Raw genomic sequence first — 573,953 nt, 5'->3', positions numbered from 1 at the left:
CACTGTCTTGGAAGGCCTGCTGGATCCAGTGGTGGAGGTAACGTACTGCTTGGAACAAAGACAAATTAGATCACAACATACATCACAGGTGGCCATCATCTGCATGGCCAAGTGCCACTTTTACACCCCCAAAAGCATTTGCGGTCAGATCATGTTGTCATGTCTCTGTCCACGCAGGGCAATGCATGCCACAACCCTAGCATTTATAAGGTTCAGAATTAGTCTTTTATTTTCTGTCAAAGACAAAACTAGGAGGACTTTTGTCAGTTGTTAATTCTTTCTTGCCCCTCTGCTTCCTATTGGACAGGAGTACTCTTTTCTATCCGTTCAAGGGATCACCTTTCTTGGAGGGAAGGGTTGGTTGCTTTCCTCCACACTTGCAAGTTCCTCTAGCATCTTGCTGAGCTGAAAGCATTTTAAATGTCAGCTGTGAATCAGAAACCCTAGGCTGGTTGGTAGCATCTGTGCCTCCTTGTCCTACCAAGTGGGTACAGCTGACCTTCCAGGTCCTCCAGGGGTTCATATACCCTGTAACTGGGCAAACCATCCCTGTTTGCTCACTTAGGACATTAGATTTAATAAAATCTGCCTAATATACATATGCCCAACATTCGTGCACATGTACAAACTCCACCCCACTGTCCACAGACAGACAGGGCACTGCCCCCATCTGACCTTCCAACCAGCCAGCCTTCCATGGGGCTGATAAAACGCCCTTGTGAGCTACCTCCTGACTCAAGGGCTTATAGTAAGATCAGGGCCATAGTTTAAATCAGATAGCAGAGAGTTGTAAATCCTGACATAAAAAAGAATAATCATACTTCAGCTCAGTGAATGCAGCAAAGCATTCTGAAACGCAGTATTCCTGTTTCTTTCTCTGGTCCCTCATTTTATCCACTTTGTAGCTGTTACAAGTGTTAACCTTGTGAGCAAAGCGAAGAGGCTTGGAAAACAAACTCTGCAAAGGGTCAAGAAAATACACGGCATTTTTCTAGAGAACAAAAAGCACCATCCAATGAACACAGAAGCAGATGAGATGTCAGTGGTTAGTTTGAAGCTTTATTTCTGCTCTAAAACCAAAGACCTCTTATAGCCTAACAGAATTATAGACTCGAGTCTACCATTAATAGCATGCATGGCGCCAGTGTAATAAAAAATGGAAATTCATTGTCCAAGAATGATTTATGAAGTTCAGTAATTCATGTCAGAGTTTCCACAACATTGTGCTTCTCAAAAAATCTCAGGTCCAACTAACTAACAGTGCTCAGTTAGACATTGATCTTTTAATGAATGTGTGCACTTTACTGATTTTATTTTGGCAATGTTACAAGCGTGGAAGCAAGCGAGCGAGAGAACATGTGCAGTAAAATATTCAGCAACATTTCTAATCTGCTTTGTACTTGGTATCCTTAAGATATTCATTTCAGCTTTCCACCCTCCAGGACAAATACATACCATGGAACATGTAAACTTCTGAAAAAATGCACTTTTTTTAATATCGAGTTCAGCAGAATATGTAATAAATAGATGTGAAGAAGCAAAGACCAGATTTAAGGGTCATTTTAGCAATAGGCTTTATTTCAGATCTATAACCATGAATAAAAATAATGCATAGAAAATATTAATTAGCCCATTTTCAACCACTTGTGTCTCTGTAGTGCTACACCAAGTGAGCTTACTCACTTTTTTTTAACCATGTACATTTAGTTTTAATGGTTCAGCTCTTATTCAGTCATCAATAGGGAGCCTTGTTACCATGGTGACAGACAAATGGATTAATGCAATGTTTAGAGAGATACAGTAGTGCCAAATTTTTATATATACAGTAAGCACTAATGTACTGCATACACAAGAGGGCATGCATGCAGAAAATCTCAGGGACAGTCTTCCATATGCACAGAGAGTGCCTTGACACAAAATTCCCATTATCTTCTGACAGAAAGTGGCCATCTATCTCCCACTTTATGCCCTTCAAAAATACCCTGTTGGAGTCACAGACAATTGCTCTAGAAGTTTAAAATGAATGTCTAATGAGGCTTGTTGGAAAGGGCTGCTGTCAACACCTAATGGGTCAGCTACACGTATTAGGCCATGAAGCTACCGGTCATCTTGGCATGATTAGCTATAATCCACTTCTTGAAATGCTGTCTGACGCTTTCAGCTGAGACCTTTACATTTGCCTGTTTACTTCATTCATTGCAGGTCTCACTAATGAGAAAGAAATGCACAGTATACAAAAATCATTGGATTTTTACAGAGTACAGACAGAATGTGTGTCAAATAATTCTTCTAAAAACTTTCACACTTCCTTCTCTTTCAAACCTTAATGACCTGCACCTTCCTTGCCCATCTCACTCCCTTCCCTAGAGCTGCTAATGAGCTTTCCTGTTTTCAGAGCATTACCTTAATAGTTTTTGTCTTGCAAAAATCCTCAGATGAAGATGAAATTAATACAGGAGAAAATGTGACAGTTATGCTATGAATCCCTGTCATTTAGACTGTGAATCTCCCATGCTTGTAGAACTAAGAGATTATGCTAGTTGCACAGTTTTATTTTATTTTATTTTATTTTATTTTATTCTCCATGCAACATTTGAATCTTTCCATCATTGCCGAACATCTTCGCTGCAGAAGCCTATGATAAGCTGCTAAATTGACTGAAAAGTCAGGTATTTTTAAAAGACAATTTGACCTGCCAACAGAAATTCTGGCACAAACTTGGTGCTTTTAGAAATATTCTAGATATGAAATCAGAAGTACTTTATCCAGATCACACTATTAATTTATGTTACAAGAATAATTTAATTAGAAATGTTTTCCATCCATCTACACAAAGTGATAATTATCATTCATCAGGAGCCTAATATTCAGCTCTCCTTCCAGGCCTTTTTTAATTGTAATATTAAACTATAGCAATTAAGCTCTGTGAACGACCGCAAAAAGGGCCTTTGGATATAATTGCACTGAAGCTGATTAGGAGAAGTATATATCTCATATTCAAGCCAATTAATTTTACCGTTGGATTTCTCAGCAGGTGATGTACTACTCCACGAGTCAAGTTTATACTGGCCACCTCCCCACGATAAGTGAAATGCTAGTGCAATTCCTTTCCTCTGCCAGGTGCTCTGCAGCATGTGCCACAGCCAAGAGCCCCCAAACCGGTGTCACCGGCCACAGGAGGACAGCCAGTGGCACGGGATGGGCGTAGCAGCCCTCCCATGGGACCACCCAACGGAGCAGCCTCTGAACACGGCATCTGAGGGACTTCTGCTGCCCGGCGGCGGCCCGTGCCAGCAGTATGTCCCTCCTGCCTCGCAGCCACTGCGGCACAGGGTGTTATCACAGAGCCAGGTGCAAGTGAGCCAAGCTTGAAGTACCCTTGCCCACTAACTAATTTGTGGGGGAGCCGACCCACACGTCCCAAGTGACCCAGGCTGGAGGGGAGCTCAGAAGGTCTCAGTCCAATCTCCTCCCCAAAGCAGGCTCAGCTGTGAGCTCAGACCAGCTCACTCTGAGCTTTATCCTCTTGAAAACCTCCTCAAAAGGAGACTGCACAACCTCTCCAGGCAGCCTGATCTGAGCCTGACTGTCCTTATGGGGACCTGTTTGAGCAATGGACAAAGAAGTCATCTCATAGAGCCCACAGCAGGAAGAAAACAGGATGGACAACTCTACGTATTGGACTGTCACCAAGAGGCCTCCTCTGCCCTGCCAACCATAATTTTGGAAATTTCCAATTCTGGCCGTGTAGGCCAGGAGCAGATTTTCTCTGTAGAAAATCCTACTTCCAGGCTGTCACCAGGCAGAACCGGTCAATCTAACCGGTAGTGCAGGACCACCGCTGCTACCTCAGGTAGCAGCATCTAGGCAGAGTGGGTGACCTTCAAGTACCAGGCCATGCTCTAATGACACCGTGGAAATTATAATTAATTTTTGCTCTTTCTTTTTTTAATTCAGTCAGAAATACATTTTTTTCTGGACCATGTTAAAGGGTTTTCTAATGTGATCCAGCAAAGTAACTATTAAAAGTTTATAGAGTACTATTCTATAATGAAATACATACTGAGACCATTAAAGACATGGTACCCAGTAAAAAATAAAAAAGAGCTCATAAACATATTTGCTAGGTCTGTAAAGACAATGGTAATACCACAGGAATTGGGACGGGATCTGTGATTTGCCTCTCTAGTTAATGTGGGCAGAGCCAAAGAGATATAGGCGTATTTTACTTGCAGAGAGAGAATATCTTAAAACACTGAGCAGGTAATAAAACATATAATTTAGTAAAGGATAAGAATAGAAAAGAAGTAGATACATGCATATGCAAGAAAACCCTCCATAAGTGTTCTCATCTCTGCAGTGCCAAGTAAATGCTGTCCAAGGCATATGACAGCCTTGACATTTGTTATCATCAGCTCTGAAATTTGTAGTGCGCTTCTGTCCAGCCATAATGTCATCATCCATGAGTGCTAATTTGGGATTTATAACTGAAAATCTGGCAATACTGCCAATGGGACTTCTGCCATTTACTGAAATGTGGCCAGGCTCTGGCCGTAAGAAGCAGCGCCACTGTGGTGTCAGTGCAGCATGCCGGCACACTCAGTCTTGTCCAAAGCTATGCCTGATATGCCCTGCCGATTAACCAAATGTAAAAGTGAAATTAAAAAAGAAGCGTTTCATCTTCTGCAGAAGTAAGCTGCAGCTTAGAAAGGCAGCTCTGGGGCTGGGGGAGGTGACCGGGAATCTGGAGGTCCTGCCTCTCAGCTCCTGATTTTACCAAAGAACTACAGCAGAACTTTGTGCAAACTGATTGATTTCTTCTTCTTCACCAAATGGAAAAATACCCCTCCCATAAATCTATGAAGCTAGCTCAACTGATATTTTTAAAGTGTCTTTTGATTCTTCAATGCAAGGCTCTTCTTATAGTTGTTCTTACATTTGACAAATGAGCACTGACTTTGTCAGTATTTCTGTGGTTAAAGTCTATAAATTATTACTCAGTGACCAGATTTTTTCTGCGATATGAGACAAAAGACCTCAGGACTTACTCTCAGCATGGGAATTTCAGTCATCAGCTTTTTAAGAGATGCACAACGGTAACCAGCTTACTGTAAAAAGAGGCTCCTGCAGAAACCCAATCATAGCTGCTGAATGCTTTCATTTCTTGTCCAGTCAACCAGAAAATTGTTCGGAAATACGTAACCGTTTTCTTCATGCCTGCCTGTACACAGCATTGAGGCTGCATGGTGCTTTCAGGAATATCTCAGCTTTCATAAACACAGGAAATGAGCCCGGTGAGTCAGGCGGAGAGCAAAGCTCAGCTCTCCTGAGAGCCGGAGAGTAGCCCAACTGCTGCATTTTCTCTCTTTCCAAAACCAGTGTTTGGCTCTCTCCCAAATACTTTTACATAATCCAGTTCTGTTACCGAACATGTCAGTTTAACCAGTATTCAAATCAACCTTCTCTATGATTTGAATTGGATTTTCAAACTCCAAGCAGAATTCTGTGCCTCAGCTGCCAACTTTTTTTGTAGTGGCACTCAAGACTGTTTTGGATATATAAAATCAGTCAGTTAGACAATTTAGTGAATGTATCAAATTACTGCCTTGGTTATGTCCCAGCCAGGTTACAAACTAGCTTTTTCTCCTCTGAAGACCTAGATTTCAAGCTTGGTCCTCAAGTGAAACTTGCCTTCAGTGGAGATGGCCAGGTATCACTGTGCAGTCCTGCACAGAGAAGGAAGGGGAGCTGGAGAAACACAGGCCAAGACTGAAATATTTTGCAGCATTATGCTAAGAACTTTGCACACTGTGCTGTTATTTCTTGATAGAGCTCCTTATCGGCAGAAATACCATGCATTCACAAAGATTATAAAAATCTCTTAGGGAATATATTTATGCAAACCTGTTTCTTTTGGGTTTTTTCCTTCCTTGTGCTCTTCCTTATTCTGTTTCCACACTTCACCCTCACCAATACTGTACATTCTTAATGAACTTTCATGAGACAGGCACTGTATTACCAATTTTTCATTAAAACCCAGGGGTCGATGTATCCTAACCATAACTTCAGAATCACAGGTGGAGCTGGAAACTTTGGTTGCCTCTCACTGTCTGCTTTTGGCTCACCAAATTTTTTGTAATAAAACAGGAAGACCACAGAAGGAAGCCTACCATCCACAAACTCAGGACATCCTGGCTATTGCAAACCTTGACAGAAAGTAAACATGACCACAGTGCCTGAACCTGGTCAAGCAATTACTGGTGCTTTGTCCAAATTCAAAGCTACAAGAGCTCAGACCTGTGGTCAAATTAAATGAGTAAAAGTAATGTATTTTTCAACTCTGCTATCACCTATATAACCTACTTATTTGCATATACATTTTCATGCCCTCATTTTACGAAGATTTGGATATTTGATACAAGAGCAATTAAAACCTGTCTTTCAAACAAAAATGTGTCCGCTTTTAGAAAAGCATAACTGAATTTTAGAAAAAGATAACTGGTTAATTCTGAGTAGCCATATATAGATGAGTACGCTTGCATGTATACCACAACAGTGAGAGAAGGAATAATGACAGGAAATGCAAGGCTCTTGGGTGAAGTATACATAAGAGGAGAGAAAACATTATCTTATATTCAATTATATAACAGAAGAGATTAATATTGTAAGCTAAATGGATGCAATTCTGCTGAACATCTCTGTTTTAAAGCAGGACAATTTATTTTACAACACTAAGAATTTTAAGTTATTCAGTAGGACAGAGTGGATTTTATGGGTTTTATGCTCTACTTTAAGTCTCTGTGAATGATTAATAGAGACAGATCTTTTCTGACTCTCTTAAAGGTAGATTCTTGGCATTATTCAAGCCAGGATTAAATAACATCATTATACCTTTTCTCTTCTCTTTCCTCCTAGCTCTGGAGAAGATTTGAAAGAAAGTGATGTCTTGATTGATGTGAACTCAAAAATCTATCCTGAGAAAAAAATCTAGGATTTTATCATCAAAGACACAAAAAATAGGTTATTATCTCTCACAGTTCAAGGATTCTTCTAGCAGATGCAATGGTGATCTTGACACAATTTACAATCAAAATGATATGCATGCTGCTGTTTTAGTTTTATGCATACTAACAACATTTAAATACTTTATATAATCATATACACTTCAGCACAAAGACAAAATAAAAAGTAATTTCCTCTTTTAATATTGTCACTGTGCAGTTTTTCTAAGACCACCTTTTCTAAGCTTTTCCAGGAGATTTTATTATTATTTGTGGCAAAATCTAATTCCATTCCAAAACACACACAGGATTTTGGGGTGCTTTTTCCAAAGGAGGGAAGAAGACTGTAAGTAATTTAGGTGCTGTCCAGATTAGAAAAATGGAGTTAGTGATGATGGGTCAGCTACACAGCAGAGATAATGTCTCCTTTTGCAATAACTGCTTCTTAACTGTGTAAAATTTTGTTTAATTGACACAATACATGGACCATTAGGAAACAGCTTTGGATTGGTTTTCAGGAGTACCGTGAACAGGAAGTTTCCCAAAATACTAAATTTTTGCCTAGCAACCAAAAACCCCTATAATTAGACCCTTAGATACAGACTGTAAATGATGATGAAAAGATACAAAGAAGGAAGCTGGAGAAGAAACACTTGTTTTGGATTTATTTACATTCTTTGCTTGCTGTTCATGTACTGACTGTTATAAATAAAAACATACTTTACCTGCCCGTACTGAATCCTGTTAAGTTAGTATACCGTTTGATAAAGGAACACATTCAATAGAGTGATCGACAATTGTACAGCGATTTATATCCATCAGCAACAGCAACTGAGAATTACCGTGGCGCAGCCGTGAAAGACAGAAACATACGGTTCTCGTAGTGTTACTTTATGATTTCATTCAGACAGAATTTAGATGTATATGAAGAACTATTTACATAACTTGGGAGAATGACTAATTTTGAACAAAAAGATGTACTCGAGAGCAACACCATTCATCAAGATACAGCTTAGTAAAAATCATGGGAAGACAGACTTTTCCCCAGTTTCATTTAGTGAAGTCCATGACGTCATCTGTCCCACAGACTTAAAACTAAAAAGCCCTTACGAGCCCGCTACAAAATACTCGCTTTAAAAGAGGCTTCGACAACTTCTACCAGTTTCCCCCCCTCGAGATGTGGGCTCTCGGGGGCACTGAACGCGCCCTCCGACGACAGCCGGTTACCGAGGGGGCGGCGGGCAGCGGCACACGAAGAGAACAGCGGATGAGCAAAAACCTCCAGTGCTCGGGGACGTCCTTTACCGGGGCACGCCCGCCCCCCGGCCTCGGGCCACCGCGGTACCGGCTGCCGCCGGCACCGACCGCCCCCAGTCACCTCACGGGCGAGCGGCAGTTGCCTCAGCCCCCGGCAAGCCACTCCTCGGGTCAGCGCGCCCCAGCTCCCCCGCCCTCCTCCGGCCTCGCTGCGGGGCGGCAGCGACCGGCCAAGCCCCTCGGGGTGGCGGGCTCCCCCCGCCCGGCTGCGCGGCCGAGGAGGAGGAGGAGGAGGAGGAGGAGGAGGAGGAGGAGGAAGGGCGGCTGCGTGTCCCGGCCCAGCTCCGTTTCCTTCCGGGTTGGGGCCCGCCGCCGCCGCCACCGCCACCTCCTCCTCCCGCGCCCTGGGCCATGGGGGCGGCTGCCGGCGCGGACGCCCGGGAAGGGGTAGCGCCTCCGCTGGACCCCGGGCGCAGTCTGGCCCTGCCCCGGGGGGCCGGGAGCCCTGCGGCGTCCCAGGACAAGCTCTTCTTAATCAAAGGTGCAGAAAGCCTTCCTCCCCTCCCCTCCCTTGCCTGCACGGGTCAGGGACGAGCAGCGGCGGCTGGGGGGGGCCCCGTGGCTGCCGCCGGGACGGCGGACGCGGCTGCCGGCGTCCGGGAGGAAGGCGTTTCCGTGCCCCCCTTGCCGTAGCCCGAGGTCTTGCCCCGCTCTCCCGTCCCCGGGGAGGAGCCGAGGCGTTTGGGGATGGCCTTGGCCGAGGCTTCCGGAGGCAGCGAGGAAGCCCCTACAACGCCGCCCGCCTTTTCCATCCCCTTCAGCGGCGGCGGCGCCTGCCGCCCCGCAGCCACCCGCCGCCGGTACGGGGACGGGAAACGGGGCTACAAGGCACGGCGCAGGCCGCCCCGGCGCTGCTGGGCGGGATGCGGGGGGCCCGAAGCGGGCCGAGGGCTGCAGCCACCGAGGGGAGGAGGGGAGCCGCGTCCGTCCCTCGCCCCGGGCCGAGGCGGGAGGACCGCGGCAGGGGCTTGCGGGAGCTCAGCCCTGCGGGGCTGCGAGCGGCGGCGGGCGGGGGTCCGCGCCCAGCCCTGCCGGGACGCCCCGAGGGGGTAGGAGCCGTGGGGAAAGAGGCGGCTCGTACGGGTTGGAGAGCGCGCCGCGGATTCCTCAAAGCGAAGTTTCCGTAGCAAAAGCAGCGGCTCTCCCGCGCTAAATCCCAGCCAGGGGGGCGGAGGCGAGGGGAGGGCCCGGCCTCGCAGCACAGCCAAGCGTCTGCGCCGTCACGGGCGCCTGCGGGCGCAGCGGCGGCTGCCGGAGCTCGCTGAGCGGCCGCTCCCTGTGGGTGCCCGGGCTGCCCGCGCCCCCTGGCGGAGCGGAGGCCGGAGCTCCTCGCGCTGACCGGCCCAGGCCGCCCCGTCCCAGCGCGGCGGCGGCGGCCGGACCGCGGCCAGGGGGATGTACCCGGCGGCAGGCACCAGGCAGTAACGTCTCTGGGAGCGTGCTGGCGTAGGGGCACCGTTGCCTGCTGCCGCACGCTTTGCTTGCCCCTTGCAATGCGTCCCTGCCCCTCCGGAGGAGGCCGTGCATCGAGCTCGTCCTCTTTGAGGAGAAGTTAATTTAAGACCGGTCGTTATATCTGAAATCGGGGAAATGTTGGTTAGTAGACCTTGAAACGTAAAGTGCAGTGGGCGTGCAAAGTGCAGACAGCGTGTGAGGTCTTCCTGCTCCCAGGCGCAAGAGGCACTTCACGGATTTCGTTGACACGAGTACAGCAAGCTCTTTCATCACAATCGTAGGATAATTAATTTTTAAGAAGTGAGACCCAACATAAATGTGCCTTGCTTCTTGCTTCCTATTCAGGCCCGTTTTTTAATTACCTAACTGGTATTAGGAAAGGGAAAACAGGCTGTGGGTATCAATAGTTGCAAAGGAAGAACTTGTAACCCCCTGAAATGTTTTATTTTTAATATGAATCAGATGGTTTTGTACAGTGCTCTCAGTCTTTGTAACAGGCCTTTTTCTTAAAAGTGGGCACATATGGCTACATGTGCCTTTGATGCAAGAACTAGAAGGGATCAAGGGACCCCAAGTGACTTTGGAAACACTCTGAAAGAACTGAGAAGTGAGGAATGCTTTCTGTCTTGGGAAAGCTTCCTGCTAGTGTCATTTTCTTTTTTTAAACAGAGCATTGGAACATAAAAGAAGAAAGCTGAAGAGCAAGTGTTGCTTATGGAATGGTCTTCAGAGGTACTGGTGGATTTTCAGGTGGCCCATTTGAAACAACAATTGATGCAACAAAAATAATTGCATCTTCCTTTTGGGGAAGGGTGAGGTGTAGCCATAGAACAAGACGATTTTAGTAGCCTGGCTCTGAAGTGAGAGAGAAATTTTGAAGTACTGTGAAGAGGCATCCTGGGATTTGAATGATTTTTGTGTGTGTGTTTGTGGGTTGAAAATATATACACTTGCCATTAATTTAAAAAATGCTCTATTTCAAAATAGTCTTTCTTGCTTTCTTGCCATATTGAGTTAATGTAAATAATGTAGACAACTGTGCCTTTCCCTTCTGCATGTGCTGACAGATCTTAACTTTTCAGGTTTTATTTTCAAAACAGGTTTGGTTTTGTGGTTTGGGTTTTTTTTTCCTCCCCTTAAGAAACAAAATCTTAATTTTTATTTCTTAAACTTTTCTTGACAGGTGGAATTTTTCTAGGTACTGTTGCTACAGCAGGAATGATAGCAGGTTTTGGCACCACACTTGCCATGACAAAAAAGAAGAACCCAGACTGGTTCAGTAAGGTTTGTTCCTTTTAAACTCTTTTCCAATTATGATACGCAGGAAACAAGGATGCATCAAATGCTTTTTAGAAATGTTGATATATGTGGAGTTTGGCTGTACGAAGTTGATGGCAAGAGTACTAGACTTAGCTGAACTCAAGAGAGGTAGGATTAATTTAAAAATCAGTTCAGAGTTGGCACTGCTAAATACTTTAGTACTCGAGATTAGTTAAAATACATAAAGCTTACACTGTTTGCTGGAATCATACTACTGCTATATAATGGAATATAACTGATGGTCTGGTTTGATTCTGTGATGTGAACACACTTCAGTCATGACCCTGTATCACCTCAGTGATCCAGTTCACCATACAGTCCCACAGTGCTATAGTGAATTGGGAAGTGAGGTAACTGCAGTAGGGATGGGAATGACGAGGTAGAAAGCCTGTAGGCTGTGGAATATGTAAGTGGAATCATTTAGCCAAAATTTTAACCTCTCCACTCTCTTCCCACCATGTAAGGGGACTGATGAGAGTGAGTAGTGGCTTGGTACTATGGGATCTGATGGCCAAAAATAATCTGATCTCGTGCAATTACTAACAGGATCTACCTGAGCGTTCTGTAGAAGAAAACTGCAAAGCAAAGCTAGCAATTATACTAATCTGAAATACAGCATATTTAATTGAAGAATGCTTTTTTTCTCACTAATGGTTTGTTACTGCCGAAAATGTAAAAAATAGGCCCTTAAAATTGACCAGTCTCGTCTCCACCGAGGCCTTAAAATACAACATATATTACAGATGTTTTTAGGGAGCTGAGAACCGATCAGTTTTGCTTATTTTTAAAATGTTAATTCAATAACAATGCATATCAAGAGAAAAAAAAAAAAAACTTTCATTGCAGTTTCTATCAGACCCTTTGTATCTGATCACTCACAGTCTCCTTTTGTGGTCAAAGAGTGTGAGTTCCTTCCTTTGCCGTCCTGTTTTCCTCTGCTGTGGCATAACTCATTCATTGCCTTTTCAGCAACAATAAACTTGGGTTTCTTTTCTGAAATAGACAAAATAGAAAACTCCATGAGAAGTTATTTCACAAGCTATAGAACTATATTACAATAAGGAAGTTTTCTCTTTCTTTTTTTTAACATAATTTTTTTTTAAAACTTCCTTTTTCTTGAGCATTGCATTTTCTCCAGCTCACATGTATTTTTGGCTGTCTGAGCTGTCCTGTTATTGGTGTGAAATTTATCAAGGGTGACATTACATTGACATCCGAGAATATGTATGCTGGAAATGGCACCAAGTGATACATACCATTTTGATTTTTGCTGAAAACCTGTATCTGCTACTATCCATGCAAATGAATTACACCAGTTTGCTAGCAAAAATCTGTGATTCCTGGGCCTCTCAACTTAAATACTGAAAAGTGTAGAAAGATGCTTTTTTGTCAAGGTACTTGTAGGTGAGCAATTTCAAAAGGGAAGGCTAAACTTTGAAAATGACTTAACTGTCTGTAGAGGCTCTCTGAGGTACCAACAAGGTAAACAGTTTTGCAGTAGCATTCTTACTTAAATTTATAGTTACTGCAAGTCATTTTTAATAACACATCATGTATAATAACAAAAACGCAACTATGAATAACTTCAGATGATTGCATCCTTCTTGGATGTTCAATGTCTAAATGTTATTTTTATCCATGTTAAGGTTTGGCCATAGTTTGACAGGTGCTTTAAGCAAAATCAGCCAGCATTGCTGTTGAAAGCAGTAATCCTACCAGCCCTTAGTTTCTGGGAATTCATTCCTGTGCCTGTAAAGGCACCAACACTTGTGCTACTGGGTTGGTGAGATGATACTGGTTAATTCTATGGGTTTTTTTTTTTTATTTTCTGCATTAATTTTAGTCCAAGTCAGTCTTCTGATCCCCTTCACTGCATGACTGCAGCGACTGTGCTGGCACAAGCTTGGGGGAAAGTCCAAAGGAATGAGAATTGATGATCAATGTTGGGAAGAAATGCGAGACCTAATCTTCCGGCATCTTTGCTGGCTTGTGCCAGTTTTTGTGTCAGTGAAGTGATAGCATGCAAGTCAGGTAGAAACAGGAAGCAAACAGAATGCAGCCTGGGACAGATTTAAATAGTTTTATGGGAGAAAAAAATAGCAATTTAGAGGGGAAGCTGTGGCATCACAGCATCGTGGCTTCGTGACTGCATTCAGGCTTCCAGGAAGCAACAGTGTGAGACCCTACTCTTGTAGAGTAGCATCAGCGTTACTGGGAAGAGATAAAGCTGAAATTGCACCTACTGTACCTCCTCCGTGATAGTGAAGTAAAGTGGATGTAAGCATTTGTAGGACAGGCACACAAATTGACTCGAAACTGAGATTACATAATCCTGTTTAGTAATGAACCACTAGAGAGACCTTCAGTTAAGAAATTAATGGGGGGGGGGGGTGTTAAAGTTAAATGTTCAGATGCAGCAGCCTCCTTGTGATAAGTGTTCAGTTTTACCAGCATTTAGCCAGGTGTTTTATTTTACAATGGGTTAGATCATACAGAACAGTGAACATGCTGAATACAATCAACCAAAACAGTTGAACACACCATTTATTTTAGGCACTGCTTCCTTTCAGACATACTGTTATCCACAAGGGGATAGTTAAAGGATTGAGGCCTGTGTCTGAAAAAAACAATGTAATTTCTCCTTTTCCCACTTCCTGCTTATATCCTCCAGAAAAAAAAAAAAAAAAAAAAAAGGCAGCATATATTTTGGTAACCAAATCAGCTAATTCTGCCCTATATTTTCCTGGCCTGGTTTTTAGAAAGACTCAAGTATTGTTTAATAGCTTTTTTTTTTAATTAAAGAGTTCCTTTTTTAAAAAAAATACAGGAGCGGTAATGAAGAGAAGACAATCTGTGCATAGAATAACAGGCTTCTGAATAAAACTCAGTTCTCTTAAAAATGTTCTTTTGCTGGTGACATCTTTTTCTCCCATGCTACTGTTGTCTTTTAAATTTTTTTAGCATTTCATTAATCAGCTTTCTTGATGTTCTGAACAGCATACCTGATAATCATATAACAAACTGTTTACAGAAATCCTTATCTGTGCACTTAGCACCCCAAGGAATCAGCCTCTGACTGAATGCTGTTTGACTGCTGTCAGTAAAACCAAATCAATTGTTACCATTTACCCCTTTTTTTCTGGAGCAATCAAGCATTTAAATACCATTCGGGTGATGGTTTTTTTTTTTTGCCAGCAATTTTCACAGATAATGACTCCTATTTAAAGATTCTGAGTAGAGGATATTTTTGTCCATTCATTTCCCATCTTCCGAATGGGAGAGATTTTTCTGCCTGTTGTATATGGTTAGACTATGGAAGCAGGAAAAATGTCAGAAATAATCATCAGTGTTTTAAATCTACTTATAGCAGTCTACTGAAAGAGTTAGGAAAGTTCATTAGCTGTGGTAAGTTAAAAATAGGACCTGGTATAACAGTGCGACTAGAGATCTCTGTTGATTGTGTCTCTGTGCATGTATGTGTATGCTTACAGAGCATTGTTTTGTTAACAGCTTCCACTTTGGGATGTCCAAATCAGAATAAATAAGGATCAAGATACATTTTGCTTGTGTCCTTTGCAAGTGTGTGTTTGTCCTTGGGTAACTGTGCCTACAGCTAAATCCTAAGGAAGAGTGTTAATGCTGAGGACTGCCTGAGGATCATTTTAACATTTCAATAAATAGAAAGCCAAGAGGAAAAAAAACTACTGGTGCTATTTCATTGACCAAATACCATAGTGATAGACACTACATATTTTTAATTATATCAAAGAAGAAAGAGAACCATTTAAAAAAAAAAAATAAAAAATTCAATTCTTTTTAAAGCAAGAATACAAAAGATTTTTTTCCCATTTTTTGTGATGATAGAAAAGTGCAGGTCTTTGGCATGTTTTGGAGGCAAATTTTTTGGATCATTCTGCAAGTTAATTTCACTTTTCAGTATTTTAGACTAAATGAAATAGTTCTTTATTGAATATATTTGTGTGCCTGCACTCTCATTTATGTTTACCTCTAAGCAATAATTGTGGTTTTTTCCCCGAGATACCCAGTAAGTAAGTAGGACTGTTTAGTTGTGTAAGGACTGTAGGTGCCAGTCTTTAACAGTTACCATCTGAAATCTATGTTTTTATGTGAAGAATTGAACAGTAATCCTTTGGGGGAAAAAAGCCAAACCCTCTTGCTGACATTTACCACTATGAGCAAGAGGATTATGTCTGTCCTACTGCTGTTGCAGGCTACACAGATTGAAGCTGTCCTGTATGAAATAAGTACAGTAAGATGGGCGTTGTGAGATGAGAATGGCTGGCTAACAGTGAACGTGCAGTGCAAATTGATTGATGTCGGCCAGCGTGTGGCTTATGCCCTTGGTAGCTGCAATGTGCATTTATGTGCTGTGGCAGAGAAGGTTTCATCTTGCTTGGGACCCCATCATGGCTGAGGCTCTATTCTTCTTGGCCTGAGGTGGCTTTTCCAAGTGAGAGTGTTTGTTTTCAGGACACATCTCATGGCACGCTTTTACACAGCAGTATCTTAACAAGTGGTTAAAACCACCTACTCTCATTTCTGACAAAAATGAGAAGTATGGAGACTGCAGAGCATTTTCTATGTTGCCACTTGGTGAACTCTGCAGGAGGATGGGTTCAGCATTGTTGTTCACTCTTTACAAAATTCTCCTAAATAGTTTCCAGAGCTCCTTCAGAGTTGCAGCCCCTCGAAATCAGTCTCTCAGTCACTGTTATACCCTCTCCGTGTCAAGCTGAAAGCTACTCAGGTTCCTCCAGTTTCCTCATTTGCTGTTTCAGGAGCACGGATAAAGACCTCTAGGCCAATGGCTGCTCCCCATCTGTACTCCTCAAGAAGAAGTACCAAAATCAATGACTTACAGTGATTATGTTCTGATGTCACTCGCATAAGGGCTTGTGACTGGTTTTGATTCAGTTTTGTATCTTTACTGGTGGAATAACTGAGTGACAGACTCTTGTGCTCACGTAACAGTTGACTTCAGCATTTCTGGGTAAAGACAACCATCCCCAGGTGGTACTAGCAACCATGAAAGCCACTTCTGGTGGGAAGGCAGCTCATCCATCCCCTTGCTTGGATCTTTGGGTCTGCTGGCAGCCATAACAGTTTCTGTGGCCACAATAGTACAGCTGGCAAGTCAGGAAAAATTCTAGATCACTAAGTTAACCTTTTTAGTTCATATTTTTTTCCAATTATTCTTCACTTTCTCTTGATAACTTTATTTTTGGTTCTAGGGGATTACTGCCACAGCTGCATTACCAGAGAGTGGTTCATCACTGGCCTTACGAGCCCTAGGATGGGGCTCACTCTACGCATGGTGCGGAGTTGGATTGCTCAGTTTTGCCATCTGGAAGGCTCTGGGTGTGCACAGTGTGAGTAGCAAGTATGATCCTCTCAAATACCATATTTTTCCTTGGGTAATGCATCTTGGGGTGATAATCTCTGTACTACTTCAGCCTAGGAGTTATACCTTCATTCACCACATGTAGAGTGAATAACCAGAGTGTGTACACACAGGGAAGGCATTCTTGTATCTGCAAAAAATGGGATGTTGTGGGAGGAACAGTTTTGTCCTGCTTATGTTTATTTACACAGATGTTTCAGATTCTTCACAAAAGAGCCAGTGTTCTAATTTAGAGACTAAAATAGTAGCTGCAAACTTTCTATATACTTCGCTTATTGAATTGAAGGCTACCCCCTGAATCCTATCTTTAGAGCAATCTGTTTATTTGTCCAAGTTCCATTTTTTGCATCAGGACACTGGGGACGTAAAAACTGGGAGGAAACTAGCTTGCTTTCTAGTGTGTTTCTGGAAGGGGCAAGAGGGCAGAAGATTGAGTTTGATGTACAGTAGAATGGTGGTCCATGACATACCACGTCAAGGCAAAGAAACTTGGGAAGCATCTGTATGTCCCAAGAGGCTAAGGCTATCTTCAGTAAATTGCTTATGTTCCAGTGTTTCACAGTGTTGAGCGTGAACACTGAAGTTCGTGTTAACATTTTTGTTTGCCCCTAGTAATGAGCCATGACTTAAGAGTCCCCTGCAGCTATAAGTTTGGCAGAACTGTCTGCATCCTGTTTAGGACTAGGAATGAATAGACTTCCTTTACCTTCCATGGCAAATTATTTATATATTCAGCAAAGGATCTCCCAAAACTAAAAAGGAGAAGATACTACTTCATCCCAGTACTGTTCTCATTAATATCTGTATTCAAATTCTCTCTTCTTGTCTACTCTGCTGATGTATCCTGTAGGTCACGATTTGGGTCCCAACATGCAGCACTACACAATGCCTTGTTCCTTAGTTTCCAATGCTGATTCTCAATAGGAGCCAGTAAAGGAAGGCAGTATACCAAAAAAGCATAGCAGGACATGGGAGGCAGCTACAATGCATTTTGTTTAAACTCAAGTCCTCCTTGTAAGGCTGTGGTGGAATGGCAGAAGGGGGAGGAAGAGTGGCACTACCAGTTTATACTCTCTGCATGCTGAGCTACAACAGTCTGCTCAGTTTACTGTCAGTTATATCATCAGCCAAAAGGATTCATTTCACACTATGCTGCTGATTCATATTTTTGTTCCGTCAGAGTACTTCTGATCCTGCCAAAGGACAGCAGAATCTGACCCTAGTCTGCAATTTACATTAACTGTTTCTAGGTAAGCTTAATTTTTACCTCCTTGAGAAGTACTGGCCTAGACCCACAGTTGACTGGTTTCCCTGGGAGGCTGCTTTCTTTGAGACTGCCTGACAGGCAACATCCACTAAGCTTGAGATGGCCGAGCCCCAGGATATGTTAGAGTCTGGTGGGGCTCCTGGCTACCTGGCAGCAGTGGCTCTTGTGTCAGAAGCATACACCACATTGCAGGGCATTTTAGAGACTTGTTGAGCATTCCTAGTCAGAAAGCTGCACCTTATTATATTCTCTGTTGTGTTAGTGTTGAAAGGAGGTGGGGAAACTGTATTTTAAGAGGCTCTTGCAAATACCTGTTGGTATTGGTTTCTGTTGTGGAGTGCTTACGTTGCGCTGTAGTGCATAGTGAGAACTGCAGACACTGAAGGAAGCAGATTTCTGTCAAGAGACTGTCTGCACGTGATTTTGAGCAGCACTCTCTCTGCTCACCACTGCCATATTTATTGCATTTGCTCTAGACTTTTAAATTCCCACTGCAGAAAGGAAACACGTACAATAGTGCTACTCATTACTGCAGAATCAAAAATTAGCAATTTGTAAATTTCCTGTCACATGTTTCTTTTTCCTGTTTTACTATATATCTATTAAAATCAAATACATATATGTTTAAAATTGCAGGAGGTACAAAAGCAGAAGTATGTTAAAAGTGAAATATTCTGACCAAAGAGAAGAGGTTCATTAGCATTAAAAATATATTTCTAGAGTAAGTCATCTTTGGTTTTTGATTGTTGTTGACACTTATTTGTGGGAAACTATTTACTGAAATTATCACTGAGTGAAATAAAGTTTCTTTCCACATAAACTGTTCAGACCATGGAAGACACCGTAGATTTTACACTAAGCTCAACATTTTCAAATGAACATTTTAATTTCAGTTAAACATTTTAAAAAGAGGCTCTTACAGACTTACCTGAATAAAAATGTCTTCGAGGTGGTTGAGTGCTGCTGGTTCAGTTGCTCTGTAGTACATGCAGGTTCCCAATACCTGTGGAGATTCAAGATACAATTTCAAACCTAGCATCAGATACCAAGATTTGAAAGCTATGAACTTAAGGCAGACTTTAGCCTGTGAAAGTGCTATACTGTATGTGACCTGAGGGAAGACTTGACTCATATTGATGCCAGGAATCTGTGTGAACTTAGTACAGAAAGCTTTGGCAGCTGGACAAAGAAAAGAAGAGGTTCTGCCCAGCCTCTAAGCCTTACTGACTTTAACAGTAACTGGCTGCCTTTGGGACCTGCTAATTAGTGATCTGGCCCTGCTGGGCAGCAGCTTCATTTGTTTAAGAGCCACTGGTAATATTGATAACATTACTGACAGCTAATATAGTCGCTTGATATTAAATTGCTTCTCTTGATATTAAATTGTTAAGGGTAATAAAATTCTGATTGTAGGCACTGCAGATGTTTCATTTAGCAAACAAGAAAGCTTCTTCTGTCACGTGTAGGAGTACATTAGATCCAGTGCTTTCTGAAATCCATTGCCAGCTCTGCCCCTGTGACTGTCTTGGTGGGATCTTGGTGAATAAAGGACTGACCTTTACTTGCAGAGTTGGGAGGGGAGTTCCGAGTCAAGTATGACTGAGTTGCTAAGTGTTGTTTAATGCCTCGTGCCATCTCCAGGAGTCAAGTACAAGAAGCCACAGCGGAAAATCAGGTGTGATGGGTTGGCAGGAATCACACCGAAAGGAGTAAGAGAGCTAGGAGGTCTCAAAGCGTAGCTGGCTTGGCCAGGAAAGCTGTTGAGCAGTTCCACTCCTGACTGGCCAGGCCGAGGAGACGGCTGAAGTTCGCGCTCACCAGAGCTTGGGCTGGCTTTACAGGAGGAGGAGAGCAAAGCTCGTCGGTGAATTTGGAGAAGTGCGGCGAAGGACGCGCTCAGTGCTATTTGTGCTTTGACCTCTGCTCGCGTTAGCCACGCACTGGTTTGAAGCGATGGACTACTCAATTGGCATGACCGAGTTGTCCTAATCCTTACGTCAGTGTTACCTGCCCTAAACCCGTTGCAATCGTACTTGTGTCCGCAGGAAGAGGTGGTGAGCATCTCCCGCACACCTGAAAGGGTAGAACTAAACCAGCAAGGTGCTGCTCCGATTTCTGGGGGTTTCGGGGCGGGGGGGGGGAAGGGTCTGTGCTATTATCCGCCGCCGCCACGCGCCGGTGCGTTATTTCCCGCGGGGCGGGGCCGGGCCGGGGAGACGCTGCTGCGCCGCAGCGACACCTGCTGGCGCCGGCGGGAACAGCAGCAGGGGCGGGGCGCCGGCGGGAAAAAGCCCGTTTTGTTTTTCGCACCGGCGGAATGAGCGGTTTTCATCGTTTTATAACGACCCGGGTTTTTAAACAAGGGATGCAGTAGTGGCAAATGGTGTTGCCGTCAGTTAGAGCCCAGAGGAGTGGTTTCACTTGGTATCGTTGCCAAAATGCTATGATTTTTAATGTTCGGGGATGTTTCCGACGAGCATAAATTATCGACGGGACAGTGAGTGAGTGATAAAAATAAGTATTACTCTAAGCTTTGTGGCTGTTTAAATTATCTTGTCATCACTTAGAAAGTCAGAGACGAAACGACAAGAGCAAACTGACACGATACTTCCTTGCTGAGTTATAATTGCTGTAATTAATCTGTGTCCGTCCATCATTCTGAAGCAGCGTCGTGATTGCTCAGCAGTTTGTGTCATGGAAGGAAACTGAAGCCATGGTTCAGGATGCCTCGTCCTTACACCTTCTGAGACAGCCTGTGTTTGCCATAGAAGCAAGTCGTTGCTGAGATATGTTCCAGACACTGACATGATGCACCAGCTTTGGTGATACTAGATTTTTATTTAATCTTTGCGGTTTATTGGTTCTTAAAACAGTGCTGTGACAATTCCTACTTCCAGCTCTTAAATGGCCTTATTGCTAAAGGTGGTTCCCTGTAGCTTTACAGTTTGCTGCTTTTTATGCCAGTGTGAAAACCCAGGGGTGATAGTAAGTAACTGATCTTTATATCTTGGTAAGGGAAGTAAAAGACTGTACGCTGTCTCAGGTTGGGTTGTTAATATCCCCTGACTGCAGTTACCGCTGCAGTAACTGTTGTAATCTGAGGACAGGCTAGTAAGTAATAAGCCCTACTAAATTCCAGTCAACTCTTATTCCTAAATGGAGAAGTGATGGATCATTGAGGACTTGGTTTGCTAATGGTTTAAGCTCTATTTTTCGATAATGTAAAAGAGAAATCTTCATTTTCAGAACCTAGGAGATGGTGGTCATGTAGTTTTATATTGTACCAGAAAATAACCAGCTGTCAGTAATAGTCAGGCTTTTTTAACTTGCTTCCTGCAGTCTCTTAGGAAAATACTTGAAGTCAGTCTACCTTTGATTGTCTCCAGGCATAGAAGCTCTGTCTATATTAGCAAGTATCATCAACCAGCAGCATTGGGACAGTGAAGCAAATGGAGACTGAGGACCTGGTATCTACAACCATTCCAGGGGATTTTTAAAATTTGGACTGACTCTGGCCTTGCCCCATGGCTTGAATGCCTATTTGCAGTTGGATTATGTTAGGTGCGCTCCTAGAATGCTTCTTCATTTTTGTGTCACCCTAAAGAAACCCAGTTCATGTGTTTTGAGGCTGTTCAGCAGTACACAAACTCAGGCCCAGTAAGCATGGACAACTGGGAGACTTGCTTCCAAAGATGACAACTGATCTGAACTCAGGGCTCGGCCAGACACACCCACAGCCTTCCTCTCTGAGGCACTTTACAAAATAGAAGGACATGTGCTTAATAATTGACATCTGGCTTGAAACAAAATGGCACCACCTTTTTTAACAAGTATATTTGCTATTTAACAACTTCCACATCATGGCATTATCTTCCATGGCATTATCTTACAGGGTTTTGAGCTTGCAACCTCAGAACCCTGTAGCTGCCCACTCCTGGTGCAGTGGACTGGCTCTTCTCTGATGCAAAGCACAGAGGTATTGAAATAAATTTTGTACAAAAGAATGGGTTTGACCAATTTATCATTTAAATTTTTTTAAAGTTGAATAGTAGTTGAAACATCTTATTTCAACATTCTCCATATGAAATGCACAGTGAAGTTTCAAATTTTCTATTGAAGAATAAATGGTGTTTCACTCAGTAAAAATTTTTACTAAGTAAAAAATTCAAAATTATCTTAAAACTATTGTTGTTACAGTTGTCCTAAACAAGTATTTTCATGGAAGTTTGCAAAAATTAAACCTTTCTTATTTTATTTACCTATTCTACAAGTGTTATGGTCCATCAAACTTTTTTGTTGCTTGGAAAAATGTTTCACAATTTTCTAGAAGTTACAGTTGAATTATAAACCCTTGTTTTCAATAAGCAGGTTTTTATTTTTAATTAAACTTGCAGTTATAGAATACTTGACAGGTATTAAAACACACCTATGAATGCCTGATGTTCTTTTTTTTTTCTTTTTTTTTAAACTGTCAGCAATTATGAGCCGTCTTTTAAAAGCAGAACAATACCCTCAGCCCTTGTAGACTGAAGCATGCAACAATTAACAAACAAGATAAATTATGCTTTAAAAGCCCTTTTGCTCTTCATGCCCTCAATAAATTAGGTTTTATATCCTCAGAAATAAAAGCATTCTTTCTCCCATAGGAAAAGGACCAGGATGATTCATATGTAGGTTTGTGAGATTCTGATTGTTGCTTCCACATCTGTTCCATGGAAGGCTGGAAAAATAGTGAGAAGAATTGCCTAGCAATTTGTGACTAATATAGTTATAAAATATTAGTTTATCATTTTTATGGTGACTCCTAATGTAATATCCTGTTTTTCATTGATCTTAACCTTTAAGATATTAACAGTCTAAAATGATTGCACAGCTGTAAAGAGACATCTAAACCAATTAAAAGCAATATAGGGAATATATGCTTGCCATGGTTTTGTTGGTAAGGACATTTCCTAGGTGGGTTGCTTTTCTCTAGGGGAAATCTAACCTCTAAATCACCATTTCAGGCATAAAAATAATAACATCCCACCGCTTATTCTGAGAGGTATTTGATATAATATTGTGAGACTATAGTCATAGGTACAGTATAAATACAAAGAAGTATTGGCTTTAAGGATGGATTAATTTACAAAATAAAATGAGAACACGGAGACATAGTCTTCAAAAAATACTGGGTTTGGCATCTGTAAATAGTACTAAGACCTATAGATCTCTACCAAGTACAGGCATATTGCAGTGGCTGAATTTTTATGCTATTCCATAAAGGAACAAATGTTGCCATAAAAGCATTATATCTTCTAGAATCATTCTAGAGTAATTCTTAGATTTTTCGTTGTTATTAGTTTTTAATTACAGTTGTATTTAATCCTCACCTAAGTATTACTCGTGAAGTTTCTATTCCTTATCATGCTTATTTTTGATTGCATAATAAAAACATACCTTTTCCTTGCTATTTCATCATCATATATTTCAATATAAATCATATCTGCCCAGTTTTTTAACATTCTTTCATTTCCTCAATACTTATTTAAATTCAAGCTCTTAGAAAGAAGATGGAGTACTAGTACAAGTTAACACTTCCTCCTCCTGTTTGTAAAAGGTTTTTCTGTGCTGCTTACATTGCCTAATTAGTTTGGTGTGGAGAAGACTTGCCTCCACAGATATGTACTGCTTTCATTTTATCCGAGAAGTAAAGAAAAAAAAAAGTAACCTATGAACTTCAGTGTATACTTGGGAAGGCAGAATGCTTATTCAAGGAATAAGATCATAGTTTTCCTACTGGAAAGCTGCTACGTCTGCTTTATGAATAGGGACAGATGTAAGTAAGTATTTCAAGGATATGGGAAGACTGTAACTGTAGCTGTCTTTAGGAATTATTCTGCTGTGTCTTGGGAAAGACTTGTAGCTGTTAGCTGCCACCAGCCTCTTAAGCAGCTAGAAAGAATAAAACCGCGTTCAGCCTGTGGTCTGAAATTGCCTCTGTGGAGCAGTTCCACGTCACTGTAAGTGCATGAGTGGGTTGATCCGCTTCTCGGCTGTATGTAACTGAACTATATGTGTACAACTAAAATCTGAATAAAAGCATATCTGATAGGTGTGAATTACTCATGCTACGTCTTGGTCCCATGGGGTCTTCCTGTGCTTCGTTAAGTGTGGTGGTATGGCCATGCTTGTGTTACCGTTCTCTGGTCCAAGACCCTGGCTGCTCTGCTTGCCTGGAGGCACCCAGCCGTCCCTGCCTGGCTCTGGGTGTCACACTGGCTCTGGCAGGTTTCCTGCATGGAATTCAGCCCCGGTCATGGCATTGAGGCTTATGCGTCACTGAAGAGTTTTGGTTTTGTGCTGGCTCTTTTCCCAGCCATGAATCTCACTTGTGGATGATATGTCTCATGAATTCCTGGACATATGGAGGAAAAAAATTACTCAGGTTGCCCTTTTCAGGAGCTGCCTTTTTGCAGACAATTCATGTTTTTAATTTAATTCAGAAATCCAAATTACAGCACAGAAGAGCTTACAGAGTTGGGACACTCATCCTGAGATTTTGCATCCATTAACCAACTTGCTTTATACATTTAGATATTTAACCTATTTTAAATTTTAAATTACTTCAATATTAATTTTTCAAATTGCCCAGGGTGACTAAGGAGCAATGACTAATACACCGTAATAGACAAATCATGTGGATGTCCTTTCCAGGCACCCAGATTTGAAAGTAAGATTCTGCAGAAATAAATGTCATGTTCCTCAGTGATTTCAAAAGTGTTTCACTCCATTTTTCTGCATGGCATGTAAGCGTTTTGCAACAAGATGGTATAATCCAGACTTTGTACCATTACGTTTATTTTGAAGCCTGATGCAGCATCACTGAAATCAATGAGAACAGGCTTGAGAATGAGACACTGACCTCATCTACTTTGAGATATCATATACTACAAAAACTTAAGTCTGTTGTATTTTATTTCAGAAGGATCAACATGGAAATGTATAAAATTTTAAAGGATACTCCTGTATCTGTGAACCTAAGGAAGTTACTTTTTTTTTTTTTTTTTTTTTTTTTTTTTTTCAGATTGTGGTTTACGAAATTACTGTCTTGGTGTGTATAATTAATAGCTGTCTTTCCCATTGATCATAATTAGCTAATCACTTCCCTTTTTTTGTATTCAAAATAATCTAACCTTAAACCAGAACAGTTTTGTTTTCTTTAGGCTTTTCTACTGGAATGGCATCTTCTTCCTTTTATGATAGATGTATAGAAAGATACTTTCAGGCTACCAGTTAACAATCGCACTTTTGGGAGCTAAGTGACATTCGCACAGAAATTAAACCAGACAAAGTGGGGCTAGTAAAACGCATTTGTGATGCAGACCACCTATCTTCCCATTTGTGAAATGCATCCATGTATGAATGAGTAACATGGCTGCTGCACACTTGGAGAAGTAACATGAGGAAGGTATTTCACGTGTTTTCTCTCTTCATGTGACCCAGTCATTGGAAAAGAGACAGCCTGACCCTTGTGACTTGACAGCTCTCAGTAGTTCACCAGTAATTTGAGACAGAATATATAGTAGCTGTGGGAGGCTACTACATATGTGTAATGGTTTGGGAAGTGTGAGAGCTTTGTTCTAAGCAGTGACGATCCTCTCCCCCTCTCCCTATAAAGTTCACTTAGGTTATTTTCATGTTATTTTTCTTCTAAAAAGCACAGGACATGTTTTACCCAATTACACAGTATTTATAGGGATAAGTTTCTGCAAAAACATGTCTATGTGTGTGTTTAATTTTAGGCATGGTAAATGACCCTCTGATTTCAAAGAGGGTACTCAACACTGCATAAGGTTAAGCATGGGACAGGGGGTTAATATGAGCTCTTGACTTCTCTAGATGGTTTAAGAAAATTCTGCTGCTGCTTTTCTCTATGCAAGCCTGAAACACTGGGATCAGCGAACAGGTTGTGAACAGTGTACTATGACAGCACAGTGTAAGATAGTTAAATATTAAGATGTATACTACCAGGATTGACCCTCTGAGGGCCATTCTCAAAGACGTGTAGTTCTGAATAATCTGAACATTCATAATGGCTTTGCCAATGAAGTATAAGTTCTAAGAATATGAACCAGGACTATATTTTCCATGCTTATTTTAGAGGTCAGGGTGCAAACTGGCACAGGGTGACCTGCAGTGAGTGCCTCATTTTACACTAAGAATCGGAGAATCGCCTTCAGCCAGCAGGCTGTCTGCTCTGTTCTTTGAGCACTGTAAGGGCTCAGTTCTTGCTGTTTTCGACAAATAGCTTGCTATTTCTCTATGCGGACCTTGGTAATAGTTTGCTAACAGGGGCGACAGCAATCATTTTAAGATTTGGGAAAAGGTGGCAAGAACAATCCTCTCTGATGCTTTTAAGTCCAGGGCAGCCCATCTCATGTTCATTCCTCGTGAAATGGAAGGTCGCTGAGGAGAACACAGGGCATGTACATACTGTATTCTGCTGCCAGTCGATATTCCGGTTCAGGGCATCTAACCTCATTTCACTTGGAAGCTAATGTAAGCAGTTCTTACTGGTATGAGTACTAAAATAGGAAACTAATAATTCCTAGAATCTAGGTTGGCCTATTATGGATGTCAGACATTAAAGAGAACATTTCTTCGTAAAACTTTCATTCTAGGATTCAAATAGACTCTTTTAGCCTCTCTTCCATTCATTTTAGTATGAACGGCCACGTAAGTGCTCTCAGTAATAGTGCTAGCCCAATTTTTGCGTGACATTCTGTCAACGATGTACATTAAAAAGAGATTATTAAATGGAAGATGCTTTTAGGTCCCCATATTTTTGCCACCTGAGGCAGGATCATTAGGTTAAGATAAGAAAATAACAGTGATCTGTAGCTATTACAGATTATTTAATGCAGTAAGGTAGATGATACCCTTTTAGAAAGAAGCCTGACAGTCAGAGGTGGAACAGTTACTGTAATTTATTTGGCAAGAAAAAACAGCGTCAAGCTTTGCAATATCTGTGATAAAAAAAATAAAATTCACTTGAGTGAAATTCACTTCAGAGTTGCCTCCAGGAATGGAGCATGCTGGAATGTTAAATCAAGAAATGTGTTACAAGTCACTCGTGTACTGCTAGGTTCAGAAGTAGCAGCTTAGAGAGTGGCCTGTGATACTGATGGCAGCAGAAAGAGGTAAAATACAATCAGCTTTTAGTGCTCGGTTTACTGCAGTATTAATTGAAGACATTATCACAGTTGAACCGAGTACCCCAGTGTCAGTGTGGCTGACAATAATAAAGAGGCAGCCATTTCAGTGAATTATTTCAAAACATTCCAGTACTTAGCCTATAGCACATTAGCTTTCATAATTAAATTAATGCCTTTTGATTTGGGACCACTGGCATGTGTATTGCGGAATCTGGAGGAAATACAGGAGAAGATTTCCAGGAAGGGAGAGGGGAGAAGAGACTTCCTGACTGGTATGGCTACTAAAAGAAAAGGCAAGGCAAGACACAGATTCCTAATTGTAGCATTTCCCTCATCAAGAAGTGTGCTTGTCCCCTGAGAGGTAAAGCAGGTAAAGACAAGGTCCCAATCCTTGCACCTCAAGTGTGCCATATTAATAGAACATAAAGCTAGATTTATCATGTTCACAAGAAGCTGAGCACACTGCGAGAGGTGACTGGACACCGGTAAGCCCAATTTGTTGAAGGACAGCTAATTTACATGTTTACTGAACAAATTTTACAAGGATCATCTGAAGTTCCAATGGGCCTGGTATGATACTGTCAACCAAATGCAAGCAAGAACAACCCTGAGGCCAGTCTGAGTTACTTTGGAGGCCAAATTTAGTCCTAAATATATTAAATAGGGTTTGGCCAGTCAAGGCCCAGGATATTGAGCTGATAGTGTCTGACTGAAAGAAGTCATGGCCTAAAATTTGATACTAGAGCCGTTCATAAGCAGGCAGACATTGTCACTGGGAGAGAAGGGATAGGAACTTTGGGATGCAGTTTCCATGGTTATTTATGTGTGTATACACTGGTTCCATTACATCAGAGAACAGTTATTTTTCAAAGTCTTCTCCATGCTTTTAGGCAGTGTGGCAAGTGAGCTTTAGAGGAGCTCAGAATGCAGGGAGGACAGTGGCTAGCATTTGGAAGTACATTCAGGATAGCAACAAGCACAAATGTGGAAATGGAGGAAGAAACTCAGAAGCTGGTGTTATCAGTGGAACAGAAGAGAAAGGAGAGATACCTTAGAAGTCCAGATCAAAGCCCTAATGAAATACTGTACTGCACTTTCTTGCTGGGTGGAGAGGGAGACGAGGAAAATAGAAGCCTGTGACTAGTACTAATTATGTTGCTTAATGTATTATTAGTGAGAACTCAAAAACTCATGTGAAGAGAAATAATAGGGTGTGGTATCTTTTAAATTGTATAGAAATGAAAACTTCTAGTAAGAGTTGGTAGCTGTGACATTTGTACTGCGAAGAAATTGGTCCCATTTAGACATACCGTGAAGTGAAGACCTTGTGTATTAGTGAGGCCCATGCCAGTCACTGTAGGTAATTTTCTTAAATAGCTGACAACCTAAAGCATAACATTGAGAATGCACGGTGGTGGTGAGCTTGGCATTATGATTTATTAAAATAGCTCACTGTCCAGGAATCACAAAGGAAGAAAGTTTGTGGAAAAATATAAAACATGGTCAAAGTTGTGAATTGCAATGAAAAACTATTTTTGTGCAGAGGGGGCTTGTGGAAAAGGGCATAGATGCTGGCAGGAGAGGAAGTGGTAAATGAGATGTTGAGTCTGGCATCACTTGCAAAGAGGTTTTACAAATAAGCATCAAAATCTGAGAAGACAATGCTGAAGAAATTTCTCAGGGAGTCTTAAAAGCAAAAGAAAGATGTTGAATATTTCAGGTTTGGTCCACGTGTTAAGGAAAAATTGCTTTTCCAGGAAATGAGTTGCTATTACCTGCAGAACATAAATTAGCATTCTGAGGAGAGAAAAATCTGAATATTCTTAAATCTGCAGCTGTTAGCAGTGTTTTAGTGCTTTCTAAATAAATACCTTTTTTCTTTCAGAACAGAACTATAGTGTTTTATTTCCCAGACAAGATTGGTTTTTGTATTCGAGGGTTAGGGTTTGGCATGTTAGTAATTATAAGGTAGTTGTTAGAGTGAGGAAGCACTGTAGTTTTCTGAATGGCTTCCCCACCCATCGTCCTCTTTTTGGAGGTTTATTATATAATTGCTTTTAGTTTTCCTTTGGTTTTGTGTGTCTTCAGTGGAGTAACAGAAGTGTCCTGTAGGGCTTCTGAGTGTGTCATTTAAATTTGACACTAAAAGAAATTTACAAGTCTGAGTTTAGAAATAGCCAAAAAATCTACATTGCACCAGATCATTAGCTGGTATAAAATTTCCAATTATGCCAACTGAGCTAGAGCAGTTTACATCAGGTTAGGATCTGACCATTCCTGTGTTACCAAACACCCAGATAATACTTAGACTGAGATGAAAGAGTAGAAGAGTTGGTTCACTCTTTAGGAAGTAAAAAATGTTAAATAAGTTGAATTCTTTCTGCACATCAGAGACCTGGGATAACTTAATTACAGAGTACTGGAAAAAACAGCTAAGCCAAAGCTCCTAAAGCATTTCCTACGGTAAATACTTGTATTTAATTGTCAGCAATTGTTTAATGTAATTTGGGCTGTTCTCTGCATCAGCTCTGATAGTGGTGTTTGTTATTCTTGAAAATATTAGCTGTCTATGAGAGCTTTTCATTTTTAAATAAGAAACAAAAATATTACTTTAGGAACAATTGTGGGTGATTGCCAAGATTTTTAAAAACCAAGAACAAATAATTAATCAAAACAGCTATCTGATCAGAATAAAATATAAAGCAGACAGTGAATTAGTTTTTACATAAGCACACAATCCAGATAAAACAAAAAGGATAATTTGGCTCTGAATTTTCCTCCTACTTTATATAACATGTATTTTTATTTGATTAGCAGTACCCAGGCATTTTTACACAAAAACTTGAGTTCTAAAATGCTTTCATCCATCATAGTTTGTTATTGTCTTAGTAAAGGATTGGTAATTTCTTTGTAAATTGTTTCATTCTTTGTATCAGCTCTAACTTGAATAATTGCATTCCAGCAACATCTCTCTAAAGAAGTATCAGTTCTTTGACAGAATTATTCATACGTAGAAGGACTTGAACAGAAAATGGCCCAAAGGTATTTGTAAAAAACCCGATGACCCATAGCACACAAAATACAGGGATATTAAAGAAGATGCCTGTGTGTCTGTTCAGAATATCTAGATTTCCTGGACCCTCTCCATGGGACATACTGCCTGAGACAGCATTTGGTCTTCAAGAGGTCATTGCATCCAGTACCTGAATACCACATCCTGTCTTCTCTGCGTGAATGTCAGAGATTCTGTAGAGCTTCCTAAAAATGCCAGTCCAAAACTTCCCCTGTACATCCTGCTGTTTGTGTAACAGGATTTTCACTGATTTGATTTTTTCTATGCCTGTGCTTTAAAAACATATTACATGTAAAAATGTATGTAAAAATTTTGGAAGAAAGAGACCCGCTAAATCTAAGTATTATCTTCAAACAGAAGTGATTTTTAAAGAAATTAAATTTTAGTTTTGGACTGCCACGTCTATTGAATCAGACATTGGTGATAAAAAGGTTACCATAAATATAGATTTGGCAATTGGTATTAATGTATTGATATACAGAATATAAAACTAGCAAACTTCCTCTTTCATGGCATTTTAATTTAAAAACAGTGAAAAAAAAGCTTAGTCCTATATATAGTGTATTTATACTAATGTTTAAATTTGAACAAGACTTTGTTTTGTCACCTGTATCCATATTGTGGGATAAACCTAAATTGTCAGAGCTGACCAGTATTTTTTTTTTTATCCTTGTTTTAAAATCCTTGAACAGACCTATTGGGCCTTTAATCCATTACAAGTGTAGAAAAAGGCACTGCAGTCAAAATATGGGCACATTCTATGGAGGTAATTTTCCTCTAAACAAAAACATTTTAAAGGGGTGTGTGTATATATGGTAGTTCATATAACAGTAGTGAATCATTCAGGCAAGTGTTCCAAATTAGGCACCCCAGTGTGGTGCTTTAGAAGGGGGGATTGTTGTGGGTCCCTCCGTATTTTTTTTCGCTTTGTTAATTAAACTGACATAATCAGAGGGAAAGTCTTAATTTTCTGTTATTTTTAAAGTCTTTTTACCTCTTCTTTACCTCACACAGCTTACTTTGTGGAATAAGCCTGGGGTTCATGGTGCTACTTTATTTGCTCCTTTCCAACAGTTAACTGATTTCATTTCTTAATCTCTTTTATAGATGAAAGAATTCCAAACTAAAATGCAATCAATGTTTCCAGCAATTCCTAAAAATAGTGAGTCCACTGTTGAATGGGAAGACCTACTTAAATCCAAGTGAAAGACTCAGAGCCATTTGGAAGTGTCTTTTTCAGCAAGAACAGGAGTGGAAGTAGCAGAAGTGTCCCATCCGAAAAATAGAGAAGAAAACTCAGACTGAGCAAGTTACTGACTGAATTCACTGAACCCGGGGATGCCAGTTAACATCTAGCAGCAAAGGAATTCAAAACAAAACAAAGCAAAACAATTTATATTGTACTTTTCAGCGTGCTTGGTATAGTTGATCTGTGAGGAAATGAACCCTCTAAGATAAGTTGGATCCAGCTTGAAAAAAGACTCTATTTTATGAAGACTTAAAGAAGAAACCGATCTTCAGTAGTAAATACAAGGACAAAACGGCAATGAACTTTTATCCCATCCTGCGTCTTAAGAGAAATTTTAGGAAATTTCTCTAGAAAACAAAGAACTGTACTTTCAGTGACATTTACATGTCCCACTAGGAATGTAACCATCAAGTCAATTGTGACAGATCTGTTACTGAGCCTGAAGGTAAAGCATACAGTGCACTCTTCTAAAAATAAAGGAGATATTTAAATTTGCAAGAGAAAGTATCTAAACCAAACTATTTTTATATGTCTGAAGGGAAAGTTTAAAACATCCCATATGCAAGTAGTGACCTACTGGGCTCCTCTGTAGAGCATCATAAGAGATCTCTACAAAGTGCACTGTTTTCTCAGTATTAGCTTTTTTTATTAGATCCCACAATAGTGAATCTGAGAGTTTGCATAAGTGTCTCTACTATATTTGTATAGCCATTTAAGGTGTAAGTGAAAAAGGTATAAAACAGTGAGACACCCAGTCTGTCCTACATGAATATTTTCAGCTAAGGAAGTGTATGGGCAGGGCTAGTTTTTTTGTATTTCAGTAGTTCCTGTGGCTCTTCTACCAGGAGAAGCAATGTGACATTTCCCACACTGCAGTAATGTCGTGAAGTGTGGGCGTAAACTAGGAAGAATAATGCCTTACTCAAACATTATATTTGTAGAACTGTAGATCTGTAAAAATCCAGAAGTAAATAAAAAAAAAAAAAGCTATCAGTGAACAATCCTTTGTTGAATGCTCAATTATCAGATTTTTTTATTAATTGCACACAGTCCAATTAGTCAGTTGTCAGATTTAATAAAGTCCTCTTAAAACCTGTCTTTTGTGATTAAGTCTTTATATTTCAAGGAAGGAACATAAAAAAAAGCTTTAAATGTCAGATGAATAATAGAGAAGTATGGTTTTCCTATGAAACATGACAGCACTAAAATAGTATCTTCAAAGCAATTGAAGCGTAATAGTTGACATCTTTTCCATAGCTTGATGCTTGTAATCCAATATTAAATAAATTGTGGTGAATACTGCCATCATACGCACATGAAAAATGGTACTATTTTCATATTTCTGTTAGTTTGTGTGCATGGTGATATCTGTATTGCCTATGCTTACGCATATTAATGCTGAGTTACCAAGCTTAACAAGTAGCCATGTCGTTAAAACTGGTCAAGTACTAAACTGAACTAAATAAATGCAAATCACACAATGTCCTTAAGGTTGCTTACCTTTAGTTTCTACGGTGGGATTCAGGTCATTTGTCTTTATCTGGATTAAGTAACTCACCTGAATCAATCATCCCAAGTTCCCTGCACAGTCAATGGAGAAAGACAGGACTGGTCAGAGGGTGACTTGCACTCTACTGAAATGAATGGCTATTCCTGAAATTGTACAGAGCATCTGACCTGACCTACCTGCTGGCTGTGTCTGAAAAGAGCCGCTCTACCCTTGCTTACCTCCCATCAGCACAGTGGCTGCATGAGAACACAGTTCAGGAGAAACTGGAAGAAAAATGAGTGGTTTTCTAGCACTTTAGAGCTCTGAGAGTTAGAGAAGTGCTAGTCCTGGCACAAGAGAGCTGTCCCCTCTGGTAATGGTTAGCCATTGGATCAGTGTAACTGTACTAGAAAAAAAATTCCCATATGACAGATAGGATGAATTAAATCTGGAGGTATCCAGTTATATGGACATACCAGATGATGCTCTTCAAAAAATCCTAGCATAGTGAAATATACAGACAGAAATCTTTACAGTGAAATCACACTTAGAGGGCAAGTACAGAGTGATCAAGTAAATCCATGTTGAGGTATAAGGCTGAACATAAAACATCTTCCAAAGAGAGAGGAATTCATAGATCATGTTCTTCCAAGCTTTATTCTGTGCTTTTGGCTGGAAATAGGTTTTCTCTAGATAAAGGTTTGTGTAGAAGAGTGCAAGGATAATGTAAATCAAGTCTCAATCCACATGAAAAACGTGGGAGATGTTGGATTTTCTTTATTGCACTGTGCAGCTCTTTTCACTTGGTGAACGTTCTGCTGGTTTTGTGATTGATGGTTCATTTTTTCTCTTTATGAAAATATTTGGCAAAAAGTTACTGGAAACCACAACAAAACCCTGAACAAATGGAGGCAAAAAGTACCTAGTACACCAATACACCAGCTAGATACCATAACGTATGCAGTTATTGCAACTGAGCAAACAAAATCAAGCAAAACCCAACAACAAACAACATACATCAAAAAAATAAAGTTTCAAGACTTAAATACTGGAAAGAGACACTGGCACAAGAAAAGTTGGTGGGTCCAGTGGCTCTCTAATTGATTTCTCTTTTATTTAAAAAATTTGCTTACACTCTTTCTGCATCAAGGGAGTGTAAGAATAAACCATGGAAGAGGAAGTTTATTTTCATTATCAACTTTTCCTGTGCAAAAAGTTACGCTAAAATAAGGGGATGTTTGCAACACTGCTATTCAAATTGGGTAATGTAGCACAGCTGCAGTGAGTTTCAAGTTGTTTCAGGTCACTTTTCAGCTGGCCTCAGTGTTTCATTTACACTGATTCTTCACCAACTCTCTGGTCACATTGAGTTATAGGAATAATGGAGGCCATGTGTGTTCCTAAAACTAGCCTCTAGGCTAGTACTTCATAATACATGAGCTCCCTCCATACTTCTGTGTTGCTTAGAAGCAGAAATAGGAGAATGGTGTTGAAAAGAGGTCAGTATGGCAGATGACTGTGCGAGGAACAGTGATGGGCAGGCTGCTCCACCATTCTCCTGCTTACCAAGAGAGCCTCCACAGTACCACCAGCCCCAAGGTCAGTAACAGTGTCTTTGCTGTAGAAGGTGGCAAATGATAACAAACTGGAAATGCTTGTTTAATTTGGTTCACTGCCCACTCTGGCAAAAAAGTCTCAGGGGCTTTTGCTGTGAGTTTTATCACCTACAGCATCTGCTGACTTAAACCACGCTCATCATTTTAGAAAATTCAGGTCACCTAACATACATGCAGAGCAGAGTAGCTGTCATTCAAAAATCTCCGGAGAGTTACATGCCTGAAACTCAATTAAGGATGAAGAGCTGAATCAACACTGCGAGAGTCTGGGCTGGTGGCTGCCGAATTTCTAGAGGTTTTGAACCTGATAGGCCAGAAAACAATCCCATCTCGGTAAATGGCCTATTTTAGCCATCGGGATTAAGCTGACAGAAGTTTTCTGTAATTTGTCTATTTCTTTAATAGCAGGGGCATATTGTTAAATTAGTTAATGGGAAGAAAAAAATGTTTAACGGTTAATGCGATGCTTTATGTGGCATACCATCTGTGTATTGTGTGCTGAATGTCCCTGGATGTGGAAGAGAGGAAATCATACAGAATTTCAACCTTGTCTTCTTTACTGTCATTATCTTGGGCAAGTATGATAAATAATCATATTTATCTTCTGGAGCATATACAGTTTTAATCAACCTATTAACCAGGAAGACATTTTTCACAGACTTTGGAAGACACAAGAAAGACATTATCTCCCCATAAGCAATCCATTTCATGGGCGCTGAGCACTAGAAACTTGGAATGGAGTGAACAAGACAAGTTATTTTTCCTTTCACATCTAAATAAAACTATTTGCCGAGACTTTAGTCAAGGATATTTGGGGACTAATCCTGAAATTCTGGAAGGGAACAAACTGGCCTTTGTAGACTGTCGTGCAGAAAGTCTAAGAAATTTTTAAGCCTCCATGTCCAGAAATTATCAGTTCTATTTGGTTGAACACTTGTTTCTATGAAAGAGGTTTTGGGGTTAACTGGGATTTCAAGAGAACCAGTTCAGTTATTCATTAGCCTGACAACTGGGGATCCTGCTCTCCTTCCAGTCTGATGTGTTGTTCTGATCATCAGCAGAGCAGGGAGGAGGTAGTTAACAATTTGGGTTTGGGCACAATTCTTCCCCTGCGACTGCTAGCCCTCACTCTAGCTAGCCGGCCTTCACCTGCTGGCGTACAGCTTTCCTCTCCCAGGGGAGGAGACGCAGCAGTTGCTGTCGCTCCAAAGAGTTTAAGTGGTCGTGCCATCGGCTCTGCAGCACAACCCGAAGCTGGTGGGATCCCCTTCATGAAGCTGAACAAGTTGTTTGTTGAAAGCAGGGCCAGTACATGAATATCTGTGTGCATGTGTGTGTGCGTGCACCTGCAGGCACGTGGATGCATATATGCGTAGAGAGCGAGAGAGGTTTGTACAGCCATTGGACAAAATGTAACAGACAAATTTGTTTTCTTCTATTTAACTTAATATCCAATGGCTAAGATACTAAACTGGGGTGACAGTTTTAAAAGCCATGCGACCTGACAGGCAGTAGGAATTTGAAACCCAGTCTTCTCAATCACAGGAAAGTTCCCTGAACTGAAATGCTATTACATATGTAGGGTTGAGGAACATGCAGGAACACCGTCTGCCTCATTAGCTCCTGCTGAAGCTGTTTCATTTAATGTAAATGCTACAATGGTTATTACACTGGAGAGAATGAAAGAAAAAAACCTGAGAAGCTGACATGACAATTTAGTGGTCAACCTGTTCACTTGGGATAGGAAAGGGTAAAGTTCAAGAATAATTAACATAAAGGGGGACAGCTTTGACAGTGGAGAGGGATGCCTCCTGCGTGGGATACACCCTAGGACAGCCTCCTGGGATATGAAGACCTATTTCAAATTTTATGCTTTCTGCTTTGCTCTTTGTATGGTGTCCTGGGTTCAGCTGGGATAGAGTTAATTTTTACAGGAACCTGGGAGGTGGGGGGGCATAGCCGGGGCAGCTGACCTGAACTAGCCAAGGAGCTATTCCATACCATGTGACATCATGCTCAGTATATACATGGGGAGTGGGCCGGGGGGGGGGCTCTCCTGCTCTCGACTTTCGGTGGGGGAAGTGGCGGAGCGTCGGGTCCCGGGTGGTGAGCAGTTGCACTGTGCATCACTCTTTTGTGTATACTCTTTCATTAGTACCGTCGTTGTTGTTGTAAGTTTTTTTGCGTTGTCCCAGTAAACTGCCCTTATCCCAACCCTCGAGGTTCCAGTTTTTTTTCTTTTCTCTCCTCCGTCTCCCCCCTATCCCACCGGAGGGGGCGGGAGGAGTGAGCGAGCGGCTGCGTGGTCCTTTGTTACCGGCTGGGCTGAAACCACGACAGTCCTTTTTGGCGCCCAACGTGGGGCTCGAAGGGTTGAGATAACGACAGATCTGGCCAGAGCGTGTTGAAACAAATTTGTCATACGCATTCCTTATATTAGATAAATAGATGTTAGTCACAATGTTGATTAATTTGTTTACATGGTGGCGTTTTGTAGGTCCTTATATGCTCTATGTATTGCCTGTAGTTACGTTTCTCACCTCTGGGAGAGTGATTGGGATTATCATTTTGCTGTACTGGGCAATGTCGACTTGTGAAATGATTACATCACTGGTCATGAGGTTAAGCTGGTATCTGTATGAGGCAGTGATATCATTTCCATACTTTGGGCACCTTCTATCGGATTTTATTGGTAATTACAGCCAATCCATGGGGGAGTTAGGGGGGGATACTTCCCCCCATCCGTTCGCCTCCCTTTTCTCCTTCCGACTAATTACAACAGCTTTTGAGAACTTTGAATATCCTTGGGATGCACAAGCCACTGTGCTGTTAGTGCTATGCCTCCTGAATATGTTTCAGGTCTTGTTTAGGGCTACAAAAAGGCTCTTTAAGAGTACCACCCAGAGATCTGCCCCAAAGCTGGATATTCATGGGTGGCACGGCATGTGGGAGGATATGGGCAGGTATCTAGAGAACTTCTCACCCCCAGTGGCTTGGAAGTTCACTCCTGAACAACTACAGAACCCTCATGAAGTGGTAGAATATTTGAAAGAAAAATGCTGTGGCTATTCCAAAGACGTACAACTCGCTGCACTGTGCTGGGCCCTGGCCAGTATCTACCAAACACTGCTTGATATTATGCAGCACCCTCAGGGAGAAAAGGGGGAAAAGATGGAAAACAGGGCAACAGGCAGCGTCGCTACCCCTACCCCGGCAACAGGCAGCGTCGCTACCCCTACCCCGGCAACAGGCAGCGCGGCTACCCCAACCGCAGTGACAGATACTGCAGCTAAACCAGAGAACCAACCTGTGCCGGTATCAGTCGCCCCTGTACAGAAAAAGAAACACACAAAGAAATCAGTTCGCTCAGTGAGAGATGAAGATGAACCAGGGTCATCACGAGAACAGGAGGAAGAGGCAGAACCTGAAATAATCACCCGATCTCTATCCCTGAGTGAGTTGCGTGACATGCGAAAAGATTTTAGCCGCCACCCAGGTGAGCACATTGTTACCTGGCTGCTCCGATGCTGGGATAATGGGGCTAGTAGTGTGGAATTAGAGGGTAAGGAAGCCAAGCAGTTGGGATCTCTGTCTAGGGAAGGGGGCATCGACAAGGCGATTGGGAGAAAAACACAAGTCCTCAGCCTCTGGAGGCGACTTCTGTTAGGTGTAAAGGAAAGATACCCCTTCAAGGATGAAGTTACATGTCACCAAGGCAAGTGGACCACCATGGAGAGAGGTATCCAGTACCTGAGGGAATTAGCCGTGCTGGAGGTGATTTATAATGATCCAGAAAATGCGCAGTCACCCATAGACCCAGATGATGTCCAATGCACACAACCCATGTGGCGGAAGTTTCTACGAAGTGCACCACCAACCTATGCCAACTCATTGGCAGTAATGTCCTGGAAAGAAGGCCATGGACAAACGGTGGATGAATTGGCTGTCCAACTCCGGCAATATGAAGGAAGTCTCTCTTCCTCCCTACGGGCCTGTGTCTCGGCTGTAGAGGAATTGTCCCGAGAGTTCCAGCAATTCAAAGTGGATATGTCTTCCTCCCCACCTGTACAGGCCCGCATCGCAGCTATTGGGAGTAAGCATTCCTCTGCCCAAGAGAGAGGAGAGAGAAAGTACACACGACGGGCTAACCTGTGGTTTTACCTGCGCGACCATGGAGAGGACATGAGGAAGTGGGATGGAAAACCTACCTCAGTCCTGGATGCACGGGTACGGGAGTTGCGAGAAAAAGCAACCAGGAAAGAGGATTCTTCTTGGAAAACTGCTGCTCCAGTTTCCTGTGAGGAGTCCCCCAGATGCAGTAGATGGGCTGATCACATTTCTGATCCTCTTGAAGGGACTTCTGATTCACGTGTGCGAAAAGTGAGTAACGAATATTCTAACCAGGATTAGAGGGGCCCTGCCTCCAGCCAGGTGGAGGAGAGGGACAACCGAGTCTACTGGACAGTGTGGATTCGATGGCCTGGCACATCAGACCCACAGGAATATAAGGCTCTAGTAGACACTGGTGCACAATGCACCCTAATGCCATCAAGTTATAAAGGGGCAGAACCCATCTGTATCTCTGGTGTGACAGGGGGATCCCAAGAGCTAACCGTATTAGAAGCTGAAATGAGTCTAACCGGGAATGACTGGCATAAACACCCCATTGCAACTGGCCCAGAGGCCCCATGCATCCTTGGTATAGATTATCTCCGGAGGGGATATTTCAAGGACCCAAAAGGGTACCGTTGGGCTTTTGGTATAGCTGCATTGGAGACGGAGGAGATTGAACAGCTGTCTACCCTGCCTGGTCTCTCTCAAGACCCTTCGGTTGTGGGGTTGCTGAAGGTTGAAGAACAACAGGTGCCAATTGCTACCACGACGGTGCACCGGCGGCAATATCGCACCAACCGAGATTCCCTGATCCCCATCCATAAGCTGATTTGCCAATTGGAGAGTCAAGGAGTGATCAGCAAGACTCACTCACCCTTTAATAGTCCCATATGGCCCGTGCGGAAATCTAATGGGGAATGGAGACTAACAGTAGACTATCGTGGGCTGAATGAAGTCACGCCACCGCTGAGCGCTGCTGTGCCAGATATGTTAGAGCTTCAATATGAACTGGAATCAAAGGCAGCTAAGTGGTATGCCACAACTGACATTGCTAATGCATTTTTTTCCATCCCTTTGGCAGCGGAGTGCAGGCCACAGTTTGCCTTTACTTGGAGGGGTGTCCAGTACACCTGGAATCGACTGCCCCAGGGGTGGAAACACAGCCCCACTATTTGCCATGGACTGATCCAGGCTGCACTGGAAAAAGGTGAAGCTCCAGAGCACCTGCAATACATTGATGACATCATCGTATGGGGCAACACGGCAGAAGAAGTTTTTGAGAAAGGGAAGAAAATAATCCAAATCCTTTTGAAGGCTGGTTTTGCCATAAAAGAAAGTAAGGTCAAGGGACCTGCACAGGAGATCCAGTTCTTAGGAGTAAAATGGCAAGACGGGCGTCGTCAGATCCCTATGGATGTGATCAACAAAATAGCAGCTATGTCCCCACCAACTAATAAAAAGGAAACACAAGCTTTCTTAGGTGTTGTGGGCTTTTGGAGAATGCATATTCCAAATTACAGTCAAATTGTAAGTCCTCTCTACCAAGTTACCCGGAAGAAGAATGATTTTAAATGGGGGCCTGAGCAACGACAAGCTTTTGAACAAATTAAGCGGGAGATTGTTCATGCAGTAGCTCTTGGGCCAGTCCGGGCAGGACAAGATGTTATAAATGTGCTCTACACTGCAGCTGGGGAGAATGGCCCTACCTGGAGCCTCTGGCAAAAAGCACCTGGGGAGACCCGAGGTCGACCCCTGGGGTTTTGGAGTCGGGGATACAGAGGATCCGAGGCTCGCTATACTCCAACTGAAAAAGAGATATTGGCAGCATATGAAGGAGTTCGAGCCGCCTCAGAAGTGGTTGGTACTGAAACACAGCTCCTCTTAGCACCCCTACTGCCAGTGCTGGGCTGGATGTTCAAAGGGAAGGTCTCCTCTACACATCATGCAACTGATGCCACGTGGAGTAAGTGGGCCGCACTGATCACACAACGGGCTCGCATAGGAAACCCCAGTCGCCCAGGAATTGTGGAAGTGATCATGGACTGGCCAGAAGGCAAAAATTTTGGAATGTCGCCAGAGGAGGAGGTGACACGGGCTGAAGAGGCCCCGCTGTATAATAAACTGCCAGAAAATGAGAGGCAATATGCTCTGTTCACTGATGGGTCCTGTCGCATTGTGGGAAAACATCGGAGGTGGAAGGCTGCTGTATGGAGTCCTACACGACTAGTCGCAGAAACTGCTGAAGGAGAAGGTGAATCGAGTCAGTTTGCAGAGGTGAAAGCCATCCAGCTAGCGTTAGACATTGCTGAAAGAGAAAAGTGGCCAGTGCTCTATCTCTATACCGACTCATGGATGGTGGCAAATGCCCTATGGGGGTGGCTACAGCAATGGAAGAAGAGCAATTGGCAGCGCAGAGGTAAACTCATCTGGGCTGCCGCACTGTGGCAAGATATTGCTGTTCGGATAGAGAAGCTAGTGGTAAAAGTACGCCACGTAGATGCTCATGTACCCAAGAGTCGGGCCACTGAAGAACATCAAAACAACCAGCAGGCAGATCAGGCCGCCAAGATTGAAGTGTCTCAGGTGGACCTGGACTGGCAACGTAGGGGTGAGCTATTTATGGCTCAGTGGGCCCATGATACCTCGGGCCATCAGGGAAGAGATGCAACATATAGATGGGCTCGCGATCGAGGGGTGGACTTAACCATGGACACTATCGCACAGGTTATCCATGAATGTGAAACATGTGCTGCAATTAAGCAAGCCAAGCGACTGAAACCCCTGTCGTATGGAGGGCGATGGCTGAAATATAAACAGTGGGAGGCCTGGCAGATTGACTATATCACACTTCCACGAACCCGCCAAGGCAAGTGCCATGTGCTTACAATGGTGGAAGCAACCACTGGATGGCTGGAAACATATCCTGTGTCCCACGCCACTGCCCAGAACACTATCCTGGGCCTTGAAGAGAAAGTCTTATGGCAACACGGTACCCCAGAAAGAATCGAGTCAGACAACGGGACTCACTTCCGAAACAACCTCATAGACACCTGGGCCAAAGAACATGGCATTGAGTGGGTATATCACATCCCTTATCACGCACCAGCCTCCGGAAAAATCGAACGATACAATGGACTGCTGAAAACTACATTGAGAGCAATGGGGGGTGGAACTTTCAAACATTGGGATACACATTTAACAAAAGCCACCTGGTTAGTTAATACTAGAGGATCCACCAATCGGGCGGGCCCCGCCCAACCAAGACTTCCACATACTGTAGAAGGGGATAAAGTTCCTGTAGTGCACATGAGGAGTATGTTAGGAAAGACAGTCTGGGTTAGTCCTCCCTCACGCAGAGACAAACCCATCCAAGGGGTGGTTTTTGCTCAGGGACCTGGGTACACCTGGTGGGTGATGCAGAAGGATGGGGAAGTTCGATGTGTACCTCAGGGAGATTTGATTTTGGGAGAGAATAGCCAGTGAACTAGGCTGTATGATATTTAACTGCTAAATAACCTGCCAATGTATGTCATTGTATCTATAGTGTCTATATGCCATATCAAGGGTATTACTGTAAGAATTACCCAAATGACTGAAGAATGGACTTTGAAACTGAGCCAAGAACAACAGTGATAGAACTTGAACTGGCGCCCAGCAATTTCCTCAAGATCAACATCTTCGACCTGCAGACCAAGGGTGTGGGTTGCATCAAATGTACCAGCCAGAAGTTCCAGAGACAGCATACAACAACCCAACACCTCACACCATCTCTTTTATCCTGAAGAAGTGTTACAACAGATGGAGCCTCAAAGTCATGGACTAAATAAAATTGATGGACACATTGGAGGGATAACCCATTGACTAAGGGAATACTATTTGTATGTGTGTGTATGTGTGTGGGGGGTGTCCATATACATATATATCTATATATAAGACAAGGAAAGTGGTAGCGGTTGATTGGAAAATGTAAGATCTGGGCATGATGTAAATGGTATAGAATAAGGGGTGGATAATGTCCTGGGTTCAGCTGGGATAGAGTTAATTTTTACAGGAACCTGGGAGGTGGGGGGGCATAGCCGGGGCAGCTGACCTGAACTAGCCAAGGAGCTATTCCATACCATGTGACATCATGCTCAGTATATACATGGGGAGTGGGCCGGGGGGGGGGCTCTCCTGCTCTCGACTTTCGGTGGGGGAAGTGGCGGAGCGTCGGGTCCCGGGTGGTGAGCAGTTGCACTGTGCATCACTCTTTTGTGTATACTCTTTCATTAGTACCGTCGTTGTTGTTGTAAGTTTTTTTGCGTTGTCCCAGTAAACTGCCCTTATCCCAACCCTCGAGGTTCCAGTTTTTTTTCTTTTCTCTCCTCCGTCTCCCCCCTATCCCACCGGAGGGGGCGGGAGGAGTGAGCGAGCGGCTGCGTGGTCCTTTGTTACCGGCTGGGCTGAAACCACGACATATGGTTTTTTGCCTTACTAAAATATAGAGTGAATAATTCAGAATGGGAATGTTTACTTTCATGGTTGGTTGCATTCTTCCAGTACAGAAACATTTCCTATATTCTCCCCAAAAAGAAACACTTTCACCTCAAGACTGAACTTCTTTTTATCCTGTGCCACTGGACTTAATTTACATTTGTCTCTTCTGTAAGGCCTCTGGAGTTCTTGCAAGCAATAGCAACTGATCAAACTCAATTCCTGATTCCTATTCTTCCCCTTGGCTGTTGGACTATGACTTTATGTTGATAAAGTGTACTGGACAGGTTATTGTTCTCTACTCTGCTTGGCTACACAGCTTATTTATTATTTGATATGGCTTATCTCAAGACTAGTGTGTAGGTAATATGCAGAAAGTCTGGGATTCACTCAAATATCTGGGTCTAGCGCATAGCCTTCATACCCCATTGTTCTACAGAGATGTACATAGATCCATGCCAGTTCTTTATTATTTCTCCTTCTCCTTTCCTTTAGATCCTTTTTTCTTTAAAAAGAATGGAAAAAAAAAAAGACAAGTGGTTTTAGGTGTGTGGATTTTGGATGCTCACAGCAAGAGCTTTCCTGTTGATGGATAGCCAGATAATACAGCCCTTTAAAGGAGAAGTATTTTCAGCTTGGGCACACAGGGTCACCTGCCTTTTTTTTTTTTTTTTTTTTTTTTTTTAATTTTGGCTTACTACATTATGTAATACATCTGTATATTCTGTGTGACTATAGTGTGGCTCTAATATAGAAATCTATTTTTATGGGTCATGAGTTTATTTTGATGTAATTTATAAGAACACACTATGAAGTAATGAAAATTTTTTGCAGTGATCCTGTTGAAAAATAAAAGCTCACATATCAGGGATGACTTACTTGATGCTAAACACTAATCTGATATTAAAGTACAATGCAGTCAAAACCAGTATTACTTGCAGCCAATGCTTTTCAATGAAGGTACTGGATTTCTGTTCCCAACTCCTACAGACATCTGCAGAACCATACATTGAAATTCTCAATATTTAAACATATAAGTGAAAAATAAAGTGCACCTTAAAAAATACACCACAAGCTATATGATAAATTAATCTGATTTTTTAGGCCAATTGCTACTGTATACTCACAAATGATAACTTTGCTAGCAGACTGACAAGTCACAACAGAAACACTTATGTTTCCAGTTAAGCTGTTTTCCCCTCTTTGGTGTTAAGCACCATTCTTTCTCTCCAAAACTTACTGCTCTGGGTCCTCACCGTCATTAGGAAAGACCAAAAATTTTCTCTGCACCAGCTTTTGCTGGCAGATAGAAGAAAAGTTGGAGAGGAGCCTTTGAGCCTGTGTCAGAATCCCATGGCCCTTGGCTGGCCTGACCTCAAACCAGCTGTAACATGGTGGGTTTTGCTAGGGTTTTCTTTTGGTTTTTGAGTTTCTTTAAAGCTGAAACTTTGAAGCTCAAAATCCTCAGAAGGAACAGAAAGAGAAACCTCATGCAAACAAATACCACTGATCTTTACACAGCTTTGATCTCTTATATATCTATAGTGCCTTTCATCATGAAGAAGCCCAATAAGATTTATGAACTGCCTTCAAAGGGAAGTATCTTATCCTCTGTACCACAATGTGCACACCATTGAAAACCAGTCTTCAAGAGTAGATGATGACCCATAGCATGATGTATATTAACAGGCAGTAGAGTAATAATTAGCAAGTACAGAAGAACACGTTATTTGGCAGGATGTATAATATCAGGGAAAATAGTAAAGACCTCAGTTTTCCGTGGCGCGTTTAACTAACCTGGAAGGAGAGGCACCTTTAAGGGACTCATGAAACTGCAAGGACAGCCTGTCAGCACGTTACCTCAGCCCTGTTAGCCACTACCTGTGGTCAGTTTGAGACTGTCTGCATCCCTGGAGGCTGTTGCCCTGTAAAGGATTCTAAGAGGAAAGGACAGAGGACGCCGGCAGTGCCTGCACACATGAGCATGCCTGCACACGTGCACAGTGTAACAACGGAATCCTCGGTTCACACAGAGGTGTGTGGGAGAGGACTGACTGGGCAGGCTGCTCCAGCCCTGTGCCCATCTCACGCTTCGGGTCTCCTCAGCTTTCCACGTGGCAAACACCCCAAGGCTCCTCTTCCCTTCAAGACCCTGCAAGGCAGACAGTACATGTTAAGGCAGATATGGTGGGGAACAGAGGAAAGAATCTGATCACAGCAGGCAGAACAGCCTTTTGTGAACGATTTCAAACTGCTGGGTGCAACCACCCCTAATCCTGGGGATGGCTCAGCAGGTGTTCTGTGCTCTCAGTTACGCCAGCTGTCTTCAGGACAGGGGCTTCTGTATCTCCTCTAAACATGCACTGGTACCCCACCGGTCTTTGGCACAGAAAATTTTATGCACACATTTCTGTTCCTTCTCCAGATACCTCTTGAAAATCCTGGCCTTAGGGAACCCAGCTGAAACAGCTCTTCTCTCTCCTTCCATTAGCCAGAATCTTTGATTAACGGAGTCTCCAACTGTCTGAAAATTGCAGGCACCCTTGAAGACTTTCAGGTAATTGCACTCTCTACTGTGTTTCAAAGCTAAGGCTTAGGTCTGATCAATGAAGTGATCAATTAGGAATGGGGAAATGAGCTATGGTACAGCAACTGGAATGGCTAATGGCCTAACACGGAGAAGTCTTTTAAATGACCTAACACGGAGAAGTCTTTTAATCTCTGGCTCCCATGGCTGTGTACTGACCTGCTCCCCAACAAAGCTGGCAGGGTCCTGGAAAGTTGAAAATTACCACAAAAAAAAGAGAACAAATGGATACCAGATAAAAATCAATTAAAACTAGAGGCGTTGCAAGGACCTAGAGTGGGCTCAGGAAAAATTCCAAGTGTTTGTTTAACAGATATGTGAGATTGTTTGCCCTAGTAACTGTGTCTCTGTTTGATATGTATGAGCTTTGAATATTTTATAACAGTGATGGCTGTGTTCACTTAAAGGCAACTGCTTAAAAAAAATTAAAATTCCAGAAAACACTTTGTCTTTCAACTCAGCATTATGTAATGTTTCAGGCTTGATACCCGTTTTCTTTGAAGACTTTTCCTACTGATAGCATCAGAAGTGTCACCCGGAAAAGATGTTTCATCTAAAAAAAAAGTGGTGTTGGGTCTCTTTGGTTTTGTTTTGTTTTCCTTTTTTATTCCACTGACAGATAATGAGTGTTAATGCTTCATCTGAAACAAAAAAATGATAGCTGAATTAGACGAGTGTTAGAGAGGAGGGCACTGGGGGACACATTTGTGAGCCATCACACAAATTCTCAGAGAAGCCCAGGCAGAAATTCAGAAGATCACGTCTTTAATAGAACATAATGTACTCCAGAAAGAGTAGAGATAATGTATCCTAATGTATTCAATATTTGCCTTTGATGTAAGATTAAGCATTATTCCATATGTTTACTCCATCGCTAAATTAATTTTGGTTGGAAACCATGACACATTAATTATCAAATATGACTAAGCTCCAGCTCACTTGTTTTTCTAGGTTATTTGATGTCTGCTGTGAGATGGTTACATTGCAGAATTTTGCTCATAATAGCTGTGGCTAACATGTTAACAGTGACTCTGCCAGTTTTGATAGCCATCAGGCACAAATACAGCTCAGCTGTCCAGAGAGGAGACTGTATAGGAAGGGAAAGGCTTGAGCCTCATCACACACTTTGCACATGCATGTACAGGGTCTTCTTTAAAACAAAATAGAATAAATTAGAATCTATTTTTACAGGGAAAGAATCAACCCATTTGTACCAAACGATAGGACAAGGGGTAATGGCTTTAAACTGAAAGAGGGTAGATTTAGATTAGATGCAAGGAAGAAGTTCTTTACTGTGTGGGTGGTGAGACACTGGAACAGGTTGCCCAGATTGGTGGTAGATGCCCCATCCCTGGAAGTGTTCAAGGCCAGGTTGGATGGGGCTTTGAGCAACCTGGTCTAGTGGAAGGTGTCCCTGCCCGTGACAGGGGGGTTGGAACTAGATGATCTTTAAGGTCCCTTCCAACCCAAATCATTCTATGATTCTATGATTTTATATATTGCATGGCAATTACTGCCAGCAAACACTTGCTTGAGTAAAGAAGGCAGAAATTTATTTTTAAAAGTATTCCCAGTATTACAGACCACTTCCTGACCTAATGCTTTACTTTGTTTTGAACAGCTTTTATGTGAATTTTCAAGAACATTTTAAATAATAGATGTGCCATAATTACAGCCTGTGTTTCTTACGAGAGGGGGTTTTACTATTCAGATCTTGTCATTTTAAGATCAAAAGATTTCTATTTCAGAACTGTCTTCCTTGCTGAGCTCTAGACAGACAGAATACTTCGTGAGCTGCCAGATCCTTAGCTGTTGTAAGCTCTATTACCATTACAGTAATGACATGTTCCTGAAAAAATCCTTTATTACACAAGCAGCTTATTGCTGTATTGCCCACACTTTCTTAATATAGAGGCCCACACTGCCTCTGAAAGAATCTAGGGACCATCTTGTGTGAGTGAAACCAAAGTATTTTTAATCTAATGCCAACTATCAAAAAATTTGAACCAACAGTAGAATTTCAGTTTTTATATGTTTGCTTACTTAATCATGGATGTATGCAGTTTTCTGCCATGTTTCATCATGCCTTGTTCATCACTGGAGATCCCTGAATCACATGGTAAGAATACGTCTTTATAGTCAAAGAAACTAAGGGAAAAAAATTATGCTTCAGATTTTCTAAAGCTTTTCTTTGTTAATTCATCATGATAAAGTAACATTTTATCAAAAACTAAAGGTTCATAAATCTAGACCCTGTTATATGAAAAACAACTCATGCGGTCTGCCTCATTGTTCAGATGTGGAGAACTTGCCCCTACTCATGGGTAGGTGAGGCAGTGCTCAGATAGTGAGGAGGTAGTATTCAGAGCTAGTATTTGGCTGTTCAAATTCAAGGCTGAATGACAAAAGCAGTCTGAGTACAATAATGGCAAAAATCACACAAACTGCAAAAGCTTCAGCCCAAATATTTTCAGGGGCAAAAATCTCTCAAGAATGATGATTATTTCCTATTATGTGTCAATTCATATGTTGTTAAGAAAACAGATTGCTTCCAAGTTTAGGCTCTGACAAAAGATACAGTTTAGGTTAGAATGGAATTATAGAATCATAGAATCATTTAGGTTGGAAAGGACCTTTAAGATCATTGAGTCCAACCATAAACCTAACACTGCCAAGTCCACCACTACACCATGTCCCTAAGCGCCACATCTACATGTCTTCTAAATACCTCCAGGGATGGTGCCCCAACTACTTCCCTGCGCAGCCTGTTCCAATGCCTGACAACCCTTTCAGTAAAGAAATTTTTCCTAATATCTGATCTAAACCTCCCCTGCTGCAGCTTGAGGCCATTTCCTCTCGTCCTATCACTTGTTACTTGGGAGAAGAGACCAGCACCCACCTCGCTACAACCTCCTTTCAGGTAGTTGTAGAGAGAGATAAGGTCTCCCCTGAGCCTCCTTTCCTCCAGGCTAAACAACCCCAGTTCCCTCAGGTGCTCCTCATAAGACTTGTCCTCCAGACCCCTCACCAGCTTCGTTGCTCTTCTTTGGACATGTTCCAGCAACTCAATGTCTTTCCTGTAGTGAGGGGTCCAAAACTGAACACAGTACTCGAGGTGCAGCTGGGCATGAGAAGCTGAAAAATCCTTGACTTTTAGTATAAATACTACTTAGCAACAGCTGAAAACATCAGTGTGTTATCAACATTATTCTCATGCTCAATCCAAAACATAACACTATACCAGCTACTAGAAAGAAAATTAACTCTATCCCAGCCGAAACCAGGACACCAGTGCCGAGTACTGGGGGATGTGAGATGTATTAGTTCTGCTTATGTCCTGTCTCTAGCGATGTGCCAACCTTGAACCATTTGCTTATTCCTATTAAAACTCCTGCTAGCTTCACTTGAGGCTTTAATGGGGCATTCGTTTAAGGGGATACTGCTGCAGGAGAAAGTAGCCCGTAAGCCTCCCTTTCCTGCAAGTCACATTCTTTGCCATCATCTCAGCTGAGCTAGCAGCATCCGTTGTGCAGCTGAGAGACAGTGCAAATCAGGAACAGATTCAAGCTGAAAGGCAATTTCTCCCAACAGGATTATTTCCCAGCTGCTCTGGTTCCCTGACCTCATGCATCACAGTTCCTCAGCTTGTGCTGGCACAGTGCACAAGGTAGGGAAGGGATGGGGACTATTTTTGAGCAGCAATGAAATGCCAACGAAACCACGATCTCAGTGAAGATAGATCTGGAGCCTTTGATCGTAAAAATCATGACATTAATGAACAGGAAAACTCATTACAGTTCTGCATGGTTACTTTCACATTGAGCTAAATTCTGCAGGCTTTAATCAGTTTTTGCCAAAACTTTCACAGTCAATGAAATCTCAGCGAAAGACAGGCAAAGCTTGGTCCACTGAAATATAAAACTTTAGAAGAAGGGTGAATGGCAAGGAACGGGAAAGACATGATAATGGCAGAGGTACAATAGTTAATTTTTATAAAATCTTGAAAAATAAATGACCAGAATATTACGTAATGAACACCGGAATCTCATCTTGTAACACAATGTTTGGAATTAACTTTTACTTTTATTTTATTGTTCTGCTGGCCATCTGTTAGCATTATTCCACTTTCCATTTAAAAAGCCTTCTCATCCTTAGCAGATGTTCAGTTTTTCTACATGTATGTTTTGTAATTCCTCTCAACTCTACTAATGGGCTTTATACTCTTAGAACTACAAGTTTTCTTATATTGCCTTCACAGCATCTGTAACGTCCTCTTAAAATTGTATGGAAAGCTATTGATGACTCCCTACTCTGAGAAAACAGTATTCAGACATCCTCACAAAACAGCCTTTGCAGTTATCCTTAATGGGCAATGGCTGTAATCCCTGGAGTCCCTATTCATTCTGAAATATAAAGTTGAAAGCCTTAACTAGCTTTCCTATAACTCCTAGATGTCACAAAAGAAATGGGTTTTCTGTTCACATGGTAAGGAAAAATTTGAGCATGGGATGTATCTGATACTCCTTGCACTTGGACTGATATAGAGTTTTTCAGCTATTTCATGTTGTATAAGACAAGTCAATGTGCGTGATTAATGGCAAAACAAGTAAGGGAAGTATCACAGAATGCTATTTTGCATCCTGCCAGCCAAATGAACATAAAGGATGCATGCCTCCCATATGACAGGTAGAGGTAAGAAAGGTCAAACATTTGTATGGCACATATTGCAGCACAATAGCTTCCTGATAGTCATAAAGTTTAAGTTGTCTGAAATAGGCATGTACCTGTTTCCTCTAATATATCTGTTAGCATTTTCTCTTCCCCACCTATAAATTGTCTTCTATTTTATAAAATAATTATGCTGTTAGGCTTTGTACCAATGGCTGGTAGAAGAAATAGAGGTAGAAACAGCAGAGGAAAGAAGAAATGGACGTTTGCAATGGGTAGAGAATATAGATTAAATGAAGACCCCAGTAAGATAAAACTCTTTAGAAAAGGAGCAGGTAAATGTGAGAGATGACTAGACTAAGGACACTACCTGTTCTTGAAGACCCACCAACACACTAAAAGGAAAGATGTACGGAGGTTACTGTTTCACGCAGCACTGCCTGGTCAGAGGCACTGGTATGTTCAATAGCACAGCTACGCGAGTGGGAGTCAGTTATTAGGCAGTGCTGCAGATTTCTGAAGAACGCTGCCTCCTTGGAAAGCATATTCCAGGGGATAAATTTGAACCCAGCCCCAGAGGCACTGCATTCTTCCATTGTGGCTGTCTAACAATTAAGGTTTCTTCAAAGCAACTTGCTCCCAGCCATCTGCATCTCTTAGCTTCCTTATCTTTGCAGCTTTGTCCTTCTGCTTTCTCAAATAGACTTTGTTTTGATTTTCTCAATAGCTAAAATAGCACAACCTAAAACATGATTGGCATGATACAAGCTCCCTCTGCCTCCCTACTTGCTGGAGGGTTCCAGCCTCCCCACTTATTTCTGGATCTGTTTTTATCCCCGCTGCCACTCCCAGCAGGGGCATGAGGGAGGTCTGCAACCTGTGCAGAGCTTGGCTGAACACTCTAAGAGAAGTGATGAGGAGAGCAATTTTAGCCATGAATATCCTAATGAAGCTCCCGTGCTGACCTTACACACTTCTGATTAAGCAAATATGCAAATGCAAAGCAGTTCAGAGCTGGATTAGCGTTCAGAGGTTTTTAAAAAGCTACTGTGGCTACATGCAGAGTGACCTTTAGGCCTGCTCAAATCTGCTAGAATGCAGATGGGGAAAAAGAAAGACATTATGAAGACTGACTCCATCTTTTTTATATCTTGCAGCTGCCGTAAAATGTGCCACAGGACGAAATGAATATCCAGATCAAGGTTTTACAGCTGATCTGGTTATGGGACAAGACATTATTCTGTGTCATACCTGGGGATGTCTCTTCCAGTACCTTCCAAAACCAAAAAGTTAGCTTAACAGTTGGCTTGATCATAATCCTGCAGGTTTTGTACTTTAAAAGATGAAAAAGGAAAGCTGGTAGATAAGTATCTAAATCTGGGTCCCAACCATGCTACCAAGATTCAGGGGGAACAGGAAATCCAGGGGAAGTAGGAGACGTATCTCAGGGTCACAGGACGGCCATTCTAGGCAACTCTCAGGAATCTGCTTTTTCCACCCATTGGTGTTCAGGAAGTGAGCATTAGGAGCAGAACCTTCAATTCCCTTTAATTAAAGAAACTTCTGTAATGAGGACATACTCCATTAGCACTGTCAGATGCTATGGTGTGTATATCACAATTCAATGGCCTGAGCTGTGGTTTTAAGACTGGGTATCAAGATCCACAGATGCCTGAAGGTTGTTCTAATCTTGTTCTACTAAGAGGAGGGGTTTGGTATGGAAAACCGCAGGGAGGAAGAGGTTAAGAAATACTGTGCCAGGATTAAATGTTAGAACCATCTTTCCCTCAATGAGATTTCATGGCCATTTACAGTCACCTGCTCTCACTACAAATACACACCTTATTTCTAGGAACACAGCAGTGGAAGAGACCTCCTGGGTTCTCAAGACTGTGATTGCAAGGACCATGTTAGATTCGCCACTTCATAAATCAGGGATTCGCTTACAACTGGGAACTGTCTTCTGATTTCCAGGCTAAATGTATTCATAGCCACCTTTCACCCATTTGTTCTGAAATGTGACTTTGTTTAGTTACTTCCTAAGGCCTGTTCTGTATCAAAGTATTTATTTTCTTTCACTAAAAATACTGCTTGAAAAGATATTTTAACAATGAAAAATAATGCAGCAGGAGGATACTATAGGCCAGATAAGATCCTCTACTGGTATAAACTGGTCTGACTTTAATGCTAATGTGTATTGCCTAGGAATTTAAAAGAAACTTTTCATGTGTTTGTTTTCAAGTTAGACATGGAAACAAATATCTGTGCTAAAAAGCTATGAATATATCCATAGCAAACACACATGGAACTACACTTTTGGGTAACATTTCTGCCATTTTTTTCTCAGAATGCATTAAAAAGAAAACCAGAACACCGAAAAAAAAAAAGTTTTCCTTTTCTGATTTCCTCTAACATTTTGTTAAAAACACTTCTTCACTCTTGATCACATTATATTGCCATGTCTTAATGTAGCATGTCTATTACTGTTTATTTTTGCATCAATCAACTCCATGTTTCTAAATTTTGAAGGTATTGTGGAATATATTTGTTTACCCAAGGCATACTTGAGGTTCCAGAATATCTTTATGCAGTTGGCAACAAAGTATTATAATATATTGTTTTATTTTCTTGCTTTGGAGATAAATAATAGGGATCAAAATTTACTCCAGCTCAAAATACTATAAAATGTTCACAATAATTTGTTCAAGTTACAGCTGAAAGGCCTAAAAAAGTTCTTTTATATCTTAAAAGCAATCACTCAAAGTTTTTGAGTCTACTGATTCTTTGCATGCACTAGTAATTTTGGAAAGGTTCAAGTACTTGTTTTCCAGTACTTTGGTATAAATCAAAGGAAAACAAAAACTTTGACAAAGATAACAACAAGAACATTTAAAACCAATAAAGTGAAGCTATAAGGGGAAGTAGAAATAATTCCATTTCTCATGATGATAGAGCACATTTTTCCTGTGGTTTAAGCCCCATCAAGTTTTATTTAAAACTCCAAGAATAAAAAACCTCCATATTTTATGCCATTTTAAAATGACAAGCTTCATATGGGCTCTGAGGTAAACTCTAAAATAGCACAGGCTGATTCAAAATCAGATCTGGGTCCTGCAAGAAAACCGGCTGCTCTGTGCTTGCCACAAAATGTGAAACTGAATTTTGTACCTTTACATGTAATGTCTTCATACAGTAAATATTCTGCTTTATTTCTGCTCAATATGAGGAATACATATTGCAGCAGTGGGATAAATATGACTGATTATGATATGAGTCCTTCTGCTTATGAAGTCTGCAAACCAGAATCAAACGTTCCTTTATGAAAACAGCCTACACTTTAAGAAAGAAAGGAAAAAAATCAACAGAGCTTTATGAGGCATAATTGGGATCAATATAAATTATTGTAATTCTGAGATACATTCTATAGGTTTTTAAACCATCCTTTAGTATTCTGTACTAAAGGCATGATTATACATTAAATTATAGCAGATGGCACCAGAAACCTGTAGAAGTATCATTTGTTAATATATTCTGCTGGGCTTATCTGTCAAGGTAGTGTAAATTGGCATAAATTACACTTTCTTTTGGCTCTTTGGCATGTTGATTGCATTGCGTTACATTCTCTCAGGGCTCTACTCTATTCTTACCCTCTAAACTATGACTAAAAAGTCAACTTGCTTAAACTTAATTCAGGGACAGTGAAATCTTTGGATGTCAGAACTAGAAATCCCAATGGCTGGTATTAATCTTATACAAAAGTCCACTCAGCTCATTTTCCTCCTGAACTAGATAGTCACCTGAAAACGGTAGGCTGCCAAGAAGACAGACTGGGGATAGACTTAAGGGGAAGAATGGAAACTAGAAGTGGAATTAGATCCAAGCAGATCCTTTCCATCCAAGCAAAGAAAGATGCAGGAAAGTCAGCATTTGGATCAGCTTCTTCTGATGGTGCAGGGCTGAGACGAAGGTAAGAAGGGCTATGTGCAGTGTCACTGCCATGCCTTCCTTGTCAGGACAAAACTCAGGCAGCCATGTTATCCAGCTACAGGACCAAATTTAATCGGAGGTTTTTAAAACAGTCTGGTACGCTTTATTCATCCAACAGCTATGTCCCAGTAGCCTTCTGTGTTTGCAGACAAGTAACTAAACTTCCCATTACCAAGCCCCTCATCAGCAGAAGAAAAGAGCAGTTCACTTGGACTGCAGAAACCTGCATGAGAGGTACCCACGTCTTGCTTTGTTCTTAAAGCCTTGCAAAGAAGTCAGAGATACCTCTCAGATGTCATACCTCCCAGGGGGAGGGCAGCCAGGGAAACACTGTAGCTGGTATTCAGAGCAAGCAAAAGTGTGAATCAGGACAGTAAATCCATACCGTTGTCAACTCCAGTTAGCCCGGGAGAAGTTACTCAGAGGAGTAATGCTGAAGATAATTAAGCTGTAACGTACCAGTTGTCCAGCAGAGGGTAGCATTTGTATATGGAAAAATGATTGCACCTCTAACTAGTGCTTTCTGCTGCATCTTTTATAAAACCTGGGAATCTCAGCCTTGTCTCTTCTTATTAGTTCATAGGTAAGTGAACTAATCATCCGGTCCTGAACACTTAATAAAATATGGAAAAGTAGTATATTAAAAACTTTAAGTCAAGATTTAAGATTACTTATTTAAATGAAAATTATCAGCAATGAAATAATTGAGATTCCAGAAGCAAAGTTGTCTTGAACTCTCTCCATACCTTGCATTCTGCACATTTTACAACACAGATGGTATTATAACATTGATTACTGTGATGATTAAATATAGACAGTTTAGGAATGGCTAAATCAGTCAATCCCAATCAGGGAGTGGGACCACAATTCAGAAGGTGTTGAACACACATTTACGTGTATCTGTGTGTATATAAAATCAATGAGACAATGAGTGTTCCAGCAGACACACACCTGAGCAGCTTTATAAAGTACTTCTAGGCCCTTGGCTTTTTTAAAGTAGAGTGGGAAAACAATCTATCCATGCAAAAGCAGCTAAATTAGTGTGAGTCTTGGAGCCTATTTTTTTCCATTTTTTATCTTTGTAGTTTTGTTCTTTCAGTAACCTAATCTAGTTGCATTAATATAGGGTACCTGCAAGAAATTTGCCCATGTTGAGAGGCTGAGCCATACTGGAACTACTCTGCTTATCTGTGGTATTCCTTCCTTCTAGCTTCTAGCTGTCCCTTTGTCTGAATTTATGTCTTTACAACATGATACTGCTTAACTTTAAGAACAGGGCGGTGCCATCCCCTATAAAGATGCTGGAAGACAGACAAGTGGCTTGGATGTTCCAGTCACAATACAGAGATGATTAATTTGCAAGGCTGCTATCCTCTCCAAGAAGATGACAACTGTGATTAGGCGATCAGGAAAGAGTTTGGGAAGGGATGCTATGTAAACAGAACTTAAAGGGACTGCTGGAAGCAACAGCCATGTTTTAAGATGCCGAATTAACCTCTGGACTTCTACAGTACACCCATAACTATGTGAGTCACACCTGATTTTCACAGATGTAATTCACAGTAACAGGTAGATGCTGACTGAGCAGAGAAAAAATGTGTGAATTTTATGTATGGTTTTGTGACACAGACTATCAGATTTACTGATCTTGTGGTTTTTGCCACACTGCAAAATCACGATAAAACATGCAACCTGTGGAAATGAGAGTATAGCATAAAATATATTTCTGCTCTGTAGGTTTTTGATAAAAAAGATATTGATATGAAAAATCCTCAAAAATTCAATTACCTGTGTAGGCAACCCTTCAGTGTTCAGAAAAACAAAGGTCTACACACTTCTAATTTATTTGCAAATATTTATCTGAGGAAAAAAAAAAGAATTCTGTTAATTATAGAATCATAGAATCATAGAATCATTTAGGTTGGAAAAGACCTTTAAGATCATCGAGTCCAACCATCAATGATGCCCACTAAATTCTGTTGAAAAAGTAGGGTTTAATAGTGAGTCAGTGATATTTTGCTCATAATCCTGCAACACTAACTGTTTTCATCTGATAAAAATACTGTTGATTTCAAAGTGAACAGTCCTGTGCAAGGATTTGCAAAGCCAGGGCCCTAGGATGTATAGAAAGGGGAAATTAGAAGTTAATTGAAAAGAAAACAGACATTAAAGATAGATGGGCAACAAAAACATGCAGAAAGAAAAAGAGAGAATAAAGCAAAGTACTAAAAAGGGAAAGAAAGAAAAAGGATGGCAAGAAAAAGGAAGACAAAGATCGACTTCATATATTAGGAAATTTAGCTATTCTTCATAAATACATATATGTATGTAACTCAAAAAGCCACATCCATTTCATTGCATTTTTCTGTTGAAAATGATTACGTTTTAAGTGTATAGTATTTGTAACCTAATAATCTAAGTAATTTTAAATCCCCCAGGAATAATAAAGTAAAACACTGCTTATTTGCTTCTTTCATACTCCAGTGCTCCCTCCTTTTACTTCTTTCTTTTCCTTGCACAAGAACTCCAGCTAAAGAAACAGAAAAATTGACATGCTCAAATGTCAACTTTTTGAAACCTGCAGGTGCACCTGCACCCCCAAACACTCATCTGATTTGGTCCAATAAAAATAACAATTAAAATCTTGCCCTGCCTACACTGAACACCTGTGTGATCCAATGTGACCTTCCTTTTCCTCCTGCTGCTGCAATTCAATGTTTCTTATACTTTCCCCAGGCTTTCCAGCTGCCCTAATGACTCCATCCCACACTGACACCTGGCTTCCCTCAAACCTACTTGCAGCCTGTTCTTTATCCTTCTTTTTAGATGCTCTGGGGTTCCCCACCCCAGAGCCCTCTCAGCTACATTCCAGTGCACAGGGTACAAACACCCTGTCTTGCCTTGTTCTCCTCCTGTTCCCAAACCACTTCACCTATTCTGTCACCTCCTTTGTCTTATCACACTTGGAGTATAAGCTCTCAGAGGCTTAGCGTGTTTTCTTTCTTACTAACCTATACAGCATCAGGTAAAGTGATATCTAGATCCTTGGCTAAGGTTCCTAGATATTATTATGATAGTAGAAATTGTGAAAATGTAGAAAGTTCTTCTTTCAGGGTCTACAGATAACTAAGGATGAATATGTTCATCCTTTTAAGTGATACATTCATTCATATAAGTCCTGGAGTCATATAGACTAGGCTAATTCATTTTGGTAAAGTTATACTGAAGTATTTGTAGGACTGCAGTGACACTTCCACTGAGAACTCTACCTTCAACAATTATTACAAACACCTACATGTTGCTACAGGGGAAAACTTAAGTTAATATGCAATCTGTTATAGATAATAGAGATAAGTATGCTCCCAGTCCACAATTCTGAGCCATCCAAGGAGAAAACATTTGAAAGAAAAATATTCAATTACCCCCCCCCTACACCCCTGTGAATGAATACAAAGATCAAGAATCCCAACAATTCAAAGGAAAAAACAATGTTGGAATTGGTATGCTGGGTGAGACTGGCTATACATCCCAATTGCAGAAAACTCCACAGATGTTTGATAAGCTTGCCACGTAAAAGGTTTATCCAAATTTTTGCAAGGAAGAGGATGATTTAAACCTTGAAGCACAAACCCCTTTAAGAGGCAGAAATAACAAAGTGAAAAACAAAATTAAGACATTCCATTATACATGCAGAAAAATCTAGTGCAGCAGAAAAGGAGAGAAAAAGAAATGAACTCTTCTGATAAACCTGTTTGTCGTTCTTTGCAAAATATCTTGCAAGAAATACAGGATCTCATGCTGTCCATGAAGGCTCCGTACCCAGTGAAGGACATGGCTTTATTGACATCTTGTTTTTACTTTCACCTCAGTAATGGCAGAGATTGTATCAGAAAGTTTTAAAAGCAAAATAGAGGTTAGATCCATTTTCGATACTCTAAATTAAAAGAATAAATGAATCACCCAACTGTAGTTAATGGGCAATTAACATAATTCTGGTCCGGTGTAGCTGAAAGATAATGAAAAAGCTGATTGCAAATGAACCAGCAGTAATGTGGGAGGTCATAATAGTCCCATAACTCTGAATGAGAAACCAATTTCTCCTCTAACACTAGATGCTTTGATTGGTGAAGGGCTTTATCATACTATGAAATTTGCCCGTGATAGTATGAGACATTAAAAAAAAAGGTTCTGCTGTGTAAAGGGTGGATGGCTTACAGAACAGGTACCCTGAGCAACTACATGAGCCTGTACTAGCTATCATAAACTAGAGGGTAATTAGGAATGCAGTGGTGAATAGAGAGGAGAGAAGCATATATCTGAGTAATGAATTCACAACTGTACTACAGCAGGGCAACAACCCACCTGGGGAAACACAGCAGGGTGTCAGACTCTGTTCCAGCCTGGAGACTGGATGTGCTGATGCCCTCTAACTTGGCCCACCTCCTGGAGACGGCATAATCTCTTCTTTGTGCTCAATTTGTTCTTAGTTAAGGAAGGGGTAATGGGGTGGGATGAATTCCACCCACAATGCTTTTCTCTTCTCTCCACTTACCATCTATGTCCTGATCCTATTAAAACTTAAGTTCAGCAAACTGTCATCAGATAAAGTAAATTACATTTAATGCTAGTGGCAAAGCTCTCAACATCCAGAGAACAATTGTGTCTAGGGCAAGGACCGCCTCTTTCCCTAGAATTTTAAGTAAATCTGTATTTAGCCCCTTTGTGGCTTTTCAGGGGGAAAAAAAGGTAATCATGTTAGAACACTGTAATGGTAAATGAATCTATGTCCTAGCAGCAGATGGCACATTAATAGGGTGCAGACACACAGAAAAAAAGACCTAACCCTCCAAACTGTATTTTTTTTCCTTGGTATTTTTCATCACTATTCCTATGTCCTTTCTACTAGGCTGAATAAATTGATGGTAGATTTAACAGAGAGGACTTAATCTTAGTGCTAAACTTATATCATGACAAATCAATAGGTTATTGCTGCATTACGCAAAATGGAAAAAGTAAATAGATAAAGTGACAGCGCTTAATACTCAGAAATATTTAGCATAGCAGTTGGGGTGCATGGATTACAAACGACCTTTTTAGGTAGATTTTTACATCACCTTTTGCACCACTGTCCTATTGCTAAACTGAGTGGTAACAGAAGTCACTAAGTCATTTGAGATGCCTTAATCTTCTTGGTGTGCAGGGATGCATGCAACTCTGACGTGGGATCACCAATGCACATGCCCCCAAGCAGTGAGTGCTATAGTAGATACCTGTAGTTCCTTCACCCTGACTAGAATATCCATCTTTGTGGTGTCCAGAACATAGTAGAGTACTGAGTTCAACATGGAAAAAGCATATACACCAAGTAATGTATTACTAGCCCTCCTGCCTAACGATCCAAATAAACACCTCTCAGATAAAGTTTAAGGAAATATTTGTTGGAATAACTCTGAATACACCATATTTGTCTCCTTATAACATTAGTAATAGCCTAAGAAAGAGCAGGTAATAACTTTAATCCACTTGGGAAAGTCGACATGGCTTTTATTATGGAGAGTCTTGTCTTCCAAATTTACTAGAGTTCTCTAAAGAGATCAACATGTATGTGGATGGTGTTAATTCAGTTGACATAATCTACTTGGATTTCCAAAGGTCTTCTAAAAATTCCTTCACAAAACGTTTTTAATAAAGCTGAGCAGTGATGGGATAAAGGGAAAGGTCCCTGCATGGATAGGTAACTGTTTAAAGGATAGGACACAGAGAGGAAAAGTGAATGGATAGTTTTTGCAACACAGTGTATTCCACCCTTGGAGTTCCAGTGGGATCTGAGCTGGCACCTGGGATAGTCAATGTATTCATAAGTGATTTGGGAAAGTGGGTGAGTAGGGAATTCAGGAAGTTCAGTGATGATACAGAGTTATTCAAGATAGCAAAGACAAACAGTGACCAAAAAAACCCTACTGAGGAACCTTATGAGTCTGAGTGGCTGGGCAATTAAATGACAAATTAAATTCACTGTAGATAAATGGAAAGCAATGCATGTGGGAAAAACAATTCTAACTCCAGATATAAATATGATGGAGTTGATCATTACTACTTAGGAGACAGATCTGGGGTTATGATAGATAGTCCTATGAAAATGTCAACCTGATGTTTAATAGCAGTCAAGAAGGCAAGTCAAATGTTAGAAAACATTAGGAAATAAATGGAGAACAAAACAGAGAACACCACTGTGCTGCTACAGAAAACCATCACTCAACCCCATATTGAATACTGTGTGCCAAATACTGTCTGGTCCCCTTCTTTCAAAAAGGATATAGGTTAAACAGAAAGTTTCAGAGGAAAGCAACAAAGATGATCAAAGTGCAGAGGAGCCTTCATATTAAGAAAAGCTACTCAGCAACTACAACAGGAGATGCTAGTGCACTTTATCCTGGAAAAAGGATGACCTATAAGAATATGACAGAAGTCTGAGAAATCATGAACACAACAAAGAGGATGGAACTTGGCCCTTCTCACATGAGAACTAGGGAACATCAAATGAAGATAAGAACCACATTCAAAACAAACACAAGTGCTTTTTTGTACAATAGGTGGTAGACCTGTGAAAATCATTGCCTGATGATGTGTGGATGCATGGACTAAAAGGGGAAACTAGACAAGGAGATCAATCTTCTACCGAGAATTACCAAACGTACAGAGACTACACCTGTTCTGGATTGACATAGCTGGAGTCTGGGAGAGCAGCAAGAGCAAGTATCATGCAGAGACAGGTACTGAGCTAGATGGGCCTTTGGTCTTACTAGTAATGGCTCTTAATATGATCTCACACTATTCTAACAGACTGCCACATCTGGGATTTTCAAAATGGGGTTGACTGACTAAGATGAGAGAGGACAGATGAGGGAATGAATAACACACGTGTTATACAATTCAGACAAATGGCGGGTATCTCAAACTTTATGTCAATACAGATTAAGGATAACTAGTAGCTGGCAGAAGGCAATACACACTTTGCAGAAGTAGGCCCTTTAAGAAAATGATATAGCTTCATGTATTTCTTAATGCACATAAATCAATCTCTTTATTTTCTTTGATTACTTTAACAGGACATTTCTTATACCAGAGAGAGACACTTTTCCTCCTTCTACTCTCAAATGAATTATGACAGAGATCACCTTATCTAGTGATCTGGGACAATTTGCGAGACTATCCCATAATCTTCCAGTGTAGTCGCTACCTTGAAGAAATATTTATACTTTGTTCACTATAATGAAATCTGAATGATTTCAGATAATGAAGCCAACTGGGAAAGAAGAAAAGGATCTAAATTTGAAAGAAGATGGGGGGGGCTATATAAAAGAGTCTTAAATACATTGCTATAAAGACGGCATCACCAGATGGAGCTGTTACTTACGCTCTTCTAAATTCTCCTTCTTTGCATGCAAGGACCCTCTCAGTTTTAAGACCTTATATATATTGCATAATTTTGTGATATAATTTCTGTGCTCTGGACTGTGGCAAGCAGCAGATGAGTTTGCTCTCTGTCCTCGTGTCTCTAGCAGAGCTGTTACTCTGGGAACTCTTTGGTGCTTTCTCAGGGCTTCTGAATGAAGATATTGCCTGAACCCTTACTACTCTTTATTCAAAGAGACTGCTACATATATAGTGGAAATAACGTATCCTACACAAGGACTACACCCAGTGTCTGCCACACTGATTTTGCCCTGTAATGGTAAGCTCACTTGCAAGGCTCTAACATCAAATGTTGCTTTGGCAGCAAGACAAGCAGTTACAGCTGATCCACACATAACCTTATCGATTCTATCCCTCCTCCCAGTCTTTCCAGAACAGTGCTTGAGATGGGAGCCTCTCTCCTATTTTTCTTGCTATAGATCTGCTTATTCTTTCTGTTATCAGTGCTCCCAATATGCATTATCTCTGTGCATTATCAGTTACAACAAAGCCAAAAGAAGAAAAGCTCTCCCTGTAAAATATTAAACTTAAACCCCCAGTTATCTGATCAAAAGCCTTGGCTCTTTCCCAGGCAAGAGAGCAGCCTTCAGCTTATTGCCCATAGAGGAGCCTATTCTTATTAATCAAGACACCTCAGCACATTATTCAGTGAATAGCCATGCTTGGTGAAACTGGCCTGGTTGCTGCCTCTGTGGATCGACACTTGCGAGACTGTATTTAGAGAGGGTATCACAACCTTGGCAAAAATTGTCTCCTCTTTGTTAAATTCTTGTCTGAACCAGATGCTATCACAGGGCTTTAAATTCCACTTTGGAATTCTATTTTTAGAGATCAAGTGGGATTTATATGGTGCTCTGACCCAACACGAGCTCTCTGCACAAAGCTGAATTTAGCCTTGTATGCACTCACTGCTGAAACTGCTGACTATAATAAACCGAGGAGGGCTTGTTCTTACATATGTCTGATAGGCTACTATGTACCTTAAATGTAGGACTTCCATGATGGCTACAATTTCACCAAATGCTTATAGCACAATAAAAATGACATATTATATTTATAACTTCACCTTTCCTTGTCAGCAGCATCTGTGCTTCTTTAGTGACTGTTATAGAAAAATACCAAAACCTTGTTTTAAGAATAAATGAAATAAGATTCCCAGATTATTTACGACTAAGAAAAATGTCCCCTTTTCAGCCTCGTATATGATCATGCTGTCGTCAGCCCTGGCTCCCTTTGCTTGCATAAATTTTGAACTGTTGGCCAACTCAAACAAACAGATAGAAGGGCACAGGGGAAGAGGTCTCATGGATATTAAGCTCCTTTGAAGTTCATTAGGTAGGGGAGACAGATTACTAATATCCCACTGACAGAAATATGCTTAACCTGTGTTAGACAGCAGAGAAGGCAAACAGGAGCATATGAAGACATAAATAGCATAGAAAATGAGACGCTGTTGATTTTGTTGCTCATGGATAACATGTTAATGTGGGGGAACAGATACACAGGAGATCAAGACCTATGTGCTCATGATGTTGTTAGTTTTGTGTGTTTTGATGTTTGTGGTTCCAGCTGCAGGTGCAAACTGGGCAGCCATGAATGGAGCCCCTTAATATAAAAATATAGATTAAAGAATCAGTCCTGAATGTCTTGCCCAGGGTCAACCAATGACGGGAACAATTACATACATTGCTTCAAACTGGTCTAGATAAACTTCTGTTTGAAGCCTGAGCTAGAGTAATGAAAAATATTCCCAGGATGGCCTCAATTTTATAACTACACATGAGATATAAGCAAAAAAACCCAAAACACAATATGAAGCCAAACAACTCACAGTAGTAGAATAAAGCAATGAAGAATGACAAAACCAATGAAGAAATCCACAATGTGTTCGCCTGCGCCTCACAGTAATTAATGCTTTTTGAGATATTAGATAAACTTTTCTTTGTTGTGATAGAAACAGATTTCCCAGATCTCCTATTTCAGCTCTCAAGCTCCACCTTTTCTCAGCTTTGTCTGAAATTAGCCACATTTTCTACCACTTTAATAAACGTGGAATACAATTTGGAAATTATCTGTTTGCATCAGCACTGGCAATGAACAATAGCTCAAATTTTAAGAGTCAAGGCTTCAATAATAAGGCCTGATTTTCTTAGCAATCAGATGCATACACATGCACACACACACACACACGCACGCCTGCACACCACATGTCTTTGTGAATAGGGCCCAAAACAGCTGCAACCTTCCAGAAATTAATTGGATTCTGGATCATTTGCATTTTTATATAGTTTACCAACAAAAGATTGAGATAGCAAGTTTATTAATGTGAAAAAAGAGAGAGAGAGAGAGGGAGTGAAAGTGAACGTTTTGGTTGAGCCACTAATCCAAATTTTAATACACACAGTGTCTGTTCACCTTATAATACTGCAGCAGATCCTCCAAGGTGGAAATTGATATGCAGGTCTAAACTGCAGGCAGCTGTTAAGGACTCCTACTGATGCCTAGGGCCTTTACAGTTCCTCATCTGGGTAGGCATTATGATTTGATAATGGCCATTTTCAGACAACACCCAAGGCAATTCTAGGATTTGCTGTCACAATAGACACACTGAAAATAAAGTCAGTGTAAATAGATTAAGAAATTGACAGAATAACAAGGCAGAAAGAATTAGAATGAATACACAAATGGCAGATGACAACTCAATGCATTGTGCTACAGAGATGGGATAAGGAAAGTGGAGCTGGAGGATTTATCTACTGCCTGTATACCTTCAACCTGGTTCCTCCCTGCATGGATGCTTATTTCATTGAGAAGTGAAATCTTTATTAGAAGATTTCTTATCTCTCTTGCTGCCAATTGAAAAACTTCCTTTCTGCTCAATTGAAAGTGAAAGCTCCTGATCTGTAGATGTCCAAGACAACGACAGTTTTTCCGAGTAGTCGGCTAGTGACCGGTAGGTAAAATTGACACCCTTATTTCACCTGGGAATAGGAAAAAAATACTGACTTGATATTCAGAGGACAGAGTGACCCTCAACTCCTATGGGTGTTGATGTGAACACTGGGTGACCAGGTGGTAACCAGGACTTTATATTATGTGATTAATTTACAAATTTCTTAGCAACGCTTGTGCTGAGGTGTATGTGAGGATTAGTGCATGAACTGTCCTGTGGAATCCCTTATTTGGTGTCTTTTTTTTTAGCTATAAATAGATGGAATTCCATTTATTCACTTCTGTTGTGATTGTGACTTCACCTCTGCCAAAACCAGCTCCCAGCTCTGCTCAACCCAGCCTGAAAAACCACATCATAAACCAGGTATCAGACTAATTCCTGAAATGCTGAATATGACTTCACGTGCAGAATAACCGTGGATAGCAAATAGTTTATTGGTTGGTCTCTGTATGATAGACCCAGAGCATGCAGAGATGGAATACTGGGCGGTGACATCCCCAGTAGGTTGTTGGGTGGAGAAGGGACTAGAACTGCTATAGATGAAAATGAAACTCAGTGCTGTGTTATTGCTCCACTGAATAAGGATCTAGTAAACTTCAATTCTGTGTTAGTGCAGTAAGTGCTCCCTGGGACTGTCAGACCTGGTGCATAGCTTCTCTGTTGGCTCGTGGAACAAAAGCTGGATGGGAGCACACAGGAAACCAAGGCAGTAGCACTGCATAGGGCTGGCCTATTGCAGCAGATGGCTGGGCACACCGTAGAGCAGTAAAATACTGTCTACTTTGACTGTGTCAAAGCTTTGGACAGCAAGACTGGCCACCAAAGAGACACTGGAGTAAAAGGTGCTGCTGGGAGGAAGAAGGAAAGAATAACTTCACCCCCCGTGGGGCTACCTGAGCAGCAAGTTGTACCCTCCACTATCCGGCCCAGCTCCACCTTTTCCTTCAAGCCCTTTCCTGTTTACTTATTTTGCTAAAATCACTGAGAAGACTTGAGACGGCTCTTGTGTTTGAACAAGGCAAATCCTGAACCCTCAGTGCAGGGTATTCAACTGACACATCTTGAGTAATCTGGAAGGAGTTTAGGCTCCTTTTGAGTAAAATACTTAGTTTTGCTTGACTTCATGGGAATTAAGCCAGTGCTTGAGTGCTGTGTTGAATCAGGGACAAAATTATATGTGTGGTTTGCATAAATAATAATTAAATCTTTTATGATTTTGTACATGCCTATTATCTTGTATGGATCTTGTGTCTGTAAATTTTCCATCAAATTTTGAAGCACAATGCAATGAAAGAACTTTGAACTTTGATTTCCTTACCTTTTTCTTTCTTTCTTCCTGCCCCATTTCTTTTGCCCAGTAAGGGGGCTTCATGATTCTCCTACATTTTTCAGGGTTTGTTTTCCATTTGCATAAAGTTTGACCACTTCTGTCTAAACTTTGATCACAGTCCCCACTCCTATTGCTTCTTCTTCCTTTTTTTGTTTCTTTTCCTCTTTGCTTTCTTTCTTTAGATGTTATTTTTATTCCTCTTTCTTTGGTTGTTCTCAACCACTTTTGTTATATGCTCTCTTTCTCCTCCTTCTCTGATTAATTTACAACAACTCTTTTTCAATTTTTATACTGACCATCTATTGACTCTATTCAGAGAAAGGAGAAATCAGGCATCAAGTACGAAGAGAAAAGGGCTGAATGTCGCAAAGCCTTCAAGCATGAGGAAGAACAAGGTAGTGTAACAATTATGAAGAGGAGGGAAGGTTTCCACAAAGAACATGGAAAAAGAATGGAAAATAAGGGTAGTGGGGGAAAAACTACAGTGCTACTACTTTTATTCCCAAGTTCAAGTTCAATGTTCCCTCATTTTTGAAGGACCTGAAGCTGCAAGGAATAGAGAGCTCCTTTTAGCCTTAAATCAATCCAGTTAAAAGGAATACCTTGATTACAGTTAGCTTGCCAGCAGTTAGAAATGAGACAGGAACATGGCCAACATTCTTCTGGCTGAATACACAGAAGTAGTGAGACACATTATGGAATGATAAAGTATCTAAGTGCACCAAGCCCTTATTTATCTAACTTTCGTTAACCTTAGCAGAAAGCCTGCCAAAGCATTCTGGTCGTACTGAAAAGCCAAGCAAGTAATAGTCTTATAACCAGGCAACAGTTTGCATGGCATGAATCACTGTATTTGTACTGCCTAGGGACTTCATAGTTTCCTGCTTTTGAGAGTCAAGAAATGTGAGAAGTGTAAGCTTGAAATCCTGGCCTCACTGAAGTCAAAGGCAGTATATCCACTTAACTTCTGTGGGGCAATGTGCAGCTAGTTTCCAATTAAAAGGGAGCTGACTGAATGCTGTCTGTGTGAATGTATCTAGTTTACATGGTTTAAAAAAAGCATGAGAGGAGAAAACATAGAAAGCTGATGAATATTAGGGCAGGAGTGAGAGGGAAACTACAGGTAGAGCAAGATCATGAAAGGACGAGGGCTGAAAGAGCAGAGGAGAAAACATATCCAGATATGACTGTAAAAGGAACAGATGAGGATCAAAATTGTCAGGGGCTGCAGATGAGGTGAAAAGGACTCAGTTAGAGCCATTGTAGGCAAAGCAGAGGTTGTTGCTACCAAGTGGGCTGAACTGAGGGCCATGACAGGCAAGAGTGAGGCTCAGGATGTGTCTTCGGAAAGAGAGAGGTATTCTGTGTTTGTGCTTGGGAACCTGGCTCAATATCATGATAGCTTTGCATCTGTTCACTTTGTAGCTATAAAACATATTTTGTTTTCAAAAAAGTCTGAAACTTACGTACTTCTTAAATATTCAGCATTTATAGCACTCATCTTCTGTATTTCAAGGGTGCCACACCAGAAGTCTGCCTGAAGACCACCGCCTCCAGGATCAGCAGGCAGCAGCAGGGGCAGCTCTTCTCATGTGAAAAGCTGTATTTCACCTGTTAAAAATCTTGCAATGCTTCTCCAAGCAGAAATACAAATATTAGACTGCTGCTTCACTAGGCAATAGAAATTTATTATTTTCTTCTCTGTGGTGAGAAACCACTAATAAGGCACTAATTTCATTCCCTGAGAGGCAGCAAGAGGGAGAAGCTGTTACATCACCAAAACCAAATCCTGGTAACAGAGAACAGTATTTGATATTAATTTTCTATTGTCTTATCAAAACTAGTTTAAATTCCCAATGGATAGGTCTTCCGCTACTCCTTCTCAGAGCATACTCCATTATTCCTAATGTCTTTTTCTTGATTTTGTCTTTGCTTTACAATAAGTTAATTTTTCTTTCTCCTTAGCATTTACATCCTATACACATTTACAACTTGTTACATTCCATCTCAGGTACTCTTTCACTAAGTTGCATACACTTGACTGTGTTATTTTTTCCATGCTAGTTCATCTTCCTGTTCTCCTTCTCTGGATTTGCTTCAGTTTATCAGCTGCACTCTAGCAACATGCTAAATCAAACACATACCTGGTATTCTAGCCAGGCTACAACAGAACTACACAGAGAGGGCTATCAAGACAGGGCTCAGTGATGCACAGCTTTTGCACATGCAGCCTGAAATTTTGCTACACTTCATTTCAGCTGTGTTACGTTACATATGCATGCTTAATTTTCTGCTCACTATTACCTCTTAACAATATGGAAGACAGTGGTACAAGGCTATTCAGCTGGTTTACACTCTTTCTGAGCACTGCTTGAATGCTAGTAATGATGCCATTAAAAAGAATCTGAAATCTGAATTGGGCTACTGTGGACTTTACCCAGAAATTACAGTTTTATTTTATTTTTAAGATGTTATATTATGAGAAGCCTGAAGTTTAGCAAAATGTTTACCTTTTGCAGCTAACAGTTTCACTTAATGAAAACAGGTTTTTGCTTTGCATAGTTTGAAGAAAGCCCACTCAGGTCTTATGTTACCTGAACAAAAGAAACAGTTTTGCTAATCAGAAAACAATTCTAATGCTCCAATGGACATGGCTAATTCAAAGAGAACTTGAAGTTGAAGATTAAAGTCAGAATTGTACATAGGCTTGGTAAAGAGTTTATACAGCACTCTCCTGGGACACCATCAGCAGTATATTGTTGCTTGCAGAAGTGAAACTTCTGGCACTAAATACGTGCATAGGATCTTCAGAAATGCAACTTATTGGGACAAAATACTCCAGAAATAAATATGTATAAAGGATTTCAAATAGACTACTGTTCTCCCTTTAGATACATAAGGTAGGATCTGCCTGGAACAAGCTGCAGATGGGAAACATCCACTACAGTGTAGTGTTAGTACTTCATTAGTATTTGGAAATCATTCTGGGGTAAAAGATGAGAAGGAGCTGAGAAGGAATATTTTTTTCCTTCACTACCTTTGTGCTGTTCCTCTGCAAAAGAGGGGATGCTCTAGCAGCATGGATGATTGCCTTGAGAAGATGTGACAGCAGCAAGTGTAAATGTACCGATACTACTGCTAAATTAGTTTCCCTCAACAGCATGAACAACAACATAAGCTACTCACATATGCCTGGGACCTATGGCGTATAGTCAGATGGCTAGTTTACATGGAAGTCTAATTCACATTCCACTGCATTTCACTGCTGTTATTTAAGTTACGGTTGCTCAGGAAGCAACTAGTCCTTCTTGTTGCAATATAGACACTGCAAGTATGCAGAAAGCGAAACACAGTCTTTGATCAGTCAGCCCTTCCTTGATCCTTGTCACAGCTTCTCCTACACTGACTTCCTACCCCGAACGCTAACAGTTACAGACCAGGAGCAATGCCTTCCAGCTGTGTATTCTCTTCTTTTCAGATACAGAATCAGCTTGAGACACTGCAGATGAGAAGCTTACAGTGCAATGTCAGCTAATTCTGTAGTGTTTATAAATCATTTTCAGATAATGGATGCCATGGAATTCAGATTATTATTGGCTCTTTAATCCGGTTTGAAATTGATAAAGCTAACACAGCTTCACAAGTCAAGTCATATTCCCCATAGATTCAGAAACTGGGTTTGTGCATAAACTAGGCTTAAACCAAGTTTGACCCTATTAGTACTGGCAGCCCAACCCACACTTAAATCAAAACTGCATGGAGTAGTAAGTTTTTAGGCCAAAGTAATAAAAACTATAATGAGACACACACATACAGGCATCCCTATCACAACATATATACATTGTGTTCTAGGCATACTTTTAATCTATGTCTAACTTTTTTAGTAGTGACGAAGCACCTTTCAGTCATTACTAGAACCATTAATTTAAGTATCAGCATTGTCTGGATGTACTGTTCTCCTACAGTGCCCAGGATGTCCACGCAGCCATTGATTTAAGAGACAATATCACTTGCTTCCAAGTTTATGAGGCAATAAACAGCTCCCGCATATTGATGAATGCGGAGGTGTTTGCTCAGCACATTTGCAGGGGACGTTTATTACCCAAGTGCTGCGCTTTAAAAGCAAATGAAATTGCAACTATTCTCGCTTTCTTCTGTTGGGGGGGGAGGGAGAAAAATACTGTTGTTTTTAATTCGTTCCTCCACTTTACCTCCTCCTGTGACTCATTAAAATGACTGACACAGCCATGGACATTTCCCTCATCTGTGCAGTTGATGACTACTGTCATTTTTCCTTTGGTGGCTTTGCATGAAACTGCTTTAGGACAGGGTGCAATTGTCAGAATACCAGAGAGACATGACTGAGATTATTCCTTTGTGCTTTATTACCCTATTATCCCCTTCCAAAGGATTAAGTTAGCTCATCAGCATAGCCACTTAGAGTTACTAACCCTACAATAATATTCATTGCTCTGCCCGTACAATAAAAGAATGAAATAATTTTTAATCTGCAGAATTGGGATCATGTGAATGTCAGGGATTAAAAGATGAGTCTTTGGATTAGTACACCTGGCAAAACACTTCTTGGAATCTAAACTCCTTTTAAGTATATGATACTGGGAAGGAAGAGAGGGCGGAGGAAAGAGATGAGATTGATGGCAAAGCTGCATGCCAACTGAGTGGTTATGAGGATGCCAAACAGAGAGAGCAACCCGTGAAAAATGTATTAAATTATCAAAACCAACAAAACTGATTTATAGCTGTTGTAATTTCTCCTTTGCTCTGTGTTCCCATAAGAAGGATGTCAGGGACAATATTTTCTTACAAGAAAAAAAATGTTTGTAGCTGTTATTAAAATATATAAAAACATATTTTAATTATTTTATTTAACTAGGTTGGGAATTAAAACAGAAAGACAATGAAATGAAAAGTTGGAATACAAAATCTAAGAAGCAAACAAATATTTTCCAAAATCCTCAAGATGAATGGATCATTGAATCCTCTCGCTTGTATGAAAAGTCTTTAATCTAAATAGCAGCATACTTGTTGTTTTAAGAAAAGGATGTTTGAAATTTCTAGCAGAGCAGATGATTCCTTTCTTACCCTTGCAATATGAGATTAGGGAAAAAATATTAACCTAAAATATTTTATAATGCTCGTTAACTTGCTTCATTGTTTGTCTCATTATGTTCTTTTCTACTTTGAGACTCAGATATGCAAACCTGCATTCATTTATATAAACCTTTTCATCTGAGTAATGCCATTAAAATCAATGGAACACATTCCTAGGACAAGCCAGCCATTAGCAGTGTTATGCCAGTAGGCTGTAAAAGGTCATTCTTCTCCTTCATGTTTGAAAAATGCCTTCAGTCTGTTAAGAACTAATACTTACATTTTAAAGTAGAAAAACTTTCATTGGTCATACTTAACTACCTCTTACTACTTTACATGTTTAGGAAAAAATTTTCTACCACACCTGCTTTAATCCATATACTTGGTCTTTTCCATTACAGTCCTTTTCTTTCTAATACTCTTCCTCTTCCTTTCAGTTGTCCTGATTTTTCATTTTGCTTTGATTTTTGTCCTTCATTCTCATTTGACAGAGTGAATTTGTTAAGGAGAAGTGAAGGGAGCTTATGGGGATAACAGGTTATGCTGACACCTGTTCAGTCTTTGTGGCCTGTGCTGGGGACGATTCATTGCAAACAGCCGGACTCCAGTTTACTCTGCTCTTACTGTCCTCTGCCTTCCTATTGCTGTGGGTTAAAGGGTAGTCCCTGTGAGATGGAGAATGGTAGCATCTGTTTCATTTATGAGTCAGTTGGCAAGATTTAGTTTACATCGTTAGCTTGGTAATGTTAGGTTATCATAGATTAGGAATTACGGAAATTAGAAGGAACAAGTCTTCTAACAGGTTTTGACAACCTCACTGGCTGCTGTTTGGGGAGTTTTTTGGGGCAGGATAGGGGCAGCCATTTAAAGTCACATATTTAGATTCTGCTTTAACATATCTGAGCTGGCTGCAAAAAGTGTATTCCATAAAGTCAAGAAACTGACATTAATGGTTTTCCATGCTTATAATATTAAATAATGGATGTGTGGAATTCCAAAATCAGAATTTCTTAAAAAAGTCATGGTGATAATGGATGAAGCCTGTCCTTCAGTCTGGGAACAGAAATGAAAATGAGTGTCATCATAAAAAGGTTTAAGTTAGATCTAGTTACCTCAAGTGTGAAACAAAATAATGAAAAAGAATGTTTACTATACAGAGCTTTCGATGTATCCTGTTCTATAACAATTGGACTACTTTTGAGAACAAATGTAGGAAGAAGATTCAGTTGCTCAGTAAACCTTACTACATAATTTGCTCTACTGTTACTAATTTTATCTGAATGCCCCTACAGAAATTCACAGTAGCCTTGACTAAGGTCCACGCGTGACCCCATTCTTTGCAGGTCTGGGTATGTGTGAGAGACTGGAAGAGTCAATGCCTCAAACATTGTGGTGGGGCAAGTTCTGCTTAACAACGAACTCCGCATCACAAGGAACCCTGCCTAGCAGGGAACCCCAGGCGAGAAGCAGCCCATCAGCACAGACATCAGCCACGGGAGGGGGAGGCCGTGCCAGAGGGTGCGCAGCTCCCTGTTCTGATACGCTGAGCAGGACAGCTCACCGTGCAGGGAAGGGGAAGTTACTCCCCAAACGACCCCCCCAAGCCCAAAGGCTCACAAACCGCTCGTGACACCTAATTAGCCTAATGAGTTTGAGTGCCCACCCAAAGGAGGGGCAAGGATGATAAAAGGACACAAACTGAAGGCCCGGGTATGCAAGCCCACTGGAACCGGACCCCTCGGCCGGCGGGAGCAACGCTGGAGCCAGGACCGGTGACATCCTTCTCTTTTCCGTTTTCTCTCTCTTGCTCCCTCTTTCCTTTTCCATAACCCCCACACCTCATCCCTTTAGACGTAAACCGCTGACCAAGTCTGGGACCAGGAGCAGATCCAGCCCCCCCCGGGCTCCTCTCTGAGAAGGAGTCTAGAAAGCAAGGGGGTCTGCTCAGAACCTCCAGACCCAGCAGGAGGGATCCCCTTCTTCCCTGAAATGATGTATGTGGTTACCGCGGGTTACACGGGTCACTGAGGTAGTTTCATGGCAGTTCCTGTTGAGAGAAATCCCGCCACCTGCTGTTAACGCCTACCAAGTTCGGGTTGCTTCTGCCATGAATAAAATGTTTAACTGATCGTTTGGTGTCGTTTCACCTTAATTTAGCCCGAGGGAATTCCGAACTCAACACGACTCCCTGGGCTGTCCAGCCCGGGTCGTGACAGTATGACAACAATCTGCTAAGAAAAGAAGTAGGAAGAAATGGTGGCATAAATGAAAATGAGGCATCTCTTTGATTTAATGTACCTAGGGAACAAATGTAAATAGCAGTATCTAATAGCATAGGGCTACATTGTCTAACATAGTCCTTTTAAATGAAAAATATAAAATAATTCCCAATCAATGTAGTAAGAAAGAATCAAGCCTGACGGTACATACTGCTGATAAAGTATAATGTATATTAAAGACATAGGATTGAATCAGAATATGTGATTTTTTTTAAAAGAAAGATTTTAAGAGTTGTTTCTTTTATTCCTCATTTAGGTTGTCATTGTGGAAGAAGCTAGGATAATTTTGGTGTCCTAGTTTTGGGTTTTCATCTCCATAAGTTTTTCTATACAGGAAAGCTTAAGAAGAAATGCTTTCTTTCCAAAAGATGTTTTCAGAATGACTACTGCCCCCTATTTCTCTTTCTGGTCACCATATTTGATTTCGCCCTCCGCCGCCCCCCCCCCCCCCCCCCCCCCAAACCAGTGGGAGCAAAGTAAAGTTGTCTCCAGGAAGGATAACAGTGCCTTTGACACCATGTGCTGGAGAGAAACATCAACAAGGAGCAAATGGGGACAGTGACTGGCCTTTGTTAGGAAGGACTGTTATCCACATCCCATGGAGAAAGGTGGGTGATCACCATAATTTTGGAAAAGTCATTCTGAGTGTTTGGGTAGGTGTCTCTGTCCCATTGAAAAAAAACTGGAGATGGAAATGATTTTGAGAGAGGATCAATTTTTTTTATGGATATGATGTGCCAGCCTCTGTGGGAAGAAACTTTAGAAGTCTATACCAACAAATAAGACACTTTTCCTCCCATATTTTCTCTGCTAAGGGTCTCAAATATGAACAATGCACTGTACTCGGTAAGCTTTAATTTCAGGGAAAGTGTGGAAAGCCTATGATGCTCTGTGCAAAGATTGAGGGGCTCCCCCAAAATGTCATATTAAGTGACTAATTGCTAGCAGCAGACACATTTCTAATGATTTTTAACACAAATTATTAGATACACTCTTTCATTGTCTGAAAATTTATAAGTGAGCTCTTCCATTTGCATATGCTGTTTGGCTCAAGGGACGTGTTAGTGCTGGCAGTGAAAGGAAACCAAGAAACACTTTTGTTAAAAGGAGAAAGGAGTGATGCAATCAGGTCTGTTCTCTGATGCAGTTTTACTGAGTTATTGAAAACACATGCAACCCAGTATCTCCAAACACAGAACAAACCTAGGTGATATTCACACTCACAATTGCCAAGTTTGTCTTCCCAGTCTGTTCTGTGCCCTAGAAAGCCTTCTCCTTTCTTCTGTTCCCTATTAAAGCCAAACAAGCACCTCACATGTCTACCTGTAGTTGGAGAACTCATGACACAGCCTAAATTTGAATCAGGCCCTAACGTGAAGGCTTTTGCTAGTGAAGGGAACTTCTGCTCTTTCCAGCTATTTCATTTGTATAAAGGGGCTTAACCAAGCCTTCCCTTTAGCCAGAATTAGGGGTGTCTAGCACACCTTTAGCTAGAGCTGCCATGGCCTGGAGATCACAGGCTTACTTGACAGCAGCCACTGACACTTTCCAGCACAGCAAAATTCTATCCAGCTACAATACCATATATGATTTCATTTCAAAGCCCTTTTGCTCCTGCAGGGGTCCCATCAAGTAAAGCATACACCAAAAGTATACATTCATAGAAAACACTGGCTCCCCACATGGATAAGAGATATGTGTTAAAGGGGAGAAATAAAAAGAAATTATATCTGGCCTGCTGCTTATGTGTGAGTTTCATATTTATTAGCATAATCAGATTTATCATTATTCTTATGTATCTCCTGAGAAGCACAGCTGACAATTATTTAATTTTTTAATATTAAAGAAAAGCACATCCCTTAAACACCAGGTAACAAGGGTGAGAGCCTAGCTTTGAGACAGGGCAGTACTTCAAAACCCTACCCTCTGTGCAAGAAGGACACTTTGGATGAGCCTGTACACACAAAAAGTATGTATATACTGGAGCACATTGGAGGCCCTGAAAGCAGAGCAGTCCCTTCCTTAATGAATTAGTACAGGCAAGCTTTGCATGCTGGATTTATTCATTCCCTCTTACCTCCTGAAAACAGCTGCACTTTTGATGTGTTCTTAATACCATTTGTTATTTCCTGGGCAAAACTGAACTGTGGCTCACCCTCCGAAAAAAGCAGACGTAGACCTATAAAAACTATCTTGCTATAAAGGACTCTATAAAACAGTATGTTTTAATTGCTTCCTGGTTTCAGCAAACTGTTTTATACTCAAAGTTAACATTAGGTTGACACTTAACTTCTTTGGTTTTTTTATTATTTTAAAACATAAATTATCAGAAGCTATTTATTTTAGCATTTGCTTTCATGAATGGAGGTAGCATTTGTGTGACTGATTAAGCATTTAAAAAAGCAGTACAACCCACCCCTGTTTTTAATTGGTTGCACAAATTATCACCAAGCACCGTAAATTTAATGTCATCTCTTTTACAATAACAAAATAAATACTGAGCAGGTAATAACACATTTGTATGGATTGACTGTGTATCCTGTGGGTAGGTTACTATTATACTCATTTGGGATGCATGAAGGCGGGATTGAAGGAGTTGCCCAAGGTGATGCACTCAACTGATGGCTTGGGTTCTGAAACAGGGAGACTGACAAATCAGGAAATGAGGATATTTGGCTTTGTGCAGAGATGACCAGAGCTTTCTACCACCCCACCCCCTGAATAGTTTAAGAATCACAAATATGATTAGCTGAGCAATTACTGTCTTTCTTGGAAAAAAATACATGAAACAGTCTTTGTTTGCATTGTACATGTCTAACAATGTTTTGATGCTCAGCCAGGTAAGTCTTTCCCTTAATAACCTGTCTTCTCACAGATGTTGAGCCTGTAATATGGCTACTAAAATGTATTTAAAAGGTTTATTAACTTCAAGACTCTTCTGAAATCTGTGTCACAACAAACTGGTATCATTCTGGACAGAAAGATATACAGTAGATTTTGTAGTGAGAGTCTGGCATTCTTTATCTCTCCAATGAGATATCAGCTCATAAGGTTAAAAATCTACCAAGTGAATTTTTACATTATAGATTCTCACAAGAATCAGATGAAAACTGATGATGTGCAAGGGAACTGAAAGCAAACATGCTGCTTACAGTACAATCTGCAGTCATTAATAGCCTGCTCCCAGGTATCATGTGGTAAAGAAAACCATGGCTGGTCTGTAAGTGCAAGAGGGTCAGTGGCTAGTTTTAAATACACCTAGTTTTGGAAAAAGCAGTTCCACATTCTTCCCTGTGGACGATAGGAATGTATGAAGAAAAGCAGTATGTTACTTAAAGGTAAGTCAGCATCCTATGAAAAACAACAAAAATGAATCTGTGCCATCTGAAGACCTAGCCCTTTTCCTGGAGCAGTCAAAACTTCATAAGCCACAGCAGAAGCAACACTGAAACTCTGCATCAGTAATGATCTTTTTCTATAACAAGCGCTCTTCCAAGGTCATGCATTTAAGGGAGGTGACAGATGAAGTCTGATAATCTAGCTGCAGCAATGTAGGATGCTATTCCCAGTGTTTGGATTTACCTCTCTGCCGTGGATTACCGCAGAACGCAATGCATGCTCATGCTTCAGCCCATCTCAGCGTTGTTACTGGAGGTTTGGGCTAGAGTGGCAAGCTGTGGATTTTGCTGGCTGAGATGCAGACACGCATGCTGTTCTGCTGCCCTGGCTACAGTGGCTACAGCCGCTGGTGGAGGAGTAGGCCAGCTCTACTCTCCTTGGCTAGATCTGCCCGAACTTGCCTGTTGAACTCACTAGGGCGCACTACAATTCAGAGGCTTAACTGCAACCCCTGTAGATAAGAGCTTTCAGCTGCCAAATATTATGCAGGATCCCTGATGGGCTCGGCAGCCTATGTCAAACCCTGTGAGGCTGTAGTTACCATCACGCTGCAATCATGTATCTGAACTGCAGGCTACAATTGCAGCTTAAGAGGAGCAGCGCTGAGAGAACATAACAGAAATCTGTATAGCATGCAATGCTGTCTCTTAACAGCTGATGCCTAGAGCACAATATAAGAACACAGGTACTTTTAAAGCCAGAGGTAGCAGCACAAACTCCTCTTGTAGGAATCTAGCTAATTGCTTTTGGAACTCATATAAACTTCTGACTTCTACATGAGGAGGAGATCCAAATTATAACATTTTGTTAAAAAGTGTCTCTTGTTGTTGCTTTCAACCAGCCCTTTGCTAGTTCCACTAGCAGCACCTATTTCTTGGATTGGAAAAAGCAACAATTCCTTGTTCACTTCCCTGTGTCTCTCACAGGTTTACAGACTTGGATTGTCACCATCTTCAGTCATTGCTTCCCCAGACAGAATCATCCTAGTGTAGTTATTTCTCATCTGGAAGTCATTTTGCATGTTTGCTCACTCCTGTCATTTTTCTTTATCTGCTAGTTAGGTAGGGGTAGCACACTGTCACCTTTGTATCACGGGAGTCAGTGACACGTGATATTCACACACAGACATAAGGAACAGCCTAGATCACAGTTCACTGCCCAGCACTGGAGAAGGACCAGCCTAGCAGCTCCATAGGATAATGTGTACATCCATCTGTGATGTGCACCTCCACGCTCCCCACTTGCTCACAATCATATACCCTAGCCTATGGGTTCGTGAATGATTTTTTGCTCTTCTCAGGCTTTTCCACCTCTTAGCTTTTGTAAAGGGGTGAAGGCTCCTTGCAGGGATGGAGACTGTCAGTAAATACACTGCTTGAGTTAAATTGTAAGTTTGTGCTGATGTCAGATTTATTAATACTTAGAAAAATTCTAAGATAAAACTACAAGTACTCATTCTGCTCTCCCGCTGCTTGGCCAATTTGTTTAAATTCACTAAATTAACAAGATTATTTCCACTCGATTGAACTATCAAACAGCAAATGAACAACAAAAAAAAAGCAAAGCAAAATAGCAAACAAACAAACAAAAATATCCAGTTGGGTTCCAAGAAACTATAAGACTGCAACACACATTATTAGGTTAAAAAAAAAAAAAAAAATTTGAGATAAGACTTTTACTAAAGTAGGGATTCTGTTTTCGTGTTCTTTCAACAATTGCAAGATTAAAAAGTTGACTTTTTAAAAGAAAGCTGACTATCTGATGCTTAAAGCTACAGCTTAAAAAAAAAAAAATGCTATTGTAAAATCAGTGAAGGAGTTCTAGGTGATGACACCATGATTCCAGCCAAGGTCCAAGTCACACAGTGTTTCACTTTGCTTAGCATTTCCAGTTTGTGCAATTAAAACTATAACATTCAGCTGTTTACAGTAAACTAGTGAAGCAAGGACAGTTGTTCAGTGTCATACGTTGATTCAGGTAACAGGTACTCTGGACTTTATATTCACCTTCAGTATATTTCATGTTTCTTCTTTTCTATCTCCCCTTCTATATAAGCAGAAAAGACTTTTTGAAACTGGCAACACATATTCTGGGAATGACTGTGCCTTCGTGTTCACAGCCTCAAGAGGAAAACTAGCTGTGGGGAATTTATATCTAGTGAATTCTCTTTTCAGAAAAGAAATGGGAATCTGTGCAAACTGGGAGCGGATTGCTGGAAAAAAAATGCAAAACCCCAAACAATCTCATTACTGAGCATTAACCCCCCCCCCCCCCCCCAACATAAAGGAAAGATACTGTAAGGAAATTTTAGCCCTTAAAGAATTTTAGCCAGCTGCAATTACAGTTAATACAGTCAAGCTAAACACTTCTACAAAGCATTATTTTAAGAGTGTCCACAGGAATTATTGATCATAAATTAGCCATGTTTTATTACTAAGCTCTTTTAATGGGGATTGTTTGGCCATCACAGGTCAAATCAAGCCCTCACCACTTTTGTAACATTACTAAATTAATTGAGATGCATAATCTAGAAGGCAGGGCATGATAGGCTATGAATATTCAAAATGTGTCGCATCTTTTCTGTATTAGACAGATATGCTTTAAATTAAAACCTATTTATTATCCACAAATTTATATAGGTCTCTCCCCCATTATGTCAGAAACTGGAAAAAGCAGTGAACATGCATTCTGTATGATTTATGTACTGAAAAGAAATAAGGTTTTCTTAACTCTGCCCCAATGCTATGGACAAATATGAAGTAGGCAGTATCAATCTCCATTTTCCACAAACTTCCCCAAACATAAAAAAATTATACTTACAATGTCTATCAAATAATTACATAATAAATAATATTGACTGTGGTATCAGACTGTATTAGTGCCTTTAAATACAATTTTTATTCTTGTCCCCAGAAAACATATTATATTTTTTCATTAGAACTAAGGGCAAACACCTAATGTATAAAATATTTCAGTTTGTTAATTACGAAAGGAGAAACATAATTAGTCATAATAATTCTTGGGATCAGTTTATAGTCAATCTTTCCCAATTAAACTTGCAATCTATTATTTTCCTGGAGGAGATACTGAAATGTCTCTTCTCTTAGCACACTAAATTCTTTACATAAAAAAGCTCCGTAAAAGGTTGTCACAGAGCAAAGCATGGGCTCTGTTTAAGCTGTTCTTGAAAATAGTATTGTTCAGATTTTGGAGTTTGCAGTAGAATAACCTTCCCGTAGATTATGTGCAAAGGGTAGCCGTGTTCTACTGCAGCCTCTGCCAGTAGTAAACTTGACTTGAAGAGGGAATGCAAAGGGAATGTCTTTTGACCAGTGTCCATCTTTATCTCTTGATCTCTATGCTGGCAGGCACTTGCCTCTACATGTAGTTAGCTTCCTGGACAGCTGATAGCCTGTGTTGGAAGAATTCACTATTTAAATATTGTCATCAGTTCTAAGAGTAAGAACTCCTTTTTACTGCAGGAAAAGCAACTTTATAGTGAATGAAAGAATAAAGTAAAACATGGTGGACTATGGGCCATGCTATTCTATGTAGGCATAGAATAGTTAAACTCTTTGCACCTTTGGTAAATACGGACGAGGTGCCTTTTATCCTATCTATCTCACCTGTAAGGTTCGTCTGTCTAGCAGAATCACAGCTACATTCAGGAACATTTTCTAGAAATGTATTTTACTTAGAACCACATATAATAATTTTGCTCATAGATGGGTGCACTTTTCAATGCCTTACAGATTGAAGTACGTTTCTGTTACTCCCCTTAGGTCAGCATCCTAAAGCATTAACTTGTGACACATGTGGAGTAGGAAGGCAACATTGTCCCCCAGACTACATATGAAATATTTAATAACATGTAGTTATTAAAACATACATGTTTGATCATATGGTATGATCAAAGGCAACTATAGATGGAGTCTGAATTGGGGTATGATACTATACACCATTTATGGATGCCTCTGTAAGTATTTTAAGGTAAATATGCCTTGATTTGTTTTCAAAGTTTTACAGTAACTTTTTTTTGGTATGATTGCATCATTGTTAGGCCAAACTCCAATTAAGTGACCAAAGCACATAACTAAAATGAGTTCTGTTTGCAGAAAACTCTTGGTTTTATGAGGTGCAGCTAGGAAGAGAAGCTATAGCAAGTAAAACATAGAAATATCTAGATGGAAACTAGTTATCATACTGTCACACATATAACTCCCAGGTTATCTGTAAAATCCCTGAACCCTAGTCAGTATCTATGTAGGTAATGTGTCTATGTGTAAACAGCACAAGGGGAAGTTTATTCCAGAGTGCCTCTTCTTTAATAGCATCTCCATTTTTGACCCCCCATAACCTCTTCCTCCTTTGGCAATAATTCTTTGCTTTTGCCTCTGACTTTGGGCGTATTACTTGGAAGTACAGATTATCTAAGAATATGGACTACTTGAAGATTTTTTTTTTTTTCAAGGAACAGAATTTTTAAAGTATCAGTTATCAGAAGCACAGTATGTGGAAGAAAATATGGATAATTCACTCAATTCCTGTATCAGTGTGCTTGAAGCCTAGGAGTCCAGTACTCAGCTCTCTTGGTCGGGTTGTAATTTCAGATACTGCTGGGCAGCTATCTGAATCTCTTTGCATGTTTACGTGGCCTATCCCCACATGCTGACAGGTTCATACCTGTAAATCTGATTAGCAGACAATGTTTGACTTGATTAGTCAAGTGCAAATCTCAGTGCAGTCAGACATTTGAAATTCAAGATTTCCTGGAGCTGTGTTAATAGATTTGAGACCTGAGCAGTGTGCAAATGAAGCAACAGGAGCCACACATCCTTACAGACAGTATTTAATTTCTTCATGCTCAGGGGGTACTGAACCAGGAACTGTTTGGAAGTGACATGTCCTTCCCTTGCTAAATGCCTTAGGACAGACAGTGGTTGCCATCAGAGCTTTTCTGGAGCTTCTTCAAAGGAGAAGTAGCAAATGTGTGTAATGCTAACCAGCAAATTCCAGTTTCCTATTGAGTACTGTCTGTGCATTTGATGATATCTAAAGGTCTAAAGGATGTTTTCAGATTATTCCTTCACATGAGAAAGAAGGACTATCTTCTCCCTCTAGCCTTTTACAAGGCTTCTCTATTTACAGTCTCTAAGCTCATCCTCTTGTTTTCTTATTACTCTTCCATTCCTGTGACTCTCATTTCTCCTCAAATTAATGTCAATGCAAAACCTTCTTTCTCTTCTAACACTCTGTCTCAGCGGAGCATTTGTGATACCACATATTATGGATGCTCTGTGAAATCAGTTTCAGAGTAATGATATGCTATGTATGCTTAGAAATGCACTTATGTTTCCAAATGTCTCCTTGCATATTATTAAGGTTAGTGAACCAAAAAGATGAGTTGTTCTGTCACCATAAGGAGACCAAAGATGACACACATGACCATAGATATAGACCAGTCTTAGTTAGTGTGGGAAAAAGTCATGGAAGGGTTGTCATCTATTATTTATACCTACCCAATATGTGCATGGCATTTTACTATCCAGTAACAAGATATGGATCCTTGCTCCGTGATCCTGTAGGACCTGGAATATGAGAGAAATTAATGCTGCACTGAAGTAATTGCAGTACTGCAAACCTCTAATACTGACACAGTTTGTAAGAAGCAAAGCAAGATTTATTTTCATGCTGTGTACTCTATAACACATTGCAATAAGTAGTCTCAGGAATAAGCTCTACTCTTTGGTACCACACCTGAATATCTGTATTCAGACTCTCAGAATATTGTCCTAAATTAGGTCAAAACACAGTACAAGAATAACAGGGCGTTATGACAGGGCAAAGTAACGGTGGAAGGAAAAAAAAAATCAATAAATACAAAGAAAGGCTGAAAATTGCTTTGAGGTGAGAAGAGTTATTCCCACAGAAAGACTATTTGCATTGATTTAATTTCTGACATGCTTTGTTTTCAAGACTTGTAATGAACTGTACTATTACTGTTCATTCTGAATCATTGTCAGAGAGCCTGAGCAAAGTCATGAATAAGCAAGATTGGGAAAGAAAAATGTTACTGTCTCCATGCCATCTGTGAAGGGCAGGAATCACCTACAGGCATTAAAACTTGAGCTGGATAAACAGGGTAGGCAGGAGGCTGGAGTAGAACAGAGTTCAGAGAGCAGCAACTGAGGTGAGAGTGGGGGAGTAAGCAGGAAAATCATTGACACAGAGCTTTAATAATCATTGACCTTGCACACTAAACAGCATGGGAAAAAGCCATTGCTCCAGAGATTTAACACAGGACAAACCCAACAGGACCGACATTAAACAGATCTCTCTCTCATGCACATGGTATTTTCCTATCCATTTCTCCCTAGCCATATTAGCCATGTCCCTTCTCCAGTACCATAAGTCTACTCTCCCCTTCCCCCAGAGAGCAGTTGTCTCTCTCTTCTCCCTCGCCCCTGCCCCAAAACTCAGCGGCTTCTCTGAAACCTGCAGGGTAACATTTATATCCAAACCAACATTTTCTTTAATATGAGCGCACTACTTACCAATGAAAATTTGTAATTTTGGGGAAGGCATTAAAAAAAAAAATTTTAAACCCTAAAATCACAACACTATATTTAAACTGAGAAAATCCATGGAATAGCTGGCTTTCATTTGGTGCTTATGTGAATGCACAAATGAAATCAAGACTTTTCCCTGTACCATTTGTTTCATTGCAAAGCAGCCATTGGGAAACTTAGCAAAGATTTCAGTGAATTTGCATTAAGACCAATGTTAGTTACACTATCATTTTGCATAGCACAAGGCACTTTCAGAATTTGTTTCTTTTCAGAGCAAAGTATTTCCTTGCTCATGGACACTTTCAAAATGAAGCCCATATTATTACAAAGAGGGAGTCCCAGGGGTTGACCTCCCTCTGTCACTCACTTTCACATGTTCTGCCTCCTTTCTCACATCTTTCAAGACATGTGTGAAGGCAGTGTGGTTTGTAAGGGTGATGCATCTGGTGCCTCCAGTCACAGAACAGGAAAGGAAGTGGTGTACTGCTGCTGGAGAGCATGAGCTTGCACAGTATCACATTCTCTCTCGTCTTCTGTTACCCCACACATTAGGTAAGTCTGCTCGGTGGATCAAAGGATCGATATTCAGAGAAAGTACGAGTGCTGTACGGTGCTCCATAAATGCATATGATGTGGTGGTATACTGAAGACGTGTTTTAGGAATGGGAATGTCCTCTCAGATCAAAATATTGGTGCACACTCACTGCTCCTTCCACTTCCTACCTTGGCTGACTCAGTGCCCCTTTCATGATTCATTTTTCTGCTTCCAGAGGTGATGCAGAAACTTCCCTCACTCAGGCCTCCTTCCTCTCTAAGCTACCTGGACCCCTGTGTCCCCTTCAGAAAAATCCTGCCCACCCTCCTGATGAAATATGGCTGCAGGATGTATATATAGAGTGTACATGCACACAATCTGTGGGAAGGCATGAGGTAACCTACTGTTACACTGCACTCTCAGCAGGTATAACTTTGGCAGGTCTCTATTCCTGTGGCAACCACTAGCAAATGCTTAAAAGAATTGTTAGGACAGTATTTAATACAGTGTTGCCTTCACATTGAATGCATTCACTGGAAATAAAAAGTGAGCAAATCACTACTTCTTTGCAAAAAGAGTGCATGGCCCCCAGTTTTGAGAATTTCTGCCTCAGGGAAGCAGGCAGTGTGAATGGTATTTAAATGTTACCTGGGAAGGGAGGGGAAGGTCAGTAGAACAAACAGGTGGGAGTGAATTTCTCTGTCATGACGCACTGTGGTCACCAAGGCTGGCAGTGTATGTCAACTACCTAATCTGGAAGGATCACTGCCATTCTGCTGCTGCTGCAGCAGTTTGTGTGAGAGTTTAGGTCATCTGATTCTTGCAAAATCAGCCAAGCTAGTGTAACCCATTGAAACATGCAGTGTGAGTTTTCCTGGCTTGGTTTTTTTGAAGCAGCTGAGGCAGAGCTCACACAAACAGTTCCCCAGCAGAGCTGCAGGGAAGGGGCAGCAACAGGCAGTTGGTAGGTAGTGGTGGCTTAAATCAGAGCTGTATGCAACATGAACATCTGTGGTTTGGTCATTTGTCAGTACAGTCGGTGTTTGTCAGCATGGTCAATGAGGTCATTTGTCAAAGCAAAACTCTGCTGAGTTCCCAGATGCCTCGTTCTTTCATGTGAACTTCCCTAACGTAAGTGCGGGAATAAAAATAATGTTCTTGTCATTACAAGAATAAATTCATTAAAGGTTAGAGCAAAATCCAAAACAATTACAAGGAAGCATTTACCTCTCCACAGACAGCATTTCTCTGTTATTTTTTGCCAGCAATTTGGAAAACTAATTAAAATAATGGATTATTGTACTCAATGTTTTAAACCAATCAGTAATGCTAACATGCTATGCGTTTGCTCTTTGCTATAAACACTATTTTTAAAAGCCTTCCTCAATTGACACTTTTAAATAAAAATAATTTTCTTGCTCTTTTTTAATTATTTCTAATCCAGCAAAAAGTAAAGCTCAGCTTGCTGATATTTGCATGAATGCGAGAAAGCACAGGTTATTGGGCCTGGGTAGCTGAGGAGGTTTAATAGCCCAAAGTATATTTTTCCACTACTTTGATCAAATTAGGCTTAGATAGCAGTGACTAGAAAGCGTTAGCACTACAGAGTGACTCGACTCCTTTTCTCCAGGAGAAATGTCAGACTCTGATCCTATGATATTGATGTACAAATGCAGGTTCATCGACCGATGGAGAATCCCATTAACTTAAATGGGGCTTTACGCAGGCATCTGCCCTACTTGCAAGAATCGAGAACTTTATGATTGGAACCTAGTTCCTGAACAACAGGAGTTCGCATCTCATAACCTCCTTCCTCCTCCATGCCCCAGTCCCCCGTTGTCACACTGCCAACGGTTTCAGGAAATTTAGGAAAAACAAAGATGCAAGAATTCACTTTTAATCCATAGACTGACTCTTCAGTACTGTGACTGAAGTATGCTTATTGGTAAACACAGAAATGTTTATGATGAGACTCTGTTCTGCAGATAAATACTGGGACTAGATCCCCAGGAAGGCAAGATTTTCATAAAGCTTTTTAGATACCAAATAGGTAATGTTTTAAAGCGGTTGACCTTCCAAAAGTGTCAAGCACCTTTCAGATGTCTCCAGGTGAGCTTTCCAAAGCAGAAGCCCACTAACCTAACAGTCAGGCTTGAATATCTTGCCTCAAGGTGTTTTTCACAAACAATACATGCACGTACACTCTGCTCAAAACATGTTTCTTCCCCTTGCCTGAGAACTAAAACCCAAATAAGGAAAAGAGATCCTCAGCTGAGCTATAAATTATGAATAGTTCTTCAGTGAATTGAACTTTGAAGCTTAAGTAACAGAGCAGTGAAAGTCTGGGAAACTGAAAGAGGTACAGTTTTAATTTAGTGCTACCCCAAAAACTCAGTTAAAACATTTAAGCATCTTGCTTTGCTTTAACTAGAATTTTCAATGGACCAAAAGTGCCTCTGGGGAATCAGCAAAGCATTCTACAAGATCTGAAGAAGATTTAGGGGGAGGAGGCCATGGGGGGGAACTATCCACACTTCAAAGAGTTTGTTTCAGTATCACTATTTCAGAAGAAGATTTACAAAATGTTTATTATTTATACATTTAGTTATTTAAACAAATGTAATGTATTACTCAGATGAGAACAAAAAGTGTTCAAAAACTTAATTTTTATGGTGTAAAGAAAAGAAAGCCAGTTGGACTGAAGTTTCCTTTGACGTTCCTTTCTCTTTTATAAACAGATTTTTTTCAAACCAAAGACAAAAATAACACCAAGTTCTCACCCCTCTGTTGAGGTTCAAAAGATTTTTTCCCCGCCATTGTTTTAGTATTATTTTGTATGGCAAGTATCTTATCAAATGAAGGCTGCGTTCGTTTGAATTTCAATGAAAAATAAAATAGAAGTAAGAAGCCAGAAGCAAGCAATCCACACTGAGTGCTACTTTCTACACTTTTGAAATAGCTACTCTAAAAAGACTGCAAAAAGAACAGAAACAGCAATTGAAAAAATGCAAAAAACCCATACTGACATAACTTTGCTGTTTCATCATGTCACATCATTTAAAACTAGCTTCAGAAAATAGGAAAATAGTTTCTGAAGCCAGGGTATCTAGAGGTGTTCAGTGGCCATGGCTGTTACCTGTGGGCAGAAAGATGGCACAAAAATGCTAGGAAGATTTTTTTTGGTTAAGTTTCTGTGTGATACAAAACTTCAGGAAGTCCTTTAAGCATATCATCATATGCTTTAAAAAAATGTTTACATTCCGCTTACAGTTATATGACTTCAGTACATGCGTGACGCTGTCCTGCGCTGGCTCTTAAGTCTGCAACAACCTATCACAATGCTACTTTTTTGATCTTCATCATTTCCAGGCCCCATTCTGTACCTCCAGATAATTTCTGTTTCTTTGAAAAACATAGATTTACTATGGGAGAAGTTTCATTCAAATTAAAGAGGCTAACCTCTCAAAACCCCTGATCTGCCAGGTGAGACAGATTTAATAAAAAGTGTTAGTAAGTGTCTCTCCTGTGTCCCCTGGGCCTTTGTGGGACAGTCCTTTCAGGAGAAGAGCAGTGCAGGAAAAGCATGTACACCTTTGCTTCAGTCCACCAGTTTTCCACGGTCTCCTGTGCAGCCAGAGGTTCTGCCTGGCACCCCTCCATCCTTTGGGAGCATTTCTTTCTGTTAGTGGACCCCTGGCTGCTCCCAGTCTCACTGCTGTGCTGGGGCCTCCCTGCTGACCAGGAGAGCATCCCCCCCCGCCCCCGCTGACCCTGCTCAGCCCACCCAGGGGCTGTGCTAGTTTGCCCCAATGTGCTTCACCTGCTGCAGGTGCCCAGGCGGTGGGGAGCAGCCAGCCACCTGCCCCGGGTTACAGCCTCAGAGCTGCATGTGAGCAAACTGTCTTGCAGAAGCTTCCAGACCGCTGCGGGAGATGGGTGTGTGGAAGTTTTTATGCAACCTTTGATTGTGAAGGTGAGTTCCTACAGCCTACCTAAAAGGCAGAGGCAAATCAGAAGCTTTGTAATGGCATGTTGCATATTTTAGCACAACTTCGGTAGAACCAGAGGCTATTGATTGATCTTACGGCCATATGAATGTTGTCAGCTAGACTAAAATATATGGTAGGCTAGAACTGAGTTAATGTGCCAATACAACAAAGAGCCTTTGCCAGCAGGGAACCATAAAGCTCTGAATTCCCTAAGGCTGTAACTAGGTGAAGAAAAGGTATGGCTGGTTACCTACTGCTATGCTAACGTGACTTGTACAATTCATACAGCTGATGAGGAACTCCTAGAAAAATGGAGATGCCTTGGCAATAGTGTGCTTAGTTTTATGGAGAGTATCATAATGTTCATTTGCCTTTTCTTTGCTTGAAGTAGCATCTATCACTGTTTAGGGAGTACCGATGGCAGGGGTTTTGGTAAGCTTCTTGAGCATGCTGTCCTTTATCTCCTCCTGTTATTCCTGTCCCTGCTGAGAGCTAGCCAACATGCTTTTTTCTGGATGAAGGTTTGTGTTTTCTCAATTGGGGACTGAACCTTCACTGCAATTAAGAAGTTTTGCAAAAGGTTACTGCTTTCAAATGTATTTTTATTAGGGGAAAAATTCAGAACCAACCAGTTGAATTTACTGTTTTGTTTTGTTTAATACCTTTGAAATCTTTAGTTTTGATAAAATGATGTAGGTTATTTTGATTAATTTCCTATCTTTTTCTATCGTACTATCAGTTAGTACTGTGTTATAGACAAGTTACCTATTACTATTCAGCACTGAAGCAATGTAGTTTTACTTATCAGTGTTTCAAAATTACAAATTACCTTGCAACCTGTGTCTTAACAAAACAACCTCCTACCTTTATACAAAGCTTTCTTCAAAATTTAAAAATACTCTCTGGAATATGGGAAAAAAGTTAGAATCATAGAAATCTCACTTCAAGTTATGAAAATCTCAGTTACTGAAATTTCTGTACTGAAAACTCAGTTATTCCTGCTTACTATTGCTGTGCATGTTTTCTTGATTCAGCCTTCCCTTACTTCATGATGAATTCATGAAATACAGAAGTTCCTTTAATGTGAAGGATGTGTTATCCAATTCAAAGTCCAAAGAACCCACAAGTGATGCCACTTGCAAGGATGGTTTAAGTTAACACATTTAACATAACAATGGAAGTAGCACTGTAAGAGCAAACACAGCTGTAGTTATTAGCAGCTGCCAAGCCACAGACCAGCTTGTGCTCCGTAGTCCTTTAAAATCTCATCAACCTTCCTTCAGGTTTGAGAAAAGAAGAGTTGGGGAGAGGCTCAGAGTGCTGCAAACCTTTTAATGCCTTGCAAAGAGCATTATAAGGCAGGCCAGTCGATACAGAGCCTTGTGGCTGGAAGGGAACATCCAAGCAGAACTTCGATGTGAGATGTGAAGACTGATCCATAGCAGCTTCTGATCTCTCAGATTAAGTTGTTGCGGAAGAAGTTCAGATAGCAAGCAGTCAGTCTGCTTTTTCATCCAGTCTTAGATCTAAGAGTCTTACAGACACTGCTGTTATTTTAGACAGTTTTTATCTATTTACTTAGAAAATGTCTATAATTTTCTTAGAAATTTTCTACCATCTGTGGTATGTTGCTGCGACTATGTTTTTTTCATTCTAGTAAAAAAATAAAAATCAGGGTGTGCTTGATATCTTAGTCTGTGGCTACCAGATGCCTTGAACCATAGAAATATCAAAATACTGCAACACTTTGTTGCTATACAGTTAAAGGGGGCATGGGTCATTATTTATTTGATTATTTTCAAAACAGCACCGAAATTGCAAAAAGATCGTTCAAAAAACGTGAAGCTACAGTAATATTATGCGTTTTTAACTTTGACTTATCTACAGCTGATAATGCTGATATTAATGCTAGTAAACACTGCTGCCTACAAACTCATTAGAAAATGAAAATTTATTAGATGATTGTTCTGCTTGCACTCTTCACAATTCACTATAGCAAAATCATTGTTTGATCTTGAGTGTTGCATAATAAATGTTATCAGTTACTTTATCACCCAAAGAATTTTGGAATGGAAGATATTTTTTCAACTTTTGATCCCATGAAGATGAAAGGGTGTGTCTATAATACATCACCATGCCACTGAAAGGGTCTTAAAATATTACATATTACCAGATACTTATAAACATGAAGTGAGGATTGCAATTTTTAATAGTTTAAGGATGATAAAGTGGTTCTTTCAGTAAATGACTACTATTCATATTTCTTTCAATATCAGCTATAAGAATTTTTTTAAATTAAGACAAGCTGATCTCGTATGTGCTTAAGTTTGATATAGTATGTTAATTGCTGGGTTATCAAAGACTGATGACAAAAGCTTGGGTCATAAATAGAGCTCTCATATAAACACATCCTAGTGAAAAGGAAAAAAAATGAATTCAAAGATATACATAGGCTTTTACACTCGCCTCTCTGTTTTGAGTGCACCAAACAAAAATTACCTTAACTTGACTCCGTTCTCAGTGGGGAAAAAATAAGATTGACTTTTCAGGAAAACACTGATACTATTCAACTGATGACACGTGATTAATAAGGTGGATAAGGGTCGCGTGATACTTGTGGACTGGGAAGCTCGGCGGTGGGTGCTGGCAGAACCTGGCGCTCCCCACCGGTACAGAGGAGACCCGCAGCTCGTGACGGCCGCTCCCGCCTCGACCTTGGCAGCGCCGGCAGTGCTTTCCCTATGTAAATAGACTTGGACAGATCGCAGAAACCTGCTAAATATTGATTCTGCTAGGGCTTCGAATTAAAGTTAATTTAAATAGTATGTGTAAAGAGTTTTATGAATTGATTTCAAATGACAAAGAACTATTGAAAAAGCATTAAACCTAAGTGCCATTTTAAACAAGAAATTTAAGCTTATGATAATTGAATTATGTGTTTGAGCGCAACTGAAATGTAGGCTTTGGGGAAAACGCACCCTGTGCTGCAGGAAGCAGGGGCTCCCTAAGCAGCGACCTCAAAGTGAAACGCTGTCCTGGGTGCGGAAGGGCTGCCTGTGGGAGGGCGGCTCGCCTACACCAGCTGCCCCCCCCCCCCCCAACCGGCTCGAGGCCGCCGCTGCCGGCCGAGAAGGTTCTCGAAGGCGGGCTCCAACTGCCGCGGGGTGGGGCGGCCTGAGGGCAGCCCCTCGGAAAGGGCGGGAAGCGGCAGGTCAGTCAGAGCGGAGGGGCGGCCTCCTTGCAGAGCTGCGCCCCTCGCGGAGGGGTGGGTTCCGTGTGGAGGGAGGGAAACTTCAGGGACTTGAAGAGTCTGGCGTGGCGTGGGAGGAGGGAGACTGGCGCTCCGGGGACTTGACCTGGAGGAGCTATGGGTGTTTCTTTCTATGTACCCTTGTCATCTCCCACTGCATTGGCTACTAAATAATTAAAAATTGAAAGCTGGGAACGACTCTCCCCCCAAACCCCACCGCCGCTTTCAGTCCCGAGGCAAAAAGAGTGCTGCTCGTGGAGAGGAAATGTCAAGTTCGTACAAATTAGGGGATTATGGGCTTCCTTCTGTGCCTGCTCAGTGATGGCACTGCTGTCCGAAACCCCATGTGTGGCCTTTGGGTGCTGCAACACCTTTGTGACGGATCGATTGCCTGCTGGCCGCCCCCCTGCCCGAGACAGAAGGGAAATGAGAAGCCTTTCTTCTGTTCTTGCAGTAGAAGGTATAGTTTCACAAATAGCAGGTCCAGACATTAAAAACCTAGTAAAACAGCGCAGATTAAACTGCCTATTAGAGGAATTTAATAGGAGTTGTGCAATCTCCTTAGATAATGATTTATCAGTATATTTTGTAGTGCCCTTTCAGCATGAGTTTATCACTCTAGCGCCATGTCCTCTGCCTGTACCTGGGGTAAGAAGCTATGCTGCGCTTTATGCTGTCAGGTTGATGGTCCAATGCATGTTGGCGCTCTCTTACACTAGGTTTTGGGATGTCCTGGGACGTAGATCAAATCAACTGGCTCCTGGAGAGTTTGCAGCTAGTAACAAATCATTGTCGGTAGTGTAATGGGTGAATAACTCTGTGAGTGTACAGTCATAGCAGCTGTCAACATGTTCTGGGTGGAAAAACAAGCAAACTAAACATCTGAATGCATTAAGTGCTTAACCCGCTTTGCCTAGACTAGGTTAGAAAGAGTACCGCTAGCAGTAGTGCTGTCGTGTTTGCAGGGAGGTAATAACTTCTGGGAGGAAAGGTAACCTCCTCAGGTAAGGCCACAGCCAGAAGAATGTACCTAGCTGCAGCTGAAGATAAAATAAGCTAATGAAATCAGCTTAATAGTCTCCTGTTAAAAATACGGTGTTTAATGGACATGACCTGTACACACATGTTATATATTGGTATATGTTCTTCCTTATGCCATACATAAGGAACAAAATAGATCTCAGCTGATGGTCCACTACACAGTGTTTTGGTTCTGTGAGTTGCCTTTCCTAGACAAGATACGTATGTTGTGGAAGGTTGGCATATGCTAGGCTGATAAATATGCATGAGCCACTTGAGCTACAGAATGAGCTGTGGCTGAGCTGATGTTATGGAGGCCATAATGTTATTTTCACAGGGTACACTGGTCACGCATCTAAGTGCTTTTAAACAGGCAGTTTTATTGATACCTAAAGAAAACTCTCTTTACTCAAAAGACCCTATATAATAGAAAAGCTGAGGAGGTTATAGCTGCTGACTGGAAAGGTTGGTTATTTATGCTTACCATAAGTAACATGCCTATCTTTTGAAGAGGTGTGGAAATGCCAAATGTGTAACTCGAAGCCTTTTTCTCTTCTTTGCCTCTCCTTCACAAATCTCAGCCACCTCCACACTGTTAAGGCCAGGAGCCCATTGTAGTCACTTTTCCCTGCAGGATAAGAACCTTCAGAAGATGCTGCTGTTTTAAGAACTGGGAATAAAATCCAGCACAATGAAGAAATCCTTCTGTATACTAAAAGGTATCAATGATAGACAAAACCCAGGCTATTCAGTTATTTAAAAAATCAGGACTCTGTATTTGGTACTAATGCATAGGGGAAAGGAAGGAAGCAACACGAGAGGCCTAGGAAGTAAATATTAGGAAAGAAAAAAAAAAAGAACAAAAGAGAACAACAACTTCTCCTGCACTATGTTATGAGATATGCCAGTGAAACATGCATGACTCTATAAAATGGATGGAAATACAGGGAAATACACTTTTTTAGGTGGGTAGAGGATATTGATAACCAATAACTTGTTGTTACAAGTCTGTCTTCCCTAACTGCATATAAAATGTATAGTGCTAATTTTGCGGATGTAGCCTTGTGCTTAAATCTCAATATTCCTCTGTTGCTGTGTTTCATTCAGAGCTTCATCTTTCATATTAAAAAAGAAAAAAAAAGAATCTTCTATAAGGGGTCCATTGTAAGCTTTAGTGGTGGTGACACAACCAGTGGAACATTGTTTCTTTTCAAATTCTCTTAGAGAAAAAGAGATTTAATAGTTGACTTTGCATTTTTTTGTGATAATTTGACAATAAAACATGTACTAGGTTTAGTTCTTTTTCTTTGTTCTTCTCAGTTGCAGATGTATGTGTAGAACTGATAAGCAAATTGCTACACGTAAAGTAGAATTGCATCACGGAGTACTGTAAGCTTTTTCTAGCATGGGTCTAACAGTTTTTCATATTAGATAATCATATATCTTTCTCCTGGCATGGTAATATATAAACTTGCCTTTTAAAAATACTCCATAGTGGAGCAAAAGTCGCAATGTTTGTCCTTCAGGAGTCTCTTTGCAGACCTGGATAAACATTGCAGAGATGCCTGAGTCATTAGGGATTTGCTCTGCTAGCTAGGCAATTCCACCCCATCACCCTTTCAATGTAAATAACTATCCTTAATTAATGGAAATGCAGTATATACTAAGTAATGACAGACCAAGTAAATTAACAAATGCAGGGTAACATGTAGCTCTGTTGAAGGCATTGGATGAGGATCTTGCTCCTTCACCTCATTAGTTTTGGCCAGTTAAAAACAATGTGAAGTATAACCTACAGTTTTTTACACTGTACAACAGCATTGAAATGAAATACATTTTAGACTTTTGTTAGAGTAAGTAATTAGAAGCACAAATCAAGCTATTTAGGCATGTAAACAGCTGGATTTGGTATGCAGTCCAGAGCAGGTGTCTCCTGTACCCACAGCTACTGACAGTCACAGAAAGGAAGGCCACACTTTGAAAACCCATTTCTGACAGTGCACAAATAAACAACTGGGGGTGAAATTAACAATGAAGACAATATTAATCCTTCCCCATTCCTGCTGTCTTGGGATTTGAAAGGTAAATGTAATTAAGTAAAAATTGAATTTAACAGTCTGCATGTGGAGGCTCAACTTTTCCTTTGCCTTCCCTTCCCTTTCTCCCTCTACCTTTTAAAATCTCTTTTTAGTTCCTTTTTCTTTATACCAACCACCAATGACATGCCAAATTCCCCTAGCTTGGTTTAATTATTCATTTCTTTGGAATGACCCAAATGTAAAAATAGAGCAATGCAGCAGGGACACAGGACACTTTTCTTTCAGCTTTGTCTTTTTCAGCCTCCCTTTCTCCAAATGGCTGTGTCTTTTCTCCCTTTCCTCCCTCAGTACTTTTCTCTATCGTTTCTTCAGACTCAATAATCCTTAAAAAAAAATATCTTTGTGAGGGATGGAGGGAAAGGGATTGGGCATGGGAAGTGTAAGATTTCATAATGAGAAAACAGAAGGGGGGAGCCCCCAGAAATTTCAGTAATTATCCTGAGGAAAATTAAGTATGTAGGTGGTATGGGGCCATGTTCTAGATCTTCATAATTCCACTCTGCTACAAGAGTGGTACCTGTGTTTTCAGTTTACTGTTACTTTTGTTTCCATTTTTTCCTGTTTGTCTCCACCTGCAATTACTTGGTCATGACTCAGAAAATAAGCTTTTGCAGCAGGGACTGCTTTGTGGTTTTGTGTGCCAGTGTGGTTTCCACACATTTGATATTACCAGGTCAATGGTGATAAAAATAGAAGTCATCATCCCACTCTGGAGAACTCTCATCTCAAAATTTGAGACTGTGCTTGTATTTAAAACAGAAAAGACTGACTTCTGTGATAGCGATAGTGTTATTACAGTGTTTGGGCAATAGGTGTGCATTATTTCTTAGGTACACCACTACTACTACTTGCGGAGTAAGGAACTTACACACAGCTTCTTGAAAGGGTGAACTAGCTGTGTGCTGCCTGAGTTCAGTTTCAAGTCAGCTTGGGCATCTGCACTATGGGTGCTTACAACTCTTCCTCTCGTACAGGGAGAAACTGAGGAGATGATAGTGATTTTTTTATTTTCTACTAAATAACATTGAACAGCAGCTTCAGAATGAGAGTGAAGCACAATGATACCGGTTAAAACACTGGCTGAAATGAACCTAGCCCCTGCAATGGCTGGGTCTTTTTTCAATGGAAGTGTTTTTATCATAAATGACAGCTACACTTGATTCTTTATTACTAAGATGTGTTTTCATATTATTTGTAAAATTAGAGGTGTACCCTGCATTGCGCTGTAAATGTGTTGTATAAGAATCATTAATGTGGAAGACAAGCACGTGCTTTTGCTACAATATTTCTCTAAGTAAATCTTTCCTCTGGATGTATCCAGGCCAAAAAGATAATGGTCTCACAGTAGTGATGTATGGCAGAGAGTTCACTGATTGTGGTGTAGAGCAGCAAAAGGAGAAGGAAGAAATAGTGCAGAGGCTTTTAAGCATGTGGATGAATTTTTCTTCTGCATCCTTCGAGTAGTTGAAAATGCAGTGTTTCTGAGCAGGATGTTTTCATGTGTGTGGTGGTTGTTTTTTGGTTTGTGGTTGTGGTTTTTTTTTTTTTTTTTTTTTAAAGGATAGTGTAGGAGATTTTGTTAACAAGAAACAAAACCATTTCTTCCTGCCAAAGGGGATAGGTATCTTTTAATTCCCGAAGTGATTCTAAAGGTTGGTAAGATTCAGGGACTCCATACAACTCATTGCTGCTCTTTCAATCTATAAGCAGTTAGCTGCTTCGTCCTACCAAAGAAACAGGTTATTGATATATGTATTAGTTGAATACTTGTGTTTGATTATTGCCTAAAATACGGATTGGCTGCTTTCCCCTAAATAACTCATTGCAGTTTTAGAATTTCAAATATTGCACCTCCTTGTTGGTACCAGTCTGAGCTTCACTACAGAGTATCTGTGATCACATCAGCACAAAAATGTGGAATTTTTTTTTTAAACTGAAAACCAAAATACTTCTTGTAGTAACAATACCAATAGCAACTCAAACTTGTTCAGGGTTAAGTCAGAACATGCTAAATTCACAAGTCTCACGAGCAGGTCTTCTCCAAAGGCTTAAGAGAACACTGTGGGAGAGGTGAAATCATACACAGACAACAGAGGGAACTGGAGTTCTTATGCTTCACCTTTCTTCTGATAAATGTGCTGTAGTACTAACCAGTGATTTAGATCATTTACTCCGACTGTAACAGCATAAAAACATGTTCAGGCAGAATCTGTATTATTAACCTTTCCCTTCCACTCTTCCAGTTCCCCAGCTAGTTCTTGGCCCAGCTGGAAAAGTGGCAGCAATGTTACATACATATGGACATTATGTGGCTGGCTGGCTAGCTGGGTGTTTCTGCCCCGCCCCCCCCCCCCCCCCCCCCATGTTGTTTAACCAGGCTCGGAGCAGTCCTGAATAACATTAAAGTGCTGCCTCTGACAGCTCAGAGTGTTTTGCCACAGGTGTAGTTTCCCCCAGAGGACTCTGGGGCTGAACGGTGAAGAGAAAAGAGAACAGACATCCTTTCTTGTCCTTGACAAGAAAGGGGCGAGTATTGCTCAGCAGAGGGTTTATTTAACAGCTTGCTTGTATCCATGGGGTAGTATCAAGCAGTAAAATGTTAGTAAGAAATAAGTTTACCAGGGGATACTATTTCCACACTGCCCAGTATTAAGCTGTAAAAAATAATCTCTGAAATATGGCTCCTTCTGTGATGAAGTTACAAGTGGGTTATAATTCACCATGTATTTCTGAATGCAGCGATATGCAAGAGAAAGACAGACCACTGCAGCAGGGGATGTGGGAGCGGAGAGATTACAGAATAAGAAAAGCTAGGAGAAATTACTTTTCATGACACTAGGGAGTCACGTTTCAAACTTGGCTTATAATTCTATGTACTTTACCTGTCTCTGAAATTTTCTTACATGTATTAATGGTGTAGCAATCTATATGAACAAGATGGGCAGTATGCCAAAGGGTGTTGTAATTTTCAAGTACCTCTGTATTGTTACTGGAGAGGGGAGGAGGATATCCACTAACAGTGTAATTATGTGGCAATTCCAGGGAAATTGATTATTATTAGCTTTTTATGATCACACTAACAAAGTCAATGATCCAAGATGAAATAGCAAAAATTAGTGCTTGAACAATATTCAGCAACAAGATATCACCAGGTGAGAGTGCATGTATCTGAAACCAGATAATTCCTGAAACTGAAATGGCCATCTCCCACCAATTATAACGATGGATGTGCTCTATTAAAGCCTGATCCACTTTAATGGGGGACTCCCAGGATGAGAGGCCATGTAAGTATGCAATGACACATACAGTATCGAGAAGTGGGTGGGTGTTTATTCTAAATACCCACATCACTGGGGTATTTGCACCTTTAACCAACAGAGAGAATTACAGGTAGTCAATACAGATCAATTTCTTCAAGTTGGTTATTGCTTTAACAAAATCTTTTGTCACTTCTAACGTCCATCTTAAGTCCCCCAAACACAGCACGGAGACTGGATACCTGCATAGTCAGAACTATCATTTTGCCAGCCATGCCTTCCCCTTTGAGGCTCCGTGGTTTTATAAATAATAATGAAAAACACTTCTCTGTGATGTGAGGAACGCTTTTCTAAAAGGAGAGCAAGTTGCTGCAATACAATAGCGTAATATTTTTGAAGGTCATAATAATAAAGTAGGGGAAAGAGAATAATCATTATTGCTCTTTCTTGTAATTAGTTTGCTTTCCGATACCCCACACTGCAACTAGAACATTATTCAAGAACACCCATCACAGTGCTTAACAAGATTTAATGTACATTTATTCTTAACATGTGGAACATATAAAGATTTTATACTGAATAAATGAAATTCATTAAGCCAGAGGAAAAGGAGGAATTTACATCAAGTTTTTTCTTTTTTAACTACATTATCTTGAAATACAAATGCAGATTCTTGTCACTGAAAAATCTTTGAAGTTGTGTTTCTTCCTTTTTTTTTTTCCTGTATATATTTTTTTGTCTGTAGACTGGTAACCATTTTCTTAAATCAATCCATACGTAACCATTTCCACACCTTGATTTATAAAGCAAATTGTGATCGGCTGCTCTTCCGAAATAGAGCATGACTTTATACATACAGAAACTTGTACATTACCCTCAGTTGTTGGTTTTCTGTGTTGGGTTTTCTCTTTTTTCTTTTTTTTTTTTTATTATTTTTTGGAGATATGGCCCAAATGAAAGAAAAAATAATTCTACTATCACTTTGTAGATACCACATCATGAAAAAGAAACTAAAAACTTTGTACTAAAAAAAAAAAATGAGGGTATGTTTAATGTACAACTTCTATATACATCACGGCCCTTAGGCAATAAAAAAATATTTTAAAAAATGATTAAAGGAATTGTGAAGAACTGTCACTGTGGAAGGTCAAAAAAAACAGATGTAGACAAGACAGTTCTGGTGAGGAAGCAATTGATGTTTATTATCAGGTTTTGTTTAAAAATCTTTTAACTTGACTTTTTTGTTTTGTTTTGCTCCTAGCCTAATGTAACCATTTCTCCTGAGGAGAAACCAGTATCTTTTTGTATTTTGACTACTGACTGACACCCTCCTTGATCCCCTACACCTACATCACTAGAATCTTCTATTGCACAGAGCTTTGGGTGATGTTATACAAGTTTTTTTTTTTATTTTTTCCTTATTTGAAAAAATAAAACACACAGGAACTTGGTATGTTGGTTATTTTTCACCTTTTTGTTTCAAAGTGGTGAGATTTTTTTTCCGTCATACAATGGTTTGCCATAACATTTTTTTTAAAAAGTCACTAGTTCGCTTCCCAAAAAATATGCAATACAAACATGGAAAAGAACATTGAAAAGGATAATCTATGGAAAAAAAAAAAGTGTGACCTTTGAATGTACTAGACAGCAACTTTGGTTAAAAAAAATAAAATAAAAAGATGTACTTATACACATAGACAGCAAATATTAATTTCATAACTGTTCAAATTAATAATTTCTTTAATTCCCAATTGGTAAATAGTGAATGGGGCAGAGGAGCAAAGATTCTTTTTTTTTTTTCCTTCTTCCTACGTTGGATAAACAAGAACAGAAAACAGCCAGTTATATGTGACCCTCTAATCTCCACTCACACATGCTTGGCTTCTCACTTATGTCATAACTGCCCAATCTGAAAAAGTACATCGCAGATGACAGATGCAACCAGAGAGTTCAGGACAGCAGATATTGAGATATCCAGCAAACGACCCTCGTGCAAAAGGAACTCTGAGCGGTTCTCGTCCACTCTAGCCATGGCCAGCAAGGCCTTGGCTGCCCTGCACATCATGTCTACGCTAGGTGGCTCCAGAGGTGGAGGCTGCATGTGCATGAGGTTATGCTGGCTCTGCTGGTACTGGGCCATAGTGACCCCATCCTCCAGGAAGCTTATCAAGTTTCCAATGCTTCCCTTCTGCACAGCTATTGCCCTTGCTGCTAATGTGTCCCCCTGGGCAAGGTTCGATAAGAGCGCCATGGACATTTCTCGGCAGACCGGGTTTTTGCGGTCCCCAACGTACCTAACTAAAGTAGCGTAGAGTTTCTCCTGACGACTGAATGGGGGGGTGGCCAAGATAAGGTCCACATTATTGTCCTGGATACTGAGCTTACACAGGGTCTCCAGCACAAGTCTCTGAGGCGAAAGAACCGAATTGGGCCCCACGGTTGGAAAAGGATCCTGTGCCTCTGCAGATGGGCACACCATCCAGTGCAGCAAGCCATCCAAAATTGGCAAACAGATGCTTTCTGTGTAAGCAGACAAGTCTAGCTGCCCAGAAATGTTGGCTAATGTGACCAATGTATTATCCCTCAAGACCTCGAGGCAGTCCCACCACCACTCATCCTTGCTGCAGGCCACCCCTTTGTCCTCCTCTTCCTCTTTCTCATAAGTCTGCGGTGCTCGCTTTCTTTCTGGATGCTCATGGTGAAGAAGGATCAACTTTCCCAGGATCAGCACCAAGCCTGGATGTTTGGACATTTCGGTGTCATTGCCAGGCACAAAAGACAAGCTACGGACGATATTTGACACACAGATGCAGCGTTTGGCCAAGGAGTCTTGCCAGTGAGTTATGGTGCATAGAGGAGTCTCATCTCGGCTCCTTGGCTCATCCTCTAGCAGTTTAATATTCCGGTGGCTTTTGGCTTGATGGATCCCAAAGGGAAATTTACTGCTCTCTGTTTGGGAACCAGAGTTTGAGTCTTCAGGCAATGCTCCTGGCCGAGCTGAGAGGACATCATCAATAGTTGCTGTTATACTTTTTTCTTGTTGTTCCTCAGATTCACCTTTCCCCTCGAGGTCCTTCTTTTTGCTTGGAGAATTCAAGGGAGGAGGGGCTTTCCTGCGCGGAGGAATCTCCATCTTGCTTTCAAAGTGAGTCTGGATATGCTCAGTTGTGTCACCACCACCAAGCTGCCAGTGGAGAAGTCCACTATCAAATTCCTGAACGCGTCCAAGTTTGTCAGATCGGTCAACAACAAATAGATTATTTTTCTTTACAATCTTTATTGGCAGCTTGTCAAATTTACTGGCTTGTTTTGGCCTCTCACTTGGATCAGCAATGGCACCAGGAGTGGAAAAAACAATGCTCTTTTCTTCTCCTTCTACCTTTTCATCCTCCCCCTCCTCCTCCTCTTCATCAAAATAGTCAATACATTCGTCGTTCTCCTCTTTTCCAGTATCCTCTGCCAAGGACTGGCTATCATCTTTCTTGGCTGCTTTGTGATCAAGTGCTTTGTGGCCTGGATCTCCCACTTCATATTCCATAAGGATTCCAAAAATGTCAATCAGGCATTTTCTAAAATATTCTACTAAAAGCTCAAGAAATCCAGACAACTGAGGGGAGAAGAAAGAACATAAAAATCAGATAAATATTTTTGTCTGCATGGAATTTTATTAGGAACACTGAAGTATACATCTGTGAATATTTCCCTTCTCCTGCTGTGGACTTGTGGCTAGACCCTGCATGGCACAAATTAATCAAAGGAAATTCTTCTAGCGTCTGTCCAAACAGGATATAATGTCAAACTATCACAGCTCCATTTGCTTAAACTGTAACAGCTATGAGAAGTACAGAACTTTATTCATATGTCTCCTTTAAGCTACAGTAGACATCTAGCCTAGCTGTTCTATCCCCTTGGAAGTGTCTAGTATTCTTTGTTTTCTGTACAGAGTACTGAAGTTTCTAACTCAGTTTTTCTTATTTGTACTTTTATTAGATGCCTAAAGTTTACAATTCTTCCTTTCCTCCTTTGTCTCTCAGTCTCTAAACCCAACTGTCCTGTAGGAATCTGCAGTTCAGGGTCTAGGTACTGACATCCTAGATTAATACCCCATCTCTATTGGAGTAGTTCCATTTTTGCCTGGCAATATTTAAAAATTGTTATTGGAGCCTGGTGCTATAAGTCACCCTTCAGAAACAGTTTTCATTTAGGTTTAATCCTCTTAATTAACTTGTAATTGCTTTCTTATGGAAAGGCAGTAGTTGGACTTGGTAATAATTTGCCCTCAGTGGCTGTATTATTAAAAAGTCTTTGCTGTTATGATGTATTCAGCTTGATTGTCTTGCTTTTAATGTTTTGTTTTTTTAATTGTGGGCTAATAGGTTTTCAGCAAAATGTATCCTTTTGTCCATTCTGTATTCTCTTATGATTGCCAAACCCTCAAAGAATTAAGAACAAACTGATGCTTATGAACTGCAGGAATTATCAGTCATCATACAGAGTCCTGACTGCCATTGAAAATAGAGTCCAAAGCAAAAGTAACAAAAAAAATACATATTTTAAATACGCCTGGTATTCAGTGCAACTGGCACAGGGTGCATTAATGCAATTTCTAATAGAATTGAGAGGAGATTCACCTCACTTAACTTCAAACACCCACAACAGTTACACACCTAACCTAACTGTCTAGATTCCTTTTATAATCAACGGTCTTTTACAGGCCATTTCTAGGGTATGATTCATCTGACCTATTTTAGATCTCTACTTCAGGATGAGATGAATCATGCTATAGATATCACTAGTTCTAAAGTTAGGTGGGATGAAATGTACCATTTGTGTCTGTATTTTAAAAAAAAGGTCATTATATTTAAAAAATTATGAGTTACACTATTAGTAACCAAGGAATGAATGGAGCAGAGAAACTGAATATTTAATTTGTACAAATTTTAGATGATGTGCATTATCAGCATGCCATTTATTACTACCACCTAACAGGCCAATGATTAGAACAGGGCTGAAAAATGCTAGGAGGTAGTGAGGCAAAAGCACACACTGTTAAATCCTGTGTTACTTGCATCCTGTAGACAGACAGTACATTTTAGCCTTTAAATTGTCAACCTGGTATTTCTGTGCAAACTTAATTTATAGAATTGTCATAGAATCATAGGATGGTTTGGATTGGAAGGGACCTTAAAGATCGCCTAGTTCTAACCCCTCTGCCATGGGCAGGGACACCTTCCACTAGACCAGGTTGCTCAAAGCCCCATCCAACCTGACCGTGAACACTGCCAGGGATAGGGCGTCCACAGCCTCCCTGGGCAACGTGTTCCAGTGCCTCACCACCCTTACAGTAAAGAACTTCTTCCTTACATTTAATGTAAAGCTACCCTCTAATTTATTTTATTTATTTATTTTTCTGGAAGAAGAAACCAAACAGAAAATAAGCAGTTAAAAAAAATCCCACAGCCTGGTATGGAACTACTGAATAAGACAAGCAGTCACCAGAATAGAGCCTCAAATCAATTTAGTATTGTTTAGCAAAGCCTTTTATGGAAACACGAGTTAAGCAAGACTACTAATATATTGCTGTTTTCTGGGATTGTCGTTGTACTATCGTGAGTGTGAATTTACACATTAGTCTTCTGTCCATGATAGAATTCTTATATTCCTACATGCTTCTTTCTATAAGAGATATCCGTCTTTCAGGCTTGTTATTTCCCCTATTTGACCTAAAGCTATCTCTTGTTGCTCAATGTTACCAATCTTAAAAAAGGGAAGTTTTGCAATATTAAAATTTATGTTAATTATAATCAATTTTAAAGGACTTCAGCATTTTTGTAGGTATCTTATTTCAGTTTTCTTTCCTTGGAAAGTTGAGAAGTGTACTGCTTTCCCACCTACCTGAGAGAGGTTGAAAGTAGCAACAGTGCTGTCATCATACAGAAGAATATTGATAGTGTCTAGCGCCCAGGTACTTTCAGCCAAAAGACCAGATTTAAGAGACATCATCACTCTCCAGGCCTCAGGAGTTACTGGAGAAAGAAAGGAGGAGAAATAAAACAGTATTAGTGCATCCTTGGATGCCATTAATGAGTTCTGAAGGATTAAACTCTGACATTCTGAGGATGCAGAATTGAAATGAAATAGTTACTGAAACACTGGTTAAGACCCTGCTTTCACCACTTAGTCCTGTTGAGTTTTTCTGTAACTGCTGCTCAGCCTTAATACTGGAGAATGTCTTAACAGAGCCATTCTTCCTGATTTTGCTGAAGCCGAAATAATCGTACAAACTTAGAGAATTTGACTAAACGAAATCATCCGTAAATAAAGGTAGAATACTCTGTCAGGAGTGTGGGAACTTGAAGTATGGGAACTTGAATGTATGAAATGCAACAGGAATTCAAGAGAAGATGATACTTGGGAAAGCGTAGCGGGGAGAAACAAACATGACAAGTAATATGGAATGAATAAATGGGCCATTCAAGGGAGGCAGAGATTGTAACTACACAGCAGAACAGCATGAGTTTCCATGGAACAAGAACACAGAAAGCTTTGCTCAGCTAAATGTTGTACTGGTGATTTAACAGGCGTTCTGAAGGACCTTTTAACACATATCATTTGGAAATCTGAGGCAAGCTTCATTTTTAATGCATTCCTGGAGACCTCAGGTCTCCATATAAAATACGGCTTTCATTTCATGTCAGATTGTCTGGGATGAGTTTTACCTATCATCCTCACTGATGCATATGTTATTACACTTTTACTGAAGACAATCACATTATAGTTACCAAAGTTAACGCTTTGTCAAAACAGTCTTAACATGTAAAAGAAAATCAAACTCAAAGTCCCTTTCTCCCAACCTATTTCACTACTTGGCTTTTGTTTTGATGCTTACCAATATCTTTTGAGGTAATCTTTCGTCTTGGTTTTAAGACTGGTTGGGATGCTTCTACAGAGCCTGGGGGGAAGGTAATTTCTCGCCTAATCGGTGGTGGTTGTGGTGGAGGCCCTGTGACCTGTGACACTGGAACTGTGGGTATAACTTTTTGCATCTTCATGGAGGGTAAGAAAGGAGACTTGCTTGGAGACATACGGTTTTCCAAAGAGCGCTGGAAGGATGCTGGACTTGGAGCTCTAGAGATGTGGTTTGGCATAGAGGGTGGCGTCTGGTAGGATGACTGAGGAGGTCTAGTGATAGGCTGCATGGAGGCTGAGGATGACATATAAGAAGGCTGACGTTGGTTGACATGAGAAGGCCACTGACTCTCATGGTTTATCCTCTGGTCAGGTACCATCATATCATCAGTGCGATTCATCCCTGGATACGGTGGGGCCTGTGCAGGGCCTCCTGGACCTTGCCTATTCTGGTAAGGATAAGGCATATCATTTCGTGTTGGCCACATGTTCTGCTGAGGACCTTCGCTGGAGGAGGATGACTGCATGGGGCCACCAATCATCTGGGGAGGTATTCCATGCTGCTGCATTTGTCCTGGGCCCTGCATCCTCTCCCTGTTATATGGATATGGATACTGTCCCTGCATGGGCCTCCTGTCAGGCCCCGTGTAAGCGTTGCTGTACTGGTTATACATTTCCTGTTGCTGGTTGCCATACTGCATGTTATACATATCCCCTTCATGGCGTTTCGCTGGAGGCCCATACATGCCATCCATGTGTCTCTTGTAGTTCTGAAAAAAAATTTTGGAAAGAAGACGCGTCACTTTTACTCCATGCACAATACAAATATATTGGCTGAAAGCTCATTTAAGAAGCTGAAGGCGCTTAGTTCTAGAGTGACCGTGCTGATTCCAGAGTCAGGCATGCAGTGCTGGCTTGATCCAGTGCTTTCTTTTCAAGACTCTGTTTAGTATTAAGTTATAGGTGCAGCAAAAAGGAAACTTACCCTTGGGCTAAATTTTCTCATGCTTGCTCTCATTTTCTCCCTTTCACTTTCCTTTCCTATCTGTCAGATTAAATTCCACTGGTCATTTCAGACATGCATGAAAAGGCAACGGTCCTCACCAACTAAAATATTTTTGCTTCTTTTTTATGCTTACTCTACTAAGAAGAAAAATCTTAAAAAAATTCAAAACCACTCAGTGAATCTTTCCAAGAGACAAGCACTGAATAAACTCTTAAAATGACAAGATATGCTGCAAGCACGCATTTCTGAAACACTGAATCTTATGATAGGGCCTGGGCTACACACAGTAAATTTATTAGCAGGAGAACACATTCTGCTGCATTTGCTACTCTGTGTAATTCCCAGGAACATGGTCCTGTTTGGGCAACCATCCCTCTTCCCAAATCATCCTAAACACATTTAATTTACTGTGAGATTATTACAGCAAATGGTCTCATGCAAACATTCTGTCCTAGTTTATGCAGGTTCTTACCCTGCTGATCAGTAATGAATTAAGCAATGTAACTAACAGCTGCCACCTATGTTTTTTTCCCTCTTTGTTTCTCACCCTCTCAAGTGGGGAATGTTGTGTGAGGTAAGCTGTTTTACCTTGGGGGGAGCCGAGTTGTTTTTAAATCATACAAGCTTGTATGTATTTATGTTTAAGATGGCAGAACAAAAAAACACATGTTGCAGTTTGAGGGGAAGGTGGTAAGGTTTGCAGTGGTCCTTAGTTCCTGTGGGAGCTTGTTCCATGGTTCAAACCACACTGAGAGCTCTGAAGCAAAAAATGTGAATTAAATGGGTGATTTTTGAATATATGATCTATGGCAAATTCAAAGTTATGGCTCCCCCGGAAACTGTAGCTCAGTCACACTGCACAATGTATACTAATGTACTGGAGTTAAGATCAGATAAAATTCTGTATATATTCAATACAGGTCAGTTAAAACAGCCCTGGGATTCATAAACTCATCTTCCAACTTTGGTGCACATAAAACCACAACTACTGTATTGCATGAAAGTTGTTTTTTTGTTTTTTTTTTTTTTTTAAACTTGCTATAGAGCTGTCTGGCTATCTGAGAAATACCTATTTTCAGCCTTACATAAACTACTTGCTGTAGTAAATTCCACCCCTGGGGCCAATTTATACATTAAGAACTGACTTGGCAGTTGCCACACCTAAAAAGGTGGTATTTGTTTTGCCACAGTGACTCAGAGCACTTAAAGTAGACACTTGGGATTGAAGCACATGGCTTTTTAAAAGCAGTTCAGTGCTCTTGTATATGTAGTGGCAGCATGCCTAATGGTATCCAATGCTGAGAACAGTGATGCACCTGAACTCCCCCTCTTGTGTAAAGGTTTGGCAGGAGACTGAGGCTGCACAATGTGTCTCTCTCCACCAGGGATGTGGAATTCTGAGACCTCACAGAAGACAAAAAGACACCAATACACGTCACCTGATGCATGATAGCTCTCAGGGTACGAGCATTTGTACAGGAGTTGAAAGACCTGGCTCAAAGTTCTTCATTAGCCCCAGGAGTTCATGCTCCAAGCACCTCCTTCCCAGGTCATTCCCTAGCCTTCAGGTTGTAGATAAAGCTTCGAAAGGGCCATCTTTCACATTCTTCCTGTACCACTATAGAGTGAGATTTAGGAAATTGAAAATAAGCTAGTGGCAACCTAGTATCTAGCTAAATGGAGAAGTAGAATCCTCTGGGAGTGAGAGGGAGAGGCTGAGGCCAGCCAGGATCCTTGCCCTTCATTCTTCACTGCTTTTTTGCATTAATGCATTTTGCATTCAAGAGTCATTGGACAAAGCATATAAACAGCACGAAGGACAGGGCCAAATGTATTTTTACAAATTCTAGCTGTCTCCTTGCTTAAATGAACATGTAGTTAATATATTCCCTGCATACATTAGCATAGAATATCACAAACTGTTCTGTTACATATCTTTGCAATTTCCCCACTAAATCACCTAGACTGCTAGCATATGCTCATCATAAAGAACAACAAAACGTTTTTTTGATTATGCTATTTTAGAGATGTTATGAACCAAAGAGATAAGGAAGAAATTCTGAAATTGGAATTTATATACATTTTCAGTACAGTGCAACCTAAGATCTCCTCTTTTAAGTTCCCCCCCAGGGAATCTCCTAGTAAAACTATCCCAGACTGAAAAGGACTATCTGAAATTGGCTGAAAACTAGCCTACATTTTAATTTTTGTATTATAAGGAAATGCTTTCCATTTTGGAAGCTAACTTCAACTTCAATTATTTTATGACTAGAAATGAATTAATAACAAGCAGGATGAAATTCTGATACTGTTGAAGTCAGTGGATTTTTGCTATTGACTTGTAAGATGGGATTTTGCCCACGAGGTATTAATGATACACCTAACAAAAAAAAAATCTTTGTAATTAATATAATTTGTATTTTCAAAGTTATTACACAGTTAGGGAGACTGGAACGTACAAATGTTTAAGCTAATTTTTAACACTAATAATGTTCTCTCTTATGGATTTGTACCATATTATTACTAGAGGTAACATGTGGGGAATATGCCATCTGATTTATATTAAAGATAGGTATCTCAATACGACCCACCACAGCATTCTAAATAGTTCAGAGTGCTGCATGTTTTACTTTGTTCCAGTCTTCTGTTGGGTTCACTTGGCTGCGTGACATTAAGTTCAGGCCCTTCAGCCTGCCAGCCAAGCAGCTTTCCTATTTGTTTCTGGAATTGAGGCAGCACCACTTTACTAGCCTACGAATTACACTTTCCAAGTCTACTGGTTATTAACTTGGGACAATCACTTGATATGCATCTAAAGCCACAGAACATCTGTTAAAATTTACACTCTTCCAGTATAATGAACACATTTTCCTATAGCTGGACATACACTGCTTATGCATATGGGCTGTGATTTTGACCAGAACTACAGTGCTCCTCTGTGCCAAAAGACATATATCGTATAAACAAATTTTTGAATGTATACAAAATTTTGGGGTGGCTTTTATTAAACAAATGTTATGAATATAGCTGTTTTCCCCTCTCCTACCTGCTGCTGTGGATACATTCCAGGTTGATGTCCTCCATATGGTGGCTGTCCTGAGGGAGGTCCTTGTCCTGGATACTGCTGCCCATATGGTTCGTGCCTAAAATGAAGCATCCAAATCAACACTTAGAGCTGCTAGAAGTTCCAAGCCACCATGAAAAGCAAAGTACTCTGATGATCTTGCACCCTGAAGATATTTGCCATTTGGAAACAAGGTGAAGGTACAGTGTGGTATAGTCCTGAGCCTGATGTAGTAAGCTCTGCTGGAGCTGGCAGCGGAAGGAAGGAGATAAAGCAGAGAGAAGAAAGGAGGAGCAGGGAAGATGCAACAGAGAGATTAGAGGTAGTAGTCAGGAATGGGAATAGGGTATGGTCAGCAAAGAGGTAAGAAAGGCAGCTGCAGCCGCTGGGAATCCATCTTAGGTGGAAAAATATCTGATGTACAGCTCAAAGGTTGCAAGTCAAAATTCCTGTGTTTTAACAAGTCAGTCTCCAAGCAAGCTACTTTCTGGATTATTTGAGAATATAATCAATAGTTAACTGCCGATTTAAAGTGAAATAATGATTTTAGTCTGATGATAGTGATAGAAAGTGAGCACAAATTTCATTACAATATGTAACATTTAAATACATCATTACTGAGTAAAAACAGTACTCATAATTTTGCTAATGTTCATGTAATTTTGAATTAAAGCTACATAATGAAGCATAAACATAAGAGGCAGAGCTGCATTGCACTTGGAAACTTACCTGTGGCCTTTAAGACCTCTGAGGAGCACTACAGAGCAACTGCAATATTTTTAGCACATCTGAATGACATTTAGGTTGCTGAAATGAAGTACTCGGAAAGTATTAAGATTGATAAATAACACTGTATTGCAGACCAATATGTCAGTAATTCCTCTCTGTAGACTACCAGCGAGAACACATCTACAATTTGAATATAATTATGGAAGTAATATATCAGGGGGAGTCAGAGAAATGGAGGACTGGGGAACCTGACATGTTAAAAGAACTAATGGGACCTAATTTTTCTAAAAGCATAGAAAACTCACATTTTTTGAGAGTTGACCCGAGTGAAAGCAATAGCTGCTCAGTATGTCCTAAAGTTATGACGTGGATGGAGAGGAATTACCTAATGCCAGTTAAAGGAACAATGTAACTGATGGGAATTGTCCACAGTTGTCCAAGATGGTACGTGCAGTAAGATAAAACTGAGCAAAGGTACATGCATGTTATACATAAGGGAACACTTTCTAAATGTTCAATTTATTAACCACAAGCCAGGTGAAGTTGTAGAAGCTTTCAGAACTGCTGTCATTTACTGCTGCTCTGGAGAACTTGGGCCTATAAAATATGTTCTAGTTCAGTGTTGGCAGGGAGATACACAAGGTAGGATTTGTAGTCCTTTTCTAAGATCTCTGATTCTACGGCTACAGAAAGTCAACTGATTCGCCCAAGCCTCCACCCCCCAAGAAACTGAACCAACCGTAAAAGCCTAAGTAAGAACAGACAAAACAGAAGTAACACACCAAGAGGCCACATATTCTGTCTATGTGCTCTCACAGAGGCTGCTAGCACTCATTAGCTGGTTATTGCAGATATTACAAACAGAGAAATCAGTGTTCACCTTTGCTGGCCAGGGTAACGATTAGGAGAGTACATGCTTGGGTCACTGTTTGAAGGCACCATGTTGCTTTGACCAGGTGGTCCCATACTGCCTTCAGGACCCAGCCCATGATCCGACCTAAAAAATGACAAAGGAAACCTCATTCTGTAAAAAGCACTTATTCTCCAAAATTGCCAACAAAATAAAACAAAACACAGCCCTTAAAGAAAACATTCTCTTGACTTATCACCTTCCACCAGAACCCTTACTCTCACTGACTACTCCCCAGCAATGTGGTTGAACAACATGATCATACTTGTGTTACTCTACACATCTACTACTTCAAATTGCTGACTGAAAACTACTCTGCCGTTACACTTAAAAGACCCACACTGCACTACTTTGGCTACCATCAGGAAACAAAAAGTGAAGCTAAAGTACACAGCCTAGTGAAAGTAAGAGTAGGAATACACCCAGAGCTGCAAAACTTACCAGACTACTTTTAATATAATCCAAACATTCCCAAACCATTCTGCTTGCTATACCAATGCTTAGACAGCATTGATTTTACTGATCCCCTCCCCCCCGCCCCCCGCCAAAGCCTTTCCTGGGATAAACAAAAGACCACCAAATTTATTTTGTGTACTTCACTGAAAGACAAACTTAAGAGGGTCCCGATGGACACACTGCAAGAGTGGTGCCCCTACAGCTCAGACAACAGACTCCAGACTCTCCAAAGGCAATTCACTAACAGACCACAAACCAGACATATTTAGGCTGTGCATTTTGTTTTCCATAAAAAGCCCACCAATAACTGTTAGGTGAAAACATGTCCAGAAGACTAACTCAAGTGCTACTTTATGCCATCACAGCCCAGCCCAGCAGCCAGCTCAAGGCAGCTGTCAAAAACACCCATGTGCTGATCTGCTGCAGCCTGAATGACTTCTAAGGTGTGACAATTCCTCCTTATTAATTTCTGTGAACAGCTATACTCAGTCATTACCAGTGGTTTGACTCCCAGTGATTTAGTAAGATGCTGTAGGAAATGTAGGCTGCTATGTTCTCTGCAAGGTGCAACAGGAAAATGAGAAGGGGAGAGACAGGATCATTTTCACTAACGGGCTTTACTTTTTCCTGAAGATTGACTCACCTCCTGTCATAGCCACTTCCATAAGAGAACTGCTGTCGCTGGCTCATGCTCATGTTGGACATTGCTCCAGATGGACTCTGGTTATACATGTCTTGTATTCCACTGTTAGGCATTTGTCCAGGGGTCATGAAAGGCTCATTGCTTCCAGGCACTGCAACAGTAAGGCAAATTGAATATATTATTCTGGGTGTTTGAAGATATCTTTCTATCAAATGATGTATTTTAAACTAATGTTCAGATCCCTAACACTGCCAAGGAGAATTAGCTGGTGTCTGACAAGCTCTCCAAGGTCTGATGAAAACACATGAAGCAGCACCACTACCAAGATGATGGTTATAATATTAAGGAGCTGCAAGCGAGGAAAGTAATTTCATCCTATGGAACTGAGCTCATCAGGCATCAGGCAGCTTCTTCCCTGTGGTCTTCATAGCTGAAGACGAACTTGCTCTTGTTCTTTTCACCCCAAACAATGCTACCTATGAATGCAAACATGTATCTTGCAAAACAGATGAAAGCAAATCTCCTAGTTTGAATTACAAAGCTGTCAGAATCAGGTTCTTCCTTTTCCCATAAAGCCCTCATACACGCATGTATACCATAATTTAGTTATGGAAAGGATACTGTATCCTAATTTAGCTTCTCGAGCAGGATGGGCATATTCTACAGGTCCAAGAAAAGGCACATTGACCACTATTACTGGATATAAATCCCCAAGCAAATAGAGGAAGAGACACTATCCTTTAGTCCCTTATAGTAGATACTGAACAGAGACACTTCTGTTTTGACAGGATAAATGTGAAATGTACGACAAAGTTCAATAAACCACTTCTTAATTTCAGATGGATATAAACCCTAAAGTGAATCTAAGGCAGAGAGGGTTTTTCCCTTCTTCCAGCTGTGTTATGCTAGTGTCCACAGTCCAGGCAAAAGGATTTAAAGGGAAGGTTTAAAAAACACATCAGATGATACATTGACTATGTCTTTTAAAGCATCTCCCCACTTCATCACATATGTTTCTTCCCCTGATTTCTGGACCTTTTCTTCCCATTCTTCCCTTTTGCTCCCTTTCTACTTTCTTAATTTCATCTCCTCCATCTGCTCTTCTCTGTGCAGCCATTGTGTGCCCTGCTTGTGTTCTTTCCTCCCACTTTCCTATAGATGAGGCATGCAAGATTGATCCACTTTAGGCACATTTTACAATATCCACAAAACCACCTGTAGGTTAAGTGCACAAAAGGACAAGAGTCAGGTTTGACATTAATTTTAATTTTTGCTTTCTAAAAATAAATAAACTTTGAGTGTGTTTATCACATTTTGTCAGGGGCTGTCCAAGTGAGAAAAAAAACTTAAGCTTTCCTACTCTGAAAAATATGTAGACTGAGAGCATTAGGAGACCTCGTCAGTTCCACACAGTGAATTCCCAGTTCAGCCCTACTACAACCAGGCATGTTGCTTCACCCCTTCATATTCTAACACTGAAGTCCAGCATCTGATTTGCAGAGTAGCTAACCACCTTTAAGAAACATAAGGCATTGCACAAAATCTAACCCTATGAATTTATGCCATTTCCTGAAATGTATTCCTACAAGCATTTTTAGCATTCTGTTAAGTAAAATAAACAGCATGACTCTGAGAGGGGAAAATATGACCAGACCAGAATGAAACACAATTGCACTGCATCTCTCTTTTTGGTACAAGGACACCATTTTACCAATGGCAAAATCAGCAAAGTAAAAAAGCTCATTGTGACAACTAGAACATCTTCATTACATAAAAGAAGGGAAGAACACTTAAGCTCCCACAAAGAAAATACCTTTTCTCATTCCACCGAAAGGATCTTTATTCGGCTCATATGGCATCCTTCCCATCATATCTGGCATGTTTATTCCCTGCTGGTATGGTGCATTTGGCGTCATGGAGTTTCGCTTTGGGAATGCTGAATCACTTACATCAGAAAAGGGATCATGCACACTAACTGCGCTGTTTCTAGCAGATGAGAAAAAGGAGGCATTAACATCATCGTGTATTCATAAGAATTGTGAAAACAGACTGGACTGTAATACACCTAGCCCATGATGCTGTGGCAGTGATCAGTGCACGATACATCTGAGGAAGATGCAAAAAACTTTCACAATGGACAGTCATTAAAAAAATCCACCCCTTTTTTTCCCAAGCCTATCTGGCTACTTACCTTAAAGATTAGGGTTTTTAATCTAATTCAACTGCACGTGTTCTTATTACTCATATAAAAGTCTAAACCTTTCTGAAATTTCACTAAGCTGTTTGCCTCACTACCCCAAGGCAGTGAGGTCCACAGGTTAATTATATGCTGTGTCAAAACAGTATTACTTTTTATCAGTTTCATATTTATTACCTTTCAAATTTACCAAGCACCCCATCGCTCTCCTACCAGAGGAAAGACTAAACAGCAACACTTGATTTACCTCCCAAATACCATTTATTGTTACGGAGAGGCACTAAGCTTTATGGTTGCAGCCAGCTTTATTCTAAAGCCCTTAAAAATTTGGCTTTGAAAATGGAGTTTCCCTGATAACTATCAGATTTATTAACACAAAAGAAAATTTTCTACATAGTGAAAGAAAACTCAATCTGAATTAAAGATGATTAAAAAAGGTTCCTGTTATCCTTTCTGCAGTATTACAGATGGAGGAAAAAAAGAACCTAAGCATGTTAAGTTCAGAGTGACTCTACATAGGTCAGAGCTCAGCTACGTTCCTGCTGAAGTCAACAAGAACTTTTTTTGCTGGACGTCAGGGGGCTAAGGATCCTTAATGAATGGTGAGAAGGCTTCACTTCAGATTAAGCTGATCTGTGTGACTTACAGGACGTAGAACTGAAAGGGATTTCTTGGTCCATCCAGTTGAATCCTCTGCCATCTCAACCACTGTTATTATATATGCTTTTTATAATTTGAATTTAAGTAACACCTTAAAACACACATTCCTCCCTCCTGAGTATGAATGTCTGGACCTGTACACCAGAGGAGGACAGGGTAAGCAAGGAAAGGAAGATTGTGGTTCAAAGTTGGTGCTGCTGGGTTCCACCTTCCTCTCCACTCTTCATATATTCACATTGCCCCCTTTGCACTGGTGCTTGTCTGATCCTTCTCTGGTGTTTAGCAAGCTAATGCAGCTCCTACTCCTTCCTCCCTTTCTTTCTCTCCCCTCAAAAAAGAAATAATTTTCTGCCGCTTTTAAAGCTCTGACCAGTTCACCACAGAATCAGATGAGTGCCCGAGCAGTTGGGAAAGGGAAAGACTGGCTTAAACTGTTGTAGAACTACACAGCCCAACAAAACATGAAGCAAAGCCCTTTTCATACCTGCCACCCTGCATAGGTGTCATCTGTCCATGAGGTGTTGATGCTGGTGTTGGGGGCTTCAAATCGCCTGGCACTTCTGTCATGGAATTACTACCAGTAGACTGTGGAGTCTGTGGGCCTTGCAAGGAACCAGAATTAGCTGGGAAATGAAAAGAAAAAGGAAATATTAAAAGGTAGCAGCCAAATTCCTTGGAAATAATAATCATCATGGAGAGAAACTGGTTCCTTCCCCCATAAGCCTGCTTATACCATGCATCTCAGTATAACTATATATCCCAAATCCTCTGAGATCAGGATATGCTGTGCAGTAATAGCCATCATCTTTCCTAGAACCATGAATTTAATCTGCTGCCTGAAGCAACATGAATAGAGATCATCTAGATGAAGAATCATTTAAATCGGAGGGCAGATATACAAAGTTAACTGTCTATAGTTTACAACAGAGTAAATGAAGGTTGTTCTTTGGCACAGCTTCTTTATATAATCACTATCACAACACATACATTCATAAGGCAAATTTCAGCCAGAAGCTTTTCCTCACAAATTTAAACTGCTATATTAATATAAATTCATAATTTCATTTACCACTAAAAGGCAGACATTTCCATGGTGAAACATAGCAAATGATTAGTGGCACACTGCAACCCTATGCCATCTTTAAGATAGCATGGCAAAAGATTGTATTTAAGAAATGCAAAAGACAATCTGGTATAAGAAGAAAGGGACCACTGAAAACAGAATTTGAACAGGAGGCTATAGATAACACTCCTAATAAACTGTAAAAGTAGCAATGGCCATCTTAACAAAATGTAGTTAGGGTCATTGTAGAGCATATATAACAAGACCAGGTCAATTCTGCAAAGTATCTATTTGATCTGCCAAAATTTCTATGTTGAGATCTCAGAAAGTGATAGAGTACCTGCACTACTTGTCCTCCTTAATCATGGTAAATAGCTATATTCTTGGTATGACAACAAGCATAGAAAAGCACATACTGTTCTATTCCAATGAGACTGAGCAGCAATAAGGGCATTAAATTAATACATCATATAAGCTAATGATAAAATAAATCCAGACCAGTCTTTTGAAGTAGACACTGAAGTTACTATTTTCATATGACTACTGAGCAGAAATACTCGCCAACCCCAAAGATCTGACGTAGTAGTTTTCTGATTTAGAAGATGCTAAGTGGGAACTAGTAACAACATCTAAGCCTTGGATCTGACTGGCCTTGCAGCAGAAATTCTACCTGAGGAGAACTTGTAGGATTCAAATCTTTAGATGCAATTGGGAAAAAAAATTACCAAAGAAAAAATTTACAATCTAATAATCTCAGAAAGATATGGCTTTGGCTTGAGAGGTCCTTCTTTTTCATGAACTGTCATGTAAGCATTTTATAGTGCCTGACTATCTATGTTCAACAACCAATTAACAAAACTTTATAAATTACTGTTAGAGGGAAAATTGGAACAAGCATTATGGGCTTTTCTTCTGCATGTGGAAGAGAGAGTAGTTTATAATTGACTCAGAATCCTAGAACACTCATCATCTTGACAGGCAGAGCTTGTTTTTAACTGAAGAACACCTTTTTTATATGTGTTTCATTTATATCTGTAACACATGTTCCACTATCTGGAAATCAGTCTCAGTAGGAAGTGCATATGTAAAATCCACATTGTGGAGACTACATTGTTCTTGTCCTCAGCTTTTTGCAGCATGTTTGGATTATGCTCACATAGTAATGAAGTTTGAAAGCAGTTTAAGAAAAGCTCTCTGATTGCATTAATACAGTAACAACAACATTTGCAACAACTAATGCTACAGTTGACTGAAGGCTTTAGTGCTATAATAAAAACAAATTCATATGATAATAAAAAAAATCATCATGTTCACATAAAACAAGCCCTTTGTATATATGACCCCTGAGTGAGCCAGGATCATTCTCCTGCTCTTGAGCTTTAAACACAATTCTAGATAACTTCTAAAAAGCTTGAAAGCATTTCTGAGTTAAGCCACACATTGTCACATACCATCTTTTTGTATTAGAACCATGCAGGTAAACATCTTAGTGTACCCATATACTTACTGTAACATATGATATTGCCTAACCCTGCATATTTCTCACATGGTGGGCTATTAAGCAGCAATTAAGTTCTTCCCTATCCTACCTGAGCAAGAACTTAATTCACATCTAAAGTAAACCTAAAGAAAATAAGTAAACTATTTTTTCAGTATTTATGGGCTGCACGAATATAGAATCTTTATTATGAATAACAATGTGGTTTATATAATCGTCTTAGATAAGGAAAGGTTTAAAAGCAAAAAGAAGATAGGCAACTGAGAAACTACAAGTAAAATTTCTATCTGCTGGGTGGTGGTTATAGGGTTGGTTATTTTTCCCCCACCTCTTTCTAAATGACTGCTTATAAACAGCTGAAAAAATGGAAGGCAAATGCTATCTTGAAAAGTGCAAAGTTTCTGGTACTGCTTTGTTAATAGGCTTTGTTCTTGATCTCCATTGGTCAGGGATGCTTCTGCAGAATAGGGACTGCAAGTGTTTCAATCTCTGGATTAGGTCATCAGCTAACAAGAAAAGCCCAAGTGTGGATATGACCTACAAGCAACTGCAAAGACAATTATTTCTATGTCATACACTCACAGGCCACTGAATAGTTCATCTATATTTTAGTAACAGCATCAATTTAAATAGCACATTCTTTGAGAAAAAATAAGTATTTACTCTTAATGGTTCCTGTTGGTAGAGCAGGTACAATTTTTTAAGCAACTTAACTTTCTCTTGTAGGATGTGATTTTCAGTACCTTTGCCAAGCTTCAGTCAATCATCGGGAAGCCATCCTGATGGATATTCCCCTCAAGATAATTTTGTTTTGGAAATTTTCAGCTGTAACTGGCCAGCTTTTTTTAAGAATGTGCTTTCAAAAATACACAGTCCTCTTCTGTTGTCCCCAAAAGAGAAATACTTTTCTATGAGTCTTCCAAGCCAAGTATATATTTGGTCACCTTTTTCATACACAGCAACAGTGGTCCCTTCATTGTTTGAAGAAGAGACTTGGTGGTAATGTTGGGGACATGCCTGTGACAGGGAAAGTACTCTTGCTGTTCCAGTGTTTATTCCGATTTGGTCAAATAAATTTGTGAAAAATAACTGTTTATATGTAGAGATTATTAGCTTGCTATACATTCACTGCTTGGTTTTCTGAAGTTCCTGTTTGTACTTATTTCAGGCTGGGGGTGAGCAGGATTCTCACTGTAATTCAGCTCCTGCGTTGATCTGGGCAGTCTTGAATATGGAGCTGAGCACGAGAACCTACAGCCAGGAAGCCATGGCACACAAGCTTTCATGGTTACAACTGGAGATTGGCAAGCACAGGCAAGGTAATAGGGTTTCTGACCATTAACAGAAAAGGAGAATAGAAGGAGACTCACAAGGGGACTGGGAACATGGAAAGGATATACGGATTCTGCTGAGATCAGATTAGAATCTGAGAAGTCTGAAGTTGCATGGACATGGTACTACACAACAGGGAACACCAAGAAAGCCCAGAAAATGTACCCAATGAGAGTTAAAGTACAGGGAAAGAACCATAAGTGGCTGGATAGAGACAGAGAGTTCAATACTGGGCAGAGTCCAATACTTGGCATGTGAGTGAAACTAAATTTTGCACAAGAGGTTCTTAGATGTGTGTTCCTTTTCTCAGAGAGTCTGTTTAGAGATGCTGTTTTCCAGCGGGGCAGAACATGTAGGGCAACAGATGAGATAATATAAAGGGCTGTACATGGCAAAACTTAGAATATTATTAGTACCCAGAATTATCAGATACTCATGTTGTAAATTTTTTGGTAGCCCAGTTCCTCTTTTGTGGAACGGGAATCATACTACCTTCCCTCTCAGATGTGTATTGCAAAGGCTGATTAATATTTTTTAAAGCCCTCAAAATACAGTTGCAGTGAAGATGAGAAAAACCAAGGAGTAAATTTATAACCCTCTGTTTGAGTCTGGTTGAAAACTGTGGCACAAGTAAGGGCTGTGTACTGAAAAGTGAGGGTAACACAAAATATTGAATAGCTCCTCATTCACTGAGCACTGTTCATTCCGTGCACTAAATGACACAGACATTTCATGGAAAAAATTTCAATGTGACTATGTAATTAAGAGTGTATTGAACTGTATATGCACAAAGAAACATAATTAAGCTTGCAAAGATTATATCTCACTTTTGGCATTTCCTAACCTTTGAGCACTTGACTTTGCATCAAAGCAATACACTTCAAACAGTTTTTGGATGCAGCATTTGCACACAGGTGCCTGCATGCATACACGTTAAATGAAAACTAGTTATGTTCTCTCATACATACATTCTACACACATTGCTATTAGCAATGTTTTCTAGTTAAAGAATGTGAAAACAACCCTCTTCATAAGAAAGTACAGTATTCCTTCTTCATGTTTCACCTTAACTTTTATATTTGCTAAGCTGCTCTCTGAAATTTTTACATCTATCCTTGCACGGTTTTTATTATAGTAGATGTTAATTTTGATTGTGGACATCCTGAAATAGAAACCCTACCTTTTAAAGTGCTTCATAAGCTTCAGTATTAAACAGAGAACTAAGAAGGAAGACAAACAACAATGTTCTTTTAGAATAGGTAATCTCTGCTTACATGATTCTGCAGCTGTCTTGGGGATGTCCAGGAAAAAACCTGTGTGTACATAGCTACTGAATGCTTCATCTCACATCCACATCTCGGCAACACTTGTCTTTCAAGTGTCATAACAGATTTGTAAGAATATGCTTTTAACAATAGAAAATTCATCCAAAATGAAATAAAATGAACATCTTTGTCAGTGAGAAGGTGAGGTCCTACAAACTCTTCCACAGTTCACTCAATGGCACGTATTATTCTTGGCAGCACGGAATTATTGCACTAGTATGGCTTTTCCCTTGCAAAGCCTGCATGGCGGTGAGTACTGCTTTCAGGAAAGATCCTTTATTCACCAGAAGAGAAATATGCAGTTTAAAAAAAAAAAAAAAAAAAAAAAATCTTTCTCTTGCCAGCAATTTTTTCCCTTCAGGAAAAAAAAAAAAAAAAGAAAGAAAGAAGAACTCAACCTCTTGAAACGCCATTAATATGAGGCCTGACATGCTCTCTAGGATATCCCTACCTTTTGCCAGAAGCTACAAATGTATACTCTAAAGTAAACAATGGAAAGGTTACTGAAGGTTAAGTACATTCACATACTTCAGAGCGAACAGCCAGCCGCCACGCTGGGAAGATAATTTACACAGCACGAACCCAGTGCCCCAGTTAGGCCGGGCTGGGGGCTGCTGGCTGCGGCAGGGCCCCCCTGGGTGGGCAGGGGTGCAGGCATGGGGGCACCTCTGCCTGTCCCCCCATCCACCCCTCCCGACCCCTCGCCCATCCGTCTTCCGTGGGGATTCCCTGGCTGGCCTCATGACACGCTCCATGACATCACCTGCCTGCTAATAATAGCACTTCAGTCAGCCACCCGCCAGCAGAGACTGATGGGTTTGGTTACAGACGCACTCACTGAATGGCTGTGTCGTGTGGTGCTGTGTCGTGTCCCCCCCGCCATCCCCCTCCCCAAGTCTTGTTTCTCTGCTGCCAAGGAAACGCAGGGAACACACTCTTGGCATGCTTTCATTCCCTCTTTCCAACACAGGCGTGCAATTTTCCAGGTTTGCTGTAACGAAATCTCCGTTGACATCAGGGCCAGCTGCTGAGTGTTACTCAGGAGCATCCTTGGCTGTACCACTGTGGCCATCCTGTTCATTCAGCATAGGATAAATACTCAAGTCTGTAATTTTGAGAGTCATGCATACATAACCGCATACTGCATCTAAGAATTTACAGTGCCAGAGTACAGCAATGGAATATAACTAACTCCTTCATGCTGATGCTCTTTTGCAATTTTCTCTCCAGCACCCATTAGTGCTTAGAATAATAGCCCCCAGAATTCTTTTCAGTTTAGAACTTGCCACGAGTTTTGACCAAAATATACACAAAATCATCAAACACACATGACAGGAAGAGCGTTTTGTCTTTGCAGCCACTTCTGAAAAGCACTGGGGTCCTGAAGGATGCTTATGAAGACCTACAATGCCTCTCTCTCTAAAAGGGATTTTCTACGCAGCAAAATAGCAGTCAACAGTTGACATGGACCTTGGCACAGACCCAACGATCAGGACATAAGGCCAAAAGGGGTCCTCTAACAGCTAGCCTGTCATTAGGCATCTGCTGCTGGTCTTCACTGCTGATGGCATTACCTGACCCAGACAGATTTAAGCTGTGATGCAAAGGCCTCAGCCTACCACAAGCATGTCTCCAACTTGCACAGCCTCAGAGCAGTGCAAGCCACACTAAAACACATCCAGGCCCCCACCTCTCCCTGGAAGTTTTATGAAAGAACAGAACAGACCCTGACAGTGATATGAAGCCAGAACATTTATTAAAATAGGCAGCTAATCCTACCCCTAACACCTTGGCTACTGTGCAAACCTCTGCTGAACAAAGCCAATCAGCCTGTCACTTTGCTGCTCTGCTCTCACTCCTTTTTTCACCTTTTTATAATTGCTGATGCTGTCCTGAATTGCACTGGACATAGCACTAAATTATTCACTCTTTTACATACCATTTACCTTATTAATGATGTTGTAAAAACCAGAAGTGATGAGAGAATCCCAAATACAGCACTACAAGCAAATGGACTAACACACGAACCCAGACCACTGCCTCGCAGTCCCATAAATTTGACTTACATTGCACCCTTTCCCTGACCAGCTTCTTCTATAGGAATCTCCTTGCTATGGTTGCTGCACTGTGTTTCCTAGCGTTCCCTCTATGACTGCATTCTAAAGGTTGTCTGTGAGGCAGTCACGTAATCACCCCTTGGATGTGAGACACCTGCAAGAACTGAGCTGCTCTAAACTGCACTTCAGCCTGCTCCCAACTTGCATAACATCTGCCTGGGAGCTGCATCTACATAGGAACTGAATTCTTCTCTGGCTGCCAAGAAGGCTGCCAGTCCCTATCTATTCTTATGAGCAACTGAAATATTTAGTTTTAAAAGTTTTATGAAGATCATTGATTTTTAAACTCTCAAGACTCTGATTTCATAGCATCAGCTGGTTAGAATTGGACAAAATACAACACCCTCCCCTCTGAGACAAGTCCCCCTGCTTTTTTATCAGAATTAACTTCAGCCCTAATACTTTAACTAGTTCTCTGAAAATGGATTTGGCTTCAAAGTGGCTCTGCCTACACTGAGCTAACTGCACAACAGAGGCTAACGGTTAAAGCAAGGACCTTTGGAGGCTACTGTTTCTTGTTCTATTGGGCTCCTGTTCCCTCTGAATGCCAGAGAGTAACAGATTATCTGAAGTGCATCTACAACTCTACTTCTTTTGTGCAGTTAAAATGTTAATGTTGGTATATACTAAAGGAAAAGGAGCAAGAAAAAAAGCTGACTATTAAAGAGAACAGGCTTGTACTCTCCGCAGCATCTATACCTCAGCGGGATTTCATGTACTAAAGCCGATACACACTGGGAAAGCCTTTCTCCATACAGAAGTGCAGTCCCATTCAGTGACACAAGCTCTTTTCTTGCCAACAAAACAAACCTTAAGATCTTTGCTTGCTTTCTCCTCTTCTAGTCTCTATATCCTGCTGTGTTTTTATTTTAGAAAAATAGTTTCATTTCTCCTCACAGACAGATTGCTTGAATGTTATGATAAATTTAAACTTGGACTTTGCCATTTTCATCTGTAGTGTCATGATGCAAAAGGACCCTGTGAAAGTGGTACATCTGACATTTCTATTCCTTTCTTTCAGGTTTATGTATTTAAATAACGATTCTTCATCTCAAAATTCAGCCAATTTACGGTGATCATCCCTGAACCAACTACTGAGAGCAGTGTTGGAAGGAGAGGGGGTAAGGGAGGAGAGAGCAAAGCAAAATACTCTTTCATTTTTAGTACTGCTCTTTGGTTTTAGAAACAGATGAATTTCCTCTTCATCCTCCTTAATAAGTCTTAACAGTTTCAGCTTTCTCAGGAGGTGATAGGCATGTCCAACATTTTTTGCAGTAGTGCACACTGAGGACACTCTATGCTCATTTCAGACAGATAAACATTTGGACTACAGGCTTCACTTCTAGTACCAAACATTTTTCTGCATCTTCTAAACTTGTATTACAAAGTAACCAAGTTATCTTCTCTATTAAATAGTCAGCGTTGGGGTACCTGATAATCCTAGGTATTAACAAGGTGGAGGAAATATTTAAGCTATTACACAGAGAGATGTACCTAGGAGGATTTTAACCAAACACTCCCCCAAATCCTTATAATGAATACATCAGGCTGAGAAAGATTTAAGCCTTATTGCCGTTATCTTTTCTGTACTGACAAAGCGCTATCATAAGAAATGATCTTGTAAAGGCCAGAACTGTATTATATGATTGTAAAGGTCTTTGCAATTTTCTAGTATCCATGATAGGATACTGGAGCCATGCAGCCTGCAAACTGCCTGCAGAGCTTGCTGGGTCCCTGACTTGCCACTTCCCATTTCCAGCCAGTGAACTGCACTAACAGAAATTAAGTTATTTAATACTTTCCTTAAACTGCCTTCTAATGCAGGAAACTGCTGTAAACATTCCAGGAATTACATTCTCCCAGCAATAACAGGAGATGATCTGCCTAATAGTAATTGTGAAGGTAGTTCACAAATTTTGTCAAATTATTTTGTTGGTCAGAAAAGCCTAATCAGCAAATCAAAGGAATTTTTTCCTCTTCCATGGGTAGTCCAGAAGTCAACATAATAGACTAATACTACGCACCTCTTCCTATGTACTTAACAAGTTTCTACTTAAGAATTTCCCTGCCTTGAATATCAATCATGACTATCAAATCTTGAGAGTCTTAAGTTAAATGAATTTAGAAAGAAAAGAGTGTGGTTTCAAATACCGCACCGTACATGCAAGAAGAACAGCCAAAATAAAGCAATTCCAGTTCCAGTTTTTCAGACGAGAGAATAAAGACAGTGATGCTAATGACTTATCTGACATACAGGATTAGCAACAAAAGAACAGAGCGTGCCTCCAAACTATGAGGTCTGGCAGTGAGGATACGCCATACTCTCAACTCTCTCCATCTGCCACCCATTCAACATGAGCTGTATCAGAGCAACCATCTGAGACCACTGATCAGTCCAGCATCTGTCATCCTGACTCCAACTGAACCTTTACTGACCAACAGTTGTGTTGAAAACACAGCTTCAGTCATAGCAAGGAAAGTGCAAGTACCAGAATCTGATCTTTAGACAAACGGACGCTCCTTTTAGTACCAGCTGCCTCCTGTCTTACCGCGCAAGAACATCTGTGCAGAATGCTATTCTTTTTACTGTGCCAGTGTAACTGAATATTAAGGGTATGCTGGCACACACATCTTTATATGTTAGTGAGCAATGACAAACTAGACACATGACTGCGGATGGCCCTTCAGAGTTAAATCTGACTTGACTCAGGAGCTAGCTCCAAGTTTGAAAACAAGATGCCAATAACATACTTATCCCTGCCGTTTGTCCAGCATTAGCAAGACCTGCTTCTAAATATATAAACTGCAACCTAGTATCTTTTGCATTCAAAAAATGGTTGTGTAAGAGGCTGCAGTTTTTTTGACTTACCAGGAGATGGCGGCTGAATCTTAGGTTGTTTCTTAGTATCTCCGGTGCTGAAGACTTCTGGAGGGGGCTCCTCCCCTCGCTCAATCTTGCACTCGAAGGCAAACAGGTACTGAATGTATTGTTTTTTCAGGGAGCTGGCTGCGCTGCTCGAAGTGCCAACGTTCAAGGTGGTTGCCAGCTCACGCCACTTCTTGTTTTTATTAACCTACCAAAATAAATGGCAGAATCATTGGTTTGCAGCAAAGTGGTTTGGTTAAGTCAGGAGACAAAAAAGGAAAAAAAAAAAAAAGAAGAAAAAACCCCACTTAATGTCTTGGTTTACTTTTTTTATTTTCCTCTTTTAACTAATGCTCATTACTCCCACACGCAGTAATGCATAGACAGCATTTACAGTTATAAAACCATTAAGGAACCTGCTGATAGCTACATAAAAAGCTTTGCTTGTGGAGAATCTTCTGCATGGTGCATTTTTTAAATGCCTTGTACTCTTCCAGGGCCTATCCTCTTCAGTTAGCAATCCATCTCCAAGCAAATTCATGCTCATTCTCCCCCTCTCTGACACCCACCCACACCCACCCCATTCTAATTAAAAGGCAGCTTCTAAAAACTGATTTAGAAAGCAGTAACAGCATTATTCTGCAATTTAAGTGTTTGAGCATTGATATGAAAAATAATTTTTTCTCCAAAATAGCCACCAGCTGTCAAAGAGTTCAGCCCATAATCCCTGGTTCAAGTCCTTTCACTTTAGGGCATCTTGCAGGGACAGATCAATGATCCTTCGGCTAGATGAGAGGCAGAATGAAGCGAAGGCCCTTAATTAATTAAGGCAGACTTCAAACACACAGGGCTAGTCCAGCAATACTCTGCATTACAGTGCTGACTGCACAACTCCACTGTGAGTCTTGTTTGCAGTGTAAGGCGGAGAATATTTAAAGACTCTGTTCATGAGTTCCTCAAACACAGCTGATCTGTAATAACAGTGAAGTTCATTTGTCATCCTGGATGATGCCACTGGCTTGCTCAGCTGTACCACTCACAGCAGCCAGTATTTTTGCTGTAATTCCTGATACCCCAAAGTTCATTCAACCAGTTGTGCAATTGCTAGGTATGATCCAAGGAAGGGAGGCAGCAGTGAAATAAACCCGCTTTAAATGGCTGAGCATCTCAGCTTTTGTTGGGGAACAATCCTGATTCCATGATGACTGCTATTTGCCCTGAGGCCTGAGATTTCAATGACTCCAATTTAGCTTGTATAGCTACAAAGGTTATCACTAGCCATATTGTTCCTAAGCCTGCATGACAGCAAAAGAAACATTTCTTAAGTTTCTCTCAGTGTTTAGTAACACCATAACTGCTGCGAGTCAGCAAAGATCTTTTGAGGATAGCAATAACAGCAAGCAGGTTGGCATGGCTATGCTAAGTGTTTTTATTTCTCTGGTACATCCTGCAAGAACCCAGGAGTTAAAGGAGATGAGATTTTCATAAACTGCCCCTGCTGAGGCTTGAAATCCAGTTACACAGCCCTTTGTGCCTACTGACTTACAGCTAAGTGGTGTGTAAGGAACACATTGCATAATGCAAACAGAAACATTCATGCCTAAATGCCCAATATATTGGCATTTAAAAGAAGACTGCCAACCGCTGTCCTGTTCATGTTGGGACCCCATCAGCTGCAACTATTCAGAGAATTATGCACTGCTGCTGCACAGCTCCACTCCTTGCCTCTCTCCGGGCAGAATCATGGGATGTGGAGTGCAGCAATTGGAGCAACAGCTTTTTAGGAGAGCATCACCCAGATGCACTTAAATAAACCTCAGCAAGCAAAGCTCCGCACCTCTCAGTAGCACCAAAGAGATAAACATGGTGATCATTCATGTGGGCACACTAGCAAAACCAGGAGCCTTTATTTTAAGTGTCAATTTTTACCAGTACTGAAGCACACATATTTGTAACTCAAGCTCTTTCAAAAATCAGTCTAAGTGAATAGCATCTGTTCTTTGGCAATGTATGTCTGTCACTGCAAATCAACACTGAGTGTCCCAAAATAAATTTCCATAATAAGCAAACATGAATGACTCTCTAGAATATCCCATCTGCCCCCCATCTTGCTTAATTTTTGATGCTAAGAGTCATACTATGGGCACAATCATACTGTATGAGGCAGAGGCAGCTGCATGATACGATTTACCTGTAATAAAGTTTCTGAGCTAAAGGTAATCAAATCTTTATGATGCTGGGGGGCATGAGCTGATCACTAAAAATGTCAGGATAACATCTCTTACCCATATACAGCATTTAACAACTGGCAAGGTGAACTATATTAGGTTTCTCTGCTTTCCTTTCATAACAGAAATAGCTAAAATCTCTGGACTTGAAGGGCCAGTGATCTAATTCAGTAGTCAAATCCTATGTTGTGAGGTGTACTATTAAAAATAGCATTGAAAATGGTACTAATTATGTTGGACATCTTTCTTGAACTAACCACATCGATTATTAAAATGTGCTCTCTTTCTGAGGATCTAATTTGTTTGCCATATTTTTGAGTTCAGATTTTGTAATTAGTGTAAAATTGTATCTATTTAAATATGATATATTATCTATTTTATATTAAATATTGCATATACATATTTATCTACATAGCTATGTTTTAGACCTCATCTTGCAAAACACTGAACATCCACCAACGTTCTTAAATCCACAGAAATTATGGGTCTCAGCACTTCACAGTAGCTTCTAGCACCTAGCCAGAGTGATCCCCTAGATGCAAGGTATGCTTTGTAAAAGCATCAAGCAATGACAGATGACTTCGAATACCATATCTAAGGCTGCAAATACTGACCATTTTCTCCTGCTTTCCCTTTTGATGGTGCTAGACAATGAAACATTTAGTTTTGCTCTGTGGTGGTCAGTCTTACAGAACTCACAAGTAATTTCCAAACATCCCTTTGCAAAACTGCCAGCTAAGTGGTGAGAACACAAACCAAAGCTTCTCTCTCTCCCATCTGTGTTTTTTTTATTCTCAGCTCTTCCTGTTTTCATTCTCCTTCATCTCAATTAAGTAATTCACCTTTTCCTTGTAATTACTATGTTTGTGAGGCAACCCAAAATATCCTGTAAGCACTTTCCAAACACAGGGAAAGCACAGTCCGTGTCTAAGAAACAAATGTACTGTACATAAACACTCAGAGATGAAAGGTTTGGGATGAAGGACTGTGTTTCAAGAATATATCTGCCACTTCTCTGCAGAGATGAATTGATTTGTCCTAGAGGCAGTATCCCTATCTGGGAAGGATGGATTTCAAAATCTCCTTTTCCTTTCAGCTCTGTCATCTGTTTCTTACTCGTAACTTTGATCCAATGGCGCTTTCCTCTTTTCTTCTCTTAGTGGCATTAATGGATTCCCCTGAACAGGTAACAATTTCATCTCTCTATAGCAATGGTCAATTTTGATTCAAACTCTAGAGTTTTAGGGCAATTACGCAGCCCCAAATGAGCTCCAGGTAAATATTAAAGCACAAAATTCTATTTTCTTCCACAAAGTTGTCAGGACTGAAAATGTAATAGTGTAACCAGCGGGAAATACTCTAGAAAAAAAATGCGTAATGCCTTTTCAAAAGGTTCACTTTCAAGCACTTCTCACCTGTGCTAAACCTCCAATCTCTTTGACGCAGACATAGAGCCTGAACAGGTCCAGGGGCTTCTTGCCCACAGCTGGCAGACTGGCCACGGGCGTGCCCCTCTCCTCCATGAACGTGAGGTACCGATCTACCCACATCTTGCGCTCCGGCTCATTTCCTAGCTCATAGACTTTAGTGATCTTCTCTCCGGTTGTGGTAGAGGAACTTGATTTCTAAATCGCAAGAAGAAAAAAAAGAGTTGGGGGAAGGGTGGGAGGGGGAGGGAAAAGAGAGTAAGAAACTCACAACATTGAAAAAGAGAAGATGTCAAACAAACTAAAGCTATCACACAACAGTCAGGAATGAAGGCTACTAGTTCAGGCACAAACAGTACATTCTGTCCATATACAGAAAATTCAGCTTTTTAAATAAAGGGCCCAAACTCCCCATTTTCATGTTTCTTTCACCGATCTGAACTTTGGATCCCAGAAGGCAAGTTTCTGATGTTGCCTCATGTCATTTGAAGAAGTGGTAGTTCTCACATAGTGCTTCTCATCCACTTATCTCAAAGTGCTTTGCAAGCAATGATTTGGGTAAAATTAAAAACAAGTTTGTCCCACACAAGTTTACATAATCCTAAGAACAAACCAAATCAACCCTTTCCTCTTTGCCCTCAAAGAGGGGCTAGAAAACCAAAAGTGTTCCTCCAGAACAGGAATTGCACAAAAGTAGCCTAAAGCGTGAATCATGGCAAACTAGTACACCGAGAAGTAGTACTCTCTTCAGAGAGACACAAATGGTTATGCTTTACTACCTCTTCACACCACTGCTGGCCAAAAAGCAAGATGAGCAAGAGTGCCTACAGTACAAGAAGATTGGTGGCAATACTCTTCGTGAACTGCCAATTAGCTGCCCAAGCCAATAATGCTTATGAGTAGCTACTACTCTCCTCCCTTGAAAGAGGACAGAAGATGGCCATCTCACATGTCCTGCCTTGCAAAGAGAATGTGTATTATGACCGGGGAAAACCACAGATGCACAGCAATCAGAGCTGAACCACCACCAGGAGAAGCGAAAGAGGTGGAAAGAGCAGAACTCTTTCTCATGTGGCAGAAATGCAGGCGTGAACCCATTTTCCTGCTGCTATTTGGGCTTTACAGCTAATTAAAGCTCATGTTATCCTAATGCCCTTTTTCTCCTCTACGTGGAGATGGCAGAAAGCACTGAGGCTGCTACACAAGCTATAACTTCTCACCATATCTTTTCTGTGCAATATAACCCTGTGAGCTGGGCTTTGTGCCATGTGTGGATGGACTACACCCTATCCGAGCTGCCTCCGATCTTACAGCAGAGGGGGGCTGCTGCTACTGCAGGAAGACCCTCCTGCTTGCAGAAGGTGATTTGCTCAGCAGTGGAAGATGGGAGTGGTTCAGAATTACATACAAGAGAAAAAGATTGATATAAAGCTTTGGGAAAGGAGCCAAATACCTGAGGGGAAACGTATCCTTTATGTCTGTATAGTAAAATCCTAAACTTTGTTGTTGATTGCAGTAGACACTTCTTTAAACTCATCTAATCAATCATTCTTTCTCTCCTCTGCCTTTTCCTTACTTTGAACAGGAGACAGCACTATTCTGAAGTAAACAGGAACTTACTTCTAGTAGAACATCTCTGAAGAAGACCCTAGCTGTACCTCACGGATGCTAGAGAACCACCCACTTTGTCCATGTCCCCAGTTAGCGCTGGTGAGGACTGGCGCTCAACACCACGAAAGATGCAGTGGGGCCACATACAACTGCCAATGATTTTAAAAGCATTGCCACCATTCATCTTGCACGTTAGCCTGGAAAATATGACAGGCTCTGTATCTCCCTCCAGCCATTTGCTGAAACTTGGCAACACTGGGGGAGAGTCAGGAGAAAAGAGATGTGAAGCCAAGGGGGGTGACCCAGCAGTTCCATGAGCCATTGCTGTTCTTTCCAGTGAATGGATATTCATTTTAATTAAATAAATAGCCTTCTGTACAGTTTTCTGCCATGCTTCCCAATACTGTAACTTCTTCACAGTAGTCCTACCTTTCTTACTTAGAAATGAGGTGCACTCCTGAATTTACTTGAGCCAGATTCAGTTGTGTTACAACTCCTACTGAAGTCAGAGCGTCAAGGCTGAATTTGTTTTACTAATACTAAGTGGCTGGCAGGAAAGTACTTCAACATTAGTCCTGCAGATTATGCAATCAAAGCACAAACTGATTCTGTAATGGCAACCTGTTTATTCAAAGCATCACTTGCTATGTATCTGGATGTTTAAGAAAATCAGTTTAACTCTTCTCAACAAATATACTTTATCAAAGATCTCTGTGGGAGGTGGGTGGAAAGAGGGAAGTAGGCAAGTCATGTTGCTACTAATTTGATTTTGTAGTGAGAACAGATATATGTTCACATAGGCTTGAACAGCTGAATAAACTGGAGCTACCCCACTACTAGCTGTAGTAAGAACAAAGTTACTCTACTGCTCATCAGCATTAATATTAATCTGACACTTATGATGCTGCAGAACTTTAATACAAAAGGTGGGAAATTTCAGCTTTTACCCAGCAAATTTTGTATGTGCTTATATTCTAACATATGAGGCAACAAAATAGTTTCTATTTCACTTTTATGGTAGTCCACGATTAAGAATGTTCAGATTTACCAGTTTTACGTTTTCATTTTTATATGGTAAGATTCTCTTTTTTCAAATGAGATTCAGAGCAGAATGGAAACAGTTAAGGATTTTTCATTCTGGGTTTTTCTACTGTACATCTCAAATGATGCTGCTTTTCAGCAGTGTGGCAGCAGGCTCTAGAATGACAGTATAATCTGAAAACTTTTCACAGCTTACAGAAGGTAAGGAGTGTTTCTTACTGTGTGAGCTTTCAGGTTGTCATGCTTTGTAAAACGGGTGCAATTTTCTTCTAAAATGAAATGTTAACTTTAGAAGAATGCACTGGAGGGAAGAATGTGATTTCTCAAGAGTAAAGATCTTTTTCTCTTCTCTATTTTTATAAATGTAAACATATAAAAATGACAGATGTGTGCAAGCTAGTCTACACACAAACAAACTTCAGTTCCACATGGGCAGGTTCAGCTGGAAGCCTGAATTTGCCTATAGGTAAATGTTAACTCTCAGAAAATAAGGGTTTATTACAAAATGATCCCATTAGCAGATTGTTAACTAAAATGAGAGCATGCCAGGCAATGCTAGAAGAATACAGATCACAAGCTTTTCTTCTGTGAAGCTTGTTGATAATTTTGGTGATAAAAGAATGCTAGTGCAAGCCTGGGCACATACCTTTACCGATTTAGTTTTATCCTACTCTGCCCTCAATCCCCAGCACTCTTCTACAGGTTATGACTGGCCATGTTTAAATGGTTGATTTAAAAAAAAACCCACCAAAGGATGTGGATACCAAAGCCAATTCCCATATTAAATCTGTCGAACCCCATACTTTATTTTCAATACACCTACCACCTATTCAAACTGTATTATATATAGACCCTTGTACAGTGAGTCTGCAGAATCCTTCAGAGCAACACAAATTTCTGTAGGAGTACTTTGCACATTAAGGCAGTGGGTAGTTGTTTCTGTATGTATCTTTAAGCATCTATATTTATAGAACTATCTACCATTCACTTCCCCCACTTCAGTAAAGAATTTCCCAATATTACACTTATTACGTAGACCTATTTTACTACAGAACAGAGTGTGCACACACAGGCAGCAAAAACTGCCAAAGTCCAGTCTCTGGCAGAGGCTTTTGCAGGACACAATCCTCTGTCAAGATTTCTTCCTGAAGGAATCTGCAGACCCCTCACAGCTAGCACCAAGGAGATACAGTACTATTCAGGCATATGCACTGTCACGTTCATGGGTACCTATGGACAGGGAGCAGCGTTTTATGGGTTTTTCATAACCTACTGTTTTATTCATATTGCAGCGACCCTGCATAGTTCACACCCACACTTGAAATTTCTCTTTGAAAGAATCTTAAAGCCACCTTGCCACTGTCAGGGATGCACGCTATGTGCAAAATTAGCATAGCAGAAGTGTCCTTTTACTGATGTACCCGAAGAGCCCTCAAAACATAACGTTCAAGAATTCCTTCTCCACATTTTCTCATGCCTCACTTCCACATAAAACTGCTGAAAGAGAGGATCCACTTAGTAGGATCACAGGGATACTGTGAAGTGAATCACACACCATTCACCCTTGCTTTTATCCTCTGCTGGAATGGAGAAGTTGTAGCACATGAAGCAGCTTTGGGATTTAATGAACAAATTCAGGCTGTTTTCAAGTGTAACAGAACGCCTGCAATCAATCATTCCAGTCTAGGTCAGGCTGCTGTTAAGTCAATGAAGTTATCCAATGTGCTGGTCTTCATAGGTAAAAAGGTATCTGCTAATTTACAGCACTTATTTTTCTGTGATTTCAAAGCACTGTATTTGTCCGTATCTGTGTACCAAGAAGCTAACTGAAGCTAAAGAGGCAGCAGCATTTGGACAGAAGGGCATTCAGAAGAAACTGAAAGCACAAACTTTCTCCATTTACTTTTTCCAACACTATACTTTGGCATATTTACATGGAAAAAACTCCACATATGTTCACGATGACTCTAGCATTTGCTACTCAGTTTATGCAATGAGCTCAGGAATGCTTTATCATTTGGTAGCCTTGTAGAGGAAGAACTCGATGTGTTAGACAGCCTGTGCAATAACTCTCTTGCTTTCCTCCAGAAAACCACCCAAACAAGCAATACCCAAAACATTACTACACATTACTACAAAGAAAACTAACAAAGTTTTTGGTACCACGCTTTCAGAAATGCCGTTAAGAAAAAGATGAGACTTTGTGGGAACAAGTAACACCAGCTGCCTTCTGAGACTCAAAGTTGCTGCCAAATAAACATCAAAACATTAAGGTGGTGCATTTCATGCCATGCTGCCCCTTTGCTCAGGGGATTCACTGGATGTCTGGTTTTTAGATGGGTGCATCTCTTTCCCTCCAATTGGCCTTCCTCTGTTTGCCCCGAGACATACTCTTCAACGTATCACTTTGTGAAAATTAAGTTGTTATCAAAGAATTGTTGCTAATTTAAGTGCACATTAACATTGGATAAAACCCCTTTATATGCCTCACAATAATATATTTCAGTATTTTTCTACAGACAAATTATGATCATTATCACTTTTGGTAAAAAGAAAGAAAAGAGGAACAATATGTATTTTTCTAATTCAAAAAAACAAGCCAAAAATGACCAAGTGGGCATTTGCTCCCCATAGGCCATATCAGCTTATGTCTGCATTCTCTCTTCTGTATTTGTATATAGATTTTTCTATGTGTATATACAGAGACATATATATGATGAAATTCATTTTTAGCTCCACACATCTCTCTCAGGTTTTTCTTTACAACCTGTATGAGAATGACTAAACATTATTCATCTAAAAAATAGTTTTCTAAAAACATACATGTATCAGGTTTTTTTCTACCCACAATCTGGGTCACCTCAAAATAACTGAATGAAGCAAATCAGAAACAATTTTGTTTTAGACTGTGCCCTGATAACCTAATGATTGTATTTCCAAATACACAATTCAAAAATAAAAATGTTTCAAAAATATACACGGCAGCTTTTTGGTGGTGCTGAGTCTACAATTTAAACTTTGATGGATATTAGTTTCAATAGGGGAGAAGATTTCTCATTTTCTTTTGTTTTTTTCCTAAATAATCCTAGCAAAGACAAGTACAGCAACCAGAGTGAAGTCAGTTGTGTGAAGGAGTTTGGGCCCAGGAACAGAAATGGAATTGTCCTTAACAACACAGTCGGCATGCTTGGAAGCTGATGCATTACAGGAAGGATGTTTTCTTCACAACAACTGCTGTATTACCAGACAGCACACTTGCATGATGCACGCAATTTTACTCTTTCTTATTTCAAAGTACTGTTGGGACAAATTTTGCCCTTGGATAAGCATGCTCAGGCCCCACTGAAGCCAGGCAGTGGAACTTACAGTCATGTGTCCGAGAGCAGAATTTGTACCCAGTGTTATAAAGAAAGAAAACTGTTTAGTGGATAAATAATGAAGAAAAGGAATTTACAAAACAAACAAGCAAGCATTAAAATATAATTAATTACAAAAAAATAAACAAAAACCAAAAAAACCAGAGCCACTTACAGGGCTTGATGGAGTCTTTGGCCAGCCTGGGCTGCTAATGCTATCACTTTCATCTCCATGAAATGAGGAGATGCTAGCAGAGCTTGGGGACATTGGGGAAGGGACTGGCAGGTTGCCTGGGGTTGGGGGCTGAGAAATACCCTGAGAGCTGTAGCTATCCTGTGGTAGAGGAATAAAAAAAAAAAAATAATATGACAAAGGCAGGGCAAACTTTATTAAAAACAAAAAAAATACATCCAGTTTAACAGACTGACCAATTTTTATATATAAAATATATATAAACAGAGAGACACATACAGAAAACACACACATATATAAATATATTTATATATATATAAAAGGTATTAAAACAACATTGTTAATTAGTATAATTTGGAAAGTTTGCTGGATGCTTGGCTAAAGTCACTAAGCCACCATGCTTATTTCAAGCTCACATGGAATGCTAAGCATGGGTTTCCCCTTATGAAAGAAAGAAAAAAAACAAGCTGTTCACCTTATTTTATCAAATAAGGCAGGAAAGCAAAATATTAAAGTATGTTGCTGCTGCTGAGGCGGCCAAAACAGGAAGCTATAACTGAAGGCAGAGAAAAATGGCTGCAAGTATTGAAACCAGGCAAGACCCTTCTTTCCCACCCACCTGGCACAGCCGAATCCCCACGCAACTTTTGGCTTGGGTTGCTTTGCCCCCGCAAGTTAAAATGCCGTAAGAACTAGTAACTTTCAGATCCACACAATGAAGGAAAAAAGAAAAAAAAAAAAAAAGAAAAGAAACAAACAAAGAGGTTGCACGTGAATGGAAAGGCATGCAGGAAAGAACAGAAGTGGGTAGGCCAAAACCAGAAGATGAAGGACAACACAGCAGACTTCTGCGGGCTGAACCAACGTCACGTGCGGAGGTGGTAAATACCTTTGACTTGCTCTCGGGTTGGGGGGGTCCTTCTTCTTTACCATCTGCTTTGAGAGGAAGGGGTAGTTTGGACTCACCAGGTGTCATCATATCTGCAAGACCCATAGGTGCTAATCGAAAACAGGAGAAACAGTTAAGCATGACTATGTTTGGCTTTGTAGGAAAAAACACGCTTCCTGCTGCAAGACTGTGGCGCCACGTGAAGCAGACGTTATCCCACCTCTGTCCTGTTATTCTAGCGTCGGGAAACCTGGAAACCTCTTCAGTTGAAGTGAGGAAATAAAAGAGAACGAACAAGGGGAGCATACAAGCACCATGCAACAAGAACAACAACGACCACCAGCTCTTTACAGAGTAAAATTAATTCTTCATGCTGCTGGTGGTCTTCAACTGTCTCCACATTTGACCACTACATTTTAACAGAACAACAGTCTATTTTACTAACTACTGCACCTTCCCTTTAGCAACAGACAAATGTAAATGAAAATGATGCACATTTTGCTTGCAGTGTTGAATCCGAGAAAAAGGCTGAATTTCCCAATTAGGTCTGTATTAAGGCTGGTGTCCAGCAAATAATTCCTGCCCCCACCGACTTCAGTATGAAGGGCTCAGCCACTGTGAGCCTTAGCTACAGAATTACAAGCTGTAAACTCCGCTCTGTTGGAGAACCAGCACTCAACTTCTTCCTCTCCTGCCAAAATGAGGTGGGACTATAACAAACACACAAATGTCTTTCTCTGATAATGGCACGCAGTTGCTTCCCAGGGGTGTGAGGAGTTTAAGGGTTTTTTTTTATTTGAAGATGCAAGTGCTAAGTATGGTATTATTGCTGCAGAGCTGCTGGGTTCCTGGATTTCTAGAAAGATGCAAGAAAAAACATTCAGATAAACAGGCAGAAAATACTGGGCAGAGCAGATGCTAGGAGGTGCCATGACACTGAATCAATGCAAATAACCAGAGAACAACAGCAAAACAACAGGTGATTCCTTCCCTGCAGAAAACCATGTGCACAGCATTTGCGAAAGACTGGATTACCTTATCTTCCCTTCCTCTCCTTTTTTTCTCCCCCTTATGCCTTTCTTTCAAAGAAAGATCTGAGATAAGAAAAACAGCATAGAATAACCTACAAGGCAATAAAAAGGAAAAAATACATATCCCAAACTTACAAATTTAAGAATCAGCAAAGCATCACTGTTAAAAAAACATAAAAATAAATCTGATCATTACCAGACTAGCGTGCCTCTCTGCAAAATGACAATGCTGGCTTGCACTAGGCAGCAGGCACACTGCATAGCAAGCCAAAGATAGGAGGGGGAAAAGAAGGTTTAAAAATACTTCACAGATTGCCCACTACAAAATGATTATTGCACATATTCATGTATTACTATGTTTTAGAAAATAATTAGTTTTAATTACAGCAGTGAGAGCATGAGCAGGACTCTGGCGAATACTCTGGCAAGCTTTGCAGTGCTAATTTGCTAATATCTTTAGCATCACTGCAGGTTGAGACTATGGGTCTGCCAAAAAAACCTACCCAGCCACGTGCCATGTGAGTTTACAACTGTATGCTCAATATTCGGCTTTGAACTGGCGGTGTTTTTCATGGGCACATTTTCTTGTTTTTTCAAAGCACATTTGTAGCCCAATCAAGCTCTTAAAGTCATCACAACACATAAATCATAATTGAGATTTAAAAAAAAAAAAAATTACTTGCAATACTTAAGACTTCAAGAATTGGAACAAAAAGCCTTTTTCAAGTGATGCAGCTGCAGAGAAAAATCTATTGGGATCAGCTAAAAATGCTGTTATTTTTATGTGTGTGTGTGAAACCTCAACAAAACAGCCAAGCAATATGACACTGGGAAGCCAGCATCCACTAAGCATTTGATTTGTATGCATTTTGCCCTTATCCTCTGTTTGAGGAGTTGGGGCAGCTTGTGACCATTATGAAGTGAAGGACGGCAGCCTAACGCATTTTAGTTTTGAATTCCACAGTTAAAAAAAAAGTTATTTTTCTTTTAGAGATTTTTTAAAAAATATATGTACAAAATGGTCAAATATATGTCACAGTCTGGTTTCAAACTGGGACGCAGAACTGTTATACAAAATCCATTTTAACAGCTAACACATTTCATACTGTGAAAGCGCTAAAAAATAAGTCTTAGCTTTAGTTTCAAAGCAACCAAAGATGACCCTTCCCCTCTAAAGCAATTTTAGAGACGTCAAACAAAGCAAAGTTAACAATCATGCTTCTTCACCAGAATCCTGCATGGCTAAATCCTCTGCTGATATCTCACTGTTATCTAGGTTGGCACATCATATTTCTGTTACAAAGAATAAAATAATTATGCCCACTCCTGATAGTCTTGTTTCCATCAGAATTCCTTTATAAAATCCCTTTTCCAGAGAGCTTTAAGTTAACACCTCATGTAAAGGGCAAGTAACTCTAGTCTGCAAATTACCACACATACTCTGACTGTATTAATCATGTTTAGAAATGTAAAAATACCGAGTCATTTTGGCTTTTGAATATTTTTTGTTGCCATATGCAAATATAACTATCAGGAGTTGGGAGACAATTATGGAAAAAAATAATAAAGTTTCCCAAATTCTATTTCACTTTTTGTTCTAAATTATTTACTTCGTCTACATCCTTTCTTTCTACCTAGAAGAGGAGAACTGCAAGGATTTTACTAGCAAATTGCAAGGTTGTCTAGTTTCCCTACAGCTTTTACTTAAGATGTTTCCACAGCTACTTTTCTATCCACTGTTGAAATGCTGTTTCATAACTTCTTGCAAACGTACTCTCCAGCGATTTGCAAACAGACATTCCTTCACTTTTTTTAGCAAAATGGTACAGTGAGAACATTGTTTTGACCCCTTCTGAGCAGTGAAATAATGTTATTGTCACGAAACTGCTAAAATAAGACACGGTCTCTTTCTACACAGGTACTAATAATTCTGCGTGTGAAGTGCAGACCAAAGGATAAAACATTTTAGAGAGGAGGATAACAGGGAAATCTTGACTCAAAAAGTGTTGTAGCGTACTGTGAATAGGTTTCAAGTACTAGCCTCTGGCTTATTATAAGAATTTAAGAGCTAGAATGATTTCAAAAAGCAAGTATGGGTCAAGGTCCTGAATTAAGTATTCCACACTGAATTTAATGTACTCAAAAGCAGATATTGACATGAGTAAAACTGCAGCAAAGTATTCTTTTTTGCTAAAGGCTGCTCTATCAGTCCCAGAAGATGATGAAATACTGTAGGAGCAGCAATACACATTGTTTTTTTCTTTATTGCTAGTGCAATAACAAATCACACTCTACAAAACAGAATATTACATCCTCTGTAAGAGATTCCTTCCTCCCCTCCCTTCCACCCCTAGTACTCTCCCTCCCCCCAAAAAAGAAGAAAAAGAAAAAGCAGCGCATTTGTGACTCCTGGAATTGCCAAGAGGATCCCCCCTGCTTTTATGCCCTTGGGAAAAACGGGAGAGACACAACAGCACTAGCTAATGTCCTGCCACGAATGACAGGAAAAGCACAGCCCAGGGCACTCGGGCACCTTATCTGAAAGGGATGAGTGGGCCACCAAGGACCTCAGCGCCACACCTCCTTTCTGCCTACCAAGTCTCCTCTGAAGGATGCCAAGTACACGCGGTTTGGGACATAGGCATCTCTACGCCAGAAGCTGGCTTGCTTTACAGTCACACAATGACAATTGGATCATGGTCATCGCTTGTTTGGAGCAGAGGTGATAGACTACTTCAGCTGTTACCAACTGCTGACATCCTCCAGAAAGTTTATTTAAATGTGCATTATATAACAGCTTATACGAAGATACACATTAGAGCAAAAAAATTGTGAAATAAATGGAGGTTTCCATTTTTCAGAAAAATGTAACCAAGCTGCAAAGCAGAGAAAACCAATTAAGATTTCTAAAAAAAGCTTCACATTCATAAATACAATTGTTTTCTCTATCAGAAGTTCATCCAAATAAATACAAAGTCAAATATATGTAATGTATATGAAAAGGTGTTGTATCTATTTTTAATGTTACTTTTAAGAGCTTCCTTTTAATTCCTTTAGTGCAAATAACTTTTCCTAGAATTTCATGTTTTATGTCAAGTATTACAATAAAAATTCGTTGGGAATAGTAATACCCAGAAAATGGAAGGTTTCAGTAGGACAGAGGTAGTGAAATTAGGAAAGGATCCTTGTGGCAGTAAGAAGATTAATGCTGTTTTATTGTTTTGTTCACCTCCAGAGGCAGCAGAGATCATGAGTGCCAGTTTCTGTGCAAGCACAATATGGAAATCTGTGAGATCCAAACTCCATATTACTTCCTTTTAAAGATAATTTTCACTAGAATTAACAAGGCTTACAGCATGAAATTATTATTTTTTTATGTTGGGTTTCTAAGTTTCCTTTTATTATATATATTTTTGTCCTAGTTTCAGCTGGGATAGAGTTAACTGTCTTCCTAGTAGCTGGTACGGTGCTATGTTTTGAGTTCAGTATGAGAAGAATGTTGATAACACTGATGTTTTCAGTTGCTGCTAGTAGTGTTTAGACTAATGTCAAGGATTTTTCAGCTTCTCATGCCCAGCCAGCGAGAAAGCTGGAGGGGCACAAGAAGTTGGCACAGGACACAGCCAGGGCAGCTGACCCAAACTGGCCAACAGGGTATTCCATACCATATGACGTCCCATCCAGTATAGGAACTGGGAAGTGGGGGCGGGGAATCGCCGCTCGGGGGACTAGCTGGGTGCCGGTCGGCGGGTGGTGAGCAATTGCACTGCGCATCATTTGTACATTCCAATCCTTTCATTATTGCTGTTGTCATTTTATTAGTGTTATCATTATCATTATCCGTTTCTTCTTTTCTGTTCTATTAAACTGTTCTTATCTCAACCCGTGGGTTTTGCTTCTTTTTCCCGATTTTCTCCCCCATCCCACTGGGTGGGGGGGGAGTGAGTGAGCGGCTGCATGGTGCTTAGTTGCTGGCTGGGGTTAAACCACGACAATTTTTAAAGCCTGAATTTAAAAAATAGGGGAAAAAATCTAAATATGTATGGGAAATGTGAACTCATATAACAAAAGGACAGTGGAGGTTATACAGTTTTTCTGAATGGCAGTTTGTTCCATAATTGTGAAGGGACTCTGGCACTTTTTGTTGAAGCTTTTGTTATTGTTATGGATGGGATACTCTATCAAAAGGATCTGTCTTCTTTGATCTCATAATTTCTGTGTTCCTAAACTGCTCTACATCAGCAGAAGCTGGCGACCTGTTGTTTGATCCACAGTCACTGTGCAGGACTGCAACAAGATTTTCCTTTCTATTGAGACATTAATTAAAAAAACTAAAGACAAAAAAAGGATCAACTGGTAATAAGGAGTTATAAATACTAATAAAACGTGTGGCAAAACCAGTGTTATACCTAGCTGCACTGAAGCTCTCAAACCATATGAAAATAATTCCATCAGTGTCAGCAATCTTGCTCTATTTTAGAGCAAAACCTAGAAGTGCATTTGATTAAAGTGAATATAACCAAAACCTACCTTCCTCCCTCAAAACAGGCAATGCAACCGCACTCTCCAAAACCTGGACAACTAAGAAACCAACTTCTCCCTGTTGCTTACCTTAGATTTTCATTGGCCTCTACCTGAAACCACAGTTGTTCATGCTCAGTGCCCGTGAGCAAGTTAACTAATGCCCACACTTCACTCCATCAGCAGCCCCTCAGTTGCATTTGTTTTTGGCCCTACAGATTGACTGAACCCTGGCTTATCCAACAGACGTGTGACTTTACACCAGTGGGGAAAAAGGCTCAAGAGCCAGATAGCTGAACTGGTCTTTGTGTCACAGAAAATGCCATTTTCAAGGCCGTAAGTAGGTATCACCTGCAAGTTCTCCACCTCATCAAATGCAGGGCCAGAGCTGGCCCTGAAGTGCTCCCCCAGCTCAAGACATTATCATCTGAAGTACTGTATTTACAATTGTCTTAAGCTCAGCCCTTCATTTCTTTGACCCAAGCAGAAGGATGAGTCAGGATAGGGGGAAATGCAGCATTCCCACCTCATATGCCCCTAGCAGTAGATTCACACCTAACTTTCTCTTTTTGCTCCTCCCTGCCCCTGCCTACCAACACCGTGTGCTCTTGGAGGCTGGCTGCATAAAGCAATCTAGATGCACGTCTGCTCACACACAGAGGAAAAGAGATGCGCTGAACTCCTCTAGTTCATCTCGTACTTACTTTCCATTGGGTAATCTTTGAATTAATAAAACTGGAACAAAAGAAAACCTCACAAACGCACTGGCAGAAAAAACCCTGATAAATGTTTAAATTATTAAAAATCCAATATTTCAGAATGCATAACACAATAAAAAGAGTATGACTACCCCATACAAAAGACTGCTAGGATAAATGGCCTTGCATTGAACAGATTTCCACTGTATGAAATAACGAATGGCTGAATTATCTGAACAAAAAAACCCTCCGTGAATCTTCCTTTAAACTGGTTATTCCTTAGGAATACATAAATCTTCTTAGGCAGGGCACTCTGCCATCTGTTTGCTGTTGGTTATTTTTGCAGCTCTGGGGGCCAAAGGAAAAAGGGGAAAAATTACTTCTGCTAATAGCAAAACAGAATTTATAGCACAGTTTCAATGCTCAGAAGTAATTTTATTTCAGCAAGCCAGACAAAACACATAACTACAAAAACAAAACATAATATTACCTGGGACAGCTCTGGTGGGGGAAAAGCAAGCTATTATCTAATGGTCTTTTCAATAGCTTTTCCCTCTTCATCCAGACAGTGAAGTGTGCTGTCTGGACTAACCAATGGCTTCCAAGCCAGCACTGGAAAAAGCCTTTTTTTCTTTTTTTTTAAAAAAATCTTACTGATTAACAGCTTCCTTTCTGTTTCTTCTGCTAACCAAAAACGTAACATAACATTCTTGAAAAATAAGACACTGTTAAGCGTCCCACGAGCTCCTATGTAGAGGAAAGGAACCCTTTGGACATACTAGACGCTAGCATCTCACAGTGGCCATTTTCTGCCCAGGAAGCAAGGGCATATAAAATTAACAGGGAGGAAAGACAGGGAAGGAGGCAAAGGATGAAGGAACAAAACAGGCTAAACAGGGCAGAGAGGAAGATACCAAAATGCAGGCTCTTGGTAAGATACAATTTAAGTAGTAAGGCATCTCTAAAGAAATAAACAAAAGTAGAAACAAAACCAACTAAGAAACAACATTAAATCACCTTAGCACAACCTATCCAGCTTTCAGAAAAACTTCAAAACCCCCAACATTTCAAAAAGGGCTAATGTAATCAGTAAAGCATGCACAGAAACTCCATGACTGGAATAAGTATTTGGGAGGATCCACTTCAGGGTCATTGAAACTCCATCCAAACCCACCCCAGTCAAAGAATGGATCTTTACTGAAGTATTATCTTGATGGAAGAGAATTGTTAGGAGTTCAAGCTGAATATGGACTGTAAAGCACATGTGCACAGAACTACATTCCCCTGTCTTCATAGTCACGCACAAAGCTGCAAATAATTCTAAATTCACAAGTTATGATATGAAGGATAAACCCAGCAGCTACATTCAATATGTGGGTTTTTTTTGCAAAAGGAAGCTATGATTAAATGTCATATACTGATATTTAAATAAGTAAATGAAGAAACCCTATATATGGTTGTATGAATTTTGGAAACAGTAAATATGGCCTATGTTTTCAGAACAGAGTAATTATTTTAAGTGCTCAACTTACAGCATCTTCAAGTCAGAGCAGGTGCACATCTTTTTTAAACCAGTACCACATTAAATATCTGAAATTGCAATCTTAGGGAATAAGACACTGAAAAGCAACAGCAGCCTCTTGAAAGATGAGGTTTTTCTCCTTCCCTCTCTTGCAGACACATACACACAAATATACATACACTTGCTAGTCAACACCTACGTCAAACTGGGTCCGAGTGTTGCTGGAACTGTTCAAAACATTGTACTCATCTACATGCTGTGCAAAAGGACTTAATGAAAAATGTGTGAGTTACTGCACAAAAAAAAATGCAAATACCTTAGCCTAGTTTTGAATCACTCCAAATCACCCAACAGGGGTGAACCAAATGAAGACGACTATCCCCCTGCCACCAGCCCAGGGCTGGTATCGTTAAGCAGATTTTTGGAGGAAGGCCACTGCTGAAAGTTTACCCACCATTACCTGCTGAACTGTTCACCATGTTAGGTGCCATGCTGTAAGGAGGACCCTGCGGGTTCATCAAGCCAGAGGTGTTGTTCATCGGCTGAGTGTAGGGGGAGCTGGATCCCATAATACCGCTCTGATTCATGGCAGGAAAATTGCCTTGCCTACGAGAAGAAAGAGCACACACACGATGTCTCATTATGTATCTCATTGCTGAAGATGCTGTGGTTTGTCACAGAGTACATCTCCTATTGTTTGCCAATAGCTAAGGTGAAGGGACGCAATTAGTTCATTTTACCTACATAGGGAGCTTTGAATTAGGCCTGAATTAGTTACCGTGTATCTAAGACAGAACTGGACTGAACAAAAATTTCAAGAGTTGTATACAGTGTCTTTATACATCACAACCAATCAGCAGAAAAATACAACCCATATTATTTGTCCCATGAGTAGACAGCAATGTGATCAGGAGTAAAAATTAGAACCTAGTGTTGGCATAAAAAAATTCCAGTGAATTGCATTTTGACCATGTAATAGAAATCCCTACCTGTCATAGCTTAAAAAACAGTGAAATGACCAGAAGAAAAATGGGTACCATACAATCTGTTTCAGATTTCTGTATCTGATGTTATTCCATTGAATACAATGTTCACCTTTTGTACATGCCATCTATGTCCAATCTTTCGAACAATCACGTATGCACTACACTTTGTTGAAACAAGAAACCTCAGCAGAACTATTTGGTTTTGAAAATTAATCACATATCTGTATAATGCTTTCATAACTGAGACTTAAAGTTTGTCTCAAAAACTGCCCTAAATTAAGCCTTTACCTAATTCTCCACATCTTCAGATGTGAAGGTCTGACCAAATATTATTGAAGGCTAAACCTTATCTACTTTGAAGTTCTAAAAAGTATCTAAGTACGCTTTGTACTTGATTTATCAAATTCTACAGATAAACTGAGGCACAAGGAAGAAAATAATCCAATCCAAGTAAGCAGAATAACCTGATGTAATGCCTGATCCAACTTCAAAAATAACCTTTCATTCTTTTAATCCATAATTACCTACCTTTTCTTGGTATAGCTGAAGACTGCACATATTATGATATGTTTATGGATATAGACTTACACATATAAAATAATATAGATAAATAAAAACACATGCAAAAAAAAAAATACTTACTTGTGTATTCATAGCCTACATAGGAAAATACAAAACTCAGACCTGTTTCTTCAATGTACCCTCTGTAAATTTATTCTGTTTTTCCAAATAAAGGAGACAAGAAAGCAAGCAACAACCCCTTTACATAGCTTTGGTACCTGTCAGCTTTTTTTTCCTCATGAAAAGCAAAGCATTTAATTTTATCCTATAGGCAAGGAAAGCTGCATGTCCTGGTAGCAAGATTGAGTTTTGGTATAAATTCTACTTTTAATTATTATACAGTATTCAAACAAAACAGACAACCCCCAAACTCACAACCCTGAATAACTTCAGTGCCTTCTTGTCTTCTCCAAACTCATGGCAGAATCTTAACGCAATTGGTAGAAATGGATTCTTTTTTAGGAGGTACAGGAGGAAGACCATTAAAGCACTATTTGGCCTAATTTTTCTTGACACATTGTGAATTTCTTCAAAGGAAAAGAGAACATGTTATCTAAATAAAGCATCTTTTTCCAAGTCAGTTTTGTCCTTTGCTCTCTGAATACAAACTTTTCTTCACTCTTGCAAAGAGGCAAAGGCTTTCTTTTGATATGAAGGAGACAACTGCCATACAATGTCATTTCCCTGATGAAGCTTGCAATGAGTAGTGGAGGGAAAAGATTTAAAATGCACAGCAGTGCAATGCTCCAAGGGAAAATTACAAAAGGAAAAGAGAAGAGCAGGACCATTTGGCAACAACTTTAAAAGATTTCAGTCACACAATCAAGCTTTTCTTATGTAAATATTGTATCTTAAACACCACTACCCCCCTTTTTTAGCTGAAAATTGCTATATTTCAACAAATGCAGTTAACTGAAAAGTTCTTTCTATGCTGGATAAGCGAGATCCTTTCCGTTACTGGGTAAAGTTACTGGTGAAGATGGAGAAAATGTGCAAGTGCATTTTTACACTTTAAAAAAGAAGTAATAGATTTTGAAAGGTTCTTTTATGGAGTAAGGCTGGGATTCTGGGAAAGGCAGAAGTCTCTACAGGTATCTATCTCTCCAATGTCCTTCTTTTGCTTTAAAAATACCCAGGAGATACGCACCTTGCAGGTAAGCTGAAATTGGTCCTTACCAACTAATATTTCAATACTATTACTTCCTATAGCATGTATATCTCCTAAGCTGTGGGGCTGTTCATTGTCTCAAATTGAGGTACAACCTATTTCATGTTACCCACTATGGACATCAATCTCAATTGTAGCTCATGAAAGCGTACAACAGCTTTAAATCAAAAAGTAGGAAACTATTTCCAGTTTAGACGGGGAGTGGAAATTAAATAAAAGGAATATACTAGCTTTGGCCAGGACAGCAAGAAAACAACTGAGGTCTAAATAAATTGCTTCTGTACCCAGAAAGGCAGACCTGAATGGCAGAACCTAATTCCGAAATTTCATCTGGCAAGGCAATACCTTTCCCTTTCATCCTCCCATGTAATGCCGTACTTGGAACAGACACAGCTCTCGATCTCTGGAAAGAGCCCAGCAAATGAAAAGACTCAGCACCACCCCTGGCAGAACTTGTCCTTCCCTGGTCCCCTATCAAAGCACTGACCGCAGCACACGTGAGCTGCTTCTGTAACACTGAAAGGTGCACTGTAAGAGCAAACGTTATTTTATCCTGAGATTGGGTGCAGTGCGCAGCACAGAGCTCCTCTGCGTATTATTCTGCTCTATGATGGCTTGGAATGGAAAGTTTCTTTAGGGAGAAATAATCAGGTATTACTTCAGCCTTTAATTCTCACTCCACAGTGGGCCTCCTTTGAGTAAGGACTGCCGACTGTGACAAATTGTGCTGCATCAGTGCTATAATATGAAGTGGAGTCCATTAAGAACTGAGCTGAGATCACCAAACTCATTTTGATTAACCTCCAGGTCACTAAACACTTATAAATATGTTACACAGCAGCTGCTAAACATATTTATATATGCTTAAGGTCACAGCATCATCTGTTGGTTGTTGGAGTTAAGTCAAAAATCTTATGTTTCCTTCTGTGCTGCTTTTAGTAAAGGCATATCCAACATAGTATTTAAGAAGTAGTTATCTCAAAGTGTACTACCAGACTCTCTCCTACATCTCCCAATTCCCTTCTCCATTTTTCCAGGAGGCTAAATAAAAATCAAGTCTTTCAGAAACAGTCTGCTGTACACGTAGTGACATCTAATGGCAAAAATTCAACTGACCGGCTATGAATTCTATAGCAGAACAAACGCAGTTAAGTATACAGTTTTACAATATCTACCACATAAACACCAATGGCTGGGTTGCTTAAGGATGACACAAGTGATAATTAGTAATAATAGGAAGAAATTAAGAAACACTTATGTTGAGTATAATGAAAAAATGTCTTCATGGTGAGATGCAGTTACCCTCCAAGGGAATGAAGAAAACCCCCGTACCTGACACTTCTGCACACAGACAACACATTAGAAAATGTACTGCTCGGAGGAATCCTGCATTACATATGAACTAGATGACCTGTCAGATATTTTCCAACTCTTAACTCTTCCAATACTGTGATCCCTGATCACATATTTTTCCCCATTTACAAGAAAAAGCAGCTGGGCCAATACAAATTTAGGATTATGCTATCAATTTAAACACTATGCTTAAGCCTACACATTTCTTTTTTCTGCTCTACTGCTACAAGTAGATGTCCAAGTATTCAGCAAATGGAAGAGATTAAAAATGAGAAGGGGGGAATCTGCTTGCTTTCTGTGGTTTATTTACTCTGTTGACAATTTAGTAATTCACAGCACTTGCATAATGCCAGAGCCAGTTGTTACGCTCGAGGAAAGGGCTGCCACCCAGGGGGACCTAGACAGGCTGGAGGAATGTGCTGACAGGAACCTTATGAAAGTCAACTGGGACAAGTGCAAGGTCCTGCACCTGGGAAGGACGAGCCCCCTGCAGCGGTGCTGGCTGGGGCTTGACTCGGGGGGAGCAGCTTTGCTGAAAAGCCCCTGGGCATCTTGGCAGACAGGGAGCTGAGCATGAGCCAGCAGAGTGCCCTGGCAGCAAAGAGGGCCAACAACATCCTGGGCTGTGTGACCAGGAGCAGAGCCAGGAGATGGAGGGAACTGATCATCCCCTCCTTACTTGGCACTCATTAGACTCCATCTAGAGTATCATGTCCAGTTTTGGATCCTGCAGTAAAGGAAAGATGATGATAAACTGGAGCGAGTTTAGCAGACGAGCCCTTAGATGGTCAGGGCTTGAGCACTCACCCTGGAAGGGCTGAAGAACAAGTGCTAGTTCAGCCTGGGGCAGAGACAGCTTTCGAGAGGAACCTGACAGCAGCCCCCCAGCACGTAAAGGGAGGTCAGCAAGAAGATGAAGCCGGGCTCTTCACAGTGGGGCATGGTGGGAGGACAAGACACAACAGGCAAGAGTTAAAACATAGGAAGTTCAGACTGGACGTAAGGAAACCCTTTTCCCAGTGAAAACAGTCAAGCACTAGATCTGCTGGCCCAGAAAGGCTGTGCAATCTCTGTTCTTGGAATTTTCAAGACCGAACTGGATAAAGCCCTGAGCTCTCAGCTAAGCCTGCTGAGGCGGAGGTTGGACCAGAGACCTCTTGAGGTTCCTTCCAGCCTGAATGACCCTATGATCCTAGATTGTGCTGTTGATAGTCTGGTGCACTATTGGGTCCAAAATACAACCGGTCAAATTCATAACATTCCCTTTTAAGAAGGTGCTGTTCTGCTCTTTTGTCTTCCTTCACTTGCAATTTACCCGAAGCTTAATCTGCACTTAATCTCTTTCCTCTACAAAACAAGTAGCATCAGATCTAATTGTGTCTACTGAGCTAATGCAAAAGTCTGTGTATTTGAAGAGAGGAGATGACATGTGAGATCTGGTCACTGTTAAAAAGCAGAACAAAGAAATTGTAAGGAAGAAGAGCACTGACAGTACAAAGGAGCACATGAGTGATCACAGCTGCTGAGCAGTGTCTCTTATACTGAGATGTCTTCCTTTAATTGGACTTGAAATCACCAGTAGGTTAGTGTGTTGTCTCCAACTGCTACACAGAACTCACTCTGCAGCCTTTGCATTTAATATTTGCTGGTATGTGATTTAGTACTTCCTCAGTGTTGCCATCTGATGAAGGTTTTTACTGTCGTCTTCCTCAGATTTGAACAAATTTGAACTAATTACAAAACTGAGTTCAGAGGTAGGTGTGGTTTAGCTATGGACAATGATAAAAGTGGATTATGTTTCCCAGCAGGACAAAAAATGAAGACACAACTTTTCATAGGGAAACATGTCAAAGGTCAGGTTTTTGCTGTGTGCAGAGAGATCCCAACTTCCCAACTATTTGTGCTGTGTGCAAGTTCTACAACTTTCTGTGGAATTTCTGGCATGCATCTGGCACTCTGTGCTCTCCTCTCGATCTAAACCTGTAACATTGGAGCAAAGCCTTTCCCGCAGTCAGAAAAAATGATCCAGCTTCTGTAATGAACCCTGCGGCAGCCTGAGCACAGGGGTGAGTCAAGCACAGAAACGTGTAGGAAACAGAAGAAGGGTTCAGAGGTGGAGAGTCTAGAAGGGCTGGAGGTGAGGAGAGTTTGGGGCAGAAAAGATGGAAATGGAGGGGAGAGTGTGAAGAATGAACAACAAGGGTTGGGAGCATCCTCACTAGATGCTAAAGGTTTTTAGGGCCAGGAGGATGATGGGTGCTCTGGAGAAGGGAGATGAAACAGGAGGAGGAGCAGGAAGGAACATGCAGAGCCGCTACTCCCAGGGTAAACAGAGGGAAGGTCTCTCCAGCACAAACATGGAGCCTCTCAGCCAGATCTGCCTGAAGGGAGGGAGGGATTCACAGGGGAGCCTCAAAAGCAGGGCGCTACCAGAGATGTGCCTTCCTCCAGCCCCTCTGCTCACACACTCTGCCGTGAGGCAGGGCCAGGATCCGAGGCAGCCGCCCCAGCCAGAAGCTGGGTGAGCTCCAGATCAGCAGCGTGGCACAGCAGGGTGATGACGAAGGAGCAGTGCTGCAAGGATGGGAGTTGGGATGGGGCACACAGCCCAGGTAGGGAAGAGCTGCCACTGAGTCACACCTCACACATCCTGATGGCCGCAAGCTTACACCAATTATTATTTAGGCACCTCTGCACTGTGCTTCCTGACACTTCCCACAGCACTCACATAACACAGGGATTTCTCCCAGTTATCCTGCCCTAGGCACTGGACCTGAAAAATTATCCTGGTACCGCGACCTGGCTACCTGAGCAATTGGGTGGCAAAAAAAAAAAAAAGGCCCACAAGCTCATGGAAGTTTGCCATTTCTGCTCCAGATCTTTAACCTACATCAGTTTTGCAGCGAATGCACTGCAGCACCTCAGGGGAGTAATTTGTGTAAACATTTTAAAAGGAACATTTTTTTTTTTAATGCTGACACACTGCTAAGGTGGCTACTTGATTACAAACTGTGAAAATGACTGCGTTAGGCTGCGCTCACAAATCACAGTGTACTGACCAAATTGCCCTGTGCTTATCTGTGCCAGGTCTGCAGCATGACAATATTTCCTCTCTCTTTTAAATGTCAAAGTATGATTTGGGGGGTTGTTATTTAAACACACTGACCTGCACAATAACCAGAAGTACTTTATTTAAATCTGTCTTGAGCTGGGACTAGCCTTAAGCGCTTATAATCTGTCATACTTTGACACCAAATGGGTTATTATAATGAGAGTAATTCAGGAGTGAGACCCATGAATGCTTTCTCCCTGGAGAATTTACACGTGCATGCAGATACATATGCTCTTTTGTAACGGATTTTCCTTCTTGTTACATTATGGGCTTCCTTGGAGAAGTGAAACCGTTTCTGTCATCAGGGGATATGGGAGGACTGGAGGAGGGAGATGAGAGCACAGATAAAATAAACCCCAACATTGCTTACTTTGCTCTGACTGGAAGTTCATCGGTGAGTCAGCACTGTTAGCAAAGGCCAAGACACACGAAATCTGAATATTGGCTTGAGCAGCTATAAAACGGCATTAAAGGCAGTTCCCATGTAAATAAAACAAATTTAACATCACTATATCTGAAAGCTAAGTATCCCCTTCTTGTTAGTTGCTACTGTAAGTGTACTAACCTGGATTTGCATTTCCTCCTCTGTTCAGTGGAGAAGCTCGCCACTCACAGTAACAAAGTTTTTAAAAAGCAATCACAAAAGCTGGTGACATGACAGGTGTTAGGTCTGCCACGAGATTTTTTTCCATTTGTCAGGTTAGAAGGAAAAAGAAAATTTTATACTTGTGTGTGTGTGCATGCTTGAAAAGGGGAGGCCAAAGCTCTGAAATGCACTGACACTGACAAAACACTAGGAAACATAAATGAAAAAACATCCGGATTTGTACCAGTGTGCATGTGTGTGTGTCTGCTGACATCAGGCACACAGAACCAACACCGAACTATTCTCCCCAGCAACCGGGCCTAAATGGCAATGCTAAAATGGGAAATAATTTTCTAGCATCATAATTATGTGACAGTGCACATCACCTTGCAATCCACTGCAGTCTGACCGAGCACATTGCCTGTTTTCTTTGTCTGGCTGATCTAAAGATTATTGTGTGAGATACTTTTTGGAAGAATAACAGAAATAGCCTTTCTAAATACATTCTTTTTCTTCTGATTACGCAAATACTTGTGCTTTTAGCATCATCCCCGTCACTTGTATTCCACTAAGAAACAACAAAGGAGAGAGAAGAAATTTAAAAATTAGTTGTTCCTACTAGGCTGATTCAATGCTCAGCCCCTCAGAAAAGCAGCCACAAAAACTTATTGTTTGGTTACATGCTATTGTCACCACATTCACCATTTTTTCCAGTGAAAACATCTGCCCGACGGGCTACCTACTTGGTAGTCATTTAAAGCCCAATAAAACACAGGAGTGTCACACCACATCAAACACTGGAAGAGCAACTTAAGAGGCATGTGTAATTCATGAGTATTGATGCTAATAACAACACAACTACACTACAATGAATGCATGCTGAGATCAGAATAAATCTCCCTACCCCATTTTACAGATAACAAAAACTGAGGAAGAGAACCAAGATTAATAACAGTCTAAAATATGGCCAGAAGAATAATAAAGTAGTTGAATACAGTGAGGAAAACATAGCACAAGCATGCAGAAAAATAAATCCTTAACTTCACTTTATCCTAATGATATAAGGGTGTGTGACTGAAAAACATGAAGGATATTTAGTGAAATACTGTAGGGTTTTTTTTTGTTTGGGTTTTTTGTTGTTGGTTTTTGGGTTTGTTTTTTTTGTTTGCTTGTTTGTTTTTTAGGTTGCAGCTATTTAATTTTGTTTTTATAAAGCTCCTTTTGTGTTAATTAAAGTTTTTTTGGTCTGTATTTCATGGTGACCACAGCATTTGGTCACTGGTCTTCAAACCCACAGGGATTCCCTGAAATGCCTTTATTGTGCAGCACTCTTACAAATGCAGAAAGACCTCCATATTTGAATTTATTTGTATAAGAACAAACTAAACCCTTTGTACTCAGTGCAACCTGTACTGGATAAGTACAATATAATATAATGCTGTGTGACAGAAAACATGGGACTACTGAAAAGCGGGCCAAGTCAAATGGCTTGTAATCCCACCAAAGCTCCGCTCTTAGTGACCCCTGCCTACCTTCCTGACAACGTGGATTTAAACACCAGCTGCTTGCACACTGTCCCCATCAGACATAGTAACTGGGCACTGAGGAGATACATTTCTTAGCCCAAGTGGAGTGTGTGATGGGTAAAAGAGGGCTGCTGTAAACTGTCTGGCAAGGAGCATGCATGAATCGGGTTTGTAGCAAAAAAAGACACTTGCCCTGTATGGCACAATGCAGTCAATCTGAACCAGAATGCCAAGAAGGATGATTTAGCCCGGTGTCACTCGATATCAAAATGGGAATGACTCATATGACTCTCTCACTATGCACCTTCTATTTTTGTGCATGTTTATAAATAGCTCTATTAAAAAGTCGGAAGGCCCTATGAACTCTCTCCCAGAATGATTACTTGAAAGTGGGTAAGAGTCTGTTCCCAGCACATGAACAGCCAGGAGGTCACTAAAGCGTGGTGCTAAAAAGCTGCAGGAAGCTAAAGACACTGCGTGTTTCACTAATTCAATTTCCTCTGGTGGGCACTGCCTCAGGAGAGGCTCGACCTCTGAGCTCCCTCCTCTTCCACCTGGGGATGCGGACCTCCTGCTACCTCTCACCACGTTCTTACCATGTTCAGTCACGTCCTTGCACCGGTTTTGAGCACCACTGCAGCTCCACAGAGCTCACTGTGCTGGCAACCAACTGAAAATCTAATAAAATCCTGATCGTTTCATGCCAGCTCTTCAGTGTATCTTTTCATAGTAAAATGTCATCTGGCTGACAGCACACTGAATGCAACCGTGCATGTGCAGCAGAATGGCGAGGAAGTTCTCCAAAGGGATTTCCCAACAGACACATTTTCACTTACCTATCTTTGCCCAATAGCTTGGAGCTGTTATATGTTTATCAATATTATTACTACCACTATTACCATCAGTCTCGGCACTTTGGCACTCCAGACAGTTTCACAAAAGCAATGTGATGCATATGTCAGTGTGGTTTCAGCTGGCTCTTTTCTTCATCTTTGGCTCTGAAGATGCCCGAAACCTACTGTGACAACTGCAACAGGTATTTAATGTGTTAGTGAGACTGCTGGCCATCATTAAAAAAATCTTACTGCTGTTATGTTATTATTGAATATGATTCTTATAAGGTTACTTATATGTCCAGTTAGAACTGATGCTCCCATCTGAACTCCATCAATAAAGTGAAGGGCTCTTCCCACTCATATTTCCCCAGGCAGCATTGCTAAAAAAAAAAAAAAGTTTTAATTTTCTCTCAACTATCACCATTGTAAAACAACGTAAAACCTTAAATCTGCTCTAAAACCCGAAACTCTCCTGCTGTTTTTTATGTCTCTCCCTTTCTGTCACAAAAATCTTAGGCTGTTCAATCACAGTCTTGTACTTTTACAATGTATGTGCCAAACCACACACAGCAGCCACAGAATTAGCTTTCTTCATGAGTCCCATTAAACAGATGGCTATTCTCCTGGTTGTTTTGGTTTGGTTTTTTTTTGTTTTTTTTTTTTTTTTTTCCCCTGACTAATGCTGTGATTTAAACTAGTAGATCTTCTGGCTAATAGGCAAAAAGACAGACAGTGTGAAAATCCAGTTTCCTCATCTGAAACACTTCTTGCCACTCAATATAAAGTCCTCCCTTATTCTTTACTTTTATACAATAACAATTAATGAAGTACTGCATTCTTAATGCCCTAAAGATCACCTTTTCAGGTACGGAATCTCTACATAACATCCTACTCTGAGGCAGAATGTTAATAAACTACACAGAGTCCTACACTGCAATTTTGTTTCAAAATAATTAGTACTTCTATAGAGGACAACAGCTCTCCTAAATAACCAAATCAAGCCAAAATAAACCTGACACAATAATAATGAAATTAGAAGTGTCTCTAAGATGAATGAAAATTCTCACTCGTGACTCTGAAAATCACCCTTCCTTCCCAACATACTCCTGCTTTCACAATTTAAGAATGGTTACTCTCTGAAGGAGGAGGACTCTTGAGGTCTGTGGTTAATCTCTAATGGCATGAACAGCATACAGCAGTCTACTTGATTGATGAGTAACCAAAAAAGAAAAAATGCCTCCCCAAATCACTGGTTGCCTGCACGAGCTCTGCAGCATGGTGACAGCCAGGGCTCCAAAATGATGGATTTACCTTTTAGCAAAACAAAATTCCAGATAAAAATGTATTTCTCTTAGTCTCCCAAAAGGAAAGGCTTTGGTTAGCTCAGCATGTACAGTTTCTTCCAATCCTTACATGATTTATCAGCAATTTTGAGCTGATCTACAAAATGCATCTCCATTAAAAAAAAAAAAAAATTAAAAAAAAAAAAAAATCACAAAAGTGTGATTTCCAGCTGTCCCTTTACTATAATAAATACATACAAGCTAAGCTGTACTTCACCCCTCCTAATACACTGTAGAAAAAAGCCATATATGGTTCTGCTTTGAAAAGCAAAACATGAGGAAAGGAAGTGCCCTTTCAAAAAAAGAAAGAATAAAAAAATCAGCTTGATATAAATGACTATTTCTCATGAAGAGGGAAGAAGCACGGGTCCTTTTGAAGAAAAACAGTCAGTACTGTTTAATAGCTCCCTTTGAAATTACAGTTACAGTAAGCATTAATATTTGGACTTTAACCCCTCAAATCACACAGAAACTTGGCACAGACAGAAAATATTCTACTTGTTACTGAAATGCTGCCAGCCTCAGGTGGAGCAAGCACAGCAGCTATTCGGAGTTCACAGAAACACTATACAGTCATTTAGACCAAGAAGCAATACCACTTCACCCAGCTGAAACTATACATGGACTTTTTTTTATTTTGGAAGCCAAATGTAGTTTCATGGACTGAAATGTACTGCCTGGATATTCAAACAGCACTAACAGAAAGCAAAGTGGGGCTCATTTCAGGGTGAGCCATCAGGATCCCTAAAGGAAATCTGAAGTCTGGGAGTGTTCAGAGGAGTGGGTTAGAGGGGAAATGACCAGACACTTTGAGACTGGAGAATTGTGAATGGCCTGAATTTGAACAGGAGTAACTCCTTTCCTGTGACTGAATGTTAAATAAAAGACCTGGCAGAAAGAGCCTTTCTGCTAGGGGCTTATTTCAAAGGCAACAGATAACATACCCCAGCACTGGCTCCAATTATGGCTACCAGTCCTATCTTAGCCTAGTTTACTTTGGGGATTTCACAGTTGGCAGCCTTTCATCTAGAAGTAGCCTGGTTTGAATAAGCAAAGAAACTTGAATGAGTACTTAACCTTCCTGCACTCCACTGCACTTCCCAGCAGAGAAGAACAGCACCTCCAAGCTTAAGGGGAAAAGGGAAAACAATGGAAAATATATACTCTCGCCAGGGATTAAAGACAGTAAGTTTTACTGTAGCACTTCAAGTCTTCCTGCTACATAACCGCAGCTTTAAAAATCACAATTAGAATTTTAAACCCAAGTTTCAAGATCAAAAGGGCCAGACTGGAAATTACTGCATAGAAATTGACAAGCTCTAGGATGTAAAACACCTAAAAGAGTTCTGGTTTTTATTTATATTATTATTCTTTTTAAAAAATTTATTCACCATTTCCGCCTCATTCTTTTTCCTTTTGACATTTTAATGCACCATGTCCATTACTATATTTCCTCACCAGTACCTTCTAGTCCATCAGCAGTGCTGCATTACCCTGCTGTTGGAGAAAATAATACGGAAAAAGTGCTTTGCTGGCACCAGCGACACGGAATATGAATTATACATACATAGCAGGAGAGAAATGCTGATGGAAGGTTAGTCTGCCCGTATGTGCGCAAGTGTGCATGTACATATATACACACACACAGACTAAAAAAACGACATATAGAATGCGCATTTTAAACTCACACTAATTGTAACTGTTTCTCTGTACAACAGAAATTCTCTCATATCAGTGCAGCTTTTACAGATCAGTTTTAGGACTGAATGAAAACTTACCTAAATTCTTCTGACCTCACCACGATGAGGCTGTAGTATCTAACCAGCTGCTAAGCAGTTTAGAACCAGAACCACATTCTAGAGTGCCTAAAAGTATGTCAAAACAATGCAACACCACATTACTATACAGACTGAACACCATTTCTCAGGTGGCACAGGGAGCAGCAGACGATAATGTAAATATCCACCTCAATTTAGCAACCCAATGACCAGGATTTAAAATGGCCAGAGGTTGCAAATAGCTAAACTGGATCTCAATTCCTCAGTTTAATAAACTACTATGTCTAAATCGTATTCTCTACAATCAATGATACTGAATTCTAAATTCATTCAATCTATAAAAAAAATTGCTTTAATCTACAAAATTGCAACACGCAATCCCGAAAATCATATTAAGGTACAGTACACTGAGGTCAAAGATGCTGCTTTCTAAGATAGGATTGCTCCTCATGTAGGCACATCAAAACTCATTTTATAGTAATTAGTTGCACCAGCAAGAGGCTCATTTTAGCATCCAGTTGGATGTGTATTTTACAGCCAGCTAGTACTGAATTACATCTTCCTAAAGCCGCACTGCTAACAGTATGTAAGCCAGCTATTTTGCAACTACATTTTTACCTTTCCATATACTACAGTCACACTTTCAACTGCTAAGAAGACATGCTCAGAATGACACTCACTGCTAGCACGAGAGATGCTGAAAATGATGATGACAAGCATCTTGCTCCAAAAACATCTGTTGACTTCAGGTGTCAACCTAATAATCAGTTTTCAAAAGTGTGTACTGGGCACTTACTGTAGGAAACAAAAGCTCATAGACAGTGAACACACAGTCCTGAAAAGCTTCAAGTTGGGCATCTACAAACTGAGGAACTCAAAATCAGCTGGTACCAGAAGATACCGGCTAAATTTGCTGCCTTTCACATCAACAGGGAAAATGCTGTCTCATTTGCTTGAAATTGTTTGCTTTTACTGAAGGCTTACTTTATGTGTGTTGCTGGTCTGTACACACATAAATACTTATTTATCACTATAAATACATGTATTGTTGTAAGAACTACAGTGTGATAAAAGACTTTATTTTTTGGAGCCACCTGGTCCTCAGAGGCCTCTGCTGGGTTCTAACCTCCAGCAGCAGAACCAGCTCTTGAGGTCTCAGGCAGTGCCAACCTAAGTTATGAAAAGTCTTTCCGTGGAGTTCAGTGGATATATCAGGTCTTCAACATACAGTCCTTACCCGTCAATGGGTGTGCTGAGACCAAGACAGATATAAAAAGGAAAACACTGTTTTGCAGTTCCTTCACACTGTCTTCCTGAAAATAAGGGGAATTACTGTAGAGGTTATTAGAGAGTTATTTAGCATTGCCTGCTGTAAACTGTTATCCAGACCAAGCTTAAACATCCTGGGTAGTCTGAAACCACAGACACTGCCAGTTCAGTGGTCTAAAAACACGTTTCCTTCCTTTAGCCTGACATGCTAGATATCATTTGGGAAATACTGGTCTGCGTGCACAAGACAGACTAGCATATCTTAAGATTTTAGGTTACAGGGAAGGTATTATGCAGCTGTAGAAATTAATCTAAGCTTACCATAGAGTAGGCCTCAAGGTGAGGTCAAAGGCTAATTCATATGGTGTAAACTTCCACAGTACCTTCCACAGCCACCACTTTTATTTATATGATTTTATCTTCTCTAATTAAAAGGGTGGTGGTCTGCACTGAGGATGGTATCTAGGTATAACTGGCTGACACTCAGATCTTGATCATCCAACCCTGGTTAACGAACATTGATTTTCTGCCCCAGTGGAAGTGATTTTATTCTGATGCATGCCATTTAAATTCATTTTACACAGCTGCTTAGTGTGGTTTGGCAAGGCAGAGGCGAACCAGCTTTCTATATCTAAATGAGACTCCTGAGCTGGTAAACGACAGATCCTGTGGATTAACAGCTGAAGATAAATTTCTCTCCCATATTGATACTTGCCTACTGATTCAACAAGCTGACCTTGAAGGGGATCACAACCAACTTGTACAGAAATACTGCTGTGCAACCATGACTCTGACACAACCATTTCATTTTCTTCTCAATCCTACATAGAGGGGTGTGTTTTATAGTAATAAAAATCCAACAGTTTTTGAACCCCACAGCTGAATCTTATAAACTCAAGACTTTCAAAAAAAAGGCTGGACAATATTCATGCACTTTGGCATGTAACAGTAAATGCCTTTCCAGTTAGACAAAATAGTATGGTGTGAGTGCTCTCCCATTCCACTAATTTTTGCTTTTTTCAACAGGAGAACCAGTAGACTTGTGTTCTAATTCTTTGTTTTGCTCTGTACTTTTTCATATGCCCATACATGAATGATGTTATTAAGGAAAAAAACCAAAAAACCTAATGCAGCTACAGAAAACTGATAATGAAAACTTGTTAATAACCGTGAAAGCAGCAGTAATTTGGGTATTATAGATTTCCTATGGAGGTAACAACTGAAATAACATGACAGCAGGGAAGTCCATGAAACTTGAATCTCAGGTGAAGCTGGACTTGGTTGTGAGGGAGCAACAGGCTGGGAGCCAGTGTAGCTGCTTTTTCCCAGTGCTGTAATTTATGCTATGGTTACAGAAATCACAGTGTGAAGGACTGTGGTGAGAAAACAGTAGCTGCATTTCAGGTGAATGTTTTGCACTGGATACTTAGTGCTCCTAAAAATTGTTCTAGCGACTAACTGAAATTTTTCAAGCAGATGCACGCTCAATTACAGGGTAATAAAACTTTCTTGAAAATCCCATTAAGAAAATGTGTCATCACTCCTGCAGTACACCACCTATCAGAAGGGGATCATACTTTGGGGGCTGCAGCTCACTGCCCAGGCAGCAATGACAGTACCACCACCAAGTCAAGAAAACGGGGTTGCACAGCAGTGCTGTGAGACAGGAACACCAACAATGAGGGGAGAAGGACAATGCCTGGGTCAGGAGGAGGAGGAGGGATCTCATTCCTCCTCAGCGATGAGGTTCTTCATTTCCCTCTCAGGCACAAGGATACAGAGCCATGCCAAAAGACATGCAGGCGTGTGAGCAAGGGACATGCAGATTTTCATTGTACTGTCACAGTGGCATTAGTAAAAAGAAAACAAAAAACTAAAATCCCCTCTACAATGCAGGTATTTTTATATCTTTCACATGATTTTTATATTCCTTCAGCAGCCAGATGTCATGTTCATAAACACTTAAAAAATTGCCAAGGTCCCACAGCAAGTCCAGTTTACATTGCTACCTACCCATACTGGTCAGGCTGGTGCATCAAGGGAGCCTGAGCGTTGCCATAGTTGGGGTGCTGTGAAGAAAACATGGGGCATCCACCAGCCCCAGACTGGCTGGGATAAGCAGGCAACCTAATGTATGGTGGCCTAAAGCAGAACAAAAGAACAGCCTCTTTGGATTTGCTCTGAATCACAAATAGGAATCACTGTCAAGTACATTCCTTCCATATGCAAGTATGGAGGACTTGCAGGAATAGCCATTACGCTTTCTCCCTTATAACTGCCTTGAGATCAAAGAGAAAAACAGTGTGCTTGCAACCCCCTGGCATCAGAGGGGTGTGACAGGTTTCGCTCAATTTGCAGTTTATAAATAGCCCTTTTGCCAGTATTTGCAATAGAGATTAGATGACTGCTCAGCCCTTCCACAGGTGCTGGATCACTGGAATGGGCAGTATGTGACGGAAAGGCTCTGAAATGGTGCAGTTTTGCCCAGGCAAAGCTAGAAACCAAAAGCAGTTTTACAAAACTGACTTGGGAGGAAGGTGTGAGATCGGAGTGGTAATCATTTAACCTAGTTTTTGATCAAACACCACACACTATGCCCAAAGTGTAAGCTGAATCACAACCAAATACCTTCTGCTTAACACAAAGTCTTTTCTTGCTGTATAGACCAACAAATATGAGCTTTTCCTTTCATTACATGATTATAAAGAAAGTGTTCTTGCAGCTGCAGTGATGGCCCATTTATTCCTTTGTGCCTGACCTATCAGCTTATAGCCTAAACCAGACAAACAGAAGCAGAGTTTTGTAAATCCTACTAGACAGGTCTGTTAAGACAACCAACACAAGCAAGAGACTGCTGGTTCACAGATACCTGCTGGAGTACAGTCTATTTTAAGGCAGTGTGGTTCTATTTTACTGAACAAGAACATGAAGTACACTAAATTTACTGTTATTGTTTTGAAAGTTTGCTATTGCTTATCACTAGAAGCCACCTGCCTTCCAAACTCACAAAACAAGAAAACAACAGATACAGGGACACATTAGCTTCCTATTTCTCGTTTTACATTGTGTCTTGGAATTAGAGCAACTCTAGTGTCCACAAACACCGGTCTTCAATGATAAATACCTGTATGCATCTATGTGCACCTGTGTATGCATATGCATAAATAAATGCAAGATGCTTAATACACACACACACACACACACACACACACACAAAAACATGCTCACCAGAACAGTGCAACCAGTTTTGTGTAATTCTCAAATGTAATGGAACTTCTTGTAATAGAAAAAGATAATAAATACACAAGGAGTTATTTGAGTGCAGGGAAATGTGGAAATTACTTCATCTGAAAAGTTTCCCAGAAAATATGATTTCATTGCAAGTATTGAGGCATCTTAAGAATAATCATGGACAGAAAAGTGCCTTTGCCAAAATCCATGCACAAACGGCAACACGCAGCTATGCTGCCGGAAGGGGAAACAAGATGACCGATGATGGCTCCAACCTCTAAAATCCTGTTTGCAGGTTCTCTCTTACGGATGCGTAAGTGGCAGTTATCAACTCCAGATAACTACAAATTGCTTCTGTGCCTCCTCCTGCCTTTCCCCTCCAGCTGCTCCCCTCAGCCTGCCCTCCTCTCCTGCTCTGCATGCCTGCCTAGGAACAAGAACATCCCATAGAAAAGAACTGCCATCAGCACTGCTGCTCACAACGTGGGCAGTAAATGCAAGAGTTGATGGGCAGCTTCATAAGTTTCCTTACTCTCTGGCAGGGGAAAACCGCCAAGGACATGTTGGCCCTCTCTCTACCAGAGACAAAAAACGTATATCCAGCTAATCAATTTAAAGTTGCAGAGGGTTTGTTTTCGACTCCTAATGTCACTGCAACCCTGTGGGTTTTCCTAAAGCCTACAGTGCCAAGAACCAAACTGGAAGTGGCCATCATCTCCATTGTCACAGCTGCTTTTTGAGAGGATAATTCAAACACACAGTAGCATGCTTTCCCCTTACGTTGAAGGAAAACTATTCTTCCCACACACCACCTCCTCCCAGAGATAAGGACACAGACAGAACATGTATAAATGCATATGCATACACTTATACAGTGCCGTTGCTTCAGAAATGACAAGAAAAACATTCCTACTCATTTAAACTCCTTTCACCTGGAAGCATACCTGCTCTGAGCGGAGTTTGCAGCAGCCTGCATCACTGCAGCAGCCGCCTCCTGTGCCTTACGGTTCACAGTTGGCATGGGTGGGCCCATCCCGGGGCCTCCCTGCTGAGACATGCCAGGAGAACTGGGGGTCATACTGCTCATGTTTCCAGGAAATGGTCTGCTCTGCATCCCAGCTGATGGCATTCGTCCCAGGGGCATGGTACCACAAGGCTGGCTTGGCCCCTGTCCATGCATCTGACTGTTGGCATTTATACCCATGCCGGGTCCTGGGCCACTGTAACTTGTGTTGGGCACGCCGCTGTACGTCGGTGGTCTGGAGTAGTTACCTGAACAAAATGATAAAAAGCACAGAGAAAAACATAAAACTTTTGTGCAAATGTTTCTATATAGGAAGTTAGCAGCTGCAGAACTCACACATGTGAACTGAAGTGAACCATGCTGTCCTCAAAGTCAGAACAACTTTTTCACCGTGAGGACAGACAAGCAGTGGAACAAGCTGCCCAAGGAGGTTGTTTCGACTTCCTCCTTGGAGCTTTTCAAGACCCAGTTGGACAAAGCCAGGAGTAACCTGCCCTGATCTTTTATCTGACCCTGATTTGAATACAAGGTCAGCCAAGAACAACTCCTGAGCACCATTCCAACCTGAATGATCCTATGAACCTGATTTTCATGTACCCTCAAACATTTTCTGCCTAATATATGTTATGGGATAACAGCAAATCCAGAAAAGCACAGCCTCCAGAGGGTTAACAACATAGCACACAGTACAAAACCGCCTTATGCAGTAAAGAGATATGTGGCATGCAAGAAACCCATTACATAAGCTCAAAGGAGAATCTTATTTTTGTAATTTCATGTTCTCATTCTTCATCTTTCTGCAATTTCAGCAACAGGCTATTCTCACCGGCTTCTTGCTCCTAACTGTTCTGCCCATTTGCGTCAGAGGTGCTTTGGCACAGACTAGTGAGGCTGGCTGCTGGGCCCCAAGAAACATTCCCGCTCCCTCCCACCCTAACCTGCCTTCCCGGTAAGTTCAAAGTTTAGCTATGCCAGCAGAAGGGGTGGTAGCTTACAGCACACCTCTGGGAAAACTAGTATTACAAGAGTAATCAGCAATAGTACAAATATGCTAATATAAACAGGTGCCTTTTGAAGGATGGCATGAAAACCTGGCTGACCCCAATCTACGTTGTCACTGGAGTAAACTGCTCCGCTTGCAGCAGCTTAACTCATTTCAGTGCCGATTTTCCTATCGTGTTGAAAGCTTAAGAAAAAGCAAGTGTACAGCATTCGGTGTTACAGAACCAAACCCAAGCAGCATGAGAAGGAGAAAAAAAAAAGGTAAAGATAGGATGGAAAAGTATTTTAGGAAACGGATCACATTACACTACTTCAGTCATCAGTTTTGACTTGTCTTTGTTTCCATCTCATCCAGATTAGTGGAAACACGACCCGTTCCCTCCCTGTGGGATGCCGCAGAGCAGAGTTTCCTGACTACTCTCAGATATTCCCACGCTCGTTCAAAGGCAGCAGTCCTTGGACTCTTCCTCTGAACATGGAGATCAGCCACATCTCTCCTCAGGCCTCAGCTACCAGGCAGAGGAGTTGGTGGCATGCAACTCCTGTTTATATTTAAAATAAATATATTCATCCATCATTTGAATGCACACATAATTAATTCATACACTCCTGCGCTGTGCTTTGGCTAATCCTCCCCTCCTCCCCACCCAGTAACTGACTCACTCCGCAACAAGTTCTCCTCAGCAAGAATGTGTGAGACCTATGCTTCCCAAGGAAATGGAGCAACAATTCTCTTCTCTTTTGGAAACCAAGTTTCTGCCTGAGGGTCTTCACAGAAGGATCCCCAATATGTAGTTCAACAGAGATGAAAGGCTCCAGATTCAGCTTTATGCTGACTTCAGACTGCACCATCACTTCTCCTCCTCCTCTAGGCTCGGCCGCTGGCAGCTGACTATTTTCTGTTCAGCAACCTATTGCCCCTAGCCACAGTTTTGGTTGCTGAGACCTGTTCACACCACACTTCTAATGTAACTTATGTGACCACAAACTGAAGGGTTCACTAGTTTCTGCTTAGTGTTAAAGGTGTAACACAAAACTCTGGTTTTCCAGCTGTTTTGTGCAAGAAAAATGTAACGCAGCAAGATGGTGTACATGTGCACTCAAAGATTACGCACAGCCAGTTAACACATTTTATATACATGCTATTAGTAACACTGCTTCCCAAAGTGAAGCAAATTCCCTATGTAGACAAGCAGACCTGATATCCATAATCACTGGGAGCTACCGTCAGTCCAATTTACATAAAGCCAATTTGTTTTGTCAGTTAGGGTCTACAAAGTACGGTTCAGCAGCATGCTTGGAAGAGCAAACACCAATGCTAAATACTATTGCTGTTTTGATGCTATTTTGAATTGGGACAAAAAATTCTCTTCTTTCATGCTTTGGCTTCTCCAGCATAAGTACAACACAGAAAAAACAGTGGAATCTTCTCCATAAAAATATGTGGCTCAGTTAAAATAGTTCCTAATCATTCATCTCCAGGGATACACATCCAAGAGCACAGCAAAATGGTATCTTTTCAGTAAGGAAAACAAGTTTCAATGTTTTTTTCCATGTTGTGTCCGTCCTGCCCCCCCCCAGCATTTCCTCAACACCTCAAGTACTAGCTATTCTTATACCTTTCCCAGACCACGAAAAAAAAAAGGCAAAATAAAAGCCAAACAAAATACAAGAGGAATTGCCAGGAATGAGGAGTGCAATCTTATTTCCATGTTTCTCTAATAGATTAGTAATTTGTTGGCAGTGGCTTTGACAGAAAACAGATGGATGCAGCATTAAACACAATGAATGCAGCAGATGCTAGGCCAGCCCACATCAGCTGGACGTGTCAGGCAGCCAAGTCCAAGAGCCCACACTTTTCAAGTGGGTACCAGCCTGGCAACAGCGGCTGTACAATACTACTGAACAACTCCTCCCCTTCATATCCGAGGGATTTTTGATTCCAACTCCCCCTCGGCAGAGTAGAATTGTACCCAGAGAGATGACATCTCAAATGCATGAGAAAAACCAAAGCAGTAACTGGAATCAGGAAGAAAAAAAGAAGTGTTATGAAGATAAAATATAAAAAAGCCTACTAACAACCTGCCAAAGACAGATGTTCATACTTACTGCTGAAACTCTGGTCCACTTTGTCCAGGTTTGCTGAACAAAGTGCTCTGATATCTTGCCATTTCTAGGCAAGCTGAAAAGAAGGAAATTTGAGAACTACCTGTTAGTTTTGCTCTCTGCTTTAGAGACATAGGTCAGACTCACAATATTAAAAATAGTATCTTAAAATAATTTTAGAATTTTTTACATGTGCACTTAACCGTTAAGTTTTTCTTGTACAGATGATTTAAATGTATTGTTCTGAATTCCTATGAAACTACTTTACCTAGGGGACTTCAGTAGATACAGTTGATATTTAAGTCTTAATTCCACAGGCTGTTGCATATGTAGCTCTGGATTCAGAGGTCCAGACTCTGGAGATACTTAGGGCATCTCATCCTTAAGATGCTACCACTTTAATTAAAATCTAGGATTAAAATCAGTGGGAGCTAGACAGCAAAGTGCTTTTGTGAAATGAGTCCAACAGTAAAGGTTACAAAGCACAAATACGCAATTCATATTACTTTACCATGAACAAAAGGGGGTTTAACGTACTGTGAAGTTGTGGTTCAAACATATTCAAGTAGTGTTTTCTCTCTGTTACACCCAAACAGAACAATTTTACTGCTGAACTGAGTAGGAAAAGTCAGGGAGATGGGATGCATTACTGACACGTTTTACTGATCCACAGGAATTTTTTCTCTGGCCCAGTCTTAAAAGACCCAACTGACTACAGCATCCGACTGCTCTCCAGAGTGCATTTAAGGGACATTTTGCTGTGGCAGCAGTTTGATGCTTGGGTCATAGACCAGAGCTTCATTAGCCCCCAAGCTAGATGTTGTCGAAATATAAACCAAAGAGACTGTTTCTTTCAGTAACAACTTCCATTCTCGCTCTGCTTTTTTTTTTTTATTCCTGCGGACAGGAAAATGCTGAGATTTAATACAAAATTAAAACTAATGTTCTGTACTGCATGCTCCTATGTTGTATCACAGACACACAGAAGTGTGGAGCAAAGCCATTTTTTATTTTTGTAGGAAATGGTTTCACAGGATTGGACTAGGTCCCCAGTACAGAACTGCTTCCTGGGAAAATATATTCTACTCTTATTATAGATCTAAGTGTCATGTAAACACATGAAAACCAAATAAATCAACCCCAACCCTATGCATGAAATGGATCATTCTGCTCTCATGAACTGGGGGCTAATTCCTCCAACCAAAACTTAACTGGTCTAGTCTTCACTATGGTGAGCAATTCCACTGCAGAGAAAGGACACTAGCTTTGAGCAACGGTTTTCAGGACAGCACACAGTGAAATATAGCATTCAAACTAAAAGCTTAATGTCACAGAATGCTTTGACACATATATAAAAATACAAGTAGTCCTGTCAAACTCAGCCTATGTTTAAAGGCCTACGTGAACAAAACGCAGAAAGCAAAAAAAAATCCTTGAGAATATTTTAGCTTAATAATTTAAGAACTTGCAACCCAGGTAATTTTTAATGTATTTGTTATTTTGGCAATAAAAGGCAAATGGGGTAACATTATTATATATTTGTCATTGCTGGCATATAATTGTGCATTGTAAGAGCATATGTTAAGAGTTGCAATTACAGATTACTTTCATTAAAAATGAAAAATGCTATTAAAAACTTAAATCCAGGTAAATACATGACTTTGAAATATCACCATCTTCATTCCTGGATTTTATTAATGCTCACATTAGCCTGGTGAAAACATAGTATTCTTCTACTCTAATTGTTACCTGTAGAGCTGAAAGTCTGCAGGGCCCTAATTTTATGATGACCAGTGCACAGGATCACTGGTACTCTCCAAGAGCTAGCAGAAGAACACGCTTTTCATCCATCACACTGTTCACCAGACCTTTCTGAAACGGCCTGTTAATGACAATGATGTTCATTTTCTTCCTGCCCCTCAAGTTCACTTTTTAATAGCCATTTCTTCCTGACCACGACCCATAAAATCATTACATAGGCACTTTCATCTACAGAGGGAGGAAAAGAACTGCTGAACTCGAGGAAAAAAGAAAGTAGTATTCGGCGTGTTACTTAAATGCATTGATTTAGTACAAAAACCTTTCCACTCAATCAGTGTGGATGGCTAATGTTTTACTGCACTTGACACCCACTATTCCCATGGTTTGGAATCTCAGCAGCAGCAGTACAGCTGGAAGTCAGGATAGCACATCATAAATCCACTGGATTTTTACCAGTTAAGCTAGTTGCTCACTGTGCAGATAAAAATAAGCACTTGGACAGCATTTTATGGCCACAAAATGCTTTCCAAATAAAAGGAAAGCACCAGTCAACTGGAGTTGGGTAATTAATCTTCACACATGGCTATAAGGCATTACCAGCCCCATTTTACAGTTAAGAAAAGTGAAGCAGAGAAATGAATCTACTTGCCTAACTTGAAAGATGGTGTAAAAGGCAGAACCAAAATTAGAAACTGGGAAATCTTGGCTTGTAGCCCTGTGCTCAGAACACTACAACAAATGCTACCCAGAGATGAAACAGAAAGGAACATTGCGCAGGGCAGCAAGGCTCCCTGCAAACAAACATCATAACTAGTTCTCAGAAACTCTGGAGACTAAAATAACCATACTTGCTAGCATGGGCAAGCCATCGAGCCCTTACTGAATTTCACATCACTGGCTCCAGTCCTTTTTGAGGATTTTAAGCAAGAAAGCAATAGCAGGAAGTGCTGAAATAGAAAAGCTTCTTTATGTACCTCTAAAGAAAATACTGCCCCTTATATATTCTGTGGCTTGACTTCAACTTCATTAAACTCCTAAACAGATGCATACTTTATAAAGGTTATCCATTAAAGGCAAAACAATAGACAAATTCAAGGTTGTCCAGGGACAGAAATTGTGTATTCTATTTTTGGTTTAGTCCTCCAAAAATTCTGTCAAACAAGCAAAATAAAAGGAACTGTCTCTCAGTCTGAAGGGTTAGTTAAGATTCACAAACCGTATGCATTAGAGCTCAATATTATATTCCCACAGTAGCCAATGTATTATTATGCTCGTTAGAAGACTTTAACCCTCACAGTCACCACGCAATTTCAGATTGGCCTTGGGATTTAATCTAAGAAAAGCAGTCCTATTTTGGGATCAGTGTTGTGACCCTTATTCCATGCTTGGCCAAACGCGGCCTCATCACAGAGATGACATGCTTGGGGTCCTAGACAATGGCCCTGACAATGCAACAGATCCATCATTACCTTGCCCAATTTAAGGTCACTGTTTTTATACAGAGAAAGGTGCTAATAACAGAAGCAGCTTCTTCCATAAGGTGCAGCTCCACCTCTGGATGACAGTTTTGTTTGTTGAAAAAATTTTTTTTTTTTTTTTAACGGAGGGTGTTGTGTGGGCTATTTTTGTTTTGTTTGGTCTTTAAGAAATCACATATCTACCTACATACACGATACGTATATATTTGTAAATATATATATATATATAAATTACCACATGTATTACCAGCAAGCCTTTTACCTTGTGGTCCATACTGGCTCATCTGAGGCCCGTAAGTACCACTTGAATTACTCTGCTGAAAGCTGCTGATTCCAGGATGCACTTGGCCTCCAGGTGAGGGGTGTGGTGACATGGAAGGTCCAGTTTGCTGAGGTCCATACTGTGACATTTGGGGGTTCCTCTGTATGCCTGCCATAAAACCTAAAGGGAAAAAAGTGCCAAAGCAGAAGTTAGTATTCGGGTAACTGTTCTTTATTTAAGAAATCTTTGACATTAAAAAGCCCAACCCTCTTTAGTTATTTTCAGACTAAAGATTCCCAGAAGGATGCTATTGTTCATACGAACAGAAGCAAATGCATGTCCAAGTCAGCAAAGCTGTCTCAACAATCAAAACCTGTATACAAGGCTCAAAAACTTTTACTTGTAAAACAAAGACAGGGCAGTCCTGCTTAGTTACAGATGGCTGCTGATTTTAAAATTAAAACAACCTTTTGGAAAAAAAATTAAAGGCAGTTATCTGCATTACCTAGTAAGTAGTAGGGAATTTGCCCGATGAGTTATGGTGGGAGTATCATAACTTCCAAAATTATATGTTCCTACCAAAATGTGTAACTTCAGCATATAGAAATCCACTGTAAATACTCCTATTGTCCACAAACTCTCCAGAGGTAAAACTTCCTTTTATGTGAAGACTAGTCATACCAGCCAGAAAAAAAAGTCATTTTGATATGTATTTGTACTCTAGGTCCTTCTTCTGGTCTGTCCCCAGCACACCTCTATTGCATTCTCTCCTTTTTCCCTTTTGTAAATGTATTAATGAATCCCAATTTAATTTAAGGTTCAAAAGCTGCAGCAAGAGACCTAGTGAAATGCTATAAAATCTAGAAGCTTCATATAAAGGAACAGAACTAAGCCTACTAAATAGGAGAAGAAGAGGGTTTTGTGGCAGGGTTTTTTAAGTTTTCATGAATTGGGAAAAATCCTGCAATCCTGCCCATGAAAAGTCTATGCAGGGATGCTGGTTTTCTAACATTTTAGCCTGAAAGGTTTTAGTGCTGCTTTCAATGTTGAAGAGGGTGTGCTGAGGAGACAGCAAGGCTTTTTTCTTATTTGGGGGAGGAAATCCGCTTTCTTTTCTGTTCTGCTTGCATATTAAATTTAATCTTCACATTTCTCTGCGAGGCAAAACACAAGCGTACCGAAGGACAGAGTTTGCCCTGCTGCCACCGGCAGCCCACGAGGCCGCTGGCAGCTCACCCGTGCCCGGTGAGGCGGGAGACATGGCGTGCTGCTGCCCATTGGGCAAACGCGCACGAGCAAGTCTGCATTTCGGCCCATCCTGCAACTAGTTTAGGCATCTGTGCTTTGAAGCATTATTTATGAAAGGTGCCTGTTTCCACTCCCCTCCATTAATTTTAGTGGTGTGTGTGTGGGGAGGTGTGAAGTTGAAAGCCAAGAGACACCTCACCTGGCAGCATTAATTACACCTTTCCTTACATGAGGGAGGGAAGAGCGGAAAGGTAAGAGTGAAACCCCCTGACAGTGAGTGGACAACTGGAAGCTGCTGAAGGGAACATCAGAAAAAGAAAAAAAAAAAAAGAGAAGTTGTGAGAGAGAGGCAAAGACAAGTTGCGAAGACAGACAGAAACGGGTGACAGGAGGAGGGAGAGGTGGCAGATGGATGACTCTCCCAAAGGGCTGGGGTGTCCTCCCACTGGTTAGCATCAAACATCACACAGACCAAATGCTCAATGCCTGATTAATGAAGAGAGGTCATTTTTTCTGAGCCACATATAGACATGTGATCAAACTCGTAACTGAAAACATTGAGGTGCTATGGCTCCCACAACCAGGCACCTCAGGGGCCTCTCTATGGGGACCACAGCTCCAACAAGCATGTCTTGAAGTCAAAAGAGTAAGTTTCTCATCCTAGCGCTGCTGTTAACTGACATGGTAGGTGACACCGGGTGAATGACCTTCCCACCTTCCTGTGGGTTGGCCTCCCCGTATGTACAGTGGTGACAAAGCACTGTATGAAAGGGGACAGTATATGCGATGTAGAAATGAAAGGTGTACTTTGTCAGAGATCAGGCTTTGAGTCCAAGCACACGTAAACAGTTTTTGAGCCCTCCAAAAACCTTTGCTATATAGCATACTTATACATCCACTAAAAACCCTGTTCAGAGAGACAACAAGCTCAATGCCGCAGCAAGTCATAAGGAGAAAAATCAGGAGCTGAGATGAGCTTGCACCCCCTTGTGCCCAATTCTTTCATGCTATGAACAGCTTAACCCATAACATGCTAAAACTCTAACAACTGCAAGGTTTGGCAGAATATGCACAGAGTGTTCCTGATCTTTGTGCAAGTCCCAAGACATGGGATTTGATCACACCTGAACTGCAAAGTCAGAGCCTGGCGCTCACTCTGGGGGAAGCCGAACCACACGTGCTGGCATGAAGCATGGCAAATAACTGAGGACAAAATTGAGGCTTGGCAACTGGTCTGTACTGGTTGGAAAACTCCACACTTCTGCAAAAGAAAGCTCACATGGCCTTCTCCACTTAGCTTTATTTTGAAATGGACACCTCGATTTTTAAAATAGTTCCCCTCTGCGCACAAATCTTATTACAAAGCCTATGTCTTCTGATGACAGTGCTGTAACTAATTTAGAAACCTAATACAATCGCATGTCTGTATGAAATAAATGCTTGCATTCCTGACACACATACTCCATATATATCACACTCGTGGGATCCATTTAAATGAAAAATTTTGTACTGGTCACACTAAGTTTTTTATTGTAAAGATTGTAAAGTTACTCCTGTATCTAGTACAGAAGTGAGGGTTTTCTGTTCACTGTGGGCCTTTTAATCTATATGAGGTAACTTTCCAAACATTGTGCTTGTGATAAAGGTTTTTCATCCCAGTTATTATCGCAGGCAGTACTTTTCTTAACACCACAAGGATGGATGACACGTTGAAAAACTATCGTTTGTACGGGTTGTAGTGATTTCCAGTAGTGATGCAGAGGGACTGCTGGTTGTTGAATCTAATGGAAAACATGGACTAATGTCTAATGGAGAACACAGAGAACATCAGTTTTAGCCAGCTCTGCTGTTGTCAGAAAGGCTCCTGAAGGGACTAGAGTAATAAATGAAATAAATGCTTCCACTCAAATGACCTCTTCTTCAGGAAACTTCTCCTAATCCATTTCTGATGCTGTGGAGTGGACTGTGTGGCTATGTGTACAGTCATAAATAAAACAAGCCAGGACCACTCCTTGGCCTGGAGAGCAGTGTAGCACGCTCCTCTCCCTCCAGCTAAACCTTCCCACTCAATCCTGGTAGTCTTATCTGTGTGACTCCTGTGTGCCGTCCCTTGTGTTGCCTTATCCCTGCCCTGGGCTGTGGCTCAGGGAGTGCTCACAGGCATTGGCCAAAACCATGCCGTGGGAACCAGTAATTCAACAGCAGAGATAACTGTGTGATACTACTCAAACTCATGCTATGGCCTTAGTTTACAGAGATGTGATTAACGCAAGAACGGACCAGACTCCTTAACGGCTTTTGATGTTTCATCATCCCAGAGGGTGTGAGATCCCTCTCAAATGAGGTTGGCTTTGCTATCTTCTCTTGAGCATGGACAGGTAAAGAATTAAGGAAAAGGAAGCCTGAAATTCGGGAAGAACATCTGTGTTGTATTATCTTCTATCATTGTCTGCATAGTATGTTGAAGCACAGCCTTAAAATAGGACACGCTCTTACTTCCTTCCAGAGAGCAGAGGATTCATTTCAGCTATAAATGCGATGTGGAGAAGAAGTTAGGATCAGGTCCTTACTGCGATCTGGATTCTATTACAACAAAGAGGAGTCTATCCTCATCTACCTCTGTGAGAGCCCAGTGAATGTTCAGAGATCAGTGCATGAGTTTGAAGTGTTTCAAGTATTTGCAGAAAGCTCAGATGTCTTAGAGAGAAAAGGGGTTCCTGGTCAACACGTTAACATTCTTGCATCATAAAGAGAAAACAACATCAATTCTAGAAATCTTATCAGAAATGAAAGGGAGGCAGCTGGCATACATTCATTTTTCCTTACTTACATGTATTTTCCCTAGTGTTCAACTTCATTTTATAACCGATACAAAAAGAAATAAATTTTCTTTCCAGAAAATTAGATCTAAGATAAAGTTTGCTTTTGTAAAGAAGGGAAGGAGGATTACATTAGAGCTGCACTGGCGTAAAGGCGGTGGAGTGATTAAACAGCCAGACTGCATGTGACATGTCAAGCTCCGTGACAACAAGGTGGGGTTTTCTGTCTTTTAAATAAATGGCTAGGAAACAGCTATGAGTTAAGACTTTAAAAATTGCAATGGCAACATGCTCATCAGTGAACAAATCTACTCCCTTCCCTTAATATTAGTGATAAAAGAGGTACAGATGATGCTTTACTTGCCATCATAACAACAGATTACTTACTGAAAAAACACTTGAGTGGATTTTGGCAAACTAAGCTATTTCAGGAACAGCTGAATAAAGCAAGCCTGCCAGAAGTATTCTCTTCCTTTTTAGTTACTTTTTTATACTACACTTACGTACCTAAAGAATGGTTGTCTTTATTAAAACCCAATTTAAAGTTGTAGAGTTATCTTTGCATTTTTTTAGTTCTAAATGAAACAGTAACATACCATTAACAAGTAGCACACCATAACTATAATAAAATATGTTTGCATGTTCAAATAGAAGATACAGACAAGGTTTAAAATGGTCAGGTAACAACGTATTTTTCTTCTTTCTTTTTAGCAAAATATAGAGAAAAAATAGAAAATGGTAATGCTTATGATAGAAGTGTTTCTGCTCCTTTGATAAAGGAAAAGACAAAAATGAAGCTTCTGTTGTCCTATACAGTACTAACATCTGGTAATATATATCATATAGCTAATAACATTTATGATGCCTTTGTAAAAACATTTAAAATCTTGTTTTTCCCTTATGCATATGTATAAACAAAACAGATAAACAACAGTAAACTACTAAAGCTTCATGAAATTATGCACTAAGGTTGTCTTAATTACATTTGTACACTGACCAATACAAAATCATCTGTTTGTTGAATACTATCTCCTTAGCACTAACCATGAAAAACACCCACTGAATGTGCTGGGTGTGGTCGTAAAATCTGAAATTGATTCTTTTGATATTTTAAAGTCTTGGCTTGAATATGAAAAAAACTTTCCAGGAAAGCAGGAGCTCAAACACAAAGGAAGCGACTGCAAAGTAACAAGTTATTGCCTATCAGCTGATGGACAGCAACTGTACTGGCACACACTTAACCCATGGTCAATGAGAGGTCTTTTGATTTAACCAGGAGTAGTGCATCGATTTTCATGAATGAATTAAACCTGAAAACAAGTGGAACTTCCTCATTTGAAGCTCAGGAAAACTTTGGAGTTTATGCCAACAGCAGATCATAATTAAATTACACATTTGATAAATAAAAAATGAGGAAAGATACAACTTGTGACGATATCTTGTGAAAAAGAACTTATGTAAGAAAAAATACATCAGGCTATTGGTCTTTCTAGAGAGGCATGCTTAGTGACAAAGCATGGGACCAAAACAACTGAGGAACCTTTCTGAGTAAGGAATAAGGAAGTTCCTCTCGTTCAAGGGCAGAGGCTAAAGAAGGGGCCAGACAGGCTTATTACTCTGAAAACCATGGAATGAGAAAAGCAGAAACAGATTAAATGCATTCACTCATCATCAAATAATTTGAGAAAAATAACGTAAAATTCTCTACTTACAAATCAGCTCAAAAAAATTAAATATGTGAAAAGAGATATTTTCCACTACCTATAAAGGAAGAACTTGTGTGTGGGGAGAATCGCACAAATTTCCAATGCTTGGTATGTTAGCAAGGCACTGGCCAGTACCCTTGAGAAAAAAAGAGCAAATGTTTGTACACCCATGACACAGTTTTTGGCAGACTTTCCTTCCTCAGACAACCATTTGGGTTGTATTCACTATCTCAGGAGTTTCACCAGAGAATACAACAGAATTGAGACAGATCTAAACCAGCGACTCCCAAATGTAGCTCGTCCGTGGGTAAACGACACTGAGACAGAAGTGCCAGGGTAAAGCTAAACAAATGAAAAACAATATTCTGTGCAGTGGACATAATAAAATTTGGCAACCTGCTAGCACAGCAGGATGCTCAGGAAGATCACAGTTAGACTGACATTCTCCCTAGCCCACCTGCCTCAGATGGCAAGGACAGCTCAGGAAGTCTTTGGACTGGTGAACCATGTCTGGGTTTTTGCCCAGCTAAACATGTCCACAGTCAGCACCTCAGAGCACTGCAAGGAAACATCCAACACAACAAGATTCACACATTAATGAAGTGTTTTAGTAATTGAAAGAGTTGGTTACTCTCACATAAGCCTGAGATACCAGGACCCTAAATATGCAACCAGGTTGTCTGCACAGACTGTCAATGCTACTGGAACAAACATCTTCAAATGGTGTGGTCAAACCTGGAGGTGAGTGGCTTACAGACTGTAGGAGCTACTAAAATACTGTTGTGCCATTGCTTATGGGGGGCCAGCGCTACCTGGCCGTAAACTACTTACTGTCACTGGCAAAGAATGGCATGGTACCTCCCTAAGGTGCTACTTAAAATACACATTAAAAAGGACACAGTGAGAGAGATTTAGACACTGGAAAAAATCTAAGATGACAAAAATTTTACACAAGTCTAAACAAATAACAGCAATGAAGAAACTGGGGAAGGTTTGACCCATGTACCAGAATACAACCCAAGTAAATCAGGTGAAACCCTGCAGGTGGCATAAGAAAACTGGCCTCTAGAGCAAGCAGGGACAAGATTTCTTTACATTCAAGATACCTCAGCTCTTATTCTCACTTTCCAGAAGCCAGCCTTATTAAAACGTGCCCAGCTGGACTGGTGACAGCACATATGAAACCTACATTTGTCATACATGGAACATCTGACTTAGTAATATACACTGGAAGGTGATGGGTTGGTGAGAATGAGTAGATCAGCTTGCAGTGTCAACCTCATTTAGGTGATGCAAATACTAATTCTCAATATTCCTGTCCAATTAATAGGCAGGTTAAAAAAAAAAATCAAATAAATAAAATACCTTCATGAACAGATGGCAAACAAGATTCCAATCCATATTTAGCACAGCTAAGTTACATCTCTGCACCAATACAGTATCTTTGGATGGCTCTGGTATGAACCTGTTAGATGTGTCCCAAGCAGCAGCACTGACATGGGCAATACTTTGGTATTGAACACACCAGATCTTTGCTAATAACCCTGGTACCGAGTGAACACTTCTGCTGACAAGGAACTTGGGCGACTGAAGGGTAGCAGCATTAAAAAAAATGTACTGAGACCACTGACATAGGACAAATTAAGAGGCTTATTCTTTAGCTTCTAACAAGAGGGCTAATAATCTTCTTGATAATAAGTTTTTTACTCATAAAAAAGCTAAAAAAAAAAAGAAAAAAAAATTAAAATCCTCATTTCTTTCTCCAATCACAATCTATTTTTTTAAAAAGTCCCGAAGAGATTTTAGGAGAAATTTCTTTATTGTTTCCCCATTAACAACCATGGCGGGGGGGGGGGGGGGGTGGTAGATAAAATCTAATTTCTACATTGAGCTCTTTTTTCAGCCCACATCAAACCTTGTCATCTTCCCCAAGGCCATCATGGTGCCACTAAAAACATCTGAAGTTCTCTGGGCCAGAGTAACAGTGACATGGTTTCCCTTTGGTACCTGGACAATTTATTTTCACATTGGCGTCTGCTAATATCTGTAGAACAACCACCACATTTCTTCACATCCTTTCAACAAAGGATGTTTCTTTGCTTATGTGAAACAGCAGTTAGGGAAAACATCACCTCAGCAAAATTGCAGCTTCCTGCAAAGATCACTGCAGTATTTCTCCTTACCACAAAAGGATCAATGTTCTGTTTAAGAAGTGCTGGATTGGTTTTATTTTTCTTTAGAAGTATTTTCTTATTATGCTGTAATATCTATCTTACAGTCTCCTCACTGTTTATTTGTCTGACTGCTTCTCTTCACAATGTGAATAGCTTTGGGGAAGATGGAAACTAATGACCTAGCTAAGGTTTTAACCCAGACCCCCTAGTGTTTTACCAGCTGTGCTATTAGGTTAACTGGCTGAATCTCCTCTGCTTCTCTCTCTGATATTACAAAACCCGGTCTATGTATAGCATGCAATAATGTTTAAATTTTTCCCACCCCTAAACCTCCCTCTGCTACTGCCTAGCCTTGAAATTCATACAATCTATCATTGATAAATTAGAATCTGGGGAAGGATCAGACAGATTACCCAGATGGTAGCTGGGGAAGAAATATCCAACCTTTCCTAATGAAAACCTTGCGTAATGCCCTCTGATGTAAATTTTAAGTGCTATGCTGAGGGCAGAGAAGGAAAGACATTTGTGGAGATATTGATGCATGGACAGAACAAAAACCCCATTGTTCATCCACCATTTTACACAATTTGTTACTGTAACATACCTTACACAAGATATTTTTACTATTGTGCTTGGAAAATCAAGCGATGAACTGCAGCACAGTGAACTGCAGCACAAAAGCACCCCATCCTGCCCTCCCAATTGCCCCTGAAGCAAATGCTCAATTTCAGTAGGTAGCTTGGGCTGCTGGAATTAATCTGAGCAGCAACATGAAAAACGTGAGGAGTCCATCTGCTTTATACAATCAACATTTGTCCAAGTTTCCTTAATAACATGCATACTTATGAAAATCACGGAGGAGAGCAAAGAAGGAACAGCATTTTTCAATGTGTAATGTGCAAGGCCTGCAGGCTTAATGGTCTAAATTTCAGGTTTGAAAAATTTACCCTCCCTGGAGACTCCTGTTCAAAGGTTCCATGGATCAACTGAGATCTTCCTTTTCATGAAGTAGATATATTGAATACCATAAGATATATATAGGGATTTTGTGGACAAGACTAAAATACACACAACGTGCACACATGTAAAATAAATAATAATATTTTTTCAAAAATACAAAATCAGTGTGTTGTCCTCAGTCCCAAAATGCCTTTGTCTTGGTCTTATTATACCATGATTTATGATTTGACTGATTTTTCCCTTCCCTGATTTGCAGCTGTTCCCTGATGAGTGTTTATTCTGCAGCCTTTTGGGATCCTTTGGGATGGAAGGAACTATCCAGTGTTAACTGTTAATATATACATTATATAGATTTCAGCTCACTGCCCTATATATTAACTTAAAAAGCCATAAAGGGTCTTAGATCAGAAGCATTTTACTTTTAGAGAAGCTTCATAAAAAGATTAACTTAGGTACTGAGGGAGCTGAGCGTCCTGGAAACGATGGTGCTGTTGAACAGGCAGACCACAGGCGGCTCCCAGTTTATAGGCCATGATGGGAAGCTGTCCCAGGGACAGGGATTGTACCCAGTAACTTTACATTGAGCTTGGTGACAGGAACATCGACTGTCACTTTGTCAAGTTCTTCATCAGTGACTGCTTGTGGCTTATCTCGCTCCCTGAGCCCAGAGGCAGGGAATCTGATGGCTGCCTAATGAAGTCAGTGGAAACTTTTCTATTGAGAAGTCTTTCTGCTGGCAACTATATAAACTCTCTCAGAATAATTCAGTTCTGCTCCCTAATTTCAAAAAGAAAATCCTCAATTTAGTTTAAAAAATGAAATAAAGATTCATCCCCAACTATAACAAGATTTAACATCAGCAAGAAGAAAGCAATGACCAGCTGCTAGTATACAAAATTTACTTGGGAGACCTGACTCTGGGTTTTGACTGTACAGACATTATTATCTACTTCAAATCCTACTTCTGCAGTTTTGCTCTCTCCCAGCGTGGCTTATCACATGTAAATCATATACTTTCCTCCTCTGGTTCTTCTTGCAGATGGCCAATACTGCTGTATATTTAGCGTAGGCCATAACTAATCAGATCAACCTAAAGCTGAGACTGGCTGGTACATGTCTGAAATCCAAAGATAATCTGAAACCACCATCCTGAAAGGGCAACTGATTTCTTTAAGAATTAACCTGGCTTGGCAGAGTAACATAGTTTCTAATACTTTCAGGCAAGAAAAATAGGTCTTCCTGCAATGCTTGAGAGACAGACAGACACAAAACTATTACTTCCACAGCTCAGAATGAAAATCAGTAACCTTTTATCCCAAAGATCTTGATTACTAATCAAAGTAGACACATTGCAAGCTTTTTTGCTGTGCATTACTACATCATTTAGTACAATACAAACAGGTAGAAAAATGAGGGTCTTGGGTGCTATTGCAATTAAAATAGCAAAGAAAAACAGTGTGTATACACTTAAAAAACCTGCTCATCAGACCAACACTACATTTCAGTGCACTTCACTTCCACTTTAACAATCAAATTAAAAATACAGTGGTAAAAACCAATGACAGCCTGATCCTTTTTAAAGACTTGATAAATTTAGTGCTCACTAAATTGAGAAACTAATGTAACTTTTTGAGTCATCAAAGAAGTTTAGCACATGGCTCTACTGCATGGCTCTGCTTTCACATACAGATCAGCTCTGTATGTTCCTATGCATCACGTTCCTATTTCTTCACGTGACTTGAGATGAAAAAAATATGTCTTACAGAGCCAGTGTGACAGTTTCAACTAAACCCTGCTTTTCCTCCTTACAAGATGCACTTTTCTGGCTGTTGAGGCACAGTTCTTCTAACCACAGTTTTCTGGGCATGAAGATTTCCTCCCAGTCTGGCACGGTGTTCCTGTGTACCAGCTGGAGCTCAGCTCCTCTGCGCTGACCCACTTGGAGAATACTATGTGCAGAAGAGGCACTCAAACATACCTGTGGCTTTGCACTCAGTGCATGTCTCAAGCATCTTTCTTTAAGAGCCTGAAACACTTCAGTCTACATCAAGTAAACTTATTACCAAGTCTGATTTAACCTTAAGTGGTGTCATCGTTAACATGGCAAGCAGAAGAATTTTAATGACAAGAATCATTTTATTCTCTAGCTCCTCAGTGCTCTGAATAGATCCCAAATCCCCAAATGAGAGCAAAAGATGTATTCTCAGGGAAAAAGTCTTTTTAAGACCTAAAAGCAAACTACAGTATCTTTTTTGTTACAATAAGAATGCTTTGATCTATTTTCTTCCTTCTAGTTTCTTTTTTTAAGAAGAAAATAGATTTCAGGGAAAAGAATCTCTATCATCAAATGTCAGTATTAAGCCATAAATCTGATCAGGAATTGTAGGTGCAAAACACCCGATTGGTATTCTGTGTCTTCCATGCAAGCAAAAACATATATATTTTGTTAGAAGAAAATACATGACAGTGGAATTTATGTGATGAGTGTGTACAAATAAGCATGCCCAGAAAACAGTTAAAAGAAAAAAAAATACCTGTATGAAATCTAATGGGCACATTAGGAAATTGTAGTTACAGGAATTCAGTTGCTACTTAGTGTTTATAGGGAAGCACAAAGAGAACATCAAAATGCCTGATCACATCCCATCTGTTACTACCTCTTGCTGGATAACATCTTGGCTGCCAAAAAAGCTATTTAAATTTACTACATTGCAGCTACTGATAAATACCACTTCTGTGAAGATCTAATACTAAATAAGAACTAGATCTGAGGATAAAGCTTACAAGCAGTTGTGTCAAAAAGATCCAAATTTTGCTCAGTATAACACCTGTACTCCTACAAGCCTGCAGTTTCTTACTCCCTGTGCCTGTCTGTGATATGTTTTTAATAGAGCATACAACTGTACAACAACCCTCAAAAGCTGGATCATGTCAACAATGGAAAAAAATAAAGCTAGCATTGAAAGAATGACATTAAAGAAAAAAGAAAAGGTACTGGGAGGAGGTGACGGAGAAGAGGAAGGCTACTATTCAACAATTTTGGAGGTGCTTACTCCGGGCACTTTCCACATAGATCTGACAGGCACAGAATGGTGCCATGAAACTGCCTGCAGCAATGGAATACATTTTCCAGCACATCACAGCAGCTGCAACGGCATCAATTCTGCTTGCAATCCATGTCCAAACAGAAAAGTTCTCAGTGGTCCTATTTCAGCATATCTCAAGGACTAATTAAATCCTCATTACTATCTTCTAATTATTCCAGTACTCTGGGATTTCACTGAGCAAGTCCCCAATGGTGCATTAGATGAAAAGGGTTAAATAACCTGTGTTGATTTTGAGACTCCAGATCTATTTCAGACCTTTAGCATATCATCAGCATTATCATGAATATTTAACTACGTACCGCTGTGAAAATTATAAGGGGAAAACAATTAAAGATTTTTTAAAAATTAATTCTGACCCATATACATTTGCACTAATAAATAAGGCTTCTTTAAGTATCCCCATTATGAGAGTGCTTGCTAGAGTAATAACGTGAAGTCATTAACTGTTTCCATTAAATTCAATGGTTTTCAGGAGCTCCCCATTCACTATTTTAATATAAGACTGAAACCTGACATGTACATATCCAACTGCATAAGCATGAGAAATACTGCTTAAAAGTAGGTAAATTTTCTAAGCTTTTTCAAAATTAGGTAAAGAACTATTCATTTCTGCAGGGGTAAAAGTACCTATTTCAACATTATTGTGACACATATTCTCCTATTAGTGTTTGCATAGGTGAGTATTCATATACACAGACATCTCTGTTAGGTTACAAAATTAAGAGTGGGAGTATAATAAGCTAATGGCCAGGGTGGAAGGCTTCTTTTTCAAGCTGCAGCTTCAGGAAACTGATTTAGGGGGTCAGTTTGGATATGCTGGGTTTCTATTTGATCCATACAAATAACTTCTAACCCACTGAGCAGTTCTGGCTACTAAGCATATCCTCAAAGTGCAGCTTCCAAAACCCAAACAGATGAGGTAAGTAGGTACCGCTGAATACAGGGAACTCAAGTGGCTGTGTACCTCAATTATTTGCCAAATGGTTATGACAGCTGTGGTATCACTGCTGCCCTACCTCTGGGAGCTGATGTAACTGAAGTTTATAAAAAGCTCTGACTTCAATAAACACGAAAAATCAAAACCTTACTTTTGATAATAGTAAAGGAAAGTCTGGAGTAGGTATATCAGAAACAAAGAGCAAAACATGCATCCCCCCTCCCCCCAAAAGCATAGCAAGTTTCAATGACTAGCTTAATTAGTTGTGACTACATCTTCATGTGGTATCCCCAAGTAATGGTCATTGCTGGGATTCAGCCGCAGTTAAATGCATGTGTAGGTGAGTGGCCATGGCCACTCCTGCTTCTCTGAGAGAATTCTGACCACAGTCCTGCATAGCCTGCTCCCTCTGTCTCCAGAGCTCTCCAGCTCCTGCAGTCCATTAAGGTGTATGGGACTTACTTCAAGTCCCAGTACTTTCAGACACATGAGCAGAGACATAGGTTATGCACATAAAAGTACATGTGATTTCTTATTGCCTGGTAGACAATATGTGTTGGTAGAACTGAAAAAGTTTCATTGATTGGGCATCAAACAACAGTGGCCAGTTACTGATTCTGGGATGAGAACAGAAGTGGGCTGCCTAGAATAGCACACTCCATTTACGCTGACCCAGGTACAAATGTCCTACAGCTTGAGCAGGACATGAAAAATTTTCAAATTATTTTTAAAAAGTAAGCATTTTTATGCTTATTATAAAAAAACAAGCTGAAGAGCACAAAAAATCCAATCCCCCAAGAAATTCCTACACATACGCATGTGTGCTACCACTCCCCTCCTTCAACACACAGAATGTACATGTACACATATGCTCATTGCTTCATGCTGCACTGTATGACAGGGGTTATATAGTCTTAGGTAGGCAAATATAAAAATCCTAGCTGGGTGCTGAGTAACTATGGAAAGTGGGGTAAAATATAATCAAACACTTTCACAATAAAATAAGTGTAAACTTAATGGTTCAAGGTAGTGGTTTAGCATCCAGAAGTGCTATAGCTCAGACTCTACCTGTCAATCAAGCTTCACAGTATCTGGTAATTAACATTTTTTCAAGTATTGAGAGCAGGGGATTCTGCTCAAGAAACGATTAGTAGTCTTTGTTCATTCAATTCTCTCTCTAAACAAGGAAAGAAATGTTATACAAAGTGCTAAAACAAACAACATTACCTTATCCTATTGAGGGTCTCTGGGTTTTTTGTTTTCATTTTCTTTTTTCTTTCTTTTCTTTTTTGGGAGAAAGTATATCAGTAAGCCAAGAGTTTAAATTACTGTAACAGATGCCTATGGATCAGGTGTCCTTAGCAGCAACGATTTTCTGCTCAGGTTTTTATCAGTAAATGACAAGCACCTTCCCTTTGAGTCCCCATCACTCCCCCTCCTTCCTTTCTTCAAGTTCGGTAGAAACCAGTTCAAGCAAGCAAAGGAATCAACTAATGTAACAGCCTTTTTAAAAGGTGAAGTTTTCCATTTCAAAGGAGCCTCTAATCAATGATAGGGCGCAAAAGGGAATGCACGCATGTTTATGCGCGTATAGCACAGACTTTAGAGAAGCTTTGGAGAACATGTTCTGCAAAATCAATATGACCTAGCTAGTTACAAATTTTGTATCTGCTCCATGAAACGAATGGACTTCTTGTACAAGCCGGGTCACAAGGATCATGCATATTACACCAGATTTTGCATATGAAGAGTGCAAAAATTGCAACATTCCCAAACACATTTTCTCTAAGAACATACCCACAATACTGCCCCCCCCCCCCCCCCCGCGAGGAAAAACCAGACTAAATCAATCTGTAAATTTTATTTCTCTCACTGTTATTTACTTTTTTGACTTCCCAGTTATGGCAGCTGTCTTCTCTGTTTTACTTTTGAATACCCCTCTGTCTATCTTGACCATACAGTGATGCCCAGTTCTGTTCTATAGCAGCAACAGAAAGGTTTGACCCTTCCAGCTCTGTCAGACCGACCTAACTCATCCCCCAAAGTCAGGTGAGGAACACACAATGCAGAAATAATTATTACTGGGCAGTGTAACATTTTGTGCCAAGACCCAGTTGTGCCAGGAAATGCACACAACTTTGAGATGCTTGGGTCTTCAAAGCCTCAATGTGATCCATTCCCACTGCTTTTCAACATTCTATCCCACGAAGCATCATATATTTTTACTGGGTAGTGAGGCCATTCTTTTTTCACCAAACATGTACATTATTCTAAAAATTTTTAAGGGGAAAATAAGTCCCTGCACTAACAACTGTGTATAAAGAATGACTGAAAAGGAAACAAAACAAATGAGTTGAGTGTGGAATTCTGTGTTTCATGTTCTCATTAATCAGCATTCCTGGAGGAGGGGACATCCAACACAGAAAAAAAAGTAAAAATTAAGACTCTCTCCTCTTCTTTGTGAGTCCTCTTAGTTCCTCCTGGATGCTATCCCAGAAATTTATCATTCTGTGAGTTCAACTTGTTTCACTGTGAGAAAACTTCTAGTATTTATGGTATCCCCATATGGTGCTACTTGGAATATTTCTGGTAGCAAGACATTTTAGGAGGGGCATTTCATAAATAACTCCATGTTTATCACAGTTATCATGTGTCTGTTTTGCAGGCTTGTCGCTGGCACATGTTAACCACTGCATGGACAGGATGCCCAGTTTACAGCAGGTGATCCTATGTATGGCCATGCAACAAAGCTGTGACAACTATCTTCCATGAGATAGTGAGGAAGGCGAAAGGAAAAGGGCTTAAAGTTTATAAATGGTAACATTAAGAAAAAAAAAAAGCTCTGTTTATTTTTGTGAGCACTTGCTAGGAAGTACCCTTTTAGAAAAGTGCTGTTGCCTGCAACGTTTTCCCTTGCAAGATTTCCAAATCTTTGAACCATTTGACCTAAATAGTTGATTTCCCTTTATATTTAAAGATATTTTTGTTCTAGAACTGGCTAGAGCACTAGCTATCGTGTCCATGCAAAAACATCAGAGATAAGAATTTTAAGAACAGTAGCAAAACTGCAGTGCTCGTAGCTACCACTATTTCTATACATCTTAATTCTAAGATAGACAACAAAAAGTTGAATTCTCTAGGACATGACTTAAGTATTTACAGCAAACTGCCTTTACACTCTGGGCATTCACTGTATTTTGAGAAAGCCTTGTTTCCAATTATATTTTGGTAAAACCTGCTATTCAATTGCTCTTTCCCCAGAGAAGGAAACCCTCCGAGCCTTTTACAATGGGGACTGTCATTATTTTCCCTGGGAAAAGAAAAGAAATACCAGGAAATCTCACATTGCTAATGTGCAACTTAAAATAAAGGCTGCATTTGGCACCAACTAAAAAAGCCCCAACACCTAACAAACCTCGGTCCTGTGGCATTGGTGACTGGCTCAAGGCAGGGTGGGAGCTGGATTCTGACTGGCTGCCAGGAGGCTGCGGTGGCATCTGACTGCCTGTAACACACAGAGAAAAAAGGGAAAACAGACTTGCTTTTAACATTGCAATGCACAAAACCAAGCCTTGCTGCATTTTTCAACCACTCAACATCAAAGAAAGTACCAGCTGTATAAGGTAAAGACAGAGCTCAACAGGTCTAGCTTTTTTCAGTTTTTTTTTCTTCTTTTTCCTTTTTTTTTGAAACCCATGGAAGAAACATGCATAAACATATTTAGCAACAGCCATGGTGAAATGTTCAATTTCGTATTGAGCGACTTCCCAACCTCACCGACACGATCCAATTTATAGCTGCAAATCTCCTGACACATATTTCTGTTAGAGAGTTTAACAAAATCCAAGTCTGCTGAACAATAGGGCTCATCCTGCTGAGCTTAAACTGGCCTCCAGCCAGGCAGACATGGACTGCTGCCAACAATATTACCAATGAAAAATTCAGTCAATACAAAAATGACTAACAACAACAGTTTAAAAAGTATTTCAATGAATCAGTGGTTTTAATATTATTTGAATGTCCATGTAGAATATGGGAATAAAGAATAATATGTAGGTGCACGTGATGAAAGTGAAGCATGTTTGAAAGAGATCAGAGAGAAAAGGGGTATCTTATTATTCAAATAAAAGCACAGGGAAGAGCTTATTAAAATATCCATCCAGAACAGACAGACCCATTTTTTATGGCCTCATTCAAAAGACACCCACACAGTTTATCCACTGCTGTCTACCCACCCAAAGAAGAAGAGCACTCACAGTGCTGTCTGTGAGGCTCGGGACATGAAATGCTCCCTTTCGGTACTACTGAATAGTAAAGCAGGTGCTTATTGCAGTAATGCAAGTCACTCCTCTGGGTCACCTTTTGACACCGTGTCAGGCAGGGAGATCCACACTACCACCCTCCCACTGCACAACACCCCAACAGCCTCATCCCTAACAGGCAACCTGCCACAGCCTGAGTGGCAGTAAGAATGAGATTTGGACATCTCCTGGGTCTCCTCTCCACTGCTGGTCTGAGACACGCCTGCTCTTGACAGCCCAAGCAGCTTTAAGACCACCTCAGGTTAGGCAGCAAATACATACTTTAAGCATTTAGACACTATAGAGACGAGCACGGTACAAATAGCAGCAGACAGATTTATACCCCTCATCCTCCGAAACTGCTCAGATTGTTTTCCGTTTGAAAGAAATGGAAAGAATAAAAACACAGGCAATAGATTTGTGCCTGCTGAGACTCATTTCCTCCTGCTCAGCAGCCGCCCCTGTGCAGTGGCAGGAGTGAGAATCCTGCGGCCAGCCCTGGCACTGGGAGCTGGGCTGATGGGGCGGGCAGCAGGGGCTGCTCTTTCTTTGGAGTGATGAAGGGCCCCAAGTTGGAACTAAATGCAGGAAAGCAAATGTGTCTGCTCTGCCCCATCCACTTCCCAGCCTCAATAACTGGCTTTCAGCACCAACTCTAAAGAAAGGCCAGATTGATAAAGAACAAAAAGAAAATCCATAAAATGTGGAGTGTAACCACAGCCTAGCTATTCAGATGAGGTGCATTTGCACTAAAAAACATGACAGTCAACATTACCGGGAGCAGCTGTGACAACTGTCTCAGAGATGCAAATGCTGGACTAGAGGCAGGATTGCTCCTCCAAAAGACCAAACATGCCACTCAGCGCCCGAGGCCTTGGGATCCACGGCCCATTCACGAACTCTAAGGCATACGACAATAATATTCCGGCTTATGTTTTGATGTCACTCAAGAGCGGGCTGTGGAGACAGTAAGTGCCTGCATTATAATGAACGCTTTCTGCTTGACAGGAAGGATTCAGTGACTCAAGACTGTAAACAAACAGCAATTCCATGTTAACATGGGGCACTGCCACTTCCACTGTGTATGCCCGAGGCACCGCTATCAGACGGAATACTTCAAGTAGATCTGAACCATCTAAGATTTTTACAAATACTTAAAAACCCCCATAATAATAAAGGCAGGGGTAGTCCTGACTGCACCACACAGCTCCCAGTGGGATCCCCCTTTAGGTGGAGGCTTGGCAAACTCTGAGAGATATTAATAGTGCATGGAAAATCTATGCTAGGCAACATATTTTGAATACATTTATATATGGTCTTTAATTTTTTACATTGATAATAACTTCAGTTATCTGGCAGGAGCCTTATTCTGCACAGGCAGATGTGCAAGCATGGACTGGGAAAGTCAAAGCTTAGAACAGTGCGTGTACGACGTGTTACAAATAAATCATTTTCATCTGCGTCCTTAGGGAATACAGACTCAGTTCTGCAAATTCATTGAAATTATCAGCCTCTGCAAACATTATTTTATTAGTTCACTTTTTAAAGTTTACTTCTGATTTTTTCCTGTATTTAAAAAACTTTAAAGCAAAATTTCTGTTTCACAAAGGAAAACAATTTCATAAACAAGACCAACTCTACACATATTCTAACAAGTAACAAACTTGCAAGAGAAGTGTCCATTATGCTAATTATCAGTGGGTGCTACAAATTAGCCAGGTGCCGGACATGAAAGTATCGCACCAAAATGTTTTCAGTCGAACTGCCATTTTATCCTTAGAAGTGATCTGAAAGGTAAAAGGAGGTTAAGCACCCAAATACCTTTGAAGACTTGAACTGAACTCTTAATTTGGGTATCTAACTCCTATTGATTGGGACCTGATGACAGGACTTTAAAAACCTTTGAAGATCCTGTCTGCCATGCTTTTTAAGTTTCTTTGTCATGAAAAGAAATGACCTTAAAGATTTTCCATTTCTTTCCTTTAAATGATATTAATCCTTTCAACCAGTATAGTAGTTGGGATTCTTGGAAGACACTTTAAATAATACGTGAACAGACTTTTGTATTTTATTAGGGAAGGAAAACTTCTACAAAAGAAAAACAACCTCTTTTCTTTTTAAACATACATTCTACAGCTATTAAAGAGAGGAAAAAAAAAAGGAACAATTTTTTCCACTGACAGACTACTGCCTCTTTTGACCCAATAATACACAGATGGAAGTTTAAACAGGGATGACCTCTTCCCATGTTTTGTATAGTATTGTTGACACATTGGTGAGATACTCCACGTGCCAAAACTTAAGCAAAGTGAATACTACAGATGTTTCACAACATTTTTATTATGCAAAATTACAGCAAATACAATAATGCATGCTAAAAGGATAGATACTGCCACACTAGTTCTTTCACCTGGATTTAACAGAGGAGCCAAATAGTATTTAAATCTATATAGCTATCTTGTAAAATTTGTTAAAACTACCAAAACCAGCAGCCTACCTAATATCATGCCTGCTATTAAAAAAAAAAAAAAAAAGAAAGACTAAAGTCAGTTGAAGAGGTGAGAGAATTTAAAAATGCTTAATAGCACAGTTGTAAGCTGGTTTTTTATTTTTTAAATTATGTTAGAAATGCTTTTAAGTATTTTGCATGAGACTTTGAAAATCTATGCTTGAAGTAGAGTCAGGAGAGACTGCACTGTACCTTTGGAAAAAACGGATTGAGAAAAGTACTAAATGGTGATTGCATTATGACTACAGCCATGAAATCTGCAGTTAAAGTGTAAAAAGTAAATTCCTTAGAGCCAACATAGCAAGAAAGAACAGACCTCTGATATCCTGCTGAGGAGGGGTCTTTACAATGAATTACGGCCCAAATCAGTAACATTTTGAAACATGCTGAGGGCTCTCTGCTCCCATCACTGTAATGACACTGGAGGATGCTCAGCAGTGGTACCCTGTACCAGCTGGACAATACCTCGCAGAATTGTGCCTGAACAATTGAATCAAGAAAGCACTTCAGTGATAACAGGTTCACCCTGAGAAATTACTAGTTTAGGAGGGAAGTAGGGATAACAGCACAGGAATTTTAAGATGGGTGAGGAAACAGGAAGAGTGGGGGACTGATCACAGCCTGTGTTGAAAGGGGAACATTAGGCTGGAGGAAAGGCATAAGTTAAAGATCTTGCGGGTTGTCTTTAGGACAATTCTCAATCTAATTTAGGAATTAAGAGCTAGGACTGGATTAATGACATTGGCTGATTACAAAGTAGGGAATCTTCATCAATACAGAAGATGATCAAAATACTATCTAAGAAACTGGACCATGTTTTGGGTTGGAGCAACAAAAATGCAAACATTTATACTCACAGACCAGAAACAGGCCTTTTCTAACTGAAGAGCTGTAGGTTTATCAGTTAGAAATGGGAGAAGAAAAGGAAGGAGAATCTGACCGTATTTGTTGACCTACAAATGGTTATAACTAACCATTTGATGTCACCCTGAATCAAACAAATTTATTATTAGGATGAATTAGGAGAATTGTTTCCAGTAGAGGTAAGGAAACATAACACCACTGCTGATGTGTCACTGGTGAGCCTTTACACAGACAAAACCAGAAAGCCTAATGCTAACTGGAATGGGACAAGAACAGCTACCAGCATGACATGACAGGAGGCTGAAAGAGCAAGTATTACTTAGCATGGCAAAAACTAAAGCTGTGATTTTGTGACCTCTCTTTAAAAATATATTTGTGGCTAAATATCAGGGAGAAAAAAGAGCACAATATTTAGAATGATAAACCATTACTGGAATTTGAAACAACTTCCTCTTAGAAATAATGAGGTCCAGGAAACCTAGTGATTAAGATGGAATCTGATAAAATAATGGGATTATACCACACAGTCGATGTGACAGTAAAGGCTCACAGACCGGAAGGGACATTCTGGGTCTTGGATCCGTACATCAGAAATGAAAGATCATAAACAGGTTTCTATATGAGACTGTTTTAAATGAGCTTTTCAGGAAATTTAAAGTGAGGTGCAAATGACCTCAAAGGGAAGAAATTTTTCTATGGGTAGCATAAAGGGAAACTGGTCATGTGGTTTGTGTTATCTCTTTCATCTTACAAAGCCTATGACCCCTTAAGAATAAAGATTATTTTCTTCCAGAATTTATCCATTGCAGCTAAGCTTCCTGTTGTACCAACAGTATTTTTTTAAAGGACTTATTAATCCCAGTAAAAAGCAAGGATTGCCTGCATATCCCCCCAAATTAAGACATGCAAAATATTAAAACCTTCCTCATATCTATACAGTAACCTAAGCACAGATGCTTTAAAAGGCCAGCGGCATGAGGACCCTTTCAGATACAGCAGCCGTGGCCCCGCTGAACCACTCTGGGGAGGGATACGCAGAGTCAAGCATGCTCGAACCAAGCCTTCTGGCTCTGCTCAGCACCATGCTGAAGCTAATAACCCCTTGCAAGTGACAGCAACGCTGTTAATCCACTGCCACCTGCTCACTGAGACAACTTCCACCTCTCTGACCCGGGAGCTCAGGACCAAGCCCAGAGCCCTCCTGCCTTGGGATGCTTTCGGTGGCTGGCTGTGTGGGTTGCTGAAGGCGGGATCACAAGTGGCTGATTTGTTCCGCCGGAGCAATGCAAAGCATCTGTAAACATGAAGATTATCAACTTAAGCCAGACTTATGGATGTTCCACATTACAAAAAGTTATCAAGATTGTTGTTGGACCTGGCCCTGATTTTCCATATTAGCTCTTAAAACAAATCCATCATGCTCTAAAGACACAAGATTCCCTAACGCACACAAGTATCACTCACAATCCATGTAAAATCAACAAAAGGTAAAAAACCCACTTCTCTTCTCATGAAAGTATATAACACTCAGACTACTAATCCTTGAAAGTTACACTCCATCTTCTTTTTCATATTTGTGTTACATTACCATGTCAAGGACTAGGTTGTGAGCAAGTTCCAGAGATGTCACTGTAACATAAGTGCTAAATTGCTCTCAAATCACCATTAAAAAATGCAACACTGAGCTAAGGTGGCCCGCAGAACCCTACCTCTGACTGTTCTCTGCATACATGCAATATCATAAACATCTTAATTTCATGACCAGAAGCTACTTGCTTGACATAATACAGCATTTAATTCAAAGCAAAGTTGACAGTGACAGGATGAGGTAGCTATTCAATATTTTGTTTCATCCCCATTATTCAGCATGTAGTTCCAAGGTATTACTTATGGAACACCATCCGAATGTCACCCTCATTACAGAATAATTCATTATATTATGGACTTTTTAAAAAAAAGAATTAAGTAGTTGAAACTAGGGTTTGCCAAATTAGACATCCAAGTTTTAATCCCAGGTTGTGTAACCTCTGAGTAAGGTATGAAGAGTTTTAACAAATACTCAGGAGTATAAAGTGAAATAATTGTTAGTACTGCCTAAACTGACAACAGGCTGAATGGCAAGGCGCAGGAAAGCAAATATATTGCCTCCCAAGGCCAAAGCTCACTTTGCTCAGGAGGGGAATGGAGAGCAGCAGCAGCCATTACAAGAGGGTCTGTTTCATCCACACCCCCTCCCGAAGTCACCTCTGCATTTGGACTGAAGTGAAGCGCCACAGCACCACAGCATTTTTTCCTGAGATTTTGGCAACGAGCCCAAAGCAAGCTGCCAATGGAAATCTTCAAAAGGCTGCGACTCACCTGAATGGATTTCCAGTAGGCCACAGCAAGCACCTGTCTGCCCCAGGACTATTCCTCTCCAACAAATTTCAAAATCCTGCTGCAAACCAGGAAGGCACTAGATCTCCTCAAAATTAAGGATGCATCATTTATTTATTTATATAAGCGAAGGCATAAGTCAGTCTAAATCTAGGGATCACTGCTTCTCTAGCCTCAAAGACACCCACCCCAAACCTGTAATTTCACTTTACAGTTATGACAAGTTTCATTTTGGGGGATGAAATTCTTTCTGCTTTCACCTCTGCCTAACTCCGCATTCATTTAATGCATTATTTCCATTAAGCTCAGTAGAGTTCCCAGCCCAGGGTATTTCTGCTGGAGGCCGATCCAGAATGGTGCAGCCCAGGATAGCAACCAGTTAAATCTTTTTTAATCTCCGCATTCAGAAATGGTGGCTCACAGCAGCTCGCATGCAGGAACTGAATAGAGCAGGCAAGCTCGTATTTCTCTCACCAGGCCAAATTAATAAAAACAAAACCTGATTTCTCCTTCTCGTTTTCCTATTCTTCCTGCTCCCCAATATTTTTCCTCTTTCAAACAATTTTTTTTTTCTTGTTTTGTTTGAGAAGCTTAATGTTTGGCTGCCTTCTGAAGAAACGGGCACAGTGACAGATGAAAGGCCGTATTCATCGCCTAATTCAGAATAGGGAAAAACCGACTGCTGTGCATTTAAGATTCTAACAACCTTGCAATTTTGTATAGCCATTTTCCCCAACCCGTTCTTTTGAAGAAATCTGCTTTTATTCTGTTAATAACTAACCACAGTTGCAGCAGCATGGATCCGATTAGCAGTTCTTACGCTACAAAGGAGGGGGGGGGGGGGGGGCCTGTGAACAGGGTTGCCAATTTGTCCACCTGGGTCCCCAGGAGAAAGATTAGATGAGGCGCTTACTACTCCTTTCTTCCCCACTCGCTCACTGCTCTGCACTAGACAGACCTCTTCAAAGCTCAGCCACTGACTTAATTTTTTTTTTTTCCCCTCTAAAGTCTCATTTAACCGCCCCTCCACGTGTTTTGCGCTCTGTGTCACCGCATCTCTCCAAAGCGACGGTGTGAATTGGGATGAGAGGGGTTGGGAGAGGCTGCGGCCGCAGCTTGCCCAGCGCTTTCTCTCACACCTCTACGGGGCCACTGAATTGCTTTTAGATTTTGTAAATTATATTTTCTTAAATTTGTGCAAACCATTGAAAAAAGTGTCTATGTTCTTTAGGTAACAATCCAAACCCTGTAATCATACTGTATTTTTTTACTCTGCCCTTTTAAGCCTTTCATAAAAATGACAGTTTTGCTTGCATTTAGACTGAAGTAGAAGACTGCAAAGGGTTGCATGGATTTAGTCATTCGTAATTACTTGGGACATGACATTACGTGTTTGTTAATGCAAAAAGCATATGCTTTGGCTAGAGAAAAACCATTCTCAACTTCTTTATAAAATGTCAATTAACCAGAATATAAAATTGTAATTGATGCAAGTGCTAAAGATCTAAAAGCTCCTAACAAAGGACAGGGTAGTATTTCTTCCTTGTATTGACCAATTTTCTTCCTTCCAGAAATGAAACCTACCCTGCTACACACCTGAAACTTAAAACTTCAGAATTCCATTTAGGGAGTTAATCCAAGTTCCAAAAGGAAGACTTTTTCATTATCAATGCTCTAGATGGCATTTATAAGTATGAGGAGAGTTTTTCTCTAAGCTGTTCTTCATTGTGTCTACTGTTTTTAAGAGCCTGAGAAGCACAACAAATGTAGCAGACATGCACTTCTAGTATTTGCCACCTAATAAAAACCTTAACTCCTAATTTTAACATTGCCAAATTCTGTCAAAACCATATATCAACTTTCATTTATAATATTTGCAGTGTGAAAACATGCAAGATACCAAAGAAAGGGTGAATGTGAACTGAAATGGCTGTTTCTTATCTGTATTTCTTTTCCCTTGATCCAGCTACACTAAGAATTGCTCAGAATAAATATTCATCATCAGACGGCATTAACTCGAAAGACCAGCAGTGACGGAGTTTCACTCCTCCCTGCTTCTTCCGACTCTCTCAAGTTCGGGCAAGCAGGTGGATTTTGGAGCAGTGCTGATATGTGGCAATGAACTATTTTGCTAGTCCTGCCTGCTACTTCTCATACTAGTCCATTGCCTGCGATTAATGGGCACTTTAGTAGTAAAATCTATGTGCTCTAATTAATACTATCCTCAAAAGGAACAAACTCTTAGATAATATAGTTTTTCTTGTTGTGTTATATTGCATATTACACAGCCCTGGTCTCAATGGTTCTCAGGGACAGGGAAGAAAACGGCAAGTTGAATGCATAAAGGGTAAAAGCACCTTGAGGCAAACCCACTTCCAAAAACCATTTGGTGGGTCTGATCTTCCTGAAGACAAGATCTATCATGCCATATTTCATCTCGCCCAACAATGATAAGCTCCAAAGACCAGTGCAGAAGCAGAGCAATTCTTCATGTATTTTTAATCAACTGAGAACTTTCATCCGGCGAGCTCCCTCCGCAAGGTCACACACACCATGAGGGGCCATGTGCCTCTCATGCAGTTTGCAAACGCCAACTTCTATGTCAGCTTCTGTTTGGAAGGGGGAGTATCAACATTAGCAACCCCTGGTTATATAATTTATAAACATGCAGATGTGGATTATTAAAGATTAATGCATTTTGGGATTGGTGTCGGCATTCCGTTTGTCTCACGCCGAAACCAATTCTGTTCTTCATTAGTCAACGACAACCCACATCACCCTGTTGTGGAAGAGAAATCAAAGGTGCAAGCGTGAATTCAGAATAAGTGATGAAACTGATTACTAAGAAACTTAACGGCTGTAATCAATCAACACATCACAATAATTTGAGTCCACTCTTATCTGGAGATGGGAAACAAACAGAAAAGCTCGCCGCTGGAGTGAGTTGTTCTTTTGTGTTTGCTTTCTAAAAACCCACTTTGCAATTTGACTTCCGTATCTTCCTATGGAGTGATGCTGTCAAAGGGCTGTTCGAATCTTTCAAGCCACAGCTCAACCTGCATGAATTTTGTCCCTAAGGAGGAGAGATAATAACTTGCTTTTCACTAATTTTTAAAAAAATTATTACCTGGAGGTAGTGAAAATGTTCTTCTTTTGAGGCTAAATGGCTATTTTCTAGCTGGCCCAAAATTAATTCAAGCCATATTTGCAATTGTTAGGTTTCTTCTTCTAAGGAGGGACACACCACGTATCCGCCTAGTCAAGTCTGACACTAACTATGAAGCATGACGGCCGCTTTAAATATCTCTAATGGCAGTGATACACAGTCCACTGAAAAACTGAAAACTGCAACAGCCTATCCCATCATGGAAACCAAACTACTTATGACATCTATGCTCTATTTTATCTAGGTATAACAACCACCTGCCAACAACAACAAAAACATACTGATGGAACCGTGAGAGACTTTTCCCATTTGCTCATCAATCACTGCTTAGTATTGCAAAGGGCAAGGGAATGAAAGACAACCTTTTAATTTATGATAATACACAAATTAATACCCTGTTTGGCAACACAAAGAAGGAAAGAGAATCTATGTTTGTGTAGCTAAATAATGATAGAATAAAAAACCCCAAATGTTCAAAAACCAAATATACACTCTATTAAATTTCTTGACAAAACCAGAAGTGGGTGGAGCAAAAAAAGTTAGAAAGAAATGCACAGGTTAATAATTAAATGTAAACAATAATTGTCCAATGATGGCCTTAAAGTATACATCTAAAACTAACGACAAACATACCTGTCAAATCTTGGCGGCTGTGATTAAGTATATTTGAATTTTGCTATGTGAACCACAGCACATGCATAATTATGCAAAGATTTTAATTGGATTTCAACAGCCATCATGCTCTAGGTGGATCTGTACCAGCACGGCGCTACCAATGACTCACAGAGCTACAAGAAGTGGCCTGCTGTACACGTGCTGCCACGGCATGCACAGCAGCAGATGCCTCGCCACGCTGACCGTTCAGCAATTGCCAGGTCAGTGAAAACAGGCCTGGCAGGAATCAGCAAAGAGGATAAACCAGGTATGGGGCAGAGCACAGCTATGGGGATGTAAGCGCTACAGATCTGGCCATCTGGGGGAGGTTTACATGAAGCCTTTGTAGGGTCCTTGACGACCCTCAGTGCCATGCTCCCCAGACCCTGCAGGATGTTCAGCCCATGGGGCGGAAATGTTCGTCACTGTCTTACACAGCAATTAAAAACTGAAACTGCAATGTGTGACAGAGAAATATAAATGTTGATAAACCAGATATTAAGCAACTGAAAACACTTAAAACTAAAACCCCCAAACTACCCCTAAAAAAATAACCACCCAGGCCATGCTGGTTTTGGTGATTTATTGTTTTTCTATCTGATGCTTAACTTAGGGCTGATGAAAACCAGCAGGTTGATGGTGCTGGAATATGAAACCCTCTGCTGTCAGGAAAACCCAACAGGAGGAACTCGAACAGCATGTCTCGGTCTCATTTCACCTCCTGCACCTGTTCTGGGAAGACTACCTCTGCAGAGAAGGACACCTCCCTGATCTCTCTGGCCAGACTGTGAGTACGATAGCAGTTTTGACAGTGCCTTTTGTAGCATGGGCTCTCCTCAAGAAACTAGCTTGAGACTATTTAGTTATTTCACAAAGCCCTGAGACAACAGATTATTCATCAGTTGTGACCTGGGCTGAATTCTAACAGGTTTCACAGGTTAGATGCTCCATCGGCTAGAAACAATGCCTCAAGCTAGTGTGCCTTCCAATTTGCTTATTTCTCCTCTTTTCAAAAGACAGAAAAACTCTGAATGTTGTTCAAACCCTTCAAAAGAAAGGGTTTTAAACTACTGCTATGTGAAACATTCACATATTTCATTTGTAAGCATTCTAGATTTGCAGAACTGCTGAATACATGTTTTGTGCACTAGCAGTGATTAAGAACATAGCTATGTCAATGGCATCTTGTGTTTTGTTTTTTCTGGTCTGGATGCCAATTAACAGCATGCATCTTCCTTGCAACAAGCTGTTGCAAGATTTTTGCCTCCACAGAAGCCAAGGGGGAAATATTGATAGATGTGTTAAAATACTCTTTCTAGACAGGGGGATCGTATCAATTTTACAGGGATATAATCCCCTTTCTTGTTTTGCAACTATTTTAGGGTATCTGTAAAACTTTGTGATGGGTTGACCCTGGCTGATTGCCAGGTGCCCACCAAAGCCGTTCTATCACTCCCCCTCCTCAGCTGGACAGGGGAGAGAAAATATAACAAAGAGCTTGTGGGTCGAGATAAGGACAGGAGAGATATCACTCATCACTTACCGTCACGGGCAAAACAGACTCAACTTAGGGCACACAGGGGAAACTTCCTCGTTGGAGCAGGGAAGAGTGTGATGAGTCCTCCCCCTGAGGAGGATGAAGCGGCAGAAAACAACGTGTGATGAACTGACCGTAAACCCCATCCCCGTCCCCCTGTGCCGCTGGGGGGGGTTGGTAAAGAAGCCGGGAGTGAAGTTGTGCCCGGGAAGAAGGGAGGGGTGGAGGGAAGGTGTTCTGAGATTCGGTTTTATTTCTCATTACCCTACTCTGGTTAATTTGTAATAAAGTGAGTTAATTTCCCTAAGTTGAGTCTGTTTTGCCCGTGACGGTAAGTGATGAGTGATATCTCTCCTGTCCTTATCTCGACCCACAAGCTCTTTGTTATATTTTCTCTCCCCTGTCCAGCTGAGGAGGGGGAGTGATAGAACGGCTTTGGTGGGCACCTGGCAATCAGCCAGGGTCAACCCATCACAGTCTTTTTGGTGGAGAATGCGGGCAGTGTGAGGAATTCGAGATAAGGATAGTAACTGAGAGAGGTTACGGGCAAAACATGGACTGAACGCAGCTAGAGAGTTAAGAGCTGCATGACGAGTGGGGAATTTTATCGTTGTAATTGTGGTGAAGGGACGAGGGGTGGATTGTGTGTAAATTGCCCACCTTTTGTCGGTTTTGTGATGATATTATTCTGATTTCGGTGTGGGAATTCTTTTTGTTGATGTGAGTGAAGATTTTGTGTGATGAATGTAGATTTTAATGATAGTTCTTAAAAATGTGATTCACAGAGGCGAGGGGTGGAATGTATTGGTTTTGCTGGCAAGGTTTTGGTAGCGGGGGGGGTTACAGGGGTGGCTTCTGTAAGAAGTTGCTGGAAGTTTCCCCTGTGTTCGAGAGAGAGCCAATACCAGCCGGCTCTAAGATGGACCTGCCGCCGGCCAAGGCCGAGCCAATCAGCGATAGTGGTAACGCCTCTGTGATAACATTTTTAAGAAGGAAAAAAAAGTTGGGACAGGCAGATTCGGCAGCCGGAGAGAGGAGTGAGAACATGTAAGAGAAACAACTCTGCGGACACCAAGGTCAGTGAAGAAGGAGGGGGAGGAGATGCTCCAGGCGCCGGAGCAGAGATTCCCCTGCGGCCCGTGGTGAAGACCATGGTGAGGCAGGCTGTCCCCCTGCAGTCCATGGAGGTCCACGGTGGAGCAGATATCCACCTGTAGCCCGTGGAGGACCCCACGCCGGAGCAGGTGGGTTTCCCGAAGGAGGCTGTGACACCGTGGGAACCCTGCGCTGGAGCAGGTTCCTGGCAGGACCTGCGGATCTGTGGAGAGAGGAGCCCACGGAGCAGGTTTTCTGGCAGGACTTGTGACCCCGTGGGGGACCCACGCTGGAGCAGTCTGTGCCTGAAGGACTGCACACCGTGGAAAGGACCCATGCTGGAGCAGTTCGTGAAGAACTGCAGCCCGTGGGAAGGGCCCACGTTGGAGAAGTTCGTGGAGGACTGTCTCCCGTGGGTGGGACCCCACGTTGGAGCAGGGAAGAGTGTGATGAGTCCTCCCCCTGAGGAGGATGAAGCGGCAGAAAACAACGTGTGATGAACTGACCGTAAACCCCATCCCCGTCCCCCTGTGCCGCTGGGGGGGGTTGGTAAAGAAGCCGGGAGTGAAGTTGTGCCCGGGAAGAAGGGAGGGGTGGAGGGAAGGTGTTCTGAGATTCGGTTTTATTTCTCATTACCCTACTCTGGTTAATTTGTAATAAAGTGAGTTAATTTCCCTAAGTTGAGTCTGTTTTGCCCGTGACGGTAAGTGATGAGTGATATCTCTCCTGTCCTTATCTCGACCCACAAGCTCTTTGTTATATTTTCTCTCCCCTGTCCAGCTGAGGAGGGGGAGTGATAGAACGGCTTTGGTGGGCACCTGGCAATCAGCCAGGGTCAACCCATCACAAACTTCAACAAAAAATAGAGTACTACAAATTCACTTTCATATGGTAGTCTTCTCTCCCTGAAATAATGTTTGAAAAGAGTCCATGCTGTATAACATACCAGTAGTGGTGGTCAATGGAGTAAGCATGTGGAATAGCTCAATCTCAAGCAAAAGGTTTTTCCAAATTCTTGTTTAAAACAAGATCTGTGTGACTGGCTTGTCTTACTGCAGCCACTTCTGGAAACAGTTCAACTTTTGGGCTTCTCCTTTTATAAGGCATGAAAGAAAGCATCACTCCTATTCAGATTTTTGCACTAAAATGTCCTTTTGGACTATGACAGACTAGTGCTCATTTTTTTCTTCTCTCAGCATTTTAGTCACTCTAGTCTATCCACACATTGACTAACATGCACACCAAGGCAAGATTTCCTGTTACAGCTCTCTCTGGGCATCCCATTCCCCTCTTGCTGCTTTTTTGCCTGGAGAGCTAGCTGTAATTCTGACGGGTCCTGGATTTCAACCTAGCTAGCTGATCAATACAGGAGGGGAAGACCTCCAGGTTTGCAGAGAGTAGAGTTGATCACTGAATGGAACACATACATTGACTCATATAATTATCAGAATTAAAAATCTGAGTCTTTTTAATCAGAGGAGGGTGCTGACCACTGGTTAGCATAAATTAAGATGACTGGCAAGAACATTCCGAAGTGAGACTATTCACACAGGGATTTCTTCCTGAAAATTATAAGTCCAGCTGTATCCAAGCTCCTTGGTGAAAGAAGACATCAATACAATTGTAATAAAAACAACAATGCAGTTGATGCTTACCAGAGTGAAAATAAGCTTGTTTGTTCAGAAAGTAACGTATTAAAAGCACAAGTCAAAATACTGATCTATGTGAAAAAAATGCTTTTATGTTTTTCTAAAGACAGCATTTGCTATTCATTATTAGCATAGCGTACCCTTCTCTTCTATACAGATAAAAATTGCTGCAGAGGTTTAAAAATAATAGAATCTGTTAACTCATACAAAATCTGCTTGTCCATCATGGGTTAAGGGATTCCTGGCCTATCAGCAATCTTACACAGAACTCTTAATATTAAAAATTTTTGCTGCTTACACCGCAAGGGAGAAAGAGCTGACAAAAGCCTTTGGCCACCGAGATCAAAATTGGGGATGGGGAGGGAGAAAGGGGAGTTTAGCTTATTTACATTTTTGCTTTGTTAGTAAACTGGAATGGTTGGAGCAGGAGGGAAAGAAAAAAAAAAAGAGAAAAGTGAAATTAACAGCCACTAAATCTTCTGGCAACAGCAGTGCATTTTGATGATGTGCTGCATCAGCTTCCACTAATGGTTTAGGGTTGAATCAGGCACAGTTCAAGACCCAAAGCAGTACAGGGCATCACATCTCGTTCTTTGGAAGAACATGTACGCTAATTATAGAGATGGCTACAAAATAAAGAGATCAGGATTTCTGGCAAAGCAGAATAACGATCCACTTAACAGGAAATCAGAATGCCATTTTGAATCCCTAAAAATCATAAAAGAGTAGGATTTCAGTCCTGTAATGAATGTGCGTCTGAACGAGAAGTGTTACCATTTTGAGAGAAAACCATCTTTCTGAACAAAACCTATCAAAGTTGCTTTTTCTGCTCTTAAGGGTTAATCTCCCTGGTCTACTCCAGTAATGCGAATGGAAACAAAGGCTGTATATGTGTGTGCCACTTACCACACAAAATATCCATCCAGCATTTCAGAGAGCACAGGAAGGAAATGCCCACTGAGCTAGGGACGTGCCAATGTCAGTGCTGCCTGTGCCAGTCCATTCCTGCAAAATTCGCGGCGTGCAGCAGAAAGCAATGCAGGGCGGCAGGCTTGCAGTGGGGTGGGGAGGCAGCTTAAACAGGCAGTGGAAGAGAATCAGCCATTTGGGAGGTTTAATAGGGGGCTGTTTGTTTGTCTGCCCTTTTGATGTTAAATTAGTCTTCAATTTTGTTGCAAGGAAGGAGGCACTGGGAAAAGGATGCTTCTCTTCCAGTAAACCCTGGGAAAGCAACACCTTTATTTTAACAGCCTTCCCACCAAGAACCCCCTGCAACATTTTGGCTTTCCCTAGCCATAGCTATCAGCAACACAACAGCTGCTCATTTTACAATGACTTGCTGGAGAGAGAATGATTGAAAGAGCCAATCTATGTCACATGGAGAAGCTGTGGCACAACATCGCAGGAGGTAATAGGAGAGGAATGAGGTCAGAACAAACAAGGGTAGGGTGAGAACAGAGAGGAAAATAGCAGCGAACAAAATTATTAAAGGCGAGATGCTGTACTACATAATCTATGTTTAAAACCAGCCACAACCTCAATGCTGCAAACAGCCACAGAAATGCAAACAAGCTCTGTGTTACTTTTTCATAGGGTCTCATGAATAAGGCTGATGAAAAAAGCTACCAAAGTCCTAGTAATGAAGCACAATGGTGGGAATACACTTGGATGAAAGCACAGTCTAATTCATAAGGCTTGAAAGCCCTAGCACTCGGCAGCATCCCACTAGTCACAGGGTTTTAAATAGCAGCCTTGCTCGTGTCATTTTGGAGCTTGAGAAATGCAGCAGCAGCAACAGCAGCAACCCTACCACAGCTGCCTGGCTCCCCTCTGGAGAGCGCTGCATCAGCTCACACCTGGGAGTTCACCTTTAGCAAAAGAGCTGCAGAGACCAGGAGCTCGCCCACGCCGGGGAAACAGCGGTGGGCAATTTTGATTTAGCGCCATTCACAAAAATCCTTCCCGAGGAAGAGTTGCTTTTGTGTTACTGCAGCAGACCAGAAAACCACCATGCAAAATGGTGGCATGGTTTGTATGAAGAGACAATACTTTTCACTGGGTCAGTCACAAAAATGAGCTTTGGGCTCAGATGAAGTGATGAAGCGACTCTGACCCTGACCTTTGGGCCCACTTCCCTTCTATTTTTACCCCGCAGGAATCAATTGGTTTCATAAAAGTTATTACTTTCCCCTACACACTGTCCGGTTCCCACCCTTATCTATCATCGCTACAATAAAGCTATTTTCAAAGTCACAATGTTCTTTCCCTATTCAGCAATCAGACTGCTAAAATGCCAATCCATTTACTTGCCTGAATCTGACTGTGGGAAAATGTTACCTTTCCAGCTAGGTGGACTATCTGGCTTCACTCAACAATAGGGACAGGCTTCTGCACCACGTACTGGGAAATAGCTGCAAATACAAAGCTAGCATACTGCACATAATGCAAATACTCCAGTCCTACTGCTGTCCCCGCTATTCCTGCCCCTCCTGAGCACATGCTGCTGATCAGAGTGGCTGGAGAGGGAAGACTTAACTGCAGGGCGCGCAGCAGCATTGGGACTCAACATGCTTGGGCCACACTTAGTACACAACATGCCTGTGTGCACTGAGCTTACTCCCCTTTGGTTGTCTAATTTAACCTCTGTATACAAACAGGCACATACATTTTACACAGATACCTTTGTATTGAATACTGAAACGCACACTTCTCACTGAATTTTAACCTGCATTTGGTTTACAGCACATTTAATGAAAAGGCATCACTGCTTTTGTTTCTTTTAACTGAGCTCCATGCTGATTTTTTGGGGGGTTTTGTCAGCAACTGGTATTGTCCCTGGGGTAATGTCAGCACTCTCCTACTCTTAGGAATTCCCCTAGTACTCAAAATGTCAGAAAACAATCAAAAACTTGAGCGTCAGAAAGAGAATAAACTCATCTGAAACACATTGCTGCCTGACCCCCTGCAAGTGATGTGCCAGATGGGTGGGGACAAGGTAAGAACTGGAATTAATGCATGCCTTTTTTTTTCTTCTGAGTATCTCAACAGATTTCCAGAAATTTCTAAATGTACATGAATGACTGTGTGTCATACTCTATGTGGCACAAGAGTGCAAGTGGCAAGCATGCCACTGGCATTTCAATTATTACTGGTGGGGCTGGATTCCTAGTAACTTGTTGACCTTTGCAAATATTAAGAAATAGCTCATTCTGTATTCTGTACTCATGTCCAAAATTACATTATCAGGGCCCAGGGTTGGAAAATCTCTGCCTCATCCTGTGTGTCTGAAACCACCATACAAGTCCAAGAGCCAAAACCAAGAAAAACACACAGCAAAACAAAAAAAGGGACCCTGGAAATAATAGAGAGAAATATGTGACAGATAAATGACACACAAACCGAATACAAAAATTATGATCAGGTATTCACATTGGTCGTTGATAAAGATACTTCTCAAACACATTGTGTTTGAGCAATCCAACAGCTTGGCAGCTGAAGTTTAGGTGGAATTTACCCCTGCTTTAACTATGCACTTTTTGCAGAAAAAGACCCTGAAAATGCAGGATTCTCAGAAAATAAATGCATTTGGAATACAGAAGTATTTATTTATTTAATAAACCTGTCTATCGGGTTAATTTTCTTTGTTGGAACAAACTTACCTGGAATACTTGCTGGAGAAATGGGACCAGATCTCGACTGGTTGCTTCCAACAGGAGAGCCTACAGGGGAAGGTGATGGGCCCCCAGGGATGCCAGAGAGATGTGGAGAAGCATGAGGGGAGAACGGAGACTGTGCAGGGTTGCTCTGCTCCCCTTGGCTGCTTGTAGAGCCTGATGCGCTAACAGCTGAGCTCAGGGTGGCTTCGGTTCCAGTCGGCAAGTCGTCAATGGATCCAGATAAATCCTGAGGAAAAAGGAAAAAAGAACTTAAGTAGTTGTATGAACTAATATTCAGGCCACAGGACTCAAGAGCTGGCATGGTGACGAGGTCCGTTTGTTTACTTATTGCAGCAGATAACTGAGAGGTTGTCTTTAATGTTGGTTCATGTACTTAAATGATGGCAGAAAACGAGGATAGTATGTACAATTCTCTGCTTAGTCTCTAATTCTTTCGATGAAAAGAACAAGCAAGGGCAACAAATGAATTGGAACCAAATTCACTCAACATTGAATTTAACCTTTTCCATCTGGATTAAGCTTTCAAAATTAATCCCACAAATTCTGCCTGAGCATACTAAAACTAATGAAAATGATACATCAGTTTCATTTTCACACAGTATTCATTTTGGGGTTTGCTACCGTTACGATCATAGCTTATATACTTCACCCTTTAAACCATCACCAAAACAAGAGAAGGCGGCTGTAAAATAGGCAGCCCTTCTAACACTCGCATGCAGCTCCTTCACCTTGCAGAAGAGACAGAAGAAGCCCTACCCTCAGCAGCAGCACAGGACCTGCTGGCCACCTAGGAGCAAGGAAGGCTACTTCTCTATTTCCAGCAAATACCAGTGTACAACTCAGTTTCTCTTCAATTTCATTTGAATACACTGCTAAACAGTTGCTTCAGTTCATAACTGCTACATTTTCAAGGAGAAATTACCTCCGTAGGTCAAAGCACATCTGAATTCTAACTACGAATATATGGCCATATTCCCTGAAGATGTAACACAGAGTTATACTGGTCTTTGGATCTGTGGGAGTCATTTGGTTTTTTAAATCGTTGTAAAATCAGGTACAAAAAACCAAGAATGCTGTGACAAAGCAAGTGCATGCCCCTTAACTGCCAGCAAAAATGTTAATTCCTAAGCATCACAGAAAAATCTCGTACAAACTGAAAAGCGCAAAGGTAGCTGTGCTTCCATGACTATTGGCAAGGCACAAGTTAAGGAGCACATTACCATTTTATTAGCGAATTAAGGCACAAACAAGAGGCAGAGAGCTACCTCACATATAAAACAGGTCATTAAATGACCTTTGAGGCTTCCAATAACTGGAATGACAGTGTGTTTTACTTTGGCTGATACTGACTTCACTTGTCTGGCTCACGCAAGTGGTTGCACCGTACACAACAGGACCTGTCATCTGAGTAGCACAAAAAGAACTGGGCTCTGCCTGAGCTTTGCTTAGGCAGCAAAGCCTTACTGCTGCCTAATTTTTGTAACAAAAATTAAAATTATTTTTAGAAGTTACAGAACTTGGATGAAATGCAAAGTGGTGTACTTAGAGTAACGGTCCTGCCCGATGCTGACTACCTCTGTTACGAGGGAAGCTCACAGCCAGTCTCTCCTAACAGACAGATAGAGTCAGTCTTCCAAGGCATGGAAAGTGTAGGATTAACAGTTTAAACACCAATAACATTCATTAGAAGCCACCTAGAATGCTACATGTTATTCCTCCTAGTGCGTAAAGGTAGTAAATACAACCCACCTGACTTAGCTCTCTGCAGGACACCTTGCAGACCTTATTTCCAATGAATTTCCATGAATACTTCAAGCACAACTCTTACCACAGGTTAATTTTGCTTTGTCTGACAAGCACGAAATTGTATGCGTATTTCATTAGGCATACAAAAAGCAAAAATTAAGTTTGAAACTTGAATCTATGTGTGGAGTCTGCATTCACTCAAGAGTAGAATTCCAAATCCCTACAAATGGAAATTTGATTGTGAAATGGGCAATAAACTATTTTCATTGTTTCTTTTTCAAAACTACTAACTGTAGAAAATGTAAACAAGAAATAACACCGTTTGATACTGTATAGAGCAACGCTAGAGATTTTTCACAGTAGAATGTATTTGGCAAACAGGTAAGCAATTACTGCTATTCCATACATAATATGTTATTCTTCTAAATGGAATCAAATCGCTGCTGTCATGATGTGTAACAAATGCTGCAGGAAGTGCTGATAAAACAAATGCTGCTGAAAAGCATATAATAAACTCCTGAAAGCCGAATGTAGCAGAATAGAGCCTATTCTAAGGGAATACAAATTCTGCGTAAAAAACCAGACAGGCACCCGACTGATAGAAGATATAGAAAACACAGGGTTTTCTGTTTAAAGTAACAAAGATTTTAAAAAGGGTGTGTGGATTAAAGCTTTCATTTGTTTCAGCAAGCCACAAAGTACTTGAAAAACAAACATGTCAAAATAACGAAAAGCAATGAAACAGTTTGCACTGCCCGTGATGAAATTATCTGCTGTTCAGAGACCAAAGCAAAACCTGACCGCTCCCCACAGCATCTCCCCAGCTTGCTGAGCGTGCGTGTGGGGAAGAACTTGGGGACAGGAATGAAGTTCACTTTTCCCATCAGGTTACATCTGACTTCTCCAGCCTCCCATGGGGGTAGAGTGACTGACGAGTCCCAGGCATTTCCTCAACTGCCTGCCTTCCAGGGATTTCCTACCAACCTGATGCAACTCCTTCACAAAAGCGGGAAAGAGGAAAGCTTGCATGATGCCAGTCTATTTAAAGAGCTAATCCATGCCACCCTCCCCCAGTACATGCAGAGGGAGCAGCCAGGCGGGCTCAGTACACCCGCGGTGCCTTGCGCTCCCCACGTGCACTCGGCGTAAGCACTGGCATTTCCTCCCGGGGCAGGGGAACTTCGCAATCGCCTCATCTGCCGAGGATGCTACAGTAGCATTCATTCATCAGACCCATCAAGAAAGCTGATAATGAGGTTGCTCTCAGGATGCACAAAGGCTCTTGCCTATCTAGATGCCTGGACTGTGCTACACAACCTTTACCTTGTGTTACAGCAGGCTAAAATGAGAAATATCAGCTGTTCTGTGCAGGGTGGTTTGCAGATCATTACTTTGTATTTTTTTTTGTTTAACATACGCTTTGTGGCCTCACTTAGTCTTCTAAGGTAGAAAGCCTGAGTAGGCAAGCAACTGGGAAACTTCCAGCATACAAAGGCTTTAGAAACACCTCTGTTATCCACAAAAGCTAATTGGGAAATTAAAGAGAAGGAGAAGAAAGACTTTATGTGAAGCACCTGGACAGAAAGAGCAGAAGTCGACTTACAGCTCTCCTATTATCAGTATTTTAATGCTTGCTTTTACCTCAGTTTAACAGAACAGTAATGAAGTCATGTGCAATTTCCACATCACAAACATTTATTTATATATAAAATACTGTACATGTACACATTATATACATAAATTACATGGCTATACTTGCATTTACTTAGCATATCCTTATGTAAAGCTATTAAAAAGCCTACTAATAAGAGAAATTCACAGTGGTTTGAGCATACAGCCTAGTTAACAAAGAAGCTCTGTAACTAATACTCCTCTAGAGGACAATTTAGTCAGCAGGGCACCAACTCTATTCTTCTTTTATAAGTACTATCAGATCTATGATGCCTGTAAAGAACAGAGAGACCTTACTTACTGCATCTCATTCAAACCAAGGCACCTTCAAGCTACAGTGCTTCCATTTATCTTGTTGGAAAGTTGGCAGGTTAGGTAATTGCTGGGATGCTTTTAAGGGGCTGAAGTCCCCGTACCCTAAGGCATGCCTTAAATTTTGCCTCTTTTCAGAGGCTTTTTCTGGAAAGCACTCATTTCTTCCAGTAAAATGTAGCAAGTCTAGAATTACCAGAAATGTCTTGTTTCTTGTAGATCTGTTTCTTGTAGAGTAATCTTATTATTCTTGTCTATGGTATTGGTATGACTATATTTTCAAATGTGGCACCAAATCTAAGAAAAAATTAAGGACAAAATAATTGTTCCCCCCGTCACAAATCCCTATCACAGTTCTGTATTCTCTATGTCAGCTTTACATCCTGTATTATTCAGGACATCCCAGCCAGCTTTCAAAGTTCATTTCCAGATAATACCCTGATTACAAACTGAAATGTCCCTGTGCAGGATTTATCTCTTTTAGCAAAGTGTTTTATCTCCAACTATCTTCACTTCTAGCCTCACCTTCCACCCATGCACAACCTTTATTCTTGTCCCTCTGACAAGTACAAGAACTAAAATGAACAGCATCACATTGTGCTTAGGATTATAATGTTATGCCTTCCTGGTGGTACGATCTTATCAGACTGACAGGAGAGACACTCTTTAAACAGCACAACAATTTACTATTGCAATGCAGCCAGCAAGGGATAGAAATAAGTAAACTGCTTATATAGAGCCAGGAAACCCGAAGTTACTTACAAAGAGAGCACAAAGAAAAAAAATACAAACACCCATATATAATATAATAATGTTAACTTACTCAAGGAATACACCTAGATCCAATAAAGAGCAAAAAGGAAACTACAGCAACTCAGTAACACCACAACAATTTTACACACAGGAGTATGACAGGATTAGAGCATTAACCACGAAGCAAAAATTTACACCACAAACACTTCATGCAGTTGCTGGTTTTGCTCAAGAGTGTCTCAGTAGACATAAGCCAAGATTTTACTAAAGGGATCCCTTGCTAAACACTTACAGCTAAAAAATGATGAACACTTTCTCTGACATCAGTAAGAAGGGAAAGTGTGGAGCACCTTCCTAACTGAGCTCCTATGCCGCTAAATTACACCCTACATTCACTGACAGGTACTGTAGTTGGGGGCTCTCTTGCAGGGATTGTGCAGAGCATATACAACCCGGGATTTATTTAAGCTTCCCAACTACTGCCTATCGGTTCCTTTGTACTCAGGGAGTAGAAGAAAAGCAGAGGTATTCTGTAGATATTAAAATTAAACACACACAAAACCTCCCGGTCTCCAAGAAGCTGAAAATCCCAGACTCTACCCTACCATCCGTTTTGCTAGCACGAATCCCAGCGCTATGCATAGGGAACTGCAGCAACCGACTGGCTGCAGGATCAAAGCCCTGCTCACTTCATTCAGGCCTTCCTGCAGTATTTTTATTAGGATGGAGGATGGTGCTGCTCAAAAGGCAGGATCCTGCATAAAATATCCATCTCCTTAACACGAATCACCGCTTTAGAAGTAAAATTATATATACACACAAACATATTTTACATGTAAGTATGTAAATATATATTCAAGCAGACATACACTCTGCTATTGTTTTGGAGCCATGGGGGATTATGAACAATATGCTCTGTAATTGAGATTAACTTTGAACAAATTATTTGGCTGACAAACACTCATACACACACAAAGGGAAAACCCACAATAGCTCTATTTAAATTTCAAGATATTTGTAAGACCTCTTTTCATCACAAAGCAGCCTATAATAGCATGTTTCAAGAAGTCTTCCAAAGGCCCTGCTGGTCACATTGTCGAGCAGCGAGCGAGCTAACAGCCTCCCATTGCCTGCACAACCAGTAAAACACATGGGCACAGCAACGATGGGGACCACAAGGAAAATCCTTCCATTTTCAAAGGCTGCGACCCCCTACATGGGTGTCTTCCTTCCATGCCAGCTACATTGCAACCCTCAACTGAGCACACCAAACATACCTAATGCACATCCCTAAAAAATTCTTCTTTAACAGGAGCCTGCAAGGCTGCTGTTACATTTTTTGCCAAAAGTGCCTTTTACACCCCTTACTGAAATTAATTCGGGGACAGAAAACAAGGTTCATTCTCTGAATCCTGTTAATTCAATGTTTGAGGAAGGAAAAGTAGACAAGATCACTTCCATTTCAAACACCTCCTTGAAGAAAAAGCTCAATTTTTATTGATGGGCACAATTCTACCTCAAAACATGCTATTTTAAGAAGGATTTGTTTCATACTAAAAACTTACTTGCAAGACAAACCCAAACTTTGACAATAGTTGGGTAGAAGTACTTTTTAGTTAGTCATGGCACTTGTCAGTCTTGCTTTATTCCACTTACTAGATATTTTAGTGTTTTTAACCAAATTTTTAACTTTAACCTCTATCTGGTAAACTATTCATGCAACACTCTAGATGAAGGAAATTCTCAGTATATGATAAAACCACTAGCTTCTTCCACTAAATTTAGTGACAAAGCACCACTTGCTGGGGAAACACATTCCCTTCATTCTCCAGAACTCACATGCTTCCCAAAATAACTAAAGTTACTGAACTGTGTTGCAAGGACTCCCATCAGTATCAAATACTTTCTCTGAGAAGTTATACAGGGAAGTCCCTGAGGATGCAAAATCTTGTTCCCAAAAGCCCTATACTCACTCAAGCAACCAAGAAAAAAGCGTAAGCACACAATGCACTGCCAGTGCTCTGTCTGCCATCTTTTCAACCTACGGGATCCTGGAATTACATCAGTCTTCCAGAAATTATCTACAAAAAGCCAACTTGGAAAAACAGACTCAAGTCACAGCTTACTACCTAATCGCTAAGCAAATGACTGTTTTGGACAGTTCTTACTCGTAATTTGGATATGAAATTCATTCCCAGTCTTAAAAAATCCCCCTGATGAAAAGAGCACAGAAAACATTCTTTCTAAGAAAAGTGTTAGTCCTAATAAGTAAATACCTGCTGAGAGTGGGGAAAAAGCAAAGGAAGGTTTGCTTTTTTGTTTTTTAAACAGGTTCACTAAAGCTGGTATGAATTTTGCTGCTGACTTTAACTGACTTGGGTTTTTCTCCAAACACTCAATTAATGGGAATGTTTCATCTGCCAAATATAAGGGACCTTAAGTGGACTCGCTGCAAAGTCAGAACCAAATAAATAGTCATACCTTCCCCTGCTCTGCCTTCTCCTTTTTTAGGTAACTCCTGGTCCTACAATATGAACACCAAAGTGTACATGATGAGTTGGTGCAGAGTGTCACTGGCTCAGATCTCATATGAAGGACCTGAGCTGTTAGGACTACGCAGACTGCGCAGGAAAGGCTGTGGCTGAAGGCACGCCTCCTTGCACACGTGCCTGCAGGCTTGTGCTTTCATGGACACTGAACACCACTGAGACAGCACAGCCGGCGAGGGTCAAGAGATGCAACCGGCCTTCCCGGCTGCCTAGGCAGGACTGCCACCCTAAAGAGGAATATGATTTTGTTCTGCTGAATATGGCACCCTACTGTGCATTCAATTCCCAGTTCATTTAAAGAAAGAATAATTTCTTACTGCATTTGTTTAACAAGCAAAGGATCCGTGTTTGTAAGACAACCTTAACTAAAAATAAAAATTGTTGACCTGTGGATACAGGTGTCCAAGAACAGAACATGATATGCCTGTATCTGTCATGACAGAGGATGAGAAGATGTTGCTATGATGGATATAGTCACACTTCTGTGCCTACACTGATCCATGATGGGATCTTATTTGCTTGTCCAGACAAGAGGTTTACAGCAAAAACAACTTAGGGCAATTAGAAATTCAAAACTGACACCGTAGCTTTGAGGCACCAGACGAAAGCCCAGACAACTGCACACCTCCCTGCCTGTACTGAGTGCCACTCATTACCAGGTCTGCAGCTCCCTGACAGTTAACGGGAAGGGGGCTCCTGAGGTCTCCAGCTGCATCAAGAAATCTCCTAATGGCATAAAAAAGTCACTAGTTTACAAACATCGACCCCGTGTATGAAACAATAAATACTAATGACCCATGTGCTATCAAAACAAATTGACAAAGTCTAACAAGGACTGTAAACAGGTAAGACACACAGCCACAGCTTGTCTGACAACAATACTTTTTAATATAAAAAATAAACAGTAAATCTCCAAAACAGAAAAACAGTAACATAGTATCTCTCAAAATATGAACTTCACCGTTTATCTCTGAAGGACGAATGCTTAGCACGTAGAATTTCTGGAAATAAAATCTAAAACCAAAAAGCAACAAACCCTTAGGAGCCATTTGTTTCTTCAGTATTGTAGCAAAGAAAAATTCTCAGCCAACAACTCTTGTAGCTACAGCATCAGCTACTTATCATCAATAAATCATCAACATTTAAAACAACCAAATCAATGAAAACCACAACAAATTGCCCCTATGAAGAAGAAAGAAAAGTTGTGTTTGCATAATGGCAACCTACTAAAATTTAGTCATACTTACACTATTTCCCATCCATAGTTTCCTCAGTGCCAATCTTAACCACCCCCAAACATGAAATCCCTTCTGTTAAACTTAAGGTTTTTTTCATATAAAGAACAATGAGGTGAGACATAACAACTTCCTTCTTTTGTATGTCTTTGGATTACAACCATTTTCTAGATCATGTAGCCTACAGCTACCTCCCCAGGGAGACGACAGACTAAACTGGCAGGATAAAACAGAGACGAAGCTGACTGAAGGAAAACATGCACTTATCCAGAAACTTTCAGGCTCTCTGGAGCTTGTTATTTTGGGCATCACTATCCTTCTCCCTCTCTGCAGCAAGCTTTGACTTTGAAGAGCCACTGGGCTACTCCCCTGCTTGCCAACCCAGCCTGCTTTCCTAGCTGTGCTCCTGGCCACGTTGAACGCAGCATCACAAAGCCACAAGGAAAACACCATGTGCCTGCTATTCCCCCTCCCATTACCTACTTGTTCTACTTTCACAGCTAATGTAGAAAGAAATCAGACCAAGTAAGCAAGGAGAGGAGTACTGAATCACAAGAAAGACAAACATGGATTTGAGCAAAAGCATGAGAAAGAACGAGACATTACCAAAAGAACATATGGGTGAGTAGATCTGAAAGAGATGTAAAATTTTAGCAGGAGCAGCAGCAATACACATTAGAAATTACTGCTTACCCCTTTTCCATTTACTCTGGCTACCATGCTTCTAGAAACTTGCAGCACATGCAGTTGGACATAGGCCATCTACCTTGAGACTACATCTTAAAAAACCTGAGATTTTGCAGGTGTGGCTCAAGCAAAAAGGAGCAAACACCACTTCAGAATACCATAACATGAAATGTGGTAAAATTCACACCATGTCTATCCTGCAGTATGCCCACATGTGATGGCAGTGCAGAGATTCTCAATAGGTCTATGCAGGGTAGCTCACGTAGCAGAAGCTCTTTTAACATGACCACACAACCTCACACAGCCTAATGTACCTTACTGTTTACTACTACAGACATAGCCTGAGTCACAACACATCTGTTTTGCAATTATAAATCAACATCTTTCCACATGTGCTTCTCAGACTATCCCACATTGCATTCAGAAGGCATTAGCCATGCTGTTAAAAAGTTTGGACCTACGATACTATCTGATTTGGAGACTGCAGTTGAGAGAACAGAAAAAGTGTTGGTCCAACAATCAATTGCCCACCGATCACTGAAAGCAGATCTTTTCATCCCACAGTAAATTAGGCAAGTTGATAACAAGTGAGTTGCTCCGATAGCCACAGGCTACCTATGTGTGGACCACAATAAAGGGATTAAACAACTGATGAACCTATACACCTGTATGCTCAAGGTTTAAAAGCTCTTCATCTACAGCACTTGCCTTTTTTTTTTTTTTTTGCATATTAATACCCTTTGTAGAGTTATGGTTTGATAAAAAGGATGTCCCAGCAGCTTACTGTGGGAATAAGGATCTACAAAACATAGTTCTTCATTAGCTTAGGGCTTGTGCATGCATCATACTGTGTCTCTTCTCTCTCCCACAACACCCTGTAACCAAATACCACAATTCAATGAGATGGTAAATAAGCCACAGATACACCTTAAACTTCAAAAACGCAGGTGTGCCAGTAACTTCCCATCGCTTCCTCTTGAATCAGAAGCTGAAAGGAGCAGAAAAACACATACACCAAAAAGAGCAATAAATGTTAGAAAGGCTTCCTTTTTAAGGAACTGAATAAGGTGACTTGCCTCAGAGAACAATATTAATTAATTAATTAATTCTTATTTAACAAAACTGGAACAAACTGCATATGCAGCGTTATATTAGGGTATCAGGCAAAAATGAGTGTCATAGTGTTTACTGCAGTAAATTCAGCTTAATTTGCCACTCTAGTCTCATTCTCTCAGCATCACGCAAGAATCTCTCATTCTCCTCCCTCTTTGTTTCTCTTTCCTTTTTCTGAGCCCAACGCAACCCCAGTGGCACGTAGTCTGACAACCAGTAAAGCACAAACAAACGGGGCTGTGATCACTCTGACTCTGCTTTGCTCCACACCCCCCACCATGCACACAAACTGCTTACTCCTTTCTGAGGTTTATGAGCCACAGCAGCAAAACCAAACAATTACACTTCAAGAACTGTTCACTCAACCCTTCCCACCTCTTCATTTTCCAGTAACCTGGGAAAAGGTTGGGAAATGAAATCCAAGATGGCAATAAAGCAGAAAATAAACTTTCAGATTGTTTCTCGCACATGCCAGCTAGAACCAGACTCCCTCACCACCCCAAGTTCTGGAATTCACATCTCCTCACAGTACTTCAGTGCTGGTTGGGCATGCTATTGTGCAAAATAATTGAGAGGCAAGGGAATGTGGTATTTTGAGATTATATGACTTTAACAGACTTGTGTAGAACTCACACTTCACAAACCTCTATATAAAGTTCAAAAGGCTTTTGAAATCCTAGAAAAGTGTCTCTGCCTCAGATTTCTTTTGAAATAATGTCTTGATTACCCTAGTAGGAAGGATAACTTGTAGTGCTTCAATTAAGCCTCAAGAAAAAATTCTGAAAGGCCAATACCCTCCCCTGTCTACTGCTAAGCATGCTGTCCCAGCCACAGCTTACAAACTTTGCTTTTGGGGTGGGAAGAGGTATCTTGAGGCTAAGATAATGACATGGCTGTCCTGATCGTTGACTGCATTAAGATATTATTTATCCAACAGGTTCAGAATTTTAGGTGCACTCCAGAAAACCAACAAATGAGGAGAAATGTGGAAGAGTCAACTACAGAAGTGTTAAACCATGTAGACTATGCAATCTACAGAAAAAGAAATATACCAGTTACTACTGTTCTTTAATTAATATATCATAGAAAGGAAAGAGATCCATGGCAAATTGCGAAAGCCAGCTTTTTGTGAGTTTTTGAGTGCCTGACCATGCTTCAAAGTGGGAGCTTTCCCTTATTATAGAGAAGACAGGGAGTCCTGAGATCTTTTAGATAAAGCTTTCAGTACCTTGTTCCTCCAAATTTTTCCTTGACTTGAAGGGAGGAGGTTGGTATTGCACAGAACTACCAATTCAATGTTATGCTAATAAAAACGCTCTGAAAAAATTCTAAAAAAGCATGGGTAGGATGTTTAGCATACAGCAGTTGTGATCAGCAAAAACGCGGCTGCTGCTCCATGGACCACAACGGGTAGACATTTAGTGGTGCCTTCCTAAGCAGGGCGCTCCCATCTGCCCTCTTGTACGATGGCGCTCTACCCAGCCCTTCACCCGAGGTGCCAACTGTCCTTCCACAACACTTGCCAAGCTATGTCCCTGCTGTGGCTCCCTCCAGCAAGCACCACTGCAGTACCACAGCCCGCAGAGACTGTGCGTTTGGAAGCCACTTGTATGAAACATTTGGAAGCAGAGTAAAAGAGAACTTTTTTCCCCACTGATCTCTATTCTAGTTGCACTGAATTTCAAGTGTGTTCATACGTGGTGCGAAAAAACATCAGGTAACGTGACAGAGGTGGAAAAAAAGGGCTGCAGCTGGCAACTTCTTTGTAAGAGGGTCTGCCAGGATCTTGTAAGGCAGTGATCCTTTGACGTCCTCTCCTGCTGGTGCTGTTCCCCCGTCGAAACCCCACATCACATGCAGCAGCCTGAGGAACTGCAATGCTTGTCAATGGCTGCATCCTGGTCCTTGCAAGATGAAGCAAAGAGAGACTTCAGCCCTGACAGACCTTCAGGTGCAGCCCTACCTATTGCTAATTCTCCAGCCTTCAAATCTGTGTCTGAGCTACATAACACAGCTTAGGGAGCAGGGCCGAGAGGTCTTCTGAGCAATGTGTGTGGTAGAAAGATGGGAAAACAGCCACCTGTGTCAAGGCATGGTTTGCAAGAGCTACAGCTCGAGAAAAATATGGTTCTTAACCTGATGAAAGTTTTGCTGCATGGCTTGTAAGGTCATTGCTGCTTTGCTGCAGTGTTGCCTGACCACTTGTCCCAGTCCCCCGTTTGCAGTCTTCTACACTGAATACTACAAATAAGGCCAGTTTTTATACACTGTTGTCTTTCTTTAAGAAAAACCCTACCTATCTCACAACTTCTAAGAGGATCTACCTGACGGAACTATCAAACCAAAGCTCATTTCATCCTTTGAGTTACTCATTAGACAGACCACCAAAAAAGAGGAAAAAAAAAAAGCAAATCACTAAGTTGGGATCTTCAAAAAGTCCGAAAATACTTCTGAAGGGTGCTTGTCAGAACAAACAAACATACCAAAGGAACAAACAGCCTTATGAATTAAGTAAAGAAATAAATAAAGGGAAAAACATATGAAAATTTCAACAAGCATGCCAATCTGTTGCGAGCTGTACCCGTGCCAGTGAGCGGCCTCGGGGCGCCGTAGGATTCCTCAGCGCAGTGCCAAGCTCTAGCAATATTGTTATGGTTAGAGAGGAATTTCTCACAAGAGCTAACAAAGGCAGAAGGTCATAAATAAACACAGCAGGATCGCCTTGTCAGTTCTCATTATTAGCGCTGCAGGCACTTGCTTTTCTATGGGCTGCTCACAGGTTCATTTAAGTGTAAGAGCTCCTCCTCAGAATTTCACATGCTCATAAATAAAGACAACATTTCTTAAGAAAGACAGGCACACCTAAGTTATTTTTTATTATTATTTTTTATGCACACAGGGGCACATGCGCATGAGCAGCTTGTGCTGTCTGCAGCCTCCCTGTCCATAAGCACCCACGCGTGCTTCCTGCACTGGCCAAAAGCTTGCATGCAGCTAACCCAGAGCTGCAACATCCTTCTATGCTGCCTTCCGTTACACTGCGCAGGCCTCCGTCAGGCTGTGGTCATAATGAATGAGGGGAGCCTTCCTACTGTAATAATGGTCACCAGAATTACATCTGGGCAGGAAATGAGGCTGAGCTCCTAAACTGATCCTGACATGCATTATACAACTAGGAAAGCACAGCTGTGTGATCATTATTGCAATTATAAAATGACATTTAGTGTTAACTTTCTTTTGTTACTGGATTTTGAACAGAGAGAAAGCAGTACCAGTAACTCTAGGGGTACAAATATGCCAAGAAGGGAGGGAAAAGTTCTTAAGATCTCAACTGCTGGTCCTTCATCTCCTGTCAGAAGTTAACAAACAGCCAAGTGAAAACACCTTACCTCTCCCACACACATACCCACCTATCTATCTATATTCATACCTACAAAAATGAGTGAAAAGTGAGCTCTGTGTAAAACCAGATGCAGTTTAAATAAATTAATACTATCATGTAGTATATAATGATTTCAAGTTGCATATGTAGTGTTTTTATGAATATTAGGGGAAATGTAGAGATCAGCAATGCTGTCTCTAGAGTATTTTTATTTTCTATTTATTACTCTGGAATAAAAATATGTAAAGACGTGAAGAAAGCTCAAATGTTCATGACCTTGGAAACACCACCATTAAATTAAAATTAAGTAAAATAACAAGCCTTATGTTATACATGGCATACCAGGGGATTCCCACCAGTGGGAAGAACACTGCTTGGTCACCATCCCTTCCAACATGAGAGAGGTAGTGGAGAACTTGATTACTCACCTGCCAAAAAAACCAAAACCACTGCTCCCTCCTGTGAGCTGTACTGAACACTGATGTACTGGTACGTTAAACGGTTTTGTCTGTCTTTCTAGTGGGCTAAAATGTGACCAATGTTATCGTTGCTATAATCTGTGCTATCTCGAATTCTCACCTTTTAAAGCAGATTGCATGACTGACAGGCAAAGGCCCTGGTGCCTTGTATGCTTTCTGTGAGAAGCTCGGGAAAATCATTTTCCTTCCAGTTTGCTTCCTATCCTATCACCTGCTATCAAAGGAAGTCGGGTTGTTAGTCCTGATGCGCTACAGCAGAAAAACCATGTTCAAAGAACTGTTTCTCTCAGCTGCGCAGCCCTTCATTACACACCATTCATCATTATCAGCATCAGGAGTTGCTGGAACAGCCCTTGTGAATGAAAAATCTCCCTATTTAGCTTTTAGAGGCTGCCAGCCCACTCCCTTTTGCCTCCTTGCTCAGGCTGGCCTTGCACTTCAGGCAGCGGGCCGGGGGCCATGCTGTGCGGGCCTCCTCAACACAGCCCAGCCCGAGAGGAGGACAGCAGCCTCTCCCTTCCACCAGCCGGTACGCACGGAGCCATTCTCCGAACTGCTGACCCTATTAAGCTGGCCTCTATCAGACACAACACCGAAGGTGCTAGGGAAGCCGCTTGCTTTCTGCACACCACCAATGGTGTGCCCCTCGCCTCCAGCCTGCTTGAGAGGAAAGAGCTGCTGGAAGCGGAAGGAGCTAGAGTAAAGGATAACAGTTTCCACCTGGTCAGTTCCTCGGTCTCTCTCTCTCGGTAGGCAAGGTGCCATCAGGGCATGGGGCAGGCTGTAATCCCCTCTGGAAGCACAGAAATGGAGATGCTTCTCTGTTTCCAGCCTCTTCCCTGTGCCGAGTTTCCCCGACTCCCCACCATCTTGCTTTGGGCCTCCAGCACCTGCACTGGCGCCATCTCGGCAGGTGGCTCCTTCGCCAACCCTGCCAACCTGCTGCCGCGCGCTTGCATGTCCAGCTGTGGGGCAGAGACCCACAGCGCTGCCGGCAGCGAGGAGCTCAGCATAGCGGGGCCCGAGAGCCTCATCCACAAACGAACACGTTATCTGCTGCCAGCTGCCAGCATGTTCAGGGCTGCGCAGCCTCAAAAGATGACGTCCTCACCGCAGGCGGCACGCAAACCCACCGGACACCCCGCAGAAAGGGAATTGTTGTCTGATAAAATACAATTTATCTCTTAGTCAGATTTTCTCTCTTCCTTCTTACCAACAAATCATCACAATTACAAGAACCCTCCAGAAAACGAATGTGTAAACTAGGGTGGGGGCGGGGAGGAAAAAAAGGCCCATAATAAACTATATTCAAAGGATAAATGCATGAAACTTAACATTTTTATTCCTCCTTACCCACAGAGCAAGATATAAGAGAACCAAACTGGGAAGACAGCCTGCTTTGTGAATCGCAAGCCATGAAGTAGGCCATCTGCGACCTAGCACAGTTCTCCTCGCATGATCTGTCCCTCTGCAGCTGGAGACGGTGAATAGTTTCATGTTGACTTCTGATATCTCCATGTCTTCTTGACTTGTGGATCTCAAGTATGGGTATTTCTGAGAGTAGGATACCTCAAAGTAGTACTTACATGTTTTATTCTTATTAGTGTTTTAAAAACATTTACCTATCAGACATGTTGCAACTAATTTATCTTCCCTGATCAAAACACATTTACTCTGTAGAAATACTATTCTGCTACCGATTCCAAAAGAAGAGCTGGGCTTCAATCCACTCACTCAAACATGCACTTGTATTAATTCTTGCATCTCGTTAATTATTTCAGAAGGGAAGAATTCATTACACAAGTCAGAAAGTGACTTAAATCTACTAGGTGCTGTGTGTGATGAACAGTGGTGGATGGAGCTGAGGAGAAGGACATTTCTAAAGGGGTCTCTCCAGCACTTTGAAGTTGCAGTGAAAAGAACTTCAGGTTTCACAGACTCATCTCTTTTTTTCTTCTTTTTTTTTTAGTACAATCTGTTTTGTTCTTCAGTGTTTGTGGTCACATTTCAGTAGCATGACTCCTATGGCTTTTTGGCATTTTTGATATCTTAAACTTATTTCACATGCTTACACACTTGGAATTATATAAAATATTATAAAATGTTTCAAGGGCTTCAGATTTCTAATTAAATCATTAAATACTTTCTCATATTCAGTAGTGTATTTCATTGGCATAGATGCACCACTGTGGAGTTTTTCCTCTAGGAGCAGGAAATATTTATTTTATACAGTCTGAAAAAGGTCATTTTACATTTTTTAAGAGTGTGAAAAAATTATGCAAAGAACAGTTGAGGAAGGGAAAAAAGAGCACGAGGTATATTTCTCATAAGAATTATGGAGGTATTTTCTTGTTACAAAATATCATTTGTTATTTTTCAATCAAAGAAAACTGCAAGGAAAGACTAAAAAGGTTGAACCAACCACTCTAAAAAATTATGAATGTGCCAAAAGATCACAAATAGCGCGTTAATGTCAGAGTGTTGGCTCCCATTCACTTCTCAGGATTTTAATTTTGCTTTTTAAAGGGAGAAAAGAGGACAGAAACAGAGAAGGCGTCATTAGACTAAATCCATCCTGCCTAGCCTTAATTTTTTAAGCTGAAAACCCCAAACTGTGTCCATGATCTGTATCAGTTTGTACCTGACCACTTCAGCCGTCCCTGACACTTGACCTGCTTCCGAAAAGCAAGAAGTCCAATTTAAGTTGACGGTCCTACAGGGAGGTAATGGTTTGACCCTTGGTCCCTCCACCGCAACCGTTCCAATTCTCTAATGATTTCCCTGCAGGGTTCATTTACCAGTTCTGGGTCAAAGACCAGCGCATCCATGAAGGCAAGGGGCAGCACAAGCACTGCATGATGGATTTGAAAATAAGTGCATCATAAAGGAAACCTCCATCAATTAGGGATGGCCTTTGAATTCAAAACAAAAGGAAGCAAAGTGCAAATCATAATGTCTACTCTGTTCACTTTAGCAGCACACAGATACATATGTTAAGAGATGTATTCTAGCCTAGGTGCAGAACTAGCAATCATCCTTGACAGGACAAGAGGTAACGGCTTTAAACTGAAAGAGGGTAGATTTAGATTAGACGAAAGGAAGAAGTTCTTTACTATGAAGGCAGTGAGACACTGGAACAGGTTGCCCAGAGAGGTTGTGGATGTCCCATCCCTGGAAGCGTTCATGGTGAGGTTGGATGGGGCTTTGAACAACCTGGTCTAGTGGAAGGTGTCCCCCTCCCATAGCAGGGGGGTTGGAAGTAGATGATCTTTAAGGTCCCTTCCAACCCAAACCATTCTGTGACTCTAGATCCTAGGAAAAACTGTCCTCATCCATCCTCCGAGAGATGGCCTTTCGCTCACTCTGAGCAACTGGGAAGCCGAAGGGATTCACTATTTGATTCCAAGCAAGATTTTGGTACTTCTTAGTACTTTTAATATTATATGCATCATGACTCTAACCAGAAATATTAGGACCTACTGTAACTAAGAAGCAAAAGATTATCCTGATCCACTTTTACTTTTTGGAATCTGTGCCTTAATTTACCTTTACAGGGAACAGCAAAATTACCAGTTACAAGTACTGCTTTTCCATCGACCCATTGTCAGGCATATATTAAAGCAGCTGCAAATTTCCTTTTTTTTCCCCAGTGGTCCTCAACAATGAAATGCACTACGTGCTTTTTTGGAAAGAAAAGTACGAGGAAGTATATTTAGTAGTACAGAAGGAGATGCAGTAAGGGCATAAAAATACGAACACTGAAGAAAACAAAAGATACCCTGTGCTTGTTCCTAGTGAAAGATGGAGGGGAAAAAAGAATTATGCCCCTTATTCCCAGCAAACATGCAAATTAAAAAAAAAAAATACAAGAATGCTAAAAGTAACTCTTAAGAAGGTCTCTGCTTTCCTGCATGAAGCGACCAGGCAAGGCCATGTTAACAACTCGGCTGATGCTAGTCTTCAGAAGCCATGGCTAGTGGTCACTGAGCTCTCATCTAGCAAATTCAGGTTAGTTGTAACAACTAGGGAGGGTGGCTACATCCACACATGCAACTCTTTCGGTGCTACAGTCATAAGACCACGAAAATTAAAAAATGGAAGAAATCCTACTGTGACAAATTATCATCTTCTTATATTATGCTTTTGAATACATCTAGGTTTCCCTTGCCTAACCATTTTCAAAGGACAGGGAAAAACTGCTTATCCGACGTTCAAAATATGTTTGTTGTCATGTCTCTGGCCAAGGCATCTCAAAATTAATAGTGATTGAGATCCTGTAAAAATACTCTAATTTTCCAAGAGTTCAAGAAGCCTGAAAAGAAGGGACTTCTTCAGAGTGTTTCAAAATCAGCACCTGAAAATCGTAACTCATCTCTGAAACTTTTGATTGCCTATATGCACAAGTATCACTGTCTCTCTCTCCAATATTCTGCCCAATACTAATATGTGTGTATTATTTTCCAGCACAAGAGGCATATAAATCTATATTCTGGATAAAACAGAGAGAAAGAAAAAAAAAAACCCAAAACCTTTCTAATGTCACTTTCTCCAACAATAAATGTTGGGGGGGGGGGGGGGGGGAGAAGAGTATCATCAGTAAGACTGAGAACAGCCAAATTTAAACAGGGAGCACAGAGAAAAAATGGTAATGAAAACACTGTGATAGCCAAACCTTTTAAAGCACCTTTTCTTCACAAATTCAAAATTTAAAAGCTATGTAAAACCCCCATTATTGAGTCCATCAAGCTTGCTGACCTTGAATCTCGTGAATTACCTCCCGAAGCCTTTAGTATTCTCACTTCTATTTTGGCAAAAGTGAGGGATGGGCAACAACCCCTGTGATCTGATTGAACACCATTTGTCTATGCAATCAGGCTGGCTGAGAATAAGTTCTTGCTGCCAACCCCACCATATGTGACAGGAAAACTTTTGTTAATAAAAACCATATTGATGTACTTGTTAACGACTTGAACACCCCAGTAATTGAATTTAAACCAGTTAACTATTCACGAAGGCTTCATCAGCCCACTTCCTTCATCTCCTCTACCCCTGCATTATTTCAAAGCAACTGGAAAAGTTTTACACCACCACAACCCTTTCACCATTAAGTGAGCTCAGGAAGCCTAGCATTTGAGCAGCTCATTTGAAGCGCTCTTAACTGCGTTTTTGAAAGAACAAAGCAGTTTTATAACTCTCTCTATACAAACAGAAGGCACTTATCTGAGAGCTTCTCTTATTTTCAGTCCATCAATAAGTGACACCGGTACGCTACAACTGGCTACCACCATGGAGACAAAGACTGTCCATCCCTGACCTCATAGGGATCACTCACAATATTTCTCTGTTTTGGTTTTCTTCATTAAGAGGGTTCAAGGAAAGAAACAAAGCCCCCCAAAGCACTCAAGCCCCAGTACAAAAATTGTTTTAACACAGAGGTTTTTCTATTTCCTCATCAGCAACATTATTTCAAAGCTGAATTACTGAAAGTATGCAATTACAGAAAGATGGTTTTCAGTAATTTTTTTTTGTATTAAGTCTTTAATTTCTTTTCCCTTATTTTTCATCAATTACATTTAATTTTCCTGTGAGTCAACACAAGGGAGCTGACAATAAAAGCCTGATGCATCAAACCTTTCCAGAGGCCCCTAAGCCAACTGATTTCAGCTTATGATCAGGATATGGTACAACTTGTATTCACAACTACCCTCACTGTGGCTCCACCTCTGCTCAAAAGTGTGGTTTTGCATGATTTCTTCTGGGCTGGCAACATTTTGCTTTTGTAGTTGTATGCAAAGAATGGCTCACTACAAACATTATCGGAAAGAAACGATCTAATTTGTTTATTTTTACTTGAATTAAATTACTCTGTGTGCACCTCATTTATCTCACACAGACCACAATTTACTGTTGCCATTTATTTAAACAAATTCTGCATCTGATGAACTCTGTATTGGTGAGCACCTACGAAAACCAAAGACATTTCTCTCACAGCAGTCCCTCTCCCTCCCTAAATTCAGGTGGGAACAGAAAAGCCAATAGCTGTCTTCAACATCACACTGGGTCTAAGACCATACAATAATCATACACATTGCAACAGACTTACACAACATTTGGGCAGCATCTCAATGGATTGATAGCTTGACTGTAGAGATGTGAACTTATCAAGGTTCTGCTTAGTGTAGATATCCAGACAAGCAGTTGGCAGCGAGGTTTCTTCTGCACTAATTACATTCTTTTCCAAAAGTTCACCCTGCCTGGGTGTCCAGGTAATTGCAATTAAGGCAGGAATCTGGTAATTAGAAATTCAAGTGCCCTGCCAAGAACAATACACTTCCTCTTAACGTGCTGCCCAAAGAACTAATTCACTTGGAAAGGACAGAAGCTGATGTGAAGTGGCAGAGTAGATGTTGATTAAGCAACAACCACAGAAATAAATTCCCTTCCCCCTAAAATCAAATTCATTACATCTGATTTAGACTCCTTGAAAGTGTTTTATTACCTTTGAAACATTTAAAATAAATGAGAAATCAAAATTTCAGACCTCCGAACAGCAGCATTTTCTGCTCCCCAGCCCATCTGCTTAGAATTGCTGGAACATCTTTTTGAAGCTGAAAATACAATGCTGGTCATACTCCCCTTCAGTCTCCCACCAAAATGCTAACTTTGTATCATGACCCAGCAACTACTGCTCATGGGCATTATTCGGTAAATATCAAATCACTTAGTAATCTTTGAAATATGTTTAACACAGAACAACAAATAATTTTTTTTTAAAAGTATAAAGCAAAGCCACTCACACTTTAGCGTTCTCACTGGACAGAAAGATACTAGATCATCCTCTAAATTCCAAATTTTTAAATGGTACTCTTAGCTGGAAACAAATGGTTATTTTTTATTCTCCCTATACATTTCTTTCTAACTCACAGATGTTCTTATCAATTCAGAATAACATCTCTATCCCAAATCTTGGGCTTAGCTTCTTACACTTTACACTAGTTTTTTCTTTCAGGAAACACAAAAAGCCTTTTTCCACTGGGGATAAGAAAACTCTTACTGTGTGTATATTGTGTATGTATGTGTGTGCGTATTTACATAAAGTTACATGAACACAGAGGTTTCTGTCCAAATCAAAGCCCTGGAATCATGTGCCTGGCTTTAGACATAGCAGCGTCTATTCATTTTCATATGGCTGAATAATTTGAAATTCAAAGTTGGAGGGCTCTGGGCTGATGCTGTTTAAAATTATTTGATAAAAATGGGGTGGGGGAGGAATTCCCTCTCTCTTTCTGAATAAAAATCTACACCAGGCCCATGTTTGTGCCACATGAGTCAAGGGAAGTGCTCTCCCCAGTACCGCACTCCGTGGTTCCCAAATAGCTTCTTTTGGATGACACCGCTAACTCTTCTAACGAACTACCTAGCCACTATCAAAAGAGCTTCTGCTGCCTTGTCCCATGTTTCACCCACTGGAGGCTTCAATAAACTCCCATCACTGGGATTGATCTAGGGATCAAAAACCACCAAAAGCATCACTCACATAATCCGGAACGCACTTCACAAACAGACCCTAGAGCAGCACTGCAAAATGTATATAGAGCCCAGATGGAAAACTATGAAAAGGAAGGGATGCTTTGAAATTCTCAAGATTTGTTGTTGATTTGCTTTCATAAAGCATTATAAGAGCAGTTCTGCCCCCCTCCCGCCACCAATGTTTTAAAGTCTAAAAAATTACTCCGTTCTCTCCTGACCTTTGTTTCCTATTGCCTTAGTGGGTTTCCAAGATTCCTTAGATCATACCCAGACATAACTACTAAAGGAACAAGCTGAGATCATCAAAACCTTATGACTGAACCACTGAAAACAAAATAAAATGTACAGTTTTCACTGCCCACCCCAGAAGTACATCAAGTGCACAGTAAGAAAAGCCTACGGTAAGAAATTACTGCTCACGCGCTGCAGCAAAGCCTCAGGAGCTAATAATACAAGAAATAAAACTGCTGTTTTGATTGATAGATCTGTTAAAGTTTCTTATCACTTATTTCCAACAATGTCAGTCAAATATGTTTCATCTTTTATCAGTAACAAAATAAAGTTATTTTTGCCTTGGAAGCTAAATTATAGATACTTACATGTAGAGAAACACCACTAAGCCAAGTGACAATTGAGGACTAAAATTTTCCAATTGACCTAACAATGTATTAAAAAAAAATAACAAAGATAACTACTATGAACTAACACTCTACTCCTTCCCGTAATTCATTTCAGCTGCTCATAAGCAAGGTGTTTAGTTCAGGTATATTGTTTTTTGTTTTAAGTTAATCTTCCCACCTGTACCTATTGTCGGTACTTCTTAGGGCACAGCCTAATAAGCTGAAATTCTCTGATAAATAGGCATTTGCATCACAATGCAATACAGAAATTAACTGTATGGATTCTGTGTTCATGTAACACATGAATTTTACATGTGTTACACATGTATTTACACATATTTACCTGTTTATGTAAACACACACACACATATATACAGACACAATACATAAAATGATGACAAATCTTTTAATTGGTAAAGCTGGGTACTGAAAAATGGCTCACTCAGCAATACTTTGCTGTTGTATCATAAACGATTTTTATTTTCCTGGGTAAGTTAAAATTTATTGTTCAAAGAGTATGAAAATCCTCTAAACTGCATGCTGATTTCATAGTTACAACATGCTGAAAGTCATTGGATGCTTTGTATATGGCATAATAGTGAAAATAGCACTTTGCAGGGAATTTGGACTAGAAAAGACTAAAAAAAGTTAGTAGCCTTATCCTCATTGTATTTACACGTACGTACACGGAAGCAGATGAATAGCTGACTGCAAATACGCAGGTGGATAAGATCATTTCCCAGAGTGCTAACACTACCTGCAAGCAAGCAGGGCTGGGCCCCATTCCCTTCCTAATTGCAGGGGTCCATCACAAGCCGGAGAGCGAGAGAAAACTGTAAAAGGCCACAAACCACAAAAACCACAGAAGGATTTGGGGGGGGGGGGGGGGGGAAGTATTTGTCATGTCAGAAGTTACCAGATCCCAAGCAGATGCCATGTGCAGGACCCCAGCTTGTACTATGTTAGACCATGCTATTACAATGTTATCTCCCATTGGCTCTGCACGGATGTTAAAGACCCCGGCAGTGTGACAAGCATCAGCCATGCTCCCAAACGCTGGCTGACATCTGGGGTATCCCACCCCAAGAAGCAAAACTGCCTGGGTCTCTCTCTCTGAATGGCAAAAGGCACTTTTTTTACATTAAATACGTTATTACAAACTAAGTCATGTAGAATAAACTTTCTCTTATAACATCTTTAAAAATGGTTAATAAGGGATTTTTAAAAGTTAGATTTTTCTATATAACACTCCATAAAACAATAACTTTAGAGCATTTTACTGCTTTTTTCTTCAAAGATGCACAGCTTTTCTGCGAGCTGCATCCATTCAACTAATGGAAGGAAGCCAAGGTGCAACCAGAAGCACTCACATTTCAAAATCCAAGTGGTCATTTTACAAAAATTATATTAACCAGCACATAGCAATAAAAATCGCTCCATAAAAGCAGCAAACTGCCTTATAAACTGCTCTTTTAAAACTAACTAAAGAAAAAAAAATATTAAGTTAACAATGGGCTGCGCAGCTGTAAAATAAGTTGCCAGTCCCTGACTAAGATAATGAAAAGCAGCCATAAAGAAATTTTGGTGAATGGCAGAAAGAACAAGGTGACAATTATATCTGGGGGAGCGATTGGGCCCTGCAGACTCTACTTCAGCAGCAGAGTACCGCATCCATCCCAAGCTGGCATCCAGCTCACAAGGCATGATATTCCAGACAAATCCATTATCATTCAATAATAACAGCTCAAGAGCCAGTATCTTCTGGAAAAAAAAGGTACTGCAACGGACAAGTAAGAGCCTCCCAGCAGTTAGGTTCGGGGACAACTCAACCACACTGGAGATCATTTCCTGCATTTCATAAAGGTTCGGTCGCAATACAGACAGATACCTTATTTTCCTAACAGCAAATTGGAAGTCCTTCCCCAAAACCTACCCCACACATGCCTTCACAGAACAGACTCCAAATATTTTTCTAAACCACAGGCAAAGGCTCATGTAAATGCAAAGAATGACACAATGGGAAAATTACTAGTCGCCTTCATTGTTTTTCACTAGGTAATTTTTTTAAAAAAGAAGATACAGTTTCTAATGACCTTCCCACCCAAAGGCTAAGAGCTTTGTCACTTGTGAGTTATTTGTATACTCTTGCTAATTGTATTGCTAGACTCCTCCAACCGTTATGAATATTCATTTTACCTCACTTCTCTCTCTGTGCACTTATTAACTGTATAACATATACTCGAGAGATTTTGTGTGTGTGTGTGTGTATATATGTATATATGTGTGTGTGATATTATTTATGTAAATCTATATCTGACATATGCACACAAAGCAAACTACTCAGCAGTGGTACCACAGCCTTTAGAAATGAGGTTTTAAAGGTCTGAACTGCAACAGAAATTGAAAAGGTTCCAAGTCACCAAATATCACCTCAAATAAAAACAGTTCCTTTTACAACAATTTTTTTGGCAAGGATATGAACTCACCAAGCATTTCTTATCATTATTGTTACTATTGTTTACTGAACACTAAACCGTGTTTTGTCTTATATATTTAAATTAAGAGAGTAAGCTGCCTAAAAGACCTCGTCTTGTTGTGTTTGCTTCTATCTGCTGCTACAGTTTTAAAGCACATTTCCCTTTATTTCACTTTTCCACAAGCCATAAAAAAACTCATTTCTAATTCATCCGTTCGTTCAGCTTAACCTCTCTTCTCAGCAATTAAAGCACTCTGCGCATCCCTCATCTATCACACAGCCAGCTAAATAATGCATTGCGTCCTCCGCTCATCTTTTATCATCCCAAATGACAGGTATTAGCATATCTCCCCAGTCAATTACAGTGCAGTGGAATAATCACAGCATAATTGGGCGAAAGCCACTCTAATCACCAACCCTGCAAACTCGCAGAATAAAAACTGAGTGGCAGTTCAGACAGGCCTTGCTCTTGTCCATGACTCCAGCCAACAAGCTTGGCAGGTCTCCATTTCCTTCTGCCTTTTCAAACTTGCTCTTTGGGGCTAAACTTCTCAGCACATACACATGCAACTCGATTTGGTGTTCTTAAAGGAAGACCACGTGCATTGATAAATATTACCCAAACACTCTTTGCTAACAAATACAAGCTTGGAATATTGCACGGCTGTTTTCTGCCCTTCAGATCATCCAGTGGGGCTCTGCTCTACAGACTAGCTTTGACAGATGGGTTTGTTGCTTGAGGTAGAAAGTTTTACATTTCATGTTAGAGCAAGCAGAATTTCTTTTCCTTTAAGTATAAAGGATTTACGAGATCTAACACAGTTAGGTACTGCTTTAGATGGTGCTGCTTACTGCAGACATTAGCCTTCTGTTTTTCAACACTAGTGAGATGCCCACGAAGCATAATTTTTATTTGTTGTCTGTTTAACACATCTAGATTAAAATCCTACACATACATTTGAACATAAAACAAATGTTTCGTTTGTTAAACAAAGAAACACAAGTAAATTAACATCAGGTTGCTGTCTCCTGTGCTCAATCTGAGCAAATCAGAGTATCAACAGAAATTCTCCATGGCCATTACACCAACTTAAGACTAACAGGCTCCTGGATGCGTGCTCTCACAGCAGCTCTCAAACCAGTGGTGCAGGATTAATCTCAGGTAAGCTACCTGCTCTGAGACCTCCCTTCTCTCGGATTCAGAGCTGTGCTCCGATGGAGAGGCTACTCGTGGATGGTGGTGGGACCATCTCAGGCCTATGTGTGCTCCTGGGATCTGCTTACCCTATGGGGCCAGAATGCGTCAGCTCTATGCAGTCTGGGATGTTCTCAACAGCAGGAAGTTGAGGGCACTGAAAAGTGCCCTGGGAAATCAGGATATGCATTTAAAAGAAAATTTTCTGCAATACTACTTCAGCACAGTTGAAATTTTCAAATGTATTACAGATGTGGGGAAAGTCTTCTGAAATCCAACAGCCAAATTCTCTTCTTTGAATTCTAAGCGGGATGTACTAAATTTGTGCTGTCGTCATCAGTGGCAGCAGACTTGGGTTGTGCATACTTACCAGTTCAGCCCCAAAGAGAGAATGAAACGCTACTAAAGAAAAAGGGTGGTTAGACATATAACCAGACCATCAGTGCAGTGTGTTCCTGCTGTTTGGTTAGGATTATGCACAACCACAAGTTCTACCCACTATAAGGTTAAATAGCACAAAATGAGGAAAATTAAGATTTTCTGGAAACAAACTTTAGGCAAGCTATGTACCTGTTTCAGTCTAAAGGGAGGGAGTTCCTTTCGCCTCCTTGTACTAAATGGTTGAGACCTTACTTACTATTTTAGCTAGAACACATTATCATTTTAAAACAGCTTTTAATGTTTCATCTGCTTCCTAACCTCTTCTCTCCAATAACTGTTTTCTCTAAAACACTTCCAAATTTCTACCCCAGTGTAATTTCTTTGTCATCGACAGAGTTACACCAGATATATTTAATCAGTGGTGATCTTCCCATCCTCGGTTCCCAAAATGGAGCTGAACAAGATATGGACTTTTTTTTATTAAATTCATCTTGTATAATGTCTCATCATACAGCTCTGTGTGCCAGCACTGTTCCATACAGTGCAGCTATGCGGCATTAAACCACTGTTGCAAAGCCGGGGAGGGAAGAGCAAAAGCTTGTGTATTTATAGGACAAAGACAAATACCTTCCTTACCCCACACCTTCCCGAAGACCTACACTACTGATCTACACCTTCCTTCTACACACAAGCTGCTGCTGCTGCCACAGCAAAAGTGAGAAGGGGAAAGTGAGGGTCGAGGCTGTTTGACACTGGAAATGCCAGTGGATAATCTGTTTCCTTCCCCTCAACGGAGCTAAGTGTCCACAAAGACGTGGCAATTATTCAGCTTTTCATGCTGCTTCTTTCTTCTGTGCCACTGAGGATCTTCCTAGGGCCAAAGCCTCTCTCTTCTGCTAAGAGCTGCAGAGCAAAAGGCATACCAACTGTACCCTTCCAACTCCTTTCATCTTAAGTCGTTTCTGATTCTCACTTATGCTTAAAAAAAAAAAATAGAGAGGAGCTACACAAATAAAATTTTCACTGTTTTTCAAATCCCAGTGTTACTCTGTTGCATTGCCTTCCAAGCCTGCTTACTTCATACAAATAGATGGAGGACTCTCTCCAGATTCCAACTTATTACCCCTTATAATGTCAGGCACTGTGTTACTCTCAACAGATTCACTAAAAACGATGTGACTTGGGGAGAAGCCAATCAACATGAAAAAAAAAGCCATTAAAAATTGGCTTTAAATCTTGGCTTTGAACCGATAGAAAGACTTAAAAAAAAAAAAAAAAAAAGCTGTTTTTTTAATTTCTCTCCTGCAATTGCTGATTTCACTCCGCCTGTTCTGTATAAATCCCGGCAAAATGAATGAAGGCCAGTCAGTGAGGTCATAACAGGTTATGTTGAAAAAACCACTAAGTTAGATGCTGTTACAGGAACCTTTATAAAGCCCTATAGACATTGCTTTTCTTTCTGCAATGTATGTACTGCTCATAAAAAGTGTTCAATAGCTATTGAGAAAAGGATTCTTCATTTTTGCAATATAAGGGAAGCCTAGCATCACTGAACAAGCCTCGCCAACAGTGCCCTTCAATCGCCCTGTGCTAAGAAATGCATCTGCTCTTCTTTTGTTCTTCCTTTTTATCTTTCTGTTCTCCTGAACACCAACATCTAGCTTTATGAAATTAACAACTTCTCTGTGAAGAAGCAGGCTAAGACCAAATCCAATTTTGCAGAAGTATGCAAGTCTCCCTAATTTCTCAATGGATACGTCTGGCAAAGCCAAAACCCGAAGGATTTGGCAGCCTGCGATAGAAAGCCTTCTCAAGAACTGGTGAGGTATTTTGAGGTGCAAGCAGCCTTGTTAATTTGCTTCACCTACAGGGACCAAGAGCTTTTACAGCCCAATTCTAATAGACCTTGCTGGGGCACGTTAGGGCTGTTCCACCTCTCTACCTCACTGCTTTGCTGCTTTTAAAGAAAAATCATGGTAAGAGAATGTAAACTTACACCCAGATGCTCAAACTCAAACTGAATCCATGTTTTAAACTACGATCTGTGATTGTCTGGACTACTGCAGTATACTTCCATCTGTTATAATGTTGGTAGCTTCTGGTGAGTAGTTAGGGGTAGTTAACACCTTCTGCAGTAACATCTGTCAAAGGACCTCTTGGTAGGCACCTAATCTAAAGAATGTAGAGATGATCCTTAAAATCACACTACCCAAATTCTACAACATTATGTTATACCATTACCAATTTTGGCTGATCTGAGGAAGCAAATAAAAAGCAGGCTCATCACACAGTATCATCAAAACCGTAGCCTAAGTTTTGCATATTACCTACTTGATGGCACATCCAGAGACATATTGCAGTTCATATTTTTTAAAAAAGGATAATTCATCTAATGACAACATCCCAAATCCTGTGCAAATAAGCAATTTCCACAGGGAATATGAAAGGCTCTCCAAACAGTAGCTGTTAAGGTCCCAGAACTTCAGATGGAAGGAGAACATGCTATACAAAACCCCTCCACCAACATCCAGAACGAAAAATAGCTTAAAAAGAAATTTCAAAATCTGTATTATTTGGAACAACTGAATTTCAGAAACATTTTCTTTCATCCATGACCACAATTCTGTAAGCAACAAATGGATCAAGTTCCACCAAGATTTCCTAGAGATGCAGTATTTTAATGCCTTCAAGCTGCATGCAAATTTCTATCCAGCAAGGGAATTTCTGTGTTGATGTTTAGAAAGTGGAAATGTGACGTGCTGCAGCTGCCTTGCACATTATGAGACACATTCTCATACTCTTGGACAATGCCTGTCTGCCAAACTATAAAAATAGAGAGACATAAACTGTACATTGTAGTCAGAGAAAAAAGCGGGGGGTGGGGTGGAAAGCGTGAGTATATCACCAACCTCAGCTCTACAGCGATAATGGAGAATTCTGTAAATTAGCCTTTGCTTCTCTGAACATTATTCCGCTGGTAGTGGACATTACCATGGTGTTTGAATGCAAAAGAACAGTCTGCAGAAAAGGCACACAACATAAATCCAAGAACTGATGGGAAGGTGTATACTCTGGAGTAAGTGATTAGTAGGGAACCATAACCTACTACTCAAATTAGAACTTAAAGACTATTGAAAGCATGCAGATTTGCAATGTTTAGTCACACAGCAATTCTCTCACTGATGCAAACTCTTCATGTCCTCACAAAGGACAGTCCCAGAGAAACAGACAGAAATACAGTCCCTTCCTTCACAGCTGCGCTGGTTTACCTTTAACAAGTTAGGCAGCAGTATCCCTTTATCACCGAACTTTTATCATCATTGTAGCACTATAATTTATTTGAAAGTCAGGTTTGCATTTGTTTTGTAGAACTTGAGGAATGTTAAAAACCTGACGTTTTTATTAAAATACTTTTCTTTTATTTCAACAGATCTTACAGCCCTAACACTTATTTATCTTTTTCAAGAACTCTCTAATAGTGTAATAATTATGACCTATGTTCAATTGACTTGACGACTAATGAGCCTACTGTAACCCAAGTAAAAATCCCATAAGCTTTGATAAATTGCATAGATGTAACGTCATAGCAACACTCAGTCACTACTTTTCCAGAGTGAAACAGAAGCACCGAGACAAAGCTGGGAGGATAAATGTCTTCCCTAGAATGTTGTTTTCCCATTTCCCTCTTCCTTCTTTCTTGGGGGGTGGGGGTAGAGTGGGGAAAATATGCATTATGTTCCAGCCGCCAAATCCTCAAATCTGAGAGGAATGTTGGAAACAACGGGAACCTCTTTGAATTTAAAACACTTCCTATGCTATCTAGATTCTACCATTAATGGGAACGATGCCTCACTTTTTCCATAGATCTTTTAGCACAACCACACCTACGACATAGGGATACAAGCGTCTCCAGAGTAACACCATTTTCCATCCAAGAGAAAATATAGTTGTTTTGAGTTCTTATTAGAGAGTGTAACTCTGCATTTTAGTTACTGCTTGGAAGATTGTAAGAAAAACATACATGGTCTCAACAATGGGCTTAGAGCTCCCTTTATCACAAGAATTACTCTAAATATATGGAAAGCAATCAGTTCTACACATAGCTATTCTCACTCCCTTGCAATATGTGCATGAACAAAAGCAGGCACATGTGCTTATTTCATTTCTTAGTATACGTATGCTATCAAGGAAATGATGTAATCTTTGGTTATCTAGGACTTTCAAAATCCACATTATTAAATAACTTACATCATCTTAAAGACAGGTTAGCAAAATCTCCATGGTTTTCTTCTACAAACAAAGTTAAAGAAATGAGACAAATTAATAAAGTAACTGAATTCAGAGAATGGTCACAAAGAGTGTTCTCTCTAAATGGAATTATTAAAAACAGCTTATGACTCTCTCCCTGAAAAATATCCCAAAATGTGGCTTATGTCCAAATAGTACTTTGGAATTAGACACCTGCTCATCACATCAGCTACCTTACAATTTCCTTGCAGACTGGTTCGAGATACTAACAAGTATTTTTTAGTCAGGTCAGGGATGATGATATACAACTACAGAACAAAAATGCGAACACAGGTCCCCTTTAAAACAGTTTCTGTTTTAAAATATTGCTTTCCTTCTGATTTGCAAGATCATATGTATGTAAGAATAGAAACCATTTGTAAGCCCTTTAATAATAATTCCTTGATGGCATTTTACTAAAGAAAAATAAATAGGAATTATTACAAAGTAAAGCATTTTGAAACCCAGAAACACTACATTCCAATTTTGAATATATTTCAAATATCAAACCAACTTTTAAAAATCACTTTAAAAAATTGCCTTTCTATTGTTGCGCCATGACTTGAAAATGGGAGCTTTTCTTCTTTGCTCAGCTATGGCAGGTGCCACCTTTGGGATGGAGACATGCACCAGAAGTTTGGGCAGCCCTTTTGAAACTCTGAGGACTGGCACCCACAATACTCCTCCTAAATTTCTTATGCTCTTTCTTACAGCTCAGTGGTGACACAAGCAGAGCTGTGGACAATCTACAGTGACAATCTCAGGCTTATTTTCACTGAAGAGTTTACTATTACCGCTATCCATACTGCTGGTATGCACAAAATGGACCCAAGGTATACAGAATCTTTGATTTTGTTAGTTCCAATTGAGCATGTACAGCTCTATCAATACACAGCCAGAACTTTATATACCTAAGCCTTTTGCAAGATCTTCTCAATGAAAACATGAAAATTCAGAGTGTATGCATAAAGAAATCTGAAAATTGACAGAAACCCAACTTAGCTTTTCCACTTCATTTCCTAGCACAAGTTTTACTGTACAGTGGGGAGCTGTAACTTTGAAATACTAACTGATAACATTGCATTCAAACCTTATTTCCTGTTACTTGGGGGTGCCTCTTGCTTCTGTTTTTGGGGGGGTTTGTTTTGTTTTGTTTTGGTTTTGGGTTTTTTTTAAGTAGTAAAATGACAAGGGGACAAAACCAATTATAGAAACAAGGCAACCTGCTCTTAAAAACTGATTAGTCTGGATGTCAAAATGGTTGTATTCACTTCTACTGAACACCTTCCCAGCAAAACAAATCCACTGTCTTCTAGACCAAGTGTCATATACAAGTGTACATATGCAAATATGTACACTTCAATCTACTGACTGGTGTTTGATCAATTTACATAGTCGAGGAGCTCACTCAAACTCTGCGCTTTGAGGTCACATGTCCCAGAATGTACTGAGCTTCTTGGCATTTGGAAAATTAAATTTAGAAAAACGTATTACTTCACAGTTCCTTCCTCTAAGTTACTACAATATTTAGGCGTAAGATATTCTACATCTAGATAAGGGGATAAATCACAGATCAAGAGAATGAACTTCCATTCAACACCAGCCCTTCTCTGCACCTTTCATCTCCTTATCAAAACACGGAGAAGAGATGAGCCTTCAGGGAAGAAAGCCCTGGAGTGAGACAGTCTGAGTCTGCTGAAGTATGCAAGCAGACCGCGCTACAATGATCGCATGTACTTGAGTGTAGCAAAACCCATCTTTCACTTCTAAATTAGAACATGCTGAACTCAAATAACTTTGCAGAGCAAAATTGGAAGTGCAAGGCTAAAATAAGAAGAGACAATTTTAACCAGGAGAAAGATCTGGAGATCTGTCCAGACCTCATAGGTTTTTGGGTTTTTTTTTTACCTTAAAGAAGTGCCAGTGGAAAAAACAGAAAGCTAACCCTTCTCCTCTACTGAAGCATAGCAATCATCTGGGCCTCACCAGAAGTTCGTTTCAGATTTTGCACACTGTGGCCCCCAGTTCTGGGGAGACTTCAGGCTCCATGTAACTCTGCATTTGAAAAAGCCCTCTAAATGAGGGCTGTTGACATATTTAAGTTTAAGCAGGAGCACGCTGCCCAGTGGGGCACCCTGGCCTCAACAGAGCTGGGGCACCCAGCCCGCAGAGTGCAGGGTGTGCTCGGAGAAGCCAGCGCTACTCCAGGGGTAAGGTTAATGCTGCGGTTTATCACATAATAATTTGAATTCTAACGGCATAAAGGTAAACCACCCGATATCCCGGCCAACAGCATGAAGTGACAGGCATCCTCGGTATGGTTGGTTTTTATGCGTGTGCACATTTGGGATTTGAAATTTATATTTTATCAGATTTAGCACAAGGACAGCCTTTGCTAGAACATGATGGAAGGGTATGTATGGAATGCAATCTCCAAATTACAATACCCACCATAGTTTAGAGTATAATTACTCTACATCAGAGTAAAATATCATAACTAATCTCCAAATCTTAGTCAGCAATGCTGTTTGGTAAAACTTATATTCGCAGTAAAGATCAACACAGAGAAACGGTGGCAATAGTTGCAGCTGGGGGGGGGGGGGGGGGGGGGGGGGCAGGGAGGGAACCAGGTGACGCCATATAAACTCTTGTTCATAATTACCTGTAATTATTTCACAAGGTAAACTAGTGTTTTAGGAATTCCTGCAAAGAGAATGTATTGCATACTTTTGAACATTTCTCTTCTGGACTGAAGATTTCATTCTGCCCGGTAGTCTGAAGGAAGTAAGTGGCAGCGAGCAAAAGGAAATCTTCGCTGGCCTCGCTTACTGGGGTTTAGGCCAAATAAACAGGGTTTAACTCTCAAATGCAGCAAGGACATAGTTCTCTTTTTCCCTTTTAACATGTTTTCTTTGTTTAACTAAAACCATTTATTTCAAATATGATGGAGGGACAATCGTAGCACATTACCCATGCATATCTTCTCTCCAGTGACCCCAAAATGTTACTAGCACCATCCAAACAAATGAGGGCACATGCCTTCCCTAGGAAGGATGTATTTTAGTGTATATTCAAGTCCTAGCTCAATCCCACTGAAATCAAACCTCTGGTGTAGAAAAATTATTTTGCCATCAATTCCGATGGTAATGGGCCCTCGCAGACAGATCTGCTGCCGATGCATGAGCAGGTGGCTGCCCTGCACTGCCCTGCTCGCTTGCCATGGAGCACCAACTTGCTTCTCTGCACAGTCCCATCAAACTTACAGATGATTTTCAGTCCAGCTCTCACTTGCCATGAGAAAAAAGTGTCTGAAATGAATCCTAAGAGCCCACTAGTTACTTCAATTAGGGCTGACTCCCTGGTAAAGCTAATGGAAGAGTCGTGGAACAAGTCATTTACAATCAAATAGTTTTGCATATCTCAAACAGCAACTGGACCTGTGCTTTAATGTGCATTTGTGTACACATCTGCCTAATGATAAGGTGGTTCACACTACTTTTTTATTCCTGTATTTCAACTTTAAAATTGTGACTGCCATTCTGACACAAAAATGGAATGCGCCAAGGCCCAGAAGGTGCTGGAGCACCTAAGGTCAGTACTGGTTTTCCACAGAGAGGAGCACCATGGCCCCACCAAGCTCCTCTGGTGTCCTTCCCAAACACTTCTGCCTTGAACACAATAAACCTGAGAGAAAAGACACTAATTGCATCTGTCATTACAGTTGCCCAATGGCCCAAAAGCCCTCATCAGATGTTGTGGAAGAGCCTTTTCTGGCTGTCGTTTACAGGAATCTTGAATTCTGCCTGCCTGCCACCCAGTCACCAGCATCTCCCAGACAAGGCTGTAAATACTCTTTGTGATCGATGGGGGCTAAGAGACTGGAATTCAGGATTTTAAAAGGGTATATTACAAGTTACACTGTAAAATATGGAGAAGGTACAACATAGTCTAAGGTCTACAGCTACTGTTGGAAGCCACTGCCTGTGCAACTGCAGTTGTTTTGCTGTAAAACATCTGAAGGAAAGAAACAATGGTCAGTTTTGTTTTTTTTTTTTAAACACAAATTTAGGACAAGATGAAATTAGAATAAAGAGTATTTCTTAATAATTAAGAAAAAATATACCCTCTGTAAGAGAAAATTTGTACACCAGAACACGCCAGTGGGTGATCATGTGCAACCCTGAGCTTCTCCCGTCTGTGGAGGGGCCCAAATGGCACCCAGCTGATAGGAGAGAAGGAGGGTGGTTGGAGGTGAGCAGAATAATCGTGAGAAACTCTTTGTATGCATTACGGGAAGACTTAGCGCACAGGTATGGTATGAATCAACTTATGAAAAAATTACAAGATCTGCAATTATCCCCGCTTTCAAGCCATGCAAAAATCCTGCCAAATAAAGAGAAAAAAACTAAGTAACTAAATATAGATACATAAAAAAATAAAACTATACATCTATATTTAAATACACAGCTCTGTGTATATATACTTTATATTTTTGTGTGTGTGTATAAAAATACAGTTTTGAGTATTTTAATAGAAGCGAACACAAATTGATTTAAATTCATCTTTGAACATACTGGAGAGCCAGCACAGTAATTAACTGTGTTATTTATTAATTATTATAACCATACCAACTGTCCTTTCTCTTCATCTCTCCAATAAAAACAATTCATCTCTAATCCACTACAGCTGCAGAAACTCTTATGAAACATTACATAAGGTAATAAAATAGCTCCAGTTTTAGGTCTGCAGTATCCATTTCTGGCCTTCAATCATTTGTATCAGATTATAATCTCCAGTGAAGAGTCTGATGTTATTTCAAAAATCCAATACCTCACTGGCACATGCGAGCACACTAAAGATTTTTTCAAATTACACAGCAATATAGGCCGAGTAGGAGACTGGTCACTAAACAAGCTAAATCTGCATGAAGGAGAAAGACTGAAAGAGCAGGGGGCAGGGGTGGATGTAGTGAGCGGTATCAGAAAAATGAAAATAGAACTGAAAACAGAGGAAGGATCATAGAAATGTACCTTAGTTGAAAAGGTTTCTTGCAATATCTGCTGGCAGTTTCTTTTAATCTGTGCAACTAGTTCCCTCTGTTATGCTATTCCAGTCAATAACTTGAGTGGGCATAAAATAGAAAATTTCTAATGGTTTAGATCAACACAGGAAATAAACCACAACTGAAATGTATTTCCAGGTGCTAAATTCAGCAATGATTATTGTAATCCAATTGCTTATATAGCATACTTCTGACGATTGAGGTGGTAGGCATGGGGAATACGGAGCAAAAAGGAAGGCAGAAATATGTTGATTCAGATTACTGCTTACCAAATTTACTTTTGTTTTGCTAGTATACTGCTAAATCCTTTTTTGTGCTTCATAGGAAGATACACATTTTGAAGACGGTCAGTCATAACAAGTTCTTTATTTTGTTTTTGGTTTAAAATGCCTATAATTTGCACACCCTGACACCTGCTGATTTCATGCCCTGCCTTTTCCCGTCAAAGCCCCTTCTCGGCTCTCCGCACAAGGAAATCTCATTTATCAAAATTCTGTTAGCGTAAGGGGAAGGGCTATGCTGAGCTGAGCCATGGCCTTCATTAAACATGCAGAACATAAACTGCTGACACTAAGCACAGTCAACTTGCAGCACGGCGGGGGGGGGGGGGGGGGGGTGAGAGAAAAAAAAGAGCAATGAGACAGAAGGAATGGTGCGATGGTGAGATGGGAATAAAAGCCACAGTTTTGCAAAGCCTTTAAGTTGTACTGGAGTCAGTGAGATTTAATCACAGACCTGAAGTTAAGCATGTGCTTAACTTTGCCAAACAGAAATAGATCACTAAATTATGAATGGAACAATCTATTTCTGTTCCCAGGAACACAGACACTTTGTTCTCCAGACCAATCCCTCAGGGAATGAAAAAGGTGAGGGGGGAAAATGATAACAAAATTGGAGAAAATTATCCCTTCTTCAACTCAAAATACTGGTCCGGATAAAGGAACTATATGTTATGTTTAACATAACAAGTTTAAAAAAGGTTGGGATCCATCATTTAGGTTCCAGAAGAAAGAAAAGAGCAATTGCCATTATGGTCACTAAAGAAAGAAAAATTTGTAAATTTGGAAGGGGCAAGCATGAAAGCAGAAATGCATTGAAAATTGACATTAGGGCTGAGGGGGAACAAAGTGGCTTTTCAATTTTTCACTTCAGTTACTGTTCTTGATATTTTTTCCCCTTTAATTCTCAAAGATAGCTGTGTAATGTTGCCTACAATAGAAACTTGAATTTAATAGGCACAAAGCAGAAGGTGTGTAGCATTTTCCTCTGATCACAAGGAACAAGCACTTAGCTGTAAGAGAGATCCACAATGAGTCACTGCAGGGAGGAATCAAATGCATCACAGGTACATGCAAGCCTTTTTTATTATTATTGTACCAACTGAAAACACATTATAACTTACAGGCCTAGAAAAAAAAATCAATTTTAAACCTCCTAGTCCTATAAAAATATGTAATATCCCAATCATATATGCCTGCATTTATACAGTTTGAGCAGAGGCTAAGGCAGATGCAAGGGCAGCGGGGGGAGGAGTCAACATTTCCTCTGTAACCTTTTTTTGGTATTTATAAATAAGCTAAGATAATCATTCCAAGTTCAAACTGTCTCAATACCAAAATAAATTACTTTCCATCAAGTTTCAAACAGCAGCTAAAAGCTATTTTAATATTCATTATCTGAAAAATATCGTATTAACATTTTCTCATACTTCGACACCTCTTAAAATAGTTCTTCAAAGTTAATCTGGAATGAAAAGTACCGTAAAATTAACAGCTGGATTCTGCTAACCTTTCCCATACTGAATATCATCATATTCCAGAAATAAAGAATTTAGCTCTGATCAACTAACTCTTAACATAACACTAATTTTTCTTCCATCTTCCGGGGTTCTGTGTACATGTAGCTTAGAAGAGAGCAGAAAGTAGACACACACTTGCTGTGATGGGGCATGAACATTGATCATTCCCCAGAAGTAATTTCTGTAGGGTTTTTTTTAAACAAATGTTGTATACATTTAACAGAAATCAATAGCTGCTTTCATAGTGAAAAAGCTCTAATAGTGTTGTTTTTCTTAACACCACCTATAAAACAGAACAGGATGGCCCAATTCTGCTATCTTTTCTTTGGATTTGTAAACAGTGCAGTATTTTCAGCCTTTTTAGCTTTATTCTGGTCAACAAGACGCTGCAGCCTGCCATATAAAGCTGCACACCACATGGCACCATTCAACAGTCTATCTAGGTCAGCTTGCATTTTTAATGTGCTCCATTAGCTTTCCCTTGCTCACTGTATCAAGTTTGAACTTTTCCTCCTCACTTTCAAACCTCTGTATAATTAAGCCAGGCAACACACAGGATCCTAAGAGTATCTTGACCATCTTCAGCATTTGTTCCACCAAAGACACCAGTTCTAATCCTAATTAATTTCCTTAATTTCATGCCATTTCCAAGTCCAGCATCCCCAAATTTCTCCTTCAAGATCCTTTTTCACAACACCACTGGTTAAAAAGAGTTTACTTTTAAAAAGTAAGAAAGCTTTAGCTAACATAATTTCTTCCCTCAGTACTAGTTGGGGCAGCTTAACAACTTTGACCTTGGCAGCATTCTGCACACACCACAACTAAAAAACTACAAGTTAATAAGCATATAAACAGCCATATCTACATCACTGTAAAGCTTTTGCACACAATCATATGTGCTATAATGATATTTAGTTACTTAGATGTGACAAAAGCCAGTTCCACATGATTCACTTCATTGCTTGCTTTCATAAGCAGCAGTTCATGCATTTCTCAAAATACTTTTATTAATTTTTAAATTAGTATGTATTCTAACTGCTCTTCCCACAAGTGTTTTTAAGGTGTACATCCCTCCATCAGAGCACAGGCCTTGCACAAGGACTGAAGTTGTAAAACCACTCTAAATATAGATTACATTTACAAGGTAATCAGTACATCGGTTCTGACACAAGGAATAACACTGTGAGGAAGTTCCACAGGAGGCTGGGAGAGATTCAAATAGATCTTGATAAAGGGCAGGCGGTGGGGGGGAGGAATCAGCCAGTGGAATGAAAACAGTCACATTAAATTGAACGGTACGAATGATGCTTATTTTGCTTCAGATTAAAATGTTAAGGCAAGTTTTCCTAGAGACTGTAAATCCGTCTGCTTTCTATTTCAGGTAGTAGCAAGGATTCAGTAGTAAAATCATAAAACACATAGAACGATTGTTACACTCGAAATGTATCACCAGAGTTTACATGTGTGCGATATTAAACAATTTAAAGCATTGCAACAGTATGAAAATCATGCCAAAACCATCTGTAATCTTGATCTTCCTATGTAAGAAAATATTAAGACCCTGTATAATTAATTGTTCACCAAGAAAATCAAAGAAATGACCTTGAAAAACAAGATTTCCCAGTGTCATTCTAATCAAATAAAATTATCCATCAAAATCCCAATTCACTAGAAGAAAACCCTGTCTCACAAGAAGAAATTCTTAAAAAACGAACAATGGAATAATTGACGCTTCAAAGTTACAAAATTATGGTTTTTTTGTAAAAGAAATGTATGTTCAGTAAAAAGCCCAAGATTCTGCATTATTGTCATTATTTTTCCTCCTTGAAATCTGTGGCACGTCAACAGTCCTTTTTCTAGCAAAGCACAGCTCCAAAGCATGATACACACCTGACCTTGTCTCAGGGAAAAAAAGGGAAAATGAAAACCTAAATCACATCTGTTTACCCAACAACTTTCTCACGTTCCTCTTTGCAATTCCTATTCTTCAAACTTAGCACTAGTTTTAACAAGCCGACTATACAATCAGGGGAAGCAGCTACATAGCAGAATTCTGAATCTTCTTCTATACATGTATTTCATGCTGTTAAGAAAAGAATGCTATACAAAAAAAGCAAACAAATGAACAGTAGTTTAAAAAAACCCAAACCAAACCAAAATAAATATCTGTGGTTTCTTTGTTGTTGTTTTTTAAGTTGCAATATGAATTGGATCCTGATTCCTGTCGCAAGGTGGGGTTGGTTGCTGGAGGGAGCAGTTCTGGTCCCACCAGTTGTGCAATCAGGTAGAATTTACAGAAGAAAAAGAAATCTGGTCTAACCTGCTCTCCTAATCAAGAAGGAACAGCAAACTATTTGCAAATACTCTGTCCTGCCCTCTTCCCACCCCCAAACAAAGAGACCACCTGCCTCAACATTTATTTAAAATGTGCAGGTATTTACAAGCAAACATCGTGTTCCAATTGTTAGACGACTTCTAGGTAAATCTGATACTCCCTCACAGTTCAAACCAGCAGTATAAATCAAAGGGGCCACACAGAACTGTAAAGGACCCGCTATCAGGCCAGCATCACCCCGGTTACATGGTAAGAGGAGGCAGCTGAGCGAGGGAGGACCCCGGGCTGCACACCCAGCCAGGCACCAGCAGCCAGCTCAGGCGCACCAGACTCTGGCCGCCTAAGTGCGCACACCAGTTAAAAATGTAGAGAGGAACAGAAGGAAGTGTGACAAAATAAATTCTCTTTTTTTTGGTGGTAACTTCTATCACTGCATTGTAGCGACTGGGGGAAAATGGTGGGTTCAGTCAAACCCTCAAGGTGAGGCATGTTGCCACCATGAAAGCAGTACCAAACTTGGCACTTTTGGGGGCACTTCTACAGAGTTTGGAAAGGGCAAACCATACTACAGACCACCTCTTCAAAAAAGCACCATGGGGAAGTACGGACTGCTGGTGCTGCTGCCACATGAGCTGGGTGGTTCAAGGATGCAGCAGTTAACTTCAACAAAGCGGCAACCTAAATTGCCACAGAAATGTAGGAGAAATAACCGACTGAAGAGGGATACAGATTGATCAGAAAAGCAAAACCAGTTGCCAAGCCTTCTTACTTACAGACACCACTTCAGCAAAAACTAAACGGTTGCCTTGAATCGCATACAGATCTGGTTCTGAAAACTGCACACCACTTGCTGCCCCCCTGGTACTCTCAGAAAGGCGGTGGGAGCTTTAAACTTTTATCAAAACCCGAAGCGTGGCCCCATCCACACCTTGGTAACATAAACTGTGCAGTATTGGAGTTGAAGGCTGTTCATCATGTTTATATATTCCCATAAAGTAGAGACGATGTAGGAAGCAAGCTAGCAGTTTACATGTTTTTAGCGCTAATCCCAAAGGATTGCGGGGCACTAGACAAACCATGCGACAGCTATGTTGAAGGGTGCTGAGGAGGGCACGATGTTCACCAGCTGTGCTCACTCACACCAGCCTGCCACAGAGCACTGGGGAGCTTTGTAAAACAAATGTTACCACATTTATCCATGCAGACTGCCTAAGTCTAACCCTGAGGCCATCAGTCTTTAGTCTGCAAGCATCATGAGATGCTTCATGCTGAAAAGGAGCATTAAACATGTATTTATCACTAGTTTGGGTCACTGGCAAGAGAAGAAACAAGGGAATATCCAAGAAAGCCAGACATGCTGTACTTGCACAGGGACATTGCCACAGGAGACAGTTCCTTCCTAAAGCCTTGCCTTGTCTTGTCTTTCCTGAGACTACAGTCCAGGAGTGTGGGCTACAGGACAGAAGGAGGAAAGAACCAACCGCTACTACACCATTTATCCAGCGTGTCTTAACTTTCTCACATCTGGGGGTTCTCAGCTAACATATGACTTTTTCCTGTTCTATGTATCATTCCATCCCTTCTTCTTCATGCAAGATTGTTTTGGAATTGTCCAGATCCACCTCCACTACACAAGGAGGCATTAGGACCTCTAAGAAGCTCTGACTTTTTTTCCATACTCCCACAGAGCTTTAAGATCCTCTCTATATGGGAAGCAGGAGTGAGCTGTGAGGAGTGGGGCACAACAACAAGCGGGTGCTGTTTGGAATGGATTTTGATGGGATACAGCACTCTTGTTCTGATTTCACCCTCCGTATTCAAGGTGGTTAGATACACTCTTCTACAGCCTGCAGCACTCAGGACAAAGTTGGACCACAGCTGGGACTGTACAATAGATGGAGAGGAACTTGGGGCTCTAAATCTCTTTGGTGTGCCTCTTAATTTCTATAAAACTAATTGGGAAAAAAAACCCAGACCACAGAGATATTTATTGAGACTAAACTTACCAGACATTAAGAACTATTGATTACTTAGATTAGATTTCTAAAACATGATCACAATTGCTTGGTTTTGCCTGTTCTTGGATTGTCCCGAATAACACAGCAGTGATACACATAGGTCCAGGCAGAAACATGTTCAAGTTGCTGCTACTTAGTCATAACTACTTCAAAACACTTTGACGCATCTGTAAAGAGTCCCTAAGAATACTAAAAGAGCACCTTGCTCCCTGCTATAATGCCATTCTCTACTCGTAGAAAACACCCAGTGCATAGGGCTCTCAGAAGACTTCAGCAATCCTAAAACACAGCTTTAAAAATGACTCAAAGAAAGAGGGTTGGAAAATCCTCTTAGTCATCTGAACACCTCAGGTGAAACAACTGCACAAAGAAAACAACAACAGAACTGGGGAAACGTGTAATCCTAACTCTGCTCTGGGTAGTGAAACAGAAGTTAATGGAGGCTAATGCGAATGCCTATTTTTTCTAAGCTGAAACAAATCCAAAAATTTATTTACAACCCCCAGATTCCTACCTAAGTCAACAGTGCGCAGACAGATGTAAATGAGGACTCATTTCTCTATATTTTCCCATATACTAAGCACACACATAGACACTCCAAGTGTCAACATATCAAGACAGAGATAATTCAGACACTTGAAAACATCCTCTTCTGAAAAGGATTAATTGGCTTTAAAACAATTTAATTTGGCTTTGAAGATGCAACTTTTATTAGCAACCACCAGATGGCAGAAGCAGAGGCTGCTTAGAGTCTTCAACAAAAGAAAGCGGTCTTAAACAAGGCGTGAATTAAAAGAAAACAATTTTTAATGCCTACTTTTTCTTCTCCTTCAATGGCTTCTTCTCTCCTTCTTTCCAATAAGTACGTACTATTTTGTTGCAATCAAGCTAATACAAATTGAAAAAAAAATAAGAAAAAATCTCTTGAGAATACATTTTCTCAAATGGCATCTCTACTCCATCTCATAGCTCAAGGCTTCTGTGTTACGGGTACCACTAGAACAACAGTTTCCTTCTAGATTTGCACAGTCATAACTCACAGTCAGCCACCAAATGTATTCTCTTTGGTGTCCTATGCTTCAAACCAGGAAGCTGACACATAGCTACACTGTGTAGCTGAAATCTCCCCTCGGGATTTGAACTTCTGTTATCTAGGACCATGAAAACAAGTGAGCTACAGAAGATGCACTGTGGTGTGCTGAGTCTTGCAATAAAGCAGCATTTGCAAGGTAGAGGAGAGAAAAAAAAAAAATCTTAATAAACTCAAGTAAAAGTAGCATGTTTGGGAGGGAAACCAGGTATTTTAGTCCTAAGCACATTTGATTCTTAAAACCATGTATCCTGTATCAGAGAAAGAGCATTAAAAAAATGCATCCCAGCAGCGCATACTTAAAAAGAATTAGGAGTAAACTCTCTCAACAACTTCTAGAGTTACTAAATTATGGAGACAAGGCCATCACCTTATGCTGTGTCACAAAACAAAAATACAGCTAGTTCCACGAATAATGCTGAAAGCTCCACCACACAAGACACAGCCACATCAGAAATGCCACCCCTGCTGCATTTCTTTAACAGAGCTGTGTCTCCATTATGCTGATTTCTCGATCAAAGAGAAAGCTTTTCTCCTGTATTTGTCTTCCGCAAAGGAAACGTAAAATCACTTCTACACTGAGCACATCCATTGGGAATGAGATTCTCTTTCCTCAACCCCAGCAGCACAGTCCCAGAAACAAACAGGTGAAGCTCGCTCCTACTGCAAGACAGCGTGAGATGCAGTTGTGTAGTTAATTCTGCCTCTGTACATTAGCAAACACGCCGCTTGCAAAATATGAAAGGCTTTCTTCCCTGCCCCCTGTTTTTAAATGACACCTGCAAATCACTAATCCCGTTGCCATTTATTTCCATATGTCAAATTACAATCTTAACTTGTGCAAAGAAACATAATAGTAATGATTAAGCCAATTACATCACAACACAGCTTAAAACGACACACAATGGAAGGATTAAAGCTCACTACCAAATAAGAGAGTCCTGTTCTTGGTGGAGCTCCCCCACTGTGGGAACATAAGTGTCTCTTTTCCTGTTGCACAAAGTTGTGAGCCTTCTGACATGTAGCTGCTGGACTGCCATTAACAAACTTATTTATATTAATGCTGCACTAAGCTGGGATCACTGCACCTCGGCACTAGCTGCGGTAGGCGGGCTATGTGGCCATCTCTGCAAACAGAGCTTATGGCACTTTACCCGTCCACAGACAGGTTGAGACACATGGACAAGGTGATCTCACCCTGCTTAACTGAATGAAGCCTCCTCTACCCTATGTTATTTGGGTCAGGTAGATGCTGACAGTAAAAGCCTTAGGGAAAGGGAGGGAAAGAAGACGGGAGTAAACCGAGCACAAATATTTAAAAAGTCGAGCATTGCATTCTCTAGACGGGGCCAGACACCATTTGTAGCCTGTCTGGATGGAGCATGTGCCACCACATTCGACACCGTAATTCCAACTGATGCCAATATGTGGCTCCTACAACAATAAACTGTGGGTTGAATCTTTATATAATAACCAACCTTTCAGACTAAGATTTTCAACTCTGCCTCAGGGATTAAAATGTTCTAATGGAAATTGAGCATCTAAATCTTTTAGGAGGATTTAAAAAACTCAGACACTTATTTTTATTTGTTCACTGCCTTGGTGTTTAAATCAGCTTCATTCAAAATGGTTAAACCTTTTACCTTTTTTTTCTGCTCTGTGCACCTTACTCTTTTTTTCTTTCTTTTTCACATCTTTGTATCCCTCCTGATTTTCTCTACCATCTGGGAACACTGGTCCCATCTGCTAAAATATATCTTCCTATTCCAGCTAAAATAAACACAGAATAAATTGGTACTCTTAGTATTTCACATGTCATCATTAGGCTTTAATAAGATTAATGGGACTGAAGGAGTTTCCAACTTTGAAAAACATTCCTGTGTGTTGACTGCAGACTCAGGCAGATACCACTGCATCTATTCACTCTTACTCTACATTAGTTTTTTGGCAACTACGGTTTTGAAGAAACTTATTATAGATGTAAGTTTATACTCAGCAGAATTTGAATGAACCAGGCATAACTGTTAAGTCTGTCCCAGATCACCTATCAGCTGTTTGTAATTTGCTAGATGGTCATCTCCCCTACATCTCTCCATACACAACCATGCATATATCATAACCCTTCTAAATATTGAAACAGAAGGATCAGTCAGAAGCTAGATGTTTTGGTTTTTTCTTTTCTTTAAGAAACAAACATGCATACAAACAGACACACAAACCCATGTGTAAATTAAACTGAACACCACATGTACCATCTTCAAAAAAGCTGTTACAGCACACTAACAGCTTCCTCCTCCTGTAAAATTAGTTGCAAAGAAAGCCGAATGGTTTTGCTTCCTATTATTCAACCAAAGGAAAAGTTTGGACAGCAATGCTGTCAAATCTGTGCATGTCTACACTTATCAAACAACAACTTTTATTTAAATTGATTGAAAAACTGCTTACATTTTCATTGTCCATTAAAGAGTACTGGGCTCACATATGCACAAAATGAAAAAAAAAAAAATGTTCATATTAAAATGCAATTTTTAGTCCAATAAATGCCTTATATTCCACCTTTCTTTTGGGAAAACTGTTTTCTTATTAAAAAGGTGGTGTGGAGGGAACATTTTGAAGGACTATTGCTAATGGTCTACAATTTGCACCCATTCTGTGCTTACAGAGTAAAGATAAGATTTAGTACTTCAAGGTGCCTCTTCCCTGGGTATTTTGACACTGTGAAACAATAGCTTTTGTTTCAATTTTCTTTTCTAAAATAAGAATTATTTTGTCCAAATCAATATGCATATCTTACATCAAAAGCATCCTGTAGCTGATTTCTACACGCGCTTATCGTCATCATCAAAGACTCAACTATTCAAGGGGCAGACTACATCAACCAGAGATCTTCACTTCACCGATGACAACTACAGTGAAGCTGAACAATGTTCTGCTGTCTTATTCAGAGCATTTTCTTGGGAAACAGCCCCATTCACTGCCAGCATGCATATTTACTATGAGACTAAAATAATGGAGAATTTAAGACTAATGGGTAACATTGTAAGCTCTTTCAACACTCTAGAAATATCCTTTTTTAAAAAAACAGTATTCTAGTATCTACAGGCAACACAGCCTGTCAACAAGCCTAAAACTAAGTGGTAAGGGTCTAAGGATAGGTGGAATGGATATAGTCAAATGAAGAGTCATCCCCTGCAGCAAATTATGCTTCTGCTTATGCATACAGAGGGGTCCTACAATGTTTCAAGCTGAGGCATATGCTACACCCAAAACCGCAAAGATAGCCCCCTCAACAGCCTCCACCAGACCTTAAGGAAAATTCAGGCTAAAATCTGGTATCAAGGAAAGCATTACATTGTGCAAACTCTTAACCTTACATCCTTCTCAACTATGTCACCTGGTATTCGCCATACCAACTTCTTTTCTAATTTATAAAATTATTTTTCATTAAAAAAATTGGTATTCTCTGTGGGCATACCAACTCATTTGTTAATATAACAGAGACACTAACATTTATTTATCATTGAGACAGACAGTAAAGGAAGCATTTCTTAAGGGAGAGGAGGAAATAAAGTGCTTTCACAGCATGCCTAAATAGATAGCTAAGATAAATTCTGGGATTAACAGATTTGGGATGATATATTTACCTTTCTTCTTGATTGATAAAAACTACATGACATTCCTAGACATATATAGTTCACTGTATAATGTAAAGCTACTATTTTAAGAGAGTAAAAAGACCCTGTTGGTTCTGAAGCTGAGTCTTACAGAAAAGTTGCTTCAGACTCTGAAGGATGATGTTAAGAGTTGGTCACAGTACTGATTTGGTTTTGTAAAACTGAAGCTTAGTAATAGAAAATTCTTAAAACTTTTGATAACAAAACGGAGTTTCAAAGGACGTCCATCAAGATGACTCCAAGACTGAAAAACACCTTGCAAGTCTAACCACGAAAAAATAAGAAGCCTCCTCTACAGCATTTTAGTTGTGAGAGTGATTGCCTACAATAAACCTCAGTAATTTTTCTGTTTACCCACCTAGTCTGAAGGATTATGGAGATGAGTTCACAAGAGCTGACCCTCCAGGTTTATTAAATAATCAGTGAATATTCTGTATGGATGCTGGGTATTAAATAAAAAGCAGAAAATACTGTAGACTGCCATATGTTAAATACTTCAAATAATACTGGAGTAGCTCTGTTTTTTAATAATTTATTTAAATCACTTTATCACATATCAACATAAAAATGTACAATACGGACACAATGTAAATTCTGGCATCATGAATATTTAGGTGTTTTTAAAGCTTTTTTTTCTGTTGGTTAATTTTGTTTATTGTACTCTATATAAACCTGGAGAACTTATTTCATCTTTTCTTGATTTTTTTTTTTTTTTTACCTTGATAGCAATAGCACTGCTATTTTCTCACCTGCAGTAGTATCACAGCATGTGGGCCTTCAGCAGCAGGGAACTCGTTCACTGTCGTGATTTAGCGTACTGTTCCTACCATCTCTTCCTTCCCCTCCCCATCCACTCCCTTCCTAGCAAACTAGATATAGCCTACACACAATCTGCCCTGCTTAAAATCATCTGCTATTAGTGCTTAATTAAAACTGTGGTCGTCACCGTAATGCTCACTGGCCATACAGCAATAACTAGGATACAGCCCATCCATTTAGCAGAGCAGGCCTAACGTGGTCTCTCCAACATGCGTACTGTGTGCCATACATTGATCTACAATTGAACACAGGGTGATGCAGCTGTTCAACGTTACTACTTTCTACTTGAGATGCACTGTGAAAAAGGACCATGAACAAAGTGGCTCAGTCAGCAGACTGCAAAGCAGGTAACAAGTACAATTTCTGAGCTGCAAATCTATGGAACAAGAACAAATCCAGCATTTGGGCAAGTCCAATCTTAAAAGTTACTACAAAGCTAATGTTCCATGTTTCCACACGGGCTTCTGCAAGTAAAATTTGCTCACAGGTTTTATACCAAATAACAGGATTAAACCAGCCTGTGTGTCATTCTCAGATCACCACACATAAGGGAAAGCTTCTGAATTGATGGATGCAAGTCACAGGATCCTCAATTCTCAGGCTGAAAATTGTCGTCTTCTGTGACATCACATCCAACAATTTAAACTGATGGGACCTATGTAACAAAACTGCATCAAACTACACACCTTGTGTCCAAATGTAGAATCCTCGGAGGCCAAGACTTCAACCTGAAATTATAAGGAGAAAGATAATTTCAAATTTAGCCACCACCAAGAACCTCTTTCTCCTGAGCACAGCACCACAGTCCAGGCGAAGAGATCTGTAAACGAAGATGCCAGTCTGGGTCAACCCTAGGAAGCCTACATACGATAGGACATGCTGAACTAACAGCTGACAACAGAAACCCTTAAGAGAGGAAACTCGGAAAGCATCCCTCATGACACAAACAAGGTTTCTCAACCTAAATGATGCAAAGAGTATCTGTCAGTGTCCCAAAATTTACTGTACTACAGCTGGAACATTGTTCTCCATATGGAGTTTTGGCTACGCCAAAAAGCTGCCTGGGCACAACCAGAACGATCTGCCGCAACAACTCCCTGTAAAATAAGGCTGGAAATATCTGAACTCTTCCCCTCCCATTATCTTCTAACCAGGCTGCGTACTCCTGCACCAGCACCAAGTGTTCTAACAGCACTAGTGGGAAACTGCAGCAGAGGTGTTGCTTGCAGGCTCCTATCCCGTCTTGAGCACAGCGAATTCTTTGAAAACCACAGAATTCAGGGAACACAAACTCCCCAGGCAAAGGACGAGACTAACCAGCTGCAAGATACAGTGATTGTTTGAAAGCTTGAGGAAAGCAAGCTGCTAGGTCATCTAGTGGTGCTCCAAATCAAACTCCTTGCTGGTTGCCACATACCGCACAGCTCTAAGAGTTGATACACACTCATCTGGGACAACAGGCAACAGACGCAGAAAAGCAGGCAAGCTGATTTTTCATTAGATTCCTTAAAAATACTTCACACTTCAGCACCTTTCACCGGAGAATCTCGGTGCTTTTATGAATTCTAATTAATTAAGCTTCCCAATACACCAGTGAAGTAGGAAATGTCATCATCCCAATATACAGACAGAAGAGTGAGGCAGAAAGAGGTTAAATAATTTCTTAGCAGTCATGTGTCAAGCCAGGGACACACTCAGGAAAGGAATTCCAGATTTCTACTCCCAGGCTCACAGTTTAACAACTAGGAAATTCTCTGTTTCTCTGATTTACATCCTATTTAAAATGCCTACTGCTGCATTATAATTTATACAACTAGTATAACTATAACTAACGTATCTAATCTCCAGTTTAACTTAAGAAGAGTGAAGGATTTAAAGCAAATCAAGAGGGAAAAAATGGATGTCAAGTTTCAGCCTGAAGCACGTTATAATGCCAGAGTTATAAACCCCTGAACAAGAGGGTTTATAATGGAAAGGCTGATAAACTAACAATGATGGCAGCACTTAAATATATTTATGCCATGATCTAGCAACATATGGTATCTCTTCATCTCTAAATTAAAAAAGGGAGGGAAAAAAGGGGGGGAAGGAGATAAAGCATTTATAGGAACTAGGAATAAAAGAAGAAAATGAACCTGAAGTTACCCAATTGTGACCTGTCCAGCTGATCAGGAATGGCAGTAAGAGGCTGCAAAATAGCATCTCATTCAATAGGAGGTAGAAAAAAAGAATCCAAGTAAATAAAATCAATCTAAAATGATATGTATTAGCCACTTATATTAAGCTTCTAATCCTTTAGGCACTTTATAAATATTAAACAATCAGTCCTGGTGAGACTGATAAATATCCATAATATATCTTACAGATGAAGGAACAGACAGAGGGTTAAGTGACTTGCCCAGGGCCAAAAAGAGAATAATCAGCCACTGGATTGAAAATAACAGTATGACTGCCTGTCACAATACAGCGCCCTACTCAGGTGCTCAAGTGGCTTCTGAAAAAAGTCATTCCTGTATCAGAAGCAGTCTGGTTAGGGTTAATGTGGTACCCATCTAAACTGTGAATGCTCATTTTCACTAGGCTTATTGTTTTGGCACAACATCCAGCTATCGTGACTAGACAGACCCCAGAACTTGAACAATCTTGTTCAAAACTCACACAGTTTTCTCCACCCTGTAATTGTGCCAGTCGCATACCCTAGATGCTACCTCCAGACCCATTAATGTTTATTACTCTGCTACACTTCTGTTCTAGAGATTCATTAGGAAAACCGGAGCCTTCTCTGTGTCACTGGGTCCCTCTCTGATTCCCTCCTTCAATCCAGCCCTGGTCCACCCTGCCTCCCTTGCCCTGCCATCCCTGCCTCCTCCTCCCCTTCCCAAGCGGTCCCAGCTGGGCTAACGGCCCTGCCGAGCCTGCCCAGAGCTGCCTGCCCTCTGCCCCGTGCTCCCTCAAAGGCTCCCAGCTGCAGGAGCACACCGCGGATGCACGCAGCTCCTGCACTGACCCAGGACAGACGGGGCAGAGCCTCCTTTGTTTGGGCTCTGCACTCCGCCTCATCTGCAGAGAGGCCACCTCACCATGTGGGGACCTTCACTGTAAACTACAGTGGTATTGTCAACAAATGAGTTGTGCTAATTCAGCTCCTGCTCGCTCAGGGCCAAGAGAATGCTCGCGATTGCCATAGCTTCAAAACACACGAATTAACGTGGCACAACAACCAGCACATTTACAAAGCTCAATCCTCCTCCTTTTCACCAAGAAACTGAGAAGAGGAACAAAGCATGACATCAAAAAATAAAGCAGAAGTTTAAGCTGATGCAACATACTCTTAGTCTCTTTTACATATAGAAATACTTTCTTTTATGCTTAGAAATGTAAGGCTCGCAGAGACAATAAAATGGTTCGGAGAGCAGCTGTTGGGTGTAGATAATAATTCTAATTAAAAAATGTTATTGAACAGGTCTGATAATGCCACTTCTGTTTTTCCAAGAGTGATCACATCACTTCTGTGATAAATACTTACCCGCACCTTGCAGATGATGCAATAGAACATCCTCCGTATTCTTTGTTACTACTGTGTTTACCAGTGTACTAGTGTGTTAATCCATTCATTTTGGTTTTCACCTCTTTGTATAAAAGGCAGTTAAGATCAGTAGGAGACAAGTAACTGCTGACACCATAAGATACACAATATAATATACTGAAACAAGATGTGAGACAATGTGAGGTTTTCCTCATGCTGAGTTTCAAAAAAAAAAAAAAAAGCCAAAATGCATTACAACCTAGGCTGAGAGGACCCCCCTCTAGTGGGAATGAGAGTGTACTTCAATCAGCACCCACATTACCCAAGCAGAACAGAAAACTTCCTTATGTATCAGGCAAGTACCATCTTTCTCTTAATCATCTTCAAAATATATCACTTCCATTCCAATAAACAAAAAAATGAACAAGAGATTCATTATTGCTTCAAGATAATCAGATATGAATTAAGAACTTCTCATTATATACTTATTTGTGGCAGTTAAACATTTCCTATTATAGTTGTCTGTTCTGACTTTACATATGTGAATATACTACCTTGGGCAGGGGAGCGTTTTTCTTTTACAGTGAAAAATTCACTGTATCATTAAAAAAGCAGACTTGGTTCTTAAATGAAGCACTGTTGATTTCATGTGGATATATATCTGTATCATATACAGTAGCTTTCCCCTAGGTACTGCTCCAAATCTTTGCTTCAGTCTGCTCTCCACTCCTCACAGTACAGTGTTACAGTTGAATAGGCTTGTTTGCCCTGTATTTTATTTCTATGTAAAAGCAACTTTTAATCACTGTTCATTGGTACTTTTTCCAGTTTATCTAAAGAATCAAGCAGCCTTTTCACTTCTAATAAACCAACCCAAACCACACTACAGTATCCTGCAATTCTAGGCTAGAAGGCTACTGTAAGCGGTAAGGGGTAAGTGATGGGGCAGTATTCTATAGTGTGTGTATTAATCATACGCTGCAGATCAATTACGTGAGACGCAATTAGTGGTGTAAGCAGGAGTACCCCACAGCTGGAGGGCACAGGTCCTGCCCGAGCACTTCACCCCTCCCAGCGACTGCTCCCTGCTGCCTGCCCCTGGCTGAGGCGCTCCAGGGACCAGGGACCGGTCTGAGCGCAGCCCCTGGGCACTGGCCGGGATGGTGCCAAGAAACTCTGCAGGTCCTCCCCAACACGTGACAAGACGAACTTCCCACCTCCCTGCACAACCTACATGGTCTCTAAAATGGGCAGCTGTGGGCAAGACCACTACTCCTCATGGAGTATTCTATAATTTAACAGTAGAATAGAACAGCATTTAATAGTTTTCTTTTACGAGATGAAAGAATTCATAAATGTGCTCACATTGGCCTGGAGGATTCCTGATGAGTAACGTGTGGAGCACCCTGAAACAAGTTGGGGAGTTGTCCTGAGTCTCTTTTTTGTCAGAAGTAATGAGACTCACTCAGTATTTTTGTTTTGCTTTTCAATAAAGGACTCGTACAGCTCCAATTTGCAAACAATACTGCATCGCAACCAAGAGACTTACAGTAAATCATGCACAAAGTCATTTTTACCTCCCTGTCAAAAAGAAAAGAAGTTAAGACATAGGTCAAAACCTCGAGGAGCAATGCTGAACAATACCCTTTCGGAACAGAGTTGTACAACCTAGTGATCAGATGACACAAGGAATTATAATTTGGTCTCCTCCAAAGCCATACTCGGCATTGATTCGGTCCTCAGCTCGCTCCAGCTCCTTCTTGTCTCATCAAGATTTTGTTTGAGATAGGATTAGATGGAACTGAGTAAGAGCCACGGGACGTGGAATACCGTTAACAGGAGAAATTACAGCTATGCTTAATACCCAGACTGTTATCCAAATAACAGAATATGAGGCAGCAAGTACGCAAGGACAAAATAACTTACTCGCAAAAGACATGGGTCACAGAAGCCCTCTCCATCTTTTTTCGGGGGAATCTGAAAATAAGCACTAATAGTAATTTCTGATGCATGCCGATTCCCATATAATATCCTGTTAACGCTAATACTGAAAAGGATCATCAATCTACATTTAACTACCCAGGCAAAAACTCCCAATACAACACACACCTACTGCTGCTCTCAGACTTGGATCGGAGCTCCTCAGAGTTCATCTAATGGAGCCGCTATTTGCAGCTGGCAGGTGAGGGGGTTACAGCTACTCTGGCAAGAAACGCAGCAGACTGGAGCAGCTCTGATCAAGACAAAATATTCTGCACGGGCACTTAAGAGTTTCCGTGGGTCACACACAAGAATTTGCCCAGCTGGCTGCAAATTTTATAGGCTTTCTATTGTCATTTGTTTGACGTTATTATTCTAGGAAAATTATAGCACAGGGCTTCTATGATACCTGGAGGGTTTTTGCCAACTGCCTGCTTACTAAAAAGGCATGCCTCTGGCACTTCCAAAATATGCTCAAAAAAAAAAAAAAAGAGTATATGTTAATACTTGCATTTTGCAATACTTTCATTTTCCCTGTTCAGTAAAGATCAATCAGATCAGAAAGGACTCTCTTCCCTGTGATAACAAAATCCGAAAAGAATGAGGAAATACAGGTGCTGTCTCCTGAATTACTGTCAAATCACCTTCTCACCATTGGGGTGCACTTCTTGCTCAATCGTGATAAGAGAAACCACATCACACTGCCTAGTTCATAATCAAACTGTTTGCTCTTGTACCCACGTTTGCCTTCTGACTTACAGAGGGCTTTGTGGCAGGTTGGGGGAGGCTTTGTAGTCCCACCAACTTATAAATGGGACTCATTAGTTGGGGTGCGGAGCATTGCAAACGTAATTCCAACTACTATTTCCACACACCCGTCTTGCTGTCTCCAGGAAGTAGCCTGGATAGTGTGAAACACGGAGGATGCTGTAGTGCTTGGTGCAGATATACCCTCATAATCCTTTTCTAGCACAGATTCTCAGCTTTTAAGGTTTTCCCATCAGCCTAACCACCCACACACCACCAGTTCTGAACTTGTCTTTTTTAAACTAAGGTGACAAGAAGTTAAACCAGTCTGCATTTTTCAAAGTCCTTAGAAAGTTTATTTCAAAGATGAATATGGCTATAGTCATTCATATCTTTACAAAATCCAGCCTAACTAGCTGTGGTATCTCCTCCCTTTGCCTTCCTTTTAAAGTAATTTAGGATTCAGCAATTGTAGAAGATGGTTGTCCTTCTTGTTGGAGCAGGGACAAACCTACATGACCCACACTAGTTTCTGGCAATTCTTCAAGGTCTTACTGAGGGCGTACACAGCTTTTAATGCATGCAGAACTGCAGGAATAAACTTTGGTAACTGTGACAACCCTTCCTTCCCTTTTTCTCTGCTACCTGCCACCAGTTTTGTTTATTTTTAATGGCAATCATGCATGTACTTCAGGCTAGGTTTCAAGTCTGTAGCAAGCGAGGACTGGGCATGTTCCCTGGGCAATCCTTGAACAAATACAAAGACACACCTTTGTTATGACCATGAATCTATGCCTGAAATAAAGGCATGACAGTCACACAGTATAAATCTCATGAATTAAGGATAGATCAGCTGAGATTTCCTCACTTTCTATACAAAGTCCGTTGAGACTACTTACTCAAGGCCTTTCGGTCAAGTAAATGCCATCTCCTCACAGCTTGACCTGTGTGAAAACTGGATACAATGTGCCAATTCAGGGCAATTATTAATTAAATCTGGCATCCACATTTTCTTAGACTTTCCCTTTCATTTATTTTGTTTGTTCTTTGTGGTATCAGTCATTTATCTCTTAGCTCACCAGATCCAGCAATAATAAAGATCAGTGTTAATTTTTGAAGACACAACTTTTAGCTCAAAAAATACAAATTAAGTAACAAAATGATCTCGTTTTAAACAATAGAATAACTTTGTGTGCTACTTTGTCTTAAAAAGGTTTGAAAAGATGTTTCAAGAAACTACGCTGCAGCTCAAATTGCTTATTAATTCTCCTCATTCTCCTTATTAGCATGTACAGACAACACAGTGGCTCAAGGACGCAGCTCGCTGAAGCAGCTCTGTACTTGGTCAGCCAGTGTTCGAGATAAAACACAACGATGCCTCATGTTCTTAAAAGCTATTTAGTGGAACAGATCTGTCCTGCTCATATTTTTAAACTTTTTCTTAAATGCTAATGTTTTGGGGGAAGCTGATTTACAACAACCACAAAAAATCATTCATATCTTTAACATTGTGCCTAACACACGTTCTTGGACGTACTATTGACTAACCTGCTGGTTTAGTCTCCCATTGCAAATATTTTGCAAAATCCTGGGAACAAGGCCAATCCCTAAGAAGCAAAAAAATTAAACTCTAAATATTAGCTAACTAAGGGCAATAACCATCAGCCTTGTAAGATGCAATACTTACAACAGAATTACATATATTAGAAGCAACTCGGGAGAAAAATGTTGTGGGCAATGGGGCAATTCCTGTAAGCTCAAAAAGACAGAAAGGTACAAACATACTTAGGTCTGCACCAGGAAACAACCATTACAAATCCCTGATAAATTGACATTGAGATTGTGTACATCTCTGCCCAGGGCACGCTCACTGCAGGGGAACCTATGAGACCTATCTGTGAGCACGCTCCCATCCGTTACAATTCTGTGATAACTTACTCCTCTGTAGGTACCATATAAACAGCTGATCAGCAGCAAATTCATGACAGCAACATGTTCATCTGCTCTTGTCGTTAGGAGATGAAACAGGTAAAAGAGATATATATATACACGTTTTCCCTCTGTAAACATATATTCATAGTTCAAATTCTTTTGTATTTTTCTGTCATACTGTTTTTCATATATATATGTAAAGCTGTGTAATGTACAATTAGTTCTTCCACACCAGAACGCTGCATGAAACAGAGTAGCTGTACTGAAAATTAGCTTTTGATATTTATTTGACAATGTAGAGATCAAAATGATTGTTGTACTTAGACCGAAATTTCAGAGCAGTTGCTATTTAATTCCCCTTAAGAAAAGAGTGGTAGATACTATAAAAACAGAATTCCAACCTTTCATCCTCATGCATTCTAATATATGGGAAATCCTGAAAAACTGTCATTATACCATGTGACATAAGCAGTAACAATTACTGCCATGGTAAACCTTTTATTTAGGTATTGTGTCCGCACCTTTTCTAATCCATTTATATTTCTTACTCTCTTATTCCAACATCATGATTTCATTTTAATTCCCTACTTCCAAAAGTGGGAATCATAGAACCTTGTCTACCAAAGTCCACTGCAAAGGGTCTCTCCAGCAGCCGCCTTGATGCGCTGTCACCCTGTTAGGCTGTAGAGGGACCCTGCTATGGAAAACACCAAAAAGGCTTAAAATGCCACCACCCTCTACTCACAGGGTTGGAGGTTCCCACCACCACAGCTCAGCAACCCCAGGGGCCACCTGAACACCCCCTAATAGCCCTTTTCAGACAAAGTTGGGTCGTTTAGCGTAAATACAAGATGCCATCCACCAGCAACTAGGGGGTGGTACTGAACAGCTGCAGTGCCATAATGCTTTTAAATATTCCAGAAAGGCATGTTTTAAAGCCACCCTCACCAGCGGGGAGGGTTTTCTGCTGTTTAAGACTACAACTGCAGAGTACTCCCCAGCTCCCTTTTCCTACCCCTCTACATAATTACTGCACGTACCACCTGTAAAAGTGAAAACAAATACAGTCCTAGCTAAAACTGCACGTCTTAACAGTCTTGCCTAAAAGAAGTCAAACAATTTGCAGCAAAAATTGAAGATAAGTGACCAAGTAAAAAATCTTTACAGAAACAAAGCTTCAAGTTTCAACTCTACACAATTCTGTCAGCAGCTTTCTTACTTAATTGAGTTTGTATACAAGCAACTTCAAAGATCCTAAGCTATTTTGTGCTGAAAATATTGGAAGCATGTTAGGAAGAGGTGGCAAACAGAAAGGATCTGTCAAAGGTAACAGATGTATCAAGGGCACCAAGCACTGTGAAGAAGGCGTTAATTATCTATGCTGAAAAAGAAAAGGTGTTTGAAAAACAGAAACTGTTTTCAAAAGATTCAACATATTCCTATTGTGCTCAGGAGAAAAAGCTTCCTGCACCTTAGTCAACATTATTTTGGTTATGTGGGTTAAAAAGATTTTTTAGGCAAGGAGGCACACAGTGTAGGGAGCACTCTGTTTCAGAAACATGGTTTTAACTTCAAAACCTTTACTGTGTCTCACAACCAATTCCAACTGTAAACTGTGTTCTTTATTCCTACTTTTAATGGAGTTAACTTACACAACCTAGCTGAATCTCAAAAATAACAGGAAAAGAACTCCACTTTTTTGAGCACCTTTTTGTAATATAGCACAATCTCCGCAGTACTTTCAACTCCTGCCCTAGAAGGACTGTTTCATTTTTCCTTTTGCTTTATCTAAGTGCTATGTTTTGAGAATAAAACACCAATAAGCAAAAAAGTCACACCAAGACAAAATTTATCACCAGAAGACCTACCCTACGTACAACTTATGTTCTTATTAACTTTTTTCTAGATTGAATATGGTTCGACTCGCTCACAACCTAGTTCTGAGTCAGGAGAAGAAACCAATTCTTTATTATACCTATGCTCCCCATCTCCACCCTCCCTCGTAAGACTGGTGAATCAGGACTTTCAAAAGCATGATTTTGAGAAAACTGGTTAACAGAAAAATGACCATTTTCATCTTCAATGGGAAAAAAACCCAACCAATCAGAACAGATCAGAAAGAAGATGAGCAACAATTAAAAGCAAGGAAAGCCTACACCTTTATAAAAAAAAAAAAGGCTGAAACATATTTCTCTGAAGATAATTAAAACATACTAAATGCATGTCTGATATTGCATACTCAGCTAAATTAATGCTGTTGCCATAGGAGTGTGACTTGATCAACAATAGAACCATGGTGGCCCAAGCAACTGTAAATTATGTGGGGAAATGGCCTAGGCAATTGCCAGCAGGGACCTAACAGGCTCTCAGAACCCGGTCCCTACCTTCCCAACTAGATACAAAGTTCTTCCTGACATCCCCTTCTCCCATATCAGTATCATGCCATATACAGAGGGTGGCTGATACGGACAACATCTGGGCAATTCACTTGGGCATCATCTGGGCATTGTCAGATCCAGAGCACAGGTTTGGAAGGGATGGTTTGCACAACAAAGTATCAACACACCTGCCAAATAGCCACACAGGAGGAATCCCCTGGGTAATGTTCTGTATTTCACACCGTACCTTGAAAAGGTAAATCTGTGGAACAAGACTCAGCTGAATTAAATTATTTTTGCCAATGACCTGAGCTTTACTCTTGAATTATTTTTGGCTACATCCTCATCCCCTCCCCATGAGGTACGAAGATTGATAAACACTCTGACTGGATTAACTGCTTTAAAAATTATTCAGATGTCACAGCTGGCCAGTTTTTGACCCTTCTGGTATCAGGATTTAAGAGTTTACTGAGAAAGAACAAGTGCTCCAGTCAGTGCCTTAACTCCTCCACACTCTTCCAGCTCACAACAGCAATACAATTCCTCAGAACTGAAGGAAAAAGCAGCTCTCAAATCTAGTCCAGCTTTACACCGAACATTTCAGTGGGGTAGGCAAAAATACAAACATTCCTAGGAGTCACTTCAGTCCTAAGTAGGGCACATAATAATAAAAGCCTAGATAAACTGACCAAGTGTGTTTTTTTCCATTTTACTTGAGTTCTCTATCCATTGTAATAGAGAAAAGCGAACACAAGCCCTGAAAACATGTCCTCCAAAAACACACGTTCCACGATTCACGTGCCCAAATTTGCATACAGGAATCAAACAATTAGGTTTCTCAAATGGTTGAACTACTTATACAAATTGGGACTTTTGCTCACCCAAACAAGTGCACAATATATGGTTTTGCAGACCACTTCAGCATTTCACTTTGTTGCTATACGCAAACAACAACAAAAAAAATTAAGTCCGAATTCTTCTCAAAGTTACTTCTAGCAAACAGTGGCTCACTTATAAAAGCCTGATTAATTGCAGAAACTTGGCTTCAGAATTCAATTACATGTTGGAATATTAAAAATTCTAGAGTCCATAAACAATGACTATAAAACTGTTTATAGCATTTTTAGTATTTTATTTGAATACTGCAGTATGAACTATAAATGTTTTCCCCCTCCCCTTTTCTCATTTGTTTGCTGCAGTTTCTTCATGCAAACAGAACAAGAACACCACTTGGGGAGAAAGGAGAGGAGAAAGGATGTGGCAGGCTATTGACATGCCAACTCCTCACAAACTCTGATTCTTCACTGTGCTTTATGCCTGTACTGTGAGTTTTATTCTGGGTCTACACGGGTGCTTCTGGATAATTACAGGATACAAGCTAGCAGTTTTTTCAGCCTCTCAATTTCAAAGTAAGCCCCCTATTCATGCTTTTATTATTATTCAAAGTAAACCAGCAAAACAAATCAATTGCTAACAGCCTTGTGCAGTTTTCTAAACTTAGCACTTCTGGACGATGGTGTGCATATAAGGTAATATTCAGTGCAGCAATACGCATTCAGGCACGAGAACCTTGTATAAATCCCCAACTTCAATGACCATTTTTGTAAAGATTTCTTCTTTATGCACGTATATATTGCATGGGTTAGCCTAGAAGAGGATACAGCAGGCACCTGAGTAGAGATTTTTCTTGTAACTTTTCCTGAAGAACTAAACCGCAGCACTCACCCTGTTTTCCAATTCCGGTATCTGCACCAATTATAACAGTAAGCTGGCAACCCCAGAGACTGCTTTTTATACTCATTTCAAGCTCATTTTACTCAGAATGTAAAGAAAGACTTGAACTACAGTCTCAAAGGTGAAAGGCTAGAGTTTTAATTTCTGAACTGTGCAGCCCTGGCAGGTCTTTTCAACACTTTTATGTTTTGTGGAGTCCATTTTGTTTCTGTATTTATTTCTGTTGAGGCTCCCCTTCTCCCTTAAAACAAAGAATATATCACTGTATTCATACGGAAGCCAGTCATGGACAGGTTTTGCTGCAGCTCATTTGTTATGTCTCACTCTGAGTTTACAAACAGCTGTCCCATGCATCTCCACTGGATACAATTTTAGTCTAGACAGGGGAAATCCAAGCTACTGCTGCCCAAACAACATAAACACAGGAAGATTTTCAATCAATCATTTCATTAATAGGAACACGTCTAATAATATAAGGGGAGGGTGTCTTGGAAGAAAGCCTATTTCAGAGCCTGAAACAGTGTAATTGCGTGGTATTGTTCTTGTGCTAGGCAGGGCTATGGAACGACACTCTCACAAACAAGATTTTGGTGCTGTGGTAGATTTCAATAAAATAAGCCTTGTTTCTCCAACACAAGTGGCTTTCAAGACCACTGACAACTTTGAATTAAATGGTAAACAGACTAAATAAGACTTGCACAGCGCTGGCATTCATTTCCGCTTTGATACAATCAGGTCAGTGCCCACACAAATATATTTCTATGACCGCTATTTCTGGTTTTCTTCAAGTTATTTTACCTGGAAAACAGCGTTAAACACAGCAGTTACTAACATACTAATTACTTTCTCCTGTTCTTCTCTGTGCCAGCCTGTTGTCTGTCCCCAAACATATAAATGCCTAGAAATAAACTGCTTCTAATGCGGTCATTTCTATGTTGTTACATTTTTAGAGAAAAACACTGCAGCCTCCCTTTTTACGTTTGGAGCATCCACACACAAAGTCCTCAAAAAAATAAAATAAAAATGAAGAACATCGCAAGGCTTTTTTTTTTTTCAGGGGGAGGAAGGGGAAGAAGCTATTCTTTGGTCCTCATTTTATTTTTTATTCCTGACTAATAGCTATCCCTTCATCAAGAGGCTCCATTTACAACCATGATCTCAGATCAACTTTTACCAGTGGGTGTCAGTGTAACAGTGTAATGATATAATGGGGGGAGGACAGGGAGAAAACGCATGAAAAAACAAAGATTAAGCTTTATTTTTAAATGCAACATTTGTATTAAAAGTGAAGAGAGAAGATGCTTCCTTTCAGAACCTATTTCACTGCAGATTTATTCTGCAAAGATCCTCTGACTTTGCAGGTGTTTGTGTTAACATGCCCAAAGTAATTAATTTCAATTTTTGTTTTCCAGATCTATGTATGGTCTGTGTGTATACACGCATGCACACAAACACGGACATGCAGTAAATGTTTGGTATATAAACGTTTTCCATCGTTTTGACAAAGTGAGACTGTCTCTTTAATTCAAATTTCACAGTGAACAGTTAAGAGGCTCTGTGGACCCCAACTTATTAACCTGTGCCAATTTAACTAGTATTACTCAAGAGGTTCAAAAACCTAAAAATAGGTGTTAATCTGTGCAGATTGACAGCAACTAATCAGTACCTGCCCTGTCAGAACTTCTGTCCGTCCTACTCATTAAGAGCTGGGGGGCGGGAGGGGCGAAGTACAGCACATGGGGAGGCAAGGAGAGTCCCGGTTTTTGTTTGGGTTTTTTTTTTTTTTGGTTTTTTTTTTGCTTGCATTTGTCTTTTCTGAAAGAAAAAAAAAAACCCAAGGTGTATTTGGTAGAGCTCAATTTGAAAACTTGTTTCCGTACTAGGAAGCAATAGCTTCCTGAAATCAAGAACTGCTTGAACATCTACCAAATCACTGTCAAATCCTTTATTTTTACTTCCCATAAAAATAAACAAGCTTAGGAAACACTGGTCCTAGCTTCAAGTCTAATCAGATGCATTTTAAGTTTTAAACATGCAACTTTTGTCTTTTCAAATATTTGTTAATTAGTATCCTGGTTCAGAGTCTCTCCCCACCAAGGCAACAAAGGTACATTCGTATGCCTACACAGTTGTCCTCTCCTCCACTCGCCCGGTTCCCTACAAGCCCATCCTGTGCATCAGAGATAACCCCAATGGCTACATGCTCACTCGCTCAGCTGCCTTTTATTAATTTAAACAGAATTATATGCCAAGTGAAAAGCAACCCAAGTTGCAGATCACAGATTACGGGCTGCTGCGGCTACAAGGACAACTGTAGCCCTGCCCCTAAAACCATACCCTAGAAAAGTGGACTTAAAAAAAAAAAAAAAAAGTCAGTTGGGCCAGCTCTTAACTAAACTGTCAAATAAAAATAAGCACTGAAGTAGGTTAGGTCTTTCTGCATATAACTCGTACTGTCCAGGATATGCTGGATTTTGTTAAAGGGAAGAAATATTTTTCCAAGTAAGCCATCTCGGGCAGATTTGCAGGAAGTACCAAAATAATGTAAAACAATTCTGTAAAGCCATTGTTAAGAGAAGGAAGTAAACAACACCAGGTTGGGGGGGGGGGGGGTGTCGCTTTGCGGGCCTCGTTTGTGCGTGGCTGAAAATAAAAAGGAAAGGAAAAAAGAAGAAAAAAAAAAAAAAAAGAAAAAAAACAAGCCGCCGAAAGGCCCCGAGCGGGCTTTCCCGCCAGCCGGGGCGGCGGAGCCCGCACCGCGCCGCGGCGGGCAAACAAATGGCGGCGGCCTGCCGGCGCAGCAACTGCCGCCCTGCGCCCCGCTCCCGCAGCTGCGCCCGCGCCCCGCCGCGCCGCGCGCCAATGGCGGCCCGCGCGCCCCTCCCCCGCCGCCGCGCGACCAGACCTGTTTTTGTCTGCTTCAGCAGCAGCGGCCCAGCCCGCTCGGCTTCCTCCCGCCGCCCTCCTCCTCCTCCTCTTGCTCCCCACCCCCCCCCGGCCTTATTTTCCATCCCTTTTCAACCATCATCCACTCATTTTAATTACGCAGAACGAGTTGCAACTCATCCAGCCTGAAAAGTTATATTAAAAAGAGAGCGAGCGCAAGTGTGGGGAAAGAGGATGGGAGAAAAGAGGGATATGGAAACAGAGAAAAAGCAGTTGAGGGTGGAGTTCCAGCCGGCGAGGGCATGATAAACAACGCTCCTTGCCTTACAGTAAATTTTAATGCAACGTTTTATTTTAGGCTTTCTCCGAGGTCAGCAGAAACTCCCTCCTCCGTGTTTCTCCCACTTTCCAAGTCCTCTCAGAAACAAGATCAGTATCTTTGCTGCCTATCCCTTTAACACACGATCTAAGGAAAGAAAAAACAAAAAGCCCCAAAAGCCGAGCAGACCCCCCGGGCCTCCCAACGGCGCTCAGCCCCGAGGCAGGGGCGAGGCTGGCCTGCGAGGAGCGGGCTTCTCTCCACGAGTTTCCAAGTTTCCGTATTTAGGCCGCCTGCAGGTTTCGCTGCTCTTTAAGCCACTCTGAAGAATTAAACAAGGGTCACTAAAAGCCGAAGGGGGTGGGGGCGCCTTCGGCAAGGAGAAGCCGCCTGCCATTTGCCTCGGCCCCGTCCTCCGCGGGGAGGGTGTTTGCCCTCAGCACGCAATCCTCCTCAGCATTTATGTGGATTTACAAAGGCACATCTGTGCGTGTTGGAGGGCCAGCCTGACGTGTTTTCTGCTCGCAGCAGCTGCGGTTTCTGAGGAAACAAGGCTGATTTTCTAGTCAGGCTGGAAGGGCTTTTTTTTTTTTTTTTTTCCAAGCGCCTACGTGCGGGGGGGGGGGGGCGGGAACGGCGGGGGGAGGAGAGGCGAGGCGAGGAGAGGCCAGGCCGCGCCGCGCCGCAGCGGAGCCTCCGGAGCCGGCGGGGGAGGGGCGGGCCGGGCCGGGCCGGGCCGGGCCGCGCGGGGCCTGCCGGGAATCTGCTGGGGCTCGCTTTCCCAAGGCGGCTCTCGGTGTCGCAATGCCGCTCTCGCTGTCGGTTGTTGGGGTTTTGTTTTTTCGTTTGTTTTTTTTTGTTTGTTTAATTCAGCCTTTGTAGTCGCGCGGCTCTTGCGCGGGGGCTCAGAACTGCCGAGGGGTGCCTCACATCATCTGCCAAAAATCCCTTTTAATCCTGCCAACTGCGGGGGGGGGGAAGCCCCGCTTAACTTAAGTCCTCGCACTTTTCGGTCCTGCGGGGCGGATTTTGACGCTTTTCCCCTTCGCGGGCGTCCCCTTCTGCTTCCCCGCCGCCCTCCGAGGGGGCCGGCCCCTCGAAAGGTAAACGGTTAATTTAAACCACTCCAATTATTTAAAGCGACGGCAGATTTCCAACGCGATAACATTTTGCAGGGGATGAGCGCATCTGAGCAGGGGGTTGTCCTTCTCTCTCCCTCACGTTTCCCGACTCCCTTTTCAAAAACCCGGCCCTGGCAACCAACGCAAACGGGTAAATTCCCGTGCCGGTGAACGATTAACGCCGGCGCTGACAGGCCAGCCGGCCCGGCGAGCGGCGGCGGCAGGAGGCAGGGGCCCGCGCGGGGAGGCAGGGGCCCGCCCGGCTGCAAACCGCCGCCCCCCTCAGCCACCGCCGCCTTTTCCACACACACACACGCACCCCCCCTCGCCCGAAGGGGCTTTCGACACACAGGTTCGCCTTCACGTTAGATTTGGTAAGGCCTGTGCTACCTGCGTCGTGAAAACACACGGAAATGAATTAAAACTTAAAAGGCTGTAGAGCGAACCGGGAGCCAACAAGGACACGCGAGGCAAGATCAAGTGTTCAAGCTAAAAACGAGTGCAGCCCTTCAGCTCCCCTGCTCTACCCGCCCCCAATAAAACCCCCTAATAACTAGAAAGATTGGGAGGGAGGACAGAGGGTGGGACTACGGCGGCTCCGGCAAGGACTGGAAGAAAGCGAAGAGCAGGTAAAAGCCACATGGGAAGACTTCTGCTAAGTTCGGTAAATAAAGTCCTAATTGACTGTAACAGGCAAAGGTGGGAGACAAACGAAACATTTGTGCTCTTTGTTCTGATACTGAAAAGTGTCAGATAAAACTTCAATCCTTTGTAGCTGTTTATTTTTAAAATGTCCAAACATTTTCCTGTGCACACGCCATAACAAATTAATTTCACTGATGTTTAACACTTGAGACCACCGTAGACAATCAAGGAATTGATTCCAAGATATAAAAGACAATGTTACAAATTTTTCAAACTGGATTGCCTACTATTAGATACCTATGTTCATATTTAGTCACTGAAATAATTGGCCTAATTTTCAGAAATGATAAGCACTCACATTTTCCATTAATTTCACATCTCTGAAAATTAGGCCATTGCATATCTAAATTTGACCTACGTTTGAAAATTCTGGTTGTATCTGAAACAAAAAGATAAGTGGTTACAACCAAATACTGGCACAATTACTTAAATATGGAGAGACTAGAAAGGGAAAATATATTTATTGGGCAATGGTGCTACAGAAGCTACGTGACAATTGCATTAAAAATACTCAAAGCTCTATTTGAATCTGATACTTAGACTGGTTCCAGTTATTGCTGTGGAAAAAATTAATATAAACTCCCACCCAAACAGAAAACGAAGCCCACATTTACAAATTGTCAGGACTGACCCAAAACATTTGGCCATATTAATCACGCTTAATGCACATTTTCCCACAAAGGAATTCAAGAAAAATAAAAATCACCTCTGCTTTAAAGAGGAGAAGAGACAAACTGGGTAAGGACTGCATGTGCATATATACGACACAATCTAATTTAACTGTTATTTCTAACTGTACAAGGGCCGTTTTTCCCACAATTTGACATGAACTTTTCTCTAAGTTTGAGAGGCGCAGGGGTGGCTCTAAAGAGTTGTATTAGAAACAGAGGAAAAAAAGATTCTCAAGAAATGCCAAAAATAATCAGTTTCTTGCCTTCTGCCAGAACTGGAGTCAGTTTTACCAAGCCGAAGCACTCAAAAATCCTGTGTTTGGGCTCAAAACAAGGAAAAAAGCTTTACAAAACCTGGAACTTTTAGGAAACAACTTCGGATTCTTTTTATACATCTTCTAGTTTGTGAACCTGTAGCAGGTACTTGGATCATTATTCTCACATCCCTCCCCCTCCATTTTACAAGAGCTAAAAAATGCCCCCCTACAAGCACTGGAATGTGGAGGCTGAAGAGTTTTGTTGTTGTTTCGTTTCCTCAAATCATCCAAGAAACAAAAATCCAGTCCCTGTTCCATCCTCATCTCCTCTTCCCCTCTACCCTCCCATGAAAACCCTGAAGCAACTCCCAAGTCAAACGCCTGGGGAGCCGGCAGCCAGGCTTCCCACAGGCTTCTGCCTCTGCCTTACCCCCATACAGGAGAGCGGCAACAATCGCTCCTTCTGCCGTGTTCACCAAAAAAAGGTGAACCCAGTGCCCTGCGTAATCGTTAGGTAATACCTTTAGCTTGATCTAGGCCCTTTATGCAGGGAGAAATCAACTGCAGTGGCTTTAGAAGTACTAGAGCTCCTTCTTGTTATAGCAGGCCTCCTAGGCATATAGATTGCAGGAGAAAATTTATGGGTTTCTTCCAGGAATCCTACCTCAGCCCTACTGCAGTCAGGGAAGGCGGCAAGCAAGGGCGAGTTGTGCACTGTGTTCGGGATGGCCAACATGAGGTAAAATTTCTAGCCACAATCGTGTAGTTCCCAAATGATTTAACAAAATTTGAAATCCTTAGAGGAACCTAAGGGTTACCTTGACCTGCTAAATTGTTTGAAAAACCCAAATTATCTCATCCTCATCATATTACCTCATGGTAGTTAACTTGCTAAGAATGCTGCTCTTTGATGACAAGCCCTTAAAGGCACAGTGCAGAATCTCACCCACTGTACTTGCTTTCCCCATAAGAGCTTTGGGAAGCCCTATAGGAATGATGATCTGTCACTTTGTATGCCTCTGCAGGCTCCCTAAAACTAACTCAACTAATGGTCAGTGTTAAGGGCCGTGGGGATGGAAGAAAAGAAAAGGGGAAAAAAAAAAAAAAAAAAGGCTTCAGGAACTGAAAGACACAGAGGAAGAAAAACCTAGTAAGCTTGTCTGATGTAGGGGGGAAAACCACAAATGAATGGCCACCATCTTTTGGAAAAGAACACCTACACTTTATCAGTACTTTAATATAGACAAGTATAAGTTCAGATAGAATGACTTGTAAGCAGCAGATGTGACTTTAAATACAGCAGAAGATATTTTTTGCAGTCTTGTACTATGTGGGCAGTAACAATTGAAAAATCATGCAGCTATAGCTCATGTACAGAAAGCAAATGTTCTGTTTATACTTGAAAAAAACAAACATCTAATATGTAGACGATATTGGCTTACGACCATTTCAAATGAAAACACTAATGCTTCATATGTATGATTTTCTAGAACTGCCAACAAGACCATTATGAGATACAAAGCATAAAAAACAAATGCCATCCCTTTCAGTGCTTGTTAAACAGAAAGTGACCCCAATTCCTTGAAAATAAGCTTTCCAAAACTCTAGAAAAGCCAGAAAATTCCTTTGTTGGTAACTAAATCTCTATTTCCAAATCTTCCAAGATCCAACAGCAACATTTAACCCACACAATCACAAAGCCCTGAGAAATGCTTTTAAAAAGTTCTAAGACAGCCTTGTACTGCCCCATAGGAATTCTTCACATCTCCTTCCACACTGTGGAACTAACACTTGAAAGGGAAAATAAGGTATATATGCATAAATATTTGACATACTGGTCCAATCCTCTTAAAACGTATGAAAATACAGAACATGTGAAAGGAGCCAGCCCAGATGAATGCCTGCATGATTAGATGAGTGCTGCCTTCCATTCCCTTCCTTTTACCACTAAATGAAATTGTCATTAGCAGAGTGTCAGTCCCAATATCATCAGCTTAATAAAGCAAGATTGAAACAGGAGACTAAGGCAGTTAACACAGTCCTCCAAATGTAACCCATATCAGAAGAAAACTGAAAGGCATGGTGCTGCTTCTAGTGGAGGAACTAATAACTAACAGACTGGACAACAATTATTGAAGAAAAAAAACCAAAGATGATTATTTCACCATACAGAACATTGAAAACGTACTTCCGATAAAGTCATGGGTAAAGAAGAAACATGAGAACAATACCAAAATGGGTTATTTACAATTCAGTTTAAGTATCTTAAAACTCCTTAGTAATGAATGACCAGCAAACAAGCAGTAGATAGGTTAGGCAGATACAACCTTGGGCACTTCTAGAGAACATTGAGATGAATTGCCACTGCTCCTGGATATTTCCCTTTTTCTCCCCAGTTTGAACTGGTGGCATCACCACTGTTCACATGGGGGTAGGAAACACCCCAAAAAGAGAAACAATTTACTTGCTGATCACACCAAGCCACTGTATGCAAGGAAAATTCTATATAGACTATACAGACTCCCTAGTAAGGTTTCTCTGAAAGAAACCTATTATAGTAGATACAGGCAAAAGTGAGAATTCACAGTCATTTGAGGAAGCTGAGTCTTTTTCAGGGACTAGAAAACTGGAATTGTTTTAATACTGTACAAAAGCCAGGCACCCAAATCAATACGAGGAAAGCCAAAGAAGTTTCAGCTTAGCGATTCAACAACCTACTGAAGTTCTCATCTTCTACCATGCATCAAGAGATTTACAAACAGAGCTCTACATGCTCCATAGCACAATGGGACCAATTTCTGAAACAAGAAACCTGTAACAAAGCTAATTTATTCCATCAGAATGAAATATCCTTCATTAGGCTTCCCACAACCTTTCATAAACATGGCTTTTATTTGAAAATGTTCAAGCATAAAATTCTTCAATAATTGTTTTTAACTGTATTTTACAGTTATAGGTAACTGTTCTTGTATAAATATCGTCTGTGTGTACATTCCCATCGTGAGCAAAACCATATACAAGCACAGAAAGCCTAAGAATTTTACTTTCTCAGCAGTATCTGCAGAGGAGGGAGACAAACATGACCCCCTCCACGTCCCCTGCATGCGGCTACAAAATCAATTGCACGTGCTCCTCCCCCTCCGTTCCTAACCTGAGAAATTTTTTTCTAAGGGACTCCAAGGACAGGGATAACAGGATGGTTTGTGAAAATATAGCAGAAAAAACACACCTTGGAGGCAGAATGGCTACAAGTAAATAACCTTTCCATCTCCTTTCAATGCCTCTCCATGTAAGCTCCAATTTGTACTTCCCACAAAATACCACTTACCTAAAGGAGGATTCCAGAGACCATGGAAGATGGAAGCTCTGCTCTCCCCAAACCAGCATCAATCAGTCAGGCTCCAACAAGGTGCAAAGCTTGGTAAACATATGAAAAAAACCCTCTAGGTAATAGGTTGAAAAAAACTCGAGAGAGAAAATGTACTGGCATTGCCCAAGCTATGGTGGAACATGCCTGGGTCATCACATGCCTTCCACTGTCCCAACTGACCCTCATAGCATCACTTAACTAGTGACAGTCCGTGTTGAGAGCACCAGGCACTAAGAGTTTCTATTCACAGATCCAGAAAGCAGAGGGAGTCCTCCAGACAGATTTTTTTTTTTTTTTTTTTTTTTTCGTCTTGATCACAAAACATGCAAGACACAAAAGGAAGCCTCAAGCCCTTAGAGGAGAACATGAGTAGATAAGCTGTGGAGATTCAAATGGTGTTCTGACATGGCCTCAGGGGAAAACTTAGCTCGTGTCCTAGAAGTTACCTTGTCCTGAAAAGTACTTAATTAATGGTCCACCACAAGGCCCTGGATCTCTCCTTTCCTCTTGGCCAAGATTATATAGACATGAAGACAACTATCGGCTTCTTTGTAAAAATAACAGAGAGGGTAGGTGGACACTGGCTGTAACAGATAAGTAATCCAGAATGTTAAGGCTGATACTGACATTTCACTGAAGGACCTACTCCTCAGCCAGAGAAGAGACTGCATGGATCCTTCAATGATCCCCAGAGGGTGGGGAGAATTAGCACGCAGAAAATCTCTACTTGTGAGTTCCAGGCAGAGAGGGAGAACAAGTGCAACCTGAGCAAATTTAGCAGAGGCCCACTTCTTTTCAGCTCAAGCAAGTAATCCAGAATACTGGGCAGAGCAACCTGAAACAGGGTCATGTTTGTTTTGTTCCTCTGCAGATACTGCTGAGGAAATAAAATTTTCTGGCTTTCTGTGCTTCCATATGGGTTCACTCAGAAGTTCAGCCACCCACCAAGCTAAAAAATGTGGTTTATTTGGCTATATACATCCATTTAAGATATATTCCCAATCTTCAGTGATTTGTAATTTAAGATACGCTGAACCAGAGGTCACACATCTTTGTACTAAATACCATTTGATGGAGTTTTCTTTCACTAATTTGTACAATCTTTATTTTGAACCCACGTACTTTTTTGGCATCTGCAACATCCTGCAGCAAAGATATCTACAGCTTAACTTGGCTCTTTTTGTTTACTTTCAGCATGCTACCTTGCTTTGGAAGAGACATAAGTGGGACTGGACTTCACAGGAGGACTTCTGCACATGCACATTTGGTCCCAGAATGCAAGAACATGAACTTGAGCCCTAAAGCACTCAATATTCCTCCCTCAGATATGTCCCTTATAAGCCAACCACCCAAATACTGATATTGATACGTATACACACACACACACACATATGTATGTTTTATATATATATAAAATAATACCTTTTATGAGCAGGGGACCTGTTTTAGTGCAGACGTTAGCTGGGAAGCAGAGGATTCCAGGTGCAGCACAGTTCCTGCACCTGTCACTTGTTTCCCTTACTGAGCTGGGCCAGAGCAACAATGGCACCCCGAGGCTTTGGTGCTGCTATTACAAGCTAACAGAGCCCAAAACACATGCCAAGAAGGGGGAGGGGTGTGAAGACTACACTCTTTGTTGGACAGAGTCTGTGTCCAGGAAGCCTCTTACTGAAAAGCCAGCCTTTCAGTCTTGGAAAACACAGTCTGAAAGGTTAAGTCACTTTGGCATTTGAGATAAAACAACTATCTTAACTTTTGCCTTAGGAGAAGGAATGAACGACTACTAAAATTGGTTACATTGATTAATTCGCACTTACCTTACCAGAGGAAGAATGGGAATACCTTCGTTAAACATGCACTAACCGACTAAGTGCAAAATACAATTTACTTGGACTGTTTAAATCATGATACTTCCCAAAATTTGAATTCAGCATTATTTCTAAGGTAAGGTAAATACCTCTTAAAGTATTACCAAAATTTTGGAATGACTGCCAGTATTTCATTCCTTAACAAAATATGTTCTTCAGAGAAAAAAAAAAAAACCCTCAGACAAACTGAAGCCATTAACATAATCTTAAAATGAAAAAAAATGCATAGGTTTATCAGTCCTATCCATTGAGAGATGCTGTATAGGAGAAGTCACAAACAGTTCACAAAGATTAATTTTATTTTAACTTCCCTCCCCCATCCCAGTTATACTTTTATCAAGAGTAACTGCAATAACTTTTAAATTTGATAGGTCAAATTAAATAGGAAGAAAAAACTTGCTCTGGCTCTTTCTTGGGTTGCTTGTCTTTAAGGAGGCTTGCTAAATATGAAGACAATGACTTCAACCTAATCCTATTTTAAAGGGGTAAAGTAACTATTGGACTATATAGCCAGACTTCTTGGGCTAATAATGAAGACAAGCTCCTCGAAACAGGAGTAAAACACAAGACAACTTACTACAGAAACGGTGTTAATTCAAATCCAACTATGACAGCTCAGAGCTATCAGGCAGATGTCTTCTCACCTCCACAGCATTAGCATCTGTGTGTGTGTCTATATATATGCATATAAAAATAATTTCTTAATGCATTTCTTTAACAGAAACTACCTTTCAAAGCACTTCACAAGTTGGAGGGTATTTTAGGCAGGGAAGGATGATGAGGACTAAAAAGGTGAGGGAGAATTACATTAAATTTGGCTTTGGATCTCACAAACTACCTTTCAGTGGAAAATCATCTCTGTTCTACAGGGCACATAATTTACTTGTCTTCACAAAAGGCAGCTGACACTAACATTATGAATACAAGGCTCTGAGTCTCAATTACAGGAATTAACTCCATTTGGCCTGGCTGGATTTTGTTCCCTAGCCTTGCTGCACCCATGTTTCAATGCAAATTCTGAGCTTGGTCAAATGGTAGCAAATGTTAGGTTATTGGTAAAATAGCTTTCTTTATGTATACATACACACACATACATGTAGGTCTCCTCAACAGACCTCAGTTAACATAATGTACAAACCTCCACTTTTCAAGAGCTAAAACTTGCATTGCATCTCTCAGTACCAACTGTGTAAGTCCATGTTACCTTACTGAAAAACCATGCAGACCTCCATGTCACAAAGGCAAAATGTCAAAACCACAAGTGAGCAAAACGAGATCCACAGAGTTCCACAATGGAGATAGAATCATCTTTAGTAACGAGCTGTAGCCTGCAAAGTGCGCGTGTCCCAGCACACAATGAACCTCCACACTGCACTTCCGCAGCATTAAAAATTGACAGCTGCACTAGATCTGCTGCATTTTACAAAAATCAGCAAACAAACACTGTGCTTTCTATAGAGTTTGTATGTTATGGCCTTAATGTAAATCTGTGTAAAAAGAGATTTTGTTTGCATAATACAGGAAAAAGCATATTTCCAACTAATCAAAAAGACCCCAAATCATATAATCCAGTCAGCTTTCAGCAATAAAGACAGGAAAACTAATTTTCACAATTATTCACAAAAGCTGTTATGTTTAAAATAAGTGGTATTTTTCAAAGTGAGATGCAAAACATTAATGTTATTAAATCTCGTAATACCTGGCATTGCTTTTATGCTTTGGTATGTATTAAAGCAATGGAATACAGCTTCGCAAGATGTGATGACACAGAATTTTCCATTTTTCTACTCCTTCTGTGTGTGTGTATGCACGTGCACACGCACACACACACTCTCTCTCTTCGCCTCCCTCCCCCCAATGGTACTTGCACAGTTACAGTGTTTCACTGAATAAAGTGTGAAGAAAATTTCATTTTTTCCTCCTGTGCTTTCACACAAGCATCTAGAAGAAGAGTAAAACGAGAAGGGAAGGTTCTGCTAGTGATCCAGTTTGCTTCAAGTCATCAACATCTCAATTTTCATTTCACATACACTCCCCAGCTGGTGCATGTAGTGACCAGTACACAGCACCTGGTAGGACAGTCCATTAATGAAAGGAAGAAAAAAAAAAAAAAAGAGAGAAAAGGTTAAGGGAAGATTGCAACTCATTCATACTCACTTTTCAGCAGCATTTGTTAGAAAATATATTCCCATAAACAGGATATATTAGAAGTTATATGCTTAATCACAAACAGAAGAGGACAAAAAATATTTTTGGTGCAAAATGACAGGTTACTGAATGGCTCTGTCTTTGGAATTAACAGCATAACCACGGTATCTGAGCTGTAAATATATGCAATTAATAAATGAAAACTTGCTGGCAGTAACTCTCTTCTGAATTTTTTAAGTACTCTTCCCAAAGTCCCAAAGAACAACATTTCCCTAACAGTTTAATATTCTGACAATCTCTATGCCTGAAAACCTGCCCTATTCTACACTTTTTGTTGTACAGCAATAATTAAATCAATTCTTTAGGACTAAATGGTACTGGTATTTACCTTGACTTCTACCTGCAGCTGCTACAGACCGACTTCTATGGAACCAGTCCTGGTAAGGCACACTGTTTGCTGGGCTGAGGGCTCAGGAGAGTGCTCTGCTTGGATCTAAACTTCAGTTCTGTCTATCCTACACAAAGGAGCCGACATACATCACTGTCCTGCTGTGCCTTGGCTTCTACAGCCTCTATGTTCCAAAAATCACAGAAAAACTCCCAAACCTACTTGTCCTTTATCAGACAAATTAAAGTTTTTTGGAAGGCTTAATTCCTTACTCCCGTAACTTAAAAAAAAAAAAAAAAAAATATATATATATATATATATATAACAGAAAAAAATTCTGACCTTGGTATCTCCCACACAACAGCCCCCAAAGAAGTCAACTCTACAGTTGTGCTGCATCAGCAAATAGGCAAGAAAATGAAAAGAGAATAGGGAGACAGGCTTGTAAGACACATACTACAAGTAGAAGTTAGCTCATAAGTGGCATGTTAGCCTTGGGTTCTTCTTCAGGCCGTGAAAAAAACAGAGCAATTAACAGATAACCAAGCTGAATGTTTTATTTGCTTGTTTGGGGTTTGATTTTTTGTTGGGTTGGGTTTTGTTGTTGTTGTTTATTTTTTAATGCTCAAGAACAGAGATTATTCATAATTTGCAGATTTCCTAAAAAGCCAAGGCAGCCAAATAATGTAACATTGTTATTTGTACTTGTTAACAACAGCAGCAGCAGCAATAACAAAATACTGGAAGAGAAGAGACAGTAGGGAAAGGAATATGATGTTTCTTTTCTTCCCCAGCATTTGGAAAATGGCCTATAGGGAAACACCACTGATTATTTTTCATAGAAAAAACAACAGAAACCGTGCTTAGTCCCCCACCACTGAGGATTAGCTGCTCAGAGAAAAGATTTTTCATTTTCACACATGCACACGCTTCTACACACGCTTGGTTTAGATAAATTTGCACAAGCTGCTTTAACTAAACTGATGGGAAGCTTGGCTGCATCTGAAATACATGGTAATTCACATGGACAAGAGGGTGGGTACTGCATGCATGTTGTTCAGAATTAGACAGCAATTTAGGACTTCAAATTGATCTGGGAAGAGCAACCATGCTTTTATTCAGTCACTTACTATGAAGCAACCAATACTGTGACCATGGTAATAAACTCAGATGCAAGTGTGTGTGCAGGTGGAAGAAGGAAGAGAACATACTTTGCTTCTTTCCTCTTTTTAGATTTTAATAAGCACAAACAACTTCAATTTGGGCATGGGTAGAGCCATTAACTGTCTGTTTTGGTTCACATGAAAGCATAATTCACCTTCTCTCTCCTCTTTCCCTCCTCCCCCTACCCCTTCATTTGTTCCCTCTTTCCATACTTCCCTTATAGTCAGATTTGACAAAATCTGAAAATTTTATTATAACAACTTTCAGAAGTTACATAAGAAATACGTCTGAAAAATCTCCATGACTATGCAACCAGAGCTCAGGGGGAGATCACTTCACTCACCATGGCTCACTCTGTTTTAATGTTCAATTTTTCATTAGTAACTACACTTACATCTCTGCAATAGTGCATTTAAAAGAAAAAAAAAAAAAAAAATTGCAGCTCAGCAAGTGCCTTTTGTATTGTTTACCAGATTTGAGCCTAGCTCAAAAAAACCAATGATGGATTCAGGATAAAGAGTCCACTCATCCTCCACTGGTAGAAGAAATCCAGTGGGATCAAATTGTGGGAGAGAAAGGAGTAATATCCTTGGAAATTCAAGTAAAAGTCTGATAAATTCTTTGAGACAGTACTAAACTGCATTTCTAAAGAGACTTTTACAGACTTATACTTACTGTAAGTCACATATGCTCTGTATTAAATGTAACAAAGTAAGCTTTAATCTTTGAAATAGTCAAATGCTGTAATATGTGAGAATGTAATTTTCTGCAAGAATCTTTTTGCTATTATACACATTTTGAATTCGTACTAGCCTTCCCCTCTTGACTATACGGTATGTACATTTTGCTTCATTTTTACAAGTATTCCTGTTTGCATATGGTATTCACAAGGAAGATTAATAGCTTCCTACAAAATACATAATTCAGCTCTCTTTTGCCATTCTGCAAATACTACCAACTGTACTTCAGTACACAATTTCTGAATTTCTTAAAACTAGTAGCATTCTCACACTTAACATTTTCCAGCCAAAAAAACCAAACCCAAAACAGAGTTTTGTGGCACTCCATATAATGGTCTGAAAATTTTTAAGTTCATGTAAAGTCCATTATCAATTTTAAAGTAAGTACATGAGAAAGAAACAGGAACTATTATGAAAATCCTGTATGTACCATTTTATTAATTAATACTTGACAATCGTATAAATGCTAAAAATGTAGGCTCACATTAAATTCTTATGCAAGTTTTCTACTGATGAAGATAGCGAGAACTTAAGTGAAAGGCAATATTACAGGAAAAATTCGTTGCTGCACCTAGAACTCTCGATGCTTAAGAGCAGAAAACCTTCATTCTCGACTCCATAAAAATGGCAACCGCTGTCCAACCCCTAAGTAAACCGTTCAGCCTCTTCCTTTGACGCAAAAATCCCAGTTCCCTTCCCGGACGCATTGGATAGCTTATTTATCAACACGCTGCTCGGAAGCAGCACGATGCATCACTACTGCCAGGCGTACTATCGTGGGAACTCCTGGAGTCTACCAGCACAGAGTAACTGTGTACAACATGGAGGGGGAAGAAAGAGAACCATACCTACCTGTCATGGTGCGTTTTCCATTACATTTATTCATCAATAAATCAAACTCAGAAGCTGGGGCAACCTCTCCTATCCTGTGTTTTAGTTTACTACGGAACCTGTCACAACTACAAGTGACCAGGACTTTGGTTTTACATCTCATCTGAACGACAGGGCTAGCAAAAGGTATACTGTCCCCTGATACACTGCTGGGGCATTGATTCAGCATGGGTTTAGAGAGAAGAGTGTCACCTACTGAATCACAAATACCACGAGCAGTTTTTCTTCTATGTGTCACATCTAATCAGCATAGCACAATTCTCACAGCTGCTAAGAAGACTGATAACATTTTCTTTCAAGGAACTAAAATTTAATTTTATTCAGGCAAGATACTAGCATTGCTGGAAAGAAAGGCTTTTACTGAGATTTGGAAGAGCATTAACAAAATGTTATAGGGCCATATGGCCTTCAGTATTCTGGCCAAGCTAAAGACCATTTAGGGGTAGTTTGAGATGTGGAGGGAGTTTTACCACAATGGAAAGATCTCTCTCTTTGTGAAAGTGCAGAGCTGACGAATGCAGAGATGGGTGACACACACAGCGGCACATCCACACTGCTCACCAGATCACTTCTTTATTTTTTAAAGTAATATGCAGGATTTTTTTTTTTTTAGATCAAATTTGCTATTCAAAACAACATGAATGTTCTTTTAGTATTAGTGACAAATTTGCACAGCCTGCGTGCAGTGTGGAACACTGAATCCATGTGGCTAAAAAACTGGTTATGCAAGCAAGGCATATGCTTGAGGGGATGAAGAAAAATTGGCAAGATACAGCTTGCCAAGGCATGCCACACATTAGCTCTACTTTAAAACTGTTAGGAAATTTCAGCATTTGCAGTTCATTTTCCTCTACAGATACACAGAAAGGGATGCATCTTCTTTCAAGAATCATCATGAGATAGATGCTCTCCCCTCCTCATTTCTCCCCTATTTTGATAATGGCCACCTTTCTCAGTTGATATTCTCTCTGAGCTAAACAACATGATGTCCTTTATTATTTAAAATTAGGTATTAAACAGAAGCAAACATTTTTTGTAAAGCAATTACTGAACATTTGTGCAGGATACAGCATTGTTCTTGGAAATGGCTTAAAACATTGTACAAACACATAAAAGAAAGATTGTACACATAGGATACTGCCATGTAATTTTTAAGTATCCCTTTACCATAAATTGCCTTTTTTTTTTAAACTTGTGTTCTGAATTGTTTGTAATTGTAATCCTGGGGATTGGAGGAGTGGGGGGTGGAATCAGACAGTACCAGAAATCTTAAGGAATCAGTATCACCTACAGTGTATCTTAAGTAAATCTCTTACAATGACCAACTAAACAAAATATGTTCTGTGTTTATAACATGAAAGAAACGAAAATGTTAGAAAAACGTTAATGTCTTATTTACAAGTAGTGCAGAAAGTAGATATTAGGCATTGACCCAATCTATTAATGTTTATCACGACATGGTGAAGTATAAAAACCTGTCTGGAAAAAGAAGCTAGATAAAACACAGAAAGGGAGTAAAGAGGAGGAACTGTCTGAAAAATACACAAGAATTACAATAAAGTGAAAGATGAAGCATCAAATTAAATCACTGAATATCAATGTTTACACTCCAGTCCTCCTTAGAACAATAAAATTTCCAGAAACTTTTAGAAAAATTCTACGTTTTCAATACACATTGAACAAGTTAAAATGAATATAAAACAATGGGTTGTTAAAAATCCTGTTCAATATAACCAGACTATTTTCCTCCTCCCCAAGGTTACAATTAGCTTTCTGCTAACCTCCATCAATGCAGTTAGCATAATTACTGAGCAGTGTTGTATTTAAGCTTCTGCTTTCAAAGTGACCATATATATTTAGAGTGTTGCACCTGGAACCCTGCAAGCAAAATAGGAAAAACAAAACAAGCCCCCTAGTATTTTAGGTTAAAACATTGCATTCAACCAAATTCCCGTCTCCCCAAGTTGCTTCTGTGTTCTTTTTTCTTTTTTTTTTAAGAGATAAGTTAATTCCATTAATAGTAATGATGTAGATCTTCTTTCTCCTCCCACTCTGCCATTATCATTCTTTTGAATATAGACACACCAGTTCCTGTGAAGCAGAGATTTTACCCCAAACTGTCTGGACTTCCACTCACACTGTAACTCCATAAACGTATACTCCACAAAAGCAAAGCGCAGGATATCTTCCATATGACCCCACTATTTTCTCCCCCAATATTTGTTCATGGGAGACAAAAATGACCCCGTTTAACATTTTTGGGGGCTGCAAAGCTATTACCCATGCTAAACACTCAGCAAACATGTAATTTACACGGCAGCACTAGACAGAGTTCAAGCTCTTGCTTGGCGTGCGTTTAGTATCCCAAGCCCATGACATTTCAATGCAAAGCAGGCTTCCTGAGAAGTAAACTAATGCTAATCAATAGATCTGACTCAGTGAAAAGCCTTAGACTGATAAAAGAAGGCATCAAACATGAAGACAGATCATTACCTCGTCTAGCAGCTGTCTATCATTTCCAGCGAGGTGCAAAACTGTTTCTTAAAACATCACTTTAACTCAGTTGAAACTGAAACACCATTTCAAAAGCAAGCTCGGTGGGTTTAGTGCCACTATTTTACTAAAATTGGTCAGATCCCATTTTGCAATTGCCAGAAACCATTGTTATTAGCACTGCTCAAAATACTTCCACAAAGGCTGTTTTAAGACTCCACAGAGACACATTTGGATATCCCCTTTAAAGTCAGGTACTCTAAAGGTTAAAAAAAAAAAAAAAAAAAAAAAAAAAAAAAGTCTCTTGAAAGGCAGGCAAAGAGTTTCTTGCTATATAAAAGGCTGTAGTCAAAATTGATCAAGTTTTCTCCCTTTATGTAACAGGTGTTAACAGAGACAGCAGTTAACCCTTGAGCCCAAATTCATTCCTGATAGAAGTATTTGCTTCAATGAGCTTTCAGGAGCACAGATTAATTTGGCTCCCACTGTGAATAACAGCCTATCAGTGGAATATTTAAGATATTTAAAATTTTTATTAAGAAGTGAAAGGAGCTATATTAACATTTGGAAGGAAGGGAAAAAAGCTTGCATGAAATCCTACCTCTATTACAAAAGATTTCTTTATGTGCCAAAGTCATACTGAAAGCTGGAGAAGCATGTTATCAAGTTAAGATTCATAGCTAGCTTTGAAAACAGTACCAATAAGTCTAATAATCACATTGAACAACAGCCAGCTTTCCCACCTTCAAAAAGTCTTTTGGTAACCTCGTTCGTTGTAACTTAAGCCTCTACATCAGTTTAGAAGCACCTTCACAGAAACAGCCAACCAAAACTGAAGTTTTGCAATATAAAAGTGATGTGTAGTTCTCATGAGGGAAAATTTCATAAATATTTGCTTCAGATTGAAGTCAGCTTATTTAAATGAACCCTTCCCTCTAAAAAAAAAAAAAATACACAAATCTCAAGATGTGTCATGATTGATTAGGATATGAGCACTGGAGGTCATGGATGTTGAAGTATGTACTTCATGAAATACAGGCTGTGTTTTTAGACATGCTCACACAGTAAGGATATTCTACGTTCTTCCAAGGTCAGATATTTTTAACACCCCTGCGCACAGAGCCCTGTATGTTAAAACATTGTATTAGGTCACAAAAATAGGATCAAAAGTTAAGATGTGAAAATTGAGGTTGCTGATGTCAACTCAGATGTGGTATTCTTTCCCCGTCACCTCCCATTTGTTCATGTCCTAGTCCTGCTACCTTTCCCATGTGAAGCTCTTGGTCTTACCCTCATGGCAGACCTCCAGGCTTCAGTCTCCTCCCCTCTGCACTTCCATCTCTACAGCTCCCAGTCTCTGCTCTCCCTGCAGTCCCCATCCCCGGGGACCCAGGCCCTGCGGTCCCCCTGCCCGGACACAGCGTCACCCTCGCCTCTTTCTCTGTGTCCAGCCTTCACTGCCTTTCCCTAGCACCAGCATCACCTCCGGTGCTTATCTCCTGCTCACTCCTGCCCTGCCATGGCGCAGCTCCAGCCTCCCCAGCGGCTCCTCATCAGACCTCAAGTTTCTTCCTCCTACTTCTGCCCCTTCCTCCAGCCAGTCATCCTCTCTTCTCACCCCCACAAGGGGTTTCGCTCCCCTCCTGCAGCTTTTAAGGATCCCTCTGTGCCACATCCTCAGCTCGGGCCTTACGCCTCACCTCTGCTTTCAGAGCAGCCTGCTTTCTCCATTGCCAGGCACAGCCCAGTGCTGCTAGCACAGGTGAGAGCGCGATGCCTGAAAGGCTCTTTGAGGAATTTAGCTACGCTCCGGGACCGAGCAGGCGGCGTTATGAACTCAGATCTGCCAGGTGTGGGTACCGTGGGCAGATTTATGGCTATGCACGCCAAGAGCAGCAGCAGTTCATTTTAAAGATTCTGCTGAAAACAATGGGACTGCAAGGTCTGTTTGAAGAGAAGAGGTCATGGCGTGGGTTTTTTTTTTTAATGTGTCTAGAAACATTTTTCTTTAAACCCATTTTTTTCAAAAGTTGAGCTGTTTTTGTGAAATTTTCAACAGTTTAAAAACTATCTGTAAGCAACTTAAAACAGGCTCTTACAGTAGGAAATGTCAGACACCCTGAATATTAGTCCTATCGCGCCTGCCCATAATAATTTCCAAATTAAATTTAGATTCTGTGGTATATCTTCACCTAAACAGATTTCCATAACCACCAACCAGGAACTCTTCTTTTAATTTAGGAGGGCTGTGTTAGATGAATTTGTTCCCAGACTCAGACTGTGCGGCTAGCATCCCAAGAGACACTCCCACCTCTTCCTGGGGATAAACAAGCCAGCCCTGGGAACATGAAACAAACAGCAAGAAACACTATTTAGCTTTTATAAATTTTAATAAACTAAAACACAGGATTGAAAGCTTGAGATTTTTTTTATTTACTATTACCCTGAAGTGAAATTGGGGGCAGAGTATTTTTTGCATATACTTTAAATATATAAATATACCAGTTTTGCCATTCAATACACTTCCTATCTACCCATCCTTTTTGGTTTGCTTTGGTTTTTAAGCAGTCTGGCATTAGGCAAAACCCTACCTTTTTTCTTGTTTATCTACAAGAGGAATACATCTACAGTAGGCTTCATAATCCTAGCAGATACTTTTCATGGTCATTCTTCAGCTTGTGAATTGGGCAATTAAAAGTAAGTTGTGTCACTGCCATTGCCATTTTGATCACCACATGTGAGAATTTACTGCTCCACTTGGCAACTTGTTCTGGAGTCTGTCCTCAGAACTGCACATTGCTTTTTACTCCTTCCCTTCTCCCATTTTTATATTATTATAAACATTAATCTCTATATTTATACATACTTCAGCTAAGTAAGCAATTCCTAAATACTTAAGTTTACAAAGGATATTTGTAATTAGACGGGCCATCTTAGCTTATTTTGTCATTGCACCACTGACACTTATTTCTAACCTATTGCTGTGTTACACGAATGTGCGTGTAAGGTACGTATTGCTGAGTGGAAGAGGACAAACGGGAACATGCAGTTACATTAAATAAGTGTCTTGGAGAGAGTGGAAGACAACAGCTTACCAAGAAATTAAATATATATTGTTGAGAATGGGTTAGTATCAGTTTTTGAAATCTAGGAATTGGTCTGCTCTATCATATAAATGGGAAATGAGGGGGCTGCAGATGATAATCGCTTCTCTGACCTTCACCTTCCTGGGTTAAGCAGTCAGAAAGGAAAACTGTGTAAATAGCATTAGTAAGAACGCAACAAATCTGAAGATCCCAAACTAATCCAGAGTACACTGGGTCTCCAGTGACACACACTAGGAATTTTTTTTCCTGAAATGGGCTATCTCCTCCCATCTTTTGCAGGCTCAAAAACCCAGAGAAAAGAAAGCTGTCAGCTCAACGTGAATACTTAAGCTGTGGTTTTCTCTCTTCATTCCCCCAGCTATCACTCCTTGTTCACTCCACATGGTGGAAGAAAGTCTCATGTCTTTGAACTTGTCTCCACTATTTTCAAAAGAGTTGGGGGGCAGCGGAAAAAAGAAGAGAGGGAGGGAAGAAAAGAGGGAAAGAAAAAGACAGAGAGGACACATCAAGGTGAGTTGGATTTCCACATCATTTATCCTACAAGAAAGCACATGCTTTAATCTACCCCAAGCCAGACACAGGCATTGTTAGGGTTGCATTTTGTCTACAAAGCTAAAGAAGTAGCAAATGTAGTATTATGCTGCTGTGTCAGTCTAGTTTGACCAGTTTCACAAGTTCACTAGAAAAGGAAGTGTGACATTTTCATTTAGAAGAACATGAGCGAAGCTTAAAAACATGGCTAGGCATGTTGGAGTAAATTGGATGGTGTGTTTCTGAACAGCAGAGAACCTTGTTTTAAAATCAACTGAACATTTTAACAACTGATGCCAGATTTGCCTGAACGTAAAATCTAAATGCAGAAAAACTTTACTGAAGATAATGAGAGACAAAGAAGAGAGATTTCAAGAGGAAAAGAAAGGTTATATATTGCCACTCCAGTTCTTTGATATCCACAGCTCATAGGTACAGTCCTGCAGCAGGTACAGATACACACTGCCACTCAGTACTGCCCTGTACCAGTACCTGTCCGGCATACCAGAGTGGTCCCCCCACATGCTTGATCTCCTGTGTGCGTAAACCAGAGCATGCTCTGGGCCACGCCAGTTTTCAATCCAACTGCACTATCCCAAAGACAGGAGTTTCACAAGGTCTTTCACACGGGAGAGGGGAGGGAGGGGATGAGGAATTCAAACCTTGAACGTTCATCTGTGGGCTGCGTGTGGTAAAGAACATCAGTTACCAATAAGTAATATCTGTTTTCAAACCCATGTTTACATTCATGAAGGGCAAATGCAGAGAGGTCCAGGAATAAGCCCCATGCACACTCACAAACCTGGTAGTGGTCCCAGAATCTTTTAGGTAAGGAACTGCTGCAGGACCTTCCTCCCGCAGTGCCCTGTGTGCTTGGAGTGACACCCAGCAGGAGCTGAGCTCCGTGAGGTTTTTGGACAGAGTTCCAGGTGGGTACTTCAAGGACATCAGGAATGGTGGTAGTCCTCAGCAAGGCCAGAGGACTAGCTTGAGCATGCTCTGATGGCAGAAGGGAACTCCACCCCAACAGTCTTTTAAGACGCTTTAACACAGACTTATAAGAGACTTAGTCTCCGCACAGATATGGTTATGCTCCTTGTCCTTTCATTAGTTGCTACAAATATCATTAGGGACTGATCTGCATCATTACTATAGGAAGAACGAACCTTTTGATGTTGAGGATGCCAAGAGGGGCCTTGGCACTGGAAGCAAGTGGTTTGGCTAAAAACATGCAGGTTGACAGTTGGGTTTAAGAGGAATTAAAAAAACACCTTGCAGAGAGACTCCAAATGGGGTACAGGAGCACCCTGTCGAGCCAGAGCACTGCCTGGGAAGGACAGCACTAAGGTCCTGGATTTCTTCCACCTTCCAGGAACAGGCAACTGCAAAAGGAACATCGCCTTTGCAGTAAAGTGGAAGAAGAAACCAATTCTTGTGGATTGAAGGTCAAGCCAAAGAGAATTGAAAGAGAGCACCTGGAGGTAGGTTTATCCATCACCACACAAACAAGATAATTTAAAAAATAAGCTAGAAATACCTCTCCCTTCCACGTGATCCTGTCATCACGGGCAGGGATAAGAAAATTCTGCTCCCTCAGCCCTGTGTGCTCACAGGCAAAATGTGCTCCCTTGTTAAAAATGAAGTATCTGTCACAACAAATCTCAGCCAGACAGAGAGGAAGGGTTTCCAGTGTTAGGGCTGTCCAGCCCTGAAGAACAGATTTCCTTGCTGGGACGTGAACCAGTTGTCCATAAACTAAGATGTCTCCCCATACTAAGGGAACCAACCGTTCCTCACAAATCAGGAAATGGTCTAAACCCAGGATTTTAGGTTTTACGTCCATTTATGAAGCTACATGGTTTAGAAGGGCTGCACAGAACCATATCAATTGAAAAAAAAGTCAGGACACCAAGACAAACAACACACAACCTAAAAGCTATGCTGCTGCACAAAGACCTTTGAGCCACTGAATCCACATTCTTTACATTGGTCTTTAAAGCCTGGATGGAGCTAACCTGTTACTTTTTGGCATCCATCTTTATACCTCCAGCTCTTAAGGTGTAAAATGCTGCTACCAAAAGGCTGTAAAGATTCTTTGATCAAGCAGTTGTTCAGATGAAGTGAGGAAGACAGTGAATTCCGCTGAGGTAGGAACAGCTTTGTGAAGGTGCTCGCTGTAGTACACAAGGAGACAATTTGGAATTAGAAATGGTCTTGCCTACCCTAAGGCAAAGAAAGCACCTGCAGGATGTTCTGATAGCTGTATGAAACTAGAAACCTCAAGATCAAAAGAGATGAACCAGCCTTTTACCTCAAAAGCCAAGAATCAGAGCAGCCAGGGTCACTATCCTGAACTTGAACTTGCGAATTACGGTGCTTAGTTTTTCTAAATACAGAACAAATTTAAATCTGCTATTTCTCTTCAGTTCCATGAAACACCTGGTTTAGGTATCTCACACACTTCATAGTGTACGAAAATTATCTGTAGGGCAACCTAGCATCAGTAAGGTATTTACTGTTTATGTGAAGTAACTCTAATGAAATAACCAAACAGGGGTAAAAAAAAGTTTTGGGGAGACAACACATACAGAATAATTTCTGATAATGGTGTGCTGGACCCATGAGTCCAACATTGCATGTGCTCCTAGAAAAACTCAGTCTCCAGTGAAAAAATTGGTGTGCACTTACTACACAGTATCATTGCACAGGAAGAGAGAAGATTATATATAAAAATGTATTTATTCACATTTAATCCACATCACTTCCCAAGGTATAATAAATTCTAACAGTTGGGAAATCAGATGCTAGAGATAACACCATAATAATCAAGGACAGCAAAAAGGATGTCAGAAGTTGACCAGTTCTGAAATACTGGATGTTGTGTTACAGATGGTTTCCAAAACTATTACTGTACAGAGCGCTACTCCCAATCTGCACAAAAATTAGACTGCTGTATTTTATGTACATCATTAGTTACAGATGAAGCATACAAAGCATACCTATGAAAGAAGTTACAGTAAAATAAACTACCTAAATTAAAATGGTCAGAATATAAACATGACAGGAAAGACAGCTAAATAAGAGAAAGGGCAATCTGGCATAAGTAGAAATGGCTAAAAACTCCCAATAACAGCTGCGCTTAAGCTGGAAGCGAGAAAAAGTTCCTAAGTAATGGTGTGACCTTCTAGTCAGGGAACCAAATGCAAGAAGGTCCCTGTTTGCAGTGAGATAACGCAATGTGCTATGAGCAGAACCAAGTAACAGATCTTGTATGATCTTCTGTGATTATAGCTTAAAGGTTCCTCATCTGTCCCATGTGCAGAGCTATTCCATCATCAAGGAGTGTGCCTGTGTGTGTTGCTGACCTTGTCATAATGTTTATTTCAGAGTGAATGTACAAGCATTAGCAAATTAACTGTGTTTCCTTGGTTTCTTTCGCCTTTTCTCTCTTCTTTATCCCTTTTTGTTAGGGGTGGGAAGGCAGGTGGAAGGGTAAGACGGCAGCAGAGAAAAAGGCATGGGGAAAGACAAGCTAAGAAAGTATTTTAAAGAAACCTAGAAACGTACAACCTGAATTACAAGTATTATTTCCAGAACACAGTATGGCTGCCTATACTTCTACAGACAATTTTTTTTTTTAAAGTAATATAAAAATGATACATACAACTTCACTCTGTCCTTCCTCAAAGGCATGCTACAGACACAAATGGATCCTCCTAAAAAGTTGTGAATGGCAAAAAGACCCGTGTTTCAGCCTCAGGCTAAAAACTGAATCTATTTCTACTGTATCAGTTTCCTTTTAAATATCAATAAGCAACATTAAGTCCTGGCTGACCTCCTTGCAAGACTTCCTGTTTCTGCTTCTGTTCATCCATTTATGTTGTCTATTATATTTCAGGTTAAACACATTTTGTTAATTATGCAGCAGGATAGGATACATCTTCCATTCACACACTTTTAATTAAAAAGCAAACAAACACAGCAATAGGTAGGTTTTTCTAGTCATTTAAGCCTTTAAGCTCAGGTCAAAGCCTGCCCACCAAATTATGCAATTATGTTTTATTTCTCTGCACCTACATCTTCATTGCAAAAGAAAAGCTGATGATAAAGACTTTTTTTCATATACTGCTGAGGAAGGAGCAACTATAAGGCCAGAAAAAGAGTGCCGTGGTGGCACGGAAGTGCTCTAAACGCAAGTGCTCATCTCTAGCATATCCCAGAGTTTAACTGTAAAAACGACCCATACAAACATGGGAGCATCAAAATACCACTATAAAACATGTGACAAATGCTACCTTCTGCCTTGATGCAAATGGCAAACACATGGTCATTTTCTCATTGAAATCAGTCTTCATCACACTGCATTTGATGGGAATCCTGGGGCAGGCAGTGCTCAAACATGACCACTGCCAGGCCGCACGGCCAGCTTATGGCAAGTCACAAAACAATTCAATAAAAGCTCTGGGATGGATGTAAGCACTGGTGACAGCACAACCGGGAGAGGTTTCGCAGAAACATCTGTGAGGCCAGAGACCGTGAAGAATAATTACCCAATATTAGAAAGTAATTGTACAGAAGTCCTCAACAACAGACACACAATTTATTCTTCCACAACATGGGAAACAAATAAAACTACCTGACAACTTCATCAACTAATACCTCATCTCCCATCTCTCCTTCACCAGCAAGATCGGTGAGCGTGCTTCACCATGCCTTCCCACGTCCTCACCTCCATTTTCAGCCTCCACTTTTTCTAAACACACTTCCGCTGCTGGATCTTGGCTCAAACCCTTCTCCCCCAGCAGCCCTTTGAGCTTCATCAAAGCCCAAAACATTCCCATCCTCTCTCGTCTGCCCCAGCAGCCTTCCTCCTGAACCCTTCTCCTCCCGCAGCTTCCCAGTGTCTATCCCCTCCCAGTGCTAACCCCACCTCCAGTAACTTCTTCCACGTGCTCCTAGGAAAGCCGCTTCCAGTCTTCTGTCATCTCTCCAAGAGAGATCTATGAGTCCTGGACACAGCGTTTCACACCAAAGGCTGATGCCTTGGAGAGGGGAATACCACTGAGCCAGGAAGACAACTAAAGTAAGGATAAAGTAGCCAGTATTTTTAGAGAAACATGTAACTGTCAAGCTGTGTTTGTATAAATCCTGCACTTTTCATAACAGACTCTCTGCAGAACACGGCATTTCACAGAGCACTTGAAATTTAATCCTTGGCATTGATATCTAAGTAAAAGCCACCATCAGAGCTGCTGCTCCTGTTCCAGTCTCACCTTAAAGATAGAAGATAATGACAAATAAGGCACATGGACAAGCCCAACGGGAAAGACACATGTATGAGAAGATGTACAGAGAGCCATCAAATCGCTAAAAGGGAACAGGATAATGTGTACTTTTAGGACGCTATTTTCAGTTGGTTTTAAGCTTTTTTATTACTTAAATAGTGCCTTTCAACATCTGCAGAGTATATTCATATAAATTCTATTTAAGTGCTAGGTGTGACTTTCAATAATTTCAGTAAATTCTAAATTATTTGATTCATCCAGAAAATAATTCTGTTATCACCAGATTTTACCATGCCTTCGTCTTGCATCTTTTTACATACCCCCCAGAAATATTACTGTTTTAAACTCCTAAGTCCTAATATTGGAATGTTTAACTAAAACAAAAAATAATTTTACTGACTAAGTGCAAGAACTTGTATCTCAGTATGAACTATGGCACTGCTTCCATAGTGCTATAATAATTAGAGTTAACATAATGAAAACCTAGTAAAAAGACTATAAATTCACCATATGAGCACATATGGATGTGAAAAAGGAAATCAAACGAGTTCTCCAAACTAAAATTAGATTCAAAACAGAACAGCATCCCACAGAAATAGCACAGGCCTAAAAAGTATATATAAATTTACGATGCCAAATCCAATTTTATCTAACATTCGGTTTCATCTACCCATGTTTCCACAGCGTGTTTAAGGTATCCAGAGTTCAACTGCTCATGTAAGCCTGCACTGCAGTGTAGCTACTTTAGATAGATTTTCATGTTTGAAGCAAACCAGGGTTCATCGCAGAGCTACAAAACCATGCAGCCCAGTCCACTGAGTTGTGAATGTGATTTTCCTAACCAAGCTTCTGCTCTGAGAATTTGCATTGCTTGCTCTGTTTATGTTTTCTTTACAATCAAGTCTTCCTTTCTGAGGATTGCAACACAATGATTCATTTAAAGTACACCTTCTGCAGAATGGTCTCATCGTAAAAAAGGAGAACAAAATCCATTTATTCTCTCTTATTGTATATGTATTAATCTAAATATGCTTTTAAAAGCAATTCATCTGTGAAGATGAGCCACCTCTCAGTTCAAATAAAGGCAGTTTCAAATATGATATTGCTTTTCTTGTAGCCTCTGCAACTTTCTGCCACAAAACTTTGGTGTAAAAAGCCTGTGACAGAGCTCTGAGCAGTTTTTTTTTGTTGTTTATGCTGCATCCTCCACGTCAGTTCAAATTGCTATGTTCTGCATCTTCTAACATGTCATATACACTGAAGGTCATGTCAGCCATCAATTGGGGAATCAAATGAAGCAGTAGCAGTGTGTCCATTTTGCTTCTGGACTGCCCCAAAGGTGTTTGCTGCAACAGATGCCAATCATTAGATCAGGATTCTGTTAAACTCCCAGGCACTTCTTTTGTGGGATAAAACCAATTTCTTCTGAGCTGCTTAATTACCTTGTGACTTCCGGGATTTAGTTTTTTTGTTGGGTTTTTTTGTTTGTTTGTTTGTTTTTTTAGAGAAGTCAAATAAATAGAAAGGCTACACATCTATTGATGCAGTTGCAAGAGACATGCGGTAGCTGAGGATGTGCTACTTCTACTGACTGGGGAACTGCGACAGGGGACAAGCCAGTTACTCCTGCCTACATCTTTCATTTTTATTGTTCAGATGCACGGCCATCCCATGTTTCACAAGCATCCCAAAATATTCAGGTCCTTTTTAATATAAGAAAAGACTACTACTTCTAACAGATGATTGAAGATTCACATCCCTCACCTGCAAGGTCTTACTTGCCGGCCCATTTTACAGCGTTTCAGCTCTTACGCTGCTCTGCCACGCATACGCTCCCCCGTCATCTTTCTATTCCTGTTCTCTCTCTGAACTTTTTATCTTCTGCTGCATCTCCCGTTCTCAGCAATCCTCCTCTCAGACCTTCCAGGCTCAATGACAGATTTTGTGCACAAAAGGCTGTAAATTTTTAGGGCAGGAATTATCTCACTACTTTTGTTAGTTAACAAGCTATGTAGCCTTGATAGGGGAGGGAGATGCAACCTACTACATGGTTTTAAATAATCACTATACTCATAAATTATTTGTAACAGCAATAATACGCCTACACCAAAAAGCAGTAGGAAAAGATCACATACAGCCGTGGTCTCTCACAGTCGTCGGTGCCATCTGGAGTTCCGAGCGGCTAACTCTGCTCGGCGGTTTGTGCGCGCCGAGTTGCACAATACACAGGAGAACATTTCAGGACTTCCTAATTCCTTCCCAAGTAACACATTAATAACGATCTCCCACCCATAGCTAGCACTTCAACTGCAAACACACTGTTGTTGATGAAGGCACAACAGGTCAGTCAGGAGGATAGCGACCGGCTTTGTCCCCAGCACAATGCCCTACAGCCACCACACGTGGCCCTCGCTCAAGTTGTGTGTGCCCTATCATTACCCTTGCCGGCAGGTCCAGTGGGACCGCTCGGGGGCTACGACAACCCTCCGAGGTCCACAGGCCTCCGGGAAGGGACAGGCCACCTTCTGATCCACAGCCGGGATGAATGGATTAGCGGCGAGCCGAGCCAGCTGCCGCAAGCTTTATCAGCGCGCAGCCCTGACAGATGGGAGCCCGTCGGAGAAACCTCCTGCCACAGCCCGCGTGGCCCTCGTGCCAGCCTTCTGCTCACCCCACGCTCACCGACACGAAAGCGGATACAAAATACGCAAGACGGGCAAACACGCATTTCAAAATACACACGCCTGGTTTGGGACGCTGCTTAGGTTAAGCAACATCAAGCAAGCCACCTTGGAAGAGCGACCTGGTTTACTGCAGTGAAGCTACTTGTGATAAAATGCTTCGGTTTTGTTTGGATTTGCAGTTGGTAGGATTTCTAACAGATGACACTTGTTTCCACCAGAACCAAATTATCTGCTGGCGTTAAAACTACATACATCAGGACTGTAGTAAGAGACACACAAAAGACGGAAGAGACTATACGCTGTAGAGATGAATTAAAACTAATTTAGTTTCTCCTGGGCTATCCATATATAAAAGTCATAGATATTGAAAAAACAGCACACCCTAACTCGATCCAGCAGAAACTGGAACTTCCATGTTTCAGACAAGGCAGATAACGTCCATTTGACTTTTAAGTCATGAAGCGTGCACTGACTCCAGAATTATTTGGTGTTTTATCTGCGGCAAAGGGTTGCAACAAGACCAAAAACACTGACAGTTTTTATTGCTGCAATTTGTATTCATGAAAATTAAAAATCCTTTAAAATCTCAGAAACAGAAAATTGTCTAAAAAAGGAAAATACCCAATTACTGCCAGAAAAAAAACCACCCCACTTTACTGTTGAGTATGCCACGCTGAAGTATGTGCTACCCTTATGCACAGCAGTATAAAAAAAGTGAATCACATTGCTTCTATTTAAGAAAGAAACTCTTTCAACAGATAGTTATATAGCCAGATAAAGCCCAGCAGAGTCCATGGCAGCCTTTGCAGTCATTGCAAGGCGCTTTGTACCAGACACTACATATCAATATACATAGTTTCTCTCATATTACATCTCATGAGCCTACAATTCACTTCTTTTTCTGTGAGCACAAATGTGAACAATATTTAGAAAGAAATGCTACAATTTGCCAGCCTGGTATGTAAAAGCCTCAATTTTCCCCCTTTCTTGCTTCTTGAAAGGGGTGTCACATAAAAGTATATTCCAACCTAAGTCTAAAGCTGTTTCACTGTAGGAGAAGGATTTTGCAACTCAAAAAAGCTGCCTATCTCTGAGCAAACAAAGTATCTAGAATTTTATTTACACAAGTTACACTTGTGCACCGTAGGGAGTATCAACTTTAATTTATATTTTCATAGGTAAATTCCTATTAGAACTCAAAATCAACTTTGTAAGAAATCTTTACATCAGCACTCTTGATTTCTGCCAGCGATCCCAAAAATATAGTCCCAAACCAGTTAATGCAGCTTCAAACTAAATTCACAACTTCCTTAACTTGAAAACACATTTAGTGCATAAAAGTCAAAATACAACATTAAGAAAAAAGAAAGCTAGTAACAAGTACTGCAATGAAGCTTGTCTGAACTTTCATTGAGTCAAGATGTCTAGAATAGTTTATAAATTATTCATCCAGCTCAAAACTGGGTATTTTATTTACATTTAAACAGAGTGGGTTTTGTACTCTAATATAAGTACATGTTGAGGACAGCTTTCTTATGATTCATTTTCCAAAAATTAAATAACTGTCTTCAATATATGGAAAACAAGACTACAAATCTATTCAGGCAGTGTCCAACTCCATAAGCAGAAGTGGCCAGTACCTACTTCTAAAGACAAATGGACATTGCTTCAGCAAATTACATCAAAATGTATACAAAAAACTTACCAAGTATCTCCTGAAAAATAAAACCTATTTCTCATTAAGGATTTCCAGTAAGCATAAAATCAAGATAAAGGAGTAAAGAATTTATTGTAACTCTAAGTCTTAGACCAGAAATAGCAAAATTCTTTATGGTATGTTCAAAATCAAAAGCAACACTTAAATAAATAAAAACACAGGCATCTAAAGTGTAAGTAAACAGCATTTGAAAATACTGTATTTATAAAAAGAAATAGTCTTTCAAAAATTGCTTTCAACAGAAAAAAGTGTTCATCACAAAAACAACCAACCAACCAAAAAACTTGAATGGTGGTATTCTCCCTAAACTTTGCATTATTTCATTGCTGCAACATGGACACTTCTGTATCGGGAAACAAAAAGATACAGGTGCTTTCAAGACACTTTTGTTCTTCGTTCTTCAGGGAAGGAACTTGTTTTAAAGACTTAATTACTTAAAAAACCCTCTAGACCAGATAAAGACCAGTTAAAGATGGTAAACAGTGATGAGGATTCCACTTACACTTGTGGGACTTCAGTTAAGCCTGAACCCCATGTTTTATAAACATATTTATGAATTCTATGTGTCATTTATAAATGTAGTTTCTGATATGTGACTGAATTCAGTGCCCATGTCTAAGTGATTTATGAAGAAATATGTCATCTGTAGATCTCAGTCATTCACTTATTAAATTCTACAACATAGAGAATATCAAAGGAATTTATGAATACTGCCAAGGAAATAACTTCAAATGGAAGGGTTTGGGGTTTTTGTTTGGGATTTGGGAGGGGAGAGGGGGTATTAAGTGCGGGAGGCATCTGTACATCCACATTTCACGCCATGTAATGTTTATTTGTAGTACACTGACCTAGTTAAATCTGACGGCAGCACTAACAAATATGGCCAACAAATTCAACAGAGGAGGAACACACACCTTTCATGCAGAAACAAGAACAGAGGAACAACAAAAAATACAATAGCTCTCACTCACTGACACATCAAACATCCGGAGTTGACCAACACAGTTTCACCACTTAAAATGCTCAAAAGTCCAGATGCACTCTAATTCCTACTTATTACAGAAGCCTAATTAGTGTTGACATACAATAGCTCACAGCGAAGGCTGCAGATAGTCTACTTCAAAGACAAATATATAGAAAGAAAAGCAAAAACACAGAAGAGGTGGGTTTGGGCAAATACTGGAGCAGTTATCCAAACTGAGCAGAGCAGGTGCAGGCAGGTAAGGCAACCCATTTTAAGACTGAGCTCAAGCAATCTATGAAAAGGCCTGTATGATCTAGCTGCCTACAGTGGTCCTTGGTTTCCATCACTCTTCTGCTACAACAGCTAGTTCAACATGTCCAAACATGACGTCCTCATGCTTGAGTGTCTAAACAGACCAAAACAGGGTTTTTGTGTCATTTTAATAGACCAAACTTGTGGAAGATCACAAGGAGGAAAGGAAGAGAAATGACAGAGAATGAAATTTCTTCAGGCAGCTCTAAAGCTGCTCTGTTGTGTGGCAAGTTCATCGGATGTTCCATCACAACCAAAACTGTGCAACAAATGAGCAGTGGCAGCACACTGATGTTCTCTCTCACTGTAAATTCACTGTGCCTTGTAACTACAGCTGTATGTAAGAATCCATACATGCAAGCACCCAAAAAACCCCACCCCACCCACCCTAAAGCCCTGGGTGAAGAAAAGTTCATAAAAGATTGAAGGAAAATGCAAATATAGAATCAGAAATTCAACCACAGTTGAAGTTACTGATGGATAAAAGACAATGACTGGACAGAGAGAAAACAAATGAGGCTGTGCTTAGTTCTTCTGCTTGGGAGATTTTGGAACATTTCTTCCCACTGGACAGCACAATGAGCACCATATCCAGGTGTCCTGAGGCAGCAGAATGTTGCTGCTGACAGGAAGAAGCTTTATGTGCAGTCACCTTCTTTGCAGTGAACACTTTCGCAGCTGATTAAAATACTGTGACAATCTCAAAGCTTGCTAAAACCAGAAAAAGTAAACATATGGATTGCTTTACAGAAAAACTAGAATACTGACTCGTGTGTGTGTGGGAGCCTTTTGCCAATGGTACTCTAATGCATCTATAATATAGCTGCCACTGTCATTAACAGTTGATTGACATTAATGCAGTACAGGTGGTGCACTGCGTTCAAGGCAAAAAGCACTTCTCTCTTTGCCTATTCCAAAGACAATTAGAAGCCACCTAACTGAATTCCAGTGCCCGGCCCTGGAAAGCAAAGCACAGGCAGCGGGAACAAGTTGCTATGCACCAGGAGTCATTCACCCCCCTCTGTTCAGGGCTACAGTGACAGCACAAGGTACCAGTGGTGACTGCGCATCCACAGTCAGTAACTACAGATTTGGAAACCCATCGCAAGCTCCTGCCTTACGGTAAGGTGGTGTGCCTGCATGCGGGAGCAGGGAGGACACGGCTGCTGAAGAGGCCACTGCTCCAGCAGAACCCCTCAGCTGCCACATGCCGCTCTCTGCACCTACATGACTGTAGCAGCAACAGAATTGTGGTCAAAAAGCCTGTTTTAAGGTTTGTTTATTCCAAACAATTTATCAATGCAGAGAACAGATGGGGAGAAAAGAGAAACGGTTTAAAGGGATAAAATAAAAATAAAAAAAGGTGTGGGGTAAGACAAAAGTAATGCCAGCATTTACTTAATAAAAATGAAATATTTAAAGTATGATGAGAAGAAAAACTTAGAAAAAGCAAGGTGCACAAAAAAGTATGGTTTTGGTTTGCAGTGCAGATGTTTAGGATTTACAATCAATATGGTTCGCTTTTTCATGCTATAAAATGAATATACAATTATGCCCAAGATGTGTGTAAATGTTTAAATATTAAAACAAAACAGATATTCTGGATGTTTGATGTTTGTTTTTGAAAAGAAAAAAAAAAATCTATTTTACAAGGATCCAAGCACTAAAGTGAAATTAACATAAAACAAACAAACCAGTGTAATAAAATAAAAAGCTCAAAACCAAGTTAACCAAGGTCGTTAATGTCAGTTAAATGGCAAAGATCCATGTTAGCCAATGTTTAAATATCAATTAAATGGGAGAAGACTGCCTTGCAATTACACTTCAAAGATTTATTTCTGCTTCTTCTAGGGTTTATATTGTCTCTAGCAAACATGCACGTGTTTCTTTACATTTCTGAAGTTTAAATTTCCTTATATAAATTGTCACAACTACTCAGAAATTTCAGATTTCTTCCTCCTTTTTGTCATTTATTTTTTAAATATTTAAGAGAATGCTAGCACTGATCTGCTAGTCCTACTTACCTCTTCCTATGGTAAATCTATAACTAGTGAACCACAACAACCATATGCTGAACTTCTCTATTTGAACAGGAGACAAAGCTCTTGTCCACCTCTTCACTCTAAAAATACCGCACAGCTTAAAATCTTGAACCACAAAAGGCACAACATGCATTAGCACAAATTCACAGTGTTTTGCTGACCATAAAAAAAGGTCCTTGCATGGATAGAAATGGAACTCTGAAAAAAAAAAAAAAGTATTTGGTAAGAAGTTTTTTTCATGCCCTGTGTCTGAGTGATACTGCCTGGATGGAATTTACAGAGAGCCACAGTCTAAAAATACAGAGGCTGGGAACAGCAAAGCAGCTACATGGATTACACTCAGCTCTTACAACCCTTCATAGTTTCACAGGAAAGCCAACTGCCAGAGCACCCATCAACAGTATTGTTCCTTCTCCTATCTTAGAAAAAAAATAACAATTTGAGGAGAACAGGTAAAATGTACCAACTACAGGAAAGCAAAGTCTAGTGTTGGCCACTGTACAACGCCCACATAAAATATTCATATAGGGAAATGTCAGCACTAACAAGTGCTCATAGAATATACACACAGCAACCAGTGGAAACATCTCTGGGGTTTTGTTTTTGTTTTTTTATTATTATTATTATTATTTTTTTTTTTTTTTTTTTTTTAATACAAATGCTCCCTTTTTTCAGCCTACAGGAGGTAAGGTAGATGAAGCTGATAGGTATTTTATGTTAACAACATTAGGGGAGGCCCAGCAGCCTGTGTGCTACTGACAGAGCTATCTATTTAAATAACATAAATTCTAGTATTTCCTAATCCTCAAAAGATGGTAAAAAGGAGGGTTTGGGGTGTTTCGGTTTGGTGTTTGGGTTTCCCCCCGCTTCAGCGTCCTAGGTAAGTTTGCCTTATGGGCCCTACACACACAGGATTGTGTCAGAGCTCTTCACATTAGGATTAAGGCACAGCATGGGAGGACTGTCTTTCAATTGAAACCAAACAGTGCCTACTATACCTTTCTTTCAAGAGGTCAATAGAAAGGGATTTTGCTAGCAGTCCTGGCCTTTTCACCTTTCTGTATTCGTAAACAAGTTCAACAGCCAAGATACTTAAACTGCCAGTGGAAATAGGCATCTTGCTTACAACTGTGTAAGCAGTCCCCTTTCCCCTCCCTGTTGGTCTTTGGGGTGTGGAGGTTTGGGGGGGTTGGCTCTTCCAAACATGCTACCATCTAAACAGGTAAGTTTTAAAAGAGGCGATTACCTAATTTGATGTTATTGATCCTTTTCATGGAACAGGAAGGTTCAAATTTGTTCAATGCAGAGAAGCAACCCAATTTAGGAACAATGTTCTTAGACCCCTGCTTGGTTTACTTGCACAGACGCACTACTACCTGCTGAGCAAGAGAGGATGTTCACACAATCCCTGCTTCACGGTGAGGAAAATCCTTTGAGCAGCACCGAGCTTGTGAATGTCAAGGCAGAGATTCCCAATACACTTAAAAGACACTACATAATTCTTCAGCTCAAATCGGCTCTTTGGCCCCCCCAACTGAAAGCTGTGGTCAGCTAAATGTAAACCATATGCACCAGAAATGTATCTTTCAAGGTATAATTTCAATCAGTCTACTGGCAAGAGCAGCATTTTACATAAAAGTATATTCCTCTCTCAGGAATTGTATCACGACTGTTGCAAAGAACTCAGTTACTCAAGTCAGGCAGTCACTATTCCGCCTTCCTCACCATAACACTGAGACAAAGGTACCAAGCCTTCACAGCAGCCACCAGCTCAGAAAGCTCACGAGGAGGAGAGCAGAAAAGCACGCCTGTGTTTCAGTGAACAGTCATAATGCCTGTCCAAAAGGGAATTACTAATATTGGTAATAAGTGAGCTCTCTACGAACAGACACACAAGAACTTTCTTGTGACTCCACCACCAGGCCCAGACAATCAGGCTCCTAATTCTCTTGACCATCAAAGCAATCTGGTCAAGATCCCATCCTCTAGGTAACACGTACTAGAAATCATCTAATGGAGGCCTGGCAGCACAATTGTCCAGCGCTGGTGTGAACACTGTGAAGATAAGGACCACATAGTAGGGGAGGGCAGAAATCAGGAAGACCCAACCACAATGCAGGATTGTCAGGCAACAATTAGAAGACATCAGAACACGTGTAGACAGAGGTGTGCTTTTCCAGGATGGATCTGCCCTGAAAACATACAATAGCCTAGCTTTATTGCTTATGCAAGACACTTCAGGAATGAGTTTAATTTCAAGCTTTCCTGAAAAAGACCAGTTATGCTGGATTTTGAAACAATATTACCAGCTTTAGAAGAGGTCGAAGGGAGTAAGTATCTAGAGAACAGAGATACTAATAGCCTTCTTCCAGCTCCCACTAACGATGAGGGAAAAGACAGACACACAGTAGAACTCAGAGTCCAAACAGTCCCCAGCCCTTTCCAGAAAGAAATGGCAGTGTCTGTTCAAAAAATAGAAAATGTGTTTTGTGCAATGCTAACAATACCCAGACTTTCAGAAATGTGGGAGTATGTAAGTCAAACACACACAAAAAAAAATCTTGATTAGGTGTGTCCTGACTGGAAATAGGAACACGCAAATGAAAAGGTCTGACAATTACCAGCCTCCTATCAAGGTAAGAAAGAGGAAGGAGTTACCAGTCTCCCTGTGTTCATAGTAACCACTATGTACAGGCATCAAGTATTCTATGAATACATGAAAGCATCAGTACTGGATATTAAGCAAGGCAATTGAACTTTAAAATGCTTGGAAATCAAAACATACAGGTTTTCAATGCAGGTATTAAACCAGAACCAGCAAATTCCTCCATCTTATTCTGCAATTTACATAGAAAGACTCACTCTTCTCTCTCCACCATCTGTCTAAAATTTAAATAAAATACTCTAGAGCCCTGGACAGTCTAGAGATGTTCTTAGGTTCCAATGAGGCAGGTTTAAGCAGTAAATGAAATCAAATTAAGGAGAAAAAAAACCCCAACAAACCAAACCACACCCAATAGCTTTTTCTTTTTTTTTTTTTTTTTTAAACAGTCATATATTGTTGTGCCTTTTATACAAGTAATTTCCTTTCCATGGATTTGGTCAGAAGTATCTTTGAATCGTTGCAAGTGCAGTGCTTTTTTTGAAAGCAACCTGAAAAACTAGGTTAGCCTAGAAAGCAAATTCCATCTGTCCTGGTTGTCATCAGTAAAAGATACCTATTCACTTCCTTTCAAGCATATAATCTAGTACTCGGTCTAAAACAGGATTTTAAAGGCTTCTCTTATCAGCTTTTAGCCTTACTTCAGTAAGCAGAAAATACACTACTTCAAGCTGGTGCTATACTGAAATTAGAGAACTGAATACTTTTTTCACAAAAGAATGGTACAGATAATATAGGAGGTCAATGCAACAACAGATGTGAAGAGAATCTAAATACTTTGCAGTCACAGTAATATATACCTATGTACCACAAGCACATGAGAGAAGTGTGCAACTTGGGGACAGGAAAAAGGGTGGTGAATGATTATTACAGCCTAGGTTTGATACTGCAGTGACTAGAAGATTCTGCTTATTAAAATAAACAACATTTCTCTGAATAGATTAATTAAAAAAAATCTATTTTGCATATGACAGTGTTATTTCAGAAATTTGCTCATTTCACTGGATATATAGCATATGAAATTTGTGAAAAAGGTTGCTACCTTCATGAATAGTGAAAACTGAGAAAGCTGGCCCAAATGCACAGTATTTTTTCAATTAGATCCATTTCTTCACAAAGTTTCCAGGATGGTTCAGTTATTTACTCAAGACTATGAAGATGACAATGGCTCAGCTTGCACTGAAACCTGTGTTATTGCCTACAATACCTACAGATCTCTCGTTTCAGCATAAATCTTTAGAAATGGAAATATCTTTAGTCTCAGTTAATTCTAGGATTTGACATCATACCACACATGGAATGCAAAAAGTGTTTTTCTAGTTAAAAAAACCAAGGCAGCATGAACAGCATGTTATATACTGTCCCTCAATAGGTGATGTAAATTCTTTAACGTTTCAACACTACTCACACATCCAGACAAATTCTTAAAAACTTAAAAAAGTATAGAGAGTACTCTACCATGTTTACACTTTCCAAGATTTTGGGAGGAGTCAACATTGCTATACATGCAACTGAATCCAAAGGTCTCACTTGTCAGTATGCCTGGTTATAAAAATCAAGACTGGATACGCAGGAAATTAAAATGCGCACAAGCAAAACAAAGCAGCATATCAATTCTTCAATAAACTGCTCTTCAAATCAAAGATCACTTGAAAGACTTGGTCATGCCTGTGACAGAAGGAAACATGCCACAATCTATCTCACAGCTTCACGAGGGTTTACCGCAAGGACAAGGCACGGGTGCACCTCAGCAGGGGTGCTGGCGAGCCGCTGACTCTCAGACCCCAGCACCGAGGAGCAGGCTTCCCGCACCCTGGCCTGCAGATGACTGCAGAGCACCAGCCAGGGAGAGAAAAGCCACCGAGATTAGATGGAGGAGAGCAAGTCACAGTGCCACTACCAAATCCCTCAAATTTCAGCAGCCCTCCTGGAAGAACTTCACTGCCTTCTTCACACCTGAAGTGTCGGCCCTCTAACGAACACCCCGACTCCAGCCTCAGTCCTTCAGCAACTGCACTGACGCTGCCACTCACTGCAGCGTAATTTCTTTTAGACAACAACCAACAAGCACCTTGTCAGCTCACCCAATTATCATTGTAAGGTAAGAAGGTCAAACAGTTATTTAAAAAAATCCAAAACAAAGAACAGGTAGGACGAGCGACAGTGTTTGAGCACTACAAGACTGCAGGGCAGCTACCACTAATGCACTTTAGCTAATGAATTTACCAAACAACATTGGGTTTACTCAAATTTCATGGTAATTACAGTACATGTTACAGAATTGTCAAATTAACAAAATGGCTGTTTTTCCCCCCCAAAATGTTCTCTCTGTTTTGAAACACCTCATTTAGTGCTTGATATTTACTTCTTATTTCTTTCAAAGCACAGAATGTATAAATTCGCTTTCCATTATTCTACTCATTTAACGTGGACTGAAACCCAACCAGGATTCTTTACCACTGTAGGTTCCCAAGAAAATCTCCAGTATGAGAAAATAAAGTCAAATTCCTAGCTATTATAAACTGACTTTTACTCATGTGAACTAAGCAACTACTGACATATCAGTTAATATGAGCATACCAAACTTTATTTAGGAAAGAGAAATGGGCTATTATAATTGTGTTTGATTCCCATTCACTTACCAGATCCACTCTGGAAAATGAAATAAACCATGCCAAAAGACATTAATTCCCTTCAATGTATCAGAAGTACTTTACAGAAGCAGCGTAAAGAGAAATAGCTATTGTTCTTACTTTATTTCCAATCCCCTCATGCTCCTTACTGTTATGAGGATCAAATTCAAATACGGCAAGCAGCTATTTTGAATGTTTGCAGCCCTAGTGAAACAGAATATGAGCACACTGCAGCTACATCCTAACTTGCCTGCCTGCCATCCACCCGTCATTTGGATGGGTAATTTCTCCCCTCGGGACCATATGCAGTGCTTAAAGCTGAGTCAGTTTGCCGTATGGCATTATGCTATAAAAGCAACACGGCTTTGCTGGAATCTGACCTAGGAGGGTAAAGGCTTCTACATACTTGGCTCAGTAGTTGCTAGACATGTTAAAGAAACAAAAAAAAAACCCAAACAAAAACAACCAAAAAAAAAAGATTTCAAATGTTAGTGTAATCCACTTGTTTTACACGGCATTTTTCCCATCAACAAGTACGGGCTTTAGACCATTAAGAAGCAGAGTTGTGAACATTATTCTTGTTATTACCTACATCAAACTGCACACAAGAAATGAAAAAATACAGAATGCACAAAATAATTACATCGCACTGAATTATAGATCTACAGCTGAATTATAAATCCACTGAATATTGTATCTACTGAATTATGCAGATATATTTTATACTTTTGTTTCATAATTTGCACTTTCTATCTCTGTCCAACTGTGCTTGTTTTCAAAGATTTTATGCAAATAATTTGGAGAACATTGGACATCAAAGGCCTCTAATAAATGGTTGGTGGATCCAGGACTAGCATATTAGAAATGTTTACTAATGTTCTCCCCCCTTACTTTTGTTTTACTGCCGCTACCTATTTCAGCTTTTTACTGAGTAGTGGGAAAGTAATTATTTCAGAATGCTGTAGACAGAATCACTGTTTCTTTAACTGTGTCTTTCTTGAGTGAGATACAATAAAAGCAAGCCAGGAAAGGGAAAAAAACCACCACATAAGCAGGAGGGTTCCTTTTCACGCTTACTCTTGATTTGTTTTCTGTTGCAAATGCTGCTAACATTGTTCAAGATCAACAGAAACAAAAAATATTAGGAACAATTCTACAACCTTTACAGATGCTGGTAATTCCGCTGATCTGCTTTGCCAATCTGCATAAGAAATACAGTATTAGTTTACAATCATGTTAGACATCACAGGGAACAGTGGCTTGCTAAGATGATTATGGTAAGAGGCCATGTATCATTACCAAACTCTTTCTGGCCCCTTCTTTTATAAAAGTTTTACTACATACACGAGAAGAGAGGAGCATTATAATGTACTTGTTAACGTAGACCTCTGCTACGTTTCCACAGTCCAGACAACTGGCGCTCAGAAGGGGTCCAGCCAAAATGGAACATGTGCGAGTAGTACAACCCACTGGCCTTGACCACCGGTATTAAAATATGAGTATCTCCTTTCAATGTCACTTGCACACAAACAGCCTTTCGTCCTCCTTTGAAACATTAACCTCTGCTCTCCCAGGTGATACCAACTGGTCACAGAATTAGTACTGCCTTTCCATACAAAACCACCACTGACCTAAGAAGGGAAGCACCTGTCGGGCACGCGCTTCTGTCTCCTCCAAGCTCAAGTATATATTAATTACAACCTACCTGCTCCACCAGAAGATGGCCCAAAGCAGGGTGGGGGGTGTAAGCATAAAGGTCTGCTCAGAAACAAAAGGAGAGCTGTGCTGCTCCCCCCAAACTTCATCCCTAGAGTAGCCACTCCCTCCCTCTCCCTGCCGTCCTGTGCCATGTGCATTCACCATCAAGGCTCTTTGCTAGAGAAACCTCATCCTCTTCACAGATCGTTTTATCTTAAAATGCAAGGCTCCGTAATGCCTCCTTTATGGCACACTGAGGAATATGAATAATAAGCTGAGGATTCATATGGCTTTATTATTACAGGGCTTTATAAGATAAAACACCCAGAAGAGTTAAAACAAAACAAGAAACCTCCTACTGTAGTCAATCTAAAGTGTTTTGATTAGGAAGTTACCCAGATTAGGTATTTATCTTTTTAACACAGAACAGACAGAACTATATTCATACAGGAGCTTAAAGCCCAGAATGATGCTTACTCATTAACTGGGGGGAGGGGGTGGGGGGGGGGGGGGGGGGTGGGGTACACACACTAAACCAAACTAACCAATACCCCCCCCACTCTGCAAACAGCCAACAAATAATCAGACCCACCCCCAAAACCCACCCCCAGCCAGGCACTATCAACCCCTCAGTGAACAGTAACATTTTGGAAGATGAGTGTCCACTGGGAAATCACATCTGTATTAGCCCAGAAAAATGTGGCTGGAAAATATTTACTAGGAAAATTCCGTCCAAAAATCCAACTGAAGCTTAACTCTGGCTACAACACAGCTACCATGTTGAGGTAAACAGTGGAAGGAAATGTCCTCTTTAATGCTTTTACCACCCCTACCCATGAAAAGGGATACAAGGAGCATCACTTCTGCATTTTGCTTTTTCTCAGGCATAATTGTCACAGTGATGGATGCATCAGAAACGTACATAAACCAATTTCACCACTGAGAGCGTAATGCTCTCCCAAAGCCATGCAGCAGGCCAGTTGCTATGCTGGAAGCAGCACTCAGGTTGGTAGGACCATTAGACAGAGCTCTCTTACTATAAAAGCCTGCAAATAAACGTAGACTAAAATAAACAGCAAGTCAGATGTTTTATCTGGGGATGTTACCTCATTAAAGGCTATATATGCCAACTCCAATTCAATTTGAAGTAACCTTACGAGGGAAGACATCCTCCCCCCTCCCCCCCCCCCGAATTAGATCCACTTGATCATTTTAATTATACCGCATTGCTCTTTTCAAAAGACTCCTGCGAGCCTTTATAGGCTGCTGTGCTCCCCTTTGAAATTAACAAATTAGGCTTGGTAATTAGAGAGTCAAAATGGTGTGTTATATTGTTTGGGGGTGACAAGGGATTTAAAAGTGTTTCATTTTAAGCCGTTTTCAAGGTTTGAAGGTAAAATGCTATCACTAATCATGTATGTTCCCATTTTCCACCTACGCTGATTAATATCTACACAGTGCACTGAGATAGATTTCTTTGCATCTTAATTAATAACATTTCAAGGCAGATTCCTCAAAGTTCTGTTCATTTGAAATTACACTGTAAATATCTTTTAAATGCTATTTACCACAAAAAAAAAAAAGCTTCTAGGGTATAATAGTAAGTACTAATTTATCCCAGAAATTATAAATTACTATTTTTTCTCCTTAATAGACCTGTCGTCAAATCTTAGGATGTCACTGATGCCTGATATATCAATTCAAGAATACAGCTGAGTCACCCTTCCTTCTGAGAATGGCCCTGTGCATTTGCTCACTGTCAAATAGAAACTTTAATAATTTACATTTCAGTTTGCATGTCTTAAGATTATGCTGCAAGCCCTAAATCGATTATTAATATTATTATTATTAACCACACTGCCTCTGCAGAAGGATTGCCATGATGTATCACTTCAGGGACTGATGTCCAGTTTCACTGGACAACACCAACATCAGATCTGAGTAAAGTGTGCCAAAATTTGGGGAAGTTTGGCCTTAGAGGCCATAAGAGGACATTTATAGCATTGCTTCTTTCATCTCAGGCTCTCAAGCTTCTTTACATACACAACAACTCACAGGTAGTTAATTACTTTTGTATGATACACAGCGATAAACATTTGGCAAACTTGGACACTGAACAGGGCACAAAGAAAACGGAATTAAAGAAGCCCTGATGCCTCCCACGGTTGTCCTCCCATAGCAAGTAAGGTACAATATGTTTTGACACTGTGGTATTTTTCAATTACAGCAAATCTAGAGCAAAAAATACGATGCTGATGTTTTATTCCAGTTTTCAATACGTTTGTTTTTCAGCAAAGCCACTGACTTTCTGACAGTGCTCAGAATAAACGCAACATAGCAGTATTTCTCACAAAATTTACAAAACCTGAAGCATAAGGTATTTTAATTCTATCAAAAGTTTTAAAGCACAGAGTATATAGACTTTCTTCCCCTGAAGTACTCTTCTAAGCTGGCATTGTATAACAGTAGGTGAAAATGTCAGAGAGGAGGAGGGAACTTTGTTCCCATATATAGGATCAAAGAATATAAAACATAGGAGACAATAAAAAGAAAGCAAGCAAGAAAAAGAGGTATTAAAAGGGTATGATGAATGGCATATACATCCTTGTGATAATTCCTTTCCTGCTTTATTGCTCGGTAATGATCATACAATACTATACTTCATTGATCACTGCTTGAAATCTAAGCTTCATTTCCTTCACATACGTTAAACACCTTTGACTTGAATTCACTTCATGTAACTTTTCAGTACTTTCTTTTTAGTGTAAAGGGAAACTGAATATAAATACTGAATGAAGGAAAAAAAAAATCATTCGACATTATTGTTCTCTAACATCTATAGAGCTAGGAGATGTCTTTGAGGTTCAAACGTGTCTGTGGCAAAGCAGGGCACCACATCAAGGCACTCTATATATTAAGTGCGTGCCTTGGGCTAGTCATTGAAAACCCACTTTGACCACGAGCTCCAAAGACTGAATGCAGATTTCCCTGTAGCCAAATCACTCACTGTCTGGACAGGAAAGACAGAACCTCCTGTATGGTCCTACAAGCAGTTAGACCTCGGGGGCATCCTCCTCTCTCACAGGGCTCACGGCAGGATGAAGTCCCCCCATGAGTAGTCCATGTACGTGTAGTATGTACAAGGCAAGTGCATGCAGACGCTTATTACAGACTACTACCTAATGTTTTTTTACTACGTGCACTTTTTCAGATGCCAACTGAACAAATAAGGATGCTGGCAGCTCCTTTTATGCAGATAAACTCCAGCTGGAAGGACATAATTTATGAGCAGTTCCTCACTGCATATACTTTCCTTTTAATCAACTGCTAATGGTCACTGTGGTGCTCCCCTTGGACAGCCCCATCTCCTGCTCACTGTGGAGCACAATGACTCCAAACACACAAAGGCATATAATGAATCAACACACCACTAACAGCTAATATACCTTTGACAGTTTAATCCTTTATTGTGATGAATTCTCTTCCACAAAAACATTGGGGGAAAAGTATATTAATTAAAAAAAAAAACCCAATGTATCTGCTTATATTGCATTTTTAGCATTCTGATTTACTCAATGAAACAAAGCACAACTATCTATAATCTTAGAATTAATATATATGAAAGAATAGATGGCACTTAAACCTGAAGTCCCTAAAAATCCCTTTCACAAAGTTTCTATTTAGAAACAAAAGGCACACTGGGTAAGGATTGTAAAAAGGCAAAATAAGGCTTTTAAGACACCACATGAAGAGCACCTAGTTAAGCAAACAAAATGACAAATATTAAGGGGTTACACTCTTGTGATTAAGGCATCTGACTGGGATGCAGAGTATCTGGATGCAATTCCATCTCTGCCTCTTACTTCCTCCATGACCTTGGGCAAATCAATTAATCTTTCTGTGCTGTAGATACTCAGCAGGGATAGTAATAATACAACTTCCTACCTCCCAGGACTGTTGTGAGAAGAAATTCGCTGATGTTTGTGAGGTCAGTTCCCTCCCTCTTAGGTCATATAGATTAACTCTATTTTGTTTAGATCATCAGAGAACTAACAGCAGCAACCCAACACTACCCCTAATTCCAAACAGCAAGGCAACTATTTCTGCAGATTGTTTTATGCACTAAAGAACCTGAAATTCTGAAGAAACCTGAATTCCCCATGTGACAGTGCATGCTAATGGTGCATTATGGACTTGCAGCTTATGACCACCAACCACAAAACAAGAAGTTGAGAGAGTCAGTAATTCCTAAGCCTTTATCACATATCTATATGCTTGACTGGAAAAATATTTGTGTTCGAGGCATCTGAGTGATATCTGTATTTCACATTCAGAAACCATTTTAAGTGTACAGACAATCACAGATTTAAAAAATAACTGTAAAGTGAAAAAAAATTAACCAAAGAACTAGAGGGCATAACATACAGGAAGAAAATTATAGATTACAAGTAGATTCAGCATATAAAATATTGTTTTTCCTGCATGTATAGGAAGAAAAGGGAAGTGGCTGTTATAAAATACTCTGTAAATCAGAGAGAGAAAGAAAAAAAATTTCTAAGCAGGCATATAATAATGAGGTTTAACAGTATGGACCTTATGCAGTTCAGAAAGTATCCAATTATTCCTGGGTTTCTATATTAACCACGAATTGAACAACAACAACAAAAAAGACTACTTTTTAAAATGGTCCCATAGTCAACTTCAACAACGTGGACAAAAGACAGAAGAAGGTGACTTGTACTTAGGAACACAAGACAAGAGCGACTGTGTCGTGAGGAGCTTATAGATCCTATACTTGATTAAAAAACACACAAACATGTAGGCCATCCTGGCAAATACAGCATCGCTACATGCGAAAGGAAAAGAGGGCAAACACAACAGATAACTCTTTGATACATCTACAATTAAACAGCCTGCCCAAGATTTGAAAGATTTGAGCGTGCTTAAATTTTGAACATTACTGCCCAATATAGACCAGTATATGGCTGGAAAATCCCCTAAAATACTCCTTCTAGAAAGAGCAGCAATTGTGTACAGCTTTTACATTCATACCACTGGTTGCAGTATACGTCGATGCAGGTGCAATGCATTGCACTACTCTCAATTCCAGACTATCTTGTCTGGATATATGTGATTGAATGAGTTTTAGAGATTTATTATTTTTGTTTTGAAGGAAAAAAGACAAATACTATATTCTGTAGGCTTCAAAGTGCACTATGAAATATATTGTAAAGTATGAGAACAAAATAACTAGACAAGTAAAATAAGTAGTCTGTCTAGTCAAAACAACATTTGATATTTTTATAAATATTTCTTTTATTGCACACTTCAAAGAAAAATACATGTTAATTTTGAACAGACTGGACAGGTGAGTACCAAAGGAATTCTTGAATAAAAGAACAGAAAAAGAAGTGAGGGTGCCCTAAGGTCAGCTGTGCATTTCTCCTATTTTCAAGCCAGTTTGGCCCATTAGTATAATTAAAAAACTCCAAGTTTAATTTTCATCCATCTGCCAAAACACTCAAGAGATCCAGAAAGCAGTCATGAGCCAACTTAGCAGTGCTACAGAAACTCCCCCAATGCAGGGTCTGAAGGATATATAACAGGACAATCGCAGCACCTTGCTGCCATTCAAAATTTGCCCTAAGCCAGGGCAATTCTCAAATACCTATACAGATCACTATAGTGGTATATACGCAACTATATAGAACCCCTTTGCACAACTCTTCTAAGCAAAAGGAAGCTGTACTAAGGGCAATCAACCGCTTGCATTTTTATGATAACTTTCATCATCCAGGAGCAAGTAGTAAGAGAGTACTACAGCTGTGCTGTATCACTAAACAGGGCTTACTAGTAGTGGCAGGGGTCTCCAACAGTTGTGTTTTCATTTTAAATTAAGTTTAAAATATTTTAAATCAGTCACATAAGCTGCACTCAGCATGAAATAAATCAGAATGTTTAAGAATTTGGGACTAATTTTACTAAAACTTCTGGGCTCTTCCTAGCTCTCAGCCACAAGATTAGCCACTCATCAGGAAACATTCACAAATATTTTCTTGTCCATCCATGGCTGAAAACAAGAATAGAAGATGAGGGGAAATAAAAGGAATTTAAAGCTGCTGAAAACTAATGTCTACCACATGAGGCACAAAATAAGCATGCCGTTGTATATTTGATGAAAAAATAACTGTTATGAAATATTCATTTGAAAAGTGATTAAGCTTTGCAATTGAAAAGCTAACCCTTCACAACACGAAATAATCATGCAGCTTGGGAATGAACACATTCTGTGTCCTCTGGTGCTCATTATAATTTATGCAACATCGCTACCCCAATACTTCAGTTGCTTAGATATTTTTCTTTTTTTTTTTTTAAATTTGAAATGAAAAGATCACTAGACTTGCTTCTTACAAGCATTCTTCAAACCCAAAGAACCAGATTTACCATCCCCATACATTTCCAAGCATGGAATGGTAATGCTTTCTCTGAATTACCTGCTGGGGAGAGTAGGAGGCTCTCCAGGCCCCAGTGCAGGGGCCCCCAGGACCCAGTGCAGAATCCCACCTTCCGCTCTGCAGCAGGAAGAGGCTTCTTTCTTCAAAGCTATTAACAAATTTACTCACCAGCACAACGTACGATGTCTCTCCTAAGGGTTAAAATGAACGACCTTTCATACAGAACAGGCAACCTATTCCCTAAACTATGAGCGATTAATCCACTGAGCAAAAGAAATGTTTTACAATCCCATTTATTTTAACTAAATTTCTTCAGGGATATTTAACTTTACATATGAAAGTTATACTTTGTACATGGTATACATGCAGACACATTATTTATTTACAAATCCCAGGCACAGAAATCATGAGTTCGAAATTTTCCTTACAATGAATTCCATAATTAGCCCTTCTGTAGTCAAGGCACATACAGAGATCAGGGATTATTCATTAGAGGAAGGAATTAGCAGGATTTTAGGCTTCAATGGCCTGTACAGACTATTAGCTTGCATTTGGCTATTAGGCGGGTAAGCAGAGTGGTCTCTAAAGCATCAGCAACAGATAACAATAAATTCTCAAAATGAGACTTAACACCTGCTTTCCTAATCTTGAAGGGAAGGAGGGAAAAAGCTGATTTAGCGGTGGCGCAGCACCCCTTCCAGCCACACAGGCTCCTGGTGTCAGGCCAGGAGCACCCTGATGACTCCCAGCCAGGGAAGCCAAAGGTCCCGGGATGAGTGAATAAGCCACGCAGCCGAGACCATGGCAACACCAGGCCCCGGCATCAAACAACATCCTCTGGATCTGCATGACAGCATGCAGGCTCTGCGACTGCTTCCCTCCCATAGAGGAGTTTTTGAAAATGAAACAAAAGGACGGTACATGGGGCTGACTTATTTGAGGACAATCAGCTGGTCTCCTTCCATCACTTCCAAGGTCTGGATTTCAGAGACAAGAGGAACGTGGGGATTGCGAACGGCTGATGGAGACACAACCACAGGCGTGTCCTGCCCACACATTTTATATATTTATTCTGAATGCCACCAGCACCCTCCACCTTCTGATAACACAAACCACCTTCTGGTATCATCAGCCTATGCTTTCCTTTTAACAAGCTAATTCATTGCTTCAAAGCAGAAGGGAAAAAAGAGAAGAGTCTAAAGAAGGTCTCTGGTTTTTTTCTTTTACTAAAGCTAATGCACTCAAAGATGAAGGACAGAATAATGCCTTTACCAAAAATACAGTGTGAGACCCTCAGGATCACTTTGTTCAGCTACAGCTGGTGTGTAAATACTAGAAAACCAAGGAACTTTGATTTTAACTTTTTGCCCCACTCCTTTGCATTTCCAAGGCACACAGAAATAACTGCATTAAACAGAGCTCCTAAGAACGGAAGTGCTGACACATAAGCAGCGTGAACCCAATCAGTGAAACGTCTCGCAGCTTAGTACAACATTTCATCCTCACCTGGATCGGTAGACTATTTCAACCGGAATAAAAAGCACCATCAAAAGCGCAACCCTAATTCACCACTACTGCAATTTTGTATCGGCGTAAGTTCAATGATTTCGAAGTAATTACACAGATGTAAAACAAGGATAACTGTGATAAATCAGTCCCAGTGCAAATTCAGAGGAACTTTTCCATGCACATGTAGAAATAAAAATATTAAGACAAACCATTACAGGAAGACACACACAATTACATATAATTGTAAATGCACATTCTACTAGATCCCTGCGTCCAACGATGAAATGGAGTTACACTTTGTTGCTAGATTGTTTAAACATCATTATTATAGTATACACCTGTTCTGGAAAGAAAAAAAAGAGTACAGATTTTTGTAATTTAGGGAAGATGAAGACTAAGTAAACAAAATAATACAGTAAATAAAGAAGCAGAAGTTCAACAGATCCAAGCTGTCCACATTAATTTGTTAAAGCAGTAGGTTGATTTCCTACCCCACATGAAAGGATTCAGAGGAAGCGGGAAAAGGAAAGCTTTTCTGGATACTGATCAAACAACACCTTACATGAGAAAAAAAAATGTAATTGCATACAAAAAAATAATTTGAGAAACTTTTCTGGAAGAGAGAGAAAATTTCGACGGGAACATGTAAGATACACAGAAATGGAAAGAATTGGTAGTTTTGTTATTCAATTAGTAGGACTGTGAAATGCCTTCTATTGCATTCTCACCTTTAAAAACAAACTTGAGATTTTTTAATTAGTGCTGGGTTTAGACCTGTGGCATCACTCAGAATAATATTAGTATGAATGAACAATAAGTTGAGCTTTTCCTTCCTCTCTCCTGCCTTTTTACGTCAAAACTGTGAGCAAAGCGACTGTTGGCGAGAACAAGGGGCTTACCGCACAATTTTGAGAGCAGACAGTTGCACTGTGCAAATCTCTCCACTGCTTGTCAGTGCAGTTCAATCCATGACCCAAAACTCCTCTGCTAATTTCAACCTTGGACCTTACTTGAGCAACGAGTACTAATTTTCTGACATTTTTTTTGACAGGGACAAAGGGATTCCAGGAGATAGCAAGAAGCTCACTTCCACTTGAGAAATGATCAGACTATTTGAACTCAGTTCTTTAAAAGGTAACATTTTCTCATTATAGAAAAATCTCTGAACATCCCTTTTCAGATCACAACCAAATCATTAGGGCCTGCCACAAAGCCTATTAAAGTCAATGGAAGTCATTCAAAGACTTCAAAGGACTTTGGATCCAGACCTTATGTAAAACATCCAGATGCGGCCCAGCAGCATCTCTCATTGAAGGGGAAGGTTACGCCTGCCAGAGCCAGCGGTGCAGCTCTGCGGGAGCCGGCACAGGCAGGAGAGCCTGGTACTGAGCACCCAACACCCGGGCTGTACCCCCGTCAAAAGGCAGTCTGTCCTTCAGGCTAGCCCAGGGACCAAGTACCCGCTAGCAGCTGGAGTGCATTAGGCAGGCTCCTGGGGCACATTTTTCAGTTTCGTTTCATCCAAAAGGAATCCAGCTTGCTCCTTGCCTGCTGGGTAACGTGAATCAAAGTATGGTAACACGGCTCAACCCAGAGAGTCGCTTCAAAAGCCTGCTCCTGATACAAACTGGAATGTTAATACAGTCCCACTCCAGCATCAAACAGTTCAAGCAGCCACTGAAGGAGCAAGGCCAAGTTTCTGTAAAGTAAGGTCCTAAGAGGAATTGAGCAGAATTCCAGAAAAACTGCGGACTTCAGTGGCCACAGCACAGCAAATGCCCTCAGGAAGAGTTCAGCTGATAGAGCCAGAACTACGGCTTTTGTTCAGTGGTGATTTTTCAATACTCATCATCTATACTCAGGACCGATCCTAAGATTTCATATGCAATAAAAAAAACCTTGCAATACTACTGTCCAAAAAATTCTAAATCCAAGACTAAAGTTAAGCGAGATTATTTTCTAAGAGAAGCCAAGTCCAACTTTCAGAAGTTTCCACAGTCTGGTAATTGAAGCTCAATGGCATCACTGTGCTTTTTCAGGCTTCCACACAATTTTCTGTGATTTTCAGATGGTTGACTAATAAATCATGCAAGTTCTCAGCACTTGCTATTTAACTTTGAGGTGTCTTAATCAGAAATTCAAATTACTGTTCAATTGCTAATACTCACATTAAAAAAAAAATTATGTAAAAAAAGAGTTCAGAAAGAAAACAAACAAAATATTACAGTGCTCTTTCCCCAAACGGGCTCCAAAACAGTTTCAGTTTTCCAAAAATCAGCATTTCAAAATTCCAGCTGATTTATTTTCAATGTGTCAACAGGCAAACACCGGAAAAATCTCAACACACTTTATACAGACTTAATTTTAGACTGCAAATAAGAGAATCTAAAAAGGTCTTCCACCAATCAGCACTTCCCCAAGCTGAAACCACGTTTGGTAAAGTTTACTAAAAGGAAATTTGTGATGAACTATAGTGTTTACTGATGTTCAACACTGGTTTAAGTAAATTAACCCCAGAGTAACTGTTAATTATTTTCATAAAATAGGTTATTATGTTCTGTAGTCTGAGCAATAGCATCCTAATTTGGGGATACGACTCCTTTTCTGAGGTATAAAAGCAAACCTAACAAAAAAAGACAAATTAGTGTCGTCTTTTCATTTGATAAGTGAATGAAATTAAAATACAATTTCATTATGGCAGTGCTACAGGAAGCAAACACACAAAAAACCCACCAGAGCAAAACCAAACTACACACTTAACCTAGTTCTGAAAGGACACATCAAACCAAAAATGACAGTGTTATATCACTATTATTAGCTTTAGAAACAAAGCTTTTAGGAGTAATTTCAGTTTTTAGTCCATTACCCTAAATGATGGCATATGTAAAAAGAGCACATACAGAAATGTAGTTTGGAAAAGATTAAGAGATTATTTTAGAAGCAAATCACTCCATAAATAAAGCACAAAGGCAACACAGCATCATTCAGGAATGGACATCTGTCACCCAAGCAGATACCACATCACACATTCACAGCTTAATTCTGCAAAGTGGAAAAACAAGACTTAAAACAACACATAGAGCCTTACATGCATAACATTTATTTTTAAATTTCTAGTTACCATAAATATCCAGACACCATCAAGAAGTATAAACATTACACACAGAGGAAATGGTGAGGAATAAAATGAACAAAGAACAGAAGAAAAGAGAAAGTCACATGGAGTTGGAAAAATCCAGCGCTATCTGAGTAGTTCCAGTGCTGCTTTTCTTCTAGTGGGGGAAGGAATGAAGAGGGAAGAGAAGTCACATTCAATGTCATCTTGACAGCGACCTCTTATTCAAAAACTATTATTTTTCCATCTTGAATAAGAGAGAACCAAGTGCTCTTCATAATCACATAAATGACCTACCACTCTCTAAGTGCTCTCTCTTAGATCAACAAAGAGCTATCGGAAGCAGAAAGTATTGCACGCTACTCCCCTGTCGTCTCAATCCAAGTCATCGGCACAGTTCAACCTTACCGTAAGAGAAACCTTGAAAGGCCAAAAGCTTTAGGAAATACACTTATCAGACTATCCTTCCTCCTTGCAGCAATCCTTTCAGAATCTTGCAGAGTTAAAATGATAAAGACACAAGGAAAAAAGAAAGTTAAGAGAAACAGAGGAGGAGCATGATGGGAGATAACTTTTATTTTTCTACAGAAAGGAAATCAATAGCTTTAAACTGGCGTTTAACGAGGGTGGGAGGAAAGATTTCAGTTGTCCTTAGGGGTAGGCTGTTGCCTAATGCTGCATTTCAGAAGACCCATGCAATTAACTAACTTAACATAAAGGTTCTTATTGCAAGGAACTCTGTACTAGTAGGTAAACTGACAAACTCACTCTGGGGGGATCACAAGAGCCTGTCTCCCTAAGGTCAATGGTAAAGCTAAGGATCTTTATCCCAAAAGAAGAGATGGGGGGGGGGGGGGGGGGGAAGTGTTGGGGTTTTTTCTTTTTTTTCAGGGAAGGATGAGGGGAGAAATCCCATTAATTTACTTGTCTGCAGTTCGTTCCATATAATTAAACAGGGAAAGCACCCAGGGAAAAAAATGAAAACTGTATCATGTGAAAGAAAAAGGGGAAAAAAAAAACCCCTACCTCTTTCAGACTACCATATTACCAAACACACAAATACCTCCCAGAAATGCTTTGCTGTTATGTTGAAATCCAACTGCAAATTAAATTATTTCAATAAAAAAGAAGGATCTGGTGGTGCACTGAGTGACTCAGCAAGTCAGACCTCAGGCTAACTCAGAGTGGAAGTAAGGGGGTAGCCCACATCCCAAATATCCTGCATATTTTACATGCTCTGCTTTGTTACTGCAACTACTCCAAAACACTCCACAACCTCCTGTTCCACCTGTGAAGAACAACACAATGATCATGGAGGAGGGGAGCACAACCAACCCTACTTTTTTCCCTTGGTCCCTCAAAGGCTTAGTCAGCAGTGATGAAAGCTTATCTTTACCAGTCAGGTCAGCCTGAAATACTGACTGTGCAAAAACTTCCAAGTCACCTGAAAAGGTGCAAAACAAACTATTTCCAGTAGATGGATTTGCTGGGAATTCAAATCCTCCCAAACAGAATGGGTGAACGACAGCTGAGAAATAGCGTTTTTTGAAACGCTCAGTGTTCACAGGGCTGCAATGCACTACTTGCAATAACTAAGAGCTGGGGAATATACAAGGACCATGGCAAGCACTGGGATGGCTCAGAACTCCCTTCAAAAACTACATCCATAAATTCACCTCTACCACTCCCATAAAGCAAAGGAATTAAGCATACATTATCAGTAGGAGGAACCAACAGACCATAATGCTTTCTTCTGTTTCTACCAGGAGAGAGTATAATAAGCCACAAAGGAAAAGCAAAAACGAGAAAACCCTAGGAGAATCCTTGGATCTGACCTTCTCTCCATATTCTCCCTCTGTCATCTTTTTTTTTTTTTTTTTTAAGCTTCTATAAAATCCTTGCTGTATTGCTGACTGCAGAACACTTACTGAGGAATGCATAATTACATCTCTTTAACCCCTTGTTGTCACAATGTATATACTGTGCTTGGATCTGTTTTTTAATATCCTGCACCCCCCCCCAAAAAAAATGACGAGAACTGGAAAAGGCTAGCAAGCCCCCAAAATTATAAAAATACTACTAATATGGTACTATTGCCAAAGATTCCAACCCATACAAATTAGACTCTCCACATTATTTCACTACTAGCTGCTCTCATGTATTCTGCCCCACTATGCTTTGTTTCAGACTGCTCAAGTACACACACAGTAGAGTCACTAAAATGCAACATCACCAACAAAGGAACATTTCAGGCCCAGTAGCTTCTGTTCACATGCCTTTCCACATGAACCTTGCAGTGTACAAGTGCAACAAGCCTTTTCACTTCCAACATGTCAATCCCTACTCTGGAAGAGCTCAAGAACCTACTCATACGTTGAAGACAATGAGAACTTCCTGTGAATTTTGTTCTTCATCCAATGCCTAAAGCAATAAGCAATTCTTCAAATTAATAAGTAATTATGAATTTTTATGGTATTGGTATGCAATCTCAGGATATAGTGCTTGTGTCTTCCAAAATTCAAGAACTAGCATGCTCTGAAACGCTTTCTCATACAAGTAATAAGTATTTTTGTAGACCCTAGCTGCTGCTGATAAGAGGACAAGAATTTTTTCAAAAATAATTAAAAAGTACTAGCTGCAGTGCTTCAATGGACAGGAGACCTGAACTAATAAGCATATGTGACCACAGTGACAGTCAGCTGAAAACAATGGGAAAACACAGATCCTGACCTAAAAGACTTAACTTTTCATAGACCAAAAGCTAATGAGGAGTAGTGGGTTTTTTTCTTCCATTTTGTCTCTGTTTCCAGCTAGTTAGAGAAATGCTGGAAGCTAAGGGGTCTGAATACACATACTACTTTTACATGTAACACTGGGTTCTAAAGGAATTTTTCTTAATTTATGTATGGTTTGCAAATGCATTGTTTTCAGCAAGGCTTCCACCTGTGCTCAAGAATGTGATTATAGCTCAGCAGAAGGCTGCAAGTGTTACCAAGGAGAACTGTATTTGCTGGTCACTATAGGTACAGCATACACAGCTGTATACAACAGATTTACAGACCCTGTCCAAAGAAAAAGGCTCAAAACAGACTTTATTATGGAGGAACAGGGTAACAACTGCGTAGAATGAACATGAGAATTAATTGGCCTAATCCAAAGCTCACTGAAATCAGTGAAAAGACTGATTACAACAAAGTTTGAATTGGGTCCTCCAAGAATAAGGAGATGGAGAAAAGTAGAGGGAAGTTTACGCCCATTTGGGACTTCTGTAGTTGTTGTTCATTGACTGATTTGGAAATAACCACCTGTACAGAAGAACTGTTACTGGCGTTTAAGTGTGAGTCTGGATTTCGCTTCTGTGTAGTCTTTCTCTTTCAAATAGGCCCTCTAGTCTCTTCTCATTCCAAATCATTGCTGTCAAAGACTGGTATCAGCTACAAATAACCAATATACTGTTTGACTCCCATGGCAAAAAGCAATACAATATACCAAGCTTTCTCATCTTTTATCTTCTATATGTTCTTCTGTATCATGCATTATTATAGTTAAAGCTGGACTGGTTTTAGTTAAATTATTTTATGTAAATTGTCATAGTTTTATGAAGTCAACAGAGAGATGACAACTTACAGCAATGAAAGGCTTAGCCAAAAGATTTTAAAAAGAACAGAGAAAGTGAAAATACCAGGAACTCCGGAAAAACCTGAGGAAGGAATAATTTTAGGTTGTTCTGAATTCTGCAAATACAGTGCTAAGAAGAACATTGAGTACCTAAATAATTAAAGTTTATCCTCTTTATTGAAACAGTCCATGTTTGAGAATTCGTACGAGTTTTAATGTTTAATTAAGGGATTTAAACATCGTTTTAAGTGAAAACTCTGTGCAACCTTAACTATGGACCCACTAGGTCACCTCCATAATATATTCATGTTGGGAGATCCAAGACCTGGCTTTTACATAAGTCAGTTACTACAAACACACAGTTCAAATATCAGTCACAACCACGTGAAAAATCAATTTACAAGGAGATGAAAAAATAAATGTTCTAGGAGATAGGATATGCTAATGAAAATTAGTGTAGTGTGTTTGCTTTTTGTCCACGTCCGTCCAGGTTTTGGTTTCACATAGAGCGACTGCTGAGGCATGTTTATTTAGTGATTAAAAAAGAAAAAAGATTAAGCAGCAACTTTAAAAAGCCCTGTGTAGATAAAGAGATGCCTGTTTTATAAGCAATTAGTAATTTCTTATTAAAGGAATGTAAACTGTTTTGTCCAATTTTCCCAGAATTTGCAGATTTAAGAGGAATGCAACTCAAAGGATGAAGTTTATATCCACATAACCATGAGATGAGAGTAAACCTCTAGTCCAGCCTGTTTAATATATGCAGTTGTACAATACTGTATAAACCCTTGGAGCAGATTTGCCAGAACCGCCTTTTTTTTTTTTTTTTTAAATATGCAAACAGAATTTTTAAAACCTTATATATAAAAGAAAAACTTTTTTTAAAAGTTATGTTATTGCCACATTCACCAACACTACACACACTAACTCCAGGCTTGGCTGCAGCACAGCCAGCAGCTGCTGTTGGCCAAGAGTAGAGATGGGCCTTATGGTGGTCTCAGGTAGTCAGGGAGTTGGGTTGACTATCCACTTTTCATCTACCCCAGGGCCTCCCTGAGGCAGGAAATGTATTTCACTCGAGTTTTAGAAGCAGTGCTATTTACCAAGGTGTCTGTGGGAGTCACATGGGTGAAAAGTTGCATACAGGAAGAAATGCAGAGCTTTGAGACACTGAGTGCTGAAGATGGACACATGGGGGGAGAGCAGGTGCCCTGCACACTCAACCTCCCCTGCTCAGAGACCTGAGCACATCTAGAGTCCAGCTGGATAGGTGAAATAAATCTCAAAGGTTTAGTCCACTCTCCAGAAGCTGCAAGTCCATTGCACAAGAGGCACCATTTACATGAACATCGCTACACAACAAAAAAAGGGCAAAAATTGAGGAACATTTGTCTTTTCCTGAGATGTCCTTGGAAGTGTTTAGGAGAGCAGGATCTGCGACAGATACAGAAGGACAAAGTGAGGTGCCAGTGAGCACCCCGTAACAACAAATTCACAGTTTAAAAAAAGGGCGGGGGGAGGAGGCAGAGGGGGGAGATTGGGGGGGATTATGAACTCCAGGTTTGCTTGTCAGCCTCCAAGTTTTTAATAGAGACACCATTTGTGTCGGCAGGGACAACTGAATCCCTGTATCCACAGCACTTGACTGCACTTGGATATATGCCTCCTACTAGAGACTTAAATGAAAGCTATATTTTAGAGCACTGTAAAAGTGAAACAAAGCCTGCAGCTTGTGTTTATAACAATACTTCTACTTGTCCAGATGTATTTCACTGGCTTCGTGTTAATGAGGAAGGCAGTGGGGGTAAATACCGTGTCCCCAGGATCATTCTGGATTTTTTGGTCCCTGATCCTTCAACCACAAGGTTCATCTCTTTTGAAGGCTGCCAACAAAACGCTACATGTACAGAGTGGGGTGACAACACTAAGGGCAGAAGAGAAGATGGGCATACAAATTAAAACACAAGACCAAAATACTTCCTCAATTCAAACCCTTCACAACCCTATCAAGGCTCACACGTGCTGACTTCAGCATCTGCTTCACTTAAATGACAAGAACAGACCCATCTGCATCACTTTGTAGAATGCTTCAAAAAAGCATGCTTCTTCACAAAAAAGTAAAAAAAAAAAAAAGGTAAAAAGAAAGCCTTTTTCTGTTTTTAAACACGTTAAATGGGAGCAACCAGAACTGCTAGAGGCTTGCCTCCAAGTTTTTGAAGACAAGATCAAGCAGAGAAAGGGTTAAGTCCTGAAAAATAAAAGAGCAACCGAGCAAATCTGACTACATGTTTGAAAGAGCCTATAAAATGTTACAAGCAAAACAGGAAAGCTTGTGTTAATAATGCATAAACCAAAGGAGAGAGGGAAAAAAAGCTACCCATTTAATGGAATAATGCTTTTATCCTTGCAGTTAAAACGAAATAAACCATGACTATTAATCTGGTAAGGCCATGTAAAAACGCAATTTTTAAACATTTTCTAAGAGGGGACAGTTCAGTAACCGCTCTGGAGAGCGAGGCCTTGTGCAGGGCCGCGCTCAGCGCTAAATACCAGCCTCCGCTCGGCGGAGGCCATTACCCGCCCCGTCGCCATGGCGACGCTAACAGTGCGCCCGACTTCAAAGACAAAGATGTAATTTCAGACTTCCAGCAGCCAGAGGGAGCGGTGAGAGCTTTCTGCCCGGGCAGTGTCAGCTGATGGTCAATTATAAAAATGCCCAGGACGGTTTCGAGGCGGCCTGAACTGCCGCCCGGCCCTGGCCGGGCACCCCCGGCCCCGGCCTGAGGGAAGGCGCAGGGCCCTGCCCGCCCGCCTTCGCTTCGCGCGCGGCAACAGCGGGAACGGCGCCCGCCGCCCTTCCCCTCCGTCAAGGCCGCGGGGCCGGATGATCGCTGCCGGGGCCTCACTGAACCGCCTCGCTGAGCTCCCACCGCCGCTTCTGCCAGGCGCCGATCCGAGCGGGGAGCGGGCAGCAGAGGAGGCCGAGCCCCATCGCCCGGCCAGGAGGGAGAACCCGAGTTCCCTCAATCGACACGCTTTTAATTTTATAGTCTCGTTCCAACAACAACAAGTCGTCTTCATTTTTTCGTCCTACGTGAAGAGAGTCGGGATACTTGGAAGATTGGTTCAGTGGAGAAAGGCCTTGCAGGGAAGGAGAAAGCTCACTTTCAAGTTTTGCCGCTGTGTGGATACTGGCAATGAAGAGTAATAGTAGTGCAGAAAAAACAGACGTTAACTTAGCTTATACGCCATTGTCTCATCAACATGCTCTTATTAAGCGTGACAAAAATACCCACTTATAAATCAATCTATAGAGCAGGCCTTGTAGTCTAGCAGTAGTACTGTGTGCTGCCCAGGAAGCCACGAATTCAAGCTCGGGTGCGTTCTGTTTTTTAAATCTGCTTCACCAAGTCTTTGGGGGGGAGTGCAGTTCTTCTCTAGGTGCCACATTCCCTACAGCATCACAGCCATGTGCTGAAACCAAGATAAAAAACCGAAACTGCTTTTTGGTTTACTAAAGTTGGGTTACCCTGGGAACCCCTTGGAGAGGGGGAGAGAAGCTGCAGGAAAGACAGATCCTCGAACAACCCAACACCTTAAAGTATATTTTAGTACGTTACTATATACAGAGAGATACACATAATCTAAATGGCCTTACATCCCTAACTTGGTTATTACCTAGTCTGAGGGAAACCTAACCCTGTTCTGCAGAAACTGAGACATTTTGCTTCCCTCTCGCCCGGCCATGAAGTACCATGAGCTTCTGTATCCTTAACAGAAAGGCACCTTCCCACCTGACAGAGCCCAGAAGTCTTCAGAGACCTAAACCCAAATACAGCAGTACAAAGCATACTAGTTAGCCAGCAAACACGAATACACCACCCATGCACACGCTTCAGTCTAAGATTACATGTCAGCCCTTGAGCTGATGGGGCTGCGGGCGCTGCCAGGAGAGCAGCAGCACATGCCACCACGCTGTGTCCCTGAACCACATTCTCCCGGTCCAAGGCGCAACGTGGGCCAGCACTTGCCATTAGGTTTTGTCACTCACCCTGGTAAGACTGGTAGGTACATGCTGCTCACAAGCATGAGCTGGATCCTGTGCGTGACCCTGAAACACTAACCCCAGACTGAACTTGGAGGAGCATTAGCTGCCCGATCTGCACTTGTTTAATCATGAATGTGTGAGTTCAGTACGCTACAAAATTCATCTTTTGACAAAACTGAGTCCGTGTCATCTAAAACTATGCACACATGAATCAGGAGTCTGTGGGAAATGCAAATATACATAGAAGGGTATACAGAATGTCTTAGATTGCTGGAAAAGAGATTTTAGAAGTTAAAGACTAAAGAAGGGGTGGGTTTTGTTGTTCGATTTTTCTTTTAAATAAACATTTTTTTAAAAACACTTTGCACAGCTGATCACATTTTGTTTCCAAGTTACATTTTTAATGTATGTGGGTGGTGGGGGAAAAAAACGTGTCAGTCTATAGGTCCTTCAATTACTCTTCAAATCTGTAGTTTCATTGCACATTGTAAGTGACAAAAGACAGTTTTTAGCCTGCGTGGCTAGCTGACTACAGCCCCCTGATCACATCTCCATGGAAATGGAGGTCAAGTGATCAAAATATATACAGTATATATATTATACAGGAGGGGAAAGTTTGTTTTTCTGGCAAAAATATGGTAAAGGATTTACAGGACTGACTTCAATCTGACCTGTACTACTGTGAATATAGGCATTAAAAAGCAGGCACTAGAAATCACTGGTTCTAACCAGCAAAAATTAAAGAGCTAAAATGTTTGTAAGTATATATGAGTATGTGCATGGGTACATTTCTCAGCATTTCATAGAATCTGATATCTGACCTCTGTTTCTTTGCAGAGGAGAAAGACAACTCTGTAGGTAGCCTAAATGGCCCCTCTCACACCGAGCTGTGGTCTAAGCTCTGGAATAACCCTCTGGCCAGAAGCAGCCAAAGACTTCCAGAGCCAAAAAAATTCCTGGACTTCATCATACCTCAGAATAGGAACAAAAAAGGCTCTTACTGTGATTTTCAACAGGGCAAAATGTCTAACGAGCCATGCAGGAAGAATTAGCGGTCATTTAAAAACACCAATGGTGTGTATACACAGTCTTCCTAAGTCTTCTTTAAAGGCACAAGCAAAACAAAGGAAAGGAATGAAGATGAAAAGAAAATGGACTATGAGAGAAACCAAATAAAGCCACAACTATGAGATGTTACTTACTAAAAAAAACCCCAAAACAAACACAGATTCTAAAATTTTACAGGCTTGTTTCAATAAATCCTGAAGAACTGTGCTGAAAATTGCACTGAAACACCTTACTTTTTTCCTACTTTCATGTAGGCGTTTAATGATACAATAAACAGGATGGAAAAAAAAAATTCAGTTTTTTTATGAAGCTTGCATTAAGCCCTATTATTAAAATCCTGACATGGTCTGTAAATTAAATAAGGGAAAGAGATAATCTGGAGTTTTTCTTCCATCTCCACTGCAGTATCATACGAAAAACCGGTAAGGCTCTCAGTTCACTATAAAAGTCTAAAACCAAAATATAACAGTTTGCATTAAGTTTTATCCCGTGCCATAATGGATTAGTTCACTAGGGCCAATGTCTGTACTTAATCTATAAACCATTTTATCTACCTATATAATCTTACTAAGTTATTTTGATTTTAGCAAGTGAGTCTAAAAATCTCAGATCACTTCTTGTTCCTCTACTTCCATACTTTTCAAAAACAAGCACTGGCCATTGTATAGTTTGCAGTTTAAGAAACAAAAATAATAATGTTTTAGACCTCTTTCATTACCTTTTGTGCAAAACACGTTGGCAAAATTCATAGTTTATGATACTGTAAATGTACATGTGAGTCTATACCTTATGCTATGGCATGAAACAAGCTTTGTTCTCTTAACTAGGTCCACTAGTGTGTATTCAGCAAACCTTACTAAAGCTTACTGATGCATAATGTATTACTACATGCAAACATATAAACTCTCACATATGCTTATCTTTATATTACTTCCCAAAATGATAACTGCAATAGTATGGTGGAAGATAAACTATTAAGTGAATTTCCACCTTGAAAGAGGGAGGAAAAAAACAAACCCCAACACCACAACACATAAATTCACGCCATTTAAATATGATGTGAAATAAATTACCCAGAATGGGGTATTTTCCTATACTAATGCAATATGCCTCAAAATTCAGGTTCTAATTCTCATTTAACACAGTAAGTCTCATTTCACAGGTTGAGATGATTAAAAGGGTCATTGCAACTGTTTGCATGGAAGGAAAGAGATCAAGAACACTGGCAACTGAAAGTAGCCTTTTCCTGATGTTATCAGCTTTTTTATCTTGATTTCAACACACTACAATGCTTCAGCCCCCCCAAATTACATTGCCGATTCAAACAGGACCCTCTTTATGAAGTCCTTCAGGAGCAGAACTGTGTTTGGAATTGTGTGGGAAACGGCACAGAATAATCTGCATGATGTTAAGGAAAACTGATGCAGTGAGTTAAAGCATAGTGCCTTCCAAAGACAAATGCAGAACCCCCCCTCATTTTGTGTGTGTGTGTATATATATAATTTTTTTTAAAGGTAAATTGATAATGGAAGCCTATTTACAAGTAACACACTTCAGAAGCACTTCTCACATACAGCACAATATAGCACAGATTCTATAAAAAGCCACCATGAATTGCTGTCTTCAAGGGAAGACTTCATTGTGAATCTAAGATGTACGGCTCCAGCAAAGGAGGGGAGGTTTCAGAGGCATTACAAGGCATTAGGTTTCAAGAAAACACATTAGTGAGAAATTTAAAAACTTGTTTCAAACCTCAAAAAATAAAACAAAACGTGAATAGTCTCACACACTACAGGACTGACTTTATCAGGATTCCAACATAGTACTACAAAACAAGTAACACATTACAAACACTTCCCATTTGCACTATGATGGTACCTAAAATCCCCAGCAATTATGGATGCACCATAAACAATCAGACAAAGCACTGTGAAACCTGGCCTAATCTTAACACTATTGACCATGACTGCACAAACATCTGCTTACACAGAAACAGCAAGCTGACCAGGACCACTCAGAAGTGAGCTTCACATCAAAGACTGGTAACTTTTTTTTGTTTGTTTGTTTTAAACATGAAAGCTGCAACAATAGCACCAGAAGCCAACATGTTCCCAGCAAACAGGAATGGATGGTAGAAGAAAAAGAAAAGGCATCTACTGCTAGGCTTCAGATGTTGCTGGTCAGAATGAGTTACTGTGTTTAGTCAAGGTTATGAAGCTGAGGTCACACGTCACAATGGTTGGTGAGCACAAGTAAAGTAGTCATTCTGGAAAAAAAGAAGTTCCTATCTTACAGGAATACTTGTGGTAAAAATAAAAGAAAGAAAAAACATTTACAGTGTCTCAGGTACTTCCTGAAATGGTATTCAAGTGAGTAATACTCTTTTGTCTTACTTTCTGTGTCATAATCCCAATGTTCACACAGGCATGAACAAAGACATGCACCACTGAATATATTAAGCTTTGGAATTCATAGTATGCTATCAACTCAAAATTTACAAATAACCAAGCAGATAAGACATGCATGCTTTTATACACACTATATATATATGTACACACATTGTGTAAAATGTTTTAAAACCTAAAAATTAATCCCCAAATGAAAAAAAAAAAACACCCTTACCATTTTAGAGTTAGATTCCCAAATGCAGAACCTAAAGACATTGACTTGGAAATTTAGGCAGATTAAAAGGACAGCTAGTGCAGTTACTCTGCCCCTGCAGCAGGTACATCTGAGCCACGCACGCAGAGGTACCCATGCTACTACAGCTTACAGCCTTGCATATTAAAGTAACCTTGGGGGCTTTCAGCTTGCCTCTCATTTCAAGTTGCAAGCTTTGGTGGTTCAGGGACTACCACAAGCGCAGTTCAGTCACCCCAGCTATGGGGGCAGGAACAGGGAACGGGGGGGAACAGGGGGGGAACAGGGGGAGAAGGAAAGCTTCAACCACCCAAATTATGTCTAGTTTCTTTAATTCTTGAATTGACACCAGTACTGTCCTGGTATTTGGAGGTATGAAGTACACTGATGCAACTCCTCGTGGCTTTAAAAAACATTGCAGGAAAAAAGCTACTAATACTTTAATATTCCACTTAGGGCAACACTGGCCTATTTAAATACAAGTTTCTGCAACCTTAACCACTACTGGGATCTATAATCCCTTAGCAGGTTTCCCACATAAGTTTCATGTAGAGGTCAGACTAAATATTTCTTTTTGCATTTGTAAATTTTCTTAGATCCTAAATTAGTAATTCTGTTATTACAGGGATATTGTAAACATTGCAAAGGTAAAGTATTTTGAAAATGGAAAAGGTGACGGAATAGCCAAGTATCTTTTTTACAGTACTTAGTGAAATTAGTTTTTATACTTTAATAACAACCTAACACTGTTTTTTTTAAATAAATATGATCAACCTGTCAAGCAAAACCAAGTAATCCTCTAAAGCACAAACCACAAATGAATAACAACAGGACCTTCTCTTCACATTACATATTTTAATTTTAATAGCAAGAATACTTAATTCAAGAATCAACAATTTTGGTTTCAATGTTTCAGTTTAACCCTACATGGACAACATATGCCCAGGGCTGCTCTGCACTATTTTAATTGTACTTTTCCCCCAAAACAGGACTTACACTGGATGAATTAATCAGTTTGATCACCTACAAGAAATCCTGGCTTCACTGAAGTCAAATGTAAAACATGCAGGAACACTGAGTGGGCTAAGATTTTCAGTGACACACACAAAGCCTAAGTTCATCCCCTGATAACACAACCAATGTCAGTGGCGCTGCAGTGGTTCACATTGGGTTTGACCCACTATTCTGACCGACACCAGGACACAAACACGAGGCCATGCACAGAATCTGTATGCACACCAGCACCTACAGAGCATGTTTTTCACCTCAGAAACACACTGAAATAAATGTATTTGGTAACTCTATACCTATGTGTTGTATGAAACTTGTTCTAGCTACAGGTTTATTACATGGAATGGCGAGAAGGAAAAAAACCAACAAACTAGCAACTGCACTCGATCTAGAATTAAAGTGACTTGGAAAAAATAGCAACTTTTTCCAACTCTCTGCATAATGGCTAAGAAAAGCCTTTGAGAAAGCTTAGTCACTTCTTTGCAACTTGAAGCTTTTTTCCTTTTATTCCAGGCTTAAACAAAGTTCAGTGGGGCATCAAACTGCCTCAGTTTTAAATTACAGTCTGTACTTCAAAATAGAATGCATGCACCACATGTTCCTGAAGCTAGAGGGTGGGAGTGTTATTCACTGAAAATTGAAGGCTTGTTGAGTCAATAATCTTCTTTCAGAGAGTAACAATTTTCAGCTAAAATTTCTTGACCCAAACAAAGGAAAACAAGATCATTCAGTTATTTTACAACATTGCAGAAAAAAGAAAGGAAAGTGGGAAAGAGGCACACCAGTCTTATCCTACTTGATGCAAAAACAATGGCAAATTTAATTCACAAGTATTACATACTCACATTTCCTTCTTGTTCATGGTTTAACATACTCCCAAACAGTTATTTTCAGATGGAGACATGAATAGAGGCAAATAACTACAGGACAGAATTGCTATCTTATACTACACATTCATCTATCAACTAGCAACTGCATTTGCCTCCCAACAATTACCAAGAATCCATTTACAGATTTCCGCCCCGCCACTTCTTTCTCAAATCAGAAGCAATATTCTAGATTTTTAAAATATCACTTAAATTTAGATCAAGCTTTCTGATTTGCTTACCTGCAAAGAATCAAACAAGGATTACAAAAAAAGAGGGTTCCAGCTCTACCTCTCCTTTAGTACTGATTTGTCCTTACAAGAGGGGCTACAGTGGTAATTAGTATTTACATTATGGTAGTGCCCACAACCCTGATCACGATTAGGGCTTACTGGACTAAGCTCTGTACAAATGTCACCAGAGTCCCTCATCCCAGTAGTTTAACCTCTGAGAAAAGAGGAGGTATCTCCTGCTAACTCTCAACCACAGTTTCTCAAATAATGCTGGAAACTGTTTTCCTCGTCTATTAAGACTTCAGCCATTAAAGTCATTTGTTCCGGAAGCGCTGTTGCTTGAGATGACTTCCCAAGCTACTTCGTATTCTAGACGTTGTAGAACCACAAGCAAACTTCTCAGGTCACATCACTGCACAAGATACAAGCGGCATTCTACCTCCATTGTGGACTACTATTTTGTTCTGTGTAGAAATTGCTCTTCCTCCATGAAAAGGCCCAGTAAGTGAAGTCACAGAATTAATCCACAAACTCAGACTTCTGAGTGACCTAATAAAGCACCCACTCCTGCAACCCCAGATACAACCCTCCCCCTTCAACACTGCATGACCTCCAGTAAACACAAGATGAACCTCAGCTAAGTTATAAGACTAAGGCCACGATTTCCCTACAGTGTACACCAATGCAGCTGAGGGCCACCATAAACCCACCTCCCCTGCAGCCTCCAGCCATGCATGCTCAGGCTTCGGGGCTTGCACTCACTGACTGCTTTAAGCAGCTCAGGGATGCAAACTGGCAGAAAACTTACCTTATAAAAAGAAGTGAACTGTCTTCTGTCTGTCTGGGGCTCTGTGACTGCTGCAGGGCCCAACTGTGAACACCAGAATCTGCTGTGCCACCATGTCTCAGCTGAGAGGATGACAGCATCTTAAACTCTTCCAGCAAGATCATACAGTCTTTTAGGATGTGGCTAAAATCAAAGCTGCTGCAGTCCCCTGTCCCCCTTCCCATCACAGCTTCTGATTCCCGTCTCCTCTTCTGAGGTACCACTGATGCCCATGCAATTACACAGTGATTCAGTCAAAAACTAACCCAGAAATAGAGAGAGTGATTGTTTCTCAGCTGGTTCAATTGCCCAAGTCAAATTCACTGGCCAGTCCCAGGAGTGGCAGTGGAGGAGATGGGACGGCACAGCCAGCACACTGTGGGGCACATGGCAGGACTGCGGCCGCCCTTGCTTACAATGGCTCAAGCAGCCACAGAACTTTACCTGTACGTTGCAACAAGAAAAAGTTAGCAGAAACTCATGTTTCAAAGCATGGCAACCTTGGATAGGCCATTTGACCTCACATCTCAAACAAGCACACCTGACACTGGGCAAAAAAAGGACCTTATTAAAACAAAACAAAGTAATAGCAAAACCACCATTGCCTATCTGAAATTACTTTCATACTCGTTCCAATAAAAAAAATTAAATTCATTTAAGTTTTCTGTTCTTCATTCTATCAACACAATCCAATGTGAACATTAACAAAATTACTCATTAAAGACAAAATAAAGGATTAGCCTTCATAGACACACACACAGCCTACTGCTGACACAAGCCCCTTTACTACAACAACAAATTTGCAGATATATCATTTGGAAACTTTTTCCTGTAAGTCTGCTCTAGCTTTCTCACAATAGCAGAAATGTGTCCTTTGCTATTATCCCTTAAGTCTCGCTAAATACACTCTGTAGTAGCTGTTCTCCAGACAATTTCATTCAGGCCTCTCCCTCTTTATTCCTCCTCTCTAACAGGGAACAGTTTCTGTTTATGACTTCCTTTCCTTTACACAGTACCTAACTCCCATGTTTTCTCAAAAGCTTGAGATTTCCTTCTAATTGTGACCCCAACAAAAGTGCTCAGAGCACTATTCTGTGCAACTTTTCATTTGGGCTCTCAGTGACTCCACATGGCCAGAGACCCACAGGTCAAACCCTCCAGATATCAGAGCAGTTAGGAGAAGGAAAGCAAGCATTGTATAGAATCTGACAGGCCATTAGAAGTAGCTAATAAAGCCATATTTTGTTTGTAGCCATTTGTTACCAACCCACATTACAAATTTGTCTGCTTTGAACTTTATGGGAACATTCATGCCAGGACTTTTATATACAATGTGTGAAGGAAACGGAACAACTATTGAGCTGTTTAGCTGCACTTACTGTGACACAAACCTGAAAAAAACTCTCCCAAAGGATGACACAAGCCAGCATTCAGTGCCGCAGAAAGTGGCCGGGTCCTCTTCGAATCCATCAAAGGAAAACTCTTTTTTCAAAGCCACATCAGAGAACAGCATTTAGTATTACATCTCTTTTGTTGTTTTTAGACACTTGTATAAGCTTGCTATGTAGCTGCTGTGATTTTACACAATGCCCTTAAGAACTAAAAAGATAACGGGCAAATTGTATAAATACCAGAATACCATGAAACAAAACATAACCAAATGTTATTAAAAGCATAACACCACTGCTATCATTTCAAGCTTCACTGTACAAAGATGACTTACTGACTACTACCCTGAAGAACAGCATTATCTTGAAAACAAGCTTAAGAAGCCATATTTAGTATCCCAAAATGACACTATAACTAGGAATACTAAACAAAGGATAGTGATCACAGGTTTTCCTAAGCAGTCCAAAACTGCATACAGAACTCTCCTGCTCTGGAGAAAAAACAAAGCTATCCATACCCCAAATCAAATTATATTAAAGCATTTATGTTCACCGTACTTCGAATGTATGGATTCTTCCTAATTTTGAAGACATCTTCCTTGGATGCAAGATGATGGGGAGTTTGCTCACTCTACCAAAAAAAAGCCTTCTCACCACATACGAAGGGTTGCAGTTGTTTTTAAATTTGAAAACCAAAAGAAAAAAAACCCACAAAAAAAACCCCAAGCCAAAACCAAAACAAAATACAAAATAATAATACCTCCCATTCCCCTCCATATCCAAACAGCAGGGGTTTTGAATATATTAAGTGCTCTCTGGTTATTTATTAAAGCTTTTCAGTAACGAAGCGTCTCAATAACAGCATTTGGGACCAACTCAGAGTTTAAGCTAAGTGGCCAAAATGGTTAACATTCACTGTTAATACTACCAGCTCACTCATACCTAGAATAATGAGCTACTAAATATACCAAACACTCAGGGACACAGATAATACCCAATACTCTGCTTAGATATCATGATGATGGAGGTAGGACAGAGCATGGATTAAAAGTAGGACAACCGTTTAAGAAAAAACACAGGCAAATTAATAGAACATTAGTTGATAAATAACTTTACTTCTCTCTACCCTAATAAACACTGTTCACGAAAAACTGGGAGGTAAAAAGTCCCTTTTAATATCACTGCTTTTTTAAGTAGGTTGTTATTGCCAAAACAGTTCAATGTCCACAGCAGCTACTATTTTTAAGGTAATTGCCAGCATTCATTTTTGAGATCTGTTCAGAGACATTAGTCTTTTTAAAAAAAGGCTTCCTGAAAAACTGTCAAATTAATACTAGGTCCAAAGCAAATGGATATCTCTTCTTACACCAGTTTCCATAGCTTCTCTCAAGACATGCATGTCTCAAATGTCACGTAAAGAATCTGTGGCACATACACTCTCCTAGGTGCCAAAGATATAACTTTAAAATGCTGTGAAGATGTTTATTGCCCTATTTTCAGGGATTGGCAATAGTGGCATGTGCCAGAGGTGAAATATACAACATACTACCAGATTTCACAGATACATTTGGTGTCTTGTTAAGGTAAACTCTTCAGAGAGATCCCTCTGCTAACTGCAAATGAATACATACCCAGTGAACTGCAGGAAATATCCTATATGTTTATTATACATTATTCCAATCCAGAGGTTACATAGTTTATAAAAAGTTTTCATCATTTAAGCTGAGCATATTGTAGTTGGTTTAAATTCATGCTGTTTTACTACCAACAAACAAGAAAATCTCCAAACCACGAGGGGCACACAGAGACAAGGCTAAAGAGTACTTTGTCCATTACAGCGAAATAAGACCTTCAAAAATGCAAGTAGCTGCAGTGTCCTTGCAAAGTATATTCATTTGGGCTGTTTCCCCCCCAGAAGAATGCATAGAGCTCAGAAAAAGTAAGAAATGTTAGTCCGAAATAATGTCCTAACCAAAAGATCAACCTAGCCCAAGTATCACTATCATTCCCACTTCTACACTTCTCCAGTAATAGACAGTAGCAGAATTAACACATCAAACTCATTACAGATGCTCCAGGTTTGGAGCAAATAACTCCTGGTAGCAGTGTTCTAAACCAGAATCTACTGAAATCCTTTGAAAAGGGCACAGAAAAAAGCCTCTTCCTCACCAGATTGTTTTGTGCAAGTATGGAATTCCTAAAGCTAAAAAAAAAAATCAATCCATTTCCTCTATGCAAATACACATGTGCACAAGCACAAAACATGCATGTGCATAAATAGTGCTATTTTGAACCAGAACAAGCCTAAACAAAGTCCACTCATACACAAGCTGTCTGTTCTCATCATATTTTTAAAAACAGTTTGTGATCAACCTCGTTTAATATTTCTTCTCTCAATATTTCATATCCGCTCATCCTAGATGCAATGAAATGGTACATAAAGTGCTTTCATTTTAAAATACTGAAACAAACATTAGTTTCTTACTGGTAAGCTCGATGGTCTTTCTTGCTGGATTAGATTCAAGTCTTCATGGTTAGGCTTTCCTGGGGCCATAGGGGGTTGAGATCTGGTTCCATAGCCTTCCTGAGACATGTCCTGCAACAACAATTTTAACAGAATTATTAACCTTACTCAGTAATTACAGTTAAATCTGCACCACAGAAGGGTGAAAATACCACAGCTGAGTGCTGATGGTTTTTTTGATAAGAAGTTTTTACTAGTTAAACCTTCCTGATGGAAGTATCAAGCCCACACAGGTACCACTATCTCCTGCATTGTTCGTAAAATATCCAGGGAGCAGAGCTGCATGATGACAAGCAGCAGGGAATCATACCACTGGAACATGGGGAAACACAGAAAACCAAGCCTGCTAAATAAACGACCCCCTTTTACTGTAAAAGAGTAGCAAGCACAAAGTGTTCAAAACATTCATCCTACTCTGAGATGTATTCTCAAGCGTTTTGATGAAGTACTGAGCCAGGTGGAAGACTGGACTTGAAAATAAGATTGTAATCCTGCTGTGTAATCAGACTCCTGTAACGACCCTGGATTTACCATCACTACTACTAGCACAACTTTCAAACACTGTTTATCAGGTTGTAGTACACAACGCAGTCGCTGCATCTGCTGGAGGCACGTCGCATCGTGTATTGGATCAAGAGTAGCTCCAAAGCCTGTACCAGCAACCTGGGGATTTTCCTCCCTACACAAGCCCAAGCAGTCTTAGGTAATAGCCTAACACAACACCCACCACCCAGGGGCGGCGGGAGCAACGAAACAACCTCCCCCGCGCCATCCCCCGGCCCGCAACACAAGCTTACTTCACACGTATAGATACTTGCCCATTGCAAAGCCTTAGGTTCAGGCTTCATTTTAGCTACTATAGCAGCTTGTACACTAACGTCAAGGAAAACAACAGAAAGCACAATACTGACTTCAGCATGTGCAACTGGCAGGGGAAGTTGAAGAACCAGTTCCCGACTGCTAGAAAAGATATCTCACCTTAAAGGTTTTTCTTTGTTGTTTTTAAATGGTTTAATTCTCCTCTCCCCGCCCCGAGTTTACTACCAGTTCAATTTGCTTCAGCTGCCCTCACACCTTCACTCCTGACACGTACCTGAAAGCACACACACGCTCCTGGTGCGGAGGGGCAGGGGAAGCTGTCCTCTGCCCCATCCCCCTGTAGGCTGAACATCACCTTGCTGCTGCTTAGAAAGGGCTGCTCGGACAGCCGCGCGTCCGCATCAACAGTTACTGCTCAGGCACGGACTCTGCGAGGCAGCTGGCTTGCAGAGCAGGAAAGCTTTCTGTCTCTCTTTTTAGCCCAGCTCGTGACAGAGGGAAACTTGTTAACAACCGTACTGTTTCCATTCAGAGCCTTCCACCACTTTGGACTCTCCCGAATTATTTTAAGGGACGCAGAAAATTCAACGGGGCTAATAAAACAAACCCCAGCAAACCTGATACGATGAAAACCCAGCAATAAACGATCCTATCCCTAAGCCTGTGCCAAGTAAAATCAAGAAACACTTAAAAGGCCAGCACTTCAATGTGGTTACCAGCAGAGGGTAACAATTAGGCTTAAGGGTGACAAAGGCTGATGGCTGAATGATTATTATCCCCTGTGACCCCCCGCGCTCCCCCCCTCCCAGATTTCCACTTGTCACACAGCTCTCCTGCTGCGCACACCAGCAGGTTCCTGTGGATTAACAGTGAGGTTTAAAATCAACAAATGGCACAAGGCCTCCATTCAGCAGCCTTCACCCCAGTACAAAGGAGTAGAAAGGTGCAGGACAGCTTCACAATAGGCAAACAAATGAGCAAACCTCTGCTTTCCTTTTTATTTAAAAACACGCACGCACACACACACACTCACGCACATGCACGCTAGGGGTTGCCGCTGCGCAGGCATCTGTAATAAACCCAGCAACCCCAGATTTCAACTTCCAGTTCAGCGTTCAACTCTCCTCTTCCTAATTCTTAAAAAAATACACCAAATAAGAACCACTTGTTATAACAGCAACAACAAAAAAACACCCAGAAATACCAAGAGTGGTGAAAAAGGATAAATGGAATATTCAATTTAGGAGATGTCATTTTAGAAACACAATTGTTCCTTTTTCCAAACAGACCCTACAGGATTTCTCTGGGAAGCAAAACATGTTTTATATTTTGAAAAATCAAGAGCCATTAATTCCTTACAAAGTACCAAGCATGGTTCTTCCCACATGTTTGCAAGATTTTAACCTCACCTCCTACTGAAATTTCCAGGGGGACCGGAGCAGGAGAGGGAAGAGACAGCACGCTTTCTCTTGAGAAATACTGCATGTTGAATGGAATTTACTTTTACCTGGGTATTTGAACACTATCTATGAAATGTCTTTCCACACACTGAAGAGCACATTAAAAACCCCAGACATGACACACTTTGTCTTTTTAAATGCACCATCTTCATCATGCTTTCCTTTCTGACTGTGCTTTCCTTTCTGAAAAATCAAATCCATTTGCTCAATTCCAGATGAAGTTTGGAAACAAATACTGCAGACATCTGTGTTTGTTACGATGCAGATACCTGTGCACTCCAAATGGGACGAGATCACATACTCTTTCTTATATTCTCCATAAAGCCATTTAGATACTTGAATCACTGCAAACTTGGAAGGCAGCTCTTGAGAAGTAAAGAATCAGTTTACTCTCAGTAAGTTGCAGGCATGGGAATCTCCCAGATGAAACATGCATGGGGCTGTGTGTATAATTTTATGTGTTTATACCTATGTGTTGCCCAATAAAAACAGTCCATTTATATACTAATGACGATTAAATAATAGCATATTACACTAAGAGGTTGGCTTCATAACCAAAATAGTGCTTAGTATTATTTTCACTGAAAAACGGGAGAGAAAATCCCTACTGCCTTTCTTCAGTTCTGCATTAGGAAATTTTGTTAACATACAGCATATTACAGAATAGATACAACAGATTAAGAGATAAATAAGAAATAAGGACAGAAGTATTAGGGTAAATTGTCCATCACTGAAGAAATGCATGGAATTGGCAATTCTCACTTTCAGTTTTGAAAGGTCATTTTTCTTTCTAGCATCTAGGAATGGATTTATTGGGGACTGAACAGAGGAAACGTAAGGAGAAGAGGAACATGTTACCATGTATTGTGCTACATAGAGTCATGGCTGAGGAGTCCCCAGTTGATACTAGGGCTCAATCTTCTCCTGGGATCCCTGATTTTTTTTTATTTTGACTCCCAGTATTTCATCCATCAATGGCATCAGCTTTCAAAGCAAAGCTTATGATTTTTTTATGAATCACAGAAAATCCTTCCTCCCATAGAAGAGCATGTGTGTAAGAAAGAAATCCAGGCTTTTATAAACAGAAGGCTACAAGTTTCCACTCAGAACCTCCCAACTTGGCATAAACCCAATCATATCATAGCTGTTATAGCACAAACTGTCAACAAAGTTGTAAAATAACTAAAAGCAGGGTTTCCCCCATCAGATTTTAGAAAAGGCATAGGGACAAATAACCAGCAACTCATAAAATGATACTAAAAATAGCTGAAGTTTAGACTTTTTAGACATTTCAAAAAACATTTATACTGTGAAACAGGTAGACAAAAAAAAGGGACTATGCCTACATATACACAGCCTAAAACCTATGTATTGGGTAAGCTGTTCAGAAATCAATCCATATACAATTATTCTATCTGGGTAATAATAACAACAACCAATTGCTTATCATCCACAGAGACAGGACTAGTTATTTACCTCCTACTGACATACACTTTTAGCTTGCTCTGCAAATTGTGGTATACGGATGGAGCTCAAGATTTGTGTAATCTGAGGAGTAAGGGAGGAAACGGTATTTTCTTCCCTTTTACTCGCTGTTACTGTACTCATCTTACAAACTTTTCAAGTCTCTAATTCTGGTGTGGGATTTCACTAACACAGAGGTTTAAAGCGACCAAGTGAGCCAATGTATCAGCCTGCAAGAAAGTCAAAAGCCCCTTGTTCCTGCCTCCCACAACTGTTGCAGTTGGACACACAACCCCTTAGTTTGTGTTAGTGGTCTTTATTAGACCACTTTGTGAAGTGGTACAACTTAAAACTTTCCAGAAAAGTAACCCCTCTCCCCCCAGCTTTATCATGGGTTACTGAGCAGAGCTGGCCTACGGGAAGGGTTGGGTGAGCGAAGAGAGGAAGGAAACTTCCCTCCTCTGGCAGCACCAGCCATGAGGCCAGCTCCGCCAGCCACCAAACTGCAGCCCAAGTCAACTGCACTGCAACCACTTCGGAGTAGGCCACAGATAGACAACCTTTTCCATTTTGATGTGCAAGGCTAGTTAGTGTCATGCGTTCATTCCCTAGCTGGACCTAGTTCAAAACAAGAAAGTCTGTCCACATTTACATGTTCCCTGCAAACCTGAATGAATATAGTGCAAATAATGCTTGAAACCATGTAGATGAAATGCACATTTTTTATAAGTTCTACCTAGGAAGATAAGATCTAGTTATTAAATAGTTTAAGTTATTTCTAATGGAAAATGAAAGCATAGTGAAAACATTGTTTGGGGGAAACCACATTTAAAGAAGGGCTGGGTGAGAAATATCATTCAGGCTTCATCCACTTCTACTGCAGCAAATTTCAGAGGGATGACATGACCACCCACGAAGATAAGTACCATGATGGTTAAATACAAGGAAAATAATTTATGGAAAACAGTATACTAGACTTCCATTTCAAAAACTCATTAAAAACTTATTTTAGCTTATGTTCTTGATTCAGTTGGTTGATCCTTAGAAGACTTCAAGTGTGAGAGCAGTGAATTCTACAGCAATGTGACAACAGCAAAATTGAAAGCAAATGTGGTGGGTTTTTTTTTTTTTTCTGAGACAACTTGAGAATGGAAGTCAGGACCCAGTGCAGCAGCCAAGAGGAGCATACAGCCTTACAATACAAGATTATTTTACTCATCTCTGAAGGGATACTGTGGAACAGAAAGAAGGCAAGTGATATGTTACATGCTATGGAAGGACATTCCTTGTTATCACTTAGCCAAGCATCTGTTCATTCTGTGTAGGTAAATACATACCAACACCTTTCCTCTCTTTCCTTCTGCAGTAAAAAGCTACAATAAAAAAAAAAAAAATTTACTTACCAGAATGGTGACATATCCCTATACAGCCAACTTCTAGCCCAACCTAATAACTAACATGTCACCTCCCAAGCTGTACACTCTCTGGCAGCACAAAACTGACAACAAAGGACAGCCAACCTGTTAGAGGAATATTGTAGGTAAGGCTGCACTCAGAAAAAAATGTTATGCCCAGGGGCACAGGCAACACTGAGTCTCACGCAAGCAGCAAACAGAATGCAGCCCTGTGGGCAACAATCTACTAAGGACAAAAGAGCAGAGAGGTTTGCTTGAATCCTGGGCAGATGGTCTGCAGAGATCCTACAGGATATAGATGGACTCCTGCAGAAGATCCTGGGTCAAGAAGAAATGCATATATATGTCCTGAATTTTATGAATCAGAAATAGAAAAAACAAAACAAACAAAAAACCCTAAAGCCTCAAAGAAAAGGAAATCGGTATCTTGCAGCTGGAGAGCATTGTGCACAAACCAGCAAGGAAGTCTCTTACTGCACAGAGGGAACAGGTGATTGCAGGAAAAAAAATTGTTTGATAGGTCCCAGCATCTATTACACCAACAAAAAAGAAGAGAGTGCTAACCACCGGAGGTGGATTACCAATGCAGTCTGGTAATCCTCTTCAACATGCTAGTCTGTGTTTATGTGATCAAGTAAATAAACCCTGCTCATAACCAGAATACGTAAATCATTTCAAGCCAACCCTCTACCACCACCACAGAAACCTGAATGGAGACAAGGAAAGCAGAAGTCCTGAAGTACAGCAAGCAACAGGCTGGCATCTACCTCAACATGCTGATGCTATTGTTGATTGTTGCTTCAGTGGGGCTGACAAGCAGCGACTGCTCTTCTTTCAGGTGGTTATCATTTCCCTGCAGTCAAGCCAGGGCAGGATTGTGCCCTCAGAAACGAAGGTGATACTTTGCCTTACCAGGTTAATTTCAGTCTTGGTCTTCTTCATTACAGGTACTAGAGAGAATCAAAAGCTTCAGAGAAGTGCCAAAACAAAATAGTCCTTTCCTTTTCCAAAAGGAGATAGTTCATCCAGAAATCATACCTAACTCCTCAGAGAAAAATCCTACCATGTACCTGGAGAAATTTGGAAAACTTGCCAGTTTGGATGCCTCAGGTGTAGACCAGTCATTGTCAGTAAGACATCTCATCTTCTTCTTCAATGATATTAATACCTTCCCTTCCAAGATACCTGCAGTTTCATTCTAAAACTTGCTATTTCCTAGATCTCTTTTTTAAGCTAATTAAAAAAAACCCAAAAAACATCTACAATGGGAACACCATTTTCTCCCTTCAGGATCCCAATTATCACAGAATGACAACCAAGTTAAGTCTTAAGACACCGGAGAGGAAAAGAAAAAATATACTTTGCGTAGCAGGCAGCAGTTGATGCAAAAGATAGTTAATTCAGGTAAGCAAATATATTATTAAGGCTCAGTCCATCAAAACTGTCAGGAACTTATTAGAAACTCAGACTACCTAACTATGGAAGGTTTTCCCCTGCAGAATACACCGAAAGCATTTTAAAAGCAGATAAGGTCAAAAAAGCCCCCCACATCTTACAGGAAGAACATTGTTTGGACAGCATAGCTTCTAGTCACATATCGGGTAATCTGAGCCAACAGACAAGAGAGAAGGGTCTCTTTTCCTAAATGCTCTAGTCCATTTTCACACGTCTCATCTATATGGCCTCCAGGAGCCATGTTAAGCAAGTGATGCAGGAAGAGCTCCAAGATGAAATCGTTCTCAGAAACCCTTATCTTGCTATTCTCTTTCTGCCACTATTGCATTCCATGGATCACAGAGCATATCAATAGTGGATTTAATCAGAAACAAGACATTTCTTCTAGTTTTCTTCTCGCATACTTGTAACATGCCATATGAAAAAAACAGGTGAGTTTGATGTTCGTATTAAAATGTGACTGTTGCACATTGCACAGCCTGATAAACAGCTGTCAGTTCTTCATTTACAGGCAAAAAAAAGGTAGTTTTTTGTTCTACAGATGCAAAGTTCCAGTGTGAATGAAGAGATGAGAGAGAACCTGAAGAGGTAATCTGAGAAACATAACTTGGAAATAAGGGGTAAAACAAGCATTTTATTTCCATTAATTTTCCCACGTTTAAAGAGTTTGTTGGACTTTTCCTAAAAAACCCTACAAGACTGGGCAGTCCCACCACGCTTTCATTTTCTACACCCACTCCTTCCTCTCCCTGCCCATCCTTTCATTGACAAAGCTGTATTCAAAAAAAAAAAAAAAAAAAAAAAAAAAAGCCCTGGCAGTTTTTACATGTCCTATTCTTTATAGTCACTTGGGACAGACTACCACATTAATGTAATGACTTACAGATTTTGTGTCATCCAGCATCCTCCCCTGCCACACTAGTCCTTCCTAAAACTTGGGGAGGAACACATCTCTTCAGCAAACCTGAGACACAAAGCTGGACTGAGACACAGCTCTGCACCCCTAAGGAAGAGCTAAACCCAACAAAAGGCAGAGAGGGCAGGATTTAAAACATGCTATTTCTTTCAACTCGGCTCCCACAGAAGTAGGGAGCTGGGGGGCTCTGTGCCCCAGAGGGCAGCAGCCTGCCCCAGACTGCCTGCTGCTGCCGAGGAAGCTCTCCCAAGCATACGGCTGGCTGGCAGAAACGAGGTCAGAGCACTGCCCGCAGCTTAGAGCAGAGCTGAAAGCCTGAAGCCAGCTTACAGAATAAAGAGAAAAGCTGCACCAAGAGCAGCTGCTACCTCTAGGCTAATCGAGCTAGGTACCCAAGGATGAGACTTCCTCACTTGAGACCAGGAAACATTTCTTCAGTGTTTTCTTAGGGGCACGTTTGTAACTGTGCTTCGAGCTATAAGCCAAGACTTCATCTAAAGGCTCACGAAAACCTGTAAATCTGTGAAGAAGGGTTACAAGCAACACCCAAAACTTCACTGAGGTCACATAAAAAAGCCAAAACCAAAAACCAACAAAACAGAATGGTGAGGTTTGTTTTGTGGGTTTGTTTGCTACATTGTCCGTGTCTGTCCCCATCCCCCCCCCAATATAAAGCTGTATTATGTTATAGACAACATTTATATCACAGTCTACTGACACCTGTTAACTTATTCCCTAATACTCTACCATGGAGGTCTCTTAAATGATTGAAATGAGGTTTACCTACTATTTTATCAACAGCAGAATCATAGGAGAAGGAATCATAGAATGGTTTGGGTTGGAAGCGACCTTAAAGATCATCTAGTTCCAACCCCCCTGCCATGGGAAGGACACCTTCCACTAGACCAGGTTGCTCAAAGCCCCATCCAACCTGGCCTTAAACACTGCCGGGGATGGGGCATCCGCAGCCTCTCTGGGCAACCTGTTCCAGTGCCTCACTACCCTCACAGTGGAGAACTTCTTCCTCACATCTAATCTAAATCTACTCTCTTTCAGTTTAAAGCCATCACCCCTTGTCCTATCACTACACGCCCTTGTAAAAAGTCCCTCTCCAGCTTTCTTGTAGGCCCCCTTTAGGTACTAGAAGGCTGCTATAAGGTCTCCCCGGAGCCTTCTCTTCTCCAGGCTGAACAACCCCAACTCTCTCAGCCTGTCTTCATAGGGGAGGTGCTCCAGCCCTCTGATCACCTTTGTGTCCCTCCTCTGGACTTGCTCCAGCAGGTCCATGTCCTTCTTATGTTGGGGGCCCCAGAGCTCAACACAGTACTCCAGGTGGGGTCTCACGAAAGCAGTTACGCTTCTTTTGATGCAGCCCAGCATACAGTTGGCTTTCTGGGCTGCAAGCTCACATTGTGGGGTCACGTAGAGCTTCTCATCAACCAACACCCCCAAGTCCTTCTCCTTAGCGCTGCTCTCAATCTCAATCCACTCATCGCCCAGCCTGTATTTGTGCTTGGTATTGCCCTGAACCATGTACAGGACCTTGCACTTGGCCTTGTTGAACTTCATGAGGTTCACATGGGCCCACCTCTTAAGCCGGTCAAGGTCCCTCTGGATGGAATCCCTTCCCTTCAACGTGTTGACCACACCATGCAGCTTGGTGTGGTGCACTCAATCCCACTGTCCATGTTGCTGACAAAGATCTTAAACCGCACTGGTCCCAATACCGACCCATGAGTAACACCACTCATCACTGTTCTCCACTTGGACATCGACCTGTTGACTGCAACTCTTCAAGTGTGACCATCCAGCCACTTCATTAGCCACTGAGTGGTCCATCCATCAAATCCATGTCTCTCCAGTTTAGAGATAAGGATGTTGTGCACAAGTCCAGGTAGATGACATCAGTTGCTCATTGAAGCTCAGATGCAAAGAAGTCTGTAATAATTTTGATAAAGAAGGTTTTCTCAGCTGGTCTCTACTGTTTTGATTAACTTAATTTTTCAGTATGTGAGAGGGTTAGCGTGTTACATTTGGGGCTACTGGAAGTAGAGAATTAGCTGCATTACCATCCTCTCTTTCTCTGCAGTCTGTGAAGACACAGAGTATCTTGTGCAACAACCTTTAAATCCAGCCACCACGTGGAAGAATAACTGAGTCCAAGGAGTGGAAAGAGAACAATAATTTCCAGAAGGAAGCACACACCAGCAGAAGCAAATCAATGGTCTGCACAATACAACACTTTAAACCAACAGCAGCAAACAATTTCTTTAATCTTTGAGGTAGAAAAGTCTTCACCACCATCACCACAACCACAATTTTTTCAAAAGAAAGTATTCCCAAGTGGGCTGGTGTTGGGAGTGGTGGGAGGAGGGTGTAAGGGGGTAGAGAACAAGTGAAAGAAGTGATGCAAACTTAAAAGTCTGAGACCAGACCACTGACTACTCTTTAATACAGCAATGAAAAAAACCAGGAACTTTGATTAAAAGTTGGTAAAGGATTGCTAGGTAATAAAGCAACAATAAACCTCTCCTTTTTTGTGAGAGTGAAGGAGCACGATCTTTATGAATTCTGTATGCAGACACCCAAAACCCAAACACATATAGGTAGTTATTTAATTTTCTACCTAAAAACATGCATGTGGAAGATACCCAGGGCGAGTACTTGGTAATCAGGGAGAAGCATGAGGAAGACATGAAGAGAGAGGCTGTGCTCTTGCAGAGCTTGATTTATTGAGGGACAGCTCATCAAGACCAGCAGTTGTTTGCCTCTCTCCCACAATAAAAACACCAAGCAGTTTTGTCAACATGAAAAGGTAAACTTGTTTTTTAAGTGGTATCTTATTTACTTTGACTTTGCTATTTCTTTCTTTGTTGTCCATACCTGACTGCAACAACTAAGACACTCTAAGATTTCAGCTGCATGCTCCAAAATCTATTCAAAATCCCACTACAGTAGGAGAGAAATGCAGTAAAAGGAAAATACTGGAAAGGATAATATAAAATATATGCTGACCTATATTCCAGATAATACATTGTCTCAACAACAAAATCCCAATTCAAAATACAGAAAATAAAACTAAATATATGTACACTGAACATCTTCAGTTATTAAAGAAAATATGGGCAGCCAAAAAAATACAGTGGTAAATTTTATGCCAGGAAATATTAACAAACTTATTTTCCTTGCCTCTGAGGAAAAAAATGTGTTAATTTAAAGGCCATAAGAGAATACTGCTGTATTGCAACTGGCCATAAGGTGTAATTTACAAGACCACTGAAATTTGGAATATATACTGCTCATACAGAACTAAAAAAACCCCAGAAAACAAAAAAAACCTACAACTCAGATTTATTAGTACTTTTCAGACTTTATCACTTAATTCATAGTACTATACTATTTGCATTTTAAAATTTTTCTTAAAACAGGATTTGTGCATTTATATTCTAAAACATTTGTTTAGACAACTTTTGTCTATGAACAGCCATCAGATTAATGGATCATAAAGTAAATGACTATTATATGATCAGGTATCTTTTGATAAACTCGCTATTCTGTTTAATTTACTGCTAAATTTCAAAGGTAGGGATAAAATTATTTCTGGGATATTAATTTTTCTCTCAGAATAACAGTAAAAGAAAATCATCGAGTAATAAGGAGAGTGGTAAGGGGAGCAACAATAGTTATGATCCCTAATCTCCTGAAACAAAATAGTTTTATCAGCCTGCATTCCCATAGTTTTACTATCAAGTTAATTAATTGACTCCTACACTAATATCTAAATGCCAAGCAATTAATGGCACTGAACTATAAATGGCTTTGTCTTTGCTCTTGTAAAGTTATTTTATAAAGCAAATGCAATTCTATCACTTCGCTGACTTAATGCAGGCTTTGCAAGGTTAATATTCCCAAGCAATCGCAAAATAAAGAACTGCTTTAATTAACCTTCTGTGATTTAAATACTGAGAGAAATAAGAATTTAGAGACTTTAAATACCACCACCATCATAACAACAATAATAATACTTTGTGGATCAAAGCCAAACCACTGATTTGAGAACTTTGAGAAATACACTTGAACACATGTATCTTAACTGTATTTCTAAACTCATTAAAAAGACTTTTCTCTAAGCATAACATACTAAATCCATGATAGATTTTACATAGGTTTTGTAGTTGAGATGAAAAATGTTTCCTTTCAGGATTAATTACTTTATATATACCAAAGTTTTTAGTTTGAAAAAATGATTTGGCATCCCCACCTTTTGCACTGGAATGCTTCGCAGAGATTTTTGTTACGGAGATGGGAGATTGCCTGCTGATTCTACAAACTGATTGCATGTAAGTAACTGACCACCTGAAAATAAAGGAATAAAACAGGACTTCCCTCTTCCCCCGAGACCAAGTTTTCCCTCTTTCCAATTTAGCTGAAAGGAGGCTCTTATTGCCAGAGTTTCTTTATTATATTGTATGCTAACTTCGTTTTAGTATATGAAAAAAATCATCAGGACTCAGGACTTTCTGCATTGCTCATCTTACAAGCACAAGAGCTGCGGTATGTCTACTTGGTTTAGAATGATACAAAAACACGGGAATAAAAACTAAAAACCAGCAAGGTACAGGTGGTCACGGACATTCCTGCCAAACAGGTTTGCAGTGTGCTCTGACCCATCTCCTCTGACTATCCGGCCAGATATCATCAAACCCCCATCAGCAGCAGATGCCTGAAGAGGTGCACTTGCTGGTTTCTCAGGAGAAGAAAGGCGACCTTCAAAATTCCTCCTTCAAACTGCAAACAGAAAAGCCTACTTTTGGCAGAAAACCATTAATAGATGAACACAGCAAAAGAACAGACAGACTGGGAAAATGTTTAACTACACTTGAGGGAACTTTAAACTGAGGGTGCCATACAATTGTTAAGACAACACAGAGGCAAACAAATACATTCACCAACAGCCCTTTGGAAGATTATAAAACAGAAGCATAAACAAGCTTGCTACATTTTATACATATGCAGTAGTACCACTTTGCAAGACAAAATACTTCTCCTTTCCCAGTAATATCACTTAACAAATCCAAGTTACTACAAAGACAGATATGTGTAAGGGGTAGTTATGCATGCTAACTTTAAAGGCTTCAGACATAATAGGCTGGAGCTGATTCTTATTTGGCTAAATTGATCACCATATCTGTAAATGCTTGCTTTATAATAACAGGGTCAAGACAGTCTTCTCAAAATCTAAATGTAGTTTTTTGGGTTTGGTCAACATGCCTTCAGCAAAAATAAGCCTGTGCTGCTCTGAGTGCTGCTCCATGCTATGCCCTCAATTTTGTGTTCATGCTCAGGTGTGAGTTTACAGACAATTATCCTTGTTTTTTCTGCCTGACTATTCCTGCTAGCTACTTGGCTCTGGAAGATCATTCTCCAAGTCTCACAAACTAGCACCTATTATAATCTTATAAATACAGATATAAATCACTGGGGGAAAAAGAGAAAGGTTTTAACACATTTCCTGGAATGATATAAGCAATGCTGAGCAAACAGAGCATTCCCCAACTGGACAATAATCAGCTATTCCCACTACTGGGAAAAGATGTAGCACAACAGGAGTCACGGTTTCACTGAACTCCTGAGATGAGTAAGTAACCTTCACCACACAGATAAACAGCCATATGCTTAACACTTATTTGCTATTATAGCAGCATCATGATTATGAAATAAGACTTTATAAAAGCAGAAATCTAACTGGCAAAGACTTCAATCAGTTAAGTGTTCACTGAACTTACACAGGTGCAAACCTCATTTGCCCTTCCCGAAAACATCATGTGCTTAAGAAAGGCTCAAAAAGGATAAATTAGTTTTATGCACAAGATCAGTACGGTTCCTAAGTATTTCAACAGTTTGTTTTTAAATCACTTCAGTGTTCAGCAAGGTAAGGTGACAACTGCCTTTCAGAGGTGCTGGCCACTGGTGGCTTGTCTAGAAGCCAGGATTTAAGTTGGGGTGTGTGTTTGGAAGCCAGCTGCTGAAAGCCTGCTCCCCTTCCCTCCTCCCCCCTGCAAGCCCAGCCAAGCTTTATTACAGATGCAAAAAGTCAAGACTGCACTCTGCCTTTTGGTATCTATCTGCGCTCTCTGAAGTAGGTTGACAACAAAAGGTTCAACATACCAAAATGGATGCCTTCATAAAAAGTTGTACTTTTGTTTTTCCTTGTCCCTAATTTCAGGTCCCACAGAAAGGAGGCTGGAAAAGCTGACAGAAGTACGTATATCTTTATGAGAATTTTCACCCAGGTGCTTTCTTGTTAGGCATGTGTCTGCACACTACATACAAGCAGCCCTGATTTCTAAAAGCCAACCAACAAGCGCATCTCAGAAGCAAATGTTCTTAGTGCCATGAATTTGGGGGTGAATGGTTTAAAGGAATCACTTCTCCCTTGTACCTCTTCACACTGGAAAGAAAAGAATTGCTTCTAAGCTAAAAACAAGCCCAGCATTTTAAGACAGCGTGAATATACACTGGGCACTAAGCACCTCTGCTGCTGAGACAACAGAAGCCATGAAGGATCTACGGTACACAAGTAGTGGTGTCAGCCACTGCTGATGGTAGGCAACAACCTCTTCTGAACATTAAATTTGATTATGAGTTCTCATATAACTGTAATAGCCAACTTCCACAAAGAATGCTTTCCTATATGCCTGGCAGCAAATGTCAGATTAACATACAAGCTTGTTCTTCCCCAGATTTCCCGTGGTTCATAACACAACAAATATTAAGTGCAACCATTCATCTAGTGGTAGATGATTACAGATACAGAAGTTAAGAGGACAGAAGGACAAATGATTTTTATTACAACTTTAAGCCGTGGGCAGCTGTACGTTACTTCTTAAAGAAGTTTAAATTAAATTCTGCAGGATTTGAGACTGAACTACAGTACAGTCGACTGCTAATTCTAGTAACTTAAGAGTGAAGATTTTATTAAAAAAAATAATTGCGTTGAGGTACAAAACTTAAATTTGGACTCATCGAGGACTATCTGTATTACTTACTAATGAATCTGGTATTTGCATGTAACACAACTATTCCTAATTTACAACAACAGTATTTTCATACAGTGTTACACCCCAAAACAGCTTGACATTGTTAATTAACATGCTGCTTATTACACTGTTAAAGGAACTTTAGCAGCTCGCATCAAATTTAAAAACAAGACTTCATCCTCATTATACCAAAATCACTTTAATAATTTGATGCATTTTGCCACAATACAGTTTGTTCTGTTTTCATGACAGTCATACAGCTTGGACATGAAAACGGATTAATTAGTTTCACATTTTGTTCACATTTTCAAAGACTGTTTCAAATTGGGTAATGTTTTATCTGTCCTACCTTGCACTGACTCAACATAAGAAACAGATGTCTGCACAAGAACATTCTCATCGTCATCTCAGGCTTGCGACTGAGACTAGTGCAAACCATTGTCACCAGTTCAGGAACCTGAAATGTATGGCCTCCATTGATCCTAGTTCAGGGAAACGGAGAGAAGCCGCAGCCCCTTGCAGGAGTGTAAGTGGTCCGTAGCCCTCTGCCCATAGACGCTGACCGAGGGGTCACCAGAGATGCCTCCCACCTCATCACGCACACTGCTTTCCGCTTTGGATTCTATTTGGGACTACCAAAACGATTCACAAATTCTTACTGGCCTGAATTGCATTCATCCCCCTGGCCCACTCTCAGAAAAAAACCACTAGTTAGTCTATTTTTATTTGTCCTACAACAACTTGCGTTGAAAAAAATCTCACCAAGATCAGTAGGTCTTATCAGTAAGTAAGGTACTATACTGTGGGGCAAAACAAGGTTTTGGCCAGCTTTTAGAACATTTAAATAAAACCTGACAGTGAGGGAGTCTTGTTTGTTTGTTTGCTTGTTTATAAAACATTTTCTCCTTTTAAATAAAAACAGACTAAAGACTGAGCCTGAACTACCTGACTATTCCTTCAAGGCATTTAAAAAAAAAAAAAAAAAAAAAATCTTAGTAACCACAAGGGAATGATGTAAAAACACACACAGAGCCTCTTGGTGCACACTGTTAACCAGAAGGACCAATGCCCCAGAGAAGTGCACACGCATGCCCCACCTCAAGGACCTGCCACACTTTTTTCCCCTTTTAATCTCATGCATGCATGTGAGAAAAAGGATCAACATAATCCCACTCTATTCTGGAAAGTTGCAAGCAGAAAGCTTCCAGGAACATGTAAAACAAAGGATGACTTCAGGGTAACAGCAGCAGGTGTAGAATAAAATCACTATTTTTGTTTAACTAAGAGTGAGACCATAATTATTTTGCAGATCCATTTCATCTGTCAAAAAGCGATATGGTCCCAACTCATAAAATAACACAATAAACCTCAAGGCACGATCCTATCTCGATACATATGAACACATGCTACATAAAACAAGAAAATATATAAACATGGCTGTTTAAAAGCCAGTTGGAAAGCATAATAACCCAAAATATACATCACACTATCTTAACAAAATAATGTTTAATGATGACAGTTTAAGTTTGCAATTACATGACATTCTTGAGCAAAATATCACTTCTACTTATGGCAAAAGATTTAAAACTGAAAAAACAACTGAAGCATTTATTCATTTATATGCCATTTCAAGATGAAAAACCCTGCCAAGGGCAACACTGTAGTAGTGTAGCACATCTTTCTTTCTCTTTTTTCTTTTCAAGAGCAGTAAAGGTAAAAAGTAGTTAAAAAAAAAAAAACAAACACACAAACCAAAGGCAGTATCTACATCTACTGGCGATACCTAATGATCAATGAATCTGCTACTGCAATAAATTTGCTTAAAACAAAGCTCTTCCTTTAATGGTTTTTACACAGCAGGCTCCTGATATGAAGAGGGGATGACTGATGCTGGCTTACAATATGGCTCTATAGTAAACTATGCCAGTATTACTATCAAATCACCTCTTATGAAACTCCCTTTCTGCCCACCATGCCATCAATTTAACAAAGATCTAAACAACTTACAGTTCAAACATTCAAATAAATCCCATTCTCCTCCTTCCCCTCTATGCTTATTAGAAGAATGGAAAGTCACAAGTCACTGGAACAGTCCCAGAAATTATTTTATCTGTTTACTTTTATGGATAAGATTGCATACTGAATTCAAGTGAGTCAAGGAAAAGGAGCAATGGCTTCACACTTCCACAATACAGGAGAAATGAAGACAAATACCAATTCCAAGGCACAATACTAAGAGTTATACCTGACTGCAGAAGCTTGCTCACATTATGTCTAAAAGAGCAAAAAATAAAACATTATCTGTATGAAATTTTGTATCAGTTTTCTTCCCATAATAAAAATACCTGATACATCACACTACAGGGTTTTACATAAAAGGAAACCGGTGGCAAGAAAAAGTCCATCATCCATCCAGAATAAACACTACTTTCAGCGTTATAATCTCCAAAACAGGTAGACTGACATAAACCTACAACGGAAATAGGGAAAATACAGTAGGGAGAAGGCAGCAAATTACCGAGAAGTCCCCTTTCTCCATCCTGGCATCTCTTATCCATCCTGCAGTAAAACCAGTTCAATCACTCACATCACAAAGGTGGCAATCAGGGAGATGGCTTATTTACTGTAAAACAGAACATGAAACTTCTTCCCCTCACAGCTAGCTCCCCTGCTACAAGCAAGTTCAGCTTCCAGTCCATCAGGTACAGAATAACCTGTAAACTCTTTGGTGTAAAGACCACCTTTTTGTTACGTGCTTGGAGAACGACCAGAATAACAACATCCTGAACCACAGCTGGGGCTACCATGAACTACTTCAGTATTATTAGAGTGATCCTCTCTTGCTTCATGATCCAACCATGCTCTCCAGGAAAAACACTTGTAGTCTAAATTTCTCCCATAATTCTGGCTAGCCAGCATGAGGCAAAAACATCTTCAGAGGCCAGCTTCTGTTCTTGAGGCCGACATGCTGAAACAATTGACTTTATACATTCCTCAAAGTTGTGACCATTCAAAACTAGGACTTTGCACCAATGCTGAGTGGAAAAAGCAACAAAATCAATACAAAAAGACAAAAACGGGTAATAAAGAATACAGAAAACATGGAGGAAATTCATTTGTGAGCCGGAAAGAAAGAGCAAAACTAAGGATGACAGACAAAGGATGACGGATTATATGACAGAGACCACCTCAGTTTTCTAATTGCCAGGATTATATAAACAGGATGTACTGGTATTTTTAAGAGTAGAAATAAGAAAGATACACCAACTGGTGCAACAAGTATTATATGATATTATAGGGTTTTTTAAAATTCTATTTAGAATATGTAAATCCAATATTAAATCACAGCAACAAAGAATCACATAGGTTCAAAGAGACCTTCAGAGAGAGGCCATGTAGTCAAACCTCCAGTTCAAAGCAAGTCTACGGAGAACAGGGTGTAGGGGGCCTTGCCTAGCTGACTTTTGAGCATCTCCAAGGATGGAGATCCCAGTCTGGGCTCCTTCCTCTGTTTGAAAACCCTTATGGTAATTTGTTGGTTTTTTTTTCCTTTTACCAAGTTGCAACTTCCCTTGTTCCAGTCTATCCCCACCGCCTCTTGTTCTTCCACTGTGCACCTCTGAGATAAGTTTGGCTCTATTCTGTCTCACATCCTCCCATTTGGTAGCTGTAAACAGCAGTAAGATCTCCCTTGGGCTTTCTCGTCATAAGGCTGCCCAATATATCAAATTCAGCGAACTCCACCCTTAAACATCCTAAAACTATATGAATACCTACTCCTATTTCTCGTGCTGAAATTTTAATCAAGTAAACCCTAGTTTTTAAATTATTTTCAAAAGATAATCAGTCTCATATAAGCAGAGACTTGTATGCTTAAATAAGAACAGTTTAAAATTTTTGTCTCAGCAGCACAATTTGACATATAGTCCCAACTTTTCTGTTACCCTAGCATTAATTTTTGTATGGTACACTGGTTACCACTTGACAGTAACTCTACTATGAATCAGCAGCAGAGAAGGAACACTGTTGCTGAAGTGTCAGAAGTATAGACTTCAACTTCTTGTGTTAGGAATTTGTTTTCCAGATAAGCAGTTCCCAAAAAATGGGAAAGAACACAGTGGTGAGGTTTTACAGGGAAACAGAGAGGAGGTCACCTGATGACCCTTGAGACAGGGGGAAGGGCAGCCATGGAACCAACCTGGAGATGGGGAAAAGGAGCAAGCCCCAAGGTGTGAAGGACTCATTATTTATATGAGATAGTCCCATCTACACACAAATACTCCAAGAAAAGCCTGTATAATTCAGAACCTGGGATCAGAGTTCAAAACTTAAGAGGCTGACCACTACTGAAGAACAGGATAACCAACCAGCCATTCACAAACCACAAAGAATTTCAGGTGGCAATTCTCACACAAAGGATTACCAACCACAAGGCTGCGTTGGCGAGGACCTAATGCATCACCCAAATTTGCAGATTCAGGCAAAAATGCCTACTGACCTTGAAATGCCTGTATCACCCTTGGAGCCTGGATTTAGACACTCCTTCAATGTACCCTCAAATCCTCAAAGAAGAAAATTTGGCTACATTGAGGCTGGTATCTTCTACTTGTGAATCTGTCCCTGCCTTTCTCTTCATCCCAGTTCTCTTAAGTCCATAACATATGGAAGGCTTTACTCTCATTTTGCCTTTATCCTTTTCTATGATACCGCTTACTTGCACAAGCCTTCACTTTACTGGCTGTGACAGCAAATGATGATTGGAACATGTATTAACAGATAAATCAGTATCTTGTTATTTCTTAAGTCCTGTATAGTTGGTATGTTTTGTATATTTTTTAAACTAAAATACTCAATCCATTCAACTGACAATATTTAAAATATGATGAGGTGTCCAAGGCAGGGGGAAAAAAAAAAAAAAAATTCAGTTTCACAAACTGTGATATGTAGACTTTGGAACAGCTGTGTTTCTTTTATCTCATAGGCTGTATTACTAGGACTTTATCTGCTAAGACTTTACCAAGATGCTTATGAACAGTATTTTCAAGTCATAGAGAAATCAAGCATTTAATGCCAAAGTAAAAAGGGAGAAAATTAAATTTAAAGACACAACTGCAATCCTTAAAGTCGCAGCTACATATAATCCAAAAGATGGAAAGTGGTGACATTTACAAGAATATCACAGATACAATTAAGAATTCTATTTCATAAACCATCCAGCATTTTAATGAAAAAAGTTAATTCTCAATGGAATTTTAAAATGTAGATGAAGAAAAATTAACATGTAATTACACAGTAAAATTATCATAGCTTTATTTTAAAATCAAAGGAGAGCCTCCTGTATCATTGCTACTTATGGCATCTTTTGTTAGTTTATTTTACACACTATTTTTATTTCAAACTAAGATTTCTAGATTGCACCAGCATTATCCCAAAATGTTAAATCAACCACACCTGACAGAATTCCCCAGTGATTTGCAGCAAGTGCTGATGCTTCTACTAATACCCAGTCTTGAGCAACTCACTCTTGTTAGATTTCCCAGGACGGTGAGCATGCTTTAGTTTCATCCTTCCATTTCCAGATCACCTCTCTGTGATTAACAGAGCTGAGCCTGCACATAGAGCTGAGCCTACACATTCAGCTGCATCAGCTATGCACATCCATTTTGTTCAGTATCTAAAATCCGGGTGTTTTCTCAAGCTCTGGGAAGCAGACCCATACACTATCACTTCTGATCTTAGTTAAAAACAGAATCACTTTAAATGAATTTCAATGGCTAACACAATTCAAAAGCACAATTCAAGGACAGCAATGGATATTGAATTATGCAGTTTCACTAGCTGGATATGCAAACTGACAACATTCAAATTAATAGCTGTAATATCTCTTAAGAAGGTCCCTTGACAAAGCAGCTCCAAAATGCCTTGAACTCATCTATCCTCAAATGAAGTAACTCGAAAAACAAACCAGTAGTGACCATGTTAGATGCAGAAGCTCTCAGCAACATCTGTCTTGTGAGGGGAAAACAAAACAAAAGCAAGGAAAACCTCCAGCCTCCACTGACATCTGATCAAGAAACTGTTACTTCTTTTCAAAAGCAGAATTAATAGTTGCCAGGGTATATACACTGGCTTTATTCAAAAAAAAGCTGATATAAAATAAAGCCTGAAAGTGTGTGCATATGTATTTGTGTGTATTTCCCCAAAGACTTTTCAGAAGGATGTTGCCTTATTCTGTGTTTATTTAATTTTGCTTTTAACACTTTTCTCTCGAAAAGGGATCAGGTGGGTTTTGTTCATTTCACACAGATCATTTTCACACTTCCAGCTCTAGGGCGACTGTCAGTAGTGGAGGACAGTGCTTACCTGCTGAGCCTGGTACCTCTGCTGGGCCTGCGACAGATATTGTGCCTGGGGTGGCAGATGCTGAGGCTGCGGCTGCTGGTTGTAGTACGGCTGCTGGCCCTGCTGGCAGTAGCCACTTACACCTTGCTGACCATACTGAGGCGGTATCTGTTGGAAGAGCCAAGCAAAGCAAATGCATGAGTTGAGGCAGCAGGACATGAAACCAAGCTATGTCGCATCTGTACGACAACCTGATCAGAAGTGATATCCTCAGCTATACACCTGACCCAACAGTCCTACTCTTTTACTCAGCAGTTAATGCAAGCCCTTAGATCTTCTTGCCCAAGCAGAAGCCCAAGTGCTCTGTATAGTTACCCTTTTCAGGAAGAGCTTCTAAGGAAAATGCTATGCTTCTAAACATCACGATCCCATAATGCCCAGCCTTAAAATACAGAAGCAGTTATTCTAAATGTTTGCTCTCCATAGGCACACTACAGAGGCAAATCAACAGAGGAATCATTCTGATGCACTGACCCAAAAGCAGAATTGTGGAAAAAAGGCACAACTCTGAAACGGACATTGAAAGAGAAATGCCTTTTTTTTTTTTTTTTTTTTAACAATAAAGTACTAATTCTTGTGAAATGTTTTGCCCACAACCCTCAGGTTTTTAGCTTTTGCGTACATGTGTGTTTAAGCTTTATACAAAAAAACTTGGGGCTTGGCAGATTTTGTTTTGGTTGAGTTCAATCTCTAAGTCTCTTCCCCCCTACTAAGATACATCTTTTAAAAAAAGATAAAACAAAAAAACCAGTGCAACACAAAATAACCTGTTACAGGTCCTATCATCAGAGAAATCAGCACATGTATCATGCACTGAGAACAAGTCAATTATAGAGTCAGAGGAATTTTCTGCATCAGTTTACTCTGTAAGTCTTGTATCAATAGACACTGACATTTTCTTGAGATATGTGAAAGAGCACACTTTCAACACGCTCCTGATACTGTGTCTGTATTGCCCCTATTTTAGGTACCTGTGTTTTTTCCCTAAACACTGGTATTTAGTACCATTTCAGATGAATGACAGATGTAACACAGGACTTCTCCCATCTAGAATGGATCTCCCATTGCATATCCCTGCCCTAAGCAAATGTCTCGGATACCCAAGCACATCTGAAATGCTTTGATCTCTGAATTGTTCCTACTGAGTCTCTGATACACCGATAAATCTGTTTACTCAACATGTAAACACACACCTGTTCTACCTAAAGTTAATTTACTACATTCATTCAACAATATAGTAATATTTGATAGGCGATAATTAATAATATGAAGTCAAATTTTAAAAAGTGTGTAGGTTGTTTTTACTACCACAACTTGATCTGCTTCTATTACTTCTGCCAGAAGTTGGTAGTCCTACTTCTTGCTAACTCCTAAGGTCAGCACTGTAACCCCACTTCTGCACTTCTTCCCTTCGCTTGCACTTCCATTCCCTTCACCACCATTCCACAGGCAGTTAGATGTTTCTGTGACCAGAGTAAGCCGTTTTTGACAAATACCCTCTCCCTGCTGATGCATAAATGAGGCAGTTTTAATGCAAACTAAAAAGGGTGTGTTGGAATATCATCAGGTAAACAGACAGCTGGAGTCTGGGATCTGACAGAAGACCACATGGTGATTTGCCCATCAGCTGCAAAGGTCACAGAGCCTGGACTGGTTCCTAGGAAACGCTAAGGAGAAACCTATGTTGTGGTAAGAAGAAAACAAAAGACAGACATCCTGACAGCAAAATATGGGCTTCTGGAAAGAAGAACAAAAAGAGAATCTGAATGCCCAGCTGACAGGATGGTGCCAAAGCAAGAGATCAGATTTATCAGGAACCAGAATATTTCTAGAATAAAGATACTTATACAGGAGGGCTGGAGCTCACCTGAACACAGAAGCCAGGTTGTTGGTACCTAAGGATCAAGAAAGTGAAATTTTAAACTGAAGAGAGGGGATTAGAAGAGCACATGATTCAAAAGCATGGCATTGCTATGACAAATGAAGACACAGAGATTTTGGGTCATCAAGTGAAGATGCTGAGAAGAATCAAAGAATTGAAACAGACACACAGATGACTACAGAGTAAATAGGATGGCAAGAAGAAAATCCAACAACACATTGCCTTCTAGACAAAAGCAGGGGAGTAGAAGAAAAACTGGATCACTGGAACGTCAAGCCTCAAACAAAAGCACTAGCAGTAGTCGTATTAGAAATCTGGTAGAAGGGAGACAATTAGTGGTCACTATTTTCCATCATCCTAGGATACAAATACATAGGGAAGACAGCTGATGACAAAGTAACATTATATGCTACATAGAGTTTAGAAACAAATCAAAACAAAACTCCACCTCACCAAGCAGCAGAGGTGTGGAGCTTGATCAGATCAGGAAGAGTGAGTGCTGGGACCACCAGGCATGGCCGGACTATGGCAACACCGACAACAGCACACCGAGGGAGATCAGCAAAGGCACAGTGCAAGATTGCATAGATGGAGATTTCAGCTCCTCCCATGTAGACTGAGTAAGCGGACTACAAAGCAGAGACTGAAGCTATCAGATAACTGCCAAAGGTGGTTCCATGGAGCTGCCGGTTAGGGAGCCTGTATGAGGAGCCACTGCCTTTGGCTCAAACCTGAGCAGCAGGGATCATCTACTTCTATGTCCTACAGCTGCAGAACCACTACACATCAGTGACTATAACATAGTTAAATTGAGCATCCCTACAGGAGCAGTGAAAACCAAGGAAGCTACCACTGTTGTGCTTAACTTCAAAAAAATATAACTACATAAAAAAGAGAAAGCTTGTTCAAATGAAGCTCTAACAGCCAGCTACGAGACATAAAATCTGACTGGCAGCATCAAAGCTGCTTAACAACAACCACATGGAAAGCACAGAACCAATATTCACCACCTATTAAGAAAGACTTGAGAAGAGGAAAGGGACATCAGCATGGCTCATCACAGGTTTCCAGAAGCAAAAAGGCATCCTTCAATAAGCCGACACCAAGTCCAAATGAAGAAAACAAAAAAGACTGTAAACTCTGGCACTTCAAATGTAGTAAGGCAGGCCAGAAAGAACTGGAGGAACAGCTAGGATAGGGAATCAAATGAGTAATGAATCATTTCTTCAAACACATCAGGAGCAGGAGGTCTGCCAGAGAGCCTGAAATGCCAACTGATGATTAAGGTATAGAAGGAGATTCAGAGAAAACAGGGCCATCACAGAGAAACTTAACAAATTTTATGCATTAGTGCACACTGTGGAAAAATCTTGGGAGGTTCCCATGCTGGAGTCCTCCTTCATGAGGGACTCAATGAATGCATCTGAATCTGATGGACTATTCATGGGACAAACTGACAAATGAACAGTGAGAAATGCTCAAGACCATACAGTATCACCGAAGAGGTCTACACAAATTCAAGAATGAAAAAGCTGAATTACTAATGATGTTACACAACCTCTAACTTGGGAGTTGCCTTGGTGGGTCAGAATTGGAGTATGGCTTTGGGGGGGCGGGGGGAGCAGATATTAGAGTAATTTAGGACTATAAAGGACTGATGACTGTTCTGGATAAATCAGTACAGATAAGAATGAAGATCAGAATTAGGAAACATCAACACAGCTTTTGCAAAGGAAAATCCCTCTCTACAGACTTCCTGGATTTATTAGGAAGGGTCAAACACAAAGGTTCACAGAAAAGCAACAAGAATGATCGAAGATATGGAACAGTTCTCATACAAGGAAGCTATAATCTTCTGAGTATGGAAAAGACACCAGGAAGTAAGAATATGATAGAAAGCTACAAAACCATCTTATCCAACACAACAATTAGAAGATATGAAATGAAGTTGCTAGATGCAAAATTCAAAACAAGAGAGAGGTTCTCTAGTCACAGAGGTAGCAGATGTTTGAAATTCCTTGCCAAATGATGTTTTGAAAGCTGAAAGTTTATGTGGGCTCAAGCAAAGACTGGACAAGTTCACAGAAGATATATCCTCTGAGGGTTACCAAATTTATAGAGCCACATCTGGCTCAGGAAGCCCCTGAACTGAAAATAGCTGGAGGCTTGGAGACTACTGGGGGAAGTATCACATGCTTGCTTTGTTCTGACTCTTCTCTAGGCATCTAATTAAAGCCCCCACTGGAGGCAGGATATGGGGCTGCATGAACCCTTGATCTGACCTGAAACAGCCATGCCTATGTTCTAACTACCTCTTTGCAACACATGTGTGTCCTGTGAGAAAGCAATGAAAATTTGGTCTGCAAGGTACTAAGTAACAAATGTAAGCAACCCGAAGAGGCAGTAACACCTTGATTGCCAAAAGCTGGGAGACCGCTCCAATTTCTTAAATGTTTTCCCTAGCAGTCTGCTTCCAGACACTGGTGTAAAAAAGGGTACTGGGCTCTTCTTCTGACCTTATGTATCAGTTGCTCATGTTGGAATTTTCCTCTATATTCTCCCCATCCAAACTGTTAAAAAAAAACCCAAACCAAAGCAAACCCCAAACCCACAAATCGCCAACAATAATCCTGATGCTACATGTACTTTCAGATACTATACTCTTTAGTGCAGAGACCCATCACCACTGCCTTAGCTGAACAGTCAGTGTAATTTCTGTGGCTATTTAAATAAATAACAAACAACATGCAAATTAATCCTTCTGCTTTACTGATGGGGATCACAAGATATCGCTTATGGACAAATGTTTATTAAACAGCATACAAAAAAAACTTAATTAAAATCTCCCCAGAACAAAACAAATCTGAAGCCAATTACTTACAACACTTGGACTGAATGACCCAAGCATCCTCTTTCTTCATAAGGTAAACCCTCCCTCCCTTTCTCCCTTACACCCACATTCTTTATGGCCACACAGCGCAGGAGATGAGAATTTGGGAAACTTCAGCATGCCTGTGGTAACACACACATTCTTGGGACAGTTCAAGAGAGAACAGACCCGAGTCTGAATCTATTTCTAGGCAAGCACAGAAACTGTAATAATTACTTTGCCTCCTATCTGACTCACACAGTACAAATAGCATTATTTTGGGAGAAGTATGACTGACCATCAGTGATTAAACCACTCTGAACATGAACAAGGAAAGGATGAGAATAAAAGAGGAATAAAATTGACAGCTAGAATGAAGAGGTGGGAGAAATCCAATTAAACCTATAACTTAGCCCATTATCTTTAATTCTTGCTTGAACAAGGGGTCTTGTGGCAGACATTCTTTATCCAGGTAATACCTTGATAGTAATGGAAGTTTTAAGCAATTTTTGCATGCATAATCCATAACTAATGTCAAAGGAGAAGGATCATTAGACAGCATTACAGTCATTATAATAATTTTTTAAATTAAAATGTAACAGAATTAGTGTGTTAGCATAGGTACACTAATAATACCAGCAATATGCAGCTACTGCACTTTTAAGCCATCCTAATGGCTAGATCCAGTCAATAACGGAAGAAACTTTACATGTCCCCTATCACAAAAAGCTCTGCCAAGTCACTTTGGGACCCACCCGAACATGCCAGTCACCCTGATAGGCTCACTACATGGAAAGAGTCCTGGCAACATCCGTCATTGCTTCTTCCTGCAATCTCTTTGGTGCCCAAAAAGTAAGGCAGAGCCTGGATAATGTCAGTAGCAGGCAATAGCACAGTTCAGAACTCTTGAACCGCAGTGCCACAATATAAAAATATGGGTGGAAAAGGGTGTGTCTGGCCTCATTAGCATTAAGCCCTACTTAGAAGAAAATCTGAACTCCAGAGGCAGGGGTGGCAGTCAGAAGAAAGGGTGACACTACCTGATTCAAAGGCCCACTTTGCTGAGGAACAGTGAAACAGACCTGAACATTGTGAAACAAGTACCATCTTCAGCAATGTAATCATCAGTAACATTCCACTTTCCTAGCAACTATAATACTAATTACATAGAAATTAGAATGCAAAATGTATAGTGAGTGGGATTCCCAGGAAAAAAAAACCCCACCACCTGGTACTTCACACCAGGAGTAAAATTGCACATTCTTTCAGTCAACAAAAAGTTATCGCAAAATTTAATTCTAATTCTTTTAATTTTACAGTGGTCACTTCAGTAATAAAGCAAGCTGTCACACAGTTCCCATCAAACCTTCAAATAAAACTCTTGTGATTTTCTGAAACATCTACTGCTTCAGTCTTAGATTTCCAAAGCCAGACCTCTGCCAAAACAGAAGTGTTTTTCCCCAAACGTTCAAACCATGCATTTCTCCATACTTTTGAATAAGAAGTTATAAGGGAAAACTAACCCTCTGACTTTCACGTACTTAAAAAAAAAACTTGTTTCCTATCTAGAACTTTCTAGTTCATGCAAGCCCGGGTCTTCACCTGTACGTTTAGCTGGACTACAGAAAGAAAAAAAATATAATATTCTTATACAGCATACGGAAATCCTCTGGCACACATTCAGTGGAAGATATTATCATAGTTAGTACAGCATGGTCTTCTGTCTCAAATCACCATGTCCAACCCTAGCGTGCTTGTGTACACACAGTCTTAATGAAGGCTAAAAGTCCTTCTCACTGAATGACAAAAAAAAAAATTATAAAAGGAAACCAAGTAAAAAGCTGGGTGTTAATGCCAAGGCTATTAATCGGAGGTATATCAGAAATCCTGATGCTAAGGCATTTTATTCATACATTCCATAAATTCTATTACTTCTTATCACTTAGCTTTGACCTTTTGACAATACATTGGTCACAACATTCACCTATGTTACTGTCTTTCCTGGACTGCTTGCCTTTACATTGAAATATGAACTTTAAAATCTTATTAAGAGCCTTTAAGAATATTAACACTGGGCCTTGATACTGGTCCACCCTGTGACCCAAAGCAAGGAAGCGAAAGGATAAAAAGCATGTTTCTGTGTCACAGCACAATAATCCCCATTCCAGAACTTGCAAGGTAGCGGATTTTGCAGAGTCATTAAATGTATGTCTATGTTGAAGACTGCAGTGCAGTACACAGATCTGCAAACTAGCTCAGATGTTGGAAGGAGCCTACACCAAAAGCCGTGCTAGGCTAAATTGCTGTGCTCTGTAGAAGGGTGAATTAGGTCAGAGGGAGATCCACACTCTTGTAGACAGACTGCTTCTTGTACACATGCCAGTTCATGTAAAAAGGTAGCTCAAGTATCTTTACAATACGCTGCAGTCTGCAATGCAGTCATACCCTGTACTACTGTTAACGTGCAGGACAGAAAGGACAGGACTTCAAGCACATTCCTGTAGTCCCCTTTTCCTCAAGAAGTGCACAGCAGCATGATTACACCAGTTGTCAGTGCAATGTATATGGCATCAAATATGTACCTTTCATGAGGTGCTCTCTATATACTGCCTTTTACTGTAGCTTAAATCAAAACAACATGAGCTAAACCATTATTAGTACAGGCAATTTTCCTCTTTTTTAAAAAGAGAAACCATAAAAAAACAGAATGTAAAAAAATTACTAAGATTACATGATTAAAAAACTCTCCAGTCAGAAAATATAGATGTTAAGGTTCCAAAAGCAACATTAACTGAGCCATGTTGCACATATATAGCACCCTCTCTTTCTGATTTATGTTGTCAAAGGCATTTCATAAAATATAGAGGATGTGAAATGTGGCTCAGTTAATGTGGCTGCTAGAATCTTATCATTTATGTTTTCTGACTTCTTAGCTGTGCAACCTTCACATCTTATTAACATAGTTTTTTTGCATAGACTGTAGTATGGAATAGTACTTATGTTTTATGTATTGACATATTTTTGATGTACTGAGATTTTGAATAAGTTTGCTATTCTTCATGATAAGAGCCAAATAAATAAAGACTACTACCACAAAATAGTCAATCATTTATAAGGAAAAGCAATATCTCTCCTTCCAAAAAAGAACACTTTGAATCCCTTGTCAGAAATTGATGAAAACTACCTCTGCCGTAAATGCTAAATCTATGCCAATATCACAACTACCTCCCACTCCCACCTTCCCCTAAAAAACAGCAAACAAACAAAAATTAAAAACTTGCATGTTTTAGTTGAGCTAAAATTAGTTTCAAGGGAGCGGTAAACAGCTGAGTCTAGAAACAATAGGAAGAAATTTTTCCTACGCAAGAGCCTGCTACATCTTGATTTGTATAGTGCATTACAGTTTGAACTAATGCAACATTTGGTCCTTTCTGCAAACTAAGGGATGAAAATACGATAATATCTAGTAAGAGATTTCCATGTTGTTATATCCATCCCCTCAGACAAACACCACAGAGAAGATTGAAAATTTGTAACAATTTTTTTTCAGAAGAGCTATCTTGATATATTGTATTAAGAATAGGGAGAAATCATAGTAAGTGTGTATATATATACACACTTAAGTGATGAGTCAGATAAGGTATCTATTCTTATATTCTGCCTTTTTTTTTTTTAAAGGTGATCGAAACAATTAAAAGGGATCATGTAATCTGCTTAAGTAATAGATTTCCATTTTACAAACCAACATAAGAAAGACCATATCAGAACTGCCACAACCGACGTGAGCTTCACCTCATCCCTATACTGTCTCCAATGGTTGGTGCTTCAATAAAAAGCATGTAGGAAACCTCATCCCTCACTGCACTAGTAGGATGAAACTCACCTATGAAATGCCAGCCATTAAAGAAAAATGCAAAAGTCTGTATCTAACCTGATTTTTAATCATATAACAAGTAATTTATGACAGGGCACTTCTTGTGCATCTGTGAATGGACTATACAACAGTCTTTGGTCCCCAAATCCCGTATTCGCCATTTATTTGCCAGGAAATTGGTAACAGTTTTGACCACTATTTATCAAATGGTGGTTAAAACAAAATGCGGTTAAGAAAATACAGATAAGCATTTTTCTTCAGACAAGTTTTGCAGTGCCGTTCAAACCTTCTAGAGCAGGGAACACAAATAAGAGGTATGGGTTGAGTATGAATAGCAGGTAATCTAACCGCATGAGTAATCCTCCATTTTTATGCATTTATACACAGAGAGACTCCCAATGCTCAACTATTGGAGACTGAAAAATCCCTCTGCAAAACAGCTTTCACTATACATTTCTTCTGGCACACAATCTTGGTAGCTGAAGGAAATGCAAACATTATTCTTTAATTGCAGTACTGAGAAAAGGCAGAATGCACACGCACCCTATTTACCACTGCTTCCCCAACATCTTGCACACCCTTGAGTCTTCCTTCTTTCTTCCAGTGGCTTTCAAGAAAGAAGGGTGCTTTCTAGTTCTCCTCCAAAGATATCAATCTTGATGAAAATTGTCTTTACCATTCCTAAGTTCCATGGCTTTCGGAGCTAAATCATTTCAGATCGTTCAGAGCCCTTCACTGTACCTCTCAAAAATAGCAAGAGAAGAATACAAAATATCTTCCATAGGGAGTGATGCTGTGTACTCTTCAGCAAGCCATGCCTTTCTCCTCTTCCCACGCAAACTTCTTTAGTTCCACTAGAGTACTGGGCTTCACAGACCTTCACAGAGCACACCCTCTGTCCCCGACAGCTGCTTTTCTTCTCCTTCCTTTACCCCTACCCTGCACCCAGGGAGGAACAACCCCAGGCACCAAGATATGGCGGAGGCCACCCAGCTGGAAAGCAGCTTGGCAGAAAAGGACCTCATGGACACCAAGCTGAACATCAGCCAGCAATGTGCCCTTCCCACAAAGAGGGCTAATGGTATTCTGGGCTGCATGAGACAAAGCGTTGCCAGCAGGTCAAGGGAGGTGATTCTTCCCCTCTGCTCAGCACTGGTGAGGCCACACCTGGAGTGCTGTGTCCAGTTCTGGGCTGTCCAGTACAAAAGAGACACGGAATATGGAGAAAGTTCAATGAAGGGCCACAAAGATGATTAAGGGGCTGGTGCACCTCACATACAAGGAAAGGCTGAGAGAGCCAGGACTGTTCAGCCTGGAGCAGAGAAGGCTCGAGGGGATCTTATCAATGTGTATAAATACCTGAAGGGAGGGTGCAAAGAGGACGGAGCCAGGCTCTTGTCAGTGGTGCCCAGTGACAGGACCAGTGGCAGTGGGCACAAACTGAAACACAGGAGGTTCCCTCTGAACATCAGGAAACACTTCTTTACTGTGACGATGACTGAGTACTGGCACGGGTTGCACAGTGAGGTTGTGGAGTCTCCATCCTTGGAGATACTCAAAAGCTGCCTGGGTGCAGTCCTGGGCAGCCGGCTCTAGGTGTCCCTGCTTGAGCAGGGGGGTTGGACCAGATAACGTCCAGAGGTGCCTTCCAACCTCAGCCATTCTGTGCTTTAATAATGTGGAGCTGCTCTAAACACGCTTCAATTTAGTGTCTTAGTACAAAGTTAACAGCCAAGGGGCATACCCAACCTCTGGTGTTTAACCTCTGGTTTTGGCCCAGACACCTTTGACGAGATTGCCACTTTCGAGTTAGCCCCCACAGCATTGCCTCCTGGGCCTGACTCTGGAACAGCAGAACAGTAGGTTGCTGTTACACACAGCAAGTCATCTCCAATTCCAGTCCTTCACTGTTCTAAGGGACATCACACTTCTAATCATGAAAAACTTGCCATGCACATACAGTGGGAGAACAGATTTACAGCTCTTTGTGTTCTCATTATGGATTTCAATCCCCAAATAGTGTCCACAGCATAGGAGGTCAACGCACAAAAGAAGAAGGCATGACCTCCCACAGCTATCATTTAGGTTCAGCAATTTCTGTGACAAATGTAGTCATTTGTACAGTCCAAATTCTGCTAGTTTCTTCTACTACAGCAGGATCAAAATCATACTTTTCATCTGGACACTAAAAATTCCCCACAGCAAGGAATCCTGAGGCAAACAGAACTACTGGCTGAACCAACTGGATAAGAAAATTTGATTATGTCTCTACCAGCCTGGCATAATTTATTATCTTGCAGCACAGCATTAACTGCCTAAGATCAGGATCCCATTCCTGTGGTACGGTCCCTCCCTACTGACATAGGCACTCTGGAGTACTTATGCTTGCTTAGAAAAATAAGAAATACAAAGCAATCTCTACCCCAAACCCTTCCTCTTTAGACGAGTTTGTCCAAACAGCATCAGCAATTGGGGGGGGGGGGAGAGGAAGAGAGGAAGAGAGGAAGAGAGGAAGAGAGGAAGAGAGGAAGAGAGGAAGAGAGGAAGAGAGGAAGAGAGGAAGAGAGGAAGAGAGGAAGAGAGGAAGAGAGGAAGAGAGGAAGAGAGGAAGAGAGGAAGAGAGGAAGAGAGGAAGAGAGGAAGAGAGGAAGAGAGGAAGAGAGGAAGAGAGGAAGAGAGGAAGAGAGGAAGAGAGGAAGAGAGGAAGAGAGGAAGAGAGGGCTAAATCTTTTCTGTGCTGGCTTTTCTTTCCCTTTCTCTATTGGGAACAGATAAAGACCAAGTCAACCTCTTAAATAAGAGTACTTACATAACAGTCCGAACACTACATCTTACAACTGTAATACAGCTATGACTTCAAATATTGCTGCAAGTATTTTTAAAAGAAAACTTTCAAACCCCTCCTTGTAGTCACAGAGTTTAGATATTTGATTTATTCCATTTCTATTATTTAATTTGACCTATTACTTAGCACTGGAAAACTTCAGAAGAACCCTGACAGAAACATCAAAGACATCAATCTTATAAATTCATGGCTGAAACCATATAGCACATCATAATTACTTAAATAATTACAGTTTTATTATACTCAAAATAAGATGATTATTGTAAATTATTCCTCATATCAGTTACCACAAGTAAGTCTTAGAAATATCTGCTAGATGTAAGTATCTGAATACAGATAATCCAATTCACATAACATTATCCTCAAAAGGGAACAGAAAAACAAACAAGAACCTTTATACTCATAAACATCACTTATCAAAAATGACCTGTTTTGATTAACTGAAAATAGCCCCCTTAAAAATCTATGAAGTATCAACCATCAAGTTCATTCATTCATTCGGCCAACCTAGTAGAATTCTATTTTTAATTAATACTGCAACTAATCTTAACTCAAATATTGTGCTCCATCAGCTAATCTTTATAATACCTACTATTCTCTCAAAGCATCCAAGCATCTATGGTATATCCATGCATGCTCCTTCCCTTTCAGGAAAGCATAAAGCCCCTTCCCCCGCAAGCCTGGTCGTTTTGGGCTATAATCTGAACACCTATTTTGTTTAAGCATTCACAAAGCAAATTCTTACACTCACAATAAAATGCTTCCTCCTCATTTATGGCCAGGCTGAAGTAATATCTATCTGTACACAAAATTAAAACACAAGTGTATAATTGTAGTTTTATGCTCAAGTGCCCCAATTATGCACTTTAAAACACTTTAAAGAATCCATCAGGAACATTCAATACCTCCAAACTGTAAAGTCTAGAGGAGTGTCTTTTGACAAAACAGCTGCATTACAGGGAAATTTTTCAGTTAAAAACGAAGAAACCAATCAACTTCGGGTTTTTTATTCCAAGACACCCAGACTGTAAAGAATGGTGGGACCTATCTGGTGCAACACATTTTGCCAAAAGTAAGACACAAGCAGGAAACTGAATAGTTCATTTTGCTTTTGTATAATAAAGGCATCCCAGGTAGCCTTTGTCTTATAGCACTAAGCACCAAAGGGGCCCAGACTTAAGCTTGTTCAGAAGGGTGATTAAAGATGTCTGCACCACACAGGTGAGGGCCCTACACCTTCCTCATTTCACTCCCAAGGCAGTTGCAAATCCTCTCACACGCTCTTTGAATATTCAGTCCTCCACGTTCTCACTTCTCCTTAGAAAATACTGCTAAGCAGCAGCCTTTTCCAAAAAGGGCTGCAGGAGGTGAATGTCAACTTTTTTTTTGTTACGCAAATAAATTTCTCGACACACATGGTGGAGAAGGGAAATCTGTGGTAACCCATCTGACTTTGCACTGAAATGGATTACAAGTGCTCACATCATGTGTTATGCTTTTTCACCCAGATTGGTGATAAACTTGCAGCTTCTTGAATTGTTTAGTTTATTAGAACAATTTAGAGTGGTGTTTTTTCGTTTGTTCCCCCCCAACAAACTCCAGTGGACATAGAGGAGGCTAAGGACAAAATTATTTTTGTTGTTTCCTATGACAAACACGTATCAAGTTCTTAATAAATAAGAGGTGGGGAAGTCAGGAAAGGTAAAAATAGTAAGCGTAACAAGAAGGTAGACAGTTCATTGCATTAAAAAGCAACATACAAAGAAAAGGGCTTCAGGCTGACTCAAAGGTGGTTAAATAGCAAGGCCATACTAGCAAAGATTTTCCTCAATACAAACAAGAAAATATACATTGTAACTTACAGCAAGAAAATGCAATGCTCTGTGCAAATCATACAGGATTTAGCATCAGGTGTCAGGTGCATGTAGTCATTGTTTGTTGACCATCAACAAAGAGATGAGAAGAGCCTGTTCAGGGGTCACAGACCTCAAAGACAGATCGCAAGCACCAGGCAAAGTGAGTCAAAATAGCAGTTGCTGTTGCAGTTTTCCAGAGGAGCCAGAGCACTAAGCTTTTCCAAAGGTGGTGGAAAAAGCACAGGTTCTCAGGAAAGAGCCATCCAAAGCTGCTCTACAGGAAGTGTTCACTACAGAAATGCCCCTGAACTCTTCATGTAATCTGCAGAGTGGGCTCCTGCCTTACACCTTCCCAGTGGCCACCTCTCCACACTGAGAGGCTGGGGAAGGAAGGGGTCTCCTGACAGCAGGCACCACATAAAGCAGGACTGTCTCTCCTGGAAAGACAGCAGGACACAATGGGGGTTGTTCACCTTTTGTATAATGCTCCAGAGGTTAGAGCACCAAGACAGCTGGTCTACAGCTCCGAGCCAATCTAACTGCTGCTCCAGAAGTCTTACTGCCTTTTCCTTTCTCACAACCTGTCAGTTCTCCCACAGCTGCTCTGATCCTGTACCGAGCCATTCTACCACACTAAAACAGCAGAAAGTTAATGGACAGCCTTTTACTGACTTAGCGCACAGAAATAACTCAACGTGGTCAGATAACCCAGAGGCAGCGTAAGAGAAGTGGCACTGCAGCTACCAGTTGGGTTGGATTTGGCTGCTGTTGAACTGCAGTGTCTATGTGTTTTGTTTTCCTGGGCTCTCCTCTCCCTGTTGAATCCAAATTCACAATTCTCAGTCTCCAAAAAAGCACCCCATACACAAGGCAACAACTTCCAGCTCTCCAGAAGAAAGGACATACAGAGCCCTGTACGATACAGGTGCTACAAGAAAGCTGCTGCCCAACGTGAAGCTACAGAAGGAGCTTCTCTCCTTGACTTTCAGGGAGGACACTGGCTTTTTGGGTCTCCTCAGACACCTAAATTCTGCCATAAAATTTAACCCACTTTAATCAGAAAAGCAGTCATTGCAGCTCTCACCCAGAATGACACCCAGGGGAAAGCAGTGATGCGGGGAGGGGGACGCACACGCAATTCTCTCTCACTTTCCTCCTTTCTTGCAGGACACAGAAACAAATAAGAATGCATTTCAGGGACATTATTTGCATGAAGGTAAAGCCACTTCGTAAAATGCAAGTGGGCAATGCCCATTTAGATTAGCTCTTGAATAGTATTAGGTCAGTGATCACTTTTCTATGTTGGTAGATAGGTATTTAAGCCTCCCATTTGGTTTGGCAAATCTTTCTCCAAGTACCAGTTGTACTTTACCAGCTACAGCATTGTTCAGGCATGAGCTTCTAAGATTAAATTAAGCTTCTGATCTTGCAGTTGCATAACTATTTAAAATATTTCAAACAACAGGTCAATATTTCTCAGCAGCTGTCTATACCCTCCAGAGCAGAGAGTTCACGTGTCCTGAAGAACAACAGGCAAGTTGCATTTTAATTTTAAAAGCAGATATTTTCACTATTTAGTTAGCTCTGAAATATATAAATCTGATTTTTTGGAGAATAAAAAACTAGGGAGAAAAGCTTAGGAACCAGCACGGTCTGCTTTGGAGGGAGTACTTACCCATCTGCCCTTCTGGCCAGAGGTTTAATAGATTTCTATTTTTATAAAGGACATAAGGGGAGGGGGCGGCTCCATCAGTTTCCTACAGAAACCCAGCTGCCAAACTGGATGTGCCAAAGGGGAATTTTAGGGAATTTTAAAGAGATAACCTCTGCTGAGACTGCAATGTCAGCTTTGTAACCTCATGACTGGAACATGTGCAGTGAATGCTGGATTGAAAAAGCTGTGCTATGGGAGTTAGAAGAAAGAGAAGGAGAAAACACGAACAGCACGAACTGGGATCATTACTCTGTGATGAGAAGGGGACTGCAGCTCAAAAGCACTGTTAGTTCACCATGAAAAAACTACATCTATAGAATAAGCTCACTTTGATTTGGGTATTTATTGATAAACTATACACATTTCCACCCTCTCAGACCTAACATGGTCTTTGCATTTTATGCTGATGCTGTTGTTCCATTTAGCTGTTTAGTTGCAGCGTATTTTAAACAACACATGGAGCCAAACTGACCTGTGGTTTATTATATTCAGCACAGAAATTGGGGGGTGGGGGTCGAGCAGGGAAGAGGAAAGGAAGAAGAATAGGAGCACTGCCAATTAAAAGCAAACAACAACAACAACAAAAAAATCTGTGCTTTTTCGGTCTACTTCACTTTCTACTCAGCTTTTCTTTCATGTCAAGTGGTAAAAATAAACCAAATCCCCTCAGTTTAAAATTATCTAGACTCTTAATTTTACAGAAAATAGATAAAATAAAGAACGATGGCATGTGCTACTATTTACTCACCAAGATCACAATGTTTCAAGAAATTTAGTAAGCTACAAAAGCTGCAAAGCATTTGTGATTCAAAACTAAGATCAACATTCAAAACAGTAACAATAGCCAAACAACCCACACAAATACAGTAGCCACAAATACCTTTGAAGGTCTGTAAAAATGTATTATCAACAAAGGGAATAGCATTTAAAGTCTTACTTGGGGATTAAAAAGGTGAAATTAGCAATTTTCACTTAGACAAGTAAATTTCTATACTAAATTACAGTAAGGGAAGTCTCTTTTGGATAAGACCTCATTATAAAACACTTCTAATGTCCACCTGTTCTCTTCCTCTGCTCACATATAGCAGTGTGCTTGCAAAACCTATCCCTTTTACTACATTTAAAATAGATGGGAAAAGATGATGTCATCACATTTCACCTAGAGGAGAAGCAGTAATAAATACCGTTTTGCAGTGAAAGCAGGAATGCTTTATGATAAAATATAACAGCTCTTTAAAAAGAAACATTTCAAAGTAACAGGAATGTTAGAAAGGTAAAATAAATTAATAGTCTATGTTGTTAAAAGCAATCTACAAATCTTTATAATCCAATTCTCTCAACAGTTCCGATATGTGGTGAATGTCATTAAATTATCAATCTAAGAGAAGAAGCGGTCTTCAAACTTAAAGATAGATGTTCTATTTAGCCTGGAAATTTGGGAGTGTTTAGAAAACATTTTTTTTAACATTTTGGGTTACTAGTGTTTTTTGAGGGGTTTTGCTTTTTTGAATTTTTTTTAAAGGAAGCTGTCAACTGAGGACCCTTAAAAACAGGTAATTTTATAACCTCCATAAGGCATGCACTACTAGATGCTATCTTTAACTAAATGCTAGTTTGTTTCACCAGTGTTTGTTCTTCCTGGGAAACATTTCATTGAGAAGCATTCTCCCTTGAGAAAAGACAAGCTGATTCAGTGCAGTGTATCTCACTGTCTCTCCACAAGAAAAGGCATGTAATCAAATAATTAGCATCCAACGCATCTCTGTGCATCAGAGAAAAACACCTAGACAAGCACCTATTTAGAAGCACTGCCTCTTCTACTTTGCTGCCTGTAACAGATCTGAAAATACTCTTATTTCATCTTCAAATGAAAAAGAAAACAAGTTGTTACATTGCGAGTGGCTCTTCCGCTGCCTTGCACTAAGAAAAGCTTTGCAAAGTCAGAAGATTTTTGCTCTATCAAAAAAAAAAAAAAAAAGTATTTCTATGATGTATTGTAAATCTTTACCTCCCTCAATTGGGAGGTAGGTTTTTATGCCTTTCAAAATTTATTATGTCTGCTTGACTGTGCTTTCCTAAAGATCCCCTTCAGCTTCTGTTCCAACTAGCAAGTGAAAACTCTCTCAAGTGCACTAATATAAAAGGAATAGGAAAGAAATTCAGCACATGAACAGGGGAGACACACAATGTAGTGCAGTGCTTTGCAGAGCCCTACAAAGCACATTACAGCTGGATTCATGAAATACATGAATTCAAAGTACTTGCTATATAGGTCTTATAATTTATTAAAGTTCATATTATAAATAAAACCATGAAGTTAGTCCCAGTTGAAATGCATACATTTCCAAAGAAGGCCTACAAACTCAGCAAAACCTTCAACCTTTTCTATACATCTTTCCCACCCACGTCCTTATTTCCATTACATGTTATGCAGGTTCCAACCCTACAAACTGCTATGCATTTTTAAATTTTAATCATACAAGTAGTGCCACTGAGCTTAACAGGACCAATGTTACTAGCGTAACTAGTGATGCACATATGAACGTATGAACTGAGGGATTTATACTGCAATATCCTTGGGGCAAGGAATATGGATTTGCCTGCATTTCACAAAGCAGCATGTAATTTTGCTGGCAAACAGATAATAAAGATTTCAGTTTTAAAATTTTCATAGATCATGAATGTGAAAGATAACCCCACCATTACACTACTACCAGAGAGCCCAAAGATAATAGCAGAAAGCCCAGCAAAAGCTCTGTAACACAGCAGATTAAAAGGATCTCCACCAGCTTTTTGTCTGATGATGATAGTCAGGAGAGGTACTATACAAGCTATGACGCAAGAAATTTGCAATTAATTGGAAGACTAATCAGGAACCAATTTTTCCTGCTAGCCATTCTCAGGTGTCGTCTTCTACTTTTGCAAAAGCAAAGGAGTTCCAATAAAAATAAGAACAGACTATACTACTTCCATTAAAAAAAAAAAAAAAAAAGCAAAACCAAAACCAGTTTCAACTACACCAACTATTCCTTGCTTATGTTATTCCTACCGTTAAGTTTATTCAGTTAATAAAAAGGGGAAAAAATTACATATAGAGGCACTATCAAATTCACTATCAAAGAAACAAGCAATAATTAGCCTGGCAATGAATTTTTCTCTGACATTTCAGTATATATACCACAATAAACATTCAACACTCTTTCTGGGCTTGAACAGTAAATTCATCCTTCATATGCGGAAAGTGCAGCAAATTCTCTGATAATATAAGAGTGAAGGAGAATCTTCATAATTTTAATTACTGAGAAACTTGTCTTGGATTTCTAAACTCAACCAACAAGGGACACAAAGCAGGCAAGATATACAGGAACAGAAGCCAAGGCTATTTCAGCAAAATTATACCTTACTGATACATTTGGATTGCAGGGTTTGGTTTTGCTACCAAGTATCAGCAAGTGTATTTCACTAACTTTTATAAGATGAATTGATTATTACCATGACATTTCAAACACACACAAAAAAGTAAGGTTACACTACAGCAAAAATGTGCTATCAGTTCGACAGTGGTAATTTTGAGAAAGAGCTTTTCAAGTTTATACTAACAGGGTTTTTTCATGAGCTGAAAATAGTTTTATTCCCTTATATCAAAAAATATTTATGTTTGAATTATGTATCTGTAATGTGCACCATACCACAAAAAGGGAGACATGAAGCAAAAACATGACTTTACAGACATGGCTTTACCATCACACAGTATTGCTTTATAAATAATGCTGAAGTAAACAGAATCTGCATATAAATAACATTTCTTATATTGACTGTTAAATACATTGACAGAACCAAGCAGCAGCAAAACATTCCTTATCATAAAAATATCTCTGCTTTTATTTAAAATATATAAACAAAATATTTATTTTTGTAACCACCAAAGCAGGCAGCTGACTTTTGATGTTGTCTGTGAGGAGCACACATCTACAAATAAAGGAAGAGGAGAAAAAAAAAAAAGAGGGTAGGGGGAAAAGAGACACAAGTAAGCTTTCACACTATTGACAAGGCTTATAATCCAGAAAAATCTGCTGTGTGAGCCAAGGCACGGCAACACAGTGTTTAGGCACATCGAGGAGAAATGCTTGTAAATTCCACTGGTCCAATGAGCAGAGACACAGTTTTCATAATTTTATCATTGTGCTCCATGGCTGAGTGGCTGTCAGGCCAATGGCAAGGCACAGGTTCCCATTTGAATGACATATGGGTTCACCCAACCAGAGAGATGTTAGAGCATTAAATACCACAAACAGACAGGACAAGAATACAAAAAGCCAAATTAGTGCTCACGCAACGGCGCGCTCCGGCAGGGACCTGGCTGCTCCCGCCCTGCGCCTCTGCCAGGTCCCCAGCGTCGGGAAAGCCATGTCCTCTGGATAACAGCCTCTCACCTCATAAAACTGAAAGACACACTGAAAAATTGTACTTCAAAGGGTGGCAGGAAAATAAGAAAACGTGTCTTTTTTAAAACGCCAGGAAATGTAGACTTAGATATGTGGGGAGAGAGAAGCAAGCAGGAATTACCGTTTCCCACAGTAATTCTAAAAAGCACCACGGAAAATACATTTTACCTTTGTGGAAAGCTGTTCTTCAGACCGAAGTGTTTAACATGTTATATAAACGTGTTATGCAGTGAAATGTAAAACACAGGGGGATTTTCATCACATTTATTGCATTTGTTAGCCAAAACGTAGTAGTCTTGTAATCACCACTGCCACTGCAGTAAAACACCTCAGTAATATTAACAAAAAAGTGCTTTCAGCCAGGCTCATTGAAGGGGAAAGAGATTATATTGAACAACTTGGACCTAAACAAAACAACAAACCCAAATAAAAAACCCCAAAGAACTGCAGACAAGCGTGCACCAAGAAAGCATGGGGCTGATTTTGACTGGCAATTCACCATCCTTTGAAATCCTCTTTTGTAAACAAACCAAACCCAAGTCACATAAATTACCGAACGCTGCCTAAGATGCAAGCGGTCCCCTCCCTGTGCAACGCGATGGAGCAGCACGAGCCACACGACAACACCTGCCCGCAGGAAAGGCTGGGACTTTGGGGAGCTGACGGAGGAATTACATTAGCAATTTTCAGGCTTTGGTCAATAAACACAAGTCAAGAAGTTCACCATCATCGTGTATAATGAACACTGCCCTTGCACGGCAGGATTTGTGAAAGCAAAAGCAGAGAAAGAGCTGCACTCAGGCTGCCTAAGAGGCCATGCCCGCTTACAGGCAACCTCCTGGGTGAGAAAGAGTTGGCACCCTCACCCCTGCCCCTCAGCCTGCAGCCAGCCAGCCACAGCTCCTAACAGCTCAGGGGTGTGCGAAAGATGGTGCCGTCCACTGACTTTAAGGGCATTTTTCTTCTCAGTCTTTCTGTGCTCTATTTTCACTCTGCAGATCTCTCTCTAGACATGGTCTCTTTAGATTTATTTTATAATACCACGATCCTCTTCTGTTTGTACTGTATTTTTCCTGCTCTCATTTGTTTTACCCTTTCAGTACTACTGCTGTCGTCGTGTCTATGCAGAAGACTTGGGAGACTTCACTGGGATCTCCAACATTCTCCAACAATAAAACTGAAATGACCAGGAGGGAAGATTATCATTAGGCATCCATTCAAAACAGCTGTTTAGGTTGAGGGTCCTGATGAATTACTGCAACTCAGAAGTCAGCAACAATCTCTTCCCAACCAAGAAATAACTATCCAACAAGAGCAGCAATCCATAATAATCTTTATTAGGAGTTACTTAATCACACACAATTTATTTTTTTAGGTGGCTGAATTTGTACTTTACTGGCAAAAAAGTTGGTCTGCTTCCTGAAAAAAATAAATACGTTTTAGGACAACAAAGAATTGTTAGGAAAAACAACAACAAAACCAATTTTTTCCTTAAAAATTCCATCACACCACCACTACCTGCCACCTCTTATTTCTTTTCAATATCTCCACACGCATCACCTAGTAGATCCCAGTAAACTGTATTACAGATTAAGCTCTGCCCCAAGATTTATCCCAGCAGTATCTTTTCACTTCTGAATTTGTTTTGCCTGAGAACTTCAGATTCCAGCAGGACTTTCAATTGAACACATGCAACTACTATACTCCCACCTTCTTTTTTTGTAGTTAATTACCAAGAACCTATTTCAGGACTATGTACACCAAAATACCGCAAGAAAGCCCCTCTGACTCAGGAAAAACCCCAAACAAATCCATTTAAATATTTCCCTAATTGTTCTTCATATAAGCAAGCAGTATGCCACCTGAAAGAGTAAAATGAAGAGCAAATGAATCAAAGACTATGAAATGTATTCCTTAGTTATTTTAACATCTAACAGTAGAAAATTATTTCAAAGCTACCAATACATGCACAGAACAGTGCTGGCAAAACACAAGAAAAGTGGATATGAAGCAGAATTGTCAGTGATGTCCTCCTTAAAATACCATCTTAGAGAATGATTCTCATACCCTCTAGGCTAATCCATTCCCATGCTCTGTGTTGGAAGATGATACTCATATTAAGAGATCCATCAAAGCCCACCCTCAGACAAGGAAAAAGAAGGCAGCACAGCTAATGGAGAGAAACCCTCCAAGCTGTAGGCAGAGCATCTCTCCCCTTGCCATTATCTCTCCCCACTGTACCATGCTAAGGGAAGTTGGCAAACCGAGACAGAACTCCCAATTCAAAAATGCAGGAGCTTAGGAAACAGGGAGGGTAAGGCTGAAGATTAATAGGATCTTCAGAGCTCAGCAAAAGTGCAGGACAGGGCGGGCAGGGGGTGGCGGGGAGGAATCTATGTCTATGACATATCAAAATAAAAGAAATGTGAATAACACTTTCTTCTTAGAACTTAACATTTTTAATTACATGGATGCATATTTCAATGCCTGATATGGAGATATGAAAACTCCTGAGGCTTAGTTTGGGGTATTTTGGGTTTTTTAAACAAAGTGCAGTACCAAACCATGTCAGAAATTATTAAGAGTGTTTTTGGAAGTTTTCAACTCAGAATGAAAGCAATTTTTACACAAATACACAGAAAAAAAAAATCAAAGTCTGTCAAAACAGACAACTGAAAAAGTTACAAAATTTGAATATTTAGATTTGACAACTGCCAAGAACATACAAGTTAACTTACAACTGAAAAAAAAAAAAACCCACTGAAAAGAAAAACATTATTCTGAAAAAAAAGCAGAACTTTTCAACTCCCCCCCCCCCCCAATATTTCTTTTGTAATCAATTTTCTTTCAAAGATACTTTAACCATGACAAAAATTCATTGCCTGGCAGAAAACTACACTCACCACATTTTCCAACAGCTTAGAGGTATCCAAACTAATGCATTGCAGTATACCATGTTACTCTAGGCAAAATGTGGAAATACTCAAGATTAATAAGCACTTAATATAGACAAACTTAATATGGACTTACAACAGACTTACACAGCACAAAGATAAGCATACTGAGTTAAATTTATACATCTTATTACAGGTTGTTTAATATAGTGTCCATAAACCTGTAGGCAGGTACACACTAAACCGAGTCAGAGTGGAACATGACTGTCTTGGATGTTAAGATAATTTTAACATTGAAAAATGCTGTCCCCATCTACAGAGCTCCAAAACATTGACAGACCTTTCTAACTCTATTTCTCTAGAACATAAGCAATGAGACATCAATAAAATGAACACGTAATTCTCACAAAGTTAATGAAAATGGAGTTAGGATTTCACTAAATCAACTAGTATCCTCCCTTTCCAAAATTACTCTGAAACCAAAGGCACCAAAGACTTGAACAGCACTGGTGACAATATTTTCAGGTGAGAAAGTAGCTTGATGCTTAATGTTTGGGCTGCACAGCTCAGGGGTTATTCAACAACAAGATTTCAGTTGAACCCCAAGCTCTAAGGGGAACAAAGCCTCACAAGCTATTGCTTCTCCCAGCCCAGGGCAGCAAAGCCCCTGCATGGATATCATCTGAACTCCCGACCAAACAGGTATTACAATAAATAAATACGGCTCATCTGACACTCACCAGTACACACTTGAAAAACAGAAGAATTTCAAGTTTTAAGGACAACATCTGACCGCTTACATCTCCTTCTACTCCCTGACCCAATTTGTGTAAATGATGGAAATGGCAAAGGCTCCACCATTGTGAATAGCTGTAAAAATGAACAGCTGTCCTAATCCTTCATCTAGCTGAACAAAGGCACAAAAAAGTCAGGACTGCACTTACTCCATCTTCAGTGCTTTTTCAACTCATGACCAAGCAGTACTTAATGGAGTGACAGAAAGACGATGACCGGAGAGGGGGTGGACAGAAGGAAGCACATTAACAAGGCAATGATGCCTGTACTTCAAAAATATTTTTTCATTTATCATAAACTGCAATATTCAGTTATAAAGCTGTTTCTAGATTAAGGGTATACTTGGAAAAATACCCTGTATTTCTGATTTCACAGCCAACGAGATGAACACTGAAGTCCCATAGGAAGATAAATAAGTCTTGGACATTCACCCAGAAGGAGGAAGGTTTCAGGTATTAGGATGTAGAACTGCACTGAAAATACAGGCCAGGCAGAAAATTAATGATAGTTTGATAGACCTGATTAAAAAACCCACATGGATAGATGGCAGTGCCTATTATTGCAAGGCTTGGATGGGATTATTTTAATTAATGTTCTGCCTAAACTCTTACTTCAATAGCTACTAATTGCCATTAAGAGCTACCAGCTATATCCGCAGATTAAACATTTCTCCCCACCCCAAAGACCCAATTTTTAGAAGCTGCTTCTACAACAAATTATTTGTTATACTGTTTATGGTACCATAGAAACCTTTACATCCTTTTAAATTTGCAGTAAGATCCTTTGATGTAGGTCCTTTAAAAAAAAAAAAAAAAAAAAAAAACTTTGTGAACAGATGCTCACAAAACAAATGCCCCTTTACTGTATGCTGAAAGAAGAGCGTGAAAGAATGTCAATATACTACATAACTTTATAGCAAAATTAGAGGACTCCCAGTATTTGATGCAATCTTCAGACTGACTTATATCTTGTAGCTTTCCCTTTGTTTCTGAATATGCTTAGGAATAGAGAAATAAGAAAGATCTTGTCTTCAAGATGCAATTTTTTGTAGATTGATGTATTCTCTTTTAAAGGGATATAATTTTACAATCCCTCACAGGTGAGATAGTGGGTTTAATATCTAAAGGAAAGTACATATTTGTCTTTATGTCAATCTACATGAAAGAGAAATCACTGGGAAAGTAACAATAAAATACATGCACTGCAAGGATCCATCTACATTCCTATTTTGTGGCTCAGATTTGACATATTATTTGCCATACTCAGAAATGTAGTATTTCTGTATGCACACACATAAATCTTGACAGAAAGATCTTATTTCAGTCATGCTGATCCTATTTTTAAATTTATTTAACACTCAGCTATAAAAGCCGAATACTATTTTATAATTGAAAAGGACATCACAGTTGAGAAATATTCCTGATTGAAAACACTATCTGGATGGATGAAAGAAAAATCCTACTGCCTTTCCTTTAAAAATCAATAGAATGAGACAGATCTGTACAGAGTTTGGAGAAACTAATAAAAAAATTGCAACAAGAACAATAGTCTTATCAGTTTCACACACACACACTTTAAATCTCAGTCATATTTTTCCCCACAGTATTGTGAATTTAACAGAAACTACACTGAGTACATCTATGAGATGCTTTAGTTAAGATTTTTTACATTTGTTTAAAGATATTCACAAATTTCAGTAAACAATTATGTAGGCCTGCAGTTTAAAAAAAAAAAAGAAGAAAGTGAAAATTCTAATAGAGAATATCTTTAGAAAAAAAAAAAAAATTAATCTATTCTCCTGCAAGACAGAATCTCTCATTTTATATTGCTTAACTGAGAAACTCCATGAGAACATATTGGTTATAGTATAGCCAAAACAGTAGCATTGTACAACTATATGCTACCTCTCCCCTAAGAAACAGTGAAGAACAAAAAATAAATTTCAAAACAATCAAACCCTGTATACCAATTACGATAAAAAAGTGACGATTAGCACAGCCACAAATACTTCAGACAAAATTTTTAACAACATTTGCTTTCTCCATCTGTCTCTTTTGAAGACTTACTTCATCAGTGAGTCAGATTTTGGACAACATTTGATGTGGTGCCATTTAAAAAGAAAGAGAAATGAGAAGTAGGAAGAGATTTTATGAAATAAATTTTGCCACAATCCAAGGCAGATCTGGAATATGACAACAAATTCATGTCGAATAACAGTCTGCCTGATGTTTACATTGTTAAAGACTTATTTAGGAAATGTGAAGAAAAAAAATTAAGCTTTCCAAACAGTCTTAAGGAACTTATAATATGTTATATGCATTAGAATCTAAGAAAATTAATAGATACATGAATTTAATGAAATTATTCTATGTTTGCCTATTGCTGTTATACACAGAGGAGCAATCATATGCTGGTAGCAGATCTGTGTCATTAGAGTGACTTCTGCAATTTTTCTTTTCCATGTACAAAAGCCACTACATGTCTACAAAGACAGTAGCAAGAAGGCCAACTGCTAGGGTTTTTACTCGTCATTTACCTTTGTGAACAACGTTGTCCAGGTTCTTCTCTCTACCAGAACTAAGGAGAAAAAAAAAAAATCTCAAATAGCAGGATGGAGCAGACAGCATTTTGGTGAGTGGATGTCCTGCACAGAGACCAAGTTCACAAGGTAAGAGTGCACTGACAGCACATTTTCTTCACCAAAAAAAAAAAAGATTTACTAGCCTCTCTATTAGGATTGCCTACCTAAACAATGCTTTTGTAACAGGCTGCCAAACGTGCCAAATTAAAGCCAAAACTTCTTGTGCAGTGACCTCATTACTTCTCACAAATGGGACTCTTGAAGAAAAATCCTATGCTAATGTGTTTTATAATAGTTATTAAGTCAGTCATCATCCTTCTGAATACATCTGGTTTAAGAAGTCGGACAAAGCATCTTGACAAAATGCTGTTCTATACAACCAGAAGAAAATAATGGAAATGTATCCATCTCTAAAACATTTATTAGGTCCAGAATGGAACTTACTGGACAGAAGAGCACAAGGTATCACCACACAGCTTTAGTAGACCCAGTCACAGCCACTAAGATGCCTTGTTCAAGGACATGAGCCTTAACTAGCAAATCACTGCTTATTTTCAAATTATCCTGACTGTGGCAATGCAGCAAAGCAAGCCCATCTAACTGCCAAGTGCCAGAGATACCCCTTATCTCCATCCTCCCAGCACACACTCCCTCCTTTTTTTACATGGCGCCAGCACCAGCCTGGTCCTGAGCTGAGCCATTTCAGTGCACTAAACCAGCAGAAAACTAAACCTCTTCCCCTCCTTCCCAAGAAAAAAAGGAAAGTCTCCTGTCTGTTCAGTGAAACACTGCTAAGCTTCACTAAAATTAGCGAGGCACTGTACTGATCCACAGGGAAAGCAGGAGATCCAAACTGAACCAGTGTGCCGCAAGGAACAGAAAACTGTCCAAAATTAAGGAAACTGTTTCCTGTATCACCCTGATTCTGACTCAGATTTGTAACACCAGCAAAACGCCATGTAACAGCGATGTGATTGATGCACGCTGTATTTTGCATCACACAAAGCATGAAAAGCATAAGAAAATCTCAGAAGCCTAAAAAAAAAAGAAATCACTCCAACATCCAAGACACATGAAATACATATATACACATCTATACTTAACACAGACACCCTCACTGAATTTTGTTAGTAATTAGTCCTTCATCTGAAAACCTTAAGTAATTCATAACGATATATAAAATAGATTGGTGAAGCTGACAGATATTATCACCTCAGTAGAGACAGCATATTAAAATCTTTCATTCAAATCTATGACAGACCTAGGAAGCCCACCACTTACTCTCAGCACTTTGGAATGAACTCTCCCTATACAGAATTACATTTTGCCTGTTTATCTTCTCCTACCGATTTAGTTTGCTAAGTATTTTTCCCATTTCCTTTCCTCCAAATATGTTGTAACGTGTCTAGCACACTGTAGTTTTTTAAGCACTTGGGTAGTCAATGCACATATATAATCCGGTTTTCAAAGTCATAACGTGCCTTGAGGGATGTGAAAGGTGTTAGGAAAAATAAATAAGGCAGCAAGAGTTTTTGGTTCAGCCAACCAGCCTAAAGTTACATTTTTCTAAGTACTTGCATGTATTTCTAGCCACTTTTAAGTATGTGTTAAAAGCACAGAAACAATAAAGAATTTGTAGTTTTTCCGTAAGCCATGAAAACCTGTGCAGCTCCCTGGTGTAAATGCAGTGGGGTAATGGATGAGGAAGAAAGACAGTCACCTTCTTACTACTAACTGGATTCGGGTGTTCAGCCTACTTAAGCTCTTCAGTAACAACTTACTTCAGTGGCTAAACCAAAACCCATATTTAACAAACTCAACAAATTTATTACAAAAGCTTGCTGAAACCACTGCCAGAGCAAAGCCAAAAATTATGAAAGTTAGAGACTATATAAATTATTCTTTAAAACCCTCTTACTGGGATGTTGCCAGCACTCTTCAGACATAAAAGGCTGACATCTTATTTGTTCAATTTGAGCCCTCCATGTCAAGATGGTTACAAAACCAAACAATAAAATTTTTTATATTTTTTCCTTAAGTTTTGTATTTCAAGAACAGTTTTCTGAAAGATGCAACTGCCTTGTAAGTGAAACATCTCCAAAACAACCCAAAACAGTTGCAGAAAACAAGGAGGGATGAAGGAGAAAGACAAGCTTAGATGTTTAAAATATTGCCGTTACTAAGGATATCAAGGTAAAAACTGAAGGGATGAATCGAAGGCATGCTCAGTGCTCAAAGCACATTTCTGAAATACAAGATAACAATTTGTCAGAGAACATCTTCTCTATCTCCCTCAGAGGGTTGTAAGATTATTAATCTTCAGAGCACAAAACACTGCAAAACTACAATTCCCGATGTACCCCGCAGCCCATTCAATTACCACAAGTACATGAGTCCTTGCTAAGAGCAGGCAGATTACTTTTAAGAAAACATATACCTAGCTCTGCTGTGCAGTTCCCAGCTCTTAGTGGCTGGGCACGTATTTTTCCCATGCTCTATTCCTCTTGCAGAGAAAGAGATACAGAATTAATCAACTGAGAGAGGCTGAATAATATCTTTGGTTTCCTGCAAAAGAACAATCTCAAGGTGATATTGCAAATACATAACCGCTTTTGGAACGGATTTTGGCAATGCTTTGAAAACAACCATAAGTGGTACTGAAACAGTAACCTCAGAGCAAAAGGGTATGTTACTGGGTTCCACTAGCCCCCAAAATGCTTCAGCTGACCAACGGAAGAAACAAAAAAATCAAGCTCAAATAATGAAGTGGCACCTGTGAGCAGGAACAAAACTTTCTGGCATGGCTCAGAAAACAGGATCAAACCAGGACAAACCCATGTTTCTCCTCTCTGAGTTTACAGCTGCACCCATGGTCCAGCGCTATGCAGCCACAGAGCAGCTTTTACAGACAGGGAAAATGTCTCATCTACTGCTGTAAAAGAATGCATGCATGCACATCGCACACACACACACATGCATACATATAGATGATACCATCCGAGACATGTACATCCTTCCCAGGCCTGAGGTCACAGCTACCACACCAGGGTTTGATACGACATGTTAGTTAGGACTAACAGAGAGTGCAACTTCAGCTGAAACATCTCTGGTGCATAGTTTTTCCAGAAGGTTAAATGGGGAAAAAAAAAGGGGGTTGGTTGGGGGGAAATGTTTTAACCCCATCATATGGTTTGGTTGAGCTTCACGACCTCAGCTCTGTCTGACTGCCTGGCTCCTCCATCCCACACCCCAAGCTCAGGCGAATCAAGGGGTGCACTGATGGATGGAGCAGAGGGACACCCGCACCACATTAGCACAAGAGGCTCTGGCAGCTCCAACCTCCCACCAAAGCCTCCATGGTGTCCAATGGTGCTACAAAAGATGCACCTAGTTGCCAATGAAAGCAAAGATCCCTCCAATGTAAGCCACAAGAATGCACAAACCATCATGTAAAAGTAACTACATTTATTGCACCCGTTACTTCAGCAGCAGAAGAAAAAAAAAAACCCATCATACAGAAGACCACTGTCACTCTCTGGAAAAGCCAAGGAGAAGATGGCTTAGGGAACACAGGGGAACCACCTGCCACCCCACAGAGAGGAGAAGGGGTCTTACCTGGGAGGTGGCCAACAGCGGTTTGTCCCACCAGAAACCCAGCAGGTTAAAACAAGTCAGATGACAAACTCTACCTCGCAGGAGATACAAACACCTGGAATTTGGTGCCTGTGCCAGTACCCACCCCATTACTGAATTAACCAGCAGGGAAGGGGCAGATGACATGCACCAAATTTACTGCCTGGTACTGTAAGACCATTAATTTATCTTGCAGCTATTTTATTGGTACAACACCCCCGCTCTCTAATAGTGCTCTTTTCCTGACTGTGAGAAATTATTGGGCAGTTTGTGCTAACTGCTTTCCCGTCACGTTTCATTTCCAAACACCATCTTCTGTCAGTTTATTCCCATTCAACCCAAAGTGACTGTCAATGTGAATACAGATGATCTGTTCATTTTTAAAATCATCTAATTTTGAGAGTAGTTTCCACCTCCACTACTCCTTGAACTTAAAAGACTAACCAAACCCAAGAAAACAAAACACCACCAAAATGCTAGTAGATTAAACTTCATCATTACAGGAAATATATTCTGCACGTCATTGACACAGTTACATTTTACTTTGTTTGAGAAGAGACAAGAATTGTGGAAAATTGAAAAAAAAAACACAACGAAAAGGAAAAAAAAAAAAACAACCAACCAAACCCAAAACCACTCACCCCTACAATGTTTTATCTGTATATAAACATTTTACAGCATAAATAGGCACATTCTGTTTTTCTATTCCTGCTTATTCTACCAAATTTTAGCATTTAACTAAGAAGCCCTTCTTGAGGGGCTGAACCCTCACCTCCTAGCACCCACAAACTTGCATCCGCACTGGAAACACTCTCAAAAGGCAGCAAAAATCCAGTAAAGATTGGGGGGAGGCATGGGAGGGTTAAAAAGAAAATAAGGAATCCCTGGAAATGGTCCTGCGCTGCAATTATGTAACTCGGTATCAAAGGTGCGAAAGCTAGAATGAAAATATTTGATGTGACAGCTCTTCACCTCAGTTGTAGCATGCCCTATCTAAATAGCAGGAGAGCAGATGGTAATTTTCAAGCACATTTAGACCGGAATGCAAACGATACTTAAAAATAAATACATAAATAAACAAATAACAGCACACATGGAATAAATAAAGCAAAGCGTGTGTAGGGGGAATGTCTTACTAGACTAACCTACGTAGCTGGGGGAAAAAAAAAAAAAAAAACATCACCACACAAATTTACAGTCACACAAGGCCTTCTTCAGATCTGATATTTACAATTTATTTCCAAGCTAAACCACCAAATTGTGGAGCAATACAAAGATGCATGCACTTGTCCTGGCAAAAGCTTTGAAGTTCATTGGTATTAAATCTGCAGCCCGCTAAGCTGTGAAAACTCTACCCTTTCAAATGAAGCAGCTTTTGAATACTTGTTTTGAAAATTTTAAGAGAATAAGCAGACTGCGTAAAATTTGTTCAAACACCCACCACCACCTAGAGATTTATGCAACGTCAGATGCACCCTCAAACTCCAAATTATTTTGACGATAAGAAGCAATAAATCATTTTAATATTAATAAACACTGGTTTCAAAATGCTGCTTGCTCCACAGATAATTCTGAATAGTCTTCCAACTGTCCAATCAAATAAATCAATATCTGGGGTCATGGCAGAGGTGGATTTGTGAGCTATACATGGTCTGTATTTAATTGTCATAGCAAATCCCAGATTTAAAGCATCACTATGGCTGACAGAGCCAAGAACAGCCAGTGCCGTTACTAAGAGTGGTGCTTACCACTGCCCAGGAATCCATGCTGTCAGGATGTTTCCTGATATGGAAAAATATATACCACCATATATATGTATGTGTATCTGTAATACATCTATGTATATTGTGTATATGTACTATGTCAAAGACAAAATTTAACAAAACTGGGACCAGATGAAGAAAAAGGACAGAAATACATGGTGAATTGTTCTTAAGGATCTACTAATCACCAGAGCAGCTGGTGGGAGGGGATGCCCACACACACACCTTTCCCAATTCTCCTCATCTATACAGTAGGCCAAGATCTTTTTCTGCTGGTCATCTTTTCAGGATTATCACCTATTCTAGAAGGAGAGTAAATGACAACCTACCACGGACAACTAAATGGAAGCTGCTACAAATTTTATGCTTAAGTTGCTGTGTTTTTACAGAAAAACAAATAGTTTGCCCACTTAACTAAATAAAACTTCTAAGACCGCTTTTACACATACTATTCCAACAAGCTACACGCATATACATGCCTACTCCAGTATACCTATCTTCCAGGATTACAGTAACATCCTATGTCAACAAATAGGGGGGGGGGGGGGGGGGGGGGGGGAGTAAAATTAATTGTGCTTAAACAAACCAGTGAGCACTCTTACCTCAATAATCCTGACATTAATTATTCCAAAGCCCTGATGCTTCATCCAGAGCAACAGCACCTAAAATTAACAATTTCCTCTGCCTGCATAGCTACGTATCCCATCCACGCCCTTGTCAGTTCATGTCACAGTCACTGCAATGCTTCTCTCTGGTGTGGTCACACCAGTTTTGTTACCCCACTGTCCTACACTCCTGCTGACATCTACTTGACTGTCTGCATTGGCCGTATCGTCCCTTGTGTATGTCTCTTGGTTTCTGCTTCCCCTGCTCATCCTCATTTTTAAAGGCCTCGCCAGCTCATCTCCAGACCTTCTCCTACAACACTAATGTCTTAAGCGTGAACTCACATACAATACAGCAAATGCCAGCTACTCTGAAAACAAATCTAGAATCCTGGTGCTGGAGGGGGGCAGTTTCTCATGACAGCAACAAGGCACATTTTGACCAGACGTCAATTGAGACTGAAAGGATTTAAAGACAAGACTGTATTAATGGGGGTGGGGGGTGTCAAATTAAGTGCCAATATAAAAGCAATTAATTGCTGTGTCTACAGCACAGGTGTTTCCACCTGATGTGTAAGAGCATATTTGTTCAAAGCATGCTAGAACTCCAGCACATTTAAAACTTGGATTTCACTTCCATATTTTGCAAGAACACGATTTCTGCTCAATAAAAATTATATGGATAAAGCGCTACTGAATATGCAGCATCAGGTAGGTATTTTATCATTTATTTGCAAGTATCATGCATTTTATAATAAATTAGCATGACAGTTCAGCAGCAGAGTCAAAACTTGTACCCAAGCATCCTAATTACCAGGACTCTTTCTATATTCCAACTCTAATGTGTTATCTCATTTGCTCATTAGTATGTAGTATACATGCATTACTAAAAGCACACAAAAATGAAATTATCATAAACATATAACTACAGTTACATTTTTATTAGGTTTACAGAAATCTGAAAGACTGAACTATTAAAAGCAAAACTTACATATAAAATTGTAACAAATTGTGTATTAAGTTTAATTTATTCTCCAAAATACCCCAGAAAGTTCTAAAGTGAAGAGTTATATTTTATATAAAAACTAGTAATAACTGTCTATTCATTGTCTAGAAGAACTAGAGGTTATTATTTGAAATAATAACTTGAGTATATTGTAACACAGCTCCCAGGCATTAAAAAAATATAAAGCCATTTATTAGCTATTAATAGAACTACACTAAATTGATATGATTAAGTCAGTTTAATCTACTGTATCGTTTTATGAATTTGTTTAACTTGCTTCCTTGTGGTCAATTTTGGAAAGTAAGCTGTTACTCAAACAGTATTAAGACCCTTACTGCCAAAGCACACCAAGACAGAGAAGAACAGATACAGAGGAGTGTTTAGTATGCACACACTTGCACACATTCTTGCATAGAAATTTGCTAAGGTAAGCTTTTCTTTATCTGTACATTTTTGATTTCACAACAAATAGTGAGAATCAAAATAGACGGCTAACCAACACACAAAATGCAAAAATCATTCTCCAGAAGTGCCTCATGCAAACGCAGTAAAACCTACAAGTCCATGCCTGACCTCCTTCCTTGGAGAAACTCTCAATGATCTTCAGTGGGACACATTTGGGAAAGAAAAAAAGAATAGCCAAAAAAAAAAAAAAAAAAAAAGCTTCACAGTTTAAATGGGCTTTACGGAACTGGACCAAGTAAAATTCAGGAGAAAAACCTGTGTGTACCCCATTCACTGAGTCTCCTGTTCAGAAGTCCTCCCCACAAGCTATGGCTGTTAGTGCAACCACACTTGCCCATGCTGCGGAGACCACGGCAGCCCACACACCGGCCTGCCAGCTTGCTGCTGTCTCGAAAGTAAGTTTTTTCTGGAGGATGCAGGTATTACCCTGGTCATGATTCCAAGCAAGACACAAAATAGCATTTCTGTGTCTTCTGAACTCCTACGGTTTACCTGGGATGTTTTAGAAGTAAGAATGCCTTCCATCTCCAGAAGGCATTTTCATACCTTCTACATGCATTTTAAATTAACTTGCCCGATGGCAAACATCTCAGGCGTAAAGAACCCGTCTCCACAAAAAGCACTCACTTTTGCAAAATTAAGAACATTACATTATTTTTAGTAATTAAAGTTCCTAGTTTCTGAAGGCATAACAATGTACTACAGGTTTAATAAATTGACCACATTCTTGGAACATAGATTCACTAGAGAAAGAAAAACAAATACTCTGATTGCAATAATGCAGAAGGAAAGTGATTTCACATTCATGTCACTCTATACTTTGAAGCCCAAGTTAGTTTTCAGATCTTTTAGGGTTATTTTGATTGTTTGAAGATATTCTGCAACACTTGAAGGAGACTGCAAGCCTTACGTGTCATCCACATGTGGCCACAGTTCTCCAGTCAACGTGTTTTCCTTGTCTGTGAAAGTATAGCCCATGCTGTATACCTGCACACTGAACTGAAAAATTATTCTTTAACATTTCTGTTCCACATATTCAGTTATACACAGATTCAGGCCAAGAGACCTGCATCACCTCCTTTTAACCTAAAAGGTTATTCAGTTCTTGGGAATTCTTACCATTCCACATTCCACAATGTGGACCACATTCTCCAGTTCACTGCAGCCATCCTAATTCTTATCTGAGCTCCATCTCCACTAGCCATTTTGAGGGACCAAAAACCAGATTCAGTTTTCCAGTATAACTTTCTTTTACTCAGCCAAATATCATATTAATGCTTTTAAACTGCAGGATTGCACAAGGAACTTGTACTCAACTGATTATATACCATGACCTTCAAAAGCTTTCTCTGTCACTGCTTTACCAGAAGAAAGCGATATCCCGTAAGTGAGACCTGCATTTTAGTTCCTAGATTACAGTGGATTTATTCAAATCAAACTATTGTATATGAGTCTGGTCTTATCTTCATTTAAATTGGCAAGCAGGAAAACCTGGTACGACTAACGTATTTTAATCTTGTCTTGCATTTTTTTTTTGTTGTTGTTATTATTTTAAAGAAAGGTTTAGTCTCACTGATGGGTAACAATTCTGCTTTGTCTTATTATTAGCTCTAGCTTTTGCACTACGCTTGGCAAGTCTTTTTGCTAGCCAGAAAAATGTATTTAAATGTCCACACACACTTACTTAAGCAATTATGTACTTAGACAAGTATTTTTTCAGCTCCTAAATTTAACATGCTTATTACATTGGAAAAATGGTAAACAGAACATTTCTGTCTTACCAGATCATTTTTTTAATTCACAATTAGTGGTCATTTATAGTTGAAGGAATTTGACTCCTTTTAAAACAGGTCTTCGTTAGTTAAAGAAACCACTTTAAAATAAACTTGATCCACATTCAAAAGATCCTTATTATACAAAACAAGAAATAGCTTCAAGAAGCTTCTAGTTCTAAAATTCTGACAGATATGCTGAAGACAGAAACAGCAGGAGAGAATTAAGTTTTTCCTCAATTATTCATTTAGTAAAAAACCTTAAAGCCATTTCCAAGCATCATCTGTAGAAAAAAATTCCTCCAAACCCAATTAGCTTATGACCATTCCCATCTGTGTGTTGCTGTCCCTCTGAAAGTAATAGACATGTTTGTATGTGTACACAATATATCTATCAATCTATACGCATCCATGGCTATAGATTTTATGTTGTTGCTTATTTGAGCTCAATTCTTTCTGCATACAACTTAGTTAAATCAAGCTATGGTCCTTATAACTTAAAAACACTAATTTACTTCTGTGACCAGTTCTTCATCTGCCTCAATTACTCAAGCGTCAGATACAATGCTTTTCCAGACAATTTGTCGCCTGCATTTACACACACAGTTTTTAACAGAAATTCATATGGGTTTCAATACTGGCAGCAGAAGGTGTTCAGTCCCTGTTCCCCCCCCCCCCCCCCCCCCCCCTCAGCGCAAATAACATTCTTAAAGGACTCATCATCCTGCTTCTACTTTATGTCAGTGGTATCTAGCGGGTACTAGCTAGTACCCTCATCTCCTGCCTTCTCTGCCAGGACAGTAACTCAGAAGCATTTAAGATCATTTGCTTTTGAGTACTCAGTGATTCAGAAATACATAATACTGCTCTTGATATAGAGTACCACCTTCCCTCCCCTTCTACCCATTCAATTCTCTCTAAATAGGTTATAGCCATTTATTTTAACACTCCAATCCTGTGAACCTTCCCACTAGATTTCAAGTAACACCAAGTACATGAAGTTTATAATCGTAAATGAGAAATTTCAGCTCCTCTTGTTTATTACCCTGGCTGCCAGCATTAGAGTGTAGGCAATTAAATAGGTTTGGGGGTTTTCTTCCTCCCTCCTGTCATGTCTGGGTACCTTGATCACTTCTGTTCACAAAACGATGCTTTAAATTTCAATGTGCGCTTACGTATTCCTGTAATCTTACCCCCCCTGCCCCCGCTCAGAGCTCTTGCACCCACCCAAGCCAAAGTGAACCCCAGCAAATCGCTTCTCCAGCTACTAGAGGGAGCCCAGCCAAAGAACACGCTCCCTTCCCTTTGCAGACAATAACCAGCTTCTCCAAAACCCCAACAGCTTTCTACACTGAATTATTCACCCTGCCAGTGGGTCACTTCCAGGATCTTTGTTTCTGTCCTGCTTATCAGGAAGGAAGGCTTTTTGAGCACATCAACTGGATAAAGAGGCTTTTAAAAAGCTTCTGCCTTCTGGCAACTAGCATCAAAACCCTACCTTACCGATGTGAATTCTTCCACCAAAGCTGACTGACAGGACAGCTGAACGTGGCTGGGGGACAGGGGAAGGGGAAGAGAGGGGTGCTGGGTTTCTTGCACTAAATGGAAAAGGTGGGTTTTCTTCTATCTCATGGAAAGTCCTGAGACTTGGAAATGTCCCTTGGTCATCATTTTCTGGGAGTCTCAGCAGCCTCAAGAGTATGAGCCATACCTTCCTTTCTTTAGGTCAGAAAAAGCCTGTCAAGATGTATTTTCTGGCCAGTGGAGCAATTCAAGCATCACAGCTCCAAAGTCCTCCAATCCCACAGCATGGATTTACTCCACTTATTTCTGCTACCTTAAAATTTCTGAGATAGTCTGTCATTTTGTTCTATATCAGAAAAAAAGAAGCCACTGCTTCAATGTGCAGTATGCTTTCAAGAAGTATCGTATTCTAAATTAGTGGTAGTGCAGGGTGTCCGAAGGTATGACAAGGAGTCAAGTCCAGGCAAAGACACTAAACCACAGTGGTCAGTCACATACCATCACCAGCTTCATTCAGGAGAATGATCATCAACATTATTCTTAAGATTTGCATGTGCACACTTATTTTCACATGGTAACTCTTTTTCTCAACAGTTATCAAAACATACCTCCATCCAAATGACTGCTGCATCAAGACGTACTTTTTGTAATATGGGTCGAGATTTTTCCACAGCCCTACTGTCACTACGTTTACCTCTACTGTCTCACAAGCAGACGGGAGACCTTTGAGACAGATCAGCTCATAACCACTGCAGTTTTCCTCTAACACCACGAAGGGACAGGTCGCCGCAGGAAGGGCTGGTAGCCTCTCCCACTGCCTGTGAAGGTAGCGCTCCCCACTGAATGGGAAGCCTCCTGTGCCTCCAGTTGGAAACTGCAGCCATAAGAGCAAAATTGACATCAATAGCACAACCTTAGGCAAATCTCACTAAATATCATGTGAGCCAACAGCAGAGCTAATGGCTAGTGGTGGCCTTCCTGAACACAAAGAGGGTTTCAAAGGGAGCCCCCCATCAACACAGTTTCCCCACCCAGAAGGGAGGACAGACAGAAGACTGACCAAGCATCCATAGCACCTCTATCCAGAACAAGGTTTCAGGCTTCCATTATTCACTTATTTTTCCATAAGCAAATAGTTTAACTAGCAATATTAACGTAGCAATAAGGGCAAAGATGTACACCTCTGCCTCAGCTGACAAATACATTTGCAAGGCTCATTTCACCTGCAGCTAAACAGAGAAAGTTGCCCCAAGACAGGGAATCCTAAGGAAAAAAAGACAAGAAAAATCCCTCAAGGCATCTGCACACAAATATACTGTTGTATGTTGCTTGCTCCAATAAGCACTTACACTGCCTTCAACCGCAGGAAAAATTATGGGACAAAAGTGAATTCAAATCCTTTCAAGGGGCCCTATCGCCCAATTCATTCTGCCTTTTTCAGCACAATTGGGATTTTCACAGCATATCACATTCCAGTGTCTGAATATCTCCACTTCCAAAACAAGATGTTAGCAGCGTAGATAAAGAACTCCAGCAAGTGTGTGAAAGCAAGACTACGCTTTTTTCAACCACTGTTCAAATATCAGCTAAAATCTCTTGCCAAGTGTATGAAAATAACAAAGAAAAGGCATCTCTTTAAGGAATATATTAAGTCTTAGTATTCTTATTGCATCCTTTAGGTAAGCCATTCACAATATTTGTTTTCAATTGTAATATGACATACTCCACACCACGTGCATTACTAGACGAACAGTACTACTGAAAGCAATACAAGGAGAGCAAATATTACATTCCAAAACCAAAGACAGCGTAGCAATAAAAAGGTGCAGATTTATGTTAGATTCACTGTAAAAATATCTCCAGGCTAATCACAAACTGTTATAGCATCCTCAGTATTTCCCACTGCTATTGTCTCCCTTCAATGGGGGAGAAAAAATAAGAAAAAAGCTGTGATTCAAAATGGAAGTTCAGTAATTATTTACAGCCCAGTATGTAATCGGCAAAATGACTGGCAAAGTTCTTAGCTCATCAACTCAGATGTATGTAAGCAAGGCATTCCTTCCCCACGGTAGGCGGCCCCATGTCAAGCAGCTATGTGCTAGAACTTGTCCTGTGCTACCTGTTCAAAGGGAACTGTGCAAGAATATTTCAAGCTCTGACAGATACCACTTTGTGCAAAAACATCCACAGGGGTATTAAAAAAAAAAAAAAAAGACAGCACTGATGTTTCAGCAACCCCTGTGTCAAGAAAGGTGCTCTCCTGCATTTCTATTGACACGCAGAAAGTACATGATCATTCCTTGTACAATCAGTGCTAGCACTGCTGATACTGCTCCTCTACTAGTCCCAGGCTCCTTTCCACACCTTTTTACCAAACTCTATTATTTAAGACTTTGCAGCCCCCTTTTTCAGAGATGGTACTGAAACTGCCAAATAATTTGTGAAATTTTGCATCTCTGAGACAGTAAAAAGTACCCAACAAAAACACAATGCAGTAAAAAAAGCTACCATTTGCAGCATTTCATTACTACAGGATAAACAAGTGCCAAAGTGTGTTGTCCTTTCTTTCAGCAAATATTTATAAAAATCTTGAGGACACTTAAATTTATTACCTGAAAGGATTCAGGACTCAGTCATTCCTGCTTACAGCTGGAAGTGGAATACATACGATCGGGTCCATGTATAAAAAATACTTTTCAAGTAAAAACATGTTTTCTCCACTAAGCAGCACACTACACGCAGCGTGCATCTTTCCACATTCTTATAAACAACTGCCTTACAACCAGGTTTCATTACAATAACTAATTTTATCCTCTGGGCTAAAAAAAATCTTTTTTTTTTTTTTTTAAACCAGCTTTACAGAAGGCAGAAGTTTCAGAGTTCCTGCAAGTGAGACTAAAGCAACTCCAGTAAAAACACAGCAACTCACACGTACACAGGGTTCTGATATTTAGTCAGGTTTTTATTCTGCTATACAGGATCTTAATGCACACCAAGAATAGGAACATATTTTTAGTCAGTTCTACATGTGAAAGACAAAAATGGGATGACAGAACATGAGAGAGAAAGAAGAAAGAAAAGCCTACACCCAAAGTATATCTGATCTTTTCCTGGATATTCTTCAATTACTTTTTGTGGTTATGCTCCTCTTGTAACCCCTGCGTTACAGGCCTAAAGCAATATTAGAAAACATTATTTTTCTTGTAATGTATGAAATAAAAAAAGAAAGGTGAAGTACCTACACAGTCTTGGCATTTACTGAATCTACTCTTCACTACTTGCTTCAAGACTACAAATTTACTCAGGTCATAAAACAATCTTCAATTTGAGAAGGATACATGGGATTTCTCACAGCATCACCTTGGAGGACTGAAAACCCACCTGCCTGCTCTCCAACATCAGGTACAATTTTTTCCTTGGCGAACGCAAGGTCTAAAGTATCATTTTCTGCCGAACTGAAGGTTCATTTTAGAAATAATAGTTTCTTCCCTAGAACAACTTTCCAAACGTAAAAGGGCCATAAATCTATTAAGTACACACTTCCCAAATCTGCAGGGGGATATCTTGGCCTCCGATTCTCTTCAGCTTTGCCAACCAGCAATAAAATGAAACCAATGAAAAAAACACAAACCAGTCAATTTGCATCTGTCCTCCAGTATGGTGGAAGGGTCAAAGCACATGCCAATTTTTCAGCACTGCCAGCTGGGAGAGTTAGGAGGTACAGCAGAGGTGAGCAGTGGAGTTACTCAGAAGGGGCAGGAGGAGCTCCAAGCAGAGGTCCGTGCTGAGCAGCCCTGCCTGCTTCCTCCATGCACGGGCTCTATCTGCTCTTTGCACCAACTCGTACATACTTGTTTTTACTGAGCACCACATGGACAGCACGAAACAGTTCAGACTGAGAGAGACAATCCTGTGAAAAGAACAAGGGGGTTGCGCTAACCTGTCCTGTAAAACATGTATTTGCCAACATGGCCTGCGAAACACACATATGCACATAGACTCAAGATAACTAATGTTACTTCTATAATTAAAACATCATCTTCCCTAAGTGGCTATATAAACCTTGTTTATTTTGATTGGACTCTTTTCTCAAACGACAAGTTGTATTACAGTTTGCCAAGAAATACGCAGAAATCTCTTCATCACTGTTCTGTGAAACAAACTAACAGCAAGTGTAATTTGTCCCTTTGAAGTATATACCAAAGACAAATCCACTCACTTTCGAAAGGTGCAGTCGAATATAAGATTCAAATATGCTTTCTAATATTGTCCAGTCAATAAATTGTTTATTACCCGTTAGGTGTCTTGTTCTTAACACACAAATACAAAAGCATTCCTAAGAAACAGTGTTCAGAAGAGGAGGAAAAGGATGGAGTGTACAAAGAAAAAAAATAGACACTGATTTTCTCCTTCCTCCTCTTCCCTACCCCCAAAAGACATTGTAAGATTCAGAGATCAAATACTTATCAGCAAGGATACAACCATTTAACACATTTGTTCTAATTTTAAGCAAAGCAATGAATAAGAAGTACAAGTACCAGAGAAGCACCCAAAAACAGGGTCACACAAGGTAGCAGAAGAACAAAAGCCTACAAAAATTAAACAAGCTGTAGCTTTAAGTTATTCCTTAAGTTCTTAAATCTTTCTTTCATCCATCTTGAAAAACAACAAAACACCAAACGCTTCAAGTATTTGTATTAGGATCTTTATATGCGCCCAGTTAGTATAGTTATAAGAAGCAATGCAATATATAAACAAACACGAGTTTTAGAAAAAATGACCTATAAAGAATGTTAATAGTCTTAAACATACTGAAGATTTGGGGGGTTTTTAAAGATTTTATAACTCATCTGCTCCCATAAAGTCTTAATGTTTTAGGTGATAAAACATACAAAACTGAAGCAGGTCGCTGAGCAAACTTTTATTATACTGCATGGGACCCATGTCATTTAAGACGGACTACATAAAAAGGTGTGGAAAATGCTTTTGATTTTTTGCAGTACTTAGTATGCTACTGTAAAGCTAATTTTTACTTAAGTTTTGCTGAAACTAAATCTAACACAAATCTTAGTTTAAAAAAAACCCAAAGAGCTGCTGGTAGCAACAGGAGTCTAATCTTGAGCTACTGGAACACCAGATATTTCTTGAAAGGACTATTGTTCCAAGAAGAAAGCTACCTGACTCTGCCCCAGTGTCACCAAACTTAAGTGTACTGACCTGTCTCATTCTGAGATTCTCTTCAATTGACTTAGAGGGCTGATTCTGCCGATGCTGCTATCAACTAAAGTCACCCAACCTCAACAACGTGGCCCCCAAGTGAAATTGTAGCTCCACTAAAGTCACAGCAAATTTCACACTGATTTCAGGCAGGTTTCACCTCCTTATCTTCAGCCCTATTTTCAGCTGTGGGAAACACAATCCCTTTTTTAAAAAAAGCAAACTCAATTTCCTCCCTTGCTTCCTCTGAATAAGTTCAAATTTACAGACAATTGATAGTATCTTCCAAGAAACTTGGTATACCAAGACTTCCAAAAAAATGCCGAGTTGGCCCCCGGGGACATTACAGAAAGTATGGTTACAAAAATCTTAACGTGCATGTGCATGATGGGTCTGGATGTCACTTCAGTATTTTGAAGTGTCAATTATTCTTTGATGAACATTATTACCAGAAAACTACTGTTTAACAGAAAACTGACTATAATATTAGGAGTAACAGTTAATTATTCCTTACCTATACTTTAAAACCCTCCTGGCACAGTCATCATATGGCAGCTGTTGAATAGAGTAATGCAGCAGCCTTTTCTTAAAGCAAAATGCTTATTTTACTTCAAATGTAAATAAACTCATGTCTCCTGCTGCCATGTAAAATGAGCTGTTTGTAAGTAAATGATTTTGTATCTTCTTAGTGAAGCAAACAGCCCTCTGTTCGCCACTTCTGATCACCCAGATCTATTTCCTGCCTAACTCCAGTGTAGACTGACAGCTAATCCTGCTAGCAAACCAAGTTCTCAACAACAAGGTAACTGCTGCTTCCTTAACAGCAACCTTTTTCAGAACACCAACACATAGGGTTTGCATGTTTTCCTCTCATGCCCCCACTTCCCAAGCAGAATAACAAATGTGATTACAGCTACTAAATATTCCAACTGAAGTACAATCATTTAGCAGTAACAAAGATACATTTTATTTGGCATAGTACGTTGATGATTCTTACGCACTTTCTATACAAATGTAGACTGCCATTTACTCCAGGATGGATGTAAAAATTAGCATTTACTGAACATCACTACATGGTAGTTGAACAGATAAAAATGTCGACCCTATCTCATTTCCAAGCTTTCTCTCACCAGCTGAAGGATCAGCTCTTTTTCCTTTTCAACCTACATTTTTTCCACACAGTTTCAAAGAAATGATAGAGGCTACTGAAATGTTTCTATTTACCATAATAATGCAATTCTGCTACTTTAGGGATTTTCTTCGGTAAACAATCTCAGATGACCAGCATTAAGATGAAGAGCTAAGCTACCATAAAGACCCCAAACTTATGTCAAATTTGATTCTGTGATTATCTGTAATCTGTGCTCACCTCCCGCTATAGAGTGAATTACACTCAATAGAAGGGATAATTCTAAAGGAGACAATACAACATAAAGCCTTATCCTGCCATGAACTAAAGTAGCAGCCTTTTTTTCAATTTAGTCAATGAGGCTTAGTATACCCAAAAGAAAGAACCACGCTAAACATTTTCCTACAGTCTGCACAAGCAGAGTATTTAGCATTTTCCCAAATCTGAAGTTTAAAAATTCCATTTCTTTACATGACAAAGAGCAGCAACTTTTTTTGCAATTATTAACACTTGGCTATCAAAAGATCCATTCTTAAGGATGACCTTACAAGGGAGACAAATAGCTGTGACTTCTCATCCCTTTTTCTGATTCATAAGAGGAAGGATTCAAACTTTACAGTCTCCAGGAAGTATTTCTTCTACTTACTTTATTAAGCTTTTTTTTGCTGGAAGTTTACAGCAGTTCAACAGGATGGCAGATAAATCATTCAAATAAAATTTTGGAATTATTTTAATTCAAAGTATTTACATGTTTTTAATAGAAGAGGAAACTGGGAAAAGATTAATCTTTAAGAGTTTCAACCTTTCTGCTTTCCAGGAATTACTAAGAAGGTCCATAATATACTAGTGAGAGGTCCAAATAAATGCCCAGGAAAAAAAAGCAAAACAATAAACAAAACAAACAAAAACCCAAAATAAAACACACACACCCCCTCCAAACAAAAGAAAAATAACCACCCCAAAAAAAACGCAAGGTAAATCAAACAAAAATCTGGAAAAACATACTTCTGAAGCACACGCTGATCAAAGCTTCACAATCCCTTTTTATGTGTGCATATGAAGTGTGTCTATCAATCTTTTTGAAAAAGCAACACATCTCGATGTTTTGTCCTCTGCTGGTTGTTTTTGAGATTCAATCATATTGATTCATTCTCTGTTCTTGCAAAATAAATAAGCTAAGAAATGAAAACGCTGCTTATTTTCTGTGTCTGCTCCCTTAACCAATACCAACATCAACTGTGCTAAAAGCTGCTTAAGACCACAAAAACCTGCAATCTATTCAATATTCTCTAGCTGGTGAGGGCAGTTATACACAGAAGACAACAAACGTATCACTCAACTAGTATTCGCTGTATGAATGCACCACATTTTAAGTTAATGGTTCAGAGCAAAACATGACAGTAAGCCTCACTTTCTTGGCATACTTCAATCTTCTAGAATTAAAATTATTTCAGAAGGTAACACACACACAAAACCAGCCACCCAGTAGTAAACACATTGGTGTTTGCTAGCTTTAAAACTCTACCTGCCAAGCCAACAGCCAATTGATTTCCTTGGCGTAAATTTGACATTTCCAATCCGGGACATTACCCAATATGAGCATTGTAAACCCTTTCCTAAATGAGGTAATCACATTGGTGCTGCTATAGTTCTGGTTGACTTGCAGTTTCCATTACAATAAATCTTTGCTGCACATTCCCAGAGGTTTTACAACTTCTCTGCCCCTTTAAAAAAAAGTTACTCCAAGTTGAAACCTGCCACATAAGACTCCAAAAAAAAAAAACCAAACCAGCATATTTTCCTTGAGCCTCAAAATAATCTGTACATTAAAAAAAGGGAAAAAAGAAGTTTCTCTGAATATTTATTTTTTAGTTTGCAAATCAAGAATGTAAAAACTGTTAAAAGGACAAGTGATTAGCACCCTTTCATCTTATAATAATTCTATAGCAAAAAAAGCAGAAAGGATAGACTGAGGCTCAAGCCTCATAACTGACTTGCTGCAAGCAGGCTCAAGGTATTAAGACAACTCAGTACTGAAAGGAAAAAGTACTGAAAAACTCCATTTTAAACAGCTATTAGGAACAGCTATTGTACATATCCACACACCTATCTTTCATAAAGAATTTACTGTGCATTATAGCAACACAATCCTATTTACACAATAAGTTGTTGTTCCAGTCCATCAAGTACACAAGGAATTTTAATGCATCCTAAAAAAATCAATTAGGCAATGATCATCTGATTAAACAGGCACATCACACCATTCAATTCTTTCAAACATATTCATAAATCCAAGCCTTCAGACTTTGCTGAAAACTTCCAAAACCTGGGTTATTAGGGTATACATGGGTATTTCAAGGAGCTGATTTCTAAGCTCAATGGAATTCAGCACAAACTAAAGTATTACATGCTATTAACATGAAAAAGCAACACCATGGTAGGAAAAAAAAAAAACCACAAAACCCCACCTTCTTTTAATAAGTACTCTGAGGTATTTCTAGTCTTAGCAAAAATATTTTTACAAAGTAGCAGAAGGCTTTCCTACAGCACACAGCACTAAAGCACAGAAACAGTTTGACAGGCCAATCGAATCAAAGCCAGAAACTGATTAGGGCATCATCACTTGCTTGCTTGAGGTCCAAAAGGGGGGGTGGGGGGTGGGGAGAGAAGTTAAATGAAAAAGAAATTATTGTCTTTATAATCAGATCTTATTACTCACACTATAGTGAAATGTAATGCAAAATCAAGCCTGAAGTTTGCAGGTGCTAAGTATCCCTGGATGTTAGGATTTTCAATTTTGACATCATCACTTCGTAATTCCAAGAAATATCTAAGAGATTAGAAACTGGAAGTTAAACCTGAAAGTACGTTCTTCTGCTTTCTGTTTTTACATACATACTGTGATCTCCCTGAAGTCCTAGGTAAGGAGTGCTAATAACGCTAAAATTACATTCATCCTATGCAAACCAGGAAAGAGAGGGCATGAAATGATGAGATAGCAGTATTAAGATTTACATGCAAGACCAGCATTTTAAAACCTTGGGATGCAAACACTGGCCTTGTTGCAACTTTTATTTCAATCATGTTGAAAGCTGACCACATATACACAGGTCATCTTGCTCCCAGCTTTCCCTTGCCTCATTCCCCTCCCCTCCCACTGAAAGAGGACAGGAAAGAGACAAAACCCCAAAAGTTTCCTGACAACATAAAAATCTCTTTGTAAGTAATTCATTCACCATACATATTTATGCCTACTGACAAAAGGGACATAAACTGTCAAGTCTGCAACCCTATAAATTAAGTAAATGAGTCTTTTAGTAACACCTTCCTTTCTTATACTGCCCCTTTTATACAGGTGCAGAATAATTTGATTTTTAATCTCCTAACCCGTTAAGACAAATTTACCCAAATCAGTCCAAATGCTTTATATGTTTAACTCACAGTGAGTTAACTGGACGTGCCCTTAAAATTTGACAAAATGCTGCAGCATTCTTCAAATTGCTTAGCATTTTGTCACAACTCTTCACATGATAAATCTGGATCTCTGTTGTCAAGCGTTGGAGAAGAAAGAGAAAACCTCAGATTACCATTAGCTTCATCACAGTTTTACCTTTCTTTCCCACATGCCTGCTATATATCTCAATCCCTTTATCTTTAGTTATATTAGTGAGTAATACAAAAAGATTGTCTGCATTTCAAATTTTGCCCCTTACATAAGGCTTAGTGTTTTGTTCTGGGGCTCATCGTTGTAACACAAGAGATGAGTTCTAAGTTCAAATGCTTAGGAGGTCTGGTTTCTCTCTTCACAGCATCCTTTGCAGCCATGTCACAGAACATAGCCCATACTTTCCGTACTCTCTTCAACATTCTGCGATTTTCACACAGAATGTTAAGAAAATTTGGGGTTTTATTTGCACCTTCTTGTTTGGTATCAAGCATGCCTAGACCAAACAGCAGTTGTAAGAGAATATCTGCAGCATTACGTAGATATCACTTTTTCAACAGGTTAGCAGGCTAGGCTTGACACCCATGCTGCAGATACGTAGAATGACTCCACCTGATAACATTCCATCTTTTTTATCCTCTTTAATCTTTCACTGCTTATGCCAGAGGCCTCCCTTCCCACAAGCAAGCTCTTCCACCTCTGGGCTGCAGGCTGGAACACACTACTCTCTGCTGCAATATGACACAGACCAGCTACCTACATCTAGGCAATTATCTTCATTTCTACCATTTCCATTAATTTTAGCTGGATCTTTAGGGTGTTGTTTTTCATCTTTATTTCTTCATTTGCAGCATCCTGCAGCAGAGCCTGCAAGTTAAAATCTGTCAAGTCCCATAGTTCTAACCTCAAGCCACAACACTTGCTGACAAAGAGCCAGACTTAACACTTCAAGGTCTTCTTCAAAATTCAAAAATCTTCACAGTCTAACAAAAAGCCTGCTCATTTCATCCAAGGAAACAGAACTGACACCTTCGGCTATCTTTGGGCAACAGCAGACTATAACTTCAAATAAGAACAAACTCTCCCATTGATGTTTCCCACTCTTCCTACAGTGTGGCACTTCCACCCTCATAATCCACCTACCCAATGCTCTCTCTGCACAATACTTAAATCTGAGCACTGTATGTGTTTAAGGCCCAGTACTTTTTAACCAATCAAGTTTTTGGAAGTGCCTTGCGCTTTTGATAAAATTCAATGAGACACTGTAAAGGACTCCAATTTCCAGAAAGTACTGAGATTCATCTTCTGAAACTTCTAGCAATATTATTTATTTTGTATATATTATATCTAGAAGTAGGTACATGCTACACAGACAATTTTAACAAGCATAGCTAGGCTCTCCTTATTTAATATTCATGTCACAGGAGTAAAAATCCAGCCAGGAATCAAACTGTGGCATCCTGTGCCAAAGACAACTTACCACTCAGCTGGTAAGTTGGCAATTCAATTTACAAACCTGCATTCCTGCATTTTAATCCTTTGTAGAAAGGTGGTAATATATGAGCAATATGAAAAGAACTGGATTCAGATCATTAGAGGTTCACAAACCAAACACACGAAGCTTTGGAGGCTGTCCAAAACAAAATCATGCCTAGGTGGTGATGTCCGTTCAATAAAAATTCAATGTCATAATTATCCTCTCACTTTTTCCCCAAAGAGCATTAGTGCTCAGAACTGTGCTGCTGCTCAGCCAATTATATTAATGCTGTGAGAAGACAGATAGGGCCAGCAGCCAATCACTGTGCCAGGTCACTGCCTGCTGACGGGTAATTTACAATTATCAAGCAATTAGCAAATGAAGTGAAATTTCAACACTCATCTCCACATAACACAGAATAACTCATTTTAAAATTAAAAATATGTTTTAATAACTTCATTTTGGCTACAGCCACACAGAGAAAAATAAAGCCTCCTTTTTTCAATTTCTCCTCCTTTTACGACTGACAAAATGCTTTGCTGTCTGAACGTAGCAACCAAATACATTGTTTGATATTTCCAAACTGAACAGTCTCTTCCTTACAAGCAAGCATCTATTTAACAACAGAAAAGAATAAAAATGAAGACTGTTGATAATGGTACTATTTACCCAACTACTATATTTGAAACTATTATTTAAATAACCACCTGATTAATATCCTGTCCTGGTGGATGGGTGGTAACAAGAATTAGCCAGGCACCCATCTGCCAAGTAGTCCAAAATTTTCTTTTATTGTCTGTTTTTAACAATACATTACATAAAAAAAGCTAATCTGCAACTGGTCAGGTGCACAAAACAAATGTTGTTTCCCATTAATGATCAAGTTATTACTCTGTGGGGCTCACAACAAAGTATAGAGCTCCCATTGCCTACACTCACGTTCCTAATCAAAAAAAACCACAAACCAAACAAATTAGTAAAACACAACTTCTCAATAACCTTGGTTTATCCACCCCCTCTAGAAAACCACTGTATCTTCCTTAGTATATGGTATGAAGGTTGGAACTGACCTTCTTTAAAAGGGTAGGAAAAAGGCAGAAGAGGCCACCATTGACAGTGAAATCCAAATAGATAAAAGGAGAGTCTTACATTTCTGTGTCCTCTGATATAAAAAAAAAAAAAAAAAAAAAAAAAAAAAAAACCCTGACTTTAAAGAGTTGGAAAAGGAAAAAAAAAAAAAAAAAAAAAAAAAGGAAAAGCTACAGGCTCCTACCAAAAGGAGAGAGAGGGGGGAAGAAAAAACAACAAACCACCACAAAAACAAACAGCTGATATAAATATGTAATACTTGTGTATGCACTGGACAACACTAGTCTTGCTGCACTCATGTCAGCTCTAGGTTTTCATCTTACATTTAAAGGTATCTAAGCCAGAGAAAAAGAGAATTTAAAAAAAAACCCAAAACAAAACAACAAAGCAACCAAAAAATATACAAGTCTAAATGATGTCAACTGGAAAAAAAAAGAAAACCAATGGCTTTTGACATACTTCTCTCTCCAAAAAGGTACCAGCAACAAACTAAACTCTTTTCTGACTATGGGGTTTCAGAAAACATTCACACTGCCAATAAAATATATTTACTTTTAAAACAGTCCTTCACCCTCCTTCTGCACGAGAAATAACGATTTATGATGTTTTTGGCGGTTTGGGTTTTTTTGGTTTTTGGGGGTTTTTTTTGTTTTGTTTTGTTTTGTTTTTTAACTTGCACCCTCTGTATTACCACAGTGTCAGAAGGGAAGAGAAGGGAAACCAAAGCAACACAGAAAAATCCTCCACAAACCTGTTGCTGTGGATACTGCATTCCTCCCATGGCTGCCGGGGCTCGGCCCTGCATTCCCACGGGATAGCGCTGGGGGCCAGGAGGGCCGTAGGACTGCCCCGGGTAGGGGCTGCTCTGCTGCGTCTGAGAGTGAGGGTTATTGCCCATGCCGTACAACTGAGGTCTCTTCATGACCATTGGATCCATTGGACTGCCCTGTTGTTAAACACAAACAAAGAAATACTTTAAGATATGGAAGGAAAAAGGTCAGAATAGCCACGCTTACCACAGGCAAACTATACACGTGTTTTCTCAATGCTTTATACATCAAATACTGACTTGACATACAAACGGAGCAAGTACCATACTCTGGTTCTCATATTAATTGATGAGTTTTTGAATGGTGAGTTTGGGACTTCCATTGCATTTAAAAAAAAATAAAAAAATAAAGATTTGCACTCAAACTTTAGGTTGTCTCCTACCTACAGAAAAAGGAAAAAAACTGCCCAATAAATTTCAGCTTAAGAAATAATCAAGTATACTGTTGTAAATTGATTAGCATCACTGACTTTAATGTTTAAACATAAATAAAACTGTGTCTATCAAGAGAGGCACAAGTAGTGGACAAGCCACTTGACAAAACACCTATTTTCTTACCTTGAAAAAAGGGAAAGTGGAAAGAAATTTTCCAAAAAAGTGCAAGGCACACAAAGCTATATTTCAGCACTTTCATATTGCTATTGTGTGCATTAATAAGTTTCCAGATCAAAAGGCAAGTCATAACTCACATTTTACGTGAAAGTTTATTTGCTTCCTTAATAGACCTCAGAAAATCCAAACTGCAATCACTGATGGAGGGGGAGGGGAGGCAAGGGAGGGAAGTTTTATTTTTAGATTTTTTGGCAGCACTTACCAAGCACTGTAACAGTTTCAGGACAGGTGTCAACCATTGTGTGGTATTACTCTCATGTTTTATTACTGAGGACTAACTGAACCAGAAAAAATATCATACTTCGTCAAGTGCAGCACTGTATTGTTAATATGACATCCATTTTTTAATTCCCGAGTGCCAGTTATATTCATGGAAGAAAGGGGGAAAAAAAAGCTTTTAAAAAGCCTATCACAAACTCGTCTTCATGAAAGGGACTTATCCCCCCCCCGCAAGGAAAAAAACCTATTAATTCAGCCAGCCCACCCCACCGCCAGGAGCAGGATTCCTTCCTGTAGCACATTTTATACATGTTTTCCTACAGTATACTGTTGACCAGTTTCATTTTAAAGCCTCCTCCGTAACACAGCTTCTACAAGTCCTTTCTGGCTATTATATTCTGAAGTAATAGTATGACAATAAATTACATTTCCCCCCCTCCCATTCCTGTTTCTTCTCATTATTGGTGTTTGTACTATTAACATACTGTAGCTTTTTTTCCCCCTATACACACAAACTATACACTCTCCAAAGCAGTCAATGCTTAATGAACCATCATATGTTGTTCTTACTCTTTCCTTCCTGCAAGTAAAAAAACCTCAAAACTTGTCACTTTATTCACTGGCTCTCCGCACCCTTAGCAATACCAATTTGCCAGGAATGTCACCCAAGCCAAATAAAGTATTCCAAATGTGGACACACTACACCTGATGAGGTGGAAATGATAGCCTCCTCCTCCTCACAGGACACCTCCATTCACTTCAGAAGAGGACTGCCCTTTTTTGCCACCACAGCCAACTGCACATTCACTTCTAATTTTGGGCGAGTATTACTCAGCAATTTTCCCTTTATTATTTGGCTTCTTTGTGGCCAGATTAGCAGTTTCTATTTTTCACCACTAAATGTCCCTGGGTAATTTACCATTTATATTTCATACTTTTCAAAATCAGTGGTTCCCCAACCACTTCAGGCCACCTGACCCATAACAACAATCTCATATTTTTAATGTTTGGGGTTTTTTTTAGGCCATCATGCACTCTTACCACACTTAACTAAAAACAACACAAAGGTTCAGCAGATGAACTAGAGATTCCTTCTCATAGGGTCCCAGGGAACAACTTAAATTTCCTCCTACAGACCAAGATATTTTATCTATGTTCATTTCTGTGTTTTAATGTTCATTCTGTGCATCACCTGTCATATTCATCTTCTCAAATATAAATCCTTGTTCAAAGCAAATCTTGAGTTTCCTTCACAAGATTCTCATGAAGCCCAACAGCACTGTTCATCGCCACTGTCTTCTGCTTCAGGGTATTATTTCCAGGTCTCAACTCCAAAAACAACCTTTACTCAAACTCAATTTTTATTAATTTTGAGTGTAACATTTTCTGTTCCGCATCCAATACTTAAATATATTTATAAACAATGCAGATAGCTACACAGTTAAAACAGCCTGACACTTTCCATTATTAATACTACTTTCAGGTGCATATAAACTTTGCCAAACTTCAACCATTTAGGTTGAAATTTTCCAGGCCATATGTATGCCTGAGGCTGAAATTCTCTGGAAAATTCAGCAGAAACAGTTCAGCTATGTCTTAGAATGAGGTCACAGAAAAATACATCGTTTATGTTCTTACATAAAACACTTAAAAATACCTCTTGAATACCATGCTTTGGGGCAGAGAATTTTAATTTGCCAGGGTGACATTGGACATTCGGGAAAGGCGAGGTGTGTGCCCCTGTCGACAGAGAGCACCCGAACGTCACCAGACCGCGAGGAGCACGCGAGGAAGAAATGGGAGCGCACGAGCCGCACTTCATCAGAGGAGTCACAAGGTGTATGGAGGCAGCCTCGAATTTCCCAGACAAAGAAAGAGGGACAATGGGTTTAAAGCTGTGGAGACAGAATTGAGGCAGAAGAGTTGAAGGGAAGAGGAGGAAACACGGTCAGGAGATGACATGGATACAGGCCAAAGAGTCTCTGTCCTCTGGACTAGTGACCTCCAAGTTGTGGAGGGTCTTTGTGTGTGTGTGTGTGTGTGTGTGTGTGTGTGCGCGTGCGCGCGCGTTAGGGGAGTGAGCCCTCACTGCCACTTCATCCTCCCTCCCTCCCTCCCTTCCTTCCTTCCCTTCTTCTCACCAGCCTGCTGTCTCTTCGCTTCTCCTTGTCCTCTCCAGAAGAGCTGCTCCTCTCTCCCTCAGGTGACATCCCTCCACATCAGAAAGGTGGAGGGGTAAAGAGCCAGAGATACTGCTGTAACTCCAGTCACCAGGAGTGGTAGGTGACCCACACACTGCTGAAACTGAGGGGGCCGTAGTCACGGGGTATGGGTAACGAGGGACCTGGGCACACTCAGAAATACCTGTGGACACTGCCAGTCGGGCCTCAGGATCAAGGACTGGAGATACTGAATACGAGAGGGCTAGCCTGAGAGAGCAGTAAATATCCCTAGGCAAGTTACTGGGACAACCCAGAGGGACCTACCCTAGATGTCAGCACTGCCTGTTCCCTCTTCCCTCCAAGATCCAGGGGAAAGAACAAACAGTAGAGTCCTCTGATTATCTTTAGGGTTGGAGAAGACAGACCCAGTGAGGAAGCTTATCTCATCCCATGCACTGGCCAGAACCTACAGAGGGTGGCAATTCACCACTGCTATTCCTGAGTCCCTTCAGATTAGATCCCAACTGTCTGTGCAGTGCAGCTAAAGGTAAAGACATCTACCAGTGACTCAGTGGCTGTCAACATATTTCTGCAAGGCAAACCAACACCAAATACCTAGCTCTTCCCCAGGTTTAAGAAACATTACTATTGCTGAAGTTAAGAGCTGTTGGAATTAAGTTTGCCCTTGCAACGTTATAGGTCTCCTTCACAGATGTGACTCTTACCAGTCTTTAAATACACGGTCACGCTTTTGTCCTCACAGGCAGTGAATGGGCCTGCTCTAGGGATCAGTCGACAGCAGTGCAGTGACGGGGCTGTTGTGTGCTATGGGACCAAATGCTCCACTTACCACATGGGTAGTGAACGAAACAGAAGATGGTATTACCATTAAGGTAGCTGTATGCTGCTCAAGTGGAACTGGAGTCTACCCCTGCATCTGCCACAGTTTTTCACTACAACAAAAAATTTCCAAAATTTACCAATTTAATGCATCCCTCACTTCCTGACTTGAAATCATGGGATTTAAATTGCAGGAAATGCTGCGTATCTACAACTGCAACTACTTTTGAATTTGATGAGAGATGTGCTTTGAAGGTGTTTTCAGAAGCTGTATGTTTCAGAAAATTTAACCTACAGCCATCATAAACAGGTCACCCAAACTTCCTACAGCAATGCCTCAGTTTCCCATCTGTAAAAATTTAAAAAAATCCAAACAAAAAAAACCCCACCTCCTCACCAGAGAGGTGATTTTAGAATTTAATATGACCATGATCAATACCATCAAAAACTCTCTAACAAAAGAACAAATTTTGTCTTCAGAACAGCGTATGGTGAGAAAGACCTGGAGCCATACACTGAACAGAAAGAAAAAACGGCTGCTCATCAAATACTGTCCCCCATACAGTAGAAGTAAAAATTTAATTATAACTTTTTCCAACTTTAACACATGTACAGTTTTCAGCTTTAGCATTCTTTTAAACTGCAAATTTCATTTTTACAGCAAGAGTTTCCTTCATCCATGACATTTTGAAAAGTTATTTAAAAGGAGTTGTTAGTCGAGAAATACGTATTATTATCTTATCTGAAGGTTCCTTTAACATTAAGTTCAAATACTTTCTTTAACATTGGTTACAACAGTTTTCAAAGACAAGTTTTGGGTGACAGGATGATTTTGACAAGTATCAACCTCTCCTTGTTGTAGGGTTCAACAACCAACCCCTCCACACTTGCTCTCTAACATTTACCGAAAATGACAGCATTGCTTTAACTGCAGCACATTCTTCTAAAACCCAGTAGGCATGTATGACTATGAATGGATGATGTGTATATTTTCACATCTTCCATGCCTTAACTTAATTCTACTACATGCTGTATTGCAAAGTTTTAATTACTTTTTAAATTTTATTTTAGCATCACTGCAGTCATCAATATTCATTTGTTTCCCCTCCCTTCCTTTACAAAGGGTCCAATTTTTCTCTAGTGCTGTTTTACTCCCAATATACATATTACCTTTTTACCAATTTAGCTAGTGTTTGCTAATGCTATTTTTTTTACTGTCATATTCTGCCAAGCAAGCCTGAATGGATTCTGCCTTTTGCTTCTGATTCCGCACCTCCTCTTCAACTTGCTGCATTTCATTTGAACTTTGCATAGATCTGCAGTTCCTCAAAATACCTCAGTCTTGTTCTTTGCTTCAGTCCACAGTAATATTATAGTTTATAACGCCTTCATTATAGAGCCTATCTTGTGTCAGTATCAGATTCATTTGCACATGTACTATCAGGCTTTGCAAGAACAGAGCATTTCTTCAGAGTCCTTGCCTATTATGTGCCTTGTGAGTGCATTAAAACACCGAACAGAAGGTTTGCTAATGATTTCAATAGGGCCAAGGTTTCATTCCCAGTCTTTAGGACTGACAGTCCAGCCATTAAGATAGGACACAGAAAAGCCTATACTGCCTACAAGTAGCAACTGACAACCTTCTTCTGTTACCTGCTGCTTTTTTCAATGTTTTGTGTAAAAGAATATATAGCTCGGCATTTCTGCTACATGCAGAAGTGGAAAAATTAATATTCTATACCCACTTGTAAACTCAGTATCACCACCACTTCTGCTCTCCTCCTAGCCAAAACAATCAAATAAACCACCTCACCCTGAAGTACCTGGAGATTCAATTTTACCTTTTCTAAAGTGAGAGAAAAAAACACTACCATCTTCTCTCATCACTTAACCAGTGTTTTCCCAGATATCTTATCTCTGCTCAGATCTGAGGCAGGGTGCACACCAGAATAACTTGAGCAGCAGTCTGACCAAGATGTATCGGCTCTTCCTTTTGCGACATTCGTGATAATAGTATACATAATGCATACGTAACAAGTTATCAATTAATGTTTCACTTCTAACACCAAAACCTTTATTTGAAAGACATTTATGAGTATGAACAACACTGGTCACAGTCCCAAAATGTAACTTATCCATCTAAAGATGCCACAAAGAACCCCACCACTGAAGTCTCAAGGCAGGGAGGAGTGGGAGACACTTTAACAAAGGTCACAGTGGGATTCACATGTGACGGTAGAGCTCTTATACAAGGCAGACAGAGCAATTCACTACAAGACAAGAGTATTCACATGAGATATAACTACTCTTCAAATGAAAGTGTGCTTTTGTGTTTGTTTCAACAAAAAAAACTGAAAGAAGCATTGGTTTGGCTGACAACAGCAAATGCTACAATTTAAAGGGACTATAAGCCACAGCACATCCCAACAACTAATGCTACATCATTTGCGCCTGTAACAAAACAACATGAACTCAACACTCTCAAGCAGGCTTGCCCTCAAACTCCTAAAGCTACTGAATACAATAACTCTTTGTTTATTCATTGATCTGCAGCCAAAGCTTCTGCTTATTAATACCAAAGCCTTGAAACCTCATAATAAAGACAGCTGACAATCAGTTACCGACATTCCAAGAAAGATGGGCATGGAGCTTTCAGCTCTAGGTCAGGCACCAAGTTACAAATTTATCACTAGAGATAATCACAAGTATTCACTACAATACAATGACACAGCTGGCATGAGGACGCAACCGGGGAAAAGATAATCCATTCCTAGATAATGCCATCATTTGTACTAACATGTACAAGGACTCCTCAGCCAATGTTTTTACACGACAAAAGCCTAAGTATCAAAACACAACTCTTGTTACATATGTTTTAGATATCCATTTAAGAAAGACGCACACAACTATTAAAAAAGCATTGATGTACAGCATTAAATTCTGACCTACATTAATATTAAAATCTGAGAGGTGACTGGCAAATATGCTTCCTATTTTTTTTTTTAAATAGGAAGTCTACAGTCTGTACTTTACTAAAATTTAAATTAAAAGTCAGTTGCACAAACACAACAAGGAATAAGCAAAAACAAAACGACAAGTTCAACATAAGCCTATGCTGAAGGAAAATCCAGTGAATGAAAAAGCATATACTAGCAGAGATTTAACAAAAATAGCAATTTTCCTCGTCTTAAAGGCACCACATACTGTCTGATTTCAGCTGCAGGGAGACATCAGAAAGGTAATTTCCCACCCAAACCAGAAAGTAAGTAATTAAAAAGGGGAAAGAGAAAAATCAAAGCTATGCCCCACCAAAAATCAACTACTACTACACTAGAATATTCACAAATAATTATACAAGCAAGTGTCTCTGCGGGGTGGGGAAAAGGACTATGTATGCCTGTTTTCCAGCTTTTTTCTGGGTCCTTTTTAACACAACCTGAAAATGGGAAGGTCAGTAAGTCAGCCATTCTCTAGTTATTATTTTGTAGATAGATAAACCTAAATGACTACTGAAAGAACAAATCACAACAAACATAGCAAAAAAAAAAAAAAAGAAACCTGTTTTTAATGAAGTATACACAACTAACCTCTTCAGTTGCCACTACCAGTGCATGCAAAGGTTAAGACAACATCAAAAAGCAATTATACACATTTATCACACCTGATGGCCAAAACAATCCTATGTTTCTGACAAGTTCACATGGCTATACAGCTCAGAACTGCTGCCCTTCAAGTTGCCTTTGTCATTGCCAACCACCGACATACAGATAATAACCTGATAGCTCTGAAGTCAACTGAAGGCATGTCATCTGTCCTCATCACACTTGAACACTTGGCCTTCTTCTGTAACCCACTTCCAACCCACTGTAACCTAATTCCAAACTTCTTCCAGGAGTACTCAGAAATTATCTTCCTGTCTTTAAATTTGTTTTCTCCAACTTGGATGCTCCATACAGAGGAGACCACCTTTCTTCAGGCATGCAGAAGCTCTATACTCTCCTAGCAAAAGTGCTCCCCAGCAAGTTAGCAGTAATTACTAGTGCAGCAGAATTTAGGGGTTCTTTCAGATGTCTTCTAGCAAACCTATCTGCAACCATACATGTCATTGCTTCCAGCTGCTTTTCCTACTTGCTGCCAGATCGTGACCATGCTTTAGCTACTTCCCTCCACAGTCCAGCACCTGAACTTAAAACTGTCCGTGTAGGGTTGTTTTGCACCAATACAACAGCTTTGGCACTGGAGTATGTGAGACATGGGCAGAGTACTCAGTCTGCCATTTCTGCTACCAAAATAGTAACACACAGCAGGAGAGCAAGGCAGATAGCAAGGGAAAATAGTATCTTAAAGTTCTCAGGCGAGATTCACCAGAGGATGTCTCACAGCCCTAAGGCCTCCTCAGTAGCCAACACTATGGCTCAACAAGGAAGAGAAATTCCATTCATAAACCCAGAAATCTGTAAGTTAAAAAAAGAAAAGCCCCACCCAGAATACCAGTTACTTCTATTTTGTCTGGCAATGAGGTTCTCAGTTTCCTAGACAAGTAAACACCTTCACTCACTGTGCACGGCTGCCATCTGGAATTCGAAAAAAATTCCCTTACCTACTTTGTACAGCTCTTACACAAACACAGGGTTAGATGGACAGAAAAGGATGTCCTAAAAATAGTGTCCGTCAGGCAAGGAGCAGAGAGCAGCCTCGAATGGAATGAGGGGAGCTCTGCAGGAAGTCTCCCTGCAGAGAAGTACTGGAGTAGGAGGGGAAAACACAGAAAGTCCTGAAAACTAGTAAGTGACAGAAGGGGGGGGGGAGAGAAATCCCACATCCAGTTCAAATTTTAAAGAAAAATCTTCCTAAACCTAATAAATATTCAAGTAGACCTGAATACACCTTCTTAGTTACTTGGCTTTATCAGTAAAAATAAAATTAAAAGTTAGATGTATTTAATTGCTGGAGAGAGCACTAGCTGAGAAAGTGACATTATGGACACTGGGGAGAAGTGTACCCACAAAAAGGTATAACCAATCACATCTAGGTCACAAGCCAGAAGTACATACAGTTAGCTGCAGATTTTTTCCACTCCAAGCGTTATATATAGTTCTATATTAACACACACACACAAAAAGGTATGCTGGTCATATATCCTCAGCATTTATGGCAAATTATTAATCAAGTCCCACCTGAAACAATTTGTTAAATTGATTTTAATCACTGGGCCTCTCATGTGAAGCTTTGTATAATCAGCATTTCATTTACAAAATTAATTGCCTGATTGATTCTCAAGAGGCAGTAGCTGTCATTACACTGCTGTCATAACTTTTGAGTAGGGGTGTCACAACACTGAATTCTGACAGTATGAAGAGCACTGCTATTTAAAAATTGAGGGCGGGGAGGTAGGGGGGAAACAAATACAGTGATTTCACAGAATTGCTCTTTAGTCCGATAGAATGTTAAAACCATTTCCCAGCCGTTTCAGCCAGCCTCCCCGTTTTCCATTCATTGAATAATGCACTACTCAGCTATTCAGTCTCTTTTCTTAGAGGCAGGTTCATTTAATTCAATTTTATCATAGTTGTGGTTGCATAAAATGAGTTTGTTGTTGAATATACAAAAGATTTAATCACAGGCCGCTCTTAAGGTTATTTGTAGAGTGGAGTTTGACTTTCAAACATGTATAACTTTTTTTCCACATCCACAACCTTCTGGAAAGCTATTTTCAACTAGATTTTTTTGTTGTTTTTAAACAGAGCAAAGCAAACCATAACTTTATAGAACTTATCTAGGAGCTCCTTTAGAAAGCTTTTTTTCTCACCCAGTGTTTTAAGCTATGTATAAGCCTCGCAGCCCTGCCGAAGTTGGAAGCAAAGCTCCTATACTTGCTGTAGATACTTCTATACCCCACTACTACATTCTTGGAAAAGACCAGTGCTTCAGAGAGGTGGTGCAGGCCAGCGGTTAGGGCACTGAGTCATAAGACAGGGCTTCTATTCCTGGCTCAGCAGCTGACCTGCTAGGCAAACATGAGCACAACACTTCACCTTTCTGTGACTGGGTTTTCACTCTCATAGTAAGAAGTATTATATGCACTCTTAACAAGGAAGAAGACATGAAGACTTTGGGGAGACTGATGCCAGTTATTATCAACAAGAAACAGGACTAGGAGTCAGAAACGAGTAGGCTTAGGGAGGAAAAAAAAAATCTAGGTTTTAAAAAGGAGACATTGCCTCGTAGGCTGTAACAAGGTACTCTAAACTTTCAGAAACTTATCTTCAAAAGGAAAAAGGTGTCTGGAAACATCTTCTTTTTTAAAAAAAAAAAAACACCTTAAGTTTCTGCTAGATCACTTAGAACAGTATTAATGCCTTCGAGAAAATGACCTATTTCTAAGATAAGTCCAAAAATAAGCCCCTCAACTTCTCAAATTCAACATTATGCGCTCGATTTCATCAAGTGCTCCTGAATGAAACATATTTAAAATTTCTAGGCCATGTTCTGAGATTACACTATTACAAGAAGAGCAAATGACAACTCTTCAAAAACTATATTATACCTACTGCTGGCATTTGTAATGGACCTCACCAGAATGCAATTCCAGAATAAATTAGAGTCCAGATAACACTAGAATCTAGCAAAAACTCTAGAGAACACAGCCCCTCTTCCCTTCCCATCCCCTGCTCTTACTCTCATCCCTGACTGCTGTTAAAGATTATCTTCCACTCCTTTCTGCAAAGTGCCCTGCCACTCTCTTCCAGGCACACAGCAGAAGTTGCTTTGATACGAAGACTTCTCTTTTTGCAGGTCTCTGAGTTCATGATGAATAAAATCAGGAAAAAAAACAAACCAAAAACCACTTACAAAATAGACAGGATACCAGGATAAAGAGATATAAAAGTATAACAGAAAGGAAAACTCCACCAGGTAAACAAAAGCAGTTAGTTGTCTTCCTTTTTCATAGCCATAATGTGAGATTACAACTAAGGGAAGTTCAGAAAGTTCTGGCCACACAGAGAAAGAGTTGTCAAAGGGTTTTAAGAGTTGTATTCCTCTACCACACCAGGAAGAAAAGAAGCTCAGAAAAATGAGAAAAATCACTCACCCTACTCACACCAAGTGATAGCAGACTGGGACGTTAAAATGAAGTGTAAAGCACTGACTTTCTGTATTTGTTGGTTTCTAGCCTCATAGCAGGTAGCTTACTCATTAATCTAGCATTTTCTCTTTTCAACCCTAACTTTTTTTTTTTTTTTAATTAGGTAAGAAATGGTCTTAAATAAGAAAACAGGGGAAAGCCCCTAGCTAGAGCCAATATATGCTAAATTCCTAAAGGATATATTTAGGATCAGGATAATTGGAAGGCAAACTCAGCTCTAACAGAAGCCCTGTCACTTCTTAACTGCCAAGAAACTGCTTCTCTTGTACATATTTTCTACGTTAAAACTGTTTCCTGTAGAGGCTGAAAAAACTTGGTTGTAAATAGTGCAAAATATTAATAGTTACCTGGAAACTAACTGGTTCATCTTTTTTTACCATCGTTCCATACCAGTCTCTTTAACATGTTGGTTGAACACCATAAAGATCCACTGTCCCAGTTAGAGACATACCAGCAGCGTCAGCTCAGTCCAAGGGTCAACTAGATAGAGATAATGAATCTGGGGCTAGAAACCCATATTGTGGAGCTGGAGCAACAGAATTTTAGTGAGCCTGTGATTATTTTGCATTTATAATGATCTTCCTCATCAACACAGACACTGTCAGAGGCATGGAACCAACTTTCTGGGAAGGAGCAAAACAAAAATTCACCAGCAGCAGGTGATTTAAAGCATTAGAAAATAGCTTTTTTCAGTAGTTAAAATAAAAATTAAAACCAATCACCAGAACAAACTACAGATATGAGTGGAAATTTTCATTATTGATTGAAAATATTTAATAATTAAGTAATAAATTAGAAGAAACAGTAGACTGAAGGTCAAAGCCCTTGTATTACTTGAGAGAACAATGTGATTGGAAACCATGAATTCACACACATGCCTACATTCACACCAGCTCTTTTGTATAATGTAACTGATTCCCAAGTATCATTTTACAATTCTGATTAGGTCTTACAAAAATCTTGTTTATTAAATTGCTTTCTTTAGGCATGCATAGCTGCTAATTTGTTTCCAACTAAATCATGTATCATCTGAAAAAGATTACATTGCAACAGCAAAACAACACTCCTGGGATTATGCTTCATCTGGATTTTAGAATTAAAAGGACAAATATTACAGGAGATGTAAATTTCCCTTTAGAGGTGGTGGTGGCAAGAACACCCTGCAACAGGGTAATTCCAGGACTATTAGTGTACTTAGCATGGAGCAGCCATACTAAAAGACACACATAGCAAGTCAAAAACTCAAAGTATTAAGGCATCTGTTCAGCCTTAAACATTAATTTCTGCAAGAAAAAAACCCTGCTCTTTGGATCAATATATATGTATTTATACAAACATATCTTGGAAGCAAAATAAATAATGGTAGCAAAAAAAGTTAAAAGCTCCACTGATTTAAGAATATTATCAGCTCTAATACCCACAGGTTTTAAACAAACTTAAAAATTTGCAGAGATTTGGGAATGACTCCCAGAGAACTCTATAGAACAGACCTCCAAAAACATATCTGGATATTAATACAAAGATCCCTATGCCTTACTCGGGAAAAAATTCTGACCTGGGTTTAAACCAGATCAAATTCTGGTTTAACCCTAGTGCCTTCACATAATTCTCACTCAAAACTGGCAAAAGTTGCTAAGTCTTCACTGCTGTTTTCGCAATCACAACAAAAGGGACAAATTCTTCCATAAACACTGGCAGACTATGAAACATCCTAGAGCATCTCAGCACAAAGAAACACACACATACAACATGCACATGGATAAGTGCAGAAATAGGGAAGTACGATTAATCATGGGTAGGAACACCTCTGCAACAAATTATCCTGGACATTCAGAATTAAGTGCATGGGTTTAGTATAGCTACTAACCAGAACTTACAGTTTCTATACAAAGAAGGCATGTGTTTTCAATATACAAACATCATTTTCTTTTAATATCACACCACTTAAAATTAAATTAAAAATCAACACGTGAGACGTATCTGCTCTGAGAAATATGAAAGCAGGAAAGCTGATCCACTTCAGTATTTCTCATCCAAAAAACATCATTTAACAGGAAACCTGACGGTGCCATATTCACAGAATTTCCTCCCCTCTCAGAAGGGGAAACCATTATTTTCAAATTCTGTCTGCCTGAAAACTCTTGGATCCTTTCCACTCCTATGCCCACCTCTTACTTCCCAGCCCTTTAGAGAGCCCACATCAGCCATCATGTGAAGACACCAACATAGCTTTCCTAAAAGGACTTCAAAAAACTCCTTTATTTGTTAGAGAGGATATTCAGGATTAATGAGCTCCCTTTGGGCACAACCCAAAATACAGTATCCCCAACGTCCTAAAATTACCAATCTAGAACACAATTAAAATTAACAATCAGAAAATGGGAAGAAAGAAAAGGAAATGACTGCCTTCATAAACACTGAAACAGTACAGGTATGGGGAATCTTTCCTGTACGTCTGAGTAAGCCATTTCTGAGGGCAAAAGCAATTTGAGTATATTTACATCTAATCTTTCTCCGTTCTCCAAGGCAGCAACTTACAGCAGCCTCTTCCAGCAGCTGATGAGGGCTGAAGACAGTTCATTCTGTCAAAATCACTTGGCCTAGTCAGAAGAGGTCATTTAGCAGCAAAGACAGATGTTTCTCAGCTGATATATAACTAAAAGGCCAAACAAACCCAAAGACTCGTTTTAGCAACAGGGTATCTGCAATTCCAATTTTAGGTATTGTTCAATTTAGAGAGATGTTATTCATCTGACACTCATTTGCAAACTTCAATTTAGGATTAAAGAGTTGCAGATATCATGTGTAAAATCCTGAAACGCACATTCTATTTATTCTTCAATGAAAAAAGATGTTTTCTTAAAGCCACATTATTCACTTCACATCTAACCCGGCATTTCACTAAACCCAGCTCTTCTGCCAAGTACTATGATTTCTTGAATACATTCTTCCCCTTCTCCCTTTACACTCCTACCCCTAGTTTTTTTGCTCAGCTCTTTCACACAAAAAGAAATTGGGGAAAAAAAAAAAGGAAAACTGAAACTGATAATACACCAGAAATACTGTCAAGTATGAAAAGGAAATGCTACACATTTTTAAACTAAACTGCTCAATACCCAGGAAGACGAGACACTGGTTACAAAACTAACAATAAAAGAATCATTTCAGGAAGAAATACACCTGAAAAACAAGACTACCAGATAAAATCAGAAATGGCCATTACACTCAAAACTACACAAGCATCATTAGACTATTTTGACAGAAAACACTAAGTTTCCAAAAACCAGAAACAACTCAGCTACTCAAAATAATCCTGTATGAATCCACATATCCTCTCACACCAATTCTACGCCAAGTTCAGCCTGCACAAAGCTGGGGGCAGGGGGAAGCATATGTATAATTTCTTTTTGCTCAGTCTGTTACTACTACAGGACAGAACAACATCTGTCATGAACGGTTTAGGTCTGTCTTATCCTGTGTCAGAGCAGAGGGATAGATTAAATGACCTCCTAATGTCCCTTCCAGCCTTGCTCTTCTATGATTTGGAGGTTATTACATCATCTCTATTTTATTTTAAGATGTCTCCTGTTTCTGCAATCTGCTTTTCATTTGAAGTCATAATCCTCAATTTCTAGCACAATGAGACAACATGGACATTATAACACTACAAACATACTAGAAATATTGATAAAAGAAAATTAGGACCAAAAAAAGGTATGTTTTCAAATCAGTCTTTTCATAAGAAGTAAAAAAGATACTTAAAAACTGTTTCTAGGGAATTTATGTTGATATTTGCAGAAATTGCTAAAATACAGTAAAGAAATGTTTATATATTCCTGTTTTGGGGGAGGTGTGAAAGTAAGGATGAGACATGCTGTATTCTAAGCAGCAAAGGAGATAGGGGCAGAAGAGAACCAGAGGAGGTGGCCAACTTCAAAGCACCATCCATGTTAATACCTCTCTAGGTACCCACTTCTGACAGAATCAGGCAAGAGAGATCACCCCTCCCATACATATCTTCTACACAACATCACTCTTCCTCTGACTGCATCACATACCAGAAGAGCACCTGCACCCTCCCCTCCCTCTGCATCCAATTTGAGTTGCTCCTTGTACAACTTGTGCCTAGCAAGTCAATTATGGTCCTAACTGTCTTGTGTGAAGATCAATAAATTTCAGCATTTCTGCAAACAATTAACATTTTTGGAAACGTTTTTTTCAACTTCATCAAGGAAGCTTCTTTCTGTGATCCATAGAGATGCATGCAATTAGAGCCATAGCACAAGAGAACTAGAGAAATAATGAGAAACAGGAGACAAAAAGTGTCCAACACAGAATTCATTAGACAGCCACAGACTATTCCACCTGTTGCGTTGTACACTGCGTACTTGTAAAACCACATTGGGGGAGGGAAGCAGATATATCCAAGCAGCTAGGCACATAAATTTTGATCCCTTTTTATATCCTATTGTTATCCACAACCCAGGAAGCTGTTAATTGGCCTAAGTAATTGGTTTAAATACCCAAGTCCCATTATAAAAATATACTATGAAAATGCTTAGACACTTATCACAACCAAGAAATTCTTAACTAAAGTTCAAAGCTGAAAAGGCACTAGGGACTTGTCTACACTGAAAGAAAAAAATGCATAATTATACCAATATAACTAGCTCAGTGTGGAAACTTACTCCAGTATAAGAGTACCCTTTCCCACTTAAGCTCACATGCTTTGGAAGCAGAATAAGATAAACCATGAAAACTCTTATTCTGGTATAAGAGTGTCTCCATAGGGAGTTATATTAGTATAATTATAGCATATAATTATAGCACATAGTTGTACCATTAAATTTCCTTGTGTAGACAAGCACTAGGTGCCCAGTCCACATATATTTTCTAGCAAAACAAATGGTTATCAAATTCCAATAGAGGCACATAAAATACTTAGCTTTTATTTTTGTTTGATGAACCTTCTTCATTTTAAAGTGATGAATTACTTCAATTAATCTTCCTTGAAAATGCTTTTCTCTCTGCTATCCTATATGGTAATAGATTATTCTTCTGGTGGAGGCATCATAAACTAACACTTTGAGAACGGCTGCGGTATCTCCCACACTGATTTAGGCTCTCATCATATAAAGCAAGTGGTGAGAAATTAGGTACGAGGAAGGAATAAGGTGCTGTTTACACATTTGACTGTTAGACTCACACCTTTTATAGTACATCCCCAGCTACTTTAAACAGTCAAGTGCTTCAATAATTTAGTCTCTATCCTTCCGACAATTTCATTCTCACCTCATTTGCTATAGAAGTTAAAACATTTCAGTCAACCTTAAGGAAGCCATGCGTCCTCCTCCTCCCCTCATACACACTGGGAGGAAAAAAGTACATCTAAAAACCATGCCACTAGTTGAACTTCAAACTATAAAAGAGAACCGTAAAAAACATACAAACTATAAAACTACAGAAGACTCTTCAGAATCTTTTGAAAACAACCAACTTTTCAGAAGATACCGAGCTCAGAAACCCAAGCTTAAGCCAAATAAATTGTCACAGTTTGTGAGAAAGATCCCTTTAGAAGGGAGCAAACAGAAATACCAGTTACACCAGCCTCCAAAAAGTGGAAAGCACTGACACCCTGCCACAAAGATGTCAGCAAAATTATTAATAGCAATAATACCTCAGTTTGGGCATTTTAAACACTCTACTAAGAAAGGTTAAGTGACCTAGAGATAATTAAGGACTACGTTAACCATTTTGCAGGACATGTCAGTAAATTTCTTTTGCAAAATGTGTTGTTTCCTCTTAACTGTTTTGTAAAAAAATTGCATTGCCAAAAAGAGCTCTTTGCAGGATAGGCATCCCTGTGTTTTCTTTTGTACTTCTGAACAATTTCATCCCTCAGCATTACATCGGGTTTCGTCGCTTTGGTTTTGGAAAACACCCGCAGCCCTCTGAACACGCCTTGTTTGCTCCCGCAGACACAAGCTCCCTTGGTGGCAGAGATCCCTCAACTGGGCTGCCCCTTCCTTCCTCCCCATGCCCAGCGCAGCCCCTCAGTCCTGCCGAAGTGCTCATCAGGTTTGCTGCCCTGCGTGACACCCCACGGACAGACCCCCTGGAGCAACCGGCGGGAGGGCTGCCAAGCCGCCGGGAGCACCAGCGCTGGGCGCGGAGGAGAACCATAGTGGCAACTCCTTGCCAGAGGTGCCCACTTGGCCGCAGCTGAAGTGCCATCAACGGGCGAAGAGTTTTCAACAGACTGTGAAGCAGCATCTACACGACAAAACTGCTGCCCTATTTCCAAACGAAAAGCTTGCATCTCTGTATGGAAATTGCGTACCTAAGCGTTAAGGTCAACTGATCTGGAAATTCATCCTGATATTTTCAAATTTGCCAGTATGCCTTGTGTCTGCAAATATGCTTGAAAAGAAACACTGACAGTTCTTACAGGCAAAAATTTAACATATCAAAAGAAAAGCAACAGCAGGAAAAACTCTGAATAGGTATTATAAAAAAGGACAACAAAAAAGAAATGTATCAATCTTAACAGGAAATGGGTATTAAAACCATTAGTTCTAATGGGTTAGCAAGATAACGAGAGGAAGGTTACTCCAGAACTCCAACAGAAGTCTGGAGTCATTAGCCTGTATGATCTGAAAACACTATAAATAGTGGAAGGAATTAATTTCACCTGTCCTTCGACATCAACACCTGAGCTTATCGGCTTAGACCTTCTTTAGAGCAAGGGGAAAAACATGTAACTTTAGGAGCATGATTCATTAGACCTGCATTACATGCCTACTTTAGGATGAGATGATTCACACCAAGAAATTACTATTTCTTTACACCAAAGAGACGAAAAGCCCACGAAGTAGCCCACAAAGATGAAAAGATCAGGTATAAATGCCTACAATACATATGGCTAGATGAGTCCCACCCTTGAAATCTAGTATTTCAAAGATACTGAAAGTTTATTTGGCCACTGCAAACAGTGCATTCTGTATAATTATCATCTTGGCAAAAAAAACCAAAACAAACAAAAAAAAACCCCAATTTTTACTCTCTGCCTCGGCTTCTTTCCTTTTTAAGAGGGGGATAACAATGCTCCAAAGAAACACTGAGAAATATCTGTCGTCACTTACAGAGTAATTTTATACTCAAGATGCAGTCTCATGATGAGTTTAAGGTGATACAAGCCTGTACCGCCACCAAAAGGGGCTGTCCCGCCCTGACCCCCACCCTCAGCTGAACTCACCACACTCTCCCTTGCCTTACCTCTGTGCTGGAAAGATTGTGCTGCAAGTCAGATCAGCTCAATGATCTGGCTGAAAGCTAACCATTCACAGGTTTGGCTGGATTAGTTTTCAGACAAATCAGCGAGCTGATGCGACTCAGGTTATGACACAAGGGAAGCAGCAGGGAGCTGATAAAAGGGTAGGACTGGTCTTTTCAGCAGAAGCAAAGTCTTAGATCAGCTTCAGATGACTATTAGACTCACACTTTGGTGCAAGATCTTTTAGCAACACAGAACTCAATAAAAGAGTGCCCAAGGAGTGTAACAAAAGGCTATGGAAAAATGCAGAGATAAACAAATGAGGTTTTCAGTTTTCTTCAGTTTTCCCCAAAGAAATTCTGCCTTGGTATCTACACAAAAGGCACATGCCCATTTAGCTCAATACATATCTTCCTATACATTTAGGTGTTACAACCTTTCTCCTGCTAATTTGCTCTTTGTTTCAGCCCCTGATCCTCAAAAGCCAAGATGAATAAAAAGCTGCCTTTTTGAGGAACACCCACTTGGATCTTCTGATGAACATCTAAAGAAGGAACTTGATTTAAAAAAATATACCCTGCTTATTCCCAAGCATTAATCTAAAAATGACAGACAAAACGTGCTACTGAATGCTCAGTATCAGATAAATGTTTGGGACAAAAAAATAAGAATAAAAAAAAAAAGTCATGTTCATTGTCTCCTTTGGTCTACGATAAGATACATAACCCCACTTCTGGTGAGAAAAACTACATTTCTACCTATTCCTTGCACCCTGGCTGAGACAACTTGCTCGAGGAAGACAACCATACACGAGTTCAAGGACTTCAAGAAAGTAAAAACGTCATCAGAAACCGTAATTATTTGAACCTTCCATTATGATGCCATAACCAGCTGCAGCCTTTAACAAAACACACCTACTTTCTTCCTCCATCTCTTCAAGGAAGGCATCAAGCCGAAGCAAAGAAAAAATTTAAACTGAACGTTAAAAAGCAGTAGAGAGAAGGAACAAATGGGGTAAGTCAGACTCAGCTTTTTCAAACCTAAAAGACAAGTAACTATCACAGGTAAATCTGAGATTTTTTTTTTTTTTAAGGAACAAGATTGTTGCGGATAAACATCTAGGTCTCCTTAGAAGCAAAGGGATAGAATTTGGAGACTACCATGCAAGAAGAAATTGGCCTTTGTTCTTTGAATTTCTAAGGTATTTTCCTAGGACAATGGAACCTTAACTAACTTTTTAGCAGGCTTCATTCACCATCTTAACAAGCTACAACCCCCCCAAAGAAAATATGACAGGTAGAAAAACAAACAGCCATCGTTGGCAGCTTGCTTCTCTCCGCACCCCCAATCTTCTGAGAAGAATTCAAAGGAAGAGAAATCTATGAAATGAATTATCAGGTATTACAAAATTGTGTAGACTGCATCTAGCACATCACACTTACTACTTAACATAGACAATTACACTCAGAGTGTTTCTTCCCCTCAGTTCCTGTCTTTTCTACACTTTCCACACAGACAGCAATACCACGCTTCAATTTTCATGCTGACATAGTCTCAAATATCTTTTAAGCAAATATAGAAAGAGCAATTTTTAATTACAGCTGCCATGCCTGGTAAAAAGTAAAGAAACTGTGCACGTCAATATTTACATTCCAGCTTGGTTTTGTCTCCTTTGTCTGTTTCCCTCTCTTCTCTAAGATAGCTATTACTTAGAGGGTCAGCATTAGAGGAACCTAAAAAAAAAAACGGCACTAAGTCTTGCCAGGATTTGGGGGCTTGCTTGGTTGGTGTTTTGGTGGCTTTTTTGGTTTTTGTTTTTTTAATGCAACTTGACCTCCAGTCACTCGAAGAGCCTACAGAGGATGCTGGCTAGCAAAGGCACTTTCCCTGCTGTCGCTCTCTCTCCCCAACAACTTTTGTGCACAGATTCCTTGGAGGACAGAGAGGAGCAAATGTAAGTCAGAGGGAGGGATGAGTACCAGGGTCACTCAAAAGCTATTTTCCCTCTGGATATATGGTCACACTACTCACTCTCGCGCAACTGTAAAATGGCAGAAGACAATAAGGATGGCTTTTCCATCACTCCAATGATTCGGAAAGCGAGAAAGATAGGAATTTGGAGATAACATTTAAAGAAGGAAAAAGAAGCATCACAAGACAAAGGAGAAAAAAAATATGACAACGTTTGGATAAAAGAAAGTAGTATAACTTTGGGAAGGAAAGAAGTGAGACAGAACCAAATAATCCACAAATAAATCTCTCACTCCCTGCAGGAGCAAATACAAAGGAAAAGCCTTGAGCAACCATATCGCAGAACACAGCTGACACATAATAGCGTTAGTATACCCAGAAAAAGTAGAGGAACGCATCCACCATACTGCCAACCACACTCTAGCAAAGTAACAGCTCACTCAGGCCCTCCCCAAACTTTCTCCCAATAACAAAGTGTGGTGGTATTATTATTATTACCATTATTATTAAAATGAGCCACAAAGAACTAAAAGGAGGAAGGGGGGCTATGCAAAGTCTTCCTGGGGCAGGCAATCCCTCTCCACTGCTTGTTCACAAAGTGCTGTATTTGGCAAGTTCCTCGTGAACAAGCACATCCCTAAATGCTACCCCGACATATGAGACAACCAACCCATGTACCTGAATCTAAAACTTTTTGAGGGTCTCAATTCATCCAGAAAACATTCCGATTGCCACCAGCATTCACACATAAAACTCTCGACAGCTTAGGCTGCGGTAGCCCTCAGATCCCTAGCTAATTCTTGGAAAAATCTTTTTCTTTATTTTTAAATGTTGGCAACTATGCCAACACATTGAGCACTTCAAGAAGACTACTCTAAAACGCAAGACAGTTTGCTTCAGATGCTGCCCAATCAGCCCCTCCTCTTTAAAGGAAGAGCTCAATTAAGTTGGGAACTTTTCTTCTGAATGATTTTAAATGGTTTTTTTTTTGTTGTGGTTGGATCTCAGTTAGTGTAATTGCTATTTATATCAAAACATTAAAAGGTCTGGTTATGGGGTTTATTAGAAAAGCAAAATGTGTTTTTAATACTTAAAAAAAACCACAACAAAATACTTTGTAGCACTATTTTCCCCCTGTATTTGCATACCACATATTCAACAACAAAAAGAGTATTCTACAGAAAGTTAAAAATCTCAAAAATGTCACTGAAGTAGTAGCTCCTACAGTTTGTCAGCATGAAAAACGGTTTTGTGCCCAGTTGGGGGGACCACCACAGGTGACACGGGCTGGCTTCAGGATTTCAAAGAAAAAATATACATTGTAAACCAAAATATAACGTACAAGACAAACAAATACAATATCTCTTCACTAGGAAAAATACAATTTTAAATGCAAAAAAGGTCACTTACAGAACCGCGCATAACATCGTTACGGGAGAAAACCTTCTTCGAAAGGCAGCTAAGTGACAGGCAGCCAAGCACCATCGTTCGAAATAAACAAAACATTCCCCAACCGCCTCCCTCTCCGCTCGTGCCTCCCGCAGCAGCTCACGGCCGGGGCCGGGCCGGCCCCCCGCTCCCTCCCTCGGGCAGGTGAGGCACCGGCGCTGCCCGCGCACACCGGCGTTATCTGCCCGCACGCCATGTGAATCCCCTTTCCCTGCATTACCTCTGCCCAGGTCAGGGATGAATGGCTGTCAAATTCCCCGAGGAAGAAAAAGGAGGAGGGAAAAAAAAAACCCAAAACAAAAAACCCAAACCGAAAAACAACCGCCCTTTCTTCCTGAGGCAGCGAGTTTCAATCGCGGGAGCACACGGCTAATCTCCATATGTGAAGGTCAGGGCACTCCAGCCGGGGAGGTGAAGAATGGAGCAGCTCACGTAAGGGGCCGCCTCGTACACCCTGGCCTGCTGCCCGACGAGCGAGATTGTTGAAAAGCAATAGATAGCTTCTGGCAGCGGCAAGGGGAAAAATATTTTGATCATGTGACGCTATACAAGCTAACTAGTTTGCTTCATGTGTGAAACTTCTACAGACGCTACAAATACCACGTTTGTAGTCGGCCCCAGAACCCAGCCCGCTCTCCTCTCTCGTCCCCGGGGAAACTCGACCGCCAGTCAGCGTTTCTGCAGGCTGGAAATTCCTCCATCAAGCAAAACTTCAGTTTGAAACAAATTACAGAAAACGGAATACAACCAGCTAACACCTATCGATATATTCCTGGCGCTTTTCATGACCACTAAATGCAGGGCACCATGAAGTTACCTACCTCGCACAAACCCACCTTTCTGTTTGCAGGAAGGACAGACTTTCACATGTAAGTAAAACTGCCAAGTAAAATTATTTTGCTATTGCTGGTACGTAACTAAAGCAGCCTCAAAGGCACCCACCCGTAATTTTCTAGAAATATTTCTTTAAATAGCCTCTGTCTATGACCATCTGTAAATATCTTAAAACTACAACAGCTCTAAAGAACATGCTCATTCTTCTTGACTTGGGAATTTCAAGCAACTAAGAAATGCTGAAATTAAAAAAAAATAAAAATAAAAAGCACAAAAGCACAATTATTTTCCATAAATCACGCCTGAAAGTAAAACATCAATACTACTTCATATAAACAGAATATCCAAAATATTCACAACATAAATTGCTACACAAAAAAATACAGAACTCCATATATTCCACCCAAATCAAAGGCTGCAAATAAACCAGCATATTCCTTTGATGCTGTCAAAACAAACCTCCTTATCTTTATTTTTAACTTTAAAAGAATAAAATTTAAGAACTACAAATCCTGTCCTTGTGCTTTCAAAAGAAACTTTCAGAGCTGACGTTTCAGTATCTTGCTTACAAACAAGTAAGTCTGACAAGCTAACCAAATAACATGATCAATGTTGGGAACACCTAGTCTCAGATCTCATCCAAATAGAGAAGAAGGTACAGTGCAGACTGGATACCTTCACACATAGCAAGTATTTAGGCTGCCTATTCATTCTGCATGACACTGTAATTAAAACCACACATCAAACTCAGATAATTTAATAAGACAACCATTATCCTTATTTTAACATAGGGAAACTGAGGTATCCAACAGTGAAACCAGCTACCTTTAGATCATGCAGTCAGCTATCCAGAATTCCTGCACCAATCTTCTACTAATACCGTTTTCCTGAAGTCACAGAAGTTACTTACCATGGCTGAATTCACTGCCTGCATAAAGAAGGCACTATTCTACTTCAGTCTATCTGTGAATTAAGACATGTCCACAATGGGAACGGCACATGTGACTACAATTATGTTTTAAAACAGGATCTCTCCTTTTGGGATTTTCTGAACCAATTTTCTTTCTTTACTCAAACAAAAAACAACCATGCTCAAACTTCAGGTCCTTCTGTGAAAGCCAGCTGTACCAGGGACTGTGCTACAGCAAGACAGCCCTCTCTTTCCTGTGCAAAGCAGATCACTTCACGCTTTTAAAACGTGACCAAAAGACGTTGTGGAACCATCTACCTTGTGAAAAACTCAGCAAGTTACGTCTATCTCAACAGCCATACCTGTAAACCCCTCAGGAGAGGCTACTTATAAAAGCTGTTATTTTGCCAGTGCAGACACACTACCACCCCAATGGTAAGCTAAATACAAAGGGGTTTGCCACAAGTGCTATCAGTCAAGGATGCAATTAATTCCCTGAACCTAACTATATAGCTAAAACAATAGAACTTCACAGTGGACCTGGCCACGTGGTCTTTAAAGGGCAAATAAATTGACTCAGTTAACTTAGCGGAATCAAAACCATTTTGTAACTAACACAGGTGAAAAAATTTACTAACATCCAACAGAAACCCTCGCTACCAAAGATTTATTTTTTTAGTAAGTAGATACCTAAAATAAATACCAAACAAGTCTCTCAAGGAAAAAAAACATCCTGAGTGTAAGTTTAAAGCAGAAGCTTACAAGACCCTATTAGTAACACAACTAGCACTACCCCCTTAAAAAAAAGGGGGGGGGGGGGGTTATACATTAAGAGTTTTTCCCATTCTCATGATTATTATTTTTTAGCAAACACACTAAAGAAAATAAGTAACAAATAAAAATCCCATGTACATCTGATTTCGGGGGGGGGGGGGGGGGGGGGGGGGAGCAGAAAAAGGATTAGCAGAAAATTCCTTACCCACCCCGCAATGGTCAGAAAGAGACTGATGGGGGTGACAGGGGGAGGTCAGTGACAGCCCTACAGAGGGAAGTGTCAGAGGGTCTATTGCTCAGATGGATGACTTCATAAACAATTACCAGATTGCAAACCTAAATTCAGTACCTTTTCAAGCCTGAGAAGGCTACAACACAGGGGGACAAACAAAGCACAACAGTGAATTCTTAAATGCAGAACACCATTTGGCAATTGGGCAAGTTCAGGTGCAAAAGATTAACTAAGAGTTCTTGAAATCTGAGAAAGGAAACTAATAAATAGATTACATACTTCTACACATGCTCAGTCCTTCTGACATAGTTACTAAACCCACCATGACTCAAATGCAAGAAGTAATATGCAAGTAGATCAAACACTGATAGCTCTGTACTGAAAGCAATTCTTAACACACACTACAGAACCATCAAACTCTGTTTTATATCCACAAATTGGCCACTACCCATTCAGAAATTCAGCTGTCTCATGACTTGGTTTGGTAGTTTATAAGGAGATTAACATTTCCACTATACATGGAATATAAAAGCATGATATATCAACACCCTTTCAAATCATGCCCACTGAAAACTTTTACACAGATTTCACATTGGTTTTAATAAACATAAATGAAACATTTTGATAATAGCATCAGGATAATGATCTTAGGTTATGCAATTTTCTAAATAGTTGCAGGTGCCTTCAGATGAAGTAAGCATCCTATATAGGGAATACAAAGTTTGGTAAAAGGTACTTTTTATTTGCAGTAAGAACAATTCCCATATGAAAAGCAATCTTTAAACAAGACACAACAGTTGTGATTTCTGCATCAAATTTGTTCACTTTAGAAATGAAGACAATTTATCTGCCAGATAAAACAACCGGACGTGGTAGTAAGGAAGCCTGTGCATGCACCCCCGCACCCCCCCCAGCACATACTTGTGCTCTGTACATCATATTCATCAGATGGCAAGTTCTGCAATACCAGCTAAGCTCCTGGGCACTTGTTCAACTCAATTTTCCTCAGAGTTTAATTTCTATGAGGAATCCAGTGACTTTATATAGATGACATTGAGTACGTAATGATAAAACAGTGCAAGGAATACTTGAATTTTAGATGACGGTGCCTTTAGTTTAAGGTGACTATATTGACACAGCAGACAAATCCCTCGTTTCATTCCATCATTCGTCTTCTCAGTTGTCTGAATAGATGCCTGCAAAGCTTAAATTCTCCTGCAACAGAATTTGTTCACAGTAAGACTGGATTTATTCAAAAGCTAAAGTTTATGGCACCAAGGCCCAATTTATTTCTAAGAGACCTCTTGTTTTCAGTTGTGCCAAGGTGTGCCTGCCTGAAGGAAGGTGTATGTTACGTGCCTCAGTCTCCCCACCCGGTACAACAGGAAGAATCATCTCTTACTCCAGTGCAAGGCACACTAGAAAGACAGCGTAAAGATCAAGCGTACTTGGAACAAATAAAGGTAGTTAAAAGTAATCCTGTACAAATTAGCCATCTACCCTCCCTAAAATGCACTGTTCACAAATTACATAGATATCTTGGGATACATTCATCCCTGAAAATTCCTCGACTCGACTGCAGTGGAACACCACCCTTGATGGGTTTGGCCCTTCCGCAGCAGACACGTTCCTGGTGGACCACTGGATGCCACACTCTCAGAACTGGAAGTACAACAAGAGAAATCCTCCAGCCCACCTACAACACAAACATGGCAGCACTGTGCCAGCACATCAGCATTTGTGTGTAAAACTGAGCGTGAATAGGTATGACTGGATAACAGAAAAAATTCAAAAGTTAACCTTAGGATCTGAATAGCAAAACATACATCGGATGTACAGAAACCTTTCAGGTTTACTGAAAAATAATATTTAACTTTATTAACAGGTAAGGCTTCTTTAAAATAAATTTTACTCTAATACGATTGGCTACACAAGATTTTAATGTATTACATTTATTTGCTTCTCCCAGCACCAAGCAATACAAAAACAACACTGCTTAGTACCACTTTCCTATTCCTAGTTTTCAAAACAAATTTGAAAACCACTAAGGTATACTTTTAATTTAATTTTAATTAAAGTCCTCATTCAATCCTACCAAAACATGTATTTAGCACTATGTAAATAGCCCCAAAATTGAAAAAAAAAAAGTTTTTTTCCCAAGTACCTTAATAATCACAATTCTAAAATATATTCTAGCGAGTTAGCCTACCACAAACACATGCTACTGAAATTCTGCAGCCTTGAGCATGCATGCACAGTGAGTGTGGCAATACTACTTTACATATCCACAGAGAATCTTCAAAGCCTCCCGATAAATGGCATATTTTGAGAAAGTACTGAAATGTAACTAGTTAGGACACAGGTACAATCTTAAGGAATAAGGATAAATAAACTACTGCCATTCTCACATTAACAATGAGAATGTCAAAATACCTATGATAAAATATTTGAGGCGCAAAAGTAAGAAACAGAAAGATCTATCAGTAGCTACTCAAACTTGTTTTCATTGCATGAATTTCATCTAGTTTTAACTAAGATGTTATTTCAGAATGAAACAGCATCACCTAAGAGACCGTGCTTAGTAATTTCAAAAATCTTATGTTACATATGTAACTAGAAAATTTAGCAACGGATTAAATGCCTTAGTTTTCATCCCCACAGATTCAGATCAGAATGCCAAGACGACCGTAATCGACTGCTTAGTTGTAGAATCCTTACATGATGGAGGCAGTAATACAGTGGACAGGTTTGCATCTCTCTTTCTTTATTGTATCTCGTACACAGGGTCCTGCTGTTCAACGTGTAGGCATAAGCGCTACTACAGAAACCAATAACTGAACACCAAACCACAAAGTGTCAAATATATGGTCATAATATATATATAGATACTACTAACTGAGAATATTGCTATTTTCTACTTCTAAATAGAAGCTATGTGAATACTAAACTGTTTATTCGAAAATGCACAGGGAAAAATATATTTTATTCTCCCATTGAGACATCAAGAATCTATTCACCACACTAACAGCTGTTTAAAGGCCTTCAGGCACAGGACATGATTCTGCAGCCCTGGCTTAGCCAGAACTCCCAATACAGGCAATCTACTTGGCATAAAAAGAGCTGCAGAATCAGGCATATTCCGAGTTTCTCCACTGCAAAACAAACAACTGATACACACACAAACTCAGAGCAGCTCGACAGATTTTTTTCTAACGCTAGCTATATACCTTTTGCTATACAGGTACTCGCGAAAAGACCCAGGTTCTCTATTTGTGTGTAGGTGTATGTAAATCTTACACATGTGCACAAAGGAGAGAGATGTATATAAAGCACACACACAGAGGCCAGCTAATGTGTTAAGCTACTGCAGTGCAAATCAGAAGTGAAGAATAAAAGAAGCCTCAGGACTCTTAAGTATCTGTATGCTGCCAAGGAATTAATCAATAATCAAAGTAACTGGATGACAAGGTACTGTACTAGCATCACACAACTCCTCCACAATCAAATCAATGTATCCGCATGAGCAACATCCACCTGCTTTGAAAACGTGTGTTTCTTCAGAAACAAGAGGCCTCTTTTTCAAGCTTACATCTTATCTTACGATTAGGTAAGGTGATTAAATGAAATGGAAGCAAAATTTTCTTAAATAATTTAACAGGCTGGACAAACACAGAAGTTAGTTCAGAGTGGGATGCCACAGTTCTGCATATTACAAAAATTACCCATGCTGATGCAAGAACTTCCTGAACAAGTATCTCAGACGTTGTAGCCTACTGACGGTCCTTTTTCTCTGTTCGCAGCACAATAGTTTCTTATAAGCGCAGGGGCCAATCATCATCTGCTTTGCAAAGACACATGACAAGTGAGTATATTCTAATGTGTGTATACACATATAGAGAGTTTACACACAGATCATTATTAAAAAAAATAGAGAGAAGCCTTCTGTTCAAATGCTGGACTGAATATGCCATTTTTCTCTTTCAAAAAGCAATCAATTTCTCTACTTAATGATATAACATACATGGAGATTGACACATGGGAATTAAAAATAAAAAACAATGTACAAAAAATTGTGTTCTGTAAGCTAATGGTATTTTTTATTTGACACAACCTATTTTATACATTAAAAAATATTAATTTAAAATCTAAGAAAATTTCTTATCTCAATTACTTACTGGTTAGATGGAAAAATCGTAATATAAAGAACACTGATGACTTGCCTGTATGACAATTATTTTGAGGAAAAAAAAAAATAAATAAAAAAAGCAAAGAAATTGTGCCCTTGCCAGACTATTCTTTCTAAGCTGCATCCTAATTCTTACAGTACAAAAAAAAAAAAAAAGAACTCTGTGAGAGAGGACGTAAACCCATAAATATAAGGAAGTATTTCTAAGGGTCATACTGAGGACATGATGAATTTACTCTCACTCCTCCAATAAAAATAAAATACTTTAAACAATTTCTGCTGTGAAGAAATAGCACTCTGAACTAACATGTACTATGTCTATCTGTCGATGATTTTCCTGGCTTTTAAAGCCATGAATTCTGAACTACCTGTGTTTAAAAGCAAGCAGACAATGCAAATATTTTTAAATTAATTATGAAAGGTTACGCATATGAGGCCTCGTTACCTTATGGCTTCCAGTGACCCTTTTACCAGTGCAAATGAAAAAACGTAAAAATTAACACTCACAAAAAAAATCTTATTTGCCTGGAAGAAATAGAGGAAATGCAATAAAAACTAAAAAAAAGCATGATATGAGTGGTCTGTTGGAAGCAGACACACACAGCCAGCCCATCCAGGGTTTCTATTATAATTTTCTCAGGATTAATACACCGTTCACAATATTAAGCGATGTTTTCTCCAGGTTCTATTCATTACTTTATGGAAAGATCCAGCCGTTTGAGGACCCCAAAAGCATACACCTGCATTTGTTCTTGCCAGTCCTCATTGTTAAAAGCTATTAAAAGATTTAACAGTTCTTAATAGAAAGATCTTGTTGGAGGGAAAAGAAACCCATAAAATTCTAATGCACTACCCCGTTTAACACAATTCACTTTCCTACTGAGAATTCAAGCCTAATCTCACGCTTGTGCAGAAAAATGAGATCAACAACTCCCAATGCTTCTTGAAGTATTCTAACCACAATTCAAACGCAAAAGCACATTTTCCCCCCGAATATCTGGATTCGTTGCAGAGATGAAACAAATGCAACCTCTGACAGAGCGGCTCCTTTTTCCCTTCTTTGTACCATACACGGCGTTTTCTCGCCTGCAGCAGCTACGTGCAAACAAGATTCTTTTAAGAGGCATGCATAGGTTAGGTATCAAGCTAATAGAAATGTAAAGAAATTAGTATTTGTATTAAATCTCTTTTTCTTAAACAAAAATCTAATCCCTTGCATAATATCCATAAGCTGCAACGTTACAAAATGTTTTTACAGTCACGAGCGCGACTTGCAATCCCGAATCCTCATCCAAGCACTGTTATTACAAGATGCCTCCCCACCGCCTCCAATTAGCATAATAGAATTAAAAAATCTAAAAAAAATTAAATAAATCGATGCCCAGAAAAACGGCGCCATGTAACCAAGCTGAAGGGGGGGTTGGGGGGTAGGGAGGGGAGGAGATGCCCCTGGCTTTTCCCTCCGCGCCGGTGGCCGGCAGGGTTAGTGCCGATGCAGGGGCCGTGCGTGCGTGTCCGCCCGCCGTGTGCGCCCGCCTTGCCCGCCCGCCTGCCTGCCTGCCTGCCCGCCTTGCTTGCTTGCTTCCTTGCTTCCTTGCTTGCCTGCCCGCCCGCCCGCCCGCCCGCCCGCGCCACCTCGCCCCGCCGGCGCGACTGCCGGGTGTTATTTGTGGCGGGGGTTTCTGTGACTGCGCCGCTCAGCACTTCTATTTACATCAGCGGCGCGAGGTGCCCAATGGCGAGCGGGGAGCCAATCAGATGGCAGATTAGATGTCAACTCGGAGGCAGCTGTCTGGAGACGGTTGCAGCCAGTTTACCTCCACAATTCAAATTCCGAACCTGGCGGAGGAGACCCGGCCGCTCCTCGGGACCGGCCGCCCGGCGGCTCTCCGCACCGCACCGCCCGGCACCGCACCGCACCGCCGCGCCCGCCCCGGAAAGGCGCCGCGCCACGGCCCGCCGCCCCGCGACCATCGCGACCATCTATCGATCGATCGATCGATCGGCGGAGCTACCGGGCTGGGGCAGGGGGTTGCGGGTGGGGGCGGCGGCCCGAACGGTGCCCGCGCCCCTTTGATGACACCATGAACTTCTTTTCGGTTTTTGGGGGGTTTTTTTGGTTTTTTTCCGGTTTTTGATTCCCCCCCCCCCCCCCCCCCGGTTTGGATTTCCGCGTGTGTTTGGGGAGAGAAACGTAGCTATGCGCGCGCGCAGCCACGCGCGCTTCTGCGGGTGGGCAAGTCCCCCTTAAGGTCACCGGACCGAGACGCCCCACGCGCCCCGGCCCGTGCCGCGCGGACTGAGGCGCGGGCACACGCGCGCACACACGCACGCGGACACACGCGCGCTCTTCCCACAGAACAAGGAGCCCGGCCGCGTTCCGCGGACCCCACTGCGGTAACTCCATCAGTGACAAACTAATTTGCTAAGAGCGTGCAACGGCGCAACTCGGTTCTGCTCCAAAAAAAATTAACAGGTTAAAAAGAGAAAGGAAGAGAAAAAAAACAAAAAAACAAAACAGCCCCGTGAAAGATAATGGACGTTATCCCCCGGGAGAACCCCGGGGCCGACACTCCGGTTACAAAATCCACCCCCCCGCCCCCGTCCCAAGCTGCCTGTCCTCCGGGCCCTGCGTCTCTCCGTCGCTGTTTCAAAGTGGAGGAGGAAAAAAATATTAATTGGGTCTGAGAACAACCTAATTTCGGCAGCGAAAGCCGCGCTCCGATGCCTCCAGCCCCAGCGGGGCCGCGCATTGTGCGCTGCTCACCCTCGCTACGGAGGCAGCGAGGAGCAGAACTGGCCCGGAGGAAAACAAAAAAAAAAAAAAAAAGAAAAAAGGGGGAAAAAAGGGGGGGGGGCAGGGAAAAAAAGTGAATTATCAAGAAACTAAGACCCCGACACGAGTGGCACGGAGGCGGGGAGCCGTCATGAATCGAGCGCGGGGGGTTACCTGGGTCCTGCTGATGGCCTGCCCGCTGTTCCCAGGGCTCATCGCCGGGTGATTCCTTTGTTGTGCCGCTGCCCAGGCCGGGTTTGCCGCTCCGTACTGGGCGCCCATGTCCTTGCCCATGCCCATGCCCGCCGCTGCCTGTTGGCTTCCCGGGGCGGCCGCCGCTGCCTGGGGCTGGGGCTGCGGCGGCGGCGGGGCGCTGGGGCTGCTGTAGTCGGGGTAGCTGCTGCCGTAGCTCCGCATCATGGGGCTGGGGGACGTGAGCAGCTGGTTCAAGGTAGGGGTGGCCCCGGACGGGTGCTGGTTCTGGCCGGAGAACCGCGCGAAGCCGCCGGCCGCCGCCGCCGCGCCGGCAGCAGCCTTGCCGAGGCCGGCCCCGCCGCCGGGGCCCATCATCATGCCGCCGCCCGGCTGCCGCGGCGAGCTCAGCACCCCGTAGCCCGCCGCGGAGCCCCCGTAGCCGCCGCCGCCTGCCCCGGCGGCCGCCGCCGCCGCCGCCGCCGCCACGGCTCCCGCGCCGCCGCCGCCGCCCGCGCCGCCGCCGCCGCCGGGGCCGCGGCCGTAGCCCGGGTAGTGGTTGTACTGGCTGTTGGGGTAACCTTCGTGGGAGTTTTGCAGGGGGTCCATGCTGTTGGGGGCCGCCGTGGGGTGCATTATCCCCATCCCGGGGCTTTGTTGTCCGCCATGTTGATCAAAGCAAGGCCCGGCGCGGCTCGCCGTAGCGCTGCTGGCAGGGGCAGGGGCAGCGTTGCCATAATAGCTATTGAACTCCGAGACACCCACCGCGGAGGGGCCGCCGCCGCCTCCCCCGCTCCCGCCGCCGCCGCCGCCGAGGCCGCCGCCGCCGCCGCCGCTCCCAGCGCTCGGGGGCGGCTGCTGGGGCTGCTGCTGTCCGCCCAGGGGTCCCAAGCCGGGGTGATCGTAGCGGCCGCCGATGGGCTCGCCCATCTTGCCGGGCATCTCCTCCTCGTCGGCGCCTTTATTCAGCATTTGCTGCGGCTGCTGGGGGGGCTCGGCCTGAGCGCCCAAAACACTGTCTTTTCCTCCATGTTGCTGCTGCTCCATGTCTGCACTGGGCTGAGCAGCGCCGCCACCGCCACCGCCGTTGTTGTTGCTGCCGCTGCCGCCGCCGCCGCCGAGGCTGCTGTTGTTATTCTGCACGGGATGGTGCTGAGGCGGCGGCTGCTGCGGCGGCGGCGGCGGGAATTGATTTAGCTGCTGCTGTAGTGCATGGTGGTGGTGGTGCGGGTGGTGGGCATGGTGGTGGTGGGCATGGTGATGCGGGTGGTGGGCATGGTGGTGGTGGGGCGGCGCGGCGGGGTGATCGCCTCCGACGCTCTTCAGCTTGTGGTTGGGGAGCAGCCCCGTCTCCATGGCCGAGCCCGGGTTGGAGGAGGAGGAGGAGGAGGAGGAAGAAGACGAAGAAGATGAAGATAACGCCGAGGAGCTTCCACCTTCCTTCAGAGCCGGCTCCGAGGAGGAGCCGCCGCCGCCGCTGGCGTTGTTGTTGCTACCGGCGGCAGCGGCGGGAGCCGCGTTATTGGCCATGTTCAGCGGCTCGCTGTGGTGGTGGAGGAGATGGTGATCTACATTATTCACGCTGCTGCTGCTACTGCCGCCGGCCGGACTCCCCTCTCCGACCCCCAGCGCGGGGCCCGGCCCGGGAGCCCCCGCGGCGGCGGCCCCGGCCCCCCCCCGCGCCCCGCTCCGGGCCCAGGCCGCCCGGCAGGCTCGGGGCTTTGCCCTTGCTGTTGTTCGCACCCGCCGGAGCCGCTGCGACTTGCGCGGCCATGATCATCGCAACATTGCGAGTCCGGAGAAATTAGTGCTGATAATAGTAACTACCAAAAAAAAAAAAAAATTTTTTGAGAAAGAAAAAAATCGACCCCCACCCTCAAAAAAGGGGGGCGAGCAGCGGTGGGGGGAAGGAGAGGAGAGGGGCAGAAAGAGAAGCGGCCGGGGAAGGGACTTGACTGAGGCTAGAGTATCCCCTGCGGACCGCTCCGCACGCACCAAATTACAGAAATTTCCCTCCCCGAGTCCGTGATTGAGATTAGAAATGGTAAGAACGCCTTACGGTCTGTGCCTGTTCCTGCTGTGTGATTTCATGTTGAAAGTTTTTTGTTCAGGTTTAAATGAAACTTTTTTTTTTTTTTTTTTTTCCTCCTTTCCTCTCTAACCCGGATATGGGTAAACACACGTCTGCTGGAGCCGCGCTGGCCCAGCATGGCATGAGCGAACGAGCGAGCCAGCGCCGGCAGCCATCGCCCCCTCCGCCCCGATCGCTCCCGCGCACTCGCAAAACGCGGACTGGACTCCACGCGGGCCCGGCTCCCGCTCCCCGCCGCTGGCAGCAGCGCGGCGGGCTTTTGGGGGGGGGGGCCGGCCCCCTCGGGTGCCCCTGCTCGGAGTCGGGTCCCGCTCGTTGTGCGCGCCGACGGTCGCGGCCGGCGCGAGGCACCCGCCGGGCTCCGCGGCGGAGGCGGCCAGGCGCCGAATTCAGGCGGGGCCGGGGGGGGGGGTTTGCTCCGAGGAGAAGGGTCGAGGCGGGCGCCCCGGGCCGCCTAACGCCGCGGGGGGGTTGTCCGGGGCTGGCCCCGGCGCTGGGGGGCCGGGGGTGCCGCCGGCGGCGCTGCCCCGGAGGGAGGCGAGGGGGCAGCCGCAAGCGCGGTGCCCCGTGTCCAGATGTGGTGGAGCAGATGGATCGGTCAAACTCGGGGACCGCGCGCTGCCCCCCAGCCCCGCGTGTCGTGCTCAAAAGGCGTCTGGTTGTAGTGCGAGGGCAGGGAAACGTTTGCTATGTCACGGAAAAACAAGACTACTTCTTTTTTTTTTTTTTTTCCCCCCCCCCCCCCCCCGAAGATTTATATTGTGCATGCAGGAGGTTATAAAATTTAACCTAAAATTCTGCAGCGGTAGCATCTTTGCAGTTGTCCACATTGTCCAGCTGTCTCCAAATCCTAACAGTCATTTGCACTGATGATGCTTTTATATATAGGGCTGTTTTCAGTATGTTCTGTGTACTTATTTGCAGATCAACAGGACTTGATCACAGAGAGTGAGGCATTTTCGGTCTCGTAATTTTTTCCCCAAACAATGTAATTTCCAGTACACACAGGACACTCGTGAAAACATAGTAACACGAAAACCAAAATATGTAATCCGAATAACTCTTGCTCCAAATGGAAAGCTGCCGGCGATGACCTACATTTTTGAACCATCTTTCAGAACGGTTTCAAGGTTTTTTTGTAACTAGCTTAATACAAATGATACCCTAGTATAAGAAAAGGTAATAGTCACACACTACGTTCAACTAATAAAAGCATTTGGGAGATCAAATACTTGGCCATGAATATAGCAAACTGGGATGTTAGCGAACGTTTTCAATATAGTAAGGGTCTAAACCACGCTGTCTTAAATGAATACGCACTCTGTTAAAGGTAAGCACGTTTTCAAATTTCAAAATGGATAAATAGGAGATTCAATAATAATGGTAGAGACAAAACGCAGCACATCAAGAAAGATGCTGTCATGAGTAGGTAGGCTTTTTTGAATCCACTGTGAAAACATTAAAGAGCAGAAGCTTCATGCTATAATGTTGAATTACATGCAAAGATTATTGATAAATGCATGAACAGTGTGATTCCAGTGTCTATTAATTTTAGTTCTGTCTGAAAAGTCAGAAATATTCTGATTTCCATTATGGAGCTAGTTTTCAAAGTCTCCGTGCTCGTCAAGTACACCTTGCTAATACTTCTGTTACAATTGTATTTTTCTCTTTTTCTCTCTCTCTCTCTCTCTTTTTTTTTGGTACTCTTTGCAAGTGCAGAAATGTTATATGGCTAGTAGGAAAACATAGAGTGGGAAAAAAAATGGTGAGTAATTCTAGTGGGGGGAATCAGGTGCATACCCAAGGGTCATTACAGTCTGTAACAACAACAAATTGCAATTCTATGCAAACTGCTAGAAAGGGGTATATCATCTTTGTAGGAGAGAGAATAACAAAACTGTAAGATGAATTCATGCCAAATCATTCATCAGCTTTTGCCAAGAGAATACTACATCTTTGTTAGTGAGCCTTTTTGACATTTTCTCCTGGATTTTCTTCTTTTCTATATTCAAATGCACACTAATTATACACATTAAACCACATAAGTTGATTTTTTGAAGTCTTTCATATGCAAATATAAATATAGATGTCTCCTTGTGTGTATTTATTTACATGTGTACTCTAAAATAAAATATAAAATCAATTACGTATTTATACTTTAAGACACTTATATTTAAGCAAAAATATGTATGTCGAAAATCTGATAAGATGTACTGATAGCGCCTCGGCTGCAGATCACAATACTTCCTGACATGCTCCGCAACTCCTCCTGATCGGGAAAATAACCCGCAAAGTTTAACACAGATTTTCTTTGAAATGTTTTCCCCGGGAAAGAAAAAAAGGATGAGGCTTTAAGCTGAAGAGTTTATACTAACTCCTTTCCCTCCCATTTGTTTCAGCAACTCGGCTACAAGATTGGAACTAAGAGGCTATAAAATAGAGGCCCTCAGCACAATGAAATCAGTCTGCTATAAAAGGCAACACATGCCAGTTTTTCCTCCCCAATGGCAGATGCCACACCCTAAAGCAGACAGAAGGCACTGCAGTCTGTGCAAGGGAAGCACAACACAAAGCAACAACGATGGTTCAATTTTTTAGATCGCAAATAATGTTGAAATTCCTTTTGCCATCTTTGCTCAGATGATGAGTGGTAGTGTTTGTTAAATTCAAACGCTCCTTTCCAAAAGCTCTCATTGTATGCATGAATTATGAATTTATTATAATATAATGTAAAAAAGCTCTAATTGCCATGCATATTATCTGCTGCAAAATGATTGCATTGATATTTGATATCGCAAGTGCGCAGTTTCAACTTTACTTCCATTTGCATTGTTTCTTCAATTTAATTATTTTCTATAAACCAATGTTGTCCAAGCATGGTTTCTTTCTCTTGATTTTTTTTGGATAAATTATAAACTCTGGTGCTCTGGGATCCCTTTCCAGGACAAACAACACCATTTTCTAAACTTATTGTTAGTAATTTGTTTATTCCATTGGCTACGACGTCCGTACAGACACCCTAGGCTGCTCATCTGTAGCTCGATCCCATGGAAGTGAGGTGCCTCTCCCAGCAGTACAGCAGCCATCCTTCCGTTTGGTCAGAGCAGTAGCTTTTAAATCACACAAAGAGTAACTCTAAAGAGAGAGACAGAAAGCAAACCAATATTGTAATAGCTCCGAGGTGTTATTTTACAGGTATTGGGAGAAATCTTTAAATTTTTTTGTGAAGTAAAAATCCAGTCAGAGGTTCAAGAGCCTGTTGCATCTGACTTGGGTACCCACAAGAGTCTGAAAAATCCTTGTGTACAAAAAAACCCTTTTTGTTGGGTTCTTGTTGTGCTTTATGTTTAAATCCACTGTGCAGTTCGATGAAACAGTTGTCAAATTCACTGTAATTCTCAATTTCCTTCTTTTAGATTGGCATTAGATTTAATGAGGAAAAAAGAGAAGTATGTGGGCTTTTATTAAATTATCACTTGTTTTACTAGTTAAACATCCAATCGAAATCATTCTGAAGCCAGTGCAAATCTTTTAATTGATTTCAATAAGGCATAAATCAGATCACAGAAAAGTAAGCAGCCAGCTCAGAGCTTTAGCTTTATGCTTTAGCTTGGTATTTGGAGCGATAGTAATGGGATTTTGCTTTTAAAAGAACCCTTATGCAGTCAACATATAAATATAACATAGTAGTGTTTTCTTTATTACATAATATTTACATTTCAGTCACAAATGTAATATGTAAACTGTTGCAGTAGATATCCAGCTGATAAGCCAGAATCTGTCAGGTGTAAAGCCTGTAGGTAAGTGTAATAATTTTATTTTAAGTGGTCATAATGAACTTCGAAAAAACACGGTTTATGCCACCAGACTGTGGCCTAAAACATGTAGAGAGCAACACATTCTACCATTTAATTAAAATCCATTCTTTAGCAGCCACTAATCCTGGGCAATTTAATCAATTTCTTCTGGCAATGTGTAAACAAAAGGACTTCAAAACATCACCATCTCCATCTCAAGAATGTCATACACGATTTTATTATGGAAATGCAACATTAGCAATTTTTTTCCTTGCTGGATTTAGACCACTTGAATAGAATGTTTGAATACCTCGATTTTACAAATGCGAATCATCCATTGAAGTCAATAAGATCACTCACTTCCTTAAAGTTAAGCCCTGATTAAGTGCTTCTGTGGACTGAGGCCTCTCGGAAAAACAGCCCTTGAGTCTGTACTTTAGTGAGATAGCAGCCCAACCAATTTTCTAAATCAAAACAAAATCTTCCACTTGGCAGTAATAGTAGGGGTTGTTGATTTCTGGGTTTACCCACTGGTGAAATCTGAGCCTTTAAAATGAATTACACTAATATTTCTGGATTCTATGTCGTTGTTTGAGAACATCATTGCATTTTTGAGAAATTTAGGAAAAGGCCAGCCTTCCTTTGAATTAAAAATTTATGGTCCTGTTCATTTATAAATTAGAAAACTTAAATGAGGTTCAGTACACCAGTAATCATAGAGTTCTCTGCCAATGTTTCTTTCCCATTCTCCTGCCTGTTACAAGTCTTTTCTTTGCTGGTGTGCAAGGGACACATGGGAAACCAAAAGAAATATTTGCTGTTAGCTACACGTTGGTTGGAGGTCCTTTCTATCGTCAGTTGTAGCATGCAGGGTTGACTGATACATCGAAGAAACAGTCAAACTGACACTACACAGCTTTCACACTCATAAAATAAATGAGATGAGTACTTCAGCTGTAAACACGCTGGATCTTCCAAGAGAAAAAAAGCCCTAGCTTTCTTTCCTAAACTTTTTCCACAGTATAGTTACACATTTTATATATCACAATGCAAATATTACCTATAGCCTGCAGTATTTATCAACTGCTGTTTCTAGGAACAGATTATTGTGGCCTCCATGTCTTCACCAAGAAAAGTAATTTGCCTGTAGGATATTTTTATGTACAGCCAGAAATGCATGGATTTTAATAGGAGGTGGCATAATATTTTTCCTTTGCAAACTGAATTTCTTTTCTACGACTACAATGTATATGCAATTCTGAATATTTGCAAGAGTGACAAAATTACGATTTTGCCTGATGTACTCTATTTCTGACCCATTTCTGTAGTATTTGACCATTCACAATCTCTAATACAGCAGCTCTGAATCTTTTAGCCAGAGCCCCACCTTTCTCCTTTGCTGTAATAGTTTGTAATTCCCTCCTTCCCCCACCTTATCTTCATTCCCCACCCTTTTACACGTACATGCACATTCGCTCTCTGGGTAACCCCAAATTCTTGCAGCTGCTTTAGCCTCCTAAGGTATAGTCATACTGCATCACTCCTAAGTATCACTCATACTGTTGCTTTTTCTCCAAATGAATCCTACCCTCCAAGTTCCAACAAAGTTCACCCCAGTGCCAATTTCCTTCGGTCCCTCTGCGTAGGGGACACAGAGTGAATGCTCTCAGGGAAGACAGGGAGGAACTGCAAAGGCTGGAAGAGGATGAGGGAGGAGAGAGGTGGGAGAGGCCAGATGAAATTTTCCTGAGCCTTCTCCATCCCAACCTGGTACATGCTGTGCTTTCCCAAGGGGGCAACTTCCTAGTCTGAGAGCTGTTGCTTTGATATATTTATCCTTTAAGGACTCCTGTAAACTGAAAAGTCCAGTTACTCCCACTTCACTGTCAAGGAAATGAGGCACAAGGGAGGAATGCCGTGGCTGCATGAACATTTCTTTTCAGCTGCAATGCCAGCTCCAGCAGCTCCAGGTGACTGCCATAACCACCTGGCATGGACCTTGGGGGTGCTGATGCAATGGTCTGCGCAGCTGCATGGTGTGCCAGTAACCCAAGGAGGGGGGAGAAAGAAAACATATTTTTATCCAGATCCTTGCACTGACTCACCCAACGGCCCGACCAGTAGTGCTGGCATAACAGGAAGGGGGAAGAGAAGGGGCAGAGCACACGAGGCCGTTACCCACTTCTTACTGTTTGACTGAAGAGGAGATTTGGAGGTAGGGGGAGATGAGTATGACCTGTTTAGCCAGCACTACTGCCAAAAGAAACGTATGTCCTAAGATGATAAACAGGTGCTCACCTCCAAAGCCCAGCTGAGCCAGTGAAAAAAGTTACCATCTCCATTTTTTGTCAGCATCACCCCTGCCAGGTATTAATGCTCCTAACATCTGCTGGTACAGTTGCTTGTATGTGTGTTCCCCAACCCTTTTCAGATTAAATGAGCCAGGTTACCAGACTTACTATTGAAACTATCTGCATTAGCTCAGACCCATTTGCCTAAATAAGATTAGGATAAAGTGAGCCAACAGATCTGAGGAGAGAGCGGACTCCAGCAGAGGGACAATAAACAACTGGTAGGTGGCAGTAACCTCTTCAATAAGTACAACTTCTTATGTACTGAGCGAGTCCATCCATTTAGGCCCTAGATTTTGGTCATGGTGATGTAGAGACAGTTACATGTCAGTGAAGACAGTTCATCCTTTTTTCTTTTGATGTCTGACCTAGAGTAGTAAAAGCTCCAGGGTATAGGGTTTACCATTTTTTATTCATTTTACTATTACTGCATCGTGGGGATGTACACTTGTGAAGCATATGCTGAACTGTATGTACGTCTCCAGGGTCCCAGGCTTGTATTACGACTGCTGGTCCATCCTCTTTGCTCATACAGTGGCTCAACGGAGCCTCTAAGCTGCGAAAGTGAGCTAGCGATTCTTGCCTAAGTGTGTGAGGAGGCAGCTGAAATGCCTGCGATCTCTAGATTTTCAGGGAGAGGTTGACTTGGATGAAGATGCTCCACACACCATCTGGAGAAGGGGCAGCCATGGCTTTGTTCCCAGGTAGCTGGCACAGGAGGCGGCTGCTCTCCTGAGGGGTGCAGTAGCTGTCGGTTACACACACGGTCCCCACGGACGTGTTGAGCTTGCTCCTGTCCTCAGCAAACAGGACGTCCCCACCAACTGCCATTTGGGTGCTTCACTTTCACATCCTCTCTGCCACGACATGTCTGATTGTCAAAGCCACAATCAAATCCTCGTTACAAGGGCAAAGTATTTCTCAAGAAAAGCATCCCCCATGGCTGGCTCCCTGCTTCAGCTAAGCTAAGAGCTAAACTAACCTAAGAGAAGGGTTTTTTTATATCCTGGATGTAAACTACTTCAAGATATACAGCTCTAAAAAAATCTCAGTATATTACTAGTCTAGGGCCTGATCCTGGAAACGCTTACTAATTCACGTAGTCCTTGCTCCTGTTAAGCCATGAAACTCAGTGACAGACTTGAGCGGCTACCATGTGGTGAGGATTGGTCTGTTTAAAACATCTGTTTCTTCTTGCTTAAATTTAAAAAGAAATGTTATTAAAATTAGAATGACCATTTTATTAATCCAAAATATCATCTAGTTATTTAACAAAGACTTAACAATGTGAGTCATCTGCATTAACAAATCCAGATGCTATAGTCAGAGGCAGCAAAGACTCAGGGACTGACAATAGGCTTGCTTTGTACGCTAATTAATTTTTTGCTATTTGTTTTTCATTCCAAACAGACCATCCCTAATATTTAATCTCTCTTGGTGGATTTTAGGAAAATTGTAAGTGAACAGAAAAATACCAGGTTCTCTCTTTTTTAAAAAGTAATATACAAATACTGTTAAGATTTTTCTAATCTTGATCTTGTCTTTTCAGCAGACTTCATAAAAAAATGAAATGTGTGCATATCTTTTTGCCGTGTTACAGCTGTTGTCTTCTCATCCAGAGGATTGGACAAATGTGGTTTTCATTTAACCACATTTAAATTTAAATTGCCACACCATTCTGTGCTGGGTGTAAACTTACTATGCATATGTCAAAGAAGAAATGAACCTAATTTGGGAACCGCTATCCATGGTGATTCTCACCAGCTAGAAATCAGGGACTGCACTCGTTCTAGGAAAGGCCACAAAATGTAAAATCAACAAAATCATCTTGTCCTTGTTGCTCTTCACTGAAGGGCTGGTCCCACTGAATGGGAATTTTCAAAGTACCTTGTGACAGGAGAATTAAAGTTCAGCAGGAGCAAAGTGAGGCCAGTACTAAACACTTTGCCGATTTAATTTCAGTACATATAATTTTTATACAGGGATCTTATTTGCACAGCTCAATGTAGTCATGTATTTGAAGAGCACTGCTGATTAATTAGGTTGGTTCAGTATAAATTAATTAGGTGGTCTCTATTTTATGTCTGTTTTGAAGTTTACTATTGTGAACTTCACCTCATTCATTGCTTCATCCTGTTTAAAAAGACTTATTACTAACTTTACTTGGGCAGGAAAGGGAATCATTAAAAGCAGTATGCAAGCCTCTTGAGTATGGTGGGTTCTGTTACAGATGTATAAATCCAGCTCATTACTCAGCTAAGGGGAACTGACTTTCTAGGTAGGTTTTGAAAATAGAGGGATCATGAGTTGGCAGGTGTGAAAACTGCAGTTTTTATGGACCAGACCCGAACCCAAGTTCTCTGTTCCTGGGGTGATGTCCATACCAGCTTTAAAAGTAATCTGCCTCTTTTCATAAGTATATTGTGTATTTTGCTCCTATTTTCTTGAAAGACTGCAGAAACAACTGATTTCAATTATTTGGAATATTTATCTCAACCCTTCAGTAAAACCAAATTCATGTTTCACTTAGAAATACAACAAAGGTGGAACATGCTAGACTTCCCTTTTTGCTTCTTTACTTCCAGTTCAGGAGTTCCTTTATTCAGTCTGATGCTAAATCTACTTGTATTAGAGAATCCTTTTTATCTGAGCAAATCTTATTCCTTAGCAATGAATCTCAGAACATTGTGGGGTGATTGTATAAAGCCATTGCTTTTTCTTTATTGCCCACTAAAGAAACATTTATGATTAAATGGGAAAGGGAACTATCTCATTCTCTTGAGCTGGAGATATTGGACTCAATAATGTCCTTCATACGTGTATGCTCTATTTCAGCTAACCTGTTAGAATTGCAATATAAAATTGTAAATCAATGGCATCAAACACCTGTGAAGATGAGTAAGATTGCAAGCCATTTCTCAGATAGATTTGGAGAAACAGCTCCCAGCCAAGAACTCTTTTACATGTTCTACAGGGTCTGTCCTAAATTACCCCAATAAAGTCACTTGTTATACATCATATTGAGAAAATTGCCAGCTGTCTGATGTCAAGTACTCAGGAACACTATACATAGGGACACTTGGACTTTGAGGTATGTGACAGACAACTGGATGTTAATAAAAATCGAGTTACAGGCTATTCAGCTGGTTATTTGCAGAGCTAAAAATTCAGACTCTTCTTTAATAATGAAAGTGGATCTTTAGGAATTTGTTCAAATCTGTTCTGTTTAGCTATAACTGCAGAAAATGCTCACTTCTCTATACAAGGTGTTCCTTTATTGATTACTTCAGTGCAGGTAGGAATAGTTAAACCCAGCTACTCCTAAACACTTTATGGGATAGAAAGAATGAAAGCAAGGAGGAATTTTGTTTGTTTTTCTTGTCTTTCTGTAATCACAATGGTATCTCTTTTAAGCTTGTCATCTTCTGCTTGGCTGATTCTCTTGTAAGGGCTTTAATAATATGAATTTAATAAGAAGTGTACCTTTGTACCTACAACTATACATCAGTCAAAATCCTTACTCTCTGTATTTTGGAATAAACTTACTAAGATTTCTATATGTGAAATATCCCCAGACCTAACAAATGCAGAGTTGTTATTGCCCAGGCATGCTTTTTACCTTTGCAGAGCATGGAGATCAGTGCAGTATAAACACTTGGCCGCCAAAAAAGATAAAATAAAAAAATACACCACCCAGCTGATGGTATTTCAACCCTGCTCACAGAGCTGACAGTACCCACTGAGTACGATTCTGTCACAAGGGTGTTCTCCCGCTCCCGGCAGAGGACACCAGAAGGTGGGGGGGGATACGTCTTAGTGCATCAACCTGATGGTTTATGCTGCGCTGGAAGGGTGATGGCAGGTCTGCTGCTGGAAAATGGATTACAGTGTTACCTTGAAGAATGCAGCTAGAAGGAGTCAAAGAATGATCAAGGAAAGGATCAGAGAGAGGAGGAACTCCAAGGAGAGGTACTCGCACAGAAGAGGGCGTCACAGGGGTCAAAACGTCTTATTATGGCTCTGGATTCAGTAATGTGAGGCAAAAGTTATAAGCTAGTAAGGAAAATGGTGACTTCTTCACTTGGTATCTTTGACTTAAAAATGGGTTCTAGAAGGTGCTTGCTCATCTGTGAATCATGAGGGTTAATTACATAAAATTGCTTGACCTGTGTTATACTTCAGGTTGTATGACCTAAAGGTATCTTCTGACCTTAAATTTTATGAATCTGCATTAAGTAGCTGTAAGGAAGGAACGGCAGAATAGGATGTTGTTTCACTGATTTGAATTACAACATGTATTTGCATCTTCATTTGCATTTACTGTCTTAAGAGTAACTGTACTGAATGCAGTTGTGGGATGGAGTTGTCACTGTGAGCTGAAAAGAGGTGAACGTGTGTTCTGAGAGACCAAGATCACATTTACACGACTGACATCTACTAGCATAGCTGTAAAGAGATGCCAGCCCTGACAGGCATAGCTGTGTCAACAGAAGCCTCAGGTAGAGACGCAGTTGTACCAGTAAAACTGTATTTTTACCAATAATATTTTATGCCAGTGGTGGGAGACGGTTTTATTCTACTAGCAGAAAATACTATTTTGTTAGTACAGATACATCCACACTAAACTGCTTAGGATTTTAGTATTCACAGCAAAGCACTCCCCTGAATGATTCCTAAACCAATCAATTTTGTTGGTGCTGCCGGAGAAAGGGCATGCAACTGGCCCTGGCAACCGTCAGCTTTGTGGTACCATGTATGACAGCATTTAATAAGGGGAGAGTGCAGGGAGAGTTTCAGGAGAAGTCCAGGCTAAATCTGTTGGCCAAATAGTTTTGTCAGGGAGGAGTGTGAAAAGATCAGGCTGAACGAAGGTGGAATAAACAGTGAGTAATGAAAAATTTCTTTTTCTAAAACCGTTTCTGTCATTTGAAGCAAAGGTTTAACAATACTGGCAAAAATGACACTGGAATAAATTGCACTGACCCCATGGTTTTAGTAATTACAGCTATACTGGAAAATTCTCTGTGGTGTAAACTAGCTCTCAGAAAAGGACCCTAGGGGAAAGGGTGAAGGGTGGTAACAGTTAGCACTCCATCCAGGAGCAGGGAACGAGGAGGGAATATCACTACTTTGGTCTGTAAACATAGGCCAGATGGGCCAGCCCTGATCAGACCGTGTGACCCACTCTCAAGCCTTGCCTGTGCGAAGTGTGGGTGTTACTCTTTATTCAGCAGTGCTTTCGGCCTCCATTTCCAGGGAGTTCCTAGGACATGGGTGTGCACGGCTTTAGCATCAGCCTGGCAGATGCAGTCTCCACTGAGTTGGTGCTCAATAGTGCAATTCTTGCTTTTCACAGTTCATGTCTAGGTGCTGCATATTTTGGAAGGGCATGACCACTAATCAACCTTTACTCCACCTTAATAAAGTTTTGCAGTATTCCATGTCCAAACTTCTCCCCCATGCCCCCCAAACTTCTTGAAGCCTTCCAGTACTCCGGTGCAGCTTTTGTCCTTCACTGCTTCTGCAGCTTTAGTAATGTTTCTTCTGGTCAAAATGGCGACTGGCTGCATGGTAGAGCTTTCACTGCATCTGTACCACTCACACCTCAGCCCTTCTGCTCACTGAGGAACAGGACTCATAGGCTGAACATCAGGGCATTCAGAAACAATTTGGAGGCGATTGTGGAAACCATTGTTGGGATTGCGTTTTCAAGTGAGTGCATGTGGGGAGCTAGGGGTGAGGGTTTGGGGGAAGCAAAGTGCCCTGGCTGCTCCGACTGCTTCTTGTCTCTCTCCCTCTTGCACTGTTGTGCCATTCGTGCCTCGCAGTGCTGTTCACAGCGCTCACCCACCACAGGGCTTTTGTTCTCGTTTCCAGCATCGCGGCTCTGACTCTTCCTTCACCCATCCCACCAGCACTCCCGTTCGCTCTGACCCCCGCTGCAGCAGCTGCTAGTCTCACACGCGTGCGCAGACATCCCACACAGGACTGTGTGGTGCTTCCTTTCACTCCTCCCCTGGGAAAACATGGAGGACTGGCAGTGAGGCGGGAAGATGAGGGATCTGCGAGGGGTGCAGGCACACCTCAGGGCAGGCACAGCTAGAGGCTGGGAGAAGCAGAGGAATGGAAAAAAAGATTACAACCTCTGCTCCAAGGTTGCGTTTCGCGCCTTGGAAAGGACGGCACTGGCACACGGGAGGCTCAGAGAAGACTGAAGTGGCCTGTTCCTCTCCACGAGGTGTTCAAAACCACATGAGCACCCCAAGGAGATGAACACAGCCAGGAACAGGAGCCTGGGGAATGGTGAATAGCTCTCTTCACTTCAGTCACTGCATGTTCTCGCTTGCCCTTTCCGGGGGATTTGGGCCCACACAGGCAGGGCGAAGGGCTGAGCTGCCAGTGGAGGCAGGAGCAGCACATATCCTAATTCGCTCCCATGGAGAGGCTGGTGTGGAGCCAGCCGTGGTGGTGATGGAGGCCTGCAGCTGGTTGTGTTCGGTGCTGCTGCCTGCCACTGACCTTCTTCACCCAGCCCAGGGAAGGGAGATGCCGCTTGGCTTGGCTCGGCTCGGCTTGGCCAGCACAGATGAGAGCGGGACAAGGTGTGCACCAACAGCCCACCCTGAGCCGGAGGTCATTCAAGGGCCCAGCGTGAGCTCCAGTGTGCCTCAGGCAGGGCCAAAGCTTTGGCATGAAAGCGGGAGATGCCTGGCAGGGCTGCACCAGGCGACTCCTCAGGCAGGCAGCCTCCGGCTTGGACAGCAAGCACTACGCAGCCCCTCGCCGAGGCACCGGGGCTGGGAACAGGTTCTGGGGCATTTGCAAGAGTCTCTTTTAGATGTGAAACCGCCGCTCACCTAGAGCTGCGTTTGCTTTTGCTGGCATACGAGAGGGAGATTAAAAAGCCACCGTGGCTGAAACAGTGAATTCAAGTATCACTTAGGCTCATGTGTTGCAAATTTGCTCCGCAAAAAACGTCATTTTAACACAAAGACTTTGGGAGTGTGGACAACATAGGTCCCAGACTGTCATAATACACTTAATATGTGAAGAAGTATTTATATGGAATCCTAAGTTAAATCCTAAGTAAATAAGCATGCATCTTTAAATTCATTCAATCCAGCGCAATACGACTGCCCTGGATCTAGTGCTATTTATAACGAGCCCAGAACACTTTATAAAAACAACAAATTAACCGAAACAACTGCCGTGCCAGCTACAGGAGCTGACAGGGCAGGCGGCCGCGGCGCGGCGCTGCTCTGCCGAGCGCCATCTTGTGGCCGCCCGCCTGACGGGCCTGGTGGCGCCCCGTGCCCCGCGGAGGTACGGGCCGCGGTGCCTGCCGGGAGCGGCAGCCATGTCGCGCACCACAGGCTGTGGGAAGGGCTAGGAGGGGCCTCCCCACCGTCTCCTCCCCCTTGTCCCCGTCCCTCATTCATTCTCTGCTGACACATGCCAGTCCTAATCTAATCAGACTAGATAAGAGCTAAAGCATTTCATGGGTGTTAGATGTTTACCTTCTTTTCATGTTTGGAGTGTGTTATGCCAGATCATCTGCCGCTGCCAGGCAGCCTGGTGTGGCCAGAGCTGCCGGGATGTGTAGTGCCTTATGCCACCGGCTGATCTGGTAACGCTGGCTGCCAGGGCTGATGTTTTTGGGGCAACGTTTTCCCCTGTACCTGTGCATGCACCTCTTGTTCTACTCAGAAGTAAGTGTTTTTCTAAAAGATAGCCCACTTCAGTTCCACATCATGGGACTTGGCAAACCTACTGTCTGTAGAGAAACACTTGTAGGAGTAGGAGTTAGTATAAATCACACAGTTACTCTGAAGGAGTATAAATGGAGAAAACAGCAAAAGACTTAAAATTTTTATTTGGGTACAAAGAGCACAGAAGTGAAATTTTCAAAGGGTTACAAATACCAATGGAAAATCATTGAAGGGATTAAACAAGAGTATTGGTTTTACCATACCTTGAATGCAAGACCCTTACTATAAACAATCTATATTTGTTCTCAGAATATTGTGCGGCCCTGTGAAAATGCAACCATTTTCTCCCTAGATCTGGAAGGGCTGTGGTGTATCTTTGCTCCGTTTCCCATTTGCTGGGCATTGTTTGTTTCCTGATGCAGGTCTTGGGAGCAGGCAAGGAAGAGGTCATGATACCACCACTCCACAGAGCAGTGTTGTCCCACGTTGACAGTGTTGTATGAAGTTAGTTGTAAAGTTACGATGCCAGTCTTGACAGGTGCTGCTTTCATAGCAATCCAGTGTTCTGCAGTCTTTTGAGAAATTAAATATATTAAATTAAGAAAAAAAAAAAAAGTAAGTTTCCATGTGTGTAGTGACAAGGTTAGAAATGCTACTGAAGTATACCCTTCAATGGCTGGAATGCCAGAAGACCCAGAAAGCCATTGTTTGCTTTTCAGTCCCATAATTAGGATAATATTGGACTGGGGAAGGGGTCTGACTTCTGATTTTGTAATTCCTGGGGTTTGCAATACTACTTGACTCTGGACTGTATCCTAGTGTAGTAGTTCTGTGTGTGCACAGGGGTATCATGCATGTTAGAACACGCTGCTGCTCACAATGGCGTGAGGCTCCTGGCTACCTGATGATAGTATCTTCCCTCACAGGACATGACACAACAGCCCCTCCAGTGTCCAGACTTCTGAAGCTGGGAGCCACTGCCTGTCATGGACAGTTGTCTCAAATCACCAGGGCTCACACTTCTGTCCTTGCTTTGTGCCATTCATAAAATGCCCATGTGCTGTTCCTTCCCTCCTGTAGGCTGCTGACCCCTAAAGTAACAGATTTGCAAAGTGTTTTTTTTCTTCTACATTGGAACTCTCAGATACAGTCTAATTGAGAACAAAAAGTGGGCTTACTGGTTTTATGTGGTCCTCTGTCGGTACATCTACATATATGGATGAACCAAGACTTCTGAGTATCTCACTTTCCAATAAAAAAGAAATATTTTGGTTTATGTCTTAGAAAGAAATTTCCTACATCTATAGAAGAGCTCTATACTACTCTGACTAGAGAACAGGGCTTTCTCTCCTGGGTTTTATAAAATGTACTCAAAATGGGGGCCAGAGAGAAAATCAATGATCAGAGACACTATATGCTGATTTACAGATAGATTAGGGATATAAATATTACAACCAATATGGATGTTTATGCATTGTATGTACTGTCTATAGTGCCTTCATTTTATCCAGAAGCCTAAATCACATCGGAGATTCCTGAGCATTCAAAAATAGGAAAAGTTACATAACTGATGAAGAATAGAAAGATTCTGAGGACTATAACTGCCTTCTTGGGTGTGTATCAAACCCATGATTGTAGAGAATGGAAAAACAAGTGCATGGAGTTCAAGCTTTTTCTCCTTTGTAAAAACAAGAGCAACCTGAAAGATGGTGTAAGTTTTATAATTCAAATGGCTCAAGTGCCTTTCTTTAGGAGTTGGAGGAAAGAACATCTTATCCATACTGCTACCACTTACATGCATTTAAAAATAGACAACACAAAGACTCTGTATATTCCTGATGTGTCTTGCACAGTGAATACAACTTTGATGGTTTATGCAGTGTCCAAAACAAAGAGGGTTCCCGTACCTTCTGCTCTAACAAAAGGTTTTGTCTGAACTGAGTGTACTTGAAAAGGAGAGGGGCAAAAGCATAACTGAAACCGAGCCATATTGTTCCCCCTACTCTAATCCAGTTGAAAGAATATCAATTCCCAGCTGAAATCTTGAGACAATCAAAAATGGATCCTTCAGTAAGACTGGATTTTTCACAGATACAGTATGTGAGGAGGAATATTTTCCCCAATATTTTGTTTGTGCAGTGTCTTTTTATGTGGCTATCGTGTAGATAACAGCAGGGAATTCCACTTAAGTAGATCCTTAATGGATTTAACTAATGGTTTCTTTGTGATGCTTTCAGACAGTTCTCCTGTAATGTGGATCCTCTAAATATTTAAATCCACCATTGAAGCATTTAATAGGAAGAAAGTCTCCTACCACTAGAATGAAGAAAAGGCTTTCAGCTGGAAACAGTACCAAACAAAAATCTGATTTGTACAACTGCATCAAGAATCTAAGCCCACTTACTCTCTGAGGCAGCTGATACAACAAGGACCTGGGGTGCCAGCTAAACAACAAGCAGTCATTTGTACATTGAGACAATCTCTGTCCTTTCCTGTTTCTCTATATCCTCCATATTTTTGAGGGCTGTTTGTAGTGATTAATGGTTTGAGTGAACAATAAAACTGGTAAATTAATATTGCTACTTACTGTCGGTACAGGGTAACTGCCTAACCTGGGGGCTTCTGGAATCTTGAAAATAATGGATAGGTTAACCTGGGATGCTTCTACTTGTTTCAAGTCTTTCTTCTGACACTGTCTCAAAGTAATCTTTCTTGATGTTGTATCCATTATCCTCTTATTTTATTCTCTTTACAAGTGGAGCCTGATGTTTCTCCAGTTCCGTAAAATATTTGAGCTGGAAGGAAAAACCTTTTAGAAATCTACTTATTGTGTTGTCAAGACCTAATTTTTTCTTTCCTGTCTCTTGCTTGGGAGGAACAGTCACTTCAGAAACTAACACTGCTCTTTAAGCTGTCTGCTTAGCCCTGGATTTTACCATGTTTCCCTTGCACAAAGAACAAAATCTACTGTTTTCAATCTAGATTGTTTCTGAAAATGAGAAATAATAGAAAAATAAAGGCTCCCTGTAGCTTGCATTCAATGAAACAAAAACAGAGCTGCAATTGCCCCAGAGCTGCTTTTCTGGTATATAAGATACATCCCCTACCTTTTGAATATGTAGGACAACTCAAAAAGAATAAATATCACTCTCAGCTAAATACATCTGTTTATTCTTCTCTGCACAGTTTGGGCAAGGAAGTTTATTTCTGTAGATGATATTAATAAATTTATAGAAATTTTCTGCAATCAATTCACAATCCATATTGTCTAAATCCATCAGTCTAGCCCCTAAACATAGATACTTTTTAAATTTTACTCTCTGATCTTTCTGTGATACAATGAATTTCTGCATTTCAGTCACTTGGTATTACTACATATATAAGCATGTAAAACCATTCTGAATTCCTTTGTGCACAACCATGGTATAAATAATACACAATATAAGCAGTGAAGTTTCTCACTTGCTATGGAAACTGGCCATCCAGAAAGGGCACGCTGGACCAACTTACCCAAAATGGCACCCTTGTTTGGCTGTAATGGGAAGGTTCTCTAATAAAATGAGCATGTACTTTGATTTTCCTTGTTTTTGCATCTCCATGCTGTTAGGCATAATGCAAAACTATCAGCATGTTCCTCTCACAGTTGTACTTTATGTTGCATGGATACACTCAAGGGCTCAAATGAAAGGCCTTCTTGCTATCCTGCCTGCTGCCAGAAATGGAGTGCCTGTTTTTAAACCAAGTGCCTGATTCTTTGTTACTCTGTATCTCCTGCGGTTATGTAAACCAAAGAGAGTCAATGGTAAATGGATGTTGGATATTAACATCTGTGTAAATCAGTGCAGATGCTGAACTGATAGCATTTTATATCCCCTTGCAGAGCAGAATATGACTACCCTAAGTTAAAAATGGGGTGACATTTATTTCGGGTGAAAGAAAGCAGTAATGAGTGAGTACATAGGAAATGCTGTTACTTAGAACCACTCAAACTTTTTATTCAGATGCCTGTGTGTGTTATTTGCATAGTGGTTAAAAAGCAGAGAATGCAAGTATTAAATTCCTGATAAAGGCCACTTAGGCACCTAACTCCCATTTGTGCCTTTGAAAACCTCCTGTTCTTACCTATTTTTTTTTTTAATGTGTTTACTTTTGAAGATGTTGCCTTTTTTATCCATGAGAGCAAGGAAAGAATATAGTACTAGTTTGACTTGGTACAGGAGCAAATGCCTCCAAAAATAGTGTGATTTTTTTTTTTTTACAGAGGCCCATCTGTGAATTGCTGCTTTGTGCTGACCCACAATTTATGCAGCTTTTGCCCAAGTCTATCAGACGAAGCTCTTTAAATGGCTTAAAAATAGTTTGTGTTATAGGCATTCAGTCAAATTAGTCACTTAGTCAAATCATCCTTTCAACTGGTGCTTTCAGCAAATGGTTAAAACAGCATTTGAGGAAGGACCAGGTGTATGATCTAATGCCTGAAAGCAGCTCATGCTCAGTGACATAATCCTAAGAATAAATGTATTGTAAGTGTACGACCAAACACAAGAGAATATCTGTCATCAAGTAGCTGGAAGTGCCACATGGTTTTTGTATCACTGCACTTCAGCTGGAGCCACTGAGACTTGTGTAGCACTTTCAGCTCCTTCTGAGAAAAATACCACCTACTGCTTCAGCACTTCCTGGATCCAGGGCAGATACTTTTAAGAAATCCTTAACTAGCAGAAGTAAAATCTTGCTGCGTATCTTTTCTTCTAGATGGAAGAAACTAAAAATTCACAGAATTTTAAATATACAGCTTCTCATGGCATATATTCAGTGGGTTGTGAGACAGTGCCTCTCACCATGTTGCAGCAGTATAGCTAAACAGACAGAGGAGGACACTGGGAGTCCTGTGTACAGGGATCAAAGTCTGGGTCCATCAGTGGCGTACATGATACCAGATTAATCACTTGGCCTCTTTATGCCCTGTTTCTACCAGTGTATCAGGATAATATATAATATGGACATTTGGAAGAAAAAAGCTTGGAAGAAAGGAACTATACTATTACAATTACTATTACAGTTGCAGTTGTGCTCTCAGAACTCACGATCAATAATACATCACTCATTTAAAGATTATTCCAGATTTCTCCAAGTATACCTCTTGGACTAGCCCTCATTCTTCATCTCTACTTCTGTCTTCACTGTGAATGTGTACAGCTCTGTCATAACTGTCTTTACAGGTAACTTTAAACTAGACTCACTGTCCTTGCCTTCCTGGTTGTTCTTGCTAATCAGAGCTTGTGCTAGAGTTCCTTGCTTGTTGATATTTTTCTTTTCCTGGAGAATGGTGTGTCTCCATTTACAGTTTAAAAACTAGCACTTAAATGGAGTGTTAAATCACTTCTGGAAACTGGGCCTAAAATAAACAGTTATACTCTACGAAAAGCCGCATCAACCTTTTGACCCTGCTCTTGCCTCTTTTCAGAGCCATGTTAGGAACAGCTGTGTATACAAATTGAATGTACTCTCTATCTTCAAACCCTTTACTAGGACCCATCCTAGTATTTGAGTGCTCATTTCAACTCAATGACTGTTCAAATCCATCCTCTCTTGCTAACCCTGCAACTAACTTCTCAGCTTTCCTCCCTCAGTTTCCTGCCTCTCCCGCAGCCATTACCACTACAGGCCACAGGTGCTCCCCCCACCTCTCCTGCACATCACTCCACAAGCACTCTGCATTACTCCTTTTACTGGTGAGCCCGCTGACCTTCTGTAACTTCCCCTGTTCAGCTGACTTGCTGTTAGCCAGCTAATTTTCCCAAATAGTAAAAAAAAATTCAAGGTAATTACACCATTGTATTAAAATTGGAGAATTAAACATTGGACAATGATGAACCAGAGCTCATCTCAGCATGGATTTTGCCATTTCTAGGGAGGAGTGCTTCATTTCTCACAAGTACTGGGCAATGACACTTTTTAGAAAAGTAAACATCCTTAATTTTTCATTATGGGAAAAAAAAGGAAGGACATTAACTGTAATAAATTGAAAATAAGAATGCAGAATGGAACCTGTTCTGTGGCCAGAGCAGCAATTGTGAATCTGGCTCATTCAGCAGTCACCTCTTCTGGCAGCAGATGACCACTGCTCCTGGATAATTTATGCTTGCGGAGCTAGAGAGGACTGGGAGGCCTCATCTTGCACCAGCCAGACCCACATTCTCAACCTAGTTCCAGAGTAAAAGGGGGAGAAAAAAGAAGGGTGAAGGAATTTTTCTGCAGTCTTTCTTCCAGTAAGGGAAGAAAAGTGCAAACAGGTGAATCCTCACAGCAGCAGATAGAGATGGGTCCTTCCTCTTCCGCCCTGATACAGCAGTTGGATCCATGCCTGGGATGTTCACCGGGGAACCTTTCTTGTAGCCTCCTGATCTGGGGGGTGGCAGACAGTCTCGAAGACTGTTTTGTCATCCAGGAGCGAAGGCACTGTTTTAGCAGAGCTCTCAATGGCTTAGACAGGGAGGCAGGGGTAAGAAAAGAGATCTTTCACACCGTCTTTATTTCTCTTGATGTGGAGTTCATATCCTGGTGCATTTCCATGTGTATGTTCCTTAATGTCAGTGGAATTAGTGCCAGGGAAGAAGCAGCAGCAGGTCCCGCAGGCATGGTCGCAGGACAAAGAAGAGATCTCCGAGGGGCCTCCTGAATTTGTGAAGGCAGTGGAACAGTAGAGCTGAAAAGGAATACTAAATGTGAAATAGGGGGGTGGGATGTTTCAGCTCATCAGTGATTGTTAAAAATAACTATTAGTCTGTGAGTGTAAACAGTACTGAGTATGCCATGCTTAAAATGAGATTGAGCAAGATGCTTCTTCACAATCCAGTTATTATACATGGTCATCTACAATCATTGCTTTTTAGACTGTGGCTTTCAAAGTGTGTGAAAAACACTTTATACTCCTGTGTGTGTCTAAGTTGATTTCACACAGTCCAGCCCAGTCGCCATGTGCAATCATTTAGTGATTATTTTGCGTGCCTTTCTAATGTAAGACTCTTTGAGCAATGGCAGATATTTAATTGATTGCTCTTTTTGTAAAGTATCAGCATTCAGCCAGTAATCAATTTATTACCAAATGTTGCTTGGAATGAGCAGCTTTCTCCCTGACAGTAATCTCATTGGTTGTGAAGAGATATGATCAGGTGACAATGAGACCTTCTCAATAACACTACGGTAAATAACACTCAATAAGAATAAAGAGTCCTGAGTAAAAAAAATTCCATTTTCTATTAACAAAGTCCTTGGCAATTGGCAGCCAGTGCAACAGTGGCAATACTGCAAACACTGCTGGAGAAGTGAGAGATTGTTGTCCGAAACAAGTTAGTAGGAAGCTCAGTTTAACTGAGCTTTCTACATATACTCATTTTTCAGTTAGCTCTGACAACCTTTTCTGGGGTGTGTGTCCCCCATAAAAAGCTTCTCTCTCTTTGTTGCTCTGAAACTGTCAGGTAAAACTTAATCCATGGTATCTGTTAAGGCAACTATATCGAACTTATCTCCATGATACCTAATGTACTTTAACAATTATGCACAGAAGTACATCTTTTTAATATTTTTTTTTTTTACATTTATATCTTGCACTTAGCATTACATTTGTTTATTTATCGTATTATATTGCTGTTGTGTCTATTGGACAAAAAGTGGTCTCATGGGAGGAAGATCTGTGATTGTTCCAGTGTTTTCAAAAGGGAGATATTTCCATATTCAGCTTTCTGCTTTCTGTACTGACACCTCTCACTCTTGTTGCAGACAGTTGTTTCAGAGAGGTGATTTGAGAAGTCATGTTAGTGTAGGCTGAAGAGATTCCTAAGTCTCTCTGAGCTGTCCCACAAAAATAGCTCAGAATCTTAAAAATCCTTAAACATAGTGGCTTCAGAAGATACATGATCTCTAGTCTGTAGTGTAAGAACTGTGTTTTGCATGACAGAAGCTTTTAAAGTCTCCTTCCCTGATGCATACAATTCTTGGAAGCCACAAACACATGGCCGTACCATGTCCAAAATACCATGTCATTGTGCCCAAGACTGGGTGCTTCTCAACAGGTCAAGTCAGGCTGTTACTGCAGTGCTTTGTTCAATTGGCTTCAGACTTCAGATGTTGATTTGAAATAAATTAATTTGTCACAAGTGCTGGAGGACTCTAAGATAATCTCCATCACGCTGGTATGTTAGCTTCTGCCTGAGTATGCAGATGATCTGAAATAATAATTTGAAGTATTAAGAACTTCCATATTTTTATCAGTTATTGTAATCATGACCAGTTAATCATTAATTCTGACATTTTAAGTCTCTCAGTCATTAAGTATTACTTCTTATGGTAAAACCACTGAAGAGCAAAGATTAAATTGTGAAGACCTGCACTGCCTACTGTGAGTGGCCTATGTTGTGTCATGGATAGGCACGAATGGCTATTTAAGATACCAGAGAAGGCTGAGACAGGACCATACTGTATTTTCCTCCACTAGGTCCCAGCTAACAAGTAACCTCAGGAAAGAAAAAATGTCCTTGATCTATCAGTTTTGAAATCAACCGTCACACTCAGGACAGGTACTTTCCCAAAACTCAGCCACATCTATGAAATAATATGTGCAATATTATTTTTAAAAGAAGAACAAATATTTTCATTTGCATTTCTGCAGACTTAAAATGGCTAAAGAAATTTTCCCAAGATTTAAAAGAAGTTGCCTTTGGCCACAAAATGTGAATGGAGAGTTGTAACCCCAAGGTGATATTTTCAACAAGATCTTATCAAACAGGGAGCTGTCATGAAATTTCTTTCCTCATCTTATCTTTTACCAATGGATGATAGGTTTTCCTTTCATCCTCTGTATGATGCCTTCCACAATTGCATCTGAGTCCATCATTAAATTCCTGATTGCTAATTAATACAAGTTATTATTTATTGTTATTATTAAATAAGGGCAGGGCTGCCTTCATCTGTCTGGAGGGTCTGCCATTATATTTGCTCTGTGTATTGCTACTACAGTGGAACTGAATACGCCTCAGCTTCATGCAGATGCACTGTGTCAGAAAACATCTGCTAGCTGCTGATTTTATGCATATTACAGAGACTTTATGTACTGTTAAATGGACCACTTTTTCATTCCAAACCATAATTTTCCATGTGGCATCATTTGATCTGTCCTCACTCCAACATTTGGTTTGATCAACTCATTTATTCCTACCCAATATGTGTGTTGTAACTTCCTCTATGGTTCTGTATATGTGTGTGTCCTTTCTGTGAATGGAAATTACTACAGTGCTCCTGTCATGATAATATGGTGGTAGGGCAAACCATGTCATTTTAATCAATATATTTTATTTCCATTAGCTTCTTTCATCACTGAGCTTTAGTCTAGACAACTCAGGTCTCAGAATGCCAACTGCTACCCAGCTACGTAGTAGCATACCATGATCAAATGTACTTTTTCAGAAATACCAAGGATACTTAACTGGGTACCAGGTTTAGAGCTTAAATGCAGCTGATGAGGAAAAGCATGTCCTTCACACAGAACTTCCCTGTGCTTGTACACCAGATTTCAGAATGGAAGAGGCAGAGGGGCAGCTCATACGGGTCAGTGCCCTTTGGGGACACATCCATCTAAGCACTGCTGTTACCCTCCTGGGAGTCAAGCTGCAGGGCCATGGCAGCAGAGGGTGCAGGAGGCAGAAGCTGGAAAGGGCTCAAAAGGGGGCAATTCCTTCTGGAGATGGGACATGCTTTGCTATAAATTGTTTTGTTTTGGTTTTCTTGTACTGTTTAACTTTATATCACCTACCCTCTGCTGAGAATGATGCATGCTGCAATGCTGTCATTCCCCCATGGTTAAACTTGAAATTACTGCAGAGAGAGTTACCTTGTAGAGGCAGGCTGTTCATGACTGCTCTGCATGGGCTGTGGAATGATGACTCTTTGCCTTCCCTTCCTAGTTCTTGAAACAACAAATCTGTTCTGTACCTGTTGAATCACAACTTGGGATTAGTACAGCTCTAATTACAACAGAGAAGACAGTACTTCTTTGGTAACCTTTGGTCATGGTGATATTTCTAGAGGCTACAAAGAGAAAGACGTCAAGTCTGAGTAACACCTACTGACCATTTCTTATACACGTAAGTAGCAGGAGGAGGGGCACATACTACTGGGGAAACATTTTTGCCAAATAAAACATCACACAGTCCTTCTTGGCATGCAGAGAAATCCATTGTTACATTAAAAAAAAAAAAAGCATAGATTTTGCCTATTTAGTGATTCTGACAAGTTTGAATAAATATGGTTTATTAATAATAACAATAAAAATGCACATTTAGATAGCTCTTTTAATCTCCAAAGCACTTTATAAATACTAGTTTGTTAACTAATCCTTGCAACATCCTTGTGAGGTGGAGAATTATATTAAAGGTATATAATGGTGCGCAGTACACGAATTTCCAGTAACTTTTTAACAATGCACTGAGGTCTGATATATGACCTGTATCTCTATATATCTGTAATATCATACACTGACATAAATGCACCTAAAATCAGTAATTTCTTATATGAAAACAGAGTAGATATATCACTTATGTGTGTATAATTCTCTTCTAATCCATTTTCTCAAAAAATTATCATTATCATTTAGTTGTGCTTGAGGTAACATTCAGGGAACCCAGCAGTAATCGTGGTGAGGATACTGGGCTGCAAGGCACTAAGCTCATTTAAATGTGTGAGTGAAAAAGGCTGGTTCCTACCCCAGATATTTTGCAGCACAAGTATACAGTGAGACAACAGATGGATACAACAAAGAGACAGAGACATCACGAGGTTACAGTGAGAGGATTACAATTACTGTAAGAAGTGGTGGTCATAGCACACCAGCTGTTTAACCATTCTTAGATAATTTTTTAGTCATTGCAACAGTGAGAGTAAGAGAATGATTTGAAGGAGGATGACAAAGTGACTAGGCAGACTTTTTTAAGGTCGTCTTTGCATGTGGATGTAGAGGCATGGGGAAAATACCTTCATAAGAAAATGGAATGAAAAGCATTTCACCTTCGTTGAAAATGAGGTGAGAGCTAAGGATTCTCATTTACCTTATGAAATCATGATGGATGAGACAGGGATAAGCCCTGAAGAGAGAAACTGAAGTGAATTTAGGTCTGAAGTGAAATGCAAGGTATAGATAGGCATGCAGTGACAGTGAAGTGAGATGGCAGGAGTGAAGTGCCAAGGCAGAAGATGACAGGTGTGTTTTGATAGAGCTGTGTGGTAGAAGCTGTTGCAGTTCTAAGGCTGTAAGAGAATCTGTTTTTCAAACTCTTCGATGAAAGCCCTGTGTTTCTTGGCTGTTCTACAGAGATTCTAACCAGTAACTTTCTAACACTGACATTCTGTGGCCTCCATGACATGGACCCCAGGTCTGTGCTTTGCAGCTGTTTTAGTCCTGTGCACAAGCGGCTTGCACTCTTGCTTGGTGTTCAGCTAAAACACTCACTGTGTTTGCATATGTGCCTTAAGACCCAGCTGAAACACAGACAAGGGGTGAAGATTTACATACCACTTTCATCTCTGATCGATGTGGTCTCCATTCTTCACTGTTCATGGTAAAGCGCTCTCCACACACCACTCCTGAGGCTACAGATACTTTGCCATATTGCCATTCCAGCCCTTTCAGACAGCCTGGGCATGGTAGTTGTGCATATCCACACTGCATACCAAGGTGTAATGTAAACATACATGAGTCCATTTTAAATGGGAAGCAGCCTCTTTGTGGTAGCACTGAGGTCTGTGCAGATTAATCTATCCTTTGAAAAAGCCAGTAACCCTAATTTGTGTGTTATTTCCAGTGTAAGCATTTGGGTTTTGATCAAGCAATTCATGTACTTGATGGGAGTCTTTCCATCGCCTGCAGTGGGCTTTGGATTGGAACCATAATCCGGATGTCTCACATGCATATACATCCTTAATTAAAATTTGCTAAATTGCTGTTACATAATGAGGATCCCAAACCTCCTGTGAAGTGTTTCCAGTTAAGCCAGTGAAAAAAAAATGCACTCAATATCTTACCATCACAGTTAACATGAAGTACAGCAGTTCTCTGTACTGAGTATTAAGAAGACAGGTGAATTATTGATGCACTGAGAACACTAAGTGAATGTCCTGACTTTTGCATGCTTGCAGTTTATAAACAAAGCTGTTTTACTGTAATTTTGCCACATTACACACATACATACATATATACACAGAAAGTTATGATCAGCTTTAAAAATAGGCTTAGAATGAAAATAATAAATCAACCTTAAATATAGCAAGTGCTTCTGCTGTAATTATATTCATTCAGGCTGCCAGGCATATTTTTGTAAAATATATTAGATTGCTACACCTTTTTACCAAGAAGAGATGCATCCTGTGACAGCTGTCCATCACTGGCCACAGAATCTTTTTACACTGACCTATACAAAAAAGCTGAAGGAGACCTCAGTCAAACCCCCTCTGTTGTGCAGTAAAAGCGGTCATTCAAGATTTTAACTCATTTTATTTTTTTCAGCAGGAAATACCAGTCTGGTCTCATAGAAAGTGCTCTGACTTGGATTTATATGACCTGCTTTCTATTCCTGGCTCTGTCTCTGAGTGACCTTATGAAAGTAATTTTTATCTACTATTGTTTTTAAATGGGCAGAAAGATGTTTCCCAGCAGAATGGGCCAAACTTAGGCACTTTTTTTCCATTATCCCACCTCAAAAACCTATCCATGAAGAAGTTACACACCTGTACACATACAAATGCCAGTCAAGTGTTTGCCTCAAATAAGCTGCTCTGCCTCTCTCCCTCCTGCTCTCTCTCTCTTTTGTTCTTTATAGCATGAGGGAGTCACAGTGGAGTGCCTAAATACTGTTCTTTAAATAGATATAACTTGAAAAGCCTAATTACGTATAAACGTTTCTGCACCGGTAGGCTGAGGTGATTTCTGAAAGCAAACACGGTGTGGACCAAAGTGAGTTTCCCAAAATATTTATGGGCTTACTGTACTGCTACACCCAATCCATGATAAGTATTTTTTGGAAAACTGCCTTCCCCTTTAGCGGTATAACTGTCAGACAACAGTTCATACACAGCAACACAAAGTCATAACTTGGGAGATAATCTTTTATATGCTCCTAACAATATGTCTGAAATCCTACATTTAAAAAGGTTTAAAAACACACAATACCCCAAACCATCAAATAAGCAGTAAAAGTAACATGCAGAGCCAGACACAAAACCAGAATGAAAAAGATTTTTTATTATTCTCCTCTGTATTACCATAAATGACATGCTATATTTAATTTTACAGTGCCCCTGGACAAATCATCAAATACTTTAATAACTACACAAACATTAATATTTAAATACAAGAGATCCCCTCAGTTACTGAATAATCATAACTCTGGATTGATAGGGTACTAAATGGAAAAATCTTGTTTAGACAGTTGTAAGAGGGGGGAGGGTGTTTAATGAAACAAGTTTGATGGCCTTGTCATCATAAAACTGATAGATATTTGGCACAATTTATATCTTTGCTGAAAAGAAGTTTGAGAAATGGAACAATTGTGGTGAAGATTAATTTTCCCTTCTTCTGCTGTGAGAGCATAGTCCTTTAGGTCATTAGCAGGAATGTGTGACATAGATTGCACTTTACCCATGCAAGCCCTGTGCTGACTCTTGGAAAATGCACTTGTTAAATAGCTGTGACTTCTATACTTGTGGGATGGGCTGCCCAACTATCATCACAGCTAGCTAGACTCATTTTATGAGAGTGATGAATATAGATGGTAGAAGAGACAGCATACAGAGTTCTGACTGTCAGTGTTTGTTAGACCTGCCGACCCATTCTACCCACTGTCCTTAGTGGGAATTTTTTTTTAATCCAGATTTTGTATTGTCACTTCAGCCACTCTCCCAATTAAATGTTCTACCCAGTAATGGAAGTTTGACTACTAAAACACAGTAAGAATATGAAATGCAAGATAATTCTCCAGCACAAAAAAAAAAAAAAAAGACTGAAAGATTTCTCAATTAAACTCACTCACAGAAATGTCTAAACCAAAAGTCTGAAACTTTACTAGACTTTTAGGTCTCCAGATCTAGGACTATGTTCATGCATGTGTACTGTGTGTCACTAAGCACACATGACACTAAGCTAATGATAACATTTGTTCATTACTGGACAAAGGCTAGGCTTTTATTTGTATCATATGATATTCTGCTTGGGTGCCACAGCATTTGTAGCTAAATGAAATGCTTATAGACTGGGAGGTGGGCTGTATTCACTTACCAGTTCCTTATATTATTTGACTTCATGCCTGTTTCCAGGAGAGTCTGTCTCTGCAACTCACCTTAACGTTTTCTTTTCCATTTTGGGGTGCCTGCTCAGACTCTGCACTTTTCAGATTTCCGTCTTCTTCTGTGCATTTGAGCTCCATGGAGATAATATAGCTCTGGCTATATTATGTTTGTTGGGCTCTTCTGAACTGGGAAATACCCCTCGGAGGGAAGTTCAGAGGAAAACGTGGATGCCTTTACGTTCTAGCTTCAAGGGAACAGAGAGAGGGGAACCAGCAGAGAGACATAAGGCCTCTGAATAATAGGACATGGCCTGTGAGCTGGTAGACCCTGGAAGCAATACTACTAGAGTACCCCTCCATATGTGGACTGTTGACAAACTTAATGATGAAGGCTGCATCTAGGCCAGTTATGATGAACTAATTAAATATCTTGCTCCATTTAATAAAGGAAGTATGGAAGAACCCAGAGCTGTCTCTAAATCACCTACCCAGTGCTGTGCCAAGCTTCTACAGTGGTAGGAAAGGTGAGCAGAAGAAAAAGACAACAGGGCAAAACTAAAGGACTGAGACTGATAGAAGTTTCTGTGCTAGGAAAAAATGGGTGTTGTCACCACAACCTAATGAAAAACAAAATACTATGGAAACTCCAAAGCTACAGACCTGGAGTCAGAGCAAAGAAGGTTAAAACAGTATAAGAAGTTAGCATGAACACTGCTGCATACAGCTGAGCAAATCTTTAAATAAGTAATTAATTCTTTCTGTCTCAGCTTTATATGCTTAATCATACTTTAACATTCAGTTCTTGTAACTTCATTTATTTTTTCCCTTTTCCTTGTTATAAGATAGCAATAAAACAAGAAGAAGCTGGAACTGAGTTCTTGATATTAAGAAAAAGGCTGATTACTGGCTGAGACTGACTCTGGGCTTGGGCTGCCTCCACCTCTGCTGCTGCAGTAGCAATGCATGCTCCCTTGAGACAACAGATTTAGCCACTGAGCGCAACCTCTTTTTCAGGGAAGAAAATGTAAAGAGACAGCAGTTTCTAGCAATAAAATAAAACCCAAACCAACATAAAACATTTATCTCCCACTCATTTCTCTCTCCCTCTTTTCAGCTTTTCTTGAAATGGACAGCCCATACCCATCGATGAGATTTGGAGTTGTTCATGATTTTCTGTAGTGCTTGAGAGAAAAGCTGATTTTGCACTTACATGTCAACAAGAGAAAATACATTTTCGCCTTTTTACTTCACTCCAAAATCTACCTGAAACATGCCTAGAAACTAGAAATACATTCTTGTAGATGAATCTCATTTGAAGACATTGAAACACTGGTGAGGAATTAAATTCTACAAAATTGTATTACTTCATGATAAAATTGTGAACGCAATGTACTGGAATGAGTAATTGAACTCCCCAAATTGCAGTGTGATTTCTCCCTTCCCCTCTTTGCACACAAGCATTTGTATTTTTGTACAGGCAGAGAGCAACAGAAAGCTACTGTAAAAGGATGTTTTAGTGAAGTCTTTCAATTTATTGTTAATAAATTTTTTTGAGATGCATACACATTTTTCTCATTGCCAAGCATCCTTTTTCCAAGACATCTTCAAAGTCCCACAATCTGAAGGTTAGAGTGCCTTTTCCATATCACTTAACTGTGCTAATTGCTTCCTATTCCTTGACAGAAACAGAGATAAGCAACTGTTTTGTGAAACTATATTTTGATCAGCTGGAGTAACTTCTGGGGCTAGGCATAGTCCCAAGGTATATTGGAAGCATGAATGAATCCTATGTGGACTAGAAATCATAAATGGAAATGCTGGACAAGTCTTCTGTTCACCAATAACGCAGCTCACAACAGAAGCACTACCTTTTTTGAGCCTTCTGTGAAATAAAAGGTACAGATGGTTGTCTATGTGCGTAATATCAGTGATGCCCAAAGCAAAGACATTACAAATATTTTACAGAGCTGTTATCACCACATACGTACTCAGGAAGATACAGAAAGGCAGAAATTCACCTTAGAGTTATAGAAGATGGTCATCGCACTCTATCTACCACTCTGTTGCCTGTTTGTTGCCATAACCTCTCAGAAAGCACAGATTATTCTTCTAGAGCAGGTTTCTTTTACTTTTTTTCTAGAGCAGGCTGGATTTTACTTAGGATATCACTTTATAGTGATTAAGTTATATTTAACTTTGCAAATGAAATGAATTGCCGGAAACCATCTTACACAAACTGCATGTGTGGTCAAAGAGTTTGGAAAAAAAGTCACTGTGGAGAGCAAAACTAGTTGGCATATGCAGTGATTGAAATCTGGTCTCTATAATGATGCTGCACATAAAAATCTGGTCTCATGGATTTAGCATCTTCCAGGTGGGATTCAGGGACGCACCATGTATACTGGTTGTGCTTAGCCAGGATACCTTCCCAACTCAGTTTGTAAACTATGGCTCTTTCCTGTGAAAGTCTGTGATATTGCAGAAGACAGTAACCAAAGTTGTTATTTTTGCTTCACAGGAGGAACAAACTTAATGAAGATAACTGGTTGCTAAAGTACCAAGAAGTCAGTGCATACATTTGTTTCACTGTAAGACTAGGGCCTGACTCCCTGCAGGCTAAACTAACATCTTCAGACGTGCCTGTGGATGCCTGTATCAGGTTGAAGAGCTCCAATAGTTGCCATTCTTGCGAGAGTCTCTCTTTAAATTGCTGCAGTCCTTCTAATCTTGTGTTGCTGTTTGTTTCCCTGTCTGGCATTGTCTTTTAACAACTCTTATGTATTTTAATAAGATGTGGTTTATCTTGAGTTGTTTTCCTTCAAGCTTTTTTTAGCATTATCCTCAATTAAGCTAGATCTATATGTTTTTATATTAATACAGAATGCAGATTACTTTACTGTGTAACTGCATTTCAGCATCCCATGTCAGGAAGGTGCATTTAAGTAAATCCCAGAGTTGCAGAGCCTGGAAGGTTCTCTCCAGGATGAAAGAAAAGATATTTATTTAGGAACAGAGAAATAACTCTGGATTTAAGTGCCAGTTGAACTGACATTGGTGCTGTCAGTTTCATCAGGTAGCTCTTGTTCAAATATGACAAGAAGTCAGCCTCTGCCATCACCTCAGTCACAAGGAATGCCACCAGGCTCTAGGAGACCTCTATTCCTGTGCTCCAGGTAATACAACTGTATCCAATAGTTTTGATCCTTGATGATTTTCTTCTTGCGTCTCTTGCTGGAATGGGCTGAAAATTAATGTGTTTCACTGGTGGATGTGATTACCCCGATCCTTCTGAAGCACATGATGACTTTCATCTGTTTTAATAGCTGCTGTAAACATGCAGGCAAAGCAATGGTGTACTGTGAATATAGAAAATAATCAAATCATCTGGTTTTGATGAAAGTGTGTAAAACTCTAAAGCACACTTAAAAAACATGAACCAAAAGTTTATTGAAAATATAAAGCAGCTTGTCCTCAGCAAATTTATGATTTACATCAGATTTAAATGCACCATAATACACATGGGTCAGCTTGAGAGAGTTGGCTTTGAAAGTCTGGAATAATATGTAAGGTGCAGAAAAAATGTGCATTTGCAGCAAATCTGCTCTGATGGAACAGCAGCAATAATGAGGCCTCAGATCTTTGAGCTCCTGGTGACATGAGAAGGATCCCAGGGGCTTAAAGATCAGCAGACAGATGGCCCATTTTCCAAGACAGGTAACATGGTTGCCTCTGAAAATCTCACTGAGAATGCTGATATTTGTTGCAGGGGGTGAATCCTCCTCCAGCCCGATATCTCCTATGGCTGCAGAGAAACTGTGTTCATTGCCATGTTCATTTGTAGGGGGCTGTAGCTCTTACAGCAAGCCTAGCCTGTAAATGTCCTTGGGACGGGACTTTGTCCTGCACCCCGGACCAAATACAAAGAAGACTTTTCTATGGACATAAGAGCACAAGCATCACCACGCTGACTCAGATCTCTCTGCTCCAATGACCTATCTATCTCAGATAATGGCCATTACCAGATAGTTCAAAGGAAGGTGTTAAAGCTGAAGGAGTACACCTTCATAGTTAAGACTGGGTTAAAACCAGAAGCAAGGTTTAATTCGCTGTGTGAAGCTGTTATTGTCTCTAACTATGATAATTCTGGATAGTTTAGTCTCAATGCTGAACTTGATAAGTTCTTGGCATCAGGGACTTCCAGGAGTGAAAGGCTTCCACTAGATAATTACTGGTTATATGACACCATTCCCTCATTAGCTTTGAATTTTTCACCTCTGAACTTCATTGCATGTCATTTTGTTCTTGCGTCACGATATAGGGAGAACATAAATTCCTGACCTACTTTTTCTATTCTAGTCATCATTTTGTATCATGTAATCCTCTCCCCTCTTATTTGTCTAATTACTTAATTAAAACTCCTCCATCTACTCAGTTTCTCATCAGCTGCTTTACTTAAAACCACAGCACTTATTCTTCTGGTGACTAAATTGTATGCTACAGACAGGAATAGGAGAAACTGAGGTGCCCAAGGTCTTTGTGGGGGTAGGGAACTGATTCTATGACATAATGTTTTGTCTTGTGTACGCTTCTAATAATGGTATGTTGAGCAAAAGTCCTTGCTGATGCCAGGTCTACAAGATGTCCAGGTCCTGTTCTGAGCTAGTACCTCCCATGAAAGCACAAAGTCTGCAATTATTTCCTGACATAGGACAGACAAAGAAGGGAAGAATTCTGTGCCTTCTTGCATGACTTCATACAGAAGCACCAGATGCAACCCAGCCCTGCCAAAATAATGAAGAGACATTGACCATTTAATACAAAATAAGATCTCTCAATATGCCTTTGTGTTTTTTTGCTAAAACAAAGAGAAGAGCACATTTGGAAGAAGAGTTTTTACTATAAGCCAAAATGTCTTTCCTGTCTCCAGAACACTTATCTAATGGGAATGAAGTAATGACACTAAACTTTTGTCTGTTCAAGATAAAAAACACAAATTGCGTGGCTAGAATGCTGGTTTTTAGATGGTCCATTCAGTGGAGCTTGGCTACTCACAGCCTTACAGTATTCCGAGTTACGTGATGCTGAAGCAGAAGCGCTGTGCACTGAAGATTCAGGGTGGTGTAAGAGAGAACAGAATTAGGCCCTCATGAAATCTTAATGCATTGTGAAGCTTTCCAGCTCACATACATACCCCAGTGAGACTGGGAAAAGCCTAGTTCAAAAAATGTCTAGCAATGAGAGGATATGGTTCAGTTCTGCTGTGATCTAATGAAAGATGAACCAAGCTTCTTAGAAGTCTCATAGGATTTTTACCTCAGTTGTTATAGACAGGTATGTAGATGGTATACCTAAGCTGAACAAAAGAGGGAGGAAGAAAAGGTCTGGAATTAATTAAATGCCTTCTCTTGGAATAGCCTCATAAAACTCTTGTCTGATTAAAGTCCCTACAAACAAGGAAAAAAAAAAACCCCTGCCTACTAAACAACTAAAAATAAAGTTAAACAAAAGGTGTTCTAAAGATGGCACCTTATAAGTCAGAGAATTTCCATGAGCTTTTGGCTTAGTTGGCTGACAGCCTTTTCTGAATGGCAAATGCTTGAAGGCTCAGTTTTAGGACAGGTTGTAGTTGCCCAAATTGACTGAGTGCTCCCAGAGGTTGCCTGAGTGTGTGGTTAAGGGCTTGCTGCTCAGACAGGCTATACAGAAACACTCAAAGCACCCTGTGTGCTCTGCCAGATCCTTCTGATTTATTTATATGAATAAGCCACCAGGCCCAGACTATGCTCTTCAGACACTACTCATTTGTAGGTCACTCTGCACATTACTCTTTCCTTACAACCACCAAACAAATTAATATTAGCATCGATATGCAAGACTGTTGCTTTTGTTAAAGCTGATCACTAAGCGTTGAGACGGCTTTGGGATGCAACCTTAGAAATTAGGGTCCAGACCTGAAGGCTTTTTAGGAAGGGACAGTCATGAGTCTGGATGATTTTACTGACTGGGAAATACAGTACTGACTGTGCGAATACAATAAGATTGAATCTCAGGTTTAAGCTGGTGGACATGATGGAGAGGGATTACACCATCGTTTCTCCATGTAATGACCACATTGTGAGGGATGGAACACAGATGAGCTGGGCTTGGGCCAGTGGCTGCTCCAGGAACTGCCTACTGATGTGCAGAAAGGATGGGGCATGTTCGACAATCAGTTTTTAGTGCTTTGAAGTTAACCATTACTTGTAGTCACACTGCATATGTTTCTGTCAGCAGTGGACAGGTAATGAAATACAAGTGTGTCAGGTTTCTCTGTCTGCCATATGCATTATCTTCCCTTCGGTACAAGTGGGAGGGAACCAAAAGTAGTCATGAGATGAACTAATTTCCTCTGTAGGCTTGAATTCAACTTCCTAGATTAATCCAAAATCCAAGTTGCTTTGCCTTCGCTGTTATTTTAACTTAATTTAGCTAACTTTGGCTAGCTCACAAAGATAGGAACACAGCTTTTTGTTTATTGACTGTGATGTGCATCCCTACTACATTTTTTTTTAACCTCAGTTTGGTTGCTTACCAGCTATGAACAGGGCTCTGGATATTTGATTCTGCCTACTATTATTTTTCCAGTGACAAAAAGAGACCAACCACATCCTACTTCCAAAGTACCAATACAAACTATCAGTCAACTGACTGGACATACAAAAGCTTTTATGCAGGCAAATGCTGAGTTAGCCCACAATTTTTTTGTTGTTGTTGGCAATAGAAGATATTCACTGCCAGCCATGCTGGCTCCTAGCTGGCTTTGAGAAGACCTGGCCTCCACAGCCGTTTCCTCCTTTGAAGCTGTATTCCTACCTGAGAGAACTGGGTGAGTCTGAGTGGAACTGATCACTCCTTTTTTTCTGAACTGGAAAAGAATGGTGCTTGATCAGGTAGGTTTTGGAGAGGTCTGAGTCAGCAAATCCTCAGCAGCTGAGTGTTTTGTAGCAGGATCAGGAACCAAGAGTTAAACATGGCAAGTAGGAAAACAGGTATCTCAGGAGATGAGCAGTTATTTCTTTTCTAAAAGTGGAACGGTATCCAAGGAGGGTACCCTAGGAAGGATTTTGTCTTGCCTCCACACTCACTAAGCAAGGCATAGTATGAAATATCCCTGATAAGAAGCTAAGCAGCATATTGTGGTCAGAAATGTCACCTCTGGATGAGTATGCCAGTGGCAAGGAGGTATTCACAGAGAAATGGTTAGAGTGGAGACTGCTCTTGAAGAAGGACTGACCCACCGCCATGTGTCCAGCTCTCCATTCTCTCTGATGGTGTTCACAGGAGTAGCTGGAAAAGGCTGCTTTAAACCAGCCAGTGAATGCTAGACCATGAGCTTGTTATTCCTGGATAGCCAGATATCCGCTATCTTCCAGGTAGCGCCATGCCACAGGTCACTTCCCAATTGTCAGTGTCCTCCAGCTGCTCTCATTTCACAGGCTCCTCTGTGAAATTGCTCCAACAAGGCACTAGAACTGCAGATGTCCTTGGCATTTGGAAGAGGCATCTGCAATATTTGATTTCCTTTTGCTTCCTTCTGCTTCCTTGTCCTGTTGTCCCTGGATCCTGCCTCTACCTCTTTCTTGGTCTGGTCCCTGTATCAGCTGCTTTGGCCAAAATGCTCCAATTGTCACTGAAAACGCTCTCCTTATATGCTGAACATCTCTGCATGAGCAGACCTCATTATCATGTGGCAAGAGGTCATTTACATATGCAAATCAGGTTAATGAGAGCAGAACTGTAAAAGGCTTCATTCCAGAGGCATTTGCATATCTAGCTTTAGAAATATTTGAGTGCTCTGCCCCTAGCTGTGCAACCAGGACACAGAAGCCCTGGCAGTATGTCTTCAGTGGTGATTATATCCGCAGACAGCTGCCATCCTGGTTTGCAACAGCTACTATCTGAGGTATTGGCTCATTTGAACACAGAGGGTAGTTGTGTAATGTGCGCTTCTGCACCAGACTACTAAGAGGCACTTAAGCTTTGGCCCTTATTGGGACAACATGTGGGCTTCTGACAGGTAGATATATGCAATTTAGCATGAAGAATACAATTTCCTATGGTGCTGTCACTAATGCACGCCTGGTGCATGATGAATGAGGAAAACAATGCAGGTACCAGGCACAGCTCTCTAGGGAGAATATATTCTGTGTGACACAGTACCACTCAAAATACTGACTGTGTTTATTCTCTAACTAACTGGGCCTCTAGCCCCACAGAGTACAAGGAGGGCTCTCTTTTGGATGTTTGCAAGTAAACCATGAGAGAGCCCCAATTCCCTCCTCTGCCACGGACAGAACAGGCAGCCCCCTGTCCCTCTCTTAGATGGGTTCTGGACAACCATGTTAGGTGCCTTCTGAGTGTCTAATTCTAGAGCAAATTTGTACAAAGAGTTCCTTCGAAGAAGCATCTTTTGCTGATCCTTTTTTTCAGCTGTTTTGTTTTTAGGAAGAAATATGAATGCTTTTTCACTATAAAGCTTTCTCAGGTATTGCTGTCTGCCAGGGACTTCCGTGCCTGGTTCCAGAAAGAAAAGGCAATTACCTCATAATTTCTGCAAAAAGTTACTGATTTTCCTTTTGCTCCTGCCCAGTTGTCCTGACTAAGCTAAGCATGTTTCTCACACATCCCAACACCTAAATTCATAAAAGACACTCCTTCTTGAAGGAGGTAGTCCTCTGCCGTGACATACAGTACTATAACATTCTACACGGCTGCCAGGCAAATGCCAGGTGGGTAGCCTCAGAATGTGACATGACTCTTACCACCTATAAACAGAGGGAAGCTCTTACAAGTTCTCCAGAGCAAGTTATTGCTGTCCCTGTGCCCTCAATCAGTAGGCACAGCTCCGCACATCTCGCAGTTGGATAAACACACAGCAATTCAATGTGCTTGGTGCATGGTTTTGGTGATGACCCTGTATGTATTAGGCTGGAATGAGTTGGGATCTTTGCCAACGCCCAAAGCACAGGGCTGAAAGCGAACTGCCGCATTCGTGCCCTCATTTTATCTCTACCTCCACTTATTCTTGGGGATTCCTGTCCTAATCCCATGTCCACATGCAGATCACAGGGAATAATTTACCATAATTCAAATAGCCATGTCCAACAGTTCAACACTATGTCCAGTCTCATATGCTACTGTCCATGGATTTTCTCTCATTTGGCCTTGCACTTCTAACTCTAATGTATCAGCGTGGGTCAAACTCCACTGCAGTAACTCCTTGGAGTCATTCCTATATTGCAACACTTTGCCTGTAGCTATTCTCAGCAGCTCTAATATGACAGACAAGATGAGTTATCTGTGCCTAAGGAGCAAGAATTGCACTTACACTTTTGTCTATATTTTCTGGGACTGAGCTGGTTCCTCCTCTCAGCTGATGGCTATCACAGAAGACTGTTTCTGTCCATATACAGTATACAGATACTTCAGCATTTGCCTACTTTATGACATATCAGTGGATGGATACTACCATCTAATAAACCAGCTGCTTTTTGCATGGAGTTGGTCTGCAGACTGAAGATGAGATTCTCACACCTTGGAACAAAGCACAAATTTACCAGTGTGCCTGAAAGACTGGATACCCATTAAGACCTATGCCATGCAGCCTATGTGCTCATGTGTCAGAGGTACAGCCGTGCAGCTGAGCAACCTATCTTATTGATAGCACAGCTGGATGTGGTCATGACTTCATCACTGACAGCTCACAGCTATGAGAATCCCCTCTTGTTTAAGAGCACTCAGGACTGAGCAGTCAGCATTCCTGCTGTGCCCCCAGATTGTCACCTTTGGAAGCTGATGTCTCAGAAAAGCATTCCGTCATTTCAAAGCAGAACAGTCCTCCCCTGTTCAACAAACTCTGCCACACTGGTTTGCTAAAAGAGGAGAAGAGCAAAATACAAATTGCTAAAATAAATACCTGTGGGGCTAATGAAAGTTGGGGTTTTTTTTCCATGTTTGAATTCTACTTTTCAACTATGAAAATTCAAATTTAAGTAGCTCAAACTTACTGTCTTTGTTGTTTCTGGAGGTATGCCTTTGTTTCAGTGAGTATCCCCCTTCCATTACGCTCACGTTTAAAGCTCATCACACAGAATACAATTTACCTCCTTGTGTAGCGTGAGATCAGAAGCTAGAGATTCTGTTTAGTAAACGACGGCTTAGGAGGTGTTCTGTTTTACATAAGCAATAGCCTAAAAGCAGCCAAACTAGAAAGGCAAAGAAAACTTAATCATTTCTAGGAAAAGGGAGCAGCCCCCTCATTATCATTGACTTGTTGGAAATATATATATGGATTTTTTAAAGTATTAATAATAAACAGTTTTTCACTTGACCGCTTTTCCGGTTGTTAATATAGCTTCCATATTTTGCTTAAAATCCAGCCCTTCCCATCTTAAGAGCACTGAACTGATTTTATTGCCAATTCTGAAAAGTGTTAACAGGAGTAAATCACCCCTCACATTACTGCTGTTGTTCCCTTGCCCTGAGCCAAATTCGCTGCTAAGCACCTCTGACCACACAGCTCATATAAATGTTCATAATAGAGGAAGCGTCTCACATCTGCTTATTCTCACACAATTAGAAAAAAACACCTTACAAAAAGCTATGTCGCTGTAGTTTTTGATATATATACATATATTTGGTTATAGCTTAATTCTTCATGCCATATGCTCAATATTCAGGAGAAAAATTGAAGTCAGATATGCAGATGCCAAAAAAAGTGCATAACATCAAGAAAAAAAAAAGAGAAGAGGGAAACTAAAGCCATTTGGTGGTGTCAGTTTTCATTGTGCACTACATTGTGGGAGAGCTTTTGAACTCTGGTATGGAGGAGCTTTATTAGAAACCAATTCTCCTCAGTGACCTCTGGAGGCCTAGTCCTATACAAGAGCAAGCCAGGTGCCAAAATGAAAAGGGGGAAACTCATTATATAGAGGTGTATTTCTGAGGTATGAGCCAAACACAGTGACTTGCAGCAACTAGGATTGCTACTGATAAGCCTAAAATATTCCTGCAAGAAATGAAAGATGTTTCTTATTTTTTTCTACCTTCTGTATTAATTTCCCCTATTTTATTTTACACTTGTAACATCTCCTTTGGTTTTGTTCTTGCCTCTCTTACGATATACTGTTCCCTTTCTTCCTTAATCTTTTGCTCTTCTAATGTCTCCTATTTCTCCTTCCTAATTCTCATCTCACTATAGTCTTTCTCTGTGTCCTGTTTTCTTTTCCTTAGTTTATTTCCCTCCCTTCCTTGCTCTCTCTGACTTAAGAGTGGCATAAGTTCATATAAAAGCTTAGCAATATAACTATGAACTTCAGAGAAAAAAGTGAAACAGCAGATGACTTTGTATTATATTAGCTGGAATTAGTAAGCGCTGTTACAGAATTCCAGCTCAAAAGAAGTGCCATCACTTACCTATCTGGAGAGTTGGGAGTTTCATTTCATTTTCAGTGCTGCACTTCTCTCAGTCTTTGCTGATAGACTGACAAAGCCAAAGCAACCTGGTTGAAAATGAAATGATTTCAACAACTGTGAAATACAGCATGACATAACGGGCCAACATAAAGCCATCATTCTCGTGTTTACATTGGTACTGATTCTTAACAGCATGCTGTTAACTCAGCATAAAGCTCTGCTGCTCTAAAACAATTCAGGTACAAGGACAACTCTTTTACAGCCAATCATGCTCCATCCCTATAAAGAATTATTATAACAATCTAAACTGGCATGTAAGTTAATGTTCACCCCTCGGCATCTTAAATTTACATTGTGACCCACAGACTTACTCATCTCCCACCGCTGAGAATCATAACCCCATGATCACTACATGCACATCCACACTATCCCAAGAATCAATGGATACTACAGTGTTATACATATTATCAAATCCAATTGCTTGTCAATCAACCCAGTACGACATCTGCATGGAGGATTTAAATAAGGAGCATCATATTATGCTGTGTGGTCGATAAAGTGAAAATGCAGGCACTGACAAGGCTTGCCATTTGGCCTGCTACCGCAGCATCCATCTCCCTGAATGGAAGTTATTTATGCTCCCACTGAATTATGTCTTGTATTCAAATATTGGCAAAGCTGCAGCGTAAAAAAAAATGTAACATCTACAGTATGCTGTGGTTGGATACAGCTCCTGGGGATATCTTTGAAAGGGTAATTTCTCCTTCAGGAGCATGTCTGTCAGTCCAGGACTTATGGGTGGATCCTTTTCATCTTAGACAAAAAGGTGCTACTGAAAAAAGTACTGGAGTACCAGATGTGTTCTTCAGCACATACATGTACAGTGGAAAGGACACCTTTCACAGCACTGGCTAAACAGAAGTTCTGCTAATTAGAAAGAGTCCTGGCTTTTATAAAGTAAAACAAGATTCAGCTTTTTTCCCTCTCAGGAAAAGAAAATGAGCTGATGAGGATAATAAAATGCATCACATTGACAAATGAGTTGTATCTGGACACAGTAAGAAAACTAAGCCCCTTTATAATTTAAAATAACAAAACTGCCCCCAGTATAATGAGATATCCCACATACAATCAGTGTGAGCACATGAACAACTGTCCTCCCAGTCAATTTGACAGCAACGGCATTGGCTTCTCCAGCTGGAAAGATACCTCCTGCTCTCGAACAAACTGGTGATCTACAAGTTCTGAGTGAGAGAAAAAGAAATCTCTCCCGTTGAAGGGCTGCAAACAAGTGAGATAAAGTATGTTTAAAGGGTTCCTGCTACGTTTAGCTCAAAATTTAGGCTCTGTGTCAAATAACTTGTTACTGACTTAACCGTGATAGAAGTGTTTCCATTAAGAAATATTCCAGTAGAAACAACTTTGGTTAAAAGACAGATAAACCTCAGTAGTACCTGCGGAACAAACCTGTGGCATGGTGCTGCTGCACGAGCCAGGCATGATGCATATTAGAGGAAAGACAGGCTGTCTAGTGTCTTTCCATTGCTCAACTCAGAAGAAACTCAGAACAGAAATATGGGTCAAGATCTTGAATTTGGGAAGTGAGTATCTACACAGACATTGTAAAAAACATGCTACTGCTGAATCCAGTTACTATTTCAGGCTACAGATTGACTGCAGGTATCAGTGCCCACATCCACTGCCACTGCAGGAAGTGGGAGCCCTTCTATTGACTTTAATACTATAGGCTATAAGGTTCCATAAAAAGTTTGTTTTCCTTCTCCATCTCTCTCTTCCACAAAGTAATTTTTGGCTTATGATGTTTTAGTCCCACCCTTCTGTGTGCACTGTTTCAAATCTTGACATTTCTCATATGAACGCATGACATAATAAGCCCTAATTAAAGCATACAAAGACAACTTTCAAGTCACACCTGAACATTCTCAAAATTTGGGAGCTCCCTAAATTTGAGAATTTGGCTTGCTACAGCAGGACAGCAAACCAAAATGTTTGCCCCTAAACTCCCTAGGTCCACAGGTGTGCAAGTGTGAGGCCTCAGAGGAATCACATATCTTCAGGAAATAGGCAGCATAAAGACCAAAGGGTATTTTTTTTCTGCACTGCTTTAACAATAAGTGAGAACACAACTGAGATTTTGGCTTTTTAAAAATTTGGCTGATTTAATAGGACAGGCCCTTTCTGAAACAGAAACTAAATGAACCCTCTTCACCTCTCCCTTTTGCTCAATTCTTCAATGAAGTTCACAGCATTATATGTAGCCGTCCACTCTTGTTTAAAGCTCAGCTGGTTTTGACACAGTAAGCATGCATTTTACTGAATAGCAACTTAGGTGTTTTGCAGCGTGCTTATTCCTGGGGTAGACATAGCCTCTGAGAAACAAGGCTGCCATGGAAAACTGGAAGACTCACAAGGACTCTACGTAGGTTGCATCTTTGGAAAGTGTTGCCATGGTTGCAATGGAGCGAACCTACCCCTTCCTCTGCTTCTGCCGTAAAACTTGGAGCCTGTGATAAGGTGGATGTTGCAACCAGCCAAACAAGGGGGCACAAGGGAGTGGGAAACACGAATATAACTACAGAGAGATTCAGGCGGTCAATGGATGGCTGCCCCAAACTGTGACCCCCTGAGAAAGGATGGCCACTCCTCTCAAACCATGTGGCAAGTATCTGCTGAAAGGTGAAGAGTATGCGTATGAGTGCATGTAGGTGGGGACTGTTTGCCTGCCCGTGACAAGGTGAGGAGTCAAAACTGTTAAGAGACACATGAATGTTCTCATGGTAAAAAACAGTAAGGGAAAATTTGCTTAATAGGTATGGAAAGATATAACAGGCTATCTGTCAATGATGGAGAACTAAGATAAGACAAAGGAAATCTCTGTAAACAATCATCTTTTCCACTTGTAGATTCTGCATGGAAATGTCTGAGAAAAAAAGGGGCTGAAAAACTCCTGAAGCTCTCTCCCATGGCAAACTGAAAAGCTACGGCATACTACAAAGAGCTAGAGAAAATGGCCTCTCTCCTAGTACAACACAGCATTCTGCTGTGATACTAACCTGTAAAAATCATAAATGACTTATTTTTACAGAAAAGTAATCACCCAGACAGAATCATATACTCAGCTACCATAACTACACTCCCTCAAAGCAACAATAGATACACACCTTGATTTTGCAGAGAAAAACACCATGACTCTGTGTGTGTGTCACAGCTGTAAGTGTAAATATAGTGTAAGCAGTAAGTAATAATGCTTATTTGTCTCACCTTAAAATATATTGGAGACATCCAAGCAGAGAAACTAGGGCTTGTGTAAGCTGCACAAGTCTACTTATCCCTGTCTCATATTAAGTATTGCCAGGCTATAAAGAATCAGGGACACAAGTATCAAGAGAGGTAAAATAAAACAATACCAATGATGGTCATAATAATACATTTATGTTTCTTTTCCTTTTGGTTCCAGAGCTGCTAAAGCACACAACGTAAGTTTCTGCTGCAAATAAGAGGACCAGAGACAGACTTTCCTCCTTTCAGATGAAAGCCAAAATTCTTACTTGACTTGTGGAACTGAAGCTTTACAGAATTTCTACGAGAGAACGTCAGCATCACAAAAAAATCATGAGAGCTGACAATACCGTATTCCGAAAAGTACATTTATGAAATGAGTAAAAATTGCAGACCAGCATAAATCACAGCTACACCTTGTTGAAAAACAGCCACATGCTCAATGTCAAAAATGGGCAGAACTCCAAGTAAGATGTGTACTTGTCAATTAGTGGATGAAATTTAATATGTAAGGGCAGAAACATATTGCACAGGCGAGAAGATGGCTGAGGGAGGGGTAACATCCGTACAAAAAACCTCTCTCGTTTCACTGAAATCCCAGAAAAGGTAACGGTGAGCGATAGCTGTGACTATCGGATGGACAGCTTTTGGCTGGCGCACATGAAGTCACGCAAGCAAAACGTACGTGGGTCTCCTCAGCTCTGTTGAACCGACAGGCCGGTTTGTGCAGGACCCCAGCCTTCGCAGGCTCGGGCGAGTTTCATGGCATTTAGGAGAACACTTGCATGCATTTTTGGAAAGGAGCGCAAGGCTTGAAAGGGCAGGCACTGCCTCGGCCCCTGCTCCCGAGCGAAGGTCTGTGGGGTAATACTGGAAGTGGGCTGTGTAACGGGGGGCCGTGGCCCTTGGTGGCCAGCACACCCGAGCCACGGGCGGCCTGCTCAGATCCTTTAGGCAGCACGCCGTACGAGATTCCTCTGCTCTTTCTTGAACCTTCTCGGCAACCGGCTCTGAACCTACAAAGCATTTCTCATTTAGGGGTGCTGAAGACAGGCGAAGGCCTGCCGGTGAGGGAGCGGGGAGCCCCGCCATGAGGGGCTCCGCGGGAGAGGCCTCAGCCCCGACTAAGCCGCGACTTCTGAAGTTGCGGACCGGCCGTGGGAGGGTACGCGCCGGCTTTTCACCGGCGGAGGCTCGTTCTTCCCTGCAACCGGCGCCCTCCCCTCACGCCGCCGAGGAAGCCGGAGGGGGAGCCCGGAGCGGCGAGTCCCGGCCCCGCGCCGCGCTCCGTGCGCCAGGCAGCTCCAGGCCGGGTTTTGCGCGCAGCCGGGCCCCTCGCCGGTGGAGCCGCTCTCCCCGCGGCAGGCCGCAGCGCGGCGGCGGGAGGCGGGCCGGCCGGTGGGCGCGCGGGCGGGGGCCCAACGGTCGCCGCCCCGCCCCGCCGCCAGGCCGCGGCCGCGCGCGGAGCCCCCCCCCCCCCCCCCTTCCCCTTCGCGTTCCCCGTCCCTCCGCCGGCCGGCCGCCTGAGGGGGGGCAGGAGCTCCCCGCGGGAGCCGGGGACTATTTTCTCTGCCCGCGTCCCCTCGGAGGCTGCGGTAACGAACAACATTCCTGGGTTGGAGCCTTCTCCCCGCTCGGTGCCTGTGGGCTGTTCCGCCCCCCTCCCCCCGCTGCTGGCGGCCCGCCCTGCCAGCGGCCGGGGCGGCGGGGCGGGGGGGACCGGGCGGCTCCGGCCCCTGGCGAAGGGACCCGGAGTTGGCGGAGTCCCGTCTTGAGCCCCGCCGCTCGCAAAGGGACGCGCTGCGGGCTGCTGAGGTATATTGTTTCCCTGAGAAGTGCCAGGAGGCAGGGGGTGGGGGAATCTGCCTGCGATTGCTCCACGTGCATCAGTAGTTGTCAGTAAAATCAAACTGACGTCATCCTTGGGTAAAAAGATCCCTCTTTTGTTCTCATTCCCTCCCACCACTTCTCTCCCCCCCCCCCCTTGAAAATCAAAAGCAAGAGCATTTGCAAAAAATAAAAATACATAAGAATTCCTCTCCCCCACATTAATTGCAATGCAAAGGGAGATCTTGCATTAAAGATCCTGCTTGGGCTGTGCTAAATTTTAATGAATGCATCAAGCCTTTTGATCTCTCTGAGTCAGTTGGGTTCAGTTGTGCCGGAAGGTTAGTTGCATATCCTGGCTGATCTGAAATTCGATCAGCAGAGGGGGCAAAGAAAAAGAAAAGCATTTTAATGGGAATCAATAGAGGATCATAGGGTCCTGGAAGGAAATAGGTGTTGATTAAAAATGCTATGTGGTTTTTTGGTTGTGTGGTTTTTTTTGTTGTTGTTTTTTTTTTTTTTCCCATGTACACGACTTGTTTAAAAATAAACACCGAAAGCAGCCCGGCAGAAACGAGGGAGGGCAAGCTGAAAAACAGCTTTCCCAATCACCCGTGTGTTTGTGTTCCAGGGAGGCAGTCAGCAGACCAAGAGTTTGTGCAATGCTTCAAGCTACAGCGCGCAAATTTAAAGCAGTAGGCTCCAAAGGATAACTCGGATTCTTACCGCACTGCCTTTCTGTGCCCGAGCTGTTTACTAGTGCATTATTAAACAAGCTCAAAACAGTCGCACCCCCTCCCCCCCTTTTCCTGCCTGCTGCCGAGCCACAGGGATTTGTGATACCCGACACGGAGGGGCAAACCTGTTTTGTTGCAGTCACAGGTTTTTACAGCTAAACTTTCTAAGCACGTTTTCACTGTTTAGGAAATACCAAGCTGGAAGGTTCTGTATACATTGCCTGACTTTATGTGAAAAAGAGGGAATTACATTTGTGTTGAAGATTTTTTTCGTCAGAAGGAGGTGAGTCAACTTCCTACACAAAGACTTGAATCACCCGCCCTGCACATTACAATAAAATCTGGCCTCTCTTCCATTCTTGTGCTCGTGTACACACACACACGCACAAATGGGGATTGCAGTTGAAGAGTAGGGAGAAAAGCCACCACCCGGAAGGCTGAACATTCCTGGCAGGAGTATATGCTGACTGTCGTCATAGAGGGCATTGCTGGCCCACGGCGGTCACGTTTTTATCCAAATGGGAAACCTTCCTATAAGTTCAAGTTTCTTGTTGAGTTACTATTTCTTTTGTTGTCGCCTTCTGGCATGGCTCTCCATAGCTGCTGCTAAAGACTTCTCCAGCGTAATTCAGAACTGTTGCTGTTAATTGTGTTACAGCAGTGTCTACAAGTCCCAAGTAGAGCATGACCCATGGTACCAGCTTCATGCAGATACTCGTTAACAGGCAGCTTTTCAAATGGGGAGACAGAGTGGGAAGAAAGACAGCACGGATGGTTTGTTTAAGGCCACAGAGGTCTCCCGACTCCTAGGTAAATGTAGGCCATGTTGTCTCACCATGTAGTGTTTGAACATCCTTATCAATAGGTGAATTGCAGTAGCAATGATGATTTCCATCCTGAATAAGAAATGGGAAACACTTTTTCTATCTTTATAGTTTTTGGCCAATGTTTATTTAAACAAAAATGTTTTGGGGCACATCTTTGGGTGTTCCGGCAAATACTCGTCATAATTTCCCCCCATTTTAATTAAGCATTTATTTACTCCACTGTGAGATCTGGTCATTGTAAGATCACTTTTTCTCTAGAGGAATGACGGTGAACCGTAGGTACCAGAGCCAGTTTTGGCATTGACAGATATGTGGGTGGTACCAATGAGTTTGCATAATATCCCTTCGCATCTGGCAGGAGACACCAAAAAGGTCTACCAACGCTGCTTTAGTGGCTGAATTTTTTTTTATTGGATTGTTATCTAAGTGTTCAGCCATGTATTAGTTAATCTTTATTTTGGTGGTCTTTGGAGAACAGTGGTGGAAAGGCAGTGTTAGATAACATGACAACTTAAGGAAGACTATTTCATAATAGTATGAGGATTTCTTCTCCTAGTAGATGTAATTAATTTATTTTAAAATGATGACAACAATAATAAATTCTCTTGTTTCTGCAAGACGAAATGCAACAGACTATGGGATCTAGTGAGCTGCCGTTGTCACTTATTATCCTGCAAACACATGGAAGACAACGGAAGGTCAAGTATCTAAATTAGCTCTTCTAGGTTTGTGCTCATGGAAGGTACCAGATTAATAGCCTAGGAGAATGAAGGGCTTCTTTTATTCTCAGAACAGGTACAATCACAGGATCTTTCCCACACCTTACCTTACTCTTCACTGCCTCAAACCATTTTGGGGATAGACCACAATTACACCCAGAACCTGCATAGACTTGTGTGCTTAAATTTATTTGTAGAGCTAAGTCATTAGTACTAAGAGGCTGTGGAGTCCTGAGAGGCTGCGGAGGCTGAGCTATCTGCTGAGAATGCTAAGAAAGTTGTGAATTATTCAATTTTTATGTGGATACTTGTGAAATACCACTGGAACGTTTCATATAAGCCAACAAACAGTCAGCAGATTACCTGCTTCCATCCTGGCCTAGATTTGATCTATGAATGAATGGCTCTCAAGCCCTTAAAAATGCCCTGGGCAATCCTGTTCTATTATCTCCACCATTGTTTTTCCATCCAGATACCACAGGGATGAGCACAATCAGCGGAGAAAATGAAAATCAAATTGCCTACCAAGAGCTGACCATATGGGGCAGCTGGTTGCTGCTTCCCAGCCCCCTGCCTGGTATCCCTTCTCTGCCTCAGATGATGTGATACTGAGTGCTAGTCAGTCCCCATCATCCCTTCCAAATACGTTTTTATGCTGCAGACAAGCAAATTTCCTCAGGTTTTATATTTTCTGCGAATGGATCCTCGTTTCCCTCCAGTTTCCCTGGGCCTCTGCAGGCTACAGCCCTTTGTTTGGTGTGCCCCCCCCCGTCCCCCGCCTTCTTCTGCTCCCTTGAATATGAACACTGGGCCTAGAAATAAGGAAGGGAGGCCAAGAGGAAAACGTGTCTCACTGAGACTTGCCAGATATCCAAGTTGCATGTGGAGAGACAGAGTTTCAGCTCATGTGTCTGGCTTGGACGGCAGTGTAGACCATTAAACATCCTGTTGCCTGTCTCACATCGGGCAGAGAGCACAGCTATTCACGCTGACACCTGGAGGGGCTGGAAGGGCTGGAGGAATGGGAGTTACTGCCGTGTTGAGCCGAGGTAGATCTGCTGCGTTAGTTTTGCTGTCTGTGCCCAGGGATGTATTTTATGTTACATGTTCAGAATGAGGACACTGGGAGGAGGAGAGGTGTCTGCAATCAAATACTATCACCTATCAGTCAGAGGAGTGCAGTGCAGGCTTCTTCCTGCTAGCTTACCCCCTTGGAGTCTCTGGCCCTTGGTTTCTGCAGGGTTCTGCAACAGTGATGTGTGGTAAGTTATTATTATTATTATTTACTCGTTGCTTCCTGGCAGTTCACATGGCCCTGTAAAAACTGGATCCCACTGTGCTTGGCACCGTGTAAACTGTGGTACTGTCTCCTGTCACCCAAGGAATTTACAGTCTAAATAGACAAGGCAGGCAAGGGCATAAGACAGAGGCATACAGAAAAAAAAAGCAACCACCAAACAAAAAACCCATGTGTTGACTTACAGACTGTCTTTTCTTTGACAGTTCCAGAAAGGAGAACAGTTTAAAATGCCTGTGTTGCTAGATAAAAACACCCTCCTCCCCCAGGCAAATTAACAAAAATTAATAGAAAAAATACCGAGGTGTGTCTGCCACAGTACCTTAACACATTTAGCTGTGCTTCATTGTTCTCAGTCATTGTTCTCAGATCATGGAGCACACAGATTGTGTAATACCTCTGACTATTCTGGGACACCTAGGTTAGCACATTACTCACAGTGGGGCGAAGGAGGAACTCTGCAGTAGCCTTAGCTGAGTGCTTTACTTCTCTTGGTTTGTGTCCTGACTTTCAGTAATCTTTGAGAGCCTGAGGACATATATACATTCATCTGTCTGACAGTTTTGAAAATGCCAGTGTTCTAAAGGTTAATTATATTTTTTTACATATTTGTTTGGTCTGTAATTTATTTTGTACAATAGAACTATTTTTACAGCACTTTCCATACAAACAGCACCTCATTCTACTGGCTTTGTTGATAGGAGGTAGCTAGCAGCATGTGCTTCCATGCAAAACAAAAGAAGTAAAACTGCTATTACGTTAATAGCTTTCTGTGACACAGTCATAGAGTTAGTGCGATGGCTAGGCACCTCTCTGTCTGAAATACCAGGGCTCCTGGTTTCTCCTGTGCTCTGGTGGGGAAGCTGTGGAGAAACAGAAGAGCAATTCCAGATTCTGTGCTGCGAGTGCTTTCCTTTCCCACCGGCTGGCTACATTCATGCGTGTAGAGCTTTTGATTAGATCTGCTGTTTTGCCTATGGCAATCTTCACTGCAAACATCCTTTGTCTATACATCATTTGAGCATCTATACATGATAAGATTGCCACCTTTTATTACAGTAAAAAGAGGAGCTTTCTTCTCAATAAGCTTTCCTTCTTCCTCAGCTCTCCAACCACCCCTAGGGGAAGTGAGAAGGACAGGAAAACTTTGAAAACCTTTCACCTCTTTGTTCACCTTGGAAGACCGTGGGAACAGTTTTTGTAAAAACCAAGGTAGACATTCATAAAAGGGAGTCCCCTTTATGCCCCTGGGTGGCATAAAAATGGGAAACTTGGTAAATTATGTACATGTAAATACACACAGAGAGATCACTGTATTGATAAAGTCACATTTTTCTGTAAAAGGAAAATGATATCTATGTATTTCTTAACTTACTACTTTCAATCTTTGTTTCCCCTGTTACTTTTAACACCAGAGTCTTGGAGCATTACAGTGCACTTCAGCATTAAAAGCTTCCTTTTTCACTATGAATAGACCTCTACTCTAACTAGGCAAGTTCCAGTGTGTTACATGAGAATGAATAAAGATGTTGAAGTACAGAAAATGTGAAAAGGAAAAGGCGGTAGGCATGAATAAGCAAATAAATAACTTAATCACATTTTCCTTCGAATATACAAAACAACTTTGTACTGAAGGATCATGTCACTAAAAAACCATGTCTGCTGAAAAAAAAAAGTATTTTTTGTATGAAAGCAGGTCATGCATCTGCTTGTCTCTGAGTACTTCAGATAGTCATTGTATGCAGTCAGTTAGCTTTTACTCTACAATTAGACTTCGGACAAGGACTGAAGCATATGTGATATGCATTCCCTTGAAAAATACCACTGTATGTGGGAACCCAGTAGTAGAGCAAACCCACTAATGGGGCTATGTATTGGGACAGTCACAGAATCACGGAGTTTAAACATGGAAATTACCTCTTAGGACAGGTAGCTCAACTTCCTGCAGCTGCACAATTGTTCACTACAGTTTGCTTTTGAGTGCTTTTGAATACTTCACCCTCTCAAGTTTCAAATGCTTTGTTTGATGGAACTTTTCATTATCCATTTGAAAATTACCTGCTAGACTGAATCACGCGATTTCTGAGAAACTATCCAATACTTTGTCCAAATTTTGTTCTTCCTTAGTTTCATCCCATTACATTCAGCTGTACCACTGCACGTTAGCATCCAAGAAATTCCTCTCCGTTCCCTCTGTTCATCTTTCATATATTTCTAGACAGTTGTTGTTTTGCCCTTGTCACCTAGATTAATAAATCAATCCCCTTCCTTGTCTAATCAGTTTTGTTGCTCTTCTCTGAAGTCCTTTCCAGTATGCTGGCATCCTTCTGCTATGGAGGTGTCTAGAAGTGGATGCAGTATTCAGCAAAAGTCTTCCAAGATGCATAAACAATAATTTTCCTCTTCTGACATTATTCCCCTGCATACGCAGCCCAAAATTGCATTGGTCTTTTAAACTGATATAACTCCTTGAGAACTTGTATTCAATTTGTTGTTCACTGTCACCCGTATATATCTTTCTGCACAGATGCTTTCCAGGTTTTGCTTTCTCATGGAGTATCCATGTTTCTGATTATTTTTCCTCAGTGTATTAGTCTACATTTTTTCCAAGTTGAATCTCATTTTATTGCCTGCCTACATATCTAAACTTGTTAGTTTCCATTTATATTATTGTTATTCTCTCTGACGTTTGCAAGCCTCCTGGTTTATTGTAATTTGTGGATTTCATTAATGTGCTATTTACCTCCTTTTCCAGATCATTAATTGAGATATTAAATAAGAACAGACCAAAACCATACCCCTGCAGCAAACCAGCTCAATACATCACCTCCCATCATTACCTGCTGCTTACAGTCCTTCGACCACTTTTTCCGTCCAGGTCACAGGACTCAGCTTCAAGTCAATTTCAATTAGATTTTTGTAAGAGATGCATTTCAGTTTTTAAAGTGTTTTATAGGATTTAGGTCCATTGCCTTTTCTCCTTTTCCTTCATAGCACAGGTGGGACTGATGCTCCTTCACTGTGTTTCCACAGATAGCAATAATGAAGAAAGACAGTGATAGGGGGAGAGAAATGGCTGCTTTTGGCTGATTAACCTGGAATGTAAAACTGGCTCTAGTCTTCATATTTTTTTTTTATTTATGCACTTTAAAGTTGTCATAATTTTCCTTCCCTTGTATCCTGATGGGTGAAGCTTTGTTGCTTCTCTCAGGCTTATATTTGCAAACACTACTCTTATTTCCCCTATTTACTTTGGTTATCTGTTAAGCACTTTGTTTTATGATGATGCGCTCCTCTTTTCTCTGCAGACTTCGTCTAGCTTTGAACATCAGAGACTGGCCGTGTCTCCATTATGTAGATAAAATAAACTCTGTGAATGTGAATCAGTTCATTTTTATTTTCTGTATTTTTATGATGAAAAATCACACAGTACAGCGTGTTCTTGAAACTGCCTCTAAAGTCACTTTCTCTTCACCTCTCCTTCAAGGAGCACAGCTGAAAGCCCACTGGAGTGGGAAGAGACTCATTCACTTCAGTGGGCTTGGGGTCAGGTCCTTAAGCCCCCGCTCTCCTGGTGCAATGTAACACCCAGGGAGAGACGAGGCCTTCACGATTACTCTTGAGGTGCTTTCAGTGTCTACTGTATCCTGTAGGATCTCCTGTGGTAGCCGTGTTCCCAGGTGCTGCTCTGTATTTCACTGGAGCAGCTGGCCAAAACAAACGTGTGTTGCCAACAAGTGTTTTGGAGAAGCAGCTTTTCGCTGTTATTTAAGGACTGGTGTCAAAACTCTGCTGTAGTAGGAATGTTCTAAGAGCTGCATGGCTTAGTAATGCCATTGTGAATTTAGCACCTTGTGATTGCCTGCAAACAACATTTAATGGTCAGGCAGGTTTTGGCAGCAAGGGTTGTGGAGGGGAGGGAAGTGCAAGAGGCAGGAATGAGGAGAAACACTATGAAAAATGTGTTCCATTTTGTTTCTTCCCCTGGCTCTACTTTTTGTCTGATGAATGATGGAGAAAGTAGCCACAGAAAAAAATGCCTCCCATAGGGACAAGTCACCCTAAAAACCTCAGCATCTCCTGAGGTTTCTCCTGATTCCTGCCACTGTCATCCCAGGTGTCTCACTGCTGCTGGTTTTCCTTCTGTTTCTGTTCTTAGCCATTCTTTCCCCTCACTTTGCTTTGTTTGCTATGGCCCTGCAGTGTCCTCATCCCTGAATAAACCCCTCTGTGCAACCGGCTTTTGGTGGTTAGACTGTAATTCCAGAATTATATTTTGAATGAATAGAAGAGTAAATGTGAGTCCACATTTAGGGCCATGACTTGCTAGAAAAAGGAATTATATTTGGAAGAGATATTCTGGGGCTATCTGTGGAGTCAGGCATAGCTAAATATCTTTGAGAAGCTAATTTCTTGGCCTGGAAGAGGCAAGATTCACTTAGTCCTGTTACTTCGGAGATGTTGAATTTTCTGAAATCAATCTCGGTCTCTTTCATTAAAAGAAGAGGAAAATCTGTGATTGGCCTTTTATCCACTAATATTAAAAGATCCATAATGACACTGGACAGTTACAGTTTTGAGGGGAGGAAGCTATGAAGTCTGGTAATGTATTTATGCTGATGACTGCTGATTTCTTGTCTGTGTGTGTAAGATCCTGGTGTGATCTTAAAGAATGTACTTGTCACAGTTTCCCCATCTGGAAACTAAAATAATCATACTCTCTCTCGCTGTCTCTCTAGGACTCTGAGAGCTTTAGAGCTAGTCAGGTTTTCTGACATGAAGCTATGGAAATAAATAATACTGCTATTACTCTTGTTGAATGCCTTTGAACACTGTCTATCTTTCATAATTCTGTCTGTTCACCTGATTTAACAGCTGCTGAGTGTCCATTGCTTGTGTTGAGTTCAGCTGGAGCTGAGGGGCTCAGCACTGATCTGATTCACGCTGAGGCATTGGAAAAGGCATCCAAAATGTTTTTTCTGCCATGCTGTTCCATAGGCATACACTGTGCAGACCAGTCTTTTTTTTTTTAGCTCATCTTTTTAAAAGCTAATAACTGTAACAGCTGTAAACAAAAATGTGAACCATGGTCCTTTGAAATGTTTGTTATAAAATGTTTTGCTTTTTTCGTTAAACTGAAAACCTATCTTTTGGGTGAGATGTAGAGTAATGTTAGAGGCCAATGGGAGGATAGGGTGTGGCAGGAAGGGGTGAAAGTGATAGCTTCGTCAGTGAGGGCTAAATGTCTACTAATCTTCAAAGCAAGATATAACTCAGGATTTTTCTTCTGTTTCTCTCCAAACGAAGGCCATTGTGTTTCCATCCTTGGCTGTGTCAGCAGTGATAGCCCTTTTTTCCAACATTGATTGTTGACTTCCCCTGACACCATATCACAACCCATTAATGCTGAAAACTGACAAGCCCAGCTGCAACAGCAAAATGGCAAGTTTAAAAGAAAATATACAAGGGACAGGCACAGAATGCCATTAGTATAAAAAAGTAGTTGGTTTTTGTCTTACCTCTGTAAAGGTCAAGAATGCAAACATTTTTTTCTCCTGCTGACAACAACTTGTGTATTTTTTGAACTAACGAAGCCATTCTCTCTTTTTAAATTTTTTTTTAATTCAGGCTATAATGTGGGTTTTACAAAAGAAACCATGTTGAGGCATAGTAAAAAAGAAACTTTCCTTTAGGAAGCTTGCAGGGAATATTTTACTTTATATATGTATGGAGTATGGTTTTTTTTTTGTAAGGCAGAGACATTTCAGAGAAATTAATGGCTCAGCAGTTCCTGGGTTCTGAGGTCCCAATGTCAAGCTTTTGTGTTGTCCATAGAGTGGGATTTCTTTCTTTCTCCTTTTTTTTTTTTTCCTTTTTTCTTTCTTTCTCTTTTCCTCTGGAGTTATATGGTAGGTGTCAACACTCTGGTAGGTACAGTAACAGTAATGGCAAATGTTCCTTCTGATTGTACAGGTGATTCCCCAGGGAAAGAAAGTGACAGCCTCCATAGTTCCAGTGCTGTTACAGAGCACAGTTACAGAGATAGTGGCCCTTGAGCAAGAGTAGGTAGCTTGTCAAAACTTTAGTGCCAAGGTCCCCATTTGGTATCACTCTGAGAGCTGCATGCACGTTTTGCTCTGTCAAAGCCCAAGGGACACTGCAACCCAACAAGTAAAGCCCAACAGCTCTCTTGACACCCAAGTTTGTTATGAACGGTTGCGTAGCAGCAATAGCAATGGGAAACTAGTGAAGTACATTAAGGGGGAAAAAAAAAGACTGAAAGTCAAATTAAGTAAAAAATGGTCTAAAATTTATTTGGAACCCTGTAGGGCAGTGAGGATACAAAAAACTCAGGCTAACAAAAGTAGTGAGTTTGGTTTTGAACAGGTGGGATCATTTAGACTTGGTTTTGCAAATTGATAGCTGTGGACACAAAGGACATTCATCTCAAGTTATCTGTTCAGACAGTTCTGTCACCACAAACATAAATGAGTTCTTTCAAACTCATATCTATGGACATTTGTATGGCAGTAGCTGGTAGAGCCCCCATTTTGCTAGGATGTTACAAAGCAATGGTTTCTGCCCCGAAAGTGCTTGCAGCTAAAAACCCACTCATCAGTTGAAGGAAATTATACTCTTATCCCAATTTTCTGGGTGGAAAGCTGAGTCTTATGGACCAAGTGACCTATCGAAGGTCATACTGTGCACATCTCCTGGAGAATGATTCTCTCTAAGCATCTATTAAAACGCTTTTGTATGACGTAGCTCGAAGTGAAGTGTGTGGGTAGAGAGTGACCACATCAGGACATACAGTTAGGGCAGAGGAACTAGAACAGTCAGTTGATATCCTGTTTTTCCATGTGGCATCTTTCTCTTTTATTGAAGGCCTGGGTTAGTGACTGAGGATGAGCTGAGCTCCATCCTCTTTTATTCATTGCTACAGAACTAGTCTGCCTTTGAGGCTTTCTTGTTTTTCCTTTCTCTTCCACTTGCTTGACCAACCCAAGACACATTTCTGAAATTTCTTTTTAATGGATTGGGATTCAGGCCTAGTTATCTTCACATGGTAGTTACAGTTTTAATTGTGGTTCAGATTCCAGAGGGATTCTTCACAAAGTTTGTTTTTATGGGTTGTGTCAGGTATGAAATGTAATACAGAATGGGCTTGTACTGTATATGAAGTTATAGTGATGAAAAAGCTTTATCATGGCAATCCTACACTAGTCATTCATGGGCAGTCTTCTCCAAACAGCCAAAATTTTTGGAAGCAGTCAAGTATCCAAAAATCTGACTTCCTACTTATTTACTCCAGTTTTACACTGGTGTGACCCCACTGAAGCCAGGAGAGTGGTGATGAATCAGGCTTCAAACCTTCTTGGAGTAGCTCCCTCTGACAAAGAGAAAGAAAAAAGCATAACTTCAGATAGTTAAAAAAGGGAAAAACAGATGAAGGCATAATTACACTAAGACTAGGTTAGTACTTGTTTGCTTAATGCACCTAGCTAATCCAGTTGTCTGGCTCTGAATACAGAGCTTGCTGCTAGTTTTTCCTATACGAAGAGCTAAGTTTACATCATGGCTTTGGACACACATGAACTGATTTCTGAGATTTCCTATTAATATTCAGTCATCACTGGTCAACTTTACAAAGCAAGCATGGGTCTAGTGGCAGGAAAGCATGGAAGGGAGGCTCCCCGTCATCAGAGTTAGGCAGAAAGGCATTTCTCTGTCTTCTTCAGGGCTCAGTACTTTCACTGAAGTTGCTCATGTCTCAGTGAGCCGGTCCAACAACAGTTAGTGAGATTTCATCTGTCTGGTTAACCATTAGCTTAAACTGTGGTAAAGCTACCACAGTTAGCTTTAATAAAAATAAAAGTCAGACAAAGCCAGACAGAATGCAGAATAAATTAATGTTTGTTTGGGAACCAATGCCTATAGAAGAATGTATGTTTATGTTGTAGATGATGGTTGGTTATGTGTTGGTCTTGACTATAATCAAGGATGGCACTGAGGCCCAGTTCAGTGGTAGTGGCAGGGTTCATGCATTTACAGGCAAACAGGTAAATGTCGGTGGAACTTGACTTGTGTGGTGCTGGCTCCCTCTTCTTCTGGGTATCTATATTAAAAGCCTGACATGTTGTTTGCCAGCTGTCCATACTCCTGAGCAGTCTCAAGTCAGCCGTACTCCACTTTGACAGATATCTAAAATCTCAGTTATTTGAGCTACTCTGTTCTATGCACTCCTTTTGTGTCTTCTGAGATAGCATGTGAGAGAGTAACAGTGAAGACTAAGTGCTCCACACTCTTTCAGATACTGACAGGAAACTGGATATCATGGAAGTTGTTGCTGGAATTGTACAGTTTCTCACTTTAATCAGCCCTCTCAGTGCTAAAATAGACACTAAATGAGGAAACAAAATACCTGTGTCTGTGAAAAGTATCTGGAACTTTGCTGCACTTAGTTTTCTTTAAGACCATTAAGGACGGCTTCCACTTTAAAGGGCACTTTAAAACTGACTCTGTATGCTTCAGTGAGAATTTTCAGAATTTTTTTAGGCAACATACACTTTAGGTGTAAGGTAAAGCAATATAATGTGATCATTTGTTTAATTCAGTCTCAACTCTCCCTGTCTTTCTTTCCCCAAATGCAGAGTGGGTGTCCCTCATCCACTAAACATGTTCTGGATTTTTTTTCAGTGCTGTGTGGGCAGATGGTCCGTATGCAACACAGCTTGGGATATCTTCTACCTTTATGGATGGGACTACATTTTGGTGGAAAAAAAGTCTTTCCATTCTTTTGAGGAATTTCCCTCCTCCAGAAATGACCCGTCTGTCATTAAAGCCAGAAGAAATGGTAGCACAAGGGAAGGAAACTAGGTTCCTGGAAGATCATCCAAAGCAGTTAACATGCTGAATTCTTTGATTGATAGGTATCATCTCTCAGAACGAGCTGGACTCTGATTCAAGCACTGGATTAAATGAGGAATCTTTAAAATCAGCTCAGCATACTGAGCTTTATTGGAAACCTGTCTCTTATTTTGGTGTCTGAGATTTGAGCTCTTTTGAGACTCTGTCTCAGAGTAACCTGAAGGCCACTAAGACTTGGCCTCTTCAGTCCTTTCATGGCTTTCAATAATTTTGCTATGGAAAGTCTCCCTTGGAAATGACTTCTTTCCTGCTTAGGAGCCAAGTTCTTCCTTCTAATATCAGTGACATACAAACACGTAATAGAGGTTATATATGAAAGTATTTTTTCTGTGAAGGAGAAAGGCAGCTTACAGGTGTGATGGGGTGAGCAAACCGAGAATATCCCCTGTGGTCTTTAAACAGTTAAGTCAAGTCATGTACTCCCTGCGCAGCAGCAGCGGCTGATGTGGGAGGGAGTAAAGTTGCTTCCCATTTCTGTTCCCTTTGAGAAGAGCAGCCCTTCAGGGTGCTAGCTCACCCTCACTGAGTGTGCTGAGGTGGCAGGCAGCAACAGAATGGAGACACCTGAAGTGGCTTTCAGTTAGTTCGGGTGCAAGGAGTAGTCTGGCTGTGGCAACACAGAGCTCAATAAAAACAGCTGATTTATTTGCTGACCCAGCTCCTGTGTCTTGATAATACCCTAGAACATACCTATTGCCCTTGGAGATCTGGGATTCTTGTTTCCCTTCTCCTGTGAAGAACCAGGATTTAGCCACTTTTGTGCAAGACAGTTACTTCTGTAGTAGTTAGCTGTGAGTTAGTTTTCTTGTATCATGTTTGGGCAACTAAATAATTAGCCTGCGTTGGAAAATGCTGAGTCTACAACGGCTCCCAGTGAAGTGAAGAGAATTACAGACTACTCAGCAATCTGGAAAACGAGACCTTTTGCTTATTAAATACGGAGCTGGGAACAGAATTTATGATGTTCATTTTTTGAAATTTGAAGCTGCATAAACTACAGCTTATATTAGGACTCTACACATATGAAGTTACTAAAGGGCTAGTAAATGACTAATAACTATTTCTATAAATGACTGATCAGTTGCTACCGTGTCTGACAAGTTGTTGTTTTTTTTTAATACCACTTGAAATTGCCTATAATACACCCATTCATGTACTTCTAATGTACCTTTGACCTCTGTAACATAAAAGTATTGTTCCTTTGTCAATTTTATATCTCCAGAACATCATGTGTGGCCGTGATATATTTGTAGAAGGGATACTTTGGTTGAAATGGCTGCTGACTGAAGTCAGCTGGGGCTGACTTCAATCCAGCACAAGAATCTCAGTTTGGGGACCCAAATAATGGGGCACTGTAGTTTTGTGGACAGCTTAACCAGGCAGAGAACGGAAGCAGGTTCTTTGAATAGCCTTCCTTTGTCCACCATCATGAAATCAAAAAGCAAATCTTTTGAAAAACACTAGGCAATAATTCCCATGGGGCTTTCCTAGACTCATCCATCATGGAGAAAATCCAATTTTCCTTCTTTCTCTATTGTACTCCAAGAAGCCTTGTGACCAGTTAGGTCATTTTAGCTTTAAACGTTAACTTGGCTAAGACATTTTAAATTAGTAGATGCTTTTCAAAACCTAGACTGTAATCTTCCACTCATACCCTAAGAATAATGATCCATACTTTCTGTTAAATGCTTAATGATTTTTGAGTGAAAAGTATTTTGTTTATGATGCTACTGTTGAATAATAATAATTAGTAGTGCCATTGTAACAAATTTTTTTAAAGGTCTAGGAGGCATGTGGCTTCCCACCAGAGAGTTGATTTGAGACTGTTTTACTCTGTCAAAGTCCACTTCTGTGGATATTTATATGGTAATAAAGTGTCAGGCCTAGTGTTTCGGTTAGACTATATCCCAGTTACACTGAACTATTAAAATGTTCATTCATTAATTCATTCATTTCCTGACTCCTTCCAGAATGTCCTACAAAGATATTTTGCCAACCTTGTTTACATAAATTCCCCATTGTGCTTTGCATTTTTATTAAATAAAGGTGGTGTTTGAAATAGCTTGTAAATTGACAGGATACAAATTAGTGGGAAAGCAAACGTTAAAGAGTCGGTGATGTCTCTTGGTGAGCTTTGAAAAACATTCTATTTAGAACCAATTGTGCAGATGTATCATTTATTTTTCGGCTTTCCCCCTTCCTTCATTTGTTATAACTAGGGAAATTTGCATGAAAATTGGTTGTGTGTTTTTTTCGACGTTTACCTGCTTTGACTGTTTATTTTGTATCTGCAGTTTTAATGCTTGTCTTGTGACATCACTATTCATTGCTGGGGAGATGACAGTGATGTCACAGAAGTTATGGTTTGTAAGACTGAATGCTTTTTGTGACTGGCAATGACTATAAAACCTTTCTTTCTCTTGGGCCACCAGCTGTTGCTAGTTGATGGCTGTCATTCTTGTGTGGAGCCTAAAGCCAATGTGTAATGGTCAGCGCATTTGTGTATGTGTATGTGTCACAAAATGGCCACTCTCCTGAAAACTTCACTGCAGAAAACCAAGTGTTCCTGATCACAGGAGAGCATGTTTCCTTGTCATCCTTACTCAGGACACAGATTTATTTGGGGATGACGACTCCACTGATGTTTGCCTTGTGTTTTCTATATCATATCTGTTTTTTTGTCTAAATAGTCACCTCTGTCTCTATCAATTCAAATCCAAAACCTTTCAGGAAAATGAAACTCCCCTAGTCCAGTTTGGGGAGGGTGGGAAACTATGGCTCCAGGTCAAGGAATAAGCAGTAATGAGATTAATCATACAGGAGAAAACCAAACATCTTCCGTTGGTATATAGGTTTATATGAATGAAAAGTGACGGAAACAGGACAACACAAGAAAAAAAAAATCTATCTAAATACAGCATATTTTCCAAAATGTTCCTGGAGTTGTTGGAAGCTCCTTAAAAGCACCCCATATCTTTTCCAGTAGAAGATGGACCACAAGAGAGACAGCCTTTGGGAAACCAACTTCCCTTAACATATTCAGACAGTGGATCTGATATATCCAGTCATTGCTGGGCAGAAACTGGAAAGACGGTGAGCACTCCTTTCACCTTTTTTTTCCTTTATGCTCAAACTCATTTCCTACACCTTGAAAATCTCCTACTGAAAGTGACCTACTGGTCAAGGCGCAGTCCCTCACCTCCAGCAAAGCAGGAGGCGGCTGGATTGCTCCTTCAGCAGCCCGTGCTGGTGGCACACCACCGCTCACCCTGCGGGGCTTCTTACAGAGCGACTCGGGCTGCTCTGGCCAATTTCCGACGACTCGGTTTGTCATTTCTGTCAGTCTGTGGCACATACACACACATGCACAGCAGCTGCCAGTGGCCTGGGGGGCGTGGGATCCTCATTTTTTTTCTGAGTTTGCTTCCACTGCACACCGGCTGGCTACATTGTGGTCTTTTACCTGTGATAGGCTCTGACCTCGTTCCATGCATCTTAAAACACCCTGCCGTGTACCTCCAGTGGCACGCAGCCATTCACCCTATTTGCTGGTGTCTCTCCCCCTGCTTTCAAATCACCTCTTCAAAGTCCATTTGGTACCAGTGTCTTGGGTTTTTGTTTCTTTTTGGAAGGTGGTGGTTGTCTTTGATAGCAGGATTTTTTTTTTTTTTTTTTTTGCTATGAAAGAAGTAAAAATGCACTTGTCCATTTTAGGTACATTTGAATAATTGCTAAAAATAAAATGAAAAAATCAGGGCTCTGCTCTGCAAAGTAGTTTTCAATCCCCTGAAGAGTAACATGGCTCTTTCTGACTCCACACAGGCAGACAGGCCTAATTCAGCTGTCTGTTGCGTGGTATGTTTAAGTGGTTTTGTAAAACAGTGTTCCCTAAATGTTGACAGTTTAATGGATTTCATTAGTGCCTGCCTACTAGCTAAGGGCTCAAACCTGCCCCCACCAGGGTTAGCTCAGATGAGCTCAGAAGTGGCAGTGTGGAGGACCACCCTCATCTCTGTCAGAGCTGCTCCAAGAGCTGCATCTGGAGCTCTAAGACAAGAGCAGGCATCTTCTGCGCTCTTGCATTCACAGCACAGCGTGGGCAGTGGCTGGTGGATGCATGCAGTCATATGTCCACTCATCTTTCCGTTCTTATTAGGCAGAAAGGGCACCAGGGCTCCATCGCACACCCAAAGACGCGTGGGCCTTCTCAGGGTCTTCTTCCAGATTATCATGCAGGTGAACTGCCTTGGTTCACTATCTTGGGGGGTGAGGGAGTGTCTCTGCTATGCCAAAACATGCTTATGCTTCATCCCGGGTGCCTGTGAGCCCTGTAGCTGCGTAGAATGTCTAATGACCCTCCAAGTCCGATTTCCATTAGGAAATCATGTTCATGATTTTGTTCCAGTCGCTGCCCAGTAAGTCAAATAACATATGAAAGATAGCCTCATCAAGGTAAATAACAGCTGAACTGAGTCTTTGTCTACACTTTGTGAGGTCAGAGGAAGCTTGACTGCTTTGTCTGGAGTATGTGTTGGGGGAACATTTTGAAGGGGAAAGTGTTAAAACTAATAATATGAAATCTTAGAATCGATAATTATTTTATTCCTTTTGTGAACAAAACAAAGAAAAAGATGGTCCTAAGAAGCCATGAGTGTAACTGAGAGTCTGGTTTAGTCATCTCATTGCATGTTAGACTGTTCCCAAACTGAAGTGAAGAAGACACTCCAAAACTAGAAGAAGTAACTTAATATTTTGCTGGCATACTGAAAATCTAGAGAATGACAATTAGCTGTAACAATCACAAATTGAGGGCAAGTCCTATAGTTAAAAATTAATTCCAGCTGCTATTCTGTGATGTCTAATGATTTCCTCTAATTCCTTTTTTTTGAGGGGGACTGAAAATCCCTATATTTAGTCCCTGTCCAAAAATGCTTTCTCCCCTACCCTTCCTGAGAAGTACTGTACGAGATACTTGTATCTGGATTAGGCACTAGCTAAGGGAGAATGGTGCAGACTACCCCATGCTTCGGCATTATGAGCATCGGGACCGCAGCATAGCTATGCCCCATGGAGTACTAGCAACTTGCTTCTCTCGTGTTCCTAGGTCCAGGTCAGTTCCCATGTCCAGTCCAGTTTGATGGTCCTCACACTCCTCAGAAGATTTAGGTCAAGTTCATTCTTGTGTCTCTGCTCCCATGTGACTGCTGTGCTCTGGGGTAGGGGAGGGAAGGCACTCAAGGGAGACGCAGCCTCTCCATAAACAGCATGCTCTTTGCCTGTGGGCTTAATCTTTCCTGCAGCCTTCCTGGGCCTGTTGCTGGTGCAGGTGAGGCAAGGTGGTGTTTATTCATTCCTTAGCCAAGCTGACTACAGAGCTTTTTAGGACCTGTTTTACTACTACCGCCATATCTGACACACTTGGTTTTGCTCTCTTTGTTCTCCAGTAGCAGCTTTTTCAGGCATGGTTTTCTGTTGAAGCCAGGCAAGAGCAGTGAGACATATAAGCAGGTCTTTCATACTCCAGTAGAGGTCAGATACCTACCTACAGTAAAGGAGCTAATTCATTACAGCATGATAGATTATAACAGCTTATTTGGAGCCCTATTATATAAATCACTTAAATGTGTATTTACATAACATTCCTATTAATTACCACAAAGACTGTAATGACTGTGAGCTGTTCCAGTTTATCTTGTAAATATGTATTTAAGCAATTCTGTAACAGGTAATATTTAATCAATAGACCATAACAGATCATTAATCATGCCAAACCTTTGTGTAAAAAGTGAATTTGTACTGGTGGAACGTAATGGATCCTTTGGAGTACCATTTAACATATTACACGAGTCATACGAAAACTTTACAATGCCACTAATGATACGTGTTAAAAGCCTTAGTGTGACCTCCTGTATGGTAGGTCTGTGTATTGACACATGTGAGCATATTTTTCTTGAGGTAAAGAAGCCAAGAAGTTACTCAGCAGTGATTCTTTTGGACACTTGCAAGGAGCCAAAAAGACAAGCCCCAAGGGGCTGTACCTGCCTTATTTGTTCTTGGCTGAAAAGGTACTAGGAGAAAATGTCTATGTGAAGTGCTTATATACTTACCTGGTATCCGTAGTTGTGTCTGTGCATCACACAATGGTGTTTTACAGCATCAGTCATGGCAATGGCTCTGGAAGGTGGAGAAACATTACTCTCATCCTTACCTTAGAAGTGGGGAAAAGAAAAAGAGACCATGCAGAACATATGCATGCAACAAAGGGGTCAAGATCTATCCCACCCTGCACTATTGCCATTAAGCAGATAACCATCCGTAATTTACTTGAGTGTAGGCAGGTAATGCTGCTGGTTTTATGGAAACCTAAGATATTATCTCAGGGGAAGCATGTGTATGTTCAGGAGCCAGTGTTTAAGTGGTAGTATTTTGGTGGTCTTCACTAAAGTCTTCAAAACAAAGGTGCAGAAATGGAGATCATCAGCAGGGACTTATTTTTTTAAATACTTGATGCACAATGCAAATAGAAAAGAGAAAGTAAAAACCTAAAGCGCTTTAAAGAGCTCCAATAAGAGTCCTAAGGGTTTTGTTTCCCTCACATAGTACAGAAGGCAAGCCGTGTCATCAGAAAGTAGAGAACTTGAGAAGGAAATCCTGCTTACTTTACCTGCGCCAGCAGCCAAACTGATTTTAAACAGACTGCTGCGGAGAGGGAGGTGAGCAGGGTGTTTCTGCAGAACTGAATTATCAAGTATTGTAGCTGCACCACTGAAAATCCACATGATGTACTGCATGCTTGCCAAACTGTCCTGAAGCTGGCTTCAAGCTATAGCTGAAATCATAGCTAAAAGTTAAGAGCCAAACTGTGGTCACGTGAGTTGGTCTGCTGGCATCATGCAGGACTACTGCACTGTTAAGGTAAGCAGGGTTGATTCCCAGGCTAGGAATGTAATTCTAGAAACTGTTTGTCCTACGTCACAAGCATGCCATGAAGTTTGTGGCAAACAGCAGTGCCTGCTCAGAGAGGATTCATGACTGAAATAGTAAGAAAGTCTTAGTCCAGGACCATAATGTATTGGCAAAGCCTTATAGGAAGTCTGTGCATCACTGGCTATGGCCAACTCCACTGATCAGTTGCTTTCATAAGCACTAAATTCACTTAATTTTTTTAAAAAGCTTTTATTAATGGTTCCTTTGGAGCTTTTGCAATCTGTTGTCTAATGCAAGCTTTGATTAAGTTTAAAAAAAAAATAATCTCTGCAATAACAGTTCTCCTGTGTAATAACTAATCAATACATGCTAATCATTTGCCAGGTATATTTCTTACAGAGAAATGGTTATGAAGTTAGGTGACTGCCAAAAAAGAAACAAAAAGGAAAAATAAAAAAGCTTCTATAATTCCTTAGCCAGTAAGTATTTGTATCTGTAAAAGATTAAACAGTTTTGTATTTTTGCCAATTAGTATAGAAATTTTATGAGCTGGCATGAATATTCAATTCAAATGATTTTTTTACAGCGAAGTTATAAACCTGTAGAAAACATGGGAGGCTAACTCAACCCTGAATATAGCGGTGAAGCTGAGTGCTGCTGTAATAAAGTGATCTATTAAAAGGTTATCTTTCATATAAGATTGCTTTCCCTAAGCACCTAAGCATATTAACAACATCTGAAATGCACTTGTAATTATACACACCTCAGAAAAGATTTAAAATTGCTTTCTTTGTCCACGCTTATGAAAACATCTCAGTCACTCTGTGATCTTATTTTACCTATGCACCTTAAAGCTTGTAAAAGCAAAATGGAAGAAGTAATCACCCATCAGAGAATTGCTCATAGGTGAACTTTGGCTGTCTCTAGTGGCATTAATTTTGCTCTCTGTGAACTGCACTTGACACCCTTGTAAGGTCTGGAGAATTTTTCCCATCTCTGACTGGCCTACATGACTATTTGCTACTAATTTGCACTTTGAAGATGATGCACTTGGAAAAAAAGAAATAGTTCATTTAATCTCTGAAGAACAGCTTTCTGGCTAAATCCTGCAACTTTTTGGGAAAGACTGCTCTTTGCCCATTTGGTCAGTGCCAGTGAAATTAGCAGCGTGCTTGCATGACTGGAGTTGCAGGAGTGGATACAGCAGCAAAGCAAGAAGCATGCCGCTTTAACCACAAGATCTTCACGTTTGAACTCTAGCCTCCTTTTGCTGGCTTGCCGACCATACTGATGAACCTAAATGCCCTGCAACACTGTTGCTGTCATCTTTCCATATACTGCAGAAATATATTGTATATAACACAGTAAGAAAGGTCTATAACTTAATTGTTTCTGGCATGGTATTTAGTTTCTGGACCAGGCACCAAGACCAGCAAAACACAATTTCTGAAACTGCAGTCCCATATAGCGGAAGCGGAATGGCTTGAACAATACTGAGATTTTTAGACAAAGATAATAATAATACTTTCAGAGTTGCTATGCCTCTTTGCCTTGTTAGAGATCTGATTTTGCTGTCCTACTCAGACGAAAATACCTTTGATTTTAAGCCCTCGTAGAAATTCCATTTGAAAATTTTCCGCCAGCTCCATTTGGCAACTAGGTTTAGGAAGGAACATTTTTATCTGTCTCCAGTCTTCTGGGGCTACTGGTTATTTGGTGAAGAGCATTTGAGCTAATGGAGCTCACTTGAATTCCCCTTAGGAATTAGATTCTTTCCTGAATAAGGACTGCAGGATCAGTTATCAGCTGTTCTGCTGAATAAACTGAATACCCGTGGAGCTTTTTAGCTTTTTCTTTGTGAAACCCATGGCTTTTAGAAAGGTCTGTGATGGTGCTCGTGATTTTTATTGTGATAATACTCCTAAATGCCCAGGCACAGCTGAGAGTGGTACTAATATACACCACATGCTACCTACAGAATTGTTACGGCAGAAACATGGGGTCCCTGCCCTGAGCACTTCATGGTGTTGGGGTTTTCAAGATTATTCATTGCAGAGTTCTACTTGCTGGATTTTATTTCTAAAATGACCTTGTTTCCAAATCTTAATTTTCACAATGGAACATCAGTTATAAATGTATATGTTATTAGGGCATTTTATCATATTTAAGAGGACTTCCTAGCATCTCCTTTGGCAATTTTATTAAACGAAAGTATTCATTTCCTGCTTCAGAAGGAAGAAAGCTGTGCAGTTTGGTTCTAGCTATAGCAAACTGATGAAAAACTTATATAGAACTTAATGGAAAAATCCTGCAGATTTAAAAGCAAAATGCCATTTCCACCACACAACCCTCTGGGATGATTCAAAGCCAGATGAGAAGAAACTAGCATAATTTTACACCTCTGTATTTTAGGAGCAATTTCTTAAAAGCTGAATATTGCCTTCGCTATGAAACTTTTATCAGTGTTGGGTCAAAGAAACCCATTATAATACTTTTGGATTTAACACTTCCCAGATCAAGGCTGGAGGCAAGTGTGATGGGAGGTGGATGGAAGTGGGGAATCTGTTGCCATGATGTATTCGTCTGTTGTATCACCACAAGAATGACGATCTTGCACAAAGCACTTCCAGGGTAGAAAACATAGCTCCTGAACTCCCTCTACTCCTGCAGGTTGCGTGGAAGAAACGCCTTTTCAACGTTAAGGGAGGGTAGTGGATGCGGTGGTTCTCTGTCAGTAGAGCTGTTTAGGTCAAGACTTGCTCTACTCAAGCCACACCTATATGGTGGGTGAGACTGGATAAGATGGTCACAGTGGTCCTTTTTGGCCTCAATGGTACAGGAAAATCTGCAAAGCATTTGCATAGGATACTGTCAGCAGGTATGCTTTCATTTCTTAGGGCATTGTATAAATTGTATAAAATAATATGCTGACTTACAAATGGTGATAGTATTAGGCCCGTCTTCTACTGTGCTGATACAATGGAGGAATTAATTAAAAAAATAATTCTGGTAAGTAAGCTGAAAGAGGACTAGAAAGTGCCTACTCTTTCAGACAGTGCAGGAAAGTCACTAATTGCTCTAAACTAACTTCACTGAAGTGCAGAGCAAGGGAACAGATAACACAAAAATGTATTAGTTGCTTTTGTTGCAATATAAAAGACTGCGGCAAGGGATTAGGTTTTTCTGTTCAGCAAAGGAAGGGACTGTGTTTCTCGCACACTCCACATCTCCTCTTTTGCTATAGTTCAAGAATCTCAAGATACTCAAAACAATTTGGCAGTGTCAGCAGTGTAGTTTGACAACACACGGAGTGGCACAGCACTGCCCCATAGAATAGTTTCCCGACGCCCTTTCAAGACTGCTGCTTACGAGCACGCTGTACGCTGAGAACATTTTTATGGGAACATTCAGGCAAACACAGATGGCTGCAATTGCCCTCCCCCCTCCCCTTCCCTGGTGGGTAATCAGCACTTGTATTAAATCGCATAATTATTGGGGGTAATACTGTACTATCAGGTCAGGCAGGTTTTCTTCATGAAGGTTCACCTGGTAAGTACTGCATGGTGATAGATGAGGTTTGTGTTACTTCACATTACTTGGGACTGGCGCCAATCAAATCACCGCCTGACTTGTGTACCAGGTAATCAGTCACACCCAGGCTATCTAAAGCCATGCTTGCCTGGGCCAGTCTTCTATGAAAACAGCTGGGAAGCGTGCCATATCGACTGTGTTCCTGCGAAACGGCAGATAAAAGCAGCTAGAAAAGTTCAGCTGCACTTGAAGTACGCAATGGTACTTCTGGCGCTTGTAGGGAAAAAAGACAGAAGGCCGGGAGGAGGCTCGGAGACAGAGCGGGCGAGCGTGCAGAGCAGCCGCGGTCACAGCGCAGCGGTTGGCTTTCAGCTGGGGCAGGGGAGGAATGCGGGACGGTTCTCACAGCATCTCCTGGCTTCGGGAACCTCTTCCCTTCCAGCGCCGCATGCGCTGCGCTGCCTCTGAGGGCACGGTCGGATGTTTGCTTGAGAAACAGCTGTGGTGGTTTAACAAGTTACTGCTTGATCAGCTATTTGTTCCTGCTCCCCTCTGCCGAGGTGCAGTAACCGAATCCGTGGGCTCTTCCAGGCTGTTGCAACGTGGAGGGAAACAGGCTTTGCTTCAACCGTTTGCAGGTACGGACAGTTGCCACGTCTGAGTCGTGGGGGCAGCGATAAATAGTTAAGGGGCAGCAACTTTTTAAGCAGAGACAGCTGTCTCCCAAACGAATGTCTGACTGTGCCATAAAAGACACTCAACACCATTAAACATTGGGCTGTCAGCAATAATTACAGAACGTGTTCACACTGTTTAAAAAAGCAAAAACTACAGAGAGGAAGTGACATGAAAATTCAAATGTGAAGAAACTAAATAACTGCACTTGGAAAAATAAAGTGTTGCTTATGTGACTAGAGAGTGTTGTTCCAAAAAACCACAATTTGGGAGCAAATTTTGCCAGTGAGTCTTTCACGTAGGAAGTGGGAATGATGAAGAGAAAAAATGCTTGGCCCTTTTGCTGTTTGCCCCTTTCTTTCTCTTTCTGGGCCTTGAAAGGTAGTCAATCTCCACTACAGTTTTGTAATACTGATAGTTTAATGTACATAAAGTAACATCTTTGGCATATATAACCTCACCTGTCTACTTCAGTGTACGTATGAGAAATTGCAAGGAACATCTGCACTGTGGAAGCTAAACAGTCTGAAGTCCGTCACTGTATCTCATAGTCAATGAGGGAACATCTTCGGTAGAAGAGTCACACTTGGGGCAACATGTGGCTTTTTACCTATTGTCATCACAGATAATGTCTCCAAGGGCTTCCAGTCAAAGAAACTGATGAAAAGATGTGGGTTCTCGACTGGTTTATGCTAGGTGTTTGCTTTCGTTTCAAAGTCAACTTTGAGTTTCTTCATCCTTGTCATTTTGCCCTGTCTGTGTGACTCAACATCGATGGGAAGGTGTGATTATAAAACCGTGGGTGCTTGCAGTGGACACAGGAGGGGGTGTAGTGCTGCAAATGTATTCTGTTTAAGTGATTAGATTTAAAACTGCTTCTGGCTCTCCAAAGAGAGCATCCTTTTGATGCTCTACAGCATTCTATTTCAGATAGTAGTAAAAATAAAGAAATTTCCAAAGATGTGTGTAAAATGTTATTGAAGGGCTATTCATATCCCTTGGTTTACGGGCTTAAGTAGAACCACTTCAGAAACACTTTTTGAGCCTTGAATTCTTGTGTTGCTGTCAGCCGTTTGTGGAGCCATTTGGGACTGCATGTGACCATGCTTCTTGCCCAGCACCCTGGTTTTGGCACCTCTGTCACGGGCTGACGTGTTCCAACTGGTTTTTAACACATTCACATGAGCTTCAAAAAGACAACGGGTATTCACTTTGGTCACACTGTGCCAGGTACCACCACCAGGTACCCACTCTGTACTAAACACACCTGGAGTAGAGCAGCCGTGCATTGGGAGGACTGAGTGCAAGCTGTTACAAATGCTTCTGGCATTAAACCCTATGTGGGTACCCGCCTATGCCTGCCAGTGCCCTGCAGCCTCCCATCATCTCTTGCAAATAGCATTTAGACTCTCTCAGAAGGACTCTTGCTTCCCATATGCGCAGCAGCAAGGATTTGGGAACAAATCCTTGCTGCTGTTTGGAGCAGGATGTCTTGACTGGGAAATACAACTGAAGGCTTCATGCAAATTGTCTAGAAAGTGGTAAATCAGTTCATTAACCCATTTACAAAATCAATATATCACACAGGGAGCTGAACGAAACTTGGCAGCTCTGCCTATATCCCCTTTGCACCTGAGGGCCTACTGACTGAAAAAATAAGAGCCCCTTTGTTCTGCCCTTAGCAGCATACAGTAGCCATGGACCTCACCAGGATCTGCAGAGCAAGCCCTGCTCAGCAAGTTAGCACTTGTGAATTTTTGTGCATAGGATGTCCAGCTGCAGGAAGATTTTTCTTTAGCGTTACTGGAGCTTCACATAGAAGTAGGTTGATCGTCCCGAGCCACTAGTGACAGAGGTCCCAGAGCCCAGGGTTACGTAGGGTCAGTCCTCCTGGTAGTTCCAGCCACAACAGAGAGGTGAGAGAGGAAAATCTGTTACTAATTCTCAAGCGTTTAATCTGCTTTCTTTTGTATTAACCGTAGGATTAAAAAAAACACATCGCAGGAGAACCTGTGTTTCACAAAGGCCAACATAATTTTCTCGTGCAGAATGGCTGGTTGAAACGTGGAGCTGGAAAAGCGCAACCCCCTGTTTAGCGCTTGGTAGGCTCCTCTTGGTATTAGGCACTGACGTTAAAGGATATGGCTTTCCTGCTGACTTCAGCGAGAGGGTAGGGCTGTTTGGACAGTTTTCCCTGGCGTCGCTTTAGTCATATGCGTTTCCATGTGCAGCGGGGTTAAAGGGCTCGGCGCCCTTCCTGACTCTGCGCTTCGCCCTGGTGTTTGAAAGCAGCGGCGGGGGGCAGCGAGGGGAAAAGGAAGACATTAGTACACAACGAGAAGCTGAAACCAAAAGACGAGCCCGCGCTGCATGTTCCCACTTCTCGGCAACTGTGAGTCACAGGCGTAAAAGACATGTGCGACTTGTCCCTGGAACGCTTCAGACTTGGTGTAGCTGCTCCCACTTGCTGCAGTGTCACCTGCTGGCGAGATCAAAGTACTCGGTAGCACGCTCCCCCGCGCCACGCTAAACAAAGTCACCGAAGCCCTTGAAACCTCCTACAGATGTTTCCTCTCTGAAGACAAAAGGATATTTTTCTCCCCTCCCTTCCTCCTTCACACCAAAGAACAAATCCTATGCCTCGCTGAGTTTGTACCACCTCAGATTAATTGGCACTAATGCAAATGTTCGTGGCTGCGTGGGGGATGCTGCTGAGAGCATAATGGTTGTCGTATTTGCTTGCATGTGGTTACTCCACTTCAGCTGTGTAATTCATTGCTTTATAAAGTGCTTTACAATGCACTACAGCACAGGAAGCTAATCGTATGCCGTGGCAGACAATACAGCAGAGATTCAGAGAGTTACTGCAGGTCTCCTAAGCCCCGTGCCCTAAAGTCCCCAGTGTTTTTTCATCAAAAGTCCCCCCTCGAGTGAGTGTCTATTTTGCCACCTGCAACAAACTCTTAGAACCGCCAGAATGTCTGGAGCTTTTCTGCCGGATCCCCGTGGGATTCCCTTTCATTCCTTTTCGGTCTAATTCCCCTTCCCTTCACTCCCACCCTGAGCTTCTCTCCCTCTTTTTAGGCATCTTATTGGCAGAGTACTCCACTATGAAGGATGTATAAGAGTTTTCATTCTAAGGGGGTTATTTTGAGTTGCTTATGTTTCTGGCTGCAATTTTAAGCATTTGATATCAAGCCCAGAAGCAATTTTTTAATTGGAAAGTGTAAGCTGAGATAGGTACAAGAACAAAGATTTCTTAAAAAATGACACTTCCAACTGCGTAATTTTAACAGTTCACATGGGTGTGGGGACGGATTGGTGCTTGGTTCTGAGGTATCTCTCAGCTCTTCTGGTGCAATTGATAGTTACTGGCTGGTGGTCACAGCGTGTTTTCTGTGTACGCAGACTCTGCTCTCTAGGTACCAAACTACACTGGTACCATGCTCTCATTTCTGGCTTAGGAAATCTCTCTCTCTTTGACCAATAAGGCACTGAGGAAGAAAGGTGAGCTCCTCCACTAGGACAGTTAAAATAGAAAAGCCAGCGTGGAAGGAAGCAGTGAATTTGCCCAGTTGGTTGCACAAGTTTTTGCCTTGGTCTAGTGTGCTGGCCCAGCAGAAACTGAACCATGTAGAAGTTCATAGTTTAATTTATTTTCTAAAAATGCACAAAATTCTATTAAAAACCCTACATGACAAGACTATCAAATTGCAAACACTCAAAGGCTAAGGAAATGACAAAATTGAGCTTGCCTACCCAGCCTTAATTCTGTTTCCTCGCTTGTATAGTTACAATAAAGTTTAATTAGATTGTCGCATATTATTTTGGGGAGGTGTTGGAGCTGGGCTCCCGCCTCATTCATTTTGCATGCTAATGCAGCGCAAGGCAGTTTTTCATGAAACACTGAGGGCAAGAGTACCTCACTTACTGCAGGGGCTGTATGATGTGTCATAAATAAGATTGGTGTTTGTAGCAGGCAGGAGCTGTATGGCACACTGTGAATGTAGAATGATAATGAAGAGTTTGCATAGGGACGGGGTAACCACTTACTCCTTCACCCTGCCAGCCACCTACTGCTATTCCAGTCCTTCCAGTCCACAGTTGAGGAATACCAAGCTGATACTCCCATACTGGCTACCTCCCTAGCACACATACATCCCCATGCTCCAATTGCCTGGGAACCATTCAGCAGAAGATGTCAGGATGTTGTGTGTCCTATTTCAGAGACCAATGCTGAGGGACACACTGATGCTCTTAAGTGCCCTCTGGTAAATTACTGCTGTGGGAATGACAACTGTTCCACATCTTACTGGGTCCTCTGCTTTAATAATTATAATCTTGCTGTGTGGTTCTTCATAGCTAGAGAAGTTTCTTCATTGGTAAACACACTAAGCGTACATTCTCTTTTCATTCTCAGGCATGAAATTCAGTTTCATGCAATAGAGTTAATTCATATTCAGGCAGTCATTACTGTTCCCAGCAGCTGAAAGGTTTATGGCCATTTATTTGAGGGGTCACCTATCAGTCTTCCCCATTCGCAGTTGAGGCTGGCAGTTGCTTCTCTGATAAAGATTGCGTATTTCCCCCAAAATATTTTTCTGTTTATTTCTAATTGGGTTTAAGTGCTGGAGTGAGTTTTCCTTTTAGCTACAAATGCTGCTCTTTGAAATTGGAGTGAATGACAGTAGAACTTAAGCATAATAACAGAAGGCATCTCTGCTCCTGTAATTTTACTTGCCTCCTTCCCATGTTCTTCTGCAACCATAGCAAAATGCTGAATAGCTTCAGTATTTCATCTTCTGAAAGCTAGAAAATATAGCCAAGGACGCTGAGCCACACTGAAATGAGAAAGGGCTCCCAGAGCACTGAGAAATGTTCCAGTTCTTTTAGGTTCAGCCAGCCCTTTTCTGTTTGTTGCTTCAACTTATGTAAATTACTAGAGTTCAAGTAGATTTAATATTTATCATCCAAGACAGGAAGGGTCAGCCCTCCTTTTTTCTACATTCCGTCTACTGGAAAAGTGTAGTTTCAGTAAAATGTCAGCATTTGTGATTTAAATACATTTCAGCAAGAAGATTTGCAAATTGTTATTTCTGCTGTCCCTCCCCCAAAGTGTCTCTTATTTTTTCTCTCTCAAATAGTAAGATCTAAGGAATAAAGCAAGATGACTACAGTTGCTACATAACAAGGCTTAAAGTCTGTTTCCTTTTTTAAAGCTCTTAAGGTTCTTGAGAGTGTTTGGACAAATTGCTGAATAAGGTACATGACATTAATAATGGTGATCGGTGAGTGTCCAGCAGGATCCTTCCATGAGATCCCCTTTCTAAAATGAGATCAATAGATGAAGTAGCAAAATTATTTACTTGTTCATATTTATTATTTGGAGACATCACTGTTTGCACTGAAAGAATGAATACACCCTATTGTGCCACACACTGAGCACCATGAACTCCTATGATCTCTCCTTATTTCAACAATAAATAAGAACATTTAACAACTTGTAAAGCTAGATGTCAATATAAAGGCCATACTAAAACCATGTCCTTGATTTGCTTCCACAAGACCAAGTCTTGGACTGGCCTTGGACATAGTGGATTGTCATACCAGCATTTTCTGGTAGCATCATCAGTTCCTACAGAATACAGGCTTTTGTTAAAGCATTACCCCACCTGGTTACAGAGATTACATTTTTTACAAAGCAGGTTCAGCACCACTCCACTGGTCCAATTTGTAAAAAGGAAGTTCTATGCTATTCCACTCACTTTTCTGGCCGCCTCTCTTCAGGATCACCAGGCACTTGACTTTCTTTTGCTATGCACATCAGTTTTCAGAATATGTAGGGGATTCTGGACATCTGTGCATCTGTCCAGAGTTTTTTGATGGCATCCTTCAGCTGCTCTCATGTGGTTTTGTTGTGCAGGCTTTGACTTGCTGTTCAGTCCTTGTAGTCCTGGCTTCACAGAGGACTGCAGGACCTGTTTCCTGAGCACCTTTCCTGGTTTTTGCTCTCTTGCAGGTTGGTCCCCAACTGACAAGTCCTCCATGGTTGTGCACTTACACTCACTCTGGGACAGAGCAGAATTTCATTCATGCAGTTCTCACCTTGTATTAGTCTCCATTTCCTTCTGTCATGGGTAATGCTCATGTAATCAAGACTTCATTTTTTATTGCAAGATGGCAGGTGTGTTTATCCTATGGCTTACATTTTTCTGGTCTTGGTACAGTTTCACTGTTACTGAAAACCTTATGTGGAGAAGACCTAGCTGTTATCACATCAAACATCACTGTAAAATCTCATGTATCAGGTATGCTATATACCACTGACTTTTTTGTTGTGTTCCCTATATCTCACTCCTTTGAGTTATAGTGCATAACTTGTAGCCTGCCTCCTGATGCTCGGCCTTGCATGCAGCTACTAGAGGATGAAAGGATCTTCAAGACAGAACATTTGGCATGGAGTGGGGGTCACAAAATGAGACGCTCTGATCGTAAACAGAGAGTGACTGCGGTTGATCTTGCAGGCCAAAAGCCATGCTAGATGTTTTACCAGGTATGGTCTAGCACTGTGGTGGGTGAATTAGATGAGTTAGGTGACTTGAAACATGAGAGGACTTGGGGAATGTTATGCACTGGGAGAGAAGGCGGCTGAGACACCTGCCCTAGCCAAATTCATCATATATCATCATGACTCTCCTGGACGGTTGGCGGCGGAAAGGAAAATTTCACATTTCTTCCTCCCATTCAGCTCCTTAAAGCAACACATTAGGGCCCTATAACAGAAGAAGTATTCAAGAATCCATCAGCTCCCCCACTAACATCATTTTTTTGTTTTCTTAAGCTTTCTCTATTTTCCTTTTGCTTGAACACTTCAGCTGCTCTCATCCGTTTCACTTTCAGTTCAGAGCCCCTCTCTGGCTCTCTCTCCCGCAGTAGGCCAAGCACCGAGGTGTTTGCATTTCCAGGGCTGTGGAGGAAACGATTACCTTAAAAAACAAACAAAGCAGATGTTTTCTTCTGATAGGCGTCATACTGTAAGAAAACTCCAGAGCGTGCAAAGAAATGAATATGAATGTACGTGTGCATTTGTCCCTCTCTGATCAGTCACAGCTTGTTGAGGGAAGGCTGTGCGTGAGGGAGAACTGATTGAGCTCAGTGCCACAGCTGGGCTGGCAAACTATTGCCTGCAGGGGCAGCACGAGGGAAAGAATTAAAATCAATTGCAGACAAAATCTTATACTTCCTTTTTAACCCGCTGCAGCTGGGGAAGCTGGGGAAGGGAGCCAGTGAGAGGAGTGGGGAGATGCACACACACACAACTGCAGGGTGCAGGAGGGAATAGTGTTTGGGAAGGGGAAGCTTTAGTTAAGGGCTGAGGAAGATGACAAAGGGTTATAGGTTTATTCCTGGGTGGAGTCTGAGATGGTGGACACTGCTTTCACGACCAATGGAGAAGAGCAAAGTCTTCTGTCTCTTCGCAAGAGCTGTTTGGAGAAAGTGGAGGAGATGTGGAGAGGCAAAGCATGGTGGCTAATATGGGGACGAAGGACTGGTGTAGGAGAGGGGCTGGGAAAGATGTGATGCTTTGGGGCAGCCGAAGAAGAGCAACAGCGTTTTGCAAGCTGGCTGCTCTAGCACAGTGAGATAGAGGGAAGGGTTGTCAATGGTTGTTATATGTGGTTCACTCAAAAGCTGGGACATGCTCTCCCTTCTGTTATGAGTACAAGTGGTCCAAAGCACTGCTTTCTTAAGGCTGCACTCTTTTGAGCTTTGAGAAGAGGCAGAATAAACCCAGTCACATGATGGCTTTGAATTGCAGTGGATCCATCCAACAGCTAAAAAAAGTACTGCAAATAAGAGCAACTAATTTATGAAGAGTATACAGTATATGTTTGCAGAATGGCCATTGCCCTTTCTCCCCTTTCCTCCACATTTTCCCCTTAAAATCTTGTATGTGGCTGTCATGAATATCTGTTAAATAAATAGTAACCCTTTGCTTATTACTGGCTAGGGAATACAGTCATTATTACACCTGAGCAGCCATTAAGTGCATACTGTTTTTGTGGAAGAAAATGCAAAATGTTACTGTGACTGCAAATTTACCAGCATCACCAAACACTGAGCAAGTTTCCATCTTGGACTTCAGTGTCCTCCAGGGCCGGGTGGTTTTTCCTCTGAACTATGTGTGCAGGGCTGGGGAGACAATGAAGTCTGCACAGCTTGTGTAGTGGTGAAAAAAACCCCAACCCCCAAAATACAATCTGAGTTTAATTCACTCATTAGATGGTGTGTGTGAGCACAGATACTAAAAATCCTTTAGGTTTGATGTTATGCATATCTGACCTGAGAAGTTAGCCAAAGTTCAGGGTACTGCCGCTCTTTTGTTAGGAGAAGAGATGGATAAGGCAATCAGGTGATCTTGATGAAATCTTGTATTATGACAAAGAATGCACGAGGAACAGCTCCCTTGAACCCGCGGGGGATGAGGCAGGAGATAATCTCTTTACACACAGGGTCAGGTCTCTCTGCCCCAGCCCCTGCTCATCCAGATGCTTATTCTTTCCTGTTTTGTCAGAATAGAGACGGGGTCTTTTTTTTGTCTTCTTCCTCAGCTTTCTGGTCTTGCTGTTTCTGTCACGCACAATCCCTCACAACATAATTGCCTGTGAAACCTCTCTGTCCACATGTGTCTTTGTTTTGGGAGATGGCATGTAGTTATGTTTGGGGTGGAGATCATTATTGTTTCAAACATCTGGCTTCATAAAGAACCTTAATGGCTTCTCTGAATTTATTCTGAATGAAAGGATGAAGTGTTACGCCCACCATCTTCCACTAGCTTTTACCCAGCTCATAGCAGTAGAACGACTGGAAGCCGCGTAACCTGTCAGGCTGCTTATTAAAGAAGATGTCAGGAGAGGACTATTAAAACTCTCTCCTTGGAGGGGGACATGTGATGACTGACCTATACAGCAACTTGTGTTGCTGAGTTGGAAAAGCAAAGTTCAGGAAACTCGTGTCTCACAGAAAGGGGTAGACTGCTTAGATGGAGGAGCAGAGAGACATTTCCCTCAAGGCAATGGCAAGGATTGCCCTGAAAGGGCTGTGTTGCTGTGACCTTGACTGCACTCCTCCCTGGCAGCGCGCTGTGGGCGCAGGGCTCAGAGGAAGCAGCTAGCACCAGTCCTCCAGATCCGTGGACATTTCGGGCAGGATCATAGCTCATGGCAGCTTGACCTCTCCCTGTGCACTGTGGGGTCATGTGTAAATCAAATCCCCTTGCCCTGAGAGGTGATGACTTTGTGTGGTGTGAATCAATATATGTCCTGTAAGAGTGGCTTTGAAATAAGTGTCTCTTTAATGTGTGTTCAGATGGGGAATTATATCATGTAAATGCTAATTTACACACATTGGAGACACAAGTGAGTAGTTAGTTCATCCCCCGACACCAGAGGAGAGTCCTGGATAGAAAGTACGTGAGATATTAAACAGATATAACACTTAACCTTAGCTGGTGGTGCATGTAAGAGTGACACCATTACTGCTTTGGTGGTGGTGGGAGAACAAGATGCTCAGTGGTGCTTCTGAAGGTTTGTGATACAGTGCTAACAGGATGTGAGTGTCAAGGTCCTTGCACCTCAGCCGTGGGAGCCCTTTTACTGGATGGAAATTAAAGAATAGGAAACGTAGGAAAGCTGCTGTGAGGATAGCTGACTAAACTGAGATAAAAGGTGATCGGTTCATGGGTGGCTATAGCCCCGCTTCTTATTTCCTTGCTGTAAGGCAGCGATGTGCTCCCCTGCAGAGCCTTAATTTCTGGTTGTTTGTATGGAGGTCTTAGCGGTTCTTGGCAAGTTGTTCCTTCCAAAGTGAGACTGAGACAGTGGAAGAGAGCTGCTCAGCAGCATGCTATAGAAATGCATTATATATGACATTGTACAGCAGGGTTCCTGAAGGGAAACAAACAGAAGTGGCGCTCGATTAATAGGAAAAATGGGTAACAATATAGTTTTATAGGCGCTGTCATCCCTGGGTCTTACAGGATATTGTAGAGAGAGGCATTAGGTAAAATTAGATAATATGATGCAATGATTATGGCCATTTTACAAACAAAAGGTGCACTGAAGAGTTAAGGCAGTGTTTTCAAAAGCCTTTCTCTCTGCTCAGTTTAGTATGTTCTTTAATCGTAATGGTTTGTTATTTGGAGAGGACCGGAAAGTGAGTGTGTGTGTGCATGTGTGTGTGTGTGTTGAAAGTAGAATATTGTCCAGACTACCTACCAGCACATCAGCAACATGGGGCAATATGGGATTTGCCACTGGCATTGTATGCCCAACCCTGTAAAAGTGTACACAACGCAAAAGTACACAACCCTGTGTTCTGTAAAAGTCAAAACTTGCTCCTCTACAGCTACTGTTGAAGGCATGGGAGACTTGAATCAACCAGTGTTGAAAAATCAGGCTGAAGTCAAAATAAATTTAGTCCCGAAATGTGGCAACTGCATTTGAGGAAAAAAAAAAAAAAGGAAGCATAAATGATGCCTTTTTCACTTCAAGGTGAAAGATGAGTACACTGCAATCAAAGAGAATACAGCAGTTTTAGCCTCTCCATGCTGCTGCCCTAAATGTAAATTGTACCACCTCCCAGATAGATACCTCTTTTGATTTTGCCAAATCACTTGATATAAAGATTGATCCATCCATGGCTGAACATCTAATACTCTGCCTCATTTTCCTGTGATGTGGAGTTACTTGCTGTGTGGCAATTCAGAGGTGCGCCATTCTTTTTCGAATGTGTGAGTGTTCATGTTTGTTCTTTTGTTAAGCCCTCTGTGCATCAGGTGTATGAGTCTAATGGTCTTCTCAAAAGAATCACCGCATCGGATGGAGCAAATTGGAAAAGGACCCTCAGCTTTGGAATATTTTTTTATATTGCTGTGAACATCAGTTTTGCTATTTAAATTAATGTTCTGTTGTGTTTTATTTTGTCCATAGTACAACAGAGACAAATTCTGCAATTAAACCAGAATAGTTCATTACAGATACACTAATAATTGAACAGAGACATTGGAAAATATCTCTTCTCCTTTACAGCAACTGTGCATGATTGTCAGAATGTTATAGTGGATACAAAAAGTCACATTACAGTAAAGGAAGTGCATGAATCCTTAATCTGGATGGTGGGAGAATGTTGCTAGCAGGAACAAAGGCCATTTTAGAGTCCCAAAGTCTAATGAGTGGTGAAAAAGAGTAGAAACTAAAAAAGAAGCCTGTAAACCTATGTCAGTGCTATCGGTTTGGCTGAGATATTAGGCCAAGAGTTATAAGGACATTTAATCTTATGTCTGAGGCCACAAGACCTGAGGAATATTTATTGTTAGCACTCTTATATCTAGACTTCACCTCAGTATTTCTTTCTGATCCCATTCCTGGCAATTAACATGTAAGAGAGGGACCACATTAATTTTCAATCCAGAAATGTGTGGTACCTTTGTTCTAATATGCATAACTTCAGTGCAGCTGGAAAGATGTGAGGGAGAAGGAGACTACCATAAGGAAGGGGACAGAGTATTTTTGTAGGCAAGCTTTAAAATACCTTTTCCACTAAAGCTAAGTATCACCATTTAGGCCACATTCACATTAAGAAATAAAATGTAGTGTTTCTTCTGCAATTTAGAGTTATCATTTCTCTCTCTCTGCCCCGCTATGAACTCTCAGAAATTATCCAACATAGATCCCAGTAAAAGGAAGGAAAATTAACCTGTACGTTTTGCTTGAAGTTTGAAGTGCCCACATTTAAAAAAAAAAAAAAAAAAAGGCATGAAGGGATTACATCAGCAGAATTGTTGTTATGGGTAACATTTTCACAAGTGCCCAGCTGGGATACTGGAAGCCCAGTAACAGCTCCTCTGCTTTTGAAGGTGTGATGTTTTGCATCAGTCTGTCCTCGAGGTATGTGTATGGCTTCCACTGACGTGAGCTGCAGCTGCACAGTGTAAATGAAGGCCTGTGTAATTTATTTCTTACCTTCTATTAACAGCTGCAATCCCAAATTTACCCACAATGACTTTTTTTTTCCCTAAGACACAGAGCTTTTTCATGTACCACTGTGCAAATAGTTTCACTGGAAATTTCAGGGATTTGGAAGCCATTTTTGCCTTGGCCACCATTTGGGGGAATATGGGCAAGCGATTTCTCTTGTATTTGTGCAGCCCTCTTTAATGGGCATTGTAGTTATTTTCCTCCTGAAGATGTAATGAGGTGCGACTTGTGAATACCTGGAGAAGTATTTGGAGAGAAAAAGCTTCATATAAATTTCATTAAAAAAAAATTATTATATTTGCCTTCAGAACAACTGAAATATGGGGAATTTGGTATACACTAAAATGAAAAATTAGAGGCAGTAATTCACCACTAAGTCTTCCTGCTGGTTCCAGGCTGTAATGGAGACAAGGCTCAGGCGTCTTACTATTACGCACTTAAATTTTAAAGAGATTTCAAAAGAAAATCGGGTGGTAGAAATGTCTGATCAGCTTTATGCGACACCCTTGTGTACAACTAATTGAAGATTTTGGAGTTCCTTTTCCTGACACAGAATTTTGCAATGGCAGATCTCAAAGTGCTCCACAAAGTTCATGGCTCTTGTTCTGCAGATCAGGGAACATCTTGGCTTTAAATGCAAAGGGTCACCTGGGGATGCAGGGGGTGATGGCTGGGGAGAGAGCTCCTGCCTCCCAAATCCCAGGGGAGCTCTACCCAGGAGACTGTTTTTCCTCTCTGAACAGGAATTTGAAAAACTCCCCAATTAGCATTTGCCTGAGCCCTGCTTGTTGCTCCTTTTCTACTTTCTTACAAGTGTTAATTTTGCTAACATTGTTCAATGATATCTTAAAAATATCTTTGGCACTGGAGGCATTTTTCACTTCACTGTTTTGTTGTCTTTCTCAAGTACTTGCAATGAGTCCTTCTCTTCCTGAGATAACAGCCTTGCTGAGGTCTAATAGTTCAATTCCTAAATATTGCGTCCCTTTTAAAAGACACACCAAAAGGAATACAAAATGCCATGTATAAAACAATATTTTGGAATATAAAGAAGCTTACTTGGATTAGTATTCCATAATAACATGATTATTTCTCTCAAAACCAGTGCTACTTATGTTGTTTCCTGTTTGAAATATCCTGCTTTGCATTTTTTTTTTCAATTTATGAAATAATTGGTTTTGCACAGCAATGTATAGCAAAAATATTCAGAGACCCCTGTGCATTTCTGCCTGATCTGCTACATTTCCTCTTTCCAAAAGAAAAAGACCTTGGATGTTTTAGATACAGCAGTCAGCATCCTTCAAAAGACAAACTTAAAAATTAGCTCTGATGTGATATAACTAAAATGCTGATGGGTCAATTTTTGGCTATTCAGGGTTGATGATAGCTGAAATAAATGAGTTACACAACTAGAGCATCTTTCAGGAACACATTTAAGCACATGCTTAAATTTGGGCATACATGTAAGGTCTGAGATTTTTAATATTTTCCTAAATTAGATCTTTAGTTTCCCTGGGGGTGTATATACAAGAGATTTCCCTCAGCAATGCAGGTATTTCTCTGAGCACTGCCAGGGCAAAGGGGATGCAAGGCTAAAGTTTGTTGGGGGGCCTCTCACTTCCAATTTCTTGAGGTTTTGCCTTAAGCATAACTTTGCTTCAGAAGGTTGCATCTTCTTCACTCTGGCTTTCTCTTCTTTGGTTTGGAAGATGTAGCTGTGTATTTCCTGAAGTCCTTATTAATGTGGAGAAACATTCTTTTCATGCTCGTAAAAAACAGACGCATCCCAGCCAGGCCCAGAACATATGTGACTGGTTCCATCCTCTTTACAACATATTGCTGTGTGAAATAAGGAACATGAGACAATCATCACTTTCCAGTCTCTCTGGACTGCAATGCCAGATAGAAGGCATCCATCCATTTTTTCCCTCATCCTTTTTTTAGTCCTTATTCTCCCATACCGATTAAATTTGAATAGCCATTTTATTGCCAATTCTGCTAGCTATGATCATGCCTTATTATGCTATTAAATGCAGTTAAATGAAAGTAGCAGAATCAGGCCCTTTGCTTGCTTGTTGCTGGCCTGGAGGTTGAAATGCTTCACCGTTCCCTTTCTTCTCCTTTTGCTAATAAATAAGACAGGTAATTCTTTCATTTAATAATTTTGATCTTGAGGTTTGATGGTGATGACATTCTAAGAATCCAGAAGGAATTAGTTATTTTGCAGTGCCAAAGCTCACTGTGCATGGGAGGGTGCTACTAGTGATGTGAAAAAAAACACCCCAAACCCAAAACCCAAAAAACCCACAACAAACCAGGCAGCAAAATTTTTACATCTTTTTTTAATGCCTTTTTTGTTGTTGTTGTTTTAATATAAGGTGGTATATTGACTGTAAGTGATCATATCTCTGGCTGCACAGAAGAGTGGACTCGGGTCTTCTCACATGAAAAAAATCTCTCTGGAAAGATTCACACTTTTTCTGTTTAGTTTTGCTTTTTCTGTTTCTCTTTGTTCAAACAGAACCACACTTTAAAAAGCTTTGGACATACAGCTGTACATATCCACACCTAACTTACATCTGTAATTTACCTTTGTAACATCATATTGTTATTTGCACAAATAGTTGCCCAATTTACATATACACATATAGGGCTCTGGTTCTGCACCTTTAAAATAAATAGTCTGCCATTAAGTTTGGTGAGTACCAGATAAAATCCTATATGTACAGATTAGATATCCAGTTTCTCGTGTCTTTCATGTCTACTGATCTTGAAAATACAAGCTTGACTTGGACACACCAGGCAGCTGGATGCATTATCCAATATTTGTCCCTGAGTGAACAGTCATTCCCTTACACCAGGAGAAGATGTCTAGGTTTGGCTCACTGTCAGTAAAGACAGAAAGAAATTTTTACCTTTCATCTATCGGTTCAAATCAGGAGTGAGTGAATAAATTTAGTGAGGCACGTAAAATATATTGAAAGTTGAGAGGAATTAGGTTTGCATTATAGGAATAGGATATGACTTTTAACAGTCTGTTCTTTATTTACCTCCCTTTCTTCCTGATTTATTTACTGACTTCTGGGCAAACTTGTTTGCCATGTGGTGCAAATCGAATTGAAACCACTGAATTTCCCTGACTGCTCAGGGTACCTACTGTCAGAAAATCTGCAGAACTTTCAGAATTAGCAGACACACAAAATGTTTATCTCACTTGTTAGCTTGGTAAAAGCCCACTGACTTTCTGAAATCACAGCAGCGAGCTGTAAATGATGTGTGAAATGAAAAGGCTTTGCTCACCCAGCAAACACAGAGAAAACATTGAGGAAGCTGTGCCATTGGACTGGGCTTGGTGGAAAGGAGGAAAACAGCTGCGATACAAGACGAATTAAGCCCAGAATATACCGGCAAATACAGAAAATAAATCAAGTTTGATGTCATTTTTTATTTTTCTATGTAGGGGTTTTTTTTCCCTTTCTGTCTTGCTCTTTTTCTTTTTGTACAGAGCACTGCATCGAGGACTGTGCAAAGCTGAGTGGTTCTGGTTTGTGTGACTTGCATGAAGTTTTAAATTTGAAATGATCATTGATTTGTGCATTATGTTCCAGTATGTTCTACTGCATCAGGCGCTTTGTTTTGTTTCTGTCCACGTCTATGTGTTTTAGTGGGAAACAGCTTTAGCAGGGAGCCTGTGATAGAAAGCTGACTTGGAAAATGAGTGCCGGTTCAAGGGCAGGATCATCCATCTTTCCTGCCTTCAACCTTCTGATGTTCTGGGAAGGAAGGGGAAGCATGTGGGGGTTAGAAACTTGAATGAGACTGAAATTAAAGGATGGGCCACACTTTCAGGTTAGACAGAGGCATACATTTTAAAGAGCATACCCTTGCAGAAGAACCAGATGCTGAATCTGTTCTGGCTATCACCAGAAAAAAAAAAAGGAGGAGAAAGGGATAAGGTGAGAACTGTAGGATCTCCTCGCTAGCGGTGCTAGCGGGTGCCAGCAGGGATCACACATCTCTGGCCCTCCCAAAGTTTACTCTGTTTCCATACCATCTGCCATCCCTACCCCCCCATACTTGTTGGCCTAACCCCATTGAACACATGTGGCCCTGTGCATGCTGCAATAAGTAGACAGAGACCATTACGTGACTGCTCCATTTAAACATTGATCCAGGGGAATATGAATACATAACTAGAGTGGTGGCTGGGGCTCGACACCGTGCAAGGGTGGTAGCACAGCTTCTGGATAGGATCTAGCTTCCACTGCCCAGTTCCAAGTGTGAGGAGAGCAGGCGTGTGGTTGTCTGTCCGTGTAAATCTACTTTAAATAGTGCCTTGCACTATTAGATTTCAAACCCTTTGTGTAAAGATGCTAAATAGCTATACCTGTCTCAGGATCCAAGCTTTTGAACTGGGGCTTTTCATTCTAATAACTTTTATTTACAAAAAACCCAGGATGCTCTGTTGCAATGGTTCCTAACAGTACAGTTTACAATATTTTTTATGCTGTGTTTTGGCTTGTTAGTGTAAAATACTGTGACAGATGGAGCATCATCTGTCAACAATTCCTATCTGACACAGAGTAGAAATTATTGCTATGATGAAATTATTGATCCTGTATCTTTACATTGAGGAGCAAGGAGGATCTTATACTAGACTGCATAAAATCAAAAGCAGTCTAGTTTAGGATCCAAAAAGGATTTTACTCTAGGAAGACCCTTAGTGACTGGAGGTGGAAAAGATTTTAGTCTTGGCAGACACAGCTACATAAAAGCTAATTTCTCTTAGCTGTCTTATTGCTTTCTATGATATGTCAACACTAGTATGGAGGTATCCATGAATCTTTCATGTGTGTTTTTCAGGCAGATAAGAACAAGGGAAGATTTAGGATTTTGTGCGTGTGTGTGTGTGTTCAGTGCATTCTCATTGCTGGGAGCCAACACACTTCTCCATATAAGATCTTGGAGCGAGGGGAGAGCCTGACTAGCCAGGCTTGCAGTCGGAGAGACATGAGAGACAAAAGCATCATGAAAAAACAAAAGCATCATGAAAAACAATTAACAAAAAAGATTTGGGTTTCGGAGAGTTGGCTGGCACAGATATGGATGTGGCACTAATGTGGCCTAATGTGGCAGTAATTATAGTGCTAATGCCCTCTTATTAGTGCTTAAACCCAGGATGCCTCCTCTTTTTAATGACCAATGGCTTTTATCACTGCTACATCATTTGCTAATATTCTTGCTATAAGTAGTTATGCTGGAGAAACAAGAAAGGGCTAAGCTGAAATGATAAGGAAGAAAATGTGAGAATGTGGCTCTTACCAATGGTAGTCTTTGTGCCTAAATGTACCTCCTTAGATTGGCCTTAGTACTGGAGAGGAGAGCTTGTCTGAGCACAGGCAAATGCAGCCAACATCAGCCAGTAGGTAAAATGTCGTGTTGGTAGTATCCTGAAAAGTGTTAGAAAGGTGAATGGGAAGTCTCAGGCTGTTCTCCATGAATTTTTGCTTCGTTTGTGTGGTATTTAAGGATTTGTACAGGTTATAGCTGAATAAGCCAATTCCTTAAAGCTACCCTGCCTAGTACTTGTAAGAAGTGACCATTCTTATCCCTTCAGCAAATAGTGATGGTTTTTGGCGCTTCATGTGATTATCCTCAAAGAAAATATGCCACCTGAACATCTTCAGCCTTGAGCAAAAGCAGCTGTAAACCTTGATCTGAAAATCTTGACAGCATGGTTTTCTTAGAGTATTTCTTATTATGGCTTTTTGCTGGGTCAGAAATACAAAGAAATAATTAATTTTTCTCTGCTTCCTATTTAAACTAGAAGGACACAGGCTGCTTACTTCAGCCACATTTGTGGACAATGATTTGGATTGGTTCTTATTTTTTTCCAAACCTGCCTGTCCATTCCCCACAGTGAAAGGCAAACACTCTTCATTAGGTGATTAAAAAAAGTTTAGAGTGGCTTGGAGCTGCACTGAGGTGGATTTTCCTGCCAGAGAGTCTGTTAGTAAATGCTTTTATGGGACTCTTCACTCTTCCAGAGTAAGTCGTGCATCCACAGTCTTGCAAAGCAATCATCTGTGAATTGTACATGAAGAAATGTAGGGGAGGCAAGTGTGGTGTGTGTTCCAATGGGACTATTCCCTAGCCACCACTTGTTTCAGAAATTGTATTAAAAAGTACAATTGTTGGTCATTAGGGTTAGTCTTGCAAAGCAGGCATGACAGCATTAGCAGGAAATGCTTCCTTGATTTCAATTATAATGCATAAATTATACTCTTCTTCTGTCTTATCCTTGCGACATTCAACAACAGCATTTCCATCTTGGTCTGGGGAATAGGATTTTGCACATGGTATAACTTCCATTGCTTTAAATACGGTCTCTCCAGTTTTATCACTGAGCACTCACGATCTTCATTATTACAGTTCAGCCAGAAGAAATTAGTTGTATTTAGATCCCAGTAGGCCATAGGACACATGCAGCTTTGAGATTTGGCTTCCATTTAGCCTTGGGAAGCAGTCCTAAAGCTTGATGATTGAATTACAAGAACTACTCACACCCCTCTGCCAACATTAGAGTAAAAAACAGAGCTGTCCTGGGGTGTGAGAAGCAGGGAAAGAGAAAGATGGGACTAATCATTCCTTGTTATGAGACTGAAGCATCTATGGGAAAATCCAGTTCCTCTGATTTGCTTTCATCCAGCAAAATCACTGCATGGAAAAAGAGGTTGAGATAATTACATAGTACAGGTCAGTTTATTATTTACAGTGGTTTATTCATGAAGCACAAGTACATAGCTTGCTGATCTTGTTGTCCACACATGTGAGATTTTATCTGCCTTTATCTGAAACATCTGTAGTATTTCTCTGGCTGGTTTGGGTAGCAAGAGTTGTGAAGCCTCCTTGAGAATGGGCTTCAACCATGCAAATACGGACCTTGATGGGCTTGCACAACCCCCTCATGCTGTTGGAAAGTCACTTCTCTTAGTGCCTAGACTAGTTATGTCTCCCTTTGCTATGATCCTACCTCCAGTTATGGTGCAAAAAGAGCTCACAAATGTTAATGAGCATGAACTGTGTGTAAAGTCAGTATTTCCTTTACCTTTTCTATTGAAACATTTCTCTCTGTGTGTGTGTATATATGTTTGCATTAAAGGGCTGTGCTGCCTTGCCTATGTTTACCACATATCTGCTTGGTGAATATATCTCAGTTGAAATGCCTGTGTGCATGAAAAGAGGAGTTTCTTGATATTGTCTCTACAGAAGTCTAAAATTATAGCTCCAGAAAAGGAATGTGAAGTGTTCAAAATGGCAAGAAAAACTGATGTGATCTTGAAAAAATACAAGACTGAGTTTTCTTTCAAAGAAGAAAACCACTTACCACTTACAGATCTGCTATTCACATCTTTTAACTACATCATTAATTGGAATTGTTCCATATTTATGTCTTAATCAGTTCTTTCCTTCTCCTCAGAGGAAGCAGCAGTTTTCCAAATTTGGTCCTGAACTTTTTAAAGCCTTCATGTGCATTATAGAAATGGCTAATCCAGAGAAAACTGTTGCCTGCTTTTCCGTTTCCATGTATTCACAATTTCAACATTGGAGGAAATGCACCTAGCACTAGTGAAACATTAACACTGAAGGCTTTGCACAGTGGAACACTGACTTCAAATAATTTTAAGCTCTGGCATGAATAAAAAGTTGTTTTCAAGGATAAATACTTGGGAATTCATCTTATGACTTCACCTTCTTATTACCTAGGATAACAGAGACAAATATTCCCTGTGTTCATGAAGGAACTGGGAGACTGTATTCCCTTTAAATTTTAGAAAGACAGAAATCTTAATTGTGCCATGCCATCCAACAGGTGCTGACCAATGACCAGTAAGTCAAGGATTGTCATGACTGAAACATTTTAATGCTAAAATAACCAAAATTGGCTTTTCATCCCCGTTCTTCATAGGCAGGCAGCCCTGTTTGAATTGGTTTTGTCTGCAAATCTCTGTCTTTCTGAAGAAGAAAAGAAGGAAGTTTATGCTGTGTTCAAGGAGCATGTTAACTACCATATAATTTTCTAGACCTTGTGCAAACTGGGGGAAAAAAAATCAATATTTTACATTCATAAAGGACCTTCTGTTTGTCTCACCTCACTGTGAAAACATGAATTCTGAATTAAGAAGGAGCGCTATCATTATACCCAGCCTACTGATGGGTAAACCAAGGCAGTAAATGGTGTGAAATCATGAACTCAGCTAGAAACAAAATGCAGAAACAAGAAAAAATCTTCTGCACTTAGAAGACCAGAAATATTTCCCATTGCCCATTCCACTGTATCAACTGAATATATAAGAATGCAGTGTTTGCCCTCCCTTAACAGTTTCTAATGTGGTAGACAAATGAGGAACATGTATGTCATGAAACAAGTTCAGACCTTTTTTTAAAAGAAAAATGTAATTGAGTAGTAACTCTTCATGTCAGGATTTGAGGACATGAGTGACTGGGTCTGGGAATCTATTTTGTATCCCAAGTCTGCAGAAAGCCTTCCCCACATGTGCAAAACAACTAGGGGCTTCTCCTTACCACCGCTTTCTTGCAGCTGTTCCATCAAGCTCCCACTTGCCTACAACTGGTGTGACAAAGAGTGAAGTTATTCTACACTATGTGCTACTATTTACAAGTGGCTTGGGATATTACTTTGCACTTGAATGTTGTGTGTGTGCCTTCAGCTAATAAGCAAGTGTTTGGCCCTGAGAGGCCTTAATGCTTTTCACAACCAGCCACCACAAATAATGGTCACTGATGCACAGAATCCAACTGTTTGCTCGGCTGTTTCCTTTTATTACGAACATTGTATTTTCCATTCTGACTATGCAGAACATCTTTATGATTTCCAACGCGCCTTGTTAATCTGGGAGCAGCAGCATTACAGAGCAAACAGGCATGTTGGAGAACGCAGGGCAGAGATATATCCCCATTCCCGCAGCCCACCTCTTGCAAACAGAGAGAGTAAGTCCAGCAATGCCATAGTTGCATGTTGCCTGGAATTGAGGGGACCTGCTGTTCTGCTCTTTTTGAACTTTTTCTCCTCAAGTATTGGGTTAGATCAAGTCTGTAAACAAGGTATAGTATCTTACAGAAAAAGGCTGTGGCTGTCTTAAAAATTATATGGGCAGCTGAAATGTTGCTCTGTATCTTTCAGTAATGGGACTGTGCTGTTTATTCAGTTTACCCATCATCCTGAAGCCTCATTCCTAAACCAGCAATACTTCTTTTCCTTATTTCTTAACATTGCAGCATTATTCTAAGTTTTATAATCTCTCCCAGCATTGCAGTCATACAGAATTCATGTGCTTTTGCCCACAATACACAAAATGGAAGACCTGGAATGAAAATGTAATTAAATCATATGCAAATAAAAAATGCTGCAGCTGACTTCATAAGAAGGAGACTGTCATATCAAATACCGTATTGTGTTTGATTTCAATATTAACCAATAGGATTAGCAGAGATGAAATTTACCTTAGAAAGGTGAGCCTGCCTAGAGTCACTGGTGAAAGGATTTCAGTGGTTTTGCAGCTTTTGCACCCAAGAGCTTTTTTGTTCCTTATCTTGGTGCAAAGAGAGCTGTTTCATGGCAGCTGAAGGTGTCACTGCCCTGGTGGTGCTGTACACGAGTTTCCATCCTGCCTGGTCCAGTGGGTGGCCTGGCGTCTGAATATGGCTGAGGGGACGCGTCAGCCTGCTGCCTTTCCCGCGGCAATGCCAGGGAAGGGCCGGGGAGTTTCCTGCTTCCGGTAAGTGGGCCGTACGGGCGGGCAGCCTGTGGGGAGCGTGTGCCCCAAGACCTGGCTGCTGCCCAGGAGCTGCTGGCTGCAGCCACCAGGCTGCATACGCTGGTGCAATTTTAGGGCATCCTTTTCTTGCACCAGTGCTGTACCCTGTAGATAAGGAACGGTGGAGGCATGAAATGCCTCTCCTCTCTCTCTGTGTTGGTCCTTGTGGAGCAGTTAACCAACTCTTCTGTTGTCATCTTGCTCAAGTTTGTCTTTTACAAGGCCCCGAGAACACGTGGCATGGCTTAGGAGCGCCTTGCGCCTCATGGGCCGGTCTGCGCACTGTGGCCCCGTCGGGCCTGGTGTCTCCTGGCTTTCCCCTCCGCGCGGGAGCGCCGAGCCCGGCCCCGTGAACGCAGGCACCCCTCAGCCCGTGCCATCTCCTGGTGCTGCCTCCCTCCCAGCCTTCACACCTTGTTGTGCTCAAGGCATGCTCTTCTGACCCGCTGCCTTCATAAACACTTGAGTGGCTTTGCCTTCTGTGTGAAGTGCCTTGAGAGGCCGGTATGAAAGGTGCTATAGAAATGTAGGTTTGATTTAATTTGGTTTGATTTACAGTTTGAAAAATGAAAATCTTTCTGCAAAGCTAAGACCCCTGTACAATTATTCCACCTTGCTTCTGCTGCTTGCAAAGCTACTTGCATTCCCTTTTGGATCACTGGGGATTTCCTCGACACATTTACACTCCTGTTCTCAATAACTCCATACCCAGCCTCATGCTGACACTTTCTCCCTTTTTCTCTTTTTTTATTTATTAAAAGTACCTGCTCCACAGGTATTAAACATAACCAATCCAAGCAGAATAGAGGCCCGTCATAAAAACATAGATGACTACATTTTTTTCCCATTATGATCTATGACAGGCACTTACTCCTTTAAAAAACTGCTACGCCTTCAGAGCCTGGAGATCTGAAGACCCCAGTAGCATCAGAGGTTTAAAAAAATTTGCAGAAGTTTCCTTTCAAATCCCTGTACTTCCCAAATTTTCTGTCCTTATTTTTGTACTACGGTCTCACTCTGCTTGATGCTGGGATCCTATACTGGCAGGCACTCTAGAAACCCACAGAGTTGCCCCAGAAACCACACCTTAAGCAGACAAAAATATTGACAAGAAAACAGAAGTACAAGAGAGGTGAAGTGATTTGTTCAAGGCCACAGAGCAGCTCACTGGCAGGGCTCACGGTGGAAGACAGGCTTTCTGGTGCTGTATCCAGTACAGTTACCTGCCTCTAAATCTCTGAATTCATCTTTTAATCCTTTGGCATTCATGAAGATTAAAAAAAATTACTTTACTGGGCTTGAGGAAACCAGATGGTCCCTGAAGTGGAAAATATCAAAGAATACAACCAGCACTTGTAAAATTAAGTTGGGTTATTTAATGTATTCCTAGCAGCTCATACCTCTGTAAAGAAATATAGTAACCCTGGTTCCTTTGCTAGCGTTTCCTAATGTGTGACAGACTTACAGTGAACAACAGGAGAAAAATGGGAGTGATTTTACTTCTCACCACAAAGATTTGCCAGTGCTTGATATATAGTAATAAATGGTGAAACTAACACTCAAACCTCGGCAGGTTGGGCACAACTTTGGAGTTACAACAAGGAAGCTGTCTTGTAGGTTTAAACACTGGAGAAGTGTTTTGGGGCAGAAAATGACTTCTTGATGGTATAGTAACCAGAAAAAAAAGCTCAATAATTAATCTCACAAAAATGGGGTGCAATTTTGGCACAGGCAGTTTTTTAAGAGAGGCACTGCACTTCCCAGAGCTGTAAACTAACCCGTTCTCTGCTGACTGATATAAACTAATGAGACAGAAAGATACAGCACATGGTGGAGTAGAGGACTGAGCTGGGTCATCCTTAGATGACACTGACACTGCTTTGAAAGAGTCACTTCGGGAGGCATTTGTCTCATCTGGCTTGTAACAGGCATCAAATTCAGGCTCGTGGTCTAAGGCTCCTCTACAGTGGTGGGGGGACTTTCTCTGTGGAGAGAGAGCCCCTTCAGAGGGTGATTCATCCCGTCTGCCTTAGCTATCTGTCTTAGGAACGGATGAATCCCTCTCTGGAGGGATCACTTGCTCTCCGCTGAGTATAAAGGGAACCTGGATGACTCTCTTCTAGCTGCCTGGGCTTCCAGACAACTAGAGGAGATCAGTCCCACATCTTCATGTCCTCCTTCGTGTTGCCATCAGAAGTGGTACAACCTGCCAGGGGCAGGCTGACAGTCTGCACTTGTGAGTGTTGCACATTCCAAGTTTTAGGAGTATGTCCTATGTCCCTCTCCAAAGTGTCTCTGAAACGCTGTTGGCTTCATTCCTGTTGCGTCCATGGGTTTCTTTACAGCCTCAAGGCCGGCTGCCTGCGGGGGGGGGGGGGGGGGGAGTATTTTTCTTGGTCAAAACATGATTTCTTGGGGAAACATAAAGAGGACGCAGCTGCAACAAAACAGAGAGACAGGTGGGGATGTCTATTTATATTTTTAAAAACTACAGATGTGTGTATGTGTATAATGTACAGAACTGCTCAGGTGAGCCAGGATGCATGGATTAATCGAAACTTAGACTTTTCAGAATGCAATTTGAGATGTTCTTAATTTGTTGTTATATTTGTAGCCAACACTATAGTGGGCTTTTTTCAGCTTGGGAAATTTCAAATTTGCTATTTGGCTTTGTTTGGAATGAAGGCAAGTTTTTAGAACAGAATAATTTCCTGCAAAAGCAAATTTGGACTTTCAAAGTCTCCAAAACTCATGTAGAGAGTTTTATCCTGCTGCTCTATTCTTGGTGCGCTATTTATCTTCCTTCTCTATACGCTATGCATGGCAGGGCCCCATCCTCTTGTCATGCATGTGTCAGGGGAGCCTTGGTTCTGACTGGGAGCTGCAGATACCATCCCATTAAAATTAATAAACAGGAACAGTGGAGGTTCCTGGAGAGACTATGATAAACATTTGACCAAACTCACTCCGTTTTAAATTGTGTCAGCCTTCAAAAAACAGTCTTCACTATCTCATCCCTCATGCCTTTCTATCATGTCTCTGTCATGTGCTGAAGTTACCCGGTCGCCTCTCGGCCCACTTTCCTCCCCTTGTCACACTTACGAGGTGGCTGACACCTTTTCTTGTCCTTCACCAGCTGACGGCTCCTAAACCAGGCCTGGCTTCCTGTGCCTCTCCCTGGGGGGAACTGCTGGGTATTCTCGGAGTATGCATGGCGATACAGGCATCTTCTGCTCTGCAAGTGTCGAGTGGTGTCAACTGGGTGTAGCGACTCAGAAATAGCTTCTTCAGAAAGAAAATATGCATTGTTCTTCTTATTTTATTCAAAAAGGAAAATACACTTTTTTTTTTTTTTTACACAGTTTATAAAAGCATGTTTTTTGTAAAAGCACTAGAGGTCTGTGTGTATAGTTTCACTTCTTAACCTTTAATCTTCTCTTGCAGGTTTTTGGAAGTTCTCCTCCACCTCACCTCGGGGTAGCATTCTCTCCCTGCTTCCACGTATTCCCTCACCTGCTGAGGAGCTGCATGTGACAGTATATGAGCAATTCTCCTGATGACATCCAGTCTTCCCTGCTGTACTCCAGACTCAGGATCGTGCAGTGATTTAGCATCTTTGTTTCTAAGCTTAGCTTAGGAAAGATTAAACTGTTCTTAGCATGCAGACAGCCAGTCTCCAGCAAAGACTTCTTTTTTTTTTATCCCAGGGACTCTCATGTTTGTTGCTGTTTAGCCCTTCCTGGTTGTTGCTTTTCACAAGCTGTTTGACTTTGCTGGATGCGTTGAGGCAGGAGAATATGTATTTACTGGGTGCATGGGACTTATTAAAAACATATGCAGAAAGTCCCTACCTCCCATTTCCTTTCCTGGGGCTAATGGCTGGTAAACGAGATGCCTCCATGGCAAAGTGAGTTGAGGTAGGTTCATCATTTCAGATGTTCTCCTGCAACAAACCCTAGTCCCTCCCTCTTGCCATCTTCCCTTGCAGCTTTCACCTTTCAGGTTAGTCCCCTGTTTTTGTAGGTAATAGCCATACTGACTCCACCTATTGGAAATCCCGTATACAGGGAAGGGAGTCTCCTTGTGCTGTAGCCACTTTCCCATACGTTCACCCATTGTCTCCTCCTTGTCATCTCCCTTCCACACCAACAGCCTCTGCCTCTGAAACTTTCTGACCTGAGAGAGGCCTGAAGGAGGCGAGTTACAACAGGATATCCACACTGGGAAACTGGTAAGAGGTTGTATCTGCCATGGTTTTGAAGTCAAGACAGCAGTGCCTTTGCTGTGGTGGGAGGAGTTTGTAAAAGCTAACATTAACCGCATTTATGGAGGTCTTGTTCCCCTGGGAAGACCTTGGACCCAAGCTTCCTTGGGTTTTCAGTCTGCCTGAAACAAGTCTCTGGAGAACCCAGTGGTGGGTGAGAGAAGGTCTGATGTGAGGCAGAAGGATGAGAGGGTCTAAATTATTCACCTCTGAATGAGGTACCAAACAGACCTGAAGCAGCAGCTTTGAGAAACCAGTCAAATGTATTGTTCCTTCTCCAGAGGAAAAAAAAAAGGGGGGGGGGGGGGAATCAAGGAGAGCAAAACATTTCCTTTGCTTTGCATATTACAAAAGGCACCAAATGTAGAAAAGAAGAGGAGCAAGTAGGCTGATAAGAGATTTCATTTCATCCCCCTCAGGGTGCCAACTTACCAGTGGTAACCTCGTGGTCTGCTGATGTCATTCGCACAAAGCAGTTACTTCTGAAGAGACAGGTTTCCTCAGATTTTACCATCTGAGAAAAAAATAGAGGAAAAAATTGTTTGAAAGGAAAAAAAATGTTAAGGTGCCTGTGTTTTACCAAAAGCCTTTGTAGGAGGTTATTAACTTCAAAAGAAAACTAAATTTATCGTAACTTCTCTCCCCCCTCCCTGTGTTTCTGAAAAGAGCCCTCGCTGTGATTGTCTGAGCCATTAAGGGCTCCTGGAAGAGCGACCAAGTCCTGCGCTCCCATGTCTGTGTGCTTACAGATTTATAAACCTCTCTGTAGGTAGAAAGAAGAAGGTGAAATTTCCCCTTTGGTGGCAGATGGGCTCCAAAGGCTAAAATGCAATTATTATGCAGACTCTCAACATGTATGGAATGGGAAGAAAAATCTACCTCTAAGATCCGTATGAGGGAAACTTTCTTCTCAAGCTCTCAAGGGAGCAGAGACTTCATCACCCCAAACTTTTTCTTCTTTCTGAACAATGATTCCTGGAAAGAAAGACAAGGTTTAAAAGTAGTTTCCAGAGGTGAGCCATGGATACCACCTGTTCATTTTGAATGTTAGCCCAGGATCCACACAAACCTGCTGCACTATCCATGTACATGTGTGACATTTTGAAGAAAAACTTTTTAAAATGTCTGCGCTGTGGTAGTGGCAGAGGGAAGATTTGTGTTTTCTCTTGCATCGCGCTAAACCCTGTAATCTGAAGGACACAGGAAGGTAGCAGAACTGCTCACGCCATTGCTGGTGCAAGAGAGTTAATCTGGCATGAAGCAGAAGGTGGAAGATTTTATAAAAAGCTCCTGCCATGTGGTAGTGGTTTCTGGTGCCCAAATACGCATTTCCTATCAGTGTGACATGTGCTGGCTTTATCTGCAAGGAAACCTTCTCCTCCCGATGCCCTGATCAGGTCCGCTTGCTGCTCCGATCTGTATGAACCCGATCCTTTCGTTCCTTGGCAATGCCACTGTGGCAAAGCTTGCCTCTTCACGTCCCAGCCCTTCTCTCCTTGCAGCAGGTAGGCTTGTATTTGGCAGCCAGTGACCTTTTCGGGAGGTACAGGTTTAAGATTACCCAGTCAGTGCTGACCAGCTGTGATGGAAACAGTGTGATTCACTGCTGGCAGGGAGGCAGGTTGTCCTGCACGCTCTGTTCAGGCAGACTCACGTGGATGCTATCAGCGAGGTTGGGTTTGGTGCTGTAGAGCCCCGTGGTACGAGGTGAAACTTCAGGCAGTTTCAGGGCAGGTGAACACTCAGCTGTGCCCGACCTGGTGAGCGCAGGGTGAGAAAATTCAGGAAGCCTTTCCTAGGGACGTGGGCGTTTCAGCTTGGACGTGCGGCTGCCAGCCAGCTCCACGAGCACCGCCAGCTACTCAGGAGAGGACGTGCAAGGGCAGGACACCAAACTGGCTGGGGCTGGCGGGAAGCAGGTCCCACGGTGGCTGGGGGGGGACACGGCAGGCTAGCTGCTGCGGTACTCGCCGCCCATGGGCACCCTGCAGTGAGCAGGGGAACAGCGGGGGGAGCGTGAAGAACAAAATAAGCTCTGCACTGGTTTGTGCTCGTCCCCGCTCCAGCATGAGCCCCAAGTAATTCCAGCGGTGTTGCTGGATGGGCACCGGTGCAAGTGACAGCCCAGCTGAACTCTGGGTTTTCTGTGCCTCTGAAGTAATAACGGTGCTTAGGAAATGGGTAGTTAAAAAGCCCGCATATCCCTGAAGTAACCTTAGCGGCAAAGTAACTCGCTTAATTAGCATACAGGAGATACTTATTGTTAAGTGAGAATGCCATCCCCTCCTGCAGGGATTTGAGTTAAACATGATGATTGATAAATTGTTATATTCACACGGTGTCACTCAGTGATATAATCATGGCTTTTGTAAATATTTAGTCAAGAGAGCAATCCAGCTGTTCCCAGCCAGGTTTCATCCAGTGTCAGCCAATGTTCAGTGCTGCTGATTTATTTCATGTGTTGCTTAAGCCCTGAGTAAGATCACATTTTTATGAGTCTCGAAATACCTATGGTAATAAATAGTGAGAGTGCCGGAGCTAATGACAACAGCAGAAATAATTATATGGAAAGATATTGCCCAGGGTCCAGAATATGGCCAAGTACTTAACTATTTGTAGTTTTTCAGGACAACTGCTTGGCAGCTTTTGTCTAGATTTACGGCAAGGCAGCCTTCACCAGATGCCATTGAAAAGGGAAGCTGAGCAGGAACCATTTTTCAGGACACTAGCATCTCCCAAAGCTTGACTTAGCTGTTGACAGAGGGCTGAGGTTTAAAGCTGTGCTGGGCAAGGAATGGAAATTCTGTTTTTCCAAAGGATTTCAAGATTTTGAAATTTACCTTGGATTCAATTTAGAATGAAAGTCCCAAGTTTTGAAATTCCTCCTGATGGAGGAGGGTTCTAGGAAGGATTGACTCTGACTCAACTGTGCTGGTTTTGCTATGCAATGCAGTACTAGGATGTAAAATATACAAGTATATTTAAAATGAGAAGTCATTTTAAGATGAAACACTGACACTGTTAGCTCTGAAGGTGCCCAAACCTGACATATTCAGAGTGTTGGAGCCTTCTTGTGTTTTTTTCCCTAAAAAACGTTTCTGCAAAACTGACAATTTTGTGAGGCATTTTGGTTTTAATGAATCTACATTTTCTGATACCTCTTTTCTGACCATGTTCTTGTTTGAAGAAACACCCATGCAACTTTTCCTCACTCATCTGTCTCACTTTTATTTTGGGAACTCTTCAGGAATAGCTTTTGTTCTCATGTCAGTTCTTTGTTGAGGAACTGTCTGTCGTGATGTCCTACCCCCAAGACTTGGAAGTGATTCATAAAAAAAGAAAGTTTAAAAAAGATGACACCCAGTTTGGGTTGTATTGCGTATTTGAGATAGCGTGCTTCACCCACAGGACAAGATGGTAGATGCTGAATTTAACTTACTCCCAGTGAAAAACCTCTTCAGTGACCCATATAGTCACCTCTTACTGACAGCAGAGGAACAAATTATCTTTACTGCCAAAGTTTCATTTGCAGAAAATTCAGCTTTTTGTTCCCTCTTTGCAGTTTACATTCTTTCTTGTTCAGAGGCAGGTTGTAATGACAGGGTGCTTCTAATTTTCCAGGGAACTTGGACATTTTGAAAAGAAATACAGTATTAACAGCAGCGGGGTGAGTGCCTACAAGAAGGTAAGCTTAGATCATACACGCACAGCCTTTTGCTAACTTGGATCTTAAAGTAGGGGGGGACGACATACTCCAGGAAGGGAAGCAAAGTCTAGGAGGTGCCTGAAAGCAACTGTAGCTTACTGACAGAATGAGGTGAGGTTGTCCTACAGCACTGCAGACGGAGTGAAGCAGAGACTTTTTATTCGTTGAGAGCATGGAAACATCTGAGGCAAAGGAAAAGCTATTTCAAATGGGCATTAGCATGCCTGTTGGCACTCTCAAGCTGATATCAAGGGCGCCCTTGAGCTCAGAGCCAAGTGGAGGTACACCCCTTGAGAACCCAAGGTGACAAAGTGCAGGTGGAAATGCTGTTCAAATGTATATTTAATGGACATGGGGATAACCTGTGTTCCAGCCAGTGAAGGTAAAAAAAAAAAAAAAAAAGCACACAAAAAACCTGCTAACAATATCTCATGGTCGATAGCCCTAATGGGAAGTAGAACTTCGTAAACCAATAGAATTACTCTAAAGCCAACAAATTCAACTGCAGAAATGAGTGGACGACTAGCAACTTTTAAACCCACTGAGCAGTGGGTTGTGTGTGTTACCCTTTGTGCCTGAAATGTGGGGGAGGTAGAGCAATTAGAGCCTTCTGCTGCAGAGTCCAGCTCAGGTTGTGTGGATTTGTTTGTTTTTTACCCGCTAGGTCTTCATTCTGATTTTTGTGGTGGCTAAAAGGGAGTTACCCAAATCAGTACTGCAGTAGAAATTGCTCTTCTGCCATTTTCTGGCAATAATCACCATTTTCCAGTAGCTGAGAGCTATAGGGAGAATACTTCAGACTTTCATTGTCAGCAAATGTATTTAAAATGCTAATGTTAGTTGCCTTAGCCATATTTATTTGGTTCTTATGAAGACCCCCTTCATGCAGTTGCAGAAGTTTCCAGGTATTATAAACCAGTTCTTGCTTCTGCGTAGAAGCTGAAAACTTGGGGTTTATGGTTTGCTCTTTCTTATTCCCATCCAGCCGTGATGTGAAGTCTTCCCACTCACTTGGTTTTTGTGGGCTAATGTTCACCAAGTTTGGCATTCATCTCACCTAACCGTAGTTATTCAGAAATTACATGGTTATCTGAGCAAGTAGTCTGGGCTGCCTCTGTAGTCAGTGGTGAGACTCGGGCAGGGTGATTCATTTCATTCTCCCAGGTATCACCCTCTGGAGGTGCCCGCGTCTCCACAGAGAGACAGATGGCTAAGGTTAGGTGAGGTGAACCCCAACCCTGGTGCTCAGCAATAACTGCTTGGCGCATGCCCAGGACACCTGGGGTTCCCTGGGGAAATCACCCATCCAAACGCTAGTTAGAACTTGCACCTTTTAGCATCCAGAATTAAAGGAGTTTATGTGCTTTCTTTCGGTCCAGTGTAGTTATAGGTTTTGTGTGTAATAGAAAAGACTTTGCCCTATGTTTGACCTACATACTTAAACACAAATACAGCCTTAAATTACATATTCAATATTTTTATACACTGCTGTCTGTGTGAACATGCACATATTTTCTGCATAATAATATTCAGATATATGGTTCTCCATGATATTTTATTATTAAAGTGCTGGCAATATGCTCAAAGCTTTACAAAATACAGATAAAGGCAATTCCTGTCAGAAGGAGGTTGTAACAAAGCTGAACATGAGATTCATAGGGAGTGAGAGACCAGAAGATTCTGGCTTCACTGTTTGTTTTTCTGTGTTGTGCTGTGGGTGAGGTGAGGTGTGTAGCTGTCCTCTCAGTGACTTCTGGAGCGGTTGGCCAGCTTCAGCCAAATATAACCAAAGAGCAGGTTGTCTCAAGAGACAAAGCTCTCTGAAAAAAGGCAGCTATTTAGAAGAGAGTGTGCCCTCACTGAAGAGAAGGTTCAGTGTAAGCCAGTATTAGGTGCTAGAGGATCTACACAGGAATCCTATGCGGAAAGCAGAGTGTGGGAAGAGCATCACCTGCCACTGGTGGTGTGCTAATCCCTAGGGAACTGGGCAAGGACACCCATAGGAAGCAATGCATTGCCCATTTTGTTGCACAAGAAACATATTTTATGCTAGGAGTGGCCTTTATCTCTGGATCTTCCTTGAGAAGGGAGAATTTAAAAGTTGTCCCAACCATGGGGACAAAGCTCATTAACTGGGGGAAGGAGCAGTGGAAGACAGAAACAAGAGATGAAGCTGAGGGTCGGTAGACTGGAAGTGTGAAAACAAAGAGGAATTTAGTATTCCTACAGGCCTCTGCCATTTTCTGTGTGCAGAAATATCTATCAATTCTATTCAATATTACAGTAAAATTAAAAATACTTTTTTCTTAAGTATTGTGTTCTTGGCTAGTCTTAGCTGGTGAGGGCATCTCTGATTAGCTGTGTGTTGTGGATTTCTACCTTGTGCTCTGTGATAGCTCCCAGTGGCTTTGTAGGAAGGAGTAAACCTCCCTTATCTGCTCTGGCATTGTTTTCAAGGTACAGCTTTATCAGCCTACAAGAAGAGCTGCTAGATATGACTGTCAGGAAAAGCAGAGGAAAGAATTTGTTGGCCAAATAGGTCAGTTCCTGGCCTGGGCGTTCCTATGAATACAGCTTTATTGACATGCTTTATCAACAACAGGCAGTTCCAGGGTGCAAATAGTTTCCATCCCTGTCTGCTGATGGTACGAATTAGGAGTATCTTTATCAGATACGGAGCATGCCTCTGATGCACATGATGTCTGTTTTGATTTTGATGCTGATGCAGACTTCTGTACTAGCTCTTGGCTGTTCTAAAGATGAGAAGAGAGGGGCCAGGTTTCTAATTTGAGATTTTCTTATTACATTTCCTTGGCCTTTCTCAGCACAGGGACAGGTAGACTTGGGTTGTTGAACTGGACAGGATGAAGCAGGTGCTGCCCTTCTACCCCACGCATAGCCTCAGCTGTCCCCCAGGGCTCTGGGTTGTCCTGTGCAATGCAGGTTGCTCAGGACTACGTGTGCAAGATGCTCTGTGGATCTCTTTCCAGCCCATCTTGTGGCCTTTTAGGCAAGCTGTTTACTCTGTCTTGCTGCTATTTTGGACTTTAATCTTCCCAAGAAGCCTTTCCAGGGAAAGCTGAGGGAGAAAGAAACACCCTGGGAGATGGCAGTGATGGCAAGTGTTTTCACTGTGCCTGCCCACCTGCCCTGCAGCAGCCCCTGGAGTGGTGGAAGCTTCCTGATCAGTGGAAGAACTGTCTGGGTTACAGACTGCAGGGAGCAGAAATGTCTGCCACTTTCTTCTACATTTGCTCTTCCCCCCAGTCATATCTTGGGTGATTACCCAAGACTGTATCACCCAAGACATGCTGCACTTGCAATTGGTGAGGTCTATCGCTAGTTTTCAACTTTCTCTAAAACGTGAGGTACTGGCCACTGGATTTGATTTACAATTAAATGGCAAATCCTACAGTATATTCCCAGGACCCCAGGAGTGATAAGTCATTTGAGTTGTATTTTTAATAGATCGTTATAAATCATTTTTATATTGCTGTAATTGAATAAGGTGCTTTAGAGAAACAGAAGATTGTACATTCCCTGCCCCTAGGAGTTTGCTTGCTAAGTACATCTTGAGGTACAAAAGGTACTTTGTGTAATTTTATGCAGTGCGAGCCCTTGCTACTAATGACAGTGCTATAAATGTGGCCCATATCCTGAAACAACTTAATGTGTGCTTAACATTGAGGATTTACTGTGCCTCCGGATGAGTATGGTGATTCATGCCGGAGAATACAAAAGACTGCCTTGTCGGCTGCACCACCTGTCCTTCTGCCAGAGATGGCTGCCCTGCCGTTGAGTCAACAGATGCAAGGGTGTGCTAGCTTCAGCGCCGCTGTAGCTCACAGCCCAGCATATTAGCTCAGGACTTACGAACAGCTATGCTAGGTCAGACCAAAGGTCCACCTAGCCTGGTGTCATCAGGTTTCTGAGTGACCAGGGAAAGAACAGAAGGAATAGGGCAAACACAAAATGACCCATCCTCTGGCATATTATTCCAGCTTCTGACAAAGAGCATTTTAGGGACTTTGTGAGCCAAAGTTTGTTTAATGGGCTGGTGGACCTATCTTCCATGAGTTTAAGCTTAAACTGAAATCGATATAGTTGCAGTGTAGTCATATTCCAGCCTGGTTAATTCCATTCTGCATTTTCAACTTCCCTTGTTGCATCTTCAGATAAAGCATTGGTGCCCTAAAGCTGTGGCGTAGTGTTTGCTAGTGCAATTTCGTAGCAGCTGCATTCCACCCCAGAGATAGGTGCATTTTGGCGGTAAGTGATCCTTAGATTTAAATAATCTATAATTCTTTGGAGCACTTTTTGGGCTTGTAAATGGTGTTATACAAATCAATGAATAATTTTCACTCACCATTGTTTGTAATATATTCTTAGTCCTCAGCTGAAAATAAAATTTCTTTTCCTATTGATTTTCTTCTTTTATGTTTTGCCAAATTGATTTTTCCTTTTCCTAATGGAGCAGAAACTAACATATCTGGATTTCAGTTACTTCACCCTTTCTGCTTCAGCATCATTTAGGATATCAGAAGGAATAAAAACAGCTCTAAGGAATAGTATTCATTCATTAACTTCAAGGGAGCTGACACTGTTTTAATCCATTTTAAGGGAGAGTGTATCTTTTGGGTTTTTAAATTTCATCAGTGGATTTGTCGGTGTTCTCTGAACAGGTATTAAAGAGACAAGTATAAATATGATGTTATGACTTGGGAGGGTGAGGTGGGAGAGTTAAGCAGAGTTTAAGGTAGGCCAGATTGTTGCGTTGCAGAAGAAGGGTTTGGAGCTCTCACTGAAAATGTGGGTTTTGCAGGGTTTTTGAAGATGTACTTCCATTTCTGCACACTGTGGTCCTTCTACATTCAGCTGGAACAGCAACAAGGTAACTATTCTTGGGGTATTTTCAGAACAGCTTTGATCAGGAAGAATCACAGTTGTCTTGAAATACCGCATTCCTGGCAAAGTATGAACCTCAACTGGGGGCTTGGTTTTGTAAGATGCCAAGCACCCCTTTCCCTTTAGGAGATTAAGGGGGCCTTTGAGCACCAGGTAGCTGAGAAACAACTGGAGAACTTCTGAAATGTTTAGCCTAAAAAGGTTGTGAAAGACTAGATCATTTCTCCAAAATAAATAGTGTTATCTGAAATAAATAGTGTTACCAGCTTCTCAATCAGTGTTCATTAATAAGCTCAACTATGACTGGAGGCTTAATACAGCCAGTGACTACAGGATAGTAGTTCAGGCTACAGTAGAGAAAAATTAAATTAGAAAACACTGAGATAAACTAAATGTTTCTGAACTCATGGGGTCTTATGAAATTCAACCCGTGGTAGAGAGAGATAAAGAACTGGCTGAAACAATCACAGAAAGTTTAGTGTTTATCCCCAGAAGTCATGGACGACAGGAGAGGTTTTGGAGGATGGAAAAAGGGCAGAGAGAGTCTCTATCCATAACAAGGAGAAAAAGCTGAATCCAGGAATTTGTAGTCAAGTCAGCTACCTGCCAATACATGGAACAAACAATCAAACAATCAATCGTAAGCACCTCGAAGAAAACGAGGACATGAGCAGAACAGCCAGCACGGATTTGTCAGGAGCAAATAATCTAAAACCAATCTCTTTTCCTTCTGAGACAAGGCAGCAGACCTTGTGGGTAGGAAAAAAGCAGTGAGTGTCCAGTGTCCTGTGTCCTGTGTCCTGATTTTAATAAGGTTTTCGATAGTTTTACAAGACATTGTCATAAGCAACCTGGAGAAACCAGGATGAGAAGAAACTATTATCTTAGGTCAACGCACAGCTGGCTGGCAAGCTGTAGTCAGAGAGCAGTTACCAATGATTAACTGTGAAACTGTGAGGGGATTTTGAGCCGGGTGCTCCAAGATCTGTGCTGCACCAGAGTGCGATGCCGTGTTTTCATTAATGGGTGGGATGGTGGAAATCAGAGGGTTCTTGTTTGGTTTGCAAGCTGGGACGGGCTGCCGGCTGGGTGGAGAACAGGTTCAGAATGCAAAGTAACCTGGAGAAGTTGGAGGAGTGGCCTGGACAGACTGGGGTGCAGACGGCTGCAAGGCTCTCCTTTGTTGAGGTGGGAACACTCAATGGCATTAATGCAAGGGTAGGAGATGACTGGCTAAGCAGCTGTCTCGAAGAGAAGGATCTGGGTCTTGGGGTGGGTCATCTTAGAAGAGGTTACACGTGAAATGTGACTCAGTAGGGTGACATGCTTGTGATCAACTAGAAACATGATTCATGAGAGAAGATTGAACAAATTGGGGTTGCCTAAATTAAAAAAGAGAGAAGGAACATAGGTCTTGAAAGGTGACTGAAAAGCAGAAAGAAATAATCTGTCCTCTTTGTCTACTGGGACAAGGGGTAATGGGCTTTAACTTCAGTGAGAGACATAGCTTAGATGCCAGCAAGATCCTTTACTAGTCATAACTGCAAAAAGAGGAAATAGGCTGCTTGGAAGCTTACCAAATGTCCACCTCTGGCGGTTAGACAGATATCAGTCCAGAATAACGTGGTTCTAATTCATCTTGCCTTTGGGAGATGGAGACGGACTAGATGACCTCCTGAGGTGCCTTTCAGCTTCAATTTCTTGAACTTAAGAATCTTTTAATTTCATTTAGATTTCTTTTCATTTTAGTCCAGATAAGCCTACCTAGTCTATGAAGAGTTAAGATTTTCTCTGTTCCTCAGTATCTTACAGAATATTGTTAGCATTTAGCATCAATTAAAATGGCAAAGTCTTACGATTCGCTCTCCACCTTTGCTCAGCCTTACCCATTACTCTTGAACCAGTTAAATAAATATGGTTTAACTGTAGTCTACTGAATAAATGTTATTTCTTTCCTTCTCTGTATGTATGTCTGTACATATATAATATCTATATATATATTTGAAATTATGATTCCATTTATCCTAAGTTTCTGGAATTTATTGATTTTTTTAACAGTGTTTAAATTACATCCACTTTTATGGAGACAAATCTGTTGAAGAATTAAACAGCAAAGTTTGCTCCAATCTATAAACATGACAGGGGGATGATTTCCTCTCATTTGCTAAATATACAGCTCCTTAGTCGGAGACATAAATAAGAATGTTGCCTAAGTAGGTCAGATTTGAGCTAGGGCTTTTCAAAAGACATGAAAGCACCCACCGTGAATATACACTTCAAAGCCAGAACCCATTTTTTTGTGCACATTTTGTTCCTGAGAAGTTTTCCATCTGTTCTAATGTCATGGCTTTGCCACAGTGGCTTGTCCTCAGTCTCTGTATCTCTGGCAACTCATATACTTTACTTTTTAATAAGGCAGGTAAAGGAGATAATTGGAAGACCTTCAGAGCCAGGGTGGGGGGGTGGGCGGGAGGAAAGGGGGAATCTTTCACTTCTAAATGGAGACGAAGGACAGACTTCCTCTGCTCCTTGTTGTCAGATAGCTAGTTTGATTGGATGCCAGGAGCTGAAAGGAGGGAGTGCGCATTTTGAAAGGCTTTTCAAGGAGCAAATCTGAAATTAAAAGACAGATAATATTTATAGAGGTTAGTGAAGTTCACTTCACCCCGCTCTCTGTAGCAGTGCAGTTCCAAATTGAAGATTCTTGATGGATTTAAACCCTTTTTCGTCAGCAATAGTCCGACATGATCTGCCTGTCACTTTTTCAAACGATGCCTTTCTGACTTCTCCATGTAGCTCTGAAAGGGGAGGAAGCTTCCTCACTAATATGTCACTCAACCCACCCACCCAGACACCCACAGCTTGTTTGAAGCCAGCATAGGAAAAAAAACCCCACCACACCACACACCCTGGATTGTAGCTGAAGAAAGCACTTCTTTAAATATCAATATCAGGGAGCATTGGTCCTAGGGGTGAAGCCAGAAATAAAACAGCTACTTATTCATATCTCAAGCCACCCCTCAATCTTACAAAACAAGTGGAGCTGTGCTTTTGCTATTTTACCTGCAAATCAGTGACAGCATTACTGTGTGTTATATTTATACCAGACTTTTTTGTATTTCGATTGTAGAGTGCCCACCACTCACACAGGAACTGCTGGATCACCGCTGGGGACCGTGTGACTCACATGTTGCCCTACTCAGTGTCCAGTTGGTGACACCTCTGTAATGGCCTGAGGAACAGGGGGGGCATCCAGAGTCTGGGGGTGGCTCTGCAAGGAGCTGGCTGCTGTGCCACAGCTGATGCAGCAGCGTGGAAGATGACACAAAAGGCAGGGAACAGGTTGTGAAGGAACCAGATGCCAGCAGGAACAGTAATTGCTGGGGAAGGAGGAGGGCTGCAGACCTAAAGGGCATGTCCATATGCCTGAGTAAGTCCACAGCGATGCACAGAAGGGCTGGGCTCAGCTGTGGGGCTCTGCAGGTCCCGGGACTGTGCCTGGGAGAAGACTTGCATGAGGCATAAAGAGTCCTTCTGGTGTCTTTGGCATATTGGCCAGGCTCAGTGCCCGGTGAGCAAAATCTCTTTCTAAATGTCTGAAGAAGGTCTTCTGGGGCTATCTGCAACTTCACACCCTGAGGCTGATAACATCCACCATTACCACCACTCTCTTTGCAGACAACCCTGAGACAAGTGAGTACATTTAGTACATCACCACTCACGTATATAGCAACTCTTTGGGCAGCACTTGTGTTTGCTGGTCTCTAAGGAAAAGGCAAACTGCCTTTCTTCCTGCATCTCAAAGTGCCTTCATGACAGTCCTAGCAAACCTGTGAAACACAGTCAAGATTCAGAACAGGATGGACTGCCACCTGGTTCATAGCAACACCTGGCAGTGGGATATGTGAAAACATACCGCCATATACAAATAAATTAATCTTTTACCCATTACAGAAAGAAAGAACAGCATAAGAATTTGCTTCAAAAGACTCAGCAATTAAGAGCAGAATGAATATGAGTCATCTGTCCAGCAAAAGCTGTGCCAGATGCAGACACAAAGTAATTCTGCATGTTAATACCACTTATGCAATGCTGGTCCTATGGCAGGGAACATTTGCTGTCAGTTTGTGAGGTGGTACATGCACATGCATGCATACGCATGGACTTCAGTGTAATTTGGGGTTGTTCAGTTTGCTGATCTGCCAGCTATTCATCTTAGGGCATTTTTAATACGTCTGAAAGTAATTTGGAAGCTTACAGATTTTACCTTTTGGCCCAGAGATTGTCAATATAGACACTGAGTGTAAAGCTGGCTAAAAATTGGGATTTCCATTTGAAAGAGATGCCATTGTTTTGAAACGTGTGTGTATTACAGCAAGCAAACCAAAGACAGACTGAAGAAATTCCCAACAGCTCCGCAGGCTCTACTGCAGCTCAGTAGAACGGAGAGGACAGTGGAATGCAGCCCTGCCCCTGAGCCGCTGCCGGCGGCTCCCGAGACCCCTGGCTCCAGGGCAGCTCTGCGGGAAAGGAGACCCTGAGTGCTGAACTGGCATCCCAAGTCCCGAGGCTCAGCTCTGAAAACTGGAGTGAGGTTCCCCCAGAGCTGAGGTGTTGGCTGAGTTTGGGAAAGTAGCAACGGTTTGGGAAGGAATGAATTGGTATTTTTTGGTCAGAAAATTCCTGACCAGCTTTGCTTCAAAAGGCTTTGGTGTTATTCTATTTGTGGAATGGGAAAGCTGCTGAATCCCCACTTTCTGGAATCACCCTGAAGTCCTTAGACATCCTGGTCTCCGTCTGAGCATCAGAGCCTTTGGAGGTAGAGTATGACAGGTGGTATTGCTGATGAGAAATAATGGTCAAAGTACTCTCTGCTCTGGCAGCTCTAGGCTTGCAGATGATCGCCCAGGTGATGTTTGTAGCCAGTCAGAGAGACCTTATCTTGTTTACAATGAAGCTGGAAGCGTGAAGCTTGGGGCATTTATACCCCCACCTTACTCTGCCTTGCAGAAGAGTGGCTTGCTGGGCCTCGTGAGGGAGACTCTGAGGTCCTGGAAGGCAGAGTTGGGCTGTTTTAGTGAAGGTTGAACATGAGTGCTGTCCAAAGAGCTGCTAAATATATGAGTGTGGAGGTACTAAATGTGTAACGTGCCTCAGGCTGCTTGTAAGAAGGGCGGTAGTGGTGGCAGACTTTGTGGTGCTGTAATGTAATTTACTCAGCTGTTTCCCATGCTTACCGTGACTTCATTTACCTGCAGTTCCTCGTATTGTTCAGGTTGTCGAGATTGGGAAATTTGTATACTTGGGAGTGGGTATGACTCTTGAAATACAGGCCCAGGGTCATGTGGAAAATGCATGTTGCTGTTTGGATTGCGATCAGCTATGAAAATGCAAGAGGATGAAAGGTTTTCTTTTTGCTGGCTTGCTAATGGGTGCATGTGTCCCCTTCTTCATACTATTGCAGTGAAAACACCTGGAAATGAACTGGGGGTTTGAGGATTCAGGGAAGGAAAATGAGCTGCCAGTGCTGAAGGCAGCCAAGTTGAGTAGCAGGAGACAGCAATATGCTACTGCTTGTAAAGCGCTGCTGGGAGATAGGGAAACAGAGGTGCACAGAGGTCAGTGCTATTAACTCTGTGTGTTGTATGTGTGAGTGAAAGCAGGGCTATTTCAAACTGAGCTATTAAATTTTTACCATATTTTGCTGATTTTTTCATCTTCATTTTTAATAAAGTAGATACACTTTTGGTGAGGGCTTGCAAGCTGCCCTAAGAGGAACCGAGTGTCATCACAGTGCTGGATCTAGTGCGGATCTTGCCGAAATCAAGGGGTTGGTCTCGGTGACAGACTCAGGGGAACAGGATCAGCCTCTTGGGGGTCCAGGTCTGCCTGGCTTCTTCGCTTGGCTGCTCAGCTTGCCTGTGAAATGCATGGGCTGTAAGCACACAGAACACCAAAGCATAAAATAAATTCAAACTCCTAAGATGCCCAGCTCTGAAAACTGCCAGCAGCAAAGCGTGGTGCCATGGTAATTAACTTCCACGATGGCAGCTCTGTTATTTCACTACACATTGGGCGCTATGGGAGCTTTGGTGTGATGGACTGAAAGCGCTGCTGGGGGGGGGCATGGGCCGGCGGCGCGGCCCCCGGGGCTGGTGAGCACGGCGGGGTGCTGGAGGCGAGCAGCCTTGCAGGGAGGAGATGAATAAAAGGGTGCTTTGGTGCCTTCTGTGTTCCTCCTGCACCTCCAAATGTCGCAGCTGCTCAGAGAGGCTGTGAGGAAAGAAGTTTGCTTCTCCTGAGTGCTTGCTGTAAACAGCGCGTACAGCAGTGTTGATTATACATCAGCTCGCTGGGCTAACTATAGCAGAGTAATTAAAGGGGTGATAACATTTTGGAATACTTTCCACCACTTGTTGTCTGCGTAATCCCCCTGTGTTTGGCAATAAATAGAACTTTTAAGTTTAATTAATATACACTTGGCTGGCTATCCATTTAAAAGCATGCTTCGGTGGCCCGAGACATTATCCACTTATGCATAGCGTTGCTGGTAGAGCTGGTGCAACGCTGGAGAGGGAGCGCAGGGCCGGGGCGAGGGGAGCCGGCGAGCCCTGGAGCACAGAGGCATGGCTCCGCATCCCAGGGAATGTAGGTCAGTGGGCAATTCAGAGCACGCTCTGACACAAGCACACAGGCACTGCAAGAGAAGGCAAAGTAAATAAACAGCTCTTCTCCTGAATGCAGGACAGCTTGGGCTATTTTTTTAAAATTTATTTCTGAATTCTGGGTTTCGTAAGTGAGTTCCTCCCAGGCTGCGGTGTCAGAGGGTCAAACAAGTGTTGAGAGAGAAATGGGGTCTCGTCTCTCTTTCCCTCTCAAAATTCTTTTGTGTAGAGCAGTTCGAACCATTGGTAGTTTTGTGTTGTTTTTTTTTTTTTTTTTTTTTTAGTTTAGCAGAAACAACAACAACAAAAATGGTTTGGATCAGATCAAATATACATTCCTTCCCTCCTCCTCCCCTCCTGGGATGAAACAAACAAACACATCATGCCGTTTAGCACCATTGTGTCATTTGCCCTGAAACGAGCCATTTCATTTTCTGCACTTTTTGAAAAGCAGAGGCAAGGAACAGCTAGAGTTTCATAAAACTGCCAGAGGACTTGGACTCCAGTCCCAGCTCCACTGAGTGCCAAGTTATTTATCTGCAATAGCAGGGTGTCAGTGGGAGCTATTTCAGGCCCCCCCCCCTTCGCTCCAGAACGCACCCCAGGTTGACGTTTGGAGGATTTTTCTGTGGGTGGTGATGAGTCTGTGCAGGTGAAGGAGTGAGCTGAGCTGCAATGGGTGCATGAAGTGAGCCACGGGAGGAGCAGAAGTGAGGGTCAGGGAGGATGGGGAAAAGATTTAACTCGGAGTGGAAAGAGAAGGGGTTGGGAATGAACCAGGTCTCCAGCGTTGCAGCTCCTGCTTTTTTTCTTTCAGTCTCTGATACTATTTTTCTACTGCTCTCCTTGCCACTCCTGGTCCTTTGCCCCATGCCTTCTCACCTCTTATTCCCAGCCCTTTTTTAGCTTCTCAGCCTTTCCCTCTAGATCAGGTGCTTTGATCTGGGAAGTTGAATTGGTGTGCCATGGTGTAAACTGCTTACTTATGCTTCTTAGCAGTGAGGATACACATGACTGTGTATCTTGAAGACCCAGTTGTATGTGATCGGCTCTAAATTTCACAGGGTTTTAAATTTTTTTATTTTTAAGTCTTTGTGTTGAAAAAAATGCTTCTTTTTGGAATTGGTCTGCTAGAGAGGATTCACTGGCCTATTCTGCAGGGTGAAGGGCCTGAGAAATGTCCTTTCTCCTGACTTCAGAGTGGAGTGAAACAGGCACTTGATGGGTGCAAATAATTTGTCCTATTTTCCATCAGTTCCAGGAAGAGAGCAAGTGTTTCCCTAAGGAAAACATTTCTCTGCATTACCCTTAAAGGATCCCAGGGTGACTGGCTCAGCTGCAAGTGTCAGCTGTGTGGGTGTTCACCTGTGCCCAGAGGAGCTCTATGCTCTCTGCTTGGCCAGGCTAGTGGCAGTCGGACTAGCATCAGTGGGTCCAGAAATAAGCAGATTTAATAAAAAAAGCTTCATGGCACAGTGGTTGGGCCCGTGCTGTGCGAGTAATTAACTTGCTAACCCTGTGGAAGTACTTGCAAAGATGAACTCCTGTCCTCCGCTCCTGTGCTTCCCACATTTGGCTTCCTACGCTGCTTCAGCTTCTCTCCCCTTCCCCGGGAAGACAGCACGGCAATGTCACGCACGCCCCGCTGTGTGTGCAGGACAGACATGTCACATCTTGTGCCTTTCCTGGCCTGTCATCATGACCTTCTGCAACAGCTGAGAACTGCAGCTCCCCCTCACTGAAATGGGGCAGCTCTTAGCTATAAGGAGACTTCTCCTTTCTTCGGGCTTCCCTCTTACATACAGTAATCATCCACCAATAACTGTATGTAAGGACAAGGAAATGGGTGCTTGTTTGAGCCATGCTTCCTTTTCTTCATGGCAAGCAGCGTGTTACCCCCCCCTGCACATGAATGTCCAAAAGCATAGATGTGCTTCTCTTTTACATTGTGAGATTTACCAGCTATGCATGCAAAACATGGCTTCCTTTTTTCTAAGTCCTTCCGTTTTCTCCATTCTCAGAAATATCCTCATTTTCATACTGTGGCTTGAAATGCCTGGCTCTGGCTTTTTGTACCTGCTTTGTAACAACCCCACTTGAGAGGTGAAAAAGGAGGCTCTAAAGCCCAATTCCTACATTACGACCTGCACATTATTTTAATTTAAACTCACCTCCTGTTACAACAGAGAATCAAGGTGTAAGTGTGTAAAGTGCTTTGGGAACCCTGTGATAAAAGGCCCTATAAAAATATAAATGTAAGCAGATGGCAGTCCCAACCTGCCTGGTAGAAGCAACACACAAGCTCACAGAAAAGGGTGCAAACTCAACCCTTTCCCAGGGTTATCTCAGGCAACAATAAATGTAATCTTTGCCAGAGCTTGCTTGTTTCTAATGTAGACCCCTCTATTTCTCACCAAGTTGCCTCAGCCTCAGAGACAAGCTACATTATCTGAGTTACAGCTCCAAGCATATTCAGACTTCGTGTGCCTGTTTGAAAGGAGGTCTATGACTGTGGCACGATGCCAATGGCAAAGCCATGGCCACGGCTGTATCTCAGCCACTTTGACACTGATATCTTTGAGCAAGGAAAAGCATAAAATGTGCTTGGATATAGTATCACCAGTTTGTAGTTAAGATCAGTCTGGGGCATGATGCACAGGAATTGAAAGAAGTGAAATCTTATGAGTGAGACATGCAGCGACATGTGTTTGCTGAGGGAAGGGGAGAGCTGATCTTTTTCTACTCTTGCCTGTTCGTCTAAACACCATTTTTTCCAAAGGATGGATTTTCTCTTTATCTAACTTGGCTTTTTTCCCTGCTGTGAAATGTTTTGGGTCAGATGATATTTTGCTGGGCTTTAGAAAACTGCTAAGAATTAATTAATCTGTAATTAAATTGATGGGGAAAAGACGTACAGAACTGTTAATAGAATTACATCCTCAAAAGGAACAAAAATAAGACAGTTTCCTTTCATTTCTCTTTTTTACAGTTTGCAGTCTGACAGATTTCTGACCAAGTTCGAGTTTAGACAAAGTGCATGTGGCAAAGTTGGAAGTGTTGTAATGCTGCCTACTGTGATTTGTATAAACATTTAGGATCCCCTGGAGAGGAATGTAATCCAGGGTTCCCTGCTTTCACAGAAATGCTCAGAACAATGTAATATTTGAAAGAAAAGAAACATTTTTAATTGGATTTGTTCTGACTATTTTTGAAATACAAAGAAGACACTTTATCCAGTAAGCTACAGATTTTGTTTGCAGTCACAGGGAATCGGCAGGCCTCAAATTAGCTGCAGGACAGGCCTTGCTGTTGTTCCGTGAGCCCAAAAAAATGCAGAGGTTTGAAGGAAAAATAGTAACGATAAGAAAAGGCTATAAAATTCAAGCCGCATGCTTCTCTAAGTTTATGCGAATTAGGCTAAACAGATCATGTGATTTCCTTATGCATTCCTCAAATGACAAAAAATTGAAGGGGAAAATTGTCTTCGTTCTGACTAGAGATTTGCTCCGGGATGGGGCCGTTACTGACATATGCTCTATTGCTCACCTAGGGAGGTGCTGCCAAAGGGTGACCTTGGCTTGCTCCCCAAGACCTGCCACCTCACTCTGAACCCCTTCTGCCTTTGGGGATGACCTTCCCTGCTCTTAGCACCCATGCCCCTGTAGCTAGCAGGAGAGGGGCAGCTCAAGGCACTGCTCGTGGTTTCGTGCCGGGCTGTCTCCCTTTCCTGTTTGTATCGAAGGCCAAGAGAGGAGAGTGCTGTGGTTTGATTACTTTCAAGCAGAATGAGCAGCAACAAAGAAAAGAAAATTGCACTCCAGAGAGTATATCCAGATTTGCAACATCCCTTGGCTTTTGTAGTAATAGAGGGATGATATTAGAGGCTTTTAGTAAAGGTATAAAGCTTGGCTTTATTGCCCTTTTCCTTCCCATTGTTACATTTTTTCCTTCTTTGCATTGATGATTGGTGAGGTTGATCAGTAGTGTCAACAGGCCTAATTTTGTCAGATGCGGCACTCCCCTTAACATTAATAGCAGCTGAAGAATCACCAAACTTAAGGTGAGAATAGGCTTCAGAGAAGATATATTGCCCTGAAACAACTAAAAATTCTGTGCCTCTGTAGTTGTTTGTATTTATTATTTCCAAGTATTAAAAAAATGTTAAGATGTATTCCGATAAAAGGAAAAGATACAAGCTCAGGTTCACCCTGCCTATCTTTTGTCACTTAATGGATAACCCGAAATAAGGAATATTGCCACTTAGGCCTCCTTTTATGTAACTAGTGAAAGAAATGGGGATCTTCATGGGGCACTTAAAAGTGTGCAAGATCTGAGAGCTCCTCCGGTGGAGCCTCTTGCTTCGTTGACACAAGTGACTATCCACCTCACCTAGGTGTCTCATCCAAGTACTTACAGTTAGGAGGGATGAGTCTAGCCCATATTCACTGTGATAAGTGAAACTTGGGACAGGACAACTTGTACATGATAAGATCCCATAACTGCTGTTTAAGGAAGGTGCACACTTGGATGGTTCCAGTAACTGTCTGGCAGAGCTATGAGCACATTAAGTCGGGATTAATGTAGCCAACCAGGTAGGAATGATTTTTTGGAGGGACTTGAATAAGGAGGGCTCCTAGAGAATGGGATTTAAGGTGGGACAAGAAGAAACAAGATGGGAAAGAGGACTAAGAGTAAGGGCTTGGAAGTAGGGACAAGAAAGTTAAGCTGAATATGCCTAAGTAACAGGTAAATGCTTATGCTTATATCACCTCTTCATTAAGGACCCCAAAGAAAAGTTCCTAAAGAGGAAGACAGTAGCCTCTCTTGTCTGTGGATGACAGTCCCCTCCTTTCCAGGAAGGTGACAGTGACAATAAGGAGGAGCTAAGATAGGGAGAAATGCGAGGGGGGACGATTCTGCAAGACAGCTTTGGGGGGTGACCCTTGTCTCGTTTAACATTAGACATCTACAGATGTAGATGTCATGGCTGAGTTAGTTGTCCTGAGCTTCCTTTTCAGTCAAAGGAGAGCAAATGCTGCATTTAAGGTGCAGTTCAGCTGAGCTATTTTAGATGTCTGCTTAAAAGTGTGATGAATCCTACCTTGCTTGTTTCTTTCTATTGATGAAAAAGGAATTGAGGGAAGTTAACTCAGATGGGAAGTCTACAGTTTTTCAGATACTATCAAGTGATCTGTAAACTTGCATTTACCTCCAAACAGCTAACAAAACTGCCAAACATTGTTCTTTCTGGACAAATCTTACTGCTGCATAATCCAAGTAGGACTTTTAGGTGGTGGAGGAGACTTACAAGGCCAATATATTTAAGAAAAGGGTAAATAAGATATTTTTGGTAAATTGCATTTCCTTATTAGTCATCACTTCCCTTTTCATTCTGAGAAACTGCCCTCTTCAGACATGTTCATTTTATTTGGCAGAAGTGCAGATAACTCCAGATGTTGCTGATTCTTTTTCAGTTCATTGCCTTAGGAAACTGTAGCTGCACCTGAGAGAAAATAGAAGCCAACCTGGAAGAAAAAGAAAAGAGATATATAATAGCCTTGCTAGAGGAAAAGGAAAATCAGATTAATTTATATGCTCTGGATGATCTCTAATTGTTTCCTTAAACATGAATTAAAGCCTTTTTATTCACAAAGAGCTGAGTTCAGGGCCTTGTACATCTCCTATTAGAGTTGAAAACATCACTGATAAAGAGTTGCATTTTCTAGCTTCCCTTAAGGGTCTACTGTTGCAACGGAAAACAGAACACTAAATGTAGCAGTTGGCAGCTAAGTGGAAGTGATAATAAGGTTTGATATTGAGGAGCAATATCCTTTGCTGATATAAGTAGGTGTCATCTTCTGACTTCAGCAGAGCTGTGCTTTTTTAACCCAGCTGAAGATGTGGCTCCTGGATTCTTAGCTATGGACTGTTGTAATTTTAAATCTGGAAGTATAATGTGTTATCTACCATGGCTTTCACACTTTTGAAGTGTGGTGGGGAATAGTCTTGCTGTTCTAATCTACTAAGGATAAAGCCTGAGAAAACACTGAGCATTGAGTCTTTTTGTTCTTTGGGATATGTTTCTTTGCTTACTGTTATGTCAACAGAGGGTGATGAGGTTAATGACATACAGACCTTTTCCTCTCCAGAGCAGCAGTTCATCTCTAGTTCACACTGCTAGCTACTGGAAGTCATTTCACCTAAAAAAAAAAAAAAATCTCATCCAGTTCATGGCAGGTAAGAATTCACAAGCCTACGACCATTGTGATGGAGCTTTCCCCATCACTAAGCAGAGTGAGCGGGCATGGAGGCTGAATAACATGCCAAAGCTCTCCTCCCTGACACCCCTGGAAAGCTCAGCAGGCTTTTCTGTCCAGGGCTGGAAGACACCGAGATTTCCAGGCTACTATCTTTCACCGGAATAACATTCAGTCAAAGATAACTTGCGCCTTCCGGTGAAAGTACTTCCAAATAAATAAGCGAAGGAGTGGTATTCTTTGGAAACCAGTCCGGTATCACTTCTGACAGATAACAGTGATTGTGATGAAGAGTAAACACCTCAGTCACAGGGTGATGCGAAGCACACTGATGCACACTGGAAGCAAAACTACAGAACCGCAGCTGAAGACTGAATCACTGCTGTATCTAATTAGGCACATCAGTTAAGATATGCAAGCCTCCAACTGCCTGAGAAGGGCTGAGTTTGCTAATACCAATCTGTTATTGTCCTCACTGCTCAGAAGAGGTGATGGTTGAAAAGATTAGACAAATAGCATTTTGTGTTAGAGCGGTCAGTAGCTTTCTGGTTGCTTGTTGGGGGGAAGGTGGGGCAGGCAGTTAAGTGATGTTACATCATTTTCTGATTTGGCCCTCTGAATAATGTCAAGGTAAAGAAATAAATTGCTCATATTTAAAGTGTTGGTGAATAACAGCCGCCCCTCGGTTTTCTAATGCGGTGTCATTTGAATTGTATATGTTATTGAATCAGACAAAATATGTATTTATGCATTAGGTTTCTTCAAAATTCCTAGTACGTTTTTTAACAAGATGCAGGAAAAATAAACTGAAATGCCGATCTTTTATTCCTAGGTTGTTTGTGACAGAGCGTCAGCAATGCCCTGTGCTGAACATGATTCATGTAAGGCGCAGACAGCGGATACTGAGTTTGAAAGGGGCCTAATCAACAATCTTAGGAAAAAAAGAAGTATCTTAACTCAAAAATGTTGATGCACGAATGAACGTAATTCTCTGTGCGCTGAGTTACTGTTTAGGGGAGACTTGTACTGTAGCAACTACACTGAATCAGTTCAGTGCCATTCACAAGCAAATTAAGTTGTAAAATCTCACTGTATGTGTATGTGTGTGTCTAAATATCTGTAGAGAAATTATTTATTTATTTTCTACTTTGCTCGAATTTTTCCTCTTCCAGTGTACTCAGCTCATCCCTGGAGTCACTCTATTGAAGTTAACAGTGGGGTATCAAGGAGGTATTTTTCTCTTCTACTAAATTTTTAGGATAAAAATTTTCTGGGACAAGACCACACACAGCTGACAGGAGAACTGTCTCATCCAGGCAGGGACTGGTGGCAGGTCTGCTTCTCTGGCCTGGAGAACAGCACAAGTCCAAGTGTGCGATAGAGCAAGGCAGCAATGCAGAAATGCTAAAGAAGGTGCATGTCCTGGCCCCTAGGGTTTTACGGATGATCTGACGGAGGATGGAGGGAGATGCCCGAAGATGGTATGCCTTGTAAAAGTGATGAAGAGCAGTGGGAAGACAGGAATGGTGCAGGGGAGCTCGGAGGACTGTGCAGCTTGTCTCATTGATGGCCGATTGGACAAGGAGTCTTTGTGCGCTGCCTCTCTTAGGCATTTTGTACTTGAAGATGAGGGATAAGGAGGCACTGAAGAAGGAGGCCGATCAAATTACTCTCACTGTGAAGACAATGCTGTGGCTCTGTAATCTAGGTGGTGTAGAGTATTGCACGTAGCCTCTTTGTTGTGTAAATGAACACAAAAATGTGGTGTCCTCTTGAGAATCAGAGTGCGGCTCCGTGTTATGGATCCTTCACAAGTGGATGCAAAATACCCTCTCCCACCCCTCTCTGCCCCCACAAAAGGAGCTGCTGTCTCTGCTGCCATGCCTGTTCCACTGCTGGTGTGTCCAGGACTGGTGAAAATGAGATGGGTAAGGAAAAAATAAATTATGGCAGGAAGTCCGTAGAAAAATAGGTGGATAATAGGATAAAAGTGCTGCTTTGGAACTAGATCATTTTATTCCTCTGTGTTAGCTGAGCTGGTGGAAAGGACAGGGGTAACCAACCCTTCTTGGGGATGGGAGGTGGCAGGGGTGAGTGGGGGTGGTGGGGCAGGGATGAAAACTTAACCAACGCTGCTGCCAAAGGATTGGAAACATCGTAATCCACTCTTAATTAATAGGGATGGGATTCATCTAATGTTGCTAAAAACCAGGTGTGCATATGGACACTGGTCATGTCTGGAGACTGAGAGCCCTATCCCATCCAATAAATCAGCTCCCTACTGCTGAGCTGCTCTTTCTGTCCTCCGTGAGGGAGTCCAGATGCCCAGTTGACCGACATGCCTAACTCTTACATGGCTAAAGTGAGCTCAGATGAATGCTACCCTTACCCTTTAAATAGTTCATGTATTGTCCAAGTTTACAAGTAAATCCATTAACTGGCTTGATTATAAACAGATTCTGTAAGCACCTAATGTTGGACCTATTTTAATGATGGAAAAAACCTCTTGTCTGTAGGTTACATTGTTAAAGAAATATGATCATCTTCCATTTTGTGTCATTATTTGCCAAATATAGTTTCTTGCCAACACTGAAAAATCATGTTCTGCTGGAGGAAATTCCTTAAAGACTTGCCATCTCTCAACATCACTTCCCTCCTCTATTGTTTCTAGAAGGAATAAAACTCCAGAGTGCTTTAAGCAAAAACGACCACTGCTTCTCTTTGTCATTTGAACATGGCTTAACCTCTTCTCTAAGGACAGCTTGCCTTCACTCTCCAGTGGAGGATAAACTGAAGACATGATATTGGAAAGCTGGAAGACCTTGCCCAAAGAGTAATTTTATCTAATCTGGCACCATAATTGCTACAGTGACTTTGTCATAATTTTATGTTTACTGGCTATAATAACCATACGCAATGAATGTGCTACATGGTATACTGCATACAGTAAAACCAAGGCAGAATTAAGGTTATTTAGGTACCCATTTGAATACCATTTAAAACTATTTCTTGGGTTTAGAATACTTGGTTTGGAGATAATTAAACAACCATGTAAAAGACACTGTAAAAGATAAATATGTATTTAGTCATACAGCTATCTTGCTAGAGTTTTTGTCTGGCAATTGTTACAGCACTGTAATACTGCAACTCAGCATTATGGTATGTAATATTTTATTATTACCTGGCCATTGATCAGATGAACTGTTGGCTGCTTCTCCAAGCCAGCTGAAGCTGGTCTTGGTTTCCAAGCGAAATCAATGCAGTACGTCCCCAACTGACCGGAAGAGCTGTGTTTGATTTCTCATAATTACAATAAGGTTGTCTGTTCATAACTAGTGGATTGTTTCTACTTTTCTTTATATCCTGTTTATAAACTAGATTAATTTCATTGCCATTTTCTTATCTGGAACAGCTACAGATGCCTTTATTGAACCCTTAGTTGTTGCCTAACTCTTTTAATAACCAGGCTGCAGAGTTTGTGATCTCCTGCAGGTAGGGAACAGAGGTATGTATTTAAAATGTCTGTATCCTTTGTGTGCCACTATGTGAGACATTTTGGAAGGATTTGGTGTCCAGAAAGTGCAGATCACCTGCCTTTTGATGAGCAGGCTTGTCAAGGTGTCCCAAGGTGAATGTTTAAATCTTGTATGTTACCTTTGAGAAGATAAATCAATCTGTCTGAGATTACTGACTATTAATTAGTTTCTGTGATTCTTTTTTTTCCTGACATTGTGCAGAACAAAAGGGACAAACTAACCAGTTTCCCTGTGCCCTTTTTGTGGTTTAAAACTTCTGGGTTTTGTTCCTTTCCCACCCTAGCATCAACATAAGCTGCAGTATGCAGGTTTCCCCGTTCTTTCTTTCCCATTAGTCGCTCTATTAAATATGTTAATTGTAGTGTCCCAGATTACTGGGCGCTCCTTAAATCAAAGCCATGAGACTTGGTAGCAAGGCGCTTAGCTATGAGCTTTGCTGATGATAACTGCATCATATGAGTATTCATACAGAACTGATTGAGCCCCTGAGGCCAGATGCTAGAGCTGTTTTGTGCTGCTCTGGCACCATAAAGCAAACTTCAACAGAGTTTACAGGTCTGCTTGAAGCCTATTTGCAAGTGAGGAAATCCTACCATAGTGCCTTTGATGCCGTCTCAAGGCTGGTCTCTCTCTTACAAAACCCAGCCCTCACTGGAGGAGGGAAATGAGGCTGAAAGATGTAGCCCAAATGATCTGGCCAGCAGGGTTGATCCCATTCATTGCACACTGAGCTGAGGGGAGCATGGACGGTTTCAGTGGCCTCTATTATTTTTAAAGTTACAGAATTGGAGAGACCTATGAGGTGCTGTCATAATATAATAATAATAACAACAACAATAATTAAAAATAAAAAAATTATTATTATTATTAATACACAGTCAGAATTGACATCTTATGGTGCTTGGTACTGTACAAAGATTGCTTCTGAAGAAACTTGCACTGGCAGCTTTAAAATTTCCCTCGCTGTGCATCTCTGATCCTGCTTTTGGCTATTATATATTTGCTGAGATGGTATATTCGCTGAGATGGGCTGGTACATGCTACGTCTTAAAGCAGGTACAAAAGAGCTTTATTTGTACTGCCTGTCATTTCAAGCTGGAAGAATTCAGTATCTATCTGACTGCCTTTGCCATATGCAGTTGGGTTTTCTCCTTCCCCTCTGTAATTCTTCTGGGGACACTGCATAATAAAAGTCTCAACTTAATCAAGAAAAATTCAACATGTGGCACGGCAAGAGAGAGCATCGGGATATAAAAGCGGAAAGCAAACAAACAAGCAGACCCTTGTGATGTCAGACTAATAACACATTTGCTGCTCTGCTCTCTGGCTTTCTGGTGTGTGTACTGTTTCTCCTGTAAAACATTGTTCTGGGCTTTGTTTCCTTCGGCTGCTCAGCCCAAGAGGGTTCTCTGCTGCCAGGGGGGCTGCTGGGACACCAGCAGGTGTCTGAATAATTGGAATCAAAATTCTTTTAGAAAGAAGCAGTTCATGGAAAAGAAAGCCCTGTTCTCAGATTAAAAAAGTTAAAAAAAAAAAAAAATCATCATTTTCCAGGGCCATTAGCAGCATCAAATCTTCCTCTCTCTTACTTAGAGATAAAATTAAGACACATGTGAAGGACCAGTTGTTCCAGACTGGGGCAGGCTCAACATAGTGCATGATGTGGAGAGCCACGTCCTGTGAGCCTACGGGAAGTGGAGGCTGTTTGTGGCGTAGGGACCAATACTCAACTCCTGGGTTGGCACCACAAAACAAGGCTGTGATTTGTCACGCCTGGCAGTGCTGCTGCATGGAAAGCCAGCACGGTGCTGGTGGCCATCCCTGCCCCCATTCCAGGCACAGTCGTAGTGTTTTCTAAACCCCCATTTCCCAACCCTTTTCAACAGCAAAGATCGACTGCTGCAGCAGAAACTGGCTGCTTGGGCACAGATGGGCGTGGGTGTCTTTTGCTGCTTGGGTACCCGGTAGCACCGAGTAGTCCAAAAGGATGTCGATGCTGCAGGCCAATGTAGCAACTGGGGCCAGATGCCCCGGCTGGTGGGGATCCCTCCCTGCAGAGGTGGTGAGCATCTCTGACACCTCCTCCCTTGGGTCCAGGCTGCCTGGCTCTGCTGCAGCTGCTGTGCTCGCCTTCGCTGCTGGGTGCCTCTGGGCAAGCAGAGGCAGTGGGACTCTTTCCACTTGGTGTAAAATCGATGTGGAGCTGGATGTGGGGTGGTGGATGTGGGGGACGTCTGTGCTCCAGGTTGTCTCACCTGCTCCCTCGAAGGCTTTGGGAAGGGCGCGAGAAGACGGCTGAGCTTGCAGGTATGGATGTGGGCTGGAACAGCTGAGTGGCTGCTTCTAGGGACTTTTGGTGCTGGGCCTGGAGGAAAGACCTGGGCCATTTTAAAGCATCCCTATGAATTTTGTAGCAGGTCAGGCAGCAGCACGCAGCTGTCTGGTGGGAGACCTACCGTGCTGGAAATGGGTGCCTGTGCCTCGGCCCTGAGAAAGGGCAGCCTGTCCCCTGCAGCAGCAAGCAAGGTAGAAATGTGGTGAGAGGGCCTGGACCTGGCCTGGGAGACATCCTGGGAGTGGTGGTGGGGGTGGGCTTTGGTGTTAGCACCCCAGGTACCTCGCAGAGGAATAAGGACTGCACCCAGCATGCGTGCAAGGTTCCTTGGGTGCTGGCTCTCTGCACTTCAACCCCAGGGACAAATTCAGTCTCTCGTAAATGTGATTTCTCCTTCAAGGCTCAGACCTGCACAGTGTGTAAAATACCAGGAGTCCCACCCCCATAAAAAGCAGGGTAGCAGGATGACCAATGGTTGAAAAAAGGATCTGCGTGGAAGGATCGATAGCAAGAGGGCTGGGTCCTTGCGTTTGCAATGGGGTGGGGAGAAAAGGGCTTAGTGGTTGAGTGTGTAAGAGCCACATAGATTCTGAGATCATTTTGGCATTCAGCATGTTTATGAATAATGAAATAAACTGGTGTGACATGAGGGAATAAGCTGTAAAGTGTCACAAAGCACCAGAAACAAAATCCATCCAAAATGCTTCTTTTCTTCTTGAGGAAAACCTAAAACAACTTTTCTGATTACCTGACAGTCCATTTAATCCCCAGGAAACATTCCTTTGTTACGGTTTCAAGGAGAATTACTTGAAATAATCCTTTGTACAATGCGCTTCGTTCTATTTTAGTTTTAAATCATGTCCCTTTTCTTTTTTGATTTTTTTTTAAAAGGGGAAAAGAAAAAAGTCACCTAATCAATGCCTATGGAAGAGCTGAGGGCAAATCTGAGGCTTTCTGGTACAGGGATTGCCTTTGTGAGGAGAACCTTGCTAAAGAGACCAAGGCTGCAGGGGCTGAACAGGAAATAATAATAAAAAAACCCTGAAGCCCAAATTGTTGTAATTATGCAGTGCAGATTTGGCCATCGCTGTGTCGCTGGGATGAGGAATGGTCCTTGGCGGGTCTGCGTCACACGCGGGTGCCTTCAGCAGGACTTTGTGCTGCCAGTGACCCAGATTCAGGAGGAGACCTGGGGTCTCCAGTACAGAAATCTTCAAGGCTTTTGAGTGACACATGGTCAAGGAGGAGAACTGGGCTTGTCTGTGGCTGCTACCATCTGCCTGCCCTCCAGCAAAGGTCACTTCCCAGGAAAGAGCCACCTCGCCCCTTGGAAAAATGTAATGGCATAGTGGAGGGAGGAAAGCAAAAGGCAAAAACCTCATAAATAGCGTGTATTTTGGTCTTTGCATTCTGGATGCTGTGAGTTAGTAATTTTAACAACAGGAAAATGGTATGATCTGAGGATACTGGGGTCTGTGAGTTTGGCATTTGAATGCTCTCATCTTGTCTTCTCTCTCCCATTGACTTCTGGGATTCATTTTCTCTCCTGTAATATTGACATAAATCTTATTCACCTCATGGAAACGTGTCAAAAGTTACTGTAACCCTACTCCCAGACATCTGAGGGCATTTTACATGTACAGCCTGAAAGATGCTTTCAGGTGCAGTGTCTTGGTGAAGGCCAAGGGATATGTTCTGGGGAAGGGGGGTCTGACCCTTCCTCCAGGGTGGGCTTGGAAGGTGGTGGCATTTTTCCCCTCACCAGATCTCTTCCCTCAGTGGTCACGCTGTTGGACATGGAGAGAAACTGTGTACTACTGCCTGTGCTCAAGGTCTGTTTTTCCTCACATCATCTGTGACTCTGCTCTTGGCTGAGCCATGGAACTCACTGCCACAAGGTAGTGCAGAAACCAAGTGTAATACTTCAGGAAAAGCCAGGCCTGTTTCCTGGATGAGAGTTTTCAGAATTACATTGAATAGGACAAAACAAAAAAAAAATCTTCCCCAAATTGATGAACTCCTTCATCCTCCAAGGATGGGTACCAGCACCAGCTGAGCTGGATCAGGAACTTGAGCTTAGCCTGAAGTGGTTGTGAAGTGATGTCCTGTGAGGTTTCTTGCACCTGGGTCTGCAGCACCAGGTCCCAGGCGCATCTGAAAGAAGATACTGGAATGTGTGTGAGAGGTTGGGAAAACTGCTGAAAAATATTCACTCCCACTATGGTTGAGCACAGATCGCATTGGAGGGAAGAATTAATAACTACTGCCTTGGCCACAGGTTTTTCCCTCTTTTTTTCATTCTCATTTTTTTTCACCTTTGCTTTCAGAAAATTCATTGTTTTTTTTTTCTTCCTGGAGAAAGAAGCTCCTTTTGATCTATAAATAGGTCCACAAGTCAAAGCGATGGGGCAACCTTAAAAATATGTTACGGAGACGTCAGTAGTGACTCTGTTGCTAAGGTTGTATGGAGGTTTGAACTTAAAGCAGGACTAATGTTCCTGCTTTCACACTCCAGTTATTAGATACAGTGGCCAGATTTGGCACAGGAGGTCTTCAGAGCACGATTGTCTTTGCCGTGTATTGCTTTAGGGAAACCTTGAACCCACACCCTTCTTCTGAGATCTGCTTATGCACCAACATGTGTGTGTTGGGTACTATTTGCTCGCTTTTGGGCATACAGAGTGGCCTGTATGAGAGATTCCCCTTCCCCAAATGACAATGTTTTGCTACCGAGGAACTGCTTGGCCACGTCGGCTGCAGGGTGTTCCCCATCACCAGCTGTGCTGGCTGGGACCGGGGCCCAGCAGAGGAAAGGGGGACGTTGGCAGCAGGTTTGGGCAGGGCAGGGGGACGGTGCGGGCTGCAGGGTGGAGTGGGGACTCAGGGCAACTCTCTGGAGCAGAGCATCCAAAGAAAGAGGGATGGAGAAGGAGGAAGCGGGAAGCTTTGTGCGGGGCTGGTGCCTTCCCTCCCGGTGCAGGGAGATGGAGGGTGCATGGGGACAGGATCTTGTAGGGGATGCAGGACTCGGCAAAAATCCAGAGTGATCTCGTGAGCTGCAAACTTTCTGAAATGCCTTCTTTAAAAGAAAAAAAAAGGCTCCTGGGAGAGGGAACAGCAGTAAGTACAATGTTATTTAAACAAATATCTTTAGAAATAATATCCTATTTGGTTCAAACAGAGCAGGAAAAGAACAACTGAAAAGGCAGTTAACGTGGAATGCACTAAATGCTCATGCGAAGTTGCCAGCACATTATCCTTGTATCTTTAACCAGGGAGGACTTCACTTGCAGAAATGGCTCTTGACAAAGTTAAGTGGCCCTATATATTGTTTGGGAAATTGCCCTTATTTTGTGCGTTTTCTTGTTCCAGTAATGGAACCCATGAGCAGAGGATAATTGCAGCAGTCTCATCTGTCAAATAATATTAGAAGTCAACAGCTATAATCTCAGCCACTTGCTTTACACAGCTTTTCTCCGTATTTTCTGTTCAAATTGTCAGTTGTTACATGTAAGTGTCCCCATTTCCTGTGGCTGATAAAAGTAAAAAGATTTAAGTAAATCAGGAGGAGTGCAGAGACAGGGCTTGGGCAATGGCTCTCAGTGCTAGCACAGTAAATCATATGACAACAGCACACTGGATATGAAAAATTACAGTCTGAGCATAGTGTTACTTGTTACTATTATTGGCAGAGCAGTGTGGCACTGAATGGTTTGGCTTTGCAGGGATTCAGGGAAGCTACTGATTGGTTTTAGCTTGTGTGGGTTTGTGCTTTATGAGCTTGGATTCTAGTTTTGGGAGATGAATGGGTCCCTGAAAAATCAAAACAGAACTCAGCTGAAACCATCATCTGCGGGTCAAATCAAAACCATTAGAAAATGAATTTGTTGGGGTGATCATTCATCAACACACTGCATTCACTGCAACTCAGGGCACAGTCGCCCCAGAACTCCCTTCATCTCAACATCCTTATTCTCCCTTTCTTTCCCCAATGCTAGGAAAAGAAATATAGATACAGTTACGGTGATACAGACTCCCCACACCACCACCTCCTGGCGAGGCTCTACCTTTGCTCCTGCCTTGTAGGAAGGAGGAGGAGCGCATCTCCCTCTGTGTCTCTGCTGCTCACAAAAGGGCACAATCACTGTTTGTTGTGTTTTTTTGTGAGCATTTTACAGCTCTGTTAGGAGCTGGATTGAGACTGCCAGTGTTTTTTTTATGGCCATTGAATAATTATCCATTGGTTGAAGTTGGATCGTGAATAGCTGAAACCAAATTCATCCTCCTAGTTGAAGGGAAGGGGCTCTGTTTGTCATTACAGCCCCCTGTGCAGCAGACGAGGCAATTGCTTCCACAAATAGCCCAAACTGTGTTTGGCAGCCTCTCCTGCATGCCAAAGGCAACTCCTCCCGGTTTTACTTGGTGGCATAGGTTACACGAACTGCTACTGAAAAACTGTGAGAAATATTTTCAAAGGTAGATTTGAGGGCTGTTGTGATATAGATGTTAAACTCTAGCTCTCCATATAGAAATGTCTTCCAGCCTCTGACTGCCTTGTGTGAGTTTACTTTACTCCGTGTCGGACTATCAGCTTCCAAAATGGCCAGAGCCATTGTACTCTGAATTCACACCCTCCCGTGGTGGTTCACAATAGCTTCCCTGTGAGTTGACAAGCCCTTAGTGGTCAGAGCTTTCTCTTATGTTGCTTTCTTATTGATTGCATCCTGGGGCTATCAGAAATCCTTGATGTAAAGCCATATGATAAGTCCCATGTAAAGCTCCAGATACAAAGCTGAGGTGTATTGTTCGTTGCCTGCGCTGTGTGACTGAGTCGTTGTTGCTCAGGTGCTCTGATAGTGTCAGCTACCTCCTTCTGCTGAATTTTATCCCTCAGAGCTAGTGATAGGGTGATCCCATCAACTGCCTCAGATCTTCCTCCAGTACTTATTTCAGTATGTCTGTAGCAAGCTTTTTGGCTTTCTTCAGTGCAATATTTGTATGTACACAGCAATACAGGTCATGATTAATGGGCTCCGCAGTCTCCTTTTCTTAATGTCAGAATAATAAAATATCTGGCTCGTCAGATTGTTTGCCCTGATTGTTCAGCTAAATGCATTTAGCACCAGAGGTAGAGCTAGCATATACGTATATGAATACCATTCTGGCAATTATTGTCAGAAGTGACAGCTGATTGCAGGTATTGGAATGATGCAACTTGTTCAAACTTAATGTTATCTATTATGAACTCTACTTCATGATGATAATAGCTGGAAGGCATTGATTTTGTTTTCTGTTACTTATCTCAAGCCCATACATTTTGCTTGCATTATTGACTTTTCTGATCATTTCATGCATCATCTCTTCAGAAGATGTGTAAATCAATGTTGACTGTGCAATGTATGTTGTTTATTAAGCTGCCGCATAGGTTTACACCTTGAAGAGAATCATCAAATGCGGTCCACATCCCATGTCTTGAATAATTGTTGAGCAGGCCTGGCAAGAGGGGGCAGCCTTGGAGCATGCTGGCGCTGGTGTGGAAGAGTTCAGTTAATTATTTATCTGGGCCACAGTATTTGCATGCCTATATGAATTTTTTATGAAGTTAATTAGCTTTTCAAGATGTTGAATCGGTTCAGTGCTGCAATGATTGCAGCCCGACACACTGGGCGAGTGGCTCAGAGAGAGACGCTTGAGTCACGGACAGGAAAACAGGCGGTGGGGAATGCAAATGGATGGGGTGCCTTTGAACACTTTCAACAGGTGGCCCTTAACACCGCAAAACCTATTGTGTTTGCGGTCAGCTATTTGAACACGTAATACAGGAAGGGGCTCAGGTTGCACCTATGTCTTGGGCAACAGATTTAGGCATTTAGGCTGAAATAAAACTCCACCCACATAAAACCCAAGAGGGTGGAATGAAGAGGGACTGGGGAAATTAAAACCCATCCTGTGAGATGGCCCAGGCTGCACAGCTGCTGCACAGGCTATTCACTCAGAGCTGCTCATTCAGACCACGGATGGAAAAAACCAGTCATCACCTCTCTGCACCAGCTGGGGCCACTGCAAAGTCCTAAAACCAGGCTGTGTGTGTCAGGATTCAGGCCTGGGAATTCAGCTCTACAGCTGCACTGGGAAGTCAATCCCAGTCAAACGTCTGGAGGCAAACCCAGGGCCAGGAACCAGCAAGGACCAAGACTGCAGAGGCTAGTGCTATTGCACGGCATCCGATGGCTATTTCTTTTACTGCTCAGAGCAAGGTAGGGTGGGTTGGTGGGAACTAAGACCTGCCCTGGGTCTGTTAGAGCTGCAGGTCTTTCTGTTGATGCCAGAGGCTGCATCAGGGTAGAGTATAATCCTTATGCTGTAGGTCGTCTTGTCTACCACCATTGCAAGAGTTTGTGCCAGCCTTTAAGCAGGAATATGGGCACCTAAAGCAGCCTGTTCTTCCATGCACCTTGCAAATGGGGCCTGGCTGATAAAGAGCCTTCTATGGAGCACCTCCTCCAAGAGGTAAGCTCCCTCCCAAAGACTTTGATCTGCTCACTGTTCTCCACTATTCCCATTCCCAAGTGTTTGGTGGTGAATGTACAAGATTTAGAAATGTTTGCATTCTTTTCCTAGAGATCTCTTTGCGTTGAAACACTGCAGTGACATCCACAGCAATGAAATGCACACTGTGACAAAAATAATAATAGTATAACCCAAGACTGATAGCATTGTAAACGAACAGTTACTATATAAAAGATGTACCCATGTCTGATCTTTTCACACATATGGTGATTTATTCAGAGAACAAATATTTTAGCATTTGGAAAGAGCCCCAGCTTTGAATAATATCTCAAATCCAACTAAAGAGAAAAGAATGTCAAATAGGCCATCTAAATCCCATTGAACTAATGTTTTCATAATCTATATTGAAAAAATCTGAGAGTAGAAGGGTGTTTTTTTTTTTTTTTAAAGTGGCTGAGGGTTAGTTATTGAGCTCATTTGGAGAAATGAAATTTTCACAGGTCTAGAAATGACAAAATATAATTGATATCCATGAAGATTAAATGAGATTTGGAGCCAAGTATTGTTCATATTTAAAAGTTAAATAATAATTTGGTCTCCACATCATTAACAATAAGTTTCATTTCCATCTGATTTTATTGTTGGCTACATAGGTCATTCTCTATTGAACAAAATGAGGAAGAAAGAGCCTCATCAGAAACTGGGAGAATAGACCAAAAGGAGATGGGCAGATGAATGAGAGAGATTGTGTTGTTTTGGATGTGTTTGTGAGCATAATTTCTCCCTGAAATGCTCATGGAAGTGATTTTGGGCCAAGAATTCAATCAGGGGTACCATGGTCCATCTAAGCTGCACAACCCCCTCTACTTGCTTGCATTCAGTACTTCATCTGTGCTTTTGAAAATACATTTGTGTTCTTTGTGTACTCAATTTTCAGCATTGTTGTTCCACATTTTTCCCTTTGAATGAACTCCTTGGAAATCTTAATGAAAACTGAACAAAAGCCCCCACCAGGTGCCTCATGGAGTAGCTCTGTTCCCACCAACCGATGAGGGCCTCCATGCAGTATCTGCTTCTAACACAAAGTTTCCTGCCTCTTACAATTCCATATCTAGAGATGGACCTTTATTTTGCTACAGGGATTTTTAGATAGAGAAAAGTCTTTAATGGAAAGTTTTCCTTACTGATTGTCCATTCTTTCTCATGCTGCAGACTTAGGCACATGCTGAACTGTGGTCAGATGCTGGAATTGCTGCTTAACAAAACAACCTGCCCCAAATACTTGCTGGACTGGGTATTATTTAAACCAATATGTGAATATACATATATGCATACACAGAGTAATTAGGCAGTTCTTGGGAGGCACTGGACACCCAAGACCCTTGGTCTCATGTAACCTTCTCTCCCCTTCAGAGTTTCCAGGGGATCAGTGGGTGATGATGGTAACGTTTGACCCTTTGACTGCGATTTCTGTCCACAGGTGCTTGGGATCCCTGCTGAAGGACTCAGGAAAAATTATGCAAAAGATCTTTAATTTTACTCTTAAAGGGAAAAAGGATGACAGAAGTGACTAGTAGTCAACTAAATGAGGGAGCTCCTCAAGCATGCTAATTGTGTTCATTTAAAGCTCTTTTGGTGAAATCCTGACCAGGAGTCAGTAAGAGTTGCCACTGAAATCAGTACAACCAGGATTTAACCTCTAATATCATCCTCATTTCCTAGTCTCATAGGTTGCGTGTCATATCTGCCAGGTCTGTGTGGTTGTCTTGGATACCCAACGCTTCGAGCAACATATAAATCCTAGTGAGGGTCTATGTCTCTTTTCTGTCCTGCAACAATGTAAAAATCTCTAAGCAAAATAGATTATTGATTATAGCTCATTATTAGAGACAAAGGACAATGTCCTTAATATCCTTAAAATAAATAGGACATGAGTTGAACTAATTATTTTTCTGTAAGATCTTATATTCATATTCTCTCAGTTAAATAGATATATTTTAAGAAATGGTATCCTGGTTACAAAACCCTATCTCCCAAAAGTTAGAAGACCTCAAACTTTCTCCCACCTTCTCTATTTCTTCCTCGAATGCAATCCCAAATGGGAAGGAGGGCACTCAGCTTACTAGTTCTCATAACTGGTTGATATTTTTGCTAAACACACACAACTTAAAGCAATGGGGCTTTCATTCTTCTTTAGTCCTACTGTGAATGTTTTAATATTCTTCTCCCCAAATGTACTGTAGGCAGCAGGATAATGCTTCTGGTTTTAAGGCACACAGACAGGCAGGTGTATTGGGCATTCAGGCTGAGTAGTTACCTCTCTCCTTACAGTCTGGAGTTCGAAGTGGCCTGAAATGCTCTGGGTACCTGACACCTCCACAGAGAGCAGCCACTGCATCACCTATGAGAGATCTCTGCCCTTCTGTACTCCCAGCTGGAACCCTCATACTGCCAGGCATCCCAAATGGCACCAAATGCCTATCCTTGATTAACTCAGTCAAGCCCATAGCATGCCTGTAGCACCATTCATATAAACACTGAAATGTAGGTGTCTTAATCTTGAGCTCTCAGATAAAAGGGCAACCAAAGAAAGACATCCAGGTCTCTGTGGTTGCAGACACCATGTTCCTACCCCAGCCCACACTCACACTCATGGTCTGTCACCTGGGTTTCCCGTTACTTTAATTCCTCCCCTGTTTTCTAGGCAGTTAGTGAGCACAGTCCTCAGGTGGTGTGAATTGGATTAGCTCCAATATTTTAAGCCATCATTTAATTTGCAAATGAATATTTAATTGGTTACTGAATGCTCAGAGGGACATGGGAAACTTCGTATGGATGGTATGTAGGGCTAAGTCCATGAAGGCAGAGGCTAGGACGGCACACTGGGACCCACCTGACCTGCGAGCTGAGCTATCAGGCTATTTGCCAGTATTAATTTATTTACATTTATGTTTATTTGCATTTTAGAACCTTGTTATTGGTAAGGGAAGTTGAAGTAGTAGCTTGGATGAAGTCTATTCTGAAAACTACAAAAATACTGAGCTACCCATACCCATGTCAAAATTGGGCAGGGTAGTTGTGAATCACCATGTTTCCATTTCCACGTGAGAGCAAATCTTCTGGTCTAGGAGGTAAAGTCGTATTATATGCAGATCATTGCAAACTAATACAGATTTTAACATTGCTCCTTATCAGGATGTGTGCTCACTACTTATCAGAAAACAGCAGGTATTTGATATTTGACAGGTCAGAAAAATGTGTGACAATCCACAAGGAAAATAATTTCCCTTGATTACGTCTTTTCTGACTGCTGAGTCTGTGAGATTATTCTGTTTATCTATATCCAGGTACGGATTTGAGGAATTCTGTATTTTCCTATATGTTTTTTCTGTCATGCTATCTATATCGATATTGCATAGTGTTGCTCTGGCTCATTCATTTGTTAGATGATCTGTCATGAATACTTTTATACTTTTAAGCAGCAAAACATTTTGACCTTCTGTACATCTTTAGTGACATACATGCATATGTGACTGATGTTGTGGGGATGTGAAGGACATTGGGCGAGCACATGCATCAGAGCACTCTCACCTGCTCCAGAGGAGAAGACCTCCTGGACTCTTCCTGCCCTAGGAGGAGACAGACCAAGCCAAAGCAGACAGGACTGAGAACAGGAGCGAAACAACCAGGCAAAGAAGCAACACAAGGAAGAAGGGATTTTGTGTCCTAGTGTTTACTTTCTGACTGGTACTAAACCTATTTTGACTTCCTGTCAAAACATCTTCTGATCTGCAGCTAGATCTTTTGTGGGGGAAAGATGCTGACATTTCTACTGGGTGATCACATTCATCTGAAGTGGAAGTAGGCAGGACACTGGCGTCGTCGTTTTACTAGGCAGTGCATGTGGGTGGGGGGGGGGGGAATTATGTTCCAGTCTACTTGCCATCTGCCAAGCACAGCTTTCTGCAATGCAGCTCCACACAGGGATGTTTATTCCACGGGATGCAATACATACAAAATCTTCTGGTGCATGTGTGCCATCGTTTTGGATTCTTTTTAACACATTTAGTCTCCGGTCCCATAAACACTTCAGCATGTGCATAGATTTACTAATATAAATTGCGTTAATACAGAAGAAAGTGGTTTTTTCTAAGTCTAAATATGTATTTGTTTGGAGGATCAGGGTTTCTCAAACTACTACTTTTATCAAAAATTAAAATCTAGAGAGATTGTGTTAGATAAATGACTAGCTGATTTTTGTGTCCAGGCATTTAGATTTGTATATTTTAATGGTTATTTATTATTCCGAGATATCTTTTCAAAGTTATTACCACTTAAAAATGTGATGAGAGAGACCCAGCTGCAAGATATTTAAACTATTTCTCTGCTAATAGCTGAAGGATGAGTGCAAGCATTGTATATACTTCTTGGCACTCTGAGAGGCAGCGTTCCTGTTACCTCATTTTCTGTTGCTGGAGAAGCTCCTTTGCGGAGCATTGCTCAGTCATTAGCACAGCTCCACAGGCGATGCCAGTCGCAGTTCGAGGTTACATGGCAGCGCTCTCAGAGCAGTGTGTTGCTCTGCCACTCTCCCTCCGTGTACAGCCCAGCCTGTGCCATATCATAGCATGGCTTATTTCACAGGACTTGGGGCTTACTGCACCTAGCCCTGACCACCAATGTCAGAGGCATTCCTGTAATGCGAATGGCCCAGTGTGCCTTTGCATGCTGCTGGGGACACGGTGGCGGTTGCCTCATGCTACACATTGCTACCAGATTACAGCTGACACGGGTGCTGTGGGAAACAGAGGGATCACAATCTCTTCTTTGTGTAATGAAGTTCAGATTTTACTCTGGGATTTGCTGTGTATCACGGAGTAGCCATGTCAAATTATGCATATTATAGGAAGCGGTCACTGGCATGTAGAAAGCCCATCAAAATATGCTCATGGAACTATCAAAATCATACTGTTTTTTCTGAAACTTCCAAAGGAGAATTTTAATTTTTTAATGAAAGACGGGAAAATGTGTTTTTTATTAGTCATGCTGATAGCCCTTTCCCCTGAGACCATCCTGATGAAGGCACACTTGCCATCCACTGTGTAGCCCATCCCAGAGTCTTCCACTGCATCCAACAAGCTCGATAACTGCATGTGTGCTTCTGCTGAAGTTACCAGCAATGCTATACCTAACAATGAAGACACAAGTTATTGCTGACGGGTTTATTTTTCCAAATAGCTCACACTTCCATTATGAGCAGTTTCTATGGACTTAGACGTCACTACACTGGCAATGCTACATTCACAGTTTGAAATTCTGAGACATTTTCCTCTTCAAAGATGTCCCAGATTTGGATTCACAATCTAGATAATAGTCTTTTCACCTGTCTCAAGTTTGCAGGCTGTTGTTTTTAACTTGAGAGGATACATCCCTAAAAGCAAAATTTCTTCCCAAGGAACTGAAAAATCTTGTTTCTACATTCAGTCTTGCAGGAGATTTTGGTCATCTACAATTTCCTAGCAAATTATTCTGATCAGCAGGAAAAGTTGTCCAGAGAATTTACCCCTTGTTAGGAGCTATTGGCCAGGAAAATGACCTTTCTTTCCTGCAATCTATAAATTACCTTTCAATGTCATTTGCAATAACCATTAAAGAGCAGAAGCAGTTACAGGAGAGATGTATAGAAAGGAAGGTAGCTCGGAAGATGAGCCATCAGTAGACACTGGCCACAGTGCATTCTAAATCCTTTTTGTGTCAGTGGGAAATGAAACCTTCCTGCATAGGAAATAAAAGGAAAGGTAAGTTATGATTAAGAAATTGAAGATCTGTTTAAATAGCTTTACTCATCTTTAGTGATGACCGGAAATGGAAAGGTGGTGAGAGCAGGGGAGATGAAAACTGCTAATTCTTCAAATGCAAGTGAGGAGCTGTGATAAAACCCAACTTTGTGGTAAGCATTTAAAGGGCCCTTTAATTAGCTTTTCTGGAAAGTTCACTGATGATATGCTGGAATAATGATCCCATATGTTCGAAAATGTCTAGTCATTAGCCAGCATGGTGGCTGAACATACTAATGCATTTGCCTTTTAGACATTTCAAGAACGGCTGGTGCTGCTGCTGCCGATGCTGGGGAGGTCAGCCCTTTGTTTCGCTAAATCACATGGCAGCTTTCAGGACTGAATCATTTTCTTAGTCACACTGTGAACATCAGTTCCCAGCAAAGAGAGGAGCACGATCGTGTTCGGAGTGGAAAGGGCAGAGGGTTCAAGAGGGATGGGGTTTGTTTTTTTCTTTTTTGTTTTCCATCCTGGCCCTGGTCCACCAAAACGTGCAAGGATCTGGAGCAAATTAACAGAACAAGTGTGAGACTGGCAGCCAACTGTCAATAAATTATTGATAGCATGAAAAACGTTTTTATTAACACTCAGTCGCTAAAGCACCTTAGATTTACAGACAGCTGCTCAGGTGTATTCTAAAATAAATGTCCTTGCCTCATCTTTTTGTAACAGTGATAAACCAGTATCCTGTCTAACAGAGATGCAGACTGGGACCCTGAGACTATGACTTGCTGAGGACAAGAAATCTCTTGGCTGACACCTCAGCTGTGAAGTTACTGACTTTCACTCATTAAGTCCATGTGCAAGAAGACTTGAATAATCTTCTCTAAAGTTTTTGGTGCAAATTTACCTGGTCCAGCTCAAGTCAAAGGAAAGACT

General features: G+C 40.9%; 2 protein-coding genes and 2 long non-coding RNA genes across 11 annotated transcripts; 2 read left to right on the top strand and 2 right to left on the bottom strand.

Moving 5' to 3' along the window:
- Positions 1-8,559: 8,559 nt before the first annotated feature.
- TMEM242 (transmembrane protein 242) lies at positions 8,560-32,606 on the top strand. The gene is made up of 4 exons (XM_030022933.2): positions 8,560-8,799; positions 10,957-11,057; positions 16,346-16,483; positions 31,160-32,606. The coding sequence occupies exons 1-4, from the start codon at positions 8,670-8,672 to the stop codon at positions 31,256-31,258; spliced, it is 468 nt and encodes a 155-aa protein (XP_029878793.1). The 5' UTR covers positions 8,560-8,669; the 3' UTR covers positions 31,259-32,606.
- A 40,292-nt stretch (positions 32,607-72,898) lies between these two features.
- LOC121233487 lies at positions 72,899-73,338 on the bottom strand. Its single transcript, XR_005933019.1, has 2 exons — positions 73,253-73,338; positions 72,899-73,152 (listed from the first exon to the last, which is right to left on the bottom strand). It is a non-coding gene; the product is annotated as an uncharacterized LOC121233487 (long non-coding RNA).
- Positions 73,339-98,025: 24,687 nt separating this feature from the next.
- Positions 98,026-438,441, bottom strand: ARID1B (AT-rich interaction domain 1B). Of its 8 annotated transcripts, none has more exons than XM_030021725.2 (22): positions 436,661-438,441; positions 405,024-405,218; positions 355,354-355,500; positions 334,383-334,493; positions 250,854-250,895; positions 202,938-203,181; positions 184,543-184,632; positions 168,177-168,356; positions 161,488-161,815; positions 143,249-143,400; positions 135,023-135,132; positions 134,116-134,274; positions 127,921-128,130; positions 124,281-124,485; positions 114,561-114,699; positions 113,033-113,205; positions 111,220-111,370; positions 110,091-110,207; positions 108,464-108,560; positions 104,392-105,181; positions 103,398-103,528; positions 98,026-101,109 (listed from the first exon to the last, which is right to left on the bottom strand). In XM_030021725.2, exons 1-22 carry the CDS (start codon positions 438,206-438,208, stop codon positions 99,397-99,399), a joined length of 7,032 nt encoding a protein of 2,343 aa, XP_029877585.1. In that variant the 5' UTR covers positions 438,209-438,441; the 3' UTR covers positions 98,026-99,396. The 8 variants fall into 8 exon arrangements, with proteins under 8 accessions (XP_029877585.1, XP_029877586.1, XP_029877591.1 ...); XM_030021726.2 differs by having other exon boundaries at positions 143,255-143,400; positions 436,661-438,426; XM_030021731.2 differs by lacking the exon at positions 134,116-134,274 and having other exon boundaries at positions 436,661-438,427.
- A 70,921-nt stretch (positions 438,442-509,362) lies between these two features.
- Positions 509,363-532,723, top strand: LOC115344736. Its single transcript, XR_003924632.2, has 2 exons — positions 509,363-510,112; positions 532,504-532,723. It is a non-coding gene; the product is annotated as an uncharacterized LOC115344736 (long non-coding RNA).
- The last annotated feature ends 41,230 nt before the right edge of the window (positions 532,724-573,953 follow it).

This window comes from Aquila chrysaetos, chromosome 8 (genome assembly GCF_900496995.4).
Source record: "Aquila chrysaetos chrysaetos chromosome 8, bAquChr1.4, whole genome shotgun sequence".
In the NCBI taxonomy this organism is placed as follows: domain Eukaryota; kingdom Metazoa; phylum Chordata; class Aves; order Accipitriformes; family Accipitridae; genus Aquila; species Aquila chrysaetos.
Note: the sequence above shows the minus strand (reverse complement) of the source record. Positions and strands in the feature narration are given on the sequence as shown.

Bases quoted from the DNA above. Each gene is read 5' to 3' on its own strand.
- TMEM242 (XM_030022933.2), top strand. From the start codon at position 8,670: ATGGGGGCGGCTGCCGGCGCGGACGCCCGGGAAGGGGTAGCGCCTCCG. The intron at 8,800-10,956 runs GTGCAGAAAGCC...TTTTCTTGACAG, and splicing joins CAAGCTCTTCTTAATCAAAG to GTGGAATTTTTCTAGGTACT. The intron at 11,058-16,345 runs GTTTGTTCCTTT...TTTTGGTTCTAG, and splicing joins ACCCAGACTGGTTCAGTAAG to GGGATTACTGCCACAGCTGC.
- ARID1B (XM_030021725.2), bottom strand. From the start codon at position 438,208: ATGGCCAATAACGCGGCTCCCGCCGCTGCCGCCGGTAGCAACAACAAC. The intron at 161,816-168,176 runs GTAAAAGGCTTG...CATTTTGTTCAG, and splicing joins GAGCCAGTATGGACCACAAG to GTAACTACTCCAGACCACCG. The intron at 114,700-124,280 runs GTAAGTCAAAAA...TTCATTTCCCAG, and splicing joins GATTCAGCCGCCATCTCCTG to CTAATTCTGGTTCCTTGCAA.